Below are 487587 nucleotides of genomic sequence, written 5' to 3'. Positions count from 1 at the left end.
TCCAGAGGAGCTGGGATTACAGACGCCCGCCACCATGCCCGGCTAATTTTTTGTATTTTTAGTAGAGACAGGGTTTCACCATCTTGGCCAGGCTGGTCTTGAACTCCTGACCTCGTGATCCACCCGCCTCGGCCTCCCAAAGTGCTGGGATTACAGGCGTAAGCCACCGCACCTGGCAAAGTGGGCGTTTTTAAATGAAGCGGCATTCCTTTAGTTTGGAAAAATTGAGCTGAAGTTACAGTAACTCCTTGACTTGTTTTTGACGGTGGGCTTTGTAGGGATAGTTGGTGTCTGATCTCAACTGTGGAGAAACAGGAAGTTCGGGATTCATGCTAAACTCCCATTCCACAGGCGAGTTTCACAAAAGAAAAAGTGCTGTGTTGCATACAATTATTCACTCTGAGTCTACAACGTGGCAGAAATTATTCCTAAAGGTGACCGAAGAGAGCTATAGTTTATGGGGCCAGGAGCAGTGTGGGGAATTGCGAGGTAGAGACATAACAGCACTGCCATAAATCTCTTTCTTTCTTTCAAAAGAGCTCTAATTTTAGGCCCAACGACCAAAGACGGAGAGGCAGTCGCTTTGAGCTACTCCTGGCCATTTGTTGGGAAATCACCTAAATCCGCTCAGGTGTAGCCAGAAGTGGGGAAACAAGCTTCTCTTCGCCGGCCAAATTACGGCCTTTGTCGCTTTCGGCTCCCCATTGGCTGCAGCCGCTGTGGCCCCGCCTCCGTGCGTGCGTGCGGAGCTTTGTGATGCGGGACTTCGTGACGCACGCCCTGATGCCTCCGGGGCTATAAAAACGCTCGCAAGCATCAAACCTCAGGAGCCGCCGGCAAGGGGGCAACGAGGAAGCTCTTAAGAGCGCAGCCGGAAAGCAGGTGGGGAGACTCTGGAGAAAAGGCGCACCCTGCGGCCTCGGAGACAGTTATGCCTCAGGGAGTCTCTCGAAATGGGAGAGGTCGTCGGAGCCTCAGGTGTCGGGGAAGGCGGAGGGTCCCCAGAGTTGGGGGGGGGACCTGTGGGGCGGCCCCGGCCCACAACGGGGAGTGCGGCGACTAGACGGCCAGCTGCCGAATCTGGGGCCTCGGTGGGTCCGTCGCCCGCCTCTCCTGAACAAGTCCAGGCGAAGTGAGCACGCCCAGCCTCCTACATTTCACTCCCCTCTCCCAAACAGACCTAGCGCAAAACGAGCACTGACACAGCGGGGGCCACACACCGGAGGCTCTTCAGGGAGAGATGGGGGAGTGCGGTTACCTACGGCTCCGAAGTCCCTGCTGGCATCCTGAAAGGCATCGTGTTTCTTGATTAAGGCGTTACCCTTGTGGTAGTGGGCGCATGGACGTTTACAGTTGGGCGGGGCAGGGTTTAAATTCTGCCAGTGTTGGACCAGTATTGGTGATAGGAGGGATCTGGGGAGAATTATTAAGCTGTCGCTTTTAAATAACCCTAATAATGTTTGTGACTATTTTACCCGTTGACCTTCATCAGCTTGCTCAGGACAGTTCTTTGTGGGGAACTGAACTGTAGGACGTTTAGCGTCCCTGACCCCATACGTTCCCAAAGTCGGGGTGAGAACTAGTGGGACGGGGGATCATGGAGTGCATGGCCGCTGTCCCCACCTTTGGTAGCAGCAACTGCTAACTGCCTCTTGAAAGGTTGTTGGCGCCATCATGGTTTCTGGGAGCCCCCACCATTTTTTTTTTTTTTTTTTTGAGACGGAGTCTCGCTCTGTCGCCCAGGCTGGAGTGCAGTGGTGCGATCTCTGCTCACTGTCAGCTCCGCCTCCCGGGTTCCCGCCATTCTCCTGGCTCAGCCTCCCCAGTAGCTGGGACTACAGGCGCCCGCCACCACGCCCGGCTAATTTTTTGTATGTTTAGTAGAGACGGGGTTTCACGGTGTTAGCCAGGATGGTCTCGATCTCCTGACCTCGTGATCCGCCCGCCTCGGCCTCCCAAAGTGCCGGTATTACAGGCGTGAGCCACCGCGCCCAGCCTCTGGGAGCCACTTTCAAAACGGTCTATCTACTCACCTTGGGTACTTAAAATTAGACATACGATATGTATGAGTATGTATCAAATATATATATGTAACAAACAGTATATATGTATATGTCATTGCTGCCTATGCTCCTTAGCATTTAGCATATGGGACTGCCGAATCCCCACTTATTTTTTTTTTAAATTCTTTTTCTGTGAGTACATAGTAGGTGTATATATTTATGGGGTACATGAGATGTTTTGATTCAGACATACAATGTTAATCACATGGGGAATGGGGCATCTATCCCCTCAAACATTTATCCTTTGTATTACAGTCCAGTTACACTCTTTTCGTTATTTTAAAATGTACATTAACTTATTGACTATAGTCACCCTGTTGTGCTTTCAAGTAGTAGGTTTTATTCATTTTTTATACCCATTAACCAGCCCCACTTCTCCCCATTTTCCACCCAGGCCCCCATTACCCTTCCCAGCTTCTGGTAACCATCCTTCTTTATGTCCATGGATTCAATTGTTTCCATTTTTAGCTCCCACAAATAAGAGACCATGCAATGTTTTCCTTTCTGTGCCTCACTTATTTAACATAATAATCTCCAGTTCCATCCATTTTGTTGCAAATGACAGGATCTCATTCTTTTTTAATGGCTGAATAGTACTCCATTGTATCTGTGTACCACATTGTCTTTATTCATCTGTTGATAGACACTTAGGTTGCTTCCAAATCTTACCTATTGTCAACAGTGCTGCAACAAACATGGGAGTGCAGATCTCTCTTCTGTAGACTGATTTCCATTTGGGTATACACCCAGCAGTGGGATTGCTGGATCACTTCTGGTTTTTTAAAGATGGTTTAATTCAGTAAATCTGTTGAATGATGCTGTAAAAGGAAGTTTTCATTAAGGGATTCAATTATACTTAATTATATTCTGAAAGGATTTGCTTTGGCCAGTACAGATTCATTTTGTCCTGACCTTTGGGAAGATGAGATGTGCTTTTAAGTATTGAACATTTTGCTATGAGATATTAGTTACTTTATAATAGAAGCTGTGCCCTTCTATAATTAGACTATGCCACTTAACCCCATGAAACTCATTATTTATTGTAGGGATGTTGTTGAGGACATGGCTCATTATATCACACTATTTGCTTTATAAGGACTTGGGGGAGAAATTTCTCCTGGGTTTCAGTATCCGAAATAGCTGTGGTTCTCTCAAACAACTGATTTTTCACCTCAGGAAACCTGAATCACTTAACCACCTATCTCTTATTTTGTGATGGCTCCTTGGTAGCTCAGGGATCGATTTGATACCCATCTTTATCAAAGTGAAGGAGCTATGGCATGCATTGGAGTGCTAACTTTACCTGTAGCTTCACCCTGTTTTTCCTATCTTAGTTTTCCCCTCACCATTTTAGGGATTTTCTTATTTAATTTTGTTCTTTAGAAGCCTTAGATAATTTTTTAGGAGGAGTCAGAACACGTACACCCTGACATAGTTTTAGGTGGCAGCCTCTGCAACTCCGAGAATTACAGGTTGGTCTGTGCAATATCTCTGATACCACTTAAAAGCCAGAAAGACAGAACGGGAAACATAAGGGAAAATTTGGGAAGAGGGTAAGGGAGATATGAGAAAAGACAGGTACAAATGACGGTGGTATAACAATAGCACAAATAAATTATACCCACTCTGATTAATGTTAAAAACAAAGTTATTCCTACAGGTACGAAGCAGGCTGAAAAAACCCCCAAAATTTAAAGCTAAAAAATGCACACTTAAACATGAGCAACGGTCGGGCGTGGTGGCTCATGCCTGTAATCCCAACACTTTGGGAGGCTGTGGGTAGATCACAAGGTCAGGAGTTCAAGACCAGCCTGGCCAAGATGGTGAAACCCCATCTCTACTAAAAATACAAAAATTAGCCGGGTGTGGTGGCAGGTACCTGTAATCCCAGCTACTCCGGAGGCTGAGGCAGAGAATTGCTTGAACTCAAGAGACGGAGGTTGCTGTGAGCTGAGATCACACCACTGCACTCCAGCCTGGGTGACAGTGAGACTCTGTCTCAAAAAAGCAACGTGTGAGAATATATTTAGAAAAATAAGGAAAAACATTTTCTTACAGAAAAAAAAACTATCTTGTAACTGTTTGATGCATATGTATACAGAAAGGCCAGTGCCTGTGTGGTTTGGAAGGACTTGTTTAGAAACAGATACATGAAATGTTAACTGCACAAAATACTCACTGAATTTTACAGAGGCAGGTTCTGTTTTTTGTTCTTTGTTTTTAATGTCCTCAGGATCTTGGCAGGGCTTTTCCTATGGATTTCTATAATGGTACTAGATTGCTCATCTGCACATAGTAGGCTATTGTTAGTAGGGTTGTGTTATTTTTTAAACTACCATCAAGAATTAGCCCATTTTACTAAAATGAATACCTACATATTAGAACTAAAGCTGATAATTTTAATAGGAGATAGTTTATTATTGGAAACTATAGTTAACTCATAAGGACTATTTTAGTCACTTTGGGAGGCCCAGGCGGGCGGATCATGAGGTCAGGAGGTGGAGACCATCCTGGCTAACACGGTGAAACCCCGTCTCTACTAAAAAATACAAAAAATTAGCCAGGTGTGGTGGCGTGCTCCTGTAGTCCCAGCTACTCAAGAGGGTGAGGCTGGAGAATCACTTGAACCCGGGAGGCGGAGGTTGCAGTGAGCTGAGATCATGCCACCGCACCCCAGCCTGGGCGACAGTGTCTCAAAAAAAAAAAAAACTATTTTAGTAAAACATTATTTATAAGACTTTGTTTTTCTTCATTCTAGTTGAGTTACAGACATCCTGCCAAAATGATTTCTTCAAAGCCCAGACTTGTCGTACCCTATGGCCTCAAGACTCTGCTCGAGGGAATTAGTAGAGCTGTTCTCAAAACTAACCCATCAGACATCAACCAGTTTGCAGCAGCTTATTTTCAAGAACTTACTATGTACAGAGGTTTGTTATTCCTTTATATATTTGCTGCTTTGAAAAAGAAAACATTTTAAGTTGGGAATTTTATGTATCTGTGTTTGATTTCCTGTATTGATTCCTTCAGGGAATACTACTGTGGATATAAAAGATCTGGTTAAACAATTTCATCAGATTAAAGGTAAGTACCACAAGTAGTAATAGTTTTAATAATGATGTTTATTAATTATTGCATCATTACTAGCATATATTCAAACTTAAGAATGGTGCCCACAAATCATTTGATGTTTAATCACATTGGTCCTTTTTAAAAAAAATATATATATATATTTTTTTTTTCCAGAGACATGCTCTGTCACCCAGGCTGTAGTGCAGTGGCACCATCATAGCTCACTGCAGCCTGGGCTCAAGGGATCCTCCTGTCTTAGCCTCCCAAGTAGCTTGGACTGCAGTTGTGACTCATCATGTCCAACTAATTTTTTATAAATTTTTGATAGTGATGGGGTCTTGCCGTGTTGCCCAGGCTGGACTTGAACTCCTGGATGCAAGTGATCCTCCTGCCACAACCTTCTAAAGTTCTGGGATTACAGGCATGAGGAGAATTGGATTTCATAGTAATAAAGACTCAAATTATGAGATTAAATACTGGAATTTAATCCAGTTGGAAGGGTTTTTTTTTTTTTCCCTTTGCAATGGAGTCTCACTCTGTTGACCAGGCTGGAGTGCAGTGGCGCGATCTTGGCTCATTGCAACCTCTGCCTTCCAGGTTCAAGCGATTCTCCTGCCTCAGCCTCCCAAGTAGTTGGGACTCCAGGCACCCACCACCATGCCCGGCAAATTTTTGTATGTTTAGTAGAGATGGGGTTTCGCCATCTTGGCCAGGCGGGTCTCGAACTCCTGACCTCAGGTGATCTGCCCGCCTTGGCCTCCCAAAGTGCTGGGATTATAGGTATGAGCCACCATGCTTAGCCGCTGTGTATGGTTTTTAGTGAGTCTTGGTATTTTTGGATTATTCCAGTGAAAGTGATGATGAGCAAGGAATCAGGATGGGAAAAGGTGACATGGGCAGAGGGCTATAGCATATAACATCCAAACTGAGAATAAAATAAAAATTGGCAGCTAAGCCTTAGATGCTTCACAGGACTAAAAGGAAGGAGATCTGCCAGTCCTTGAGTGAGATAAACAGGTTACACTTCCCACAAAATGGAAACATTTTAAGCAATGAATGCAGTGATGTCAGAGACCAGCACCCAGAGGGCAGGGCGTGATGGCTCATGCCTGTAATTCCAGCCTTTTGGAGGCCGAGGCGGGAGGAGGATCACTTGAGCCCAGGAGTCCAAGACCAGCCTAGGCAAAATAGTGAGACCCCCATCTCTAAACAAACAAACAAAAGAAAACAAAAACACCCAGAGACCAGTTATGCCTCTACTAGGGGTAATGGAGAGCCAGCATAAAAGGACATGTGGATCAGAGACAGAGCTTACCCCAGCACTCAGGAGTTCAAGACCAGCCTAGGCAAAATAGTGAGACCCTGTCTCTAAACAAACAAACAAAAGAAAAGAAAACAAAAACACCCAGAGACCAGTTATGTCTCTACCAGAGGTCATGGAGAGCCAGCATAAAAGGACATGTGGATCAGAGACAGAGCTTACCCCAGACTCAGCTTACCCCTTTTTAGAAGGAGGAAAACCTTTAATAAAGGAGCATTAGCCCAAAAGGCTCACTAATTAACCAAAAGACTTTTTGAAGGGACAGATTTTAAAACTAAGATGAAATTCTGCTATTGGGAATTGAGCATTTTAATGCAAGATGAGATCAGTTAGAGAAAGTAATACTGTTCTGGCATATCTAAGTCACAGTGTGTAAATTTTGAGCCCTTTACAACAGCATGACATCCAAAGCTCTCTCTGATTGCAGTCTGTCCTACCTTTGCAATCATCTCATTTCATAGACCTCATGTGCCGTATATTTAAGACAATCTGTCATCTCCTGAAATGTGAAATTTCAAATCACTTGATTTGGGCTTATATTTCTTCTCCCTCCAGGAGTTCCTTTTACTCCTTTTTCTACCTTTCAAATCCTACATATCCTTGAAGTTCAATCCATAATTTAACAAATATTTAATTTCCTGACAATTTCCAGATGCTGTGCTAGGTGAAATTCAGCAGAGAGGGAGAGATTTTCATTTCAGCTATGACAAGAGAAGCCAGTACTGGACTTGTCCTCCTATCATAAACAGACATAAAAGCTGTATAAATTACATAAAATGAAGTCCAGTACCTAGATTCTTGGGAGAAAGGATTCCTAGAAATTCAGCCCATATTCACAGAGGCTTTCTTCCTGAGGACACTTTCAAATTCTTGTGCGGGGAAATACAGCCCAAGCAGTGAGTGAAATCTAGGGAGAGGTGACAGAGAAGCAGAATTTCAGTCTTTCAGTGTGGCTGGGATGTGAGTGACAGTACCAGAAAGGAGGCATTTTCAGAGAAGGACCTCCAAAAGTTTGCAAAAAAAAATTTCCCTTGGGTTTTTGTGCAGCTCCTAAGCTCCTCATGTATGGAGTAAGGCTTGAGGAGGCTTAGCAGAAAACAGCTATTGGGAGACTGAAAGCTAAGTCGAGAGATCAGAACCGTTTAGTGTTGGGAGAGGCTTTGCAGGTTGGGCCCAGCCAAAAATAAGATTTTTGCGAAACCCTGGCAATTTAGTTGAGACCTCAGAAAGGTCATACACTATGAATAAAGTGTACTTTAAAGTATACGTAGTGCACTATCATTCACTAGGAATAAAGGTCATACACTATGAATAAAGTGTACTTTATATGTAGTGCACTATCATTCACTAGGAATAAAGGTCATACACTATGAATAAAGTGTACTTTATACGTAGTGCACTATCATACACTAGGAATAAAGGTCATACACTATGAATGCGCTAGGAGTAAGAACAAAGCTGAAGTATGCCCACTTTTCCAGAATTTATAATCAAATCTCAAGAGGATCAGATTGATCTGCCATTAGAACAGAATCAGTACCATTTAGAAGAAAATAACAATCAGAGCCTCTACAATGTGTCATTTATAGTTTCCAGCATACAGTTAAAAACGACTAGACATTCAAAGAAGCAGGAAGAAGTGATTGATAAGGGCTAAAACATAACACACTCACTAGAAGCAGACCCAAAGAATATCCAGATACTGGAATTACTACATGAGGTGGATAGAAAATAACCATGATTGGTATTTTGAAAAGACGGAAAATAGATGAAAAGATGCAGAACTTCAACAGAATTAGAAACTACAAAATAAGAAACATTTATTCCATAACTGCAAACTATAAAATTATATGGTTTTATTAGAAGACAGAATTAGGAAACTAAAAAATGAGCCAACAGACAACAACCAAATCAAGGCAGATAACCACCAAATTAAGACAAAGAGAAAAATAGAAAAGAATGTAAGAAATGCATATGGACATTGTCAAAAGGTCTGTGTCCACCTGTAGTCTCAGCTACTCAGGAGGCTGAGGCACGAGAATTGCTTGAACCTGGGAGGCAGAGGTTTCAGTGACCCGGTGACCCAAGATTGCACCACTGCACTAAAGCCTGGGTGACAGAGCAAGACTCTGTCTTTAAAAAAAAAAAAAAAAAGTCTATGTCATTGCAGTAAATGGAAAAGTAGTAGTATTTGAAAGCGTAATGGCTGAGAATTTTCCCACTCTGAAAGACAATAGTTTACAGATTTAAGAAGTCTAATGAACCCATGGCAGGATAAATACAAAGAAAATGACACACAGGTATATTACAGCTAAACTGCTGAAAAAGACAAAATCTTAAGAGCAGGTGGAGGGGTAAAAGGGTACATTACTTTTCAGGGGAACAATAATAAGACGAATAGGTGATTTCTTAATAGAAACCATAGAAGCCAAAAGACAATGGAATGACATACAGTGACCTAGAATGCCAGCCTAGAATTGATATATACCTAGTGAATATATCCTTTAAAAAATGAATGCAAAATAAAGACATTCTCAGGCAGCAAAAACTGAGAAGAATGCATTGCCTGCTCTACAAGAAATGCTTTTAAAGAAGTTTATAAGCAGGGCTTGGTGGTTCATGTCTGCAATCCAAGCACTTTGGGAGGCTGAGGTAGGATCACTTGAGGCCAGGAGTTTGAGACCAGTCTCAGCAACATAGTGAGGCCTTGTCTCTGCAGAAAATTTTTTAAAAATTAGCTGGGCATGGTGGCACACACCTGTAGTCCTGGATATTCAGGGCTGAAGCTGTGATCACACCATTGCACTTCAGCCTAGATGGCAGTGCAAAACCATGTCTCAAAAAAAAAAAAAAAAAAAAAAAAGCCTATAAGCAAGCAAGGAACACAAGGGAACTTCCTAAATCTAGGAATGGATACACAAAAACTTACAGACAACCCAATTGACCCATTATACCCAATGGGGAATATTGAATGTCTTCCCCTCAAGACTGGGACCAGGACAAAGATCTCCAATATTACCATTTCTATTTAGCTTTGTACTGTAGGTTCTAATCAGTGCCATAAGGCAAACACATTTTTTTAAAAAAGGAAAGGCATATGAAGAAATAAAACTATTCAGTAAAACATGTGACATGACTATGATGTAGGAAACCAAAAATAATCCTCCTCTTTTTAATCAGCTTTATTCTACAGAGGAGAGGGTATATGGGACACAGCCCAGATGTTTATGGGCAGAAGGTTTAAAAAAGTACAGATACATTATCTAGTAGTGTACGTCTTAAGATAATGAATTCAACAAGTACCCAGAAAGAAAATGGGTATTATGGAAGTCATAGAATAAAAAACAGACAGGGTATCTAAAGAGCAGCATTTAATACAACCCCCCTCTAATTTATGCCTCGTATCAGTTAGGAAAGCTTTTGGTTGCAAGTAACAGCAAACCAATTAAGAGTGACTTTAAGAACAGATCTGAAAAGGTGTTCATTCTGCTCCTAATATACTTTAATAATAAGCATCACATATCTAGGCACTCTGCTGTGTCATTCTTAGAATGTTTTACATGTCCCCGCATGCTACTGCTCCAGGGGTTATGCCTGTGTTTACATCAGGAAGGAGGAGAAAGTGGTGGCACTACTGATAAAATTTATGTTAAGAGAGATCAGAATTGTCCCATGCATTGCAGGACACCTAGCATCCTTGATCCTGGCTCCTAAAATACTAATGCCTCCCAGACATTGAAATAAATACAAATGTCCCCTCTACATCTATAAATACTCTCAGTGGAAGGGGGATACTACTATCCCTTGAGAACCAGTGTGCCTGGGGCTGGGTACATTGCTGCCACTAATCTAGCTAAGATTCTCTTAGCAAAGAATAAGGGAGGGAATGTCTGCTATTCCACCCACCCTGCTTTAATTCTTTGCCCTTAAGTGAAGTTGGGAGAGATGAAGTTTGGTAAAAATGTGGGGAGGGGGGATGTGTTGGGAGTGATGGGGTGAGGGATACAGAAATAGACCCAGAAGAGAAGACGGAAGGATGAAGCCAAAGGGATGCCAAACTGCATTTGGTGTTGCTCCCTGTGGCCCAGCGAAGTTTGATGGCAGCGCTGGAGAACCAAGAGGAAAGTGAAGGCAAAGGGGCATGGCATGGGAGAGATTACCTAGGATAGGTTGAATGGCTCTTCTCCTTCAAACTGGCCATGCCATCTTTTGCTTTCCACCTCCTACAGTCCAAATTACTAGCCACTTTCACACCTGTTCCTTATTTCTAAAGGTTAACCCAAATTACCTAAAAGCCACTGGACCCCATACATATTTCAGTCACTGTACTGACTACATTGTCATATAATCAATCATCTGCTTATATCCTTAATCAGAGTGAGATCTTTAGGAAGTTTTATTCCTCTTTGATTCTTCAGTGTCTAACACATACTGGTGCAACTAATGATTGTTGAATGAAGAAAGAATGGAAGGAAGGGCGAGGAGGAAGAGGGGAGAAAAGAAACAAACCACCTACTTTATAGTCTCTGGTATTCTCATTCCAATCAGTTCAATACAGGCTAGTTGGAATCTTCTGTTTTAAATTCTTAAAAGACTATGTACCATACATATTCCTGACTTTAAGCACTCTCTTTGAGCGTCCCACCTCCAATTCTTATACAGCCTGTCGTATCTCTTGTTAGGCCCTGCTGCTTATACACTTCTGGTCTTTGATGCCTTTCAGATTTCCCATTTCATGCCAGAATATGTCCTTTTCCTTATGCTTCTTGGGCAGTTATGTACCCCAGTACCCTGAATCTCCGGATGAGTTGTGCCTATTTAAAAAAATACCATATGCTTGGAATTTATCTCTTTATCCTACTGATTTCATGGAAAATCAGGATTCTGCAATGAATTTTAAAGTTAGCCAATTTGAGTCATTTTTATTATACTTAAAAAGGAACTTTTTTACAAGAAGGAATGCCTTTAATTATGTTCCTAATTCTTAGTGTGTATGTGTAGTTTTGTCAGCTTAAGTAGAACCAGATCACCGAAGTCATAGTGGGTTAATCTTCATAAGGTTGATAAGATCAACCTTTAGCAAACCTAGTTTACAACTTGAAGAAATTCTGTCTTCTACAACCAACATAATCTCAAGGTTACAAGTCAGCAATTGTTATACGTATTTAAAGCTGACCTTAATACATTAGAGAAAAGCTCTTTACCCTTCTTAATAAACAGATAATGACATGAACTCAATATAGATTTATATGTGTATAGTAACTAGTATGTATATATTTGCCAACATTCTTTCATGTATTCCAGACAAAGCCAAATGGTTGATCTAGTGTTTGCATTTTTTTTTTTTTAAGACAGAGTCTAGCTTTGTTGCCCAAGCTGGAGTACGGTGGCATAATCTCAGCTCACTGCAACCTCTGCCTCCCGGGCTCAGGCTATTCTCCTGCCTCAGCTCCCTGAGTACCTGGGATTACAGGCACATGCCACTGTGTCTGGTTCATTTTTGTATTTTTAGTAGAGACAGAATTTCACTATGTTGACTGGGCTGGTCTCGAACTCCTGGCCTCAAGTGATCTACCTGCCTCAGCCTCCCAAAGTGCTGGAATTACAGGTGTGAGCCACTGCGCCTGACCTAGTGTTTGCATTTTCAAAAACACTATAAAAGTTTAAGGCATCTGGTCTCAATTTTTTTAATTATGAAAAAATCCGTAAGTATATAACACACACATATAAAGAAAAAACATCCTGCATTTTACCACCCAGTTTAGGAAATAGCCAATTTAATTTTAATCAAAGCTGAATCAAATCTCGAATTAGAGATTTGAGATTTATATAATGTTTAATTTGATATCACATATTCAAAACTTTTCTGTATCTCTTTTTAAATGGGTATTGATTCATTCCTTCCCCATTTATATGTGATTTAGAGTTTATTCGGTGCTTTCAGATGCATTATTTCACTTAATGTCCACAGAAACTCCATGAAGTCAGTTATAATCCCCATTTTGCAAGTGAGGAGGCCTGAAGCTTGGAACAGTTGACTTGGTCATGCAGCTATTAAATCTTAGAGCCAGGACTGGAATCTAGGTTTTCTCATTAATTTTTTTACTATGAGAAAGTTGCAGGGAAGAAAACAATATCCTACATTCCCTGGTAAATTGTTAAGGATTCATAATTACATAACGCTTTACCTTTCCAGAATGGTGGTTATAAGGGATGTTTTTGTTTAACAGGGGACTTCTAGAGACAAAAATATTGAGCTTTCTTAACATTTAAAACATTAAATCATTTTAATCTCCTAGACATAATTTCAGGTACCATGAGCCTGTGAGGGAGACACTTGTAATTAAAAGAGCAAGTGGTCCTTTGCAGAGTTGCCTAAATTATACCACAAGCAACCTGTCAGGTCAGTCTAGGGATTGCAGGAATCCAATCCCTAGATTGGCTGCGTTCTTGAAAACGCTCATGGTAAGTAAATCGGTGGTTGGAGAATTGAAGATCTTATGGGGGAAAATAGTTAGGGAGGCCTTGAATTGGTGTGGGTATGGGGAGGTCAATCTGGTTAGGAGTTGGACTTGGGTTTTGTTGTTGCTTTCATTACCTTCACTGTACTACAGACCTCAAATCCTTCTAGGAGAGGGCTACCAAGACCTTTTGCTGAGGGTGGGGCTGGGGTGCCAGAGGGTATTTCTCAGCATCTGTGCTTCCCCCTCAGCTTTCAGCCTTCTCTGCCAGCATGCCCCACAAAGGGCATCTCTCTCCAAACTCTTGCCCCCTCTCCTGGTGGCAGCCCGCTGTCTCTTGTTTCTCAGCCTCGGGCTGGTTAGCAGTGCAGGAGGTTCCCTGTTGTTCTGGGCCTGCCTTAGACCTAGGCTGGACCTGTGCACCTGGGCTTTGGACACGGGGCTTTCTTGGTGTTCCTGCCCTCTGTCACATGGTAGCCAAACTCTGCCTTCCATCTGTGGTCAGTCTTGGGCCAGTGTCTCCTGTCTCTGCTCTGATAATAGGAGAGCTCTGTCTGGCCTTCAGCCCTGCCTCCATCTTTCATGTGAGGCCCGTGGAAAAGTGTTTGCTAAGGAGTGTGAATTTCCTTGGGTCTGGAGTCCCAGGTAATTTCAGACTGACATGTAGTGCACCGTTGGCCTTTACCAGTACATTCAGATTATAGCTGGTACATTCTTACCAGCTGGTGTGATGGCAGCCTATTCTTTCTGGATCCTGCTACAGCTGAGACTGTTTCTTGTGTCCCTTTTCTCCTTGGAGGGGCTGGTTCCTCTTTTGAAATCAGGTTACTTGATTACCTTTTGACTTCAGCTCTCTGCTGGTCTCAAGAAAAGTTATGATTTTGTGGCCTATCTATCTGGCATTTTCCTGTTGTTATGGATGGAAACAATGTATTTTGTAGCTTTCTATATCCTAAACATAAGAGTAACTCTCCCAATGTCAGGCTTAAATAAGATTTTTTGGCTGGGCGTGGTGGCTCACGCCTGTAATCCCAGCACTTTGGGAGGCTGAGGTAGGTGGATCACAAGGTCAGGAGTTCGAGACTAGCTTGGCCAACATGGTGAAACCCCGCCTCTACTAAAAATACAAAAATTTAGCTGGGCATGGTGGCAGGCGCCTGTAGTCCCAGCTACTCAGGAGGCTGAGGCAGGAGGATCGTTTGAACCTGGGAGGCAGAGGTTGCAGTGAGCCGAGATGGCACCACTGCATTCTAGCCTGGGCAACAGAGCAAGACTCCATTTAAAAAAAAAAAAAAAAAGATTTTCCCCCTCCTCTGAACTCCAAGATCTTTATTAGTACCAGTTAGGTACTTGAACTTTTTAACCTATGTTTGTCTATCTTATTTCCCCTATTAAATGTAAGCTATATGAAGTCTCGTCTTAACAGTCTTTCTATCCTCAATAGTGCCTAGACCACTCATACATGTAGCATGTAGCACAAGCACTCAGTCAAACGTGTTGGTGGGTAAAAGGGCTTTCCTAAAAAGTGATGGGAAAGTCCTGAAGGAGGTGAATGGTTAGGAAAATGAGGTTATTGTTCTAAGCAGAGGGAGGTAACGATAGATGTGGCTTTCTCTCTTTTTGAATCTTTCTCTGCATGTGAGCATTTGGTATAATGTCCATGTCCAGTATTAGAAATCTTAATTGAATTGATAAAACATCAGCAGCCAATGTCAAAGGAGACACTGCAGGACACTGCTTTTTCAGAATGCAGCTGAACCTATTGAAAATATGTCTCCAAAGTTTTGACTTAAGCCAAATATATTCTTTTGAAGCAAATTCCGCTTTTCTTGTAAATTTCATTAGAGAAATGCTTCCCAAAGGAAAATTCTCAGCAAACAGATGTGAAAACTTTTGATGAGTTAACGACTAAGGTAGTTAGGTGTGTGGGTGATGCACATAAAATATTACAGCAGTTTTCCAGCTCTAGGATTTTGTATATGTCATCAGCTGTTGTGACCTTCCAACCCATGAGAATTTTCCTCATGCCTGAGGATTCACTTAAGTCTACACTTTGAAATCCAGAGATATCTTTCTTTTCCTCTTGGCTGGGTCAGTCTGACTGGCTGTATGATCACACATCACTAGCAGCTGCTAGCATTTTTAGGTCAGAATATGTGACTCTCCTAAAGTAAAAAAAAAAAAAAAAAAAATTCCTATAGTCCTCTAGCTTATCAGTTCATTAAGTTAAACTTTATATACCAACTTTCTTAAATGGAGGAATGCCTTTATTAATATGCAGCATCTATGTCATTACTAAGTTACTACACCAACAAAGATGAAATAATTTACTGCCCAAGTTGGTCTCCCTCCGACCCAACCTTTTCCCCCAGTTTTGTGTGGAAGTTTGATCAGGAGCTTTTTCCATGGAGGTTTTCAGCTTCCTTATTTCTAGGCACAAAGTTATGATCTTATCATCTTTCCCTTGATGCTGACCACCTTAGGATGATATCTGATTATTAGTCTTGCCACTGCGCTATTGAGAGTCACTTATTTCTAAGGAAATGAATTGAGGGTCTTGGAGTAGACAAGGACAGGAATGTTTTATTACCCACACTACAGATGTTGGAAAACAAAGCTGAAAACTCTTTTATATTTGTGTCTCTACTGACATCTGAATGCTCAACCCATTATTGCTTTTTTTTGGATGGGGGGGAGAGGTAAAGATGGGGTCTCACTGTTGTCCAGGCTGGTCTTGAACTCCTGGGCTCAAGCAATCCTCCCGCCTCAGCCTTCCAAAGTGCTGGGATTACAGGCATGAGCCACCACATCCCTATTATTGCCTTCTTTAAAAATATTTTTTTGGGGCATAGATGCTAATTAACCCATCTGGTTGTTGTGTTTTAGTAGAGAAATGGTCAGAAGGAACGACACCACAGAAGAAATTAGAATGTTTAAAAGAACCAGAAAAAACATCTGTAGAATCTAAAGTACCTACCCAGATGGAAAAATCTACAGACACAGACGAGGACAATGTAACCAGAACAGAATATAGTGACAAAACCACCCAGTTTCCATCAGTTTATGCTGAGCCAGGTGCTGAGCAAACTGAAGCAGTTGGTGATTCTTCTTCCAAACCAGCCACCCCTAAGGCTACTACCCCACCCTCATCACCACCTCCAACAGCTGTCTCACCAGAGTTTGCCTACGTCCCAGCTGACCCAGCTCAGCTTGCTGCTCAGATGTTAGGTAAAGTTTCATCTATTCATTCTGATCAATCTGATGTTTTAATGGTGGATGTGGCAACCAGTATGCCTGTTGTTATCGAGGAGGTGCCAAGCTCAGAGGCTGCTGAAGATGTCATGGTGGCTGCTCCTCTTGTGTGTTCTGGAAAGGTGCTAGAAGTGCAGGTTGTGAGCCAAACATCTGTCCATGTAGATTTGGGTTCTCAACCTAAAGAAAATGAGGCTGAACAATCAACGGCTTCCTCAGTCCCCTTGCAGGATGAACAAGAACCTCCTGCTTATGATCAAGCTCCTGAGGTCACTTTGCAGGCTGATATTGAGGTTATGTCAACTGTTCATATATCATCTGTCTATAACGATGTGCCTGTGATTGAAGGAGTTGTTTATATCGAGCAACTGCCAGAACAAATAGTTACCCCTTTTACTGATCAAGTTGCTTGTCTTAAAGAAAATGAGCAGTCACCACCAGTTAGTCCCAAATCTGTAGTAGAAAAGACCACCTCTGGCATATCTAAAAAATCTGTAGAGTCTGTAGAACTTGCACAGTTGGAGGAGAATGCAAAATATTCCTCAGTATATGTGGAGGCAGAAGCAGCAGCTCTGCTCTCTGACACATCTTTGAAAGGTCAGCCTGAGGCACCTGCACAACTCCTGGATGCAGAGGGCGCTGTCAAAATAGGCTCTGAAAAATCTCTGCACCTTGAAGTGGGGATCACTTCAATAGTCTCTGACAATACTGGGCAGGAGGAGTCTGGGGAAAACTCTGTACCCCAGGAGATGGAAGGCAAACCTGTGCTCTCTGGGGAAGCTGCAGAAGCAGTGCACTCAGGTACATCTGTAAAGTCATCTAGTGGCCCCTTCCCTCCTGCTCCAGAAGGCCTTACTGCACCAGAAATTGAACCAGAAGGGGAAGCAACAGCTGAATAAGGTTTGATGAAGCCAGGTAAGAAAATCAGGTATTTCCATTACAAATTGCGTTTCAGGTGACATCTGTATTTCAGGTTGCCATCTATGTAGGCTCCCTGCAGATTGGTCAGTCTTTATTTTCAATAGATTATTTTAAAATGCCAAAGCTATTTAAAGGCTTTGTTGTATTTGAGATTCTACTACTATGACAGGAGTGATTTTAAAGTGACGTCCCCAGAGCCTGGCCTCAGTTTGGTCATCCAGCACTTTTTGGACATATTATGTAGTCAGCAACAATATAGCCTGTTGTCAGGTACAAAATATATTCATGTGATCCGAATAGGTTGATTGCAAAACTGCAATTAGAGGGTGTTGGTTTGAAATTTTCCTCTTGTGAATCTAAAATTAAACTACAGCAATGCATTTACATAGGCTGTGGCATTTTAAAAAGTGAAAAAATGGTGGCGTGTTTGACTGCTTTCACACTGAGTCAGGAGAGCTCTGTAACCAGGTTTGGGGTGCTGGGCCATGTGTTTTGTTTTCTGCCTGGGAGCTTCCTGCAGCTGAAGAGCAGCTTCATAGCTAGATGGAGAGGGGAGAGGTCAGGGGAGCCGGGAGGTAACAGCGGCGGAAAGGACAGCCCGGCACTTGAACAGCAATAGATGCAGTTCACGTAATTGGCTTCCTTTGATCAGTTCCCTCTCCCTGGCAAGTGCCAAAATCAAGCTGCTTTCTTGGCTGTTGAACTGTCACCATGTTTTCCTGCGACACAGACGTGATGTGGCCTTCATCTCCATCTAATTATGGCATTTGGTCTGCTCACCCTCCTGCCTCATGGATAATTGCAGGGGCCCTTTTTAGGGACAGAAGGGACATGTATGAGCCAAGCCCCCATTCCTTTTGCAAAATCTCTCAACCCTGACTCTTAACCGAGCCAGAGTGATTCAAAAAGTGTTAGCAAAGCAGGTGTTTAGAAAAGATCACATTTTGTCTGGCAGTGTGACAGGGATTCTGCACAGCTGCAAAGGCAGAGGGCAGCACTGGGAGTGCAGCGTGTGGGACTGGCGCTATATTTGTGGCTTACGCAGCATGTCCAGACCAAGTCACTGTTTTCAAATGCTTAACTATTTCTAAAGGAAAACGGAGTTGTCCACAACACTAAGAGGATATTAACAAAAAAATGCAGACTATCAAACCCTCTCTTCCTGGGAGACAGTGAAGACCTGGCTTGGACATATTTTTCAACAAGCTGAAAAAAAAAAGATCACTTGAAAGTATCTGAAGCTATTGGGAAAATGGCCACTTAATCCTGTGCGTAGTGTTACGTTCTTTTCAGGGGAAGAAAAAGGCTGCACTGGGGATAGATGGCCCAGTGTTCAAAAGGTGAACTCGGCACATTTGGGCAAAGTGAAACTCGTCTAAGACAGTACTGTCTTCAAGAGGCGGGTCACACTTGCATTATAGGTGGCACTCCTAAACCTCTTTTTCTCAACCCAAAGAATCCCTGTGGGGCCAACCAGCCTTTTACTGCCACCTAGGACCTATGATTTCAAGTCTTGCCTAAAAGGGGTGCTCTCTGAGGTTCTGAATCCCAGATTATGTGACGTTTTATGTGTGGTAACAAATGAATGGGAGATAATGGTGCCTGTGAAGGGCCAGAGAGATTTGATTATGTGGTGAAAATGATACCTAGTGCTAACTTCTTTAGGAAATAAAACACTATGCAGATGCATTAACGCTTCCTTTAATGGCTTAACACACTCTTCAATTGACTTTTGGGTAAAGCAAAAGGTTGCGTTGACTGTCCAGTTTCCTCTGTAAGGATCCTACAGAAGCCACATCTAAAGTTGAAGTAGCTGGAAATAGCAACTTAGAGTAAGATTCTTCTTCAGCCACAACTGTAGTGTCCCTGCCACTTGTCATCACAACACTGTTCTCGTTTTTCAACTGTAGAGAATCTCTTTCACACTGTCAAACACAATTATGCAGCCCTCTCTATAGCATGCTCTATGGTGCATATCACTACAGCTGTGTTATATGTAAAAGAGACTTACAGAGACATTACTATGCATAATGCCTGATACAGAGACTAAAACTTTAATTCCTGCAAAATTTTTTTTTATAGCAATGGCAGCAAGTGAACGAGGACAGCCACCACCATATTCTAACATGTGGACCCTTTATTGTCTAACTGATAAGAATCAACAAGGTCACCCATCACCGCCACCTGCACCTGGGCCTTTCCCCCAAGCAACCCTCTATTTATCTAATCCTCAGGATCCACAGTTTCTGCAGCATCCACCAAAAGTCACTTTTCCAACTTATGTGATGGGCGACACCAAGAAGACCAGTGCCCCACCTTTTATCTTAGTAGGCTCAAATGTTCAGGAAGCACAGGGATGGAAACCTCTTCCTGGACATGCTGTCGTTTCACAGTCAGATGTCTTGAGATATGTTGCAATGCAAGTGCCCATTGCTGTTCCTGCAGATGAGAGATTCCAGAAACAGACCCTAAGTCCCCAGAATGCTAATCCTCCAAGTGGACAAGATGTCCCCAGGCCAAAAAGCCCTGTTTTCCTTTCTGTTGCTTTCCCAGTAGAAGATGTAGCTAAAAAAAGTTCAGGATCTGGTGACAAATGTGCTCCCTTTGGAAGTTACGGAATTGCTGGGGAGGTAACCGTGACTACTGCTCACAAGGTTCGCAAAGCAGAAACTGAAAACTGGTAGGTGCACTTTCCTGCCGTAACATTTAGGCCTTAACACGTGCGTTTTAAGCATTTTGATTTGCTGAGCTGGAGATTTAGATATTGAAAAATAATTTGAGATAATAAGTTGGGGTATACTCTAATTTCCTTGGGTTATTGTCTCCAGCTTCCTAACCACCAGTTACTAATAAATGCACAGCAGGTGCACTGCACCACAATGACTCACGCCAAGGATTTGATGCCCGATACATGAAACTAATGAACTCAGTCGCCTCTGAAATACCTAGTCCGTTGTCTACCACAGTGGTAGATGCGAAAAGGGGATGGATTTTTAAAACGGGACAATTTAGTTGGCATGTTTAGGGAGTAGGGAGGAGCTGGGAACAACTGAAGAGCAAGGTAAGAGAGAAAAGTCTTGATTATGTAACGGAGCACTTAATCCACGTGGTAAGAAGCAGTAGACGGACAGGTGAGAGGCAGAGTAAAGAGCTGAACAACAGCTGAGATTAACTGTGGATGAGACAGTTTGATCACTCACAAATCATTTTTAAATTTCTCATTCATACTTAATGCCAAGCCTTATGCTAGCCCTTCTCCCCTATGTGTGGACAGTAGAGTGAGCAAAACATGGGACGTACATCTTATGGGGGGAACAGACAAAAAAGTGTATTACAACCTGTATTATGGAGAAAACAAGGTACTGACACAGGCCTGCCTTTAATTGTCACTATTAGATAGGGTGTTCAGGCTCAGATGTAAACTGACACCTGAGCATGAGAAGGAGCCAGCTTTGCAGGGTGCACCCAGGCTGTGTCCTAGGGCAGAAAAGAACACGGGGGTTCCAGAGACAGCAAAGTAGGCCACCGTGAGACCGGCTGGGACGGAATGGGGAGATTGTATAAAATGAAAGATTTTGATGGAAAGTTCAATGGGAAGCCAGCACAAGTGTTTTAAGCAGAAGAATGATAGAATCAGATTCCTGTTTTTATTAGATCCTTCGGGCTGCTATGTGGAAAACAGATTAGCAGCAAGGGGGAGGTCAACAGAGGAAGTAGGGAGACTAGTTGAAAGTACAGAAGCGTTATGTACCAATTAGTTACTTCAAATAATTAGTGGGAATTTTAAGTTGAACATCTGAGAGATGGACAAAAGCTAGATTTAATTCATAAGCAGGCTCAAGGACCAGTTACTATATTTTAAGGAAAGACAAAATTATCTTAGGGCTAGGTGCACTTCTTCAAACTCTTTATGGACTTCTAGTGGAACTGCCAAAATGGCTGTTTCCAGCATGAAATTGCTGGGATATTTCAGTGCAAAAGCCCACAGGTAACTAGTTAAGCTTAGTAACAGAGCAGGAGGGTAGACATTGCATTTCTGATCTTCTGCTCATTTCACATGTTCAGTTTCATGTGTAACTTTAAACAATTCAATGTTTGCATTATTCCTAACAGATCCAGAAATGACGCTGTTTGGGTCAACATTTCAGGGAGGAGTCTGCCACCAGTGTAATGTATCAATAAACTTCATGCAAGCATACAATTTTGCATTGCTTATTTTTGTAATTTAGGAGGACTACAACCAACCAACCAAACACAAAAGGCCCATCTTTTCAGACTTATAAAGCAATAGCATTTTCCAACTCCTCTGTGTATGCTTTTAAACTATTCCCACTCTAACAGATCTAGTAACGAATTTTCTAACCAGGTAGTTCCACTTGATTCTGCATTTGAGATTCACACCAAATGAATACAGTAGCACCTCCCTATACTGTATCTATCCAGAGATGAACTGAATGCTAAATTCCTACTTACCACTATGCATGCCAGGCAACTGGTTATCTCCTTCGCCCTGGGAGCCATGGTACCACCAGGACTTCTTTGATAGGACACTTCTAACAATTGAGGATAGTATTAAGTGACAACATTAGTATATCTGAAATTTTAAAAGAAACCACACTTTTGGGGAACATTCTAAAGCCTTTATTTAGCATCAGGTAGATTATTTCATTATAACACTTGTTAACTTCAAGACAGCAATTAAAATCATGTACTGGCAGCTACCTAAGGCCCATGGGAGCAATATCTCAGTCTGGGGTTTGGGTGGATAAATACTATAAGATTTAAGATTAATGTGCCCCAATTAAAGGGGCAAAACTACTGTACAGTAGGTCTCCACACATATTTTAAGTACACAAGTACCTTGCAAACTTGAAATGCACAAGACCTCCTTTTATATAGTTTGATACTTACATGAGTGCAACTTAATTTCTCTAGCGGCATTTGCCACTGGAAGTGGCAGCATTTAACAAGGTTTGTCATTATGTAATGGTGATTAAAATCTATATTTCTAGGGCATTTTTGTGAATTGCTAGATTTTATACATATTTTCAATTCAAATGTAAACTTAAACATTTTAATGATACTGCAGAAAACTGTAAAAGTAAATTCAGAGCACTAAGTAAATTAAATACTTTTCCAGTTTAATTCTTTAGAATTTTCAAATCAGAAATATCTATTCTGAATATTCAGGCATTTTTTTCTTCTTGGAAGATGGAAGGGGTAAAATTGGGAGGATTAGTATGAATAAAAGCCATCTTATCAATGGAGTCTTTATAAAATGACATAACCTCTACATTTGAGCAATAAACATTGTATAGGACGAGAGTTCTAAATATGTCAAAGGTTACATCTAAAACATTCAAGCATGACAGCATAAAAATATTCAAAATAACTTGATTTGGGATTACTATATAGTTCCATAAAGCTAAAGTTACATTTAGGTATAAACCTTCAGTAAATATGGCAACAGCGACCATAAAAAGCATATTCCCCAGCAGTCTTCTCTTACCTCTATATAAAATAGTATTCCAAATAAGTACGTTTTATAGCAAAATTATGCATTTTTCCTAAGACTTTCATCACCAGTATCACCTTATACCCTGCTTTTGTTGGGGGTGAAATGCAATTATGAATGTTTTTTCTTTTTTTTTTTTTCTTTTTTTTAAAGATAAGTAGAAACCAAGAGAAAAAAATTTAAAAACATAGGTTTAAGACTTATTTGTAGATTAGCCAAACACCCTGACTTGTATGCATTTTAATAAATGTCAGGCAAATTGAAGTAATTTCTGTCCCAGTAGCTGCCAGAGTAAATCCAGTCCTGTGCTCCATTGTAGGGATTAGGACCTTGATGGAACCACCTGTTAAAAGAAAAAGGACAAGATTTACAGGGCAAACTGGAAAATCACAGGCTGTTTCTTCACTAGCTTGCAGTCTTTTTCTATTGCAGCAACTCATTCTGTGAGGGATTTCTAAAGAGATGCTCAAGTGATGCTGTTTTTCTGCTTAGGTAGGGAACAGGTCTGTGGAATAATATTCCAAAAGGGGTAATGATACCATGCAAAAGGAATATGCATTTCCCACCAGATCTAGCAAGCTACTTGACAGAAGCAGGGTCTTCTAATAGGTTGCTTCGAAACAATGTATTTGTCTAACAGGTTTACCCTCTAGCCTGGGTCTTATTTTCCACAGCAAGGCATTCTTTTAAGCAGTTAGGAATAAATTAGAATAAGAAAATTAACATTTACAGCATGCCCACAGCAGTATGTAAGGCACTCGGTTCAGTGTAAATGCCCTTCAAACTTTTTTTTTTTTTTTTCGGTTGAGACGGAGTTTTGCTTGTTACCCAGGCCGGAGTACAATGGTGCGATCTCAGCTCACCACAACCTCTGCCTCCCAAGTGAAAGCGATTCTCCTGCCTCAGCCTCCCAAGTAAGCTGGGATTACAGGCATGCACCACCACACCCAGCTAAATTTGTATTTTTAGTAGAGACAGGGTTTCTCCACGTTGGTCAGACTGGTCTCAAGCTCCTGACCTTGTGATCCGCCCGCCTTGGCCTCCCGAAGTGCTGGGATTACAGGTGTGAGCCACTGCGCCTGGCCCCAAACTCTTAAAGCTCTGTTTTACAGATGAGAAGCTGAATGTCTAGGCAGTTAAATAACTTGCCCAACCTCATAACTGATGGCAAATTTAGGTTTAATGTTGAAGACCATGATTTTTCTAATATACCATGCTATACATAATCCAAAAGACATGAAGAGACATTTCTGAAGACATACAGATAGCCAACAGGATATGAGAAAATGCTCCACATCACTAATTAGGAGGGAAACATGAATAAAACCCACAAGATTATTATCTTACACCAGTTCGGATGGCAATTATTAAAAAGAAAAAACAGGCTGGCGAGGATGCAGAAAAAAGCAAGCTCATACACTGGTAGTGAGAATATAAATTGGTAGAACCACCATGGAAAACAGTATGGAGATTTTTGTTGTTGTTGTTGTTTTTTTTTGAGACGGAGTCTTGCTCTGTTGCCCAGGCTGGAATGCAGTGGCGCGATCTCGGCTCACTGCAAACTCCGCCTCCTGGGTTCACGCCATTCTCCTGCCTCAGCCTCCTGAATAGCTGGGACTACAGGCACCCGCCACCATGCCCAGCTACTTTTTGTATTTTTTTAATAGAGACGGGGTTTCACCATGTTAGCCAGGATGGTCTCGATCTCCTGACCTCGTGATCTGCCCGCCTCGGCCTCCCAAAGTGCTGGGATTACAGGTGTGAGCACTGCACCCGGTCAGAGATTTCTTAAAAAAACTTAACACCATAGGATCCGGCACTCCCACTACTGGGTATCCAAAGGAAAGGAAGTCAATGTATCGAAGGGATACCTGCATCCCTATGTTTACGACAGCACGATTCACAATAACAAAGATATGGAATTAACCTGTGTCCATCAATGGATGAATGGATAAAAGTCAGTGGAAATAACTTTTTTTCAGGCCTGGGACAACTCAGCAGGGTTTGTGTTAGATAGACCCTTGCTCTGGGGCCAGTGTCTGGCATCCCTGCCTCATCCCACACAGCAGCCTGCCTGAGAGCTGAGCCACACCCCCTGACTCAGGCACGCACCTCGTCTTCCAGTCCTCTTCTGACTTGGACCTGTTTTTGCGGGCTGCTCTTTGTTTTTCCTCAAGTCGTTTTTTTTCTTCACTAGCTTGATCTAAAATAAGAACATCAATACAAAACCATTAACACTCTACATAGAGGATGCCAGGCACAGTATTAAGCACAAGAACTTCACAAAAGAACCATTTACACGTTCTCCCTTTTATTAGAACACAAATACCAGAGTCAAATATCAAGCAAAAATTGTAACAGATACCTGGGCTAGTAAGAGGCAGAGCTGGTACCACAGACGCAGCATCTCTGACAGCCTATGCTCTTAACAACCTTGCCAAGAACAACCTGCTTATTCTTAAGGCCAAAACAACTGTGTTAAAATTCTTCAATGAAAAATTGGGTGTAAAAACTAAATAAACGTGAAATTATTCTAAATTCTTAGTGAGACCTCACAGAGCTCCTTCAGATGCCATTCTTAAGGAATTTAAACAGTCTTCCAAAATACTGTCGCGGTGTCTCACTTTTTCTCCACTGTGGTACTATGACATGTTAGATGTGATGGCTGTATCATAAAAGGCCATGTGGTGATTCTATCATAAGAGGCTGCCTGGTGTGGGAAAGGATGTTTTGCAGCATTCCTGGCCTGCAGACGCCAGTAGTACCTCCTAAGAAGTGACAACCAAAGTCTTCAGACTTTGCTACATGTCTTCTTGAGGGGGAAAATGCCCCCCTTTTGAGAATCACTGGATTGGAAGAAATTTATAAGATAAAAATGGGCTGGATGCAGTGGCTCACGCCGGTAATCCCAGCACTTTGGGAGTCTGAGGCGGGCGGATCACCTGAGGTCAGGAGGTCTGAGACCAGCGTGGCCAACATGGTGAAACCCCATTTCTACTAAAAATACAAAAATTAGCCGGGTGTGGTGGTGCGTGCCTGTAATCCCAGTTACTCAGGAGGCTGAGGCACAAGAATAGATTGAACCCAGGAGGTGGAGGCTGCAGTGAGCTGAGATTGCGCCACTGCACTCCAGCCTGGGAGACAGAGCGAGACTCTGTATAAAAAAAGAAAAAAAAAATGTTGTAATTGATACCCCATTTACCCTGATGTGATTATTACATATTGTATGCCTGTATCAAAATATCACACATACTACCTAAGTATATACACCTACTTATACCAACACACAAAAACATTTAAGTTATAATTAACCAAGGGGAGGCCACACTCTCCTCTGAGGCTGACAAGGTGCTATGTAAATTCTGAAGCAGACAGTGACTTAATTAGTCAGAAAATGCCACTGGCCATCTCCAGTATATTAAATTCTCAGGGGAGTATTACCACAATAATAAGAGCTAATAAGGTCTGCCCAGATTTCCAAATTTAAAATAAAAGTTACTGAATTTAGGCCGGGCGCGGTGGCTCAAGCCTGTAATCCCAGCACTTTGGGAGGCCGAGACGGGCGGATCACGAGGTCAGGAGATCGAGACCATCCTGGCGAACACAGTGAAACCCCGTCTCTACTAAAAAAATACAAAAAACTAGCCGGGCGAGGTGGCAGGCGCCTGTAGTCCCAGCTACTTGGGAGGCTGAGGCAGGAGAATGGCATAAACCCGGGAGGCGGAGCTTGCAGTGAGCTGAGATCCAGCCACAGCACTCCAGCCTGGGCGACAGAGCGAGACTCCGTCTCAACAACAACAACAAAAAAGTTACTGAATTTAAATTGAATGTTAACTCAAACTTAATCTCTAAGAGAGACTAAAAGTGCTAGTACCCCAATGATGCTAACAATCACCAGGAATAAAACAAAGCATCATCCCCCGAGAAATGAGTCTTCACTGGCTAGTTACCTATCTCTCCATTTTCCATGGCTCTAATGTCAGGCCGTAACCTGCAGTCTGTCTTGGGGATCACACTCTCCATGTCTTTGTCTACTTCATTCAAAACCATTGCAAAACTAGTAAAATTATACATCTGAAAAGAAGCAAAAGGATGAAATTAACACATGCCAAGGCATAACGCAAAACGAAATGTCCTGAAAGTAGAAGAGGGTTGACTTGACAATGACCCCCTCCCTTTCGTGGTAACAATGGTCAGTCTTTCTCAGATCACACATATCTAAATGTTTTCACCCAAATCTGCACCATCTGTGGGTATCTGTCTCAAAAAAATCTCAAAGCAGGCTTTGCAGAATAAATATCCTCTATCATGATCAACTTTAAATAGAACTCTAAGCAAAAGCCAACATTCTTTTATCTTCATTAAAATCATTTCTTGCTGGGTCTGGAGGGCTGGTACTGACTAGGCTGCACCAGCTTATATTTAATCAGGGCAAGTTTCACCACTAAGTAGCTATTAAGCCCCAGTGAAGCCCTAACCCAATACATCCTCCCAGCCAGATGCCAGAGGGATGGACAGCATGATGCACTTACGATGCACTGAGCTCAGGCAAGAAGGGAGCACCCGGGACTCAGTGGGGGCTCGGGATGCCAACCTGCCTGTCTCCATGCTGCCTGGGCTGACCCTGCACGTGCCAGGAAAGAGCGCCACAGTGCTGAACACAGACAGCGAGGCCACAGCCAGCAAGCCCAGTCTCACCTGGGCAGAATTTGGAGGCCGTGGGGCTATTCGCCATAGAAGAACGCTCCCAGGGATAATGAATACACTTTCAGAATCCGGCATTGGCATTTCATCCGACTCCTCAGAGGTGCTCATCTAGAAAAACCAACCAATGAACAAAATTTCAGTAAAAAGTTTTAAGATACAGTCAAGCACCACATCATGATACTTCAGTCAACAACCAACTGTAAATATGATGGCAGTCCCCTAAGGTTATAGTGGAGCATGTACAGAAATCTGCTATATGGCATTTGATACTGGCATTGCAGATCAAGTAAGGGAAATGACTGATACTCAGTAACAGTGTTGGGACTTTTGGCTTTCCACATGAATAAAAGAGAGAAAAATACATACACGATCTAAGTTTGTGTAAGTACACTGGATGAGGTTCGCACAATGACGAAATCACCTAATGATTTCTTAGAACATATCCCTGTCCTTAGGAAAATATATACACACTTGCAAATTGTAAACCATTGTTTATTGCACACCACTAGAATGTAAACTCCATGAGGGCAGGGACACTGTGACTTTCTAATTCTTATATCCTTACTTTGAACAGTGTGGGAAGCCAATGGATACCTGCTGAATGCCCGAGTGGGTGCTAAGAGTCTCACAAGCTTTGTGTGTTGTGCCACTTAGTGTTACCCGCATTTAAGTCATTATCATCATCACTCTTTCCTATAGGGTTTTATGTTTTTAAGGCTGTTTCCTTTTTAAAGACAAAATAACTCATTTGAGTATTTATTTTTAATATTTTTGAGATAGGGTCTTGCTGTGTTGCCCACACTGAAGTACAGTGGTGCAATCACAGCTCACTGTAACCTAAAACTCCTGGGTCCAAGTGAGTTTCCTGCCTGTCTCCCAAGTAGCTGGGACTACAGGTATGTGCCACCACACCCAGCAAATATTTTAAAAATGTTTTTATAGAGATGGGGGGGTCTCATCATGCTGCCCAGGCTGGTCTTGAACTCCTGGCTTCAGGCAATCCTCCTGCCTCCCAAAGCATCATTTAAGTATCTACTAAGGAACTTCTGGAGGCTCAGCCACTGGGGTGTTAGAGAAGCACCGTCACTACCTGACTTTTGTGGAGCCCACACACTAGAAAGGAACAATCTGAGAACAAAAGGTTACACTCTTGGGGAAGTCAACTAAATGTATCAATGGCACAAGACCAGGAGGGATCCCGAATGCATCTGATGAAAAGAGAACTTTTCATTAGATGAAACACAGGGAGCCAGCGTTTCCTCGGGCTCCCCTGCCCGCGGCCGCAGCTATGCTACTGTTCTATGTATGTGGTCTTTATGCAACAACCCCTCGAGGAGAGGTCACGACCACTTTTTACACATATGGAATGAAGGCTTTGGAAGGGTAAGTCCTAGTCCCAGCATCACACAGTGAACAGATCTAGAACTCCTGCCTGAGACACATTCAGTGAATATACAGTTTACAAAATAGCACAGAGGTGACAATGCTAACGACACAAACTTCCCGCAGTGTCTGTGTTCAGGAACGAAATCCATGGTAGGCGGATGACAGGAACACAGGAGCGAGAGAGACCAGAAAAGCAGTGGATGTGCGAGAATACCTGCTCTCTCCAAGAGGAAAAAACACTTTCTCACAGACTGACCGGGAATTTAGGGAATATAAGGAATGTCCTCTGGAATTTCACCAACATTCTTGGCCATCCCCACTCTGAAGAGAGTTGGAAGGCAAGCGTGTTGTGGAGATCGCCTTTGTCAAGGAGCTGCAGCCAAGGAGTCCCAGAATCCCGGACATGCCCTTCTCAGCCCTGTCAGTTTCCTGCTGGCTGTGGAGCACAGTCGGTGCACAGTTCCCGTGGGCAGGAACACGGGACGCAAAGAGGGCAGCAGAACTGTGCACACACAGCTGACGGGAAACCAAGAAAGAAAGAAACAGCCCCGGCCACAGGAAAGCAGAATGCTCCGGCCATTTAATAAATCTCTTTTCACTTTGGGAGCAAGGCTAACTCTGTCTCAAAAGAAAGTCACTCATAAATACACCTTCTGCTTTTGAGGGATCTTAGGGCTTCCTGAACTTTCACATGCATAAGAAACGTTAAAGAGCCCCAGAGACTGGTCTTCAGTAGGTCTGAGGTGAAGCTGGGCCGCCTGCATTTCTAACGAGCTCACAGATGCCGCTCAAGATGCCAGTCTGAGGAAGTGCTTTTGGCAGAAATGACTTTATCCGTCTTTACTATGAGCAGATACTATTCTGAGCCCATTATGTTTGTTAACTCATTTAACAGGTAGGTGCTATTATGGCACCCGTGTTACAAATGAAGGCACTGAGGCAGAGAGATGAGAAATCTGGGCTTGCACTGCTCATCCGCGGTGGGGCTAAGATTCTAACCCAGAGTTTGCTCTTGGAACCATTATCTTGGTTACTGGAAAGGAATCCATCCTCAAACAAATATTTCCTGTCCAAAGAGGTACAGTCCTCGAGCAGTTATGCCTGGAGGGAAGGGGCAGGAGTTTGCCAACCACTGGAGCCTGCTTGGGACCACGCGACAGGAAGCCATGTGCCTCCCCTACTGGGATTTTACTGTCCCACAAAGAAAGGTTAGTAAGAAGAGGACAACAGTCCAGGGATAACTCCTTTCACTACGACAGTCTTAACTTCAGTAATTTCACGATAAGGAACAAGGCAACAAAACTGATAAGCATGAAAATGTCAGAATTTTGGAGGAAATTTTAAATCTTCAACAATTTCAACTTTCTATGCACATCAACAGGAGGAAAAGAAAATTTCTTTCATTAAGATGAACTCCAACATTCCAAAGCTATGTGAATTAAAGCAAAGTTCCGCATATAACTGCTCCACAGTTAAAAAACTGATACGTGTCCATATCCTATACAAGCCTATGCCGAGTACTTGTTAAAGCAAATGTCTGATCATTAAAAAGAGGAAAGCGATATGCATTAGCAACAAGGAAGAAGAAAGTCAAATTGTGACCCTAGAACAGGCCAACTCCAAAAGGATTAGGACACATTGAAGAATCCAGTTATCCTTTGATACCACCTGACAGGATGTTCACCTGTTTGCTGTTCTTCTTCTCTTCTGTATTTTTCTTATCATTTTTTTTGTAAGCATCAAACGTGGCAGGGTCAACACTGTATAAACATTCAGTCCACTTCCCATAGAGGGCACAGAGCTTCTTCTTGCTGGCAAGAAAAACTGATGTTTAGTTAACAAACCAGTGTTTGTTTTTTTTAAAGCTGACAGCACCTGGTATTCCCAGATGGTCTCCCATCCAAGTCCTAAACAAGCCTGACCCTGCTTAGCTTCCAAGAGCAGATGAGATCAGGCGTGTTCAGGGTGACATGGTCTTCGACTGTTTTGCTGCAACTGAATATTACTATAAAGGTGTGTACGAATCAGATTTTCTTTTGTGTGTGTGTGTGTGTGTGTGTGAGAGAGAGAGGGAGAGAGACAGAGGGTCTCACTCTGTCACTCAGGCTGGAGTACAGTGGTAGAATCATGGCTCACTGTAGCCTCAACCTCCTGGGCTCAAGGGTTCCTCCCACCTCAGCCTCCAGAGTAACTGGGTCCACAGGCATGCGCCACCACGCCTGCCTAATTAAAAAAATGTTTTTTGTAGAGACAGGGTCTCACTATGTTATCCAGGCTGGTCTCGAACTGGCTGAAGCAATCCTCCCCACTCAGCCTCCCAAAGTGCTGGGAATACAGGCATGAGCCACTGTGTGCAACCAAATCAGGTTCTTTAATGAAACACACTTCCTTGTAGACGAAAGATTTTTTTTTTTTTTTTTTTTGAGACGGAGTCTCGCTCTGTCACCCAGGCTGGAGTGCAGTGGCCGGATCTCTGCTCACTGCAAGCTCCGCCTCCCGGGTTCACGCCATTCTCCTACCTCAGCCTCCCAAGTAGCTGGGACTACAGGCGCCTGCCACCTCGCCCGGCTAGTTTTTTGTATTTTTTTAGTAGAGACGGGGTTTCACTGTGTTCGCCAGGATGGTCTCAATCTCCTGACCTCGTGATCCGCCCGTCTCGGCCTCCCAAAGTGCTGGGATTACAGGCTTGAGCCACCGCGCCCGGCGACGAAAGATTTTTCAACTTATTAGAATGCTTGTTTCCTAGGTTATGGCAATGTTTTTTGTTTTTTGTTTTTCAGACGGAGTCTTGCTGTCACCTGGGCTGGAGTGTGGTGGCACAATCTCGGCTCACCGCAACCTCCACCTCCCAGGTTCAAGCAATTCTTCTGCCTCAGCCTCCCAAGTAGCTGGGATTACAGGTGCCCACCACCATGCCCGGCTAATTTTTTTGTATTTTTAGTAGAGATGGGGTTTCACTATGTTGGCCAGGCTGGTCTTGAACCTGACCTCGTGATCTGCCCACCTCAGCCTCCCAAAGTGCTGGGATTACAGGCGTGAGCCAACGCGCTCGGCTGACAATGTATTTTAATACCGACATTTTATCTAGTGAACAAAATCTATACTATTCAACATTTACAATGGAAATTTTACCTTTTATCTTGAATGTAGCCTTCAACTTTGTGTAATTCCTTACCAAAAAGGCCACATGGCTTAAAATTCAACACACATTTGTCCCCAGTCCTATAAAGAAAATATTAAGTTCAGATGATCATTTATTACCAAAGCAGCAGTAGAGAAAAATAACTGTGATAATTTTTCTAGCAGCAGCTACTGTTTACGGATTTTCTCTGTGTGCCCGGCTCCACACTAAAGTGATCATGATCAATCCTCGATTGGTAATCTTCCCACCGTAAAGAAAAGGGACGTGAGGTGCAGAAAGAATACGTGACTTGCCTAAGGTCACAAAGTAGAATGGGAGCCCAGCTCTTTCTAGTAACTCCTACGCTTCGTCTCCCTGGCCCCCACTAGACAAAGGAAGCAAAACGAGCTGAGATTGGAATTAAGGTTCACAGAAGCCCGGAGAGCTGGGTTCACCCAGTCTTCCCTAATCAGAGACTTTAACGAACCCTCTTTATTAAATAAATGGGCTTCCAGTCATTCAAGAGTTATATTGCCTGATTTCTTTTCTTTTCTTTTTTTTTTTTATGAGATGGAGTCTTGCTCCGTCGCCCAGGCTAGAGTGCAGTGGCATGATCTTGGCTCACTGCAACCTCCACCTCCTGGGTTCAAGCAATTCTCCTGCCTCAGCCTCGCGAGTAGCTGGGATTACAGGTGCCCACTACTACACCCGGCTAATTTTTATATTTTTAGTAAAGACAGGGTTTCGCCATCTTGGCCAGGCTGGTCTCGAACTCCTGACCTCATGATCCACCTGCCTCGGCCTCCCTAAGTGTTAGGATTATAGGCGTGAGCCACCACGCCCAACCTATATTGCCTGATTCTTAAATTTTCATCAGCCTGTTCTAGAGCTTTTCTTTAAAGACAGACAAAACCAAGAAACCTGAAGTCCACTAAAACTGCTTGATGAAAACTGAAGGAATGAAGTACCCCAAGGTGCCTTACTTGTGGTTTATGATTTCCACATTGCCGTACTGTTCGATCCACAGTTTACCCACAATGATATTATGCACACAGCAGGTGGGATTTGTCCATGTATATGCCTCATTGTGTCTAAAAAACAAAACCAAACCCAGAAAAATAAGAGAGAGGTATCATTTTGTTTAAAAAGTACACTTGCTCCAAATGCCATTACTCAGAATAACAAACCAGGTTGCTTGAGGTAACTAAGTTCTAAGACTTTAAAAATTCTATTGATGTTAACTCACCATAAAATTGGGATCATTTGCCCATTCTTGTTTCTTGAAAGGAAGTAACAGCTTAAGAAAAAATTCTATACTTCCACCAAACTCCAAATAAACTAGGTACATAATCATTTCAAGCATTCAAAAGTGTCATGAAACATTAAAAAAAAGCTGAAGTAGAAACAGAAAATAAAGTCTATTTAGCGCTTTCTAGAGAAAGTACCCTCCAGCTCACCAAAGGAAAAAACTCATCTATGTGAATAAACTCCCGATATTTTATAATCCTATATACCCTGAGGAATATAAATCATTCTATCATAAAGATACACGCACGTGAATGTTCACTACAGCACTGTTCACAATAGCAAAGACATGGAATCAACCTAAATGCCCACCAGTGATAGACTGGATAAAGAAAATGTGGCACGCAGACACCATGGAATACTATGCAGCCATAAAAAAGAACAAGTTCATGTCTTTTCCGGGAATATGGAGGAGCTGGAGGCCATTATCCTTAGCAAACTAACACAGGAACAGAAAACCAAATACCACATGTTCTCATTTATAAGTGGGAGCTAAATGATGCGAACTCAAGGACACAAAGAAAGGATGAACAGACACAGGGGCCTACCTCAGGATGGAGGTTGGGAGGAGGGAGAGGATCAGAAAAAATAACTATTGGGTACTAGGCTTAGTACCTGGGTGATGAAATAATCTGTACAACAAACTCCTATGACAATAGTTTACCAACAGAACAAACCCACACATGTACCCCTAAACCTAAAAGTTAAAAAAAAAAAGTTTTATTATTATTACTTTTTATTTTTTGAGACAGAGTCTCGCTCTGTCACCCAGACTGGAGTACAGTGGTGTGATCTCGGCTCATTGCAACCTTCACCTCCTGGGTTCAAGCGATTCTCCTGCCTTAGCCTCCTAAGCAGCTGGGACTACAGGCGCCTGCCACTATGCCTGGCTAATTTTTGTACTTTTAGTAGAGACGGGGTTTCGCCATGTTGGCCAGGCTGGTCTTGAACTCCTGACCTCAGGTGATCCACCTGCCTCGGCCTCCCAAACTGCTGGGATTACAGGCATGAGCCACCGCTGCACCTTCATATATTCGTCCTTAGATATGTGTTTTTTAATTTACATAAGGTAAAGCTCATCAGGTCTATGCTTGTACAGATCTGTGTAACCACCACCAACACAATCAGAATCCTAAACAACTCCTCCACCCACAAACACTTCGCTCATGCTTCTCCTGGTAGTTAAACCTTTCTCTACTTCTAATCCCTGGATCTCCAACCCATTCCTTATCCCCAACAACTGATCTGTTCTCCATTGCAATAGTTTTTCCTTTTCCAGACATCATATAAATGTAGATTACCTTTTGAGATTAGCATCTTCAATTTGTATCATGCACCTGAAATTCATCTGTGTTGTTCTACGTATCAATCTTTGCGCTGAGTAGGATTCCGCTGTATGGATGTGCCACCCTTTGTGTGACCATTCTCCCACTGAAGGGCAGGTGGGCTGTTTTCAGTGTTTCGTGGTGATGAATAATGCTACTATAAACATTTGTATACAGCTTTTGGGAAGAAAGTGAGTTTCCATTTCTCTAAGGTAAATACCTAGGAGTGGTATTGCTGAGTCATGTGATAAATATAAGGTTAACTATATAAGAAACTGCCAAACCGTTCTCCAGGGTGGCTCGACCATTTTACATTCCAACACCAACAATACACAGGTTGAACATTCCAAATTCGATACTTGGAAATCTGAAATGCTCCAGAATCGGGAACTTTTTGAGCACTGACATGACACTCAAAGGAAATGCTCACTGGAGCATTTCAGATTTTGGAATTTTGGATTTGAGATGCTAAACCGGTAGGTATAATGCAAATATTCCAAAATCTGAAAATATTCAAAATCCAAAACACTTCCAGTATATTTTTATAAAGGGATAGTCAACCTGTATGAGATTTCTAGCTCTTCCACATCCTTGTCAGCACTTGGGATTGTCAATGTTTACAATTATTTTGGTTTTAGACATTGTAATAGGTATATGGCTATCTCATTGTGGTTTCAACTTCGTAGTTCTCTAATAACTGATGCTGTTGAACATCTTTTTACATTTATATTTATTTATTTTTTAGAGATGAGGTCTTATTCTACCATCTAGGGTGGAGTGCAGTGGTGGAACATAGCTCACTGCAGCCTCGAACTCCTTGGCTCAAGTGACCCTCCTGCCTTAGCTTAGCTATGACTACAGGCCTGTGTCCCCATGCCTGGCTAAATTTATTTTATTTTTTTAGAGATAGAGTTTCACTATGCTGCCTAGGCTGGTCTTGAACTCCTGGCCTCAAGCAATCCTCCTGCCTCAGCCTCCTAAGTAACTGGAATTATAGGTGTGAGCCACTGCAATCAGCTGACAGCATCTTTTCATGCACTTATTTGATACATATATATATATATATATATATATATATATATATATATGAAGTATCTATTCACATTTTTCCCCCCATTGGGCAAAATAAGTTTTTATTGTTCTTTTTTTTGTTGTTGTTCCAGAGACAGGGTCTCACTCTGTTGCCCAGGCTGGAGTACAGTGGCGTAATCATGGCTCACTGCAGCCTCGAACTCCTGGGCTTGAGAGATCCTCCCACCTGAGCCTCTCAAGTAACTGGGACAATAGGCTCATGTCACCAAACCTGGCTATTTTTAAAATGTTTTAGTAGAGGCCGGGCGCGGTGGCTCAAGCCTGTAATCCCAGCACTTTGGGAGGCCGAGACGGGCGGATCACGAGGTCAGGAGATCGAGACCATCCTGGCTAACACGGTGAAACCCCGTCTCTACTAAAAGATACAAAAAACTAGGTGGGCGTCTGTGGTCCCAGCTACTCGGGAGGCTGAGGCAGGAGAATGGCGGGAACCCGGGAGGCGGAGCTTGCAGTGAGCTGAGATCTGGCCACTGCACTCCAGCCTGGGCGACAGAGCGAGACTCCGTCTCAAAGAAAAAAAAAAAAAAAAAAAAGTTTTAGTAGAGACGAGGACTCACTATGTTGTCCAGGCTGGTCTCAAACTCCTGGGCTCAAGTGATCCTCCCACTTCAGCCTCCCAAAGTGCTGGGATTACAGGCATGAGTCACTGCGCCTGACCTTATCATTTCTTATTGTTGAGTTTTAAGAATTCTTTATATATTGCGGCTACAAGTCCTTTGTTGGCTATATGATTTGCAAGTAATTTTTACTATTCTATAGCTTATCTTTTCATTCTCTTAACAGTATCTTTCAATATAAGGTTTTTAATTTAATAAAATCAAATTTATCACTTTTTGTCTTTCATGGGTTGTAATTTTGGCATCATATCCATAAGAGTTCTTTGCATAATCCAAAGTTGTAAGATTTTCTCCTACATTTTCTTCCAAAACCCTTAGTTTTGCATTTTATTTTAGCCTATGATCTATTTTGAGCTGATTTTTGTAAAAGGTGTGAGGTCTAGTTTGTGGTTCATTTTTTAACATATAGATGTCCAACTGCCTCCATAGCACAGACAGTTGTCTGTGGAAAGGACTATTCTTCTTAGCAGTACTGCCTTTGCACCTTTGTCAAAAATCAACTGACCACATTTCTGCGGGTCAATTTCTGGATTCTCTTCCCTGTCGCATTAATCTATGCAGTCTCTACTTTGGCCACCACCACACTGTCTTGATTACAACAGCTTTAGAGTTAAGTCTTAAAATTGGGTAGTGGGAGTCCATCAATTCTGCTCTTCCTTTTCAAAAGTATTTTGGCTGTTCTCTGTCATTTGTCTTTCCATACAAACTTAGAATCAACTTCTCTGTATCTGTTAAAAATCATCTTGGGATTTTGATTTGGATTGTGTTCAGTGAGGGGTGAACCGACATCTTAACTATAATTGAGGCTTCCAAACATATCCAGACACAGTGTGTCTCTGCATTACTCAGATAATCCTTGATCACTTTCAACAGTATCTTGTAGTTTTCAACATACACATCCTGTACATATTTCAACATCTGCATTCTGCCATTGAGCCTATCCCAGTTATTATTACTATTCTATCACTATAGTTTTAGTACTAAAATTTCCAAAAATACTTTTTTTTTTTTTTTTTTTTTTTTTGCTAAAATGTCTTTTTACTCATTTGAGAGCGTCCACCTTTCTCTGGTGGAGCTACTTTACATCTCGGATACGAATGACAGTATCTGGGTCAACTTTGGACTGGAGTCTGTTGACTGCCTTTTCTATTTTAGTTTGTTGAGATTTTCCTGTTTTTTGCTATGCTGAATGATTTTGGATTGTATTCTGGACACCTAAATATTATAAGACTCTGTCCTCTTAACCTCTTCTGGAGAATACTGATAAAAATTTTGTTTTAGTAGGCAATTAACAGAGTTTCAGGTCAGAAGTCCTGACTCTCCTCCTGTGGGCTTTGATTCCAGTGTCAGTTTAATTTTCAAAGCCTCTGTAGTGCTGCTCAGATCTACCCCTCAATAGCCATCCAGGGACCTGGATCTCAGGCCACACAGTATTTCAGATCCTGAGGCCCTTGTGGAGCCTTCTGGGTCATTTCAGTGCATGCGTGTAGGGAGGAGCTGAGGAACTCATAACACAGCTTTAGGGGACCCCCTTTCTTGAGCTCCCTCCTCTTTGTGGTTTCCCTAACACTCTTAGACACCAGGGGGCGCTTTCTCTCCCCTCCGGCTGGCAAGCTGGGGTTTGAGCCTCTCTGCTCTGTCTTGTATCTCCCACAACTAGGTCTTCCTCTGGGGTAAAGGGGTAAAAGAAAAGAAAGAAAAACAAGTAATAGGGATTCTCTCACGCTCTTTGGACCCCAGGGGTTCCTTTACTCAGTCCCTCTGGCCAAAGAGAAGGACTCTGAGTTTGAGGTACGTGTGTGATTGCCACAGCCACCATCGCAGCAAGAGTGTAGCTACAGACCCTAGGGCTTGCTTTGGGACAAGGCTGTGAGACAAAATTGAAACAGGATTTCCCCTATTCTCTACTTCCTGCAAGGGTGTCTTTCTATGTCCTTTAATTAGAAAGAAAGAGTTACTCTTAGAACTTTTTCGGTCTGCCTCCAGTTCCCAGTTCTGCAATTTGCTGCTATGATTCTAAGCCAGAAATGGGAGAAATATATAAAACCAGTAAACTCACTGCCATACTGGTCTTCAGGTTTTGATCTCCCTCCCCGGTCTGCCTGCTACTATCTACTTTTCAGAGTCCTCAGGTTGTTGTTTTGTCTTCTGTCTGGGGTTTCTAGTTGTAATCAGTGTTAAAGAGATAGGGGATCGTATGCTTATTCTATCCTAACTGGAATTAATTGTGGATTTAAAGCTAATCTTGCAAAAGAAGAGCACTCCCAATTTATCTAACGCCTAACATGTGCCACACAATTGTCATTTCATTATTTCTCAAAGTGAATTCATTTTGAAAGATCTGTAAACAAAACATTGGCACAAGGATATAAAAAAGCATGTTTCATAAGAAATGTCATGAAGCAATTAACTCCATCCATCTTAAAATAGATCCAAACACCAGAGTCAAACATCAGGTTAAACTACTTACACATATCCAGATTAATTAGCAATGGCTACTGCCATGTTTCTCAAATTCTTTTACACAGAGGTAGACAGTTTGCATTATATGAAAGCTGTTTCTTTTTCTCCAGCTTTTGAACAATAAGGTCAGCTGAGTGTGCATGTCTACACTTACAGGTAGGTATACATGAAAAGAGTTTAATGGCTTGATTAGAACTCACTCAAGGAGCTCCAAGGTGATGGTTCCTTTGGGTTCTGCTTCTACACTCTTCCCCCAGAATTTCAGTTTGGGATAGATTGAGCCATGAAAGATGAAGTCATTGTTTAATCCTTCAGCATGAAATGCACTGATTGGTGGGTGATGGCTGACCTGTTCAGAGATGAGTCTAAATCCAAGGTCATCTCTTAAGATTAAAAAAAAAAAAAAAGCAACATTATAATTAACTCTATCATTAAACATGTACATAATTGCCCTTTCAAAGTAAACAATTCTTTTTTTGTTGCTGTTGAGACAGAATCTCGCTCTGTCGCTCAGGCTGGAGTGCAGTGGCATGATCTCGGCTCACTGCAACCCCTGCCTTCCGGGTTCAAGCAATTCTCCTGCCTCAGTCTCCTGAGTAACTGGGAATACAGGCACCACTACACCTGGCTAATTTTTGTATTTTTAGTAGAGATGGGGTTTCATCATGTTGGTCAGGCTGGTCTCGAACTCCTGACCTCGTGATCTGCCTGCCTCGGCCTCCCAAAGTGCTGGGATTACAGGCGTGAGCCACTATGCCCAACCAACAATTCTTTATTCTCCTTGCAATGAAACAACTTAATCTATGAGAAATTATACAAATGCAACCCACACCACCAAATCCAATGTTGTAACGCTAGCTACTTGAACAAACTAAAATAAAGAACACCCCGACGAATTTGAATGACTTTGTGTCCACTTTCAAACATCTAGGGAATAAATGAGATCAAAACTTGTGCAGAGAAGAGGAACACATAGAAAAACTAAAGCCAAATAAAGTCCCTTAATCATGTATAAACAACACACAGGCTAGCTCAAGCAAACAGAACTGCACTTACAGATGCAGTCATTGGCTTTATGCAAACAATAGATACTTATGCTAATATCTTTTATTTATATTTTTTAATAAAGAGATATTTTTATAAGAGGGCCTCACTGTTGCCCAGGCTGGAGTGCGGTGGCTAATAACAGGTGCAACCCCACCACTGACCAGCACGGGGGTTTTGAGCTGCTCCATTTCTGACCTCCCTCTCCTGGGAGGTCACCATATTCGTGCCAAACTTAGTATGGACACCTGACCAGCACAGAGCACTACAGCCCAGAGCTCCTGGGCTCAAGAGATCCTGCTGCCTCAGCCTCTCAAGTAGCTGGGACTATAGGCCTGTGTCCCCATACCCAGCTAATATATCTTAAATGATTATTTTTAAAAACTCGATCATGTCTTATGATCTACATAAGGAGAAAAGGAGGGTGATTAATCCCATGTGATCAGGAATACAAAAATCCTTGCAGTTATTTTTTTAATGGTAGCTTTTATGTATGTTTCAATATTTTTGACAGTCTCTAAAATAATAGCTATCCTAGAAACAGACATCAAAATTGTTAACTTGCTCCAGTCCTATGTAATTGTTATTGGTGATGACCAATACATATGTATTTCTCCTCTTCATCTGCAAGGCTACATAGAGCATGCAAGAGAAAAGCCTCACCGCACTAATTCATAAGTCTCTCCCAGCAGTGGGTTGAAAGGCTTTCCAGTCCGCTCCCACTGAGAAGCAACGGCAGATACAGCAAACGCAGCTACACACTGTGGGACAGAGCATGAGAACAAGTCAAAAACAGCCGAGCTTGCACCGCATTCTTTTAGGAACTGAAATTTTGCCGAAGACAGTAATTTACAGAATTATTTTGAGGAGTTTAATTACTTTGGAGTTTTAATATGGCTCTAGCAGTGGAACATGGAAACCTGGATATTCAGAATGAAAATAACTTTCAGTCACTTCCTGTAGTGACTGGTTATTCCCAACCATGGTTTTCATCACACTCTAACAGTGCTACAGATTATCTTAAGGACTTTCAAAAAACCCTCAAGTCCAAAGTTACTTTTAATTCATTTAAAAATTTTTAAAAGTATCACACTCCAGGATTGGGGAAAGAGATATAAAACTCCACAACTTAATTGGTGTTAAGTCCACTGAGGTTGGAAAATGCTGATTTATATAAATGCAAGGACAGAAAGAGTCAGTTTAGAATGCTATTGTTTTGCTGAAGGAGAACAATGTGTCCACTATACTCTGCCTCTAACTAGTCCACCCATGTACAACATATAAAATCTTCCATCTAAAAAATTAAAAAGTGCAATTCCTTCCTGTCTTTTAACATATAGCAATGTATATATATTTATATACCCAAGTAAGCACAAACATATTTTTCTACTTTATATGTGTGTGTGTGTGTTAACTTCTTCTTGGAAATACCCTGAGAAAGTCTGAAAGAAGAAAGGTTGAATTCTTCCCCTAACACAATGCTACTTTCTCAACTAAATATTTAGCAAAAGCCCCCTAATATCCAGGTTTGCTTACGGGCCACCTCCCGCTTCTCCTGTAATACTCATCGGTCTTTGCACGATGGTGTCGCCCTGACCAGAGGACACTCCAGACGTGCGGACTGAGCTTTGATAAAATTGCCCAACCTCACATGGAATTTAACACTAATTGTGTGAATGTGTGTGTGTGTGTGTGTTCGGGGTGGGTTGGTAACGAGGTCTCTCAGAGTTAGACCTTTTCCTCCCTTGGCTCCTACCTGCATCCTTTCCACAGGATCAGACAGTGAACTGGCCTTGTGGATGAGGTAAGTATGCTCCATGTATTCAGTTAGGCGCTGTAGGAAGCTCAGAGGCTCATTAAATATAACTGGCATCGTGATCTTGGATAGTTCCTATTGAACCAGAAAATTGAAAGTGTTACGTCCCATATACATAACAAACAAAACTATTGTTATCTTTACATAACATCCTCCTGGAAAGGACAGAACAGAAACTAGCAACTCGTGAAATTTCTTCAATATTGGTTCAATTTCACAAAATCTCCCCAGAGCACCTAATACCGTGGAGTGTATCCTTCTCGGTCTTGAAGGAGGAAATACAAAGACTGCCCAAACATTCTCCGTGGCTCCAGGGAGCTCACTATCTGCTGGGGAGCATGAGCGATGACTCTTAGTCTGTCTTGCATCAGAATTAGGAAATGGGAGACAATGGCAATGGAGACAAACAAAACTCTTCGTAGTGGTGGTAAAATAATTAACTGCAGGGCCATTAATTCCTGGAGATGGCTCCAATGCCCTGAGTTCCTTCATAAGCAAACCGTTGAAACCCCCTCCCTTGTCGACTTAAGCCTCACCAATCAGAACCGCCAAACTAACCTCTATCTAGGGATGTTACACTTTCACCAATATGAATATACTTTTTGGCTCCCTCAAAGAACACCTTCTAAAACTCCCCTTCCTGCCTTCTCAGTGGAGTGTGGAACAGCTTCAGGTCTGGGGCTGTTCAAGTCATGAATCACTGTCTGTTCAAATATATGTGTGAAAATTTCAATATGTTTACATTTATGTTGTAACAATGGGCTAAGGATTAACCACTCATACCATTTTTGTGAGTAATTTTCCAAAACAAATTTCACAGCTTTTGAAATGACAATGAAATGAAATGATGCAACCACACCGAGCTTATCTGAGCACACCAATCTAGTATAAATTATGGGCTAGGGTACTAGCAGGCTACGGCATATTTTACAGAATAGATTTTAAATTCTGTCTGCCAGAATGCTGCCATCACAATCAACTCTCAAAAATCATTTAACAATTAGGAATTTTCCGACCTCAACTGCAACAGTTCAATTCTGTTTACCATGTGCCACCAGCAAACAATATTCTGGTGAGGCCTTTACAAAATTCATTAAGTAACACACCTATCTTGGTATTTACTGGAATATTCTGACGATCTTCCCAAACTGCTATCAACCATTCCCTTGGGAATCAGGTCTTTCATGAGGGCTGCTGGCTGGTCGTGCGGGCGGGTGAACAGTGCTGAGGTGCAGTCAGGCTGAATGCCACCTGACTTACCTCTGACTTTTTCCCCTAAATATCCATGTTCCCACTGAGATTTTCAATTAAAAATAATGCAACCTTCACAGAACTGAAACTGGAGCGCATTCAAAGAAAATAAGCTCTATAGTCCCAGCTACTTGGGAGGCTGAGGCAGGAGAATGGCGTAAACCCGGGAGGTGGAGCTTGTAGTGAGCTGAGATCCGGCCACTGCACTCCAGCCTGGGCGGCAGAGCGAGACTCCGTCTCAAAAAAAAAAAAAAAAAAAAAAAGAAAAGAAAAAAAAAATGAAAATAAGCTCATTCATTATCATAAAATACTGCAGAAAACACACAGACATGTAACAGCTCAGCCTAAAATGGTAATTTTATTGCTGCATCACTGGGGAGATGAGGGAAAACAGGAATGTATATAGAGAAAGGAAGGCTCAACTACATATACTCTAAGAGCTCATTAAACCCAGAGATTCACTACTGGGGACAAGTAAAAAAAAAACTGGGACTGCCAAGGCTTGTCTTTATTGAAATGCCCCAGGCTCTCTTTCTTCTCTTTTTCTTTCTTTCTTTTTTCGTTTTTTGAGATGGAGTCTTACTCCGTCACCCAGGCTAGAGTGCAGTGGCACAATCTTGGCTCACCGTAACCTCTGCCTCCCAGGTTTACACAATTCTCCTGCCTCAGCCTCTGGAGTAGCTGGGATTACAGATGTGCACCACCAGATCCAGATAATTTTTGTACTTTTTTAGTAGAGACAGGGTTTCACCAGGTCAGGCTGGTCTCGAACTCCTGACCTCAAGGGATCCAATCCTCCCACTTCAACCTCCCAAAGGGCTGCAATTACAGGTGTGAGCCATAGCACCTGGCCTTCTATTTTTCAATAAAAACTATCATTATTGTTTTTTTCTATTAAAAAAACTAATTAGGAAATACATAACTATCTTAGTACAAAATATAATATTGAAATAAAAACACGAAAATGTCTCTTTACTTTCCTTTCCCACTCCTCTCCCCGGACACAAAACAACAGCAACACTTTGGGATACAGACCTATGTATTCACACACATATGCATACATACTCCTGATTTATATTCACACACAGAGAATTTCTTTTTTTTTTTTTTTTTTGGAGGCAGAGTTTTGCTCTTGTCGCCCAGGCTGGAGTGCAAAGGCACGATCTCGGCTCACTACAACCTCCACCTCCCAGGTTCAAACGATTGTCATGCCTCAGCCTCCCGAGCAGCTGGAACTACAGGCGTGCAGGACCATGCCTGGCTAATTTTTTTGTATTTTTAGTAAAGACGGAGTTTCACCATGTTGGCCAGGCTGGTCTCCAACTCCTGACCTCAGGTGATCACCCACCTCAGCCTCCCAAAGCGCTGGGATTACAGGCGTAAGCCACTGTGCCCAGCCAAAATTTGTTTGTTTTAATGCATGATGTCAGCTCTATGTATTGACTCATTACACTTTCACTGTGTTTTGGGGATCTTTTAGCGGGGTGTTATACACATGTAAGGTACATACATCGAGTCAAGTTCTTTCTAATCACAGGATAGTGTAATGCTAAGACCACCGAACCACATTGAGTTCCACTGCTGGGTTCACCATTTACTAGCCGTGTGGCTTTGACCAAGTTAAACCCTGTGCCGGTTTCCTCATCAATAAGTACTAAGCGCTAATATAATAGTATCTATCATAAAGCATAGTTCTGGGCACATTAATAATGCTAGATGTGTTTGTTAAATTTAAAACAACATCCATATATGGACACACTGTGAACTATTTAATCATATATCTTTAAGAATATAGGCAAATAGGGATTTTAAGTAGATTTCTCTAAAGTGGACTTTCTGGGTCAAAAGCATGCTCATTTTAATTTATTTTATTTATTTATTTATTTTTACAGACACTACCAAGCTGAATGCTTTCCAAAACAGCTTAACCAATTTATACTCCCACCAATGGTGCATGACAGTCAACATCTCTGATGCTAAAAGAGGTGTATTACTCCTACTTTGTTCCTTCTGGCATGTTTACGCTTTCATTAAACACATATTTAACTGAGCACCTACTATGTGCCAGGTACTGCAGCAAAAGCCTCATTACAACCACCACTTAACCTGGAATGCCCTGCTCTCTCTTCCCTTTATTCCTCTATGTCCTACCCAGATTTCAAGGCCCAGTTCAAGTCTTTCCTCCTCAAGTATTGTAGCACTCACTGATTTCCTCCTCCTTCCAATTGCTAGAGTACCAAAATGTACTGCTCACAACTGAGCATTTGATCAGAGATTAGATTCTATTACCTACTGTTATGGTATGGGTGATAACCAGCTTATCTTGCTACGTGTATAGTAATACAATTCCTTGGGAAAGGGACACTATCTTATACCCCATCTATGCCCCCCCATCACCTCACAGAGAGGGGAACACTGCAGGTGTGCCCCGCCCCCGATGCACCCTGCATTCTCACTGCCCCGTGAGCTTTCCCTTTTCAGGCATTTGTCACACACAGAACTTCCCGCCTCCTTCAATGGAGAGCTCTTTGAAGACAAAGGTCTTGCTTAATAATGCATGTGGTTAACACAGCTAAATGCTGAGTAAAAAAATTGGTAACGTTTGAAATATTATTCAGCGCTTAAAAGAAATGAGCTATCAAGTCATGGAAGGACATGGAGCAGACACAGATGCCTATTACTAAGGGAAAAAAAGCCAGTATGATTCCAATTGTATGACATTCTGGTTAAGACAAAACCATGGAGACAGTGAAAGGGTCAGTGGTTGCCCAGAGTAAGGGGGAGGGATGAACAGGCAGAGCAAAGGGGGTTTTTAAGGCAGTGAGAACACTCTGTATGGTGCTACAATGTTGGATACACGTCATTACATGAGCACGGACCACCAAGAGTGAGCCCTAGTATAAACTGCGAACCTGGGGTGATGAAGTATCGCAGGTTCACTGATTCTTTTTGTTGTTGTTGTTGAGACGGAGTCTCGCCCTGTCGCCCAGGCTGGAGTGTAATGGTGCATTGTCGGCTCACTGCAACCTTCACCTCCTGGGTTCAAGCAATTCTCCTGCCTCAGCCTCCCAAAGAGCTGGGACTACAGGCACGTGCCACCACGCCCAGCTAATTTTTTGTATCTTTAGTAGAGATGGGGTTTCACCATGTTGGCCAGGCTGGTCTCGAACTCCTGACCTTGTGATCTGCCCACCTCAGCCTCCCAAAAGTGCTGGGATTACAGGCATGAGCCACCGCACCTGGCCAGGTTCACCAGTTCTAACAAATGGGCCGCCCTGGTGAGGGATGCTGACTACGGGGAGGCTATGCACGTGTGGGACCGGGGAGTGTGTGGGAACTCTCCGCACCTTCCTCTTAATTTTGCTGTAAACTGAAAACTACTTTATAAAATAAAAGTCTTTTAAAAAATAAAATGAGGCCAAGCATGGTGGCTCACACATGCAGTCTCACCAGTTTGGGGACCAAGGCACAGGGATCACGAGCCCAGGAATTCGAGACCAGCCTGGGCAGCAAAGTGAGATCCCATCCCTACAAAAAAAATCAGAAAACTAGCCAAGCATGGGGGCGTACATCTGTAGTCCCAGCTACTCAGGAGGCCGAGGCAGAAGGCTTGCCTGAGCTCAGGAAGTCAAGGCTACAGTGAATCATGTTCGTGCTGCTGCATTCTAGGCTGGGTGACAGAGCAAGACCCTGTCTTAAAAAATAAAATGAAATTTTAAGAACGAATTTTGATGAATCATACTTTACGAAAGGTCAAATTATCTTTCTAGTTCTGCTACAGAAAATATCATAGTCGCAGTCACATGTGATAAAAGAGAATGTAAAGACAAAAAAGAGTAACAAAAAAAGTACAGAAGAATGCTAAGGCAATTAAAGAAGACTGTAATGATTTTGGATTTATATTGTTTGTGGTACTAGACACAAACAACATTACTGTGGTAATAGTGATATTTACACTTCAAAACTTGTGATTTTTCCTCATTCTAAATAAATATTCACCTTAAAATCTGAGAGAAAAAAAAACAGGTTATAAAGCAACATGTTCAAAAATATTCTAATCTCGTTAAATATGTTTTTATAGACATAGAAACAAACGCTAGAAGACAGTAACATCAAAAAGTTAACAGTGGGTATCTCTAGGAGTTGGGGGCATAGGGAATCCTAATAACCTTCCTTATGCTTTTCTGTATTTTCCAGATTTGAACATGCATTGCTCTTCTAATCAAGGGTAAAACGAGATGTTATTTTAAAACCTAACAATAGGCCAGGCGCGGTGGCTCAGGCCTGTAATCCCAGCACTTTGGGAAGACGAGGTAGGTAGATCATGAGGTCAGGAGTTCGAAGCAGCCTGGCCAACGTGGTGAAACCCCGTCTCTACTAAAAATACAAAAATTAGCTGGGCATGGTGGTGTGTGCCTGTAATCCCAGCTATGAGGGAGGCTGAGGCAGGAGGATTGCTTGAACCCGGGAGGCAGAGGTTGCAGTGAGCCGAGACTATGCCACTGCATTCCAGCCTGGGCAACAGAACAAGAATCCATCTCAAAAAACAAAACAAAACAAAGAAACAGAAACAAAAAACCAATTTCAGACAGGCAAAAGGAAAAGCCAGGGAAGCTAACAGCCTCATTCCGCAGCAGCTGGTCCACCTTATAATACACACACTTGCACTGATGCTAGTCATGAAATGGACAAGGAAAAATTGGTGTAGAAGTAATACAATGGAAACTTCAGATTAGTCCACTCCTAAGTTCCAGAGACAGGAAATTAAAAGAACAGGCTCCTACTTCTTGGGTAAGGCTGCTAAAGATAAACAAATAAATAAGAAAGGGCTCTGAACAGACAGTAGAATGGTGGTTACTGGGCGGGGGGAGGCGGAGTGGGGAAGTTGGTGTTTCGAGGGGACAGTTTCAGTTTTGCAAGCTGAAGAGAGTTCTGTGGACGGACGGTGGTGATGGTAGCACAGCAATGCGAGGGTACTGGTGCCACTGTACTATATACTTAAAAATGGTGAAGGTGGTGCCTTTTATGTATGTTTTGCCTTAATTATAAAACCAAGGGGAAAAAATGAGCTCTGAGATCAAACTTCCTGCATTCAAATCCTAGTTGTACTACCTACTACTTGCCTGGCAGCCTGCAAGTCCCTAACCTCTCCCCATAGTGGGGACAATTTCATTACATACCTCACCAGGCTTGTAAAGATGAGATGAATTCATTAATATAAAGCACTTAGAATAGTGCCAGGCATCTGTTAAGTGAGCAATAAATGCTAGCTATTATCACTGTTATTAATAATGCAGACAAGATCTCCAAGTCCTCCAAGGTTGCAGGAAAGCAGGTATGCCTCAATGGCTGGGATACTCTGCCCTGACCCAGGGGCAGCTGAGCTGCAGAGAAGCTACACAGACAGCAGCATGGCATAGGGACCTGAGCTTAACAGGTGAGGGAGTGAGGGACAGGGTGCTGCCCTTTCTGAAGCCTGGGCCAGGAGGGATCCAAACACCAGGATGGCAGGGGTTCACTGCAGTGGCAACCAGTGACAGCCAGTAGGTGACACAGACTATGCCATTCCTGGCTCAGCTCTCTTCCTGTTTTCTCCATTTCCCTTTATTGTACACAACAGCAGGGTGGGATTGATCATAAAGAAATTTTAAAAGTTTATTCGTTAAAGAAAGGAAGAGCTTTACCTGTAAGTCTGATTTTGAATTTGTTTTTCCTGAAAAACACTCTAAGGACTATCATACACTCATTGAGGAAGGAACAGACGGACCGGGGATGACATTTTAGTATTTATAAGACAGGAGTGCTTCCCTCAAAGGGATTTTGCTTTGTTTTCTCAGGAATACTGGCCTAGGGATGTAATCTTTCAACTCTAAAGCAATGCTGCGTGCACTGCCATCTCTCCACATCCAGCTCCACGGGAAAACACAGCACAGCAGGATGGGGCAGGCAGGTGTCCACGGCCACCGGCTGTTCAACACCAGTCACCTGGGCTTTCCAGGGGTTGGAAGCCAGTGACAAAGAGGGTGGTGTGAACTCTGGAGACCAAGGCACAAAGGATGTGGGTTTATCATCAATTCAACAAGTAGATTTATTTTTTAATCATTTGAAAAGCTGCTAAAATTCTAAAAGGCTCTTTTAATAAAATGTTGTAATCTATAATAATTTAAACAGCTTTCCATTTCTTTTAGTAACTCAGAATGAATGCACTCAAGAAAATGGAAAGCCACATGGCTGGGTCAAATAACAGAGAGGGAATGAGAGGCAGAACCCGGACTGCCATAAAAACAACCTGGACCTGGGAAGAGTGTAACATGCTATTTTAAAATACAGCAACTTACTTGCAATTGTATTGCCTCCGTCATCTGTAATTATTTTTAAATACTCTTACAATTATTTCAATTGCTAAAACCTACAGTTCCCTAGAAAGGCAGTGAAAAGCTCACTGACACCAACTATATTTTATTTCCTTCCCTCTGAGACCTCTTGAAAATTCACTGATACATCATTTTCACTTCCAATCCAACGAAGTGTGGTGTTGCATTCTCTAGATATTGTATACAACTAGTATGTCTGTATATTCCAATAATAAGAAAAACAATTCACATGATGAAGATCAAGCTTCAGGAAGAAACATTGCCTAGAAACTTCTATCATTGAGAGCTTCAGGCAGCTGGAAAAGTTAAACATTTATGCCAAGCAATTCCAGCTAAAGGCAAAGTTTAAATATCACCATGCAAATTAACAGCAACCAATGATGAAACTGCAGAAACTCCTAATTGCAGTTGCTCATGGGCTGACAAACTGAGAAGAAGGAGAGAAGGCTGCGTTTTCACTCGAGCACTAGAGAAACCTGAGAGCAAGGCCAAGTTTGAGATCAACTGAAATTGGAAATACCGTATAAATGTAAAGTCTACCACTGTAACAGGACCGAAGTGTAACTACTAAAGACTTGGGTTATAGAGAGAAAATTCCCCTCAGGTATTAGGCTAGGTGTGTCTGCTCTGTTGCCTAGACAGCAGCTTCTGGGCAGGGTGCTCCCCCGCGTGTATGACCCAAACCCTGGTGGGTCCCCAGAGCTCTCTCCGCTGACAGCCGGGGGCTGGAGGCAGTTGGCTGTCCCCTGGATAGAGCCGTGCCTCCTGCAGGATGGAGATGGCACTGGATGTTTCCTCTATGACACCTCTACCTCCCACAGCTACCGAGGACGAAAAAATTCATCGTGCTTACAGTTGAGAGCCTTGGAGGGCCAAATCTCTTTCTTTCCCCATCTCATGCTGCTCAGTTCCCTCCCCTCCACACGATGCCTAGCATCTCATCCATCAGTTTATCACTGCATGACGTTCTTGCCATCTGAATACCACTGATCACACGCAGAGGAGTTACTCTAAGGCATCCCGGGATAGCTGCCTGCGGCCACTCTGGATGGGCAGTTTGAAAAAAAGCCTGCCGCCCTCAGGCCTTCTGTCCTCAGTCCTCACAGGCCAGTCGGGGGGTACAACAGGGGCCAGAGTGAAAGACACACAGGCAGAAAGGAAGGCGCCACCGAGCGGGAAAAGGGGGTGTGCTCATCATGGGTGAACTGAACCACAGTGTGGGCACCTCAGTGCAACCAGTGGGAAAACAGGGAGGAGAAGATAAGAAAAGCTCTAAGGAAAATGCTAATGAGCATAATGATATTCCTTTCCTATTCTTCCTGCTTAGCAGCTGAACAGCTTCAGAGTTGGGAGGTGGCGTGAGCCCTCCTGCTAGGCGACCTCACTAAAGGCTGGACAACACCTAGACAGGTGTGTGGAGGGACGATGGAAGCACGGGCCGCAAGCTTGCACTGGATCACTCGGCATTCGTGGCTTTAAGGGAATCTACTTCCACATGCATTTTTTCCTAGAAACTGGCAAGTCTCAAAGGGCACCTGCACTGGAGGGTCTGTGCTGTTCCTCTTTGCTCATCTCCCCATTCACAGTCGCCCTCTGCCACTTAAAAAAAAAAAAACTTAATATCCTACCATCCTGAATCACAGCATAGTATTTATACCTGGAAATGAGAAAAGCTCCAGGGGACCAGACAGGGAATTACAAACAGTACTGTTATCAGCAAAGCCTCTTTTACTCAAGAACCATTAACTTACATTAGGGCTCCTTAACTGCCTGTTTCAGTTAAGGGAAAGACACGACACTAGAAATAGGGTCTTCAAGTCACTTCTCCCCAGGTTGAAACATTCTGATTTTAGACCACTGTAGAGTGTGTGGGTAGAGATACCAAATTTTGTTTAACTATCTTGCTGCTTCTATCTCCTGTCTCTCTAGCTGGTATTTATAACACACCAGATTTGGCAAAGTTCCAAATCTTATCTAGCTCCGCATCTATCTTAGAGTTGGAATGCAAGAATAACACTGTTGTCATGGCGGCATATATGGTATCACATGTTTATCTGAATCCAGAAATAACATCACATCCCTTCTGACAGTTACTCTGACCTGGTGATACGTCTGGGCGTGAGGTCTGGCCCCACGGCTGTGTGGCAGACATTCTGTACCGGAATGAATGAGCGAAATCTTCAGTCTGTGGGAAACACCTTAAGATTCATGGTGAGATAAAAGCATTTTATCAAAAACGTATTGGCAAAGGTTTACTTCAGTGAAAAATATTCCAATTTTCTCAACCCTTTCTCAGTACTGCAAGGCACAACTGAGTGATAAAAACAGTTCAATGAATTGAGATCGGAGAGCTTGGGAGAAGCTTGTCTGGTGTATTTCCCAGAGGCCAAGAAGCCAATGACTAATGAAAGGTAACAAAACCTTGTGCAAATTAGAGTTTTCCAAAGTTGTGTTTTTAGTAACACTGAAGGGAGTCCTAATTGAGTTGTTAGCTTATAAATCACACACAAAAAATTGTGTAATATAATCTGACTTTTGGCACATAGTTGAAAAGGGGGTCAAAGAACTGAATGACATTACTGGATATTTTTTTAAAAACCCAAAAAACTCCTGCTCCCATCTGTCTATTAATATGAGCAAAGCTCTCAGTCCTTGCATCTATTCAAAAACAAGAACATAATTGTTACTGAAAATCTTGTCTCATTCTAGCAGCAAGTGATATTCATCTCAGATATCTAAACCCAATTGAAAAAAATTCTTTTCACTCATAACATTTTACCGTTTGCTAATATTTTCATAAATTTTATAATGTTTACAATTGTAATCATTCAAATACTAACATTCATAACAATGCAAAGAAATCTTTAGTATTAAAGCCTTATAGAATATATAGCTTTTTAAATTTTAATTTGTATACATATTTCTGTAATAATGAAGTATGATAAAGTAACCAATAAAAGACCCTCACAGATTAAAAAAATTGAGTTAACTGGGTAAATGGAGGTACTAGAAGAGAGATGACAGCTGAAGGTATGCACATGGCTTCTGGAACTCAGTTTCACCCTCACAAAAAGGACACGAAATTAATTGAGTTATCCTATAGGAAGGATAAAATGGAAATACAAGTTCAAGGAGACATGGAAGTATAAGCTTTTCAATGACTAAAGAACAGCTTGCTCATGTATTTAACAGAATGACAGTGGCAATCAAAACTCGATGGTATATGGATTCCACTAGCTACCTTTAAAAGAATGATACAACACTTTCCTTTCACTTTCAATAGTCGGTATCCATGATATACCAGACCTTTGTCACCTTTTGCAATAATCCAGGACTATTCTATTACTACAAGACATTTGAACACACACAAGGTCAGTGTGTGCATGGCCTTGAGCTCGAGTACTTCCTCAAATTTTGTGCTGAGGTCCTGGGGCTGGCTGCCTAAGTCACTGAGCATGAACAGCCACGACCTAACCTCTGGCTGAGCCCTGCTGAGAAAGCTGCTGGAGCAAAGGGGTGGAGGGGAAGAGGAGGACAGAAACAGGGTACACACAGGACACGAGGCTTTGGAATTAAAGAGTCCTGTGACAAAGGGGCAACAAGCAGAAAGAAATAAGCAAAGGCTTCAAATGACTAAGCAGTGTCAGGATTAGTTCTCAGGAGCCAGAGATCTGTTTGTTTGGTAAAAGCTTCAACCACAAAGAGATTTAGGGTTGAATTCCAGTTATGTAAAGTATTCATTTCACATTGTATAATCCGACATTTTGATAACATAATCCTGCCCAAAACAGACTAGGAGAAGAAAAGAAGGATGTCATCAGTACTGGAAATCAAAGTGGCTACATGCTATTTGGAAAAAGGTAAAGTACAACGTGCAGGTGCGTGGGAGTGGAGGAGATGGGGCAGAGTAAGCCCGGCTGGGGATGGGGCTGCGGACACTGGGGGCCAAGATGACAAACGCCTGGAGAAGAAACTCTTTCTTTCCTTCCTAAGACAAAGTGAGACTTAGACCATATCTGGCAGATAAGCATATGTACTGTGAATTTAGAAAAGCCACATATTTTGAATAATAATAGCATTACATCATAAAATGATATCATCACAGCATACAAATCCGGGGCATTAATTGTTGTGGAGAAAGATGGGATGGGGACCCTAGATGAGCGTGGAATTGTGGGACTTTCACCCGCAGGATGCTCACACCCTGCACTCTGTCCTGGCACGCTCCTCACGACAACAGAGAGCAGGAAGAGCTACGGCTCAGTATCAAATTTCCTCTCCCACTCTTAAGACTTATTAACAAAATAAAAAGCTGGGTAAATGGAGGTAAGGGAAGAGAGATGATAGCTGAAGGTATGCACATGGCTTCTAGAACTGTTTCACCCTCACAAAAAGGACACGAAGTGAAGTATTTGGATTAATGTGACAGAATCAGAAACATGCAGGCCGGACACGGTGGCTCACACCTGGAATCCCAGCACTTTTGGAAGCCAGGGTGGGTGGATCAACTGAGGTCACGAGTTCAAGACCAGTCTGGCCAACATGGTGAAACCCCGTCTCCACTAAAAGTACAAAAAATTAGCCAGGCATGGTGGCGCGTACCTGTAGTCCCAGCTACTGGGGAGGCTGAGGCAGGAGAATCACTTGAACCCAGGAGGCAGAGGTTGCAGTAAGCTGAGATCACACCACTGCACCCCACCCTGGACCAGAGAGCGAGACTCTGTCTCCAAAAATAAAAAGAATCAGAAATATACAATAGGGGATTTTTAAAAATGCCTTCACTTTAAGTTAAGTGTATTAAGACCTATGGATACTACTATTCTCTAAGTTTGGACCTATTTTTCTTTTGGGAGATGGAAACAGGCAGATATTGGAGACTGTTGATATCAAAATTTACTTTAAAAATATGTTCCAGGGCAGGCGCAGTAGCTCACGCCCGTAATCCCAGCACTTTGGGAGGCTGAGGCGGGTGGATCACCTGACGTCAGGAGTTCAAGACCAGCCTGGCCAACATGGTGAAACCCTGTCGTGTCTCTATTAAAATTAGAAAAAGTAGCTGCTTGTGGTGGTGGATACCTATAATTCCAGCTACTCGGGAGGCTGAGGAAGGAGAATCACTTGAACTCGGGAGGCAGAGGCTGCAGTGAGCAGAGATTGCACCACTGCATTCCAGCCTGGGTGATGAAGTGAGACTCCAACTCAAAAAAAAAAAGAAAGCGGGGGAGTAATATTTGTATTTCTCTCTCAAGACTCTTCATTTTTCATCTTTACTGTCGCTTAGTGCTTATACCTTGATTGTGTCTGCTGCTGAGAGAGAAGACCCTATAGCGGACAGTGCTCAAAGAACAGTATTTCCAAAAGCTAGGTGATTTCCTTTCCAGCCACATTAATAAAAATGTTCTTCCAGAACATTCGTCTCCTACGAACCTCAGCAGAAAGAAGTTTCCAAAAACACAACTTCCCCTGAAGCTCTCTCTCTATGCCTTAAATCAATAAATTCTAGAGATATGATTCAGAACATTCTATGGAACCTTTCAACACAAACAGCTCTATGTTTATTTGTTGTATTTTATTTACGATTCAGCATAAGCATTTACTTGTACAAGAAGTTCTGTGCCTAAACATAAAAGTAAAACCATATTCTAGAGAAACAGAGTATCTGTCAGAGCATATCAGGTACAATCCAACATAACAGAGTGGGGATTAGATCCTACATTATCAGGCTCTGAAATTTAGATGAATTACTCTCCATGCAGGAGTCAAATATTTGTTTAAAATTAATGTTTATGAAATTTGTTCCTTGGAAATCACATTTAGGAAGTTTCAGATTTCATTATCCACTTAGAGAAGAGAGACATTGGAAAAATGCCAGAGTCCAGGCATGGTGGTTCAGGTCTGTAATCCCAACACTTTGGGAGGCTGAGGTGAGAGGACTGCTTGAGCCCAGGAGTTCCAGACCACCCTAGGAAACATAGCAAAACTCCCTCTCTACTAAAAATACAAAAAATTAGCTGGATGTGGCAGGATATGCCTGTGGTCCCAGCTACTCAGGAGGCTGAGGTGGGTGGATCAGTTGAGCCGGGGAGGTTGAGGCTGCAGTGAGCCATGATGGTATTACTTCACTCCAGTCTGGATAATATAATAAGTCCCTGTCTCAAAAAAAAATTTAAAAAAAAAGAAATGAAATGAAAAGAGAAAAAGAAAGAAAATGAAAAAGAAAAATGCCAAAGTGAGCACCTCTGCAGTGGACAGGATTTCAAGCCGCAGAATGAAGTGTGCACAAGGTGACTGTACTTCCCAGCACAGGGAAAGTTCTGGAGTGCTCCCAGGATACACATTCAATTGCAAAATGTTAAAAGGTAATGTCCAGGCAGATTCTTTTGTGCCACACGACTTACATGTTCGGAGGTCCAATATCACACTAGGAAGAGTTAAGAGAACTTTACCCTGAATCCTAGCCTGACTGACATCAGGGTGGCGGTGTTGACTACGAACTACAAAGGAATCCAAGGATTTCTATAAAAGGAAATGCTGCCATCTCCCTACCTCCCCCCAAATCACATCCACCTGCACAGATAACTAAGCAGAGACGTATTCCAAATACTTAATACACAACACTCACAAATTCCAAATACGAAAACTTGCTCTGTGCACAGAAGTGTAAGTGAAATCCTGTTCTCCACCGTGGAGTTGTCTGTTCTTTCTGAGAGTTTCTAGGTAAGTCTATGGGGCAATATAAATGTGCTGTGATGACAGAAACACGGCATTTTTTTTTTTTACATCAAAAACGCACATTAAAGCCATTAGAGCAGCTCAAATTCTCGTCAGAAAAAATTCACCTATGACTTTTCACAATTTATGATTCTCTTACGTTTCCATAAACATTGTCATGCACCACTTCAATGCAAACTTTCAGATTCCTTTCTAAAGAATATACGATTAAACATATCTGCTTAATATCATATGACAAAACCGTTAACTTACCATTCCAATACATTTTCTGAGGATGCTCCAGATGCTGAAGTCATTTCTGGAAAACATAGGAGAAGGCAAACTTGTTCTGAAAAAAGAAAAGAAAAACATAAAGTTCATTCTAATGCCATTGTCATTAGGAGGGAAAAACGACTGTCATTCACATGAGAGCTGCAGACACAGACACTTTAAAAATGTGTGTCATCACAGACAGGGTTAAACAGGGCTAATCTAGGGTGGCACCTGTTCACCACTACCTACTCTGGCCTCTGAAAGATTCTGCAGCAAATCAACTGGCCCTCTGTCTTCAGCATTGCTCTGATCTGAACTCAGTCCTCCCAGTCCTTGGGGTCCAGCTGTTTGGACCATCTCAGAGACCCACTATCCTTTCACGTTAATGCACATCTGACCCTGTTGTTGGATTCATGGCACACCTACCATGTTCTGATACTTAATACATTATCATTCTCTAGCTGCTAAATGAGGTAAACAAAATGCTATCACAAAGCTGAGATACAGGGTTTTAAGAAATGAAATGGAAAATAGAAAACTTTTATAAAAGCCAAGTATTTTTAAAAAGTAAAAGCCAAAGTATTTTTTAAAAAGTAAAAAGTATTTAGGCCCTGTAACATACATCAGTACTTCCCCAAGGAGACTAACACTGAACAAAATCTGATTTAGCAATTCTGGGTATACTGGAAAACAAATTAACCTCTACAGAAACAGCATCTTCAAAGCCTCTGTAGGTGTTTGAAAGTAGCCAAGGGATGACAGCTGCCTGGGGCTGAAAGTCTGTAGCTTGGATAAGCAGCATATCAGAGCGAGGCCTGGTGGGCAGGGAGTCAGTCCATTTCCACAGATCAGAATGGCAGCACCATCAGGAATGAGGGGTGTGCAAGAGGTGCCCAGGCCAGCTTTCCATAACACTGTTATGAAAGTTTTCCAGTTGCCGGCCAGGCGTGGTGGTTCACACCTGTAATCCCAGCACTTTGGGAGGCCAAGGTGGGCTGATCACTTGAGCTCAGGAGCTAAGACCAGTCTGGGCAACATGGTGAAACCCATCTCCACCAAAAATACAAAAATCAGCCGTGCGTGGTGGTGCACGCCTGTAATCCCAGCTACTCAAGAGGCTGAGGCAGGAGAATCGCTTGAACCTGGGAGGCGGAGGTTGCAGTGAGCCGAGATCGTGCCACTGCATTCCAGCCTGGGCGACAGAGCGAGATTCTGTCTCAAAAAATAAAAAATAATACAATAATAAAAAGTTTTCCAGTTGCCTTCTGAAATACATCCATATAGCTAAAATATTAAATATTTTTAAAATTAGCTTCTAAAGAACCTCTAAATTAAACTAATTAATTTAGATTATAGAAGTTAATATAATTTACATTTTTAAGTCAATAATCCATGGTGGAATTCTTCTAGTTTCTTTTTCTGTTTTAGGAACACGCACTGCTCATTTGGCAGATCTGCCATCTAACCAATCTGCTGGATAAGTGGCCACAGATGGTATTTAAATCACTTTCCCCACTATCCAAGACCATCAATCTCTGTGACATGAACAATGGATACCAGGAATAAGAATCCCTGCCATTATCTATCCTTTGCATGTATAATATAGTTTTAGAGATGTATATAAACTAAATTTTCCATCTATTTTTTTTTTTCTTCTTTTTTTTGAGATGGAGTTTCTCTCTTGTTGCTCAGGCTGGAGTACAGTGATGTGATCTCAGCTCACTGCAACCTCTGCCTCCCAGGTTCAAACGATTCTCCTGCCTCAGCCTCCTGAGTAGCTGGGACTGCAGGCGTGTGCCACCACACCTGGCTAATTTTTTGTATTTTTAGTAGAGATGGGGTTTCACCATGTTGGCCAGGTTGGTCTTGAACTCCTGACCTCAGGTGATCCACCCGCTTCAGCCACCCCAAGTGCTGGGATTATAGGCATGAGCTACCACGCCCAGCCAAATTTTCCTTCTAGTGTCTTGGAAAAATCAACCTAAAGTGTAGCACACCTAGAGAGTTATGAGCTTGAAAGCAGCTTGTGAAGAGGGAATGAGGGCTGTTATTCACCCCCGACAAACGCTGACATTAAATGTATAGATGTGTGCTACCATTCTAACTAAAGGCAAGAATAGCAGAAAGACAAGAACAACAAATATCTTGGAGGCAGAAGATGAGAGACATTCGAGCTTTGTAATTATTCTCGGTTTAGAAATTGTCAGAGGACTGCCAGCCAAGAGTCCCACCTGGGAATATCCTATACTCATTTTTATGCACAAAACTTTCTGTGATTTTATGAGAATGTAATCCTTACTCATTTATAAGGAGGTCGGATTATCTGCAACATTCATTACCTATTCTGAACATAACCAGAAAGCAGAGGGAAAGGGGTTTTGAGAAGTAAACAGCCGTCACAGCCCATGTTATTTTCTTCTGTAGGACATGCAGAGCCAAGCGCCTTGCCTCACTGAGACCACACTTTTGCAATAAACTGATGGGAAGCAGCAAGAGAAACACCCGCCCACGAGACACCTATGCAGCACACACGCCATGGCTTAGTAAATGACCTCTCAGTTGTTGACCACAGGCTAAGTCCACAGCATGACGGGGCTGCCAGGAAGACAGGTGCAATCTCAGACTGCCACAGTGGGGCAGTAGCCAGAGCATCCCCGAAGGCAATTTGAGCTGGGATTCAGGCTCACGTGTCACTGTTGTTTCTGTTTTGTTTTTGTTTTTGTTTTGAGACACAGTCATGCTCTGTTGCCCAGGCTGGAGTGCAGTGGTGTGATTTGGGCTCCCTGCAACCTCCACCTCCCGGGTTCAAGCAATTCTTCTGCCTCAGCCTCCCAAGTAGCTGGGACTACAGGCACCCGCCACCACGCCTGGCTAATTTTTGTATCTTTAGTAGAGATGGGGTTTCACCATGTTGGCCAGGCTGGTCTCAAACTCCTTACATATCCGGTGATCCACCCACCTCAGCCTCCCACAGTGCTGGTATTACAGGTGTGAGCCACCGCACCCAGCCCAGGTGCCACTTTTAAAAGAAACCGGGACACTTCCACGTGGGAGGACTGATCTGAGACGAGGCAAAGGTGTCTGGAAAACATCTCTTCAAGCAGTGCTGAGGGACGCGCGAAGCTACAGAAACAAAAGCTGGGGGTGTGGGGAACAGTGGGCGCGAGAGGGGTCTTGGAGTATTGGAGAGAGGGCCTGGGATGGCAGGAATAATGACATGCATGCCCCAGCTCCCCCAGCTGCTATGCACTTCAGCCTGCTTCATCTTGCTCCTCCAAAGCACTGACTGACGTGACATAAGGTACACTCTTGCTGATCTGTTGATGACCTCCTACCCCCGAACAGTATGTAGACTCCATGAGAACTCATGTTCTGTCTACTGCTGTAGCCCTGCTGCCTAGGACAATGGCTAGCACCAAGTGGGAGTTTAAGTATTTGTGGAAGAAGCTTTGGAATGTATACAACCTATTAGACATTATCTCTTTTGTAAAGAATTTGGTTTATTCTGTGCCACTCAAGAGAGAAGGACTGTTAATTACTGCAGGTGAATGCTTACATTAGGGTGGCTAATATAAAGACCTGCCTCACAATTAATTCTAAAAATAGGAGATGAGAGAGGCCTCATAAGGAAGGGTTTCAGACAGAGGCTGGAGGATTCCACCAGTCAGGGCACAGAAAGGCACCCCAGCTCGACCAAGGATGCTGCTAAACATCATGCCAGGAACAAGACAGGCTCCACAACAAAGAATTACCCAGCCACAACGTCAGCACCACCAGGGCCAAGATCTCCAGCCCGAGAAATACAATGAGAGCTTCGTGTATAATCTCAAATTCTGTAGTAGCTACATTTTAAAAAGTCAAAGCTAATTTTAGTAATTTATTTTATTTAACCCAGGATACCCAAAATATGAGCATTTCAACATATAATACATACCAAAAATGATATTTTATACTTTTTTCCATATTGTCTTTGAAATCCAGTGTGTATCCTACACTTTTAGAGCACATCTCAATTAAGCTACTAAACAGTTAACATGAAATCTAGTCTTAACAAAGTTGTTTTTAATGGAAGAACAGTTTCTGCTTCATTTTACAATTCAACTTATGTTAATTAAAATTAAGTAAAAAATCAGGTCGCGTGCCATGGCTCATGCCTGTAATCCCAGCACTTTGGGAGGCTGAGGCAGGTGGATCACAAGGTCTGGAGTTTGAGACCAGCCTGGCCAAGATGGGGAAACCCTGTCTCTAATAAAAAATATAAAAATTAGCCAGGTGCAGTGGCAGGTGCCTGTAATCCCAGCTACTCGGGAGGCTGAGGCAGGAGAATCACTTGAACCTGGGAAGCGGAGGTTGCAGTGAGCTGAGATTACGCCACTGCACTCCAGCCTGGGCGACAGAGCAAGACTCTGTCTCAAAAAAAAAGTAAAAAAATCAGTTTCTCAGTCATACTAGCCAGATTTCAAGGGCCCAAAAGCCACGTGTGGCTAGTGGCAACTGTACTGAACAGAATGGATCTCTGTGATTACTTCTGAAAACAAAATGGTTGTATTGTTTCAAGAATAGGGTGGGGAACAAAAATCTGCCCAATTTTACAAGTCTAAAGTCAAGAACAGACAAAAAACAGTCCACAGTCTAATCATCAAGAAAATGCTAAATCTTCTGCAGTGTTATTTGAAGAAGCAGAGGGAGTAGAGAAGTTTAAAAAAAAAAATTAGGTAGGAGCTTCAGTTAAAAAAAAAAAAATTGTGTTGCAAAGGATGTGTTTCCATATTTAAAACTTTCACTCCCTCTGCCAGGAAAAAAAGAAGAGAGAATTCCCAAATGATGTTGGATGGCAGTGTTACTCCAGGCAGAAATAAGAACAGATGAGAGCAGCGACCAGCATTTTCAGGCTGAAAGCACAGTTCAGTGATTCTCTCTCCGTGGAGTTTATCTGAGGGTCATTATCCAGCATTCTATGCTTCCTTTTTCTCTTCACGCAGAGAGAACACACCCTGTACCAGGGACTGGCAGTGATATGTCCTGGTTCTATTTTCAACCATACAGATGACATTACGACTATCTAGACAACAGCACAATAACTGGTTTTTCAAGGAAGAGTCTCACAGTGGTTTCATCTATGTGATGCAAACAGCTCCGCTTGCTGGCACATCATTATTTCCCTGCTACACAGCATTGTAGACAGACCCCAAAGAACCAAATTCATTTAAGAAGTGTTGACTAACAAATGCTGTGCTTGAATCCCCTTGTCCCGAAAAGTTGTGCAACGTCAGGAGATAACGATCTCCAAAATCTTTAAACGTTATTTGGATGGCAGAAATGACATGTTATTTGGGCCAGGTATGGTCGCTCATGCCTGTAATCCCAGCACTTTGGGAGGCTGAGGCAGACGGATCACTTGAGGTCAGTAGTTTGAGACCATCCTGGCCAACATGGCGAAACCCCGTCTCTACTAAAAATACAAAAATTAGCCAGGCATGGTGGCACATGCCTGTAATCCCAGCTACTTGGGAGGCTGAGGCAGGAGAATCACTTGAACCCAGGAGGCAGAGGTTGCAGTGAGCTGAGGCTGTGCTACTGCACTCCAACCTGGACAACAGAGCAAGACTACATTTAAAAAAAAAAAAAAAAAAGAACAAAGAAATTATATGTTATTTGGAAGCTGAGCCTCACAAATTTACCTAACTGCACAGATCTCCCTTATCTATCCGCTGGACACTGAGCCCACCTCCTGCCTCTGCTCCGTGGATTGCTAGGTTAAACACTCAACACTGTTTGCTCACAGAGGCCCTCTGAAAAGAAGAAAAAGATGATAACACAAAGGTAGGCAAAATTAAGCTTCACCTGGAATTGGCTGCCAGGTGTTTCACGCTTTGCAGGTTTGCCTCCTGATATTTCATGAGACACACATGAGCTCTTCTGGGTCTCGGGTATGTGCATGCATATTTTTACTGAGATATCCTTATACTTGGCAGGAGGTTGGGGAGGTGTCATCCCTTTCATGGAGGATATAAAAGAACCGTGGAATGGAAACCAGAGTTACAGCGCACACTCTTGCTACCACCCAGCTGTGTAACCTGGGGCAAATCTTGCAGGTCGAAGCTACACAGCTGTACAACTCACCTTCTTCTGGCAGCTAGATCTGCACTAAGAAAAATGCCTAGGACAATTAAAGCTTCTTGGAAATGAAGGTTCAACTTCTTACCTACACGCCAGTTTTAAAGAATTTTTTAAATTATTTGTTATTTTTATAAAGCACAAACATACTAAGATAAAAACACTCATTGTCAGTGGTGACATCATCTGTCCACTAAATTATCTTCTCACACGTAGGCGCTCTTTGTGTATTATAGACATTTCATTCACCACCTGCATTACAGATAACTTATCCCAAGTATAACACTGGCTGTGTGATTCTGTTTACGGTATGATTTGCTAAACCAAATCCACCTACCAGGGAAGGCTATATATGTTATTATCATAATCTACATGTGAAACATAAACGAACAGCTATCATTCAGTATTTTCCCAATGAACAAAACAATTCATTATTAACAAGTATTCCAGAAAAAAAGGTAAATTTCTTAATTCACAACGTTTGGTAATCTTGACCTTAAATTTTTAGGAATTCAAGTTCTATGTCAAAACCAAAACAACACATACAATTAAAACAATCTTCTCGGGCATATACCAAATGGTAGTAAATACAAGTAAATTAGAGAGGGATGGAGTATATGGTTATTTTTCAAATTGAAAAATAAGTACTTTTTTTGGAGACAGAGTTTCGCTCTTTTTGCCCAGGCTGGTGTGTAATGGTGCGATCTCAGCTCACTGCAACCTCCACCTCCCGGGTTCAAGCGATTCTCCTGCTTCAGTCATCTGAGTAACTGGAATTACAGGCATGCACCACCATGTCCGGCTAATTTTGTATTTTTAGTAGAGATGGGGTTTCCCCATGTTAGCCAGGCTGATCTCGAATTCCTGACCTCAGGTGATCCACCCTCCATGGCCTCCCAAAGTGCTGGGATTACAGGCGTGAGCCACTGTGCTTGGCCAAAATATATTATTACATAACAAAGAAAACGACCTACAGATAAAGGACAAGCTAGACCTCTTCTCCTGCACCCTCCAACACCAACAGTAATAGCACAAGTGCTCCTTTCCACACCCCCTCTTCATACAAACAAGGGTATACAGGTATGTGCATTTTTTAAATTGAAATATTACCCTAGGCCGGGCGTGGTGGCTCAAGCCTATAATCCCAGCACTTTGGGAGGCCGAGACGGGTGGATCACGAAGTCAGGAGATAGAGACCATCCTGGCTAACACGGTGAAACCCCGTCTCTACTAAAAAATACAAAAAACTAGCCGGGCGAGGTGGCGGGCGCCTGTAGTCCCAGCTACTTGGGAGGCTGAGGCAGGAGAATGGCGTGAACCCGGGAGGCGGAGCTTGCAGTGAGCAGAGATCCGGCCACTGCACTCCAGCCTGGGCGACAGAGCGAGACTCCATCTCAAAAAAAAAAAAAAAAGAAAAAAAGAAATATTACCCTATAGATCACATTGCTTTTTCATGAAATATCAAGGACACTCCCCTTCAAATCAACAGACACAGGTATATCTTTCTAATACCGTCAGGCACGTGTATATGTATGTGGTAGCATATAGCACACACGGATTTTTAATGTCGTCTTTCCCTGTTTGTTCTTTTTGCTTGCCCCCTCACTCCTCCATCTCCACCACCACTCTACCACCCTATAATCCACGTTAAGAAGCTGGCATCTATTTTTCTGTGCTTTTCCACAAGTTCCCAAAGGGCCACATGTAGAGCGTACATGTGTGCACACACAAAGGGGTATGCTGCCCTTAATATTCCAAATTAGGGTACTAATTATATACACTTCTTTATGGTCTGCTTTCCAATACTATGTGCAAATTTGTTGACGTCAAATGGTATACTAGTTATTTTAAGGAATGTATAATATGGCATAAGAATACTATGTATCAAAATACATTTTGTCATTCTCCATGAAAAGCATTTACCATTTCATTCTTTTGCTACAATAATGCAACAAAAATATTTCAATATATGATGCATTCTTATTTAAATCTGATGCCTTCATTTTAATGGGGCAGAGCACTGGGGTTAAAATTGCTGGGCCAAGGAGTATCTCTATTTCACACATCCATAGATGCGGCCAGACTGCTTTCGGAGAAGCTTTTAACAATTTCGTATCTCACCAGCAGTCTATGAGCACTCTCTTCTTCCCACCAGCAAGATTTGGTGTAAACAGGTGTTCTTGTCCTTTTAGGTTTTGGGTCTGATTGCAGTAGTGATGCTCCCTTGTTATTTTACTTTGCTTTTTCTCGACTATTAGTGGGTCAGAACATTTTTCATATGCTTAATGACCACCTGAATTCAAATATGGTCAACTGCCTATTTATATCATCTATACTGCTGGATTTTGTTGTTGTTATGAAATTTTTGTATGTGATAGCTATTAATCTTTTGTCACCTAGATTGCACATAGTACCATCTGCAGGTTAACAAAAAACTTTTACAAACAAGTATGTCTCTTTTTTAAAACATAGATTCTGTGTTTTCTATCTTGGTGAAGGCTTCTCCCACCCTAAAGCTGTTTCTTTTTTTTTTAACATGATGTTCCCATTCTCTAAATGATATGTATTTCTCTCTCTCTCAAGTCCATATCTCTACATAAAGATAGCTAGGTCTCTTTAAGGGGTGGGTCCTCGTTTGCTCACTTTGGGCCACTTGTGACTAAGATTCTCATGCCCTCTATGCCTTTCACAAACGGGGCCTGTGAAGTGGCCCTACTCCCTTTCTCCGAAGACAGAGGAGCTCTCTCTCCAACACTTCGCTTACTCGCAATTCCAGGAATCTTAATAGTTTATATTTTTATTTAGCTTCATTCCAGCTTCTATCTCTGTTCAAAAGACCCTTGATCATTGATTTGTATGTTTCAGGGAAGAAAGAAAAAGTTCAGGCGTTTTTTTAAAAGCAACACTTTCACAAACGCTGTGACATCAAAATATCCCCAGGCTAGCTTTAAAGAGTTCTACTAAGATGAAGTGGATGAATACTAATGGCTAGCATTTAGTGAGAGTTTGCTCCAGTTTAGACTGTGTTAATCACTTAATGTGCATCACCTCATTTAATCCTCAAAGTAATCTTATTAGGCACTCTTATTAAATAACCTGTCCATGGTCATACATTGAATTAGTAGAACTGGATTCTTTAACTCCACAGCTGTCGCTCCTGGCTTTCTCTGACTGCGTGAACTTGAACATGTAACTAACCTATTCCAAACCTCGGTTTTTCTTAGAAAATGACAATACTAGTGTTTCATATGGCCATGGTGGAGTTCCCATGAAACGATGCATTACAGAGAGTGTTTTTAAAACTTTTGGTCCCATTCATTCTGGTCTATAGACTCAATTTAATGGTAATATAACCAGCATTTTAAAAAATGAAATCAAATACATCTGGCAAGGGTAGGTACTGTTAATGAAAATTCTGTCCCAGCAATACACATACACCCCAGTGTGCATTATGTGGTCAAATATAATTTTATTTTAAATATGGAAATTGGTCAGTGATAGAAAACATTCAGCCCAGTGCCTGGTAGGTAGAAAACCTTCAACGTGAAGTAGAGATTGATATTATTAATTTTATTTATATTATTAATAATAATTATTATTAATAATAATTATAATAATTAATTATAATTAATGAAAACTGTTTCATCTTCCTGTCTGAGCTGTTAAAGATTTAAAACTACTATGACTTTTTGGATGAAAAATTTACTAATTACAGTTTCAAAAGATGATCTAAAAATGGTTATTAAACAATTTTCATAACTATATTAAGGTTTTCACAGAGAAACAGGAATGACACTGTTTCTACTGCCCTGGAGAAAAGCAGAAAATGAAATGGTTTTCACCACTTGTGCTTCCTTCCCCTAGGAAGCCTTTTTTGTTGTTGTTTTCAGACAGTCTCGACCTGTCACTCAGGCTGGAGTGTAGTGGTGTGATCTTGGCTCACTGCAACCTCCACCTCCAGGGTTCAAGTGATTCTCCTGCCTCAGCCTCCCGCGTAGCTGGCACTACAGGCATGCGCCACCGCACCCGGCTAATTTTTGTACTTTTAGTAGAGATGGGGTTTTACCATGTTGGTCAGGCTGGTCTCGAACTCCTGACCTCAGATGGTACTCGTGCCTCGGCCTCCCGAAGTGCTGGGATTACAGGTGTGAGCCACCGCACCCGGATGGAAGGCTTCATACCTGGATGGTAAATACCAGCCAATGGCTCTCACCTGGGACCAGATACAGGTATAAATGGAAGAGATTTTTCAAATTAATGAACTATCCCTTCCAAGAGCTTCTGGTTAGGAGGCTGCAGAATACTAAACAAAGAATCTTTAAGCAAAGACTGCGGTTAAGACATAATGAAGCAACTCGGGAGGGACTCTGACTTGGAAATGTCCCTTTCTTTTCTGCCATTTAATAATTCATTGATATTCTTTGTTTTAATGTCATATGACCAGAGTGAAAGTGCTGGGACAACTCTGTCCAATTAACATTTTTCATTTAATTGAAATGATGAAAGAACATACTAATAAATCCCAAACTTAATTTTACTGCACCTTAAACATTCCATTGACATGATTAGATGGTACTAAAACTCATTCCCATCCAGATCCGAGGGTACGTCCTCTCCTAACCCATCTTTGGGAGAAGACTTCAAGCATGCTCCTCCATTCAGGCTTCTCTTCTGCACCCAGCCTTGGGGAACGATCTCAAACTCACCCATGATGTCAGCAATGGGATTTTAAAAGCAACTCCAAGGTTCTAATTTAGGACAATGAAATTGGCTAGTTCCATGTTCAGCTTAAATTTCACAATTCTTTATTTTCCCTACCTTCATTCATTCCCTCTGCTGTTTCTTACATATCTACCACTCAGAGTGTAATCCTCCTCCCCTCCGAGACTCTGAGATTAGAGACTATGTCTTATTCTCCTCTGTGTCCTTCAGGGAACATAATATTTTGCATATGACAGGTGCTCAAAGTTTCAAAATAAATGATTTTACCTAATGTCTCAAGTTACGATGGAGGTGAAGAAAGAAAAACAGTGAAAAAATGATACGGATAAGTAAGCAATGAGGTATGAAGAACACAACAATCATTTTCTGTCTTGCTCTGTTGCCCAGGCTGGAGGCAGTGGTGTAATCTCAGCTCACTGCAACCTCCACTTTCCAGGTTCAAGCGATTCTCCTGCCTCAGCCTCCTGAGTAGCTGGGATTACAGGCGCCCACCATCATGCCTGGCTAATTTTTGTATTTTCAGTAGAGACGAGGTTTCGTCATGTTGGCCAGGCTGGTCTCGAACTCCTGACCTCAGGTGATCCGCCCGCCTTGGCCTCCCAAAGTGCTGGGATTACAGGCGTGAGCCACTATGCCCAGCCTCTTATGTCACTTAAGAGACTATTTGCAAAACTAACTTCTTTAACAAACATTTTCACTTGTGCTTAACAAATAAGTATTTGTTATTAAGTATTATGTAGGAATCACAATTTTAGGTAGCAGAATATTGATCTGGATATTTAGAAAAGTGAAAAACAACTTAATTCTTACCTCTGATTCAAGATTAAAGAATGATATAAAAATCTAAGAAAACTATTCCACAGAGAAACAGATTTCAACACATCTGTAACTACAACATTGACAGTCTGTATGTATACATGTATATTGTTGTATGTGTGTTTTGCACTTGTATGTATAACTATTTGCAGTTATTACTTATCACCTGTCTTCTCAACTATCAGACTTCTTATCCTTTCCTCCACATCCTTCCTTCTGTCACCCAGGCTGGAATGCAGTGGCACGATCTTGGCTCACTGTAACCTCTGCCTCCTGGGTTCAAGTGATTCTCGTGCCTCAGCCTCTGGAGTAGCTGGTACTACAAGCATGTGTCACAACACTGGCTACGTTTTGTATTTTTAGTAGAGACAAGGTTTTGCCATGTTACCCAGGCTGGTCTCAAACTCCTGGCCTCAAGAAATCCACTCGCCTCAGCCTTCCAAAGTGCTGGGATTACAGGCATGAACCACTGTGCCCTGCCTACAAGTCCCAATTTAAATCTAATTTAATGACACGGCTTGTATCTTTAATTTCTATTGCCCTGCTGAAGTTTACTGAACACTCAAAGCAAAATAGTCTTCCAAATTAGGAAGTCATTAGAGCTAAACTATAAAATAAATTTGAATTCACAAAAGTAATTAGATTTTAAAATTATGTTCGAGAGTAAATTACTGTAGTAATAAAAAGTCTTACTTCATTTTCACAAATGATGCATAATCTTGTTTGAAAAAAATCTTTACATGGTTCATCTGGGATAGAGCTCACAAGTCTATTCTTTAAACAATGGTTGAAAAACAAACGATGAGCAGAAAAGCCTAGCAATCTTACCACTGGATAAATATATTCTGACTTACAAGTCATTTGAAAAGTACCAAATTCCATTGTTAGAAATTTAATACTCATCTCTCCACCCCTTCTTTGTCCTGGTTGGGGCATAAGGAACCACACAGAATGCAACACATTCTCTCCATTTGAAAGGCTAAGAGTTTCCACACACACTGTTATTCACCTATCACCAATTTCTTGACAACATGCATAGTTGCTGCAGCAAATGTACTTACTTAAACTCTTATTACCATTAGATTCCAAGCCCTGTTGAACCTGCAGTGAATGGTATAGAACCTGTAATATAGGTACTTAGCACACATTGCTGAGATCAACTTTATGCCAGATGATTTTCTATTAATTAGGGATCTAGAACAAGTAAATTGTCCCATGCACATTTACAAAAAGAAACAATTATTCCATAGTATCAACAACAAAAAAGGCTATTGTTTACTCCGAGGAATTAAAATGTTGCATCACAAAATTTCTGATGTGCTCTAAATACCTTTCATTCTTCTGTCATTCTCTTCGAAAGACACTGACAAAGCTGACTTCAAGAACACACCATTGGTGATACCAAAGAGCACCAGGGCAGTGGCTAAAAGTTTGGGGTAGGCAACGATTACTGAGAGAGAACCCCCAGAGAGCACTAACATAATAGAAAAATTACAAAGTGGACTTCATTAAAATTAAACACTGTTCAAACAAAGAAGAAATTAAAGACTTCTGTTCGTGATTAAGGAAATGAAAGGGCAAGCTACCAACTAAGAGAAAATACCCATAACATGTGTACTTGATATAGGATTAGTATCCAGAATATATAAAGAATTACTACAAATCACTAATACAAAGACATACAAACAAATTTAAAATGGACAAAACTCCCAGACACGTCACGAAAACAATGGCTAAGAAAAACATGGACAAGCATTCAAAATCAGTAAGAAAATATAAATTAAAACCACAAGGCCGGGCGCAGTGGCTCAAGCCTGTAATCCCAGCACTTTGGGAGGCCGAGACGGGTGGATCACGAGGTCAGGAGATCGAGACCATCCTGGCTAACACGGTGAAACCCCGTCTCTACTAAAAAAATACAAAAAACTAGCCCGGCGAGGTGGCGGGCGCCTGTAGTCCCAGCTACTCGGGAGGATGAGGCAGGAGAATGGCGTAAACCCCGGAGGCGGAGCTTGCAGTGAGCTGAGATCCGGCCACTGCACTCCAGCCCGGGCGACACAGCGAGACTCCGTCTCAAAAAAAAAAAAAAAAAAAAAAAAAACCACACAACGAGACATCATGTCATACCTACAAAACACCAAATGTTGGTGAGGATGTGGAGCAACTAAAATTCTCACGCATTTCTGACTGCAGTGCAAAAGGGTACACATTCAGGAAACAGTACACTTACAAAGCTAAACACACATCTCCCCTATGACCCAAAAATTCTACTCCTACATAGTGAAGAGAATGAACACATGTCCGCAGAAAGTTATCTAGAAGAACATTTATAAAAGCTTTTTTGTTTATAACTCCAAACTGGAAAAAACCTAAATTCCATCAACAGGAGTATAGATAAGCTGAATTGTGGGATATTCAAACTAACATAGCATTCACTAATAAAAAGAAACAGGCAATGATATATACAATAGGAATGAAAGCCAAGACACGGTGTTGAGTGACTAAAGACACACTCAAGGAGTATGCGCTCTGTGATTCATTTCTAATGCAGTTCAAGATAAGACTAATCCATAGTGGCAGAAATCAGAGCAGTAGCTGTCTATGGAGAGCGGGGGATTAACTGAAAGGGAGTCAGAGAGAACTTCCTGGAGTGATGGAAATGTTCCATCTTGACTGGGATGTTAGTTACATGGGTCTGTGTACCTGACAAAACTCACCAAATTTATATGCAAGATCTGTTATTTTCACTATATAAAAATTATACTGCAACCATGAAACAAACAAAAAGAAACTATAATGTAATATAACCTGTTGGTTTAGATTAGCATTTCTCAAACTTTTGGTCTTAAGATCAATTAAACTCTTAAAAATTATTGAAGACCCTGGGACCAGGTGCGGTGGCTCAGACCTGTAATGCCAGCACTCAGTTCGAGACCAGCCTGGCCAACAACTAGAGATGGTGAAATCCCATCTCTACTGAAAATACAAAAATTAGCCGGGCGTGGTGGTGTGTGCCTGTAATCCCAACTACTTGGGAGGCTGAGGCAGGAGAATTACTTGAATATGGGAGGTGGAGGTTGCCAAAATCGTGAGCAGTGAGCCAAAATCGTGCCACTGCACTCCAGCCTGGGTGATGGAGTGAGACTCCATCTCAAAAACAAAACAAAACAAAACAAAAAACAAAAAAACCCTTATTGAAGACCCCAAAAGAGTTTTTCTTTCACTTTCATTTCTCTCTCCTTTTCTTTTTTTTTTTTTCTTGAGACAGGGTCTTACTTTGTCACCCAGGCTGGAATACAGTGGTATGATCACGACTCACTTGCAGCTTTGGCCTCCCAGGCTCAAGCAATCCTCCTGCTTCAGCCTCCCGAGTAGCTGGGACCACGGGCAAGTGCCACCATACTCAGCTACGTTTTCTTTCTTTTTTGGTAGCAATGGGGTCTCCCTATGTTACCCAGGAGAGTCTCAAATTCCTGGACTCAAGTGATCCTCCTACCTTGGCCTTTCAAAGTGCTGGGATTACAGGCATGAGCCACCGTATCTGGTATAGTTTTCTTTTAATGTGGATTTTATCTATTGTTATTTACCAAATTTTTTAAAAGCTGAAAATAATTTATTATTAATTCATTTAATAAAAGTAAAAGTGATATGTTAACCTAAATAACTGGTTTTTTTTTTTTTTTTGAGATGCAGTCTTGCTCTGTCTCCCAGGCTGGAGTGCAATGGCGTGATCTTGGCTCCCTGCAACCTCCACCTCCCAGGTTCAAGTGATTCTCCTGCCTCAGCCTCCTAAGTAGTTGGGATTACAGGCACTCGCCACCACACCCAGCTAATTTTTTGTATTTTTAGTAGAGACAGGGTTTCATCAGGTTGGCCATGCTGGTCTCAAACTCCTGACCTCAGGTAATCCGCCCGCCTCGGCCTCCCAAAGTGCTGGGATTATAGGCGTGAGCCACCGCACCCAGCCCTAAATAACATTTTAATAGAAAAAGACTGTATTTTCCAAAACAAAAATAACTTAGAAGAGTAGCACTGTTTTACATTATTGCAATCTTTTAAATGTCTGGATTAAGAAAGGATAACTGCATTTTCATAACTGTTTCTGCATTCAGTCTGCAATTTCTTATATCAAGTAGTCTAGAAACTTCATTATAAACATTTAAGTGAATGATAGGAAAAAGGCACATTTTTAGTAATATAATGAAAACTGCTATAACTTTGTTGTCCCCTGAAAGAGACTTGGGGACCCTCACTCCCCACCACAAGGGTCCAAAATCTTCACTTTCTAGAACCACTGGCAAAGACAGTCAGCAAAAGGGCTTTCCCTTTTCCCAGTACGGATTTAAGAAACTTTGGAACAAAGCAGTTAAAAAAAAAAAAAAAAAAAAATTCCAGCCGGGTGCAGTGTCTCATGCCTGTAATCCTAGCACTTCGAGAGGTTGAGGTAGGTAGATCACTTGAGGTTAGGAGTTCGAGACCAGCCTGGCCAACATGGTGAAACCTTGTCTCTACTAAAATACAAAAATTGGCTGGGTGTGGTGGCGTATGCTTATAATCCCAGCTACTCAGGAGATTGAGCCATTGCAGTTCAGCCTGGGCAACAGAGCGAAACTCCATCTCAGAAAAAAGAAAAAAAATCAATTCATTCTACAAATATTGACTACATTTCAACTACTATAAGGTTTTAAGGATATTAGGAAGCTGGATAAATAAAATATCGAGGAATGTTTATAGTTGAGATACTTCTGTTTCAAAATGTTATTTCATTTCTGGAATCTGCTTCAGAAACTTTTTTTTTTGAGACGTAGTCTTGCTCTGTCACCAGGCTGGACTGCAGTGGCGTGATCTCGGCTCACTGCAACCTCCACCTCCTGGATTCAAGTGATTCTCCCGCCTCAGCCTCCTGAGTAGCTGGGACTAAAGGCATGCACCACCACACCTGGCTAATTTTTTTTTTTTTAAAGCACGGATGGGGTTTCACCATGTTGGCCAGGATGGTCTCAATCTCCTGACCTCATGATCCACCCACCTCAGCCTCCCAAGGAGCTGGGATTACAGGCGTGAGCCACCATGACCGGCATTCAAAAACTTTAAAACTCTGGCACTTCTGCTAAGTGGGCTTAAAAATATTTGAAATAAATAAGATAGTTTGAAACAAATATGACCTTATTTTAATAAGATAGAATTCAAAAATTTCAACCAACACATTCATCTTTAGTAGTTCACCTGACTGCCTAAAAGTTCGATATGATTTTTCACATTCTCTTAACATTTAAATCTGAGAGCAAATACTGGGTTTTAGTCACACAACTCTCAGAATCTCACCCTAAGTTGATACAATTTGATTTTATCACAATGAAAATGATGCCCGCAAACAAGGGAGAAAATGTTTGCCCTCCAGAGGTGGTAAGATTTATTCCACAGTCTTAAAAATACTATTATTTCTCAGTTGTGTACTATTAATTAAAACTTTAGTTGTAGGCCGGGCGCGGTGGCTCACGCCTGTAATACCAGCACTTTGGGAGGCCAAGGCAGGCGGATCATGAGGTCAGGAGATTGAGACCATCCTGGCTAACACGGTGAAACGTCATCTCTACTAAAAATACAAAAAATTAGCCGGGCATGGTGGCGGGTGCCTGTAGTCCCAGCTACTCAGGACGTTGAGGCAGGAGAATGGCGTGAACCCGGGAGGCGGAGCTTGCAGTGAGCCGAGATCGCACCACTGCACTCCAGCCTAGGCGACAGAGCGAGACTCTGTCTCAAAAAAAAAACAAAAACAAAAAACTTTAGTTGTAATGTATATGAAGATTCAAGACCTTCAAAGTTATATTTGAAATACTTGGTAAGTTTAATATACATAAATCAATAGAAAGTATCTAAAATTTACCTATACAATTAAATTCCTGAAATTTGCCTATCCCCATTTCAACAGAAGCAGCACTGAGGCTGGTCTTAAAGAGGCCAATCACTTAAAACTCTTCCTGCACGACTGTTATTATAATGCACCCTGTACCTAGTTTCACGTTCGAATTCAGACAAATACAGCCATCACAAAGTTCTCTCTGCATATCTGGAATGCCATTCTGAAGCCTAGTATAAAGGAGCACCATATCTTACAGCTTAGTCAGAGATGAGGGTGACTCAACAGCTGGGTATTTAACCTGCTGTTAGACCTCTCCAACTAAAATTAGCCTAGCGTCTTAGAAGCAGGTCAGTACAAGTCTAAGACAAGAGCTCTAAGACTAGTCATATACCATTTTTAGTTACAAATCTTTAAAACAAATCCAATGACTTGGTTTCCTATTTTAAGTTTAATAATTTGATGTGGCCGGGCACAGTGGCTCACGCCTGTAATCCGAGCACTTTGGGAGGCCGAGGCAGGCGGATCACCTGAGCTCAGAAGTTGGAGACCAGCCTGGGCAACATAGTGAAATCCTGTCTCTACTAAAAATACAAAAAAATTAGCCGGGCGTGGTGGCGGGAGCCTGTAATCCCAGAAATCCCAGTTACTCAGAAGTGCAATGGCTTGAACCCAGGAGGCAGAGGTTGCAGTGAGCCAAGATTACACCACTGTACTCCAGGCTGGATGACAGAGTGGAACTGTCTCAAAATGATAATAATAATAATAATAAAATCTGACGTAATTATCTGATATTACTATTTAATTTTGCTAATATTTCCATAACTTAAGATTCTTTTTCATTTTTGATCTTTTAGATTACTTATCTATAGTCTATGATTGCCACTTAACAAATCTGGCTCTACACAATAAAAAGGTTAGGGTGCTCTTGTTTTACAAGAGGTTTTACTTGTTTTGACTTTAATAAGTTAAAATCATATGTACACAATTTTAAAGTGATTTTCACAATGGATTTCTAAAATTTAGAATTCGTTGTCAAGCTTCAAGAATGCAGTACATTTTCTGTTTCTCAGTTTATTACCATAACTGAATTAACAGGAATGCTTACAGAATCTTCACATTTGAAAGCAAAAAGGAACTGATGAAAAATTATCTCTGAACCAGGCTTCTAGTTGACTAAGATGATGTCATTTTAGGCAGCTGGATTGCCTTACTACAGGCCTGCTTCACAGTGTTCAGCACAGTCCTGAGGAAGGAAAGATGAAACAGAAAGGCCGACCTTAACCTAGGGACAAAGTCACTATTCTTTGCTCACCTTTATCTCTAAGAATAACTTAGATTTCATGCAACGAGTGCTGGAACAGATGGATGCGAAGTCATTGAAATTAAGTGAAAAGTGAGAGTAGATCATGGTCATTAGGACCTAAAGGAAATGGTCTGAACAACAGAGAGATTAATGCAATACATGGTGAATACTGCACACATCAGAGCTAACTACTGTCATTCCTAAAGGATTAACTAGGACTCCTGCAGTGTGGAGCTCTCTAAGGAGCAGAGAGGCTTCAAGGCGGTGAGCACACATCTTCTACTAACATCTCTCCACATTCCAAAAAGGGTCCAAAGCTGTCTTATTACTGGTAATTTTGTTGTTTGGGGAGGGGAAAGAAGCCCATCCTGACTGTAATAGAAACCTCCTGGGCTCTCTATTGAGAAAGGTTCTGTCTCAGAACTTGAACCCCTCCAGCTGGATTAGGAGGCTGGTGGTAGCAGTAGGCGGTTTGGTGAGACCTCGAGTTCTCTACTAGAATGTAGGTTTGAACTTTTGATAAAAATTGTTGATCTTTGAATGTAAGTCTGGAGCAAGGCTGTTTTTAATGGGCTGTATGTTATCTGGAACACTGCAGACAAGGATTTCTGATCACCGAAACAAGGGTTTGGGGAAAACGGTGCAAAAAATACTTCACAACAAGATAAGACAAAAAAGGAAGCAGAGATGGACTGAATAACAGAAATGTCCTTCTGCAAATATGACTGTGTTGCTTTTCATGGCTCTGAACTTTCCAGACTAACTTCCTTTCAAACCACACCTACTTTTTCAGAATAAATATAACAATTTGTTTGTGCTTTGCTTTAGCTATTTCCACAGCCTGATTTAACTTCGTTTGTAAATGATCTGAGATGCTTTTGATTGCTTACCATCAGAGGGATAGAATTTCTAGGAAGGGAGTTGAGTTTCTGGTTCCTTCCTGCTCTGTGATAATAACACATAATATCTCCAGGGTTCTCTGACATGTATGTTATTTTCCCATCTGTTTCCTTTTGGATTGCTCTAAGCATAGTAAACTACCTGTACTGCATAGGACTGCATTCTTCCCCTTTGCTAAAGCAGGTTTTTTTTCTGCTGAGAAAGATTACACTTTGTCCTAAAACATACAATCAGATCTGAAATTTACTACGGTAAAGTGGATAACTTATGCTAAACTTCAAATTCTGGCTGAACATTGTGCTGTACCAACATGATACAACAGCAGATTATAGCCCAGACAATGGGAACATACCCCATTTTATGCAATCAATGTGTTTTGAAGAGTTGTGTATAAACCAAATTTTTCTAAAGATTCTAAAGCACAAGGCAAACCAACCAACCAACCTTTAAAGGATCTATGTGGTTTTTAAAACAATCACTTCCTTAATTTATTTACCTTGCAATTTATTATTATTATATATGGTGTTTTCTGAAAGAGGAAAATTCCTCCTAAGCTACCAAGCAAAGCAAATAATACCAAAGAACTCTGTGTCCCCTGAGGCGATTTTCTCCTTTAGGCAAAATTTAGATTGGCACAGCTCCAAAGGAAAACAGATACTTCAGTGTATTTGTAGAGACCAAATCCCTTAAGTCACCAGAAGTCAAGACACCCAATCTATGATTTATTAGAAGATGTGGGCAGAATAAACAGGGTAAGGCAGACCATTAAAAGGCTATGTTACTGTGAAAGGTATTTCCTAGGCACTCAAAATCTTGTGTTCATGTGTGTTGGGAGTGGCAGGGTTGGGGGAAGAGGGTACATCCAAGGGAGTGGCAGGGTTGGGGAAAGAGGGTACATCTTTGGATAAACAGATCGAGATGTCAAGCAAGAATATACATTTTAATAAATATTTAACTGCCTCTTTCTGTTGACATTCTGAGGATTGTGTTTATAAAGTAAACTTGAAATAGAAATTGGATATTTACCTAAGATACTGAAAAAGTCTAGGGATCAAAAGGAGAAAATAATGAGATTTCTGAATGGTGAAAGCAGTATCAAGGGGCCCAGGAATAAATAACAGAGCTTACAGCCTCTCTTCACCTCTTGTTTACATTTGACAATGTAACTTTACAACCAGCTTTGTGGAGACCAGACACACCTGTGTCTTCTCAGTAAAATGAAAAACCCGCCGAGCGAGGTGGCTCACACCTGTAATCCCAGCACTTTGGGAGGCCAAGGCGGGCAGATTGCCTGAGCTCAGGAGTTCAAGACCAGCCTGGGCAACACAGTGAAACCCTGTCTCTACTAAAATACAAAAAAATTAGCCGGGTGTGGTGGTGTGTGCCTGTAGTCCCAGGCTGAGGCAGGAGAATTGCTTGAACCCAGGAGGCAGAGGTTACAGTGAGCCGAGATTACACCACTGCACTCCAGCCCTGGCGACAGAGCAAGACTGTGTCTCCAAAAAAAAAAAGAAAGAAAGAAAAACCATGTTCGTGGATTTTAAAAATATGGGCAATTTTTCTTATTTCACATTTACCAATAGAAAACAATGTTATTCTAAGATCAGTACTTTCATTTCAGCTACCTCTTTCTTCAATTCCAGTTTCAAGGGACAATATAAACTTCCAAAACTCAAAGGTCTTTTCATATAAATTAAAAAGAAGGACAAAAATCATTTTATTTACCCATTTTTGCTTAGGGTTCATTGGCTATTTTGTTTTTTAAAAAGGGGAGGAAAGGTTTCAGCTCTCTTCGAGCAATAAGACTACAAACAACGGTCAATACAGTAGCAATGAACATCCTTACCACTCAGATTGTTATTTCTAAATATTATTTCCCACTAAAATGAAATATGGCTCCTTAGAGAAACAGCTGACTCTATGTCTGGGGCAGGAAACAAACGATGTAAGCCTGAAACATTTTTTTCTTATCAGAAAGCAAGGCAGCTATCAAAGACAGTGAAGTTACTGCCTATAAAAATTACAACTAAAAAAAAAAAAAAATTACCAAAGAAACCAACAAAGGTCTTGTCAGATGGACACAGAAGCCAACCCAGAGGGGCTTACTCTGACCAAAGAGGGGGAAAGATACTGTAATAGATTTAAACAAATCCAATCCCTGGGCTCACATATCACCTTTGTAGGATGCTAGGGAACCAACATATAGATCATTTTGTAAGTAGGTACTAGGAAGTTCTTTATTTCTTGAGACGAGTTTTGCTCTTTTTGTTTTCTTTTTTGAGACAGAGTCTTGCTCTGTCGCTCAGGCTGGAGTGCAGTGGTGTGATCTCAGCTCACAGCAACCTCCACTTCCTGAGTTCAAGCAATTCTCCTGCCTCAGCCTAGTTGAGCATAGTTGAGATTACAGGCACCCACCACCACGCCCAGCTAATTTTTGCATTTTTAGTAGAGATGGAGTTTCACCATGTTGGCCAACTGATCTCAAACTCTTGGCTGGCCTCAAGTGATACACTTGCCTCTCCCTCCCAAAGTGCTGGGATTACAGGTGTGAGCCACTGTACCCCGTCAGAAGCTCTTCTTTATAGATTTTCAGCTAATAAATGTAGAAGGAATGACAGAATTGAAAGACTACTGTTTTGTAGCACCTAAAGAAATAAGGATGAAGACAATGATCAACAACTAAACCATTAGGTGAAAGATGGTCAGGCAACTTTATAATGGATGTGTCAGATTGTCAATGACTAAACCCAAGAATCAATCTCAACATCACAGAAAGAAGAGAATCAGTGAGCAGATGCTGTCTGACTGATGTCATAGGAAGTACCTGTGGTTTGTGTGCCTATGAATTTTGTGCTAAAAAACTGAAACATAAATCTGGCCACACTTCTGTAAATAACCATCAGTCCACAGGAAATTCAGGAGTAGAAGAACATGTGGAATGATACCCCAGGAATACAACCGGAAATATCCAGATGGTAGAATACTCTACATAACAAATGACCAGGTTCCTTGAAAAATAAATGGCAAGAAAAAAATGGGGGAGGGAAGAGGAAATCCAGAGTAAAATGACTTAAGAGACATATAAAACAAAGGCAGTATGTAGAACTTTGGGATCCAATTACTAAATACCATTTTGGATCCAATTACTAAATGACATTTACAAGACAATCGAGAAAATGTGAATACAAACTAAACACTTGATGATAATTAAGAAAGTATTAGTTATGCATAATAGTACTGTGGTTTAGAGGCAAAAAAGACTCCCACTGTTTTAGAGACACATACTGAGTTATTTAAAAGATGAAATGAGTGCTTGCTTTGGCAACACATATACTAAACACTGGAATGATACGAAGATTAGCATGGCCCTTGAACAAGGATAACATGCAAATTCATGAAGTGTCCCATATTTTTGTAGAAATCAGTTCAAGTAATCTGCGTACAATATGGTTTTTGTTTTGTTTTTTTGAGACGGAGTCTCGCTCTGTCACCCAGGCTAGAGTGCAGAGGGGTGCTTTCGGTTCACTGCAACCTCTGCCTCCTGGGTTCAAGAGATTCTCTTGCCTCAGCCTCCTAAGTAGCTGGGATTACAGGCATGCGCCACCACACCTGGCTAATTTTTGTATTTTTTGGTAGAGATGGGGGTTTCACTATGTTGGCCAGGCTGGTATCGAACTCCTGACCTCAGGTGATCCACCCACCTTGGTCTCCCAAAGTGCTGGGATTACAGGCGTGAGCCACGCCACCATGCCTGGCCCAACATAGTGACTATAGTTACTAACAATGTATTATATACTTGAAAATTACTAAAGAGAGTAGAGATTAAAGTGTTCTCACCATAAAAAATAAGCATGTGAGGTATGCATATATTAGCTCAATTCATTCATTATACAATGTGCAGTATACATATTTCAAAACACCATGTTGTACACTACAAATACGCAATTTGTTAGTTAAAAAGCTATGTTCTTAAAAAGAATAAAGATAAAATGGTATAGCTTGGATTTGCTTTAAAATTATAGGAGGCCGAGAACAGTGGCTCATGCCTGTAATCCCAGCAGTTTCGGAAGTCAAGGTGGGAGAATCTCTTGAGGCTGGGGGTTCAAGACCAGCCTGGGTAACATAGCAAGACCCCATCTCTGGAAAAAAAAAAATTTAATTAGCCAGGCATGCTAGTGACGCCTGAAGTCACAGCTACTCAAGAGGCTGAGGCGGGAGGATCACCTGAGACCCAAGGAGGCTGAGGCTGCAGTAAGCTATAATCACACCACTGTACTCCAGCCTGGGCAATGGGTTGAGACCCTGTCTCACAACAAATAAAAATAAACTGAAACATTGATATGGTGGTTTATAGATGAAACTAAGTTGGGCACATGGTAAATGTTGAGGCTGAATGATGGGAATCAAGGGTTCATTATATTATTCTACTTGTAGGCATGTTTGAAAATTTCCATAATAAAAAGTTTTAGAAATGGGATTTTTCACCTGAAAATATTTTTTATTTATCTTCATACATAAGTTTCTTAGCTCTTTGCTAGTTGGTTGATTTAAGCATAGCCTTACAGATTATGGCTGCCCTAGAAAACTGCTCTCATTCACCCACAATAGTCACTCATTGAGAGTAGATGAGAACAAGCGCTTGCAGTCTGCTGAAAATATGTCTCAGCATCATTTGCTTAGAAAATGCTAGAACTGGAAGCAACTTTGGGGTTTTCCAACTGAGTTTTAAAGAGTCTCAGCCCATCTCCAAAAGAGCAACTCATATCTGCTCTTTACACGAGGGCAGGACAAGGTGAATGTTCTGAGGAAAGATGCCTCACAGTTTCCCAGAGTAATTCCTGGCAATAAGCTGGCCACTCAACTTGGGTTTGTGAAGGTAATTCTCATGAATCTAGACTCACGCTGCCTTGTTTCTTCTTCCTAACATACTTGAAGTGACCCCATGGCCTAGCAGCTTGTTAGTCCTGGATGAGGTTTTCGAATTGGAGCCCTGTTTGCTGGATAACCACTCTAGTCTCCTCCTGCCAGGTTGGCACTCCCTCTCATTTGTTACGTCTCCAAAAGCACTTTTGTGGGAGAGATGGATGTCACATGTAATGAGAGTGGTCTGCTGGTTTTTAGTCCTCTGCTTCAGCTGCTGCCATTCAACTTGCCAATCTGTTCCAGGTGTCCAATCTCCACTAGCCTCTGATGACAGACACCTGCCAAGGCAGGACTGCCAACAGTCCGCCTACACCACAGCACAGTGGGGCCTTGGCTGACCTCCATGCCTTTTAGAGCACCAAGCATCCTCTTCCTTTACTATTCCTCTGCAAGCTTCTCATTGCCTGCTCCTTGGTCCCTAGTTCTCTTTTCTCTCTTGGGAGAGCTGAGATAGGCATGTGTCCAGCTTGTGAAAGAGGTGGGCCCCACAGCAGAGCTGCTTGTGCTTCTAGTGATGCTACTCATTCTTTTTATTGCAACCCTCTACTTTCCAGGACAAGTACTCCAGGCAGGAAGTGGGGAGATAAAAGGAAAGCACAGGCTCCCATTGTTCTGGGAACTACTGTTCCCTCCAGCCCCCAGCCCTCACCACAAATCTGGCTCATTCTGGACAGGGCTCTTGCTCTTTCTCTTACTGTTCCTGGGTTCTCTGAAAATCAAAGGTGTAGCTTAAGTGCTCCTGGTCACTACATGATGAGGAATTACCCCAAATATTTCCTGATAGACAAGGATGTTTTTCTACCCAGGGCACCAGAGGATCTCTGGGTGGGGTGACTTGTTACTAACTCTATTCCCCGATCTAATGAAGTCTGAGCCCAGATCATCTATCCCATATCTTTAGGAAGTGAGATTTTGTTTGGGTTTGGTTTTTTTTCAGACAGAGTCTCGCTTTGCCACCCAGGCTGACGTACAATGGCATGATCTTGGCTCACTGCAACCTCAGCCTCCTGAGCAGCTGGGACTACAGGCGTGTGCCACCACACTCAGCTAATTTTTGTATTTGTAGTAGAAATGGGGTTTCGCCACATTGGCCAGGCTAGTCTTGAACTCCTGGCCTCAAGTGATCCACCCACCTAGGCCTCTCAAAGTACTGGGATTACAGGCATGAGTCACCGTGCCTGCCCTAGGGAATGAGGTTTTAAAACCAAGGTGGTTTTATTCTAGTGATTAAATGTTTTCATGTTAAATTATTTTTATTTACCACTAACAATATTTTCTCAACATAATCTTACTTCCTGGAAGGTATTTTCTTAGCTTACATTTTTTCAGGCTCTTTGTTTACCTTCAATTCCTCACTGAATTCCTTGTGTAAATGATTTGTGTGCAGTGACAACTGTTATATTACACTCCCCTTCCCTGCAGCTAAGAACTAGAATCTAAAGCAATCAGAAGGGTGAATCAACTAAGCAATCACCTGGGGTCCTAATCTACCATCTCAACAAAATAAACCTCTCAGGTTCTTAGCCACATTTACTACAGAAGGCTTTATTCAAGCTAATCAAGTGCAAGTATAGAATCAGATGAAAAAAAGTCCCTATCATATTTCTGTTATAAAAAAATCCTTCCCTATCTTAAACTTGTAAAGGTATTTTACATTTTCTGCCAAAGTATTTAAGTTTTGAACTTCCACATTTAAGTGTTTGATTCATCTAGAATCTGTATTTACGTTTATGAAATAGAGATCCATTTTCTTTTTTTCTTCCATATGAAATGATTATCCAAGCACAATTTACCAAACCATCTATTCTTTCCGTCGCTCATCTGCTATGCTATAGCTCTATTACATATACCAGGACAATGAATTTTCCTTTTCAATAAGTTTTCTCTCTTTCAGAAAGTTTTGTTATTACATTCTTTTTTTTGCCCAAGACTTATTCCTAGGTATGTGACTTTTTTAAAGCTACCGTAAATATATTCTCCCTCTTTTAATTGTAGTTTCTGTCTGTTGATGGTCCACGGAAATGTAATTGGCTGATTTATATACAGCAGCCTAGCCAAACTTTCTTACTCTAATAACTTCTACAAGTTTTCTATGGAGACGATGTCATCTAAGTTTTATGTGTATGTGTCTGGGTGTGGCCTCCAAATACTACTGAATAAAAAAGATGAGCGCAGGCACCTTATTCCTGATAAGAACTGTTTTAATATGCTATTATCAAGTAGTTTAAGTTTTAACCAGATTAAGTTTTCTTCTATTTGTGATTTGCTAATGTATGTATCGATCATTTTGAATAACTGTTTAATTTTGTTGAAATGTTTAAAATCTATTAGGTTGACCATATGGTTTACTCCTTTAATCTATTCATGTTAATATAATGAATAATGTTTACAGAATCATAACATGGATCCAACATTTTCAGATTCTGACTAATTTGCTTTTTGTCATTATCATCTACACTGTATCTGGCGGCAAGGTTGAAGTAAATATCAGTATCTTTACCACATATAATAAGTTTGGTAATACTGCTAACAAGTGAGAAGCTTAGAGTTCAAGATAAACATAATAAATTAGGCCCAATTGCTGAGAATTGCTCCATGGAATGTGGCCAAGATGGCAATAGCTCTGTAAATATAAATCTGACTACAGTACGGTGTCGGCTAATTTTCCACAAAGCAACTAGATATTTTCTGGAAAAAAGTACCACAGAAATGAAGGTGGTGAGATTTTAACAGCTTCCACATTAAACTTCTGTTGCACAAATGGTTCTACAGCTAAAAAAGAAAATAATGGTTGAAAATGCTTGTTCTATTTTATAAGCAAAAGTTAAGCTGGGATTTAATACTTTCTATGTGAACTACAATTTATAATATGCTCTTTTCTCATTAAAAAAAAATTGTCTCTTTTTAAAAAATAGTTTACAATCCATATGTTTCCCATGTCTCCCTAAATTTATGTATTTCCCAGGGGGTACTACTGGTGGTATGGGGTGAGGGAGAAATGCAAGGTTTCTATGGGAAAGTTAAATAAATAGTAAGAAAATTACTTTTTTTAATAGTAAGGAAAATATAAATCTAAGACAAGGTCAAATACAATTTTCACATGAATTTTAAAGATAAAACACAAGATTTCAAATACATTTTTTGGTCACTTCAGGCTGATCCCCCAGGTCATGTAGCAACATATGCCTGTTTGTCTAAAACATAACCCAAACTACTATGAATACAAATTATTCTTGCTATCAATATAAAAACTGTCTATTATAATCACAGATTATTTATTATGCAATGTAGGGTATAGGCAAGAGGGATTTGATAGTACTGTATACTCTTGCTTCCTATTCTAAAATTAAACTTTTAAATTATCTGTAGCATATGCTCTATTTATTTGATTAGGGAAGAACTTTAAGAAAAAAGGTTTTAAAAATCTCCTATGAAAGCTACTTTTTAAAAACAGGAAATTATGTTTTCCCACATACTACACTGCTGACAATTTCCTAAGTTTTCCTCTTTCACTTTGAATAACTGAAGAACGTCATATTACATTTATAGGTTTAATAAGTTGCATCTTAGTTATCAGTTACACTTTTCTGGGTAGGTCACCTACTTGCATTTCTTTGTATTCTTCCTTAATGACCTGTCCTGATTGCATTTGTTTTTGAAAGTTAAATCTCATCTTAACTTTCACATTTGCACCATTCTGGTTTTGACTTTAGAACACGGAATATACGAATATGGTATAATATAATTCTGTCAAATGCAAAATAACTACTGTCATGATGATAGCACACATACAAAAGAATTACTGGGGCCTGACAAGCAATAAAGAAATCCCCTGTAGCTACAGCAGAGGACAGCATCTAAACACAATGCTTTTTCTGATATTAATAATACTGAATATCTGCATGCTTCTTTGAACTTCCCAAAGATTTCACCTGTGTTCTCACCAGACTGGCATGGTGTATGTGTTAAATAGTTAAAGACTGTCTTCTCTTTAGAGATTGGTAGGTCTGTCACGTTTACCGGTAAGTATTTCATGTCTTAAATAGAATTTTGAACTCCAAAGAAACTGATAGTAACTACAGAGGGAGTCAAGAAAGACACTCAGTGCTGGACACAGAATTTGCGATTATAAGCATGTTTAGAGGACAACCTCTAATCCAATGAAAGAAAACTGTGTTTTGATCTAGTTGGTTACCTAAAACTCACTGATCTTTGAAAAATGAATACAAACTGAGACATTTTGCTAACAAAGGGATAACATACACAAGCCAGTGAAGTGATACATGCGTTTTTCTCCTAGAACAATAGTCAAAACCAGTTGTGGCCAGAATCAAGGTACAGAATTGGAATCAGAGTTACACGACCTACAAATATTAAACAAAAAACTATTTTCCAGAAATTACCACTAATAACTCTTTACCCAAAAAGTAATTTTTACAATGATAACAGGCCTTCACTGATCATGTTATAAAATATTTTACTATATGAACACTAGCACACATATACACCGCTGTCTCTGTAAACGGGCTGAAATCAGAGAACTGTGGGTATCTATTACATCTCATTAATTTGGGACAATCTCTAGGACTAAGCCCTCAAGGGGATAAAAACATACTAATGTTATTAGACAGTATAAAACAGGTGTGTTCAGCAAGTCCTGGGTCTTAATAAATGTCTTTGTTTAAATTTAACTAAACTGCATCAATAGGCTGGCAATATCGCCATTCATTCTTAATAAAACCAACTGGAAGATCAAATGACCAGAAACTAAAATAGCAATGGAAGGCAGAGTCATAAAAGATGTATGATGAGAAAGGGCGCGTAGGATCAGTTTCAACAGGTAGTTCTGAATAACCTTTCTAAATCACCAACTCAAGGATTTATATGCCCCTCTAAGAACATGGTCGCTAAACCCAAGTTTTCTGCTCTGTTCCTACAATTGTAGATGATTCTCTTAAATGGATAGAGGAAAAAGTATGTAAGTTAAACGCTTTCTTTGAGGTGATATAGCAATATAAATCCCCTACGTGGGGATAAATGAAGACAGGGCATACATTTCTTTATGAGTCCAAATGTACTTTATCGTAAAAAGGCGGCAGTGACAACTGTCAGAGGCAATCCTACCTATGTTTCTTGATGCCATTGGAGAGAGCGTCTCCGCCACCACAGTCTTTTTCTTCGGACATTCTGTGTCTTCTACTGCCCAAATGCTCTCCTTCCTCTTCAAAGGAGTGTGCTGTCACTGCTTCCAGTCTACTCAGGGACCGTTCGGACTCAGAATCTGTGGCAGAGCAGGTTCATAGTTAATGAATTGAACTTGGGTGTGAGGCTTCCGTAACAATGGATCCCTCCCTTCATGCCTCAGGCTTTGAAACCTAAGCAGCCTACTTTGTCCCTCAACAATCCATCCGTTAACTACCTCCTCAGGGATTTCACAGAACCTCCACCCAATATAAGGCTGAAGTGGATTTATCAAACAGATGTACACTTATATAAGCTTACAAGTAAACAGATCTTACATAGTAAAAACATCTCCAAAGATTATCCAGTTCTTTATGAAATCATATTCAGTGGTTGCCCCCAAAATTTCCACCTCTTTCTTCCCTCACAAAGCATCTTAAGTATAACTTCCAAAAAATTTTTAATTTTTAAAACTCATGCATAATGAAAAAACTGTAGTAGCTAGTGTCCTTATGAGAAGTATAAATTATATCCAATACTGTAGACATAAAAGCAAAGTAATTTTAAAATACTTTAAAAAGGTCGGGTCAGTGGCTCACACCTGTAATCCCAGCACTATTGGGAGGCTGAGGTGGGAGGACTGATTGAGGACAGGAGTTCAAGACCAGCCTGGGCAAGATAGCAAGACCTCATCTCTACAAAAAGTTTAAAAACAAACAAACAAAATAACAGCCAGGTATGGTGGTGTGCACCTGTAGTCCCAGCTACTGGGGAGGCTGAGGCAGGAAGATCGCTTGAGGACAGGAGTTGAGACTGCAGTAACCTATGATCCCACCACTGCACTCCAGCCTGGGCAGAGTGAGACCCTGTCTCTATACAAAAATAAATAAAATACTTTTAAAAATACTTTTTCCAGGATGATAATATTTAAATTCTCAAGGACAAAGCCTGAAGCATCCCTATATTAATTGCCAGGCAGGCATTCTTAGGATGGAAAAGTCACATTTCCAGTTGGCTATATATTCAGAGTGGTGCCATCTGCCAGTTTGGGAAGAAGACAATGCATTTTTGTACATGACAGTAGAGTTTCCAGGCACCTTTACATTCTTCATCTCTTTTGAGCATCACAAGGATGCTTTAGTGGAGGTGAGGCGGGACAATGTGATTATTAACAAGTGTACTAACGGTCTCTCATGGCTTGTGAGTGGGCAAGACATGATTTGAACCCAGGTTTTCTGACTCCTTGTTTAATGTTTTATGTATTTTGGCTCAAAACAGCAGTCACTCTGTCTCCATTAAACTTTAAATGGTACCTGAGTTTTTTATTAAAATGGAAATTCACGATGACCTCCAACTTCCCATCTTAAGCAGAGGACAAGCCATTCCCTCATCCTCAGTTCTAGGAAAGGCTCTGATACACAGTCCAGCAAACTTCCTATTTCAACAAATTTATCAACAATCTGCTAAATCTGTATAACAGCTAAACTGGTCAGGAAATAAAAACGTTTTATTTTTTCCCCCCTTTGCTTTCTTTCCCCACTACTGCATTACATAATTCAGCAAAAATCACAGAACCGTACTGTTATCACATTATGCTGACTCCGGAGAACGACAGTTGGACCAGCCTAGGTGCAGGTTAGATCGTGCACCTTGAGCTCTCAACGCTGGACCCTATGAATGATCTAAGTTACTTGCAGAAAGGCTTTTAATGTTGGGAAAGTTTTGTTTTCTATAAATATAACTTTAGGCCAGGCGCGGTGGCTCAAGCCTGTAATCCCAGCACTTTGGGAGGCCGAGACGGGCGGATCACGAGGTCAGGAGATCGAGACCATCCTGGCTAACACGGTGAAACCCCGTCTCTACTAAAAAATACAAAAAACTAGCCAGGCGAAGTGGCGGGCGCCTGTAGTCCCAGCTACTTGGGAGGCTGAGGCAGGAGAATGGCGTGTACCCGGGAGGCGGAGCTTGCAGTGAGCTGAGATCCGGCCACTGCACTCCAGCCTGGGCGACAGAGCATGACTCCGTCTCAAAAAACAAAAAAAAATAAATTAATTAAAAAAATAATAATAAATATAACTTTAGTAAAATTTCTGAAAATATAGTTTTCTTCTGTCCTATACCTTATAACAAAGAAACAGATTTTTTTTTTTTTTTTTTTTTTTGAGATAGAGTCTCACTGTGTCACCCGGGCTGGAGTGCAGTGGTGCAATCTCAGCTCACTGCAACCTCTGCCTCCCAAGTTCAAGCAATTCTCCTGCCGCAACCTCCCGAGTAGCTGGGACTATAGGCGTGCACCACCATGCTCAGCTAATTTTTTGTATTTTTAGTAAAGATGGGGTTTCACCATGTTGGACAGGCTGGTCTCAAACTCCTAACCTCAGGTGATCTGCCCACCTCAGCCTCCCAAAATGCTGGGATTACAGGCATGAGCCACTGCGCCTGGCCAGAAATGGAATATTTTAATAATACATTTAAAGAGACATTTATTTTTCATTGTCAATTTTGGCAGAAGGAAACAAACTATCAATGGAAAAAAATTAAAGAACACCTAAATAGTCAACAAGAGGGGGACAGTTGCCTGTCAGATGAAATAAGTTAACATTATGTTTACATGAACAACTTAATGAAATAGAAGATTGTTTTTAACATACATAATGCTAAGACAAAAAAAACCAGGACAATGCTTTGCAACTCTAAAATACAAGCAAAGAAATAATTTCTCTGCATTGAAGAAAGGCCAGTCTGGTTCAGGTAAGCAGATGTCTGAAAAAATGGGAGCAATACAATGACAGAAGTTTGTTGAGGGCACGTGTGGAAAGAGATGGGTCAGTTTTCTGGAGTAGGCACAGGGCTGTCAGGAAAGGCTGCAAAGGAGAGATGGCACAATGGCAAATTTTGAAACAGTGGATTTGGTGCTCGGCAGAGGTGAGAGAGGTGCTCCAGGAGGCGGCGGAACAAGACCTACATCAGGGATGATAACGGCTGTCTTGGGTTGGTGGGGTGAGGGGTGAGTGCGGTTCCACTCCAACATTTTGAAGTTTGTTTCACTTGAGAAAAATAAAAAATGTAAAAAGTCAAAATAATTTCATCTGTACTGGTATTATTTAAGATGCCGTATTAGTTTATGATTTAGAAGTCATGAAAACAAAGCAACGAAGCAAAATACCTCAAAAGCATTTATGCACAGGATAGTGTGTTTGCAATTTAAGAGACATCAATCATAAGGCAGGGATGTGCCCACCTAAAAATAATTCTTTTAGCAAAAGCAGACACAAACATTAAACAAGAAACAGTAAGAGCTTCTATGAAGCAAAGACGGACTTCACAGAACAAGATTTCAACTCAGTGACTACACAGGCTTAAGATCTGCGACCCACAAACTCATCAGTCACACTGAGAACCTCTGCGTGGGACCAATGCCCTGACCCCTAGGGATGCTCCAACAGATGACAGTGCAGACCCCTGTCCTGTGATTAGCAGCCCCTCATTCACCCGTTCCGCACCCCCTCTTTGTCCTCACTCTTCTCCCTGTCTCCCTGTGCCTCCACCTCTTTCTTCCCCCTCCCCCACTCCCCTCCTTACTCCTCTATACCTTGCCCTCAAACCTCTTGCTATAATATAGTCAGGCTATCCCCACCCTTCCCCTGAAGGGTTCTGAGAAAGGTCACCAATTACTTCCACATTGCAAAGTCCAACGGTCATTTTTCAATTCTTATTGTGACTCATCTACCACATCTGATGCTGCTGAATTCATTCCTCCCTTCCTTGTATCGTGCAAGGCCTGTGAAGTGAAGGAAGCATAAGATCTGGTCCCTGCGCATGGCCCGGCAGCGGGGAACTGTTTCGTGAACAAACGAGTTCAGCAGATTTCTCTAGGAGTCTGAATGGGGGCCGTGGGCCACAAAGGAGGCATCAGTCAACTTAAAGAGTGGAGAATGTTGTATCAGGAAAGAACTGTGGCTGATGATTGTGCTGAGTTCGCTGACAAGGAGTAAGAGTGGGGATGAGGGCAGTTACATTACAGGAGCTGTCCCAAGCAATAAGAACACCATGGCCAACACAGCGAGGAATGCAGTGTGCAGTGAGATGGCAGTGGAAGGCACAGAATGGGCGGACATGAGACTGTGAGTCAGTCTTAAAGCTGACTATATAGGATAAAAATCCAATGCAGGCCAGACGTGGTGGCTCACACCTGTAATCCCAGCACTTGGGGAGGCTGAGGAGGTTGGATCACTTGAGGTCAGGAGTTCGAGACCAGACTGGCCAACAAGATGAAACCCCATGTTTACCAAAAATACAAAAATCAGCTGGGTATGGTGGCACTGACCTGCAATCCCAGATATTTGGGAGGCTGAGGCGGGAAGAATTGCTTGAACTCAGGAGGTGGAGGTTGCAGTGAGCTGAGATTGAACCACTGTACTCCAGCCTGGGTGAGACAGCGAGAATCTGTCTCCAAACAAAAAAAAAAAAAAAAAAAAAAGCAGGTAGTGGGAAGAAATATAACATGAAGCTAGGGATAAGGCAGTCTCCCAATACATGTCATGAGGTTCTGTATACTCACTAGAGAGAAACCATAAACTCTGAGCTTTCTTGTTTCAAAGGCAAAGAAGTAAACATCAATTACATGATTTACAGTGCCTGTGAAATAAAAACTAGTTGCTTAAAAGCCAAAGCTCAGTGATTTCTAGTGCAATGAATAGAGAAATGTGGAACGTCAATAGTGTGAAATAGTCTGGGCTTACTCTGTCAGTAACGGAGAACCATTCTTGAGAGCTTATACCTTCAAAGCCTTGGTCACACCAATCTATCGCTAGTACGGCATCGTTTCATGTGGAGACTCGCAGATCTACAGATATTTAAGTTTAAACATGTTTAGCCCAATACCAAAGAGGGCATAGCCACTGTGGAGGTTGCTGATGAAAGTCAAAGCCTATCCACAGAAGTTATTTTCAAGTCTCCCTGTAAAACAAATCAGTGCTACATCTCAGTACCTCTGAAGTGATAATTCAATCTTTTTTCTTTTTTTCTTTTGAGACGGAGTCTCGCTCTGTCGCCCAGGCTGGAGTGCAGTAGCACAATCTCAGCTCACTGCAAGCTCCGCCTCCCGGGTTCACGTCATTCTCCTGCCTCAGCCTCCCCAGTAGCTGGGACTACAGGCGCCCGCCACCTCGCCCAACTAGTTTTTTGTATTTTTTAGTAGAGACGGGGTTTCACCGTGTTAGCCAGGATGGTCTCGATCTTCTGACCTCGTGATCCACCCGTCTCGGCCTCCCAAAGTGCTAGAATTACAGGCTTGAGCCACCGCGCCCGGCCAATCTTTTTACTTTTTGCTTTTTTTTTTTTTGAGACGAAGCCTCGCTCTGTCGCCCAGGCTGGAGTGCAGTGGCACAATCTCAGCTCACTGCAACCTCTGCCTCCCCTACGCAAGCGATTCTCATGCCTCAGCCTCCCGTGTACCTGGGACTACAAGCACGTACCACCATGCCCAGCTAATTTTTGAACTTTTAGTAGTGATCGGTTTCACCATGTTGCCCAGGCTGGTCTTGAACTCCTGACCTCAGGTGATCTGCCCACCTTGGCCTCCCAAAGTGCTGGGATTACAGGCATGGACCACTATGCCCCACCGATAATTCAATCTTAAAATTCTGGGTTCTTCAATGTTCCCCCCACATATAAATATCGAAATGTTAGTAGGCAACATATTAATGCCTTAGTCGAAACATGAAGTAATGGGAAGAGGTGCATCCTGCCTCCCATGTGCTAGTTGCAGTGCTTTCTTGCAGGAGGGTGAGGCCACAACACTCGGGCTTTTAGGACAAAAAGGAGAGAGAGGAGGGAGGAACAGGGAGTTGGTAATTAATGGGGATGGAGTTTCAGTTTGGGATGACGAAAAAGTTCTGGAGAGAGATGGTGGTGGTGGTGGTTGCACAGGAAAGTAAAGGTACTTAATCTCACTGCATTGTACACTCAAAAACGGTCATGCTGGACAGTTTATGTTATGTATATCTTACCACAATAAAAACAACAACAAACAAACAAAACCCAGGCAAACATACAAAAAACCTGTCACTAAAAGTCAATGAGCTAGCTGTCATGTTGGATGCATGAACTATATTCTGGTCTGGTTAACTCTTACCTCACTTCCAGGAAAACTGGTCGATTTTTCTAGAGCCATATTTTTTAATGTAGCAGAAGGAAGGTATTTTTACAATATACATAGCTAGATTTCAGACAATGGCAGCCTGCCTTATTCTTTTGATTTTCCCCTTAACAAACATATACGTTTCTATAACAGGCAAAGCCACTCAAAAATTTTAGGATACTTCTGACCCCTGAAAAACAGCATAAAAGATTTATGAAATAGCCCTACATTATTTACTGAACTTTTGATGAGCACTTAGGAAAATCTGTGCAGCCCTGAGTAATGACGGGAAATGGAATACTTGATAAGCACTTATTTGTGGGTGTGTTTATTCTCATCTAGTTCCAAAAGGGTTCAGGTGACTCAGTTGATGATTATATTTTATAGGGAAACCATCAAGCCACGTGCAGTGGTGTGCACCTGTAGTCACAGCTGCTCAGCAGGCTGAGGTGGAGGATCATTTGAGCCCAGAAGTTTGAGACTGGGCAACAGAGCGAGACCCTGTCTCTTAAAAACGTTAAGAAGTGTCAGAATAACACTTTGAAAAACATATATTTTACAAGATAAATGCTCTAGTTTACAGAAGCATTGAAGGTGGACAGAATATTTACCTGATTAGTTCCTCAATTAAAACAGCAGTATTAATAGAATTAAAATTTAAAATCCCACAAAGTTTGCTTTAATGTGATAGCTCTACAATGGCCCAGATCTTTAAAGTTCTTTCTGTTTGTTTGTTTTGAAACAGAGTCTTGCTCTGTCGCCCAGTCTGGAGTGCAGTGGCGTGATCTCAGTTCACTGCAACCTCCGCCTCCTGGATTCAAGCAATTCTCCTGCCTCAGCCTCGCTAGTAGCTGGGATTACAGGCGCCCACCACCACGCCCAGCATTTTTGTATTTTAGTAGAGACGGGGTTTTCCCATGTTGGCCAGGCTGGTCTTGAACTATGGATCTCAAGTGATCCACCCACTTTGGCCTCTCAAAAGTGCTGGGATGACAGGTGTGAGCCACTGCACCTGCTCTCAGATCTTTAAAGTTCTGTCCATGTTAGAACTCAGAATTATTTTAAACACATTCAGATTGAACACAGTCTCCTTTCCCATCAAAATGGAATGGAAGCCAATGAACAGCTATCACTGGGTTAGGGTGACTTTAACTTTACTCTAGAATTAAGAAGATCCTGACCGCTATGCTCTTTTTTTTAAGTGAGTGAGAGAACTTTCCAAGATTTGATTTGTTAATTTTTCCTACTATTAAAAGGCTGAAAGAAGAGGCCATAAAGTTCACAATATAAACATGCCAACAATTCTTGTAAGTTATCCTGATAAGCACTTTCTTATCCTGACCTTTGGAAACCAGCCTGAGAACAAATAGTACACAAAGCAGCAAGATGGGGAAGAACTGTGGATAACGTCCAAGTCACCCTTCCTCCTGTTACTGAAGGCAACAGAAAACAGCCAGGAAACACACACATGCTTAATTTAATACCTTTATTGTTTAGTTTCCCATGTACCAGGCATGTTCTGAAAATGGCCAAAGCAACCCAAGGTACAGCTGAAAATATCAGTGCCAAAGTTTTATTTAGCCTTGAGGTACAACTGCATAAGCTCAGAAATAGCACAGTAAATATGAAGAACACAAAGAAAGTAAACACAACCTAACACATTTAAGGTGAATCATAAACCGAAAACCAGGCTGAGTCCAGAGGGGGCTGCCAAGAGACTGCTACAATAATTTACTAAGGAAGTGAGAAAAGCTTGAAACAGATTCTTGGCAGCAAGCAACAAGAGTCGGAGACGTTCTAGACAGATCCTCTCTGAATGATGTCCAAGGTCAAAATTAGCCAAATGGTAGGGTATTGCTTGTGACAGAGTTTCTTAAAAGTATCGGCTTGTCCCCAAGCAACTAAATCTACTACTGTTTTCTACAACCTGCAAAATCTGCACATGTAATTGAAGATGAGGAGTTACACAAACCATAGTGTGTGGGCTACTGGAAATCTTACATGGATCTATTTTGGGCTACCAAATCCAGAGCTTCCCAATTTGTCTTGTTTCTCAACACTATTTTTAGGAAGGTCACATTATGCATGAACTCTACAAAGAAAACAATTCTAGAACTAAAGGCCAGTTGCAGAACAATCCATAGTTAGAAAACAAAATATTTTCATGTGACTTCATTGTAATAAGTCAACATTTACTAAGTACCTACTACACATCAGGTAAAGTGCAAGTTGCAGAAGCAGTTTGGAAAGATGAATGAGATACGGCTGGTGCCCTCCAAGTGTTCAAGATTTAAAAGATGTACCCTTACGACCGCTGAGAAATGCTAAAACTGGTTGCAATTTCATGGTATAACTATCTATTGGTTTTGCCCATCTACACTATTGGATTTTATGCATTATTCATGCACATTTCAACCAAAATAGCATTAAGGGGAAGGCTTAGCAAGAAAGCCTTTCTGGAGCAACTGCTCTCAACATGTTTCTAAAAAGGAAAATGAACACACAGTAGGAAAAATAATGCGTTCTGAACTTACGGTATTCAAAGAGCCGGAATTTTCCGTGAAACTGCTCTCAGACTGGTATTAAAGAACCACCATCGTGAAATTAGTTCTTTAACAAGCAATAAGTGTTTAAAAAACAACTCCTTAGAAGATTATTAGAGATTCCTGAAATCGCGTACCTTTAGCTTTCTCTCCTTTAACTACTTTTCATCTGCCCCCTCCCTGGTAGCAAGTATCCTATCTCCAACTTGATTGTAAGCCCCTTGGGAACAAACATCATTTTCTAATATTAATACTGTTTCATCCCTCCTTCCTCCTTTGCTGCCCATCCCTACTTTCCCCTACAGAATCCAAAGTGGTGAATATAGATGCATAAAATCACCATGCATTCCTGATTATCTTAGGCTCATTATTGAATACCAATATATTTTTAGGGAAGACAGAAATATCAATGACATTTCTTCAACAACCTGCATTCGACAAACATTTAGAGAACTGATTCTGTGCTACGTACTTCAGGGATGTAAACAGATATGGTCCCTATTATCTCTCTCTCTCTCTCTCTCTTTCTGAGATAGAGTCTCTCTCTGTTGCTCAGGATGGAGTCCAATGGCATGATCTTGGCTCACTGCAACCTCTGCCTCCCAGGTTCAAGCTATTCTCCTGCCTCAGCCTCCCAGGTAGCTGGGATTACAAGCACATGCCACCATGCCTGTATAAAGTCTTTCATATTTTTAGTAGAAACAGGGTTTCACAATGTTGGCCAAGCTGGTCTCGAGCTCCTGACCTCAAGTGATCCACCCGCCTTGGCCTCCCAAAGTGCTGGAATTACAGGTATGAGCCTCTGCGGGGTCCTATTATCTTAGAGATAAAATGCAAGGAGGCTATAAAAGAAGCATAAACCGAAGGAAACACAAAGAATAAACTAATTCTGCCTGGAGGAGTCAGGAAAGGCTACCAGGAGAAGAGATATTTGAGAGCCTTGGTAGACAAAGTAGCATAAAGAAAAAGCAACACTGATAAGGTAGAAATATATACAGAAGAACCACTTTCTTCTTCTATAAAGTATTTCTATAACCTTATTTGCAGAATGGTTTATCCACAGTGGTTTCTCATGAAATCTTTTTGTTTCAATGCGCATGAATGTCTAGCCCCTTTCCCAGGAAGTGTTCCCTTACAGCTATATCCGAAATTTCTCTCGACATAACCACTTCATTCCTTAAACACGCCCACTCCCACACCCACACACAATGAGGACAAAATGTGATGCTTCATTAAATTTATCTCCTTTTAAATAAGTTTACACAACAGAATTTAATCACATTGTGGGAAAAAAAATTCTGTGTGCTTTTAGGGAGCTTTATGAAATGTTTCATCACTGAGCATACTGGAAAAATAATGTTCTCAAGCGATCCCAGGGGGGATCCCAGGGGGCTGGAAAAATTCTTATCCTACACTGCTGGCTCCGCATCAAGGCTTGCTTCACCCACCGTATGAGTAGATTTCCATTGATCTTGCTTATCTGAAAAAGCTTAAAGGGATATGAGAAAGGGAAACAGGAAACCACATGGACTTTAGATCTAATGAAGTTATCCCTTTATTTTAAAGTAACACGAGTTAACAACTTTTTAAAAGATTAAACATTTAGTGAAAATATTTTTTAAATCTTTTAAGAAAAGTAACTTGAAAAATCTTTTTTTTTCATACCTTCTCCATATCAGGATAGGCTTGATTTAATCTATTGTCACGATTTAGGGGTTAAAATTAAGCTTCAAATGAAGTGGAGGTTTGTATACTTTTCCTTGCTCTTATCTAACTGTGCATTCAACTGCCTGGCATCACTACTGCATCTGAGGCCTGGAGGAGGCACCGGTGCAGTAAGTGGAGGGAACAAGGGGACAAGATGAGTGTGAAGAGGCAGTAGGGTCTGAATCATGTCGAGAGCCTTGGAGGTCCGTGAAGGCATCTGAGTTGCATTTTCAGTGCAAGGAGAAACCGCTGAAGAATTCTAGGTGAAGGAATGCGATGATATGATTGGCAACAAAGGATCACTATGGATGGTGCGTACAGGATGAACTTCAGCAGGCCAAGGCTGGGAGCACCAAGATGAGTTAAGAGGCCAGACAAAAGGAGGTGCAGTGCGGGTGACGATAATGAGAGCTAACATCTGCCGGCCCCTTAGGGTGTCTGGCACTGTTTTAAGTACAGATATGCATTAGTTAATTCTTTGCAATGATCCTATGACCCATTTGCAGATGAAGAAATGAGACATAGGAAAGTGAAATAACTTTCCCAAGGGTAGGGGAATTGGTAGAGCTTCGACTGAGCAAGAGCCTTCAGCTTCAGTACCTATACTTTTAACCACTACCCTCCATTAGTAAAACATAGATGAATTCAAGATATGATTTGAAGGCAGAATGGCCAGGCCTTGATTCTATGTCTCACAGGAATGTCACAAATCACTCCTAGTTTCTGGCTTTAGGAGATGAAAGAGGTGCCATTTACAAAAATGAGGCCAACTCAAGGAGAAACAGGATCTGGGAGGAAGAGCAAGCATTTGTTTTTTTGTACATAAAGCTGACAGCTGAATACGTTAAGTCTCTAGCAAGAGATCAAGGTTGGAGATATGAATTTGGGGACTGCGGCAGTCAGGACAAGGGCTTCCCCAAGAAGTCCATGTTCTAATCTCTGGAACCTGTGAATATGTTACCTTTCATAATAAAAGGGACTCTGCAGATATGATTAAGTTACGTATACTGAGATGGGGAGATTATACTGGATCATCTGAGTAGGTCCAATGTAATGCCATGGGTCTTTAAAAAAGGGAAGGAGCAGGGCCAGAGTCACAGACAGTCAGAGAGAGACTGGAAGATACCCCACTGCCAGCTTTTCAGATGGAGGATGGGGCCTTGACCCAAGGAATGCAGGCAGGTCCCTAGAAGCTAGAAAAGGCAAGGAAACAGTCTCTCCTAGAGCCTTTAGAAGAAACACAGCCCTGCGGACACCTTGATGTTGGAACTTCTGACCTCCAAACTGGAACAGAATATATTTGCACTATCTACTAAGCCACTAAGTTTGTGGTGATCTATTGTAGTAGCAATAGCAGACTAATACAGGAATTTTAAGTTAGTATTTAAAGTTTACAATATTGAAAGTGTAGGTGAAGGAAGCAATAACTGAACAAAAGTCTCCTTGAGAAGTCACAAGGAGACGGGTATCAGAACAAATGAGGAAGAGATGGCCTTAATGAGGGGGAACCATTTGTTCTCTTGTAATAGAGTGAAGGAAGAAATGGGGATGGAGGCTGGTGTGTAGAGACTAGAGCGGGAAGATGAAGTCATTCCCACATGATGGCTTTGATGATTTCAATGAATTGAGTGGCTAGGTCAACAGCAAGTCAGCACTTGATAGGGCATCTGACTCTTCATTTTAATGCAGTTTCTACACTGTACCAAATTATTGCAAGATTTTTAGTAGGAAATAGTAGGAGTAGCCACAGAAGGGCTACTATTTTCATGAAAATGTAACAAAACTCAGGTGTGCTACTGAAGGCAAGGAGGAGAAAATGCTTGGCACCTGACCCTCGCTCCATTTCCTATGGCCATGGCAGGATGTGCGGCTGAGCCCAGGCACTCGGACTGAGCCTCAGGATCCTCCTCAACACAGCAATCCACAAAGCAGCAGATACTGCAAAACAATCCGAACTGGCACTTGAGATGAAATGTATTTGCCAATTCTGATCTAGGGACGATGGTTCTTTTTCTCTCTTCCTCCCAGAGAAGATGACTATTAAAATATTACTGAGAAACAGAAAGATAGTGGCTGCCAGACGTCTATCAAGAAGAGAAGGATTAAGGAAACTGTGGCATAATTATATCATGGACTTCTATGCAACCTTGAAAAAGAATGAGCTAGAGCTTATAACACTGACAGGAAAGATTTCTAAGACAAGTTGTCAGGAAAAAGCAAGTCCAGGGCAATTACACTGCTCCTTCCATTCATGACTTAAAAAAAAAAAAAAACTATATATACACAAACACATATATATGTGATGCTCCAAAAAGGTCTGTAGGAGAGTACATCCGGCTGTTAATCAGAACCTCTGAGGAAGAGGAGTGCACGATTAATTGGGATAAGGGGTGAAGAGAATTTCACTGGGTTCTCACATACTTCTATACTGAATTATTTAGAACAAACATGGGGTTCTTAAAAAAATTTTTTTAAAGGTTTTTTTGTTTGCTTGAGACAGGGTCTCATTCTGTGGCCCCCAGGCTGGAGTGCAATGGCACGATTACATCTCACTGCAACCTCTACTTCCTGGGCTTAAGCGATCCTCTCACCTCAGCCTACTGAGTAGCTGGGATTACAGGCGTGCACCACCACACACGGCTAATTTTTGTATTTTTAGTAGACAGGGTTTCACCATGTTGCCCAGGCTGGTCTCGAACTTCTGGGCTCAAGAGATCCTCCCACCTCGGCCTCCCAAAGTGCTAGGATTACAGGTGCTCAGCCACCACCCCTGGCCATAAAGTTTTATTTTTAAAAAAGAACATACAAGATGCGCAACTGAAGTATCTGAGGTCTTTTATATTCCAAGCTGTATGCATTTAAACCTAGAATCCCTCTTGCAATTTTCCTTTTTGGATGCTCTCCATAGAGGAAGCACCGCTGGACTGGCCTCAGGGTAGATGTGTAATAAATGTCAGCAGTCTTAAGTGTCACTCATTCTCCCTCCGACCTCCCTCAGACAGGCTAAAAATACTTCCCTTGCCTTGTCACTCATTCCATCGATCTCAAATCCTACCTTCTCTTCCCAACACGAGTCACTCTGTTCACAAATCCTGTATTTAATTGTATTTAATTGACAGCCCATCATCATTATAATCTTATTTGTCCAATTGTTCCCAAATCTAGCTATGAAAATTACTTCTTCCCTTTACTTCTAGCAAACCTCTATTAATGTTCCTATTTGTCTTAATCAATTAATCACTTCCCCGTCAATCTACATTCTACCAACATCATTTTCCATGTCCTGTATTATACCATTTTCTTTAACTTCCTTAACCTAATCTTCAGTCTTCATCTCTCCTCTCACCATGCTTCCTCTCTTTCATTTCCTATTATGAATTTGATCCTTCACTTCCAAAACACCAAGACTTCTTGTGTCTGTGATCAAGTGTTGTGAAACTCAGTAACTGTATATGCTCACCTATTATATATGCATTTCATTTTCTCCCATACAACAATTAATTTTTCTCAGTCCCACTGATCTCCAACCACCCTTTCCATGTTCCTTTCCCTTCTCCCACCCACACCTGCCTCAAAAAATTTGAAAGTAAATTCCAAAAAGGTCAAAACTACTTAGCAGTACCTCCTCTCATCCTCAAATCTCCACGTGCATTCCCCATTTTTTAGCACTGAGTACCACCAGGCACTGTTCTAACCACTATCTAAACAGAGAAACTCATTTAGTCATCACACACCTGCTGAAATGGACACGACAATTACCCCATTTTAAATATGCAGAAACTATGAACAGAGGGGTCATGGAACAAGCCCCAGGTCACACAGCTGGCTACTGACAGAAGCTCTGGAGTCCATGCTCCTTGCAGAAATGCTATGCCGCGCTTTAGCGTGTGTTTCTGAGGCAAAGTCAAACACCTCCTCTTCTCTGCTCCAGACACATGGTGGTCTCATCTCTACTGTGGCACTTAGCATACTGTGCTATCACCAAGCACTTGCGCTTGGTTACCTGTATTCTTTATATAAAGACCTCTTTGAAGACAGAAACTGTCTGTCTGTCTCTCCTTACAATATGTGCTAATGCCTGGTACTAGGAAATGGTCACCCAGTAAAGGACAAATCAAATGTGGGCAGTTTTAACAGCATTCTAACCCTAGCCTAGAATACATCTTCCGTACAGGCAGACTGTGATGAATTTCATTCCAAACTTTCAGACTCCAGCCTTAATAACACGACACACAAAAAATCTGAGGAGCTATATGGATACATAGCTATCTGTTTACTCCAGGAAACTCAAGGTGACATCTGCTCTAAGGTGGTGGACTCAAGGGGACATTGCTCATTTAGGTGGTGGACTCTTAAATCACCAACACTGAAGAGGGAAGGATCCCAGAGTTACCTGACAGCGCATCATAGAACTCGTCCTCGCTAAGGATGCTGGTAGGTGGAGAGCCTTTCACCAGAGACTGCTCTAATTCATGATGTTCAGTGGCCAGCGTCTCCAGCGCTTCTGACAAGATTTTGTTTTTTTCTTGCTCTTGTTCCAATTTAAAATTCTTCACCTAGGAGAAAACAGGTACATAAAAAAGACTTCAGAGTGACAGGAGACACAGACTTACTCAGAGGATGTGAAAATTAATTGCTTTTGATCCAGTTCAATTGCAACATCAGAAACGAAAACAGTCGTGTCGCATGCACACGGATGAATGAGCAAAATTATTAAACTAATTTTATTCTTCCCATGGGGCCTTTTCTCACAACAGCTTAGCTAATGAAAATAGATTAAGAACTAGCAAACAAATTCAGCTCAAATGATCAGGATCCTGGTATAAGAACATCAGTCAATTCAGAAATCATATAAATTTTTTTTAAACATAAAGAATCTCTCTCTCAACATTAAGTACTCAGTTAATAAAAACAGTTTCAGCAAGTCTTTGAACAAAAATTTTTAAAAATTCTAAATATTAAAAAGCAAACTACATCAAAGTATAAAATATAATCCCTCAGTTTACTCCCAAAATAGTTGGTAATAGTTGGTATATCAAATGAAGGAAAACAGGTTGTGTGGTAACGACTATAAACATTCTATTTTTCATTTTTCTCTTTTTCTTTTTTTTTTTTTTTTGAGACGAAGCCTCATTTTGTCACCTAAGCTGGAGTGCAGTGGTATGATCTCGACTCTGCAACCTCCGCCTCTTGGGTTCAAGCTATTCTCCTGCCTCTGCCTCCTGAGTAGCTGTGATTACAGGTGTGCACCACCACACCTGGCTAATTTTTGTATTTTTAGTAGAGACAGGGTTTCACCATGTTGACCAGGCCAGTCTTGAACTCACGACCTCAAGTGATCTGCCTGCCTCGGCCTCCCAAAGTGCTGGGATTACAGGCGTGAGCCACCATGGCTGGCCTATTTTTCATTTTCCAATTCCATATTTTGGTTTCAACTCCACATTTTACCTTTAACTTAGTATACTAAAAAAATCAAAAGATTATCAAAAAGGCAAAGCCTGGTTTGATTTTTTACCGTTTGAAGTTACAATCTATTCCTCCTATCTAATGCAAGAGCATCTGAACCTTTGTGGTTGACCAAAACCCTCTAGAATTCAAGTCACCTAATCCTTAAAATACAGTATGTACTGGATTTGATAGGGACAGTTTTGCCTATTTTCTTATCAGTAGTCTGGAAATCACTACTATTCCTTAATCTTGCTGAATTTCCAGAGCCAATGTGCACTATAGACAAACAGGAGGCAGAAAAGCAGGGATCCAGTGGTAGGTAGCAGCAGCGTCTTCTCAGAAGTCTTTTGTTCCTTAGTTTCCTGTCCTATAAAATAAGAGGTTTCTGCTATCACCTATTAATCTAATCAGAAGTCTTCAACTCAGTCATCTTCAAACTGCTTTTTTTCCTACTTAACAGCAGAACCTATTTCTCAACTGTAATCCCAGCATATAAAATAGATGTTTTTGAAAGCATTTGTGCACTGGGTGACATCGAATGGAGCAGAAGCCCAACTCCTTTGACTTTCCCCTCCCCTCCCAGCGGTCCCCTCCAGGGAACAAACGCAGGTGGTATCCCAACAGTTTGAAAAACACATGGTACTGGTACCAAAACAGATACATAGACCAATGGAACACAACAGAGGCCTCAGAAGTAACACCACACATCTACCACCATCTGATATTTGACAAACCTGACAAAAACAAGCAATGGGGAAAGGATTCCCTATTTAATAAATGGTGTTGGGACAACTGGTTAGCCATATGCAGAAAACTGAAACTGGACCCCTTCCTTACACTTTATACAAAAATTAACTCAAGATGGATTAAAGACTTAAACATAAGACCTAAAACCATAAAACTGTAGAAGAACACCTAGGCAACACCATTCGGGACACAGGCATGGGCAAAGACTTCATGATTAAAACACCAAAAGCAACGGCAACAAAAGTCAAAATTGACAAATGGGATCTAATTAAACTAAAGAGCTTCTGCACAGCAGAAGAAACTATCATCAGAGTGAACAGGCAACCTACAGAACAGGAGAAAATCTTTGCAATCTATCCATCTGACAAAGGGCTAATATCCAGAATCTACAAGGAACTTAAATTTACAAGAATAAAACAACTCCATCAAAAAGTGGGCAAAGGATATGAAGAGACACTTCTCAAAAGACGACATCTATGCGGCCAAAAACATGAAAAAAAGCTCATTATCACTGGTCGTTAGAGAAATGCAAATCAAAACCACAATGAGATACCATCTTACTCCAGTTAGAATGGCGATAATTAAAGAGTCAGAAAACAACAGATGCTGAAGAGGATGTGGAGAAATAGGAATGCTTTTCTCTGTTGGTGGGAGTGTAAATTAGTTCAACCATTGTGGAAGACAATGTGGTGATTCCTCAATGATCTAGAACCAGAAATACCATTTGACCCAGCAATCTCATGCTGACTATATACCCAAAGGAGTATAAATCATTCTCCTATAAAGACACATGCACACATATGTTTACCGCAGCAATATTCACAATAGCGAAGACTTGGAACCAACCCAAATGCCCACCAATAATAGACTGGATTAACAAAATGTGGCACATATACATCATGGAATACTATGCAGCCATAAAAAAGATTGAGTTCATATCCTTTGCAGGGACATGGATGAAGCTGGAAATTATCATTCTCAGCAAATTAACACAGGAACAGAAAACCAAACACTGCATGTTCTCACTCATAAGTGGGAGTTGAACAATGAGAACATACGGACGCAGAGAGGGGAATACCACACACTGGGGCCTGTTGAGGGGGTGGGGGGCTAGGGGAGGGAGAGCATTAGGAGAAATACCTAATGCAGATGACGGGTTGACGGGTGCAGGAAACCACCATGGCACGTGTGTACCTATGTAACAAACCTGCATGTTCTGCACATGTATCTCAGAACTTCAAGTATAATTTAAAAAAAGAAAAAAAGATTCAGTTAGGAAAAAAAGAAAAGAAAAGAAAAGAAAAGCACTGGATGGAGGGACATCCAAAACCTTCCCTAGGTCAAACTTTCCATCTTGAGGTTTTGGGAACTGTGGCCTCTCTCACAAATCCTGCATTACTCACACTTCGAAATTTAACCCTTTCACCTCTTGACAGTCCCTCTCCCATGCTCCTCCCCATGGCCCCCAAGGATGAAGGCTCTTCTCTGTTCTGGGACCCTGAGTTCCCGCCAGCTACACATCAGGTACAACACTCTAAGGTCCTAAAATACAGTTTTACTGAAATGTTAAGTTCATGGTGGAAACAGGGTTAAACCGAAGTTCCAGTCCTCGGGCACTTAAGTGTTTATCAATACGGCAGGCAGATTATTATTATTACAGCTGTGATAATGAAATAAAAATCGCAATAAATGGCAAGCAATCAAGATCAGAAGAGACATGAAAAACTGAAAAACAAATTACATATAACTACAATTTTTAGAAAATCTGAAAAATACTTGCAAATATTCCTATAATCTAAATTGTATCTCCAGAAGAGGAAATAAGCATACTAAGGCTACAGTCAACTCAAAAAAATAAAAATAAAAATAAAAAAGCTGTCCTACCTCCATCAGATGGGTTAAACAACTCATTTCTCTATTACATAAACAAGGACTACACGAGGCAAGCAGATCACTTGAAGTCAGGAGTTCGAGACCAGCCTGGCCAACACAGTGAAACCCTGTCTCTACTGAAAATACAAAATTAGCTGGGCACAATGGCAGGAGACTGTAATCTCAACTACAGAAGACTGGGGCAGAAGAATCGCTTGAACCTGGAGGTGGAGGTTGCAGTGAGCCGAGATCACACCATTGCACTCCAGCCTGAGCAACAGAGCAAGATTCCATCTCAAAAACATAAAAAATAAAAAATAAGGACTACAAAACTGAGCAATGTCCAAAATGATCCTTTCTTTGAAAAGATCTCTCAGCACTGTTATATTTGTAGATTCTAAAATCAACACTGCAAGAAAATCCAAATTCTTCACCCCTGCCTACCGCATCTTTCACCTTTTTAGCTTTTCCAATATCAAAATGTAAATGTGCTGTTGACACCATATCTTTAAATATAAGAATTAACTAAAGTATCCTATTTAACGAGTACATACATTTTAATATCTAAATTCATCCAGATTTCAGCAAGTAGCAAGATAAATGACAGAGGCCCATAAATATCCAGTCCCCTAAAAAAAAACTTATTCAAAATACAATCTATCCTTCACCCACCTAAAATAATCATCACTTTGCTGCTGCCACATTCACATCTGTTCTCACTTGTTCTTAAGAGAGAGTAAAAGGGGTTGCAAACAGGAGAGGAAGAGACTGGGGCTCTAACCACATTCTATTTCTTACTTTGTTTTCATCTTTCAATTGATCTGAGTGTACTTTTATTAGTTTCAAGCCTAACAGGATTTTCTGCACTGAAGATACCTTATTATAAAATAGCCACAAAATGGCAATTTCTCCCGTCATGTAAGTGATATAGATGAGAGAGTAACTACACATCACAGAAAATGCACTGGTAATGAGCTTTCTTGTTACTTTAGAGAAACATCTGAAGGCATGCTTAAGTGCCATTAGTACTTTTTGGTCAGAAGGATCACTGAAACGATGTAATTCCAGATCCTCTACAATCTCAACATTTCAGAACACCCAGGGGAAATCCTGCATTAAAAAAATTGGTGTAGAACTGCTAAGAAAGATATGCAAAGTGCAACTTCATAAAATATTCACCTTATTTTTGAACTGTTTCCAAATTCTTAGTTGCAAGCTTAGAAACTATGCTGTAACAGAAATAGTGCCTTTTGCGCAATCTCTTAATGTGTTTGTAATTCCAGGCACAATGCTTCACTTATATTACGTATCAATATGTGAATATTGATTACTAGATTTTTAAAATTCTCAAACTGTAATAATCATCCTAGTTATTACTAAAAGAATAAATAACCTCCTTCACAGAAACTAGTGGGTCACAACAGATGTGTTTATAATTATTAGATTATAATTGTATATGTGTTTATACATTAGAACTTTTCTAGAATAAGGCTGACATTTTACCTTTCAAATTTGCATATGGAATATACACCCTCAGTCCAATGACTTTCCCATGACAAAAATCAACATACATTCAAGTGAACAAAAATGCTTAAATTTTTATTAAGAAAAGCCTAAGGACTGAACCACCATATGCTTAACAGTAAACATACGCATTGATCTGTGTCTGTAGCCCCTTAAAGTACAAATGTAAGCTTTTCCAGTAATCTGTCTCCTCAAACCACTTCAATATGGCAGTCTCTCATTTCACTCCCTTTCAGGCCAGAAGGCAAAATCCATAGTGACTACTTCCAAAGCGAATGGGTGCCAGCAAGAGAATGCAGTTTTGAACACAGTCTTGTGCTAACCAGCTACGACACATTCATCTACACTCTCCTTCTAGAAAGTGCCCCGTTACTCACCTGTGTTTCACAGGGGTTACCTAAGGCACAGTAATTCAATCTGGCAAAGACACAGCACTAAGTGGGGAATACATGATTAGTATTCACAGAACACTGCACGTAATCAGCCAGTTATAAGATGGGTACAATTATGGCCTTGACAGCCAGTCTTTCAATCGGCCTCACTCTGGTCAGTTCAACAGGATGAGCTTTACTCTTTCCTCTTTGCTACTGCATGGATGGCTACAATTAACAAAATGTGTTAGTTTAAGACTGAAATATTAGATTTTTTTTTTTTTTCTGAGACAGGGTCTTGCTCTGTCAACCACGCTGGAGTGCAGGTATGCCATCATGGCTCACTGCAGCCTCAAGCAATCCTCTTGGCTCAAGTGATCCTCCTGCTTTGGCCTCCCGAGTAGCTAGAACTAAAGGCATGCACCACCATGCCTAGCTAATTTTTTTTTTCGGTAGAGATGGGTCTCCTTGTGTTGCACAGGCTAGACTCAAACTCCTAGCCTCAAGTGATCCTCCTGCCTCTGCCTCCCAAAGTGCTGAGACTATAGGTGTGGGCCATTGCACCTGGCTGATCCCTATTTCTGTGGCTAGAGGATCAACAATGTTCTCCCTTCAAAACTGTTTTCAAGGTATGTGCTTTTAGGTGACCCCCTGCTATTGACACACAGCTGATAAAAAGTATGGGTCTGATGATTCACAGCTAGTAAGAGCGCTTCTGCACACAAGTCTGACTATTATATTGTTTAGGTGGAGGAGGATGGAGCTCCCATGTGGATGCGAATGGTCAATAATTACTTCTAAAACCATGGCCAGGCTGAATCACTCTCTCACTCCAGGGTCCAGGGAAGTGAAGCTTTGACCTCCTGTCTCAGGCAGGATCAAGCATGGACATATATCTTCATGATGGTATAGTATACTCTTGCTTTGTTTCATAGATCTACAAAACTGTCTTTGCTCACATTAAATTTCAGGGTTTTCATTGACTCTCCAACGTCCTCCTTCCATCCCATCTCATCACTGCCTCTTCAAATGCAATTGATTTCCCCATGCTCCTGAAACCTTTTTCAGTCCTTCCTAGCACTAAACAATGACACTCATTTAAGAATAAAAATTCAGGGGCCAGGCACAGTGGCTCACGCCTGTAATCTCAGAACTTTGGGAGGCCGAGGCAGGTGGATCAACCGAGGTCAGGAGTTCAAGACCAGCCTGACCAACATGGCAAAACCCCGTCTCTACTAAAAATATACAAAAATTATCCAGGCGTAGTGGCAGGCGCCTGTAATCCCAGCTACTTGGGAGGCTGGGGCAGGAGAATTGCTTGAACCTGGGAGGCAGAGGTTGTGGTGAGCCAAGATCACGCCACTTTACTCCAGCCCAGGCGGCAAGAGTGAAACTCCATCCTGAAAAAAAAAAAAAAGAATAAATATTTAAGAATAAAGACTAAATTCAGAACTAAGAATAAAGCCACCTAAGGGACTAAGGCAGCTTGACATGGTGAGAGGAAACTGAGGTGAATAAGGGATGTGCACAGAGGGCTGCAAACCACAGCTGAAACTCTGGCTTTGACTCTGAGTGAAAAGGGAAGCCAGTGGAGGAAGGGCAGAAGTAACATTATTTAATTTACTTTTTAATATGATCCCCGTGGTTATAATGCTGAAAAGGGGATGGAGGAGACAAGAGTAGAATAAAAGAAGATCCCAGCTGGGCACAGTGGCTAATACTTGTAATCCCAACACTGTAGGAGGCAGAGGTGGGTGGACCACTGGAGGCCAGGAGTTCGAGACCAGCCTAACCAACATGGTTTCACCTCTACTAAATATACATCTCTACTAAAAATACAAAAATTAGCCAAGCATGGTGGTACATGCCTGCAATCCCAGCTAGTTGGGAGGCTGAGGCAGGAGAATCGCTTGAACCCGGGAGGCGGAGATTGCAGTGAGCCAAGATCGCACCACCGCACTCCTGGGTAACAGAGTGAGACTCTGAAAAACAAGATCCCTTCGGAGGTTACTTCAATAACTAGAATAAGAGATGGGTAAGAGATAGCAAGAGGAGTGATGAGAAGTCAGATTCTGGATATATTTTGAAGGCTCAAATGATTTGCTGACTGACTATGTGATATAAGAAAAAAGGGAAATCAAGGATGACACCATGTTTTGGCTTGGGCAACTACAAGGACTGTGTCTCAAAAAAAAAATAAAGTTTTTAAAATTAGATTTTAAAAATATAAATAAAATTAAAAGACTAGATAGCATCATTAAGGGAGAAAATGAGACAGAAATGTGAAGAAAGCCATGGACTGAATCCTAGTAGAAATGCTGAGAAAGAGTCAGCAAAGGAAACAAAAAAAAAGAGAGAGAGAGAGAGGTATACCAGTTGTGTGTGGTGTCCTGGAAGCCTCAAAGAGGTATTTCAAGGAGGAAAAAGTGATTAACTGTCAAACACTGATGAGAGATCAACTGCTTCGAGAACTAAGACAAGACCACTGTACTGGCGACGAGAAGGTCAACAGTGAACTTGACAATGGCAGTTTCAGTGAAGGGTTGCAAGGATGGTGGAGGCGATGTCCTGTGGGTCAAGTGAGACAAGATAGAGCAAGTACAGCCTATTCTTAAGAAGGTTTTTCTTAGACAAGAAGTGTTTGTTTATTTGTTTGAGACAGGATCTTACTCTGTCACCCAGGCTGGAATGTAGTAGTGTGATCTCAGCTCACTGCAACCTCTGCCTCCCAGGCTCAAGTGATCCTCCCACCTCAGCCTCCTGAGGAGCTGGGACTACAGGAGCACATCACCATGCCTGGCTAATTTTTTTTGTATTTTTTTTTAAATAGAGACAGAGTTTTGCCATGTTACCCAGGTTGGTCTTGAACTCCCAGACTCCAACAATCCACCTACTTTGCCCTCCCAAAGTGCTGGGATTACAGTCATGAGCCACACCACGCCCAGCCTACAAGAGGATGCTGGTTACAGAGGTTAAAAACTAAAAAAAGAATAAAATTTTTTTTTTTTTTTTTTTTTTGAGACAGAGTCTCGCTTAGTCGCCCAGGCTGGAGTGCAATGGCGCGATCTCGGCTCACTGCAAGCTCCGCCTCCCGGGTTCACGCCATTCTCCTGCCTCAGCCTCCCGAGTAGCTGGGACTACAGGCGCCCGCCACCTCGCCCGGCTAATTTTTTGCATTTTTAGTAGAGATGGGGTTTCACCGTGTTAGCCAGGATGGTCTCGATCTCCTGACCTCGTGATCCGCCCGCCTCGGCCTCCCAAAGTGCTGGGATTACAGGCGTGAGCCACCGCGCCCGGCCAAGAATAAAATTCTTTAACAAAAATAATTTTTGCTCAAAAAAGGAGGAGAAAGGTAGAGCAGTTGCTGAAAAGGGTTGTGGGGTCAATGAAGTTTTCATTATGGAAGACAACACAGACTGCTTTTACACGGATAGGAAAGGTTCAACTGAAATGGGATTATGCTTGCAGAAGTGAGAGGGGAGAATTGCTGGAATAATGTTCTTGACTTTATCAAAAAGGGAGAAGATCTAATCCACCAGTATACAGTTGGTCTCTGCTAAAGGCTCAGACAGTCCATCCATCTCCTTGCAGGAGAAATGCAGTGAGTATGTACACAGATTCAGACAGGTGGGTATGTGTAACCAAGTTTTCTTCTAATTGCTTCTGCTATCTCAGAGCATATAAGGAATACAGAGAATAAGAAACAGATGAAGATGTCCTCAACCTTACTGATTCCAACAGATGATAAAGTAAGAAGCCTCTAGTCTCTTGACTTTATATGAAAGTTCATCCTGAGATTAGAAATGAAATGAGTCTCAAGGCCCTACAAAGCCTCATGAATACTAACTTGATCAACCCATTTTCCCATTGGTTATAGTTGACTGTGACTGGCCTGTGGCACCACGAAAAATGCCCCTTTCTTACAGGCATTGCCATCTTCTTCAATCTGGTTCAAGCAAAGAAAAGGAAATCCCACTCAGAATGACCTCTGCCTATCTCTACACTCAAGCTCCTCCATGGGAAAGAAGATAAGAACTTACCTAGTTTTTGACGTACTGACCATGCTAAAAATAAAATGGCCTCAATGAAGCTTGTTCAGTATCACCTTCTGCTAACAATCTGTTAGGTCAATTACTTCCAAACTATATCTTCAGACATTTAAATCAGGGTAGAATTTGGAGATAACCCCAAATCGAGGACAGAGCCCCTAAATACTTGGGGTAACAGAAGAAAGATTTGGTAAATAAATGGGGCATTTTATAAGCAAGGTGATAATGATACTTGGAAGAATCAATATAAGCCCAGAATATTTGACACTTATTTTTCCAGAATGATTTAAAAATAACTTCTCATAAAATCAATGGAAGACAAGTACTGAACACAAACGACAATTTAACAAGTAAGTTTTAGTTTTTACGTGTCTTTTATAAAGCAGATAAGATGAACGCATCTTCTGAAACAAAAGCAGTGTTCACTCCCACAGTATGTACCAATAGTGGATTCAATACACATTTACTCCAATGGTTTGTTAATGGCTCTGGCATTTAAAATAATTTGATGCAAGTCTCACAACAGTTTGCTCTTCAACTGCAAAGCTGAACCACTTCTTGCTGGTTATAACTCTCACATAAGGAACTTCCACAAAAATTTAAAATTTCCATTACCATGTACAGTTTACAATCCAGAAGTAGCACTTATAGGATTATATTCCTAAAAGTACTATGCACGTCCATTTGTAATTTCCAAATTATTTCAGATTATGGTATAATGTATTTAAAAATTCGAAAGGGTTTTATGTATCATCATGTAAATTAAAGAACAATGTGGGCAGAGCAAGATGGCAGAATAGAAGATTACACCCTTTGTACCCCTCATAGGAACACCAAATTGTAACAAGTATCTGCACACAGAAAAGCACCATCACAATGACCAAAAATCAGGTGAGCAATCACAGTACCTGGTTTCATATCTCTGAAAAAGGTATTGAGGAAGGTCCAACAGACAGTACTGAATCACCAACACCAACCCTCCCCTATCCCCTGACAACAGCTGTACAGCATGGAGAGTTTCGGCACTTGCAGAGTACACCAACTGGGGGACATTACATTGAACTCATTGCTCCCCTGTCATACTGGAGAGCAAAGCCAGGCTGGGCTCAGCCAGCACCAGCACACACAGGAGCATTTGGACCAGCCCTAGCAGAGGATCACCCATCTTAGTGGTCAGAACTTGAGTTTGTTGGCAAGCTTCACCACCCACAGCCAAAGTGCTCTGGGGTCCTAGGTAAACCTGAAAGGCAGTCTAGGACACATGGACTGCAATTCCTAGGCAACTTCTAATGCTGGGCTGGGCTGACAGCCAGAGGACTAGGTGGCACCTGACCTAGGAAGTCACCGGCCGAGGTGGCTAAAGGAGTGATTGCACCATCCTTCCCCGAACCCCAGGCAGCACAGCAGGCAGCAATGAAAGTGTCTCTTTGCTTTTGCTTAAGGAGAGGAGGGCGAAGAGTAGAGAGGACTTTGTCATGCATCTAGGATGCCAGTTCAGCCAGCCATAGCAAGACAGGCCACTGGGCAGAATCAGGCAGGCCTTAGCTCTCAGACTATGTTTCTTTTTTTCTTCTTTTTTTTTTTTTTTTTGAGATGGAGTCTCACTCCGTCGCCCAGGCTGGAGTGCAGTGGTGTGATCTCGGCTCACTGCAACCTCTGCTTCCCAGGTTCGAGCAATTCTCGTGCCTTAGCCTCCCAAGTAGCTGGAATTACAGGTGCGCGCTACCACGCCCAGCTAGTTTTATAATTTTAGTAGACACAGGGTTTCGCCATGTTGGCCAGGCTGGTCTCGAACTCCTGACCTCAGGTGATCCACCCGCCTCAGCCTCCCAAAGTCCTGGGATTACAGGCGTGAGCCACTGCGCCCAGCCTCCAGACGACATTTCTAGACACATCCGGGGCCAGAAGGGAATCCACTGCCTAGAAGGAAAGGACCCAGTCCTGGCAGCATTTATCACCTGCTAACTGAAGAGCCTTTGGGCCCTGAATAACCAGCAGCGATACCAGGTACTACACTGAGGGCTTTGGGTGAGTCTGGAGACTTGCTGGCTTCAGGTGAGACCCCATATATCACCAGCTGTGGTGGCTATGGCCAAAGACTCCTTCTCTTTGAAAAAAGCAGAGGGAAAAGTAAAGGGACTTTGTCTTGCACCTTAGGTACCAGCTTGGCCACAGTGGGACAGAGCAACAAGCAGGCTCTCGGTGTCACAGAATCCAGGCCTAGGTTCATGGACAACATTTCTGGACCTGCCCTGGGCCAGAGGGGAGCCCAGTGCCCTGAAGGGTGAGTCCCAGGCCTGGTAGCATTCACCGCAAGCTGATGAAAGAGCCCGTGGGCTTTAAATGAACATCACAAGTGGCCTGGCAGAACTCCCCCATGGCCAGTGGCAGTGGTGCTCACAGGGAGAGGCTCCTCTGCCTGTGGAAAGGGGAGGGAAGAGCGGGAAGGACTTTATAATGGGGTTTGAGTGTCAGCTTAGCCACGGTAGAATAGGACATCAGGCAAATTTCTAAGGTTTTGGATTCCAATCCCTGGCTCCCAGAAAACATCTCTGACCTACTTGGGGCCTGGGGAAACTTGTCACCCTGAAAGGAAGAACAAAAGCTAGCTGGCTTTGCCACCTGGTGACTAGGTAGATCCCTGAGGTCTTGAGTGACCACAGGCGGTAGACAGCTAGTGGTTACAGTGGGCCTTAAGACCCACTGTGGTGCTGGCTTCAGGTCTAACCTGACACAGTCCTCGTGGTGGTGGCCACAGGGGTGTTCGCAACACTATACCCCCAGTTCCAGGTGGCTCAGCAAAGAGAGAGAGAGAGACTGCGGGCGGAGGATTACCCAGGTGCCGAGGCAAGAGACTGAAAGCACAAACTGTTTCAGTATAATAAAGAAAACAGTTAAAATAAAAATAGTCATAATACAAATTAGACATAGAGATGATCATGGACAATTATCAATTATTATAAACATTATTAATCATTAGCTTTTAATATTACTCTTCGTTGCATTACTAATACAACCTAGGAATAACTGTGGGGTATGGGGTCAGGTGCTGAAGGGACATTGTGAGAAGTGACCTAGAAGACAAGAGGTGAGCCATCTGTCACGCCCACATAAGGGCCGCTTGAGGGCTCCTTGGTCAAGCGGTAATGCCAGTGTCTGGGAAGGCACCCGTTACTTAGCAGACCGCAAAAGGGAGTCTCCTTTCCTTGGAGGAGTCAGGGAACATGCTGCTCCACCAGCTTCTTGCGGGAGGCTGCATATCATCCAGGCCTGCCCGCAGTCATCCGGAGGCCTAAACCCCTCCCTGTGGTGCTGTGCTTCAGTGGTCACACTCCTTGTCCACTTTCATGCTCCTCCCATACTCCTGGTTCCTCTTTAAAATTCGTAGTAGATAGCGGTAGAAGAAATAGTGAAAGTCTTAAAATCTTTGATCTTTCTTATAAGTGCAGAGAAGAAAACGCTGACGTATGCTGCCTTCTGTCTCTGCTTTGGCTACCTAAAAGGGAAGGGCCCACTATCCTGTAATCACGTGACTTGCTTCACCTTGTCAATCACTTAGAAGATTCACCCTCCTTACCCTGCCCCCTTGTCTTGTATGCAATAAATATCAGCGAGCCCAGCCGCTCAGGGCCACTACCAGTCTCTGTGTCTTGATGGTAGTGGTCCCCCCCGCCCAGCTGTTTTCTCTTTATCTCTTTGTCTTGTGTCTTTATTTATTACAAGCTCTCGTCTCCACACACCGGGAGAACACCCGTTAAGCCACATAGGGCTGGACCCTACAAGACTCTGTTTGGGAGAAAATAAGGAAAAAGAATAAGAGTGTCTGCCTGGTAACCCAGAGAATTCTTCCAGATCTTATCCAAGACCACCAAGGCAGTACCTCTACAAGTATGGAGAAACCACATCATTATTGGGCTTGGGGCCCAAGTCCCTTCGAATACCTGGAAAGCCTTCTCAAGAAGGACAGGAACAAACAAGCCCAGACTGTGAAAACTACAATAAATGCCTAACTCTTCAATGCCCAGACACTAAAGAACATCAGCAAGCATTAGGGTCATCCAGGAAAACATGACTTCACCAAATGAACTAAATACGGCAGCAGAGACACATCCTGGAGAAAGAGAGACATGTGACATTTCAGAGAGTGAATTCAAAATTGTCGTTTGGAGGATCAAAAAATTCAAAATAACACAGAGAAGGAATGCAGAAGTCTATCAGATAAATTTAACTAAGAGATTGAAATAATTAAAAAGAACCAAGCAGAAATTCTAGAGTTGAAAAATGCAACTCACATACTGAAAAATGCATCAGAGTCACTTAACAGCAGAATGGAACAAGTAGAAGAAAGAATTAGTGAGCCTGAAGACAGGCTACTTAAAAATATAGTCAGAGGAGACAAAAAAAATAAAAAATGATGAAGCATGCCTACAAGATCCAGAAAACAGTCTCAAAAGGGAAAATCTCAGTGTTACTGGCCCTAAAGAGGAGGTAGAGAAAGAGGTGAAGACAGTTTATGCAAATGGATAATATCAGAGAACCTCCCAAACCTTAAGAAAGAGATCAGCATTCAAGTACAAGAAGTTTGTAGGACACCAAGCAGATTTAACCCAAAGAAGACAACCTCATGGCATCTAAGAATCAAACTCCCAAAGGTCAAGGATAAAGAAAGAATCCCAAAAGCAGCAAGAGAAAAGAAACATTCAGTGGAGCTCCAATACGTCTGGCAGCAGGCTTTTCAGTGGAAATCTTACAGGCCAGGAGAGAGTGGTATGATATATTTAAAGTGCTGAAGGAAAAAACTCTTACCCTAGAATAGTATATTTTGCAAAAAATATCCTTCAAACATGAAGGAGAAATAAAGGCCTTCCCAGAAAAAAAAATACTGAGGGATTTCATCAAACACCAGACCTTTCCTACAAGAAATGCTGAGAGGAGGTCTTTAATCTGAAAAAGGACATTAACAAGCAATAAAAAGTCATCTAAAGGTATAAAACTTGCTGGTAATAGTAAGCACACAGAAAAACACGGAACATTATAACATTACAACTGTGGTGTGTAAACTACACCTAGCTAGAAAGGCTAAATGATGAACCAATCAAACACAGTAACAACAACTTTTCAAGACAGATAGTATAAGACATAAAAAAGAACAAAAAAAGGTAAAAAGCCGGGAGAATAAAGTTAAAGTGTAGAGTTTTTATTAGCTTTCTTTTTGCGTGTTTATGCAATTACTGTTAAGTTGTCATCAGTTTAAAACAATGGGTTATAAGACAGTATTTGCAAGCCTCACAGTAGCCTCAAATTGAAAAACATACAATACACAAAAAATAAAAAGCAAGAAATTAAATCATACCACCAGAGAAAAGCACCTTCACTGAAAGGAAGACAGGAAGGAAAGAAAGAAGAGAAGGCTGCAAAACAATTAGAAAACAAATAACAAAACGAGAGGAGTAAGTCCCTATTTATCAATAATAACATTGAATGTAAATGGACTAAACTCTCCAATGAAAAGACATTGAGGGGCTGAATGGATGAAAAAACAAGACCCCATAATCTGTTGCCTACAGGAAATGCATTTCACCTATAAAGATACACATAGACTGAAAACAAAGGAATATAAAAAGTTATTTCCATGTCAATGAAAAACCAAAAAAGAGCAGAAGTAGCTATATCAGACAAAACAGATTTCAAGACAAAAACTGTAAGAAGAGACAAAGAAGGTCATTATATAATGATAAAGAGGTAAATCCAGCAGCGGGATGTAATAACTACGTAACTGCCCAATGGGTTCACCTTGCCTGCTGCCTAGACAGAACCGATTATCGAAACAGGGGAACTGCAATGGAGAAAGAGTAATTCACGCTGTGTGGGAGACCAGAGTTTTATTATTACTCAAATCAGTCTCTCTAGCATTTGGGGATCAGAGATTTTAAGGATAATCTGGCTGGTATGGGGTTGGGAAGTGGGGAGTGCAGATTGGTCAGGTTGAAGATGGAATCATAGTGGGTCCAAGTGAGGTTTTCTTGCTGTCTTTTCCTGGGTGGGATGGCAGAACTGGTGGAGCCAGATGACTGGTCTCCTTGGTGTCAGCTGATCCATCCAGTGTAGGGTCTATAAAATATCTCAAGCACTGACCTTAGGTGTTACAATGCTGATGTTATCCCCAGGAGCAATTTGGGGAGGTTCAGACTCTTGAAGCCAGAGGCTGCATGACCTCTCAACTGTAATTTCTAATTTTGTAGCTAATTTGTTAGTCTCCTGAGGGCAGACTGGTCCCAAGGCAAAAAGGGGGTCTTTTCACGAGAGGGCTGTTATCAATTTTGTTTCAGAATCAAGCCATGAGCTGAATTCCTTCCCAAAGTCAGTCTGACCTATGCCCAGGAATGAACAAGCACAGCTTAAAGGTTAGAAGTAAGATGGAGTTGGTTAGGTTTGATTTCATTGTCATAATTTCCTCAGTTATAATTCTGCAAAGGCAGTTTCTATTATAAATATATATGCACCCAATGCTGGAGCACGAGATATGTAAAGCAAATATTATTAGAACTAAAGATAGAGATAGACCTCAATACAATAATTGCCGGAGGCCTCAACACCCCATTTTCAGCATTGGACAGATCCCCCAGACAGAAAATCAACAAAGAAACATCAGACTTCATCTGCACTATAGAACAAACAGACCTAATAGATATTTACCAAACATTTTATCCAATGGCTACAGAATACACATTCTTTTCCTCAGTACGTGTATCATTCTCAAAGACAGACCATATGTTAGGCCACAAAACAAGTCTTAGAGCATTCAAAAAAGGAGAATAACATCAAGTATCTTCTGTTCACAATGGAATAAAACTAGAAATCAATGACACGAGGAATTTTGGAAACTATACAAAGAAATGGAAATTAAACAATATGCTCCTGAATGACCAGTGGGTCAATGAGGAAATTAAGAAGGAAATTGAAAAATTTCTTGAAACAAATGATAAGAGAAACACAACACACCAAAACCTATAAGATACGGCAAAAGCAGTACTAAGAGAGAAATTTACAGCTCTAAGTGCCTACATCAAAAAAAAAAAAAAGGAAAACTTCAAACAAATAACCTAACAATTCATTTTAAAGAACTAGAAAAGCAAGAGCAAAACAAATCAGTTGAAGAAATAATAAATCAGTAGAATAAATCAACAGAAGAAAAGAGCAGAAATAAATGAAACTGAAGTGAGGAAAATACAAAAGATCAATGAAACAAAAAGATGGTTTTTTGAAAAGATAAACAAAATTGACAAACCTTTAGCCAGACTAACAAAGAAACAAAGGAAGAAAACCTAAATAAATAAAATCAGGGATGAAAAAGGAAACATTACAACGGATATCACAGAAATCCAAAGGATCATTAGTGGCTACTATGAGCAACTACATGCCAATAAATTGGAAAATCTAGAGGAAACGGATAAATTCTTAGACACATACAACCTATACAAAGATTGAACCATGAAGAAATTGAAAACCTGAATAGATCAATAACAAGTATTGAGATAGAAGCCATAACAAAAAGTTTCCCAGTAAAGAAAAGCCTGGGACCTGAAGGCTTCACTGCTGAATTCTACCAAACATTTAAAGGAGAACTAATATCAATCGTACTGAAACTATTCCACAAAATAGAGAAGGGAATACTTCCAAACTCATTGCATTACAGCCGTGAAAGGAAAACAAATCTTGGGGCCCCCAAATTACTAAGCTAAGGGGAAAAGTCAAGCTGGGAACTGCTTAGGGCCAGCTGCCTCCCACTCTATTCAAAGTGTCCCCTCTCCTCACTAAGATAAATGCATCACTGATTGTCTCCTTTGGAGAGGCTAATCGGAAACTCAAAAGAATGAAACTATTTGTTTCTTATCTACCTATGACCTGGAAGCCTCTTGCCTCCTTCCAGTCTTCCCACCTTTCCAGACCCAACCAATGTTCATCTTACATATGTTGATTGATGTCTCACGTCTCCCTAAAATCTATAAAACCAAACCGTGCTCTGACCACCCTCAGCCACACGTTGTCAGAACTTCCTGAGGCTGTGTCATGGGTGTGCATCCTCAACCTTGGCAAAATAAACTTTCTAAATTTTTTTTTTTTTTTTTGGAGTCTCACTCTGTCACCCAGACTGGAGTGCAGTGGTGCGCTCTCTGCTCACTGCAACCTCTGCCTCCCAAGTAGTTGGGAGTGATTCCCCAATTCCCCAAGCAGTTGGGTTCAAGTGATTCTCCTGCCTCAGCCTCCCAAGTAGTTGGGATTACAGGCATGAGCCACCACACCTGGCTGATTTTTGTATTTTTAGTAGAGACGGGGTTTCGCCATGTTGACCAGGATGGTCTCGAACTCCTGGCCTCAAGCGATCCGCCCGCCTCAGCCTCTCAAAGTGCTGAGATTACAGGCGTGAGCTATCATGCCTGGTAAAACTTTCTAAATTAACTGAGACCTGTCACAGATTTTTGAGTCCACATGTTGATACCAAAACCAAAGACACATCACAGGAAGAAAACTACAGGCCAATATTCATTCTCTGATGAATACTGATGCCTAAATCCTTGACAAAATACTAGCAAACTGAATTCAACAATATGTTAAAAAGATCATTCATCATAAACAAGTGGGATTTATCCCAGGGATGCAAGGATGGTGCAACATATGCAAATCAATCAATGTGATACATCATATCAACAGAACTGATGAAAAAAAAAATATGACTATTTTAACTGACGCTGAAAATGTATTTGATAAAATTCAACATCCCTTTATGACAAAGACCCTCAAATAACTGGGTATAGAAGGAACATTCTTCAACATAATAAAAGCCATGACAGACCCACAGCTAGTATCATACTAAATGAGGAAAAACTGAAAGACTTTCCTTTAAGATATGGAACACAACAAATGTTCACTTTCACCACTATTATACAACATAGGACTGTTAGTACTAGCTACAGCAGACAATAGAAAGAAATAAAGCGCATCCAAATTGGAAAGGAAGAAGTCAAATTATCCTTGTTTGCAGATGATATGAGCCTTTATTTAGAAAAACCTAGAAACTACACTAAAAAACTGTTACAGCTGATAAATTCAGTAAAGTTGCAGGATACAAGATCAACATACAAATATCAGTAGCATTTCTACATGCCAAAAATGAATATCTGAAAAAGAAACTTAAAAAGCAATCCCATTTACAATAGCCACACACAAAATTAAATACCTAGGAATTAAGTTAACCGAAGAAGTGAAGGATCTCCATGGTGAAAACTACAAAATGCAGATGAAAGAAACTGAAGAGGATGCCAAAAAAAAAAAAAAAAAAGAAAGACATTCCATGTTCATGGACTGGGAAAATGAATACTGTTAAAATGTCCATACTATTCAAAGCAATCTACAGATTCAATGCTATCCCTACCAAAATGCCAATGACATTCTTCACAGAAATAGAAGAAAACAATTCTAGAATTTACGTGGAACCACAGAAGACCCAAAACAGCCAAAAGTATCCCGAGCAAAAAGAACTGGAGGAATCATATTACCTGACTTCAAATTATAGTACAGAGAGTTACAGTAACCAAAACAGCATGCTACTGGCATAAAAACAGACACACAGACAAATGGAACACAATACAGAACCCAGGAACACATTCTCACACTCAACAGTGAACTAATTTTCAGCAAAGGTACCAAGAACATACATTGGAGAAAAGACAGTCTCTTCAATAAGTGGTACTGGAAAAACTGGATATTCATCTGCAAAAGAAAGAAAATAGACCCTTATCTCTTCCCATATACAAAAATCAAATCAAGATGGATTAAGGACTTAAATTTAAGACCTCAGACTATGAAACTACTACAAGGAAACACTGGAGAAACTCTCTAGGACATTGGTCTGGGCAAAGATTTCTTAGTAATACCCCACAAGCACAGACAACCAAAGAAAAAATGGACAAATGGAAACACATCAAGTTAAAAAGCTTCTGCACAGCAAAGGATACAATCCACAAAGTGAAGAGACAACCCACAAAATTATAAAAAACATTTGCAAACTACCCATCTGACAAGGGTGAACACCTAGAATATATAAGGAGCTCAAACAACTCTACAGGAAAAAAACCTAATAATGCTATTAAAACATGAGCCACAGATTTGAATAGATATTTCTCAAAAGAAGACATACAAATGGAAAACAGGCATATGAAAAGGCGCTCAACACCACCGATTAGAGAAATGCAAATCAAACTACGATGAGGTATCATCTCATCCCAGTTAAAACAGCTTATCTCTAAAAGACAGGCCATTACAAATGCTAGCAAGGATGTGGAGAAAGGGGACACTGTTGGTGAGAATGTAAATTAGTACAACCACTATGAAGAACAGTTTGGAGGTTTCTGAAAAAAACAAACATAAAGCTACCCCATACGACCCATCAATCCCACTGCTGGATATAGTCCCAAAAAAAAGGAAAAGCAGTATACAGAAGACATATCCGCACTCCCATGTTTGCTGTGGCACTGTTCACAGTAGCCAAGATTTGGAAGCAACCTACGTGTCCATCAACAGATGGATAAACAAAAGGTGGTACTTACACGCAATGGAGTACTATTCAGTCATAAAAAAAGAACAAGATCCTATCATTTGCAACAACATGGATGGAACTGGATGCTGTCTAATATTATGTTAAGTGAAATAAGCCAGGCACAGAAAGATGAACATTGCATGTTCTCACTTATTTGTGGGAATTACAAATCAAAACAATTGAATACATGGAGATAGAGAGGAGAAGGCTGGTTACCGGAGGTTGAGAAGGGTGGTGGGGCAGGGTGGGGGGAATGTGGAGATGGTTAATGGATACAAAAGAAAAAAAATAGAAAGAATGAATAATACCTGATATTTGATAGCACAACAGGGTGACTATAGTCAAAATAATTTAATTGAACACTTTACAACTGGATTGTTTGTAACACAAAGGATAAAAGCTTGAGGGAATGGCATCCCATTTTCCATGTGATTATTACACATTGTATGCCTACATCAAAATATCTCATGTATCCCTTATATACACCTGCTATGTCCTCACAAAAATTAAAAATTAAAAAAGAACAGAATGCTAAATTGCCTCATAGTGGTAGATATTAAATATAGTTCCAACATATTTTAATGTAATAAATCAGTGTAAGCTATATAAAAATAGTAAAATTCTAAATCCACCTACTTGCTAAAATTCTGTAATTTTTTAAAGCCTATTTTAAAAATTACATCTTTTTAACTCTGCATTAAATATTTGTGCACAACTGTATCCTAGTGCCTGGAATGGTGCCTGGAACGTGCTCTACTTTATCAGGATTTCCGAGAATGAACAAGGCCTGTGCCTTGTGACAGAGACTGCTAATTTCTCCCAATAGCTCTTTCTCCCCTTCGTCATTAGTTAAGAGTCCCAAGTTTTACCTTTTGCCCTCCAGCTAAAAGACCGTATTTCTCCATCTCTCTGTCAGCTATAGACATATGACTACTTTCTGGCCAAGAAGAATGGAAATACTGTGCACAGGACAGTAGATCTAATCAAAGGGAAGAGTATACCCCTTTTTCTGCGCCTTCCTCCTTCCTGCTGTCTAAAATTTGACAGTAGGAACAGCCCTTAACACCTGAAACTGCCATACAGGCCCAGACTGCCCGCCTCTCATTTTCTTTACAGTGAAAGAAATATAAATCTCTAATTTAGAATAATGTTATGGGGTTTGGGGTTTTTTGCTTGTTAGATGGTAATACACTGATACATGTAATGTTTTTATAAAGCACCACAGACTATTCTAATATGACTTTTGGATAAAAAGTAATTTAGAGAAATTTCAGTTTAGTTTAAAAAAAAAAAAAAAACCAAAAGCACAAACAACAAAAATTTAAAACTTTGATGCATAAAGGAACACTATCAACAAAGTAAAAAGACAACCTAAGAAATGGAAGGAAGTATTTGCAAATCCTATATCTAACAAGGGTCTAGTATCTAGAATATACACACAATTACGTAAAGAACTCTACGCTCGGCGATGAGATGACAAACAATCCAATTAAAAATGGGCAAAGAACTCAGACATTTCTCCAAAAAAGACAGCCAGTAGGCACGCGAAAAAATGAGTTCAACAGGTGAATGCAAATCATAATCACAATGAGATACCACTTCACACCTACTAGAATGGCTACAATTTTTAAAAAAGAAAATAAGTGTTCACAAGAATGTGGGGAAAGTAGAACTTTGCATATTGCTGATGGGAATGTAAAATGTCAGCCATTGTGGAAAATAGTATGGTGGTTCTTTAAAATGTTAAACATAGAACCACCATAGAACCCAGGAATCCTACTCTTAGGTATATACCCAAAAGAATTGAATACAAATGCTCAAATACTTGCAAAAACATTCACAGCATTACTATTTGCAACAGCCAAAAGGTAGAAACAGCCCAAATGCCCATAAATGGATGTACAGATACAACGTGATATATACATACCATACTTCTTAGCCATCAAAGGCAAAGTGCTTATACATGCTACAATGCGCATGAACCTCGAAAACATTAGGCTAAGGGAGAAAGCCAGACACAGAAGCTCACATATTGTATAATTCCATTTACATGAAAAGTTCAAAACGGGCAAATCCATAGAGAAGAAGCAGATTCATGGTTTTCAGGGACTGGGGATGGGGTACCAGACGGACAGGGAGTGTTTAATGGGTACAGGGTTCCTTCTGGAATGATGAAACTGTTTTGGAAGAAGACAGAGGTGACAAATGCACACTGTGAATGTATTAATGCCATTCACTGAATTGTATGCTCAAAAGAGCGAATTTTATGTGACTTCTATCTCATTTTTTCCCAAAGTTTAAAAGAACTCAAAAAAAAAAAAAAAAAGACAAATATGCATTTATCATATGACCTGGCCATTCCACTAGGTATTTACATAAGAAAAATAAAAGCTTAGGTCCACACACTTGTATATACAAATATTCATAGCTTTATTTGTAATACCCTCAAACTGGAAACAACCTAAATATCCATCAACACATGAATGGATAAACTGTGGTACAGCCACAAAATGGATTATTTAGCAATAAAAAGGAGTTAACTATTGATATTTTCAACAACATGGATGAACCTAAAAATAACTATGCTGAGTTAAAGAAGCCAAAGCCCACCCCCAAAAGTACATACAATATGATTCCATTACTACAAAATTTTAGAAAATTCCTGCCAATGTCTAGTGATAAAAAGCTGATCAATACTTGTTTGTGGACAGGGGTGGAAGAAAGAATAAGGGGTATTACAAAGAGGCAGTAGGAACTTTTGGGAGGAATAGAAGTATTCCTTATCTTGATTGTGGTGACAGCTTCTTTAGGGCAAGCACATGTCAAAACTCATTCAGTAACAGTTTAAATACATGGCGTTTATTGTACATCAATTATACCTCAATAAAGCTATAAAAAAATGATAGCATTTAGCAATAGGAAGGACATAGTAAAAGGACCAATCATATATTTGACAGTGGAAGTTAAAACAATAATACGTTTCATATGCAGCCTTAAAAACATTTTTGGGCTGGACACAACGGTTCACACCTGTGATCCCAGCACTCTGGGAGACTGAGACAGGCAGATTACTTGAGCCCAGGAGTTTGAGACCAGCCTGGGCAACCGGGCAAAACCCTGTCTCTACAAAAAATACAAAAATGAGCTGGGTATGGTGGTGCATGCCTGTGGTTCCAGCTATGAGGAAGGCTGAGTTAGGACAAACACCTGACCCAGGGAAGTTGAGGTTGCAGTGAGCTGAGATCTCTGCAGTGAGCCGAGATCATGCCACTGCACTCCAGCCTGAGCGACACAGCAAGACCTTGTCTCAAAAAATGTTAAAAAAAAAAAAAATTCAAAGAATAGGTGTTTTTCAAAGCAAAATATTCACTCTGATATTACTGAAAATGATGTAAGATATTAAATAGCAATGTGCATTGTATTTGTGTTTGCACACTCATATGAATAAGCTAAGACACACCAAAATCCTGCTGGTGGTTCCTGGGACCTGGTTTTCATATTCTTCTCTATAAGCTCTAAAATAGCTTTCTGTATACTCCTGTATATCTTCCATATATATCTCATAATTCTATAATTAGCAAAATAGTTTACAATATGCCTACTTAGGAACTGATAGTTGCATCATCAAATTTTGCATCGATTGGCAATGCATCAGATGTAAAACGATGTTTGCAAGGTCCTCTTAGACACTGCAGAACATATGACTTTCTCAGACGTCTGGTATGGGAGCCCAATCTGAGAATTTAAGCACACTCCTGTCTCGTCATGGTTGCAAAGCTTCAATCTAAAAATAGCTTACTCTTACATAATCACTCGCCACAGATTTGTATATTTTACATATCCTCAAAATAAAGAGGTTTTTTTTTTTTGTTTTTTTTGTTTTGTTTTGTTTTTTTTAGATACGCCACCAGAGGTAAATAATCATGTTTGAAAGCAGGGAAGTTTAATCATAATCTAAACAAATCTTGTTTTCAGAAGTTATTCAGGAGCTCTGCAATTGATAGTTTTGCTGATGAAAATAACCAGACACAGTTATATGTAACAGAAGTAACACCATAGCAATTAATTGTTTAAATAAACTTTATTTGATTTACATACAATACCTTTAAGTGTATGATTCAGTAAGCTTTTACAAATATATATGCCATGTAACTAGCACCACATCAAGATACAGGACATTTCCATTACCTCTCTCCCCCAAGTTCTCACGTGCCCCTTTCATGGTCACTCTCCCCCTTCTCTCCACCCCCTGCCCAGGCCACCACTGCTCTGACTTCAATAACCATGGTTTAGGTTTGTCTGTTTTTGAACTTCAGATAAATGGAATCATGTAGGATGTGTACTCTTTTGTATCTGGCTTTTTTTTATTAGTATAATGTTCTTCAGGTTCATCCATGTTGTTGCAACTATAAGCAGTTCTTTCGTTTTTACGAAGGACTATTCCACTGCACATTTATTTCATGATTTCCAGCTCCCCTTTTTACATGCCTTCAGCTCTGTCTCTGAAAATAGCTTCCTGTCTATGGTAAACATTGTTAAGCCCAGAAAGACAATCACTTTGCTTTTTTAGAATTTTGATATTTTATTCTGTTTTGACAAGAGTTTTCACGGTTCTCAAATTGAGGTAAAAAACTTAAATGTGCTGGAATGACAACTTAGGAGGTTATATGTCTATCTGAAGAAAACACTGCAAATATGTGAAAGCAGTGCTTCCCAAGGTTTGTCAGTGTGTATGTTTACTTTACACCAGGTGCTATGCTAACTATGTGGTGTACTAGTTCATATGATCCTCCCCACCCACAATCTTGTGAGGTTTGCCACTGAACAACACACTTAAAAACGGTTACGATGGTAAACCATATGTATATTTTACCAAAAACAGAAAAAAATTAAAACTTTTTCCTCCAAATATTGGACTAAAATATATAGTTAGGATGACTCATATTAACGCACCAGGAAAACCCCAAAACACTCCCATTGCAATATTTGCCATGTATTTTTACTTGGGTCCTTGACATTATCTATAACAAAGTCATTATCAAAATGTATCTATTCTTGACATAAAATAAAACCATAGCATAAGGTAAAAATATATTCCCAACATTTTTTTTGAAACGGAGTCACATTCTGTCGCCGAGGCTGGAGTGCAGTGGCGCGACCTCAGCTCACTGCAACCTCCGCCTCCTGGGTTCAAGTAATTCTCCTGCCTCAGCCTCCCAAGTAGCTGAGATTACAGGAGCGCATCACTGCACTCGGCTAATTTTTTTGTATTTTTAGTAGCAAAAAATTTCACCATGTTGGCCAGGCTGGTCTCGAACTCCTGACCTCAAGCTATCCACCCACCTCCGCTTCCCAAAGTGCTGGGATTACAGGCATGAGCCACCACGTCCGGCCTATTCCTAACATTTTAGCAACTATTTACTTAATACTACTTGCAGAAAAAAAAATCCCAAAATGTAATCAGCATATGTGAATGCACCCTGCGACACAACCATATTCAATTAATTCACAAGAGAATGTTGTAATCTAGTGATTGCCAAACTGTGAGACTACAAAAATACAATACAGTTCCCAATAGGGACTGACGCAGGACCTACCAGTGATGAAGGCTACATAGAAACTGTGGATGAACCACAAATCAGGCTTTGAATTCTCTTAAGGCCAAAACAGAAAGAGAAATACAATCAATTATGCCCTTTTAATTGTCCACCAGGAAAAAAAACCACCAACTGTTCCTTGGAGAAAACAAACTCCCTCTTTGCCCTTAGCTCTAATTTCTCATCCAGGATTACATAAAGAGTATTAGAGGGCAAAATAATCATGTCATTAAGGCTAATATTTTTTGAAATGCCCTTCAACAAAAATTGAGGAAAAATTCTAACTTATAATTCAGTGAGGGCCATTTTTCTGAAAAATCAAGAAAACATAGTCCAGGCTATAGCATTCTGACAGTCCAGTTTAACATTAAGATAAGGAATCTTAAGAAATACACTACTTCTATATTTTCCCAAAATGCGACTTCTACCAAGCAAAATCTTCACAAAAAGATGGACAGCAATTTCCTGTTGAGAACCTGGAACACAGGTATTCTGTGCAAAATCGGAAGACATTTCAATACTCTTGGCCATCTGCTTATCTTATTTCTAAATGTGGCATCCTTTGGTCAAATTGAGAAAGTAGCTTATATAGACGGCCACATCCGCTTGGGCTGTCTGAAGAATTTTCCCAGTTCTAGACGTGTATGATATAGTTGGGCTGTTCTTCGGCATTAAATTTGGAGGTAGAATCCTGGATTGAACTCTAAGTTTTGTCCGCTCCTAGCTACATAAGCTTGGGCAAGTAACTGACACTCTCCCCTCCTGGCCCTAGGCTCTGCTGTAAAATAAAGAGCAGATCCCTTTCAAACTGTTCTATGGAGGTGCTGCAGTGGATGAACAGGTGCTTTTACTTTCATTGGTCTTCTATAACTGGCACCCACATCTGCCTCCAGTGCCAATAAAACATTTGAAGACCACCAGACCAGATGTTCTACAATCCAAGACTGATTCTGTGACTTTCGGATTTTAAACAACTAATCCTTAACATTACTAATAAAAATAAATAAAATATTCAAAATTAAATAATTTCTAACACAAGTAAGAAATTTTGGCTGGGCACGGTGGTTCACACCTGTAATCCCAGCACTTTGGGAGGCCGAGGTGGATGGATCACCTGAGGTCCAGAGTTCGTCACCAGCCTGGCCAACATGGCGAAACCCCATCTCTACTAAAAATACAAAAACTAGCTGGGCATGGTGGTGCATGTCAGTAGTCTCAACTACTTGGGAGGCTGAGGCAGGAGAATCGCTTGAACCCAGGAGGCGGAGGTCTATGTGAGCCGAGATCATGTCACTGCACTCCAGCCTGGGTGACAGAGTGATACTCCATCTTAAAAAAAAAAAGAAAAGAAAGAAAGAAAGAAAAGAAAAAAAAAGAAAACAAAAAAGAAATTTTCTAACAATTATACTCACAAATCATTTCTAATCCAGCTGTTCAGAACCCATAAAAACAACAACAACAAAAATCCCCCACAGAAAATATTATTATAAGTGAGGGCTAATTTCTCAAGTAAACCCAAAAAAGTCCAGTGCCCTGAATGTAGCAAATAATTAAGCAAAAGAACAGGTGATGCCACCACAGCATAGCAGGTAGCATGTTGTCACTGGAGCATAGCGTCTCCCCTGCCACTGTGTGTAACAGCGTGTCCATGTCTGCAGCCTGGGCGGTTCCGAGCGCCCCTCTCCCAGGGCAAAGACATCCCTGCATCTCTCTGGACCACTGAGCACAACACTGCGCTTCTGGTTATTCCCATCACCACCGACTGCTTCCCATCGGGCTTTCTCTCATCCAACACACCATATCACAAACCAGTTTTGCTCCCTTTCTCTCCCTAACTTGTGCACAAGTTCCTTTTAAGATATTTTTGTCAGAATAAAACATGGAAACCGACGGGTTTCCCCTTATTGCATCTGAATGTCACAGCAACCTGTGATGTAGAAAGAAAGGGTCTGTGTTAACGACTCCGTGTTACACAAAAGAACGTGAGCCTTGGAGTAAGTTGCCCAGAGTCAAAGAGCAAGAAAAGGGTCCCTGTTAGTGAAACCTGTGCCTGGGGACCCTACATAATAGCAGGTTTGAGTTCTATCATTCATGCCTTCTTCCCTGGCTTTCCCCGCACTCTCCCTGGCTCTGTCTTCAGCTGGTCTGCGTAACGAAGAACACAGATCATGAGGTAAACAACGGTGAACCTTTGAGCATCTAAAGAAAACCAGACACAGGTTATCCTGGCTTGTTCCTCTTTGGTGTTGGGGCCAAGGTTCTGAGAAGAAGGAAAGGGGGAAATGAGTATGTTGAGCAGACAGTGGAAAAATCCTCAAAGTGTAGGACAGAGAAAACAAGGGAGAAAGGAAAAAGGTGGAAAAGGAAACAAGGGAAGGAGGGTCATTCTTCTACCACTCAAGAATAGAAAAGAAAGTATGAAGGAAAAAGAGGAAGAAGGTGAGCAGTAGGTGAGGAAAAGAAACAGAAATGCCAAGCAGTGGAAACAGGACGAGGTGGTTCACAGAAAAAACTTGGCAGCCGTCCAAACCTTCTGTACATTTTAGGTGTTTTACATGTTAGGGGTATACTACCTAGACTCCATTCAAAAGCGCTCGTCAGGCGGGAAAGATGGAGGCTACAAAAATACATTATTAGAGTCTAAAAAATAAACCAACGGCTAGAGCTAACAGTCATACATTCACAAAATTACAAAATACTAGAACTACAAAATATACAACTAGAAATCCAGAAAGGAAAAATTTTGAATTATCCACATTCAAAAGACAGAGGATAATAAATTGTTCTAAAGAAAAAAATAAAACTTAAACTGACACAGATAATTGTAAAATTTAATTATAAAAAAGATGCAAAAGATAAGAAACTGAAGACCATTCATTGAAAAGTAATCAAAAAAAGCTTTAATGCGACTTATAGGGAGGGACTGAGATTCATTTGAAAAGAAATTTCTTTGGTGATATCCAGGTCAGTATTAGAAAAAAGAAAATGGAAAAAGTTTAAGAAAGATATATATTACAGATCCAACCTAAGTTAAAAAAAATGAAATAAAATTATGAATATCTTTATAATACATTTCAAAATTTAAAAGAATTCCTAAAATATATAGCTTGTCAAAACTGACCCAAAAAGAAAAACTAAAATAATCCTAGAAACATTAAATATATGTAGTTAGTAGTTAAAAAAAAACTTTACAAAAAGATAAGGTGGTTTTATAAGAAATTTCTAAATCTTCAAGGAACAGATCATTTCAATTTTATACAAAACAGCAAAAGAAGGAATACTCCTAAACTCACTTTATGATGTCAGTATATATTAAACCCTGATGAGGACAGAACAAAAAAAGAAAATTACAGGTCAATCTCACTTATAAACAGACATACTAAAATAGATACTAAAATCCAAAGGAAACCAAATTGAGAAGAATGTTAAAGATATACATCATAACCAAATTAGGTTTATTCCAAGTATATAAGGATGGCTGGCTTGGCATTGGAAAAAGTCCAAATATATCATTTACCAGCTTAGCAAATTTAAAAAACCATACCACCCTTTTAATAGACACCAAAGAACATCTGATAAAACTCAACATCCTTTAATGATAAAAAAAAAATTTCAACAATATATGAAAGGAAACTCTTTAATTCTGGTAAATGGTATTTGTTAAATACCATTCTTAACAGTGAATCATTAGAAGTTAGAGGTATGCCTTTTTGGTTTTTTTTTAATCAAGGATGAACATGAATTCCTACCATCTCAGCTTCTATGCAACATTGCCCTGAAGGCCCTAGCCAATAAATTAAGAATTACGAAAAGAAATGAAAGGCATAAGAACTGAAAAAAAGGAATAAAATTACAATAATCCACAGATTATGAATGTCTACAAAGTCTATCTTCATCATTTGTTTCCTCACCTCCCTCACATTTACTCCTTTGCATGCTGCAATCTGGTTTCTTATGTCAAGCTTCCTTTGTTTTTTTGTTTATTTTTTATTTTTGAGACAGGGTCTCACTCCGTCACCCAGGTTGGAATGTAGTGGTGCAATCTCGGCTCACTGCAACCTCCCCTTCCCAGGTCCAAGTGATCTTCCTACCTCAGCCTCCCAAGTAGCCGGAACCACAGGTGCCCACCACCATACTCAGCTAATTTTTTATATTTTTTTGGGAGAGACGGGGTTTCGCTATGCTGCCGAGGCTGGTCTCAAATTCCTGGGCTCAGGGGATCCACCTGCTTCAGCCGCCCAAAGTGCTGGGATTACATGTGTGAGCCACCGCACCTGGCCCTATATGAAGCTTCTAAAACTTCTGTCATCAAAGATTTCAATGACCAGCCACCAAGGCACACATACACCTATATAACAAATCTGCATGTTCTGCACGTGTATCCCTTTTTTTTGGTCTTGGTTTTTTAAGAATAAAAAAAAAAAAAAAGATTTCAACGACCACCTGGCTACCAAATACAATGGACATACTTCATTTCTTACCTGTTCTCTGGGTGGCTTGCCTTCCTTGATCTCCCCTGTTCTAGAGTTCCTCCTGCCTCTCTGGCCACCTTTTCTCAGTCATCTCCACTGGCTCCCTTTCTTTCACTTGTCTTTTAAGTATCAGTATTCAATCTTTCTATTTCAAACTTGTTCAAGCGCCTTCTCCTAGGTGATATTATTCATTCCTTTGACCTCAATGACCATGTTTACTTAGGTGACTCCCAATGTTAATGATTCCCAAATTTTTATCAGACACCTAAGGACAACCTTACTTGAATATTAGCATGTCCAAAAGGCAACTCATCTTTCCACATTCCCTCAATTCCCTACCTTAATCACCTTCTATACAGTGTGACTTGTGCCATAAACCTGGGTGTCACTTAAAGTTCCACCTTCATTCCCCACATTCCCTGCAGTACCAGCTCCAACTCATGTTGTTTGTTTCTGAAGCATTTCTGCTCTGCATCCCCCTTTCCTTCTCCACAGTCACTAACTTGGTTCAGTCCCTGATTACCTCTCCTGAGTTCCTGCACCTGGTCGTCCTGTTTGCAGGCCTGTGTTCCTCTCTAATCCTTCTCATAAGGAGCAAATCTCATTAAATCTGATTAAAATCTTTCAGTGACTAACTGCCCAAGATAAGTTTCGAACTCTATAAGCATACGTTACAAAGTCCTTCAAAAGGACCCTGCTTCTATCTTTTAGACTGGACTTTATTCTTTCCCCTCATTCCAGTCTTAATGAAAGATTTGCTAAAATTTACCCTCTTCTATTGTTTCTGGGTATGTTGCACCTTCTGTAAGAATTTATTTCATCACCTGATGCCCGTATAAGTCAGATGACTAAACAGATTTTAGTCATCTAGTTTTATGAAGACAGACTGGTCTAGCAGTCTCTTATAAGGTAAACAATCTATAAATATTTATCAAATGACTCAATAAAAGGTCACAGAAAGTAACAGACATCAAATCCTCAATGGACCATTATAAAAACGTATAGGGGTTACACCCTTAAGACTCTGAAGTTAAAATGAAAGGAAAATTATGTCTGCCTATATAACTCATGCAAAATTCATCAGCGTACAAGCCAGGCACTGCATTCTATATTAGGAATATGGTATGGAATAAGACAAATACAGTCACATGCAGATTACAGTCTTGGTACCATTGTGAGATACAAAAACTTATCAGGCTAGATCCTGAGTCACATCAAGCATAATAAGCCTAACACACACACACACACACACACCCCATGCTAATTAAAACCTTATGCATTTTGTTCAGAAAGTCCCCAAAAGTTATCACAATGAAATCCAGCTTCAGTTTACATAAACTTCATTTTATTTATAACTTATGTCCTAGCTGCTTCCAAAATTAATTTACAGCTGTATCTCTGGACTATATATTAAAATAAACTGAAAATTTTAGGAATATATGTTGAATAATGTGGACTGAATAACAATTCTAAATTTCTATTTTTTAGAGGAATTAAAATATTTCTTATAATCCTCAGAAAGCTGATAAACAGTCATATATTTGAGTGCCAGAAGTAGTAAGTTTAGCCAACCTTTTTATAAAGAATGTAAATGATAAATGCCAAAAACTGTACATGGAGCTTAGATTATGATGTTGTATAAATATTTTCTCAGTTATGCACAATATTTAAACATGCTCATACTATTTATAAACTACCTTGAATATTAGTAAGACCTTTGCTTTAATATGGAACACCTAACCGGCTTTTTTACTTCCCCCGCATTATGCAGGGCTCACAACTGGGGGCAAAGAAATTGTATGAGTCACTTTCACTATCAATACAATCTCCTAAATTTAACCTTTAAAGCGTTTCTAAAGAGGGGAGACTAGAGTCCAGAAACTATATTCAGGCTGATCCAAGTTCCTTTAAAACCCCAGTCTGGCAAAAGTAGCCCTGGGACAGAGGCTGAAATAGCTCCCTGGTCTTATGTTCAGATTAAATATCCACTAAACAGAAATTGAGTTACCTTGCCAAAGACATCAGCTTAGGGGCTAAAAATCAAATTTGACTTGGAGGGGAGATTAACTTCGGTGTGTCCTCAAAATGGAAAGTTTACATTTAGACACCCCCCACCTCGCCCCGTATTCCAGCCTACACATTATTCCACCAACACACATTTCAAGCATTTTTCTCCCTCAAAAAAGATTTCTGCTAAGCAATGCCTTAATTCAGTCTTTGAACCTAATTAAAATTAAGAAACTTTTAATAGCCTTAATAACTCAGAAAAGCTGTACTAAGCTCTTCCCTGGCATCTTCCTCTCCTTACCCCCTCTCCAAACCCAGAAAAATCCAGCACAACAGAAAGCACAAAACAACTAGCCACATGCTCTGAATGCTAGGAAACGTGATTCCCCACTGGTTTAGGCTACAAAGAAAGCCGATGAGTAATCAAAAATCCTTCATCAAAACATTAAAGTTAAAAGCCACCTCCCCATTCCCCAACACAAATAGAATTTCCCTTTCTCTCCTTAATCCGCTCATGCACTTCTCGTATTCTTGGAATTTCAGCGGCCTCTGAGCAGCGGATGGTAAGTTCATCTCAATGTCAGCCCGAGCAGAGCCACGCGAAAAATCACTAACTTGGAAGGTTATTTAGGACAATAATGTCTTTCACTGTCTTACTCCTCCCACTCCAGCCCTTCTTGACCTAATACCGATATTCAGCTGAAAAACACATCAGTCCACGGGCTTTTTCCCCAGGGGCTCTTCCTGCAGGATCCCGCACTGGGAAGAATAGGGTCTCCCGGCTGGTGCGCCCCTCCCCACGCGCCCGCGGCTGCACCCCACTCTGCACACACACGTCCAACTATTCTTGGATCTACTCACATCCCTGGATCAAGTCTGGCCGCCCTCCCCGCTCCCTCCCCCGGCGTCCTCCGTGGCCCCAGGCTGCCCCGCAAAGCCACCGAGCTGCAAATACACCCACCTACCTGGGCCAGATCCGAGGACCCCGGCTGGCGCGCTCCACCCTGCGCTCCTCGCAAGCTCCAGCGTGAATGCGCCCGGCCTGCTCCTCCTCCTCCCCTCCAGTCGAGCCGAGCCGAGCCGATCCGGGAGGCGCGACCCAGGGCGGCCCGCAAGGTCTCCCTAAGTCACCTTCGCGCAGCCCGCCCCTGGCTCCGGCCGGGCAGCAGCGCCCGCCTTCCCCAGCGAGGTCGGGCAGAGGCGTTGCCCGCCAGCGGCACAGGACTCCCGCGCCGCGCCGCGCCCGCCCGGGCTGCGGAGGTCCGCGCTACCCCCCAGCCGCCACTGGCTCGGCCGCAGACCCGCCCTCCGAGGCTCGCAGGGAGTGCGCGGGCGGGTGGCGGCAAGGCCTGCGGCGGTCGGCTCTCTGCGCGCTGCGGCCGGGTCCGGGCCGCTCCTCCCCTTCCCCAGTGCGGCTGGCGGGCGGAGGCGCAGGTAGGGACCGCCGGGGAAGCCTGCACGGCCCTCCGAGGAGAGGTCGGGAACTGCTCCTTGGGCTCTGCGTGAGCGCCGCGCCGAGGCGCCTGCGAGGTCCTAGAGCGGCTGTGCGCTCGGCCCTCTCCTGGAGACACCGGCCCTGGCAACTTTTTTTTTCTTTTTCTTTTTCTTTTTTTTTTTTTTTGTTTGCCAGCCCGCCCCTCGGGAGACTCTGGAAAGCAAAGGAATCTTCTCTCCAGTCCTGCCTGTCACTTACTCAGGCTTATGCTGATGCGTTCACGTTTACGGTTCCAAAACCAAAGACTGAAAGGCAGTCTTCACATATTTATTGTTTATACCCTAGTTGGGACACTGAGCAACAAGGAAAACAACGGTATTAATCCTACTACCGTGAAATCTACTTAGGTAAAATTATTCCAGCCAGGCTTGAAGGGCAAAGGTTCAGAGGACAGGAAAACCCACCACCCAAATACCACACTTAAGTGGGATGTTCAGGTTAATGAAATTTATGGTTAACTGTAACACTCTGATGGAGGGAAAAAAACATTTTTGTTTCAACATGTTTCAAACCTTTCACCTTACTAAAGTATATAAATCTGTCCTCATACTTTAGTGAGTTCAGAGTAAAAATGAACAAAATTAAATATTTCTTGCACAAGATCCTAGGTACTTTAAGTCCCATTGTAATCGGTGGTAGCTGTAATTGCACTACAGACCTAGAATGTGTTAAAGACCATTCCAGGTCATGCTGGGAAAATTGGGAATGAATGTCAGTGAGGTTTCATGGCACCTTTGTTTTCATTTATTATTTATTTATTTATTTATTTTGGCGACAGAGTCTTGCTCTGTCGCCCAGGCTGGAGTGCAGTGGCACAATCTCAGCTCACTGCAACCTCCACCTCCTGGGTTCAAGTGATTCTCATGCCTCAGCTTCCTGAGTAGTTGAGATTACAGGCCCGCGCCACCACGCCCAGCTAACTTTTTGTATTTTTAGTAGAGACGGGGGGTTTGCTATGCTGGTCATGCTGGTCTCCAACTCCTGGCATCAAGTGATCCACCTGCCCCGGCCTCCCAAAGTGCTGGGATAACAGGTGTGAGCCACCACGCCCAGCCTCATGGCAGCTTTAAAAAGTCAGTTTATTTCTTTTTCTTTTCTCACTCGAAATAATAACAGTTACTGTATTTGGAAAAATCACATACGGAAAGAGGAGTTCCTGCTACAGAATCTCTCCCTACGCCCTGAAAATTAGAGAATAAACTCAGTTTATAAAAGTAGTGCTAGGTAGCAAAACAATGAACAACTAATTACCTTCTTGTTTTAAAAGGCAATCTGCATGGGCCCTAAATGTGTCAGGTACTGTACTGAAGCACCTCACATAAAATAACACATATATGCGCTCAATTTCAGATGTGGAAACAGAATTCCTAAACATATATTCATTTATTCAAGGTTGAGGTAGCAGAGTTTAGATCCAAATTGGTCTGATCCCAAAGCCTGAATCTTTTCCTTTGTACATTCGTTATTCATTCATTCGAATATTTATTCACCATCTACCACATGCCAAGTACCATGCTACAAAAATAACTAAGATACAGTTGCTTCCTTAGGGAGCTCCAGTTTGTGAATATATAATGATACAATGTGATAAATGCTATGACAGCCAGAAACTCATGGAGCAGCAGGGACACCTCACCTAGTTTTAAAGGGTGGAGCCTCAATGAGGAAATGGTTACAGTCATCCAACAGAGCAACCTTGAGAATTTATCTCACAGAACAGCAATGGGGAACAGTATGCTGGAGTCGGGGAAGGCTGAGCAAAGGGAGATAGGCAACCAAGACATAAAAAAATCACACTGGGCTGGGTGCAGTGGCTCACACCCATAATCCCAGCACATTGAGAGGCTGAGACAGGCAGATTGCTTGAGGTCAGGAGTTCTAGACCAGCCTGGCCAACATGGTGAAACCTTGTCTCTACTAAAATACAAAAATTAGCTGGGTGTGGTGGTGTGTGCCTGTAATCCCAGCTACTCGGGGGGCTGAGGCAGGAGAATTGCTGAAACCCAGGAGGCAGAGGTTGCAGTGAGCCAAGATTGTGCCACTGCACTCTAGCCTGGGCAACAGAGCAAGACTCCTTCTTAAAAAAAAAAAAAAAAATTGACAGGACTTGAATCAAGATAGGGAGGAAGGAGGAGGATGAACCGAAGCCATTTCCCATGATCCTGGCCTGAATTACTGAATGGGTGGTGCAAGTCTATGAGTTGAATGGATAACTCAGTTTAAGACACATTGGTTTTGAAATGCTTCTGATGTAAGCATATGTAAATGTTCAAAAGGCAGCTGGATATACTAGATCACAACTCAGGAGAAGTCTGAAATGGAGACATCTGAGTCCTCAGGAAATTCTAGTTAAAGGAGTGGGTGAGATCATCCAGGGAGAATGTGAAGAGTAAGAAGGTCACTCACAGAAACCTAGGGAATACTAACATTTAATACATAGGCAGATGAAAAATGCTTTGGAAGGTGACTGAGGCCAGGTGTGGTGGCTCATGCCTGTAATCATAGCACTTTGGGAGGCCAAGGCGGGTGTATCACTTCGGGTCAGGAGTTTGAGACCAGCGTGGTTAACATGGTGAAACCCCATCTCTACTAAAATACAAAAAATTAGCTGGGTGTGGTGGCATGCACCTGTAATCCCAGCTACTCAGGAGGCTGAGGCAGGAGAATCGCTTGAACCCGGGAGGCTGAAGTTGCAGTGAACCAAGATGGCACCACTGCACTCCAGCCTGGGCAACAGAGTAAGACTCCATCTCAAAAGACAAAAAAAAAGGGTGACTGAGAGGGAGCTGCTACTGAGGAAGGAGAAGCCAAAAGAGGTGGCACTGTGGAAGCCACAGCGGAATTCCAAAAAACAGGAAGTAGTCACATGCCAGGCCCTTCAGAGGACAAGCAAGACAATTTTTAAATATCCTCTGGTTTAACAGTAAGGAAATACTGGCAAGAACAGTTTCGGTGGACTTTCTGAAAATTAAGAAGTAGAAACAGAAAGTATCACATTTTCAAAATTGGAATTGGAAAAGGATGCAGGGAGATAGACAAAAGCTATAAATAAGGGGGTAGAGAATTCCAAAGAGAGGAGCTATTTTTTGAAGCAAGGTCCCCAGAGAAGCAGAATGTAAGGAGACAGATGCCTCCAGCAAAAGGCAAGAAGAAAGGATAAGAGCAGATGCAGATAAAAACCGGAGTGAAGGGTGGTAGGGAGTGGAGCCATATACAGTGACTTCCTCATGTTTAACAAAGGAATTCTGCTCAGAGTGGAAATAGATCTGAGAGGACTACAGAGACAGAGGGCCAGAGAGGGGTGCAGGCCCAAAAGAGCTGTTAAGAACATTAGGAAACAAAAGATATCAGGGTCACAAAATGACTACAGGACTGCCCGACAGCACAGGAAATGAAATGAATGGAAGAGATCATGACTTTGTAGAGCTGTAAGTCCATATGAACGCATGATTTCTCTTCAAAGATAGCAGTGTCCGGTCCAAAGAAGCAGTACAGAATTCCAACCCTTCAGACAGTTCCAATGTAGGGTCTGAATCTTTCCATTATACCACAAAATTAATCCCACTCTCTTTTTTTTTTCCTCTTGAGACGTAGTCTCGCTCTGTTGCCCAGGCTGGAGGGCAACGGTGCAATCTCGGCTCACTGCAATCTCTGCCTCCTGGGTTCAAGTGATTCTCCTGCCTCAGCCTCCCAAGTAGCTGGGATTACAAGGGGCCTGCCACCATGCCCGGCTAATTTTTTGCATTTTCAGTAGAGACAAGGTTTCACCATGTTGGTCAGATTGGTCTCGAACTCCTAACCTCGGGTGATCCACCTGCCTCAGCCTCCCAAAGTGCTGGGATTACAGGCATGAGCCACCGTGCCTGGCCGGCACCACTCTTATTCCAGGCATACAGTTGGGTCACAGCTCTTCAGCAGTCAGGAGATTTAACATGAAATATGTATAAAACACTTGATAAGTGAGCTTATACTAACTTTAAATGGGCAGTTCTTACCTTGGAAAAATTGGTATGACTAACATCAAGGAAGCTCGATAGTACACAAAATGAGGAGGGCATCCTCTGGCAAGGAAAACTACGAAACAAATATAATTCCAGAAACCAGTTTCTGGCATTTTGAATGGAACTCTCAGACCAGGCTAAGAAACACCCAGCACTCACATTCTGTTATACCGTTTCCAAGAAAACCACCCTAAAAACAGTATCTAGATTTTTCTTCAGTAGATCAACCACAAACTTTACAAAGTATTTTATATATTGCCATTTTCTCAACAGCATAAGCAGTTTTTTTGTTTGTTTTCTGTTTTGTTGAGACAGAGTTTCGCTCTTGTTGCCCAAGTTGGAGTGCAATGGCCCAATCTCGGCTCACTGCAACCTCCGCCTCCCGGGTTCAACAGATTCTCCTGCCTCAGCCTCCCGAGTAGCTGGGATTACAGGCGCATACCACCACACCCGGCTAATTTTTTGTATTTTTAGTAGAAACGGGGTTTCACCATGTTAGCCAGGCTGGTCTCGAACTCCTGACCTCAGGTGATCCACCCCCCCCTTCAGCCTCCCAAAGTGCTGGGATTACAGGCATCAGCCACTAGGCCGTAGCAGTTTTACTTACAAATAAAATCTTCCTACAATAATGCCTCATTTATTTACAGCTCCTATGAAAACCTCGATTATGTAGGTCATATCAGTACATCCTCAAATAAGCAAAAAAAAAAAACCCCACGTACCACAGAAATAGAAGGCACGAAGGCCTGCACACACTGAAACCCCCCAAGATTCTCATAGAGAGCCAGTTTACTCTGACTGGACATAATTTGATGGAGTTTGGTTATCTGATTTTCTTTTTAATAAATAGGAGATTAGAAAGAGTAAATCAGAAGGCATCAGTATTCCACTGCTAGAGGCAGGTACACAGTTAATTTGAAAAATCAAGAGAGGTAATTTTTAAAAACCTATAAAGAGCAAACAAGAGCTCAAAAAGCATTGGCAGGACCAGGCCATTTAGTAGAAAAACACAGACTCATATAAACATTATCCCCTGAGGGCATCTCTGTATTAAGGCACAGAGTAATTATTGACATACAAAAGGCCAATCTTGAGACACCGAGAAAATGTAAAATTATGGCCTGACAAGGGCTTGTAAAAAAAAGAAAAAATGAAAGAAACATAAAATTAAGTTGTAAAATTTTAGATTAAGAAGTAAATGTGGAACATTTAGAATAACAGCCATCAAAAAAGACTAGAATAAAAACAGCGTTGCTGCTGTGGGGGCTGGGGTCACTTACATCTACCGGATCCCTGTTTTGTGCCAGTCCCCACAGAGGTGTTTTACCAATATGATTGCATTTACTCTTCAAAACAATCCCTTTGGTTAGTCACCATCTTAAATAGGAGATTGTATTTTAAAACCGAGTCAAAGAGAGTCAATAGCAGAGCCAGGAATTAGAGCCAGGTCTGTAGGTCTTCAAAGCTTATGTCTGCTCTTTTAGCAAAATTTCCAGATAAGAGAAATGTAATTTATAATGCCAGATAAATAAGGTATTACAGCACATAATTACACCACTCTGACCTCGATTACGCTATTAAATTCCTATGTTGTAATCCTTATGCATTTGAAAGACTAACTTTAGAAATGCCACTTACCTTTCAAATATTTTGCAGTGCCTTCTCACTGTTTATCTTATTGTTGAGAAGGAAATCCATGGATTCTAAGTGTTTCATGGAGTTGACATTTCATATAATTACTCAGAAGATATCTTAAATATATTCCAAAAGTTTGAAACATTAAATGCTAGTTACTAAACAGAATACTGTGTTCCACGCACTATGCTAACATACTCTATATAGGTATCATTCATCTACATAGAGTTGATGCCCACACCCAACTCTGAGGTGTTTATTTTCATTTTACAGAAGCTTGTCCCACAGTTGGAGAAAAGTTAGAGAAAGACTGAGATTTAAGACGGGTCCATCAGACTTTCAGACCAGTGCTTCTAAAAGCTTGCTACATGGTTTCCCTTATTTAAAAGATGAACACAAGGTTCAGAGAAGTGAAGTAGCCGTGTCATTTAAATAACAAGGATGGAAACACAACAGGATCATTCCAATGATAGTGGTCAAACAAAAGTTCTTTAGACAATGCTACTTCCTCCCAAAACAAGGTAAATCCAATGTTACACACATAAAAGCTCCAAGGTACTATCAGAAAAGAGAGGCTACAAATGTTAATTAGTTAAGATCTTGAGATAACTGTTAACTTTTTATTCAGGGCTTACTTTGTGTCTGGTACTATGCTAAGTATTTTGCTTACATTATCTTATTTAATCCTCATGATAAATTTAAGAGGCTAAAAGAGGTCAGTTAGCCTAAACTTTAGGTTAACACTCTTGCACATCTAGATTTTTACAAAGAGAAAGAATTAGGCTATTTTTTAAGCAGATAGTTTAAAAAATAGAATAGGTTGATTGCTTCAGAAATTAAACATGCACCAACATAACATGTTACTTCCAGTCTAATGTTCAGCCTTAAAACCATACATCTCTAGAACAAAAAAGCTATCGATACATCCATTAGGTACCACATAAGAGACGTGAGTGAAATGCGGTTTTACAATGTACTAAATATGTCATGAATCCTATGATATCATATTTTTTTAATTTCAAAGATATTCTGAATGCAACCATCCTGGTCAGATTTATTTAGAACACTAAATCATCTGTTATTTAAATAAACTTGCACATGAAATTTGCAAACCACCAAAAATAGAAGTGCTGAGGAGGGATATTTTCAAACAGTATTAAAAAATCAACCATTTGAAATGTTTAATGAACAATTATGTTTTCCTGTGATAGTTAATATAATTCTATTAAAAGACTTTTGGTAAGTTTGTTTTAAATGATTATTATTTCCATATTTGTCTTATTTTCCAAATAAACTAATATGTGGAATTGGTGCTACATACAGCAAACACAGCATTTAAAAATTTGTATATGCTCGCCATGGTGGCTCATGCCTGTAATCCTAGCACTTTGAGAGGCCGAGTGGGCAAATGGCTTGCATCCAGCAGTTCAAGACCAACCTGGGCAACATAGAAAGGCCCATGTCTTTAAAAAAAAAAAAAAAAAAAAAAAAGCAAAAATTAGCTGGGCGTCATGGTGCAGGCCAGTAGTCCCAGCTACTTGTGAGGCTGAGGTGGGAGGATCACTTAAGCCCTGGAGGCAGAGGCTGCAGTGAGCCATGACTATGCCACTGCACTCCAGCCTGGGCAACCCAGTGAGACCCTGTGAAATTGTATATGAATTCATAAGGATCCCTTTCTAATCATGAGGAAATAAAATTTTAGATCTTTACTTATTAGAGGAAAATATATAAAAGCAATTTCATCTCTCTTTTTACTGAAACCTAATCTCTAACCAAAAGGTACAAGTAAACTAAAACAATAAGAAATTTCATATCTTAATCTAAAATACTGAAGATTAGACATATATATAAAAATTAACAAAATAGAAAAGAAAGCCTATTGACACTTGACTTACATTGAAATCATAAAAATGAGGGGAAAAACAGCAAAACAAGAAAAATCCTAATTCTGGCAACTAAAACACATCTTTGTAACTTTTCAATCCTTTGAAAAAGAATCACTAATAGCTCAGCATACAACATACCACTCTTACTCATATTTGGTTTTCTTTTTTTTTTTTTTTTTGAAACAGGGTCTCACTCTGTCACCCAGGCTGGAGTACAGTAGCGCGATCTCGGCTCACTGCAGCCTCCACCTCCCGGGTTCAAGCGATTCTCTGGCTAATTTTTTTTTTTTGAGACAGAGTCTACTCCATCACCCAGGCTGGAGTGCAGTGGTGCAATCTCAGCTTACTGCAACCTCCGCCTCCCAGGCTCAACTGATTCTCGTGCCTCAGCCTCCCAAGTAGCTGGATTACAGGTGTGCGCCACCATGCCTGGCTAATTTTTGTATTTTTAGTAGAGATGGGGTTTCATCATGTTGGCCAGACTGGTCTCGACTCCTGACCTCAAGTGATTGCTTGCCTCAGCCTCCCAAAGTGTTAAGATTACAGGCGTGAGCCACCGCACCTGGCCTAATTTTTGTATTTTTTGGTAGAGACGGGGTTTCATCATGTTGGACAGGCTGGTCTTGAACTCCTGACTTCAGGTGATCTGCCCACCTCAGCCTCCCAAAATGCTGGAATTACAGGCATGATCCACCATGCTCAGCCCTTACTCATACTTAGAAAAGCAAATGGCAAACTGTTGAAGGGTAAGAGAGTGAGGGGAAAGAACACAAAAAATACTTAATTCATTGAGCTTAGTTTACTTAGATAAGTATGATAGTACTCTATTTCCTAAATAAAAGTATTTTTTTAATGTAAAGACCTTCCGTTTCTAGAATATTTTCACATCTCTGTTATTGAAGTGTTACAACAATCCTGAGTTGATCAACTTTAAGTATACTTATTAAATATGGCTACATCAACAAATTCAAAAGATATGAACACAAGTTATTTCATCCTGCTTAATCAATAATAAATAAGTTCTAAATTTTGGTGACAAATGAAGCTTTCCTTTGTCAATACTAATATTTTCCCACCTTTGAACAATTTGAAAGCAATGACTTCATGGACAACCATGCATGCAACATCCAAACAATCATTTTATAAATTCAATTCTGAGCTACCTACCCTTTCTTGTTTAGTGAAGAGATTAAGGCAATCACTCAAAGCTGCACAAGTTTCTCTAGAAGCTTCTGAGACAACTTCAACTTTCTGAAGAAATGATGGAAACATTTCTATAAATAAAAGAATAAATACAGTGAGTGGGATTTTAAGGAATCTTAAGGTTAACTAAGAGCACAAAAATACTCTTATATCTATTAACCTCATCTTTCCATCTAGCTGTCTTAAGCAAAATATATATGTTTATTTTCTTTCTTTCTTTTTTTTTTCCTTGAGATGGAGTCAGCTCTGTTGCCCAGGCTGGAGTACAGTGGTACAATCTTGGCTCACTACAACCTCTGCCTCCTGGCTTCAAGCAATTCTTCTGCCTCAGCCTCCCGAGTAGTTGGGACTACAGGCGCATGCCACCACACCCAGCTAATTTTTGTATTTTTAGTAGAGACGGGGTTTCACCATATTGGCCAGGCTGACCTCGAACTCCTGACCTCGTGATCTGCCCACCTCAGTCTCCCCAAGTGCTGGGATTACAGGTGTGAGCCACTGCGCCCGACTTTTTTTTTTTTTTTTTTTTTTTTTTTTTTTTGAGGCAGAGTCTCACTCTGTGGTCCAGGCTGGAGTACAGTGGAGTAATCTCGGCTTATCGTAACTCCACCTCCTGGGTTCAACAGATTTTCTTGCCTCAGCCTTCAGAGTAGATGGGACTACAGGCACACGCTATCATGCCTGGCTAACTTTTTTTTTTGTATTTTCAGTAGAGATGGGGTTTCACAACATTGGCCAGGCTGGTCTCGAACTCCTGACCTCAGATGATCCTCCCACCTCGGCCTCCCAAAGTGCTGGGATTACAGGCGTGAGCCACTGAGCCGAGCCTCATGTATTTCTTGGGCATCATTATTAAGCACACACTTTATTTAGGGCACATAAATTGGTACAGAAAAAGAAAGAATGAAGCCTTATCCTAGAAAGGTCTGTACCCTAAAACAGGAGTCCCCAAACCCGGGCTGCAGACCAGTACTGGTCTGTGGTCCTGCTAGGAACCCGGCAACACAGCAAGAGGTGAGCGGAGGGTGAGTGAGCATCACCACCTGAGCTCTGCCTCGTGTCAGATCAGTGGCGGCATTAGATTCTCACCAGAGCACGAACCCTATTGTGAACTGTGTATATGAGGGATTTAGGTCGCGGGCTCCTTATGAGAATCTAATGCCTGATGATCTGAGGTAGAACAGTTTGAGCCCAAAACCATCTCCCCAGCCCCACTCCCACCCTTACCCCCGAGTCCATGGAAACACTGTATTCCACAAAACCAGTCCCTGGTGCCAAAAGAGTTGGGGAGCACTGCCCTACAAGAGGCACCAAGACAAAAAAAAAAGTTTATAGGAATTAAATAACAACGTAATGTTTAAGAAAAACAACTGACAAGAAGGACAGCACTCCTTATAAAACATTAAAATTTCCTTTGTAGATAAGTAATTTTATTCAAAAGCAAGTACTAAAAAGAAACAAAAATAATTCTGTAGTTATCATGGTGGTTAACATATCTGAAAACAGCATTAACTCTACTTCCTATTTGAATCACTGTTTGGCATAAGTAGGTCTTTTCACTCTCAAAAATGTGTTCCTATGAAGGTCCAGTACCATTGAGTATATGTTTAAGTTGGGAATAAAGAAATGGTAGTATCAGTATATGCCCTGGTCCTCTAAAGAAAACCTTAACCCATTTACTCATTAAAAATAAAAAACAAAAACAAAATATTGACAAGAGGAAGGTCCAAAGTGTATATATATCACTTAAAAACAAGTAAAGTATTATGTCCAGATTAATGCAAAATAAATGTACTTAGTTGAAATGGTTTCTGATATTTTGTTAATTATACATTAAGATACTTTAAATCTGTCCCTGCCGTCAGATAAAAATCTTAACATGTAAGAAGTCTTTTCATCAAAAAATAACTAAAAGGTGAGGACAGAACAAGATTTGTTAAAAGACACAAGATTACAGCTAGGGTGAGGCACGGTGGCTTATGTGTGTAACCCCAGCACTTTGAGAGGCCAAGGTAAAAGGATCACTTGAGGCCAGGATTTCAAGACTAGCCTGAGCAAAGAAGTAAGGCTTCATCTCTACAAAAAATTTAAAAATTAGCTGGGCATGGTAGTGTGCACCTATAGTCTCAGCTACTTGGGAGGCTGAGGCAGGAGAAGCACTTGAGCCCAGGAGTTCAAGTTTTCTATACTACTGTTCAAGACCAGTATGGCCAACATGGTGAAACCCCATCTCTACTAAAAATACAAAAATTAGCTGGGCATGGTGGTGGGCACCTGTAATCCCAGCCACTTGGGAGACTGAGGCAGGAGAATCGCTTCAACCCGGGAGGCGGAGGTTGCAGTGAGCAGAGATGGTGCCACTGCACTCCAGCCTGGGAGACAGAGTGAGACTCCGTCTCAAAAAATATATATATAATATTTATATACACACACACACACACACACACACGGATATGAAGGCCAAATGATATTTTACCACAGTTTACGTCTTACAAATACATCTTACAGAATAGTTTTCTCTTGTTAGCTTCTTTAATAAAGCCCAACTAATTGAAAACTACCATATTCTAAAACAAATTTGACTTTACAGACTTTATTTTCCATTTTGAACCTCTGATACACATTGTGAAGATTTATTCTCTACTTAGTTGCTAAATAGCAAAAGAGAGTACCATATGCTAGGTGCCATATGACTTAAATAGTGCCTGAACAGATGTCGCAACACGAACTGTGGACCAAGTACTGAGGAGATGTACCAGAAGAAACAGACACAGCCTATGCCTTCCATAAATTTTCTGGGTAATCTAGTAATTTTCCACTTTCAGGGCATAAATGACAGGAAAATAGAAGCATAACCATTCATAGATATAGTTCTTTTATTAAACACCATCATAAGCTTAATCATCCTGTTTTTGTCTGTTTTAGATAGTTCATAAACTTTAGATACTTGTTAACGTGAAGAAACATTAATTGTCCAAATACATGCTTAGGAATACTTACAAATGTTTGACAATACTGGTTCTGCAAGGTTTCAAAAAATATTCCAAATATATGTATGCGTACATATATATATATATAAAGAGGTTTTCATAAGAATCCACCATTAAGAGAGTGTCAAATTCTTTTGTCCAAAAGAGTTAAATGTTACCTCATTTCTCTGACAATCTAGTGTTAAAACAAGATTTTTGAAGTGAACTTCCACAGTGGAACAGTTTAAGAATTGCTGAACCTTGCCGTATGCCACACTGCAGTGCAGCACATCAGGGTCCATTCAACTCGCACTGGCACGCTTCTTATAGAATGATGTTTACATAAGGTTAATTTTAAAAAATTAAAATTGCTAAGCTTCTAGAAAAGTGACCAACTGGGAATCACTGCAAATATGTTTTAGCTGGTTAATATTTAGAGACTAAACTGTCATGAATAAATGCAAAAAGGCCAGTATGTTGCCTTATTTGGCCTGCTATAAGAATTTGATGCTGTTGATTTTCAGGAAAAATGTTATTTTTTGTACTAAAAATGTTTTTAAAGTCATGAAAGCTGTGAGAAGATCGTATTGGAAAAGCTTAACTTTAGAGACATAAAAAGCTCACAATCTGTCGTTTTTCATGATTACACTGAACAATTTTTAATTGGGTACATTTTTAAAACAGTGGGAAGACACTTGTTTCTTTATGTGAACAAATTAACCCCTTGTACAGACAACCTCCACTGTTATCCTAGTGTAAAAAAAAAGTCCACATTTCCTTAGCCTAACATTTAAGATGCTCAATAAACTAAATTTGTTTCATCCAGACTGTTCTCCTGGAAATGTTTGTTTACCTAAAAACAGTCTTCAAAATACTGTTGAATACTGGATGTTGAATGCTGACTACTGAAATCTTACTTGAACATTGGAAATAATTATCCATATTCAGAAGTTTCCCTACTTGACAAAAAAAAAAAAATTATTTTCTTTCAAGGCCTAGTTCAAATGCCGTTCTCCCCCAGGAAGCCTTCCTTAAATATCACTGCGGAGACTGGGTGCAGTGGCTCATGCCTGTAATGCCAACACTTTGAGAGGTCAAGGCAGGAGGATCACTTGAGCCCAGGAGTTCAAGGTTGCAATGAGCTATGACCACACCACTGCACTTCAGCCTGTGCGACAGAGCAAGACCCTGTCTCTAAAAACAACAACAAAATATCACCATGGGACATGACAGTAGCTGCTCCTGGACTCCAACAGCGGCCACACCCACTTGTCATAGGGGCATGAGGCATTGTACGTATGTTGTCTCTCTGCCACCCTCTATAAACTCTCAACCTCCTTATCTCCATCCAAACACCAAGCTTTGCCCAAATAAAACCTCTCAAATATTTATTAAATGAATAAGAAAACTAATAAAATATCTCATTCCACACGTTGCTACCATAATTCTTTTAATGTAAAATATAATCTGAATCCAAATAGCTTCAAGTTATTATATTTTACCTTAAAATAATTATGGTTCTTTAGTTTAAAAATGTGAAATGAAAACTTTTTCATTTATATTACTATGGGTTGGTTAATTAGGGCAGATTGAGAAATAAGTAATTTTTAACTACATTTTGTTTTTTACTTGTGGCACAAGAAAATATATTTTGCAGCCGGGCGCGGTGGCTCACGCCTGTAATCCCAGGACTTTGGGAGGCCGAGGTGGGCAGATCACGAGGTCAGGAGATACAGACCATCCTGGCTAACACGGTGAAACCTTGTCTGTACTAAAAATACAAAACAATTAGCCAAGCGTGGTGGTGGGCGCCTGTAGTCCCAGCTACTTGGGAGGCTGAGGCAGGAGAATGGCGTGAACCCAGAAGGCGGAGCTTGAAGTGAGCTGAGATAGCGCCACTGCACTCCAGCCTGGGTGACAGAGCGAGACTTTGTCTCAAAAAGAAAAAAAATATATATATATATACATATATATATATATTTGCCTGTTTTTTGAACATTTAACTGAAGTATTTCCATCATTTGGGACAAGTATTTAAAAGAAAAAAACTGGATGAAGTCATTTTATTTCCCCATCCTTGCCCTTCTGGTAATGGTGCTGCCTTGAATATGTATGTGGCTTTTTTAAATAATTAAACACAAAGAGGAGAGAGACTAAATAGTCCAAAAACTACAAAATCTAGTGACAAAGCTAAAGATCAGAGAAAATACAGAAAATAACAACAAAATGGGATGATTTCTCTTCTGTGGTGTAAAAAAATGCAATACATAATGACTTTATACATGAAAGACCTGATCTAACCCGAATGAGCAAAGTCCATTTTAAAATGGACTTTCAAGGCGGGGCAAGGTGGCTCACACCTGTAATCCTAGCACTTTGGGAGGCCAAGGTGTGCGGATCACCTGAGGTCAGGAATTCGAGACCAGCCTGGCTAACATAGTGAAACCTTGTGTCCACTACAAATACAAAAATTAGCCGGGCATTGTAGTGTGCGCCTGTACTCCCAGCTACCCAGGAGGCTGAGGCAGGAGAATCACTTGAACCCAGGAGGTAGAGGCTGCAGTGAGCCAAGGTCGCGCCACTGCACTCCAGCCTGGGTCACAGAGCAAGACTCCGTCTCAAAAAATACATAAAATGGACTTTCATATCAGATTGGAATTATATAAATGCTTCAATGAAAATCAGTACTCTTTTCAAAACAGGGAAACAATGTTTGCACATAAAAATCAACTAATCTTCTAAAAACTTCTACTCCATAAAACTATAACTTGAAAAATATCAAAAGAGGTCATGCTGAAAGACATAAAAATATAAATCTATTTTTTGTTGAAATTAAAATGACTACCTTGAATACAATCATCCACTGAAGAAGTACCTCTGATCATTTTGTCTATATATCTACATCTATATAATTTACATTCATTATACTGGAGGATATAAAATATATAGCTCAAAGTGCCATGTATTAAATGACTAATAAAAGAGATAATATCAGGGATGTTGTGAGACATAACTAGCAAATTGTGCATGCTTTTAAAAAACATTAAAATTTCAGAGGCCAGGCACGGTGGCTCATGTCTGTAATCCCAGCACTTTGGGAGGCCGAGGCGGGCGGATCACGAGGTCAGGAGTTCAAGATCATCCTGGCCAACATGGTGAAACCCTGTCTCTACTAAGAATACAAAAAAAAAAAAAAATAGCTGGGCATGGTGGCGCATGCCTGTAATCCAGCTACTCAGGAGACCGAGGCAGGGGAATTGCTTGAACCGGGACCCACAAGGCAGAGGTTGCAGTGGGCAGAGATCGCGCCACTGCACTCCAGCCTGGGATACAGAGTAAGACTCCGTCTCAAAAAAAAAAAAAAAAAAAAAAAAATTAAAATTTCAGAGAAGAGCATTGTTATTATGGACTAGAGTAATCTATAGTTGAATGAAAAGATGTTGCACTTGAGTTGGATCTTAAAGAACAAGGAACCTTTTTTTATTGCTAAATATAAACCCAATAAAACAAACACTTCTAACATAGAGTGCCAAAAATACTAGTCCTGAGGGAAGATAGTTTCAGAATTATGATCAGTGAGAACTCTAGTAAGGTGAGAAGTTTTCATCTGCCAGTTATGGAGTGGCAATCGCGTGGCAGGCACCAGCTAGGTGCTGAAGAAAAAGGGGTAAGTAGGACAGACAGTCTTTGTTTTTACAGAGCTTGCTGTCTAGCAAGGAAAATGGAAAATAAAACAATTCCTATTGAAAGAATAACACTGATCAAAGGGAGACTTCAGAAGAGTAAGAGGAGAGGGATATTTATTTGGAAAAAATAAAATAATTACATTTAAAAATTTAGAAAAGAGTACAAGTCACAAAGACCTAGAGTCAAACAAAACAGGAAAGAAGCCAGCAGAACTATAGAATGTGTTTTGCACTCTCCTGCAAATGAGAATGAAGTGAGGCAATGAGGAAGATTAATTTTAATCAAACCGAGTAAAATCTTCATCAGAGGGTATAATTGGATTTGCAATAGGGTTGAGCCACATATGATCTAGAAAGGGCCACCTGTGGCCAAGGTCAAGGGAGGAGTCTTGGGAAGGTCTGTGCCACAAAGAATAAGGCGCAGAACTGGATGACACATTAGAGTTAATCCACTCTGAGTGCTTGAGAGAGCTTCAGGGTATGATGCTTGCCTGTCTTCTAGACTTTGGCAGAAGTGGGCTGGGCATGGTGGCTCACGCCTGTCATCCCAGCACTTTGGGAGGCCAAAGCAGGCAGATCACCTGAGGTCAGGAGTTCCAGACCAACCTGGCCAACATGGCGAAACCCTGTCTCTACTAAAAACACAAAAATTAGCTGGATGAGGTGGTACTTGCCTGTAATCCCAGCTAGTCGGGAGGCTGAGGCAGGAGAATTGCTTGAACTGGGAGGCAGAGGTTGCAATGAGCCGAGATCATGCCACTGCACTCCAGCCCGGGCAACGCAGAGAGACTCTGTCTCAAAAATTAAAATAAAATAAAATAAAATAGACTTTGGCGGAAGTGAAAGTGAGCAATAAATCACTTAGTCTCATAGCCACACTGTCTCACCTATTGGACTCTTCAATCTTGCTGCCTGGAAGAAAGCTTGGACCAAAGACAGAAGCTCGCTCTCCAGTGCCCTGTAAAACACACCTGAATAGGGGCAACTGTTGTGGCCTGTACCTTTGCTTGCTCTTCCTGTCCCTTCTAACACCTAAGGAGGCTGGGCCTGCCCAGAGAGAGAAACGGAAACAGGAAGCATTACATTAAAGAGTGGCTAGTGCTATGGTAGAGAAAGTGCAAGGTGATCCGAAAACACGTAAGAACATTTAGCCTAGTCTTAGAGAAGTTAAGGAGAAGTTTCTGAAAACTACATGTAAAAGACTAGAAAAAGTGATTTCCTACCTTGGAAACAACATATGCTAAGACCCACAAGCATGAGAAAAGGTCACTGTTGCTGCACAGAGTGTAGAAGGAAGGAAGGAAGGAATAGCTAACAGAGGAAGCAGCTGAAGTGAGTAGACGCACAGGTCATAAAGTCAGTCAACTTAGAGTTTAGATTATACCCTAAGGCACTGAATGCTTCTGTTAAGGATGTGACAATTCCAATTTGTGTTTCAGAAGCATCTAACTACTCTGTGGAATATTCCATGGAGGTAAAAGAAGGAACATAAGAGTGGAGGCAGGACTGGGTGCCGTGGCTCACACCTGTAATCCCAGCACTTTCGGAGGCCAAGGCAGGCGGATCCTGAGGTCAGAAGTTCGAGACCAGCCTGGTCAACATGGTGAAACACTGTCTCTACTAAAAATACAAAAATTAGCTGGGCATGGTGGCATGTACCTATAATCCCAGCTTCTTGGGAGGTTGGGGCAGGAGAATCCCATGAACCCAGGAGGCAGAGGTTGCCGTGAGCTGAGATTGGCCGTTGCACTCCAGCCTGGGTGACAGAGCAAGACTCTGCCTCAAAAAAAAAAAAAAAAAAAAAAAAAAGAGTGGAGGCAGTGTGGTCAGCCAAGAAGTTGTGGTAATCAATGGGAAAGATGGCTATGGCCTATTTTAGCATAATGGTAGGGGGCCATAGGAAGAGAAACAAAGTAGAGTGATATGAAGAGGCAGGACTGACTATCTATAGCCTGAACACACCCAATTTCAGCTAATCTTGGAAGCTAAGCAGGGTCAAGCCTGGTTAGTACTTGAATGGGAGAACTAATCAACAAAATATATTTGGAGAAAGAGGAAGTACAATGACTCCAAAATTTGGTCTTGGGAAATTGAGTGAATTGATGATGTATTTTTGGTAATGAAGAACTGAAAGAACGAGGACAAGAAAAGAGAAGGAAAAAAACAACAGCAAAAAACGGAGATTTCTTTGTTGTGGAATGGAAACTCCTGCTCTACATCAATCCCACTCTACCCTTGAACTTCTGAATAGAAGACAATGAAGATTTAAACACCGCCTGAACTATAACAGCCAAGCTAATGTAATCGTCCTCAACAAATTCTACCTTACATTGTAGATCTGGTTATAAATCTGCAAATCTTCTCTTGTTCCTAGATCAAATGTTCAGGGGTCAACACTGAATTCTTGATATTCATTCTAGACTGTTTATTGTTTTTTCCTGTTTTTTTTCTTTTTCTTTTTTTTTTTTTTTTTGAGATGGAGTTTGGCTCTGTCACCCAGGCTGCAATGCAATGGCATGATCTTGGCTCACTGTAACACCCCTGCCTCCTGGGTTTAAGCGATTCTCCTGCCTCAGGATCGAGTAGCTGGGATTACAGGCACATGCCACAACATTCGGCTAATTTTTATATTTTTTAGTAGAGATGGGCTTTCGCCATGTTGGGCAGGCTGGTCTCGAACTCCTGACCGCAGGTGATCCGCCACCTCAGCCTCCCAAAAGTGCTGGGATTACAGGCATGAGCCACCATGCCAACCTGTTTATTGGTTAAGAACACACTCTGGAGCCAGGGTGCCCAGAGCCAAATGTTAACTCTGATTTTTACAAGCTCTGTGACCTTAAGTAAGTTATATAAGCTCCCTGTGCCTCAGTTAACTTATCTGTTAAATGGAAAGAATAGTTGTATATACTGCATAGGGCTGTTATTGGGCACAAATAAGTTAATACAGATGCTCCCCAACTTACAATATTGTTATATCCCAATAAATCCACCATAAACTGAAAATGTCACTTTCACGCTATTGTAAAGTTGAACTATTGTAAGTTAGGGACTGTCTACACGTCAACTACACAGGACGATGTACAAAAAAAGGATATATGTGTTTGCTTTATACTAGATAATATAAATTGTAGAGTATTGACATGTTTTATATTAGAAAGAGCATGGGACACTGGTGGTACCTGGCAGACTAGGCTGATGGGACCATCTCTTCAATCACAATCCATAAAAACACCGAATAAATCGGTAAAATAACATAGTGCAGAGTTTGAAAGAATAAAATCCCCAGATATGCTAGAAAGAAAGAAACAAACACAAGGCAAGGCTGATGCAACAGGCCTAACCAGTGATGCCTGGTAGTAAGGTCAAGCATAGAGGTGGGTGTCAGACAGAACATACACCCAGAGGATTAACAGATGAGCCCGGTCGAACACAGTGGCTCACGCCTGTTAATCCCAGCACTTTGGGAGGCCGAGGCAGATGGATTGCCTGAGCTTAGGAGTTCGAATCCAGCCTGGGTGACATGATAAAACCCCGTCTTTACTAAAAATACAAAAGTATTACCCAGGTGTGGTGGTGTGTGCTTGTAGTCCCAGCTACTTGGGAGGCTGAGACCGGGGAATCGCTTGAACCCGGGAGGTGGAGCTTGCAGGGAGCCGAGATCATGCCACTGCAGTCCAGCCTGGGCGACAGAGCGAGACTCTGTCTCCAAAAAACAAACAAACAAAAAACCACAACAACAACAACAAAAATAGATGAGGCTTTACAGCTACATGAATGGAAGGTATGTGGCTTTGGCCTCCCAAATCAAGTGGGTAAGGCCTGGTAAGGGGGCAGACCCCTAGTGACAGTGGGAGTAGAACACTGCCCTTGTGCTCAGGGATGCAGGGAAGAACACTTTCTTGCCTAAGCTCTGGGTGAGAAACCTGAGAAACTGAAGCCCTTAGCTTGTAGCATGCCTAGATATGAAATCCAAATTTAAAACTAGTAGCCCAGAAGCAGAGAAACCTTTACAGCCTCAACAGCAACACACACAAAACTACTCTATATGGAAACCTCCAAACCCAAGAAGCAGGAAAAACAAAAACAAAACAAAATCAAACAAACAAACCACAAGCTCCACTGAAGATGAGCTCTCCATAAAGCCCATCTTGTGATGACCCACTGTGATGGACATTCAGCAGAAGAAACAAAAGACTTAGCTGTGCAACAACTTCACGTATAAAAACGTTCTGAAAAAAAGGCTTTCAATTAATATGTCTGAAGTTATTAGAAATAAAATTAGAAATGCATGTAATGTAAAAGAACATGTCGCTATGGGGAAAAATAACAACTTTTTTAAACCACCGCCTAAAATTTCTAGAATTATAAAATACAGTCACTAAGATTAGAAAGTAGAAAGTCAAAAGATTAAACAGAAAAACGGACTAAATTGAGAAAGAAACTAAAGCTAGAAAATAGATCTGAGAAAAGTACTCAGAATGCAACAGAAAGAAATGGAATGAGAAATGAGGTAGGAGGATAGAACGAGAAGGCCCAACATATGTCTATTAAGAGTTCTGGCAGGAGAGAATATAAAGAATGATGAAGTAAAATTGGAAGACATAATAGCTAAAAACTTTTCTAACTTAAAGATAACAAATGAGTCCTTGAATTAAACAACAGAGTTTCAAGCAAGCTATAGAACAACAAAATCCAAAACCAGAGACAGAATAAAACTGCAGAATACCAAAAACAAAGTGAAAATCTTTGCAGTAACAAGAGGGGAGAGAAACAAAACAAAACAAAACAAAAAAACCCAGAGAGATTACTTGTAATCCCAGCACTGTGGGAGACTGAGGCGGATCATCTGAGGTCAGGAGTTCGAGACCAGCCTGGCCAACATGGTGAAACCCCGTCTCTACGTAAAAAGACCAAAAATTTAAAAATTAGCCGGGCGTAGTGGCGGGCGCACCTGTAATCCCAGCTACTCAGGAGGCTGAGGCAGGAGAATCACTTGGACCCAGGAGGCAGAGGTTGCAGTGAACCGAGATCGCGCCACTGCACTCCAGCCTGGGCAACAGCGAAACTCTGTCTCAAAAAGAAAAAAGAAAATATCAGAAGTCAGAAGAAGTTGCAATCGCATCTTCAAACTGCTAGTGGAAGATAACTATAACCCAGTGAGGGTGAAATAAAGATTTAGATAAGGTAGAAATTCTTCTACTCACAGACCCCCATTGAAAGAACTACTCAAAGATTTGCCTCAGGAAAAAAAAAAAAGGCAGAATTCGGGGGAGAGGAGTAGGATATAAAAATCAGTGGCATTAACTGTGGAATCCCTCTTGGCAAAAGAATGCAAAATATGCCACAGTTTTGATGGTTTGTTCCCTATTTCATGTCTCTGAAAGGTCTCTTTGACTTGTACAATCTTCAAATTTACTAACTTGACAGAAATTTATTATTTGTTTCTCCCTGAGTTTGAGAGATCTAAGGTATAAATGTAAGCTAGACAAGTAGGACATTCATTTCATTCACTCATTCATCACACAGAGAGAGAGAGAGAAAGAGAGACAGCCAGAGAGAGAGAGGAGAGAGAGACCCCCATCACATGCCAAGTTTTGTTGAGGTACCACAGATAATCAGCAAACAGGTAAAAATCCCTGCCCTAAAGTTTATATCCTGGTGGGAAAGGCAGGCAATCAACTACACACGCTCACAGGAAGTCTGATAAGTAACAAAGAGAAACTACGGCAAGGTAGAGGGGTAACAAGTGCTGAGGGGAGGTGAACTTCAGAGGATGAGGTATCAGCTCAGGGTCTCAGCAGGCAAGAGCTGGCCTGCTCAAAGGTAACTGAGGTCCAGGCACAGTGGCTCATGCTTGTAATCCTAGTACTTTGGAAGGCTGAAGCGGGTGGATCACTTGAGGTCAGGAGTTCGAGGCTAGCCTGCCCAACATGGTGAAACTCCATCTCTACTAAAAATATAAAAGTTAGCCGGGCATGGTGGCGGGCACCTGTGATCCCACCTACTCAGTAGGCTGAGGCAGGAGAATCGCTTGAATCTGGGGGGTGGAGATGGCAGTGAGCCGAGATTCACCACTGCCTTCAGCCTAGGCAACAGAGAGAGACACCTGTCTCAAAAAAAAACAAGAAGAAGAAGAAGAAGAAGAAAGAAAGAAAAAACGTTAACTGAGAAGAATTTGAAAAAGAGATTGCTCGCAAAGGTGAGGAGGGTTGAAGTAATAGAGACTGCCGTGCAGGACACAGTTAACACCCTGGCACAGGGGGAGAGGACGGTATTGCTAAGCCCAGCAAGAGCTACAGTCTAGAACAGGCAGGACAGTGGCCAGGTAGAGGAACCCGGCAGCACTGCGGAACCACAGTCCGGCTGGAGGGAATGAAGATAAAGCCCTGAAACGATCTGGACAGAGCCTCCAATTTGCTGAATCCAATCACAAGTCCGACGGCCAAGAAGCCCCAGGGCTGAGGCTGCAGTACACGAGCAGGACAGAGCGAACCAGGAGAAGCAAACCAGCGCAGGAGGCCAGGAAAAGTCTCCGTGTGCAGGCACCTTTTGAAGAAAGGACTAGGGAAGGAAGGAAGAGAGTGACTACGCCACTCAGGAGAAAAGCCTTCCAGAAGAGGGAGCGGCTCATGAAAAGCCCCAGGCAGGCATAGGGGCATAGGCCATTGAGAATGAACAGTGCTAAGTAATATAATATTCCAGCCTGCAACTAATAATCAAAATAACCTAACCACTGTCCTTCCCAAAGCTATCACTGCTGATAAAAATATATGTTGGTTCAACTGAAGTAAAGGGATGCCATAGGTACACTTGGACAGATACAGAATACTTATGGTCCATTTACTCTAATATTAACATTTCCTCACGTTCCCTGGAAATATAGAAACTGAATCTTGGAATCGACTAAAGGAAACTAACATGTCATTAAAATAGCTAATCATGGCCGGGCGTGGTGGCTCACGCCTGTAATCCCAGCTTTTTGGGAGGCCGAGGCCGGCAGATCATGAGGTCAGGAGATGGAGACCATGCTGGCTAACACAGTGAAACCCCGTCTCTACTAAAAATACTAAAAAAATTAGCCGGGTGTGGTGGCAGGTGCCTGTAGTCCCAGCTACTCGGGAGGCTGAGGCGAGAGAATGGCATGAACCCAGGAGGCGGGGCTTGCAGTGAGCGAGATCACACCACTGCACTCCAGCCTGGGAGGCAGAGCAAGACTCCATCTTGAAAAAAAAAAAAAAGTTAATCATAAACTCACAAATAACTACATCATTTATACTTTAGTGAAGTCATTTATATATGCATCATGGCTGAAATCTAAGCATCTGTTAAGAGTTTAAGAAAACATAATTTTTTAATTTACACAAGAATAGGCACCGTTTTCTCAATGCTTGCTTGATTTGTAGGCTTTTGTTTGTTTTTTTTTTGAGACACAGTCTCCCTCTGTCGCCCAGGCTGGAGTGCAGTGGCACTCAGGTCACTGCAATATCAGCCTTCTGGGTTCAAGCAATTCTCCTGCCTCAGCCTCTCGAGTAGATGGTTACAGGCATGTGCCACCATGCCCAGCTAATTTTTGTATCTTTAGTAGAAACAGGGTTTCACCATGTTGACCATGCTTGTCTTGAACTCCTGACCTCAGGTGATCCACCCACCTTGGCCTCCCAAAGTGCTAAGATTACAGGTGTGAGCCACTGTGCCTGGCCTTGTAGGCTATTTATAGTCAACTCCTGATAACTCATAATAGAGAATGAAGACATAAAAAGTTATTATTGAAAGGAAGATTAATAATCAGCTAGACAAGATCATATATACATTTGTAGAATCATAAAAGGCCAAGGCCTGAAAACAATCAACTTATTTATTTTAGGGATGAGGGCAGTGAAACTCGCAAGAGTTAAAAGTATTGTTCAAAGTAACAGTCAGTAAGTGGAAGAGTAAGGATTCAAGCCTAAGACATTCTGTGTGTGTGTGTGTGTGTGTGTGTGTGTGTGTGTGTGTGTGTGTGTGTGTGAGAGAGAGAGAGAGAGAGAGAGAGAGAGAGAGAGAGAGACAGAGTCTTGCTCTGTCACCCAGGCTAGGGTGCGCCGGCACAATCTCGGCTCACTGCCACCTCCGTCTCCTGGGTTCAAGCGATTCTCCTGCCTCAGCCTCCCAAGTAGCTGGGGTTACAAGCACATGCCACCACATGTGGCTAATTTTTATATTTTTAGTAGAGACAGGGTTTCACAATGTTGGCCAGGCTGGTCTTGAACTCCTGACCTCATGTGATCCACGTGCCTGGGCCTCACAAAGTGCTGGGATTACAGGCATGAGCCACCATGCCTGGCCTCAAGCTTTAGACATTCTGACTCCAAAACCCAAGTCTTCTGGGATTCATAAGCTGAATTCTCATTCTGTAGCCAAAATTAATTTACAGGCCAAAAACATTAACTTTAAATTTATTTTTTTAAAAAAGAATAAAAACATTAATCTCTAAAGCAGGCATCCTATGAGTAGAAACTTTAAAATGCCCTTTTAGAATTTCAAAATAGTTTTATCAAATATAACTCTGAATTCAAAACCAAAAACTATTTAAAAATGAAGTCAAACAAAACTACAACGGGTCAATACCTATGTGTTAAAGAGTGATTTTAGGGATAGTGCTTGTTTGTTTACCTTCAGCCACGTCACACTCCTTAATCATTTTGAGAAAGTTGGAAATTTCCCTATCTAGTCGCTGTTGGCATGACTGTGCTTTCTGCAAAAAAAGAAAAGACAAAATTAAAACAAACTAATAAAAGATTTTTACATTACTTATGCTTTTAATGTTTCTACCAAAACTTTCAGTACATAGATTGATACACCATAAAAGAGACATATGTCTTACAGAGAAAAAAAAGGTGAGAGAAAATTTCCTTGTAAACTGAATATAACATTTAGTTAATCAAGTATAAAGTAAAAATAAATATTTTTAAGTTTTAAATACATTCAACATCTGTTGTGTAGATACCATACAATTGCATCAGTTACTATTACTATCTCATTACGCCATGTATATCTGAGGAATTAAAATTCTCTGATTTATTAACACTTTTAATAGGCCTGATGAAATTCATCAAGAAGTTATAAAATGCATTTCTTAAAAATGTATTTTAAAAACTGTTTTGTTCAAAAAAACAAAAAATCCAGATGGTCCTAACATTTGGAAACCACAAACTGATTCTTGTTCAGCAATCTAAGTGCATACAGCCCCCACATCATCAAACCAAAAAGGACATTTTCTTAGTGTGTCAAAGCTTCTGAAAATAAGGTAAAGTCAATTATAGAAAGCATTCTTCCTTGTAATTTGAAAGTTCTACATTTTTAGATCCCTAAAGGCAAAAAAAAAAAAAAAACCATAAATACAGAATTTCATGATGAAAGTTGCATCCCATCTTAGTGCAGATTTAGAAATCCAAAATGAAAGATGAGTCAAATCCATGTATTATATTAAAAATGTCATTTTGAAGGTAGTTTTATATACCATTTCCCTTTAAAGAGGTGGGAAGAACAAGCAAGGAAATTATCATTGTAAATTTGCTTGGTTATCAAAATAGAAAATATTTATTCTGAGAATCTTGACCTTACAAACAGTAAAATCACATTCTTTTAGGTAGAGGTAGTATCTTTAGCCTTATGAAACTTCCCTACTTTACACTCCTAATCTCAGCTAACCCATCACAAAACATTTTGCACCCCCAAAATCAAAGTTACTATACATCAGTATGTCAGGGTGGCATAGGTAAATAGTAAATACTCTTTTCTCCTATTTCACCTTATAAATTTTTTAGTGCTTACAAAGCTCAACTCAACCACAGTAGAATTATTCATGTTATCACATTAGTGACAGGCAATGTTCTCTTCAAAATTTGCATTACTCTCCTTTGTTTTTAGGGCTCTAACAACACCTATGTATAATTCACTTGGTGGGGAGAGCGGGGAGAATACCTACACCTAAAACACCATATATGCCTGATAAGTTTTCCAGACACAGCCTGTGATTACAGGTTGAGGGGCAGGGAAAAAGTTTATCTAGAAGCACCGAAACACGCACTGCAACCAAATGCATCACTCATGATTTATTAATAGAAAATCATCATTCTTGCTCTATACATATTTAATAATATGCTTATGTGCAAGTCAATGATACTGTTTTATCCTCTCCTTTCTATGATGAAAGTAAGCTGGAGGCATAAAAGTAAGCAATGGCTTCAATTGCAGACTATGAATCTGTCCTGAAGTTATAATTAAAGGCAGGAAACACCTTCTGTAGCATCATCTTCAAATACATGAATCACATTTATCTTCCCTTGAATCATATTTTCATCTAACAGTTACTAAAAAATTTCCTTGATCGATGATTCACTTGTTTTAAAGGGTACATAACAGGTCAGCTGGAGAAGATTCAATCTACACATACTGTTTTAAGTTGGGTACAAACTATGTCTTTTGTTCTAAACAATTTAGTGCTTTTTAACTGATACTAAAAAGAACAGAGGTTATTAATATAATAAAACATAATATGGTCTCCCATTTGCTTAGTTGCTACTAGTTATATTTTGAAAAACTAAAAATCAATTTATGAAAGTTAATTCTTATTAATATTTTGCAGAGTCCAACATGGTTTCTCATTCTTGACTTCTATGCCATTGACATTATGTCAGGAACTGATATGATTTAGCTGTGTTTGCACCCAAATCTCACCTTGAATTGTAGCTCCAATAATCCCCACGTTTTGTGGGAGGAACCTGGTGAGAGGTAATTGAATCATAGGGGTGGGCTTTTCCTGTGCTGTTCTCATGATAGTGAATAAATCTCATAGGATCTGATGGTTTTATAAAGGGGAGTTCCCCTGTAAAAGCTCTCTTGCCTGCTGCCATGTAAGACATGCCTTTGCTCCCTCTTCGCCTTCCACCAAGATTGTGAGGTCTCTCCAGTCATGTGGAACTGTGAATCAATTAAACCTCTTTCCTTTATAAATTACCCAGTCTCAGGTATGTCTTTATTTGTAGCATGAGAACGAACTAATACAGGGACTCTTTTTAAGTTTTAATTTCTATTTATTTATTCTACATAAATGGAATCTCACTATGAGCGATGTTATAATACCTAAAGTTTAACAGTATTTTAACTTTGCCTAAGTTATATGGAGAAAGCACACAAGAACAAGGATTAAACCCATTGGTACAGGGGCCTAGGGGATCAGAAGTTACCCCAGGTGAGCACCTGTGCCACATTTACAACACAGGTCTCCTGCTGAGAAACCAAAATTTTAGCTGTTGGTTTTGTGAGTTAAGCTAATGTTAAATTACCTTATGATCCCTAACCTACAGGGCAGCTCGAAAATGCATATCAAGGGGATGAATAGCTAGAGAGGAATGCATAGGCTAGGAGAGAAGTAATTAATTCCAGGTTATTTGCTGCAGAAAATACACATTTGGTTAATTAAGCACAGAAGCAGATTGCCACCTACTCAGCAATTAAAACGAAGAAACTACTAATACACACAACATTACAGTGAAAAAAGACACCTAAGAGCACATACTGTATGATTCCATTTACACGAAATTCTAGAACAGGAAAACTGACCATGCTTGTAAGGCCATTGTCAATATATCAGTGTCATTAGGTCAGTGGTTGCCAGTGATGGAAGTGGAGGGTATTATCTGGGAAGAGCAGCAAGGGAACAACATTTTGACATAATGAAAATATTCTCTATCTTGATAGGAGTGGTGGTTACACAGACAATATACGTTTGTCAGAATACATCAAGTTGAAGACATAAAGTGAATTCCTTTTTTCTGCAAACATTATATTTCAGTAATAATTCAAACTTTAAAAATAATAGATTGTAGAACTCTAATCACTTTCTTCTTTGCAGAAAATGGCCACTATTACAAGTAGTGGTGTCCTAGCACTTATCTTTCAGTCTTGCTAACTCCAGCCAAATCCACTTCAAAGATAGCCTCATACTCTGGCCAGGTATGGTGGCTCACTCATGTAATCCCAGCACTTTGGGAGGCTGAGGCGAAAGAATCAGTTGAGCCCAGCATTTCGAGACCTCCCTTGCAACATAACGAGACCTAATCTCTATAAAGAAACAACAGCAACAAAAATTACCCAGGCTTGGTGGCACATGCCTATAGTCCCAGCTACTTACGATGCTGAGGCAGGAGGATCACTTGAGCCCAGGTGGTCAATTCTGCAGTGAGCTGTGATCACACCACTGCACTCCAGCCTGGATGACAAAGTGACACCCTGTCTCAAAAAGAAAAAAAAAAACAACCCATACTCTATCTTTCCTAAGTCAACCCAAAAGCACATTTATTCTTTCTGACATCTGGCGATTATTATGCCCCTGTTGTCTAACTTTCTTAGTGTTTCACTTTGCAATATGTATTTACGTAAAGTAAAAATAAAAAACAAAAAAATGAAAGGATATATAGAGAAAAGTAATTCCCCTTCACACACCTGACAATCTTATTTTGCACCTTTCTCAGCTGCAGCAACAAGTGCTAATTTCTCATCTTTCCTGAATGATCTAAATCGTCACAAATATATATGTGTACATCCCTGTTTTTTCTCCCAAGTAGTATCATATTTGATACATCATTTTATGCCTTGTCCTTTTCACTTAACTGTATATCTTAAATATATAAGTATATATACATCTGCCTCATTCTTGCATGGATGTACCAATCTTTATTAGCTCCACATTGATGTACATGCAACTTTCTGCACATTTATTTTAGTTGGGAATCAGTTATTCTTTTTTTGTTGTTGTTTTTGAGAGAGTCCGGCTCTATGGTCCTATCGCCCAGGCTGGAGTGCAGTGGTGCGATTTCAGCTCACCGCAACTCCGCCTCGCAGGTTCAAGCGAATTCTCGTGCCTCAGCTCCCTGAGTAGTTGGGATTACAGACGTGCACCACCATGCCTGGCTAATTTTTGTATTTTTAGATGCAGGGTTTCGCCATGTTGGCTAGGCTTGTCTTGAACTCCTGGCCTCATGTGATCTGCCCGCCTTGGGAATCATTTATTCTTAAATCAGAAAAGCCTTATATTATTTTCTCATTTGATTAAACTCGAGCATCATTTGCTTTTTTTTTTTTTTTTTTTTTTTGAGACAGGGTCTCACTCTGTCAACCAGGCTGGAGTGCAGTGGTGTGATCTTGGCTCACCGCAACCTCCACCTCCTGGGCTCAGGTGATCCTCCCACCTCAGCCTCCCAAGTAGCTGGGACTACAGGCATGGGCCACCATGTCCAGCTAATTTTTGTATTTTTAGTAGAGACGGGGTTTTGCCATGTTGCCCAGACTGGAGTGCAGTGGTGTGACCACAGCTTACTGCAGCCTCAGCCTCAAAATTAAAAAAAAAAAAAAAAATTTATTTTTAAGATGGGGATTTGCCATGTTGCCCAGGATAGTCTCGAATTCCTAGGCTCAAGCAATCCACCCACTTCAGCCTCCCAAAGTACTGGGATTACAGACGTGAGACACCATGCCTGGCCTGCTCATCACTTCTTGTAACACAGAAGCAGTTCAGATCCTACAGAATCAAGACATCTTCAACAAATAAAACCCCCACTTTGCTAGTACCACCCAGAGCATCTAAGAGCCTATCCCAGCGCTGTCCAGTAGAACTTTCTATGATGCTGGAAATATTCATTATCTTCGCTGTCCACTGTGGTAGCCACATGTGGCTACTGAGCACTTGAAATGTGGCTGATATGTAGCTAAATATAGTTAAAATGAATACGTGAATTTTTTTTTAGTCGTCTCCCTCTTTTGCCCAGACTGGAGTGCAGCGGCACAATCTCAGCTCACTGCAACCTGTGCGCCCCGCCCCACCGGGTTCAAGCGATTTTCTTGCCTCAGCCTCCTGAGTAGCTGGGAATACAGGCGCCCACCACCATGCCTGACTAATTTTTGTATTTTTAGTAGAGAGGGAGTTTCACCATGTTGGCCAGGCTGGTCTCAAACTCCTGACCTCAAGTGATCCACCCATCTCAGCCTCCCAAAGTGCTAGGATTACAGGCATGAGCCTCTGTGCCCAGCTGAATAACTGAATTTTTAAATTTTAATTAACTTAAATGTAAATAGCCACATGTGTAAATAGCCACAGGATATTTAATAGCTATCATATTGGACAGTGCAGTTCTATACCAATACTGTGCTTGACTAATTTCCAATTTTTATTTCTGAAATATTTTCAAGTTGCTATTACAGCAACAACCACGAGGTCAATAATTCTAGGATTTGTCTTATACAATCATATTGTATAAGACAATGTTCACTGAAAAATGTTTGTACTGAAAAACTGACTCACTCTTTCTTTCTAAGAGACAGGGACTCACTATATTGCCCAGGCTGAACTCAAACCTTTGGGCACAAGTGATCCTCCCACCTCAGCCTTTCGCTAATTTCTTATAGGTCTGTGTACTAAAATCAGTTTTGTTGTTAATTCAGATGATTTTAGAGTATATCAGTCCTGGAATTCCTAATTCCCCTTAGAATGTCCATAGGTACCAAGAATAGACCTTTCCATAAATTGGCCCCTGAATTTCACTGGAACTTAAGAACTCAAGAATGAAGGGCATCCTGGAGCCAGTCTACTAACAAGCTATAATTCAACACACTTCAAAGCTCATTTCAGATTCTACCTATTTTGAACCAGTCTCCAGATGTTAAGACAGAATCAAGATTCACAGAATTGGCCAGGCGTGGTGGCTCATGCCTGTAATCCGAGCACTTTGGGAGGCCGAAGCGGGAGGATCACTTGAGGTCAGGAGCTTGAGACCAGCCTGGCCTACATGGTGAAACCCCGTCTCTACTAAAATTACAAAAATTAGCTGGGTGTGGTGTTGTGGGCCTGTAATCCCAGATACTCGGGAGGCTGAGGCGAGAGGATCACTTGAACCCGCGAGGTAGAAGTTGCAGTGAGCCATGATCACACCACTGCACTTCAGCCTGTGCAACAGAGCAAGACTCTGTCTCAAAAAAAAAAAGAAAGAAAGAAAAGAAAAGAAAAGAAAAAAAAGATTTACAGAATTAGCATTCAAACTCTGTTGGAGAGGAGCATGCAAAAGCTAAACGTGCTTAATACTATAGTGCTCAAACTCTCATTGACTTTAGGTGCAATAAAACCTAAAAGGCAAAACCTTCATGGTTTTAAAGTTAACATGTGAACAAAACATTAAAATAAGGAATAAACTGACAGATATAGTCGAGGTTGATGACCTGAAAATTTGAAAATTATGCTAAAGAATAAATCTTTCTAATGGTATGTAAGTTAGTATGCCTTTATTTTACCTGTAACTTCCATTTAAAAACTTTTAAAATTATCATAATCCTAGGAAAGCTATTAGTATGCTTTGTAAATCCTTCTAGGTTTTATCATTTACCTCTTATTGAGGATAGGTAAATAGGGAAGGATTTCTTTTCAATTAGGGAATACCAACTGAAAGTTAAAATATTTAGCATCTTTTTTTTTTACTTCTTTAATGTAATTTTGGCCATATATGTTAAATCTTCCATATTTTCCCAGTTTTAATGTTATTTAAATGCTGTAGTAGATGTTACTTTTGCAAAGTCCACTGATCTGAAAATTTTGTTTATGGTTCTCGCATACACACTAGGCTTTAAACCAGAGGTAGTATGGTAAAAGAGTTGTCAGCAATTCCGGGGAATGTCTTCGACAAACATGGGAGAGTTCAAATTCTTTAATGTTCCGTCATAAATTAAGATTAGGGATTGAAAGAGTCAAAATACCTTTTATATTTAAATGTATAGGTCCCTAAGTTGATAAAACTCCTTAGGTATTAGGGAATTTAACTTCATTAAAAATGTTGAACTAGAAACATTCAAATCTTGCCACCAACTCATTTAATTTATAAAGACAAAAAAAATTAAATTTAGTAGGCAAATTCATACATCCTGACATAATTATTCAGACTGAAACTCATCATCAGTCCATAGTTCTAATTCTTCCAAACTCAATTCCCATTCTTTTAGATACAAGATGTAAATAAAAGGTACAGCCAGAAAATTGATGACCTCTCAAAACACCTATTTCATTTCAATTACCTATGCTGATAATCCTCTGGGGATAAGGCACTGGTGTCACTTCAGATGACTTCTCCATTCATTATTGATGCCTTACCTTATCTCTCAGCAACCAAGCTACAGATTACAAGTGGTTTTAAAGGAAACCTACCGACCAGGAAAGGTATCACTATGGTTGCATTATTTAAACTCTGAAATCTGCAGTGAAGTCATAAAGGGCAGCAAGTCAAGCTATGCATGCTCCCCGTCCTGGCAGCAATTTTCAAACAGAATGACAGTCTGTTAACAGCAATGTAAAAAGCTTCACCTAAAAAAGTACAGTGCCTTTAAGGCACATGTCCATCTCATCAGAGCATATCTACAAAGGCATTTGACAGTATTACCATGACAGACATAAACTACCAACACAACGTAAGTCAGCAAAGAACAATACTATTTCTATTGTTAGAAATCATAATTTCAAAACCTTACATCTTAAAAAAAAAAAAAGTTCTTAATAAAACTTGTATGACATAGATAGCTATAAAGGTCAGGTTACATTTTCCTATTTACCTCTAAGGATTTCTTCAAGTCTACGGCAGAAACCATATCTTCCTCCTCCTCATCAGTCAGCTGGTCCTGGGAACAGTAGTGAGTGCTGTAAGCAGAATGTTCTTCTATTGCTTCCAGCCAGTCCTGAAATCATGCAAGGATTTAAACGAGAGTGAAAAGCACTTTTATTCCAAAGAGATAATATTACAATGATATGATAAGCATAAAATCTACCTAGTGAAATAAATATTATGGCCTCAAAAAGGAAAGCGAAGCAACCAATAATGAAACAGCAATGTGGGTCTCTTGTTCATGATATGTCTGGATAAAAGCTTTTCCTAGTACTTTAAAAAAATCATCTATAAGTTTACATATTCATGAATGTTAATATTCAAACACATTACAGAAATTAAATAACGAGAGAAAACTTTGTCACTTAAAATTATAGGTTCTCGTGACTGGGCACTGTGGCTCACGCCTGTAATCCCAGCACTTTGGGAGGCCGAGGAGGACGGATCATGAGATCAGGAGATCGAGACTATCCTGGCTAACATGGTGAAACCCCGTCTCTACTAAAAATACAAAAAATTTGCCAGGGTGGTGGCGGGTGCCTGTAGTCCCAGCAACTGGGGAAGCTAAGGCAGGAGAATGGCATGAACCCAGGAGGCAGAGCTTGCAGTGAGCCGAGATTACGCCACTGCACTCCAGCCTGGGCGACAGAGTGAGACTCTGTCTCAAAAAAAAAAAAAATTATAGGTTCTCATTTTCAATATTAAGAACATGTAATTTTATAACTTAACAGAATAAGTCACTATATCATAATGGATCCAGATACACAATTTTACTAACTTACTATCAAATTAGAAGCACAAGAAACTAAGGTCATATTAAAACAGCTAGTACTTGCCCTGATGCTTTAACTTTTACTCTATTTTTAAAATAACAGTGATTTCACAAAAAAGAATGTTTGGCCTAAAAGTACCCTATCTTACTTTTTCCTCATTTTCTTACACTACACTCAGGGTCAAATCTTACCATTTTATGAAATGTTGGGAGAGTCATGAGTTAGACTGTTTAGAGTTCTTTGCAGGGCCAAAGTTTACCACTTTGGAAAATAGATTATTTAACCTCTTACATAGTTTACCAAAAAATCAAGATATGTCTATGAACAATGCTTTGATTTATTTTTTTAAATTTTTTTAAATTTTTTTATTTTTTATTATTATACTTTAAGTTCTAGGGTACAGGTGCACAAGGTGCAGGTTTGTTACATATGTATACATGTGCTATGTTGGTGTGCTGCACCCATTAACTCGTCATTTACATTAGGTATTTCTCCTAATGCTATCCCTCCCCCATACCCCCTCCCCACAATAGGCCCTGGTGTGTGATATTCCCCTTCCTGTGTCCAAGTGATCTCATTGTTCAATTCCCACCTATGAGTGAGAACATTACGGTGTTTGGTTTTCTGTTCTTGCGACAGTTTGCTGAGAAGGATGGTTTCCAGCTGCATCCATGTCCCTACAAAGGACATGAACTCATCCTTTTTTATGGCTGCATAGTATTCCATAGTGTGTATGTGCCACATTTTCTTAATCCAGCCTGTCACTGATGGACATTTGGGTTGATTCCAAGTCTTTGCTATTGTGAATAGTGCTGCAATAAACATATGTGTGCATGTGTCTTTAGAGCAGCATGGTTTATAATCCTCTGGGTATATACCCAGTAATGGGATGGCTGGGTCAAATGGTATTTCTAGTTCTAGATCCTTGAGGAATCACCACACTGTTTTCCACAATGGTTGAACTAGTTTACAGAACACTGCTTTGATTTAAAAGAATAAGAATAGGCCTGCCGCAGTGGATCACACCTGTAATCCCAGCACTTTGGGAGGGCAAGGTGGGCAGATAACGTTCGAGACCAGCCTGGCCAACATGGTGAAACCCCATCTCTACTAAAAATACAAAAGTTAGCCAGGCGTGGTGGTACATGCCTGTAATCCCAGCTACTCAGGAGGCTGAGGCAGGAGAATTGCTTGAACCAGAAAGGCAGGGGTTGCAGTGAGCCAGGATCACACCAGTGCACTCCAGCTTGGGTGACAGAGCAAGGGAGGCTCTATCTCAAAAAATAAATAAATAAATAAATGAAAAAGAAAAGGGCCGGGGGTGGTGGCTCATGCCTGTAATCCCAACACTTTGGGAGGCTGAAGTGGGCGGATCACAAGGTGAGGAGGTCAAGACCAGCCTGATGAACGTGGTGAAACCCCGTCTCTACTAAAAACACAAAAATTAGTGGGGTGTGGTGGCATGCACCTGTAATCCCAGCTACTCGGGAGGCTGAAGCGGGAGAATCGCTTGAACTGGGGAGGCAGAGGCTGCAGTGAGCCGAGATCCCACCACTGCACTCCAGCCTGGGTGACAGAGCAACTCTGTCTCAGAAAGAAAGAAAGAAAGAAAAGAAAGAAAAGAAAGAAAGAAAGAAAGAAGGAAAGAAGGAAAGAAGGAAAGAAGGAAAGAGAGAAAGAGAGAAAGAGAGAAAGAAAGAAAGAGAGAAAGAAAGAGAGAGAGAAAGAAAGAGAGAAAGAAAGAGAGAGAGAAAGAAAGAAAGAGAGAGAGAGAAAGAAAGAAAGAGAAAGAAAGAAAGAGAGAAAGAAAGAAAGAGAAAGAAAAAGAGAAAGAAAGAAAGAGAGAAAGAAAGAAAGAAAAGAAAGAAAAGAAAGAAAAGAAAGAAAGAAAGAAAGAAAGAAAGAAAGAAAGAAAGGGAGGGAGGGAGGGAGGGAGGAAGGGAGGAAGGGGAAAGAAAGAAAGAAAGAGAGAGAAAAGAATAGGGATACTCCATTAAGTGAGTGTACCATAAGTATTGGTCAAGTAAATCCCAATTTTCTAGCTTGCTGCTGTTGTTTAATTTATCGCATAGGAAGGCTGAGTCTGCACTGTAATGAGTATCAGAACACGTGATTTGTAGTCCAGGTTCTGTCACTCACAAGCTGCCTGGCCTTGGGAAATCACTTCAATCTTACAATCCTTAGTTTCCTCACCTATAAGTTAAGGCGTAGACCTGTCATTTACATTAAAAGGATGCCCCTTACATTCAGAGAATTAAAACTGAAAAAGAAATTACGAACAGAAAATATCTGCTGGTACATTTTGATGAATAACTAATTCACATACTAAATTTTAAAAGTTTCATTTAAAAAGTACAATCAGGGCCGGGCGCGGTGGCTCACGCCTGTAATCCCAGCACTTTGGGAGGCCAAGGTGGGCGGATCGCCTGAGCTCAGGAGTTTGAGACTACCCTGGGCAATGTGGTAAAATCCCGTCTCTGCTAAAATACAAAAAAAATTAGCCGGGTGTGTTGGCACGCGCCTGTAGTCCCAGCTACTCGGGAGGCTGAGGCATGAGAATCGCTTGAGCCTGGGAGGCAGGGGTTGCAGTGAGCTGAGATCGCACCACTGCACTCCAGCTTGGGCTACAGAGTGAGACTCTGTCTCAAAAAAACAAATAAATAAAAATTTTTTAAAAAATAAAAAGTACAATCAACAAGATTTTGGATGTTACCATTGAACCTATGTTATATTCTCCGTGTCTTTAAATGTTCTGTACGTTTAGGAAAGATACATGAATCCATAAGATTACCTCTCTTGACTGTTGAAGGCTATTCTTAGGAACCCGGAAGCCATGAATGGTGTCATCAAAGCATTTAATAAAGAAGAGGCAGCTATCGGTGGATTTTACCTTGGATATAAAGAAGTCAGTAAGACAACATTCATTCACATAAAAGAGGACCCTAAAATTATCTATACATAAAATTTAAAGTACTCACATGACTTAAGGATACCCAGTTGAACACTTAAATATTGATAGACAAAAATCAGAAAAAAATAGATTACAGTGGGAGTATCAAATGCACTGTAGTTTACCTATATCGGGTCTGGCTCTCAACTTCTTAGTTACTCAACATAAATACTCTGGTTCATCAGGTATGTCATTTTTATCCTTTCTTAAGTATAACTTAATATGCACTTGGGTTATAAAATCATTTAGCTACCACAGTTCCCATTTTTTATTACCTTTTTGTTTGAGCTGAATACAAAATAATCAGCAGTAGATAAGGTTGATAAAGGAGAAAAGGGAGAGAGTAAGAAGAATCAGAAATAATTATGGGTTTTAAAATAAAAGTTTGGCATGAAAAGGATTTTAAGTCATTTATGTCAGAGGTTGCAAAATGTTTTGTGAAAAATCAGACCTTGGTGATGACCTTGAGCAGTAGGATATAAATAACTCCCACAAGCTTAACATTCCAATAATGGAACACCAGACATAAATGCGTTAAGAACGGAAAAAGGTAGATTTCTTCAAGACCCTATCAGAGGCCCCCCACCTCTGTAGTTGGTGTAAAGGTGTAGCAACAACACCTTTATCATGTGGAAAACAACTCTAAAACCTGGATACAAAAGAAAAGGCAACCACATGGAGGAACCTGGACCTGAACAAAAGCTGACAGACTCTGACAGGGAGTCACGCTCTCTGGAGGAAAGGGGCCAAGGAGCTGTGGAAGTAAGTTCCCACGCCTCAGGTTTTGCACCTGGGACTAAGCACAGTCCACATGGTGACAGGACAACAGCAAGGGCACATGTGGAAACCCCTGTCTCTGGACATTAGTAAAGCAAACCTGGGAATCCATAAGCACTAAAGAGAACAGGGGAATCCCCCAAGGGAAAGAGACAGAGAGGGGGTCCCCAGATTCTGTCTACTACTCACATCTCTAACTCATGAGCCACACACACATAGAAGCAGCTCATATAAACACAACTTATCTGAACTGAGTCTGGAGCCACTGCCCAAGTCACACAGTTCATGATCCAAACCAAGCCAAGAACAGGACTTGCTACAACGGACAATACTTAACAGAGATAAACAACAGAATCCGAAATCTCCAGAACTCAACATTCATAATATTAAGAGTACCATCCAAAATGGTACTCTGACATTCAGGCTGGGTGTGGTGTCTCATGCCTATAATCCCAGCAATTTGCGAGGCCGAGGGAAGAGGATTGCTTGAGGTCAGGAGTTCGAGACCAGCCTAGCCAACATGGCAAAACCCCATCTCTACCAAAAAATACAAAAATTAGCCAGGTATGGTAGCGTTCACCTGTAATCCCAGCTACTCAGGAGGCTGAGGCAGAGAATCGCTTGAACCTGGGAGGTGGAGGTTGCAGTGAGCTGAGATTATGCCACTGCCCTCCAGCCTGGGTGAGAGAGTGAGACTCCATCTCAAAAAAACAAAAACAAGAACAAAACAAAACAAAACCCAGAATTATCTTACACGTGAAGAAGCATGAAAGTAGAAGACATTCACAAAAGAAAAATCCAATTAAAAGGCAAAAATTGCCAGAATGGGTAATAGAAACTAAAACATATGCTATCTCCAAAAGACAGAAAATAAATATAAAGATACATATAGGCTGAAAGTAAATTGATAGGAAAAAGACACCATGTGAACAGTAAACATAAGAAGGCCAAAGTAGTTACGTTCATATCGGACAAAATAAATTTTAAAACAAAATGTATTACAAGAGATAAAGAGGGCCACAAAACAATAAAAGGATCAATTAATCGAGAAGACAATAATCATAAGTATGTTATCAATAACAGAGAAGGAAATGCAACATTCCACAAGCATAGCTGGACACTTTCACATCCCTCTTTCAGCAATTGATACAATTACTAGTCAAAACCAAGACACAAAAGATCTGAATGCTATCAACCACCATGACTGAATTAATATTGATAGGACCCTACAATCAACAATAATAGCAAAATATACATTCTTTTCAAGTGCATGTACTAGGATATTTCATAATCAAATAAGTCTGGGTAAATCTGACAAATATTTTTGGACAATCCATCTCTCATTCCATTATACATGGAGATAAATAAAAGTTGACTATATTTTAAAATTTTGTTCAAAATGGAGATGCCACGACGTTACTTGTTCTCAAATAAAAATATATACAAGTGCTTTCTACAGCATTCCACGGAACGCCAAGATTTTATAATGCTGTATAAATGATTTTGGTCAATCACTTGAAGAACTGATTTCACAGAGGAGCAAATGATCCATGTTTCATCCTACCGTGCATACTGCTTGAGTCAGGTGTTTGCATCCCTGGCGGTAAATATTATGAACGGCATCGGGCCTTCAAAATAAAGATGAAATTATGAAGACAAAAGGAAAAGAGATAAGTGAAAAATATTCATATTTCAAAATTTATACAGTGAAATTTGTTAAGTGTAAAGATCATAATACTTACTGTTTCCTATACCACGAAAGGACTCCATGCTCTAACACTACCCAGAATAATCTCCAGCCAAAAAATCTTGAACTCTAAGGGAAAAATAACAAAGATTTCCCAAGCTGACACATCTAGATTCAAATAGTTGACTGATAAAAAGTAATTAAGTGATGATAGTCATATTTGAGTCTTTAGACAGTAGTACTGAACATTTAAAAAAAATGATCAAACATGAACTCAGGTACTAAGTGCAGTAATGAAAACATACCACCACAGGGTGACAGGAACAGCAGAAATGCCATACTGATAAGATCAATGATGATTACACTTTATGGTTCTGGCAAAACTGTTCAGGGATTATTTACAGAAAATATACCAGCTGTGGGCTTCAAAGACAATTTCCTCAAAGTCATGAATGAATGTCTAAAAAAGAAAATTATCCTAAATTTATCTTATATAAGCATACAGATACATAAATAGATAAAGGGATTGCGTGCAAATGCAAAAGAAATTATGTGCTCTTCCATGGTTAATTCTAGAAAACAGGATTCTCTAAAATGTAGCAAGTATTAGGACCAGAAGAATTGTATATATGTACCACGTGATAATTCAAATATCAATTTTCTTCTAAGTCTGCCATGGTTTGATGTTCATAACAAAAATAATACTGTAATTCTTTGATCTAGTAAGAAAAAAAAATGTATTTTCCCCCATTCCTTTTCATAAGAACTTAGTCACCTAAAAGTGACTCATCAAAACCAAAAAAACACCTAAAAGTGACCATCAACACACAGAAAAGTTTAACTACTACAACCAGTGGAAGCCTCTTGAAATCCAATAGTATAAAAGTGGTTTGCCAGGTGCGGTGGCTCACACCTGTAATCCCAGCACTTTGGGAGGCCGAGGTGGGTGGATCACGAGGTCAGGAGTTCAAGACCTGCCTGGCCAAGATGGTGAACGCTTGTCTCTACTAAAAATAAAAAAATTAGCCGGGCGTGGTAGTGGGCACCTATAATCCCAGCTACTTCGGAGGCTGAGGCAGGAGAACCACTTGAATCCAGGGAGCGGAGGTTGCAGTGAGTACACCACTGCACTCTAGCCTGGGCGACAGAGCAAGACTCTGTTTCAAAAATTAAAACTAAAAATAAAAAATAAGTGGTTTACATTATAGGATCCAAGAGCGATTAAATCACATATACTTCAGAAATGATTTTTAAAAAGTTTTAAACAGAAATACAGCACCTGAGAATTATTCTTTACAGTTATATAATTAAAAAACCACCCCAACCTACCTTCCAGAGAGGGCCCTCGTATCGTTTCAATGCTTTGTAGATGACCTGTCAAAAACATGTTTTCATGAAAAATACATCTACATATTTCACACATTCAAACTTTTTTTCTAAACATTATTAGATACATTTAATTCATTACTCTGTACCTTATTAACAAGAATGTGTTTCATTTCAGCACCCTGGGCAAGGTCAAGAGGTTTCTGATCTGTGTAAAATACAAAGAAAAAAGCCATCAACAGCTTAAATGTACTATAACCATCAATGCTGTAACTGCAGCATCTAATATTCCTTCATTTTCTATTGCCTATATCTTTTTCTTTTCCCCAAAAATTACCTACCAGAGAGAGGTTGCTGACCTCCCTTTTGGTCGCTATTAAGCCAGGAAATCAGATGAACTTCGCAACAAATTATCATGAACTCACAAATTTGTGGCTTAAACAATACACATTTATTATCTTACAGTTTCAGAGATCAGAAGTCTGAAATCCATTTCGCCGGGCAGAAATCAACACGTGGACAGAGCTGCATTCCTTCTGGAGGCTCCAAGGGAAACATTTCCCTGCCTTTTCCACTTCTATCGGCCAACTACATGACTTGACATGGGGTCTCTTCCAGCTCCAAAGCACATTACTCCAACCTCTGCTTCCAGCATTCTGTTCTCTCTCTATACATAGGCCTCCCTCCTGTCAGGAGACTTGTAATTACATAGGTCTACCTGGATAATTCAGGATTTCCCCTCATCTCAAGATACATAACTAATCACAAATTTGGGGTCCACTCTAGCCGACCCCAGCTACACTTCGGCCGCCATGCTGCATAACGGGTAGCAGAGATGGCTCACAAGCTGAAGGTGTGATGGTCCACAATTTAGGACAAAAGAAAAAGGTGACAATGGAGAATAAAGCCAGCAAGCTATCAATGTTAATTTTTCCAATCTTACACATGCACATTCCACGTTTTGCCAAATAACAACAAAAACGGAATTTGTCTTATCAAAGTTATTTATTGAATACTGAAGTGAGCAGGACATTAAATGAAGGACAAAAGGTAAAAAAAAAAAAAAAAAAAAAAAAGAAAGAAAAAGAAAAAAACCCACAAATAAATCAAACCATCTCCTAGCCTGAAATAGCTTATTATCAGAGAAACGAAAGCTACCTATGAAAATTAGAACAGTCCTTTCAAAACAACATATCAATGAGAACTCTGGAACTGTTTGTGCAGTAAGGTGATATATTCTATCAGATAACTTTTCAGGCCAGGCGCAGTGGCTCACACCTGTAATCCCAGCACTCTGAGAGTCTAAGGTGGAAGTATGGCTCGAGGCCAGAAGCTTAAGACCAGCCTGGGTAACATAGTGAGACCTTATCTCTACAAAAAAAGAAAAAAATTTAATTAGCCAGGCATGGTGGCATGTGCCTACAGTCCCAGCTACCACTGCACTCCAGACTGGGTGACAGAATGAGACTCTGTCTCTAAAAACAAAAAGGGGGGTGGGGGTGGTTTAAAATAATACTATTTTTATAAATATCAAACACCTGGTATGTGTTGGCAGTTTTTTTGTATGAATATCTTCTAATGAGGGTCTGTTATGTACCGATTACTATTTTAGGCACTGAGGATTCAGCAGTGAACATAAGAGAAAAAATACTGGGGGGATAGGAAAGCATAGAAGGCCAGGAAAGACAGATGATAAATTAATTTAAAAAGATATAGCAGACAATGAACCACGGTACGCCCAGACTTTTTAAATAAATGATTTGACAGAGTGACTGGGATACCACTTTAGACTGGAAAACGAGGGGTTGATCAGGGAAGGCCTCTTTGAGGAAGGGATGTCTATGTTGAAAAGAAGGATCCAGCCTTGTGAAAATACAGGGAAGGACATTCTACCAGAGGGAACGGCTGATGCAAAGGCTTTGAGGTAGGAACAATTCAGCAGGCAAGAGAAAGTCAAAGAGGCACACAGAAGCCACATCACACAAGGGGTTTGTAGGCCAGACTTTTGTAAGCCAGCATAAGGAGTTTGAGTTTTATTCTAAATAGGATGAAGAGCCACTGAAGGGTTTTAAGTAAGAGTAACATGATCTGACTCATGTTTAAAACTCTGTTAAAGTGTTAAAAAATTATAATATTGGCTGGGTGCAGTGGCTTATGCCTGTAATCTTAGCACTTTGGGAGGCCAAGGTGGGTGGATCACCTTAGGTCAGGAGCTCAAGACCAGCCTGGCCAACATGATGAAACCCCATCTCTACTAAAAATACAAAAATTAGCCGGGCGTGGTGGCAGGTGCCTGTAATCCCAGCTACTCTGGAGACTGAGGCAGGAGAATCACTTGAACCTGAGAGGCGGACTTGCAGTGAGCCAAGATCGTGCCATTGCACTCCAGCCTGGGGGACAAGAGTGAGACTTTGTCTCAAAAAAAAATAAAAATAAAAAAAAAATAATAATACTAAAAATAACTGGGAAAATATGAATTTTGGCTGTTTCATTATTTTGATAAATTACTAGAATATTATTAATAAGATGATGCTATTGTGCTGTTTTTTAATATCCCTATTGAGATAGAAATTAACATACCATACAATTTATTCCTTTAAACTGCACAAATTCAATGGTTTTTATAGGTGCACAGAGTTTTGCAACTATCACATGCTTGTGGTTTTTCTTAAAGGGTGCCCTTATTTTTTATTAATATACTGAACTACAGATGTTCCCCAACTTACAACAGTTTGACTTAATGGTTTTTCAACTATCACAGCTCACCACAGCCTCGACCTCTTGGGCTCAAGTGATCCTCTCACCTCAGCCTCCCTGGTAGCTGGAACTACAGGCACATGTCATCACACCTGGCTAATTTTTGTATTTTTTTGTAGGAATGGGGTTTCACCAGGTTGGTCTCAAATTCCTAGGCTCAAGCGATCCACCAGCCTCAGCCTCCCAGAGTGCTGGGATTACAGGTGGGAGTTACTGCACCTGGCCTTACATGTATTTTCAACTTACAATGGGTCTATGGGGACGTGGCCCCACAGTTAGTTGAGGAGCACTGGGTATGTACAAATAAAATGGCATGGCAGGCCTTCTCTTTCCAGTTCTTCCCAGAATTGGGAAAAGCTGGGTTGACAGGGTAAAAAAAAGAAAAACAAATACATTTTTAAAAAACAAAAAGAGATGGCATGATGTCTAGAATTGCTTCACAATAATTCAGGGAGTGGGAAGAGGTATGGAGTGGCCATTATTGCTAAGTTCTGGAGGAGGGTAATGGGTTCATCAATTAATTATGCTATTTGATTTCTTAAGCTTTGACAATTTCCATGTTTTTTTTTAAAAGGTCACTCTGGCTGCTGTGTGCAATATGGCTTGTAAACATGGGCAAAAGAAATGCAGAGAGGCTAATTACAAAGAGATGGCAATAGTGCGGGTAAAGGATACTGGTGGTTTGGATGAGAAGGTCAGTAGTAAAATGGAGATCATTTTAATATAGAGAGAAGTATGTGGCTTTTCTTTTTTTTTTTTTTTTTTTTTTTGGAGACGGAGTCTCACTCTGTCGCCCAGGCTGGAGTGAGTGGCACCATCTCGGCTCACTGCAAGCTGCGCCTCCCGGGTTCACGCCATTCTCCTGCCTCAGCTTCCCGAGTAGCTGGGACTACAGGCGCCCGTCACCGCGCCTGGCTATTTTTTTTTTTTTTTTTTTAGTAGAGACGGAGTTTCACTGTGTTAGCCAGGATGGTCTCCATCTCCTGACCTCGTGATTCACCCGCCTCGGCCTCCCAAAGTGCTGGAATTACAGGCGTGAGCCACCATGCCCGGCCTTGTATGTGGCTTTAAGATTTATTTTGGAGGAAGATTTATAGAGCTGCTGATGGGGAACCCAGGGCTGGTGATACATTACTTCTTCAGTGGGGAAAAAACTTTTTAAAACATTACCCAAAAAAATTAATACTCAGTTTAGTTTTTCTGCCTAGCACATGGGAAAATGTCTTACGAAGGACTGCCAATTCTGTGTTATTTTCATTATACGTACAGGGCACTTTGGAGAAATTATTTCTTTAGGCAGAGAGATAGACAACACTATGATTTCTTCCATAGAATTCTGCCCTAATACCAAAAATAAATTCTGAGCTCCTGCCAACTACATGAAATTCCAGGCTAGAGACCTCATTTCTGGATTTGATGCCTAAAATGCCTGGCACCCAGTAAGAATTCAATAAAATGCTTTTGAACGAAATGAAGTAGCCTCCTAGATGGAATCTAGATGGGTTCCATTACCAGTTAAAAAATACACTACCTCTCTTACCAACCACAACAAAATACAGTGAAAAACAGGAATGATGTAATATTTAAAAGTTTGCATGACAAAGATTTGTCCCTTAATGAGAAAACTCCATAAAGATGCCAATTCTCCTTAAATTAATTTACACAGGATGTAATTTCCATTAAATCCCAATGAAGAGCCTAAGAAAATTATTTTAAATGCCATCTGGGAGAATAAACAGATAAGGATGTCAAAGAAAATCCTTAAAAATGGTAAGGGGAAATCTCACACATTAAAACATTATAATCATTAAAAGTGCAATACTATCTAAAAAACTGTTTTTTTTTTTTAATGCACTACTGTCAAAAGAAGAGACAGATGAGTGAATGAAAAACAATAAAAAATACACAGAGGCCAGGCACCGTGGCTCATGCCTGTAATCTCAGCACTTTGGGAGGCTGAGGTAGGTAGATCGTTTGATGCCAGGAGTTCGAGACCTGCCTAGCAAACATAACGAAACCCCATTTCTACTAAAATTACAAAAATTAGCCAGGTGCGGTGGCGCATGCCTGTAGTCCCAGCTACTCAGGAGGCTGAGGTGGGAGCATTGCTTGAACCTCGGAGGCAGAGGTTGCAGTGAGCCAAGATCACCGACAGAGCAAGTCTGTCTATTTAAAAAAAAAAAAAAAAAGAGGCCGCGCGCAGTAGCTCATGCCTGTAATCCTAGCACTTTGGGAGGCCGAGGCGGGCGGATCACGAGGTCAAGAGATCGAGACACCATCCTGGCCAACATGGTGAAACCCCATCTCTACTAAAAATATAAAAATTAGCTGGGCGTGGTGGTGCGCACCTGTAATCCCAGCCATTCGGGAGGCTGAGGCAGGAGAATTGCTTGAAGCCAGGAGGTGGACGCTGCAGTGAGCCAAGATCACGCCATTGCACTCCAACCTGGGCAACAGAGCAAGACTCTGTCGCAAAAAAAAAAAAAAAAAAAAGAAAAGAAAGAAAGAAAAGGAATTCTTAGAATGTATGAGAAAGGCATGACAAAATAATGGAAAAGGAAAGATTACTTGATAAAGGGTATAAAGGTAAGGGATTGACAAGTTGAGACTCCCACATCCTAACACACACTCTCACATTCACTTTCCTGCTCAAAGCCCTCCAACCACACTCACACACCACCAAGCTCCTGCTCACAGCCAACCAGGCCCTGCAGGCCTGGGCCTCTGGCAGCTCTGATGCTATCCACTCTTCTCCAGCTCACCCTGCCCTGGGCACACTGGCAGCTTTCCTTTTCCTCAGTGTGCCACGTGTTCTTCTACTCCAGAGCTTTTACACTGGCTTTCTGTTTTCCTTGAATGCTCTTCTGCCAGAAATCCTCAGGGCTCACTCCTGCACTCAGCTCAGCTGTTTGCTCAAAGTTGCTTAGAGAGCGCTTCCTTTATATCCCTTCTAAGACACCCCCCACCCTACCATCACTCTCTAGCCCCTTCATCCTATTTTATTTTCCTGCACCTCACGGCCTGACAGCACATATGCATTTATTTGTTGTCTATCTCCTCCCACCAGAATACGAGCTCAGGAACATGGAGACTGTTGGGCTCTGTTCACTGTTGGGCCTCCAGCACCAAGGACGGTTCTTGGCACACAGTGGAGGCGCAGCATTGCTGAATGAATGAATGTGATTAAACTGGGAGGAAAGAGAACTAAACATTTACCAAATCTCTACCTAAGCTCAGAAGTCTTAGAAGAAATCAAAGAGATGGATTAACCAATTTGATTAAAAATTTTAAATATCCTTGCTTTTATTTTTTAATTTTATTTTTTTTTCAGAGATGGGTCTTACTGTGTTGCCCAGCCCACAAACTCCTGGGCTTAAGTAATCCTCCTGCCTTGGCCTCCCAAAGTGCTGGGATTACAGGCATGAGCCACCATAGCCAGCCCCTTGTTTTTTAAAAAAGAAAAGAAAAAAACAGACTAAGACATTTTCACTGTAAAAAAAAAAAAAAATACAGAATTGTTCTTATCACTAGACTTTTGAGTGAAAAAATTATGTTATATCCTCATGAAGTACTGGGGACAATGTGGAAAAGCTGTTGAAGCTTCATAAAAGGGGAACTTTAATAGGCCAACTCTATTTACAACCTGTCAATTAAAATGAAGAGACACTTTGTGAGGTGTTTGCTAGTCCTCATCCATTCACCACTCTCTGTCCCTATCCACATTCCCAGGAGGAGGCCCTGGCAGCCATCTCTGTACCACATGTCCTGCCCCTAAAGTCCCAAGTGGCCACACTAGGCACAGACGCCTGACACAAGCAGGTACTAACACATTATCTCCCACTGAAATGTAACACTGAGGTTGAGAGATTGTGATCTCCTAAGTGGAGTCACGGGGCAGCCATCTTCCATTATGTATACTGGAAAATAAAACAGCTGGTCTGCTAGAAGACATGGTCAGACCACACGGTGAGAGACAGACACACACAAGGCAGCCATCTTGGTTCCTAACAGATTTCTGGTTCCCAGTTCCATGCCATCTGATGCCTAATGCCATTTCCCGCTTTGGAATATCATGAAATGCCTGTGTATTCGTCTATGAGTAATATATAACTTTTATTTTGCTTATATTCTTAAGGTAGTATCTATTATTTAAAACTTTAAAAGAAATACGTTACTATGGAACATTAACAACTAAAACTAAAACTTTAACAACTAAAAACTAAATCTTTGGATATTTGGGTTAGAGGTGATTATATACTTTTCTACTGTTTTTGTTTTCCTCATTGCAACTATAACAAGCATTAGTTCTACAATTTTTAAAAAATGTTCTAAAATAGACCTGAAAATAGATTAGAAGGATGCCAAAGTAACTGTGACTATGCTTTGGTAATTTGTGCTTTTTTTTTTTTTTTTTCTATTTTTGAAGATTTCTATAATGCAAATGTTGCTCTTATGGTGTTTTTTTTTGTTTTGGAAACGGAGTCTTGCTCTGTCACCCACGCTGGAGTGCAGTGGCACAATCTTGGCTCACTTCAACCTCCACCTCCCAGGTTCAAGCAATTCTCCTGCCACAAACTCCTAAGTAACTAGGATTACAGGCGTGCTCCACCATGCCCGACTAATTTTGTATTTTTAGTAAAGACAAGGTTTTACCATGTTGGCCTCGAACTCCTGACCTCAAGTGATCTACCCCCTGCCATGGCCTGCCAAAGTGCTGGGATTACAGGAGTGAGCCACCGCACCCAGCCTTTGATTGATTGATTTTTTTATTTTTTTTTAAGAGGGAGTCTCACTCTGTCACTCAGACTGGAGTGCAGTGGCAAGATCTCGGCTTACTGCAACCTCCGTCTCCTGGGTTCAAGTGATTCTTCTGCCTCAGCCTCCCAAGTAGCTGGAAGTATAGTCACCTGCCACCACACCTGGCTAATTTTTATATTTTAGTAGAGACAGGGTTTCATCATGTTGGTCAGGCTGGTCTCGAACTCCTGACCTCAAATGATCTGCCCACCTCAGCCTCCCAAAGTACTGGGATTACAGGCTTCAGCTACTATGCCTGGCCTGATTTTTTAAAATTATTCTCTTTCAGAAGATGCCATTCTGACTTCTGTCAAAAAAAATTTAATAGCTTTAACAGGAATGTTCAACTTTGCTTACTAATATAAACTATAGAGTAAATATACCTTTGAATACCAATAGTAACTTTTCAATATTTACAAGGGAAGTTTTTTTCCATTTAGACTGGTATTTGTATGGAACTATATTAATTCTTATTTCATTTGGACTCTTCTGAATCTACATTTTTGAAGGAAAAATCATTATAAAATGCCACACAGAAAAACTGCTCAAGTCTTTGGCAAACTGGTAAAGACACTAGAAATCTAGAAACCGTGAGCCATGGCACCCAGCTCCTAGAAATGAAAACATTTTTTCAATCCTACTAGGACTTCAGGATCTGTATCAAGTAACTATTCCTTTATGAAACTATTTCTTTTTTTTGTTTTTGTTTTTTGAGACAGAGTCTCGCTCTGTTGCCAGGCTGGAATGCAATGGCGCGATCTCGCCTCACTGCAACCTCTGCCTCCTGGGTTCAAGCAATTCTCCTACCTCAGCCTCCCCAGTAGCTGGGACTACAGGCACGTGCCACCACGCCTGGCTAATTTTTGTATTTTTAGTAGAGACGGGGTTTCACCATGTTGACCAGGATAGTCTTGATCTCTTGACCTCGTGATCCACCAGCCTCGGCCTCCCAAAGTGCTGGGATTACAGACTTGAGCCACCGCATCCGACCTGTGAAACTATTTCTAATGACTCCAAACCTTCAACAAACATACAGCCCTTCCCAGGTGTTACGTGTTATGCATTACTCCAGGTGCTGGGTGAACCAGACAATGAAGTATGAGGCCTGCCCTTAGGAGTTCAGTGTCACGGGAGACAGCAACATAAGCCAACAAACACCATGGAGTGTGATTTAGGCTCTGATGGAGGTGAACACAGGGTCCTGTGGGACCCCTGACAAGGCCTAACCCAGGCTGGTAGCAAGCAGCAGGATGCATCCTAAAAAGTGATGTGAAAAGGCCCTGATGGCATGTTCCTCTTTTAAGTATCCAAGACACCTTTTACAGCTTCTTTTCTGGCTTCTGATTCTGTCTTTCAAATTGTCACACATGTACGGTCAATCCTCATTATTTATGTATTCCATATTTGCATACTTGCCTATTGCTAAAATTCACTTGTAACCCCAAGGTCAATATTCACCGTAGTTTCTCAGTCACTCACAAACATGCCCAGAGTGGTGAAAATGTGGGTTGCCCAGTGCTCATTTTCCCAGCTAAGGTAGAAGAAGGTGATGCCTGGCCTTCTTGTTTCATTCTAGAAGCTCTCCTACTATAAACAAATGTCCTCGTCATGGTCTATTTAGGGTCACACTTTCCACCCTTTGTGGTTTGTTGGTGACTTTGCTGTTTAAAATGGCCAGGCATGGTGCCAAGTAGCCAGGCACAGTAGCTCACACCTGTAATCCCAGCACTTTGGGAGGCTGAGGCAGGCAGATCATTTGAGGTCAGGAGTTGGAGACCAGCGTGGCCAACATGGTGAAACCCCATCTCTACTAAAAATACAAAAAAATCAGCCGGGTGTACTACAGGTACATACCTGTAGTCCCAGCTACTCGGGTGGCTGAGGCAGGAGAATCACTTGAACCCAGGAGGAGGAGGTTGCAGTGAGCTGAGATGGTGCCACTGCACTCCAGCCTGGGCGACAGAGAGAAACTCTGTCTCAAAAAAAAAAAAAAAAAAAGGCCCCAAGCATTGTGCTGAAGTGCAGTCTAATGTACCTCAGTGGAAAAGGCTGTGATGTGCCTTATGAGGAAAACTTTACTCAAATGTGAGCTATGATGCTGTTGGCTGTGAGTTCAATGTGAATGAGTCAACAATATGTATTAAATAGAAACAGCAAAAAAACAAAACAAACAAACAAAAAACATAAGGTTTCATAATGATCAATTCATGAAAATGTTGAGAACTGAGGCTTGCAGGAACCTAATCCTGTATTTTCCTCTAGGAACAATAGTTCGGTGTTCCCTAATTCAGTGCTGGTGGCAACTTTATAGAATACAGATACTGCAAATAACAAACCATACAGTTTAACAAAGGCCGGATACTGAAACAAAACAATTTTATATAGCATTGACTTCATTTTATAGTTTCAAAATGGCAAACAGTGGTTTTCACCAACATGCTTACCATTTTTGTTCTTCAGATTAGGGTCTGCTCCACTTCTTAGAAGCTTTAAGGCACATTGTTTATGGGCCCGGTAAGCTGCACAATGCAAGGGTGTATTTCCTAACTGATCCGAACAGTTAACATCAGGAGGATTGGGCCTGTTGAGCTAACAATTAAAAAAATGCAATGCAGAATTATATATCAAAGATAGACTTTCTCTCATAGTTCACAGGAAGGTGTAGCAGCAGAGCCTGAAGAATAGCCAAGCTCCTTGGCATCTAGGCTGTTAGTGGTTTCTTGCTCACTAAACCAGCCAACCCTGCCACTCCTATGCTTATTCTGAGATGCCCTGAGATAGCTCTCAGGTCTGTGTCCAGGTCTCACACCCCTCTGACAACAGACACTCTGCACTGTGCCAGCGCCATCTCGCACACCTCAGACACTAAGATTTCACAATGATTTACTTGCCCCTACCAGCCTTGCAATTCACACTTGTGACAGCAGAATCAGTCAGCCAGTCTTTCAGAGGAGTGAAAACCATAAATGTTAAATGTGTAAATGTCAAGGTTCTACTGAATTTGTTGTTCCCAACTTATTGCTTTAGAAGCTTCTTTATATAGCCTCCATTTCACAAAATTTAAAAACTGCTTTAGGCACTATACTTAGAAACCAAAGAGGCCTTTTCAAATGAGCTGAAATAACTTTAAAGCAAATGGCAGTGCTTCAGTCATGAATTCAGAACAAATTTAGAGTTTCATGTTTAATGAGACTGTGAAGGAATGGAAACTCAAAAGTAAGTCTTCTAAGGCAGGGGGGAACAGGCAAACGTTTCAGTCTAATGTGGTATAAGTATTCCAAAATATTGTCCCTTCTTTGCATAGTACCTTCCAGAAGTGTAGCATTCCTCCCAGAAACTACTGCTGATCAAAACTAGAAAGACTTTTCCTTTATAGGGTCCTATTTATTATGTTTCAATTGGCTTAATCACAAAATGTATATATTTTATATATACATATATAAGTTGTCCTTACGTTAACTATTTACCACGAAAAATCAGATTCTTATCCATCAGGTTTTCAGGGGGATTGGGATGGGTATAAATCAGAAATCTAGAAAAATATCACCATTTAAAATGTGTCCTGCTTCAATTATCACCATGCTGAGTGTTTTTAGATATTTAAGAACTTTGGTTCTATTATTATGATCTCTGGAGTTCTTGGTTCCACAATTCAACTAAATTATGTGCTTAACATTAAGTAAAAATTTTCCTGAAGTATAAAGAAAGACTGCTTTTTGTCTTTTGGGGTTTTTTTGTTTGTTTTACCAGAGCTGTGAGTTCTGTTGTTTTGCCTTCTCTTGCTGCTGCTAAAAGTAATTCTTCAAGCTTTCTTTGTTGAGTCCTTTCTACAGCTGCAAAAGAAAAGTACTTATTATCCACTGCTAGTCAGGATCAAATTACAAATTCATTATAAAGAATAAAGTGATCATGATGAGAAAAAACAAAATGTTTTGGATTGTGATTCAAATGCAGTTAAAATGTATTGTTATTACAAGTTGGATTACAGAGTTCTATTTATTTCAGGTTTGGATGAATTTGGGTTTTTAATTCAGAAGTCTTTACGTATTTTACTCACTAACAATCACCATCAAAACTACTTTTATGTACTGAAATACTATTACATATTTGCCTTGGAAAGGTAGATAAGTGGGGTTCATACCTTCCAGAACCTTAGAATGTGAAAAATAACAAGAAATAGCACTGATAGACGTACACATCATATAAATATATGCAGACATATCAATTTATTTATAAATTGCCACATAAAAATATAAAATTTATATATGTATATATATATATGTTGAGAAAGTCATCTGTCCATAACTTTACTTTAGCCAGGATGACCTGAAAAACCTTTTATAGTTCCTCCTTTGCAGCCTCTGCACAGGACACTGTAGATGTATATTTAGTGGGATCACCAAGCCTGTCACCTGTCACCCAGGCTGGAGTGCAGTGGCACAATCATAGCTCATTGCAGCTTCAAACTCCTGGGCTCACACGATTCTCCTGCCTCAGCCTCCCAAGTAGCTGGGACCACAGGTGTGCACCACCACACCTGGCGAATATTTTTATTTTTTGTAGAGACGGGGGTCTTACTATGTTGCCCAGACTGGTCTCAAACTCCTGGCCTCAAGCAATTTTCCTGCATCGACTTTTCAAAGCACTGAGATTATAGGCATGAGCCACCTTGCCTATTTTTATATCTTTAACAACTACTTTAGCACTTACTCCATGCCAAGGGCTATTCAAAGCTCCTTAAAAATACTAACTCATAAAATCCTCATTAACTACTCTGAGGTAGGTGTTCTTATTATATTGATTTTTACGGACAAAGGAACTGAGGCACCAAGAGGTTATGGAATTTAACCAAGGTTGTACAACCAGAAGTGGAGGAGCTGGGATTTGAACTCAAGCAGGCTAGTTCCAGAGTCTGTGCTCTTATCAACACACTTTCTCTGAAGTCATACTTACAGCACAAGAGCAACTGGTAATCTGACTTGTGTAAGAGTCTGGAATATGTAAGTAAGATCTAATTTCTGCTAGATCTGAATTCTATTTTGGTTTATAGAAAGGAAGTGCTTTCAGAGAAAGGCTTGGTGATCCCACTAAATATACGTCTACAATGTCCTGTGCAGAGGCTGCAAAGGAGGAACTATAAAAGGTTTTTCAGGTCATCCTGGCTAAAGTCAAGTCATGGATAGAGAAGCAGGTCGGGGAGCCAGGTGACTGGGGAAATAGATGAACATTTGTTAACAGTAATCACTGTGTGCTAAATGCTGTTTAAGAGTCTACACATACCATTGCATTTAAACTACAGGGAACACATATATTGAATCCAGGAATTGCTGAAACTAGTTTACCTTTGTCTTAAGAAATGACTAACATTGCTATATACCATCATCTTCTTTTCCCACATTTTTATTTCCACACCCAGACTCTACCTCAGAAGACAGCCAAGCCTCTCCGTAGACTGTCCATGGCTTCCGCTGGACCAAGCCTCTCCATAGACCATGCATGGCTTCTGCTGAGCCAAGCCTCTCTGTAGACTGTGCATGGCTTCTGCCGCTGGGATGCACTATCTTCGATCTTTCCTCCCACTGGTTCTATGGCTGCTGAACTGGGAACTCTTTGAGAACAGTGACATCTCCTATACCTCTCGTACATCCCTCTGCCACTGCATGTATCACTCTGACCTGTAATTTATCCCTCTGTAATCTTGAAGCCAGGTACTTGGTCTTTTTGTGTATAGTTTTGTTTTGTTTTTTTGTTTTTTGAGACGGAGTCTCACTCTTGCCCAGGCTGGAGTGCAGTGGTGTGATCTCGGCTCACTGCAAGCTCTGCCTTCCGGGTTCACACCATTCTCCTTCCTCAGCCTCCTGAGTAGCTGGGACTACAGGCACCCACCACCACACCCGGCTAATTTTTTTTTTTTTTGTATTTTTAGTAGAGAGGGGCTTTCACCATGTTAGCCAGGATGGTCTCGATCTCCTGACCTCGTGATCCACCTGCCTCGGCCTCCCAAAGTGCTGGGATTACAGGCATGAGCCACCGCACCGGGCCAGGTACTTGTTCTTATCTGTGTAACCAAAGCATTTATGACAGAGTCTGGCACAATGCATAGTTGGTCAATAAATATGTGTTGAATATTCAAATAATGCTTAATATTTGTCCCAGGTTTTAGGGAAGGAAAAGAAAAGATACCCTATTGTTTCTTTCTCGGTTGTCTAGGCTCATAAGTGAAGGAAAATGGCAGGAATTTGGAGTTGAAAATACTATATATGTTCTTAGATTATGTTCCTGTCCTGTATTCTTTCAGGACACTGAAACAAAACTACTGATTATATCAATGAAAAGCAAATATTCTAGTCTGGGTGGTCAGGCTTCTAGAATGCTCACAATGTTCTACTTGTAGATGTGGATGCTGTTTACAGAGATGTACTCCACAGAAACAGTTCTAAAGGAGCTATACATTCATGATGTGAACTTTTCTGCATATACTTTATATCTCAATATTCTTAAAGCAAATGCTACAGATCCAAAAAATATTTGTCCTATAAGATTTAAATTTAGTATCACTCTAAACTGTCTTTCTTTTCCATCAGAATCAAGTAAGTAAGGATCTTATAAGTCACAAAGTCTACCTCTGTCCTGACTGATGCTTACATACATGCAGAGAATAGGCTGAATAGTAGTACACTTGAAATGCGGGAGAGCCCCTGGAAAATATCTTTCATTCATGACAGCAAATCATTACTCTGCAACCACTAACCAATGATTAGGGCAAATATTATCAATGAATGCTAAAACCACTGAGTAGAAGTTTATTTGTAAATAGGGCATTTACATTGTCTCAATTTTTCTCCCTGTAGGTCATTTATTAATTACCAAGGGAAATTAATACAAAGGGAAATTAAATACAAAGGGAAAAGATGTCTTTACAGTGGACCACAAAGTGATCAGAGTTAACATCACTGATAATGAAACAAAGTGACATTATGTGCCTCCTAATGGGATGCACTGGCATGGGATATAAACTCACCTACATAATGTTTCTGACAGAAATACATATCCTGAATCTAATCACAAGAGAAAAACCAAAATCAAGGGCCAGTCTACAAATAATTCCACAACCTCTTTCCTCTTCAATAAGGTCAATATCGGCCAGGTGGCAAGGCTCACACCTGTTAACCCCAATACTCTAGGAGGTCAAATTAAGAGAATCACTTGAGGCCAGGAGCTCCAGACCAGCCTGGGCAATATATTGAGGCCTTGTCTCAAATAAAATAAAATAAAATAAATAAAATAAATACAATACAATACAATACAATACAATAAATAAAATAAATAAAATAAAATAAAAAATAAAATAAATAAAATACATTTAAAAAATAAATAAATAAATAAAATAAAATAAAATTTAAAAATAAAATAAAATAAAATTAAAATAATAAAATAAGCTAAACTAAACTAAAATAAAATAAATTAAACTAAACTAAACTAAAATAAAATAAGACAAGACAAGATAAAACATAAAATAAAATATAAAATATAAAATAAATAAAATGAAATAAAATAAAGTAAAAACATAACAAAACATAACATAAGCCAGGCATGGTGGTGCATGCCTATAGTCCTAACTAAATGGGAGGCTGAGGCAGGAGGATCACTTGAGCCCATGAATTCAAGGCTTCAGTGAGCTGTGATCACACCACTGCACTCCAGTCTGGGTGACAGAGTAAAACTCTGTCTCAAAAAAAAAAAAAAAGTCAGTATCAAGATAAGGGCTGAGGAGTTGTTTCAGATAAAAGGAGATGAAAGAGATGATGTCACAATTAAATGCAACGTGAGATTCTGGATTAGATCCTAGATTGGAGGGGAAAATGCTACAAAAGACATTATTTGGACAACAGGCTAAATCTGAATATAAAAATATATATTATACAATATTATGTTAATGTTAATTTTCCTGAAATTGAGCACTATATTGTGATTATGTAAGAAAATAATCCTTGTTCTTAGGAGATACTGAAGGCCGGGTGCAGTGGCTCATGCCTGTAATCCCAGCACTTTGGGAAGCCGAGACGGGAGGATCACGAGGTCAGGAGATCTTGAGCATCCTGGCTAACACAGTGAAACCCCATCTCTACTAAAAAAAAAAATACAAAAAAAATTAGCTGGGCCTGGTGGCAGGCGCCTGTAGTCCCGGCTACTTGGGAGACTGAAGCAGGAGAATGGTGTGAACCCAGGAGGTGGAGCTTGCAGTGAGCCAAGATTGCACCACTGCACTCCAGTCTGGGCGACAGAGTGAGACTCTGTTTCAAAAAAAAAAAAAAAGAGAGACACTGAAGTATTTAGGGGTGAAGTATCACTATGTTTGCAAGTTACTCTCAAATAGTTCAACAAAAAAATTAAAAGTAAATAAATAACAAAATATTTAACAGTCTAAACCAAATGTGGCAAAATGTTAATAATTGGTGAATTTGAGTGAAGGACATACAAATGTTTACTGTAGTATTCTTGAAACTTTCCCATAGGTTAGACATTTTTCTTTTTCTTTTCTTTTTTTTTGTTTTTTGAGACAGTCTCACTGTTGGCCAGGCTGGACCACAGTCGCGCGATCTTGGCTCACTGCAACCTCTGCCTCTCGGGTTCAAGCAATTCTCCTGCCTCAGCCTCCCGAGTAGCTGGGACTACAGGCGTGTGCCACCATGCCTGGCTAATTTTGTGTGTGTGTGTGTGTGTGTATTTTTAGTAGAGATGGGGTTTCACTGTGTTAGCCAGGATAGTCTCAATCTCCTGACCTTGTGATCTGCCCGCCTCAGCCTCCCAAAGTGCTGGGATTACAGGCGTGAGCCACCACGCCCGGCCGAAATTTTTCAAAATAAAAAGACAAGATGTAGAAGAAGGCGGCATTAGTAATAGTGCCTAACAAGTCTCTCCTTTGCTGAATACCTCCAATCATGTATCTTTCAAGGCAATCCAAGCCATTATTCCTATATGTTGGACCCAAAGATGAACTCCCTGCTACTCCATCAACTGGGCAATCAACCAGCCCTGGTTTGGCCACAAATAAGATCATCCCTTCTCCCAAGCAACAGCTCTCAGGTACTTGAGTATGATTTCATTGTGCCTGCCTATGTCTTTCTAGGGTAAAACATTTCCTGTCTCTCCATGCATTATCCTATGACATGGTTTCTTTTTTGTTTGTTTTTTTGAGACGGAGTCTCACTCTGTCACCCAGGCTGGACCACAATGGCACAATCTCAGCTCACTGCAACCTCCGCCTCCTGGGGTCAAGCAATTCTCCTGCCTCACCCTCCTGAGTAGCTGGGACTACAGGTGCCTGCCACTGCGCCCGGCTAATTTTTGTATTTTTAGTAGAGACAGGGTTTCACTGTCTTGGCCAGGGTGGTCTTGAATCGTGACCTCATGATCCACCCGCCTCAGCCTCCCAAAATGCTGGGATTACAGGCGTGAGCCACTGTGCCTGGCCCTCCCAGGTTGGAGTGCAGTGGCGCGATCAGCTCACTGCAACTTCTGCCTCCCAGGTTCAAGTGATTCTTCTGCCCCAGACTCCCAAGCCGCTGGGATTACAGGTGTCCACCACCATGCCCAGCTAATTTTTGTATTTTTATTAGAGATGGGACTTCACCATGTTGGGCAGGCTGGTCTCTAACTTCTGACCTCAAGTGATCTGCCAACCTCGGCCTCCCAAAGTGCTGGGATTACAGGCATGAGCCACAGCGCCCGGCCCCTATGACATGGTTTCTGATCTATTTATGGTCTTATGGTCTACTTATGGTGGGTTCCTCAAGGTACTTCCAGTAGTCTGCCAATGATCCATTTAACACTGTATCCACAAATGATATTATATGTGGGTAAGGTGCTCTCATTAGAGCAGAATCACTCAATTCAGTCTCTACTTCTATTTCCCAGGCTAAGACCACATCAGCTGACAAATCATATTACCTGTAAAGTCAGCTAAGCCCTTTTCCTTGTGCAGTTTGGTTTTGAAATGTCTTGGAGCATGTCTTTACAATTGCCCTTACTAAATGTCAACTTGTCAGACTAACCTAACATTCCAGTCTGTCAGGAAAACCTCAGTTCCGGGTTCTCTTCTTGTTATAATTAAAATAACAGGACATAATTAAAGACAGTACCTCATCTTCCCTATTTGGTCACAAATTATTAAAGGGCAGGAACCACAGCTAATATGTTCTACATGTTACTATATTCATATAACACAGTGTCTGATAGAATATGTTATGTGCTAATTTGCTTGTTCATTGATAAGGAGAGGATTCATTTTGAGTGCAGAAACAAGACATTGACCTTAAGAAGTCTGACAAATAGACTTTGTGTTGTTTTTTAAACTATAGAACAAGTGAGAAGATTTTAGCTTTGGGGTAATAAACAACAGGATCTTGGTTTTTACCTAAATAAAAATATTGAAAATTTAAATTAAGAAATCAACATCCTTTAAGCACAAAATTATATTGCCTTTCTCTGAATTCCAAAAGAAAGAAAGGGTACGTGTGAAATTGCAACTCTAATTCAGTATCTTTACTTATTAAGTAGAAAATTAAAGATCTTCTCTTCTCAATATTAGAAATACTACTAAAAAATAATTATAGGAAAGCCCTGGCCAGTCAAAGAAGGATCCTATTGTATGAGGGTGTCCAAATATAAGCATGGAAATGTTCTTGTTTTAAGCCGCTTTAGAGAAAGTCCTGAGTTATTGCAGACTCATGTTTTCTTAAATGCAAATTAGTCTTTGACATTTATAACAACGAAGCTCAACCATCAAGAAATTACTGCTGCCTGCTATACTGCAATGAAGTCCTCAAGAAGACTGAGAAGGCCAGGCACAGTGGCTCACACCTGTAATCCTAGTACTTTGGGAGGCTGAGATGGGAGGATCGCTCGAGACCAGGAGTTCAAGACCAGCGTGGGCAACATAGTGAGACTTCATTTCAATAAATAAATAAATAGCGAGCCAGGTACGATGACTCAGGCCTGTAATCCCAGCACTTTGGGAGGTCAAGGCGGGCAGATCACCTGAGGTCAGGAGTTCAAGACCAGCCTGACCAACATGGTAAAATCTTGTCTCTACTAAAAATACAAAAAATTAGCCGGACATGGTGGTGCGTGCCTGTAATCCCAGTTGCTTGGGAGGCTAAGGCAGGAGAATTGCTTGAACCCAAGAGGCGGAGGTTGCAGTGAGCCAAGATCACAGCACTGCACTCCAGCCTGGGCGAAAAGAAAACTGAGGCAGCCAGAGCTATCTTCCCAACATCAAGCGACTCCCAAAAGCAACACCTCTTACAGGTGCACACCACCGTAGCCACCTAATTTTTAATTTTTTTATTATTATTTTTTGTAGAGACAGGGGTTTCACTATGTTGCCCAGACTAGTCTCAAACTCCTAACCTCAAGTGATCCTCTTGCCTCAGCCTCCTAAAGTGCTAGGGTTACAGGCATGAGCCACCACACCCAGCCTGAAAAACAGATTTTTAAAACTTGCCATAATTTTGTACAAATTAAGAGTTTAAAAGCTTTAAGTGAAGAAACTATCATATAGGCAATTGTGTGTTTAATCAATGACTCCACGATGACATTATCATTAGAGCCATCAGCTGGTTATCCTCTGTTTTGTCCTCTTTCTCAGAAGCCATTTTTAGTCATAATCTGAACCTTGGTTATAATGAAAGTAAATGCTGTTATTGTTCACATCCATGATATTTACCTTCAAGCATGCTTCTGATCTCTTCAGCATGAGTAACTTCTTTTGCTGTCTGTCCACTCCCATTAACAACAGTAGTATCAGCATCGTATTCTAAGAGAAGCATTACCAACTCCTAAAAATCAGAGAATTGATTTTTAACTATTAAGCTAAGATTTTATTGCATTACCACCCTTTTCCAAATTTCTAACTACTACAGAGTCTCCACAATAGAAAAAAGTACCATGTGAGACTATATCATGTTATGTCTACAATAAGTGATTCAATTGTGATAATACCTGACAATTGCCTAAACAATTGCCAATCCACAACTGATACATAGCCAACTTCTATGATTGATTTTTTACGTAAACTATCTGGCTGTTCTGACAAAATAATTCATGTGGTCAAATTAAATGTGTTAGTAAACACAGCCACTATTTAAATTAGAGAAGGAAGTACATTCACTGAAGATCATTCCTCTAAGGCCTGTTGAGAAATATAATTTCTGCCCAAAAGACCAAGATTTTTTAAAATTAATCTTGATATTTAAACAAAATAAAGCATTATTTTCTAAAGTGATACACCATTATTGACTGATAGGATACACCATTATTGGAGGGATGGTTTACAATGAAGCATTATAATTAAGCATTAGATAAGCATGACAAAAAAAAAAAAGAAAAAAAAGAAAAAAAAATAGATAAGCATGATGATCTCCTGGAGTCAATATTCAACAACAGATAATACACTACATATTTTTATTTACTCTAAGTGGCTAGCTGGTCTTATAGAAATTTCAAACTAATTGATAATGTACATACATCCCGTATCAATGGGTCAGTTACACCACTTAACAAGACAGCAGAAATTGAGGAACAGAATTTCTGATATTGTGGACAGTATTAGAAATTTGATGTTTGATTATCTTAAGATACACAGCACCTAGGGAGGGGATGATGGCAATGCTTGCTCTTCAGTATTGCACCAAGGGAGGCTGAAAAACAGTGCTATTCTAACTTCTAGACTGACAGTGCCTGTAAAATATGAAGTGATATCCTGCGTCGCTACATGTTATGTTGTCCTAGGAATTTCATCCTTCCTTTGGGCCATAACATACATTTCCTACATTCTTTTAGAATGTTTTCATGGCAAAAAATGCTTAAATAAAATCTAAAAAACATAAACAGGCAAAAAATACATATACTTATTATTCTTATCATTTTATGACCACTATAAACATTTTGGTGTATTTCTTAATCAATTTCTCTATGCAAAATTTGAGTTTTTGTAACATAATTTTACTTATATGCCACAATTGTTTTATACCTACATTTCCCAGTACAGTACATGGTATTTACAAACACATTTTTCATATTTGAGTATTATTCTATAAAATGTACTATCACATTTTAAAAATAGAAAAATGGTTTTGTTAAATCTCCTAATATCTTAATAAAGTGAATTCTTATAAAATATCTTAACATTTTCTATCATCTTAAAGGTAACATTTTGGGATTCACATTTTCATGCTTTACCTAAATAGTTCATATTAATTAAAGAAAGTAGAGCAACCCACAGAATGAGAAAAAAATTTACAAATACAAGTCTCTTGACTTGTATCCAGAATATATAAAGAACAGTTACACCTCAACAATAAAAAGACAACCCAATTACAAATGGGCAAAGACAACAATGAACAATCCAAAAAGGGAAACTAAGAAAAACAATTCTATTTATAGTAGCATCAAGAATAATAAAATGCTTAGGAATAAACTTAACCATGAAGACAAAAGGCTTATACACAAGACTCAGCACAAAACACTGCTGAAAGAAATTTAAAATGACATAAATAAATGGGAAAACATCCTGTGATCATGGATGAAAAGACTTAATATTGTTAAGAGGAGAATAATACCCAAAGCTATCTACAGATTCAATGCAATCCCTATCAAATACTAACGACATTTTTACAGAGACAGAAAATCCCATCATAAAATTCATGTGGAATTTCAAAGGACCCCAAAAAGCCAAAATAATATTTAAAAGAAGAACAAAGTTAGAGATACATCTTGACTTCAAAACTAACTACAGAGCTACCATAATCCAAACAACATGGTACTAGCATAAAGACAGACACACAGACCAACAGAACAGAATAGAGAGCCCAGAAATAAACTCTCAGATATATGGTCAAATGATTTTTGACATAAGTGCCAAGACAGTTCAATGCAGAAAAGACAGTCTTGTTCAGAACATGGTACTGGGAAAACTGAATATCCACATGCAGGAGAATGAAGTTAAACACATACCTTATACCATATATAAAAACTAACTCGATATAGGTCAAATATGTCAAAACTAAAACTATTAAAATTATTAGAAGAAAAAATACCCAGAAAGCTTCATAAGACCTGATTTAGCAATGATTTCTTGGATACGACACCAAAAGCACAGGCAAAAAATGAAAAACCTCATCAAACTTTGAAACTTTGTACATCAAAGGGCCCTATCAAGAGAGAAAAAGGGAACCCAGAGAATAGGAAAAAATACTTGCGAATCATGTATCTGACAAGGGATTTATATACAGAATATGTAGAGAATGTCTAAAACTCAAAAACAAAACAAATAACCAGATTAAAAAATGGGCAAAGGACTTGAATAGACATTTCTCCAAAGAAGATGTACAAATGGCCAATAAGTCCACAAAGGTAATCCCAGCACTTTGGGAGGCCAAGGCAGACGGATCACTTGAGGCCAGGAGTTCGAGACCAGCCTGGCCAACATGGTGAAACGTGGTCTCTACCAAAAATACAGAAATTAGCCGGGCATGGTGGCATATGCTGGTAGTCCCAGCAGCTACTCAGGAGACTGAGGCACAAGAATCCCTTGAACCCAGGAGGCAGAGGTTGCAGTGAGCGGAGATTGTGCCACTGCACTCCAGCCTGGGCGACAGAGCAAGATTCTGTCTCAAAAAAAGATAAAATAAAATAAGCAGTCTAGGTTAAACACAATGGGTATGTTCTCCAGTGGAGATAGCAGAAAGGAGGATTTTCAATGAAAACTATTCAAAGACCAACTCAAATATTGTGTAGGGAGCAGATGCTGGAGGAAGATGAGGCCCATTTTAGGTGCATGAAGTTTCAGATGCCCGAGGGGCAGCTAGGGATGCCCAGCATGCAGCAGAGCAGAGGACCTGGATGCCTAGAGCAGAGCCTGAGGTCAAAGTGCCGACGTCCAGTGAACGCCGGGAGGAGAAAATAAAGCCATAGAGTAGATTGGTTTGTTGAGGGGGAAAGTTTCAAGAGAAGAGAGAATGTGGGGGATTTTTTGTCTTTTTGTTTTTGTTTTTGTTTTCTTGGGGAGAGACAGGGTCTAACTTTGTCACCCAGGCTAGAATACAGTGGCACAACCTCGGCTTGCGGCAGCCTTGACCTCCTGGGCTCAAGTGATCCTCCCACCTCAGCCTCCCGAGTAGCTGGGACTACAGGCGTGTGCCACCATGCCTGGTTAATTTTTGCATCTTTTTTGTAGAGACAGGGTTTTGCCATGTTGCCCAGGCTGGTCTCGAACCCCTGAGCTCAAGGGATCTGCCCACCTCGGCCTCCCAAAGTGCTGGGACTACAGGCATGAGCCACTACACCTAGCTGAGAAGAATGTTTAAAAAAAAAAAAAAAAAAAAAAATCGAAAGAACATCTATAATGAAAGGTAAGGGAAAAAAAAGGCAGGAATCATAAAAGCAGCCAGAGAAATAAACTGTAGCATGCCTCCTCCCAGAGAAGTAGTCAGCCTCGTTAAAGTGTAGCTATGGAAAAGCAAGAAAACAGAAACTCTTAAAGTTTGTAAACCACTGCCGACCTTTGGGAAAAAATTCAGTTAACTGGGAGAGCCAAGACTCAGACTAGAAAAGGTCAGATTAATTAGGTGTTAAGGAAGTTGAAAGACCAGGCACAGTGGCTCACGCCTGTAATCCCAGCACTTTGAGAGGCCGAGGTGGGCGAATCACTTGATATCAGGAGTTCAAGACCAGCCTGGCCAACATGGTGAAACCTCATCTTTATTAAAAATACAAAAATCAGCCGGGCGTAGTGGCGTGAACCTATAGTGCCAGCTATTTGGGAGACTGAGGTAGAAGAATTGCTTGAGCCCAGGAGGCGGAGGTTGCAAGGAGCTAAGATTGTCCCATTGCACTCCAGCCTGCGCAACAAAGCGAGACTCCATCTCAAAAAAAAAAGGAAATTGATAAAGGAGATGTAGATATATATATTTTTTAATGCAAGCATCCTCCTCAGAGAAGGCTTCCTCACTCACTGTCTAAAGTAGCATTATCCACTCCCAATCTCTCATCCCCTTACCTTACTAATTTTCATAGCACTTCTAAATGCCTGTATTGTTTGCTCCTCTTGGATGAAAAAAGGGATTTGGTCTCTTGTTCACTGCTACACTCCCTGCACCTAGAGCAATGCTATTTGTTTTTCAATACTTTTTCCTGAATAAAGATGTTTTACTGAAAATATTCCTGGCTAAGACAGCACTTCGGCCAATTTGACAACTAACTACTAAAAAGTCAGAGGAGTAAAGTACTCACTTTAAGCATGATACTTTTATTTTTTAATGGCTGCACAGAGTATGTTTGGACCAGCAGCGCCACAAGGGTGAGAGCAAAGAACAAAGTGAACACAGCCATGAATCACGCTCCCAAATCACCCCAGCTCCACTTTCCGCTCAGCAGTCGGTCGTTTCCTTATTGCGCCATTATATGGCTGTCACCATCACACAAGTCATCTCAGATGAAATACTTAGAGAAAAATCCTCATGCCCAGATTATTTTTTTAAAAAATAACAGCTTTATTGAGATGTAATTCACATACCATAAACTTCACCCTGCTAAAAGTACACAATTCTGTGGCTTTGAGTATATTCATAAAGTTGTACATCATCACTATCTAATTTCAGAACATTTCATCACTCCAGAAAGAAACCTCATATCTGTTAATAATCACTGACTATTTCCCCTCCTCGTAATCCCCTAGTAACCACTAATCTACTTTCAGTCTCTATGGATTTGCCTGCTCTGGACATTTCTATAAATAAATCAAACAATACGTGGCTTTTTGTGTCTGGCTTCTTTCAGTCAGCAAGTTCTCAAGGTTCTTTTATGTTTTGGCGTGTATCAGTACTTCATTCTCTTGATTTCTGAATACTCCATTGCATGAATATACCACATGTTTATTAATTAACTAATGAATATTTGAGTTATTTCTACTTTTTATTTATTTTTATTTATTTTCGGTAGAGACAGGGTTTCACATTGTTGCCCAAGCTGGAGTGCAGTGGCATAATCGTAGTCACTGCAGCCTCAAACTCCTGGCTCAAGAGATCTTCCAAGCTCAGCCTCCCAAAGTTCTGGGACTACGACAGGCCCATGCCACTGTGCCCAGCTATTTTTTTTTTTTTTTCATGTTTTGTAGAGACAGTGTCTTGCTATGTTTCCCAGGCTGATCTTGGACTCCTGGCCTCAAGCAATCTTCCCGCCTCGGCCTCCCAAAGTGTCGAGATTATAGGCATGAGCCACCAAACTCAGCCTCTCCTTTTTAACTGTTAGGAATTATGCTGCTATGAGCACTCCCGTATTGATTTTGAAAGATGATGTTTCTGTAAAATCATCTACCTTCAACAGAAATACCACATGAAAAGTTTTACTTCTTGTAAAGCAATTTCTTTTTTATTTATTTATTTTTTTTGAGACGGAGTCTCGCTCTGTCACCCAGGCTGGAGTGCTGTGGCGAGATCTTGGCTCACTGCAACCTCTGCCTCCCAGGTTCAAGCGATTCTCCTGCCTCAGCCTTCCACCTTCCAGGTAGCTGGGATTACAGGCACCCGCCACCGCACCCAGCTAATTTTTGTGTTTTTAGTAGAGATGGGGTTTCACCATGTTAGCCAGGCTGGTCTTGAACTCCTGACCTCAGGTGAGCCACCCGTCTTGGTCTCTCAAAGTGCTGGAATTACAGGCATAAGCCACGGCGCCCGGCCGTAAAGCAGTTTCTTAATGCAGGCTTCAGGTTTCAAGATTAGAAAGGAGAAATAATTTCTAAAAATCATGCTTATTGGGCCGAGTGCAGTGGCTTTCACCTGTAATCCCAGCACTTTGGAAGGCTGACGCAGGCAGATCATGAGGTCAGGAGTTCAAGACCAGTCTGGCCAACATAGCGAAACCCCGTCTCTACTAAAATTACAAAAATTAGCCGGGCATGGTAGTGCGTGTCTGTAATCCCAGCTACTTGGGAGGGTGAGGCAGGAGAATCACTTGAACCCAGGAGGTGGAGGTTGCAGTGAGCTGAGATCATGCCACTGCACTCCATCCTGGCCAACAGAGCGACACTCCATCAAAAAAAAAAAAAAAAAAAGAAAAAAAAGAATTATGCTTATTGAACTCCTGGAGACTATAAAGAAAGGTTCAAAAAAACTATTTAAATAATGAGTCATACAACTCATATTAATACAATGCCAAAGACATATCAGAACACCTTTTTGAGGTTTCATCATGTTGATATACTGTTATAGAGAGGGCAGGACAATGTGTTAAAACATTTAAAAACTCAGCTACCAAAAGATGGTTACCTGAAAGGGTAAGTTTTAATCCAGTGCCCATATGTGTGGAAATACAACTCCCTAGGCTTTGGCAAATAAAGAAAGTATCCCCTAAAACCCAAATTTCTGTTGAAAAACATCGACAATAAATATATATCCACTTAAAAGATAATATATTAGTTCTTTCCTGAGAAAAATCAAAGATATAATCAAGTTTAAGGCCAGATTAAAGACTTAAATAATTATTTCTAAGTAAATATAATAATACCCAATATTTAATTAACATTTACTTATATCAGACACTGTTCTAAAGTTTCACTTTTATTAAACTCGTTTTAATCTTCACAAAAATCATACAAGGTAGGTGTTGTTATTACACCTCTTTTTAAAGATATGGAACCTGAGGCACAGAGGTTAATATGCTTTATACAATACATAAAAACGCCTTCAGGCCAGGCACGATGGCTCACGCCTGTAATCCCAGCACTTTGGGAGGCTGAGGTAGGTGGATCACTTGAGGTCAGGAGTTCGAGATCTGCCTGGCCAACACGGTGAAACTCCATCTCTACTAAAAATATAAAAAGTTAGCTGGGCATGGTGACACACACCTGTAATCCCAGCTACTGGGGAGGTTGAGGCAGAAGAATCGTTTCAACCTGGGAGGCGGAGGTTGCAGTGAGCCAAGATCGCACCACAGCACTCCAGCCTGGGCGACAGACTGACACTCTGTCTCAAAAGAGAAAGAAATTAAAAAGCCTCCAAAAAGGTAAAAGAAACACCACAGTCTACTATATATATTGAAAAAAGTTCACCACACGATGAAGCCCAACAGTCAGTAAGTTTCACTCACCGTCAGGTGCGGTGGCTCACACCTATAATCCCAGCACTTGGGGAGATTGAGGTCTGGGATTGTGTGAGCCGAGGAGTTCGAGACCAACCTAGGCAACATGGCAAAACCCTCTCTCTACAACAAATTTAAAACTCAGCCAGGCATGATGGTGCATACTTGCAGTCCTGACTATTTGGGAGGCTGAGGTGGGAGGTTCACTTGAGCCCAGGAGGTCAAGGCTGCAGTTAGCTGTAATCACACTACTGCCATCCAGCCTGAGAGACAGAGTAAGATGCTGTCTCAAAGAAAAAAAAAGTCTTACTCATGCTCTCATAACTTCTATAGGCTTTGAAAAGTGTCAGTATTAAATATGAATCAATAGCAAATTACAACCTGAGATCTGACATATGACCAGCACAAAGGAGAAAGATCCAGACAGACCAGAAAATAAAAGTTTGAAAGACATGAAAATCTGGAAGAGAACCTTTAAAAGAACTATAATATCCTCAGAGAAATGAGATATTTCTTCATTAACCAAGATTGGATGCTATTAAAAAAGGAACATTCAGTCAAAAAGCTAATATTCTTAACCAGGAAAAATAACAGCAGAAATAAAATATGCAATAGAAAGACTAGAAGATAGACTTGAAGACATCTCCCTGGTTAGGTTTTGTTATACGGCACAGTCAACCTTAAGAAACAAATATTATCCCAGGTAGACACGACCTATTGAAGTGAGCCCTCAAAAGGGGCTAGCCCCTTCGTGGCAAAGAGATGAGAAGCATGAGGAAGTCCAGACACAGCTGTGTGGCCATGATTTGAGGGTGGCCTATAAGAGCTGACAGCGATCCCTTGCAAAAAAAAAAAAAAACAAAAAACAAACAGTGAACTCTGCCAACAACCTGCGTGTACTTGCAAAAAGCCCCCAACCACAGATGTGAACACAGTTCAGCTGACACCTTAATTTCAGTCTTCTCGGTCCCTGAGCAGAGAATCCAGCTAGGCTGTGTGCTTGGAATTCTGACCTTCAGAATCATGAAATTAAAAATGGGTGTTGATTTAAGCCTCTAAGTTTATGGCAATTTGTTATGCAGCAATGGAAACCTAATTCACAGGTTTAAAAGTCTAAAGGTAAACACAGTAAAATTCTAGGACACCAAGGGTGAAGGGAAGATCCCATCTGACCCCTAACGACATTTTTTAGCTTGGTATATGGCCACCAAGAATAAAGACTACATTTCCTTGCTACCCTTTAGCTAGTGTGGCCATGAATATTTCAGTCAATGGGATTAAGCAGAAGTCTCATATAACAGCCTCTGGGAATCTTCTAGAAGGGGCAGTTTGTATATAATCTTTGTCCCTTTTTTGCTCCCCCTAGCCTGCTTCCTGGGATTGGGATGCTCCCAATTGGGATGATATGGTCAAAGTCACACATTGTAGAACATTAAGACAGAAGAAATCTGAGTATTTGAGTATTTGCCACTTGCCTAAGACCACTTATCTAGACTTTTAGGTTACAGAGAAATAAACTAACTTTTTTGTAAGTCACTGTTGTATTAGGTTATCTGTCATTCTTTTTTGGGGGGCGGGGGTGGGTAGAGATGGAGTCTCACTATGTTGCCCAGGCTGGCCTCAAACTCCTGGCTTAAAGTGATCCTCCCTCCTCAGCCTCCCAAAGCACTGCTATTACAGGCATGAGCCACCGAGCCCAGCCTGTCATTCTAATTTTAATTTATATACTTCCAGTGATTAAAGAATAATCAGGTCACACACACAGGACCAGGAATCAGAATAGCCCTAGACTTCTCAACAACAACACTAAAAGCTAGAAAACGGTGACACAATACCTCCAAAATTCTGAGAGAAAGTGATATCCAGCCTAGAAATCTATACATAGCCAAACTATCACTCAAATACAGAGGTATTTCCAGACATATGAATTCTCAAAAAACTTATTTCCCATGCAACCTTTCTCAAGCAGTTCCTGAAGGCTGTGTTCCACTAAACGACAGACAAATCAAGATGGAGGAAGACACGGGACCCAGGAAACAGGAAATCCAACATCAGAAAGTGGTGAAGAGAATTCCCACAATGACGGAGACATAAGCTCCAGAATGACCACCATGTGTACAGCTCTGGAGGCCAACTAGTCCAGGTAGAGCAAGAAGACATAAAAAATGAGGCTGGGCACGGTGGCTCACGCTTATAATCCCAGCACTTTGGGAGGCGAAGGTGGGCAGATCACTTAAGATCAGGAGGTCGAGACCAGACTGGCCAACATGGCGAAACCCCGTCTCTACTGAAAAATGGAAAAATGAGCTGAGTGTAGTGACACACACCTATAATCCCAGCTACTCAGGAGGCTGAGGTAGGAGAATCCTTTGAACCTGGGAGGCGGAGGTTGCAGTGAGCTAAGATCACGCCACCGCACTCCAGCCTGGGCAAGAGAGAAGACTCTGTCTCAAGAAAAAGAAAAAAAAAAAAAAAAACACATAAAAAATCAGGAGACCTGCTCCCAGAAGTGGTAATTACATGACATACATGATCATAGTAAAAGACAATAAAAAGATTTCTGGAGCTCTTACAAAGACTTCAAAATTATGTGACGAGAAAAAGAACTAAACTAAGAAACCCCATGCAATTGTTTTTTTGTTGTTGTTTGTCTGTTTCTGTTTTTGTTTTTGAGATGGAGTTGTGCTCTTGTCGCCTAGGCTGGAGTGCAAGGGCGCGATCTCAGCTCACTGCAACCTCTGCCGCCTGGGCTCAAGCAATTCTCCTGCCCCAGCCTCCCGAGTAGCTGGGATCACAGGTGCATGCCACCACGCCCAGCTAATTTTTGCATTTTTAGTAGAGATGGGGTTTCACCATGTAGGCCAGGCTGGTCTGGAACTCCTGACCTCAGGTGATCGGCCCATCTCAGCCTCCCAAAGTGCTGGGATTATAGTCACGAGTCCCCGTGCCCAGCCTGCAATTGTTAACTCCAGAAAAAATAAGGAGTTATAACAAAACAAACAAACAAACATAGGATCTTAAGTGGCTCAAGCTAGCACAGTCAGAATAATATAAACTCAATTATTTAACCAAAATCTAGTAATAGGCTAAGAGAATGAAAAAGCTAAGTGAAGTGGCTTTGGCAAGAATTAAGAATGGGAGAAACAGGCCGGACACAGTGGCTCATGCCTGTAATCCCAGCACTTTGGGAGGCTCAGGCAGGGATCCCTTGGGCCCAGCAGTTCAAGACCAGCCTAGGCAACATGGCGAAACCTCATCTCTACAAAAAGTATATAAATTAGGCGGGCATGGTGGCATGAGCCTGTAGTCCCAGCTATGAGGCTAAGGTCAGAGGATTGCTTGAGCCTGGGAGGTCGAGGCTGCAGGGAGCCGTGATTGTGCCAATGCACTCCAGCCTGGGTGACAGAGTGAGACCGTGTTTCACAAACAAACAAACAAACAAACAAAAAGAATGGGAGAGACAAAGAGCAGAACAAAATGCTTATCTTCCAGAGATAAGCCAACAGAAAAATAAAATAACAATTAGTGGCATCAATATGTTACCTATAAACAGGAGGTTAAAAAAAAAAAACTCAAGTAAGAGCTAACACTATTAAAAGTAGGTGCTTCTGGAAGTGGTAAAGAACCACCTCAAGGACTCCTGCCCCTTAAGCAAGGACACAGGTCTAGGATGGAGGCTGGACCCAGACAACAGAGAACCCCCAGCCCACATCCTCTACTTCTACCCCAAGACTAGCAAGTACTGAGAACAGGTAACAGCAGTCTCTTAGTGGGCAGCAGCCAAAGCGTGGAGAGAACCCACTGAGGCACACAAGGCAGGCCTAAGGCTGAGGGTGAAGCAGAAACACGGGGGAACCACCTCCTAGTGAATCAGCCTGTGCCCTCTGCAGAGGCAATACCGAATTTGGAAACGGAAGGAAGGTGAAGCCTGAGGTGCACTGGAAGTAACCATAGCAACAACTAATCATAGCAACAGAGATAAAGGATGCCTTCAATGGGCTCATCAGTAGACATCAGAGCACCACTGAGGAACGTTCAGTAAAATTGAAGACAGGTCAGCAGAAATCAGCCAAACTCTAAGAGAAAAAGGAGAGAAAAAAGAAGAAACAGAAGTGAGCATCCATTAGCTGTATAATGACATCGGTGTAGTACGAGGCAGCAGTTTCTCAATCTAACAAAAAAAAAAAGAAAAGAAAAAAAGAAAAAGATGATGAAAGTAGTATCTGCTATCATTTGTCCATCTAACTTCGCCCTTCGGAATGCTGGGCTCTATTAACTGTTTCCTTAACTCTGCAGGTCAGCCCTCCTGCTGTTCCCCCTCTGAACCCGCCACTCATTACCGTAACTGTGCCCCCCCGCCCCCACCGGCTCCTGATGGTTAAGTGCTGCCTCTCCTGGCTTCTACTGCCTTGGGGTCCAGTCACTTTCCCCACACCACCCCTTGCTGTCAGTGAACTCAGGTCCACGGTGGCATTCTCACAGCAGCCCTAGACCATGGAGGGGAACTGCCAGGGAGCTTCTCCGTGAGGCTGGTGCCTTTCTCACCAGCAATTTCTTCTGCTTTGGTAAATGATGTGTGCTCTAGGCCCTTCCATGGAATTTAATCACCCGGAATGTTTTCTGGACTTCATACTATATCCAATCTAGCATGCCCACTTATTTAAAACCTGCCTTCCAGACTGGGCGCACTGGCTCATGCCTCTAACCCCAGCACTTTGGGAGGCCAAGGCAGGAGGATCACAAGGTCAGGAATTTGAGACCAGCCTGGCCAACATGGTGAAACCCCATGTCTACTAAAAATACAAAAAATAGCTGGGCGTGGTGGCAGCCACCTGTAATCCCAGCTACTTGGGAGGATGAGGCAGGAGATCATTTGAACCCAGGAGGCAGAGATTGCAGTGAGTTGACATCGCACCATTGCACTCCAGCCAGCGTGGGCAACAGGGCGAGACTCCATCTCCAAACAAAAAACAAAAACAACAACAACAAAAAAAACCTGTCTTCCATGGCACTTCTGGCCTCTTGACATCTCTTACTGGGGACAATTTCTTTTTCCCTGATGCTAGGACCCATCCCAGTACAACTCAATCTGTACCATCAAAAGATATCAATGGTGAAAGGTCAGAAGCAGAAGAGAGTCTCCCCATTAAAAGTCATGATACCAGCCGGGTGCAGTGGTGCACGCTTGTAATCCCAGCACTTTGGAAGGCCGAGGCAGGCGGATCACCTGAGGTCAGGAGTTCGAGACCAGCCTGGCCAACATGGTGAAACCCTGTCTCTACTACAAATACAAATATTAGCTAGGCATGGTGGCGTGAGCCTGTAATCCCAGCTACTCAGGGACTGAGGCAGAAGAATTGCTTGAACCCGGGACACAGAGGTTGCAGTGAGCTGAGATCACGCCACTGCATTCCAGCCTGAGCGACAGAGCTAGAATCTGTCTCAAAAAAAAAGAAAAAGAAAGAAAGAAAAGAAAAAGAAATATTAGCCAGGCGTGGTGGCACACACCTGTAATCCCAGCTACTTGGGAGGCTAAGCCAGGAGAATTGCTCAAAGCTGGGAGGCAGAGGTTGCAGTAAGCTGAGACAGTGTCACTGCACTCCAGTCTGGGTGACAGGGCAAGACTCCCTCTCAAAAGATGAAGGAGAAAAAAAGTTATGCCGCCTTGTCCAGTTTCTGGACCTGAGTCAACTTTGGACACAGAGCTATCAGTAAATAGGAGAGGCCAGATCCTCCAGGGAAAGACTGCAACACCAAAGCAAACATGCACTGTCATGAATTCCCCAGACCATTCCCAAAGAGACCAATGATCATTTACTCAAGAAACTGTGCAATGGGGAAAGGGGCGCACCAAGACATTTCACAAGCTGTTAGATCTAAGGTCCAAGTTGGCACTGACACCAAGAGATCCAAAGTGTCAGAGGCACCTGTGTTAGAAAGGGGGCGTGCGTGGGAGTGAGATGATAAATACTGCCCTGGTCGAGCTCTGGTTCGCGGTGCATGCGCTGGTTGGGTCCAGAAATACACCTAGTGGTCATTCTCCCAGTCCCTGAATATGAAATTGGAATAGACACACTTAGTTGTTGGCGCAACCCTCACATTGCCTCCTTGCTCTGTTGTATAGGAGCCAATGGAAGTGGCTACCCACCCCCAGCCACGGCCAAGACATATCAAAACCAATATCCCATATGGGAAGGATGGCAGAAATCCTTAAAAACCCAAGAGAACGCAGGGGCCATGGCCTCTATCATATTTCCATTTAATTCACTCATCTGTCCGCATAAAACCCAGATGGAACGTGGAGGATGACAGTGAACTTCCACAAACTCAATCAAATAGTGCCCCAATTATAGCCACTCTGCCACCTCAGGTGCATGGTTTGCAGCAACTGATAGGGCAAAAGTACCTTTTCTATCCCTATTAGGAAAAAACATCAAAGACAGTTTGGATTCACATGCACAACAGTATACATGTACAGCTTGCCTCAGGCCATCTGGGAATCCAGCAGCAAATCACACTGGTCCACTTACCAATAACATCAATCAAGAAAAATGATGAGACACAAGTCTCGAACATTTTAGATTTATTTGCCAAAGTTAAGGACACACGCCCAGGAGACAGGCAACTTTCTCTGAAGATGATTTTTGAGGGCTCCAAATTTAAAGGGGAAAGGGCAGGATATTGAGAAGTACACAATTTTCAGGTAAGGGGGCGGGTAGGAGAAAATAGTCATACCTTTGTCTGGCTCCGTGAATCTGCATTTTTTTACATAAGATGATATAAACAAATGGGGCAGAAGAAAAACGTAGGGAATCTGCATTCTGTGTAACACAGACAAAATGGGGTGGGGAACAATCAGATATGCATGTGTGTGTGGTGGGCCGGGATGACTGCACCTGTAAAGCTAAGCTACCAATTTGCACTGCTCACTAGGAATTTTCTTGTGAGCAAAATATGGGGGAGGCGTGTAGCTTTTCATCTTGTAGCCATCTAATTTAGGAACCACAAGAGGGAGGCAGGTTTGCATGACCCAGTTCCCAGCTTGATTTTCCCTTTGGCAAAATAAGTTTGGGGTCCCAAAATTTAATTTCCTTTCACAACATCATGCTAACAGAACCCAGAGAAGAGGCTTCTGCGAGGCTAGAATGTTCAAAGCCTTGGTGAGACATATCTGATCCAGAGGGTGGGAGGTAAAACTCAGGAGGAATTCAGGGACTTTTCCATGTCAGTAAATTTTTTTAAGTTCACTGGTCTGGGCAATGACAAGACACTTCCTCAGAAGTAAAGAATAAATTACTGCATCTTGCACTTCCCATAATAGAAGGGAGCACAGTGCTGGTTGGCTTCAACAGGTTTTGGGGCAGCTTATTCCGCACCTAAAGATAATGCTCTGATTCATATGCTAAGAGGCACCAAAGGCTGCCTGAACATTGGGGTCCTTGCGTCCAAGGACCAGCAGGCAAGAATAGTCACCATCTTAGCAGAAGTAATTGAACTTGATCAGCAGAAAAAAGTAGGGCTGTATGCAATGGGGATGCACGTGGAAGAACAGGTTTAGCACACAGATGAGAAACTTAGGTGTCTCCTGGTATTCTCTTGTCCAATTTTTACAGTAAATGGACAAGGGCAGCAACTCCAGCCTAAGAAGGGCATGGCATCCAGGGGCTCAGACCTCCAGGGACGAGGGTTTCCAGGGTAGCCTGTATCCATGACTTACTGTTCCAGGGCATCAAGACCTGGCCTCTCATCCCCAACAGGGACAACTTTGAAGCATCATCTTTTCTGCAAAGCCTCGCACACAGCAGGAAGGCTGAGGCATCGCTCGAGTCTGCAGCGCTACTTGTCCACTCCTTCCCCACACCCTTCCACAGTTGTGATGCCACAAGCACTCCATAAACCTGCTGCCCACTCATCTCCGTCTTGGCTTCCCTGAGAACCAATCTACAACAAATGACATGGATATTTCGAGACAGTCATTTTCCATCAAATGAAACAATACGTGTCAAGTTGTCTGGGCATCGCCTGACACACAGTAGGCCTTCAATACATAAACATGAGAAATGGTCTCCCAGGAAATCCTAAAGCCCAGGATTATACATATATTCTGTATGTTAGGTGAGAGAGAGAGAATTTCTGAGACACAGAACGTAGGAAGCAATTATTGTATTTGTTTATTTGCTATTTTAGAGACAGGGTCTTGCTCTGTCATCCAAGCTGGAGTGTGGTGGTGCCATCATAGCTCATTCACTGCAACCTCAAACTCCTGGGGCTCAAGCGATCCTCCTGCCTCAGCCACCAGAGTAGCTGGGACTACAAGCACATGTCATGTAACAGCTTTGAGTTTTTTAGAGATGGGGTCTTGTCTGGGCACAAGACAGTGCTGGCCTTGGCCTATAACCCCAGCACTTTGGAAGGCTGAGGCAGGTGGATCACTTGAGCCCAGGAGTTTCAGACCAGCCTGGGCAACATGGCGAAACCCTGTCCCTATAAAAAAATACAGAAAATTAGCTGGGTACAGTGGCACACGCCTGTAGTCCTAATTCCTGGGGAGGCTAAGGCGGGAGGATCGCTTGAGCTCTGGAGGTAGAGGTTGCAGTGAGCTGAGATTGCACCACTGTACTCCAGCCTGGGCGACAGAGCGAGCCCCTGTCTACAGAGAAAGAAACAGAGACAGAGAGAGAAAGAGAGAGATACGGTGTGTGTGTGGGGAGGGGGGCGGCTCTTGTTATGTTGCCCAGGTTGGCCTCTAATTCCTGACTGCAAGTGATCCTCCTGCCTTTGCCTCCTGAGTAGCTGGGATTGTAGGTGTGAGCCACTACACCTGGCTCTGGAAGCATGCATGTGTTTTACAAGCATTCTCAGCTGGGCATGATGGCTCATGCCTGTGATCCCAGAACTTTGGGAGGCTGGGGTAGGAAGATCGCTTAAGGTTCGAGACCAGCCTGGGCAACACAGTGAAACCCTGTATCTATAAAAGATTTTTAAAAATTAGCCAGGTACAGTGGTGCACGCCTGTAGTTCCAGGTGGAAGGATCTCTTGCATCCAGGCATTCCAGGCTGCAGTGAGCTATGCGGGCCCCACTGCACTCCAGCATGGGTGAAAGAGTGAGATCCTGTATCTAAATAAATAAAAAAAATTTGAAAAAAAGTATTCTCAATTCTGCTAAAAGGTCAGTACAATAATCCAAATATTCATTATACATACCATATTCCTATTTTAAATTGATTATAAAAGGCATAAAAACTTTACAATTCTAACTGCATCTGAAAGGTAAAGTAAGGAACAAATACTAAACAATATATTTTAAAATTATAGTATTCTGATTTTTACCAAAGAACACTAGGGGGCACTAATGTACCAAGAAAAGCCCAAAGGTCCCTCAAAATTGGGGGAACTGCATTTTGTTTTGTTTTGGTTTGGTTTGGTTTTTTGAGACAGAGTTTCACTCTCATCACCCAGGCTGGAGTGCAATGGCGCAATCTCAGCTCACTGCAACCTCTGCCTCCCAGGTTCAAGTGATTCTCTTGATTCAGCCTCCTGAAGTAGCTGTGATTACAGGTGCCCGTCACCAGGCCCAGTTAATTTTTTTGTATTTTTAGTAGAGACAGGGTTTCACCATGTTGGCCAAGCTGGTCTTGAAGTCCTGACCTCAGGTAATCCACCTGCCTCGGCCTCCCATAGTGCTGGGATTACAGGCATGAGCCACCGTGCCAGGCTGGGGAGCTGCATTTTTAAAATATTCCACAGGATAAGAGTTTAAACTACTTTATAATAAACCAAATCCCTTTTCAACTCAACATTCTACTTACTGAATCACAGGATCATAAGATATTTTAAAATTATCTTCATGGTAAATGATCACATAGAAATTAGATAAATTGATTCTTTTCATGAGAACAATTAGAAATTAAACTCTTTGCGTAATTCAATCATGCTTAGATAATGAGCACATACATTTTTTAATGTTTCCTACGTAACACAATCATGTAACTTCAGCTAAGTGTTATTTTCTTTTTTTTTTTTTTTTTTTTTATTTATTATTATTATACTTTAAGTTGTAGGGTACATGTGCATAACGTGCAGGTTTGTTACATATGTATACTTGTGCCATGTTGCTGTGCTGCACCCATCAACTCGTCATTTACATCAGGTATAACTCCCAATGCAATCCCTCCCCCCTCCCCCCTCCCCATGATAGGCCCCGGTGTGTGATGTTCCCCTTCCTGAGTCCGAGTGATCTCATTGTTCAGTTCCCACCTATGAGTGAGAACATGCGGTGTTTGGTTTTCTGTTCTTGTGATAGTTTGCTAAGAATGATGGATTCCAGCTGCATCCAAGTCCCTACAAAGGACTCAAACTCATCCTTTTTTATGGCTGCATAGTATTCCATGGTGTATATGTGCCACATTTTCTTAATCCAATCTGTCACTGATGGACATTTGGGTTGATTCCAAGTCTTTGCTATTGTGAATAGTGCTGCAATAAACATACGTGTGCATGTGTCTTTATAGCAGCATAATTTGTAATCCTTTGGGTATATACCCAGTAATGGGATGGCTGGGTCATATGGTACATCTAGTTCTAGATCCTTGAGGAATCGCCATACTGTTTTCCATAATGGTTGAACTAGTTTACAATCCCACCAACAGTGTAAAAGTGTTCCTATTTCTCCACATCCTCTCCAGCACCTGTTGTTTCCTGACTTTTTAATGATTGCCATTCTAACTGGTGTGAGATGGTATCTCATGGTGGTTTTGATTTGCATTTCTCTGATGGCCAGTGATGATGAGCATTTTTTTTCATGTGTCTGTTGGCTGTATGAATGTCTTCTTTTGAGAAATGTCTGTTCATGTCCTTTGCCCACTTTTTGATGGGGTTGTTTGTTTTTTTCTTGTAAATTTGTTTGAGTTCTTTGTAGGTTCTGGATATTAGCCCTTTGTCAGATGAGTAGATTGCAAAAATTTTCTCCCATTCTTTAGGTTGCCTGTTCACTCTGATGGTAGTGTCTTTTGCTGTGCAGAAGCTCTTTAGTTTAATGAGATCCCATTTGTCAATTTTGGCTTTTGCTGCTGTTGCTTTTGGTGTTTTAGACATGAAATCTTTGCCCATGCCTATGTCCTGAATGGTACTACCTAGGTTTTCCTCTAGGATTTTTATGGTATTAGGTCTAACATTTAAGTCTCTAATCCATCTTGAATTAATTTTCGTATAAGGAGTAAGGAAAGGATCCAGTTTCAGCTTTCTACTTATGGCTAGCCAATTTTCCCAGCACCATTTATTAAATAGGGAATCCTTTCCGCATTTCTTGTTTCTCTCAGGTTTGTCAAAGATCAAATGGCTGTAGATGTGTGGTATTATTTCTGAGGACTCTGTTCTGTTCCATTGGTCTATATCTCTGTTTTGGTACCAGTACCATGCTGTTTTGGTTACTGTAGCCTTGTAGTATAGTTTGAAGTCAGGTAGCGTGATGCCTCCAGCTTTGTTCTTTTGGCTTAGGATTGTCTTGGAGATGCGGGCTCTTTTTTGGTTCCATATGAACTTTAAAGCAGTTTTTTCCAATTCTGTGAAGAAACTCATTGGTAGCTTGATGGGGATGGCATTGAATCTATAAATTACCTTGGGCAGTATGGCCATTTTCACAATATTGATTCTTCCTATCCATGAGCATGGTATGTTCTTCCATTTGTTTGTGTCCTCTTTGATTTCACTGAGCAGTGGTTTGTAGTTCTCCTTGAAGAGGTCCTTTACATCCCTTGTCAGTTGGATTCCTAGGTATTTGATTCTCTTTGAAGCAATTGTGAATGGAAGTTCATTCCTGATTTGGCTCTCTGTTTGTCTGTTACTGGTGTATAAGAATGCTTGTGATTTTTGCACATTAATTTTGTATCCTGAGACTTTGCTGAAGTTGCTTATCAGCTTAAGGAGATTTTGGGCTGAGACAATGGGGTTTTCTAAATATACAATCATGTCATCTGCAAACAGGGACAATTTGACTTCTTCTTTTCCTAACTGAATACCCTTGATTTCTTTCTCTTGCCTGATTGCCCTAGCCAGAACTTCCAACACTATGTTGAATAGGAGTGGTGAGAGAGGGCATCCCTGTCTTGTGCCAGTTTTCAAAGGGAATTTTTCCAGTTTTTGCCCGTTCAGTATGATATTGGCTGTGGGTTTGTCATAAATAGCTCTTATTATTTTGAGGTACGTTCCATCAATACCGAATTTATTGAGCGTTTTTAGCATGAAGGGCTGTTGAATTTTGTCAAAAGCCTTTTCTGCATCAATTGAGATAATCATGTGGTTCTTGTCTTTGGTTCTGTTTATATGCTGGATTATGTTTATTGATTTGCGAATGTTGAACCAGCCTTGCATCCCAGGGATGAAGCCCACTTGATCATGGTGGATAAGCTTTATGATGTGTTGCTGAATCCGGTTTGCCAGTATTTTATTGAGGATTTTTGCATCGATGTTCATCAGGGATATTGGTCTAAAATTCTCTTTTTTTGTTGTGTCTCTGCCAGGCTTTGGTATCAGGATGATGTTGGCCTCATAAAATGAGTTAGGGAGGATTCCCTCTTTTTCTATTGATTGGAATAGTTTCAGAAGGAATGGTACCAACTCCTCTTTGTACCTCTGCTAGAATTCAGCTGTGAATCCATCTGGTCCTGGACTTTTTTTGGTTGGTAGGCTATTAATTGTTGCCTCAATTTCAGAGCCTGCTATTGGTCTATTCAGGGATTCAACTTCTTCCTGGTTTAGTCTTGGAAGAGTGTAAGTGTCCAGGAAATTATCCATTTCTTCTAGATTTTCCAGTTTATTTGCGTAGAGGTGTTTATAGTATTCTCTGATGGTAGTTTGTATTTCTGTGGGGTCGGTGGTGATATCCCCTTGATCATTTTTAATTGCGTCGATTTGATTCTTCTCTCTTTTCTTCTTTATTAGTCTGGCTAGTGGTCTGTCAATTTTGTTGATCTTTTCAAAAAACCAACTCCTGGATTCATTGATTTTTTGGAGGGTTTTTTGTGTTTCTATCTCCTTCAGTTCTGCTCTGATCTTAGTTATTTCTTGCCTTCTGCTAGCTTTCGAATGTGTTTGCTCTTGCTTCTCTAGTTCTTTTAATTGCGATGTTAGAGTGTCAATTTTACATCTTTCCTGCTTTCTCTTGTGGGCATTTAGTGCTATAAATTTCCCTCTACACACTGCTTTAAATGTGTCCCAGAGATTCTGGTATGTTGTATCTTTGTTCTCATTGGTTTCAAAGAACATCTTTATTTCTGCCTTCATTTCGTTATGTACCCAGTAGTCATTCAGGAGCAGGTTGTTCAGTTTCCATGTAGTTGAGCGGTTTTGATTGAGTTTCTTAGTCCTGAGTTCTAGTTTGATTGCACTGTGGTCTGAGAGACAGTTTGTTATAATTTCTGTTCTTGTACATTTGCTGAGGAGTGCTTTACTTCCAATTACGTGGTCAATTTTGGAGTAAGTACGATGTGGTGCTGAGAAGAATGTATATTCTGTTGATTTGGGGTGGAGAGTTCTATAGATGTCTATTAGGTCTGCTTGCTGCAGAGATGAGTTCAATTCCTGGATATCCTTGTTAACTTTCTGTCTCGTTGATCTGTCTAATGTTGACAGTGGAGTGTTGAAGTCTCCCATTATTATTGTATGGGAGTCTAAGTCTCTTTGTAAGTCTCTAAGGACTTGCTTTATGAATCTGGGTGCTCCTGTATTGGGTGCATATATATTTAGGATAGTTAGCTCTTCCTGTTGAATTGATCCCTTTACCATTATGTAATGGCCTTCTTTGTCTCTTTTGATCTTTGATGGTTTAAAGTCTGTTTTATCAGAGACTAGTATTGCAACCCCTGCTTTTTTTTGTTCTCCATTTGCTTGGTAAATCTTCCTCCATCCCTTTATTTTGAGCCTATGTATGTCTCTGCGTGTGAGATGGGTCTCCTGAATACAGCAGACTGATGGGTCTTGACTCTTTATCCAGTTTGCCAGTCTGTGTCTTTTAATTGGAGCATTTAGTCCATTTACATTTAAGGTTAATATTGTTATGTGTGAACTTGATCCTGCCGTTATGATATTAACTGGTTATTTTGCTCATTAGTTGATGCAGTTTCTTCCTAGCCTCAATGGTCTTTACATTTTGGCATGTTTTTGCAATGGCTGGTACCGGTTGTTCCTTTCCATGTTTAGTGCTTCCTTCAGGATCTCTTGTAAGGCAGGCCTAGTGGTGACAAAATCTCTAAGCATTTGCTTATCTGTAAAGGATTTTATTTCTCCTTCACTTATGAAACTTAGTTTGGCTGGATATGAAATTCTGGGTTTAAAATTCTTTTCTTTAAGAATGTTGAATATTGGCCCCCACTCTCTTCTGGCTTGTAGAGTTTCTGCTGAGAGATCTGCTGTTAGTCTGATGGGCTTCCCTTTGTGGGTAACCCGACCTTTCTCTCTGGCTGCCCTTAAGATTTTTTCCTTCATTTCAACTTTGGTGAATCTGGCAATTATGTGTCTTGGAGTTGCTCTTCTCGAGGAGTATCTTTGTGGCGTTCTCTGTATTTCCTGGATTTGAATGTTAGCCTGCCCTACTAGGTTGGGGAAGTTCTCCTGGATGATATCCTGAAGAGTGTTTTCCAACTTGGTTCCATTTTCCCCCTCACTTTCAGGCACCCCAATCAGACGTAGATTTGGTCTTTTTACATAATCCCATACTTCTTGCAGGCTTTGTTCATTTCTTTTTCTTCTTTTTTCTTTTGGTTTCTCTTCTCGCTTCATTTCATTCATTTGATCCTCAATCTCTGATACTCTTTCTTCCAGTTGATCGAGTCGGTTACTGAAGCTTGTGCATTTGTCACGTATTTCTCGTGTCATGGTTTTCATCTCTTTCATTTCGTTTAGGACCTTCTCTGCATTAATTACTCTAGCCATCAATTCTTCCACTTTTTTTTCAAGATTTTTAGTTTCTTTGCGCTGGGTACGTAACTCCTCCTTTAGCTCTGAGAAATTTGATGGACTGAAGCCTTCTTCTCTCATCTCGTCAAAGTCATTCTCCGTCCAGCTTTGATCCGTTGCTGGCGATGAGCTGCGCTCCTTTGCCGGGGGAGATGCGCTCTTATTTTTTGAATTTCCAGCTTTTCTGCCCTGCTTTTTCCCCATCTTTGTGGTTTTATCTGCCTCTGGTCTTTGATGATGGTGATGTACTGATGGGGTTTTGGTGTAGGTGTCCTTCCTGTTTGATAGTTTTCCTTCTAACAGTCAGGACCCTCAGCTGTAGGTCTGTTGGAGATTGCTTGAGGTCCACTCCAGACCCTGTTTGCCTGGGTATCAGCAGCAGAGGCTGCAGAAGATAGAATATTTCTGAACAGCGAGTGTACCTGTCTGATTCTTGCTTTGGAAGCTTCCTCTCAGGGGTGTACTCCTCCCTGTGAGGTGTGGGGTGTCAGACTGCCCCTAGTGGGGGATGTCTCCCAGTTAGGCTACTCAGGGGTCAGCGACCCGCTTGAGCAGGGAGTCTGTCCCTTCTCAGATCTCAACCTCCGTGTTGGGAGATCCACTGCTCTCTTCAAAGCTGTCAGACAGAGTCGTTTGCGTCTGTGCAGAGGTGTCTGTGTGTCTTAGTTTACTGTGCCCTGTCCCCAGAGGTGGAGTCTACAGAGACAGGCAGGTTTCCTTGAGCTGCTGTGAGCTCCACCCAGTTCGAGCTTCCCAGCAGCTTTGTTTACCTACTTAAGCCTCAGCAATGGCGGGCGCCCCTCCCCCAGCCTCGCTGCTGCCTTGCTGGTAGATCACAGACTGCTGCGCTAGCAACGAGGGAGGCTCCGTGGGTGTGGGACCCTCCCGGCCAGGTGTGGGATATGATCTCCTGGTGTGCCTGTTTCCTAAAGCGCAGTATTGGGGTGGGAGTTACCCGATTTTCCAGGTGTTGTGTGTCTCAGTTCCCCTGGCTAGGAAAAGGGACTCCCTTCCCCCTTGCGCTTCCCAGGTGAGGCAATGCCTCGCCCTGCTTCAGCTCTCGCTGGTCGGGCTGCAGCAGCTGACCAGCTCCGATCGTCCGGCACTCCCCAGTGAGATGAACCCAGTACCTCAGTTGAAAATGCAGAAATCACCGGTCTTCTGTGTCGCTGGCGCTGGGAGTTGGAGACTGGAGCTGCTCCTATTCGGCCATCTTGCTCCGCCCCGCTAAGTGTTATTTTCTAAGACAGCAGTTAAGAAAATACAACAGATCTTCAAACGACACCATTTCATTCAACATCGTTTCATTGCAATGTTCACAAGAAAAAAAATCGATTCTTGGAGAGGGCCACTCTCTGTGTCGAGTTCACGTGTTCTCCTCATGTCTGTGTGCGGGTATGTCAGGTACTGTTTTCCTCCCACATCCTGAAGTGTGCATATCAGGTGGATGAGCGTGTCTGAACTGTCCCAGTGTGAATGTGGGTGCGTATGTGAGTGGCCCTGTGACAAGATGCATTCTGTCCAGGCCTGGATCCCCCTGTGCTCCCTGAGCTACCAGGATAGGTTCCAGCCACCTTCGTACCTGAACTGAGATAAATGGGTAAATAATTATCTTACTTGTTTTTACCAATCTTTCTAAATGTATGAATAGCTCACATTTATTTCAATGTTTAATATTAGAAGTGTTTGCTCTTCATTTAGAAGTGTGGTAATTTTCTTTTCTTTTCTTTTTTGACACAGAGTCTCACTCAGCTGCCCAGGCTGGAGTGTGGTGGCATGATCTTGGCTCACTGCAGCCTCAACTTCCTGGGCTCAAGTGATCCTCCCATCTCAACCTCCCGAGTAGCTGGGACTATAGGTGCATGTCACCACATCTGGCTAATTTTTTTGTAGAGGTGAGGTCTCCCTATGTTGCCCAGGCTGGTTTTGAACTCCTGGGCTCAAGCAGTCCACCTGCCTTGGCACTCCAAAGTGCTGGGATTATGGGCATGTGCCACCATGCCTGGCAGTGATTTTTTTTTTTTTGTGACTAGAACTATGCTGTAGGAACTTAACTCTTGTTTATATGCATTGGCCTATGGTAAAGTTGGTTTCCTTATACATCATTTATCCAAGAGTTAGTTTCCAAAAATCTATCATTGACATTAAGTGAGGACTTACTGTATATATGCTGATGTGCATGTCAAACTAAGGCCCAGTTTAGCACGGTCTCATGTTCAAAGTTCAAGAAAATAGCAGAAATGGCCAAATATGTAAAGAGCTGAACACAGAAAAATGAACTTATCAATCTAGGTAATTACAGAGATGAGAGGTAAAATTTACCTTGTGCTCATGGAGGACACAAAAAACAAAACATGATAATTCCTTGCTAGCAAGATTAATGCCACTTAGTAGCAGAGTTAAGACACAGACAACAGGCTGGTGCAGCGCCTCCCTCCTGTAATCCCAGCACTTTGGGATTGATAGCACTTGAGGTCAGGAGTTCGAGACCAACCTGGCCAACACGGTGAAACCCTGTCTCTACTAAAATTACAAACTATGGTGGCATACGCCTATAATTCCAGCTACTCAGGAGGCTGAAGCAGGAGAATCACTTGAACCTGAGAGGCAGAGATTGCAGTGAACCAAGATCGTGCCAGTGCACTCCAGCCTGGGTAACAGTGGGAGACTCCATCTCAAAAAAAAAAAAAAAAAAAAAAAAAAGACGTAGACAAAAATAACACTAATACAAGGTAGAGGATGAATAAAAGTGCTGTACTGTGCCCAGGAAACCTGGAAGAGTAGAGTTTCCTTCTAGCTGCAAGATGTTAGGAAAGAATTTATGGATATTACATTTGAGCGGCACTTTGAATGGGTAGATCTGGGCTATGCAGAAATAGATGACAATAGAATTTTCTTAAGTATATAGAAAAGAATGAGCAATACAAGACTACAGAGGGAAACAACAAGTAGTTCACGTAGTCAGGCAAATCGAGCCATCTGCAGCTCATATTTGAAACCCCACAAAGTCAAGCATAGAAATTAACCACAACCTTTGTTTATTATAAAAGGTTCTTTTTTCTCAGCTTAAGACTCCATATCTGGTTCACAAATACCAACTAATGAACAAAAAGACCAGAGTGGTATAAAATGCACTAATTCAAATATGCTTAGCATACAGAATCGACTCATGGTAATGTATTAAACATTAGTTAAATTTAGTCATTAGAATAATGAAAAGTGTGAAACAATATAATAATAAACTTGTTCTTTAACTCGTGATAAATTCACATAAAGCTTCCAATCATGTGATTATGAAACCACCTTTAGGTATCATGTTGGACTATGGTCAACAACTAGAATATACAAGAAATATACCCTATGTCATAGTTAATTTTGCATATCATTTAAATAGTCAAAAAAACATTAATATGGGGTAAAGAAACTTTAAGCTATGAAAGGACAACAGAAGTGTTATACTGAAAAAATTAGCATAAAGCTGGACAAAATTGTCAAAACTAACCATTTCGTGGTGCTGGATATCCATTAAAGAAACAAACTGAGAGGCAGTTACTCCAGAGGAACGGCAGGAACTTGGAGGAAGAACACTGGGAGTCTTTAGCTTTCTAGTCACAGGCTGTTACTCCTTCCCACTTCCCCGAACAAGTCTGACCACGGCAGGCCTGGCAGTGAAACCCAGCAGTTTTGCTGCCAGAGGGAAATGACTTGATTTAAAACAAAAGGCAAAAACCCAGTAAAAGTAGCAAATACAGCAGAAAACAAATGAGAATACCTACATGCTTGCTAGCATGAGGCTGCTTTTTCTATTAGAGTGTATTAGCTTTCCACCACTGCTGTAACAAATGACCACAAACTTGGTGGCTTAAAACAACAGAAAGAAACGTGTTACCTCATAGTTCTGTATTTGAGAAGTCCAGAATGGGTCTCGTTGGGAAAAATCAAGGTGTTGTAAGGGCTCTAAGGGAGAATTCATTTCCTTGCTTTTCCAGTTGCTAGAGACTGTCCACATTCCTTGGCTCACAGCCCCCTTTCCTCCAGTTTCTAAGGCAGAAACACTGTATCTCTCTGACGATTCTCTCATAGTCACATTTCCCTCTTATTACACTTCTTTCTTTTTCTTTTCTTTTCTTTTTTTTTAATCTTGCTCTGTTGCCCAGGCTGGAATGTAATGGCGCCATCTTGGCTCACTGCAACCTCCACCTCCTGGGTTAAAGTGATTTCCTGCCTCAGCCTCTCGAGTAGCTGAGATTACAGGAGTACACCACCACACCCAGCTATTTCTTTTCTTTTCCCTTCCTTCCTTCCTTCCTTTCTCTCTTTCTTTCTTTCTTACAGGGTCTCCCTCTGTCACCCAGGCTAGAGTGAAGTGGTGAAATCATGACTCACTTCAGCCTCAACCTTCCAGTCTCAAGTGATTCTCCAACCTCAGCCTCCCGAGCAGTTGGGATGACAGATGCACACCACCACACCGGGCTTTTTTTTTTTCTTTTTCCTTTTTTCAGAGATGGGGCTCTCCCTATGTTGCCCAGGCTGGTCTCAAACTCCTGTGCTCAAGTGATCCTTCTATCTTGGCCTCCCAAACTGCTGAGATTACAGGCGTGAGTCACTATGTCCAGCCTCTCTTACACTTCCAAGGATACCTGTGATTACATTGGGCCCACCGAGATAATCCAAAATAATCTTCCTATTTTAAGGTTAGCTGATCAGCCATCTCAACTCCATCTGCAACTTTAACTTCCCCTTGCTGTGTAACCTAACATACTTACAAGTTTTGGGGATTAGGACGTGGATGTCTTTGGAGGGCCATGATTCTGCCTACCACACAGGCAAATGGCAAAATAGCCTAAAACTTAAGAAGACTACCCTGAAAACGAAAGAACTGGAGTAGGAGTAGGTAAGCCTCCCAGGTACCCCAGGCTGCTGGGAAACTCCACACATCTGCAGGAGAAAGGAGAGGGGGCCTTGCAAAAGTCAGAGCAGAGGAAGAAGTGAGAAATGCCTGGACTCTGAAAGCACTCTCCAGCCTACACACAGATCCAGGGCAGAGCGCAGAACCCTAAGGGGATTGAGGAATGGAGCCCACTGCTGCCCAAATACGGGCTCACCACTAGGCTACACAGATGCAGGCATGAATCCTAAAATACTATGCTGAAAGCCAGGCACAGTTGTGCATGCCTACAGTCCCAGCTACTCGAGAGGCTGAGGTAGGAAGATCACTAGAGCTCAGGAGTTCAAGTCCAGCCTAGGCAATATAGTGAGACTTGTCTCTAAAACAAACAAAATTTAAAATTTTTTTTTTTTTTAACTCAGCAGAGGTATTAGCTGGCCAGACTCACTCCACATTCCACAGATTAAAGCCAGGCTGGTGAATACACTTAACAAAAGGACTGCAAGACCTCTATGTTGAAAACTTCAGGCCACGCGTGGTGGCTCACGCCTGTAATCCCAACACTCAGAGGCCGAGGTGGGTGGCCCAGGAGTTCGAGACCAGCCTGGACAACACGGCAAAACCCCATCTCTACAGAAAATACAAAAATCAGCCGGGCATCGTGGTGTGGACCTGCAGCCCCAGCCACTCTGGAGGCTGATGTAGGAGGACAGCTGGAGCCTCGAGGCTGCGGAGAGCCGCGATTGCCTCACTACACTCTAGCCTGGGTGACAGAGTGAGATCCTGTCTCAAAAAAGAAGAAAAAGAAAAAAAGCTTCAAAACATTGCTGAGATAAACTAAAGAAGATCTAAATAAATGAAGAGGTTTCATATTCATGGATTAGAAGAATCCATATTAAGATGGCAAGCCTCCACAAATTAACCTATAGATTCAAGACAACACAATCTCCATACAAATTCCAATATATGTTTTTATAGAAGCTGACAAGATGATCCCAAAACTTACATGAAATGCAAAGGACTGAGAATACCCAAAATAACTTTTTAAAGATCATATTTAGAGAACTTACACTGTTTAATATCAAAACTTAGTTATTCACACCTGTAATCTCAGCACTTTGGGAGGCTGAGGTGGGCAGATCACTTGAGTCCAGGAGTTTGAGACCAGCCTGGGCAACATGGAGAAACCCTGTCTCTACTAAATATACAACAAATTAGCCAGGTATGGTGGCACACACCTGTAGTCCCAGCTTCTCAGGAGGCTGAGATGGAAGATCACCTGAGCCTGGGAGGCAGAGGCTGCAGTGAGCCGAGACTGTGCCACTGCCCTGCAGCCTGGGTCACAGAGCAAGACCCTGTCTCAAAAAAAAAAAAAAAAAGAAAAAAGAAAAAAAAACAGAAACATTTAAATTATGGTCAGTTGATTTCCAACAAAGGTATCAGGGCAATACAATGCAAAAAGATAGTCGTTTCAATAAAACTTGAACAGATAACAAAAGATGGCGTATCCATACAATGGACTATTCAGCCATAAAAAAGACCAAACTACTGATACATGCTACAGCATGGATGAACCGCAACAACATTATGCTAAATTAAAGAAGCCAGACACAAAAGTTTGTATGATACTATTTACAAGAAATGTTTAGGCTGAGTGCGGTGGCTCGCACTTATAATTCTAGCATTTTGGGAGGCTGAAGTGGGTGGAAATCATCTGAGGTCAGGAGTTCGAGACCAGCCTGGCCAACATGGTGAAACCCCATCTCTACTAAAAATGCAAAATTAGCTGGGCATGGTGGCAGAGGCCTGTAATCACAGCTACTTGGGAGGCTGAGGCAGGAGAATCGCTTGAACCCAGGAGGCGGCGGTGAACCAAGATCGCGCCATTGCACTCCAACCTGGGTGACAGAGCGAGACTCAGTCTCAAAAAAAAAAAAAAGTTTAGGAAAGGCAAATATCTAATATCTAGAGACAGGACACAAATCAGTGGTACCCTGGGGCATGGGAAAGGGGCAGGGGATGAATCTAAACAGGCATGAGGAAACTTCTGGGGTGACAAATGTTCTAAAACTGGATTTTGATGATGTCGCACAACTGTGTAAATGTATAAAAATCACTAAAATGCACACTTACAGTATGTGATCAAATCATGCTTTTCCTCTGCTCTCCTACCACAGCAAGCAACACTGAAGACTTCTGTGGTCAAATGTGGGTGGGGGCAGTTCTCCCCACCACCAAGCAAGCAATCAGTTCTGCAGCAAACACCAACTGTATGTCCTTTAATTCAATTCCAACACTATCTACCCAGAGATAGTATCAAGCCTACAGTTGAGGGCTTAGTCCCAGTACTTCTCCCCGCCCCTCAGACACAGCTGCAGGTCCAGACCTCCAGAACTTCTCATTGATGGGCTTTAGGTTAGGGTCCCCACGACTCCCTGTTTGAATTCCATTCATTTGCTAGAGCAGCCCACAGAACCCAGTAAAACACGTTTACCGGTTTATTATAAAGTACATTACAAAGGATACAGATGAAGAGATGCATAGGGCAAGGCATGGGGGAAGGGCACGGAGCACCCATGCCCTTGCTGGGGCGCGATCGTTCAAGAACCTCCACATGTTCAGCTACCCAGGAGCTCCCAGAACCCTGTCCTTTCAGGTTTTTATGGAGGTTCCATTAAATAAGTATGATTGATTAAACCACTGGCCAGTAGTGAGCAATTTCCCCTTCAGCCCCTCTACCCTCCCTGGAGGTTGCAAAGTTGGGTTGAAAATCCCAATCCCCTAGTCCTGCCTTGGTCTTTCTGGTGACCAGCCACTATCCTGAAGCCAGCTAGGGGTTGCCAGTCATCTTTTTGTATATCTTTAGTGTAAAAGGTCAAAGACCAAATATATATTTCACAATATCGCAGGTGAATTTTATGCAATGTAAGTTATACCTCAATTAAGCTATTTTTTTAAAAAAAGAATAATCAGGAGTTCCCCATTGCTGGAGTACACAAGCAGAAACAGAATGATCTCCTCACAGGGATGCTACAGAGTGGGGGTCTCCACGACCTTAGTACTTGACCTCACTGTCCGACTCAAAGATCTTGTGGCCTTTTGACCCAAAGTTCTGGTGTATACATTTGATTGTGCGGCTTTCTCCAGTTGCTGGTCAGATGGTTATAATAGAGAAAACAATGGTAACTACTCTTCCAAATACCTCACTTACAAACATTGAACATAGAATGATTTTCACCTTTCGTCCTGTAAAGGCAGCTCGATGAAGCGGCGTGTCTCCCATGTCATTCAACACATTCACTTCTGCACCAGCCTAGTAAACATGACCACTTTAAATATCAAGAAATATACAATGGTGAAAATCATTCCTTCAAAATACATTAAAGCCTTAAAAAATTAAAATTGTTAATACTGTTTAGGTGTCACTACTAACAATAAATTAAATTTATAGTAAAAATAAAAAGCCAGCATGGTGGTATGAGCCTATAGTCCCAGCTACTCGGGAGGCTGAGGCAGGAGAATCACCTGAACCCAGGAGTTCAAGGCAAGTCTGGCAATATAGCGAGACTCTATCTCATATATATGTATGTGTGTGTTTGTGTGTGTGTGTGTGTGTGTGTGTGTGTGTGTATAGTAGGTTTCCTGAAAGGTAAAAATCTACCTGATAGGTAGAAGAATAAAAAGTAAAAAGGTGCTTTTCATTAAAAATCTATACACCTTGGCCAGGCGCAGTGGCTCACACCTGTAATCCTAGCACGTGGAGGCTGAGGCGGGTGGATTGCTTGTGCTCAGGAGTCTGAGACCAGCCTGGGCAACATGGTAAAAGTCCATCTCTACAAAAAATACAAAAACATTAGCCAGGCATGAAGGTACGTGCCTATAGCTCCAGTACTTGAGGGACTGAGGCAGGAGGATCACTTGAACCCAGGTGGTCAAGGCTGCAGTGAGCCGAGATTACACCACTGCACTTGGCGTAATCTCAGCTCACTGCACTCCAGCCTAGGTGACAAAGTGAGACCTTGTCTCAATTAAAAAAAAAATCCTTCACTCTACTTTAGAAGCAGTCATACTGATAAAAGGAGAATGATCTCTGAATGAAATACCACATTTCCTCCATTATCACTTTAATAAGTTTTCAGGAAAAAAGATGCCATTATTTAAACGTACAGATGAATTGTAAGATGTAATCAATATGTGAGAAGTTATTCATCATAGAATTAAGAAATATGAACTCTCAATTCTCATTAAATGCAGTGCTAAGAGATCGTGACTTTTTTTCTGTTTTTTTAAATTTTTATTTGTGTATTGACATTATTTTTTAATTATTTAGGGTGTGCTTTGGTTATTTTTTCACCTGTCACACTCATAAAACTGAAAATAAAATCTTCATTAATATGCCCACTTCTATAATTTTTTTTTTTTTTTTTTTTGAGACGGAGTCTCGCTCTGTTGCCCAGGCTGAAGTGCAGTGGCCGGATCTCGGCTCACTGCAAGCTCTGCCTCCCGGGTTCACGCCATTCTCCTGCCTCAGCCTCCCGAGTAGCTGGGACTACAGGCACCCGCCACCTCGCCTGGCTAGTTTTTTGTATTTTTTAGTAGAGAGCCCACTTCTATAACTTTTAAAGGCTAGTAATATAAAAATCTAATGATTAAACATACAATTTTAATTAACCAGGCTAACTTAATTCATGTATTCAATAAAGAACACTTAAGTGTCTTGAATGATAAACTATTGCTTTAAATAAGTCACTGTGGCTCAGGCGGCTTTTCTAAGACTTTCATCTAAAAATTTACATAACAATAATATTTATTGTAGTCATTAAAAATTAGTCATAAATAGACCTTCAACAGATCCTGGACCACTTGTCTGTGTCCAAAATAGCATGCCAGATGTAGAGGTGTCCAGCCCAAGTTAGACTTACTTCTTCCTAAAAATGGAAAAATATAAGGTATTTTTAGATTATATTTAGGTAATTTTACAACAAAATTAACTTCTCCATAACAAGCGACCTCAATACTCTCCTTTGCAAAGCACTACTGATGAGTGAGAGGCAAGGTACGTGACCTTGTAAGAAGTGTAATGGGTGTAAAGGATGAGAACTCACAAGGCGCAGATCTGGTGTCACCTTCTGACTCAATGTCCTCACTTCTAAAGGGGTAGATGGAGACTGGACGGGGGTTACATTCGAGCTAGATGATCTCTAGCAGCTTCTTGACTCTAGGGCTCCGAGACTTTAATCATCTTGCCATCATCAGGTCAAGAGGGGTTTTCTTGACATTGTTCACAACAAGCAACTCTCTTTGAAAACCTGTATCAGGAGGGTGGATGGAGGGGATGAAGGCAGTGCACAGCAACTCTCTGTACACCTGTACCACAACAGGAGTCAGTAAAGAATATTTCCTGCAGCACCTGGGATATGGTTTGGATTTGTCCCCACCCAAATCTCATGTTGAATTGGAGCAGGGGCCTGGTGGAAGGTGACTGGATCATGGGGGCGGATCTCTCCCTTGCTATTCTGGTGACAGTGAGTTCTCATGAGATCTGAGGGTTTGCAAGTGTGTGGCACGTCCTCCTTCACTCTCTCTCCTGCTGTGCCGTGGTAAGCTGTACCTGCTTCCCCTTCACTTTCCGCCATGATTGTAAGTTTCCTGAGGCCTCCCAGTCAAGCTTCCTGGTAAGCCTGAGTAACTGTGAGTCAATTAAGTCTCTCTTCTTCATAAATTACCTGGTCTCAGGTAGTTCTTCATAATAGTGTGAAAGTGGGCTAATACAATCTGGAAAGCTATGAACTCTACAGATAGTGCTAGAAAGTAGATTCTTTGACTGCAGATAAAGTCTCAGTTAATGAGGATATTGGGTTGCCAAGGTGAAAGAGAGGATCAAAGTTAAAGGCAATTAAGTGTCAGATCCTAGCAGCAGAGCTGAGAAAAGGCATAAACAATTGAATGTTGCAAAAACTAAAACTAATTCAAGTTAGCAAAAAAACATACACAGGGCACTATTTAGAGCTGAGATAGCCCAAAACCTTCCCCAAATTCCCAATCAGACTGTAGCGAATACAGCCCTATTAAATCTGAAAATCACCTGCCGTGATGGGGCTGTTACAGCCCAAGAACATGTTATTCCAGGGGCCACTGCAGGGAAGGAGCGAAGGTTTCACAGTTACTGTGAGCTGCAGTACCTCACTTACATGACACACTACCCTCCGCTCCTGGATTCCAGGATCTGAACCCACAGAAACCTCAGCCACCAACCTCAGCACACCCACAACAGGCCTCTAACAACCCTCCAAGGGACTGCAGCTGCCAACAGTGTCCCTGGGATTGTTTGCCATTTACCCAAACTCCTACATCTGTTTCCTCTCAAGTGTGTGCTCTGTGGAACCCCTAATTACACAGTCAATAAATCCCAGAGCCTCAGTCTCTCACTGAACCTATCTTTTGCTTTCTGTTCTTAGTGAAACCTAGCTCATCTTGATAAGGAACCCCCACTTATTCCTCAGGTGGGGTCCCCTGTCCCCCCTGTACCTCACTGAACAGAAGTCGTGTGAACCTCCACATCAAAACTCCCACTACTGGCCGAGCATGGTGGCTCATGCCTATAATGCCAGCATTTTAGGCCAAGGAAGGCAGACTGCTGGAGCCCAGGAGTTCAAGACCAGACTGCACAACATAGAGAAACCCCATCTCTACAGAGAATAAAAAATTTGGCCAGGTATGGTGGTGCACACCTGCAGTCTCAGCTACTCCAGAGGCTAAGGTGGAGGATCACCAGAGCCCGAGAGGTCAAGGCTGCAATGATCCATGATTGTGCCACTGCACTCCAGCCTGGACAACAAAGCGAGACACTATCTCAAACAACAAAAAACCCACTACTGCTTTTGGTTGATGACTTCTCCATTCACATCACAGCTCCTCCTTTGAGGCTTCTGTCATTAAGTCAAAGCTCTTGGCCTTCTCTGCTGCCATCTGCCACCCTCCTAGTGGCCCAACCCTCACCAAGTAACTTCGGGCCCTATAGACTTTCAGTCTGCTGCAAATCCTGCCACCATCCTCAGGGCGTCAACTGCCTACTCAGCACCTTGGTCTCTCAGTTTCTCAGCTTCCCTCATTTCTCACAAACCATGCCTCTGCTTAAGGTCAGGGACCCACTGCCAGAGCCACAGCCTGGGTGCCATCAACACCCCTGGACTCAGAACACAGAAAGCCACTTTCCCAAGCACTCCCGACTTCGCAGCCTGTCCACACAGCCATCCCCCACACTTTCTTTTCAACTTACCCAGCTCCCAGCTCTAATCACTTTCTTTTTTCAAAAGAGGGTGTCCCTCTGTCACCCAGGCTATAGTGCAGCGGCACTATCACAGCTCACTGAAGCCTTAACCTCCTGGGCTCAAGCAACTCTCCCACCTCAGCCTCCCGAGTAGCTGGGACCACAGGCATGCACCACCACACCTGGCTAATATTTGGATTCTTTTGTAGGGATGGAATTTTGCCGTGTTGCCCAGGCTGGTCTCAAACTCCTGAGTTCAAGTGATCCTCTAACCTCAGCCTCCCACAGTGCTGGGATTACAGGGCTGAGCCACTGTGCCAGGCCTAATCACTTTCATGTATATGTAAATACCCTCCATCTTCACTTCCTTCAATACATTCAGTGTCTATTCTTTAATCCCTCACTTCAACATTTCTTTATCATATCCTGAAAATCCTGGCTTCACTATAATATCTGTCACAGCAGCCTAAAAAGCCTCCAAAGCCTGCTAAGTACACGAGCCCAGTTTCTCCATAATCACACCCAGGTGGCTAACCAACGGTGAGGAAAAACAACAGAGCCCTGTGGATTTACACACCATAAACTCAGGACCTCACGCTAGCTGAAGGCCCTTCTGTAAGGTCCTGTCCAAGCATCTCTCATATGTTCCAACAAAAAGTAATTCAGTCCTTCACTATTCTCCTCAAGCCTTTTACCCAGACAACTCTACCTTAGCAAATGATGTATTTCAGCTTCACAGAGAAAACAGAAGCTTTCATAGAATTCCCTGCGCTTCCAGCACCAAATCAACCACCCCGCCTGGATCTACAGGCACTCTGCTAAACTTTCCTCCCGAGGTCTAAGACTAACCGTTCTTCCCGGATCCTGGGGCCCACCCCTTCCTGTTTCTCAGGCCCTCCTTTTTCACCTGTCTTCAACCTCTCCCCCTTTAGCTGTCATGGGAAGGAGTGAATGCTCCGATCTTTCCCATTTAATGAGGAAACACAAATGAAACCCTCCCTACTCCATGCTCCCTGGCAGCTACTGCGCCCCTCACTCTCCCCATTCTCCTCTTCACTGGCTCTTTCTACCCGACAGTCCTTCCTGTCAGCCCCCACCCACTGCAGATGAAGCTCATCTCCCACCAGGTCATGAACACCGTCCTCAGTTTTTAACAAGAAATGGGTCCCGGGGGCAGGTTTCCGCCATCACTGCATCACTGGACAGCACGGCCACATTCTTCCCTGGCTGCCACAGCCCTGTACCCTGTGGGTCCTCTCATTTCTCTGGCACTACTTTTCCATATCCTTTGGAAAATTTATTTTCCCCGACTAGTCCATTACTGGTCACTTCAAAAGTGGTACTTCAGCTGGGCATGGTGGCTCACACCTGTAATCCCAGCATTTTGGGAGGCCAAGTCGGATAGATTGCTTGAGTTCAAGATGAGCCTGGGCAATGTAGTGAAACCCTATTTCTACAAAAAATACAAAAATCAGCCAGGCGTGGTGGCGCACACCTGTAATCCCAGCTACTCCAGAGGTTGAAGTGGGAAGATCACTTGAGCCTGGGAGTTCAAGGCTGTAGTAAACCATGATCATACCACTGCGCTCCAGCAGGGGAGACAGAGCAAGACCCTGTCGCAAAAAATAAAGAGAAAGAGAGAGAAAAAGATAAAAAGAAAAAAAGAGGTATTTCATGGCCCTCTCCCACTGCTTCCGTTGTTTCTGTGCTGTTGACTTCAAAATCCATATTTCCATCTCCAAAGTGTCCACTAGACATCTCCATTTGGCTGGGCAGGGTTCCTCAGGCCCACAAAGCACAAAGTTGAACTCACCTGTCGTCCTCCATACACATACTCACAGGAACCACCAGGCCCCTCCCACATGTGTGTTCACAATGGATGGCCCCTCATTCCCCTAACTTCTCACTCAACAGCAGCAGCACCTTCCTGCTTTCTCCTTTTCACCCCACACTCAATTAGCTTGACTGACTCCAACTCCTAAATATTCATTACATCTAGTTTTCTCCATTACCTCTGCTTCTGCCCCCAGCCAAACCACACTGTCTCCTCTCACTTCCTACGATAGCTTCTGAGCTGGTGTCTTCACATCTAGTATCTCCAAATAGGGCTGTGGATCAAGAAATGAAAATTTCCAAGATCCAGCCAGGCGCAGCAGCTCACACCTGTAATCCCAGCACCTTGGGAGGCCAAAGTGGGCAGATCACTTAAGGTCAGGAGTTGGAGACCAGCCTGGCCAACATGGTGAAACCCCATCTTTACTAAAAATACAAAAATTAGCCTGGTGTGGTTGTGGGCACCTGTAATCCCAGCTACTTGGGAGGCTGAGGCACAAGAATCGCTTGAACCCAACAGGTGAAGGTTGCAGTGAGCCAAGATTGCACCACTGCACTCCAACCTGGGCAACACAGCAAGACTATGTCTCAAAAAAAGAAAAAAATTTCCAAGATCCTACATTTCCTTTTAAAATACTTCATACAGGTTTTATACTCTTTCACAACTTATCGATATCTAAAAGGGTGTGTTCAATGAATAAGAAATGTCAAGTTTTGGAGTATTTTACAAAGAATAGTACACTATATAGAATATTAAAACACTAAAACACCAGCAGGTATTACTGGGGAATATTAAAAAAACTTCACATTTGGACCACCTAGTAAAGGACCACCTAGTAAAGTGACGGCAATACACAGAACTGTGTGTTGAGACTGCCAATATAAGTACTTAGTTTGCTTCCAAAATTTATTATTTCTTGGAACATCACTCATAGAATTTACAAAAAGTATATTATGTATATACATATTTATTTTATTTTATTTTTTGAGACAGATTCTCACTCTGTCGCCAGGCTATAGTGCAGTGGCACGATCTTGGCTCACTGCAAGCTCCGCCTCCCGGGTTCAAGCTATTCTCCTGTCTCAGCCTCCCAAGTAGCTGGGACTACAGGCGCCTGCCACCATGCCCAGCTAATTTTTGTATTTTTAGTAGAGATGGGGTTTCACCATGTTGGCCAGGATGGTCTCGATCTCCTAACCTCATGATCTGCCTACCTCAGCCTCCCAAAGTGCTGGGATTACAGGCATGAGCCACTGTGCTTGGACACATATACATATTAATATTTATTTTATTTGCAAGAATGACTCACACTATCATCAGACAGGACCAGGAACACATACTTGTAACACAACATCAGCTACAAGCAAAACTAATTCTATCCTCCTCTCCCAGACCCTAAAAAAGCTAACTTTCACTTTCCACTCACATCAGCCCTTCTTTCCCTCACTTTCAACTTGACATCAGTGGATTCCTTCCGAACAGTAACATCTCTATGTTGACTGTTAACCTTTAATTCTTGCAGGAGAATCACAGTAATTTATACCATTTTCCCAATTTGTCATGATTTGGAAAAACAAGAAAGAAAGGAAAGAAAACCAAGAAATGCCAGGAAGGAATCCCCCACATGGAAACACTATTCACGCCTGGTCTTGCCCACCCCTCCCCACTCCTTTGAGAACTGCACATCAACTGACTATGTCACCTTCTGCATCAACCCTTCAAACTACCCTTAAGATAAAGTCTGACTGACAGGTATAATGAGGTGAAAATTGAAAAAAAAATTAACATATTTCTCAGCTTTACATTTCCAAGTAGATGACTTTCTCCTAATTGGCCTGAGGCAACCATGGGTGGAGGTGGGAAAGGGAGACAGAAAAGGGTCACTGAGGATGATCAAATGTTTTGGCATTCAAAATAGAATCCTGAGGTAAAGATAAAGAGCCAGTCTTTGCTGAAGAATAGGGGCAAATTTTATATATTTTTTATTTTTTAAATATTTTTTTTCCTCAGATCATTCTCCATAACAAAGACATTTTAAAATTCCTTTTTCCAACTCAGTTTCTAGACAACCCAGATCCTCAGATCACAGTTTCTTCCCTATTGCAAAGATGCTATTTCTTCCCCACTGAGGGTGAGGTCATGAGGTTTGCTGTCCTGGTACAAGAGGAGGAAGTAGCAAAAAGAATAAAATATCCATCTGAAGCCAGCCCTTTCTGGGACTGAGGAACTGTGGAAGAAGAAAAGACAAAAGCTGAGACACGTGGCTCTGGATCTTACACTCAGAAAGTGGGATGCATTGGGGAGACACGGAGAACAGGCAAGCTGCTTCCGGGATGCAGGAAAAGACCCCTCTAGGTCGCCCATCTTAGCACTCCCCTGCCAGGTGCCGCATCAAAGTAGACTCAGTAAGGTGTCCTGAGGGAAGGCTACATTTTGGCTAACCAGAGCTATTCTAGTTTCCGCCATGGCATTGGCTCCCACATGCCACTCTCCCAAGAGGGGAACAGGAGTGTGTCTGCATTGAACCAGCAAGCCTAGGCCCGGTGCCAGATGAAGATGTGACAGAGGGTAACACGAGCCACATGAGAGTCTCCTGATACAGCCAAGGAGTCTTACTATAGCACACAACACACTGAGAGACCTGATTCTTTGACTTTTTACCTGAGTTTCACGTCAGGTTCCAATGCTTAAGGAGCACCAGGAAGACAAGGGTGGCTGAGGAACCAAAGCCGAGTCATAGATTTGAGGAAACCCTGCCCTCTCCACCGCACAAACACACAGCAAGGCTCGCCTCTACACTCGAACACCAAGTTAGAGGAAATACAGGGGAAGGGAGACCAAGACTTTATCAAAAGGGCTACTAAAAAAAGTATGGCTAGATGCAGTGGGTCACACCTGTAATCCCAACATTTTGAGAGGCCGAGATAGGAGGATCGCTTGAGACCAGGAGTTCAAGACCAGTCTGGGGAACACAGCAAGATTCCATCTCTACAAAAAATAAAAAAATTAGCCAGGCGTGGTGGCATGTGCTTGTAGTCCCAACTACTCTGGAGGCTGAGGTGGGACAAAAACTTGAGCCCAGAGGTCTGAGGCTGCCATGAGCTGTGAGCAAGCCCCTGCACTCCAGCCTGGGCAACAGAACAACTGTCTCAAACAAACAAACAAAAAAGACAGAAGTACCCAAAGACTAACATTTACTCCCCTGACACCTCCGAGAACATGAAGGGGTTTATTACAATACCAGAGCCATTTTAGAGAACACGTTTTATTTCTCTGCACATTTGATGCAAGATTGTGATGTACTGGCCCCTTTGCTACCCAAGGCACATTATGACTTGGCTGCTATGTTGTTTCTTCTTCCTTGAACCATTTTTGCTTCTCTATTGTCACCTGGTTAACTCCTACTCTTTCACATTTCACCTTAGAATGGTTTCCTCCAAGAAGCTAATCCTTCCAGTTCCAGTTCCACACCTCTCCCATGACACCTGCACCTCCACATCCTGGTGCATATTTTGTAATGCACACTAGTCTGATCTATTAATCTACTAGAGTAAGCTCAATGAGGGCAGGGATCCTATCTGCCTCTTCATCATTATCTCCAGGGCACACAGTAAACACTCAAACCTGTAGGTCAACTGCAATGTCTTCAAGAAGAAAAAAAATTATCATAGGATATATCCTGTGGGCTAGGGTCACCCTTGTGGCTTGTAATATTTGGGATCCATAACAATTTTAAGAATGGACCTCCCTTTCTCTGACTTAGAGGGGACTAGGAGAGACGTTTCCTCCAATCTGTAGGGTTCTTCCTAGCATGACAGAGATTAATTACACGATAGATCAGAAAGGTTAGCATTAAATAAACGCCAAGAGTAGTGCAGACTCATACGAGAAAGCTACAAAATCCATTCAAAGTTTACCTTTGCAATTAATGTCAGCAATCACTTCATTCCTCGCCATGGTCTCTAAGAGCTGTCGTACTTCTTTAGCATTGCCATTTCTGGCGTGATGGAGAAGCTGTTGCTCTGCTTCCGTGCTCATTTCTAGATTAAGAAAATAATAACATTGCTATTATCTGAGAACATAATGAGCTTTTAGATATTACCTGCTAATATAGAAAGGGGAAATAATCATCATTTTGCAGCTGATAAGACAGACACAAGAACTGAATAAATCCATTGCAGGGTGAGAACTTAAGCCTGAGACCCCTTGCCCTTCCTATTATTATTGAAGCAGCATACTAGAAACTTGGGCAAGTCTCTTAACTTCTTAAGGCCTTAGTTTCCTCATCTGCAAAATACAACCAACCTCATAAACTGTTCGTTATAAGATTATGTATGTGAAAGCATTCTGTCAAATACATAGTATTATGCAAATGGTTATTACATTAAAAATTAGACATAAAAGGAAAAAACAAAATTAGAGATAAAGTCAAAATATGACCATTCATATAGGAATAGTGTAAGACTAACATGTAAACTAACACATTCAAAACTGTGCAAAAAGTCATTCTGAATAGAAACTCATTACAGATAAACATCCTGAAGTAGCTATATGTAAACAAATAAATTGGCCGGGCGCAGTGGCTCAAGTCTGTAATCTCAGCACTTTGGGAGGCCGAGACAGGCGGATCACAAGGTCAGGAGATCGAGACCATCCTGGCTAACATGGTGAAACCATCTCTACTAAAAAATACAAAAGACTAGCTGGGTGAGCTGGCGGGCGCCTGTAGTCCCAGCTACTGGGGAGGCTGAGGCAGGAGAATGGCGTAAACCCGGGAGGCGGAGCTTGCAGTGAGCTGAGATCCGGCCACTCCACTCCAGTCTGGGCGACAGAGCGAGACTCCGTCTCAAAAAAAAAAAAAAAAAAAATTTTTTTTTCTATCGTATTTTCTTATCAAGCCCCAAACCAAATACAGAAAATTACAACCAAATTTCAAGCATTTATGTCAAAATGAGAAAATGTTACAAACAGCAATTCCCAGAAGTATGTCATTCTTACTAATAATCAAACAAATAGAAATCATTCAAACACAAGTGACAGTTTTCTTGCCCATCGAATTAGCAAAAATAAAAACAGACAAGAAACAATGCTGGCATGGATAGGAAACAGCACTCCTGTACAGTGCTAAAATGAATATAAATGCATACAACCTTTCATACATTACAGGCGGAGATCAGCAATTTGGCAATATCAAATAAACTTCAAAATTCATACATACCATTTACTTTGTCTGGGCAACTCTATATCTAGGAATCTATCCTGCAGAAACATTTACACAAGATTTTTTATTTAAATGTTTATTTTTCCCCTCATGTTTGCTGTCATCTTACACAAGATTATTTTGAAAGCATGTTCATAAAGATTATAGTTTTTGTAATAGTGGAAAAGTTAGAAACCACTCCTTGTCATCAACAGGGGACTGGTTAAATACACCTTCCAGTGAGATTAAAAGAGATGGGCTGTATAGGCTGGTGACTGGATGGGTTTTGAAGGCATGGTTTCAAAACAGAGCAGAGTAAACAGGTGGACCCCAGCCCTCAACCCCTAATCAGCATTTCTTATGCTGGCAAGCCAGGCTTTACCCTCTATGAGACTTAGCTAGTTCTATTTCCTAAAGTACAAGAGAGACATCAGGAGCTCCCAGCAAGTGGTCAAGCCAGGAAAACCTTACAGTGAAGTTAGCAGTCAACAGGCTCCACCCACTGTCTCAGTTTTCAACCAACTTTCTAGCTCCCCACTCTTAAACATGAAAGACAAAGACCAAAACCAAACAGGGAAGAAAAGCAACCTAGAGAAAACAAGGCAGCAAAGAAAAGGTTAAAAAATAATAACTAATATCCTTAGATAATAAATGATATTCTGTTCTATAACAAAAACAAGATGCTATCTAAAAAAAACAAAGCTTGAGAAAAAGAACTTTGGAAATAAAAACAGCAAAAATTTAAACTTCAATAAAAGAGTTAGAAAATAAGTTGAGACTATCTCCTAGAAAATAAAACCGTTAAGAAAATAGGAGATAAAAGATGAATGTTGGTTAGGCACAGTGGCTCATGCCTGTAATTCCAGCACTTTGGGAGGCCGAGGCAGGCAGACCATTTGAGCCCAGGGGTTCAAAACCAGCCTGGACAACATGGTGAAACTCCAACTCTACTAAAAACACAAAAATTAACTGAGTCTGGTGGTGCACATCTGTAACCCCAGTTACTCGGGAGGCTGAGGCTGCAGAATCACTTGAACTTGGGAGATGGAGGTTGCAGTAAGCTGAGATCATGCCACTGCACTCCAGCCTGGGTGATAGAGTGAAACTTGGTATCAAAAAAAAAGACTGTTAAGATAATTGGTCCAGGAGGTCGAACACTGAAACAGAAGTTCTATAAAAAGAAAACAGAGATAGAGAAAATAAAGAATTTCTTTGGCAGGCCAAGGCAGTAGGATCACTTGAGGCAGGAGTTTAAGACCAGCCTAATATGGTGAAACCTCATCTCTACTAAAAATAGAAAAATAAATTTAGCCAGGTGTGGTAGGGGAGGCCGGCCTGTAGTCCCAGCTACATCAGGAGGCTGAGGCAGGAGAATCGCTTGAACCCGGGAGGCAGAGGTTGCAGTGAGCTGAGATCATGCCACCGCACTCCAGCCTGGGCAACACAGCAAGACTCCGTCTCAAAAAAAAAAAAAAGAATTTAAGGAAGTCTTACAGCACTGAAAGGCCTAATGAGAGCCCGACAATTCTGGAAAATTTCTGATCTGCAGACAAAAGAGAACCTATGAAAGCACATCATCATGAAATTTTAGAACTTTGGTAACAAAAGATATCAGGTAATAAACAAAAGAGCAGGAATCAGAATGATTTTGACTTCTCTATCACAACATAGGCATCCAAAAGACAATAAAGCAATGCCCAAAAGTTCTAGAGGAAAATTATTTCCAACCCCCAATTCTATAATTAGCCAATCAAAAGTAGGAGTACAATAAGGACATTTTTAAATATACCAGTATATCAATTTATTTCCCATGCACCACTTCTCAGGAAGCCACTAGGGGTGTAGCCCACCAAAATTAAAAAACCAAGGAAGAGGAAGACATTAGCAAAGACATTAGAAACAGAAAATTAGCAAAGGAATCCCCAGAGTGAGGGGAAACCCCGGATATTTAGTTGTGGGCCTGGCCTAGCTCTTATCCATACTTGGTTTATCTGGCCCCTACGCTAAGGATGTTCTGCTGCCTGTTCAGCTGAGGGTCCTAATTCCACCCCCTCAGGAGTGTTCTCCTTCCACCCACACCTGAGAAATACCTGTGGGCTCAGAGGCAGAAAGTGAAGAGCCTAATCCCCCAACAAATTCCTGCCATCCAGGAGCCCACATCTGGTCCCTACTATAGCCCTACTAAGCCATCAGCCTGGCTAAGGCCTATTTCCAGTGCTCGCACAAGGCCTCGCTCAGTGGCTTCCCTTTGAAAGAGCTCTTATAGGCCGGGTGCGGTGGCTCGCACCTGTAATCCTAACACTTTGGGAGGCCAAGGCGGGTCGATCACCTGAGGTCAGGAGTTTGAGACCAGTCTGACCAACATGGTGAAACCCCGTGTCTACTAAATGCAAAAAAATTAGCCAGGCATGGTGGCACATTCCTGTAATCCCAGCTACTTGGGAGGCTGAGGCAGGAGAATCACTTGAACCCAGGTGGCGGAGGTTGCAGTGAGCTGAGATTATGCCACTTCATTTCAACCTGGGCAAAAAGAGCAAAATTCCATCTCAAAAGAAAAAAGAAAAAAAAGAAAAAGCTCTTATAAACTCTGCAGGAAGCCAAACCCAGGATCAGGCTGTTTAAAGAAAAACTTATTCAGTGATACTCGTTAAAGCATGATAGAAAGACTTATTCAGGACCTCTGTGGCAGTTACAAGGACCACCACAAGACGGTCTTGCAGTGGGGAAGACAGCTCAAGCTCAACCCTGAATACAGCAAGGACAAGTGGGATTATGGCCAAGGAGCAGGGTCAGGGTCAGTGGGTGGAAAAGTACTCAGAGGAAACATCAGGGGCAGAGGGGATTCTGGCTAAACCAAACTAACAGGGTTGCCGCTGAAGACAAGCCAGGGTGGTCAGATACCACCCGGGGGATGGTGGAGGATGAGGAACCTGAGCAGATATCAAGGATGGAGGGTTCTTCCTAAAACCGGATTTTACAAGGAAGTGCACAGATGGACCCAGCAGAAGGTTCAGAAGTCTGATAAAGTTCGGCCAAGTAAAGAATCTCTGTCATGACTCAGAATCTTATTTTCAGAGTAAATTTCTGGGGGGACTTCATCTAACAGTGATTGTAATGCCCTTTCTTCAGTGTGCTAATCAGCTTTTATATTAATCCCCTCTGCATTCATTCACCTGTTAAAATATCTAATATTTTAAAAATGTTAGCAATACTTATATTCACTGTAGCATTATTTATAAAGAAAAAAAATCAGGACCAGGCACAGGTGCTCACTCTTGTAATCCCAGCACTTTGGGAGGCTGAGGAGGGCAGATCACTTGAGGTCAGGAGTTCGAGACCAGCCTGGCCGATGCGGCAAAAAAACTCCGTCTCTACTAAAAATACAAAACTTAGGCAGGCGTGGTGGTGGGCGCCTGTAAAACCATCTACTCAGGAGGCTGAGGCAGGAGAATCGCTTGAACCCGGGAGGCAGAGGTTGCAGTGAGCAGAGATCACACCACTGCACTCCAGACTGGGCAACAGAGGGAGACTCCATCTCAAAAAAAGAAAGAAAGAAAGAACAAAAAATTAAAGATCCATCAATAAAGGTTCATTCACCTAATACTATGAAACCATTAAAAATATTACAGAAGACCCAGCCTGGCAACACGGTGAGACCCTATGTCTATAAAAATACAAAAAATCAGCTAAGCATGAGGCCGGGCATGGTGGCTCACGCCTGTAATCCCGGCACTTTGGGAGGTCCAGGCAGGTGGATCACGAGGTCAGGAGTTCAAGACCATTCTGGCTAACATGGTGAAACCCCGTCTCTACTGAAAAAAAAAAAAATTTAGCCAGGCGTAGTGGCGGGCGCCTGTAGTCCCAGCTACTTAGGAGGCTGAGGCAGGAGAATGGCGTGTGAACCCAGGAGGCAGAGCTTGCAGTGAGCTGAGATCGTGCCACTGCTCTCTAGCCTGGGCAATAGAGCGAGACTCCGTCTCAAAAAAAAAAAAAAATTAGCTGGGCATGGTGGCGTGAGCCTGTAGTCCCAGCCACTGGGGAGGCTGAGGTAGGAGGATCACTTAAGCCCAAGAGGTCAAGGCTGCAGTGAGCCAAGATCGTGCCACTGCACTCCAGGCTGTGTAACAGAGACCCTGTCTCAGAAAAAAAAATTTTTTTTTGATAAAAATATATTATAGAAGAAGCTGGGGGCAATGGCTCAGCACTTTGGGAGGCCATGGTGGGTGGACCTCGAGTCCAGGAGATAAAGACCAGCCTGGGCAACATGGTAAAACCCCATCTTTACAAAAATACAAAAATTAAGCCAGGCATGGTGGTGTGCGCCTGCAGTCTCCGCTACCTGAGAGGCTGAGGTGGGAGGATCAGGAAGTTGAGGCTGCAGTGAGCTGAGATCACGCCACTGCACTTTAGCCTGGATGAGAGTGATACCCTGTTTCAAAAAAAAAAAAAAGTAAATCAAAGAAAAAGAAAAAAAGTTTAAATAATTTATAAAACCATGAAATTGCAATATATTGTTAGGACAGATGGTACCTATATAGATTAAGCTCTCTCTATGTTTGCTATATACTGGCAGAGAAACAGAGGGAAAAGATACCAGGATGTCAACAGTGGTTACTCCTTGTGGTGAAATTATGAATGGTTTTAAATATCTTCTTTGGTTAGTTGTATTTTCCAAATTTCCTACAATATAAAGTCATTTTATAACTGGAAAATGTAAGTTATTAAAGATAAAAACCAAAAAAGCTTCATGTCTAATTAACAAGGCATTTATCACAGAGGATTTTTTTAATATATTTTCAATCATGTACATTAAACAAGGAGTGATGGTCTAGACTTGCTGGCATATTACACAAAAAGGTTTAATATTCTTTTCATGCCTTTAAAGTATGAATCAAAAAATGTTTGAAGTATCTTCAAAACATACAAGAAGTTTTTTGTAACATTTTCCTTAGGTTCTTACTATATTGGGCTTACAGAAAAAAAAGATTTAAAAATTCTCAAAGCTCTGTACAATAAAAATGAAAAGGATAAAAATAAATCTATTGGGCCAGGCGCCTTGGCTCATGCCTGTAATCCCAGCCCTTTGGGAGGCTGACGCAGGCAGATCACGAGGTCAAGAGGTCAAGACGATCCTGGCCAACATGGTGAAACTCCGTCTCTACTGAAAATACAAAAATTAGCTGGGCATGGTGACCCCCGCCGTAGTCCCAGCTACTCGGGAGGCTGAGGCAAGAGAATTGTTTGAACCCTGGAGGCGGAGGCTGCAGTGAGCCGAGATCACACCACTGCACTCCAGCCTGGTGACAGAGCAAGACTCCGTCTCAAAAAATGAATAAATAAATCTATTATCTACTTAAACAGTCCACTATAATATATAAACCACTGTAGTTACTCATAAATGCTGGGATTGAAACTAAAATTGATTCAACAAACGTTTCTTGAGTATCTACTGATGATAGGGGCTGTTATAGGCACTGGGGTACCATGATGGATAATATGGTCCCTGCCCTCCAGAACAGGGCAAACATGCAAACAACAATCACAGCCTGTGTCAAGTACAGCAATGTACACGGAACAGTGGCCACAGAGGACAAGGGGAGTGGTTAGCTATCTGCCAACATTAGTGATTAGATACAGAGAAAGTAAAATGTAAACTGGTACTTGAATAAGAAGTTCACCAAGATCACAGGGGTGAGCAAAGTTCCTTGGACACTAGATACATAACAGGGAGATTAACCAAGATATGGGATAGAAAATAAACAACGTGAGTGAAGATGTGACTCTATTTGGTTGTGGTGAGTTTGAGATTCCTGTGGGAAACAGAGATGAAGATGTTCAATAAGAAACTAGCAGGCTGGGCACGGTATCTCACGTCTGTAATCCCAGCACTTTGGGAGGCCAAGGTGGGCAGAGCAGTTGAGGTCAGGAGTTGGAGGCCAGCCTGGCCAACATGGTGAAACCCCATCTCCACTAAAAATACAAAAATTAGCCAGGGGTGGTGGCACATGCCTGTAGTCCTAGCTACTTGGGAGGCTGAGGCACAAGAATCATTTGAACCTGGGAGGTGGAGGTTGCAGTGAGCTGACATTGTGCCACTGCACTCCAGCCTAGGTGGCAGAGTGAGACCCTGTCTCAGAAAAAAACAAACCAATAAACAAACAAACAAAAGGGCCCGGCGTGGTGACGCACGCCTGTAATCCCAGCACTTTGGGAGGCCGAGATGGGCGGATCACCTGAGGTCAGTTGTTCCAGACCAGCCTGGCCAACATGATGAAATCCTGTCTCTACTAAAAATACACAAAATTAGCTGGGCGTGGTGGTGGGCGCCTGTAGTCCCCGCTACTCCGAAGGCTGAGGCCGGAGAATGGCGTGAACCCGGGAGGCGGAGCTTGCAGTGAGCCAAGAATGTGCCATTGCACCATTGCACCCCAGCCTATGCGACAAGAGTGAAACTTTGTCTAGGAAAAAAAAGAAGGAAGGAAGAAAAGGAAGGAAGGAAGGAAGGAAGAAAGAGAAGGTAGCTAATTAATAACAGTTTAAGTACATGAAAGCAGTTATAGGGTAGAATTTTTTTGTTGTTGTTGTTGAGACAGAGTCTCGCTCTGTCGCCCAGGCTGGAGTGCAGTGGTGCAATCTCAGCTCACTGCAAGCTCCGCCTCCAGGGTTCACGCCATTCTCCTGCCTCAGCCTCCAGAGTAGCTGGGACTACAGGTACCCGCCACCAGGCCCAGCTAATTTTTTTTGTATTTTTAGTAAAGATGGGGTTTTACTGTGTTAGCCAGAATGGTCTTGATCTCCTGACCTCATGATCCGCCCGCCTCGGCCTCCCAAAGTGCTGGGATTACAGGTGTGAGCCAACCGCACCTGGCCTGTAGGTTAGAATTTAAATAGCACCTGTAGTACCAGCCAATCATGGTGAGGATGGTTAAGGGGCAGGGAGCCGGGGGAGAGCTCCTATCTGATGACTGCCAATTTCCAGAATAAGAAAAGGGACAGATTTGTGGGTACCTGAGGAGAAGAGAGGACTCTTCCTATAAGACAGGATGGTAGGAGAGGAAAAAAATGGGTCATGGGGCCAATACAGTCATACAGATTGTTTTATTATTTTTAAGAAAGAGAAAGGAACAGAGCCAGTTAAATTTCACCAAGAAAAGGAAAAATCAACAACTCATGTTGCCCTTGTGCCTGAAGCCCACAGGTATCAGTTTCAAGACAGGCATTTGACTAAAACATATTCTTAAAGCAATCTGGACGTTCTCTCACGTCCAAAGCAATTGATACTACATATTCAAAGCAATTTGACACTGCATGTTCAAAGCAACTGACATTACGTGTATCAAAACTAGTCTAGCTGTGCAGCCCAACCACACTCTAAAGATTTTCTGACTATGAAACTTCAGACTTAACCAAATAAGCAATACTTAGAGGATAAATTCCAAAATGCTAACAGGCATGTTCACTGCTTTTCCCTTATAATCTTTTATAATTTTAGAAAGGAATGGCAGGGGTGGGGAAGAGACTGGCACCTTCTCTTACCACCTCTTGGAAATGAGTGTGGTCATTTCTTCGGCTGTCCCTAGACTGTAAACTCGATTAGAACAAGTGCCTCATGTCTGTTCTGTTCCCCTATTATATCCCTAGCAAGGTGCCTAAAACATGGCTGGCAACCAAATATTAATTAACCAGATGGATGGATGAGGACTTAGTCCTTTGAAAACAAAGCAATCAGGTCTCCCTATAGGAAGGTCTACAGGCAATGCCTTACAAAAGGTAGTGACATAAAATTAACAGTTTTTTTTTTCTAATAAACCACGGGAAATACATTTTTAAAAATATACACTGCCAGGCACAGTGGCTCACGCCTGTCTGTAATCCCAGCACTTTGGGAAGCCGAGGCAGGCAGATCACCTGAGGTCAGGAGTTCAAGACTAGCTTGGACAACATGGCGAAACCCCGTCTCTACTAAAAGTACAAAAATTAGCCAGGCGTGGTGACAGGCACCTGTAATCCCAGCTACTCAGGAGGCTGAGGCAGGAGAATCACTTGAACCTAGGAGGTGGAGGTTGCAGTGAGCCAAGATCACGCCACTGCACTCCAGTCTGGGCGACAAGAGTGAGAATCTGTTTCAAAAAAAAAAAAAAAATTATATCAAAAAAGAGAGAAATTGTTTAAAACACACCCCCCCCAAGTATTTAGGTTGATAACTACTTTCTTAATTTTATGCATTTTTAATTTGTAAACTATTTCTATTAGTTTCTGACTAAAAGTTACCTTTAGAAGAAAATTCAAAATTGATTTTTTAAAGAATCATCCAAATTCATATGTTGAACAGATTTTTTAAAAACATTCTTCCAAATCATGAGAGCTTATTCCAGAAAAGCACTTTGCCTCTGATATTTAAGCCAGAAGAAGATAAGCATTCCCAAATGCAGCTGGTCACAATGGATTGCAGCCATTTCTATCAGTGAACATGGTATTTTTCAAGACCACTTTTTAGCTCCTCTTCTCACATTCACGCAATTCCCAGCTCTGTTTTTAGATTAATGAGATTTTTCATGGCCGTAAGAATGTTTTCCAGGAAATAATTAGATGGAAAACATTTTGAGCTTCAAAAACCAAGAGACAAGAGACCATTTTTGCCTTACGTTTTCTCTCCTCCAAGGTCCACTAGGGAAAGCTAGACTTCTAATTTTTAAATTCTTTTGAGGACAGTAAATTTATATTTTGTTGCTTTATAAATATCGTAAAATTACTTAAACTGGTGACCATACTTGATAGTCTATGCCACTAAATCCCCACTTAATACAGTAGATAAATTCCATGGCCCCAACAGTTCTGAGATATTGACAAAGATTTTAAAACTTACAGCTCAAAGGGCGATGACTTGTTAAATTTGGTTGGAGTCTATTATTTTATCATTTGAACAGCTTGCTACTTTTCTTTACAATTCCAGCTTAATATCTACAGAATCAGCCAGGTGCAGTGGCTCACACCTATAATCCCAGCATTCTGGGAGGCCAGGGAGAGCAGATCACTTGAGGCCAGGAGTTCGAGACCACCCTGGCCAACATGGTGAAACCCCATCTTTACTAAAAAATACAAAACTTGGCTGGGTGTGGTGGTGCACGCCTGTTATCCCAGCTACTGGGGAGGCTGAGGTATAAGAATCACGTGAACCCAGGAGGCAGAGGATGCAGTGACCCAAGATCACACTACTGCAGTCCAGTCTGGGTGACAGAGTGAGACTCTGTCTCAAACAACAACAACAACAGAACCAAGACAGAAAATTCCTGGAGAAATCAAAGATAATAAAATTCAACAATAAGAGCTAATTCACCTGGGTGCGAGAAACTGAAAATATTTAATAAAGTGCCCTTTTTCAGGAATAGAGTTCTTAAAGGTATTAGAAAAGTTAAAACCCCAGACATCCAGGCTCAATTCACCTACTCATACATATAAAAACATGCAATTGTAAATCTTAAAACATCAGAGAAGTATGGGGATGCCTCAAAAAATTAAACACAGAATTACCTATGATCCAGCAATTCTACTTCTGGGTATATACCCAAAAGAACTAAAAGCAAGGAATCAAACAGATATTTGTATTCCCATGTTCACAGCAGAAGTAACCTAAATGTCCACTGACAGATAAATGGAAAAACAAAATGTGACATACACAAGGTAATATAATTTAGCCTCTAAAAGGATGGGCGTGGTGGCTCATGCCTGTAATCCCAAGACTTTGTGAGGCCAAGGCAGGTGATCACTTGAGGTCAGGAGTTCGAGACCAGCCTGGCCAACAGACCAGGGAAACCCCATCTCTACTAAAAATACAAAAATTAGCTGGGCACGGTGGCACATGCCTGTAATCCCAGCTACTGGGGAGGCTGAAGCAGGAGAATCACTTCAACCTGAGGTTGCAGTGAGCCAAGATTGCGCTACTGTACTTCAGCCTGGGCAATAGAGTGCGACTCCGTCTCAAAACAAAAAAGCCATTGAATAAAAAAAATTCAGACCCTGAATATTGTGTTTCTCATTTCCCATGCTCTTGCTCTCCAAATTTCAGCAGATTCAGGTAACTTTTTGGCCAGGTGCAGAGGCTCACCGCTGTAAGCCCAGCACTTTGGGAAGTTGAGGCGGGCGGATCACCTAAGGTCAGGAGTTCGAGACCAGCCTGGTCAACATGGTGAAACCCCGTCTCTACTAAAAACACAAAAATTAGCCTAGTGTGGCAGTGTATGCCTGTAGTCCCAGCTACTGGGGAGGCTAAAGCCCAAGAATGGCTTCAGCCCGGGAAGCAGGGGTTGCAGTGAGCTGAGACCGTGCCACTGCACTCCAGCCTGGGAGACAAAGCAACACTTTGTCTCGATCAGTCAATCAGTCAATCAATGGAAGGAAATTCTGACACATGCTAGAACATGGACGAACCTGGAATACGTCATGCTAAGTGAAATAAACCCCTCACAAAAGGACCAATATTGTATGATTCCACTTAGATGAGACAGCTAAAATAGTCAAAGTCATACAGACAAAACATAGAATGGTGGTTGCCAGTGGCTGGAGAAGGGAGGAAGAAATAGGGGTATTGTTTAATGGGAACAGAGTTTCAGTTTAGGATGCAGGAAAAGGTTCTGGGGATGGACAGTGGTGATAGCTGTACTACAATGTGAATGTACACAATGCCACTGAGTAATACACAACAATGGGTAAAACAGGCCAGGTGTGATGGCTCATGCCTGTAATCCCACTGCTTTGGGAGGCTGAGGCAAGAGGATAGCCTAAGGCCAGGAGTTTAAGACTAGTCTGGGCAACACAGCAAGACCCCAGTCTCTACAAAAAAAAAAATAATAATAATTACCAAGTGTCATGGTGCGCACCTATAGATCCAGCTACTTGGGAGGCTGAAGCAGGAAGACTACTTGAGCCCAGGAGTTCAAGGCTGCAGTGAGCTATGACCATGCCACTGCACTCCAGCTCTGGGCAGCAGAATGAAACTCTTTTTAAAAACAAACAAACAACAACAAAAAAAAAAACCTAAAAGGGCAAATTTGATGTTACGTACATTTTACCACACACAAAAAAAATCAGGAAGCATCTAAAATATGACTTGCACAATTGCCAAATGGCATTTGTACTTTTCTTTTTTTTTTTTTTTTTTGAGACAGGGTCTGTCACCAAGGCTGGAGTACAGTGGCACAATCTCAGCTCACTGCAACCTCCTGGGCTCAAGTGATCCTCCCACCTCAGCCTCCCAAGTAACTGGGACTACAGGCACATGCCACCATGCCCAGCTAATTTTCATATTTTTTGTAGAGTTAGGGTTTCGTTGTGTTGCTGAGGCTGGTCTCAAACTCCTGGGTTCAAGTGATCTCTCCACCTCAGCCTCCCAAAGTGCTGAGATTACAGGCATTAGCCACTGCATCCAGCCAGTATTTGTACTCTTTTTATTTTTTGAGATGGAGTTTCGCTCTTGTTCTCCAGGCTGGAGTGCAATGGCACCATCTCGGTTCACCACAACCTACACCTCCCGGGTTCAAGTATTTCTCCTGCCTCAGCCTCCTGAGTAGCTGGGATTACAGACATGTGCCACCACGCCCGGCTATTTCATATTTTTAGTAGAGATGGAGTTTCTCCATGTTGGTTAGGCTGGTCTCAAACTCCTGACTTCAGGTGATCCGCCCACCTCGGCCTCCCACAGTGCTGAGATTACAGCATGAACCACCGCACCCGGCCCTATAATCTTAATAAAGACAAATGGAGACTATTCAAAAATTATTAAAAATATATGTTGTGATTAGTTTTTAAATTCTCAGATACTAATTTTATGATTGCTGTTACATTAATATTTAAAATACATTGTGTGCTAGAAATTTGAATGAGAAAAATTAAATATCTATGAACAAAAACATCCTATAAACTAAATCTTAAAAACATAAAAACCAGTACTGTGCTTCGCCTTACACTCCAAAGTAGTCAGCTGCCTTTTTTTGAAATAGGGTCTCAGTCAGTTGCCCAGGATGGAGTGCAGTGGCACGATCATGCTTCACTGCAGCCTCAAACTCCTGGACTCAAGCAATCCTCCCACCTTGGCCTCCTGAGTAGCTGGGACCACAGGTGCATGCCACCATACCCGGCTAATTTTTGTATCTTTCATAGAGGTGAGGTCTGGCAATGTTGCCCAGACTGGTCTCGCACTCCTGGCCTCAAGGAATTATCCTGTCTTGCCTTCCAATGTGCTGGAATTACAGGCATAAGCCACCTCGCCCAGCCTGTAGTTAGCTGCTTAATGGTGTGCTTTCTCCTGACACTACATTCTTTTAATACCAGCAAGGTATTAAAGATTAAAGTAACTACATAAAACATGGCAATGGCAAAAAAAAAAAAAAATACATATTTGCTCTAACTATGATTAGTTGCTAGTAATCAGTAATTTCTCTGATGCACTCATATGCCTACATGTATGTATATGTGTACACATTATGCACACATGTGCAGATACACATATTATGCATACAGAAAACTGACATTTGTGATAACATAAATGCATTTTTTGCTTGTTTTAGAAACTGAACATTGGTAGACAAATTCATACTTAATCTAACACTCTGATCCCAGAGCTGAAGCAACTGAAAAGCCCCAAGGTGAAGTTACTTGCCAAGTGTTAACAGTAGAGTCACAGCCAGAATGTAGAAGGGGTGAAATAATGCTACGTATTTTATAAAATTCAATTCAGCTGCAAAACTTAAATTGATTCTCATTAGTGCGCCTGTGTAAGCACCGAGGAAGGTGAATCTGAATTATGGCTTGAGTGCCTCATTTTAAAAAGCTTTATTCATTAACTGAGAATACCTAAAACATGGCAATTTAAGGAAAACAGGAGCAAATTATAAAGCCTATTTTGGGAAGCACTAACCTGTATTGTTTTAAGTTAGAAGACAAAATTTTTATCACTTAATTTTTAATTCAGTGAAACTTTTTCTCTAACTTCCTCAGTAAGTTTTTGTGCCCTAATAAAAAGCATTCATCTTCCGGAGAAGAAATGATGGAGAATTGGCCAGAATTGTAATGTGTCATCTTACGGTTTGTAAAGCACTGAAATCATAAAATGTTTATGCCAAATTATTATTTACTTTATATTTGATAAATTTACATTACCTTCTTTTATTCATATCCATTCCATACCCACACTGACTTGGATGCCATGCAGACATAATAAAAAACCAACCCTATCACTGGGTATTTATTTTATCCATATTCGGTTGGAAATTTTAATGTTTGTTAAAATTAGTAAAAATTAAATAAGCTTCATAGCTTTGCTCAATGAAGTTGTTTAAAATAACTTTAGGTGCTATAATTTTAGCTGCTTTAACAATTAAGCACTAACCCCTAGATGCACCCCTGATTTCAATTTCAACTTGACAGATTCTGAAAACTATTAACTACTGTTTCAAAACAGGGCAGGTATGAAGAGCAGAGAAGCCTACAAATTTGACAAATCAAGTTTAGTAACAAAAATCCTAGCAAGGAGGCTGATTGTTACCTTTTAATGATAAAATTCCCTAAATTTTAGAAAAATGCATTAAAATTTTCCCATTTCAATTATTTCACATTTGAAAATTAACTTTCAAACTCGATTAAACTCATGTATGATAATACTGACCATTTATGCATCATAGAAATACCTCTTTAAAGAAAAACTTTAAACACAAAGTAAAAACATGTGGTTACTTTCCATTGTCACATGATAGGAAAATATACAGTTAAAGACTGCTTTCACTATACAGTAATTTCCTCCTTGCAGGCTGATAAATAAAAATAAAGTGAGTGACCTAGTTTATCTTCCTAGTAATAGCATTAAAACTATTTCTTATACTAGCCCACCTCAAACAGCCCCCTTAATATTGACAGTACCGACACAGCATTAGTGGCAGAGTCCAGGTGAGGAAAAACATTTCTAGAGACCAAGAACATCACATAAGATACTTATATGACACCACAATCATAAATATATATATACTATACAGAGTACACAACAGTGTCTTTTCTTAAACTTCATGAATTGTTAGCGTAAGCTGGTGACTGCAGTGCTAAAACCTGTCCTCTTTCTACGAAATTCAGAGAACTTGCTAGGTCTTCAAAAAAGTTCTGATTGCCAAAGTTCAGACTCAGCTTGGACGAACTGACAAGCTTCTGAAGGATATCATATTCTCTCTTCTCCACTAAGTTATTCGTTTGGCCGATTTCTGCTTTCTGCCTACTACTTTTCTCAATGAATACATATAATGTATAAAAGCTCAGCTTCCAGTACTGTCAAGAGGTAAGAAACTGACACAGTTAACAACTTAAAAATATTATGATCAGATATACAGATGTATCTCTAAGTAAAATAAAGCCACAAGGAGAAAATTTGTAATGTATTAATATTTAACAGGCATTGCGCCATGTTATTACTCAAAAAGACTGGCTATATTCTTCAACCTAATTGTTGTCGGTTCTAAAACAGTATCATTTCCCCTTGTTTTGAGGAAATGATGGGGATAATTTTTCTTTTTTTTCTTTTTTGAGAAGGAGTTTCGCTCTTGTCACCCAGGCTAGAGTGCAACGGTGCAATCTCCACTCACTGCAACCTCTGCCTCCTGACTTCAAGCGATTCTCCAGCCTCAGCCTCCCGAGTGGCTGGGATTACAGGCGCCCACCACAATGCCCGGCTAATTTTTGTATTTTTAGTAGAGACAGGGTTACACCATTTTGGCTAGGCTGCTCTCGAACTCCTGACCTCAGGTGATCTGCCCGCCTCGGCCTCCCAAAGTGCTGGGATTACAGGCATGAGCCACCGCGCCTGGCCAGGAATACTTTTATAGAAATAATACCTGTGGTTCACGCCTGTAATCCCAGCACTTTGGGAGGCCGAGGCGGGCGGATCATAAGGTTAGGAGTTCGAGACCAGCCTGACCAACATGGTAAAACCTCACCTTTACTAAAAATACAAAAAATTAGCAGGGCGTGGTGGCATGTGCCTGTAATCCCAGCTACTTGGGAGGCTGAAGCAGGAGAATCGCTTCAACCCGGGAGGCAGAGGTTGCAGTGAGCCGAGATCGTACCATTGCACTCCAGCCTGGGCAACAGAGCCAGACTCTGTCTCAATTTAACAACAACAACAACAACAAAAACAGAGAAATCCTACCTGCCTGCTCTGAATCACTAGTCGGCTAGAATAATACGTGCAAAAATGAGCAGCCTCCAGAGAGAAGAATTAGCCACCCACCATAAATTTCTGATTCACAATGAGATATTTAGCAAGTGTCATTTTGATAAACAACCTTCACAAAATACTACACTGAGATAACAAATGTTTCAGATTAATCTACTCAATCTTTGGCAGTTAAGTCCTATTTTGACTATCTGTTGCTCAACACTAGAGAAGAGTTACACTTCCTGGGAGAAATAAAAAAGACAATAGTTAAATTTTCAGAAAGGATTGTTACTGACAGTTTTCTCCTCTTTTCCCCCAATAAACTGTAGACAAAGCCCACTTAGTGGTTTAGAATTAGGGAATTAAAAGGCGGATTTTGTTACTATGCTGTAATGAAGAATCTTCACAATTCCAGCTTGAGGGGGGTAGGGGGGTGGCTCAGAATTTACACCCATCACACTGCCGCAAAAAAATTCATTGTACCGGGGTTAGACTGCGAATACTGCTCCCCTCAGAACGAATCCGCAAATTATTTCCCAAATGCTGAGTACAGAGGTGAGGAGGTTCCAAACTCCAAATCCAGAATGCACCTACTACAGGGCAAAGACTGAAGTTTTCAGGGAAAACACACCACCGATTTTAAAGCTGATTTAATTATATTAACTATTCAGACACCTAATAGCCACATTTGCAACATTCAAGCAATCTTATTTAAGCTAACAATATCACACTGCCCACAGTTCATTTCACAATACCGTCTGCCTAAAAACGACAACTTGAACTGAAAACTACTACTAAATCAGGATAACCCTTTTCAGTGCCTCCTGCTAATCATTAGGGCAGCGGGATAAGTGAATTGTTCAAGTCTATTGTGCAGCTGCGCTCTCATTCAGTTTCGGAATCTCCCTTGGATATTCGTTCCTGCTTGTAGAACCGACCACGCGGTACATTGGGAAACAGTCACATGAACAATGCGTGACTTCCATTGTGCATCAATCCTCCTCTTGTTAGGAGGAAATTAAAAAGTCACGATGGACACACGAAAGTATCGAGAAGGCACGCAGCTGAAGATATGGTGGGGGATGCATGCGGCACCAGCATGGTCGTGGCACCCGAGTGGAAGTGCAACAAATGCCAACATCTTGTTACTTTTAACGCCTAACTTCCTGCAGCGCTGGAGCAGCCAGCGGCCGCCGGGAAGACGAGCTCGGCTGCAGCCCTGCGTCGCCGCGCCACGACCAGACCATTCTCTGAGACGCCCGGGACTGGAGCGCCCACCCCCAACCAGGCGCGGACAGATCTCCCGAGGGCAGCCCGGCGCAGCCCGGCGGGAACCCATCAGCGCGGGAACCAGCCTCGAACTCCAGGCGGGGACAGCCGCGAGAAACTGACCTACGCGGTCACCCGGGCTCCTAGAGCAACCGAGGCGGGGGCCACGACCGCAGGCTTCCCGTCTGCCCGCCCCACGTCGAGAAAGTGGTCGTCACCGACTCTCGCTGGCACTCCCCGAGGACGCTGGAGCCCGCGTAACGACTGTCTTCGGGGCCCGGGGCCGGGACCAGGGCGGAGCGCGAGGTGGCGCCGCCCCTCCCTGCAGCCCGCCCCTGGAATGCGCACCCTCCTGGCGAGCTGGCATCCCGCCCGACCTGTGACCGCAGCGGGGACACGCCCATTTCCCGCCCACTCCCCGCCCCTGCCTGGCCTGCCCACGCCCCCGGCCTGCTCCTGTCCCGCCTGGGCCGCCGGCGCTGGTTCCAGGTTTTGCCAACTACTAGCGAGGCGCAAGGCCTTCGCGCTCCTCCCACCACACCCCGAGGGAAGAAGCGGCAGGCCCTACCCCGAGACTACAAGGGACCGCCGTGTGAGCCAGTGGAAGACCCCCGTCCCCAGGCAAAATATAAGTCCTGGGTTAATACTCTGGAAGTTTGTCATTAAGCAATATATCACCCAGCTGCGCAGATTTTTTTCCTTTTTGCTTTGGCTGCAACTCGACCCGTGGGAACTTAATTGGCAATATAAATTAGACAATTTACAAAAAACACCTCCTTTTACTTTCACATGTGAAAGGAAGCCCTTAAAATGCCATACAGGTGTAACCATTATAGAATAGATATGTGTGAGACAAGGATTTACAAAATTTCCTCACCTGCTCCCCTCCAGATTCCATGCACAAGGTGTCTAGTTAGAGGAGTTAGCAAATAGTCTATAACGTGAAGGTTCAAACTCTAGCATAATTCCACCGTTTTTGTTTTTTTCTTTTTTTGAGGCAGGGTCTCACTCTGTCTTCCAAGCTGGAGTGTAGTGGCGCGATCTCGGCTCACTGCAGCATCGTCTTCTGGGTTCAAGCGATCCTCTGGCCTCAACTGGACTACAGGCGCGCCCTGCTGCGCCTGGACAATTTTTGTATTTTTAGTAGAGACAGGCTATCCCTGTGTTGCCCAGGCTGGTCTCCAACTCCTGGGCTCAGGCGGTCCTCCTTGCCTCGACCTTCCAAAGTGTTGGGATTACAGGCGTGAGCCACCCCTGCAGGCCACAGCTCTGCTTTTTAAAAACATTTCTGCATAAAAAGACAGGAAATTACGAGCATCCGAAAACTGATTTCTGCTTTCCTGAATTTTCCAAATGTATTTAATGAACATGTTCTTTTGCAATGAAAAAGTAACAAATAGGTATCGTTTTTTAAAGGACTGCAGTTTTTCCATCAAGTCTAGAATCATGTATTGAGAACCTATCATAGGCCCGTTTGTCATTGTGATACCTGTGAAACAGCATACAGTAGATCTTTTGAAATGATGTTTTTGGATACCACAAGCAATGCTGCTGGTGTATCTCAGACTGGCATCATCTTTTATTAACAAAGCAGGCACTTTACTGGCACAATACTTCAACTGCAAAATGTGTGGTACTAAAGCAGTCATATTTGTCTGGAAAAGAAGAAACCTCAGGGTTTATTATCTAAGGATATTGAGCCATCTTTTTTTTTTTTTTTTTTTTTGACACAGAGTTTTGCTTTTGTGCAGTGGTGCAATCTTGGCTCACTGCAACCTCTGCCTCCCAGGTTCAAGGGATTCTCCTACCTCAGCCTCTTAAGTAGCTGGGACTACAGGCGCACGCCACCATGCCCAGCTAACTTTTGTATTTTTAGTAGAGATAGGGTTTCACTCTGTTTGTCAGTCTGGTCTCAAACTCCTGACCTCAGGTGATCCACCCGCTTCAGCCTCCCAAGGTGCCGGGATTACAGGTGTGAGCCACCACACCCGGCCTTGAACCATCTTCATAGCAAAAATAAAGCTACCAAAATAATGACAATAATAATTGGCTACTGAAATAATTTTCCATGATTCCATGAAAGTCTTCATTCTCTCTGTGATGATTTAATTACCTAAATTCACAAATTGCACTTTGCAACTCCCTTCTACAGTTTGTAAATGAAAAACAGATTGCAGTCAATAGGAGGATGAAGTATTAATCACTACAGTTATCAATAAGAGAAGTTCCAATCTTGATAGCATTACTATTTGTACTGTATTTTTAAAGGACTTTATTTGGTATTTCCATAAAATATGCAGAAAAGATATCTCATTGGCATTTATATTACTGACTGCTAGTACAGGTAAAATCACCATGATGTCATAACAGAATTCATTATTCTAGAACACTGTGTCTAATGGAACTTTCTGCGATGATAGGAATGTTCTATAATTCTACCTTGTCCAGTACAGTAGCCACTAGCCACATGTGACTGTTGAGCACTTGAAATGTGGCCAGTGTGACTGAAGGTTTCAAGTTGTATTTAATTTAAATAGCCACATGTGGATAGCAGTTACCATATTGGGCAGTGCAGTTCTAGAATAACAAAACTATCACCAGATTGTCCCCATCATGTCATACTCTATTTTAAGAAACATTTGGCAGAAATAGAACCTCTGGAACTAGTTAATAAATATTTTCCTTCGTATTCCTTTCTGAGCTTTAGGTGGATAGATATTTTAACTTTGCAGATGCCGCATATTAAAGTAACTATTAATATGATCCTTACATATATAAGTAGGAATTGCAATGGAAACTCTGACTGGTTGCGAAACGGGTTTGGGAGTAGCGAACCCTTGGCCCTGTCATTCTCGGGCCTGCCTGACCCACACTGAAAGTGAACAGGTTAACTTTAGACCAGGATGGGCTTCATCAGAATTGCTCATTGCCTAGTTCAGACTGGCTTCACCTTGGACCCTTTTGTTTCAGGAAACTTAGAAGCCCAAATCTTTCCCTCCCCATATTCCAATGACCTCCTTCAGAATGTGATCCTCTTTAGATTGTAGTACCTAATGTCTGTGCCCTTGCAGTTTTGTCTTCAGCCTGAGACATCCCAGAATGCACTTAGTGCATTGCATGTTTTAAAAACACTCCCCTGGTGCCAAGGTAACTTTGAAGTGCTGCAGGAACACGCTAAAGGCTTAAGTCTCATTAAAAGGAGGATTTTATGGACTGAGACTTTGGGGAGGGCTTTGGGTAATTACTGCCTGGAATACTGAAAAGTAGGTCATATGTCATCAGGCAAATGCGGATAAACTGTTGAGTTGAGGGAAATGAATCATTCCCTTATACCTAGAAATGAAAGACATTGTAGTTACTATTAACTCCAGACCATCAAAGCTATGAGGTCATTGGGAGTTTTTCTCTCTTAAAAGTGGTCTAAATTTGTTATTTGTCATTTGTGCCATTACACTCAGTTTATTTAATAACAAAAATGAATTGGTATATATTCAGATATTAAATTCTTTTTATTTAGACTTACTTTTGTACCCATCTCTCTTTTCCTGCAGATAAGACACACAGGTGTCTAAGCAACTGCCTTCCAACAGTGATTGATTTTGCTGGTTCCCCACACAAAAAGTTTGGAAGAGACCCTTATGTCTTCTGTAGAGTTTCTTGGTTGTAAGCAGCAAGCACTCATGCTGGCTAACTTAAGCAAATAAAGAATATATCACACAGACATCAAAGAAACAGCTGGAAATCTGGCTTGGCAAAGGCCGGATTAGGGCACTCCCTGGGGATGTGGGTAGTAGGAACCAGTCTATAGTTTTTCCTCAGTGCCAACACTGGGAAAGAATATGTTCCAATTATTTTCATTTTCCTATCCTTTTGTCTTTCTTCAGAAGAAGCAAAGTTGAGAGATAGTCTTTCATAGCTTTTCCCATAAGGTATGTGCTCCTTGGGCAACATTTTCAACTCAACCTTTAGCCCTTAGCTTGCGTTTTCTCTTTGATTTTTCTTTTGAGACAGGGGTCTTGCTCTGTCACCCAGGCTGGAGTACAGTGGCATGATCATGGCTTACTGCAGCCTCAACCTCCCAGGCTCAAGCTATTCTCCCACCTCAGCCTCCCAATTAGTTGGGACTACTGGTGCAAGCCACCATGCCCAGCTAAGTTTTGTTTATTTTTTATAGAGACAGGGTCACACTATGTTGCCCAGGGTGGTCTCAAACTCTGGTTTGAGCAATCTGCCCACCTTGGCCTCCCAAAGTGCTGGGATTGTGGGCATGAACCACCTCACCTGGCCTATCTTTCTTTATTCATCATGAATATACCCTGCTTAGCCTGGTCAACATGGAGAAACCCCGTCTCTACAAAACAAAAATTAGCCAGGCATGGTGGCATGACCTGTAGTCCCAGCTACTCAGGAGGCTGAGGTGGGAGGATCACTTGAACCTGGTAGGTGGAGGCTGCAGTGAACTGAGATCACATCACTGCACTCCAGCCTGGGAGACAGAGAGAGACCCTGCCTCAAAAAAAAAAAAAAAAAATCCAAATATATCCCGCTTTTCTATCCATAATTGTCTGCTCAAGCAGTGTGCCTGACAGTCATATGACCCCTTCTAGGAAGCCTTGGAAAGTCTGCCCTGCCTATTGCCCCTTTTTGAGGACTTCATTATGCAGCCTACAATTCTTGCGCAGCTGAGGGAGCAAGAGCAGGGCCTCCTAAATGGCACCTTTCTATTAGGCTTACCAAGGGCCTGGTAAACGTGCTCTGCCCAACAGGAAATCTCTATACTGAGTAGCAGTGAACCATCTAGATTTCTCTCTTGGGTAGGTTTAACCGTGACACATGCAAAGGACAGTCCTTAGTCAAGGTAGATGCAGAAAGGCTCACAGAGGGAAGTGACAGCAGAGAGAAAGCAGAATCCATGGGACAGCCTGAAGGAGAATAGAGAAAAGATGACCAGGAGCCGCAGAAGCAACAGCAGAGAGAGAATGATTGAGACCCCAGAATGTGGAAACACTAGGGTAGGGAGCAAAGGATGGCGCCCCCTGCTGAGAGGTCCAGAATGGCTGGCTGCAGTTACATCTTCAATAATCTTCTGCAGCAGCGCGAGGTCTCTGCTTTTATGTCTTTGTATTGTTGCAGTAAATTCTTACTCTTTATCTGATGTAACCTGAGTGTTTTTCTATTCCTTGAGCCCAGAAAAAGCCTAATACACCATTACAATCCCCTTTCCTGTTCTCATCTCTCCCATTTTAATCTGTAACCAATAACCTTGTGGATACCTCCTTTCTTTTCAATAGCCATCTCTTCAGGGTCTCATGCTGTTCTTTGCTCTTCTGACTCTTCTAAAATGCATCTCTTTTCCAGATCCCTACTAACCACCGCTATCTATATCTCAGTCACCTGTCAGCACCTGCTACAGGTCAAAGGCCCCATTCTCAATGAGTTACAGTAGAAGGCGATTTTACTTCATTCACTGAAGTTACAAAGATCAAGGGTAGGAACCTCATAGGCCGGCAGTCTCTGGGCCTAAATTGGAAGTATGAACCAAATCACTGACTCCTGGGTGTTAGATTTGTTAGAGTCGTCAGAAATCATCTAGTTTAATCTGAAGCCTAAAGCCAGACTGTCCTCAACCACATTAGGAAGAGGTTGCCCGCCCCCCACCCCACCCATCTGTGGCTGGGAACTTTCCAGACTGGCAGGTCACTACTTCACACTGCAGCCCAACCACTTTTTTTTCCAACATTAAGAATGTGGGGCCAGGCATGGTGGCTCATGCCTATAATTCCAGCACTTTGTGAGGTCCAGGCGGGCAGACCGTTTGAGCCCAGGAGTTCAAGACAAGCCTGGGCAACATGACAAAACCTTGTCTCTACAAAAAATACCAGGAAAATAAAAAAAAAAAAATCTGTGTGTGGCGGCACACAAATGTAGTCTGAACAACTCATGAGGCTGAGACTGGAGGATCGCTGGAGCCCAGAAGGTCGAGGCTGCAGTGAGCCATGATCGTGCCACTGCACTCCAGTCACAGAGTTAGAGGCAGTCTCAAAAAAACAAAAAGGTTTGAAGATGATGGTCATGAGTAGCCTTGTTATTTCTTTTCCATGTTTCAACCCATCTTCATGCTCCAACTGGTCATGGTAGTCTAACACAGTTAGACTAACACAGAATTAAACATACCACAACTGTTTCTATGAAGCCAAAGAGGGTAGGGAAGTCTTCTCTTAGTAAGTCCTATGATAATATCAACTTTTCTAAACTTATGGCCTTTTTTCCATACATATTGTGTCTGACCTCTCCACTGCTCTCTGGTGGTAGCTAATTTTTCTCACTTAATAGAGACCTGGGAGAAGGAGGTGGTGGAGTTAGACTGGAGAAAGAAAGCAGGGAGTGCAGCAAAGAAGTTATACATTTATATACAAATTCCTGGCCTCATGAAGTTTATAAGCTAATTTGGTAGGCAAAGTATACAATTAAAACTCATAAAAAATTAAGCCATAACAGCCAAAAATGGTAAGTAAAATAAATTCTAAAGGATTTAGGAGGACTAGAATAGAGAAGACATTTAGAAGTAGTGGTATTGGGGGGGCACACCCATGATGGCTGAATAGGAACAGCTCCAGCCTCCAGCTCCCAGCATGAGCCACACAGAAGATGGGTGATTTCTGCATTTTCAACTGAGGTACCGGGTTCACCTCACTGGGGCATGTTGGACAGTTGGTGCTGGTCCACAGGTGCAGCCCGACCAGTGAGAAGTGAAGCAGAGCAAGGCATCGCCTCACCTGGGAAGTGCAATGGGGAAGGGAATTCCTTTTCCTAGCCAAAGGAAATTGAGACACACACACCTGGAAAATCGGGTAACTCCCACCGTAATACTGCGCTTTTACCAAGAGTCTTAGCAAACGGCACACCAGGGGATTATATCCCACACCTGGCCTGGAGGGTCTGACACCCACAGAGCCTCCCTCATTGCTAGCACAGCAGTCTGAGATCTAACTGCAAGGTGGCAGCGAGGCTTGGGGGGGGGAGCACCTGCTATTGCTGAGGCTTAAGTAGGTAAGCAAAGCCGCTGGGAAGCTCGAATTGGGTGTAGCCCACCACAGCTCAAGGAGGCTTGTCTGCCTCTGTAGACTACTCCTCTGGGGACAGGGCACAGCTAAACAAAAAACAGCAGAAACCTCGGCAGAGGTAAATGTCCCTGTCTGACAGCTTTGAAGAGAGCAGTGGATCTCCCAGCATGGAGGTTGAGATCTGAGAACGGACAGACTGCCTGTCAAGTGGGTCCCTGACCCCTGAGAAGCCTAACTGGGAGACATCCACTAGGTGTAGACCGACACCTCACACCTCACACGGCTGGGTACATCCCTGAGACAAAGCTTCCAGAGTGAGAATCAGACAGCAACAATTGCTGTTCAGCAATATTCTATCTTCTGCAGCCTCCATGGCTGATACCCAGGCAAACAGGGTCTGGAGTGGACCTCAAGCAAACTCCAACAGACCTGCAGCTGAGGGTCCTGATTGTTAGAAGGAAAACTAACAAACAGAAAGGACACCCACACCAAAACCCCATCAGTACGTCACCATCGTCAAAGACCAAAGGCAGATAAAACCACAAAGATGGGGATAAAGCAGTACAGAAAACCTGGAAATTCAAAAAATCAGAGCATGACTCCCCCTGCAAAGGAACGCAGTTCATCACCAGCAACGGAACAAAAGCTGGATGGAGAATGACTTTGACGAGTTGAGAGAAGAAGGCTTCAGTTGATCAAACTTCTCAGATCTAAAGGAGCAACTATGTAACCAGCGCAAAGAAACTAAAAAACCTTGAAAAAAGATTTGACAAATGACTAACTAGAATAACCAATGTAGAGAAGTCCTTAAAAGAATTGATAGAGATGAAAACCGTAACACGAGAACTACGTGACAAATGCACAAGCTTCAGTAACTGACTCATTCAACTGGAAGAAACAGTATCAGCGATTGAAGATCAAATGAATGAAATGAAGTGAGAAGAGAAGTGTAGAGAAAAAAAGAATAAAAAGAAATGAACAAAGCCTCCAAGAAATATGGGATTTTGTGAAAAGACCAAATCTACATCTGATTGTTGTGCCTGAAAGTGACGGGGAAACTGGAACCAAGCTGGAAAACACTCTGCAGGATATCATGCAGGAGAACTTCCGCAACCTAGTAAGGTAGGCCAACATTCATATTCAGGAAATACAGAGAACACCACAAAGATACTCCTCAAGAAGAGCAACTCCAAGACACATAATTGTCAGATTCACCAAAGTTGAAATGAAGGAAAAAATGTTAAGGGCAGCCAGAGAGAAAGATCGGGTCACCCACAAAGGGAAGCCCATCAGACTAACAGCAGATCTCTTGGCAGAAACTCTACAAGCCAGAAGAGAGTTGGGGCCAATATTTGACATTCTTAAAGAAAGGAATTTTCAACCCAGAATTTCATATCCAGACAAACTAAGTTTCATAAGTGAAGGAGAAATAAAATCCTTTACAGACAAGCAAATGCTTAGAGATTTTATCACCACCAGGCCTGCCCTACAAGAGATCCTGAAGGAAGCACTAAACATGGAAAGGAACAACCGGTACCAGCCGTTGCAAAAACATGTCAAAATGTAAAATCCATCGATGCTAGGAAGAAAGTGCATCAACTAACAAGCAAAATAACCAGCTAATATCATAATGACAGGATCAAATTCACACATAACAATATTAACCTTAAATGTAAATGGACTAAATGGTCCAATTAAGACACAGACTGTCAAATTGGATAAAGAGTCAAGACCCATCAGTTTGCTGTATTCAGGAGACCCATCTCACATGCAGAGACACACATAGGCTCAAAATAAAGGGATGGAGGAAGATCTACCAAGCAAATGGAAAACAACAACAACAAAAAAGCAGGGGTTGCAAACCTAGTCTCTGATAAAACAGACTTTAAACCATCAAAGATCAAAACAGACAAAGAAGGCCATTACATAATGGTAAAGGGATCAATTCAACAAGAAGAGCTAACTATCCTAAATATATGTGCACTCAATACAGGAGCACCCAGATTCATAAAGCATGTCCTTAGAGACTTACAAAGAGACTTAGACTCCCATACAATAATAATGGGAGACTTTAACACCCCACTGTCAACATTAGACAGATCAACAAGACAGAAAGTCAACAAGGATATCCAGGAATTGAACTCAACTTTGCACCAAGTGGACCTAATAGACATCTACAGAACTCTCCACCCCAAAGCAGCAGAATATACATTCTTCTCAGCAACACATCACACTTATTCCAAAATTGACCACATAGTTGGAAGTAAAGCACTCCTTAGCAAATGTAAAAGAACAGAAATTAAAACAAACTGTCTCTCAGACCACAGTGCAATCAAACTAGAATTAGGACTAAGAAACTCAATCAAAACCGCTCAACTACATGGAAACTGAACAATCTGCTCCTGAATGACTACTGGGTACATAATGAAATGAAGGCAGAAATAAAGATGTTCTTTGAAATCCATGAGAACAAAGATACAACATACCAGAATCTCTGGGACACATTTAAAGCAGTGTGTAGAGGGAAATTTATAGCATTAAATGCCCTCAACAGAAAGCAGGAAAGATCTAAAATTGACACCCTAATATCACAATTAAAAGAACTAGAGAAGCAAGAGCAAACACAATTAAAAGCTAGCAGAAGGCAAGAAATAACTAAGATCAGAGAAGAACTGAAGGATATAGAGACACAAAAACCCCTCCAAAAAATCAATGAATCCAGGAGTTGGTTTTTTGAAAAGATCAACAAAATTGATAGACTGCTAGCAAGACTAATAAAGAAGAAAAGAGAGAAGAATCAAATAGATACAATAAAAAATGATAAAGGGGATATCACCACCGACCCCACAGAAATACAAACTACCATCAGAGAATACTATAAACACCTCTATGCAAATAAACTAGAAACCCTAGAAGAAATGGATAATTTCCTGGACACTTACACTCTCCCAAGACTAAACCAGGAAGAAGCTGAATCCCTGAATAGACCAATAGCAGGCTCTGAAATTGAGGCAATAATTAATAGCCTACCAACCAAAAAAAGTCCAGGACCAGATGGATTCACAGCCGAATCCTACCAGAGGTACAAAGAGGAGCTGGTACCATTCCTTCTGAAACTGTTCCAATCAATAGAAAAAGAGGCAATTCTCCCTAACTCATTTTACGAGGCCAACATCATCCTGATACCAAAGCCTGGCAGAGATGCAACAAAAAAAAGAGAAATTTAGACCAATATCCCTGATGAACATTGATGCAAAAATCCTCAGTAAAATACTGGCAAACCAAATCCAGCAGCACATCAAAAAGTTTATCCACCATGATCAAGTGGGCTTCATCCCTGGGATGCAAGGTTGGTTTAACACACATAAATCAATAAACATAACCCAGCATATAAACAGAACCAAAGAGAAAAACCACATGATTATCTCAATAGATGCAGAAAAGGCCTTTGACAAAATTCAACAGCCCTTCATGCTAAAAACTCTCAATAAATTCGGTACTGACGGAACATATCTCAAAATAATAAGTTATTTATGACAAACCCACAGCCAATATCATACTGAATGGGCAAAAACTGGAAGCATTCCCTTTGAAAACTGGCACAAGACAGGGATGCCATCTCTCACCACTCCTATTCAACATAGTGTTGGAAGTTCTGGCCAGGGCAATCAGGCAAGAGAAAGAAATAAACGGTATTCGGTTAGGAAAAGAGAAGTCAAATTGTCCCTGTTTGCAGATGACATGATTGTATATTTAGAAAACCCCATTGTCTCAGCCCCAAATCTCCTTAAGCTGATAAGCAACTTCAGCAAAGTCTCAGGATACAAAATCAATGTGCAAAAATCACAAGCATTCTTATACACCAATAACAGACAGAGAGCCAAATCATGAATGAACTCCCATTCACAATAGCTTCAAAGAGAATAAAATACCTAGGAATCCAACTTATAAGGGATGTAAAGGACCTCTTCAAGGAGAACTACAAACCACTGCTAGGTGAAATAAAAGAGGAAGAGGACACAAACAAATGGAAGAACATACCATGCTCATGGATAGGAAGAATAATTATTGTGAAAATGGCCATATTGTTCAAGGTAATTTACAGATTCAATGCCATCCCCATTAAGCTACCAATGACTTTCTTCACAGAATTGGAAAAAAACTGCTTTAAAGTTCATATGGAACCAAAAAAGACCCCACATGGCCAAGACAATCCTAAGCCAAAAGAACAAAGCTAGAGGCATCACGCTACCTGACTTCAAACTACACTACAAGGCTACAGTAACCAAAACAGCATGGTACTGGTACCAAAACAGAGATACAGACCAATGGAACAGAACGGAGCCCTCAGAAATGATACCACACATCTACAGCCATCTGATCTTTGACAAACCTGACAAAAACAAGAAATGGGGAAAGGATTCCCTATATAATAAATGGTGCTGGGAAAATTGGCTAGCCATAAGTAGAAAGCTGAAACTGGATCCTTTCCTTACTCCTTATACGAAAATTAACTCAAGATGGATTAGGGACTTAAATGTTAGACCTAAAACCATAAAAACCCTAGAAGAAAACCTAGGTAATACCATTCGGACATAGGCATGGGCAAGGACTTCATGTCTGAAACATCAAAAGCAATGGTAACAAAAGCCAAAATTGACAAATAGGATCTAATTAAACTAAAAAGCTTCTGCACAGCAAAAGAAACTACCATCAGAGTGAACAGGCAACCTACAGAATGGGAGAAAATTTTTGCAATCTTCTCATCTGACAAAGGGCTAATATCCAGAACCTACAAAGAACTCAATCAAATTTACAAGAAAAAACAAACCACCCCATCAAAAAGTGGGCAAAGTATATGAACAGACACTTCTCAAAAGAAGACATTCATACAGCCAACAGACACATGAAAAAATGCTCATCATCACTTGCCATCAGAGAAATGCAAATCAAAACCACAATGAGATACCATCTCACAACAGTTAGAATGGCAATTATTAAAAAATCAGGAAACAACAGGTGCTAGAGAGGATGTGGAGAAATAGGAACACTGTTACACTGTTGGTAGGACTGTAAACTAGTTCAACCATTGTGGAAAACAGTGTGGTGATTCCTCAAGGATCTAGAACGAGAAATACCATTTGACCCCGCCATCCCATTACTGGGTATATACCCAAAGGATTATAAGTCATGCTGCTCTAAAGACACATGCACACATATGATTACTGCAGCACTATTCACAGTAGCAAAGACTTGGAATCAACCCAAATGTCCACAGTAACAGACTGGATTAAGAAAATGTGGCACATATACACCATGGAATACTATGCAGTCATAAAAAAGGATGAGTCTGTGTCCTTTGTAGGGACATGGATGCAGCTGGAAACCATCATTCTCAGCAAACTATCACAAGAACTGAAAACCAAATACCGCATGTTCTCACTCATAGGTGGAAATTGAACAATGAGATCACTTGGACACAGGAAGGGGAACATCACACACCGGGTCCTATTGTGGGGAGGGGGTGGGGGGAGGGATAGCATTAGGAGATATACCTAATGTAAATGACGAGTTAATCGGTGCAGCACACCAACATGGCACATGTATACATATGTAACAAACCTGCACATTGTGCACATGTACCCTAGAACTTAAAGTATTAAAAAAAAAAAAAAAAGAAGTCGTGGTATTTACACTTAGCCTTGGCTTTGTATAGGAAACACCAGGAAATGGGAAACGAGTACCCTTAACATAGTACATTATACTTTAAGCAAGAGCTCAGGGCTGTTTTAGAAACAGATTTTTGAATCATCCACAAATATCCATGATGTTGTATAGCATTACCATCGGAAAGAAGATTGGGATAATGACACATAAAGACTTAACAGACAGCCTGGGCAACATGGAGAAACGCCATGTAAGTGGGAGGATCACCTGAGCCTGAGGAGAACAAGGTTGTAGTGAGCTGTGATTGCGCCACTGCACTCCAGCCTGAGAGGCAGAGTGAGCCCTCATCTTAAAAAAAAAAAAAAAAAAAAAAAAAAAAAAGACTTACCAGAACAGATAATTTGTTATTAATCATTGATTAGTTCATTTATTCATAAGTCAGTAAATATATACATATTAACTTAGTAAATGAGATGATTTTGTGAGTGGATATATATGCCAGACACTGTTTTAGGCTTGGTGAGAGATAAAAGATAAATCCAATAACAGTCCTTCTCTTCAAGGACTTAATCTAGTAACACAGATGAGATGAAATAAGACTTGTAAATCAGCAGGTATATGAATAAATTTTAAAAAATAATAACCATGAGAAAAGTACAGATAAAGGAGAAATAAGAGGAAGAAAATTTTTTGGCTTTGTTTTGTTTTCAGTAGGGGATGAACAGTGAGTGCTTTACAGAAAAGGTGGGTTTTAAAGTTGCAATGGTTTGAATGTGTCCCCTAAAAGTTCATGTATTTAAAACCTAATTTCCACTGTAACAGTATTAAGAGGTGGGACCTTTAAGAGGTGATTAGGTCATGATAGCTCCACCCTCATGAATTGATTATTGCTGTATTTGGGAAGTGAGTTAGTTATCATGGGAGTGGGTTCCTGATAAAAGGATCAAGTTCAGCCTCCAATCCTCCTCTATCTCATGCTTGCACCTCCTCTCCATGTGGTACCCTTCCACCATTGGATGACCCAGCCCTAACCAGATGCAATGCTATGCTCTTGGACTTCTCAGCCTCCAGAACTGAGAGGCAAATACATTTCTATTCTATATGTTACCCAGTTTGTGATATTCTGTGATAGAAGCAGAGAACAGACTAAGACAAAAGTTAAATGCTTAAGATGGATAGGATTTCAACATATGGAAATGATTAGAGAACATGTTATGCAAATGAAATAGTATGAGCAAAACTGACCAAGATAGAGAAGCGTGGACACAAAAGGTAGAGGAGGACCTTGCACATGATAGACCACACAGAAAATGCATGAAACAAAACACTGGCTGGATTCTCAGGAAGGCCCAACAATCTTCTATCCTTTATCCTTCCCTAGTCAGTCCCAAGACAAAGCTAGAGGGACAGGTAGTTGAAGGAGCCTTTGCAATACCCAAGAGTGGATGACAGGTGGGTAGTTCAGATGTAAATTCTGGACTACATATATAAATTTGTGATCATCTGCGTGGAGGTGACATGGCTTCATTTCATATCATGCAGGAGATGGTTTAGGGAGAAAGAGGAATCAAGTCAGAAGAAAAGGAGTTAAAGCTGTGCTTTATTTCCTGCCCTTCAGATAACTTTCTTCACTCTCATTAAATCCCTTTCCCATAGTTCCCTTCCACAGTCTCAATAGGTGACTTGTGACTTCACCTCCTACTTTACCAAGAAAACAAAAGCCATTAGATGAAGGCCTTCCAAACTTACCACCAAACCAACAAACCTTCCAGCACCTATATAATTTCTTCCTTTCCTTTTTCTGTTAAAATGAAAGAGGGATCCTTCCTAAGATTGGAGCTTCCACAGATGTTCATATAATTCCTCCCTTTACCTCTCCAGCAACCTCACTCCATCAACTCGCTCTCTCCTAGATCTTCAAGTGCTCTCAAAATGTACCTGCTACATGAATGTTCTCTAGTGTCTACCATCTTTAAAAACTCTCCTGCCAGATGGTACCCTTTTTTTCATTCCTCCTTCAGAGTTAACTACTTGAAAGAGTGGTCTACACTGGCTCTCTCTATTTCCTCTCCACTCTAACTTCTTGCCCCACAACTCCATTGAAACTGTCCTTGCTGCCAGACACAGTGGCTCATTCCTGTAATCCCAATAATTTGGGAGGCCAAGGCAGGAGGATCACTTGAGCCCAGGGAGTTCAAGACCAGCCTGGGCAACACAGTAAGAGCTCATCTCTACAAAAAAATAAACAAAAATTAGCCGAGCGTGGTAGCACACACCTGTAATCCCAGCTATCCAGAAAGTTGAGATGGGAGGATCATTTTAGCCCAGGTGGTGCAGTGAGCCATGATCATGCTACTGCATTCCAGCTTGGGTGACATCACTCCCTCCTTCTGAGATGCTCTTCTGTTAGTTTTCCTGAGCTCCTAGTTCTTGGCTTTATCTCTTAATTGTTGAACATTCTGCCTGAAACTCTACTTCCCCTTGCACTTTTCTTAGGAGAGCACGTATACTCCCATGGCTACAATAACTTTCTATACACTCCTGTCTCCCAAGTCTCTAACTGGGGTCCCAGTGTCACTCCCAAGCCTCTGACTCGCACATCAATTAATGAATCTCAACCAAAAGCTCAATTTCTCTTCTTCCCCCCAACCTCTTGTTTCCTTTTTATATTCTTTTTCTTGGAGGTAAGCACTCTCTTTCTCTATCCTCCCCATCCTGGCTTTCTCCCTGCCCCGACAACCCCAATCTATTCTTTACTTTGTAGTCAGAGGATATTTCCAAAATTTAAATCTGATCTATTAATTCCCTTGCTGAAAATTCAACTCAGTTTTTTTTTTTTTTTTTTTTTTTGGTAGAGACAGTATCTTGCTATGTCTCCCAGGGTGGAGTGCAGTGGCTATTCACACATGCGATCATGGTGCGCACTACAGCCTCTAACTCCTTGGCTCAGGGGATCCTCCAGTCTTAGTCTCCTAGTAGCTGGGACCACAGGAGCACCACCAGTCCACTCCCAGCTTCAGCTCTACATCTTTTGGGACATAGTCTAAACCCCTTAGCATCATAAAGCCATGCGTATGTCCAGACTCACCTCTCATCACTATCACCATGGTATTTCATGCTGCGGCAATTATGAACAACTTTCAGTTCCCAGTGTTGACGTGGTCTCTGATGCTTAGAGCCTTCGTCCATGTTGTTCTTTGGTGCTTTGAATGCTCCCCCAGTTTCTTCGTCTTCCTGATATTTATGCTTCATGCAGTCTGAGCTTAAAAATCACTTCTCACCGGGTGCGGTGGCTCACGCCTGTAATCCCAGGACTTTGGGAGGCCGAGGCAGGCGGATCACGAGCTCAGGAGTTCGAGACCAGCCTGGCCAATATGATGAAACCCCGTCTCTACTAAAATACAAAAATTAGCTGGGCATGGTGATGCATGCCTGTAATCCCAGCTACTGGGGAGGCTGAGGCAGGAGAATGGCTTGAAAGCAGGAGGCAGAGGTTGCAGTGAGCCGATTGTGCCACTGCACTCCAGCCTGGGTGCCAGAGCAAGACTCCATCTCAAAAAAAAAAAAAAAAAAAAAATCACTTCTCTCCAAAGGCCTTCCTGACTCCATATGGCTGGGTTAGGGGCCCTTCCTACATGCTGTCCTATTACTTTGTACTTACTCCTATGATCATCACACAGTCTGCAAATGACTCTTGATTTAGCTGTCTTTCATCTTTAATCTAGAAGTAGATTGACCTTTTAGCAGGAATGCCTTGCTTACCAGTTTATTCCCTTTATCTAACATAGTGCATGGCACATATTCAGAAATCAAGAAATCATCGTTAAATGAATGAAATGAACTGGGGCTTTATGTCTAAGATGTTTTATAAGAAGGCAGTATAGGGAAATGGAATGTACACAAAATTTAGAATCAGAAAGTTGGATAAAATCCCAGTTCTCTGTCTCTTAACTATCTATAAGACCACAATGTATTTACCTTCTCTGGATGGAGGGCCACAAGGTGCTAGGCACTGTACTGCAAGCTGGGGATAAAAGGATGAAGACTTAGTAACTGGCATTAAGGAAGCTGAGTTTAAAAAGATGTATATAGAAATAGGTGAGACGTGGGAGGAGAGAACATCCCACATACAGGGAGTGACATGCAAGAAGGACTGTAGTAGGCAAGCAATAATGTGCCTCATTATCAGGAGTGTAGTTCAGTGAGGTTAGAACCTAAGGTGCTAGAGACAGCTGGGGTGAAAAGATGAGACTGGAGAGAGAAGCAGGAGCCATATCTCAAAGGACCCTATACTGTGTTATAAAGTTTGAGATTCATTCTCAGGGCTGTGGAGTTAAAAGCCCAAAGAGTTTCAAGCAGGAGAGTCACAGTACTGGATTTCCATCATAGGGATAAAGCTTGTGGCGATGTGGAGAATGGGTTCAAAGATGGTAATGTTGGAAGCAAGAATACCAGCAAGGAGGCTGTTGCAGGGGGCTCCGTCAATAGATAACAGCGGCTTGAACTTTTGTGGGAACTATGGGGATGGTGCAAAGTATCAGTAGACAGATTCAGGGGATACTTAGGTGATGGGACAGAAGGAACTTGGTGATGGTTGCATGAGAGGGATGAGGGACAAGGAAGATAAAGGATGGCTGTCATGTGTCTGGTCCATGCAACTGGCAAGTAGAGGAGCCATTTCCTGAGGTTGGGAATGCAGATGAAGAGGCTTTTGAACAGTGGATGCTTTAACGAGAGAGCTCTGTTAGCTGAAGGCAGGATGGGTGGAAGGGAAAAGTCTGGAGTCAGGACAAGGAGCTAAGAGGTCCCTGCAGTAGTATGGGGTGAGGTGATACGGCCTGAACTAAGGTGAGCAGCTGGAATAGAAAGAAGGGAAGGGTCTTAGAAATTAAAATAAAATCCTGAGCCCTCTTAGTGACTGAATGAACTCCCTCTTGGCCAAGGGGACTCTAGAAAAAAAACTGAAAAACTGAATTCCTGGCCACGATGGGAAGGGAGGTCAGACATGCCTCATTATACCACATGCCTTTTGGAGGTTAGGTGCAATGACCAGCATTAATGTTAAAATAGAGAGAATAAGACTGACAAGGTCAGGCACAGTGGCTCCCACCTATAATCTCAGCACTTTAGGAGGCTGAGGCAGGCAGATCCCTTGAGCCCAGGAGATTGAGACCAGCCTGGGCAACACAGTGAGACCTTGACTCTAAAACAAATTTAAAAATTAGCCTGGTGTGGCAGTGTGTGCCTGTAGTCCCAGCTACTTGGGGGTGCTGAGGTGGGAGAATTGATTGAGCCCTGGAAATCGAGGCCTCAGTGAGCTATGATTCCCACCACTGCACTCCAGCCCAGGTGACAGAGTGAGATCCTGTCTCTAAGAAATAAAAAATAAAAAGAAGAAGAAGTAGAGGAAGGTTGTGTGGCATTTTTCTAAGGAAAGTTCAGCAAGGTATGGAGCCCAAGCACCCCATCAGAGGAATCCTGTCTCCCAAAAGTAGGCCTACTGAGTAACTGTGCCATACTCTTGCCTGAGAGCTGCCCACGAAAAACGTGGTTTCAGTGCAAGCGTAGCAATAGATCTCTGAGCCCAGTAGCTGGAGCCCTCAGTCAATTACTCTTCCCGCTAAGATTGAAGAGGTGCTTTTTCTCGGTCATCACACAAGAGTCTCAAAATTTAATGTGCATACAGATCACCTGGGAATCTCATTAAAATGCAGATTCAGTAGGTCTGAAGTGGGGCCTAAGTTTCTGTATTTCTAACAAGCCCTCGGATAACATGCTGTTGGTCCACAGACCTCACTTTAAGTAGCAAGGGCCTAGAGAATACTTGAAAGCATCTTATTCAGGCTATCTAAATGGGTTATGGAGAACTCTTTGCAGGTTTAATGCCTCACCCCTGATGTGCCAGGCAATTCTGTGGAAAACAGATATACACAATTCTAGGTTAGATTTTTGCCATTCAAATAACTCATTCCTCCTTGTGTAAAATCACAGCTGTCAAGCCCTTCTTGTCATACTACTTGTACAATCCCTTTATGATTATCTCTGTATCACCTGCATATGTGCATTCGTTTTTGGTGCCAAGAGAGGGCTTTGACCCTCTATGATGTCAATCATCTCCTTTTCCCCCTCCAATTATTTGGCATGGACAGTATGTTTCTTAATTTTAAGCAAAACGTTTCAAGCCCCTCCTATCAATATTGGCCTCCAAAATCCACCCTACATAGAAAGTTTGGTGCAGCCAGTTATCATAAATTTATCTTCTAGGTGTGAGTTCTCAGGGATTTGGGGATGTGCATCTCCTCCTGATTGCCTGAAGATTTGTGCAGTTATCATCCTGACCCCTTTGCATATCTTGGCTCAATTCCCTATATTGTGTCTACTGCATAAAACAGCAGTTTCATACTTTCCAGAAGCCATGGATTTCTTTCTTCAAAGAATGCTTAAGTAGATTAAGCTGTTATGGCTGAAACAACAAGAGATGAAATTAGAGATGACCAGGAACATATCTTGTGAGTTAAGGCGTTTAAGTGTTATCACGAAAGCAAGGGGGAGCAACTAAAGGATTTCAAGGGAGGAGACATTATCAGACTTACACAGTTTGATTACTTTGGCAGAGGCGAGAGAGGAGGATAACTTGAAGAAGGTCCAGATGAATCAGTAAGATTAGGAAGGAGCATATGAGGAATACAAGGGATATCAAGAAATCAGAGTCATCAGAACTTGCTGCCTGGGTATGGAGGTAAGGAATGAAGAGTATAGTATTGAAAATTGAAAATGTCTTCCAATTTTCATCTTGGACAATTATGGATGCAAGGGTCCAAGGTTTGCCAATTATTGAACTGAGGAATATAGAAAAAGGAATAAGTTTAGGAAAAAGTGATTGAGTTCAGTTGTGAACATACTGAGTTTAAGGGAGACAGCCAGTAACCATTTGAGTAAATGGATGTGTACATCATTGGAATCTGTCTTAGAGACCCCGTCTTGGATCCAGGACTGTGTTTTTATTTGCAGAGTATTCTCAGTCTCTGCTTAGGAAACTGCTCAAGGTTTACACCAAGTAGTCTTTTGCAACTGAATTGTCTATACCATCTTGCATTTTTCCAGCACATTCTTCAAAATGTAGGTTGACTACTACACTTGTTACTTTAAATTACTTCTTCTCTTTTCAAAGGGCTCCTTGCATGTCCAAGTTTGGGGCCTTATTCAGGGTTCTCTGTATTGGCTACATGCTAATGCTGGCCACAGAAATGGGGAGGGTTTTTTCTGTTCCCTTTGGCAGAAAGAGCCATTTCCATTTAGAATTTGAGCTCAAAAGAAGACTTAAAAGGTTGTAGCTTTGAGGAAATAGGAATTAATAATAGAAAATCATGGGTGTAATCTGTAGAAGATGGTCTGGGTTGCTACGATATGTGGTTAGAATAGAGGTACTATGTGTAACTAATTGAATATATTGTGCTTTGTTTAGAAGGTTAAGTTTTAACGTGGCGTTTTTCAAACTTGGGTTTTAAAGTTTTAGTGGGGCTGCGGGGAGGGAGGGAGTACCGCTAAGTACTTGGGACTTCAGTCCTATTTCCACTTCAGCCAGAACAATCAGTCTTATTTTCATTTCAGCCAGAACAAATTTGTTTTACATAAACTTTCATTGAAGAAAAGGTTCCACGGCCTTTTAAAAAGTGTGAAAACCACTATGTTTGCATAAGCTGTAAGAAATATGAAAAAGTCAGTGAAGAAAGAGTTCAGGGATGGGTGTGGTGGCTCACACCTGTAAACTTAGTGCTTTGGGAGATTGAGGAGGGCGGATCATTTGAGGCTAGGCATTTGGGACCAGTCTGAGCAACAGTGAGACCCCCAACTCTACAAAATATAAAAATAAATAGCTGGGTATGGTGGCACATGCCTATAGTCTTAGCTACTAGGGGAACTGAGGCAGGAAGATTGCTTGAGCCCAGGAGGTTACAGTGACTTATGCTGATGGACCAAATATATGACAGTGGTCTCATAACACCACTTGCATGTCCAATACCGTATTTGTAATACGGTATTTGTACCACCATACCTTACGGCATTTGTACTACCATATTTGTACTGTACCTTTTCTTTGTTTAGATACATAAATACCATGTGTTACAACTGCCTATTCGGTACAGTAACATGCTGTACAGATTTGTAGCTTAGGAGCAACAGGTGATACATAGCCCAGATAAGTAGCAGGCTACACCATCCAAGTCTGTGTAAGTATATTATTCTATGAAGTTCACACTATCACGACGAAACCGCCTAAGGGTAAATTTCTCAGCACTTATCCAATCTTTAAGAGATTCATTACTGTACTTCTGGTTCAGGTTTACTTTTGTTCCCTTCACATCTTAGCCCCTTAAAGGCAATGTATGACATATGATTTTGCATCTCCCATGTTTAGCACAGTAAGAGCCTAATAAATGTCTGTGGAATTAATAAATCCACAAGGCTTATACTCATTGTAAGTGGAATTCTCTACAGGTGTTGAACTCCTAACTCTGAGAAGAGTTTTATTTTTCTGTACAATGATTTATCTTAAGAGAACAGTTTTAAAGGGGGCCAGAAAAATACCCATGATTAAGGAAGAAAGATGTAGTATTTTGAGTTTTTGTGTATTATGTGTGAAGAAAAGTGAAGCAAGCAAGGATGCCTTGCAATCAAGAGAATGACTGCCCGATTGAGGTGTCTTGAATAAGGTGGTTGATATAATTCATAACCAAAGTATTAGAATGTCATGGAACGTGTGTTATCGGCGAGGAAGTAATGGCAAACTGATTCATTTTTTGGGAAAATGAATCAATGCTCTAGTTGACTGGCATAACTACTATCTCGCACAAAAGTTGCCCCCACAATATTCAAGGAGACTAAAGAAAACGATCGCAATACAACAGTGAATGGGAGAATAAGGTTTCTCCTCACGCTTTCAAAATTACTGCCAGCCTTCTCTGTTCTCCAGTTTTGGTGAATCACACCTAACTTTGCCAAAATCCGACAAAACTTGAAACATGTTAAAAACAAACACACAAAACCTTTGCCTGGGAACGTAAAGACGAGTCTGGGGCTGTGGACTGAGGTTTGAGTCCCTTCCCGGGACGCGGCGGTAAATGACTCCCCAAAGTCTCCTGGGCGTTCCGATGGCGCCAAGGCCGCAATGGGCAAGCGAAAGCCCCCCGCCCCGGCACATTCCCAGGAGACAGAGCCAAGAAAGCCTCCCGCAGCAACTCCGGAGGGCTGGCTTTCCCTGTGTCTTTGCCCTACGGGAGAGTGGAAAGGCGGGAGCGAGGCCCCAACGGAGAACCCCACAACAAACCCGGGAGCCCGGAGCCCCTTGCATCGTTCGGCCCGCAACCCGGAAGCAGATGCCGGCTGCGCGGCGTGGCAGGGTTGCGGTTCCGGGTCCGGCCGCGCCGCAGCCAGCTCTCGGCTCGCAGCCGCAGCGCCCCGCCCCCGCGCTCCGGACCTGGCAGGCGGCGGCTGCAGGGCCGGTCCCTGGGCCACATGGCTGAGGGGGACGCAGGGAGCGACCAGAGGCAGGTGAGGCCCCGGCGGGGTGCTGACTCTCCAGGCTCGGCTCGGGCTCGCCTCGCCACCCCAGTCCTCCTCAGCCGAGGGGCACTCCGCCCGGGGCAGCTCCGGGTTCCGCCAGCACCGGCCACGCCATTTGCTCCACCGCGTTCCATTTTTCCGGCGCTTCCCCTCGGCGAGCGCTCTTAGGCCGGCAGCTCCTCGGCGGTCACGGGCTGGGCCTGTCTCGGACGGTGTCCTCGTCAACCATTAACACGCGACTAAGCAGCTCTGGGCCGAAGGCAAAAACCAGGGTTTCGCTCCCCACCCTGTCGCCGCCGGGTCATCTTGGACAAATCACTTAAGAATTCGGGTTTCCCCCTTTGCAAAATGGGCGTTAGCCCAGACCCTGCACGTCCCCGAGAGCCCACCGAATCTCACTCCTTCTGGTCCTTGGCATCGAGCTTTCCCTGTGCCTTGTTCACGTGGGCGATCATATGTCTTTTCTTACAGGGCTGTGAGTACAAAATGAAATGCTGCGAAGTCGAATGGATGCTTTGCTTCCCATCTTTTCCCTTTAGGTCCTCCAGTTATTTTTCTGTTTTAACCCCAAGCCCAAAGAATAATTTATGAAATGTTTTAAGGGTTTGATTACCACCCACCCACCCATCCAGTCCTTGTGTATCCCCTCCACGCCACACAAAATTTCATTCGAAAGAACCAGTGAGACACCCAGGAGGAGTACACAGATAATGTGGGGCAGAGCTATTGGAGGTAGGAGTCGGGTGGAGATTACCTGTTAAAAAAGAGAAGGTGGAACAGAGAAGATAGGTTTATCTTTTCATGTGTGAATGGTCATTACAAAGTATGGGAGTGCATATATATTACATTTTGGCTCAGTAGTGGCCAAAAGCACAGTAACGCAGTAGCAAGCCTGGCTCCAGTCATTGGAGTAGCGCCTAGCAACCACCCAGAGAGTAGAACACGGTGACCTGCTCTTAAGAAACATTTGCCCTGGTAAGGCTCATCTAGGAATCTTTTATCTATGCTGGTAATGTTGAATGCGAATACCTTATAAAGTAGTAAGAATAGGATTTTAAGATATGTACATTTGTTGACTTTTTAAAACATCAATTTCTTTCAGAATGAGGAAATTGAAGCAATGGCAGCCATTTATGGCGAGGAATGGTGTGTCATTGACGACTGTGCCAAAATATTTTGTATTAGAATTAGCGACGATATAGATGACCCCAAATGGACGCTTTGCTTGCAGGTACTTTTTCCCCCTTCCCTGCAGCCATCTTTCAGTTACAATATTAACTATATGGTTGACTTCTGTATTCTAGTGATTATTTGTGTTGTTTTCTAAATTGTTGTTGGCTTTTGTCAATGGTGAAACACGTGGGCAGTTACATCTCAGATCACTTTCAAATCATACATTGATTGATGGTTTCAATCTTTCTAATCCAGTGCTTTTAATCATTTAGAAGTGTTAATGTACCCTTGAGAGACTGTAGTTTTTCTTCCCTTCATTATTCTCTTCATCTAACAGGAAAGGGTCCAAACCTGGAAAGATGCCTAACATTTAAAAGGAAGGAGAGGTTAATAATGTAGATGACTGGTAGAGGAGACACTCATTTCTTTATTAATTGAGAATCAATGATCAATTATCAGTTGTAATTAGGATAAAATAAATGAAAAGGTCAGCTATGGCTTTTCTTAGTGCTTAATCTTTGATGACTGCTTGTATGTACTTTCAGCATAAAGGAGGCAAAACAGTTTTTGCCAGTGTTTGTTTTTATAATACTGATTTGAAAAGAAGTATGTGTATGGTTCTTTATTGTATGTTAGCTGTTTCATATAGTTAATAGTGTTTCCTAGGATTTTTGTAGTATTTCTTTTGAAATACTGAAAAGTGCCCAGAAAATATTATAATGCCACTCCATCCACTTGGGGTCAGGGTATAATGTCCATATTTCAGTTTTCGTTTTCCTTTCACCTCTATCCTCCTTGCCCTTTTTGTCCGGTTGCTAGCTTTGTAAATATGGTTACTTTTGAACCTTGATGAAGTGTAAACAGATGTTTTTGAACCTGCATTGTAGGTGATGCTGCCAAATGAATACCCAGGTACAGCTCCACCTATCTACCAGTTGAAGTAAGCTGTATTTCTACATTTATATTGCTATAAAAAGATTATATTTTGAAAGATGTTTATACTGTACTTTGCATTTACGGGAAATATCTTTCTTATTAAAATGTATATAGAAATTAAAAATACCTTTTGAGTTTGGTATAGAGCATTTAAATAAAAATTAAATTCTATAAAACAGTGGAATATGCCACTTTGTATGAAAGAGAATCACAAGGTTCGTAGAGGTGAAGTAGCTGCAGAATTGTCTTTAGAGATGAGGAAGGAAACCTTCCTCTTGAGCCTAGTAATCTAGAAACCTTGGCCGTTAGAGTTTCTCCAAACCTAGTTCTCCTGACCTAACCACAGTTCCTTGATGTACATGTAAGACTGCGTGCCTTCCAGGAGTTACTTATGATGCTTCTGGTGTTTCTACCTGCCCCTTTCCCCATTGATGTTGATGAACCATCTTCTTAGAAGCCCAAGCTTAATCTTTTATGAGTCATGACCTGTTGATGCAAGTGATATTTCATCTACCTTGGCCCCGTCACCCAGTAATATGTATAAACCCTTGGGAACAGAATTGCATAAACTCAATTACTAGGCTGGTCTGATTGTAGACCAGTAATTGATTTATAACCAGTAATTGATCACAACTGGTTAGATTACTTTGTTTCTTCACTCCCACTGCTTCACTTAATTAGCCTTAAAAAAAAAAAAAAACTCAATTACTAGAATTTTTACCTATTAGTTTTTTTGTGCACATATTTTAAAACCATAGCATTAATGCTTACTGTTAATAATGGTTCTGTAAATTTTTATTTTTATTTATTGCAAATGATAGATATAGAATGCTTGTAAACATAAATATCCTTTTCAGAAATTTTTTTTTTTTTTTTTTTATGAGATGGAGTCCTGCTCTGTCTGTCTCCCAGGCTGGAGTGCGGAGGCGTGCTTGGCTCATGCAAGCTCCACCTCCCGGGTTCATGCCATTCTCCTGCCTCAGCCTCCTGAGTAGCTGGGACTAGAGGTGCCCACTACTGTGCCTAGCTAATTTTTGTATTTTTGGTAGAGACGGAGTTTCGCCATGTTAGCCAGGATGGTCTTGATCTCCTGACCTCGTGATCCGCCTGCCTTGGCCTCCCAAAGTGGTGGGATTATAAGCATGAGCCACCGCGCCTGGCCAATTTTTAAACCATTAAAACAGAGTAATTTTGGTGTGGGTTTTGTCATGGTTTCTTGGGAAGGCTGAATGAATTAATGCTAATTAAAGCATTTTGTGACTATATAGATTTATACAAATATAAGACCGTTTTATGAAAATAATTTTTTAAAGCCCTGTTTGTGATGTAATCAGTAATTTGAGATATAAACATAATTCTTGAATAATCTTCTTAATTGTTTTATTTAATCTTAGTGCTCCTTGGCTTAAAGGGCAAGAACGCGCGGATTTATCAAATAGCCTCGAGGAAATATATATGTAAGTGACAGGTAATTTTAAAAAAATAATTCTGTTAGTGATTGTATTGTGGGCTTTTGTTGAACCTGTGAACCCTTTGTTAGAACCTTTCTAAACTTTTTAAAGCTACTTCTGCTTTAACAAAAAGAATTCACTTGAAGAGACCTTGAAAGGTTAGTTATATAATTTTATATATACATTTGATAGCTTCTACTTAGATACAAAAATACAGCAACATTTAGAGCTAATAACTATAAAAAACACTTAGCCAAGCTGGGTACGATGGCATAGGCTTGTAATCCCAGCTATTCAGGAGGTTGAGATGGGAGGATTGCTTGAACCCAGGAGTTCAAGACTAGCCTGGGCAATACAGTGAGACCCCCATCTCAAGCTCAATAAATTAAAAAAAATTATTTGCTAAAAGGATCTTAATTAAAAAAAACACTTAGCCAACTGTGAAAGTAAATTCAGAGATACTGCTCTTGATTTGGTATTTTCATAGGCTATGTAGAATGAAATTGATAACAGAATCCTAAGTGTAATTATGTATTAAATGTCTATGTACCTTGAGTGGTAATTTCCCTTGTATTAGGCCATAAGACTCAGAATCTCTTGATGGGCTATATTTTTCGTTCATTCCTTCATTCAATAAATATTACATGGCAGGCACTGTACTAGATCCTGGTTGCAGGTATGGCTAGCATGAACAGAAGTGCCCTTTATCATGGCAGTTAGAATTTCTGGTGGGGGAGAGGTATTACTTATAACATTGTAAAAATGAATATAACAATAGCTGTGGTAAGTTCTATGAAAGGAAGATATGCCAGACTAATTGAATTTGAAACAAGACCTGACATAGTCTAGGAGGTGAGGGATGGCTTGTTTGACTTAAAAGCAGAGTTAATTAGGGAACGATAATTCCAGTGAGAGGCCACAGCACAAGGCTTGGTGTCAGGGAGCTTGGCACGTTGTAGGAAACAGTGATGGTGATATGCAGTGGTAAGAGACAGGATGAGATGGAGGGAATATGGTAGGAAAAGGACCTGGAGAGGTAGACAAGACAGGTCCTCCAGAGTTTTGTAGGTTATGTTAAAGATTCTGTCTTTATACTAAGAATAGTTGGAAGTAGAGAAGGGTTTTAGGTAGTAGGGTGCCGTGATAAGATTTTCTCTGTTTTTTTGAGACAGGTTCTTGCTCTCTTGCCCAGGCTGGAGTGCAGTGGCACAATAGTGACTCACTGCAGTCTTGACCTCCGAGGTTCAAGCGATTTCTCCCACCTCAGCCTCCCGAGTAGCTGGGGCTATAGATACATGCCACCATGCCCAGCTAATTTTATTTTTTTTAATTAAATAATTAAAAAAAATTTTTTTTGAGATGGAGTCTTGCTCTGTCGCCCAGGCTGGAGTGCAGTGGTGTGATCTCTGCTCACTGCAACCTCTGCCTCTCGGGTTCAAGCAATTCTTCAGCCTCAGCCTCCCGAGTAACTGGGACTATAGGCGCCTGCCATCACGCACAGCCAATGTTTGTATTTTTAGTAGAGGCAGGGTTTCACCATGTTGGCCAGGCTGGTCTCGAACTCCTGACCTCAAATGATCCACCCACCTTGGCCTCCCAAAGTGCTAGGATTACAGGCACGAGTCACCATGCTCTGCCTTCAGCTAATTTTTTTAAAAATTATTTTTTTGTAGAGATGGAGCCTTGGTTTGTTGTCCAGGTGGTCTCAAACTCCTGGCCTCAAGCAGTTCTGCCTTGGCCTCCCAAGGTGCAGAGACACAGGTTTAAGCCACTGTGTCTGGCCATGATAATATTTTCATTTAAAAAAGAGCATTCTAGGGCCAGTGTGATGGCTCACACCTGTAAACCCAGCACTTTGAGTGGCTGAGGCAGGTGGATCATGAGGACCGCGGTTCAAGACCAGCCTGACCAACACGGTGAAACCCCGTCTCTACTAAAAATACAAACACATTAGTTGGGCATGGTGGCGGGCGCCTGTAATCCCAGCTACTTGGGAGGCTGAGGCAGGAGAATCGCTTGAAACTGGAAGGCGGAGGTTGCAGTGAGCCGAGGTTGCGCCACTGCACTCTAGCCTAGGCAACGAGAGCAAAAACTCTGTCTCAAAAATAAATAAATAAATAAATAAATAAATAAATAAGATCATTCTATTTCTGTTTGAAGTAGTGTTTGGAAGGTAGCAAGAGTAGATGTGGGACATCAGTTAGGGGGCTAATGCAGTTGTCTAGAGAAGATATAACTATGATTTAGATTAATTTTAATGAAATAATTTAGTAAAATAAATAATGTTCTGGAATATCAGTTTTACTGTAATCCAGGATCTAGTAAGGATTGTATTATATGTTCTAGGTGGCCACTCCATTTGGTACAGTGACAGTCCCTCTTTGTGTCCCTGGGATCCAGGCCAGGTTTCTTTTCCTTCCAAAATATTTAATTAGAAAATGGTAAGTTGTTGTGGAATCCATTCTACTTATTCCTGCCTAGAGCAAGTATGGTCTTTCTTGGGTCCCCATTTAGTGATTCCATCATGCTTGGCGGAAGTATAAGTATTTCCTTAATTAAATGTTTTCTGAGATCTCTCCCTAACATTATTGGCCACTCCAACTTCTGTGCCCCCAACAAACTTCTTTCTATAATCCTCTCTTATTTGCCAATTTATCTGCCCACTACCCCCAGCCCCCGAATATAATAAGATCAGTATACTGCGGATTTGTTCACCATTAACACCAGAATTGTTCATGTAGTGGCCATTTTTCAGCTCTTACCTAACTTTTGGTGATATTGACCACTTCCTCCTTGTAAATCTTTCCACATTTAACTTCCATCATGTTAATCACATTCATCAGTTAGCGTTTTTTCTTACCCGGGTACAATGTCATACACTCAGAAGTGGCTCTTCACCTGCCTATCCCCTATCCCAAACATCCTCCTTTTACTAAAAGATACCTTCCCACAGGACACAACTTTCCTTTTCTCTTTAACTAGTTCACTTGAGCTATTTGAGACTTAGGAAGTGTCAGAAATTATAGTTTGTTCTAATGGTGGGATATGGTGTCTTGTTTATTAAATGTGCTCGAATAACCTTGGTCCAGTGATTATTATTTTCACACATGTAGTCTAAATAGAAATACACATCTTACTTGTAAAACTTTTTTTTTTTTTTTTAAATAGGGCCTCACTGTATTGCCCAAGCTAGCCTTGAACTCCTGGGCTCAAGCCTCAAGTGATCCTCCTGCTTCAGCCTCCCAAGTAGCTGGGACTACAGGCACATACCATCACACCTGGATTTATTTTTAAAACTTTTATGTGACAACTTTTTTTTTTTTTTTTTCTGAGACTGAGTCTTGCTCTATTGCCCAGGCTGGAGTGCAGTGGCGCGATTTCAGCTTACTGCAACCTCTGCCTCCCAGGTTCAAGCAATTTTCATGCCTCAGCCTCCTGAGTAGCTGAGATTACAGGTGAGCGCCTGTACACCTGGCTAATTTTTGTATTTTTAATAGAGATGGGGTTTCAGCATTTTGTCCAGGCTGGTTTTGAACTTCTGACCTCAAGTGATCCACCTGCCTCGGCCTCCCAAAGTGCTGGGATTACAGGCATGAGCCACTGCGCCTGGCCTTTGTGACAACTTTTAATCATATTTTCCATATAATTCCAGCAGAGGGCAGCAAGGGAAAAATACAGGTTTTTAGAAATTAAACATGAGCCAAGTGTGGTAGCTTTTGTTTGTAATCCCAGCATTTTCGGAAGCCAATGTGGGAGGATTGCTTGAAGCTAGAAGTTTGAGGCCAGCCTGGGCAGCATTGTGAGACCTTCCGCATCTCTATAGAAATTTAAAAAATAAAAATTAACTGGATATGATGGGGCGTGCCTGTAATCCCAGCTACTTGGAAGGCTGAGGTAGAAGGATCACTGGAGTCCAGGAGGTCGAAGTGAAGTCACTGCACTCCAGTCTGGATGATAGAGTGAGACACTGTCTCAAAAATAAATAAATAAAAAGTAAGTCTGTGAAGAAGAGACTCTTTAGAAGAGCAGTCAGTAACTCAGGAGGGATATAGTGGAGGCCTTTATTAAGGCAACAAGAATACGAATGGAGAAGAAGGTCAGTTAAAGAAATACTTAAAAATATATTGGCCAGGCGCAGTGGCTCATGCCTGTAATCCCAGCACTTTGGGAGCCTGAGGCAGGCAAATCACCTGAGGTCAGGGGTTTGAGAGAGACCAGCCTGACCAACATGGAGAAACCCCATCTCTACTAAAAATGCAAAATTATCCAGACGTGGTGGCGCATGCCTATAATCCCAGCTACTTGGGAGGCTGAGGCAGGAGAATCACCTGAACCCAGGAGGCAGAGGTTGCAGTGAGCTGAGATCGCGCCATTGCACTGCAACCTGGGCAACAAGAGCAAAACTCCGTCTCAAAAAAAATATATATATATATATAAGCTAGGATTTGGTGATTGATTAGATGTAGGTTAGTTTGGTTATTGTACCTACTTTTTTTTTTTCCTGAGATGGGGTCTCTCTCTGTTGCCTAGGCTGGAGTGCAGTGGCATGATCGTAGTTCACTGCAACCTTGACCTCCTGGGCCCAAGTGTTCCTCCTGCCTTAGCCTCCCGAGTGTCTGGGTTTATAGGTGTGCCACCACTGGCTAATTTTTTTTTTTTTTTTTTGTAAAGAAAGGGTCTCGCTACCTTGCCCAGACTTATCTGAAATTCCTGGCCTCGTGTGATCTATCTGCCTCTGCATGTCAAAATGTTGAAATTACAGGCATGAGCTATTGTGCCCAGCCCTTAATTTTTATTTAAATATTTTGCATATGAATATTTTGAATAAATGAAAATATTTTGATAAAACAAAAAGTAAATACATTTAAAATACTTAGAATATGATACTATTTAAGATAAAATGAAAAGGATTACAAGTTTTTTATAGTATTTGATTTTGTGAATTTCTATTATAGCAATATTTAATTTAGAATCCAAGAAGATAATTTTTGAAATTTTCTACATCTCTTCACCTTTTGATGCATCATGGAATCTTAGGTTTTAATGTTGGTGAGTGAGGCTTCTTGAATCAAAAATTACATTGGATAAAGTTAAACAGACAAGGAAGACTGTATTCAAGGCCCCTGCAATAAGGGAAAGAGGCCAGAACCAAGTGTAAACTCAACTCCTCTGAAACAAAAGGCAGATGGGTTTTTAAGGGCCAGGATGAGCTAGTGCAAAAGTACTGAAAGATATTATGTGGGACCATTAATCGGGTGTGTTGGGCATATTAAGTCATTGTTGAGTCTGCAAATATTTCTCTTTGTAAGTAGGCCATGTGCGTTTACTAATACGTACCCATTGAAGTTAGCCTCCTGTACTTCCACAGAGACTGGAAGATAAGGGCAATGTCTTCTTTGATGATGTGTTTCAAAGGGATGGTTCCCAGGTCCTTGAGAAAGACATTTCCTGGGTTGTAAAACCAATTAAAGTTTTCTGTAAAACGATTTACATATATCTCAAAGAGACAGAGAAGGAATTTACAGTGACAAGTTCTGTAAAGAAAATGCTCTAAGAAAAGGCAGGTAAGGTCCTAGAGTCAGGAATGGGCCCATATAAAGTTTAGTCTAGCTGAGGTTAAGGCTGTTTCAGTCAGACTTTTGGAGTCAGTTTTTAAAATAGTGGCATCTCTTTGTGTCTGTTTTCTCATCTGTAGAAAGGGGATCATATTGTCAGCATTAAACTAGCAGCTATCTTTTTTTTATTCTTTAAATTTTTTTTTTTTTAGTTTTTTGAGTCTTGCTGTGTTGCCCAGGCTGGAGTGCAGTGTCACAATCATAGCTCACTTCAGCCTCCAAGCTTCCGGGTTCAAGTGATCCTTCCACCTCAGCCTCCTAAGTAGCTGGGATTACGGGCACCCATCACTGTGCCTGGCTAAGTTTTTGAATTTCTTGCAGAAACGGAGCCTCGCTTTGTTGCCCAGGCTGGTCTCAAACTCTTGGTTTTAAGCTATCTTCCTACAGTGCTAAGAGTATAGGTGTGAGCAACCACATCTGGCTGGTTTTTTTTTGTTTGTTTTCTGTTTTTTGTTTTTTTTTGTTTGTTTGTTTTTGAGAAGGAGTCTTTTTCTGTTGCCCAGGCTGGAGTGCAGTGGCACGATCTCCACTCACTGCAACCTCCACCTCCCAGGCTCAAGCAATCCTCCCACCTCAGCTTCCTGAGTAGCTGGGATTACAGGCACCACCACATCTGGCTAATTTTTGTATTTTTTTTGTAGAGAAGGGATTTTGCCATGTTGCCCAGGCTGGTCTCGAACTCCTGAGCTTAGGTGATCTGCCCACCCTGGCCCCCCCAGAGTGCTTTGATTACACTACACCCGGCCCTGGACTGTTCTTATTTTAAAAAGCATCTCTTCCAGCTTATAATATTGAAAATTAGGTGACGGAAACTCAGATCAAATGATTAGTTTAACTTTACACAGCTTAGTGCATTTTAGTGAATAGCTTTACTGTTATATCAACCAATACAAGTATTTAGTTTTAGTACTAGGAATTGTAGTGATGTGGGGTGTGATGGGGAGGATTTGAGGGTACAGAATTATTTGAAAACGTTGTTTTTTTCTGTCTGCTTGTTTTGAAAGTTTCGGTGGGTGCTGATGAATAGTAATAAAGAGAGATAATGGTTTCAAGGGAAACTGTTAGAGGAAAGAGGTGAAGTGTTGCTGTATAGTAGTGTGGTGATATCTTTAAACACATACCATACTTATCTACAGTTAGTGTCTTTCTCTAAAGAGCAGACGCTTGGGCCTTTATTTTATTGCTGTTGCCATCATTTAACATAACTATGGACATGACTTCAAAACCCGTGACACATTCTTTTTCTCAGTGATCCTTTGAGATGGATTTCGTTACCCGGGACAACCAAATATCATTTGGAACCAAAATTTATCAATTTAGGCAATAGAATATTTATTTAGGCAATAGAATATTAGGCAATAGAATGTTTTGTCAGAAACAAGATATGAATATAAAATTGTTGAATTGTCTTTTAGATCTTGTAAATTGACTCCCTGAAGGAGTTCCCCATATGCTTTGCATTCTTTGTTGTTGAGATAAGTATACTAAATGATAAGGGTACCAAATAAGTGGTTTGAAATTCTTTAAAAAGTTTTAAAAAATCAAGCAATGATCATACTGAAAGATTGTATCCACTTACAGAAACTAAGTCACATTTATATTTCTCTAATCCATCTAGTTTGGAAATGTTTATTCCCCTCTTTAGTTACCACTCTTCTGCTTATTTTAAAGTTAGCCATGTTAATTTTGGAGTCGACTGGAATTTTTAAGGTTGCTATAACCTGTATTAAATACTCAGACACAAATGTTGATAAACCCCAGGTTTTTATAAATTATTTTAAAAAAGAAATGGTTAGATTGTTTATAATGTCTTTGATTGTAAATGTCAATATCTTCTTGAATTTGAGAAGATGATTTTTGAAATAACAAATTTTGTTTTCCCTGAATTTTGTTTAGACAGAATATCGGTGAAAGTATTCTTTACCTGTGGGTGGAGAAAATAAGAGATGTTCTAATACAAAAATCTCAGATGACAGAACCAGGTAGGATTGAAAAATACTATCAATAGTCTTTTAACTTATAATTACATTTTTATGTAGATACTCTAATTGAAATTTAATATGAAAATCTGTATTCTGGTTTAAGGTTTGTATATTATAAAATCCAAGTTTCTCTGAAAAGTTTCATTACTTATGTAATTATAGTTATTTCTTTCTATAAGGTTTAGCGTCTTTGATTTCATATTATAGTATTCCTCCTTATCTGAGATTTCACTTTCCATGATTTCAGTTACCTGTGGTCAACTGTTGTCTGAAAATATTAAATGGAAGTTTCCAGAAATAATTCATAAGTTTTAAATTGTGTGCCATTCTGAAAATATTATGAAATCTTGGGCTGTGCCATTCTATCACTTCATCTCATCACATAGGCATTTATAATTTTACATCATCACAAGAAGGGTAAGTGCAGTGCAATATATATATATACACACACACATATATATATATATGGTTTTTTTTTTTTTGAGACAGAGTCTTGCTCTGTTGCCCAGGCTGGAGTGCAGTGGCGTGATCTCGGCTCACTGCAACCTCCGCCTCCCGGGTTCACATCATTCTCCTGCCTCAGCCTCCGCAGTAGCTGGGACTACAGGTGCCTGCCACCACGCCCGGCTAATTTTTTTTTGTATTTTTAGTAGAGATGGGATTTCACCATGTTAGGCAGGATGGTCTCGATCTCCTGACCTCATGATCTGCCTGCCTCAGCCTTCCAAAGGGCTGAGATTACAGGCATCAGCCACTGCGCCTGGCCTCAAAGTATGTTGTTATAATTGGCCTATTTTGGTTTTAATTATTGTTGTTCATCTCTTACTGTGACTAATTTATAAAATAAACTTTATCATAGATATGTATATATAGGAAAAAACAGCATATATAGGACTCAGTACTGTCTGTGCTTCGAGGCATCCACTGCAGGGTCTTAGAACATATCCCTTGCAGATAAAGAAGACTCCTGTATACTTTTATAGAAGTAGAATTTTATGGTGAAAGAACTTGGATCGAAAATTTCTGTTTTCTTTGACTATAGTTAAGGTAATGTGAACTTTGTAACTTTCCTCATGAATTATTAGACTACATAAATGAGATATTTCTTTCTTTCTTTCTTTCTTTTGAGACAGAGTCTCAGTTCATCACCCAGGCTGGAGTGCAGTGGTACGATCTCGGCTCACTGCAACCTGTGCCTCCCAGGTTCAAGCAATTCTCCTCCCTCAGCCTCCCAAGTAGCTGGGATTACAGGTGTATAACAACACGCCTGGCTAATTTTTGTCTTTTTAGGAGAGACAGGGTTTCACCATGTTGGCCAGGCTGGTCTTGAACTCCTGACCTCAAATGATCCACCTGCCTTGGCTTCCCAAAGTGCTGGGATTACAGGCATGAGCCGCTGTATCCAGCTGAGATATTAATTTCAAATGAGTCTAGTGTTTATAGAAAAAGAATTTTGGGAAGCACAGTGACCAATATTAGGATATAGAAATTAACTTTGCAGTTGAATTTTTTATTGAGATATAATTTATATGTCGTAATTACCCTTTTAAAGTGTACAGTTCAGTGGTTTTTAGTATTCCCATTGTTAGGCAGCCATTACTACTAATTTTAAAACATCTGAACATTTATATTTTGCTCTATTATTAATCTTCTATTGAATCATTTAAGTAGATGAACAACATGGAGGTTTTCAGTGTTTCCTCTTACTTCACTTGCTAGTCTTTGTTTCACTTACCACAAAGGCCTTTGAGAGGGTGAAATAACTCTATTTAACATGTTATTTCCAAATAGGATGTTCTTGTTACACTGCTAGAATTGTTTTTAATATGAGAAAAAGAGGGATTACAAAAGAACTTGGGCCTGTAATCCCAGCACTTTGGGAGGTCGAGGTGGGAGGATTGCTTGAGCCTGAAAGATCAAGGCTGCAGTGAGCTATGATCATGCCACTGCACTCCAGCCTGGGTGCAGGGTGAGATCCTGTCTCCAAAAAAAGAAGAAGAAAAGAAAAGAAAAACAGAACCTGGTAGTTTACTTACTAATTTTTTAGAAAGCTATTTACGGGAAACTATTTAGGACTCCTTTGGCAAAGTCAGTGTAAAGTTGATAGCAGTATATCTTTTTTTAGAGCCCTTTTACCATTTTTCTATGAGTGCAAGTATTTTTACTGCTTCTATTAAAATCAGAGAGATAAGGATAGACACTCGGTTCTCTATGGTATGATTATGACACGTTGCATGCCTGTATCAAAATATCTCATGTGTTCCATAAATATATACACCTGTTAAGTATCCACAAACATTAAAAAAAAGAGATAAATGACATGAAGATATTGTCTGTATAACAATCTTTCTCCAAGTATTTTCTTCAACTTTTTATGATCCATGTTCTGATTTTGTAGCATTTCAGGGCATCTATGAGAAAAGTATTCTCAGAATTCCAAAAACAAGTTATTTGTCAATCTGCCTTTCTAGAGATGGATTACAGAAATGGAATGTATTATAGTAAAAAATTAGGACTCTGAAAACTTTTGTATCACTTAACTCTTAGGAAATTTTAATAATTGATCTTAAAAATGACATTTTTTTCTGGGTACAGTGGCTCATGTCTGTAATCCTACCACTTTGGGAGGCTGAGGCAGGCAGATTACTTGAGGTCAGGAGTTTGAGACCAATCTGGCCAACATGGTAAAACCCCATCTCTACTAAAAATATAGAAACTAGCTGGGCTTGGTGACAGGTGCCTGTAATCCCAGCTACTCGGGAGACTGAGGCAGGAGAATTGCTTGAACCTGGGAGGTGGAGGTTACAGTGAGCTGAGATGGCCCCACTGTACTCCAGCCTGGGTGACAGAGTGTGACTCAGTCTCCAAAAAAAAAAAATAAAATAAATTAAAAAAATAAAATAAAATAATATTTTTCCTTACCTGTATCCATAATATAGTTTAACCACTCCTTAACTTTTGGAGTTACTGATTTGTGTTGTATAATTCATGATTTTGAATTTTTAGAAATTTTTTTGTTTGGATTATTTTCTTTAAAATTGTTTTTGTAGACTTCGTAATAAAGTGGAAGGCTTAACAATTCTGAAGAACTAAGAAGAAAAAGAGCTAGTGATCAGAATAGCTCATGGGAAGTCTCTTCTGCTAGTCATTTACTTGTTAAGTGATTCATTCTGGTTTCACTGTTAATCTTCAGTGCAGGTTTATTCGTTATCATTTATATATTGTTTCAGCATAGAAATTCTGATTTTGAACTGATTATACACAGCTGTTTACAATTTCTAAAACTTTTGAACTAATTTTAAACTTACAGAAAAGTTACAAAAATGGTGTGAAGGGCTCTTTTATATCCTTTACCCTGATTTCCTGTTAACATCCTATGTAACCATCATACAGTTATCAAGAGCAGAAAACTGACACTGGTGTGGTATTATTAACTAAACTAAGGAGCTTATTCAGATTTTACAAACTTACCAATATCCTTTCTGCTGTTGTAGGATCTTGTCTAGGATTCTACATTGTATTCCATTGTTGTGTCTCTTTACTCTCCTTTAGTCTGTAAACAGTTACTCAGTGTTTCCTTGACTTTTATAACCTTGACACTTAACGAAGACTACTGGTAGTTTTTTTGTAGAATGCCCCTGAATTTGGGTTTGTCCAGTGTTTTCTCACGCTTGGAGTGAGATTAGCCATTTTTGGCAAGAATACTAAAAAAATGCTGTTGCGTCTTTCATAGTGCAACGTATCAAGGAATTTATATCATATGCTTTTTTTTTTATTTTTTGAAACAATTTCGCTCTGTCACCCAGGCTGGAGTGCAGTGGCACAGTCTTGGCTCACTGCAGCCTCTGCCACCTGGGTTTAAGTGATTCTCCTGCCTCAGCCTCCCGAGGAACTGGGATCACATGCGCCTGTCACCATGCCTGGCTAATTTTTTGTGTGTTTTTAGTAGAGATGGAGTTCCACCATGTTGGCCAGGCTGATCTTGAACTCCTGACCTCAAGTGATCCGCCCGCCTCGGCCTCCCAAAGTGCTGAGATTATAGGCGTGAGCCACCATGCCTGGCCTATATGCCTTATTTTTAATTTTAATTTTAATTTTTGAGACTGAATATTGCTCTGTCACCCAGGCTGGAGTGTGGTGGCATGAACACATGGCTCACTGTAGCCTCCACCTCCCAGGCTCAAGCTATCCTCCCAGGCTTGGAGGATATAGCTGGGATATAGGGTGTAGCTCCAGCATAGGAAGACCCTGTCTCTACAAAGAATTTAAAAAGAGCTGGGAGTACAAAAAATTTTAAAAGTAGCAGGGAGTGGTGGTGTACTCCCAGCTACTTTTAAAATTTTTTGTACAGACGAGGTTGCCTAGGCTGGTCTCAAACTCCTGTGCTCAAGTGATGCTCCCGCCTCAATCTCCCAAAGTGCTGGGATTACAGGTGTGAGCCACTGTGTGTGCTGTATCATAGGCCTTATTATTGGTGATATTTACCTTGATATCTCAGTTAAGGTGGTGTTTGCCAGATGTCTCCACTGTAAATCCTGTAGTCAGGGTTCTCCAGAGAAACAGAACCAATAGAATGTATGCGTGTATATATATGTGTGTATGTACACACACACACACACACACACACACACACACAGAAATATATTTTAAGAAATTGGCTTATACAGTTGTGGAAGGTGGAAAGTCCAAAATTTGCAGGATAGGCCGGCAGGCTGGGGATCCAGGGAAGAGTGAATGTTATGGTTTGAAAACAAAGATGGTCTGCTGGAAAAATTTTCTCTTCTCGGGAAAGAGGAAAAATTTCCTCTTCCTGGGTAGAAAAATTTCTACCAAGAAAAGACCTCTGGGGAGGTCAGTCTTTTCATGTTAAGGCCGTCAGCTGATTGGATGAGGCCCATATGGAAGAAAGTCTGCTTTACTCAAAGTAACTGAGTTAATTATTAATCTCATCCAAAAAATACCTTCAGAGAAAAATCTAGAATAGTGTTTAACCAAATATATGGGTACTGAGGCTGGGCACAGTGGCTTGCACCTGTAATCCCAGCACTTTAGGAGGCCAAGGTGGGTGGATCACTTAAGGTCAGGAATTCAGGACCAGCGTGGCCAAACATAGTGAAACCCCATCTCTACTAAAAATACAAAAATTAGCCGGGCATGGTGGTGTGTGCCTGTAATTGTGGCTACTTGGGAGGTTGAGGCAGGAGAATCACTTGAACCCGGGGAGGTGGAGGTTGCAGTGAGCTGAGATGGCACCACCATACTCCAGCCTGGGTGACAGAATGAGACTGTGTCAAACAAAAGTAAACAAATATATGGGTACTGTGGCCTAGCCAAGTTGATATGTAAGATTAACCACTGCGGTTACTATCTTTCTCTTTGTAGCTTGAGGGAGATACTTTGAAGCTATGCTAATATCCTGTTTCTCCTTAAACTTTCAGCCACTAATTTTAGCATCTATCCATGGAACTTGTCAACAGTATTTATTACTGTGGTGTTTGCCTGATGATGATTTTCTATTTTCTTCATTTCTTCTTCATTTAGTAATTGGAATTCTATTATGAGGAAGGGATGTCTGTCCTCCCCATTTATGTATTTATTTGTTTATCTGTTTATTATTTATATCAGTATAGACTCATGTATATTATTTCAGTCCATGGGTTAAAATGCCATAAGATCATTTTTTTTTGTTGTTGTTGCTCAAATTGTTCTAGCTTTGACCTTTAAGGGCCCCTTCAGGTTAGCTCCTGTGTTCTTTTTATAAGCCCCATCTCCTTTTGAGCATTTCCCAGTTTGTGGATCCACACAACATTCCAGGTTCATCTTATAATTTCCTTGCTCCAACTCAGGAATCAACCAGTTCTCCTATGGGCTGAGTGCTGGTTCCTACCATTGAAGAATGGTGTTTAGAACCCAAGACCTGGGCACGGCACGTTGGCTCACGCCTGTAATCCCAGCTCTTTGGGAGGCCGAGGCAGGTGGATCATGAGGTCAGGAGATCGAGGCTAACACGGTGAAACCCCATCTCTACTAAAAATACAAAAAATTAGCTGGGCGTGGTGGTGGGCACCTGTAGTTCCAGCTACTCGGAAGACTGAGGCAGGAGAATGGCATGAACCCGGGAGGCGGAGCTTGCAGTGAGCTGAGATCACCCCACTGTACTCTAGCCTGGGCGACAGAGCGAGACTCCATCTCAAAAAAAAAAAAAACAAAACAAAAACCCAAGACCCAGTAATTTTTTTAAAACAGCATCGTTTCTTATCTGCATCGTAGAGTAATTGTGTCTCATATTCACATAGGCCCAGATGTAAAGAAGAAAACTGAAGAAGAAGATGTTGAATGTGAAGATGATCTCATTTTAGCATGTCAGCCAGAAAGTTCGGTTAAAGCACTGGATTTTGATATCAGTGAAACTCGGACAGGTATAATGTTACTTACTGATTTCTTTTGTGGAGAGTGGGTTGGTAGTATTATGTATTGTTCTTTGAGGTGATAGATAAATTTACTAATTTTCTCAAATTTTAGGAAGAAGTTACTAATTTGCAGATAAGATTAATTTTTTTCCTGCCTGTTGGCAATTTTGGTGTTTGCCAAGTCTTACCAGAATGGTAAGAAATAAATGGAAATTTACTCTTTTCCCCCTGCTTTCTAGAGTTTTGATTTACTGATCGAAGAAATTGAAACTAAGTAAAGCTATTAATGTTTTTGTTCACATCATGTTTTTATATTTCTGTATTAAAATCCTTAGCTGTTTCCTGATGTCTCAGGATTAAATTTTAGTCTCTGCTCACAGGTACAAATATATTAACTGAAAGTGCAGCCCCTGAAATTAAAGCTGGTAAAATGCCTTTAAGAGTTTTTTTTTTTTGTGAGAGACGAGGTCTCGCTGTGTTGCCCAAGTTGTCCTTGAACTCCTGGGCTCCAGTGATCCTTTCACCTCAGCCTCCAAGTAGCTGAGACTCTAAGAATGCACCATTGTGCCTAGCTTGAGTTCAGTTTTTTTTTTTTTCTTTGAGATAGAGTCTTGCTCTGTCGCCCAAGCTGGAGTGCAGTGGCACGATCTCAGCTCACTGCAGCCTTGCCTTCCAGGTTCAAGTGATTCTCCTGCCTCAACCTCCTAAGTAGTTGGGATTACTGGCATATGCCACCATGCCTGGCTAATTTTTGTATTTTTAGTAGAGATTGGGTTTCACCGTGTTGGCCAGGCTGGTCTAGAACTCCTGACCTCAAATGACCTGCCCACCTCATGCTCCCAAAGTGCTGGGATTATAGGCGTGAGCCACCACGCCTGGCCTTGGTTTCGTTTAAACAAATTTGTTTCATAATCGAGTAGTAGTCAACATAAAAATAAGTTGCTGTGATACTGTGTTTCATTTTACTATTTTACAATTTTGAATGTTATGGTTAGTTTCCCTAAGCCTCTTAGGAAAACATAAGAGACCAGGGGAATATTCATTCTGTTTGAAGGTGAGGGGTTTCCTATGTCATTACACGTAGCTTTTAAAAGGTGTTCTGAGTTTTAGGGCTTTTGAATGGTGTCCAGGACTAGTAGAAAGGAACAAAGAGGAAATGAAAGAGTGGGGAGCATTCAGGGCTCTCATTTATGCTTCAACCTAAGTAGCTCCCATTTTAATCATTTATTTCTGTGTGGATTTGACATGATCTCTTTTGAAAACAGGATCTACCGTGAAAAGAAAAAGGTTAAAAATCATACTCATAAATAAATACTATCAATTGGTCAGTAGTTCATATTGACCCTAATACTGTATTTGACTTATTACTATGGTAGTACAGTGGTAAAAATCAATGCAGGAAAAGGACAGTGTCAGAGGGAAGGTGTAAAACATCTTACATAAACCTACTTTCTTGTCTTGAATAACTTTTCATCCTAAGTGAGGCAGGTAGTAGTAGCCAGGATGATTAAGTCTCTCAACAGAATTGAGGGTTAATTTTTTTTTGGAGACTGAGTCCTTCTCTGCTGCCCAGGCTGGAGTGTAGTGGCACGAACTTGGCTCACTGCAACCTCTGCCTCCCAGGTTCAAGCAATTTTCCTGCCTCAGCCTCCCGAGTAACTGGGATTACAGGCTCATGTCACCCCGGCTAATTTTTATATTTTAGTAGAGACAGGAGTTTCACCATGTTGGCCAGGCTGGTCTCGAACTCCTGAACTCAGATGATCCACCCCTCGGCCTCCCAAAGTGTTGGGATTACAGGCGTGAGCCACCACGCCCAGCCATGATTCTTAAACTTGTTAAGAGGTGTGATAACTGGAAATCATGATACTCTTTATGGAATTGACCAATTAGATGTATTATTGATGTATTTAATTCCATCATATGAAGTATAAACAGTTATATTAGCAGAAGGCATTATATTATAGCTACACAATATAAAGAATATAAATTCATATTTTCCCGATTCAGAGGTCTAACTACAGTGAAACTGATAAATAAGTTTTATATTAGCAGCTATAAATCTTTGTTTTCAGGACCCCTTTCCACTCTTAAAAATTATGTATTATATTAGATATTGTGCCAACTTATACTACTGACTGCAGTAGTACAGGATTTTAGTCCTAACCCACTGCTTTCCCTGGGTAACCTTGGCAGGTGGAAATCATTTATAAATCAAATATTTTAATCTTATGTACAATATACTTAGAAACTTTTTACTTAAAATTATAATTTACATTTAATGTTGGTAGATAATGATTAATAGTTATTTTAGTTGATTTGCCATGTAATTTACATTTCTTTCCCAGCTCCCTCCACCCCCATTTCATTTTTTTCAGTATTTGAATGTAAGGCTTTTTAAAAAATAAAGTTTCTTCTACATTTCTAGAAGTAGAAGTAGAAGAATTGCCTCCGATTGATCATGGCATTCCTATTACAGACCGAAGAAGTACTTTTCAGGCACACTTGGCTCCAGTAGTTTGTCCCAAACAGGTAACGTTCCTTTGTCTAGCTCATTTTGATAACTTCCTAAAGTATCAGGTAAATGATTTTGCAATAATGCCCTTATTTTCACTTTTATGTTTTATTTTCATATAAGATAAAAATTATTTGTTCATTTTTCTACTCCCAAATTACTGTGAATCACGGAAGGTTTGTTTTGTTTCTGTTTGTCTCTGCTTTCTTTCTTTTTTTTTTGAGATGGTATCTCTCCTTGTTGCCCAGGCTGGTCTCAATCTGGACTCAGTCAGCCCTCCTGCCTCAGCCTCCCAATCTAAAGTATTGGGATCACAGGCATAAGCCACCTAGCCAGGCCTGTCACTGCTTTCAAAATTGTATCTAAACTCTGATTAGGGTTAACCCTCTAATGAATCTTTAAATAAGAAACACTCATTGTGTTATAGAAAATTGTGATGCTTAATATCTTGTCGAAAAGAATTATTTGTCCTGTCGAATGGGAGTTCTGTGAAACTAAGTCCATTCCCGGGGACAGTGGATAGACTGGCTAAACCCAGTCCTCCCTACCTGACTTACTTTCCTTTGTGCTTCTTGATCTTAAGTGACCTTATTTCCACCCACGGATATAAATGGGAGCAGTTTCAGCCATAAACTATTCCTAGGTCTTTGTCTTTCTTATTCTCCTTTCAGCAGAATCCTTTTCTTCTTCCTTGCTTCTATAATGTACCTCAGCTTACCTTATTGATGTACGAGACAATTTCAATACTACCTGTAAAGTTACATTTTTTAAAAAGTCTCATTTACCGCGAGTTTTAGGCATGAGTCTCTTCCTTTGGTCTTTGCAGCTACTCTACTCTTGAAGCTCTTTAAAGCCCTGGCCTTCAGGGATATAGCTCTTCGTACCAGGCTCTTTCACTCTCTGAAAGAGGAAGTTCTTTTCTGCATTGACCTGTGGTCAAGATCGTAACTTTTGGTGCGGACTTCTGGTCTTTTCTCTCAGGAATCCTATTTTGTCCCTGGCCCTTGGTCAAATCTTCTTCCCAGGGTCCTCCTGAGACATTCTAATTCTGAATTTGTTCATTCTGGATCCTCTTTCTGTTTCTGATCATAGTCACTTAGATTTACAGCATTATAATTTGTGAGAGCTGAAACCAATTTTAGAGGTCATTGTCTGTTTTATTGATCAGAATTTGAGAACCTGAAAGATTATAAAATGATAAACAGAAGATTGCACAATTTGTGATCCAAATTGGTGTCCCCAACTCTACCTTAGTCTTCCCTGCCACCAGTGTTTCTTTCATACTTCTTGACGTTACAACATTCCTGAAAAATCTGACCATGTATCACTGTTCTTTCTCTTATCCACGTTTGCACATGTAATGTGTGCTGATTTCCAGTGTCTACAAGGGAACATCTAAACTTATTACACAGATCCTTTGTAATATGGCCCTAGCTTATCATTCATGACTCATCTTCTGTCATCTCATTCATTCTCTAAGTTAAGCTGTGTAAAGCTTCCTGAACTTTTCTCTTTTTTGTTCCTGCTAGGGTTGCCAGATAAAATACAGAATACCTAGTTAAATTTGAATTTCAGGTAAACATTATTGCATGGGACGTACTTATAGTAAAAAAATTACTTGTCGTTTATCTAAAATTCAGATTTAACTGGATGTCCTGTATTTTTAGTTGCTAAATTTGGTCACCCAGTCCCTGTATTTGCATATAACCCTGTTCTCTGCGTGGAATGTCTTCTTCCTTTCCCATCTTTCCTTCTGATACAGAAGAACTGCCACTTGTAAGACCTGGCTCATGTGACCTCCTCTATGAACCTTACTTGACTCCCAGAGAAAGCTGTGGTTTTATAACATTTGGAACATACCATTATTGTACACCTGCTACATTGGATGTATACATTTGGTAGATTTCAGAGCTAGTTTTTAGAAGTTTTACATAATACATTTAAAATTCCCTACATGGGGAACAAATTATCCCTTTGACATAGTAGTACCGAAATGTTTGTTGATAATTAGTGCTCAAAAATACCAGGTCTGTCATTTTTATATCAATTATGAGTACCAGTTTCTGCCCCTAAAATGAGAAGGAAACTTTGGAAATGACTTTTTCAGAGTATAGTAGACTCTTTGAGTGGCTTTTTAAATACAGCATACTTTAAGGTATTTTTCTAGCATTTATTTACAGAGCAAATATGAAAAGCATACTTATTTATGTTATTGCTGTTTTTAAGGTGAAAATGGTTCTTTCCAAATTGTATGAGAATAAGAAAATAGCTAGTGCCACCCACAACATCTATGCCTACAGGTGAGTAATCATCACAAGTTTTAGTATATGCAATTTGTAAAAAATAGAGGGAAATGATGCATGATTTTAGAAAATAATAACTATTATGTATTTTTTCCATCATAATAGTAATAGACATGTAGAATACTTGGAAACTGCAGAAAAGAAAAGAACCGAAGGGAAAAATCTGGCATTTTCTGCCATCAAATGTAACTGACAATATTTTGGTTTTTGTTTTGTTTTTTCTATGCAAAGTTTATTTTTTCCCAATGCTTTACCCTTGTATCCTGTTTTTTTCTTAATTAAACAGAAGCACTTTTTCGTGTTGTTATAACTGCTTGATAAATACTGTTTAGTGGCTGTTTAATATTTGAGGTGCCATACTACAGTTTATTTAACCATTCATTTCCTTTTAGTTTTTCATATTTTTCACGATTATAAAGAGTGGTCCAGGGAACATCTCTGTATACTTTTTAGGTTATTTTCTCAGGATAGGTTCTGGTTGCTTGAGATTCTTTTTTGAAATGAAATGGGAATATAATAAAAGGAAGAAAGAAATCTTAGAAGTAGAATTTTCAAAAAGTGTGAGCAATTTTGAAACTCTTAATATATAGCCAAATTTCTTGCAAAGGTTTCGTTGTGTTTTGGTTTGGTTTTTGAGATAGGGTCTCCCTCTGCAGCACAGGCTGGAGCACAGAGGTGCGATCTTGGCTCAAGCAATCCTCCCACCTCAGCCTCCAAAGTTAGCTGGGACTATAGGCGCGAGCCACCATGCCCGGCATAATTTTTATATTTTTTGTAGAGACAGAGTTCCGCCATGTTGCCCAGGCTGGCCTCAAACTCCTGAATTCAAGTGTTCTGCCCACCTCGGCCTCCCAAAGTGTTAGGATTTACAGGTGTGAGCCCAAAGGTTTTTAAAACCAATTTATGCTCCCATAAGCAGTGAAGTAAGAGTATTTCTTTTACGACATGAGTTTCGGCTTTGAGAATTCAGGTTTTTATATGCATCTTTGCTGACTTGTAAGTGAAGAGATGAAGGGCATTTGAAAAATTTGTAAGACTTTAAAAGAACATAGTTTAGGCCTAAAATAAATCAGGACATAGGGACTTGGTATAAATTTAAAATGTGATTGAGACTATTTGTAGAATCTAGGCTATCTGAAATTGAAACTCAAAAACTCATCATTTTGAGTAGGTGAGTTCTTAATATTACTAATTTCACATCTCTTTAAGTGCCAAAACTTACTTACAAACAATTATTTGTTATGTAATTCCCCTCTTAATAGAGTATCACTGGACAGAATTTTAATGTTTTCTTAATCAGTTATGACCTTCAATAGGAAAATGAGGAATTAGACTACTCTCAGTCATTAGAATGGGCTGTAAAAATTGTAATATTCATTTATTCTACATGTTTTTTGAGTGCCCACTCTGTGCCAAAACTTTATGTAAATTAACTCTGATGAGTTAGCAATTCTACCACTGTAGAAAGGTTAGCTTTTCAAGATCTCATAGTTAAGTGATAAAGCTAAATTTGATAATCCAATTTCATTTGGTTTCTTTATTTGACTCCTCCATGGCTGTGGCTACAGCTTCAACAATCTTGTATCTAAGCTATGTGAAAAAAGAAAAAAGGCACTCATAGTATTTTAACTTTAATGTTCATAGTAGGTGGTCAGTAAATATTGAGTCATCGGATGGATGGAGGGAAAGAAGGATGAGTGAATGAATGAATGTGATGGCTGTAAGGTAACATAATTGACTTAGGTGTGTAGATGGGCTTTTATAGCTTTTAGTATTTACATTAAAAGTTTATAGCTTTTTATGGCCAGAGCTGGGAAGATGTCTTTACAACATTTGCCCAGTTCCACATGATACCATTGTAGGGCCCTAAGAAATCCACCAGATGGCATGCTGTAACTGACACTATTTTTTTTTTTTTTTTTTTTTTAAATCTCTGGCACTTATTTGCCAAGCTTATTTTACTGTATTGTAGGCCTACATTATTATTTCAAATATAACTTTCTAGATAGTTTAAATGGATAAAAATACCATGATTTGTCTCTAATATTAGTAACCATCCAGAGGAAAATTTAAATCTTTGCATTCTTAGAAGAAAATAGAGAAATACTTGATGGCTGCAGTAAGATGAGAGGAAAGTATAAAATATTACCTTATGTTGGTTTTGTTGCCTTCATCTTTTTTTATATGCTTTTTGTTTCACTACATCTTAAGGCTCTTTGAAGAAAGATGCATGCCACTTACGTCTTTTATAATATGTCATAGTACCTGTTGCTTCTATACAGTATATTCTCAATAAATGTTTTTCAATGATTGCTCTCGGTAGCTTCAAGGTTAAATGAAGTAAGGGGAATGTCACATGTATAAATTCACATAATAGCAACATTTCTGATATAAAGGAGATGCCTTTGATTCCTGGCTTTCCCAAGTATATAAAAAGGCAAACATACTGGATAGTAAGCCATCAGTGAAAATATATCTAATATAATACATATTTCAAGAAGGATTTAAAAAAATGAATATGCCAATTTTGGAAGTAATCAACATGATCACAAATATTGAGGAATAACTTTTATGATAATATTTTAGGTTCAAAGTGTAATGCTGTTACGTGTATTTGCAGAATATACTGTGAGGATAAACAGACCTTCTTACAGGACTGTGAGGATGACGGGGAAACAGCGGCTGGTGGGCGTCTTCTTCATCTCATGGAGGTAGGTGTAAGTTAAACTGTCAGTCCTGTTCTGTACAAGCCATAAAATTTCTCAATGAAACAGAGCTCCATGTAGTAATAGCTAAGTCCGTTGAACTATGTAATATAAGATATATTTGATTTAATTAGTAGTTGATGTTAAAATATTGATCGAATGAAAATTTTAACCAGTGGATGTGGGACAGAAAGCAAATAATTAATAAGAAGTGCTATGCTTTCAAGACATAGACAATAGAAGATTGTCTTCAACTTTGGGAAAACTCTTTGTTTTTTTGACAATTTCCTTCTCTTTATTTTTTCTATTCTTTCTTTATGGAACTCCTGTTAGTTGGATATTGGAACCTCTGGATAGATCAAGAATTTTTTTTTTTTTAATTAAGTTGTCCATCTCATTGTCTTTATATTCTGAGACATTTTCTTGACTGTTGTCCAAAATTTCTGTTGAATTAAAAATTTTTTTTAGCAACCATATATTTAATTTTTAAGAGTTCTTTCTTGCTTTTTGTTTTTCCTTTTTAAGAATATCCTGTTCTGTTTTATGGCTCCAATATCTTCTAAAATTTCTCCTATTATATTAATTAGAGTTTCTTTTTTAAGATGTTCTCACTCCTAAAAAAATTTTTCCTGGTCCATTTTAGTTTGTTTATCTTGTCCTTTCTCTTTCATGCTGCTGGATTTTCTTCATCTGTCTGGTGATCATTTATTGTTTATTAATTTTAAGATTGGATTGTTTTTTTCCTAAGGTAGTTACTTGGTTTTTTCTGCTCTTGTATGTGAAGGTTTATTTTCTAACAAGGCCTTTCCCTTGAATAGGAACTGTGTTTGTGAGGCAGGCCTGTAAATTGGCCGGCTTCACATTAAGGGCAGCATTTGACAGATGTCAAACTGATGAAGACAGCCAGGCATGGTGGCTTACGCCTGTAATCCTAGCACTTTGGGAAGCCGAGGCGGGGAGATCACTTGAGCCCAGGAGTTCGAAACCAGCCTGGGCAACATGGTGAAACCCTGTCTCTACCAAAAAAACACAAAAATTAGCCGGCATGGTGGTGCATGCACCTGTAGGTCCCAGCTACTTGGGAGGCTGAGGTGGGAGGATCACTTGAGCCCAGGAGGCAGAGATTGCAGTGAGCCAAGATTGCCCCACTGCACTCTAGCCTGGTGACAGAGTGAAACTGATCTAGATCTCAATGATGAAAACCTTACTAGTAGCACCAGGGATTGATGCCTCGTGCAGCCCCTGTAGCTTTGTTCAGAAGCAGGGTGTTTGTTGTTGTTGTTATTTGGCCTAGTGGTAAAATGCTGCCTAAATTTAGCTGTTCTGGTTGAAGTCACCAGGAACTAGAATCATACCTGCATGGTCTCCCCTTCACTCTGTCCAGTTGCCCCAAATTTGGGAATTTGAGGACGTTTGTGAAACACACAAGTGGTGGTTTTCCAGATTCCCTTCTGTTCTTTCATTTCACTGCCTGAATTGTTAGTAATCTCACTCAGTGCCTACTTATCTGACTCTACCATTAAAGTCACTGGGAAATTTTATGTGCAATTTTATATATGGGTTATTTCTTTCTCCTTTTTAAAAACTCATATTTGTACATGTCTCTCTGTGTATCTAATTATGCTTCCAAAAAATAACAGATTTTGAATGTGAAGAATGTCATGGTGGTAGTATCACGCTGGTATGGAGGGATTCTGCTAGGACCAGATCGCTTTAAACATATCAACAACTGTGCCAGAAACATACTAGTGGAAAAGAACTACACAAATTCACCTGTAAGTGGCTCCTCATACTATATCTAGATAATTTCTTATCACTGCCTGGGAATTTTTTAAAAAGACAGAAAAGAGTGAATCAGAATGTGGGTGGTGAATTGATAAAACCTTTGGACTAAGAACTTGGAGACCTAGACTCTAAACAGTGTGTCTGGCCAGTCATGTGACTTTGGACAGATCACTTCATCCCTTCGCACCTTGATTTCATAGGTTCATAAAATTTTATAATTAGAAAAACCTTTTAAGACCAACTAGGTTCCACCCCTAAAATTGAGCCCCAGAGTGGTTGTAGCTGATATCATATCAGACTAGATGTTCTTTAAACATCTATAAAATTCTGAAATTCTCCTTTAGTGTAAAACATCTCCCCCTCCACCGGCATACCTTTAGATGCTTTCTTCCTTTTTCCTTTTTTTTTTTTTTTTTTTGGAGATGGAGTCTCACTGTGTCGCCCAGGCTGGAGTATAGTGGCATGATCTCGGCTCACTGCAAGCTCCGCCTCCTGGGTTGACGCCATTCTCCTGCCTCAGCCTCCCGAGTAGCTGGGACTACAGGCTCCCGCCACCACGCCTGGCTAATTTTTTTGTGTTTGCAGTAGAGATGGAGTTTCACCATGTTAGCCAGGATGGTCTCGATCTCCTGACCTCGTGATCCTCCCATCTCAGCCTTCCAAAGTGCTGGGATTACAGGCATGAGCCACCGTGCCTGACCCTCTTCCTTTATACTTTGAGTTTATTTTGTTTCATATTTTAGGTATGTTCATATCTGCCTTATTTAAATTTTACTGCCTTGCTTGGGAAAGTGGGACAATAGATGAAATAATATTGAAATTATTCAAACATAAATCTACTAGATAAATAAGGTTCCCCTGATTATTCTTGATTGTTTAAAATTAGCCTATAAGTGAAAGTACCCTGTAAAACACAGAAATGACACATATGAAAGTGATTATACCCTCACTATAACATATATATACACATACATATATGTATGAATATATGTAGAATATATATGTATAAATATTTTCTAAGTGATTAGATTTAAGTTTTAGTCTTTATGTAAATGGAGAGATGCTGCACTGATTTGTGTCTTTTTCAGGAGGAGTCATCTAAGTCTTTGGGAAAGAACAAAAAAGTAAGAAAAGACAAGAAGAAGAATGAACATTAATACCTGAAACTATAGGAAAGGTTAATTTGCCTATAATTATATATACATTCCATAGTCATCAAGGAGTATATTGTGCAGAGAGGGTATCCTTGACTGCTCAAGTCAGCCAATTCAGCATGGATACCAACATTAGCTTTTCTTCTTTGGTTATATCGTCTGCCAAAAATAGAGAACTTATGATCTATTCATGTGTGTTCCTTATTTGGGAGAACTAATTTGAACTTAATCACCACTTCATCTAATTTTAGGAAGGTAACAGTTGCCCAGGGCAGTACCTGAATTAACTGTCCATTTCAGTGCATGTCAAGTGCCTTTGTTAGGTGGAGAAGAAGTGTCTCTAGAGGAATATAAATACCTGATTTCTTGTCATCGAGATTCTTGTACTGTTAAATGAATATTGCCTTTTACTGCTCTTTATGGCGTACTGGAATAGGAGCTCATTTATGATTGATCTTGGAGAGTTTCTTCTTGTGATTTTAGTTCATAAGTATGTCACCTTTCATTTTATAGTGTTCATCATTGAGTAATGGATTAAGTGAAAATCCAGGAGTATCCATCTGCAGTTATGTGCTGAGGTGATAATTCATCCAACATATTTGTTAGCATAAATATTATGCCTCAGTTTCTGTTGCAAATTGGTGATTGTGAAATTTCAGAAAGTGATTTTCTAGTCTCTGCTTTTTTTGTTTAATTCTTGTAATATAAGCAATAAATATGGAGTGTCAGTAGTCTCCTTCCACTCCAGAGATGTGTTGGTGTAACATTCTCTTTTCTTATAACAACCTGGAAGTACCTTTCTTGTGATCTTCACCGAGGAATTAGAATTATGGTAGAAGCTAGGCTGTGGTGAATGGGACGTTTGTAGAGTGGGATAGAGGGGGCAGAATGACCCTGGTGTAGGGCGGAGTGTGTTGTGTAGTTACATCAGTTTGATGCATGCTTCCCATCTGCACTCCAGACAGCTTTCTCAGTTCCAAGATTTTGCAGAGAGAAGGAGCAAACCTTTTCATTGGAAAAACAGAAACAACCCTCCCACCCATTTTTTTCCCTCTATTCATCAAACCTTTATGTTTCTTTCATCTTCCAGTTACCTCTAGGCATTTAGACAATGAGATATGACAATAAGTGATTAACTGCTCGCTTTCAGATGGAATGGCAAACAGTTGTTAAAAGTTATTAACTGATCACAGATTTGCCTGGACTTCCCTTCCCAGGGAGGGAACAGAAGTTAGGAGGCAACTTTGGGATGGTGCTAGAGCATGGAAAGCACAGAGAATTGGACAAACAGGTCTTTTTCTCTTTTCTCTGATGTTTTACCTTTAAAAGATTCAACATCCTTACTGTTGGTATTTTTAGTAAGGTTATAGTAAATAACTTTACACCAGGATGGATTCTGAAATATAAATTCTAAATTATATTTGTTGTAACTATATTTTATGTTGTATGTTATCAAGAGTCATCAGAGAATGACCTTTTTGTGTTTGGAACACTTAAACCTCAGGTTCCATGAAAAGTATGTTTTGTGTTTTAACTGTTAAAATACTTTAAAAAGTTAATTGTTTTACGTAATTAAAGAAGTTAAAAACTATTAACATTAAATAATTTCACAATTTCAACATGTCAGACCTATGAAGGGAGATAGAAAACAATGAGAAAGTTATTTTTGCTCCTTTATACAGAATTGTTAACTATATTTTACTAACTAAAAAACTCTAGTATTCTTTACCTAAAGTCAATTGACTGGTAAGAGGGAGAGATGCAAAATTCTCCAGTTCTGAACTCAGAGCTATTTCACACTCTACTCTTAATGGAAACTTGAACTAATGATAGATAGTATTTTTTTTCCTCTATTTAAAATTTTTGTCTTGATTAGGAGATTTTTCAGTTCTTCGTATAATAATTTTCTACAGTCAGATCTATGCTATGGCATATTTTGCTTTATTTAAAATTTTTTTTTTTTAGAGATGAGATCTTGCTCTGTCTAGATCTGAGGCTGGAGTGCAGTGGCATGATCATGGCTCACTGCAGCCTTGACCTTCCAGCCTTTCAAGTAGCTGGGATTACAGGCATGTGCTACCACACCTGGCTAATTTTAAAAATTTTTTGTAAAGATAGGGTCTTACTATGTTGCCCAGGCTGTCTTGAACTCCTGGCCTCAAGTGATCTTCCTGCCAAGGTTTTGGAATTATAGGTGTGAGCCACCATGCCTGGCCTGCTTTGACATATTTTATAGTGTATTAATTACAAATAGTCTGCGTATGCCAGAATATAAAAGCAAGTATTAACTACTTTTTAGATGGGAATTGCGGAAGCTGCATCAAAAGTATGCTTTGAGGTATATATGATGAAACAGAGCCTTTCTGAAGAGAATTATATCAAACTAATTACAACCAAGAAATAATAGCATGAAGCATATACTGTTTGGAGGACAGGAACATTTTTTGGGAAAATTACATAATCACCTCTGATTCCACTATCCAGAGATAGGCGTTATTATTAATATTTGATATGTACATCCTTACATTATTTTTTTCTTATGCATGATTTTATATGGCTATTTTTCTTTCTATAAAAATGGTATTAAACTGTATATACTGTTTTGTAGCCTACATATTTCATATAGAAGTATATTGTTAACATTTTCCATGTCAATAAATATTCTTCTATGGCTTACATTTCTTATGGCTGCATTGTATTCTGTCTTCTCAGTATTTCCTATTATACTAACTAGTCCTCCACTTATTTCCAATTTTTACGTTTTCTTTAACTTTTCACTGCTATAAACAACTGAAAACCTACATCATTTGCAGATTTTTGTATATATATTTTATTATTTCTTTAGGAAAAGCTCCTAGATATGGAATTTCTTGGTCAAGGTTTGTACATTTTAATAGCTTTTGATTATTTGAGTCAGATTTTCCTCCAGGAAAGTGTTATCAGTGATTGCTCCATTAATACTGTGTTGGAATATACTTAATACTAGCCAAAGATGGGAAAAAATAGACAGTTTGCTTGATAACTCCCAAGATCCTTTCTAAAAAAATAACCTTTTTGGCCAGGCAGTGTCTCACGCCTGTAATCCCAGCACTTTGGGTGGCTGAGGCAGGCTGATCACTTGAGGTCAGGAGGTCGAGACAAGCCTGACCAACACGGTCAAACCTGTCTCTACTAAAAATACAAAAAAAATTAGCTGGATGTGGTGTTGGGCACCTGTAATCCCAGTTACTCCAGGGGGGCTAAGGCAGGAGAATCACTTGAACCCGGGAGGCGGAGGTTGCAGTGAGCCAAGATCATGCCATTTCCAGCCTGGCAACAAGAGCGAAACTCCATCTCAAAAATAAAATAAAATAAAATAAAATAAAATAAAATAAAATAACCTTTTGCCTTGAAATAATTGTAGCCTCACAAGAAGTTATAAAAATAGTAGGTCCTGTGTACCCATCACTGAGCCTCCCCTAACAGTAACATAACTATAGTAAAATTTCAAAACCAGGAAATATAGTTTGATTACAATTCCTTTGTCAGATAAATGATTTCCAAATATTTTCTCCCAGTCTGTGGCTTGTCTTTTCATTCTCTTAGTGTATTTTGCAGAGTAAAGTTGTTGATTTTGATGTGATCTAATTATCTTTTTTTTCCTCTTTTTTGGATCTTTCTTTTTGATCCAATGTCTAAGGACTTTTCCTAACCTTAGATCTAGATTTTCTTCTGTTTTTAAAGTTATATCATTTTATGTTTTTCATTTAGATCTATTTTCCATTTTAGTTTTTACATAAGGTGTGAGATTAAAGTCCAAGTTTTTTTGTTTTGTTTTGTTTTTTGCTTATGGATGTCCAGTTATGGAAGTGACTAGTTTTTTTAAATTGAACTTTTTTTTTGAGACAGGGTCTTGCTCTGTTGCCCAGGCTAGAATGCGGTGGCCTGATCATGGCCCACTGCAGCCTTGACGTCCCTTGCTGAAGTGATCCACCTCAACATCCCGAGTAACTGGGACTACAGGTGCACGCTACCACACCAGGTGAATTTTTCTATGTTTTGTAGAGATGGGGTTTCACTGTGTTGCCCAGGCTGGTCTCTTATCTCCTGAGCTCAAGTAATTTGCCTCTCTTGGCCTTCCAAAGTGCTGGGATTACAGGCGTGAGCCACCATGCCTGGCCAGATTGAATTTTTTACTGATAAATATTCACAAACTAAACACGACTACATAGTCAGCACGTAGATTGACAAAGGACAACACCAACACCTCACAATCCCCTTGTGTCTCTACTGGTCATTATCTGCTCTCCTCCCTGCCAAGTAACCACTTCCCTAATTTCTGATACCAGAGATGAGTTTGGTCTGTTTTGCCCGTTAAGTAAGTGGAATTATATAGTACCCTTGTTTTGACTCCTTTTCTAACATTTTGTTTGTGAAACTCATCTGGGTGGATGTGTGTAGCAAAAGTTCTTTCATTCGTTTTTTGTTTTTTTAAGAGTTGGAGAGTCACTCTGTCACCCACGCTGGAGTGCAGTGGCACGATCATAGTTTACTTTAGCCCCAATCCTTCTTACTTTAGCCCCAATCATCAGGCAATCCTTCTGCCTCAGGCTGCCAGAGCACTGGGATTACAAGTGTGACACCAGCCTGTGCCTGGCCTAATTCTTTCATTCTTATCACTGCATGGTATTCCATCAAATGAATGTGACAATTTATTTACCAATTCTATTTATGGATATTTGGGTTTCCAGTTTGAAGCTATTACAATTAGTGCTGCTATCAACATTTCTGTACATGGCTGTTGGTGAACATATGTACACATTTCTATAGGGTTTATACCCAGGAATGAATTTGCTGGGCATTAGGATATGTGTATGTGGAGCTTTGGTATATTCTGCCCAGGTGTGTGCTGGGCTAGGTGCTGATTTGTAATGTTTGACAAGTTTCCATGTGTAAATACCCCCATTCTCTCCAGTTTCAAGCTGCCAAAGTGAATTCAGTTGGCTTACAAAATAGCTAAAAATTTAACAGTTGCTTCTGTGAGCTAGTACAAGCCGGCTCCAGGACATCCCTCATTCTGCCAAGCAGTTTTCCAAAATCATTATACCAGTTTACACGTCTGCCAGTAAATGAATGAGAGTTCTAGTTGCCACACATGTACATTTGGCATTACCATTTTCATTTTCGTCATGCTGTGTAGTGTGTAATGGCATCACTTTGTGGTTTTAATTTGTATTTCCCTGATGACTAATAAAATTGAATATATTTGGTTACATTTTGTACCTGAAGTGACTGAGTAATCTGAAACTAACATTTTTTTCTCCCAGCAATAGAAAGATGAGTGTTTGTTACCAAGTTTGGTTCAAATACAGACAGAGAAGATTACAGTTTTGCATGTCTTAGGACCTAGTCTGTAAATTTCAACACCTTATCACCATCCCACTGGTGTACTTGTCTGTGGATTTATCAGGGAACTTCAGCTTTCTTTTTGCCCTTAATTTCCTTTTTTTTTTTGAGATGGAGTCTGTCTCTCTGTTGCCCAGGCTGGAGTGCAGTAGCACAATTTCGGTTCACTGCAACCTCTGCCTCCCAGGTTCAAGCAATTCTTGAGTAGCTGGGACTACAGGTGCCTGCCACCATACCCAGCTAATTTTTGTGTTTTTAGTAGAGATGGGGTTTCATCTTGTTGGGCTGGTCTCGAACTCTTGACCTCAGGTGATCTACCCACCTTGGCCTCCCAAAGTGCTGGGATTACAGGCGTGAGCCACCGTGCCCAGCCTGCCCTTAATTTTCTAATTTGTAAAAATGTGGGTTATAATTCCTCCCTGTCTAGGTTAGTTATGGGGATTAAGTATATGACGTGGTGCTTAGTATATGATAAGGATTTGATAAAGTCATACCTTGTATTTGAGATAAACTATTTCTGAGGATTTTAACAGTACCTAGAATTCTTTTTTAAGATGGGGTCTCACCCTGTCGCCCAGGCTGGAGTGCAGTGGCACCATCTTGGCTCACTGTAGCCTCTGCCTACTGGATTCAAAAATTCTCCCACCTCAACCTCCCAAGTAGCTGGGATTACAGTGGCATGCCACCATGCCCGGCTAATTTTTGCATTTTTAGTAGAGACGGGGATTCATCATGCTGGCCAGGCTGGTCTCAAACTCCTGACCTCAGGTGATCTACCCTCCTCGGCCTCCCAAAGTGCTGGGATTACAGGCATGAGCCATCATGCCCAGCCAGTACCTAGAATTCTAAGTTGACATTGGGGTTACCAAGTTCATAGCCTCCTGTAGGAAGACAATATAGTATAATAGTTAAGAGCCAGGTCTCTGAAATCTGACTTGGGTTTGAATCCTGTGTCTGCTTTTTACTAGCCTTGCAAGCTTGGGCAAGTTATCTCTCTTCTGTACCAAGTTGTGCAGAGCTTATGAAGAATTAGGTGGCTGTCATTGATGACCCTTGTTTGCAAATGTCATCTTTGCATTTGTCTTTCCTATTGTCCTGCTAGGCAGACAGCAGGACAGAACAAATCATCCCATAGGACTGGGAAGTTATTGAGGATGTAAGACTTAGCACGCATATCTAAGTAGGCCATGGGTTGGTACTGAGAGACTACTTAGGGAGAAACAAGACGGAACTCTGGATGTAGTCAAGAAGCATAAACCAGGGATTGACAAATGTTTTCTGTAAACATCCAGATATAAATATTTTTGGCTTTGTGAGCTGTATGGTTTGTCACAGCTACTCAATTTCTTTTTATTTTTTTGAGACAGTCTCACTCTGTTACCCAGGCTGGAGTGCAGTGGCACAATGTGTGCTCACTGCGACCTCACAGAAGAGTGACACAATCAGATTTGTATTTTAGAAAGTTACCTCTGGCTGCTAGGTAGAGAATGGATTGAAAAGTAACAAAAGTGGATAAGAGGCTATTGCAGAAATACAGCAATTCCACTCTTCATTATATAGTCAAGAGAATTGAAAGCATGTCCACATAAAAACTTGTATGTGAATGTTATAGCAACATTAGCCTAGTTTAGACTAGGATAATGGCAATGGAGTTGAAAATATGTTGATAGATTTAAAAAATGTTTAGGAGGCAAAATTAGAATCTGGCAATAGATGGGATAACAGGGTGAGCCATTGGTATAGATCTATGTGGTAATAACTCGTTTATAAATACATCTGTCAAACTTTCTTGCTTTAATTTATGGGGGTTTCTTGGTGCTCCTATTTCATAGCCAACAAACTCATGAAAAGTTATTTATTAGGGAAATCCAAATCAAAACCATGGTGAGATACCACTTCACACCCACTAGCATGGGTATTATAATCATAACAACAAACAAAATAACCAATGTTAGCAGGGATGTGAAGAAATTGGAACCCTTGTAACACTGCCTTTTATGTGAGAATAAAACAGTGCAGCTGCTTCAGAAAACAGTTTGGCATTCCTCAAAAAGTTAAACATACAATTGCCATTTGACCCAGCAATTCCACTTTTCAGCATATAGTTAAGAAAACATGACCACATAAAAACTTATACATGAATATACTAAAAACTGCTGAATTGTACACTTGAGTGAATTTCATTGTATTTGAATTATATGTGAAAAGTTAAAACTCAAAGATATATTTGATTGTCACCATCTTGGGCAATGGTTTTATAAAACATAGATGTGAAACGTCTTGTGTCATATGTTCCAAAATAATTTGCAGCATGCATCCCATAAAATACCTTTTTAATTAAATTATAAATCAGTCCCCAAAACATATTGAAAAACATACTGAAATTATATATCTGATATTTGAAACATGAATTTCTGAGAAGTTGCCTTGTTGAAATCATCTAAAACAGCTTATATAAGCGTTTAGTTTTACAATTTCACATGTAAGAGAAAAAAATGATTAAATTCACATTCCAATGAAGAATTTATTTTTAAAAATCATGTTGGGAAGTTACTCGTTTTATTTCAATATTTTGAAAACAAGAGACAAGTACATGCATTTATAGTTGCATATGTTACTAGGGGGCTACTGTTTGTATTTTTTTTGTAGAGACGGGGTTTTGCTATGTTGCCCAGGTTGGTCTTGGACTCCTGGCTCAAGCTATCCACATACCTCTGCCTCCCCAAAGTGCCGGGAACTACAGGTATGAGCCACAACTGCTGGTCATTATAGGTTTTAACAATTTTTTCAAAATCCTTATGGACATCCTGTTTTATATATATAAATGCAGTATACACATGAATATATGTACATATATACATGTACTGCATTTATACAGCTGGAAGGCTTATGTACAGTATAGTACTTGCAGTTTTTAAAAATGTGTGTTTTAAGGGCTGGGCACAGTGGCTCACACCTGTAATCCCAGCACTTTGGGAGGCTGAGGTGGGCGGATCACTTGAGGTCAGGAGTTTAAGACCAGCCTGGCCAACATGGTGAAACCCATCTCTACTAAAAATACAAAAAAATTAGCCAGGTGAGGGGGCAGGCACCCGTAATCCCACCTACTTGGGAGACTGAGGTGGGAGAATCCCTTGAACCCGGGAGGTGGAGGTTGCAGTGGGCCCAGATTGCTCCACTGCACTCCAGTCTGGGCAACAGAGTAAGATTCTGTCTCAAAAAAAAAACCAATCAAACAAACCAAAACGTAATAGGGAGGTTAAGGCAGGCAGATCACTTGAGCCCAGGAGTTTGAGACCAGCCTGGCCAACATGGCGAAATCCTGTCTCTACTAAGAAAGTACAAAAATTAGCTGGGCGTGGTGATGCATGCCTGTAATCCCAGCTACTTGGGAGGCTGAGGCATGAGAATTTCTTGAAACCCAGAGGTGGAGGTTGCAGTGAGCCAAGATCACACCACTGAATTCCAGCCTGGTGACAGAGCAAGACTCTGTCTCAAAAAAAATTATGTTATAAAATACACACATATATAGACAGCCATGACTTAAAATTGGGTTTTTACAATTTTTTCTGATAGCGGGAAAATTATTTCTAATCTTTCTAAGGAAACCTGAATGAGGGGAACTCATTTGCCGCTCTCCTCAACCGTCACTCTTCTTTGCCTCACTCATTAATAATTTACTAACAAGAGGCACTAGGATTTTTTTTTTTAACCTTCTTCCACAATTACAAAGTTTTTTTCAAAAATAGCCAGTGTTTATGCTTAGTCAACTTACTTTTTTTTTTGAGACAGAGCCTTGCTCTCTCGCCCAGGCTGGAGTGCAATGGCGCAGTCTCAGTCCACTGCAACCTCTGCCTCCTGGGTTCAAGCAATTCTCCTGCCTCAGCCTCCCAAGTAACTGGGACTACAGGCGCCCGCCACCACACCCAGCTAATTTTTCTATTTTTACAAAATTACGATGTTGGCCAGGCTGGTCTGGAACTCCTGACTTTGTGATTCACCTGCCTCGGCCTCCCAAAGTGCTGGGATGACAGGCGTGAGCCACCATGCTGGGCCTGGTCAACTTTCAAGGTTGCTTTTGCTGTTACAAAAGCAGCACAGCAGTTGTTTTATGTAATTTTATAATTTCAGCATCTAAATCCAGAGGCTCTAGAGAGCATTTGCTGTGAAGAGGGAAGGAAAGAAAGGCTGATAAATACATTGCTGACTTTGTCTGTAGTGTCAGATAAGGTGCAAAAGTAAACATGATGACTGCAACCATTGTGGATAAGATTATGAAGGGGTACTGAGTGACTCAGCCCAGAAAGTGATCAGGGATTGGTTCTCTGTACTGTGTGTGGTAATCACTACTTTTTGTCATTTCATGTGGGAAAAGAAAGCAACCAGAGAGCCATGGGGATCTTGCCTTGTGGCCTTAGGTTATGGGGAATTTTCTTGATGGAAGTTGGCTGCCAGGTAGATAGCATTCAGGAAAAAGAATAATGAGGAATCATTTTGGGTCAGATTTCATTATCTCATACTTTGTGTGAAAATAGAACTGGTGTAGCTGCAGAGTATTCTAGATCTCTGTTTGAATTTACTGACCTGTATTGAATCTTATGGCTAAGTGTCAAATCTTTTTCTATTTTTCTAACTTGTGTGGCAGCGCCCCCCACCACCTTCCTTCTCTGTCACACCTAATGTTTCTAACTATTATTTTAAAATACTTATGGTATTATTATTATTATTATTATTATTATTTGAGAGAGTAGGTCTCTCTCTATTGCCTAGTCTGGAGTTCAGTGAGTAATCTTCCTACCTCAGCCTCCTGAGTAGCTGGGACCACAGGTATGCACTACCATTAGCCTGGCTAATTTTTAAAATTTTTGTAGAGATGGGGGTCTCCTTTTGTTTCCCAGGCTGGTCTTGAACTCCTGGGCTCAAGCAGTCCTCTCGACTCAGACTCCCAAAGTACTGGGATTATAGGCATGAGTCATCATGCTTGGCCCTCAAATTCTGTAAATAAAAGTAAATACATATAATGAAACCCCATCAACTGTCTATTATCAGTAATCTTCTTAGGGGAGTTCATCATACGACATAATCATGGACTTTAATGTTCAAAAAGTCATGATTAAGCCCTTTTAATCAAGACTATTAAAGAGAGGCTGATACGGTTTGGCTGTGTCCCCACCCAAATCTCATCTTGAATTCCCATGTGTTGTGGGAGGAACATGGTAGGAGTAATCCAATCATGGAGAGAAGTCTTTCCTGTGCTGTTCTCATGATGTGAATAAGTCTAATGAGATCTGATGATCTCATGACATCTGCTTTAAAAAGATGAGCTCCTCTGCACAAGCTCTCTCTCTCTTTGCCTCCTGCCATCCATGTAAGACATGACTTGCTCCTCCTTACCTTCCACCATCATTCTGAAGCTTCCCCAGCCATGTGGAACTGTAAGTCCAGTTAAATCTTTCTTTAGTAAATTGCCCAGTCTCGGGTATGTCTTTATTAGCAATGTGAAAATGGACTAATACAGTAAATTGGTACCAGTAGAGTGGGGCATTGCTGAAAAGATAACTGAAAATGTGGAAGCGACTTTGGAACTGGGTAACAGTCAGAGGTTGGAACACTTCGGAAGGCTCAGAAGAAGACAGAAAAATGTGGGAAAATTTGGAACTCCCTAGAGACTTACTAAATGGTGTTGGCCATTAGATTAGCACCAGCATTAAAGTTAGGAAATTTGTCTCAGTCAAAGGCTGCTTTACCAGCAGAGGGGTCTGAAGAACCGAGGCCTGACCTCCAGTATCCTCTTCTTGTAAGGGCCACACATATGTATGTCCTCTGTTGGTCCGGGAACCACTGACATGTGCGTGAAACACCCTGAATCCAGGGAGCATAAAATGGAGCCTCCCTTGGGGTTTCTTATACCTTGCTGGTCACATAGGCATATTCTTCCTATGTCATCAGCCCTAATGACAGAGCCTCTTGGGGCTCATGAAGACCAGGTGCAAATCATCAGTCTCACTGGTACCAGTCAGCAATGCTAAAAGCTAGAACAAACTGGCCCGAAATTCCTCAGACCCATGTTACAAACCAATGTTATTAATCGGTACATTTCATGTCTTGGCCAGGGGTCAGTGTCTGCAGGTACTTTAGCAAAACAACTCAGCCTTCTGGAATGAGCCTTTGCAACATGTTTCACTGCCGCCACCATCAATCTTCAAGGCCTTTTTAAGACGAAGTGACAAGTCTTGGATTGAGAGCAATTACTTGCATTACAGCATCACATAATCACATGGACAATCAAATGCACCTAATTCCAAACATCTATGATACCTAGTAAAGATCTGGTATGGATTTAGACAACTGAACAGTTCAATAAATTACTAGCACAAAATGGAACAAACTTGCTCATATTTTGGACTAACTTTATAATTCTTTTGCCTCTCTGATTTGTAGCTGTCTGTTCTCTCAGGTATGCGTCTATGAGTGATTGAGAGTCCTAAAAATAATTCATCAAGTCTAAATCTTCTTCAGGCCAATTTTATTCCATAGCGATAGTGTTGTGAGGGGGTTTTAATTCAATCTCACAATACATTTGATCAACCACCTCAGTATTATTGTAAGTTTTATTAGCCTCTACAATATTAAATTTACCTGTGATTTCTATATTGTAGTACTCTAATACATGGCATAATATAAATCAGACATAATGATGTATTATTTTGTCTCTCCCAACAAATCTGCCTTTTCTCATGGGAGTGGAGCTTAGAGGCCATGTCTCTGTTGTTTTAGGATTCCAAACCTCTTATAAATTCCATTTCTCTGGCCATATGGTTTGGTGGATAGCGTTTTCCCAGGAGGAGACATGTCCCCAACAGGGCCTATTTATTCCCTATTGGAAGTCGTCTAGTCCTATTTAAAATGCGTCCAGTACCCACAAGTTACACTATCACTTGCGGCACTAAAGTTGTTAAGGAGCACCTCAGTATGTTGTATTCTCCAATTACCAATGTCTTAGACTGGGAAACACATCAGCCTCCTCTAAGTGTGTATCCTGTGCTTCTGCTGTGAGAATCCCAGGCCTCCGGGTCTGGGATAGCTCAGACTCCATTTGAATGCAGATACCTTGTAACCCAGCTGTGTGACATGCAAGCCCATTCCTATCACTTGGTCTGGGCATACGGTCTTACTGTGCACTCTAATGCAAGACCCATTCCATCAGCATTGTGTCATTTCAGTTGCCATCCTTGTCTTTCCTCCTGGAGGAGGATGTCTTGCAGTTTCTCTGTTTATACAAGAAGTCTTTTTTCTCTTCAAAATATCTTTCCTCATTGAAAGGGAATTCCTCTTCATGAATTCCTCTCAGCCTAGCTCTGAATTCTCAGAAGTCTCCCTTATATTAAGCAGGTCAGTGCAGTTTGATCCACCAGACCCACTGTTGATGTTGAGTACCAACTTCTTTCTTATAATTAGGAAATAAACTTGGATCCTACAATGTTGGCTCCCTCAAACTAAAGCCATATGAGTGGTACTCACTGCTAAATGGATGTTTTGTTTTTGAGAGGGAGTCTCACTCTGCCACCCAGGCTAGAGTGCAGTGGCATGATCTTGGCTCACTGAAACCTCCACCTCCCGGGTTCAAGTGATTCTCATGCCTCAGCCACATGAGTAGTTGAGATTACAGGCATGTGTCACCAAGCCTGGCTAATTTTTGTATTTTCAGTAGAGATTGGCTTTCACTATGTTGGCCAGGCTGGCCTCGAACCCCAGACCTCAAGTGATCCACCCGACTCAGCCTCCCAAAGTGCTGGGATTACAGGCGTGAGTCACCGTGCCCGGCCTCTAAATGGACTTTGATTTGGCTATACCATAATGCTTCCCATACCCGTCCACATAGAATTCCTGACTTTTCATTCTCAGTACTTGAGCCTGCAAATTAGATTGAATTATTTTCCTTTCTCAGCGATCCAAGTATCTCAATTGTTCCTCCATCTCTTTATGGCTTTCCACCCCCAATAACAGGAACAAGAGCTATTTTTGTACATAATGTTTTGACAGATGGGACATGCTGAAGATGAACGTCTTCCATCATATCCCAGTACCTTCTTTAAACTTTCTCAATCAATGGTTGCACAATGTTCATTTAGACTAGTGGTAATCGGTGTTTTCCAGATTCAACTGGATGCATATTCCATAGTTTGCTTCCCAATTCAGGTTTTCGACCATAGCTCTATCCTGTGAAATGGAAACGAAAGGACATAGCCATATTTGTATTGTTCCAGATAGTTATAGTCAGAGCTGCTATCTGCTCATCCATTTTGCGGACGAAGACCACTCTCAGAAGTGTGTGTTACATTCATTGAGTTGGCTACTGTACTGCTTACTCTTGATTCTTCAGAAAGAGGTTTTGGAAAACTGAATACTGCAAGGGGCACTGGGTGGAAGTTAAAAGAGAATATTATTCTTTTGCTCTGAGAGTCTCTCAAGGCACCAAAATTATATTAGATTTTCCCTTTTGTAATATCCACTTATTAACTACCCTCCCCTCAGCAACAGTTTCACCTTTCTTCCTTGTATCATTAATTTAAATCCAAACCTTTCCCCCTAAAGCAGGTCCCACTTGTTGTCACTGGACTAGCCCATATTTTTGGTAGCAAAATGAGATATTCCAGGGTTTCCTTTTGGGGTCATTCCCAAGAGTAGGGGATCACACTGGATACATACGAAGAAAGGGTACTGTCCTTCCACGAAGCAACAAAACATTTGCATAGTCAGCCCCACCCTGGCAAAGTGCAGGGAACAGATAATCCATGCCATCAACCTCTTTGGAATTTTTGCATTTAGGTTCAAATTTATATATATATATACACACATATATATACACACATACACACACACACATATATATATATGACCTTGTTTTGGAATATTATACGATTTGGGGATTCTTTTTTTTTTTTTTTTTTTTTTTTTTTGAAATGGAGTCTCGCTATGTCACCCAGGCTGGAGTGCAGTAGTGCAATCTCAACTCACTGCAACTTCCGCCTCCCGGGTTCAAGCGGTTCTCCTGCCTCAGCCTCCCAAGTAGCTGGGATTACAGGTGCATGCCACCATGCCTGGCTAATTTTGTATTTTTAGTAGAGATGGAGTTTCACCATGTTAGCCAGGATGGTCTCAATCTCCTGACCTCGTGATCTGCCTGCCTTGGCCTCACAACGTGCTGGGATTACAGGCGTGAGCCACCATGCCTGATGTGGATTTTGGGATTCTTAATGGTAGCCCTGGTTGCAAGGACTACCAGATCCATTGTTGAAAAGGAAAATAGAGGTGAAGTAGGGAAGATCATATGCAAATACTTGTTTCATTCTTTATCTCTTTCTCCCTAATTCTACCAACAGTTATAATTATTTACCTAATGGAACTTCACCTTTAGTTCCCCTCACCTTCAGTTGCAAAACACAAAGCTGCAGGCTTATAGACTAGCCATTTGATTCTTTGTTATGCCCACCTTCTTAAACAGGTATTTTAGTTATCCATTTCAATGTCCTATTAACCCATGACTTTGAAAGTGATAAATACAAGTCCATTGAATACAATGTTATTTTGCATGTCATTGCCTATGTGAGCAGTGAACTGAGTGCCATCAGTTCACTTTACTAAGATCTAACTAATCTTCAGTTTAGATCAGTTAAAAAGGTAGAAATTGGCTGGGCATTGTGGCTCACACCTGTAATCCCAGCACAACACTTTGAGAGGCTGAGGCAGGCAGATCAATTGAGGCCAGGAGTTTGAGACCAGCCTGGCCAACACGGTGAAACCCTGTCTCTACCAAAAAAATACAAAAATTATCCGGGCGTGGTGACACACACCAGTAATCCCAGCTACTCAGGAGGCTGAGGCAGGAGAATCGCTTGAACCCGGGAGGTGGAGGTTGCAGTGGGCTGAGATTGTGCCACTGCACCCCAGTCTGGGTGACAGAATGAGCCTGTGTCTCAAAAAAGAAAAAAAAAAGAAGTTTTCCAAAATTCTGTTTCTCTCATGTCTGAGGTAGGGGAATGGGAGGGGTTGGGAGAATCTCAGTTTGCCCCTTGCTTCCTCAGAGTCTTTCTCCTGTGGGAAACTGCATCTTTCTGGCAGTGAATTTTAAACGGAAAAAGATGTAGGTTCTGAACTCAGGTATTTGCCTTTTAAAAAAATCTGGTTCTGGTCTTGCTTTTGAAGTGGATATCTAATGAATACATATTAGTTGGAATTTATCCAGTAAAGGAGCTTCTGGCTCAGGTTATGATTGGCGCATGAGAAAGAATAGTTTTTTTTTTCCCCCAGTGAAATTATTAAGAAAGGGAAAATGTAATTAATATGGTTTGGCTATGTCCCCACCCAAATCTCATCTTGAATTGTAATCCTCATGTGTCGAGGGAGGGAAGTAATTGGATTATGGGGGCAGCTCCCCCATACCCATACTGTGTGCTCACATGCTCTCTCTTGTCTGCTGCCGTGTAAGACATGCCTGCTTCCCCTTCCACCATGAATGTAGTTTCCTGAGGCCTCCCTGCCATGCGAAACTGGGGGTCAATTAAACCTCTTTTCTTTATAAATTATCCAGTCTTGGATATGTCTTTATAGCAGTATAAAGACAGACTAATACAACAATTAATTACTTTTTATCTTCATTTTAATCAATTTACAAGCAAATGGCATTAATAAATTATAATAGAGCAGAATGTGAAGATTTTTAAATAATTTAATCAATTGTGGATCATGTAGAATGAATATACATGAAGAAATATTTTATATAATTTTTGAATGTACAATTACATTTATAAAATAAAAGTGTGCAAGATTAACTTATGTTTTTAAATGTCCAGATAATGCTTACCCATGAGGGTAAGTAATTGGAAAGGGGTATGGGTGGTAGTTACATGGTTATGCTCAACTTGTAAACATTAATCAATTATCAATTTATGATTTATGCACATACTTAAACAAAAAAGAAACAAAACAAAATGAAACAAAGTGCATTCTCTGCCCTGTAGCAACTTAGGTTCTATTAGGAGGGCCAGCAAGAAAATCTCCATTTCTGTTACTCTTCCTTCCTTTTCATAGAGTCATTTTTGCATTTGGCATCATTTTCCTTCTGCTTGAAGAACTTCCTTTAACATTTCTTGTAGAGCAAGTTTGCTGATGGTGAATTATTTCGGCTCTCATATATCTAAAAACCCTTTATTTTGTCTTTGTTTTTGAAACTTTTTTTTCTTTTTTGCTAAATATTGAATTCTAGGTTGAGTTTTTTTTTCTTTCAACACTAGAGAGATATTGCAGCCACTGTTTTTCTGCTTCTGTTGCTTCTGATGAGAAACATGCTGACACCCATACCTTTCTTATTTTATGTTATGTGTCCTCCCTCAACCCCTGCTGTTCTTAAACTTTTCTTTTTCACACTGGTTTTGATCAATTTTATTTGATATGCCTTCTGTAGTTTTCTTTCTGTTTCTTGTGTTTGGGATTCATTGAGCTTCTTGGTTTATAGTTCTCATCTCATTTTGAAAGGTTTTAACCACTGATGCTTCAAATTTTTTTCTGTCGTTTCCTTTCTCCTTTCCTTCTGGGACTCCTATTAGACATACATTAGGTCACTTAAGTTGTCTTCTAGCTTAGTGATACACTGTTAATTTTTAAAAAATCTCTTTTATCTCTGTGTTTCATTGTAGATGGATTATATCATTACATGTTTAAGTTCGCTAATCTTATCTTCTGCAATCTCTGCCATGAATCCTTTCCAATGTATGTTTAGTCCAGACATTCTAGTTTTTATTTCTAGATGTTTGATTTAAAAATCTTCTATATCTTTACATATCTTTTTGAAAACATGGAATACAGCTATATTCCATTTTCCTTTTTCCATATTCCATCTGACCATTTTAATGTTCTTGTCTGTTAATTCTAATATCTGTGTCATTTCTGAGTTGACTTCAATTGATTGATGTTTTTCCCCTTATTATGGATCACATTTTCCTTCTTCTTGGCATGTCAGATAATTTTTAATTGGATTTAAGACATTGTAAGTTTTACATTGTTGGGTACTGGATATTTTTATGTCATATAAATATTCTTGAGCTGTGTTCAGGGTTGCAAATAAGCTACTTGGAAATAGTTTCAAACTTTCAGGTTTTGCTTTTCAGATTTGCTAGGAAGAACCCAAGAAATATTTAGTGTAGGGCTAATTATTCCTAACTGCTGAGGCAAGACCCTTCTGAGTCTACTACCCAACGTCCCATGAATTAGGAACTTTTTCCATTTGGCTAATAAGAGCAGGCACTATAACCAGTCCTCTGTGAGCATTGGGTACTATTGCCTGTAATATTTTCGAGTGGTTCTTTTTCTTGCCTAAAAGCGGTTCCTCCACATTGTGCTAATCAGCACTCTGGTGAATACTTGAAGGGGGTCCTCTGCAGATCTCTGGAGTTCTGCTCAGTGCGGCTTTGCAGTTCAGACCCTCTCTGGTACTCCTGTACTCTCAGCTCCATTTCCTCATTCCAGGGAGTCTCCTGGGCTCTGCCTGGATTTCCCCTCTGCTCATGCCCTGGGAACTCTCAAGGCAGTAAGCTGGGGCAACTGCAGGCCTCATGCCTTCCCTCAGGGATCACTGTCCTTCCTTGTTAATGACAAGTGCCTTGAAAACCATCGTCTAATTTTTTGGCTGTTTCAGATGGGACCATGAAATTCAGCCCCAATTACTCCATCATGGCCAGATGAGAATATTTAACTGAATCTACATGAGTTTTAAAAATGGCTGGGTGTGGTGGCTCATGCCTATAATCCCAGCACTTTGGGAGGCCGAGGTGGGTGGATCACTTTAGGTCATGGGTTCAAGACCAGCCTGGTCAACATGGTGAAACCCCGTCTCTACAAGAAATATAAAAATTAGCTGGGCATGGTGATGAGTGCCTGTAATCCCAGCTACTTGGGAGGCTGAGGCAGGAGAATTGCCTGAACCTGGGAGACGGAGGTTGCAATGAGCCGAGATCACACCAGTGGCCTCCAGCCTGGACAACAGAGCAAGACTCTATCTCCAAACAACAACAACAACGACAAAAATGAACCTTGTGTGGGCCCAATTTATTACCTATATTATGATTACATTTTATAGATTATATAATTTTATTCTAATAATGGGAGATGGATGAATCACAGTAAAATGTTTAAGGTAAAACATTTCACTGTTTTTTGGAAATAGTTTTTCTGTGTTAGTTAAAGGGAAACTGTTACCACAAGCTTACTTTATCAAGAATCAGGAAGTTCTATGAGATCAGTATTAGATTAAAACTGTCGTTTTGAGTAGAAGACTACATATTTTAGGTATCCGGTTAGAAAACATACTTGTCAGAATTGTCTGGCTGGATTAATTTGCTAATTTGACCTTCTTCATCATTTGATGTGATGCCAGATACTAACAGCACAATTAACTTATCACTAAGCACTCGTATTACTTTAGCGTTTTTTATGTCCTTACTAGCTTTTGCCATAATGCTAGGAAATGCTGTGGTCATTTTAGCTTTTGTAGTGGACAAAAACCTTAGACATCGAAGTAGTTATTTTTTTCTTAACTTGGCCATCTCTGACTTCTTTGTGGGTAAGTTATATGTCTTTATTTAAGATAATCTTTTCTGATTTTAATTTATCTCTAAAACCTTAAAATAAACTTTTGTTATTTCAGGGGACTGTATATGGTGGGGGAAAAATAAACCCAAAAAGTTTAAGTATTAAAGTTTGGAAGGGGGCTATATGGCACTGTAAGGGAATGTTATACATATGTAAATCCATGTGGCAGGGGAATTTTCAGCTGAAAACAGTGTATTTTCTTTTTATAGAATAAAGATAAGTCCAGAACAGCTCCAAAATTTTAATGTAAGAGTTACTTGTTTCTGGTGCTATTTTCCTCGTATGTTTAGACTTATAAGTATTCCTCTTCAAGTAAATATGGTTTTCTCGGTATCACAATGTTGGAGTAATAAGAAATTATGTATATGCTAGTAACCAGTACAATCAGAAAATAGCATTTCAGATTGAATAATATGTTTAATAGTATTAATTTAATGATGTGGCATAGAATTTTGTAAAATATACCCAACCGTAAAGTACTTTGCATATAATATGATATCACAGCATTATATCATCGTTAAGAGACCATAGAAATCAAACCAACTTTCTTTGAAAACATGCACTTTATAATTTTTCACTGCCTGATGATTATTATTTTTAAACAATGCTTATCATGATAAGTAGATGTACAGAAATGTCAGCTGATGATATTGTTTTATAAGAGTTTCTAGTATAATTTAATCTGGCATATTCAGATTATTTTTGTTTATAACTGCATAAAGCTTACATTTAGTTAAAATGAAATAAACACATAAAATACTTAGTTCATTCCCTGGAATACAGTGGTCACTCAAGAAATGTTAGTTCCTTTTTTTTATTTTAATTTTTCTGCAGCTATGGGTCAACGCCGACCTAGGTCACAAATGTTAGTATAGTATCTAGCCTGTATAATACTGCTAGGCATGCAAGCACTATTAGGTAATCAAGGGATCTATAGAAGATTAGGTTAGTCTCTTCCAGTAAGGTTTTGATGAGAAGAGTGGACAAGAGACGTTCAGAAATGACTATAGCAGTATAGAGTAACCCGAGACCCCACCAAGACCTAACAAGCGCTATGGTCACTTGGAGGAGGCATAAAGCACGTTTAGTTAGCGAATAAAGGCATTTAACATGAACTTTGAAGGATGGATAGAATTTCCGTAGTCAGAGATAGGGCGAAGGATTCTTTGCTCCAAGAATGAGCAAAGGCATGCTGGTAGAAAATCATTGCGCTTATCTTCCTAAGGGTGAGCTTCGAGCTGGCTGGTGTGCAGATGGGTGCAGGGGAGCCGTAGAGATGAAGCTGAAATCTATAAGTGAGGGCCTTTAAATACCAGCGTGAGTGTGGAGTGGAGTTTATTTGGCAGGCCTTGTGGAGATTTAAGGATTTTAAAACAGGTGAGTGGTTGAACAGATCAAAGCTTTACTTTAGAGGCATTGGAAGAGCCATAGGAAGTGGGGAAACTCGGCCGGGCGCGGTGGCTCAAGCCTGTAATCCCAGCACTTTGGGAGGCCGAGGTGGGCGGATCACGAGGTCAGGAGATCGAGACCATCCTGGCTAACACGGTGAAACCCCGTCTCTACTAAAAATACAAAAAACTAGCCGGGTGCGGTGACGGGCGCCTGTGGTCCCAGCTACTCGGGAGGCTGAGGCAGGAGAATGGCGTGAACCCGGGAGGCGGAGCTTGCAGTGAGCTGAGATCGGCCACTGCACTCCAGCCTGGGCGACAGAGCGAGACTCCGTCTCAAAAAAAAAAAAAAAAAAAAAAAAAAGTTAAAAGTTAAAGGAAGTGGGGAAACTGGAGTGTGGGGTGGCATGGTTTCAGAGACCATCCTGCAACAATCTAGGCAGAAATCATGTAGTTAGGACCCGAGCTAGGATGGCTGGGGACAGCAGGCAGAGCGGCTAAGGCGGGGTGGGAGCAGGGGAGGGAGGCATCGGACAGGAAAAGAGAAAGAGAAAGCTGAGTTAGAGATGGGGTTTCTGAGACTAAGAACAGTATGGAGCTCTTCAATGACACAGGAAGTATGTGGGCAGGGCGGCTCTGGTTCTGATGTTGCATTGAAAGTTCTGGAGAAAAATTCTAGTTTGGGAGATTGATTTAGGAGTCATGGCATAGAAATGACAGATAAAGGCAGCTAACCCATAAAGAAGTATTGAAAAAATGCACTATCTCCCCATTTGTTTCCTCAATTCTGTCCCTTCAGGTAACCAACATTTGCTGCTTGATGTAGATCCTTCCACATCATTCTCTGTGCTCCCATAAACATGTACAAATATACGAGTTTATTTATGTGAACATAGAGAAGATTCCACTGTAAATACATGTATCCTTCACTTCTTCCTTCTTCACAGGATCCTGTGACTTTTAGGTGACAGTCAGCACTTAAAATAGATGAAGTGTTTTTACTAACCCAAAGGGAGTGAGGTCCCGACTGCCCCAGTTTTAGGGTGGGACGGATGAGACAGCTGAGAGAGCCTGGGGCCTGAAGCTTTTGAATAAAGATGGTTCTAGGTAAAAATGTCTCCACGTCTGGCCCAAGGCCGGCCTCATGGCAGTCCCACCCTCAAGGGCTTGAGCTCGTCTTTGGAAAATAGCTCTGCAGATGTAGTTATTCAGCAGTCCTGGTGATCTCCTCCATCAGCAGGTGGGTGAAGAAATAATTCTGATCATTTCTTTTGCTCCTGATTAAAGGAGTTGGGTGCAGGTCAGAGTCTCCATTCATCTGCCTGCCGGCCTCATCCCTCACATCTCCCCTGCCCCCTGCCAGCTTCATGCAGAGTTCTGCATATTTAACGCAGGGCTCACCAAGACACAGCCCCGGGAGCATTTTGTAATAGGATTCAAGTTTGCTGCCAATGCTGTTCTTTCTCCTTTGCCATGCTGGGAAGAAAACCTTTTGTCTCTGAGCCGGGAAGAAGGCGTGGAGGCGGTGAGCGTGCAGGGCAGAACGCATGAGAGATTTTCTGCAGCTGTAAGCCATTGATTCTTAACATTTGGGGTCATGAGATCCAGAGCTCCAGAGCCGTGTGACAATGGCAGGGCAGATTAGACCCTCACATGTGCTTGGAACTGTGGTTTTGCTGGCTGAATGCCCTCTTCCCCCAGGTTTCAGAATTGGCCCTCTGCGTATAATCTAAATTTGTGGCACCTGAGTTGCTAGCGTCTCAGGCTGAATTTACTGTTGTAAGCAAAGATTTACTGAGGAAAAATTCTAGTACTAGCTATACCGGATGTTATATAAATATACATCATCTGTACACTAGTCTGGGAAACACATACTATCTATATCTACATCAATATCTATAAAAGTGTTGCCATGTGACCAGTCTTTCCATTTATGGGTACTTTCTTCTCATCCCCATGTTGTGCTGGCATTTGTGGCCTGCATGACCATGTGTCAGACGGCTGGACAGGATCTTCAGCAGATAAGCGTGGTTGCTGCTATCAGAGCCTGAACCAAGTGTTCAGGATGGCAAAGTTTATCTTGATACCTGTATGCCCGAGTTCAGGACTCTTTCCTGGCCTTCTGTATTCATCTGCTCAGGCTGCTGTAACAAAATACCCTAGACTGGGTGGCTTAAACAACTGACATTTATTTTCTCATCCTTCTGGAGCCGGGGACATTCCAGATCAAGATTCTGGCCAATTTTGGTTTCTGATGAGGGCTCTCTTTCTGGCTTGGAGACGGCTGCCATCTACCTGCATCCTCACGAGGCCTTTCTCTGAGTGTGCACAGAGAGAGAGAGTGAACTCTCTGTTGTCTCTTCTTATAAGGACACTATTGGATCAGGGCCCCACTCTTATGAACTCTTTTACCCTTAATTTTGTCCTTAAAGGTCTTAGTTCCAAATAAAGCCACATTGGGGGTTAGGGCTCCAACATGTGAGTTTGGGGAGGGCACATACACATTCAGGCGGCCATAACACCCTCTGTGCACTCACCATCATCCACACATTCCTCTGGTGTCCCAAAGGATTTACTTGGGGATTTTAGCTCCTCCCATCTTTTGATTGCCTTTTCTCATGGAAGATGTAGCTTCTTAGCTGGTTTAGAAAGAAGGGATGATGTCAAATGGGTGGCAATTTTAAAGCAAACTGGGCTTCTTCATCCTCATCTATTGGTTCATCCAACAATTATTTCTTTTGAAGCAGGCACTTTCGAGGTGCTGGGGATAAAGCAGTAAAAATACAGGTGAAAATCCCTGCCCTCATGATGATTCTATTTCTAATGGATGCAGGGGCATGGAGACAGACAATAAACAAGAAAAATAACTGAGTCAAATTATATAGTATTTTAGAGGCTGATAATTGCTACTGGAAAAAAAAAAAAAACGCAGAGAGGAGGGAAAGGGAGTGTGCTGGGAGTGGGGCTGCAATTTTAAACCCTGGAGCTAGAATTTACTTAGAAAGACACATTTGAAGGCTGGGCGCAGTGGCTCACACCTGTAATCCCAGCACTTTGGGAGGCTGAGGCGGGCAGATCAGTTGAGGACAGGAGTTCGAGACCAGCCTGGTCAATATGGTGAAACTCCATCTCTACTAAAAACACAAAAATTAGCCGGGTATGGTGGCACATGCCTGTAATCCCAGTTACTCAGGAGGCTGAGGCAGGAGAATCACTTGAACCCAGGAGGTGGAGGTTACAGTGAGTCGAGATCATGCTATTGCACTCTGGCTTTGATAACAAAGCCAGACTGTGTCAACAAACAAACAAAACAAAAAAGAAAGACATTTGAGCAAACAGAAGGCGCCCTTGGGGAAAAGCATTTCACACCAAGGAACAGCAGGTGCGCAGGATCTGAGGCAGAAGGGTGGGTGGTGCACTGGAGGCCAGAGGGGCTGGGGTGGAGTGACTGAGGGGTGAGAACTAGGAGTGGGACTGGGAGGTGGGGCATATATTTGTTTTCTTTTACTTTTGTCTTAATCTTTTCAAGAAACTGGCTCTTGTTTACTTATCAGCTCCATTTCACCCAAAAACACAATTCCCGAATCGAAGGTGTAGAGACGGCCGGGCGCGGTGGCTCAAGCCTGTAATCCCAGCACTTTGGGAGGCCGAGGCGGGCGGATCACAAGGTCAGGAGATCGAGACCACAGTTAAACCCCGTCTCTACTAAAAATACAAAAAAAAAATTAGCCGGGCGCGGTGGCGGGCGCCTGTAGTCCCAGCTACTCAGGAGGCTGAGGCAGGAGAATGGCGGGAACCCGGGAGGCGGAGCTTGCAGTGAGCCGAGATCGCGCCACTGCACTCCAGCCTGGGCAACAGCGTGAGACTCCGTCTCAAAAAAAAAAAAAAAAAAAAAAAAAAAGAAGGTGTAGAGACACTTCGGAGTACGTATATGAGAGAAATAGTTCAGATTCAGTTTCTTTGCATCTCGTTCAGAATGAGCCACAGACATCTCTTCTGTTGCTCAACAAGACAGAGGAACTGAGCATGACACAAGTACGGAAGCGTTACCTAGAATGCCGGGTGACAGCACAGCGGGGGTTACGAAAACCAAATATCCTGGAGCCTGTCTTCAGCTAACCACTGTTTCCAGCAGCTCCTAGGCTTTCGAACACACTCTTCCTCTTTTGTGTAAATGAGAAAGTGTGTGACAAAGAGTATTTACCTCCCACCCCCTGCCCTGAACTCTTAGTCAGTGGTGACTAGAATGCGTTACTAGTATCTTTCTTCTTTCTCGTTCTGTGGAAGAAATGAGTTCCAGTGTTGAAAATACTCATGTTGGGAACATTGGAAGCCACAACCGTGGGCTGAAATATAATAAATGTCTCTGTTTGGGGGATACTTTGATTTACCTCAAGTGGACCTGGTGACCTACATTATTTTATTTATTTATTTATTTTGAGGCAGGGTCTCACTCTGTCACCCAGACTGGAGTGCAGTGGTATGATCATGGCTCACTCCAGCCTTGACCTCCCTGGCTCAAGTGATCCTCCTGCCTCAACCTCCTGGTTAGCTGGAACTACAGGCATGTGCCACCATGTCCAGCTAATTTTTTTTGTTGTTGTTTTGTTTTTTTTTTGTAGAAATAGAATTTTGCCATGTTGCCCAGGCTGGTCTCCAACTCCTGGGCTCAAGTGATCTACCTGCCTCAGCCTTCCAAGGTGCTGGGATTATAGGCATGAGCCACCACTCTCAGCCAGTGACCTATTTTATACCATAGACATACACACACATACCCTGGAGATGAAAGACACCCTAAGGAAGTTTGCTTATCTTTAAAAATATAATTGAAACATGAAACAAACAGGTTATTTGAACCACATATAAGAACTGACCACGCAACTCTTCATCTCTACGGTGTCTTGTCTTTCATTTTTGTATGTAACCTAGGGACAGAATACTAGGGTTTAGCACTACCTTCCACTGGTTCTGAAACCATGCCGTTATAGCCTCATGTCGTCTTGTTTTTGGAGAATGCAGGCTTTCCTTCTTCCTTCCCTTGTCCTTTATCTTTACTATTCTTAATAATAGACTAATTTAGTTCTCATAAAAAAATGGGAATTCCTGGAAGTATCTGATACATTTGAAGTGACTCAACAAAGTAAGATTTCATCTGAGCTTCCACTTAATAGATCATATTCTTAGCAACTAATCACACTTGTCTGAAATGCGAATGCAATTAAAAACCCCTAAAAGCTAAAGGAAAGGGAACCTCATTTCGTCACTTTTCAGTTAAGCAGTTTCTGTGCTGGGCTGAATCACTGTGATAGAGCTTATCTATTTGTTCACACAGCGAAGAGTTGTAGGTAAAGTCAGAGGTTCTGATATCACAATCCCTGGTTTCACATGCAATCTTCTCCACTTGCTAGTTGAGTGGACCTTGGTCTAATTTTCTCTTTTCTGAGCTTCAGGTTCTTTAACGTTAACTCAGCATGGTCCCTTCCTCACAAACTTTCTATGAAGATGAAATGAGGTAACATTTGCAATGCACACAGCACAGGGTCTACCACATGGTAATTGTGTAAAACATATTAGCTGTTATTAATTTAAGTGAAATGTACAAGTCATTGGCCAACTCTAGAGGTTGCAGGAAATATGAACATTGATTTGTGATACGGCCCTCATCCTCAGGAGAGACAGACAAAAAAGATGACTATGATATAAAAGTAGAATGTGGTTAATGCATGAGAGAGGGAAAGATGAGCAAAGAACCAGGAAAGTGCAGAGGACAGAGGGGTCACTTCTACTGAGGAAGCTCCAAGAAAGAGGACATGGAGGAGGTCACTTTTTGGCCTCAGTGAAAAATAAGAAGGAAGTGAATTGACTTTTTACTTATTTTTTATTTTTATTTTTTTGAGACAGAGTCTTGCTCTGTCACCCAGGATGGAGTGCAGTGGCACAATCTCAGTTGACTGCAACCTCCACCTCCCGGGTTCAAGTGATTCTACTGCCTCAGCCTCCAGAATGGCTGGGATTACAGGCGTGTGCCACCACGCCCAGCTAATTTTTGTATTTTCAGTAGAGATGAGATTTCACCATGTTGGGCAGGCTGGTCTTGAACTCCTGACCTCAGGTGATCCACCCACCTCAGCCTCCCAAAGGGCTGGGACTACAGGTGTGGGCCACCATGCCTGGCTTGAATTGACTTTTTAGTAGAAGACAGGTGGACATTTTAGGAAGAAAGAATGATGTTGGCAGAGAAAAAAGAGATGTGAAAATGTGCCATATGTTTGGGAGAAGGGTGGTCCATCCTGTTTGGGTTAAAGCATGAAAAAAGTAAAGATGATTTGTGCTGCCTATGGCTAGAAATACAAGACCTGTACTTAATTTGGAAAGTGGAAAGGAGTCATTGAAAGTACAGTCACCCCTTGGTGTCTGTGGGGGTTTGTTCCAGGACTCCCCTTAGATAGCAGAATCCAAGAAAGCTGAAGTCCCTGATATAAAATGCTGTAGTATTTCCATATAACATATGCACATCCCCCCATATGCTTTATTATTTATTATTATTTTTAATAATAGAGATGGGGTTTCACCATGTTGCCCAGGCCAGTTTCGAACTCCCGCCCTCAAGTGATCTGCCCACCTTGGTCTCTCAAAGTGCTGGGATTACAGGCATGAGCTACCCCTCCCGGCCCTTCCCGTATACTTTAAATCATCAGTAGATTATGTATAATACCAAAGACAATGTGAATGCTATGTAAATAGTTGTTATACCGTATTGTTTAGAGAATAATGACCAGAAGTCATTACTATTAGTCAAAGTCTATATGTGTCCGGTACAGACGCACTTTTTTTCCTAATATTTTCTGTCCATGGTTGGTTGAATCCACAGAAGTAGAATTCACGGATAAGGAGGGCCCGCTGTGCAACGTTCATGACCCCTCTTATAAAAATGGCATTTAAGGAGTGTGTAGAAAATCAGTCCTGAGCTGCTTGATGAAGTACCATGAATTTTTAAATTATAGCCAAAGCATTTGTAGTGAATTCAGATATGTCCTGGTGTTGTGTAGCCATTAAAACATGCCCATTTGTGTTCATTGATGTGTGCTATTTTTTTACACTTATGTTTTCCTTGTGCAGGTGTGATCTCCATTCCTCTGTACATCCCTCACATGCTGTTCGAATGGGATTTTGGAAAGGAAATCTGTGTATTTTGGCTCACTACTGACTATCTTTTATGTACAGCATCTGTATACAACATTGTCCTCATCAGCTATGATCGATACCTGTCAGTCTCAAACGCTGTAAGTCAAAACATTAATTTATCCCCCTTGGAAGATTGTGTGAATGTACATATGGGTCCCCAGGCAAAAATTCTTTTAAGCCTAATTTTTAATTGAATCGACAGGCCTTAGAGGAGCCCTATCCTTTAGTTGTCTGGCATAGAGTTCTTGCTGGTTGTTAGTTGTGTGATTTGGATAATTCACTCACCTATGTGCCACTAAAATGGGAAGGAATCAAAGAAAACCCAAGGCAAGTTGTCTCCACTGGTATATTGAGTCCATAGTAGACTGGATAGACATGACATTCATGACAGGTTTATGGGTTCTACTCCACAGACATATTGAGACCTGAATCTATTCCTTGGAATAGAACTTGGAGGGCAGTAGAAAGAATGCCATACTTTGAAATGTGATGAGAAAATCAATTCTGAACGGCCAAAGGAAAAGACAGTATATAGGGAAGCTACGGTTTACACAGTGGGACCAGCCAGAAAGATCAAGTTCTCGTGCCATTTTAGAACCTGTGCCAAGAAAGCTGGAACTTACTCAAGATTTGGAATAGCCTCATCTGCGAGTTAGTGGAAATTCTTAAGTCATACTAAATTTCTCAGCAATGGATCAAAAGACAAAATAAGGTTGAAGTAAGGATAAGAGGGCCACAGAAATATGGGGCAGTGATCTGAAACCTTTGAGGCCTAGATGGGAAACTTCCTTCACTCCCATCTCAGGGACCCAGCTCTTTGGGGGACTGCTGTGTGACAGGCATTTTGCTAAGTCCTGGGATACAGAAGTGAATATGCAGAGTTTCTATTTTATTTTTCTTTCCAACTTTTGTTTTGGCTTCAGGGGGTACGTGTGCAGGTTTGTTATGTGAGTATGAGTAAGCCGAGTGTCACGGGGGTGTTGGTGTAGAGATTTTTTTGTCACCAGGGTAATGAGCGTAGTATCTGATCGGTAGTTTTTTGATCCTCTCCCTCCTCCCACCCACCACCCTCAGGTAGGCCCTGGTATCTGTTGTTTCTTTTTTTATGTGAGTCTCTATTTTTGATGAGCATAGTCATCTACGTGGAGGCAGATCCAGGAACAAGTCGGTTCAGTACAATGGACTAAGTGCTGTCCTGGGGTGTTGAGAGGACAGTGACAGCTCTAGCTTGGGACGATTGTGCAGCTGGAGGTTGACAGGATTGGAAGGTGTATTAGATCAGGCAAAGATAAACTGCTGTGACAAAGAGTCTCCAAAATGTGGAGGCTTAAGCAAGATAAAAGTTTATTTTCCTCTCACATAACAGTCCATGAAAGAGTGGATTCTCTGCTCCAGGAACTCACCCAGGAATGCTGCTGGCAGGTGGCTCTGTACCCTTTAGGGCAGGGACTGGCAAACCTTCGTGATCAAGAGCCAGACAGCAAATAATTTTGGCTTTGTAGAACCTACTGTTTCTGTTGCAACTGCTCAAATATACCATTGTAGCCCCCAAACAGCCATAGATGATATATAAAAAAATGTACTTGGCTTTGTTCCAATAAAACTTTATTTGCCCAAACAGGTGGTGGGCCACATTTCTTTCTTTCTTTCTTTTTTTTTTTTTTTTTTGAGACAGGGTCTCGCTGTGCCACCCAGGCTGGAGTGCAATGGCATGATCTTGTCTCACTGCACTGCAACATCTGCCTCCCAGGTTCAAGTGATCCTCCTGCCTCAGCCTCCTGAGTAGCTGGGATTATAGGCATGCAACACCATGCCTGGCTAATTTTTGTGTTTTTAGTAGAGATGGGGTTTCACCGTGTTGGCCAGGCTGATTTTGTGCTCCTGATCTCAGGTGATCCACTCGCCTCTGCCTCCCAAAGTGCTGGGATTACAGGCATGAGCCACTGTGCCTAGCCCATATTTGTTTCATGGACAGTAGTTTTCTGGCCTCTGCTGTAGGCCATTCTCCTCCTCTGCATGGTCAAAGTCAGGTTGTTGTGATATTAGGTTCTGGACAGGAAGGAGAAAGGGAAGAAGTCCAGAGCAAGGGATTTTCTTATTTTTTTTTAACCAAGTAGTGCAGAGTCACACAGTCTTTTCCACTTACATTTTATTGGTGAAACTTAGTCACATGGTCCCATCTCACCACAAAGGAAGCTGGGAAACTCTAGTTGAGCCACCACATAGGAAGGAGGGGAGAATGGATGTGGGAGGACAGCCAGCTATGTCTCCCCCTTAGCATCACATACTTCATTGGCAGCAGGGTCCACCGCAGTTTGTATTGTATGTGGAGAGTGCAGATCAGCTTGGATAAACAATTCAAATGCCTATAGTCTCATATTTTTCAATCTGCTGGCCTTGACCCATTATTGATTTATGAAATCAATTTAGTGGGTTGTGACCTTTTTTTTTCAATGAAAAAAATATGGAATGAAACAGAATAGAACAGCTGGGCATGATGACTCACTTCTGTAATCCCAGCACTTTGGGAGGCCAAGGTAAGTGAATCTCTTGAGGTCAGGAGTTCGAGACCAGCCTGGCCAATATGGTGAAACCCCGCTTTCACGCATGTCCTTGTGAGGAGACCACCAAAAAGCTTTGTGTGAGCAATAAAGCTTTTTAATCACCTGGGTGCAGGCGGGTTAAGTCCGAAAAGAGAGTCAGGGAAGGAAGATAGGTGTGGTGCCGTTTTATAGGATTTGGGTAGGTAGTGGAAAATTACAGTCAAAGGGGGTTGTTCTCTGGCTGGCAGGGATGGGGGTCACAAGGTGCTCAGTGGGGGAGCTTTTGAACCAGGATGAGCCAGGAGAAGGAATTTCACAAGGTAATACCATCAGTTAAGGCAGGAACAGGTCATTTTCACTTCTTTTGTGATTCTTATGTTACTTCAGGCCATCTGGATGAATACATACAGGCTTGGGCTCAGAGGCCTGACACCCACCTCTACTAAAAATACAAAAAAATTAGCCAGGTGTGGTGGCGCTTGCCTGTAATCCCAGCTACTTGGGAGGCTGAGGAAGGAGAATTGCTTGAACTTGGGAGGAGGAGGTTGCAGTGAGCTGAGATTGTGCCATTGCACTCCAGCCTGGGTGTCGCAGCAAGACTCCATCTCAAAAAAAAAAAAAGGAATAGAACAAAATAAAAAATTAGAAAACATCAGAGTATCTTGTACATAATAAAAGTAAATACTGTTTTGTGAATACTTTTGTCTGTGTGCTTGGTTATGATATACAATATTATTTTACTTTAGATCACAGTCAAGTATTTGAAAAATAATGCTCTAATTCAGAATCTTTTCCATTTATACTTTCAAATTTTCCTTTCTTTCTGGGTTAACATTTCTTTTTAATCTCCTCTGGGTGTTCCTAGGGCTTCCTTCTCTGGCTGTCCCAGCTTTTGAATTTACTCTCAGGTTTGTGGGCAGAAAAGGGACATTTTACCCAGTTGGGAAAAGTGTTTAGAGGTTACAGACAGATGAGGGATGATGCCCAGAGGGAATGTAGACTTTCTTTTTGTTTTTTGTTTTTATTTTTACTTTTTTATTTCTTTGAGACAGAGTCTGGCTCTGTCGCCCAGGCTGGAGTGCAGTGGCACGATCTCGGCTCAGTGCAAACTCTGCCTCCCGGGTTCAAGCCATTCTTGGACCTCAGCCTTCTGGGTAGCTGGGATTACAGGCGCACGCCACCGCGCTTGGCTAATTTTTGTATTTTTAGTAGAGATCTGGTTTTGCCATGTTGGCCAGGGTGATTTCGAACTCCTGACCTCAAGTGATCCGCCCCCGTCTGCCTCTCAAAGTTCTAAGATTACAGACATGAGTCACCATGCCTGGCCTGTTTTTTGTTTTTAAATCCTAGTCTTGCCTCCAGTAATCCCCCTGGCAATTCAGGCTGTAAACTTGGTGAGGGATATGTTGGCTAGATCCTGGGTCCCCAGTGCACAGCACAGAGTAGAATACATAGGTTTCCACAAGTGAATGTATGGATGCTGGCAGGGGTGCTCAGGTAGACCTTGTACCTCTGTTGGCGAATAGTTCAAATGCAGCCATGTGAAAACAGAAGGAAGCCTTCAAAGACCACTGGGATCCCATAGAAGCAGCAGTGGGGAAGCTGAACTCTTACTGTAGCTGAAAGCACAGGAGACAGTGTGATAGGGGAAAGGGATGGGTGGCCTGAGGAATGGAAATCTGACAATAATTTGGAAAAGAAAAGCCCAGTGCGGGTGGAGCACATGATTACAGTTCTCAGAGAGGTTTTCCGGAGGAGCAGATTCCGTGTGGCTGAAGTCAGAGTTGGGTGGGGAAGGACAGCAGGGCTTCATGGTAGCTGGAGGGAATGGGAATTAAAATGTACAAAAATGGTTTGGTGCAGTCGCTCACGCCTGTAATCCCAGGGCTTTGGAAGGCTGAGGCTGGCAGATCACTTGAGGTCAGGAGTTCAAGACCAGCCTGGCCAACATGGCAAAACAAAGTCTCTACTAAAAATACAAAAATTAGCCTGGCATGGTGGCGGGCGCCTGTAATCCCAGCTACTCAGGAGGCTGAGGCAGGAGAATCATTTGAACCCAGGAGGCGGAGGCTGCAGTGAGCCAAGGTTGCACCACTGTATTCCAGTCTGGGCAACAGAGTGAGACTCTGTCTCGGGGAAAAAAAAAAAAAAAAGTATACAGAATTAAGATAGTAAAAGAAGGGTATTTCTTTACCTGCAAATGAAGAAAGAAACTTGACAGTAAAATCAAGACCACAGGAAATCTCATTGCTGGGAGACTCACTGGGGCACTGTGTTTGTTTGCTAGGGCTACCATAACAGGACCACAGACTGGGTTGCTGAAAACAACAGGAATTTATTGTGTCACGGTTCTGGAGACTAGACATTTGAAATCAAGGTGCCGACAGGGCCGTCCTTTCTCGGAACGCTCCAGGACGTCTTGCTCTGCGCCTGTCTTTTAGCTTCTGGTGTTGCCAGCAACCCCTGGCATTCCTTGGCTTGTAGATGCGTCCCTCCAGTCTTTACCTCTGTTGTAACATGGTGTTGTCTCCCTGGGTCTGTGTCTGTGTCTTTGTTTTCTTATGAGGACATATCGGATAGGGTGACCCCTAATTCAGTATAACCTCATCTTAACTGGATTACATCTGCAAACACCGTATTTCCAAATACGGTCACGTTCACAGGTACTGAGGGGTTTAGGACTTCACCATACCTTTTTGCGGGACATAATGTAACCCACAACAGGTGCTTAGAATGGTCCTGAAATCCATCTCATTACTAACACTAACAAGTTCTAGTAGGCCGCTTGGCCTCGCCAAAAAAACCTGATTGACAGAAGGTGTGGATATTTTATACAGGCGGGAAAAAAGTAGGGTAAGAGACAGTGTCCTGAATAATGGGCATATTCTGTAGTGGGCAAGCGCTAGGCCACTGCGGGATTTCAGGGACACCACTCCAGCAGCCTGGGTCCGGATTCAAGCAATGCTTGAACTGTCTATCTTTCAAAAATGCTCCCCGGAGATGTGGAGATCAGCATCCTCTTCACAGCTCCTTGGTTGTCCATTATCTCAATTGACCTTATGCGTAATGGAAGAGAGATCTCTTTCCAACATATTGTGTTATATCATTACCAAGGCTGAGCAGAGCAATTAAACACTAAATGCAGCTTTAGGACCATCTGGGTATTGTTACCATCTTCATAATCATTAGATTTAGTGCAAGAGATGTATTAATTAGTGGCACAGGAAGCAGAAGGCAAAAAAAAAAAAAAAAAAGTTCATTGCATATGAGAGCTTGTGGCCAGCACCATATGCATTTTAGCTTAGCCTCAGAAATACCAGCAATTTGAGAGAAAACAACAAAAACAACAACACAACAAATCCACCTCCCTACAGTAAACAAAAAACAAAACAAAAAAAACTTAGTGTTTTCATTTTTAAATTATTAACTAGCTTTTTTTTTTTTTTTTTTTTTACCTCCAGCCAATAGAGGTCTTCTCAGCATATACGATCCATTAAGGAAAGAGTGCTGGGCAATGCTGCACCCCTTTAAAACCTAAGAAACCACTGTAGAACGAGACTTAAAATTTTCAGAAAAAATATGACACAAGAGGTAGAAAAAGGAAGCATGTTCCAATTTCATGGATCCATTTTTTTTTGCCTGTGAGTGAGGAAATCAGAGAAACATGGAACATGAGAGCTGAAAGGAACCTTGAAACCTTACTGATTTTTTTTTTTTTTTTTTTTTTTTTTGAGACAGAGTCTCGCTCTGTCACGAGACTGGAGTGCAGTGCCTCCATCTCAGCTCACTGCAACTTCTGCCTCCCTGGTTCAAGCTATTCTTGTGCCTCAGCCTCCTGAGAGCTGGGACTACAGGTGCAAGCCACCATGCCTGGCTAATTTTTGTATTTTTAGTGGAGACGGGGTTTCACCATGTTGGCCAGGATGGTCTCGATCTCCTGACCTCGTGATCCGCCCAAAGTGCTGGGATTATAGGCGTGAGCCACTGCACCGGGTTGAAACCGTACTGATTTAAATGAGGTTCAGAGAGGTTGTCTGTTCCAGGTCGTCTTAAAGAGTTCCTTATCCCTCATATAGAGTGATTGATCTTAGGGGTCTTTAGATTGAGAAGACATTATTAAAGATTTCAGGATTGACATAAGGATTGCAGGTCCTGTGGTAGGAGGGCAGTCCTCACTCATAGAATCTCATTTTCCTTTATAGAAGCCTGTCCTTGTGACCAAGGGGAGTTAGAATATTCTTCATCCTTAAAAAAGATGGTGGCACTAGTCACAGTTGTGTCTCTCAAAGTGACTGGTCATCACAGCCTTGACATTGTATTTGTCAGGCGGAAATGCTTGCACAAAGAAGTGACGCGCGTGGGCTAGGTGGGCTCAAGTTTATAATTACAAAACTTCGAGAGGTTAAGACAGGAGGATCACTTGAATCTAGGAGTTCGAGACCAGCATGGACAACATAGTGAGGCATTATCTCTACAAATAACACAAAAATTTAATTGGGTGTGGTGGTGTACATCTGTGGTCCTAGCCACTTGGGAGGCTGAAGCAGGAGGATCACTTGAGCCTAGGCAGTCAAGGCTGCAGTGAGCTGTGATTGTGCCACTGCACTGCAGCCTGGGCAACAGAACGAGACCCTGTCACAAACAAACAAACGAACACCAAGAAGTGACTTGGTAGTGCTTAATAGCAATGCAGTATTTATCTGCAGCAGGTTTAAAATTCTTTTTTGGGCTGGGTGCGGTAGCTCAAACCTGTAATCCCAGCACTTTGGGAGGCTGAGGTGGGCAGATCAGTGGAGGTCAGGAGTTTGAGACCAGCCTGGTCAACATGGTGAAACCCTATCTCTACTAAAAATATAAAAATTAGCTGGGTGTGCTAGTAGGCACCTGTAACCCCAGCTATTCAAGGGGCTGAGGCAGGAGAATTGCTTGAACTTGGGAAGTGGTGGTTGCAGTGAGCCGAGATCGCGCCATTGCACTCCTGCCTGGGCGACAAGAATGAGACTCTGTCTCAAAAAAATAAAATAAACTAAAAACTAAAAAAAAAAAATCTTTGTGTCTGTGCTTAATCTTCTCGGTAGTGATGAGAGTCCTTTCTCTTTCTGATTCTACCTTGAAGTCTCAGCAAAAACCACAGAGTAGATTCTTTCTATGTATTGGAATCAGATAAGGCAAGGGCTTTCAAACTTTTTTGACTGTGACTACAGTGAGAAATGCATTTGGTGCTGTGACTCAGAGGAACTGCATTTCTCTTGAAATATATGTATCTCTATTCCCAAAGACATATTGCTTTATTTGATGAAACATCATTAAAGAACACCTACCCTCACTATATGTGATGCATTCTGATATCAACTATTCTATTTCATTAAAAAGATCTGGTCATGCTCAGCCTGCAGATTGAGCAATACTGTGGTAAGGTGCACCCAACTTCAGTTGTTTGACATTCAGATTAGTGTCAATTAGGAAAACCTGCTTTCTTATTTTACACATTGGCTTTGACATTTGCTATAGCATCAGGGATTTAACCTTGAAGGTTACAGTCTAGTCTTCTCCCCTTGAAACCCATTAAGAAAGTCTGCATCTTGGCCCAGGCTCCTCTGAAGTCAAACCCTCTGTCCTGGTCCACATCATGATACCCAGGTTAGTTAAAGTTTCCATCCTTTGCACATCCCTGAAATTTCTAAGGACTTATCAGATACTTTATGCATCCCATATACATTCATTATATTGAAAATAATTTGTTTGGTCTCTTCTAGGTGTCTTATAGAACTCAACATACTGGGATCTTGAAGATTGTCACTCTGATGGTGGCCGTTTGGGTGCTGGCCTTCTTAGTGAATGGGCCAATGATTCTAGTTTCAGAGACTTGGAAGGATGAAGGTAGTGAATGTGAACCTGGATTTTTTTCGGAATGGTACATCCTTGCCATCACATCATTCTTGGAGTTCCTGATCCCAGTCATCTTAGTTGCTTATTTCAACATGAATATTTATTGGAGCCTGTGGAAGCGTGATCATCTCAGTAGGTGCCAAAGCCATCCTGGACCGACTGCTGTCTCTTCCAACATCTGTGGACAGTCATTCAGATGTGGACTCTCTTCAAGGGGATCTCTTTCTGCATCGACAGAAATGCCTGTGTCCCTTCATTCAGAGAGACAGAGGAGAAAGAGCAGTCTCATGTATTCCTTAAGAACCAAGATGAATAGCAATAGAATTGCTTCCAAAATGGGTTCCTTCTCCCAATCAGATTCTGTAGGTCTTCACCAAAGGGAGCATGCTGAACTGCTTAGAGCCAGGAGATTAGCCAAGTCACTGGCCATTCTCTTAGGAGTCTTTGCTGTTTGCTGGGCTCCGTATTCTCTGTTCACAATTGTTCTTTCATTTTACTCCTCAGAGACAGGTTCTAAATCCGTTTGGTACAGAATTGCATTTTGGCTTCAGTGGTTCAATTCCTTTGTCAATCCTCTTTTGTATCCATTGTGTCACAAGCGCTTTCAAAAGGCTTTCTTGAAAATATTTTGTATAAAAAAGCAACCTCTACCATCACCACACAGTCGGTCAGTATCTTCTTAAAGACAATTTTCTCACTTCTGTAAATTTTAGTCTCAATCTCACCTAAATGGATTAGGTCTGCCCTTTATCTTGCCCTTTTCATTCTACCAACAGATCTGCACTTTGAAGTCAATGGAAAATTACTCCAGTGAATAATAGCAGTATAATTATGACTTGATAATATTTTTGTAAACTTGTAGTCATAATAGTACTATATTCTTCTTAGTCTTCACCTCTTCCTTGTCTTTTAGATCTTTATATCATGCTGATTACAAAAATCCAGTTTTGTTTTCTATGTTCCTTGTATAATACAATCTCAAGTGAATTTCTCTTTTTTATTTTATAGTAACAGAAACTTATCCAGTTTGAAAATCATTCCCTAAAGCATTGCAATAGGAAAAAGAACCTCCTGGCTGGTACTGCCCAACTCTGTTCTGATCAGTGGGTGGGTGAGGTAGGGTTTGAGTTGGCAAGAGCAGGGAATGGGGATGTGCCCAGGTGAGCTCCTGTGTGTGTCCAGATTTTATATTCCTAATCCCAATAAGGAAGAAAGCGTAGTGTGGGAGAGGAAAGAGTTGATGATGGCAGCTCTCAAAGGTCCTCAGTGAAGTTATTTTGGAGGCCCTGGTGGTCACAGGATCAGAAGGCAAGGGATAGGCAATTGTCACCAATGGCTGAAAGTATGGCTTGTCCCATTTCTTCCTGTTCTCTTCTTCCAGCTTCCACATCAGCTTCCTTTTGTGAGAAAATATGGAAGAGGAAGGCTAAGAGATGCTGAAGGGACTATATGATTTAACTAGATAGACCTCGTGTACAGTCACTGAACTAGTAGATGTCAATAATTATTATTTTTTAAAAATTTTATTTGTTGACTGGTCATGGTGGCTCATGCCTATAATCCCAGCACTTTGGGAGGCCAAGACAGGTGGATCATGAGGTCAGGAGATCTAGACCATCCTGGCCAACATAGTGAAACACCATCTCTACTAAACTACAAAAAATTGGGTGGGTGTGGTGCTGCATGCCTGTAGTCCCAGCTACTCGGGAGGCTGAGGCAGGGGAATCGCTGAATCTGGGAGGCAGAGGTTGCCAGCCTGGCGACAGAGCAAGACTTTGTCTAAAAAAAAACAAAACAAAACTATTTGTTTAAAACAGCATACAGCATCTTGCTTTGTCTCCCAGGCTGGAGTGTAGCAATGCAATCATAGCTCACTGTGGCCTTGAACTTCTCGGCTCAAGCAATCCTCCTGCCTCGGCCTCCCAAGTATGTAGGACTACAGGTACTCGCCACCACACCTCGATAATTAAAAAATTATTTTTGTAGAGATGAAGTCTCACTGTGTTGCCCAGGTTGGATGTCAATAATTATTAAAACAAATTTTTTTAAAAGTTTTTTTGAGACAGACTCTTGCTCTGTCACCCAGGCTGGAGTGCAGTAGCGTGATCAGGGGTCACTGCAATCTCTGCCTCCCAGGTTCAAGCAATTCTTGTGCCTAAGCCACCTGAGTAGCTGGGATTACAGGTGCATGCCACCATGCCTGGCTAATTTTGGTATTTTTAGTAGAGATGAGGTTTTGCCATGTTGGCCAAGCTGGAATTTTTTTTTTATTTTGATAAGACAGGGTCTTGCCATGTTGGTCAGCCTGGTCTCAAACTCCTGGGCTGAAACAACCCTCCCGCCTTGGCCTCCCAAAGTGCCTGGATTATGGGCACAAGCCACCACAATAATTATTGCCTGGATGTCAATTATTATTTTAAACTGTTGTTGTTTTTATTTAATGTTTTTAATGCATGTGCCCAATATTTTACATTGCACTGCTCAGAGATATTCCTTTATTATGTAGTTAGTATAGATTATACTTTACAGATGATTCACATTTTATTAGTTTGGTGATGTTTTGTCCTTTTTAAAAATTTTCTTTTGAGATGGGGTCTTGCTCTATTGCCCATGCAGGAGTGCAGTGGCATGCTCTCAGCTCACTGCAGACTTGACTGCCTGGGCTCCAGCAATCTTCCTACTTCAGCCTCTGGAGTAGCTAGGACCATAGGCACTTGCCACCACACCCCACTAAAAAGATTTTAAATTGTTCTCTTTCTTGTAATGTTCTCTGCCTGTCTTTGTCACAAAATTTCATTTTTCTCATAGTTAATTTCATCTCTCCAATAAGATTTTAATGGTTTTTCTTTTATAACTTTGCAGTTCTTACACCGTTTAGTCATTTTCATGTTTCTTAGAAACTTTAAACCTTTGATTAACTTCAAACATTAAAATACAAAAGTCTTTTAAGTACATGAGTGCTTAGAAATGTACATAATGTTTATATACCCTTATGCCTTATTAAAGTTCAATATGAGAAATATGTGTTTAACGTTCAATAATAATTTGAAAAATTTGAGAAGTAAACTCTCATAAATGCACACATTTTTATAAACTTGCTACTTGTGTGCTGTTGATTTTAACATTTATATAAATTACTAGTTGTGGATTTCAAGTGATCACTGGGGGCTTGAACGTTCATGGAATGGAGTGGTCCTATGAAAACGTTTCCCAGTTGAACCTCAGGGGGGTGCATGCCCAACAATTCACATGTATTTTCTAAAGTATTTATAAAATAGAATATATATTGTATTTCATTCCATCTAAGATGCTGTCAAGATAAGACATATTGTTATTTTATTTACCATATTAGTCTATTTTCACACTGCTGATAAAGGCATACTCAAGACTGGGAAGAAAAAGAGGTTTAATGGACTTACAGCTCCACATGGCTGGGGAGGCCTCACAATCATGGTGGAAGGCAAGGAGGAGCAGGTCACTTCTTACATGGATGGCGGCAGGCAAGGAGAGAGAGCTTGTGCAGGGAAACTCCCATTTTTAAAACCATCAGATCTTGTGAGACTGTTTCACTATCACCAGAACAGCACAGAAAAGACCCACTGCCATAATCCAATCACCTCCCATCTGGTTCCTCCCACAACACATGGGAATTATGGGAGTTACAATTCAAGATGAGATTTGGGTGGGGACACAGCCAAACCATATCATTTACCATTATGAAAGAGAAAATGCTGCAAATTGTCTGATATAATACTTTTAAAAAATCACATTGACAGTAAGCTTCATTCTGATTTTAGAGTTGAAATGTGGACAATCTGCATCTTAGAAGTGATGAAGTATGATGTGTGTGTGATAAGTGAACTGAATGTGGCTAATCCTCTATGAAACAAGAGTTTGAAAAATAAATCCTATGATGGTACATGCATATATTCATTAAACAAGTGTTTATTGAAGGTCTATCATGTATTGGCTATTTATTGTAAAGATGCCTGTGAACCATGCTGATAGGGTTTAGATTCTCCAGGAACAGGAATTTTTCTTTGGGGTTCTCTTAGTACACCACCAGGCACTCCATAGATGCTCAGTAGATGCTTACTGAAAAGGCATACATGAGGCATTTTCATTCAAACAGAAGGTGAATCCTAGCTTTAGAATTCAAGTATTTAAAATTTGCACTAGAGGAACTTTAGAATATTTTTTCCATTATAATAAAAGTAATGTGTACTTATTGTAAGAAGAAAAGACAATACTGAAACAATTCCCATACACAGAGAATAGCCATAATTATTAGTTTGGTGAATGTATTAGTCTGTTCTAGCATTGCTATAAAGAACTACCTGAGACTGGGTAATTTATAAAGAAAAGAGGTTTAATTGACTCATAGGTTCGCAGGCTGTACAGGAAGCATGTCTGGGAGGCCTCAGGAAGCTTATAATCATGGCAGAAGGTGGAGAGGAAGCAGGCATGTCTTACATGGCTAGAGCAGGAGGAAGAGAGAGAAGGGGGAGGTGACACATTTTTAAACAACCAGGTTTGTTGAGAACTCACTATCATGAGACCAGCAAGGGGGAATCTGCCCCCATCATCCAATCACCACCAGGCCTCTCCTCCAACATGGGGGATTAAAATTTGACGTGAGATTTGGACGGGGACACAAATCCAAACCATATCAGTGTGGATGTTTCTAAAGAAAAAAAAAAGGTAATCTCGTTTTTTGAAAATATATATTTGCATATGTAAATTTCTTAAGATATCTTCAGGTAAATGCTTTCATAAAATGAAGCCTTCTGTTCTAGAATGAGTAATTACTGCTCTCTCCCCCAAACATGGCTGGCTTTTAAAATCTGATTTTTAAACACTTATTTGCTCATCTTAAATCCAGATCCAAATCCACTGGCATAATTGGCAGAACATTCCTAAGAATATTGGCTCCTAAGTATTGGCTTCAGTTGGTGTGTATAGAAATGGACTCCTGAAGAGTGAAGAAGGGCTTTGGGATATAAATGCTGATTAGGAAAGACACTGTAGGTCAAGCGTTTTGTTTTGTTTTGTTTTGTTTTTTGTTTTTTAGATGGAGTCTTGCTTGTCTCTCAGGCTGGAGTGCAATGGTGTGATCTTGGCTCACTGCAACCTCTGCCTCCCGGGTTCAAGCAATTCTCCTGCCTCAGCCTCCCGAGTAGCTGGGCTTACAGGTGCCCACCACCACGCCCAGCTACATTTTGTATTTTTGGTAGAGACGGGGTTTCGCCATGTTGGTCAGGCTGGTCTTGAACTCCTGACCTCAGGGGATCTTCCAGCCTCAGCCTCCCAAAGTGCTGGGATTACAGGCATGTGCCACTGCGCCTGGTTGGCCAAGTGTTTTTATGAATCATGAAGATTTCGACACAAGTAGCTGAAGTATCCTAATAGCGATTTTTTCTTTTTTTGAGATGGAGTCTCACTCTGTTGCCTAGGTTGGAGTGCAGTGGTGCAATCTAGTCTTACTGCAGCCTCTGCCTCCTGGGTTCAAGTGATTCTCTTGCCTCAGTCTCCTGAGTAGCTGGGTAGCTGAGATTATAGGTGCCTGCCAACACGCCCCAGCTAATTTTTGTATTTTAGTAGAGACAGGGCTTCACCATGTTGGCCAGGCTGGTCTTGAACTCCTGACCTCAGGTGATTTGCCCACCTCAGCCTCCCAAAGTGCTGGGATTATGAGCATGAACCACCACATCCGGCCCTAACTGGGATTTTACAGAACAATTTCTGTGGCTTTTTGGTAACAATTTTCCTGTAGTAAAGATCTTGGTATTTGAAGAAACCGTTTTTCACATTATGAGTTCAGAAAAAGAAATTCTAGCATACAAAGTACATTTTTATTCTAATAACTGCTATCAGTCAAAGTTGAACGAAGAAAAGAGAAACATGTTAATTATTTCAAGCAGAAGAAATTTAATGCAGAGAATTGGTTAACCCAGAGATTAATACTTTGAGAAAACAGATAACATCTTTAGGCATTGAGAGAATATAAGGGGAGAAGTGATGTTATCAAAACCTAGGATCTTGGAGAAGTATCGGGAGGACTGACGCTTGGATTTCTGATTGATTTGTGATGCTTTGTAGTTAGGGCTTGGGCATCCCAAAGGGTGGGGCCAGCTGGTGCTCAGATTGCCACATGGGGTTGAGGGGACAGCCGTGACAGCTGCTGCTGGTCGCTCGGATGGGGTGCATTGAAGTAGGAGGCTTGCTGTGCACTGCTGCTGGAGGGATGCCAACTCACACTAGAAGCGCTAAGTGAGTTTCTTCTTAGGATCTCCCATCTTCCTATTTCTTGCCAGTGTTTTCCATTGGTGGAAGCTAACTGAGAGCCAGCTGACGAGAGAGTCTGAGAAATAGGTGTGACTCCTAGCTCCAGCCTTATGGTGTGGTGTCTAAAAAAGCGGGCTTGAAGTTTGTAGGCAACAGAGAAATCACTGGCAAACGCATCGTGTGTTTAAGCATAATAAAGTAGAACTTTGGCCTTTAGGGATTTCACACCTACAGTTTCAACTGTACCATCAGCAGCCCACCACTCCGTAACATATTGTAATCTGTAGTTTTCTTTTTCTTTTCTTTTCTTTTTGTTTGAGACAGAGTTTCACTCTTTCACCCAGGCTGGAGTGCAGTGGCACAATCTCAGCTCACTGCAGCCTTTGCCTCTTGGGTTCAAACCATTCTCCTGCCTCACCCTCCCAAGTAGCAGGGACTCCAGGCGTGTGCCACCATGCCCAGGTAATTTTTGTATTTTTAGTAGAGATGGGTTTCCCCATGTTGGCCAGTCTGGTCTTGAACTTCTGGCCTCAAACGATCCACCCGCCTCTGCCTCCCAAAGTGCTGGGATTACTGGTGTGAGCCACCGCCCCGGGTTAGTAATTTGTTTTTTTTTTTTTTTTTTTTTTGAGACGGAGTCTCGCTCTGTCGCCCAGGCTGGAGTGCAGTGGCCGGATCTCCGCTCACTGCAAGCTCCGCCTCCCGGGTTTACGCCATTCTCCCGCCTCAGCCAATTTGTATTTTTCTTAAGGCACTAATTCAAATCACGTTCCATTAGGTGGATATGCTGAGTGACGTGGCTGCTAAACCCAGCACCCTTGTTCCAGTGAAGTTTTCTCTGCTCTTGTTAGCAATGCTTATGAAGTGTCTAACATTTTTGTGTGTTGGTGATGGAGGTGAGGGAGGAATGAGGAACTCCGAGAAGGTGTGGAGCAGTGGCTCAGCTCTAAAATCGGTGAGTTCACTCTACATTTCATAACAGAGCTTCCAAGAGAGTGGTTCATGGATGCGTCTGGTCAATATGATGAACTGAATTTGTTGTCATGAATTATAAATTAGAAAATTTCTCCCTAAAATTGGGATTTTAACTTTTTTTTTTTTTTGCCTGAAAAAATTGAAAGATTCAGTAATATTGGGCCCACATTCCCTCAAGAAAACAATTTGCTGAATCTGGTAGTGGACAGAGACACCTGTCAGCCCCCAGGGTTCCACTTTCCCTCATTTAGGCCTTTTAATCTACCTGTCTCTTCCCTTTTGATATCTAGATTGCAACCCCTACTCTACAAGTAAAAAGAAAGTGATTCATGACATTATTTTAGTGAGTACCCTGGAAAGTACAAACATTGCCTTTTCTGTTGGAAATTTTATGTTCTCAGGGGTCCATCCGTTAGGATTCCCTTGGATACAAATGATAGAAACACAATTTGAACCACCTGGGCAAAAGTGAGCTAATTGGCTTTTACAACCAAAGTACCTAAAGACAGTGGTGGGAGTTGACCCCAGGGATGGCCAAAGCCAGAGACTCCAACAACTTCATTTTCTCAGACTGGCTTCTGCACAGGGCTGGAACGATGGATGCCTGTGTTTCTCTTCAGTGGATAGAAAAAGGATCTCTCCTAGTAACATTGAGAAAAAAAAAAATGCTGGAAAAAATCAATCGAATGCCCAGCTGGTGTCTTGTGCATGTCTCTGAACCAGTCTCTAGAGGGGAGGGTGGACGCCAGGACTGCCCACCTGTGTCAGTTCCTCTTCCTGGCAGGGAAGTAGGATCTACTCTTTTCAAACCAGGTGAGCAGAAGAGGGAGGAACAATTTCCTCAAATGAAGGCGTATTCGGTTACCAGAAGAAGGTAGACAGTCTGGGCAATATAGCAGAACCCCATCTCTACAAACAAATTAGCTGGGCATGGTGGTGTGTGCCTGTGATCCCAGCTACTTGGGAGGTTGAGATGAGAGGATTGCTTGAGTCTGGGAGGTCTTAGGCTGCAGTGAGTCATGATTGCAGCACTGCGCTCCAGCCTGGGTGACAGAGCGAGAAAGAAAAAACAAAAAAGGAGGCAGAGATAATAAATGTCTACTCTCAGGGGTATTCAAAAATTGGAGCTGTCATGATCTGATTGTCTTCCTCGTACATTGTGCAGACCTTCCACTATGGCCACAGCCTTTGCACTATGACTGTATTCCCACCTTTTGCACTCTGACTTCGTAGCTCCTTCCATCAAGAGTGACTTGCTTTGGCCAGCAGACTGCTGTCAACAGGCAGTGAAAGTGACATCTTGCCAGTTCCAAGCCTAGCCTCAAGAAGCCTGTGCCCATCTGTTCTATCTCTTGGCAGTTTTCCCAGCTTCCAGGTGAACATGCCCCAGGCTAGACTCCTGGAGGATGAGAGACCACGTGGAGGAGAATCAAGGTGTTTCAGCTGAGGCCATGTTAGACCAGCCAGCCTCACTCAAGCTAACTCAGCAGCTTATTGAAGATGCGTGGGCAATCCCAGGCAAAATGAGGCCAGCTGAAGGAAGCCTAGCATGGCCTAGACAAGAAGAACCACCCAGTTGACCCAGAGACTCCTGAGCAATGATAAGACTACATTCTGGGAGTGTTTGCTATTCAGCAATAGCTAACTGACATGTCAAGCACTTACCCTGCTGTGTATTAAACAGCCTCTAAAAGTTGAATAGAAAAGAGAAGCAGATATTTACATTGCTTATTCTTCTGTGTGTTCAGACAGAAGCTACTGAGCATTATCATGCAAGAGAACAGACTTTTTTTTAAGGTCATGGCTACTTCTCGATAGGAACATATTCATTGAGAAATGATTTAGTGGTAAAGATAAGTGATTCTGAAATATCATAAACTACACAACATAACAATGGTAGGATACAGGTACCCAAGAGAGTAAAATTGTACCATGAGAATGAAAGAGGAAGGGCATCGCAGGGAAAAACAAGCTGTTCTTAGCTATGAGCATCTTTCCCTGAATTACCTCATTCAGTCTCTTCAAGTTTCCACCTTAAGTCATATACTGCAATACGAAGGGCTATGCACTTTGTATTAAATAGCGCCTTTTAAAAAATGCATTTCTCCTTGCTTATGCTCATAGACATTTCTTCACATGTTTCTACTTCTGCGAGGGAATAAAAGATGAGAGAGGACCTTAAAGAGAACCAGCCCATTTGGTTAAAGATTAGTAGCTCTGTGAAAGGATTAGTAGAAGGAGTCGACTTTATCTTTCACTTCAAATTTCCAAACCGCCTGTTCTCTGCTGTCTTAGTAAAGGTCACAGTTGATCATAAAAGAAAACAACCTGCAAAAAAGTTTAGGGTAATTGTGAACATTTTTCTGATATTCATCCTTACCGAAAATTTCCAATAGGCAAGATAAAGATGTAAAAAAAAAAAGATCTGCTTTTTCCTCCATAGGAAGACACTTATCAGTTTCTTCTTAGATAAGTGGAAACAAATGTTTTTAAAATTATTACTCTGTCTTTCCTGTTTTCTTGCCTCCAGTGTAGGCCATCTGGGTCATGGCCCAGTTAGGTGGGTGGTTGCATGTTCTATGTTTCCTGGCCTCTCATTTCTGGAATCAAGTTGGTGTGAGTACAATTCTTTTTTTTTTGTTGTTTTTTTGTTTTTTTCCATCTAGCATCACATGGATGATCTGAAGTTCTGAAGGTCATATTCTTCTAGTCCATTCTCGAGACTGAGGAAAATCCCTGCTGCTTTGAGACAATAGCCCCTAGTCAGGTTCATAGCATGGAGCGGGTACTGGGGGATGGGGTAGGCAGAGCCCTTGCCTTAAAGGAGTTAGAGATTGCCTGGCACGGAGTCAACAGGAACGTGAGCATGAATGTGCGCCACAGTGAAGTGACATAGCTTGATTAATTGTTGCTTTTATAGTACTATTTGTAGGGATGCAAGAGAGAGTAATGCCCCTACAGCTGCCCCACGGCAGAGCAGCCCTGCTTGGCCCTTTGTCTTTTCAGACAACCCAGTCCTTCCATAGCAAGGCCGTTTAGCTGATGTCTTGGACATTGTATAGAGAAGGCCAAACAGGATTTGCATGGATAATGGTAATGCAGAAATTTAGGTACGGTACTTACTTCACCAGCACGGGATGAATGGCCTCATTCCTTAGAAATAAATGGATGAAGAGAGCAGTTGACTTGCCTGGGGCGGCACAATCAGCGGGTGCTGAAGCCAGAACTTGAATTCAGGGATCTGCAACTTGAGTCCAGGTGCTGAAGCTTCGTCCCACACTGTCCCTCGACTCTCAGGAGGCTCTGTTCACACCATGCTCACATGGGGAAGTTAATAAGACAGAGCTTGTAGAAAGAGGTGACTGGTAAGTGGACCAAACAAAAAAGCGAATCAAATCCAATCAAAACAAAACAAATTGCCTGGGTGCGGTGGCTCACGCCTGTAATCCCAGCACTTTGGGAGGCCAAGGTGGGCGGATCACTTGAGGTCACAAGTTGGAGACCAGCCTGGGCAACATGGTGAACAAAAATTAGCCGTGCGTGGTAGTGAGCACCTGTAGTCCCAGCTACTCAGGAGGCTGAAGTGGGAGGATCATTTGAGCCCAGGAGGTCGAGGCTGCAGTGAACCGAGATCGCTCCACTGCACTTCAGCCTGGACCACAGAGAGAGATGCTGTCTCAAAAAAGAAAAAAACAACAAACAACAAACAAACAAACACACAAACCCCAAACAAAACAAAACCAAAAAGCAAATCTAAATCAACAAAACCCCTAAGAGTTTTTCCCCCATCCACGTCAGCAGTCTCTGTGTGGTCCACCAGATGGCAGTAGCTCCACATAGTTTTTCTCTGTTCTCGTTCTGTCCTGCAGCCACTGAGTACACGGGAAGGGTTGTTTTGTGTTACAGTGTAAGGCAATCTGATCACAGTTCCCCCTCACTTCTCCATATTTTGTATTAACTTAAACTCAGAAAATCAGTTAAGGCTACATAAACGCTCTAAAAAATGATAAAACAATGACTTCTCCTTCTCCCTTGCTAGAAGGTAAGGCTGTCCCAGGTGCTCACATGAGGGCATATGTGTGCACACACACACTCTGCTACATCCGCCCCCACACCTGCCCTCTCCGTGCGTGACACACTTCTGCTCGTCCACACAGGCCCACACCAACCCACACATATCCACCCCCAGTATCCACTCCACACACCACACAACCCACCCCATCCACCTCCCATCCACATTACACACACACACACACACCTTGCTACCCCGTGACATTACAAACCACAATCACTTCTTCAAGAAGCCCTTACAATCCCCTGAGACTATAAGGTAAGTAGAGAAGTTTTTCTGTACCTATGTCATTAGTGTCATTCCTGAAGCTTTCCTAACAATATTAAAAGCTACTGACTTTTTTCTTCTTCTTTTTTTTTTTTGATGAAGTCTTGCTCTGTCACCTAGGCTAGAGTGCAGTGGCATGATCTCGGCTCATTGCAACCTCCGCCTCCCAGGTTCAAGCGATTCTCCTGCCTCAACCTCCCGAGTAGGTGGGATTACAGCCCACCGCTGCACCCAGCTAATTTTTTGTATTTTTAGTAGAGACAGGGTTTCACCATACTGGCCAGGCTGGTCTCGAACTCCTGACCTCAGGCGATCCACCCCACCTTGGCCTCCCAAAGTGCTGGGATTACAGGCATGAGCCACTGTGCCCCACCTAAAAGCTTTTGGCTTTTTAAAAATAGCCACACTCCAGGACCTCCAAAACCTTAAAAAAATCTTCCCCAAAATCCACTGAAAAAGAGTACTTATCTTACCCATTCACAAACCTATGTCCACTTTCCTAAACAATTCTTCTGTTGGCATTTCTTTTATATCTACTCTTACAACTCCAGTTCCCACTGAGCTCTCAAAGTAGCTATCTATTTCTTAGTAAAAACCACATGTCAAAGTACCCAATAAATTCAAGATCTCGAACTTCAAGTATCTTCCTAGAAGCAGAATTTTCAACTTCCAGTCTTTTCTTCCTTCATGGAAGCACCATCTACTGGCTGTAGCTGGTATTGCAGCTCAGTTCTAGTTAATGCCCAACCCCCGAAGAAGCAACAGAGCTTCTTTTATAATTATATGATCAGGGTATAAAGAGTGATACTATTTTTATTACAAAAATAGGTTCTAATTTCATATTACATCATGTTCCATGAATCTAATTACACGTTTTATTTATTTGTTTAGAGATAGAGCCTCGCTCTGTCGCCCAGGCTGGAGTGCAGTGGCACAATCTTGGCTCATTGCAACCTCCACCCCTTGTGCTCAAGTGATTCTCCTATCTCAGCCTCCCGAGTAACTGAAGCTACAGGCATGTACCACCATGCCGGACCAATTGTGTGTGTGTGTGTGTGTGTGTGTGTGTTCGTAGAGACGGGGCTTCACCATATTGCCCAATCTGGTCTCCAACTCCTGAGCCCAAGTGATCCACTCACCTTGACCTCCCAAAGTGTTGGGATTACAGGCATGAGCCACTGCACCCAGCCTCTAATTACACATTTTAAGTCATTGTATTTAGCCATGGAGCGGCTTCCTTCCTGGTCACCGAGGCAGCACGTGCATGTTGGGGTGACGTTTATTGTTTCTGTAAGTTGTACCAAAACATCTACTTAACCTTTTACATTTGTGCCATTCCTTCACATAAAGACATATGGTACCCCCTCCCTATCAAATATTTATCTTACCCCACATATTTTATATTATTTAAATTGGGGCATCTCTTACACCCAAATTTTTGCTTTTATGAAACTCTGTCTTTGATAATATAATAGATGCTAATGGGGGAAATAATGTACATTTTGGTGAAAATTGTTCTAAGGTCAAATTTTCAGGATTGATCTATTTCATAATGTAGGCATTGTTTATAAGTCACAAAATAAGCCTATTTCTCTTTTTTTAGACAGAGTCTCTCTCTGTCACCCAGGCTGGAGTGTAGTGGTTCGACCTTGGCTTACTGCACCCTCCACCTCCCAGGTTCAAGCGATTCTCCTGCCTCAGCCTCCCGAGTAGCTGGGATTACAGGCACGTGTCTCCATGCCCAGCTAATTTTTGTATTTTTAGTAAAGACTGGGTTTTGCCATGTTGGCCAGGCTGGTCTCCAATTCCTGACCTCAGGTGATCCACCCACGTGATCCTCCCACCATGGCTGGGATTACAGGCATGAATCACTGTGCCTGACTTGGCTTTTTAGGTTTGTTAAAAATTGCGACTGATCAGGGACAGTCCCAGATAGTGTTAATCCCGTGAATACCTTCATTCCATCTCTATCAATATCTGTTTCTTATATTAAAATCTTATGAGATTTTGTTCTGTAACCTGGGAAAGAGAAATAAATTTATTTTGGAGAAGAAAATCTGGGAGGAAAAGTGGGGAAAAAAGAGTTGGGAAGAAAGAGGAAGAAAAAGCAAGCAGTGTTTAATATAATGATCACCCTGGCTTATATTTGAACTCCCCTGGAGAGAGGAATGATGACTCGAAGTTATGGAATTATTTTACAAATGCACACGTTGATAAAACCTTTCAAAAGACACTTTGTGATTCTCTTGGCATAACAGAGCTGCCTTAGTGACCAGATGTCACAAAGTGATACAGAGCCAGAGAAAGTCATTTTCATCCATGATGCAAGGAATGCAGCATTTTGACAACCCAGTTGGAAAGTGGAGCTCCCATGGAAGAAACGTGTCTTCTGGAGGCTGTGTAACCACTGCATTCTCCAGATGGGCACTGGCAGTGCCGGGGCTTCCCACCCAGAAGGTCCATGTGGTGGACAAGGACAAGCGACACCCAGAGCCACGACTTGAAAGAGGGAGGCTGCTTCAGGCTGACTTCCCTCGACAGACTGGTTTATGGACACGTGCAAGGACCTCTCTTTGGGAACCGTCCGAAATGACAGGAGAGATACAAGAAGGTCAATGTCTGAAAATCCGACAAAATAGGCTTAATCCATCGTGATTTTGTTTGTTTTTAAAAAATAAATCTCTATCTATATGTGTATATATACATATTTTAAATACATATATATTTAAATTTTGTATTTAAATATATATATCTGTATTTAAATACATATATATGCATTTTATATATACATATATGTATTTAAATACATATTAGATACATATATGTATTTTAAATACCTCGTTAGGTATTTAAAGTACGTACAAGTATAAAATAAATATAGGTATTTGAAATATATATAAAAGTATAAAAAACATATATGTATCTTAAATACCTAATGAGGTCTGGGATAGTTGGGCAATGTCTACTAGCTTAACTAACAGCGTCAGTGATAACCCTTGTTATCCATGGTAAGAAGCGAGTGGGTATAACACGGATAATTAGTACGTCCAGAGGAAATGGAGAGGGCATAGAACCCACTCGAGCTTCTATATTCCAATTACTTCCGGGATTGCGTGGATAAATAACATGGCTGTAAACAGGGGAGAGGGGCTGAGAATATTTTAAAACCCATGTTTGGAGCTGACTGATTGGTTCTAGAAGTTACTAGGGCATTGATCAGGGTTAGTGGGGCGCTTGGCTGATTGCTTTTGCAAAGCACACGTTAGTTTTCACACTCGCATGTGAAACGTCTAAAGCCATATCAGAATTGAGACAGGAAATGAAAGGTGATAAAACCACAGCCCCCCACTCCAGCTCCGCTCTGCACAGCTGCTCTGCTTCTTCACACAGGCCGACTTCAATGGAAGCTCGATGCGTGCAGAACTGCCCAGGGACCTGGCCTCTTCACCTCTCATCACATTTTGAGGTGGGCAACACCAGCTTTTGAATCAGGAAGCAATTTGAAAATCAGTCATGTTTGGATCCCTCAGGCCTGGTTTCATCTGATTAATAAGCTCTGCTTTCAAAGCTCCCCCTGGACAGTCTCCCTCCCCAAACCCACTCTCTAAGTGTCTGCAAGCCGACTCCGCGGCTCCCTTTTGAGCAGGTCCGGCAGTAGGAATCGGGCAGCCTTACCCAGAAGGACTAGCCCAGCATCGGCTGACCTTGCCAGGAGGAATTTCTTTCTCCAGCTTGAATTTCCTTCCTGCCTACCTTAGGCCTTTACTGCTGGCCACGCTCCCCTTTGACCACCCAGAATAAATCTCCCCTGCATCCCTGACAGCTGCCGATTTGGCTTCTTTCTTATTTTTTTTTTTTTAATTGAAAGTAAACCTTCAAAGTGGCCCAGCCACCTGAGAAGCTGGGCTGAGCGTGGCAGCTGGGCAGTGAACCTGAAACAGCGGCGCGGCGTTTCACCAGGTCCCCTCCCGCTCAGGGCAGAAATCATGGGGCTTTGTGGGCTGCCTGGGCCGCTTAGCTTTCAATTTAGCTTTTGCATTAGAAAAAGGGAATATGGACATGGGTCAAATGATTGTGGAGTGATTTTGAAAGTAGCTATGTAACAGGCGAGAGACGGGGGCAGGGGGAGGTTTGATTTGCAGGCAGAATGCAAGTTTATTTATAAGAGAAATCTAGGGGTGTCTTTGTGCTTTCCTGTTAGACTATTGGAAGCACTTTGAAGAAGGAAATAAATTTTAAAAAGCATATTCAAATTTAACAATCAGTCTTTAACACCGGTAAGCGACAATGTACAGGATGGCACAGAGAGGATCAAGATTGCTAGAGTTTTCTTTTAGGGTCTTCTCCTTAGTTACCTTGTCATTTTAAGCTGGTCACTTCAACTCTCTATATCTTCCCCCAACACATTTGATTTTTGTTTTGGAAAGTTTTAAATATTCAGAAAAGTTGAAAAAATAATATAACAACTTCATATCCACCACCTAGTTTCAACAATGGTTAACATTTTTTTTTCCATATTTGCTTTGTTTTTATCTCTATGTGTACACACACACACACACACACACACACACACACACACACACATTTGCTCAAACATTAGAAAGTTACAGGCAGCACGATAGTGTACCCCTAATTAAATACCCCAGCATGCATTTCCTAATGCGAACATTCTCCTTAATAACCCCAACACAATGATCACACCTAAGATAATGAAAAAGAATTCCCTAATAGCATCTGATATCCAGGCCATATTAAAACCTCTCCAAGTGATTCAAAACTGTCTTTGGTAAGTATTTTTTGTTTTGAACAAGGAGCCAATTAAGTTTCACCCATTACATTTGGTTGTTGTCTTTTTAATCTCTTGCTCTCTGATCTTTCATTGAGGTGGAACCTACATACAAAGGTATAACCTCAAATCTGTACCTTGATGAATTTTTACATACTTATGTAAAAATTGTGACCCCTATATGACCACCAACCAGGTTGATATGTGGAATATTTTCATTGCCCCAGAAGGTTGCCCCAAGCTGTTTCTCTTGGGGCAACCTCTGAATGCCACTGAATTGTACCCTTTAAAATGACTAAGATGGTAAATTTTGGTGTGCATATTTTGCCACAGTCAATATGACCTCTTCCCCATCTCCTAGAAGAGGCAAGGATATGAAACAACTGAACCTCCCAGATCCTTTGGCTGAAAGTGCAAATTGGTTGAACCACTTAGGAAAATTGTTGACAGTATTTAAAATCCTTCAACAGATACTAATTCTATGAACCAGTAATTCCTCTCCTCAGTCTACACCGCAGAGTTGCACATGCCATCAAAGACCCTTGCAAGAATGCTTACAACAGCTTTATTCACAATGTCCCCAAGCTGGAAAAGTCACAGATATCCATCAACAATAAAATAGATAACTGAATTGTGGCATATGTATATACAAAGGAATGCTACACAGTAACAGAAGGAAAGAGATATTGCATCTTGCAATAACATAGATGAATCTCAGACATGTTGAGTGAAAGAAGCTTGAAACAAGAGCACAGACTGTATGAATCCTTGTAGGTGAAGGCCAAAAAGAGGCATAAACTATCATCAACTGTGACTGAAGTCTTTAGACTCCTTTAATTAATAATCACCATGTTTTTTTCCCCCCATGATATTTTCTCTTTGGAGAAAGTAGATGAGTTGTTTTGTAGAATATGCCACATTCTGGATTTGCCTGATTATTTTCTCATTGAACTTGACCCTTCACAACTGGGGACCCATGAGAGGATTGAGGGGTATTGTCCTAAGGCACTCATTTTAGGTCGTGAAGTAACTTCTATCCCATGCAACTAGAATGGTACTAGTTATGTTCCATTCTTAGGAGAACTGACAATCATCACTCAACTCACTTTCTGTGGATCCATAGTTCAGCTGAGGAACTAGTTGAGAAAGGCTTACTGAAAGATATTAAGGCTCAATTAGAGTCAAGTCATTTTGGGCAAGATTATTTTACAGTCGGTACCATTTACTTCCTACTGTATCATGCCGGGAGGCATTTAACATCAGGTTGTTAGACCATTAGTGATGTGGTTGTGGAGTTTGATCGTTTGGTTAAGGTGGTGACCACCTCAACCACTTCACTGTAAAGAATGTTCTCCGTGGTCTCCATGGTTTAACAACCTTATTTGTCAACATGCAGCACTCATAGGTCAGTATCTCCTTTTTGATGGAATGGTTTATTCCCAGCAAATTTAACTGCAAGGTAAAATTCTTCAAAGAAAATTGTTATTTCATCTACAAGAGCTTCACTCTAAAGTAGGAATTTCATACCATAAAAACACAACCGTAATAACACATTTATAATCTTTAAGGTTTTTAGGTAACATCAAATGAATTCACTTCTTACTTGAGATAATCTGATAAATGACATTTATGACATTAAAACTGCTTAGATTTAGTGATTTTGCATTTATATACATTTAGTGTGATAAATATTATGATAAAAATAGTGTTTAAATCATTGGCAGAAACTAAATTAAAGATTTCATGTATATACGTAGATCTTGGAGCTGGAAGAGATGTATTTCAAAGCATTCTGTAGTAGAAAAAATAACTCAACTCACTCTTGTACTTTAAATTAAAGGAGGGAAAGTGGTTTAAGCGTGATTATCAGCAGATTTCATGGGAAGAAAATCATGTAAAGTGACTTAGATGGGTTTTAGTGCATAATAATCACACCAATCCAGAAATTTCATGGAGAAAACCAAGGATCACATCTCTGAGTAATCATAGCCAACCTATTCCAAGTCTTGACATGCTTGAGGCAGATTAAAGATGGACACAGATTGGTTGACAGTCTTTCTTTCCAGAGATTGGGTCCATGTCTCCTTTCCTGGGAGACTGTAGGCCCTGTAAATGCTTTGACTGAGAGCATACAGTACAGGCGAAGATGTGCGCATTCCTGCACCCAAGTCGTTAAAGACTGGGAGCTACCTCTTCCTATCTTTTGAAACACCCACTTCTGGAACCTAGCCATTGTGCTGTAGAAAGTCCCAGCAGCCCTGGGGAGGGGTCCATGTGGAGAAGAACTCAGACCCCTAACTCACATCCCTGACTGAGATCCCAGCTGATAGCTGGCACCAACTTGCCAGCCATGTGAGGGAACCATTCTTGGAAGTGGATCCTCTAGTCGTCGTTGGGCCACCTCAAATGATGCTTTGTGGAGCAGAGGTGGCCATCTCTGCCAAGCCCTGAACATAATTGCAGATCGTGGAGTAAAATAAATAAGTGTTCTTTTTCTTTCTTTTCTTTTTCTTTTTCTTTTTTTTTGAGACTGGGTCTCGTTCTGTTGTCCAGGCTGGAGTGAAGTGGCACGATCTCAGTTCACTGCAACTCTGCTTTCGAGGCTCAAGCGATTTTTGTAGCTTAGCCTCCCAGGTAGCTGGAATTACAAGCATGCACCACCATGGCTGGCTAATTTTTGTCTTTTTAGTAGAGATGGGGTCTCACCATATTGGCAAGGCTGGCCTTGAACTCCTGATCTAAAGTGATCTGCCCACCTTGGCCTCCCAAAGTGCTGGGATTACAGGTGGGAGCCACCACGCCTGGCCAAAATGAGTATTATATCTTTACTACCTAAGTAATTTCTTAGGTAGTAAAGATAATGCAACAATCCTTATCTGTTATATGGTGATAAACCTACTTATCTTGTATACACAGAGAGGGTAAAATACAATAGCATATATAAAAGTGGTTTTCAAACTATAAAGCAATTCTATGCCAATGTAAGGTGTAAGTCTCTGCAAAAATCAATAGAATAGAAGGATTCTGTAAATATTACTGATCTGAAATTGGCATATTGCTCTAATTTCCGTGGAGCCCACCTCCTGAAGTTGGAAACAGTACCAGTCCCTTTTTTTTTCCTGTGATAAAATATGCATCACAAAATTTACCATCTTAGTCATTTTAAATGGTACAATTCAGTGGCACTCAGTCCATTCACACTTCTGTGCAACCATCACCACCATCTACCTCCAGCCATCCAGTTCCTTTTCATAACAGGAAATACATCTTCGTAACAAGTATGATTTTCCATTCTAAACTGGAAGTGAAGCTAAATCATCTCAGCATCGTGCATGAGAATGATAATTTAAAGAATGAGACCATGTACGCTAAAGACAGGTTTTCTGAGAGACTCTAAGGAACGGCAGCCCACTATCTGCAATCAAGTCTGGGAACGCTCTTCTTCTCAGAGCTGGTCCCGGACCCTGAGAGCTTCAATTACTCATGTCAGCATGGGGATGGGGGAATATTTAGAGAGAAATGAGCTCTTATTAAAAAGGGCCAAGAGAGCAAGTTTTCAAAGCTAGAACACTCCAGCAAAACCATTTCATATATAAGCAGGCCCTCTGGAGTTAGCACACATATCTGCACCTGGACCCCACCTGGACATAATTAGTTTCCCTGAGCTCAGAGCAGAGCAAACACTAAAGAAAATGATGTCAAAAAATGGAGCAATCTGTCATGATCTGTGCTGCACAATTAAAGCAGTGTGCGTTCTGTAAGAATGATGTAACACAGATGACACAGCATTCGGATAGTCAGAACTGGAAAGCCATCTGGTTATGTTCTGCTTTTTAGCGATGATGTCTGTTTCTTGAATTGTGCTGTATGCCTTGGGATGGGTATCACAGAAAGAAAAGATGAAATGCTCTTGGTTGATCTGTAGGAAGATCTTTTATCTACTTGAAAATGAACACATTCTATGGTCAAATCTTTTAAAGTCCCAAAAAGCAGAATCCTCAGTGTGTAAGAATCAAAATGTAAAGCAGCCAAGGACTGAATAGACCCGCAAGTCACAGCTGCACGGTGGTTAGTGTGCCATGAAACAAATGGGAAATGTATTCTGCAGATAAATGTAAGCCATTTCTCTCGCTCTCCTCCTGGGCCCTAAATCCCCGGGCTAGCACCCCATCTCCTCTGCGGTGTGTTCATCTTATCAGACTCTACACCGTCGTCCTCCTGCTACGAGCACACAGATTGAAACTAGGTCAGTGTTCTCCTCACTAGATGATTTTAATATTAAGTCAGTGCTTATTGACCCACAATGGAGTGCCTAGAAATTCTAGTTTCTTGGGGTCACATAGCAATCACTAGAAATAATTTATGAACGAATCCAGAAAGATAGGTTCATGAGGCTGGGTGTGGTGGCTCACGTCTGTATTCTCAGCACTTTGAGAGGCTGAGGCAGGTGGATCACCTGACGTTGGGAGTTCAAGACCAGCCTGGCCAACATGGTGAAACCCTGTCTCTACTAAAAATATGCAAATTAGCCAGGTGTGGTGATGGGCGCCTGTAATTCCACCTACCTAGGAGGCTGAGGGAGGAGAATCACTTGAACATGGGAAGTGGAGGTTGCAGTGAGCTAAGATAGTGCCAGTGCACTCCAGCCTGGGCGACAAAGTGAGACTCAACCTCAAATAAACAAAACAAAACAAAAAAAGGAAAGATAGGTTCGCAGTCAAGGTAAAGGTAAACTGATTATTAAAGTTCACTAAGGTGAGGCAGAGGGATTGGGGTGTGTGAGGCTGAGCTGCATTCATTGCGAAGCTCTCCTTCCCTTCCAGGGAGGGTACCTCACGCCCACCTCCACCACAGCACTGTTAACTGCCTGCCCCTGGGGACTGCCTTCCTGAGGGCTCAGGTTCCGTTTCCGGGAGCATTGAATGGAACTGTTACTTCCCAGCCTCCAGCTAAGTGCTTGCACAGTCCTTATTCACAACTGTTGGGGAGAACTTGAGCTCCAGTTCAGAGATAACGGGATAGGTCAAAGAGAGAACATAACGTTGATACCAGGCCAAATGATGGGACAGGACTTCAGGTGCTGGGACTTCCTGAGGGTGCTCTCCCTGGGAATCCCCCGGGAGTGAGGACACCCAGAGAAGGACGGGAAGGAGCTGAGCGAGTGAGGTCTCAGGTGGAGTCTACCTTGGCCGGCTGAGGGTGGAGGGCTGCGGAGAGGGTCTCTGGAACCCAAATCGGACTAAAGAGTTGTGCAACTTGGGCAAAGGAGTCAGGCTTTTGTACCCCAGAATTAGCCATTATCAAAAGGGGATGGGGCACTCCCGGGGTTCATGTCACCTCCCAGGCTCATAGGTCAAGAAGCTGTGAGTTAGCAAAGATCGCAGGTGAGGGCCCTTACCAAAGGGCTCTGGGTGGGGCACCCAGCGAGTCCACCAAGGCCTTGCTGCCAAGGAGTGGGGACACCTGATGTGAGCCCAGATGTACTGACGTCACTATGCCCTCCCTGATCCTCCGTCCTCCCTAAGTCTCATTGTCCTGCTATCTTCACCAATCCTGCCTCTCCCAGCCCATGTCCCAGTAACTAACCCATCAATCCATGTTTGCTCAACAACTTAGAGGGGAGACAAATAAATCTGTGCTAAATAAAGGGGCACATTTTGTGGGAATTTAGGAGAAAGAGAAATTACTTCTAACTAGAAATCGGGGGTGTGTGACACAGAAACCAGGGATGGCCTCACAAAAGAGTTGCTTTTGAAAGTTGAGCAGGTGAGGAACGGGCAAAAGAGAATGTCAGGCTGGGAAAAGGCACATGGGCAGGAGAGACGGTGGCATATTTGGGAAACGATGAATAAACCTCGAGGCTTAGTTTCGGATATTTGGTAGCACCCCCTGGGAGATGGGCCTGCAGACATTGCCTGGGTCAGATCATGGAAACTTGCAACGTATTAAGGGATTAAAAGGTCATTCTTCTTCTTTTTTTTTTTTTTGAAACAGAGTCTCACTCTGTCCCCCAGGCTGGAATGCAGTGGTACCATCTCAACTCACTGCAAGTTCCACCTCTTGGGATTCAAACAATTCTCCTGCCTCAACCGTCTGAGCAGCTGGGATTACAGGCGCCTGCCACCGTGCTCGGCTAACTTTTGTATTTTTGGTGGACATGGGGTTTCACCATGTTGGCCAGGCTGGTCTTGAACTCCTGACCTCAGGTAATCTGCCTGCCTCGGCCTCCCAAAGTGCTGGGATTACAGGTGTGAGCCACCGCACCTGGCCTAAAAGGTCATTCTTTTAAAAAATACACTTTTATTCTTAAGCTTTTCTGTATTTTCAAATTCTCTGCAAATTGAAAAAAAGAGAAATGTACATTTACGTCATAATTGGGTGAAGGTAGATGGTTGACTCTCATAGGTGTTGGTTCAGAACAGTTAAGAAGGCTCCTTCTGTACCGGAAGTGAGGCTCAAGCAGGAGTTTATTCTGAGTCAGTGGAAATCATGCAGACCTTCCAGAAGGGAATGATGTAATTGGAAAGCATTTTTAGATATTGTGTGGCAGTCGTTTGAAGAAAGAACTGGAGAGATGGGGGATGGACACCTGGGAGTACATTTTTTCAAGCAAGACATCACAGAGGGTGAGGCCCAGTGACAGAGATGACAGATATTCAAAGATGGAGTAAAAGAGGTTTAGTGATGGGATATAAGCAATGAAACAGGAAGAATCGAATTTGGGTCTGACATTTCCTGGATGCAAGATCAGGAGGATGTTGGCACCATGGCTTAGTGGGGAAACTAGGACCAATTCTGGAGGTATATTAGCATGATGAGTTTGGTTTTAGATGGGTTGCGTATGACATAGGGCTAGCAATTCAAAGTGAAGATATCTAAAGAAAGATGGAAGTGACTCAGCTCTGAAGTTCTGAACATGATCAGCCGTAAGTGCGGCATGAGGAAGACCTAGGAACAGAGGAACAGACAGATTGACTGTGGAGAAGACACAGAGCCAAGCAGGATGTGGCCTGCAGCCCAAACCCTGTGGAATCCCTACATTCAAGGACCAGGTTGAAGAGAAGCCATTGACAGGAACGGAGATGAAGTAGTATTCTAGAAGTCAAGTGAGGAGGAGGATTGAGGAAGAGGTTGGTTAAAATTCCGTAAGTGAAGTATGGAGTGTGACTAGCATTGCCAGGCAAATTATAGAAAGCCCAGTTCAATTTAAATTTCAGATAAACAATGGAATTTTTTTTTAGTGTAAGTGGCATGCAATATTTGGGACATACTTATGCTGAGGATACCCTAATATTGCATGGGACATACTTATGAATAAAATATTGACAAACACAATAAAATAATGAATAAAAATTGTTTATCTTAAAGTCAAATTTAACTGGGCATCCTGCATTTTTGTTTGTTGAATCTGACAATCCTAACTATGACTTGAATTGAAGGATGTCTTTAGTGAACTCGGTAGAGTGTTCCAATGAGCTCGGTTCACCTAACCCCCTTTGTACTTATGAACAAGATGACAGGAGCCTTACAACAGGGGCCTGACTTATCACTAGTCAACTCCAGGTGCTGTTGCCAGTATGCCTGTCTACATTTCTTTCTCTATTTTGCTGCATCTTTACCCCAATGCCATCATAGCCATTCTGAGTTCATGGCTTCATTGGTCTTCCTTCTTGGTTTCTAGACCCCATTCAGCCCTGCACAGTCCTCTTTTGCTCCATGTTCCCTGTTCCAGGGGGGTTGCCCAGTGGAAACACCAGACTGCAAAGCTTTAAGAAGTCTGTATGAGATGAGCAACTGGAAAAGGTTCTTTGTGAAGAATTTGTGTGGTGAAGAGCTGGAATAGCGGCTTGAGGGACAGAAGCCAGTTGAGAAAACTCAGGATGTTTGTGGCTTTGGAGGGAAGAGATAAGGGAGAAAGGATGACGAAACTAGTGCGGGCCTAGCACCTGAGAAGGGTGGAGGCAATGAGGAGAAAGGAGTTTTGAAGGAGAGGGGGTACCTCCTCCAGATAGCAGGAGAGGAGGCAGGGAGAGAAGAAAGATAAAGACACATTTTGATGGGGAAGAGAGGGGTTTTTTTTTTTTTTTTGAGACAGAGTCTTGCTCTGTCACCCACGCTGGAGTGCAGTGACTTGATCTTGGCTTACTGCAACCTCTGCCTCCCGGGTTCAAGCAATTCTCCTGCCTCAGCCTCCTGAGCAGCTGGGATTATAGGTGTGCAGCACCACTCCCAGGTAATTTTGTATTTTTAGTAGAGGCAGGGTTTTACCATGTTGGCCTGTCTGGTCTTGAACTCCTGATCCCAAGAGATCCGCCCTCCTCGGCCTCTCAAAGTGCTGGGATTACAGGCATGAGCCACTGTGCTTGACCAGGAAGAGAAAGATTTGAGGAGCCCATGTGAATTGCTTTTCTCAGTGATGGGGAAATCAACATTATTGACTCTGATATTGGGTTGGTGTGGGGTTGGGAGTTTGAAAAGGTGCACATATTTTGATTCTTCCTAGCCCCATTTCAGAGCTAGTGCTTAAGAATCCGCTCTGGTATTCATCTTCAACTTTGGGAAACTTCCTTATACATATAAAATACATTAACTGTAAGGTACTCATACTTTATTGCCACCTGTGGGTGACTCCCCAGTGCACTTGATGTTGTCCCTTAACAGGAACCAATGAGCATACTTGCAAGTGGGAAGGATCTGTTTGACCTTAGGGTCCCCAGTGCCCTCTGAACATTTCAGGGCATAATATGAGACCACTGAAAAATGTCCGTTATTAAAGTGGACCTAGATTAAGTTCCTTGAAATGTGGTGATGTCAATTTATTTTCAAATCCAAAATGGGGCCGGGCACAGTGGTTCACGCCCGTAATCCCAGAACTTTGGGAGGCCGAAGTCGGATTCTCTGAGGTCAGGGGTTCGAGACCGGCCTGGCCAATATGGTAAAACCCCGTGTCTACAAAAAAATACAAAAGTTAGCTGGGCGAAGTGGCTCATGTCTGAAGTCCCAGCTACTCAGGGGGCTGAGGTGGGAGGATCACTTGAGCCGAAGGGCAGAGGTTGCAGTGACACCAACATCGTGCCAGTGCACTCCAGCCTTTTCTTTTCTTTTTTTTTTAAAGGTTAAAATATAAGATTTCATGTTATATATATTTTACTACAATTTTTAAAAATACTGTAATAAACCAAACCCATTGAATCATACACTTTAAATGGGGGAATTGCATGGTTTGTGAATTATATCTCAATAAAGTTGCTTATACCTTCGGGACACTTTTCCTTAACTCTGTATTCAGGCCATAGGGCACCACGAAAAACCAGTTGAACTGGAAACATAATCAAGTGTGAATTATTGGGGGGAGGGAGATAAATACAGCTGAAGAGATTCAGACAATTAACTCAGAACCTCAACATGCTTAAGGGGCTGAAGGCCATGAGCTATGGCAGAGGGAGACTGCACAGTTCAGAATTGCATGAGCCCAGGAGCTGCGCACAGGGTTACTATACTGGAAGGCTGTTTATGCTAGCCTAAAGCTCTTCAGAGACAAGTCACCATGTGTAACAAATGAAATAGGCTTTGATTTGAGGCTACGGATGGCCACATTTTGGGTATCACCCTGACCTTTCGCTGGCCTGGAAAACAGCAATGTGAATCTGAGTTGAATCAGATGGGCCATTCCATCCTGCTTCTCTGAGTGAGGGTGCGTTTGGAATGGTGGGTGATTGATTTTTTTTGAAATGTGCATTTGGAGTTCCAGGAGTGGTCATCCAGAGGGCCCACAGTGTCACTGGAGAAGACAAAACCATTCATCCATTCAGCAGCCGCACAAAGCAGCCTACACCAAGAAAACAACAATACATCCCCCAAACAGATCCAACAGCTGCTCATCAATCTGGTGCAAGCTGCAGGTTGCCTGACTAAATTACTGTCGAATAGGCAGACGAGCACAATTTGTCAGTCAGCATTGAGTTTAAATGAGCAGAGATGCACATAAAGCCAGCAATGCAATTGTAATTAAGAATTATAGGCATCAAGTTTCAATGAGTGCTTTCTTAAGGTAGCAATGACCCAGCTCTAAGGAGCATATGGGAAATCCAGAGCAGAATTGATCTCAGGGAATGGTCTACCCTCTACAATTGAAACAATTCTTCATGTATGAAAGCGATGTGTAAATGATGGAGAATCTATGAGAGCTCAGGCTCTAGTTTTCCTATTTACTTTAAAAAAACGTATGCAGCCGAGCATGGTAGTCCACACCTGCAATCCCAGCACTTTGGGAGGCCGAGGCAGGCAGCCCACTTGAGGTTAGGAGTTCGAGACCAGCCTGGCCAATATAGGAAAACCCTGTCTCTACTAAAAATACAAAAATTAGCTGGGCGTGGTGGTGCGTGCCTGTAGTCCCAGCTACTTGGGAGGCTAAGGTGGGAGGATCACTTCAACCCAGGAGGTGGAGGCTGCAGTGAGCCGAGATTGCACCACTGCACTCCAGCCTGGGCAACAGAGTGAGACTCTGTCTCAAAAAAAATTATATCAGACATATTAAAGAGTGAATAATAATAACAATAATAATAATAAAGTGAAGTGATACTTCTGAACACACCACCTAGATTAAGAAAAAGAACATTTTTTTTTTTTTTTTGAGACGGAGTCTCGCTCTGTTGCCCCGGCTGGAGTACAGTGGTGCAATCTTGGCTCACTGCAAGCTCCGCCTCCCAAATTCACGCCATTCTCCTGCCTCAGCCTCCCGAGTAGCTGGGACTACAGGCGCCCACCACCATGCCAGGCTAACTTTTTGTTGTTGTTGGTTTTTTTTTTGGTAGAGACCAGGTTTCACCGTGTTAGCCAGGACGGTCTTGATCTCCTGACCTCGTGATCTGCCCACCTCGGCCCCCAAAGGACTGGGATTACAGGTGTGAGCCACTGCGTCCAACCATGTTGATTTGTTTTAATGGTGGTTGCAATACCTGTGAGAAGTGACATCCACCTGGATGCTGACTCGAATGGAATTTCGTAACTGTTGGGTACTGACCATGAGTTGGTGTGGGGGCATACAAGGTTGAACAAGACATAGGCTTGCCTCGTAGTGTCTGCAGCCTGGAAGGGGGAAGAAACTGATAACACAAAAAGTTCCACGTCTCATGAATTCGTGGGAAGAGGAGAGGTGTCACAAGACAGGTATGCAGTGCTGCAGAGGTTTGGAGAGGTTGGATCAGGTTGGGGTGTGGAGGGTGGGGAGGGAAGGAGTTCAGAGAACCTTTCCTGAAGAAGATAGTGTCTGAGCTGCCATTAAAGGTGAGCAGAAGCTGCATAAGCTGAGAGAGGGTGGGAAACAGGGCATTTCCAGTGGAGGGGCTTAGTGCAAGCAAAGACAACAAACCCTCAGGCCTGTAAAAGAAACAATAAATTAATTTGTCTAGAGTGTGAGAGCAGTGGAATATGAGATTCAACGACTGTCCTAGCTCTTTTTGAAAATTTTGCTTTCAGCATAGTTACTTAATAGCTGCAATCTAGAAACAACCCAAATATTCATTAACAGAAGACAGGATAAACAAATTGTGGCATATCCAGACAATAGAATGCTACTGAACAATTAAAAAAATTATAGACACAACATCAACAAACCTAAAAATAAGTATGTGTCATGAATGAAACCAGAAAAAAGAATAAATACTTCATGATTTCATTTATAAGAAAATTCTAGATAAGGCACAAACTAAGCTACAGTTAATCAGTAGTTTCCAGGGGAGTCGTTATCAGTAGTGCAGAGAGAAGAGGATTATAAGAGACGAGGTAATGTGTTGGGTGATGGATATGTTCGTTATCACAGCTATAGAGATGGTTTGAAATATATGTACATGAAAAACATATCAAACTGTATATTTGCAACATGAGTTTTATTGCATGTCAATTATACCGCAATAAAGAGTTTATAAAAGGGTTCTACGTAAAAATACATATCCACTTCTTTTAGAAAACCAGAAGTTTTGGCAACCGTATGTTTATTCTGCCATCTCTGGCCGGATTCCTTGGGAGGGGTTAACCTTTTGCAGTGGTGGCAAAAGTCAGCAGGCAATGAAGTCTATTTCCATCTGAGTCACCAGAAAGAATGGCTAGGTCATAAGCCACATTGCTGGACTCTATCTACGTCCCTGTAATCTCCACTCTTTCACCTGTGCAGCAATGGTTTAGAGGTGAACAGACCATAAAGACTATAGAAATCCAATAATCGTTAATGCATTTGCTCTGTCAGTGATATGTGCTATAGGAGAGAGAGATTTGGAAGTTATAATTTGTATACCCTGATTCCACACAGCCTTAGTCTCTGAAAATGTGTGAATGCATATTTGGAAGGGACACATTCTCCCAGTTTACTGCAATATCCTCACTCCCTATTAATTACACCCAGTGATTAGGCCCACAATGCCTTTTAAACTTTCCCAGCAAGCCTTGTACAACAATCCAAATCAGGCTTCTCATTGTGAATTGCTTGGTGCTGGAAGAAGCCAGAGCTGACCAGTTAGCCTTTTCCAACCTTGCTGCATGGAAATGGCATCTGTCGAGTGTGAACTCTGTGGCTCTTCAACAAGATGACCCTACCCTTGTTTTTCCAGAAAGGTCTCTCTCCACTGTGCCCCTTCTGGGGCTGATGAAGGTTTGCACTGAAATTAAAGCTTCTCCCTCACGGGCCACACATGTGCAGTTTCTGTGTAGGGTGTGTTCCACAGTGCTCAGCTGGCTGTAGCATGTCTTTTGGGACCCAGCCACCCACATCACAATGGAGGGCCTTCTGAGTGGAAGCACCGGCCTTGGGAGACCTGACTTGCTTAAAAGGTACCTCCTCATCCTCTACTCCATGCCCACACTCCTCTGCAAGTAGTTTTCACTAGTCCTTGGATGTTGGTGACATTAGGTGTCTCCAGTCTCCGGAAAACCGAACTGCAACAGAGGAACTGGAGTTAGAGATGTTTCAGGTTATGTGTACCTCGCATAACACATTAAATGCAGGCCAGCTGTTGAAGAGCAATGCCCAGATGGGGTCATGCCTCTACCTTCAGGCACCCAGGACTCCTGGACCCGCTCCACTTGGGCAACTCCGTGGGATCTGAAAGATGCAATTCTTGGGGGAAAGACAGTGCTGGAGAATGGCCAACCTCCACCCAGGGCAACCCTGTGAGGCCACAATTACAAAGTTCTCATGCATCACATGGCAGTACAGGAGTGTCTAAGGCTCATCAAGGAGTCTCCACTCCTCCTCCTCCTCCTTCACCCCCACAATCTGTTCTCCACTCTGAATTCTGGGAGATTCTGTTATGTTAATATGAGTCCAATCACTTCCCTCATCTTTGGATTTGGGGCTTCCCAAATCCAAAGTCCCACAACTCAGAATAGAGACCCAAATGCTTGCCCTGCAGTTCTGGGCCCGAGTCCTGCCCCACTACTGGATAATTTACAAAGGAAAGCGGTTTAATTGACTCACAGTTCAGCATGGCTGGGGAGGCCTCAGAAAACTTACAATCATGGCAGAAGGGGAAGCAAGCATGTCCTTCTTCACATGGTGGCAGCAAGGAGAAGTGCAGGGCAAAAGGGGGAAAAGCACCTTATAAAACTGTCAGATCTCGCGAGAACTAACTATAACGAGAACAGGATGGGGGAAACCACCCCCATGATGCAATGATCTCCACCTGGTCCCACTGATGACATGTGGGGATTATGGAAACTACAATTCAAGATGAGAGTTGGGTGAGGATGCAGCCAAGCCATATCACTCTCCCTTGTATAGGGGTGGGGAGATCATGTGGCTGGGGTTCTGGACGGATGTGGGTCTGGGGCACAATCCACTCACTTGTGAGTCCATCTGCAACGCCACTGGTTGGACTCTATGAAATGAGTGGGACCCAGAGGTGAAAACAGGGCGGATCCCTCGGGCTCATTCCACTGACTACTCCCACCCTTCCTGGGCAAGTGACCTCCACTGCGTGTTGTTCCCTGAGCCTCTGTCGTCCCTATGTAAAATGAGCAAAAAGATTAGAGATCCTGTTTCTGGATACTGTGGAAACAGAGGATGGGTGCAGAGGCCCTGGAGGGCATGGGCCTGGCTGGGATCATGGCTCCTACTAAGGCGCAGAGGGGATCCTGTTCTCTTCCTGATTCTACTGAGCTCATTTTATGTATTTATGCATTTATTTTTATTTTTTGAGACAGGGTCTCATCCAGGCTCCAGTGCAGTGGCATGATCGTGGCTCACCGCAGCCTTGACCTCCCAGACTCAAGCTACTCTCCTCTCCTGCCTCAGCCTCCCAAGTAGCTGGGACAAAAGGTATGCATCACATCTGGCAAAATTTTAATTTTTTGTAGAGATGGCCGGGGGGCAGTCTCAGTTGTTCCCTCATCTCTACAAAAAATAAAAAAATTAGCCACGTGTAGTCTCAGCCTGTGTTGCTCAGGCTGGTCTTGAACTCCTGAGCTCAGAGCTCAAACAATCCTCCCAACTCAGCCTCCCAAAGTGCTGGGATAACAGGCATGAGCCACCGGGCCTGGCCTTGAGCTCACTTCTTTTAAGATTCCCAGTTCACTGGAAAACGTTCCATCCACAAAGGGCTAACTTTCCTTATTACCTAAAGACTCAGGTCGAACACACCCAGACTCAATCTCATGTAGGAGGGTGTGAGAGGGAAAATAGTTGGTTTTGGCCATTCACTATCCATTCTGTCTTCCTAACAGTACCCCACATTTATTTGGGCAAATACCTCTTCACCAACATGAGCCTATGCAATATACTAAGGGGTTGGTTCCAGTTGTTAGCTTCTAGTCATAGTTGATTGGCTCATTAAAGGCAAGTTATCTGGTTAGGCCCCATGAGAGCAAGACCCAGGGCTTTGGAGACTGTTAAGGAAGCTAAACAATTTTCCCCAGCTGGTTATAAAGCTGAGGGAAGGTAAAGGCTAGAGCTACTGCAGCCACCTTGTGATCATGGGAAGACCCTGGCTCAGAATGAAGTCAACACATTGAGGCGGGGGTCAAAATTCAAAGTATTTAATAAGGATATGCCACAGGCACTAATCAGTCAGGATGTACACAAGCTAGTATACTGTCCTGGGACTCTGTCTGTAGGAACTCATAGCTTTTGAAAAAAAAAATTTTTTTGTGATATATTATCTCAAATAAAAATACTATCATGTAATGATATACCTATCAGTTTTATCTTTATATAACCTTGCCATATTGCTCCTAAAATATTCACAATAATTGCTTAGTATTATCTAAAACCAAGATTATCTCCAGTTTTCCCCATTTGTTTCGAAAAATTTTAAAAAATAGTTTGTTTGCTTGAATCAATATTTAAACAAAGTTATGGTATTTTATTGCTAATAAAAAGGACTCCTTATTCTGGAAACTGCTAGAAACAACAGTTTCTAACATGCATGAAGTTATGGGTTCAAATCTTTGCTCCTCCATTAGCTGTGATCTCAGACAATCCACTTAACCTTTTAACTTGCCTCAGTAATACCTAACAGTAATACCTGTTGGGAAGATTTTGTGAAATGGTGTATTCATAGACCAAAATCATCAGCCTGTGTGAGTAAATAAGGTTACTTTGTATGATGGTTAATTTTTGTGTAAACTTGGCTGGGCCATGGGATGCCTAGATATTTGGACAGACACTATTCTGTGTGTCTTTTTTTTTGGCAGAGTCTCACTGTGTTGTCCAGGTTGGAGTGCAGTGGTGTGATCTCAGCTCACTGCAACCTCTGCCTCCCAGGTTCAAGCGATTCTCATGCCTCAGCCTCCCAAGTAGCTGGGATTACAGGTGTGCACCATCACACCCAGCTAATTTTTGTATTTTTGGTAGAGACAGGGTTTCACCATGTTGGCCAGGCTGGTCTCAAACTCCCAACCTTATGTGATCTGCCCACCTTAGCCTCCCAAAATGCTAGGATTACAGGCACAAGCCACCACACCCAGCCCTGGTTTTTTTTTTTTTTTTTTTTTTTTGAGATGGAGTCTTGCTCTGTCTCCTAGGCTGGAGTGCAGTGGCGCTATCTTGACTCACTGCAACCTCTGCCTCCCAGGTTCAAGTGATTCTTCTACCTCAGCCTCCCAAGTAGCTGGGGTTACAGGTGTGCGCCACTATGCCCAGGTGATTTTTGTATTTTTAGTAGAGATGGGGTTTTACCATGTTGGCCAGGATGGTCTCAAACTCCTGACCTCAGGTGATCTACCTGCCTCAGCCTCCCAAAGTGCTGGGATTACAGGGGTGAGCCACCGCGCCTGGCCTGGGTACATGTGTAAGGGTGTTTTGGATGAGATTGACATTTAAGTCAGTAGACTGAGTAAAGCAGTTTATCCTTCCTGATGTGGGTGGGCCTCATCCAATCAGCCAAAGGCCTGAATAGACCAAAAAAGTTGATCCTTTCCCAAGAAAGAGAGGACTCAACCCACCTGATGGCCTTTGAACTGGAAATCAGCTTTTTCCTGCCTTAAGACATGAACTGAAACACTGACTCTTCCTAGGTCTTAAGTGCACCAGCCTTTGGACTAGAACTACACCATTGGCTCTCCTGGGTCTTCAACTTGCCTACTCACCCTGATGATCATGGGACCTGCTAGCACCCACAGTTGGGTGAGTCAGTCAATTCCTTGTGATAAATCTCTTTATTGGAGATATATATATGTATGTATATTTGGTTAGGTTTCTCTGGAGAACCCCTCAAACTTTGTAAGAAATGCCCGCATTTCTTTGGCCAGTTGTCCCCATCTGTCTAATTCTAGGACATCAGCCCTCCACCCTTTCCTTAGTCTTCCACCATTATTTCTGAGCTTCCTAAGGGAGTTTCTCACACATGTGCTCGTGAAGTCTTCTCTAAGCCCTCCACTCGTTGCTGTCTGCTTTCTGGCAAATTAAGACCTGACTGCAGGTGTTCCTGCTCTATTCCTGCTACCCAGAAGTCACAAAATCCCAATGTTCTTGAAGACTTGTTTACATCTTGTATCTCACAAAGTCCCTCAAGAAAATAGCACCTTTCATTTCTGCCTACAGCGTTGGGCTTGAACCTAGTCTTATAGGCTAGGCTCAATGCTGAGCCTCTATGGCCATGTTCATTTTGCATCCTCTCCATCTCTGCTTTGCTGAAGGTTCCATTCCTCCAGACAAAAAGATCATTGGGGCTGCTTGGTGGTCTGCCAGACCCTTAATTCCCATTTCAGCTCAATTGTGACCCTGACTCAAATCCCTTACATAGTTGGAGCTCAATGTATATATTAGTTCTCTTTTTCTTAGGTTTAGAAGTGAGGTGAATAGAAGAGGCAGTATCAAGACAAGAATATAGTCATTCTTGCTCCTCTTAGGAGTATGTTCAAGAACTAGATCTGGTTACACCGCCCAAGGAATATTTTATTTTCTGAATGTTCTGAGCATATTTTTGGATAGAATCCTCTAACTCTATGAATGTAATGTAACTGTTTTATGCCATTGTATTTTCTTTTTTTTTTTTTTCTTTCTTTTTTTTTTTTTTTGAGACGGATTCTCGCTCTGCAGCCCAGGCTGGAGTGCAGTGGCCGGATCTCAGCTCACTGCAAGCTCCGCCTCCCGGGTTCACGCCATTCTCCGGCCTCAGCCTCCCGAGTAGCTGGGATTACAGGCGCCCGCCACCTCGCCCGGCTAGTTTTTTGTATTTCTTAGTAGAGATGGGGTTTCACCGTGTTATCCAGGATGGTCTCGATCTCCTGACCTCGTGATCCACCCGTCTCGGCCTCCCAAAGTGCTGGGATTACAGGCTTGAGCCACCGCGCCCGGCCGCCATTGTATTTTCAAAGTGAATAGTTAGTGATATTTAAAATATAAATGAAGGCTTGACCATATGAAACTGTTTTTATAGGTAAAAAGTGGTCAAATCTTGTCAATCTCATGTGGCTCAATCTAACACAGAATCATTTGTAAGTGGGCCATTTAATTCTGTCATTTCTATGAAGAAAATGAACAGGGTGGATTGAAAGCCAAATTTGTATCTAGATGCTAATTTAGGCCCTTGAGTCTTCCCTTCCCCTACTCCATAGCTCCCCCAATTTCCCGTTTTCCTCGTGCCATAATGCTGCTTTCTGAAAACCATACACAGTCATCTAATCTAAGCTCGCTCTAGCCACAGGGGTCTGAGTTCTCACAACCCACTTTACCTCTTCTTAATAGCTCAACCTTGGTCTTGGGAGGATAGCAATCTGATTAGCTCTCCTGGCTTTCTTGCACTGAGGATGTGAATGGCTGATAGCTTTGTTTAACGTTTAGTGGTATTATTAGTGCTATTCACAAATAATTGGCTTCTCCTCTTCTCCTGGACATATGGTTGGCCATTTCCCCATTCTTTTTATTTTTTTGCTTTCCTTTTGAAGCTAGATGTAGTCATGTGCGTTGCTTTAGTCAATGAAATGTGAATGGAAATGATGCATGCCACTCCTGGGGGGAAGTTTTAAGTGTGCGATTTGTGATACTTCCTTTCACCAATAGGGGTGGTTGTGAAAGTGCATGCCAAGATGATGCCTGTGTGGGCCTGGATTACTGAGTGACTAATCCGAGCAGAATCCCATGCCAACTCATCACTCCTGTCTCAGCCAATGAGGCTCAATAGATGGGAGGGGATAGTCTAATCCATACAGGCATTCAGAAACCCAAGATCCTTCTACTGAGTGATTTCCTTAGGGCAGAGTTTGGGAAACTACAGCTCATGGTCCAAATCCAGCTTGTTTTATTGGAACACAGCCACACTCATTCATTTACATATTACCAATGGCTGCTTTCCTGCTCCAGCAGCACAGTTGAGCAGTCATGGTGGAGATGGTATAGCTCCCAAAGCCTAAAATATTTACTATCCAGCCCTTTATAGGAAACGTTTGCTGGATTTTGCCCAGGACCTTGGAGTTTCCCCCTGGGTACTCTGAATCCAGCTGGCAAGTGAAGGAAGAGAGAGAGAACAAGGAGGATTGCATGAAAGGTTTTGGAGCCCAGTCCTGAAAGTAGCACTTGACAAAGACACTCTCCTTTGACCCAAACTTGAGTCAGTCTCCTCTGAGTCCTCTACCCAACTAGGCCTAACCTTGGGCTTCCCTCTCTGTCCTTGTGGGATCTAGTTTAAACAATAATCCTGCCAAGTCAGCTTAACAAAAGTCCCCCACCCTTGGTATCTGACCACCCTCAATATCTTATCATCCTGGCCTGCCTTCAACAAGAATTCTGTTGAGTTGCTCTAACAAGAATTTTCCTTACCTCTGATGTCATCTCTTAGTAACTTTGTATCCTACTGGCTCCCATCCTGCTCCTTGGCTGTAAATTCCCACTTGCCCGTCCTGTATTCAGAGTGGAGCCCAATCTCTCTCTCCCACTGCAATAGTCCCTATACCTGTCTCGATGGTTCCTACCTTGAATAGAGTCTGCCTTGCCATTTGAGCAAGTATCATGATTAATTTTTTTCTTTAATAAGTATATCACTTTTATCCACGTTCCAGTGGCCAGAACTCAGTCACCAGTCACATGTCATCACAAGGGAGGCTGAGATATATAGTCTAGTTGTGTATCTAGGAGGAAAAGGCAGAAGGTTTGGCGAACAATCCCTGCCACATCTGCCTACATGTGTGCTTCAGCTGCAGTGTATCTTCGTCAGCCCTGGTTGGGGCAATAACTGTTGACAATTAGGAGCATTTCCTCTGCTGTCCCTCTAAGCCCCCTTGCTCTGATCATCTGTGGTTCTAAAAATGCTCTGCTCACACAGTGATTATCCACACACATCAGTCTGCAGGGAGTAGTAGTGTTGGGTAGGGTCTAGCTGAACCATAGACTTCATTCTGTCTGGGGCATGCACCATTATTAGAGCAAGTTCTGCATCAGAGTGCAAGAAATTCTGACCTGGAACTGGCAATGTTTTGATCTCATACTCAGAATGCAGAACATAATGGTATCAATCTCTGAAAATCAAATGAAATCTTGTGGGAGTAGGATAGGCCCAATGAATAAAATTATATAAAACAATTTCATACTTGACATTTACTGAGAGAGGCTTAACTTTTCCTACATATTTTAGTCTGTTCAGCTGGTATTATTTATTCATATCTCTTTCCCCATTTGGTTCACAATTTATCTTTTGGGAGCCCAGAATTAAACTGTAAAAATGTATATGTGCTAGACACTGTTTTATGTTCCATCAATGGAGAAGTCATCAAAATCTCTAACAGAATAAGATTCAACCTATTATAGAGGTGATTTAGCTGAAATAAAATGTAATGCTTAACTCGGAGAAGCTGGAAAAAAATGAGATTTAGGAATATGGAATTGAATAATCAGTTGGTGAAATGACAGTGGTTTCTGTCAGTCTCCCAATTGAGAGAATATTAGGACATCAAGGTTATGAATGACCAGACCCAAATGAGGATACACGATGGCTCAGCAGGACAAGACTGGCTTCTGATTCCAACGACAACAGATTGTTCCCTAACACCCACAGAATTAAAGAAAGAAATCCATTGTCCTGTGTCAATTCCTTTGGTTGCATGATCATATGTTATGGTGTGGAAAGAATTCATGTACACCAAATTAAAAAAACAAAAACAAACCTTAAAGAACATTGCAGTTTTCTGATAAAGACCACTGTGACTAAACATTTACTCACATATTTCATAAGATACAGGGAAGTTCATGCACAAATACATGGATGAGAATCCTATGAGAGACACTGTTTGGGGAGGGAAGTTTAAAAAGGAAAGTCCATAGAGTGAATGGGAAAAGCTAAGGTGAGAGTATTAGGTTCCTAGTGCTGCTGTAACAAAGTAACACAAATGGAGTGGCTTAAAACTATGGAAGTTTATTATGTTGCAGTTCCAGAGGATAGAGGCCTGAAATGATGATGTCAGCAGGGCTGTGTTCTCTCTACATGATCTAGGGGAGGAGACCATAGGTGGTTGCTGGCAATCCTTGGCATTTTTTGCTTGCAGACACGTCACTCCAATCTCTGCCTCAGTTGTCACGTGTGTGTGTGTGTGTGTGTGTGTGTGTGCGCACATATATCTATTCTCTTCTTAGAAGGACCGTGGTCATCTTGGATTAGGGTCCACTGAAATCCAGTATGATTACACCCACAAAAACTCTATTTCCACACTGGGTCACATTCACAGGTACTGGGGGTTAGGGACTCAACATATCTTTTTGGAGGACACAGTTCAACCTGCAACAGTCAGTCTCTGAAGTCTTCTATGATGGTATCCTGAGGTTGGCAGAACAGTCCATAGGGAGGGAGGGGCTGCCCAGCACCACTATACAACATGCAAAACAAGGTCAAAGATGGATCTTCAGTAGAAATGATAATGGCAATAACAACGAACTTATCAAATACTTAGGATGTGCCGGTTTTTCTAAGAACTTTGCAAGTGTTATCTTACTTAATTCTCGGGCTGATGCTATGATGTAGGTACTTTAGCCCCATCTTACAGATAAGGAAGTTGAGGTGATGCAGGATTTTTCTCGGCTCCTTCACGGGACTCACGGCAGAAGCGCCCCCTCTACTTGGCCCCTCGGCGCTCAACCCTTTGTGGGAGGGAGCATGTGAACAAGCGATGCAGGATCCAGCCAGCCACCCCAGGGGCCAACACAGGAACGAGCTCCATGCGGCCCGCAGCCAGACCAGGAATGTCGCCTGGAGGGCAATGCGGCAGCACCCAGGTGAGGGTGACTGCTACCCCAAAGCCCCACAGGGGGTGCTACAGTGCTCCTTTAGTTCTGCTGTCCATGGACAGTGGTTGGTTAGCAGCTCGGTTGGCCCCTTGCCTCGTCATGTAGGGTGGCTGCCTTCCCCTCTCCCCTACTCCACCGCAAGCCCAAAGCTGTGACAGCTTTTCTGATTACCTGCACTGGGTGGGTCTCGAGCTCTTGTCCAGTGTCCATGAAGAATGGGATCACACGGAGGGTTGAAGGGTGGTAACAGTGGAGAATTTTATTGAGTGATGAAAATGGTTCTCAGTGGAGAGGGGAGCTGGAGAGTGAACAGAAAGGACAGGTAATTTTCCCCAAAGTCAGGTCGTCTGGCACCAATCTTGAGAACTTTTTTCATCTTATAAAACTGAAACTTTGTATCCACTTATCAACTTCCCATTCTCCCTTCCCCCCAAACCCTAGCAATCCCATTTTACTTTCTGTTTCTATGAATTTGCCTAGTCTAGGTACCTCATGTAAGTGAAATCATACAGCATGTCTTTTTGTTACTGGATTATTTCTTTCAGCATAATGTCCTCTAGGTTCATCTATATTGTTGCAAATGGCAGGATTTTCTTCCTTCTTCTTTTTTTTCTTTTGGAGTTCAGTGGCACCATCTCGGCTCACTGCAACCTCCGCCTCCCGGATTCAAGCGATTCTCCTGCCTCAGCCTCCTGAGGAGCTGGGACTACAGGTGCCTGCCACTACGCCTGGCTAATTTTTTGAATTTTTAGTAGAGACAGGGTTTCACCCTGTTAGCCAGGATGGTCTCGATTGGTTGACCTTGTGATCCGTCCACCTCTTCCTTCTTTTTTCAGAGGCTGAGTAATATTTCATTGTATGTATACAACATGCTTTGTTTATCCATTCATCCTTCTATGGACACTTGTGTCTATGTTCATCTTTTGGTGGTGTGAATAGTCCTTTCATGACCACGAGTGTGCAAACATGTCTTTGAGATCCTGCTTTCAATTCTTCTGGAGAACGCATCGCAGAATTTTGTGCTGCCTAAGAAACAGAGTTCAAAGCATTTTTCTGCTCTGTGCCACCCGGCTACCAGGCTGTCTTTAGCGTTTTCCTTCCCTGGCACAGACGAGTAGGATATGCATGAGTGTCCCTAATGTAGGTTTCATTTCTTCTGGTTGTTTGGTTGATGTCAGGGCTTCATGAGGATGTGAACCATTGATAAAAAAGTTTTAGCTCTGTCTCTCCCAGACAAGTTGGCATTTAAAGACTGATTAGTTGTGCACCCAACAGGAATGGGGGGAAAAGCCTGATAAGTGGGTGGGAACATAGGTATCCTCCTCACTGCTTTTCTACCGTGTAGTGGAGAGCCTGCCATTGCTGCAGTGTTGAGGAGTGTCACAGTCCTGCCTGGCATTGAGTAATAAGTGGCCGGGCAAGAGCCCCAGCAGCTGAGTAAAACTGGTGCCCCTATGATGAGTTGGGATACAAGTAAAGAATGTATGGAAGGATTTCCATCACCTTCGCACCAGAAACCAACCCCCCCCACCCAGAAGCATCTTCGAATGAGCAAAACAATCTCATATCCTAGGTGGGTTCCAGTCACCCAGTCATTCTGGTGACAGTGTGATCTGTTCTGTTGCTGGTGGCTCCACAGCTCTGGAATGTGTGGGGATGGGCTGCTGCTGTTCCATGCTGCCATTGCCACCAGGACCCAACATCTCTTCCTGAAGTCCATGATGCAGGATTTTCACTCCACCACTTGTGAACAGCCCACACCCAGTGCCCTCCCGCGCCCACCGTCTTAGTTCCTCCTCCAGGGCAGTGCACTTCTGCTGCCACAGTACCTCCTGCCGGGGAGAATTACAAACTTCTCCAAGAGGCTTCTATTCTTTCTCCACCTTCTTTAAGGGAAGGGGTAAGGGGTGAGCACTTTAGTGGTTAAGGCCCTAAATTATCAGTTGTTTCTCAAAATATTCCTTAATTGAGAAGAAGGAAGAGAGCCTCAAGTTGAAAGTGTATTTCCATTGGAAAGGTTTTAATTTTCATCTCTCCTGAGGTGTCTGGGAAGCAAGGAGGACCAAAGTTTTCCATGCAGAAGCCAAGGACAAGGATCTAGCTTTTTGCTTTACTGTGTGTGTGTGCGCGCGCATACGGGGCTGGGAAGAGGGAGGGAACATTCAGTCAATCTCATCTGTCTTTGATGTCATATGACCCACTGGCCCCCTCCACCCCCCCCGGTTTGTTTTTCTTTACTCTTTTAATTTTGACTTGCAGAAGTCAAAATTAAGTAGTAGAAGTAGAAGAAATTCCTATGCACTTTTAAATGTAGATTTATCAATTATCTGCATTTTTTCCTATTTGCTTTATATCGTTCCTCTTCTCTCTTTCACTCTCCGTATGAAAATGAAATTTCTAAACTATTGAGAGTAAGTTAGAGACACCATGTCCCTTTACCCCAGAACACTTGAGATGGACATTGGCTTACTTAGGAACAAAACAATGATCAAAGTGAGGAAATTGAACATTGATACGATGTTATTGTCTAATCCACTATTGGTATTCAAGTTTCATCCGTTGTTCCGGTCAGTAAGGTATCTCAAAATTCTAGCTATTTTTTTCTTGGTCTAAGATCTAATGCAGCATCACATGAAAATTCTAGCTATTTTTTTCTTGGTCTAAGATCTAATGCAGCATCACATGTTGCATATAATTGTTGTGTGTCTTAGGTTGCCTTTAATCAGGAAAAAGTCCCTATCCTTTCTTTGTCTTCCTTTGCCTTGATATTTTTTGAAGGTGACAGGCAAGTTAGTTCGTAGAATGTTCTTCAGTATGGTTTTGTCTGATTATATCCACGTTATGCATTTTTGGCAGAAGTACCAGATAAGTAATATGCTTTTCTACGCATCATATCAGGCTGTCTCATTTCAAATAATGAGCCCGATAATTTGGTAGATGATGTCTCATTAGTAGTGATGACTTTGATAACTTGGGTAAGGTTTTCCCACTCTAAATCTATGTTTTTTCCCCTTTATATATATTATAAATTGTTAGTTTTCTTTATAGAGTTGGGGTCTTGCTTGCTTTCTTGCCCAGGCTAGACTGCAGTGGCCTGATTATAACTCACTGCAGCCTTGAACTTCTGAACTCAAATGATCCTCAAACCTCAGCCTTCCAAGTAGCTGGAATGACAGGTGTGAGTCACAGCACCCGACTCTTCCCTTTATAATTAATTAGACATTTGTGGTAGATATTTTGAGACCTTATACATGTGCTATTTTTCTTTAAACTATGACCACTATTTTTTGCATCATTGATGCTTTTATAACTCCATCATTCCTTCTGTATTTATTAGTTGGCCTTCTACTATTTAAAAGAAGAGCCTTTTCTCTCTCATCAGTATGACATTTTTAGAGTTTAATCTTATTTAAAGGGTTTTCATCCATTATTATCATTATTGATTTTGATGCTCAAATTGTCCCAGATTTGGCCAGGGCGAGTCCCTTCGAGTTGGTCTCTGTGTTCTTTTGACACGTCCTCATCATTGACCACCTCCTTACTTTCTGGCACAAGAAAATATTCCAGGCACATCTTTTACTTTCTCTGCCTGAGTCCCGGTATCAGATTTTCTTCGAGGAGCCCTCGTTCCTTTTAGTGGAGAATGCTGTTCAGAATCAAGATCTGGGCTCCAATCTTGTGTTTGAGTTTAGCCATGAAATCAATCTATTTCTGGTCAACGTGAATGTTTGAATTCTTTCTCTTCTTAAAGGAGTCCAACTATGGTCCTGGCCTTTCAGGAGTTATACATAAATCTTCTGGAGGCCTGTTGGTCATGGGGTTTCTCTGACCTTCTGCTGCCCCCAATTCATTCCCTCTTCTCTAGGAAAGACAGCCATCCCGGGGCATCAGCACAAAGTCTATAAAGTCCCCAAGGCTTCCCGCTGGTGTGGGCTTCAAAGGCTGCAGGATATCCCAGTGGCAGAGTAAAGGAAGAATTAATGCAAACAAAACCTCAAGCCATATGATAGAATCTCAAACTGTTGGGCAAAAATGGACTCATAGAAGCTGCTAGAGAGGGTGTTATTAGGATAGTTTCTCTCCCTGTTTTGAAGTCACAGTCTTGAATTGAAAAGCACACTCTATTGTGCAAAATACCTAATATTTCTTAAGGATTGACTAGGTCCCAGACTGTGAGCTATGCACGTGACACAAAGGATCTCATTTAATCCATGTAGTGACATTCCACGGGGGATCTCCTGTATCCCCAGGGAGGCCCAGAGAAATGAAGTCGAAAATGATGGAATTGGGATATGTATCCCAGTAGACTGACTCCTGAAACTGTTATACTGCTGGACTCACAGTCCCATGCAGAGGGCATGATGAGGAAAAGGTGGGCACCAATCTTTCCAGCACTGAGAGGGAGATGAAATGAAATCACTTCTGGTAGGATCCTATTAGAAGACAGAAAACCATTGTGTGTGAAATGTATGATGAAGCCCTAGAAAGATGTTTCTCTGAGTCAGTCATTAGTAAATAAGGGATCCAGGGTTTGTGAGCAAGAGCGTCCAGATTTTAATTGTTATTAACCATTTTTGATGCTATAGTAAAAATATATCCCCATCTTGGGAAAACTGAAAACTATGAGGAAGTACAGAGGAAAAGAGATGTTCTGTAATTCCACTGCACTGAGATAATTATTAATACTTTAACTTGCTTCCTATGTGTTTTTTGCATAGTTGAGATCATAGCATATAAAATTATCTGTGTTGATTTTTTTCACTAAATTTTATCACATAACCACATCCCCAGGTTGTTGAAAGCTCTTCATAAACATCATTTTAATAGCTGCATAATATTTCATTTCATGCATGTAATGTTATTTCTTTATTCCTTTAATATTGGGTATTTATGTTGTTGCCACTTCCTCATTATTAAAACAAAAGAAAAACAACTAAAAACCATTGTGGTGGATATGTATGTACTTTCTGTATTTTGGTTTATTTTCTTAAAATTGAGTCTTAGAAACAATCTCCCTGCATTGAAGTATAGATATTCTATTTTTGTTATTTAAAAATAATTTAGTAATTTGAATAATTCTAATTACTATATTTTTATGGGAAAAGTTTTAAATGTTTAGTGAAAAAGGCTTAAAGCAATGCATTATTTACATATGGATAAGAAGACATGGCAGGATCCCCAGAGCTTTTCCTGGGGTGTTTGGGGGAGAGCTATGTAAAGATAGTCCACATAAACCCCACTAAAAAACTGCTCCTAAATATTTCCAAACAGGAACCCAAAATAGATGAACAGTCTCCAACTCATCTTTAGAGTAGTGGGACTGCTTCTTCGGATCAGATCAGTGGTGTTCATAGACATTGCTTCTATCTGAGTGGAATAGTACTGTTCAATATCTCTCGGGATGCGGATGTCGGTCATTCTTGACAAAGTTAATGGCCGCACCCTTCCAGCCATATCGACCTGATCTCCCAATTCTGTGCGAGTACAATTCTGTTTTTGGGCAGGTCATAGTTAATGATGAGAGACACCTGAGGGACATCTGACCTCCCGGCCCAGACATCTGTAGAAATGAGCCCTGTGCTGGCGCTGGATGGGAACTCCTTCATGACAGACTGTGGCCCTTTCTGAGGTGTGTCTCTGTGCATCGAGGACATGGTGAGAGCGACGTCTTTCATTTTCTCCACCAGTCAGTCAGTTTTCCTTTTGGTATTACAGAAGATGACCACCTGAATGACAGTTAGCATTTTGTAGAGATCACACAGGATGTTGAGTTTCCACTCTTCTCTTTCCACTACCACGAAAAGCTGTTTGATGCCTTCCAGAGTCAATCCACCAAGATGCGGACTGGGTCCAGCATGTACTTGCTGGTCATCTCTAGGATTTCACGAGGCAGTGTGGCACTGATGAGAACTACTTGTGTGGCTGGAGGCAAGTACCTGAACATGTCATAAATCTGATCTTTGAAACTTAAGTTTACTTGTTTATTATAAAGGATATTGCAAAGGATACAGATGAAGAGATACGTAGGGCAAGGTAGTGGGGAAGGTGCTGGGAGCTTCCAAGCCCTTCTGACTGGGCCACTCTCCAGGAACCTCCATGTGTTAAGCTCTCAGGAAGCTCCCTAATTATTTTCAATAAGTAATACAAACATGTATAAAACACAAATTCAAAAGATACATAAGGTTATACAGTGAAACCAAGCCTTCCCACTCTACCTTCCAGCCACCAAGAGTCCAGCTTCAGTTTCTTGCTTTTCCTTTCAGAGAAATCCTTTGCATTACAAGCACACGTATCTGGCAGATCATTCTGTGTCACAACATAAAGACATGCTTTATTATTTATAATTTTTATGTCACCCCGGCTGGATGGAGTGCAGTAACTATTCAAAGGCATGATCATAGTACACTACAGCCCCCAACTCCTGGGTGCAAGTGATGCTTCTGACTCAGCCTCCTGAGTAGCTGGGACTAGCATTTTTCTTTTTAATGGCTGTGTACTGTTTGAATGTACATCTCCTATGGATGGACACTTAGTTCTTCCTAATTTTTTCCTGCAATAAACAATGCTGTACTCAGTCATGCTATGTGAATCTTACTTCCACAGGATAAGATCTTAGGAGTGGAATTGATGAGTTAAAAGATACAAACATCTAACATTTTGATATATATTACAAAATTTATCCCCATAGAGATTATATCAGTTTATATTTCTATCAGTGATATGAGAAGAGAGAGCCTGTTTTTTCATATTCCCATCTACAAAGTATATTATCAAATGTATTGAAGTTTGCCAGTTTAGAAGGCTAAAGTGTTATTTCATTATAATTTTAATCACTGTTATTTTGAGTGAAGCTGAGCATTTTTTTGGAAGTCACTAATTATTTCCTTTCCTGAGCAGACTGTGTTCTTTTGCATTGTTTATTTTTTTCCTTATTAATTTGTAGGACATTCTTTACATAGTGAAGAAATTTTAGCTCTTTGGTTGTGATATCATCTGCAAGTGTGTGTTTTTGGCCTAGATTATCTTTTCAATTGTTTATGTTATTTGTTTGTTGATTTGTATGTTTTTGCCATTCAGAAATATTTTATATGTATAGTTCCATCTTTCACAATTTCTATTTTCAGGGTTCTGAGTTTTGTCACATACACAGAACGTCTTTTCTCACTTGGAGGGTTTAAATATATTTTTCTACTTTCCTTTGGTATTTTTATGGGTTTATATTTTACACTTAGATTTTTGCTCAATCTAAAATTTGTTTTTGTGTAAAGCGTGAGATAGGGATACAACTGAATATTTTTTTCACATAGCTAACCTGTATTATTTATTGTGTAAACTACCTTTCGCCTGTTATTTTGAAATGCCAACATTAACACATATTAAATTAGGCCTGGTGGCTTGCGCCTGTAATCCCAGCACTTTGGGAGGCTGAGGCAGGCAGATCACTTGAGGTCAGGAGTTTGAGACCAGCCTGGTCAACATGGTGAAACTCCGTCTCTACTAAAAATACAAAAATTAGCCAGGTGTGGTGGCACATGTCTGTAATTGCAGCTACTTGAGAGGCTGAGGCACAAAAATTGCTTGAACCTGGGAGGCAGAGGTTACAGTGAGCTGAGACTGTGCCACTGCACCCTAGCCTAGGTGACAGAGTGAAACTCCATCTTAAAAAACAAAACAAACAAACAAAAAACCCATATATTAAATTTATATTGTGTATTTGGGTCTATTTCTCAATTTTTCTGTTTTGTTCTATTGGTATTTTTTTTATGAATGGTGGTGTACTTTAAAATTATTCTAGCTTTATAACAGATGTCAATACCCAGCATTGCTCTTTTTCATTATTACTCTTTTTCTTGCTTTTATTTTCAGATAAATTCTTTACATTTTCCTGAACAGTCTTGACCACTTTTTTTTCCCCCCATAGGAACATTAGAATGGCTTTGCCTGTGTTTTTTTCTTAATTATATGTGATTTCACTAGAGTTTTTTTTTTTTTTTTTTTTTTTTTTTTTGAGACAGTCTCATCTGTCACCCAGGCTGGAGTGCAGTGGTGCCATCTCGGCTCATTGCAACCTCCACCTCCCAGGTTCAAGCAATTCTCCTGCCTCAGCCTCCCAAGGAGCAGAGATTACGGGTGCCCACCACCATGCCTGGCTAATTTTTTTGGTATTTTTAGTAGAGATGGGGTTTCACTATATTGGCCAGGCTGGTTTCGAACTCCTGACTTCAAGTGATTCGCCTGCCTCAGCCTCACAGAATGCTGGGATTACAGGTGTGAGCCACCATGCTGGGCTCACTAGAGTTGTATTAAATTCTCTGATTAATTTGGGGAGAGATGACATCTTTATAATTTGATTTTCCTTGTTTCAGAGAATGGTTGTCTTTCCATTTATTTACTTACTATTTGCCCCTTAGTAGCATTTAAAAATTTACTTCATGTGGATTTTTCATACTTCTGGCTAAGTTCATTCCTAGATATATTATCCCCCTCAGCTTTTTTTTTTTTTTTTTGCTATTTCAAATCAAGTCTTTTTCTTCCATTTTACAATACAACCGGTAGTTGCCTGAACAGTAAATATGTGGTGGCTATTAATTTTATGTAACAATTTTGTTTCTGATCACACTTATGCTCGTTCTTAGTTTCAGCAATAGCTTTGCATTATTAAAACAGTTGACTTGGATTTTCTTGAGAGAGTATTACATTATTTTAAATGATGCTAATTTTACCTCTTTTCTTTCTCTCTCTCTCTTTTTTTTTTTTTTTTTTTTTTGAGATAGGGTCTCATTGCGTCACCCAGGCTGGAGTGCAGTGGCATGATCTCTGCTCACTGCAGCCTCTGCCTCCCAGGCTCAAGTGTTCCTCCCACCTCAGCCTCTTGAGTAGCTGGAACTACAGGGGTGCACCATCTTGCCTGGCTAATTTTTTCGTAGTTTTTATAGAGACGGGGTTTTGCCATGTTGCCCATGGTGGTCTCCAGCTCCTGAGCTCAAGTGATCTGCCCAACTTAGCCTCCCAAAGTGCTGGGATTACACGTGTGAGCCACCGTGCCCAGCCTCTTTTCTTTTTTTTATGCCTCATTTCTTTTTCTTGTTTTGTTATATTGGCTGATATCCCCATTATAATGTTATATAGTAGTTGATAAAGTGGGCATCTTTGTTTTGTTTCTCATCTTTTGAGAATATGTATAGTTTTTTCTCAGTAAGCATGATGGGAGATTGAGACAGATGTATTTTATCATGCTAAGGAAGTTTACTCATCTTTTCCTATTTTGTTAAGATAAAAAAATTAAAAGTAGATATTGAAATTTTCAAAAGCCTTTTTTTTTTTTTTTTTTTTTTGAGATGGAGTCTCACTCTGTTGCCCAGGCTGCAGTATAGTGGTGTGATCTCAGCTCACTGCAACCTCTGCCTCCTGGGTTCAAGCGATTCTCCTGCCTCAACTACCTGAGTAGCTGGGATTACAGGCACCCACCACCATGTCCAACTAATCTTTTGTATTTTTAGTAGAGATGGGGTTTCACCATGTTGGCCAGGCTTGTCTTGAACTCCTGATCTTGTGATCCTCCTACCTCAGCCTCCCAAAGTGCTGTGATTACAGGAGTGAGCCACCGCACCCAGCCTGAAATGCCTTTACAACATTTATGGAGACAATTGTATGGATTTTTGCTCTTGATCCATTAATATCAATGGGTTTCTTAGTATGTTTTGAATAATCCCAATTGTATGGATATTTCAAAGACTCTAATCCTTATTGTGACTGCCTCGTAGTATAGATTGTACGTGTTTGCTACCCCATCATAGTTGTATCAGAACACCTAGCAAATGTAGCATGGGGATGGTAATCAGTGGTCTTCTGCAGTAAAAAGTTATTATTGAAGAGATGAAGAAGATAAAAAATTAAAAAACCAGAAAGGGCTGAGAGGTGGGCAGATCTTCAATCTTAGTCCATTTCTGTGGGAAAACCATCTGTGTAAAAGCACCTTGCATCTTTGCATGATTCAGTTATAGCAACAGGAAAGTACAAAACCCACCCACGTGGAACCACTGTGCCTTCTAGCTTATGAAACACTCTTTCTGGGTACCTATGGGAAGAATCAGGTATGTTATTCAGGAAGGCTGAGAAGCAAAATTCAACTAACATGGACACAAAAGGAAATGAATTGGCTCATATAACTTGGAAATCTAAGAGGGTGGATCTGACTTTGGGTAGAGCTGCATCTATGAGTTCAAACACTATTATCAAGATTGTTCTTTGTTTTTTGGCTGTTGGCTACCTTTGTTAACTTCATGCTTAGAAAGTCATTCTTCACATCCCAACAAAATGGCCATCAGCAGTGCCAGACTTATGCTTACCTCATTCTTCATTCTTCTTGAACTAAGAAGAGACCTTATATCTTTTCCCTCCTACTATCAAAATATTTTTTTTCTCGTTTGAGTCAGAGTAGAGCCAGACTGGTCTCGAACTCCTAAGCTCAAGCAACCCGCCCACCTCGGCCTCTCAAAGTGCTGGGATTACAGGCGTGAGCCACTGCACCTGGCCTAAAATAATTCCTAAAAAAAAAAACAAACTATGGCTCTGCTATGCCACAGGTCCACCTGCTTTTTAATTGCTTTGCTCAGGAAATGGAGACATCCTGATTTTGACTTTTCTGCCTGGGTCATGTGTTTGCCTCTGCAGTGAGAAAGCAAAGTAGACAACAAGCAGTGGATGAGGTGATAGAACCAGGAAATTCAAGGAGCTTCCTGGCATTAGATCACATCTTCACCATGGATCTTGATAGAAATAAATATTTCCTCTACAAGTTATGCAAAGAGACACCATGATACTTTTTTTTTTTTTTTGAGACAGAGTCTCACTCTGCACCCAGGCTAGAGTGCAGTGGTGAGATCTCAGCTCACTGCAACCTTCACCTCCTGGGTTCAAGCGATTCTCCTGCCTCAGCCTCCTGAGTAACTGGGATTACAGGCACGCCCCAACATGCCTGGCTAATTTTTGTATTTTTAGTAGGGACCAGGTTTGGCCATGTTGGCCAGATTGGTCTCGAATTCCTGACCTCAAGTGATCGGCCCGCCTTGGCCTCCCAAAGTGTTGAAATTACAGATGTGAGCCACCGCACCCAGCCAACACTATGATACTTTGAATTTAGCTGAACAGGCTCAAAAATTTAGATATTCTTATCGTTTCTCAGCCAAATCATGGGAGGCGAGCATACTGCCTATAGACTCTATTGAATATTATTTGAAAGCCCATTAAATTAAATACACAAACCCTTGGCAACATGGGATTGCCATGAATTTGACTTTTATCTCTAATGTGTCAGGAAATAGTTGATGATGTTTCCTCAAAAATGACAAAGAAAATAAATTGAAATTAATTCTTTTTAGTTGATTAACTTCATGGCAATATGCATATACTTCAGAGGTTCAGGATTTAGGGAAAATAAGCATCCAGTGAAGAAAAATTGAATAGAAAGACTTGGAAGAGGAGAACTCACAAATACAAGTGAGAGATGTTTTGACAGTAATGGGATATCAAGAGCTGAATTGGCCCTGAAATTGTGTTCATTAAGTGTTGTGTGTTTCTTTGAGGTTTATTAAGACCCTGGAGAGGAAACAAACACATTTCAACACAGAGAAATAAAAATGCTCATTTAGGACTATAACATGTCTCCCTTGAGTTTTTTTAAATGTTATTTTTGACACACTTTTTTGGCATTTTGACACGCCGTTGTTACAGATCCAGTCACAGCACAGTACTTCCATTAGACAAAAACAACAGCATTTTTATTTCTCTAAGAGAAAAAAAGTTTGAAGTGAGATTTGAACTGGCTTTCAAGAACTCTTCAGTGCAGCGAAAGAGTTGAGAAGATAAGACTGAGATGACATTTGTGTGAAGAAAGGCGGGTAGGCCCCTAGCTCCTTCTCTAGGAACCCAGTCACTGTCAGCTGAGTTACTGTGCGGGACAAAATCCCAATAGCAGCACAGCCTTGACCTTGTCCTCAGGTGCTTTGGAAAGAAAACCTCACACAGGTACTGTGCATATGTCGGAAGATGGAGGGAATTTGGCTTTTTGCCAGGCAAGTACTTTGAGTGTAGCATCTCAGGATTGTTGTCTGGGCAACTGTAATCCAAAGTCTCTGATAAGAGCCCCTGTAGTCCCAGCTACTCAGGAGGCTGAGGCAGGAGGATCGATTGAGCCCAGGAGGTTGAGGCTGCCGTGAACTGTGATCATGACACTACACTCCAGCCTGGGTGACAGAACAAAACCCTGCCAAAAACAACCAACCAAACCAAACAAACAAACATCCCTGATAAGACCTAGGTCAGATTTTGAGGAAATTTGGAAAGCAGAGAAGCCATTTCTTCAGTGTTTCAGGGATATCCAATCTCTGAAATCAACTCTCACACTGCTCCTTAATTTCTTCTCTTCTTTTCCTTCTCCTTTCCCTTAATTTCTGCTCACCTGTAGGTGAAATAGAGTATGAGACACTGAAAGTGACTAAGAGATCCACAATACATGTCAGTCCTGGTGAGGAATCCCTGAGGCCCTTGAGCCCACTTCTACCTCTCACAGTTATACCTGGAAAATGTCTCTGACTTTCATGAGCCTCCATTTCCCAATTTATAAAACGGGGATAAAGATATCTACCTGGTGGGGTTATTGTGAGGTTTTTTGCACCTGAAACAATGTTTAGAATGAAGTAGTTGTTCAGTTGATGTTAGTTTCTCCTTTCTTTTTCCTTTACTTAGGAGACATGAGACAGAAGTATATGAAAAAGTAATTAGCCTTCATAGAATATTTGCATATACAACAATTTTTGATCTAGACCCTGTTTACCAAGGCAAACTGTGGCTTTGGAAGGTAAATGAATGATTTTCTACAGTGACACATACTCCAGTCTACTCATTAGTAGCAGAGCAAGCAATCCTTTAGAAATATATGTAAGCAGGCTGGGCATGGTGGCTCACGCCTGTTAACCCAGCGCTTTGGGAGGCCAAGGTGGGTGGATCACTTGAGGCCAGAAGTTGGAGACCAGCCAGTCAACATGGTGAAACCCTGTCTCTACTAAAAAAAAAAAAAAAAAAAGAAAAAAAAGAAAAAAAAAATTAGCTAGGTGTGGTGGCAGGTACCTGTAATCCCAGCTACTTGGGAGGCTGAGCAGGAGAATCTCTTGAACCCGGGAGGTGGAGGTTGCAGTGAGTCAAGATTGTGCCATTGCACTGCAGCCTGGGTGACAAGAGTGAAACTCCATCTCAAAAAAAAAAAAAAAAAAAAAGAAAGAAAAAAGAAAAAGAAGAAATGTATGTGTGCTGGCTAAAGAAAAAAAAATACATGTAAAAATAAATAGATAGGATTAAATAAACAAGAATGGACTAGTATAGCAAGCTCCTGCAGTCAGATGATCTGGGCTCAAATCCTGGCGTGGCTTCACACTCTTGGGTGAGCTGTTTAACCTTCTGAGCCTCATTCTTCTCATCTGTCAATGGGGATGACCATGGGGGCTGATAAGAGGAGGAATAACTGGAGCAATGACTATAAGCCAAGTAGACAGGGCCTGGCACATGGCATGGACACTTAGTGTTAGCCATTACTAACAATACAGAATGCAATTATCAGTCAAGTTGGCTGTTTCATGTTTGTAAGGGAACAAGGATAAGGCAAAAGATCCTAACACAATTCAGGGTATTTTTCCACGTAAGTCCTGACTGTTCCACAAGGTGTTAGGGCATTTTGGAGTTTGCCATTCGAAAGGGATTTAACCAATGGCTGACATCCCTGCTTGCTCCCCGCACCTCATCGCCACACTGTAGATCAGTGCCAGCTCTGTGCATGAAGCATTACTCATACTGTCTCTTTACACAGCAGTTAACCTTACTTGTCACTGCTTCCAGTGGGAGATCAAGAGCATTGAAATTACGGAGGTGGCACCATAAATCATGGTCACTTCTTGACATGGCCAGACAAAGCAGCTGGAAGGAGCCTTGCTGCAATGTCAGCTCAATGTTGAAATGTAAAGTTTTAACATATTAATTTTCTCTCTCTTTTTTATTGTCATCCTGTTTTTTCCTTGCACCCTCATGACTCAAAGGAGAGCACGGGAGATTGAACTAGCAGCTTGGTGGGTTAATCACCATGCATGGTTTTTCTTTCTTTTTTTTCCCCCCTCCAAAGGGGAACATGGTGATTTAAGAATGAAATAATTGAGCAAATCTAACTTGATGTAGTGAAAGAGCTGTTTTCACTTGTGAAACGTCAAGTTTCAGCATCTCATATTTTAAACACAAAAGCTCTTAGAATGTAAGTTCCGTGAAGGATGTATCCAAGGTCTTGCGCCCTGCCTAGGACATGCAGGCACTTATCAGATATTTGTGAAATTCATGGATGACTGCTCTGGCTTTCCGTCTCTCTCATTGCTTTAGTTTCTCCTATTCTTTTACCAAGACTACCTCACCTGACCCCTCAAGTGCCCCCCAGGTATCAATGGTATCAATTAGGGAAACACCTCTGGGAGAGTTGTTAATATGGTTTGGCTCTGTGTCCCCACCCAAATCTCATCTTGAATCATAATACCCACGAGTCAAAGTAGGGACCTGTAATCACTACATGTCTAGGGAGGCAGGTAATTGGATCATGGCATCGGTTTCCCCTATGCTGTTCTCATAGTAGTGAGTGAGTTCTCAAGAGATCCGATGGTTTTATAAGTGTTTAGAAGTTCATCCTTTGCACTTCTCTCTCCTACTGCCTTGTGAAGAACGTGACTGATTCCCCTTCTGCCATGATTGTTAAGTTTCCTGAGGCTTCCCCAGTCATGCAAAACTGTAAGTCAATTAAACCTCTTTCCTTCATAAGCTACCCAGTCTCAGGAAAGTTCTTTATAGCAGGGCGAAAATGGACTAATGTAGTTGACTTTCTGGATTCAGTTCTTTTCCTACCCTACTTGGCTGCCACGACCTAGGACTTTGACTATAAACTTGTTCTTTCTGAGGGCTTAGGATTCTGAACTGTCTCTATTTAGTAGCCTGTTTTCTTGTTTCCTCATGTTAGGCAATTGGATTTTATGAAAGCTATGCATCTCTTCCCAGATTAATTCACATACAAATGAGGCACATGTAGTTTGGTCCATGATTTTTTTTGACCTTTTGGGGACACATTCATGAATCTAAGTCAAAGACCATGCCTTTTGTAATTGCCTGTTTAATTATCCGTAGCTGCCACCAAGCTCTTCTCTCCTTGAGGGCGGGGAATAGGTTTTCCTCAACTTCTATTCATTTCTCAACCCACTACAATTAGGCTTTCATCTCAAAACTACTCTTCAGAAGTGGGTAGAAGTGCTCTCCAGGCTGCCAACTGCCCGAGCCATCCCCGATTCCTATCGTTGGTCATTATTGCTCACTCTTGTCTTCTCTCCTTTTCTTGGCTCTCACGACACCATTCTGCCCTTGTTCTGCTAGCTCTTGTATGCTTCCTTCTACCTTTCTTCCCCGGTTTCTCTTTGTCTTCTCTACGCCTGAATGCTCATCTTCCTAAGGGCTCTATTCGCACTCCCCCTTTCCTCACATTCTACATCCCCTTTCTGAGGAAGCGCATCTCAGTTCTTGGTTTCCATCACTATGTGTCCACTGCCAATACCCAGGGCATGTCCCAGCCCAGACCTCACTCCTGAATACCCCCTCATCTCCCTCTACATTCACGTGTGGGATGGCTCCCCTGGCTTGTGTTTGGGACCTTATGCCCAACATGTCCATTGGGAGAGAGCACATGTTCTTCACTCCTGATATTTTCTTCCACAGGGAGTCATGTGCATTAGTAAAACACTTTCATCCTCTTTGTACTCCTTCTCCACTTTGGAGAGGAGAAAACTCCCTGATTGGTGAGCTGCTCTTGGAGAACATGTTGTCTTGGTTCCTCTTGGCCTTCAGGAGGCTTAGTGGGAAAGTCCTTGCACCTACCATGGGAGGTAAAGGGCACCCATGGTGGGGAGGACCAGCAGCAGTCTAATTCGGGATTCAGCCTGCGTGAATCCACTGGCCTACAGGTATACACTGTGTTCTATAATATCAACCTTACTTTAAATAATGGGGATGTTTTAATTTCCTATTTGCTTTACTGTTTTATTTCTTTAGTGGTTCAGAAGTCAGGGCTTAGAAAAAGCACATTACTTGGCTGGGTATGGGGTAGGAGAAGGGGTGGAGAGGACTTTCAAGTGCTCATATTACCCTAAACTGAACTAATTATGTTCTCATGCTTTTTCTCTGGAATCTGCCTCTCTTCTGGTTTCTCTTATTTTTCTCAATACCAGACCTCTTTTTTCTTCCAGTGATATTTCTAGAACTTAGCTACCTGCCAGAACATTTTTCTGAAAATGGCCTTAATTCGTGTTAATGGAAAAACAGGGAGATTTCACTCCCCATTCTGTCTCAGGAATACAAAGGGACACACAGATTCTGTTTAATGCTTATGAAGGGAAGAAAAGAAAGACTTCTTGGTCATGGCTGTCACCTGGAATTAACTGAGCCAAATTTCTCTAGCTACGATGAAACAGTCCAAAAGAGGTAGAAAATAGAGATCCTGCTCTCATGAAGTTTAGCATTTAAGGAGGAGGATTGTGTCAACAAGAGATACCTGAGATCACAAATAATGCTAAAATACCGAGATACACAGGAGAGCTATGATAACTATTTCAAATTCAATGAGAGGCCGGGCTTGCTGACTCACATCTGTAATCCCAGCACTTTGGGAGGCTGAGGCAGGCAGATCACCTGAGCTCAGAAGTTTGAGGCCATCCTGGCCAACATGATGAAACCCCATCTCTGCTAAAAATATAAAAATTAGCCCAGCATGGTGGCAGGTCCCTATAATCCTGGCTACTTGGGAGGTTGAGGCAGGAGAATCACTTGAACCCAGGAGACGGAGGTTGCAGTGAGCCGAGATTGCACCACTGCACTCCAGCCTGGGGGACAGAGTGAGACTCCATCTCAAAAAAAAAAAAAAAAAAAAAAAAGAGTGCTGAAGTGATTGGATGGGGTTGGCTCCTAGCACGTAGAACTACTGTTATTATCATTTATGGAGAAGATGCGTGTATTGTTGGAATAGGTCAAGAGACCTGACTCACTTTTGCCTTTTACATCCAGATAAATTGTTTTGTACTCTAAGACCTCTTAATTTAAACTCTGTCCTGCTTCTGTGCAGTTTGAGATGCCGTGGTTGGCTTATTGTATAAATATGGGCTTGGTTTCTATTCTGTTTTATTCTTTCCTAAACTTTATATACATCCTGACATAATTCTTGCAGGTGTAAATTCAGCCTGTAAGCAACAAGAAATATCACATTCTATGTTTTCTTTAAACTAATGTAAATCTGTTGCAGAGCCCCTATCCACAGGGCTGTCTAGAAATTCAATGTTGGTCATTGCTGAGGCTCCCTGTGGAATTCTACCCCTGAATGGTGCAAAGGATTTGGGCATTAGAGGCTGAGCATCAGGGATGACCATCTGGTCATCGACCACCAGCCTGTTCCTGTGACCATATAAATTTTTAGTGTCCCCGCCTTCAGATTGGGAGGCTCTGCTACTTGTGTGCCATGTCTTTGGGCCCAGGAATCCCGAAGGAGGCTGAGGCATCATTGTACTTAGGTCTGTCCTCTCTAGGTGTCTCCCAGAGCAACACCTTCAAGGTCTTATGACCTCCCTAGGCACTCCCTGAAATGGGTGTAGATACGAGCTTCCCACAGGACTTACATGCCTCTCTCTTCATTTCCCAAAATATGTTTCTCTGTGTTATGGGCTGAACTTTGGGGTCCTCCAAATTCATATGTTGAAGTACTACAGCACCTTAGAATGTGACTGTTTTTGCAGATAGGGCCTTTAAAGAGGTAATTACGTAAACATGAGGTCATCCATGTGGGCCGTAATCCAGTAAGCTCGGGGTGTTTGTAAGAAGGGGAGATTAGAACACAGGGAGAGACACCAGGCAATGCAGCCCAGGGAGATGAGCATGGAACACGCAGCAAGAGTGCGGCCACCTGGCAAGCCAAGGAGACAGCCTTCAGAAGAAACCAACCCTGCCGACACCTTGACCTCAGACTTCCAGCTTCTAAAACTGTGAGAAAATAAATCCACGTTGTTTAAGCCGCCCAGTCTGTGGCACTTAGTTATAGCAGTCTTAGAAAATTGATATATTCTGTATCTTAAAAAAAAAACCCAACAACTCAGGTTTTTACAAAAAAGTAGCTTTAAGTAGCTTATATTTTCTCAAATTTCTGTGGCAAGAACAGTAAGAACCTTGCTATGTGGAGGGGGATGGTGCAGTGGAGGAGGAGAAGACTATTCCTTGAGAACCCAGGCAAATTGGTGTCTCAGTAAATTGTCCTTCCATAGACTGGTTTCTGTTTGTCCACTGTTCCTGCCTGGTTTTCTTCTTGTGACAGAACAGATCTCCTTGCCTTATCGACCTACCTACATACTTATCTACCTCCACCCCATCCTCTTGAAGCACCTATTTGCCTGGTGCAAAATTCCAGATATGTAACTCTCCTTTAACTGATTCATATTGACAGGATTGGAAGATTTGAGGTCAATGACACACTAGAGCCAAAAAGGACTTCTGACCACACTTGTGTCCCAGGAGGTGAGGGGGGTTTTAAAAGACTTGTCCTGAACATGACTAGTCAAAGATTGTTTCGTAGAAACATCCTCAATATTTATTGAGGCTCTGGCCGATCTGTGAACCAAGTGAGCCAACTGATTGTTGAGCCCAGTTTCCACATTCATATTAAAAGTCAATTGGAAAAGACAGGATTTCCGAGCAGTTTATAACCTGCTTTATTTCCCTTCCTTTCTACCACCCCGTGATTTTGGTAACTTTATTACTCTGATTGGAAAAAATTGTTGTCTAATGATATTAAAATGTGCAGCTACTGATAAACTGTGACCAGTTCTTGGCTTTTTGCAAGAGCTGGGAATATTAGATGTCATTAAATATTTTATCTGCCTTCCTTCATGCTTTGACTTTAATGCTGTGTTCAAAGATCATTACTCAGTAATGCTGGCAAGGCTCCCCTCCTTTGAAGACATTCTTTATAAGAGCATGTAATATTCATTATTACTCTGAGTTGCCTGCTTTTTTCCATATGTCCCCTCCCCTCAAAAAAAGGTTTCACTGAGGGTGAATTATTCTAGGTAGGACTTAAGTACTATAGGAAGCTAAGAGCAAAACAATCTAGACTTTGCACATTGGCAGGGTGTATTTTAGAGCAAAACGTGTTTTTAGGGCACTGCAGGTCCTCATGTGAAGGCTTCTTCAGTCTCGGGGCTGATGCTCCAAGGTTATACACAACTTTCAAAGAATGGGTTTTTAGGGTGGCTAGACCTTTATCTATATGATGGGAGAGTTAGCAAGCATGCTACAGAAAGGGGACCAAAAAGCGTATAATAAAACCATAAGACACAAGGCGTAAGAAGGAGAAACGTTTGCAGCTCTATGAGTCACTGGATAGTGTCTCCAATTTTTCCTCCCTAGTGATTATTTTTAACAATGAAAACCATCCATGTCTTACTTGGGAGGGCTTAGGCGTTCCCTTGGTAAAGGTTAGGAAGATGAACAAAATGAATTCAGATGCTGTTGAGGTCCTTCCTTAGGAGGCACCACCAGAGAGATGACTCTCAGGTCTTGACATCCAACCAGGCTGCTCTTCAACAGTTTGCTTTCAGTCTCACAACGATGGTCTTTCTGTCGTCTCTTTGGCCATTAGGCAGCTTAAAGGAACACTCCAGGATCACTTCTTGTACCTGGATGGGGCCCCATGCTATGACTGTCTGCATTCTGATCTTACCTCTGGTTTTTACTAACTTTCTATTCTCATTTGCCTTTGCCCTGATTCCTTCAACTACTTTATTCTTTTGTGATGTATATACTTTTGTAAGTTGCCTGAAATCCTATGTGGATTGAAGTGAGGGTAAATATAGACAAAGGAGGAAAATGAATTATGGAGTTTCCCTTGCACCTGACAGTTCTGTGTAATAGGATATTGGGAGTTTAGGTACGATGAGGGATGTCTGTTTCCGAAGTATTTTGTGTTTTGTTCTTATAGGGACTTGTAGGTATTTTTGGACCTTAAAATTGGAACACATATTCTGAGATAGGGTCGTCTACCACAATAGCAACAAGATAGAATATTTGGAACAGGTCTGCTAAATAGAGGATGAATGGCCATATTATGAATAGATTAAATATTACATAAAGAGCAAAGGAGAATTCAGGGAAGTAAGAGAAACAATATACATATCTACAACTAAAAAGGGTTGAAATTTTATTTTACAAGCTACAGATAAAGTAATTCTAAAATTCATAACACTAAATTGCTACCCATATATTTTTTTAACCAAGGCTGAAACATGTCTTTTGGATTGGAGGAAGTTATTTATTTAAAAAAAAAAATCAGGCCGGGCACGGTGGCTCAAGCCTGTAATCCCAGCACTTTGGGAGGCCGAGATGGGCGGATCACGAGGTCAGGAGATCGAGACCATCCTGGCTGACACGGTGAAACCCCGTCTCTACTAAAAAATACAAAAAACTTAGCCGGGTGAGGTGGCGAGCGCCTGTAGTCCCAGCTCCTCGGGAGGCTGAGGTAGGAGAATGGCGTGAACCCGAGAGGCGGAGCTTGCAGTGAGCTGAGATCCGGCCACTGCACTCCAGCCTGGGAGACAGAGCAAGACTCCGTCTCAAAAAAAAAAAAAAAAAAAAAAAAAAAAAAAAAAAAAAAAATCATAATTTGTCCGGGTGAGGTGGCTCATGCCTGTTATCCCAGCACTTTGGGAGGCTGAAGCAGGTGGATCACCTGAGGTCAGGAGTTTGAGACCAGCCTGGTCAACATGACAAAACCCAGTCTCTACTAAGAGTACAAAAATTAGCTGGGTGTGGTGGTACGTGGCTGTAGTCCCAGCTGCTTGGGAGGTTGAGGTAAGAGAATTAATTGAACCTGGGAGGCAGAGGTTGCAGTGAGCCAAGATGATACCACTGCACTCCAGTCTAGGAGACAGAGTGAGTCTCCATCTCAAAACAAACAAACAAAAAAACAAAACAAAAAAGCCCAAAACAATAATAATTTACTATTTTTCCATGCCAATCGATAGTACATTTTGAGATGTATTATATATCTATTCCTCAAACCATCGGGTCTGAAATCTGAAATTCTTAAGATCATGGCTATTCTCTGTTCAAGAACAAATTGAGGCAGGATAAATCCAACAACCCTGGATGTGATCAGTTGGATTTGACTCATGCCAAGACAGAGAGGCTGGTTTTGGCTTGCTGTTGGTGACTGGGCATTTCAGCTCTAATTTTGATTTTCATGAAGCACAGGTTATATTTCTCTTGGTTTTGTTTTTTGACACAGATTAGAGGCAAAGGAATGCTTTTTACCACCTTCCCATGCACACAGGAGACAGTGTAGTTCGATCTGCATTCCAGTGCACTGTCTCAGCCTTCTCCTGAGGGTTCTGGAGTTAATGAACTAAGTCAAAATCTCTGAGCAAAATGATTTATGTCTCTGGGGATAGAGGATGCCATGTGGGATCTGCCCAGATAGCAAACAATGATCATGTGTCCCAACAGCAGAAGGGTTTGCTCAGGCTCTGAGAGAGAGCAGGTTTTGTGAAAACCTTAATGCTGAAATGTAAAAGGCTTTGCGTGCACTCTGTAGAAATGTAGCTCTCCATCCTAAGTAACATTTTAGGCAGCATATTGGCAATACAAAACATTTGAATAAAATCACTGATGGTATTAGTCACCATCCACCCCTTTCCCTGAGTCTTTAGGGATGTGCGTGCATGAAGTGCAAGCTAAAATAACCTTAATCTAATCACCTCTGGAGATTGAGAGGCGTGTGCTCATATAAATGTCAAGTTGGGACATAATTTAGCTGATCTCTGGGGTTTATCGCTATTGCCAGACTTCCTCTTTATTTGATCTGGTGAAGCAAATTAAATGTGTCTCTTTAGTTCTAAACCAGGTAAGGAAAGGAGACGAGAATTTGTGAGTTTCTTATTTGGATACAATAATCATGCAGCCAGTCCTGATTTATGGAGGCAGCAAGGTCCACTGTGTGTGCAGGAGCAGCAGAAAGGAACCAAGGGCCAATTATCTTGGCCTACCTGTTATCTACTAGTTGGAGGTTGTCTCCTTGACAACACTAGTAGATGTACTAAAGGCTGTGGGGCAGAGGTTAATTGCAAAACAAAAATAAAGCTGTACTTAAATATTAGAGGAGAAAATTCTCTTTGTGTACACCTGGCTCTGGTCATTATTCTCAGCCCTGTGAGAGCCAGACCTCCAGGTAGTGCATTTGAGATGCGTAGATAAGGAGAGCTCATCCAGAGACACCCTGACCTCCAGTAAAGACAATGGCTCTTTGCCACAGTTGAGGAATATCGGGGCTCGATCTTGATGGAATATGTAGGGCATTGTTTTCAGCTGGCGTGATTTTGCTCCCAGAGGACATTTGGCAATGTCTGCAGATATTTTTGGTTGTCACATTGGGGGGATGGTATCTAGTGAGTAGAGACCAGGGATGATGCTAAAAACCCTGCAACGCACAGGACAATTGCGCCACAACAAAGATTTACTTAGCCTAATAGATCAATAGTGCAAAGGCTGAGAAACTTAGGTCTGGTGGAACATTTATATATATTTAAACATATAGCATTTACTAAACTAAATGGATAAAAAAGAGATCTGTCTCATTTTTCTAAACAAATGCAAGTCATATGATAACTGGGTTATTAACATTCTAGATGCACCACAGGGACAAATTTTCAGCTGTGCAGTCTTTTCACTAGATCACTAAACAGCAAAGCAAAAATGTTATCTTAAAACTGCAGAACATACACATCCTTCTAATGGCATGAAAGAAATTAAAAAAAGCATACAGAGGTCCTTTTCCCAATATGAAATAGACATATCCAAAATTTCAATTTGCAGCACTCTTAATCCTATGCCCCCGAGACTACATTTTAGGTATAGTTACAAATATCTGTTCCAATCATGCCAATATTCATAAGAACATATTTCAACTTCATCTATATGTAGACCCAGAAGGGAACATTTTTAGTGTGATGCGATACTGCATAAAGCAGTTGATGCCTTGGAGGTGGATCACTCCATAAAATAGTGCTGTAAATATTTTATTCAGCACACCAAGTTTCAGTTGACAGGTCCCTACACTCCTTTGCCTCTGCTGAGGCACACACATTTCTTCTCCAGCCCCTGCCGCTGTGGCAACTACTTGCTGCATAAACAATCTCTATGTAGCATGGCAAAGACTTAAAATAACACCAACGCCTTCTAGTCATACTTATAGAGAAATGAGTCCCCTTCATATGTAATCAACTTGTATAACTGACTTCCAGAATAGAATAGCTGTTTTGTTTTTCATTTATTTTGATCCTGCATTTTGGTTTCAAGAAGAGTTATTTCTATTTAGCAATGACTGCTCTGTGGTATAAACTAGATATGAATGTCTGTGACTGTTCACTTTATTCTTTGATCAGTGTTGATACTTTTTAGCTATTTATTTTTTGATCCTAGCACTTGCTAGCTTAGTTTAGTTTTAAAGGCTAAGCTGGTGTGAAGTCAGCCTGGAAATCTCTGGGATGACCAGTGTTGCTTGGCATCTCACGTGGAGAGCAGCTTAACTGCATTTGCCTTTATCCTCGTGATGTGCAACAGAGCTCCCATTCCCATGAGACCTGGGGCCAATTAAGCAACTCAAACAGGGAGGCACCACAGCATAGTGATTAGATGTACTGCTTTTAGAATTGTGACTCCAACACATGGCTAATTGTGTGGATATTGAGAAAGTTACTTAGTCTATCTGAGCCTGAGTCTCTTCATAATAGAATGAGAGATCATAATACTGCATGGGTGGTCATGGGGATTAGTAAGGGCTCCATAAATGGTAGCTTTGAGATAATGAGAGATGCTATGATGTCATTCATTGGGGACCTCTCTTCTCTCACCTTCCAAGAGAGCTGGGTTCCAAGTCTTTCATAGCCTGGTCATCCCTTCCCTATATCCATTGAAGAAGTGGTCAACGTAGTCTTGGTCCACTAATCTATGTGATCTGCAAATTCTTGTGGCTGCTTTTTGCAAGAAAGCAGAAATCCCAGGCCCTTCCTGCTACCAAAGTGCTGGTGTTTCTTCATACCTCAGTTACCCCAAGACCTGAATACTCTCTTGGTGAGCTTAAATCATCACTTTCTTCTGCCAGCCTTTTGGGTTGCAAGGTTTCACCTCTGCTTACTCTGCTCACACCAGGGCCGTCCCAGGGCCTGGCCATCTTTCTCATCATGGTCACGTGGTAGGCCTTGTTTCTGGCATTATCAAGAATCTGGTGACCTTGAAAGATCTGCCGGACACCAGATTCTCCCTTGCATTTCACTCTGCACTTCGAAGGCCAGTTCTCTCTCCAATCCTTCATTCTTTTGTGGGTAAATGGTGTGGGTTGGCCCATGTTTGGATGCGATTGATAATTGGAAGCAGCTTCTCTTGTTTTCCCTTCTTTTTTCTTTTTAGAGACAGGGTTTCAGTCAAGCGATCCTCCCGCCTCAGCCTCCCAAGTAGCTGGCATGTGCTGCTGTGTGTACACAGGTGTGTGTGATGCAGGTGTGTGCCACTGTGTCTGGCTAATTTTAAAAAAATTTTTATAGTGACAGGGTCTCACTATGTTGCCCAGGCTGGTCTTGAACTCCTGGGCTCAACTCCTGGGTTCTTCTGCCTTGGTCTCACAAAGCTCTGAGATTACAAGCATGAGCCATGGTGCCCAGCAAAGAAAGCTGCTCCTCTAGTAGGAAGTTTTGGCTACCATATTACCAGTGCTGTTCTGTTAGGTCTCAGGCTCTTTCTCCTTGGTGATTGGAAAGATAGTGTGTGTCCTGTTTCCTTCATAACAAGAAGACATATCCCTGTGACATTTGACAGAAGTTTATCAGATTATGAGTTTTTTGGATAGGAACAATGTTTTCTTCATTGTTTTATACTCACAGCCAATCACATAGAAGGTGTTAAATAGATGTTTGCTAAATGAATGATGATATCTGGGAAATGTAGGTGAATGAGTCCCTTATCTTATTTTTTACTTGTTTGGGATGCTGGGTGTTCTTTGGTGGAGGTGTGGGGTAGATAGGTTGCATGAGGGAATGGCAGGAGAGAAGTATATTGTGGCCAGAGCACTATGGCCTGTGCCATATATGGCAAATAGAATCTATATGACATATAAGGCAAGTGGAATCTATGTGACAATGAGAAACCAATGCAGAGGTTTTAGCTGCAAAAAGATATCGTGTGTCTAATTATTCTAAAAGTTGTCTTGAAATCCTCAAAAAAAAAACCTCAGAGAAAATTCATTTTAGTGGACTTGCATCCAAATCAGTTATATTCTGGATAGTGCATTTTATGTGTCATATAAGGAATGAAATGGAATCAAATAACAGGGTGTGGCTGGCATCTATAACTAAGCATGCAGATGGCCCCTTTCTTTTGTCTCAGATTATACATTTCTCTTTTCTCTGATACTTGGGCTTTTGGACCTTGAAAGGAATTACTTGTGAGAACCGAGGACTCACTTGGTTCAAGGATGCTGAGCTTGGGAAGTTGTGGGGATTATGTAACATATCAGAGGGCAAATGACACTTTGCTAATAGGAGAACCCATAGGGCAGGAAGATTGTATTGTACTCCTAATCAATCATTTCAGCAATTCTTGACTCTTACAAATCTTTATTCTAATCTAGACTGCAGCCCATCTGCACTGAAGATGCAGTAAAACCATTAAATAAATTCACATTCATACTCTTTCATTTATTATTGGCTGTAACATTGACATTATCATATTTCATGTAGGGAGAAAAGTATAATAATTGTACTAACTATTTATATACATGTGCTCTTTCAAGAATTAACAATTTTCTGGTAATGGCCAAGAATTATCTTCTTAATACAAATGTATTTCTGTTGTTATAAGACTTTCTGCTCTTTCATATTAATTATAGCTTAAAGAAGAAATTGACTTGGATTTCTCTGTGTTTTTGTGTAATTGGAATTCAGACATATTGCTTTGGCCAAGAATATAGTGTTTTATTGCGTTTTTTTGCAAGGTTATAGGACGATGAATTGGAAATGATCATTTTGTCCATTTTTTACAGGTTATATAAAAATGTCATTTGATGTGGTTTAAAGAGTCTTTTAACCTTTTTTCCCCAAGGTGGATCTCGAGGACAGTGGTGTAAGATTATTTAGACAATACCTTTAAATATTTTGCTTTGTTTGCTAGCACTGTATCAATATAATCAACATATTTAGTAGCAAGAGCCTGTAAACAATAAATACATATTTCTAGGTAACTGACCCCCAAAATGATATTAAAGAAAATATTTATATCGAATACTATTTTTCTTTAATGTCATTTTAGGGGTCAGTTATGAATATTCTATTTAAAATGAGATAAATGATCTAAGTTACAGCTTATGCAAAACCACCTAGGGCATTGGGCAAAAGGCCGTTTAGATCAGCCTCTGATAATTCTGGCTGTCAAACTATGAGCTTAGGGACTGTGGCTTGTCACAAGCTCCTGTTCCATTCTCCCAGGCCACTGCTTAGTGGGTCAGCTACAAACACCACAAACTCAGTTGGCAAATTATGTAACTCAACATGTAGATTTTCAGTGTACAAACTACACAGAGATGGGATTTATACCAATTTAGCTCCTAACACTGCTTAACCCACACAATTACCTTGTGCTGTTCCAGCCTACTTTATTCTGAGACATTTAGATCATTCAGAGACTTTCTCCTACTTGCTGGTCTCCAGATGTGACCTCAAGGTGCCACCTCCAGATCCAAACTAGGCTGGACAGACGCACCAAATCCTTAACTGGCAGATCCTTTGGGGGTATAATGCCTAGGAAATCCTCAATGCATGCATTCATTCATTCATTGAAAGAGTCAAAAATATCCGAGCCCTTGCTATGTGCTGACATTGTGCTAAGTGCCAGGGAAAAAAAAGCAAATAAGCCCAGGGCCTTACCCTAATACAGTTCTCTGTCTGAGCGCCTTCATCTGGGCTCATTCTTTCAGCTTTCTGTTCTTTGTTCCTGGTTTGACTATGGAACACCGTCTCTCTCATTTTCCTCCTGTACACATTTATGGCCATCCTCACACACTGTGCTTCCCGTGGCAACTCATTGCTGACTCCAATTTGGCAGGTAGTTTATTACCTGCTCCATTTTATAGATGAGGCAGTAGAGAGCTCTTTTTTCTACGCTTGAGCGAAGCCTGTCTGCAGACATGAATGCTACAAGCTGAAAGGCAGAGGCCAGTGTTATCTGCATTTGAAGACACAACATTTAGGCTTTTCTTGATGTTCAGAGGAGCCCAAAACTGAGTTGTTCAAAAAATAATTCTTCTGGTATAATTATTTCTAGGTTGGGGAAAAAAAAATCACAAACCTCATCCAGGTGTAACTTAATTGACCACTGGATGTCACCATTACTCCATATAAATACTGTGGACGGCTGCTGGGCGCTAGGATTTAGGAGCATTTGAAGGTCTGTCTGTGCATTTTTAGCACTCTTGCTTTGTCCAATTTGCATTATAGTCACCCCAGAGCTTCTGCGAAACAAGACGGGATTATAAATAAGCAACTCAACAAAGAAATCAAATTCATCTTACCAAGGAGTAACCATGGTTAATGATCTGATTTAGGTGACAAAGGGATGCTTGGGCACTTGCAAATCATCCTCAGCAAACCTGAGTGAAAGCCATCATTTTTCCCTTTGTCTGGAAGTCTAGATTGCCAAGAGTCTGTGTCGCACAAAGATTCAGCACGGCACTCATGGAACTGAAGAGTCACATTTTAGAGGTCACCTCTTCCAACATTCTGCCCAATGCAGGAAGCTCCTTAATCCCCTGTCCCCATAGGACCCAGATGAATGGTTGCCTGCTTCTAAGTATCCCTGGAGACCAAGCTCACAGATGCACCACGCAGCACGTTCTGCCTCAGGAGTGCTGGGATAGAACTGGAAGGGATAGGGACGTCTTTCTTCAACTCACACGTTTGCTTTTCCTTCATGGCTGCTGTGTGATGTTATATACTCATTAGTAGAGGATGTTGTGGGAGTTCAGAGGAAGGGGCTTGGCCCAGCCCAGAGGGCGTGAGAAGGAGCAACTCTGGAAGGTTCAATTCCTAGAGCAGCCTAAATGGGGCCTCTGGGGAGGCCCTGGGCCTTTTGGCCTCCCCGAGATTATATAACGGAATGGTTGCTTACTCTGGCTGGATACGGACCCTGTCCTCTTCATGTAGATGCTGCTGGTAAGTAAGCATCGAAGGAGCTCATGGAATTCAGCAGCGGTGACATTTAATTAATATGGTTCTCTCCCCCAGGGCTGTGGAGAAGGTGGAAATCTCATAATCGAATCTTGGTTTTGTACTGGAGTCTGGTCTGTAACTATAGGACCACTGCTACAGAAAGATGGCATTTAAAAAAAAAATTTTTTTTTTTTTCGATGGAGTATCCCCTCTGTTGTCCAGGCTGAACTGCAGTGGCGTGATCTCGGCTCACTGCAACCTTTGCCTCCTGGGTTCAAGTGATTTTTCCGCCTCAGCCTGCAGAGTATCTGGGACTACAGGCGCTTGCCACCGCACCGGCTAATTTTTGTATTTTTAGTAGAGATGGGGCTTTACCATGCTGGCCAGACTGGTCTTGAACTGCTGACCTCAGGTGATCTGTCCACCTCGGCCTCCCAAAGTGCTGGGACTATAGATGTGAGCCACGGCGCCCTGTCGAAAGATGGCACTTTAAAGCCAGAGGAAAGCATGACCTGTTTAGCTGTCACGCCCACTTCGATTCTTTTAGACTGGGGCGGGAATACGTCTCCTTCTCTGCTCATTCCCTCACTTGGAAACCCAAGCAAGAGAGCTCAGAGCCCCATCTGGAGTCAGGGAAGATGGAAGAGGTGAAGGACTCCCTGCATTTTTATAAGGCCCCAAGGCCCTTGGAGACAAGATGCTTTTTATCCATTACTAACGGGCACTTGGCTTTTTCTTTGGCTCATTTCTGGTTCAGAATTTTAGTGAAATGACGAAGATCAGATGTCAGCTCTGGAATCCAACAGATGTAGACTTAACTCTTGGCTGGGCCTCCTTCTAGCTGTGTGACTCCAGGCAAATCACTTAGCTTCCTTAAACTTCAGTTTTTCCTTTTGCAGAACGAAGACAATGCTGATCATAGTATCAACCCTGAGGGACCGTGCTGAGGATTGAATGAGAATACATTCAGGCCACGGAGCACAGTGTGTATATATTACACACACTCCAGAAAGGCTCGCCGCTATTATGGAGTTGGATACATTGACTCAAGAAAGGGCAGAAGGAACTTGATATTGTGACTGTACATTTCAGACAGGCCCCAAAGAGCAAATAATCAGATCACAGCATTCACTCCCAGAATAAGCATATTCAAAAACCCTTTCTTTGTCAAGCACGATACTTGGAGGGAGACCCGTTCTGTTTCAGAAAGCTGACAGTTAAGTGGCCGAGATACACCAATAGACAACCCTAATAGATGTGGTGGAAGCAACAGCAGAAATACGGCCACAGGTGTCACATTACCAGGCAGAGCTACTCAAATTTCTATGGATGCAAATGTAGTGTAAAGACACATCTAATTAATTTTTTAAAAGTTGCTGGATTCTTTTGTTGCAAAACTGGGGAATTTGGACTATGATATAGTGGTGGTTGCATAAATATGGCGTCATATGCAGTTTCTTGAGCCATTGCAAAATGTGCAGCTATTATGTAACAACACCCCTGAAAGGTGCTTTGAACAAATGTAACTTTCATGTTCCTTCACCGTATAAATGTCTATGTTCAGAGCAATACAATGAAGATTGCCAGAAAGACAATTGCCCCAAGCACATTCATATTTCCAGCTGACTATACCTTTTCCATCTGAATGTACTTCCTGTTGTTCTTGTAAGGCTTTTATATAAATTGCTTCAACGTTTAAACCAGTTTAAACTTTATATGAGTGTATACTATGTAGATTAAAACAATAGGCAGAATCAAGTTTCTTTTACTCAACTAATTATTGTAGTGGTGCTATTTAGATTGCATACTGCCAACATTGTCCCTCAGGATAAATCTTCCTTGACAAATGTTGGATGTTGAGCTATCATATTTATCTACCCCATCTAAAATGATAATTGCAGCCAAGACTTCAGAATTTATTTACTAGCAGCATATTTTTACAACTATTCATTTAACCAGCATTATTGGTACCTACAGTGTACAAGCTTATCTGACATGAACTCACAAATGGAATCCCTCTTTTCACTTAGCAAAGGTTAGCATCATATTGTTTCAGCCAACCTGTTTGCTTACCGCAATGTAGAATACCATCTGCACAGAGACAAAGGCCTTCAGTGCGGGTTCCTTAGACAGTTGCAGAAACATGTCAGTTTTACAACAAAAAGCCATTGAAATGATCCATGCTCTAATGATACGCACCAGAAGGATCCCATCAAAAAAATGATAATGAGAAAAAGATTTTGAGCTCCCAACAAGTATACAGTGAAGAGGGAATACTTGCCTGCTGGGTACAGTCCACAGGACTTGTTGAGGAGGATGGATTTTATTTTGTGAAAGGCCCTTTTATGGGCATGGAGACATGTCTGATACACAAAGCTGAATGGAGGTGAAGTGGCTAAAGAGGGAGCTGAATCATTTCTCTGTATGACAAAGAGATTAAGAAAGGTGGGGTTTCCAAAATCGATCTGGGATGGAGGAAGCATAAGGGGGACAATCGGGATCGGGGAGAGAGGAGAGAAAACGAGGAGATACAGGAGAGGTTTATAACACCGTGTCTTGAGGGGACAAGGGAAATTCCCAGTGGGGGCAGGTCAAAGACTTATGAGAATAAGGAAGTCTACAGGTGTAAAGACCCCTTCCTTCAGCTCTCCACATGAATACCAGTGCCTTATATATATAGGTGGAGTTTTGAAGAAATGAAGGTACAGTGTCCCCACCACAAGAGTATTATAATACAAGCAGGGTGGCCTAAGCAAGACCTGGGGAGAACCATGAGCTGTTCTCCATCAGGAGAAGCTCTTGCTGACCGATATACAGAAAACCCTCCTTGCCCCAGGTTTATCAATTTCACTCAACACTTGAGGTCAGCTTTGTACCTCCTCAATCCATAAAATGTAGGTTTGAATCACCTTAACCTAGAGGTTAAGGGAAAGATGAACTCACCCAGCTGATATTTGGAGGACGCAAAAAATGACAAAGATACTTGTATTAGAAAAGGTTCTCCAGAGAAATAGAACTCAATAGGATGTGTGTGTGTGTGTGTGTGTGTGTGTGTGTGTGTGTGTGTGTATTTGTATTATATTGGGTTCTACTTCTCTATGATATATATGTGTGTGTGTGTATATATATATAGAGAGAATATATATATAGCCTATATATGTATTTTGATATATAATTATATATAGATATATATTATATATCCTATATGTGTGTATGTATATATGTATATCCATCCTGTGTGTGTATATTTGTGTGTATATATACACATATATAATATATATATAAAGAAATTTACTTTAAGGAATTGGGTTATTTGGTTATGAAGGTTGAAGAGACCCAAGATTTACAATCAGCAAGCTGGAGACCCAGGAGAACTGATGGTGTCAGTTTCAGAGGCCCAGTCTGAAGCCAGGAGCAGACCAATGTCTCAGCCCAAAGACAGTCAGGCAGAGACAGTGAATTCTCTTACTCCACCTTTTTGTTCTATTCAGGCCTCAGTGGATTGAATGAGGCCCACTATATTGGAGAGCGCCATCTGCTTTGCTTGGCCAACTGATTCAAATGTCAATCTCATCCAGAGACACCACCACAGACATGCCCAGAATAATGTTTGACCAAATGACTGGGCACCCCATGGCCCCATTACTGTACCCCTCCATGGTAGCTTGCCTATTTAGACGCAGAGTGAGTTATAGCCAACACTTACTACAATAGCATAGAGAAATCACATGTTGGTGCAGAAATTGACCAATAAAACACTTCTGCTTACTGAATATCAATGCCTGTGGCTTTACTTCTATGGAAGCTCGGCAAAATGAAAGTCATTAAGTAAAAATTCATAAAATGGGAGAGAATTACTTTTATGTGCAATTATCTATTGTAAAATATTTCTTCAAAATTTTCTTTATTATGAATTTTATACAATCATAACGTAAAAATATTTAAATAACTACAAGATATTTTATTTTTTATTTTTATTTTTTTTGAGACAGAGTCTTGCTCTGTTACGGAGGCTGCAATGCGGTGGTGTGCTCTCAGCTGACTGCAACCTCTGCCTCCTGGGTTCAAGTGAGTCTCATAGTAGCTGGAATTACAGGTGTGTGCAACCACACTTGGCTAATTATTTTAGTAGAGATGGGGTTTTGCCATGCTGGCCAGGCTGGTCTCGAACTTCTGGACTCAAGTGATCTGCCCGCCTCAGCCTCCCAAAGTGTTGGGATTACAGGTATAAACCACCACTCCCAACTAAGTAATTACACAATGTTTAAAAAAAGTTTCGTTAAATTCTCATCTATAAAGTATCTCATTGAGAGATATATTTATGTCAAGGTTAAAGGTGTGAAATGAAGCAAGGCATTATTACTTAAACAAACAAACAAACAAACAAACAAACACAACCCAAAGCACCTGACCTGATATTCTACAAGTATTAGCTAAGACCCCACACTGGGAATTTCAAGATTCATTTTTGAATGAATAGAGAATTTAAAATAGAAGAAAGATCACCTTAATAGTGTTTATAATATCTAATAAGCAAGTTGTTTGTTTGTTTGTTTTGAGACACAGTCTTGCCCTGTCACCCAGGCTGGAGTGCAATGGTGTGATCTCAGCTCAGTGCAACCTCTGTCTTCCAGGGTCAAGTGATTCTCATGCCTTGGCCTCCTGAGTAGCTGGGACTACAGGCGCACACCACGATGCCTGGCTAATTTTTATATTGTTAGGGGAGATGGGGTTTTGCCATGTTGGCCAGGCTGGTCTCAAACTCCTGACCTCAAGTGATCTGCCCGCCTGTTAAAATGAATGTCACAATAGTTATTTTTGGGCATTACAGGCATGAGGCACTGCACCCAGAACCCAATAAGCAACTTGTTTAGGTTCTTCTGTTTCATATGAAAGAAGGTGCACATGATAAAGAGTTCTGGAAAAAAAAAAAAAGCTAAAATGTTTGAGTAATGTACTTGAAGAAGTAATATGTCTACATTTGCTAAGATTTGGATGCTTGTCCCCTCCAAACCTCTTGTTAAAATCTGATCACCAATATGGCAATATTGGGAGGTGTTTGGTTCATGAGGCAGAGCCCTTACGAGTGGATTAATGCCTTCCCTTGAGGGTTCTTGCTCTATGAGCTCTGGGAGAGCTGGTTGTTAAAAAGAGCCCAGCACCTCCACCCAGCACCTCCACCCAGCACCTCCACCCGGCGTTTTTCTCTCTTGCCATGTGATCTCTTGGCACATACCTGCTCCCCATCTGTTTCCCACCATGAGCTGAAGCAGCCTGAGGCCCTCACCAGATGCAGTTGCCTAATCTTGAACTTTCCAGCCTGCAGAATTGTGAGCCATATAAATCTCTTTATAAACGACCCAGTTTCAAGTATTCTGTTATAGCAACTCGAAACGGACTAAGACAACACAACTATTGTTATTTTGTAAGAAGGGAAATGTTTTTTAGTTGGACTTATAACACGTAGACACATATACACTTGCACCTTGAAAGATCTGGGATGGCTACTTTTCAAAAGCACATATTCTTATTTTCCTCTCACCTGTGATGACAAATAGAAGGCAAGTGTTCTCTTCTGGAGACAGGTGGCCTGTGTAGTTCACTCTGGTGGACAGTGAGTGGTGGACCAGGGGGCCGATTCATAAGGTTATTGCCCAATGTTTTCCCTTTGAGGGTTACAACTATCTAATCAACTTGTAAAGGCCCTAAAACTTCTGAAGAAGGTGTTTTGGACTCACTCTCTTTTGGGAAAGAAGTGGCAGAGGAAAATAATGAGAGAGTTTGAGAAGTTACACAAGGGCAGAGTAGGCGGAATTTTTGCTCAGTTGTTTCTGGTTTCTTTTTTTCTTCTTCAAAAAAATTCCTGTTAAAATGAATGTCACAATAGTTATTTTTGTATTCTGCTTAAACATTATTTTATTCTGTATTCACGTTTAATGCAGAGAAGCATTTCAGCAGATCCTGAAAATCTCTTTAAAACTTGACTTCCATTGTTTGAATAACAGCTTGAGAATGCAGACACACCAGTAATTTGGACATAATCCTGTGTATTTGTCAAAATGTTCTTTTAAAAAATTATACACATAAACAGAACGTTCTAAGTAGAACTGTCACGTTAACAACATTTTCCATGACTCTTGTCAATTTACTATACTAAATGTTTTCTGATACATTATTTACTGTGGTAAGTTTGGATGTATGGCGTTTGTCCCTCTAGATACCTCCTAAAGCAGGTAGAGAACAAGTTCATGAAAGAGGAATCATCATGGTCATTACCAAATACAATTGTTTATGCATAAGATGTAAAGCATGAGATATAAATCAGATACATATCTATTTATCAGATGTGTAAATCTTTATACTTATATATAACATGTATGATCACCTATATAAATATCACATAATATGTATAATATATACATGATTAATATGCATGAATGATATATAACGAATATGCATGACCAATATGCATATTATATGTACATAAATCTGAGAACATCCAATAAGATATGTGTATGTATGCACACATGCACACACACATGGACTGACATCTCCTTTGGAAACGGATAGGGGATCCATTATTTATCCTGTGACCTGATGTAAGGAAAATTGACCCCAAGTAAAATCCTGAGTGGTAGAGTGTGGTTCTGCCCCTCCTCCTCTCCCATTTCTGAATCCTTTGCCCCATTTCTGTGCTCCAGATGCACCAGGTGCTCAGGTCTTCCAGGCCATTGCTATTCAGAAAAGGAAGGATCTAATGTGGGCAAATTTTAACTTCATGTACCCAAACTGCAACATACATGGAAGAGACCAGAGTGGCTTTGTATGCCACTTCTAGGCCTGGCCTTTACTCCACCTCCAGATCCCCATTCTCCTTCTGCTGGGTCACTGCCTAAGAGTGGGGTGCCCTTGGTAGTGTTAAAGCTGGCAAAGTTATAGATGGGAAAGAGCCGGGGTTTCTGAATTGCCACTTAGAGGAGAGCCACCAGCTGAGCAGAAGCATTCATTTTGGACTTTACATGAGTGAGAAGTGTACATTTGAGCCATCCTATTTGAGCCACTGTACAATTTGGGTGGGTTTCTCACAGCAACTGAAGTTACCCTAAGTGGTATACGGTTCATAGCTTTCCTTAGATAACCAAAAAAGTTCATAACTATAGCAGGTTAGGAAACCTGGAATCATATTCTAGGAGCACAGACACCATCAAATGTTATTGCTGGAAACATTCTTGAGATTTTTTGGCTACACTTCATGGCATGCCGGTTTTGATGGGCGAGGGGATGAGGGTGCAGTAGGAAGTGGAGGAGGGACGTGTGTGGTGGGTGATATGGCAGAGTCCACTCTAGGAGATCCTTCCAGCCCGCTCTCACCTAAAGCCCTGATCCTGATGAAGGCACTTGAATCTGGCCCGAGCACCTCATATTGTATTGGAGCACAGGGTGGTGATGGGTTTTCTTCCTGGGTCTCAGGCAATTGGCATCCCTGATGCATTAATTCAAGCTGTAGTGCTAGTGACTTATATGTCATTCCTTCTGGAAGAGTTTTTGTTTTAAAGGAGACCTGAAGAAAAGGAAATTTCTTAACTCAAAATTCTGTTTTAAGCAGTATGTCTTTTCTGTGGTGGTGTTTCATGCGTTTTGGAACCCGGATGCAGAAGGGTTTTAAAGAGATTTTGGGAAGGCTGGGTGCAGTGACTCTCACCGGTAATTCCCAGAATTTTGGGAGGCCAAGGTGGGCAGACTGCTTCTTGAGCCCATTCAAGACCAGCCTGGGGAACATGACAAAACTGTGACTCTACAAAAAATGCCCAAACTAGCTGGGTGTGGTGGCACATGCCTGTAGTTCCAGCAACTTGGAAGGCTGAGGTGGGAGGATCACTTGAGCCTGGAAGGTTGAGGCTGCAGTGAGCTGTAATTTTGCCACTGCACTCCAGCCTAGGCGACTGAGCAAGATTCTGTCTCAAACAACAACAAGAAAACAAAGCAAATAATAATAATAAAAAAGAAGCAAGAAAGAGAGAGATTTCAGAGAAACTCCCTGTAATCACAATATTAGCTAGCTGCCTATTCTACCTTTGTGTAAAGCCATTCATGAAAATGAAAATTCACATAGCGGAGAAGAAGTGAATACTCCATGTATCTCTATGCAAATAGAGATGGTCTGATATATTGGGGCTATTGTATTGGAACAACAGGGCCAAATAGCTTTGAGACTAAGATAAGAGAATTGTAAATATGCCCAACCAGGCTTTGAGGGGCCCTCACTAGAGGATCAGATTATTTTTCACCAGCTAAGAATAAAGTGATCTTGGCTATAATATTTTTAGGCCAAAATGTTAATTAGCCATACAATTAGTTCACATTTTCTTTGGAGGATTTAATAACCAGTTGTGCAACTGAATCTCCAGAAAATTGCATTGCAGAATGTTTTCATATTCTGCTATAAATTAAACAGTACAGAGGGGCACCTTTATTTTCTTTCATTTCCTTCTTAAACACAGACATTGGTAGACGTTAGGATTTATGTGACTTATTACCTCATTTCCTGCCTAGTCCTTTCCTGCCAGTTTCCTCGTTCAGTTTTCATAACCTTTTTTTGATGCCTGGGAGCCACTGGATATGTTCAGGCTGCTTTTACCTCCAGATTTGAGACGGTACCTAGAGTACAATTGTTTCAGGTGTTGCTCTGATTAACACCTTCCTCGCAGGGCATTTAATCCCGAAAAAGCTGTGGCAATTTGGAAGATCAGGGTCTTGATGTTAACTAGCCGTAGGAGAGACAGAAACGATGTTCCCAGGCAGCATTATCTCTAGAAGGTACCAAAGCCGCAAGAAATAAACATGTAAATTCAATCATAGAGGTTCAATGAGTTAATGAAGGGTTAAATGGGCAAAGATTTAAACAGAGGGTGTTGTCTCAGAAAAGAGCAGCACCATTTTTCAGGTTGGTAATTGAGGAGTTAAGCTTTTAGGAGCTCAAAGAACAACAGTTAAAAACACTGAGAGCCCCACCGGCAGTTCCGACCTTTATCTCCAGGGTCCAACTCCAGACAAGGGTCTTAATTAGCTGCAGAAAAATCTAGAGCTTTGGCAACAAACCAGCAGACATTAAAAAAACAAAACAACCAGTAAATAAAAGATCCGTTTTTTTTTTGGTCATGAAACTTAAATAGGAGCAACATTTATGTAACCTTTTGGTGTTCCTGTTTCCCAGTTTCTCAGTTGTTTTTCTTTTCACATTTCCATTTCACCTAATTTCTTTGCTTACATTTTCCCCCAAACTGAGTTTTTTTGATCTCCCTATACCATGTTACATCTCAATTTTTTCCCCATGACCTTCATCTTACTCTCTTTTGTTTTACTTATGTATTTACATCCCTCAGATCCTTTAGATGCATTTTGGGGCATTTTCTATATATTATTTATAAAATGAACACAGGCCTATTCTATAAACAATTTCAAACAATGCAAAATGGATAATGTTATAAGGGGCCTCTCCTGCATCTAGATTTTGTCTATGCATTTTACATACATCTACGTGTTTGTGAATCTAATAATATATATACACACTTAAAATTTTTTATACAAAGTCTTTTAACCTCTCTTTCGTATTTTCCTTCTTGTTGACTCTGTCTGCTGCATTCTTGGTAATGTATTCATCTTGCTTTTCGAATTTCCATATTTTCTCTTCAGCCGTTTTTAAGCTGCACTTTTACCTATCGATTTTTTTTTTTCAATTCCAATTCTACCTTTTGGAAACTCTACCTAGATCTTATAGAAATCTTTTGGTAATCTTTGATAATATCTTAATCATTGTAATTTTGAAAACATTAACAATGTTCTTTAAACACATACAACACCTTTAATTTCTAGTCACCATCTTACTATTCCAATATCTGCAGGTTCGTGGGCCTGATTCTATGGCTGCTATTTCTGCTATCTCTCACGGGTGGTAGCTTGTTTTCTTGTGTGTCTAGTGATTATGAACTCATGTTCCTTGCAATTTTATTTGTTCTTTGAAGTCTAAACTGTGTTTTTCCAGAGTTGATTTGTGAGTTCACCAACCAAGATTCTTCGAAGTAAATTTGTAGCTAGATTTTTTTGGGTCCCAGCAGTAATGAATTGCAGCTCCAAATATGCATGAAAATGAGCTTATGGTTAGAAATTATTGGGGTGAGAATTTTCTTTTTCATGCTCTAACCAGACACAAGGCTGAGATATGGAAGTGTTCCCACCAGCCCCCTCTCAGAAACCTTTTTAAAAAATATACCCATCGTGACCAACATAGTGAAACCCCGTCTCTACTAAAAATACAAAAACTAGCCAGGTGTGGTGGTGGGCGCCTGTAATCCCAGCTACTCAGGAGGCTGAGGCAGGAGAATTGCTTGAACCTGGGAGGTGAAGGTTGCAGTGAGCTGAGATCGTGCCATTGCACTCCAGCCTGGGCAACAAGAGTGAAACTCATTCTCAAAACCGCCCCCCAAACCCCCCAAAAAGCAAACAAACAAAAAAGCCCCCCAAAACACACCCATCAAGGGTACCACTTTTTCAGTCCTGACTTTATGATATGACCTCTGTCTTGTCGGACCCCAGGTATTATTTCCTTTCTCACCACCTGTGAGTGGATAACCTCCCCAAGATTTAAATATCTGGGAACTGACATGTACCAACGAGGCAAACAGTGGTCTCAAGTTTGGTTATCTCTTTGGATTTGGGATTTCCCATCATATATGGCTTTAAGAATTTCCCCTTCTTTCTCACCAGCTTAGCCGTGCATTCAAAAGATGCTTTTTTACATTTTTACAGCAAAATGGAAAATGTTGTGCACCAAATGACACCAGCAGCAGAATGAAAGACAATTCTTGGAATGGGAGAAAATATATAAATTATATATCTGAAAAGTGATTAATATTCAGAATATATAAAGAATTCCTAGAATTCAAGAACAACAAAACCCCAATATCACTCAAAAATGGACAAAGGACTTGAATATTTTTCCAAAGAAGATATATAAATGGCCAATAAGCATATGAAAAGATACCCAACATCAATAATCATTAGGAAATGCAAATCAAAACCATTGTGAGATACCACTTCATACCCATTAGGATGGCCAATAAAAAACCCCAATAAATCACAAGTGTTGGTGAGGGTATGGAGAAATCCGAAACCAGTGTTGGCTAGAATGTAAAATGATGCCGCTGCTATGGGAAATCTAATGGTGGTTTCTCAAAAAACAAAAAATTATCATATGATCCAGCAATTCTACTTCGGGTTATATAACCAAAATAACTGAAAGCAAGGTCTCCAGCAGCTCTTGGTACGCCCATGTTCATAGCAGCATTGTTCACAACAGCCAAAATGTGGAAGTAACCCAGGTGTCCATCAACAGATGAATGGATAAATAAAATGAGGTCTACATTTACATAGTGAAACATTATTCGGCTTTGAGAAAGCAGAAAATTCTGTTGTATGCTACATCATGGATGAACCTTGAAAACACTATGCTAAGTGACATAAACCAGTCACAAAAGGACAAATATGATTAGATTCCACACATGTGAGGTACCTAGAGTAATCAAATTCATAGAGATGGAAAGTAAAGCGGTGGCTGCCAGGGAAAGAGGAGGTAGGATATTGGGAGTTATTTGACGCACACAGAGTTTCAATCTTGGATGATGAAAAAAGTTCTGGAGATAGATGGTGGCGATGGTTGCACAACAATGTAAATGTACTTAATGTCACTGAACAGTACATGAAAAAATAGTTAAAACGGTGAATTTTATTTTACATGTATAAAAGAAAATCAGTGTTTGTTTGTTTGTTTGTTTGAGTCTTGCTCTGTCACCCAGGCTGGAGAGCAGTGGTACAATCTTGGCTCACTACAATCTCTGCCTCCCGGGTTCTAAGCGACTCTCGTCCCTCAGCCTCCCGAGTAGCTGAGACTACAGGTGTAATACCACCATGCCCAACTAACTTTTGTATTCTTTGGTGGAGATGGGGTTTCACTATGTTGGTCAGGGTGGTCTCAAACTCCTTGCCTCAAGTGATCCACCTGCCTTGGCCTTTCAAAGTGCTGGGATTACAGGGATGAGCCATCATGCCTGGCCTCACTTTTCAGTGTTCTGTTCTGAGACATCTAGGAGTCCACAATGCTGGGATTAGAAATCCTCCTGGGACTCATTTTTCGTTCACATCATGATGTCTACTGGGCAGTGAACTTTAGCTACATATGAATACCCAGCCAGATTCCAAGATTGTGGAAACCAAGATGACAGCCTAGGAATTCAATGTCCTGCATCACTGAACAGCCCGCGTTGTTCCTTTTCTTCAGTGACTATCCTAAATTATTTATTTATTTTACATCTCATTATTTATAGGTTCCATTATGATCTTTGATAGTAGCAACAATCCAATTCTTCTTTGACGAATAGATACACATTTCATGTCAGAAGAGCATGGATAAACTTGTCAGAATAATTTGACTTGAAATCTTACCACCGTGTGTATGTGTGTATGTGTGTGTATGTGTATGTGTGTGTATATGTGTGTGTTTATGTATGTGTGTGTGTTGGTGTGTGTGTATGTGTGTATGTGCCTGGGTGTGTGTGTGTATGTGTGTGTGCACGTGTGTGTATGTTTAATGTGTGTGTATGTACGTGTGTGTATGTGTGTGTATGGGGTGTGTGGGGGTGTGTGTGGCGGTGTGGGTGTGGGTGTGTGTGTGGGTGTGTGTGTGTGGGTGTATGTGGGTATGTGTGTCTGTGTATGTGTGTGTATGTTTGGGGGTGTGTGTGTGTATGTGTGTGTGGGTGTGTGTGTATATATGTGTGTGTGGGTGTGTGGGTGTGTGTGTATGTGTGTGGGTGTGTGTGTCTGTGTATGTGTGTGTATGTTGGGGCGTGTGTGTGTATGGGTGCGTGCTTTATTCGTTCATTCAGTCATTGGTTTGTTCCACAAATATTTACTGTTATGTATTACACACTGTCTAGACACTGGGGACACAGAGGTGAATAAGACAAATTTTCTGCCCAAATTCTAATGGGGGAAGATATACCTACATCAGCAAATAAATAAACAAGGTAGTATCAGGTAATAAGTCTGCAAAGAATACAAAACAGGATAATGAGAGTGTGACGTGAGGAGGTGCTGTGTTGGCTAGGAGGTGCTCGGGAGAGGAGTCCCTGGGGATGATATTGAAACAGGAGCGTTCCCTGATCCCCCTCGCAGGACATAGGACAGTGGTGTGGCTCGCCTATTTGACTGCTGCTGCTCAAAACCCCCTAGAGGAGTGCGCAGACGGACAGGTGAAAGAGCTCAAGTGGGCGTGTGTTACAGTGTGACCTTTTAGCTTTGCTGTTCGCGGATCTCTTGAGGGTTAACCAGCTTAATGGACCCTGTGCCTTTCTGCAAGGGTAGAGGGCCAGTGTGACAGCTTCCTGTATCCCGAGCTCTTGTCCAGCATCCTGGAAAAATCGGGTCACACACGAACTTGAAGGATGAATGCAGGAGTTTTATTGAGTGGTGTGGGTGGTTCTCATCAGGATGGCTAGGGACCAGAAGTTGGGAATGGAGTGGGAAGATAATATTCCCCTGGTGCCTGGCCATCCAGCTGCCAAACTCCTCTCCAACTGCCCCCAGCCAAATTCCCCTGGGTGTTCAGACGTTCCTCCTCCTCTCTCTTTCTCTGCCATATCGCTCTGCCGTCCGTCTGCTTGTCTCCTCATCTCCTTGCCTGCTGGTCTGCTTTGGAGCCTGGGGTTCAGGCTTTATATGGGCATAGGATAGGGGGCACGGAGGGCCAAAAGGCAACTTTTTGGGAGTGAACACAGGAATACCTGTTCTCATTTAGGGTAGTGGGTATCCAGGCCTGCGGTTGGGGCCTTTGCCTGGGAACGACCCTCTTCTACCCAGTATTTCCCTGTCTCCTGGCTGTATCAATATTTAGGTTGAGAGCTGACACTGATGACAAGGAAACTGAAAATATCTGGGGAAAGAGCTTTTCACAAAGGGGGAATATCAAGGGCCCTGAATCTACCTGAGTTAGAATGAATTATCTAAATCCTATCGGAGATAACAAAAATCCAAGCAGGTAGGGACTAGATTGGTGAATATTACCCTTACTGTATGTGACTTCTTAAAAAATGTATTTCTGAAACGTAAACAGCCAGGCATTCATTTAAATCAGTAGCAACTACCTTTCAACACTGAAATTAGGCAGCGTCTCTGCCCCTCCCACTCCCGACCATTTCAGCAATGGGAGAATATTGTTTTCACTACCTGCTCTATTGTGCATATATTTAATAGGTAAACTATGAGGGTGATAACAGTTTTGCTTAGGACTTCCTAGTAACGACTAAGAAAAACAACAGCATAGCTTTGTGTATGGATGATACAGCATTATAGCCTCTTTGCATAATTCAGGCTTTTTGAATTGTTGATGGGCTTGAACGTCCCAGTTTGGGTACAGCAATCAAATTTTCCATTTAATTGCAAAGTGTCACCTCTTTGTATGCTTTATAGACAAAAGTCACAGGTATAATGGTACAGATAGCATATAGAAGTGTCAATCAACTTGCCAGTTCAGCTTTTCTTTCATTGGGGAACAATAGCAAACCTCAAATATGCTTGCAGTTTGGATTTCTGATTTATACACCACCCGATAGTACACCATTTAATCTGTTCACCTGTGGTTGCTTTGTTCTGAATTTCATGGCTCTGTTGTTTTACACCCTCTCTTGCATACATTTTCAGAGAGAGGCTGAGGATTGCAAACCGTTGGTTTTGGGGAAGTTGGAATGCTGCCACTGTCTGAATTGCCTGAATAAAGAAAAGTAGGTCCTGTAATTATTTTATTTTCTCCCCAGCATGTGATTTGTGATTGATGACACATGCATAGGGGGCTTTTGCCATTAGGCTGGCTGATCCCTCTACTATGACATTAATGTCACTGTCACTGTGCTCGAAGCTATAGTTAGGGCAACTCTGGCATGGGGAAAGGAGCATGGACTTTTTAATGTGTTTGAAATAGCTACATGCTGACAGATATCCCCACGTGCTTGCTGATGTCATGACTGGGGCTCCTAGAAAGCCCGGGAAATGAAAAGAAAGAAGAAAATGTTAGTTGAGGCTCCAGAAGGAGAAATGATAGAGGCATACAATAGAACATTTTGCAAAAAAGAAAATCCACGAATCTCTACAAATTTCCTTCAGGTCTAACTCCTGCCCCTCCCACCCTGCCCACCCCATACAGAAGCATCCAAGACACAAACTATTTAAATCTGAAGAAATTCAGTATTAAGAGAGCTATCCTTCCATGGTGCTCATTTGAAAAGCACAACAAACATACATACAGAAAACCCAAAGTAAATTAAGGTGGTCTTTTCCTTTCTTTTCATTAAAAAACGCATATCGCAGTGTTTACTTGGTAGACCAATTATTTTAAAAACTGGGTTTCAAGGAAAAAGTCACTTTCTGGCAGAGGCCATACATGACAAGTTCCGTTCCACAGTGGATTAAAATGGTTGCGAGGAGATGCTAACATAACTTCAACTACGGCAGTGTGAACACACCACTGTAATAATTCATTTAGAATGATGACACCTGAGACCTAATTTAAAAGTCCTAGATGAATACCAGTCTCACATTCAACCCTGAGGGCTGCCGCAAACATACGTAAGAAAGTCTAAGAACCATAGTGAGTCTAATTGAATTGGACTTAAACGGACCATTGAGATGGCCTCACTGAGCTCAGGGGAATTCACATTGTCTATACTGTATCAGAATCACAGCTTGAACTGAATAACTGGTTACATTCAATCATGTTACTGTAACTCATGCTTGAGGTAAAGGGGAAACCTTTTGCTATCAGCCAGGCTGGATGGAAAACAATTTCAAATCACTTTAAACCCAGTTGGCAACTACTTTGCCAATTATGGAATCCAGTGGGAAAGGTGTGTTCGAGGGCTCAGGACTAAATGATTTATGTCAGGCATCTGGGCCTCCCGAGGAATGCGGGAGAGTGTGCGGAGGAGGGGCGTGTGGCTAATTATTTCTCCTAAGAATACTTTAGTGAGGTAATTTGTGCCCACAGATGAGCCACACTGCAGGCTGGATAAAAGGCAAGGTAAGCACAGACATTCCTAAGATCCCATTTAGAGATGGATAAAGAGGGAGCCTAAAGATTCAAATACACTTTCTCATCTCTTCGCTCTGAAACATTTGGAGATAAAAAATAGAAAGAGCAAACTTAGTTCTCGGCTCTAACAGGCAAGTTGTGATCAAAGTCTGTAATTTGTACTGCAGGTATTGCATTGGCTGCTTTCAAACGCAGACTTACTGGCACAGGTGACATGCTATAATGCATCAGATGGATGAGCGTGAATCTGGGGTCCTTTATAATGACCCTGAGAAATGCCTTTTTTTGCTCCTAATTTATTTTAGATGACTGTGGCTGCAGAGATAAGAATTTCTATCCTACTCAATGCCTTCTAAAGAAGGATGTCACCATTCTCTGGGATTCATGTATGAAGGTCTCCAGCTGAGAGATGATCCTGAAAGTTATCCCAAGAGTAATGAGTTCTCCTATCCCAACTCAAACAAATAAAAAGGATCATAGAATTCCACTATAGAAACTTACAGTAGAGGCGGATAGGTTTCTTGAGTAGTCTTTTCAGATCCTTTCATCATTGAACACATTTTAAAGGTATTTTGAGTAATCTGGAGGAGATTATGAGTGCTGTAATGATATTAAATCCAGCACTGGGGGGTCTATTTGAAACCTCACGCGAGTGTGTCTGTACAAGGCTGGCACTCCTGCTTTCTCGTCTTTCCTCTCTTCCAGCAGCTGCCTGCCATCATTACAGCTAATAGAGTGGGTTAAACTTTTGGGCTAGCTAGCGGCTCTGAGTATCTCTCTAATGGTTTCCATTGTGTGCATCCCTGGAAAACACTTCTGACCAATGAACCCCTAACTGCAAATGACACAGGCAAGCTTCATTGAAAATGACACCACTGGAGGGAACCTTGCACTCATTTGGGATGTTTCCTCACTGGGGAAAGAAGGCCATTTCAGTAGTCACACCAAAGGGATGTTGTCATGTGGCATTTACTTTTCTAAGGCACAGAACAAAGCAGTGGGGGAAGTTTGTGCTCCTACATGCTAACTATATGTTTAGCTGTGTGATGCCAAAATGAAAAGCCCTGCATGTCCAGAGGGGAGAGCGAAATTGCAGTCTTCCCAGTTCATCCTCATACAGGGTGGGGAATGTGGACATCAGACAATCTAAACTAAATCAGGATCCGTGTCTGGAATCAGTCTTGTTTAAATGCACAGCTTGTGACAAATGGGAGTCAAGTGCCACCAGAACGGGAGTGTGGCGTGGGAGGGTCTGAGATTGGTCATTGAGAGTGCTGCATTCGAATTCTTGGTTGCAACCAAATATGTTGCTTTGGATGAGTTTCTTCACTTTCTGAGTTTCTTTCAGTTTCCTCTGTAACATGAGGCAGGTAGAGCAGATGGTTTAATCCAATCCAACAATTGTTCATTGAGTGGTCGGTTTGTGTCAAGATTTGCCCTAGGCAATGGGGAGAGACTATGGGAATGAAACATGTACCGCCAGCATCCTTTTGGATTTTAAAGTTTAACAAGTAAGACTGACATTAAAAGACGATTTTAAGATGACGCATTTTAGCAAGTGGGAAGCCTACATGCTATGGAAGGAAGTGAGAAAGTATGAGCAGTCAGGGACGGCTTCTTGAGGAAAGTTGTTCAGGTGGAGCCTGAAGGATAAGGAGGTTTGGGTTGAGCATGAAGGCTGAGGAGGAGCCAGCCAGAAAAAGATGGGAGTGTGATGAGGTAGAGGCGCATTTCAGATGAACTAAGCATTTGTGAAGGCTCGGCACAAGAAAAAGGTCGGGACTGGATTTCAGAACATAAAAGAAAGAGTGAAAATGTGGGTCAGGATGAGGGTTGCACACAATGTAGTAAGCATGCATTTTGTCCTTGCACTGAGGGCAGTGGAAACCACTGAAACAAATTCCACGGCAGAGTGGGGGTGAGGAGGCAGATATCTGAAGTTCCCTCCAGACCCAGCATTCTGGGGCTTTCCACATGGTTGTTTTGACCTCTCTAGGACCCACTAGAGGGATTTAACACTCAGGTACAATCCAGAGAAGAGGACACAAGGCAGTGACCTCAGAAACTCACCTCCAGTCTACAGCTGGTTGAAGCCTGGCGTATAAAGGTGGATTTGCCCATGCAGGTTGGATCTGGTGCCTTTGACCTCAGCCTCAAGAGATGAAGTCAGTCTTGCCCAGACTCTGGGTCATGCTCTTTAGTTCTCTGTTAGACTCACCAGGGGCTTGTCAAAGAAATGAGAGGCTATGTTACATTCCCAAGTCTCCTTGCCAAGGGAGAAAATGGGAAATGGAGCTCCTCAGAACTTTGGCCTCTTCTTGATCACCTCTCTTACGGCAAGACTTTCTTTCATTTCTTTTTTTTTGTTTTGTTTTTTCTTTTTGAGACGGAGTCTCTCTCTGTCTCCCAGGCTGGAGTGCAGTGGCACGATCTCAGCTCACTGCAACCTCCGCCTCCCGGGTTCAAGCAATTCTCCTGCCTCAGCCTCCCAAGTAGCTGGGATTACAGGTGCCTGCCACCATGCCCAGCTAATGTTTTTGTAGTTTTAGTAGACATGGGGTTTCACCATGTTGGCCAGGCTGGTTTCAAACTCCTGACCTCAAGTGATCCGCCCACCTCTGCCTCCCAAAGTGCTGGGATTACAGGCGTAAGCCACCGTGCCTCTGCCAAGACTTTCTTTTTTTAAGATATATTTTTATTTCAATAGTTTTTGGGGTATAAGTGTTTTTTGGCTACATGGATGAATTGTAAAGTGGTGAAATCTGAGATTTTAGTGTACCCATCACCTGAGTAGTGTGCATTGTACCCAATGTGTGGTTTTTTAAATCCCTCACCCTAACCCCACCGTCCCCCTTCTGAGTCTCCATAGTCCATTATACCAGTCTATATGCCTTTGTGTACCCATAGCTTAGCTCCCACTTATAAGTTAGAACCCGTGGTATGTGGGTTTTCATTCCTGAGTTACTTCACTTAGAATAATGACCTCTAGTTCTATGCAAGTTGCTGCAAAAGACATTATTTCGTTCTTTTTTTTTTATGGCTGAGTAGTATTCCATGGTGTATGTCTACCACATTTTCTTTAGCCACTCATTGGTTGATGGGTGCTTAGGTTGGTCCCTTATCTTTGCAATTGTGAATTGTAGGGCAAGACTTTCTGAGACTTCCCATTGCTGTTACTCTGTCTATCCCTGGGGGTGCAAAGGTATTTGGCAGCGACTAGAACTCATTCACAGGGAGTCCTCATAGCACCTAACATTAGGTGACACTTAATAGTGATGATAATCACTTACGGAATCCACTAAGTAAAGACGTTTTGAATCCCTTCTCCCATTCAAAAATCTTGACAACCCTGTGAGGCAGATATGCTCAGCTTACTGATGAGGACGAGGGCTTGGCAAAGTAGGTATGCTGTTCATATCATATGGCTAGTAAGTGGAAGAGTCAATATCGTACACTCCTGGATTCAGAACTTTAAATAACCCCATGGTACCTTCTAGGGAAGCTTCTGCTGTGTGTTTGGGGGGTTTGGTGAGAGAAAGGTGAATTTTAATCTCCCGACATGCTCACTCCTTCTTCCGGCTTTGTGGGGGATGTAAGTGAATAACCCCAGTGCTGTGGTGCACTCGTTAATCTTGTAGCGAGACAGGTGGAATGTAGGTCTGCAGGTGGCCTTAGTATGGCGGGGATAACTATGTGCATTCACCGGTCCCTACACAGGTCATACCTACCAGCTTGCGTTTGCTTCTGACATGTCTGGGCCGTGTGAATTGTCCTCTACTCCTCTGGAGAGATGGGCCCTGTGGCTGCTTTGGGAATCGTCCTTGCTTTTGGGAAGAACATCAGTTGTGTGTTCATTTAGATACGACAGTCCTCGTATTTGGAATCTATGCATTTTTTGTTCCTTGGTCTCCGAAGTTAATAGCAGAGGTGGTGATAACAAAACCCAGACTGTTTTGACAAAACAAAACTGTTTTAACAAAAACCCTACTGTGTAGGAAGGAAGGTCACAGGGAAGAATAGCTTTAGCAAGAGTCAGACAAAGGTTCTGTTTTCCAGTTTTTGTGTGTATTCTCCTTTGGAAGGTACAGGCCCTGCTGAAGGGTTCTAGAAATAAAACAAAAATGGAGGGAAAACTTCTCAATATTCCCTGTTTCACAAAGAATTGTTGTTGCCATTTTCCTTTCAAGCAAATATACAAAAGTGAGTTGAAAGGAAATATCATCCAGAGTGTTAAAGCTTCTTTCAAGTTTTCAGTTCTGTGTGGGTTTTGTGCTAATGTTTTTCTGATAGAACAGAGCTCAAGAATGAAATATAGAAGAGGAGTTGTCCATTCAGACACAAAGTGATCAATTCTTGTGACATAGTAAGAGATTTAGATTTTTTAAAATCTGTCCAACAGGCTGGATGTGGTGGCTCCTGCCTGTAATCCCAGCACTTTGGAAGGTTGAGGTGGTGGATCACCTGAGGTCAGGAGTTCAAGACCAGCCTGGCCAACATGGTGAAACCCTATTTCTACTAAAAATACAAAAATTAGCCAAGTCTGGTGGCACATGTCTGTAGTCCCAGCTACTCGGGAGGTTGAGGGAGGAGAATTGCTTGAACCCGGGAGGTGGAGGTTGCAGTGAGCTGTGATCGTGCCATTGCATTCCAGTCTGGACAACAAGAGCAAAAGTCTCTCTCAAAAAAAAAAAAAAAATTCTGTCTAACTAAGATTAAATGTTTAATATTTTGGTGGAATTAGTAGGATAGCCATTTTTAGTGATAAATTATTTTAAAACTAGAAAAATTAATTTAGAAAAAAAAAAGACATCCAGAGAATAATCAAGAGTTCAAGCAGCAATTTTGTGATAGGCCAATGTTGGATCAACAGTCAAATCTGATAGTGCGTTCCCCCGAATGTTTTAACCAGAATGACATTACTTGGAGGAATTAGTATTTTGAGTTATGTAAAAGAAAGCCCTGCCTATTTTCAGCTATGATAAGAGGCTCAGTTCTGTAAAACCGGAGAAGCATGGGACATGTTTCTGCTTTGGATTGTACATGTAATTATTTTTTTTGGATTAATGAATGGGACTGCCTCTATTCGTAGTGAGAAAATGCCAATTTCAGAGATATTCAAAGGCTGCCAGTTTCTCTCACAGAAGTTTGCCACAGGGATTCTCTTGTTTAGGAATATATATATATTCCTTTCTGAGATGTCCATTTGCTTTTACTAACAAAGATTAAATGCTTAATCTTTAATGTTTAATATATATATGGACTTTTGTTTAGGTATATATGGCATATATATATTTCTGTTTAAAGTTTGCTGAGAGATTAATTTGCCATTCTAATTCACTATTCCTTAGTAAAAATTGATTAGTCAGATAATTTGAATGGCACATTATAAAGCAGAGAGAGGGGACTTGAGGGAGTGGGACAGTGAGTTTGGGTGGGGGAAGATGGAAGAGAAGATGCCTGGGACAGAGCTTCCCTCCTTCCCTCCGTCCCCGCTCCTCACTCCTTTCTTCCTCTCTGTCTCCTTCCTCTCCAGTCATGCATTCATCCGGTATTTATGAAATAAGTACCAGATACGATATTGGGCACTGAGAATACAAGGATAACTGAATGAAAGTCTGGGCCCTCCATGCAGCTGCAGCCAGCCACTGTAGACGAGGAGAGAGAAAGACCATGTCACCAGCTGAGTGCTATGGCGGCCAGCAGAATCGGCCACCTCGCCTGGACTTCCTGGGAGAGAGCTGCCTGTTCACATCATGAAGGTCAAATGCAAAGAGCCTGGCGTGCTTGGGGCCGTCTCCTGGGAATGGCAGCCCAATAAGTGGGGTGAGTAGCGGAAGGAACTCCAAGGTTACGTGTGCCCCCACTCAAAAATGCCTACTGGCCTGGAAACAGGCCACCCTACAAGTGTCGGGCGTGATTCTGCCTCTCCCCAGCCATGTGGCCTCAAGCACATCTCATTACCTCTTGGGCCTCATTGCGCCCATCTGTGCCTTGCAGGCCTTGGCTCAGACGCCCTGTCCTGGCATTTTCCATTTCTGCCTCAACACTGTAGAGTGGACGCAGTGGAGTGAGCGCGTCTCCACACTCACGCTGCCTCAGAATCTAGTGTTATGATAACGTTTCTGGGAGGAGTTTGAAAATCTTGCTTGTTGAAACCCAGTTTCATAATTTCCTTGCTTCACTTTGCAAAGAGCCAGGGCATTTTATTTGCTACCCACTGCTTAATCGTGATAACTCACAGCACAGTTAAGGTCTTATTGAGGAAGAAAAGGCTTTGATCTCCTTTAACAACTCTTGGAAATCCCTCTAAGTGCCTCTGCTAATTTTTACCTCTTTTAATAGTGTTGGTATGTTCAGTCACCCCTGTCCCACCCACTTACACACCCTGCCTAGGGTTCCCCAGGCACAGATATTCACTGACTTAACTGTCTTAGAAGCTATTGTTAAAATAATGTCTGTGATATCGATAGTGGTGGGTGTCCGAGTGCAGCTCATAGTGAAGGAACAGTGCTGGGAGCCCATGACTCAGGCCCTCATTCCGGGCCTGGAGCTTCCTTCCCCACCCTCTGCAGTGGAACAGTAGAGTGAGAAGCCAGGCCTGTTTCTTGGCCTAAGGGTATCAGTGAGATGACCCGGCTGGGGGCTGGGATGGGGAAGAGGAGTCATGCCTCACGTACTCTTGTGCTTCTTTCAGGAGTACAAGAGAGACTTTCCCTCTTGATCTCAAGCCAGAGGAGATCCTTGTTAGGCCACAGCATGGCCTCTGTTCTTGTGTACAGCCTAACTCTGGGTCTGCTTTACACAGTGTCCTTTTTCTGTCTCCCAAGGAGTGAGATTCTGCCAGACTGAGGTGTTTTAAAATACAGTGCCTTAGGCCACGCATGGTGGCTCATGCCTGCAAACCTAGCAGTTTTGGAGGCCACGTCGGGAGGATCATACGAAGCCAGGGGTTCAAGACCAGTGTGTACAATATAATGGGACCCCGTTTCTATAAAAAGAAGAAAAAAAAAAAATTAGCCAGGTGTGGTGGTGTGTGCCTGTAGTCCCAGCTACGTGGGAAGTTGAGTGAGGAGCATTGCTTGGGCCTGGGAGTTTGAGGTTACAGTGAGCCATGATCATGCCGCCACACTCCAGCCTGGGTGACAGAGCAAGATCCTATGTCTAAATATATACATATTTACTCCCAGTTCCTAAGAAGAGGGAGCACGCCATGCTGGTGGGAAGTGGGGTCACAGCAGAGCACATGGGGAAGGACCAGGGGGGTCAGGAGGCAGATGGAGAGTGAGGAGCTATTCACAGAGCCCTTTACTGTGATTTCTGTGGAAGGAATGGGCAAGAGAGGATAAGCAGGTTTTGGATAATTGTAGGCTAGCTTGAAGAATTTCAGTGGGCTCTGGGACATAGGGGCTGTCCGTAGTTCCCTAGCTGTCTGGTACCTGGCTGTGGGGTGATTAAGGCAGGGGGTACTGGCACAGAGTGTGAGAGCCGGTAGAGGAGGTGATGGGGCTTTAGCTCCGGATTGGTTGGTTTACATTTGAAAAGCTGCTCTCCAGAAGGTTGTTTACTCTCTCTAGGAACTGGCTAATCCTGGGAGGGGCAGTTTCTCCAAAGTCAGCAAGACCCCAGAGGTGAAAGCATCCGAATACAGAAAAGATATGGTTGATACATGGGGACATTTTCACCTAAGACCAGGTCAGCGTCCTCGAGGCCACCTATCTTCCCTTTCTTTCTTTCTTTCCTTTTTTTTTTTTTTTTTTTTTTTGAGACAGAGTCTCTCTCTGTCGCCCAGACTAGAGTGCAATGGCATGATCTCGGCTCACTGCAACCTCTGCCTCCAGGTTTCAAGCGATTCTCCTGCCTCAGCTTCCCAAGTAGCTAGGATTACAGGCATGCACCACCGTGCTTGGCTAATTTTGTATTTTTAGTAGAGATGGGGTTTTGCCATGTTGGCCAGGCTGGTCTCAAACTCCTGACCTCAGATGATCCACCTGCCTTGGCCTCCCAAAGTGCTGGGATTACAGGCGTGAGTCACCGCACCCAGCAGTATCTTCCCCTTCCTTCCCCCTCCATGCACAATCCATCATCAGAGAGCATTGACCCTACTTCAAATACACATACTAAATCTGTCCCCTTCCCTCCAGTTCCCCTGCTCCCACCTGGTCCAAGTCACTAGCGTCTCTCATCTGGGATACAGCAATGCCTCCCAGCTGGTCTCTCTACTGCTACTCTCAGCCTTTCTTGTCAACCTTTACTCAGCAGCCTGAGGGATTTGATAAATCAGATCTTACCACTCTGTACACCACCTTGCTTAAAAGCATCCAGTGACTTACCACTGCATTTAGAATGGACAAACAGGCTCGGCTTGCTTTGCCCCCTGCCTCCTGCCTCTTCTGACCCCCCGGTGCTCCATAGCCTGCAGCCCATCAGGCACCCCCACCTTCTCTTCTTGCCCCCATGGCTGGATCCTCATGCGTCAGGTCTCAGCCTAAATGGCCATCCTCATATAGACCAATCACTTCATCTAAATGCTATCGAAACACCCCTTCCAACATTTTTCAGTCCCCTGTTCATCACTAATTGTTATAATTAATTGACTGGTTTTGTCCCTGTTTACTGTCTGCATAGTTTAAGTGACCAGTATAGGGGTTAAAAGCATAGTTCCAGGGTCAGACTGTCATGACTGAAGTCTGACTGTATTATTTATTAACTCTGTGACTTTGGGTAGCTACGTATCCTCCTTGAATCTCAGTGTTTCCATCAGTAAAATGGGCTCAATAAGAGTACCCCTACCATAGGACTGCTGTGAGAATAACATGAGATAATCCATGTAAAGTGCATAACACATGATGTGTTACAAAAATGAGCTGTTATCATCATTGAGATGCAACCTCCATGAAGAAAGAGAATGTTTTGTCTTGTTCACTGTTGCCTCCCCAACCCTTCACACTGCCTGGCACATGGAGGTACCTAATAAATACGTGTTGAATGAAAGAGTGGCCCTCGGCTGGGTGTGGTGGCTCACGCCTGTAATCCCAGCACTTTGGGAGGCCAAGGCAGGTGGATCATGAGATCAGGAGATTGAGACCACCCTGGCTAATATGGTGAAACCATATCTCTACTAAAAATACAAAAATTAGCTGGGCGTGGTGGTGGATGCCTGTAGTCCCAGCTGCTTGGGAGGCTGAGGCAGGAGAATGGTGTGAATCTGGGAGGCGGTGCTTGCAGTAAGGCAAGACCGTGCCACTGTACTCCAGCCTGGGCGACAGAGCGAGACTCCGTCTCAAAAACAAAAACAAAAAAAACAAAAAAAACCAAAAAAAAAAGCAGCAAAAAAGAAAGAGTGGCCCTCTTTGGCAGTGTCTGGCTCAAGTACAATACTGCTGCATTATCCCAGTGGGAAAAACTTTCCGTTGGAGTGAGAGAGCCCAGAAAGGGCCGTATCATCAGCAGGCATGTAGAGGTTGCATTTCCTGTCCTGGACAAGCCCCCATTCCAGCACGTGGGAGGCTTGACCTCCAATTTTTGATCTGCCCCTGTGCATCTGTGTTCCCGTAGAAGGTCACCTGACACCTTTTCTGGGTGGCAGCTTTCAGAGGAGCAAAGGAGGAACTGGAGCAGTTAACCTCTAAGAAACCTTCCAGCATGACATATCTTTTTCCCTTTTTTTGGGAAAAGAGTTTGAGATATAGTTCACATACTATAACATTCACCCATTTAAAGTGTACAGTTCACTGTTTTTACCATATTCACAGTGTGTGTAACTAGCAGCATAATGTTAGAATATTTTCAACACCCCAAAAAGAAATCTCGTACTCATTAGCAGTGACACCCCATTCCCTCCCCACAATATCCTTTCTCCAGCCCCAGGCAACCATGAATCTACCTCTTGTCTCTATTGGTCTGCCTATGTGAGACATTTTATAGAAATGGGGTCATACTATATGTGGACTTTTGTGACTGGCTTCTTTTATTTAGCGTAATGTGTTCAGGATTCAACCATGTTATAGCATGTATCAGTAATTTATTCCTTTTCATATATCAGTAATTCATTCATTTTTATTGTGGAGTGATACTCTATTGTATTGTACAATAATTTATCCACCTATCTACCAGTTGATGGGTATTTGGGTTGTTTTCTCATATAGGTCATTATCAATAATGTTGCTAGGAACATAATTCATGGGTAAGTTTTTTTTTTTTTTTTTTTTTTTGAGACGGAGTCTCACTCTGTCCCCCTTGCTGGAGTGCAGTGGCTGGATCTCAGCTCACTGCAAGCTCCGCCTCCTGGGTTCAGGCCATTCTCCTGCCTCAGCCTCCAGAGTAGCCGGGACTACAGGCGCCCGCCACCCCGCCCGGCTAGTTTTTTTGTATTTTTTAGTAGAGACGGGGTTTCACTGTGTTAGCCAGGATGGTCTCAATCTCCTGACCTCGTGATCCACCCGTCTCGGCCTCCCAAAGTGCTGGGATTACAGGCTTGAGCCACCGCGCCCGGCCATGGGTAAGTTTTTGTGTGGATGTGTATTTCCATTTCTCTTGGAGATGAACCTAAGGATGGAATTGTTACATCCTATTGTAACTCTAAGCTCAACGTTCTGAGAAACTGCCAAGCTGTTTTCGACGTGGTAGCACTGTTTTACATTCTCACCAGCAATTTATGAGGGTTTCAATTTCTCTACATCCTCACTGTTATGGTTTGAATATTTGTGTTTCCTCCAAAATTCATGTCGAAACTTAATTCCCAATGCAACAATATTAGAAGGTGGGGACCTCTGAAGGTGATGAGGTCATGGGGGCTCCACCCTCATAAATTGGATTAGTGCCTTATAAAAAAGGCGTTCACCCCTTTTGCCCTTCTGCTTTTGGCCATGCTGTGGGGAGAAGCTGCACTGATGGCTCTCACCGGGCACCGAATCTAGTGGTGTCTTGATCTTGGACTCCAGAACTGTGAGAAATAAATTTCTGTTCTTTGCATATTATACTTAGTCTTGGATATTTTATTATAGCAGCATAAATGGAGTAAGACACTCACCAACATTTCTTACTGTCTTTTTAATCATAGTGAGTGAGTGTGAAGTTGTGCCTTGCATTGTGGTTTTGATTTGCCTTTCTCTGATGGCTAATGATGTTGAGAATCTTTCTGTATGCTTATTGGTCAGTTGTTTAACTTCTTTGGAGAAATGTCTATTTAAAATTTTTTGCCCATCATTTTAATTGGGTAATTTATCTTATTGGGTTGTAAGAATTATTTGTATATTCTGGATATATGTCCCTTGCCATATATATATTATAATCTGCAAAATTTTTCTCCCATTCTGTGGGTTGCCTTTTTACTTTTGATGGTATTATTTGAAACACACATATTTTAATTTTGATAAAGTCTGACTTACCTGTTTTTTCTTTTATTGCTTTTGCTATAAAATGTTTTCAAAGATCTCAGCATTTTAGTTTGTGTTAGAAAAAAATGAATACGTGTGCAAAATAAAAGAAATAACAAATAATAGAACAGGAAGAAAACAGCCTCCTTTGGCTGGGCACAGTGGCTCATACCTGTAATCCCAGCGTTTTGGGAGGCCAAGGCAAGCAGATCACTTGAGGTCAGGAGTTTGAGACCAGCTTGGCGAACATGGTGAAACCTCGTCTCTTCCAAAAATACAAAAATTAGCCAGGCATGGTGGCAGGTGCCTGTAATCTTAGCTACTTGGGAGGCTGAGGGAGGAGAATTGCGTGAACCCAGGAGGGGCACATTGCAGTGAACTGAGATGGTGCCACTGCACTCCAGCCTGGGCCACAGAACAAGACTCCTTCTCAAAAAATAATAAAAATAAAAGGGGGCCTCTTTCCAACCCCTGACCTCTAGTCCCTCAGTCTTCTCCCAACACACATTCCTATCTAATTCTTAAACACACACGTGCGCACACACAGATAGAAGCATCATAGGTATATGGTTGAAACTGTTCTTTCTCTTGTTTTTTATTGACATAACAATGTATCTTTGAGGTATTTAGCTCTAATTCATACATTAACACTTACTGTTCTAGAAAATGGTGGTATTGTGTTCAGTTGGATGTGGGTACCAATGTTGATTTAACCACTCCATGATGATGGACATTTTGGTTGTTTTATCTTTTGCTACTGATAATAATGCTGTGCTGAATAGACTTTTAGATTAGTTTTCACACTAATGTACCGAGAGTGTCTCAGGGTGAATTTCTATAGCTGAATTTGTGGCGTCAAGGAGAGAGAGTACCCATTTAGACTCTACATGCATCAATAGTTTATTATTGAATTTTTGATCTTTGCTAGGATGAAAGGTTAAAAACGTGTATTTTATTATAGTTTTATTTATTTACTTTATTATGAGTTCAGTATCTTTCCATATTTCTTCTGTGAATGTTCTTTGCATATTCTTCCCCCTTTCTCTTTTTCTATAGAATTTTTGCTTTTCTTATTAATTTGTTCATTGTATATGAAGATTATATATTAAAGACATTAGAGATTAGTCCATCTTGCAACTATTTTTTCATTTTCTTTTTAATAACCATGTTAATTATACATGTGCACAGGATTTTTTTTTTCTCTGCTAAATTTTGTTTTTTATGTAATCAAATTTTCATTTTTTTCTTTAATGAGCCTAGACTTCGCATCTTAGTTAGAAAAGCCTACCTACTCTAAGTTGCTACAAAAGTCCACATGATTTTCTAGTATTCTTTATTATAATTTAATTTTAGACATCAACACTTCTCACATCTCTGGGATATGCTTTACACATATACTGAGGCACTCCATTCCACAATCCACTCCATAACAAATAGTTATTGCAATGAGATGTTCCATATTATTTAAAGAAATACTCTTACTATACCTTATATTTTCTTATCCATTTTGGTCCTTTTCTGAATACTCTCTTTTGTTACATTGCCCTTTCTGTCACTCCTTAGAGAAAGCAGCAAGCTATCTTAATCATTATAGCTTTATAATAGATTTTAATCTCTGACGCAGCCAGTTTCCTCAATTATTCTTCTTTTTTAGAATTGTCATGATCATTCTTACAGGGTTATTTATCTACCTAAGAGCAAAATTTGTATATGTTGCAAATTTTAAATTACCTTTATGTGTATATATATTTTGTTCCAATTAGAAATAGATTTTTTTCTCATATTTTATTTGTTAATTGACTGAAGCTAATGATTTATGTATATTAATTTTGTTATGTGAATTTACTTTTAAAATGATTTCTAATCTAATCTTTTTAAATTTCTTCTTTGGATATTCTAGTCAGTCATATAATCTACCAGTAATGGTTACTTGCTTCTTCTTTATCAACTGTTTATATATGTAAGTTCTTACCCCTATCTGATTGTTTCGGCTAATGTCGAGAGCAATATTAATTAATAGTAGTTATAGGCCAGGTGCAGTGGCTCACATCTGTAATCCCAGGACTTTGGGAGACTGAGCTGGGAGAGCTTTAGGTCAGGAGATCCAGACCAGCCTGGGCAATATGGTGACACTGTCTCTACAAAAAAAGAAAGAAAGAAAGAAAATTAGCTGGGCATGGTGGCACCTGCCTGTGGTCTCAGCTACTTGGGAGGCTGAGGCAGGAGGATCACTGGAGCCCAGAAGTTCAAAGTTTCAGTGAGCCACTGCAATCTGGCCTGGTCAACGGAGTGAGATACTATCTCTAAAAAAATAGTAGTAATAATTTTCATTTGCTCCTCCTTTACAAGGATTGTCTTTTGTTTTTCCCTACTATGTGTGATATTGCTTTCTGGCTCAAGATAAAACTATTATCTATTATACTAGACTACATTATGCTATACTGGGCTGTCCCTGACATTTATGGGAGCTGGGGCAGGAGTCCAAATGGAGGCCAGCAAAAGAAATTTGTAAATATTTTAAAGTTGTTAAGCAAGCTAAAACGGTTAAGTGACAACTGTTTATCATGAGAAATATTCTTCATCAAGCTCTGAAGCCCAGATTCAAGTGTAGATGTCCGCACTTTTTAGGTCCTGTGCTGGAATGTAGCAGTGTGAAGAATTCAGGGCATTTTAGCCTGCTTTCTTTCTCATATCATGCCTAGCTCTGACCCAAATTCAGGGGCCTAATGCTCAGCTCATGTGCTAGGATTGCACAGCCAAACTTCTAAGCTGTATTTTCACCCACTTGTAAACAGTCGCTCTTTGGTCATTGCCAGCACCTGGGGTGTGCACATTTTGGGAGTGTATTGTCTTCTCACTGGAATATGAACCCAGGGAAGAGAATGTGCTGCCTCAGAATTTGGCTTTAGAGACACTTGTTCAGGGAATTCTGTCATCCTGGGTAACCTGAGGGTGGTCCAGCAGTGGGGGTAGGCTCTAAAGCATGGGGCTCAGAGCCCAGGATATGAACACACAGCTGATATTAATCACTTTAAGGAAGTGATCTAATCGTCCTATTCTTATTAGGAGATTTCACCAGTAATGGTTGCTGAATGTTTTCAAATGGGTCCTCAAATTGATATGATTATATACTTTTTTCTTTTGTTCCATTAAAATGATTTATTATATTAATAGATTTCTTAACATTGAACCATCCTTGCATTACTGGCATAAATCTCATTTGGCTATTTAGGCTTTGTAAAGCCATGTTTCAAAGGAATTTAATTGAAATATAACAAAGCTACCTCAAAATATAAAACAACAAATGTATAACATACTAGAGAAGGTTATTTCAGTCAATTAAGAAGAAATATGCCATGGAGAATCTTGTTATATTTGCAATGAGAGAGGCAGCAAACATTAGGAGATGAAGCCATTACAGGTTTTCATCTCTTGCTTACAAGGGCTCTGGGAACAAGCACCTCCTCCTTGTAAAAAGCCACTTGTAAAAATTAAGTAATTACTTTTAGATGAATGGGATATATATTACTTGCTAATGAAACATCTACTTGGTCACAGTTATGTTTTGAACAAGAAAACAAACTGGCTCCAATCTTACCCTATATTATATTCTCAGTTTAACTAGGAACCCACAAAAATTCTAAAAGTCAATTCTGGCCTATTAACTTGTGACTTGCCATAGAGTCTTGGTAGCTCCATTTATTGTACAAGAAAAATATAATCAGCCTTAAATCAGTGTAAAAGTTTAATCACCACTTCATTTAACCTTTTCATTTACAAGGTTGTTGCTGTTCTTGTCTTCAGTGATGTTCCAAACCATTAATTTATTCAACATCTTCTTATCTGTGTTTCCTCTATTGTTTTGGGAAGAATTAGGTTTCTGACGACGATGAGAAATTAGGATGAAGCTGTTTGCTGATTTGCCTGGGAACACACTGTGTGGCATTTAGCTGATACCTAATAAATACTCATTGAAGAGAAACATTTAAAAAATATTTTTTCCCATAAATATTTACTACATTTTTCCTACTTTAAACACAATGCCCCATAGCAAATGAAAATGCTGTAAACTTTATCTTTCTCAAGATAATTAAAGAAGGGATTGCCTCTCCCCTGGAGTGAGGAGAGGGTGTAAGCATGATTTTCTGGTGCCTGGTTCAGAATTACCTGGGTAACTTTAAACACTTGGATTCCTAAGCCACACCCTAAGTGTACGACTGCATAAGATCTCTAGGGCTGGGACAGGGGACAACTGTATTTTAGAGAGTTTCCTCAAGTAAGTCTTTCTGCGCATCCAAGTTTTTGGCTGGGGCAGGGGGGTCCCAGATTTAACCTTCAGGCTTAGGGGTACATACCAGTTACAAACTGGCTGTGGCAGCTCCATGGCTCTAGAAGAAAACACCAACCTAGCTTTCCAGCACTTCTTTTGTCTGTTTTCTTTAAGCAGTGAGACACTGGTGAAGGAAACACAAAATCTTATATAGATAGTAATGAACTTCCTTCTATTTTATAATGAATAATCATGACATAGTAGACAGATAAATTGTTTACAATCAGTAGTTGTGTCATAGTGTCTAGCTGAGTATAGGTTCTGCAGGTGATAGCTGAACAGGATCTGGCTCTTTGCCTAAATTCATCCTCACTCCTATGTTAACATAGTAAACACACAGGGAAGGTCAGGTTTACACCAGGAAGATCTCAATATAATTTGATCACCTTGAGCCAATGCTGGCCCCAAACCTAATCAGTACTATTACCAAATAACCTCAACTAAATCGTTTACCCAAACAAAAGTATAGGCGATAGAAATTTTACCCTGGCGCCATAAACACAATACCATAAGGGAAAGATGAAAGAAGGCCAACCAAGCACAAAACAGCAAGGACACACCCCTATACCTTCTGCATAATGAATTAACTAGAGACAACTTCGCAAAGAGAACTGGAGCCAAATTCCCCGAAACCAGATGAGCTACCCAAAAACAGCTAAAAGAGCACACCCATCTATGTAGCAAAATAGTGGGAAGATTAATGGGTAGAGGTGACAAGCCTACTGAGCCTGGTGATAGCTGGTTATCCAAGATAGAATCTTAGTTCAACCTTAAGTTTACCTACAGAATCACCTAATCCCGTTGTAAACCTAATTGTTAGTCTAAAGAGGGACAGCTCTTTAAACACTAGGAAAAAACCTTGTGTAGAGAGTAAAAAATCCAATCTCCATAGTTGGCCCAAAAGCAGCCATCAATTAAGAAAGCATTCAAGCTCAACATCAAACACCTAAAAAATCCCAAACATTCTACTGAACTCCTCATATCACATTGGATTAATCTATTATTTTATAGAAGCAATAATGCTAGTATAAGTAATATGAACAGCTTTCTCCACTGCATTAGCCTACATCAGACTGAAAAACTTCACCGATACGTAACAGTCTAATATTAACAAACACAAACAAAACCAATGTTACCCATACTGTTAACCCAACACAGGCATGCTTCTAAGGAAAGGTTAAAAAAAGTAAAAGGAACTCAACAAACTTAACCCCGCCTGTTTACCAAAAACATCACCACTAGCATTACCAGTATTAGAGGCACCGCCTGCCCATTGACACGTGTTTAACGACCGCGGTACCCTGACTGTGCAAAGGTAGCATAATCACTTGTTCCTTAAATAGGGACTTGCATGAATGGCATCATGAGGGTTCAACTGTCTCTTACTTTTAACCAGTGAAATTGACCTGCCCGTGAAGAGGCGGACATAAAATAATAAGACGAGAAGACCCTATGGAGCTTTAATTTACTAATGCAATCAAAACCATACAAATCTGCAGATTTTAAATTACTGCACCTGCATTAGAAATTTTGGTTGTGGTGACCTCGGAGTATAACTCAACCTCCGAACAACCTATGCTAAGGCTACACCAGCCAAGCGAATCAGTATGAACAATTGACCCAATAACTTGACCAACAGAACAAGTTATCCTAGGGATAACAGCGCAATCCTATTCTAGCGTCCATATCAACAATAGGGTTTACGACCTCGATGTTGGATCAGGACATCCTGATGGTGTAGCAGCTATCAAGGGTTCGTTTGTTCAACGATTAAAGTCCTACGTGATTTGAGTTCAGACCGGTGCAATCCAGGTTGGTTTCTATCTATTCTATATTTCTCCCTGTACAAAAGGATAAGAGAAATAAGGCCCACTTCATAAAGTGCCCTCTTTCCATAGATGATCTAATCTCAATCTAATAGAATATTATGCACCCCACCCAAGAGCAGGGTTTGTTAAGATGGCAGAGCCCAGTAATTGCATAAAACTTAAAACTTTACAATCAGAGGTTCAACTCCTCTTCTTAACACCATGTCTGTAACAAACCTTCTATTCCTTATTACACCTGTACTAGCCGCCATAGAATTCCTCACACTTATTGAATGAAAAATGCTAGGCTACATACAACTATGTAAAGGACCTAACATTGTGTAGGTACCTATGGATTACTGCAACCCTTCGCTGACGCAATAAAACTCTTCATTAAAGAACCCTTAAAACCCTCAACATCTACTATTATTCTCTACATCACTGCCCCAACCTTAGCCTTTTCCATTACCCTTCTCCTATGAACCCCCTTTCCTATACCTAATCCCCTAACCAACTTCAACCTGGGGCTTTTATTCATTCTAGCTACATCTAGCTTAGCTGTCTACTCCATTCTATGATCAGAATGAGCATCAAACTCAAACTACGCACTAATCGGCACACTACGAGCCATCACCCAAACAATCTCATATGAAGTTACCCTTGCTATTATTCTACTATCAGTCCTACTAATAAGCGGCTCATTTAATCTACACATACTTACCACAACACAAGAACACCTCTGACTTCTCCTACCATCATGGCCCTTAGCCATAATATGATTTATCTCCACATTAGCAGAAACTAACCGAGACCCCTTTGATCTAACAGAGGGTGCCAGGGAAGGTCAGGTACTGTTTGTTCCCTGGCAGCAACATTCTACTGCCATCCTACTTTTCATGCTTGGAGGTGAGTTTATATGTATCGAGGTTGTTGGATTTCTAGGAAAGAATGAATCTGAAGCCATGTGTAATTTATAAATACTAGAATATTAAAAGATCATTCTAAGATGGTAAAAGGTTTAAATACTGTAACATGTAGACATAATTGAGTAATGAAAATTTTCAAAGTACTTGCTTCATTCTACATGCAGAATCATCATTTCATCCTAGAATGAGAGAAATACTGCATTTGTAGTTCTCAGTTGTAACAGCTGAGCTGTTGCTTATGTTTATTTTCCTTTTTTTTTTTTTTTTTTTTTTTGAGACGGAGTCTCGCTCTGTGGCCCAGGCTGGAGTGCAGTGGCCGGATCTCAGCTCACTGCAAGCTCCGCCTCCCGGGTTCACACCATTCTCCTGCCTCAGCCTCCCGAGTAGCTGGGACTACAGGCGCCCGCCACCTCGCCCGGCTAGTTTTTTTGTATTTTTTAGTAGAGACGGGGTTTCACCGTGCTAGCCAGGATGGTCTCGATCTCCTGACCTCGTGATCCGCCCGTCTCGGCCTCCCAAAGTGCTGGGATTACAGGCTTGAGCCACCGCGCCCGGCCGCTTATGTTTATTTTCTATTGGGATGATGTTTAAAAGGCAAACAGAGGAGCTTGCTTTAATTGTTACAGTAAATTTATCTTTACTATCAATTGGAAAAATAATTTACTCTAAATGATATGATTTCTTAACATTTGTTATTGGAAGGAAGAAATAAACAGGAAGTAAATGAAATTAGGCTGTGGAGACAAGTAGGTTTCTGTACAGAGATGATGCTATTTTTGTAAATAACTTTTCTTTTTTTTGAAAAAATTAATACATATTACTGAAGAATTTTTGGAAAATATAGAAAAATATAGAAACATACAAAGCACAAAATGAAAATTGTTCTATTTCAGTTGTGTAACATACTAACTTGTTTTCAAGGGAAAGAAGAAAGTGGGAAAAAGATAATTTGCATTTTTAGGGTACCTGCTGGGCATTGTGTTATTCAGATTTATATACGTCATCTCATTTAATTCACCCAACAACCTTATGTGATGGGAATTATCATCTCCATTTTCTAGACTATGAAATTTGAAGCTCTGAGACATGAATTAACTTGCTTGGGTTGAACCAGCTACTCACTGCAGAGCTGGTTTGTCTATCTTTAATGTCTGTGTTCTTTTTGCTAATCAGAGTGATTTGTTTTCAAGTCTATTCTGCTTAGCTTTGGCACTAAAATAGATTTTCTTTTTCGTACATATGAAAGTAGTTACTCAAAAATTGCACTTTGGTGTGTTAACTCTGATGGGTGAGTATGGTCTGAACAGGAGAATCCAGGATTTTTCACTGACAGTGACTTGAAAGATACTTCGAGGTAGGACTCCTTAGTGGGAAGAGAAAGGCTTGCACCAACCACTTTCTAAGGAAAAGGATGTAGAGTTATCTGACTTGACTCTGTTCTGTGCAGAACAGAATCAGTGCAGAGGTCAAATGCAGAGTTAGAGATAGAGGCAAAACTTGCCATTGTGTATGTGTGTTTTAGAAATAATTCCAGATGGGAAGCTAAAATGCTAAATATCATTTTCTGAAAATTAGTTTAAAAACTCATTTTCTTCTGTTCCCAAGTTGGTCCCAGGCAAAACTGCAGTTTTACATTTCCAGAGACATGCTGAAGTTAGGAGCAAGGCCATGTGGTGTGGTGGGGGTGGGAAGGGGTAGGTTAGGGTAGCAGACGGGTTCCTGGCACAGGTGTTTCCAATCTGTATGCTCTCATGCACATCGCCTGTGGGAGAGGAGCTATGCAGGAAAGTCCAACATGAGAATGCACAAAAGAATTGCCTGGCTTGGCCAATAAGACAACATTGCCTCTTACTCGGCTCTTGAATGCCTTGCCTCTTTCTCCTTGGTTTGCAGAGGAAGGCCGGGTCAGGGCAGGATGAATAGCTGAGGGGCCAGACTGTCTTGTGCAACTACTGCCTCCTAAAATGGTGCCCACTGGCTGTGAAGCCCCATCAACCTTGAATGTTTGGTGGGAGGTGATGGTGAGAGATGTCTGCCTCCCTGCCAATGCCAGGATCCTTCTTGTAGATGGAGATGAAGCTGGGGTACCCCTGGAAGTCCTTGGCCTCTTTCCTGGAGCTTCTATCCTCAAGCTTTTTTTTAACCATAGTTTTATTTGATTATTTTTCTGATAATTACAATAACAATAATAAATGTAAATGAGGCAGTTTTTTTTCACTGGTCATGAGTGTGGACTCTGCAGCCAGATTATCTGGGTTTGAATCCTAACCTTGTGATTTACTAGTCATGTGGCCTGGAGGAAGTTACATAAAGTCTCTGGGCCTCAGTTTTTCCATCTGTAACATTGGGTCAATCATTATACCTACCTCCTTGCATTATTGTGAGGAGAATAAGTCTATGTTTTTAAAGTATTTAGAACAATTCCTGGCATGTACTAAATAATTAGAAGTGTTTACTAAACAAATAAATAAATATAAAATTCAAATCCTCTTAACACAAATTATTGACTGTAAGCTGGTATTGATTTCTTACTATGTGTTATATGTGTATATCCGTTTATACTTAACTTTTTATCTCTTGATCAAGTTAGTGCAATTTAATTACTTTAATATATAAATGTGACTAAAAGTTTTGCAAAACCACTGGACTAGGTGCTTTCTAAAAATATATTTCAGGTCAATAATTTGATCATTCTCTGAATGTAGTAAAATTCCTTGGGATCCATTTTTTGTGTGTGTGTGTGTGGTTTTAAGGAGTGGAGAGTTTAATAGGCAAGAAGGAAGAAGACAGAAGGAAGAGGCTCCCCCATACAGAGACAGAGGGAGGGGGCTGCAAAGCTGAAAGAGGAGGTCCTCTGATGGGATCTTTTAAAAATAGATCAGAGGCATTCTGTTTATAAATCTTACTCATGACTGTGAAGCAGGCTGTTTTCCTTGTCCACTGTTTTTCTCTCTCCCTCTGACTGATAGAATGCAGCTAGCATTTCCGTATGAAAATGCCGTATAAACTTTGTCGGTGAATTCATGAATGCCTAAAAGATTTTACATTCCAAAAGAGGAGGAACAAACTCTATCACTATATTACGTGGTAGAGAGTGACAAACCAGCCTGGCCAACTGGTGAAACCCCTTCTCTACTAAAGAAAAATACAAAAACAGTTAGCCAGGCATGGTGGCACATGCCTGTAATCCCAGCTACTTGGGAGGCAGAGACAGGAGAAACGCTTGAACCCAGGAGACAGAGGCTGTACTGGGCCGAGATTACGCCACTGCACCCCAGCCTGGGTGACAGAGTGAGACTCCGTCTCTAAAAATAAAGAAAAAAAAAGAAAAGAAAAGAAAAAGGAAAATGAAAAGAGAGTGACAAGGACTGCAGAGACACCAGTGAAAGACTGTAGTATTTGAAAAGAGAGAGAAATTATTTCCAAACGAAGAGCTTCATTGAAAGGTGGTATTTAAGGTAGGGCTTTAATGGAGAATTTATCTATGTTGACGTGGCAGGAAGGAACATGGGGAGATCAACTCTGGACTCACCGAGTTGGAGATGCCTGTAGGACATTCAAGTGGAGGGGACATGAGGGGCCTGAGAGAAGTCAGGGCAGGCATAAGCTGTTGGCATCACCTGCCTAGACGTAGCAGGTGAGGCATGAGAGTGGAGGAGAATAGATAGGAGGCTGTTTAAGGCTTCTCTCCAGCTTGTAGTATTCTTCCCTCCCTTCTTCTCCATCTCCATCCTGGCATCCATCTTCTCTCACTATTCTCAGATTCTTTCAGTGCAGATGGCATAGATTTCTTAACTCATTTTCATGAAGGTGTCAATGATGCAATGCTTTATCTTTGCATGTTGAAAAAGAATGCTAGCAGAGGGCAGTGCTTAACTCAAAGTTTAGCAAACACAACTTAATGCTAGAATTTTAGACCATGTAGTATTTTGTTCAGGGAGGAGGTTTGGGGTACAGGGTGGAGTACATGCCTTCCTGTTGTAGTTCAGAATACACCTAGTAAAGAGCCAATACTGTCGTCCCTCGGTGTCCTTGGGATTGGTTCCAGGAAGCTTGAAGATAGATGCCAGAATTCATGGATGCTCAAGCCCCAATATAAAATGGTGTCATATTTGCGTATCACCTACATACATCCTCCCATATACTTTAAGTCATCTTTAGATTACTTATAATACCTAATACAACATAAACGCTATGTAAATCGTTGTTACACTGTATTGTTAGGGGAATAATGACAAGAAAAAAACCGTACATGTCCAGACAGCGGCAACCATCCATTTTGTTTTGAATATTTTCCATCCACGGTTGGTTGAGTCCATGGATGCACACTGTATCTGTGGAGGCCGGCGGTATCTTGTTTCTGTGAATGATGTGCTGGTTGGGAATGTTAATTCCATCCACAGTAGAGAAGACAAAATTCCCCTCTGTCTTGCTATCTGGCTTCCACCCAGAAGCCCTTTTCTGCTGTCTTGAGTCACCTTTCCCCCACTGTGAAGCTCCACGGCCAGGTCTTTCTGAAAACTGTAGCTACACAGCGCTGCCCTGCTTTCCGAGTCTAACAGGAAAAATCCGCTGATGAACATGCCTACAGAAGTAGAATTCGGGACCCCAAATCACAAAGGCCCCCCATTTTGCTTTTCTCCCTTTTCCCACGCTGCTTCTGCTTCTCTTTTTAAATTTACTTTTTTAAAAAAATAACTTTTTATTTTTTGACTGAGTCTCTGTTGCCCAGGCTCGAGTGCAGTGGCACGATATCAGCTCACTGCAGCCTCTGCTTCCCAGGTTCAAGCGAGTCTCCTGCCTCAGCCTCCTGAGTAGCTGGTATAATTTTTGTAGTTTTAGTAGAGATGATGTTTCACCATGTTTACCAGGCTTGTCTCAAACTCCCGACCTCAAGTGATCTGCCCACCTTGGCTTCCCAAAGTGCTGGGATTGCAGGTGTGAGCCACAGCACCTGGCCAACTTTTCAATTTTTAGTTTTTATGGATACATAATAGATGTATATATTTATGGGGTATATGGGATATTTTGACACAAGCATACAATGTATAATAATCACATCAGAGTAAATGGAGTATCTATCACCTCAAATATTTATTATTTGTGTTACAAACAATCTAATTATACTCTTTTAGTTACTTTTAAATATACAATTAAATTATTTTTGACTATAGTCACCCTGTTATGCTATCAAATACTAGATCTTATTCATTCCTTCTAACTATTTTTTTGTACCCATTAACTATTCTGCCCCACTGCCCCACTACCCTTCCCAGCCTCTGGGAAACATCCTTCTACTCTGCATGAATTCAGCTGTTTTAATTTTACCTCCCACAAATAATTGAGAACATGTGAAGTCTGTCTTTCTGTGCCGGGCTTATTTCACTTAATATAATGAGCCCCAGTTCCATCCAAGTTGTTGCCTTTCTCTTCCTTTTTCTCTGGCGTTTACTTCCTCGTTCCCTCTTTATCTGTGACTATAGCATACAAAGAACTGATGGATATTTAAGACACGATTTCTGCTTAAGGAGTTTATGATGTATCAGATATGGTGGCCATTAATGTTTTACCAAAGAGGTCTGGTTCTTTCCTTTTCTATATAATGATATTATCATTTAGTAACCAGGTTGTCCTCATTTCACTATTGAGGAAATAATGTTCAGAACACATAAGTAGCTTGTCTACTGTCACACTGCTCGGGTTCATCTGATGCTACAATCTGCTCTTTCTACTGCGCCATACTGTGTTTAGAGCGGATGGGTGTGTCGACAGGTCAGGTTTCGGGGAAGGGCATTCCAGGTTAAGAGGTAGGACAGGAAAATACCAGATATGTTTTCGAATCTGTTAGACAGTTCAACTCATCAAATAGCAGAAAAGGCTGTGTGCCAGGAGGCAGCAGGAGGAGAGGCTGAGGTGTAGCCAGCCTCAAATGCCAGGATGAGGAATTTGGAATTGCTTCCATTTCTACCGACATGTTTTCACAAATAGGTCATATCACGTTCCCATTTGTATTTTTGACATTCTGAAGAATTTTTCCTCTCTGTTAAAGATGAGCGAGATAAAAATGGTCTAAAGTGGCAGAGTGAGGGGTTTAGGTGAGACGGTCACTCACCTGCTAAGGACTATGCATGATTCTAGGTGCTGGAGCCACCACATTAGACAACACAACACCTGTCCTCTTAGAGTCAGGATTCCAGAGACACCAGGAAAATGGTAATTAATCCGTGCAATAGTTCATGGGAGAGAATTCCGCATGCCCCTCTCTGGAGGACAGACGCTCATATATCTTGAGGAGTTTAATCATGAGGTTGTCTTACTGTAGAAAATAGAGAAGGAGATGGGATTGAGAAGGCAATTTTTATAAGTGGAAGGTTGGAAGAAAAGGCTTTACAATTCCAGGAATGTAATGAATTCATATTCTATTGTCATTAAGGAGGGAGACTAAACCGGCGGGGGATTTTTTTTTTTTTTTTTTAAAGCTTCTTCGAGAAGAAACAGCATGGAATAACTGAAAATCATGCAATTAGATGAAGCAGGAGTTTTGGCATCTTGCTTGAAGCCTGCTGAGCTGGAAGGCCTGTGACTGAAGGTCAAGGAGAGTGTGCAAGCAGATATGGATTAATAAACACACTGGAGTGTCTTACTGAGATAGTAATATTTGGATTATAAAACACTTTTAAAAACTATTTGAGCCCATGATTAATTGGGGCTCACAAATTTCAAGCAGTGAAATGTGTTTTACTGCAAGTGCTATTAAGAACTCCTATCAGCTATCCGATTCCTTGATTTCCCTAGTGAATTTTATAATCTAAATTAAACAGAGAATGGTATAAATTTTCCCTTTTTTTGGGTAGCTGATTAAAACCAATATCATCCCAATTTACTGTTACATAGTAGTTGTATCTGACTCTATGGAACAATTTATTATGTATCGGATTACTTCCAATATTTTTATGAATTGATCATAAGCCAATTTGAAAACTTACTGTTCTAAAATAAGTTCGGTAATAACAGAATATACTGCCTGAAAGAATTATTAATAAAATAAATCAGGATGCATAGAAATTGGCATCTCTCCCTGTATAAATTATATTGTCATGAGACTGTGAATCATTTCTTATCACATATTTCTAACTCCACGTTCTGTGGTAGTGGTTTCATCACCAATTCACAAGTATGCGAGAATAAGGGAAACTATTTTCTCAACAGATTTTTTTCTTAAACCATTTTCAAAAAAACACAGAACAGAAACAAGAGAACGAAGAGATTCATATTTTATACAATTGTAGAACTCCCCCAAAATGCTACTCTAGTTGGATGACAATAGCTTTAGTTTCTGATTAAGCATATATGCTATTTCAGGTGTAATAGAAGTTTGTGAATGGAGATTTTCTCAGGTTTTTCAAAAGAAAAATGCTTGCACACAAATAGCACAGGCAACTCATCATGCAAGACTTGAGATGGAGAAAAAAATGACCAAGAATATTTTCATTCCCTATAAGCACAGCTGTCTAGTCGCATTACAGAACAGACACTGAATGGAGGAGGGAAAACCAAAGAGTGCTTTGGGATGTTCATGCCATCACAATCCTGGGAATAAAGTGAAACTTTCTCAGGAGAAGCAGGGCTGTTTGTTCTGACCTCCTCTCCTCCCTTTTGCAGGCACTGCTGGGTTTTCTCAACAGGGCTGGGAAATGTGCTTTCCTTGGGGTGCAGGAGAGCGTGACATCTACTTCTCCTACATCTCCCCGGAATTTTCTGAAGGTCCAGGGAAGAATTTTTATTCTATATGTGAGTCAGTTGGATTAACTTTATGGAGTGTCTCTGACAAACCACAGATCAGTGGGAGAGGTGATGGGTTTGGCGGGGATGTGATGTGGAATTCTCCCTCTGTCCCTTAGTCTCACCCTCCAGAAAGTCCAGGATCCTTGTTCTGTTGCTGGTAACTGGGAAAGGGCTGCTGCTTCCCATCTCCCACCCGCTGTGTAAATATACAACGGAACAATGGACTGTCCTGACCTTCACTGTGCTTTACTGGTTCTAGTCAGTTTCTTCCTGGGAGTCGGGTTGTAACCCTGAAGACCACATGGCGCTTGAGCAGTCCAGATGCTGTTGCTTGACAGTGATCTGTACGGATGGCAGCTGTCCCTCCCCGCTAGTTCTTGAAGGTTTCTCCTTTTCAAGCATGATCCTTGTGTTGTGTGACAGTTACCGCCTCTCTCTGCACATCTATCTCCCTCACCTTCTTGTGATGTCCATACATTGCTGTGTTTACTTGATCAAGGGATCTGAATTCATGATGGTGACTGGCATCAGGCAGTACATCTAAATAATGCAATGTTACCCAGCACTGGAAGGAGGCTGGGGTCAGCCAGAAGAATACTGAAAACAGGAATAAGCTTAGGAGGCCAAGGAATGTGTTCCTAGGTGGGCAGGAGGACACGAAGTTCCTGATAATGGCGTGGAAACCAGGAACCTGCCTTTAAGAGGATAGGAAGTCTATTGGGTTTGGAAGGCTGGCCAAGGATGAGCAATCTCTACCCAGAACACATAAAGATAGTACACAGTTGGACACAGGTCAACAGAGGGCTTTGATGTTTAGAGAACAGATGTTTAAAAGAGTCATGCAAGGAATGTTCACAGAAGAAAGCAGGTATTGTTATGCAAGCTGAGGGAGTAGAACATTTGGGTAAGGCAGAGGACTGGAAGTGGGTTTTCTGTGGTGTGGAAATAACTTCTTTGTACCCACATATGAGCCCCAAAATAATAAGAGATCCCGCCTTCAAAAAACTGACTTCTTACTCATCTTTCATATTACAGGGTGCTCTTTTGATTACTTTTTAAAATTCAATTTTTTCTAAGAAAGTATTATTTAGATAACACATAGCCTTAAGATGAGTAAAATGTGTAAAACTCTTAATAGAATTTTACATGCTTGCAGATATTATTTAATGGAATTTTATGTACATACATAATTTATTGTATATTTACTTATATGATTTAATATATAATATATAATTTTATATATGAATAAAATTTAACATATATTGATTTAACATAATTTAGTGATCATTCTTAGAAGTATTCATTTATTTTAAAATAAGTATCAGCCCATCTATGTACCAGACACTGTTCTAAGAAGGACATAGAATTATAACAAAGGAGACAAGATTTCTGTCCCTGCAGGGAAGACAAGGTCTCTGAAGATGAGCTCTGTGGAGAAAAATAAAGCAGGTAAAGGGAGTAGTTTTAGATACAAGCTTTGGATGATGTTGTAAAAGTCTTTAAAAGACCACTTTAAAAGCCATGCAGTCAAAGGTTATGTTGTGGAGTTCACAAATATACACCCACAATATGAATGAGACATTATACCAAATGTTATACCTATTTTTATATCAAGGGACACTTGTGACTTATATTAACATTTCCTAAGATCACATGAAATATGGACTAAAAAATGCTCAGCCAGGTTAGATGATTCAGGAGCGTGTTCTCATGGTGAGAACATCAACATATAAGATATACGTAAAGAGCTCAGAATTGTTTGATGGTACGTGAATGGAAATGAGTCATGTTCCCACCGGTGTATTTTATATATTGTGATCTTCAAGTTTTCCTGTGAACATAAATTAATAAATTAAACATTGATATAGAAGTGTACATTTTCTATATCAATTACATCCCTAAAATTTTGTACATTGAAGTTGGTCCCAAACCTTTTCTTTTGGATCTTTTCACTGGGAAACCAGGCAGTCACCTTACTTCGGGGATTGTTTTATATTTGGACATGGTAAATAGCCTGGCCTGTGGCTGGGTGGTGGATGTCAAGTGTGCCTCTCAAACCTGCTGCACAGAATTTAGCAAGAAGCAGGTGCTTGAGAGCTGTTTGTTGAATGCTGGTTGAAACTTCTGTCCCTGAGAACAGATTCCTAAGGCTGAGTTGCGCATTACATCATCTGCTAGTAGACATTGATATGGTTTGGATCTGTGTCCCTGCGTAAATCTGATGATCAATTGTAATCCTCATTGTTGGAGGTGGGGCCTGGTGGGAGGTGATTGGATCATGAGAGTGGTCTGGTGGGAGGTGATTGGGTCGTGGGGTTGTTTTCTCATGGTTTAACCTCATACCCCTTGGTGCTGTCATCATGATAGTGAGTGAGTGAATTCTCCTCAGATCTGGTTGTTCAAAAGTGTGTAGCACTCCCTTCTCTTGGTCTTGCTTCTACTATGCCCACGTGAGGTGTGTGCTATCATGATTGTAAGTTTCCTGAGACCTCCCCAGAAGCAGAAGCTGCTATGCCTCTTGTACAGCCTGGAGAACTGTGAGTCAATTAAACCTCTGTTCTTTATAAATTACCCAGTGTCATGTATTTCTTTATAGCAATGTGAAAACAGACTCACACAAACACCTATGCTGGTTTCTGAGCAGTCAAACTGCAAGCCTGAGGAGTGGACAGAACATTCTCTGCTTTGTGTGGATTTGAACATGTGAAGCAGAGAGTAGAACTATATCACCTAAAGGAAGCCTTTGGCCTACTGCTCAAGCTGGGTTGATGATGTAAATGAGACTCGAGTCTTTATATACTTTACCTCCAGATAATACTCTCCTATAGGCAGGGCGTGTGTCACCCAAAATTAGGGTGGAGAGGCCCTGCAATGTGATTGAGGGATGTCAAAATGCCTTTCAGACTTCATATATCTTCCTAGCCAGCTAGCCAAAGTGCCAATGATTTCCACCAATAGGTGTCTTAGAGCAAAGTTGGGGCCCAGCCCTCTCCTGTCCTTCATGCTTTGAACTCCATTGTGGCAAAGCTCTTATTAAAAAGGCAGACATGATGGTCAAAGGGGAGGCACATGAACCCAGTAACACTTAGATGTTAGTTATTTTACCAGGTTAGCTGATGGTAACCTAGGCAAGGCCTACTGCAATGGGGCAATGAGTGAATTAAATTTGAGTGGACCCAAATGGGGCCATTTCTAGAGAGCTCTAGGAAGCTAAGGGCAGATGGAGGACCCCAGAACATTTGGAGGAAGCAGTGGGAGGCAGAATTTTAAGATGACTTCCAAGGACTTTCGTATGCGTCATCTCATCCTGATGAGTGTGAGTGGAACCTGTGAATGAGATGAGATTCATTCCTGTCTATGTTCCGTTGTATGGTAGAAGGAAGGTTGCAAATGTAATGAAGCTTCTGAATCAGTTGACCTTAAGAGGGAGATTATCAAGGTGGGCTTGACCTAATCACATGAGCCCTTTACAACTGGGTCTAGAGGTCAGAGATGAGGGAGGCTGGAGATTCAGAGCATGAGCAGATCCTGCGTGCCATAGCTGGCTTGATAGGTGGAAGGGGCCCCAGGGGAAGGGGTATGGATGGACATTAAAGAGATGAGGGCTGACACTCTGTTGATAGTCAGCAAGGAAACGGAGACCTCAGTCCTTCAATTACAAGAAACTGAATTCTGCCAACAATGGGAAAGAGTTTGAATGTAGATTTTCCCCCAGAGCTTCCAGCCAAGGACTTAGCCAGCAGGACACCTTGATTGCAGACTTGTGAGACTTTGAGCTGAGAACCTAGTGGGCTCAGGGTCTCACAAGGCTGCAATCAAGGTGTCCTTCTGGCTAGGTCCTTGACTGACGTCTGACCCATGAAACTTTGGGTCAATAAATGGGTGTTGCATGTGAGGAGTCGGGGAGTGCATCAGGAAGAATAGCTCATGGATGCTGGCTTAAAACTTGGGTGCCAGGATGATCTGTGCAGTAAACCACCATGGCACATGTTTACCTATGTAACAAATCTGCACATCTTGCACATATACCCCTGAACTTGAAATAAAAGTTGAAGAAGAAAGAAAAATAAATAAATAAATGGGTTTTGTTTCAAGCCACTAAATGTGTGGTCATTTTTTATGCAGCAATAGAAAATGAATACATTCTGTGAATGTCACAGTTTTTCTGGATGTGTGTATTGCTGTTGAATTACTTTCCTCCTTATGAGACTGGTTGGTGGATGGGTAACTTTTAGAGAAGCTCCTTATATGTTATGGCTGGGGAACCTGAGAGCTGTGGGGTGCCCTTTCCCCTTTCACCTTTCTTCACAATAGCTGTATACCAGCTATAATGTTGTAAAATAGGCGTGAGGTTTTTTTTTCCCCATTTGGTTTTGCATGCTGTAGGGATTCCAGCACTCCTGCTTCTTATAGCAAGACCAAATATAGACAAAAAATAGCATGTTTTGAAGCACCTCATACTGCTCTTTCATCAATGTCTTGCCCTGTTTGCAGAGATCACACTCTTCCTCATTCCAGCTCTCTTGCCCTGGGTTTGGATCTGGGGCTTTCCATTCTCACCCTGAGAAAGCACCCCACAATAAAGATGACATCACCACTGTGTCAGAGCACGGCCCCTTCCCACACAAGTGTGAGCTGTGGTTTCTCTCCCATTATGGCCCCCATGTGACTCCTGCATGTTCCCGGGCCAGTCTTTCCCCTGGGGGACTTGCACCAGACAGTCTCTTGAACCTGCACATTCCCCAACAGCCGTAGTAGAGTGGCAGTGGTCCGATAGTCTTTCCAGGCATGAGTGAGTGGGAGACACTCGTGGGCCTGGCAGCACATTTGTTATCAAATCAATGCAGGCTCAGGTTGGGGGCACAGAGGTTAGGTGACCACCCAAGGTGGTCCTAGGGACTCAGCCCCTGAGTTCTATGGAAGCCCTGTTGGACATTCAATCCATGTTAATTGATGATAGTGACAGATCCGGATTTAACTCCCCCAAAATGTGGATCCCAGTGTGGGTGAAACACAAAAACCATGTATTGAGATTTATGCTCAAGTGATTCAATCAATGAGGCCATTGAGGTCACTCAAAAATGGAGTTTTAGAAATCAGTTGATTCAAGGGCTGCTTTGGATCACGGCTCAGTCTTAGGCTCTCTCAGCCATATCTTCCTCTTTGAGGAGAGAAATGAGAATGAGCCTGATTATCTGTTCCACTGTGTTGTTGAGCACTGTGATGGTTAATATTGAGTGTCAACTTGATTGGATTGAAGGATGCAAAGTATTGATACTGGGTGTGTCTGTAAGCATGTTGCCAAAGAAAATTAACATTTGAGTCAGTGAGCTGGGAAAGGCAGAATCACCCTTAGTCTGGGTGGGCAGCATCTAATCAGCTGCCAGCATGGCTGGAATATAAAGCAGGCAGAAAGCGCGAAAAGACTAGACTGGCCTAGCCTCCCAGCCTGCATCTTTCTCCTGTGCTGGATGTTTCCTGCCCTCGAACATCGGACTTCAAGTTCTTCGGTTTTGAGACTTGGACTGGTTCTCCTTGCTCCTCAGCTTGCAGACGGCCTACTGTGGGACCTTATGATCATGTGAGTTAATACTTAGTACACCTCCCGCCTTTATATATCTATCTATCCTATTAGTTCTGTCCCTTTAGAGAACCATGACTAATAAAAGCACCATTGTCCACAACTCAGGAAGCTGATTCTTTTCTGAGGCTCTCATTCTAGGCCATTGTCCTCTGTGTGATGGTTTTGTCATTATATATATAAGCACACATGTGTGCACGCGACACACACACACACACATAGATTACACCGACTGGGAGTAATGACATCCATAAACTGTCCACTTTATTTTGTAGTTAAACCTACATCATACAGTACAAGCAATAATGAAAAGGACACACGATTTACTCAGGCAGGGAGGAGGCATCTTTGTTTTTGCTTGTGTGTCTGCAGGTTGGTCTACTGAGGTTGTGCTCTGTTGGTGGTTCCACTTCCACGGCCAAGCTGAGCTTGGCTCTTGGCTGCAAGTTGGGCTGTGGTTTGCTTTGCGCCATGAATCTTCATTCTGGGGCCCTGGCAGAAGAGGCAGCAGTGATCTCAGGGCAATGCCAGAGAGGCAAGAGCACACGTGGAGCCATGCTGCTTCTAAGGCCAGGCTTGGAACTGGTGCTGTTATGTCCGCCTACATTTCATTAGATAAAGCGAGTTAGGGGCCTGCACTCCACGTGGAGGTGTGGGAAAGTATAATTCCACCTTGGAAGAGGAAGGCAGGGAGTAAATATTCTTGATCCTTAACCTACTTTACCTCAGGGGGTCAGCTGAATGTATGTGTATATAATATATTCTGTCTTTTTAAACACAGTGGCACCCACCTGCGTGGTGAGATCTCTGAAGTGCTGAAGGACTTCAATGCTTGGACACTTAACATATATGGACCATGTTCAACTGTTTTAGCACAAGAGCTTTCCCTGTATTTATTTTTTCTGGTCTTTCTTCTGGCCTCTCCACATTAATTCAGGTCACTTGCTGTTAAAAACCGAGACAAGATAGTGTTTCAAAGAAAAATGTTCTGTATGAAATATTTAAACCTGGTTAAGACTACCAGCAAGATGGAGTTGAATGTTTTATGTGATAACTGGTGCTCAAATCTTGGTTCCCTTCGGGGAGGAGGGGAGGAGCAGGGGCGGTCAACTCAGGCCCGGTGCTTATGATTCAGTTGCCCAGAGGAATTTTCCACCCAAAGTCAAACACCCACGCTGAGATGTTGGGTTCTCTTGGTTTATTCAACAAGAAGAATGGAAGTTAGAGTTTCTAGTACCTATCACTCTGAAAAAAGAATCAAGAGAAGAGGGGTGCAGGCAGGGATGTGTTACTGTTTTTTAAGGATCTTCCCTGTACTAGAGACTGTGGCTGCTCTTTTATATGTGAGGGTAACTACGGCTTAGATAAGTAACTTATCTAAGTTCTCATGGCTAGAGAGAAGTGAGCTAGGCAGGATTCAGCTTCCAAAAGCCTATCCTTTTGGCACGACACTGTATTTGGATGGAATGGCATTTCTTTCCATACCTCAGTGATGGGAAGCTCATTTCTTATAGGGCAGGTTACAGAGGGAGAGCTCAAGATTGTAGCAGTGACCTAATACTGACCTTTGGGCTCTTTACAACTTCTACTGGTACTGAACAGCAATCTCTTGTCTCTGGCAGTTCTTTAAACTTTCCTCCTTAGTCTTCTCCAGGTGAGTTCCTTCAGTTCCTTTTCACATGACACAGTGTTCAGTTTTAATCACCCTTGGTTATCCTTTTTCAGATGAACTCTAGCTTCTCGTAAGTGACAAGGAATGAAAGAAAAAGCCAGAAGAATTCTCAAAAAGACAGGCAAGCCCACCTGCTTTATCTTGGTGCGACAAGGGCAGGTGATTTTCTGGTTTGGGTTCTGGCCTGGAAGTATAGGCAGCCCCTTGTCCATTACACTGCATGGACATTCACCCTTGGGCAGAGGCTGTGTTGTGTCCACGGGGTATTGGGCTCCAGCCCTGGTTTGGATGTGCAATAGGGTTGAAACCATAGAGTTGGCTATCGCCTGCTTCTCTAAGGTTATTTATTAGCCAGATATTTATTACATCACTTAAAGAAGAGACACAGGAAGGGGAGGATAAACTGAGAGAGGACCCAAAGTGCTCAAGTTCCCCATGTCTCATTCCCTCCCTCTCTGATGGTAGATGACAGGAGATCATCACCAATTTGCCCTTGAGCAGTCCAAGGTTATAGAATAAGCTGTCTGCACTACTAAAGAATCATGATGTGGATTAAATAAACAGATGTGGATAGCTGTGGATTTATGAATACATCTTGATAGGTATGGATTTATGAATAAATATGAAGAATATGAAACACAAAGATAATTGAAAAGAAGATAAATTGTGTGCTTCAAAGAAATGCACCAAGGAAATGGACTTGAACACACAGAAATCTCTGTGGCTTGATTCTCAGTATAAAGCAACTCATATCTTGTCTGGGGAAGAACTTTTCCCATTCTCTTGGTGTCTTAACCAAAGCCACATCTTTCCTTGGTGCTTTGTGGAGCAGATCTACTTATGCAAGTAACTGCTTTGAGTGCAGACCTCTCCGTATTTACTACCATGTCCAGGCTGGAAGAAGAAGTTGAGTTTTAGAACTCAACTGGCACTGTCACTACCTGAAAAGGGGATTTTGGCAAAGCCCCATGTTATAGATTAAATTGTGTACCACCCAACTTCAATTGTCCTTATCCCCAGTACCTCAGAATGTGACCGTTTGGAGACAGGTTCTTCATAGAGGTGTGAAGTTAAAATGAGGCCATTAGACTGGACCTTAATCCAATATGACTGGTGTCCCCATAAGAAGAGGGAATTTGGCCACAGACACACGTAGAAGGACAATGATGCGAAGAGACACAGTGGCTGCTTTCAGAGGGCCCAGGGCTCCCTTTGGCCAGACATCCCTGTGAAATAATGCAGGTTTGGGGGTATCCACTGGTGGGGAGGGAGAACGAAATAAATGCAAATTCCTACCAAGAAGATACCTTTCCTCCCCATTGGAGAGGATGGCCAATGACAAGCCAAGGAGCGAGACCTGGAACAGATTCTGTCTTCACTGCCCTCAGAAGAAACCAATCCTTCTTGACACGTTGATTTCAAACTTCTAGCTTCCAGACCCGGGAGATAATACATTCCTTTTGTTTAAGCCACCCAGTTGATGGTGTTCCATTAGCCCTAGCAAACAAATACCCCCCATTCAGAAAGACATATTGTATGCCAGATAAGAGGGGGAAGAGGAAGAAAGGGAGAAAGGAATGAGTTGGGGAGAGCTTGATGGTCTCAAGGTATGTGTGGGTAGTGGCCAAGTTTGGGAGCGGAGGAGGGATCATTGTTGGCAGGTCCCGCATGAGGTCACTGCAGTGAGTGTTTATTGCAAATAAATTTAACAATCAATTATCAGCCCAAACTTAAAAATAATTCTACAATTGAGGTCATTTTCATTCTTAAAAAAAAAATTTAGTGGGAATGTTGCAGTCCACAAAGCATGGGTATGCCAATAGGGAAGAAAGGTATCTTCTTGGTAGGAATTTGCATTTTTTGCGTCCTCCCTCCCCACCAGCGGATACCCCCAACCCTGCATTCTTTCACAGGGATGTCTGGCTGAAGGGAGCCCTGGGCCCTCTGAAAGCAGCCACTGTGAATTCCTTTAGCTAGGGATTTGATCGGGCTGTTTTCGTTCTGCTTTCTATTAACATGAACTGCCAGTGTGTGTTATGTCCAGACAACCACCTTGTGGAAACCCAGAGAAAGCTGCAAAATAGAAACGAGGTAATCTCCTTGAAGTGGCTTGTCAGGGCCTTCTCAGGTCAGCGGGGAGGAGCCGAGCGCCACAGCGTCCTTGAGATCTGAGTGGGGTTGCGAGAGTGCCCGGTGCCTGCCTCCTCACACCCTTGGAAATCACAAAGAGCCTTTATGTCCACTGCAGCCTGTGAATCGGCTTTCATCATTGGCACCAAAGACCCGCCACTCTCGGGTAACAAAGGACACGAAGATCAATCCCGAGGGAGAAGACTCCAGTTCCAGAATGTCCCTTTGTCCAGAAACAGCTGTGTGGAATTCACGACTATCCAAGGATGGAAAGATCACAGGATCTCTTTCTTTCATTGTCTACTTGTTCGTCTGGGCGCCACACTGTGCTTCTACCATCTACGGAGCTGCCCACCACCGTGAAGGCATGAGGCCTTAGGTTAAAGATTTATTCTTTTCTGCAGAGGCTCAAGGCGGCTGTTAACTCTCTCCTTGCCTTTCTTTCATTAAAAAAATTTATATTCATATCATTTGGAAATCTATAGACATAAGAGTATATAAATCACATATGGACAATTTGAAGAGCAATAAAGCAACTGACACCTGTGTACCTGTCTTTAACTTTAAGAAACAAATTCTTCTTCTTTCAGGGGCATTGTAGTAATACCAGTGGAACCTTGTTTCTCTTTGGGATACTATCTTTTGACATGGCTGTGCTATCCTGTCAGGCTAGGAGGCTCAGAGGGTATAAGAATAATTAACTTGAGTGTTGGCCTCTGTCCTCCTACTGATGTACCAAATATTAGCAAACAAAGGAATAGCACTGCAGCAAATCACTTTGCTTGTGAATGTAGCTCAATTAGAAAAAACCTGCTTCAAAGTTTGTAGACAGTAACCACGTAGATAAACCTCTATCCATCCATCTACTCATCAATTCATCTGTCTGTCCATCTACCCAATATTTGATTCATTTGCAACCCATTATTCCTCAATCAAATATTTACTGTGTGCCTACTGTGTACTAAACACTCAACAGACCCAAAAGGAGTGGGAAGAGAATGGAGATGAGGGTCAGGAGCAGAGCTGTCTTCTAGCCTGTTTTCCTTCTCCCAATTCAAGCATCCTTGACCCTTTCCTTAGTGATGTGGGAAATAAAATGATGCCTTTGTCCCAGGTGTCAATATTACAAGGACATTCGACGACTTCTTGGCTCTAACCAATTAGGGACAGTTTGCCTTCTAGATTCTCAGCTCTTCAACTTTCCCCTCAACCCTACTCTCAATCTAGTATAAGCTGAAAAGGACCATAGAACCTTAACCCACCTTGTGCCAGGATGTACTCTGGTGTTCTCTGGGGGTGACATGAATGCCATAGTTGAGAAGGAGCCCCACTTTCAGCTGGGCCTCGTTGGGAAATTGTATAAATGAGTGTCGATCTACAGAGTGACAGCTCTGGGAAATGAGACATTCAGCAGATCTTCTGCCACTGTGGAACTTCGGGGTGGGAGCAGGTACATCTCATGGGACAAGGAGAGTGGATTGGGTATGATAAACTCAGGTTTCCTTAATTTACTTGTTCTTCTCCAGGAAAAAAGGATGGGATCACATGTATTGATATATGTGTTATGTGCCTGGCACTGAGCTAGGTTTGATAGAATTTTGTCTTCACAAAACCCTCCTAAGGAGATGTTCTTATCCCCATTTTATGGAGGAAGAAACTGAGGCTTTGAGAGAGTAAGTGACTTGCCCAAGACTTCACAGTCCAGAAGAAATGAGGCTGATAGTTGAAGATGTCCTTTGTTTACAACACTGTTCAACCTCTTCTGTTCAACATGAGTCAACCGCTAAAGGGCCAACAGCACTGCACTAAAATGTGCTGCAAGTCATGCCAGTCAACACAACCCACGCCTGCTGCAGAGGCACCTGCTGCCCCCGGTACCTGAAACTCTCTACTGCTCTGGGAGGGAACAGGGCTGATTCAGGACACAATGGCAAATGGATCATTTTTCATTTTCTTATAGGCCCAGTTACTGACCTCCTCTTCCTTTTCAATATTTCCACCTCTTTGGGGTATCCAATGCCCCTAGCATAGAGAAGCAGCCTGACACAATAGGGTGTCTGGGTTTGGGATGGAACCGCGGCTCTGCAACCAACTGGGAGACCTCAGGTAAGCTTCAGTTGCCTCATCTGTAAAAACGGCAGCAATGGGGTCTATGTCGCACTGGTAATCTAGCCATAGAAACTGGCAGACACAGCAGAAACTCATCAAATGGGACTCACTTTTTCTTAGCTTGATCTGCCTACAGCATTGCTTCATGACCTTGACCTCTCGTCCTGTGTTCACAGTTGTATCCAGGGCTTGTTTATCACACCTCTCCCCAAATCTTGATTAGTTTTCCTAAGGCATTTGTGACAATTAAAAGTGGAATGGGGCCGGGGGCAGTGGCTCAACCTGTAATCCCAGCACTTTGGGAGGCCGAGGCAGGCGGATCGCTTGAGGTCAGAAGTTTGAGACCAGCCTGGCCAACACAGTGAAACCCCATCTCTACTAAAAATACAAACATTAACTGGGTGTGGTGGTGTGCACAGGTAGTGCCACCTACTTGGGAGGCTGAGGCAAGAGAATCACTTGAACTTGGGAAGTGGAGGTTGCAGTGAGCTGAGTTCACGCCATTGCACTCCAGCCTTGGCAACAGAGTGAGATTCCAAAAAAAAAAAAAAAAAAAAGGAATAGGTAGCTCTTTCTGGACATATCTTTGTATCTTTGCATTTGTTTTTCTAGAAATAGCAACTTAGCTCAAAGAATGAATCTCTGCTGGTGATATTTAAAGCAAAATGATGGTCCACTGTAGAAGATATTTCTGAGCAAATATTTACTAATTCCTAAAATCTTGATGACGAACTCCTTGATGCTCTTCAACATAATCCATTCTGTCTTCTGTAGCTCGCTCTACATGTGATAATGTTGGTGAAAGTTGGAGAAACACATTACCAAACGTATTACCATTTTAAACGTAGAACTCATTTAGTCTCTTATCTCTCTCCCTGATTATATTGTTTGTATCTGTCATTGTATTACCAGGAATCCTTAGACCTAAGCCTCACTAGTACAATTAAAACCATCAAACTGGGGAATTAAACCATCAAACATGACATTTCACCAAGAAATACTTAACAGTTGTACTTAATCAGTACTTAACAGTTGCTGATATCTTGTAGCTAACTGTTCACCTCACCTCCACCCGCATGATTATTATGACCAAATTGCAGTGCATGACCAAATTAGTGATTACTGTGTTTGGGCAAATATGACACATCTCATTTAATGTTTATCTTAGCGTGAGACCAACCAACCTCTAAACACACAGAATCTAGATCAATTTCTTTTAAATGAGCACATAGTAATTTTTGTCTAATCAGTCTGGAAGAAATATAAATGTCTGCAATTGCTTTGGAAATTAACCCCACACATGTGGACATGTGCATGGCCACACACATACATACACACCAAGCACCATCAAAGGTTACAACCTCTGAATTTTCATGATAATCTTAAAATTGGCTAGGACTTCAGCAATTATTTAATCTGAAGAGTGAAGAAAAGGAGGTTTGGGGAGGGAAAGGAAAGCCTGAGTTTGCCCCGCTAGTTAGTGACACTCTTTGTCTAGTTTTTCCCCGTGTCCAGTGACACATATGTTCTTCCTCCTTTCCCCTCTTCCCTTAAGTTCGATGAACTTTTCTAGACATTTTCTACAAACTACACAACTGGCTCCCCCACTTTCTTTAGGTCTCTGCTCTCCCTTTGCCCCCAACATAAAGTGGCGTCCTAACCCTCAGGACTCCCTAGTCTCCAAGCACTTATTCCCAGCTTCCAGCTTCAGGGTTTACTACCTGACAGCTCCAACTAGAATGTAAGCTGCATGAGAGAAAGGACTTTGTTTTGTTCACTGAAAAGTCTACGCTGCTGACAACCATGCAGGGGCACAATAGGTGCTCAGTAAATATCTGTTGAATGAATAGATGGGCATCAACTAGTGAGAGGCAGAGACTGCAGAAACGAAGGTGAGCAAAAGGCCTCTGCCCTCATGGAGCATTTAGCCTAGTGAAGGAGTCTTGCATTGGCAATCACGTGGGTGTGATACATTCTATGAGAAGAATTACAAGAGGTCATAGAAGTGCACAACAAAGGGTTTTGACTTGGTCTTGGGGTGCTTAGGATGATAGTGGGAAAAGCCCATGCATACACTGTGTTTGTGTCATGATTACTGAGTCAGACTTATAGAACACATTCATCCCTAGTATATTCGAATGATGTTTTGTCAAATACAAGTTGATTAGGTTGCTGTGTGACTACCTTAGTCTCCAAATAGGCTGTGTTTGGGGATTTAAGAGCTTAGTGGTGATGAGATGATCCTTTAGATAAGATTGTGTAGAGATACATATTCTAAGCATGGAATCCACCCTTGATCCACTGGATATTTTTTGAATGAATTTATTCCAATGGGAAGGTGGCACTCAATTTTTCGGTATCTCCCTGGGGAAATTCATTTGGGAGAGAAGACTACTAAATGAAGTTAGACTACTAAATGAGTTTTGTCTACCAAGGGTCTACCAGAGAGACCACATGATGTCGCTGTTGCTTAAATATATACGAAAACTCTTTTGTGAGGATTAGTTTATAAAGGAAGTTTCAGAAAGACGGAAAACTGCTGTTCCAATAGGAGAAACATTTTTATACACATAAAAGGCATTTTTAAACAAACAAAAAAACAGCTGACTTATATCCCAAAGCCTCCTTTTACATTTTTATTTATTATTATTTTTCCTTTACTCAGCAATATCAAAACTGTCTTGGTCTTACCTGACAATTTCTTCTGAAGAATTTAGAGTGCCATTATGTCTAAATATCTTATATATTTAAAACTTGAGGAATTTTAAAATATAAATGTTTCATTGAAACATTGTAAAATTCAGAAGAACAAAAATGACATGTGTTGTGAACAGAGGATTAGAATTACTTCACTTTCTGCACCTGAGACCCTCTCAAAAAATGATCACCTAGAAACATAGATTACATCCACCTACATTCCTCAAATCAACATGATTTACTTAATATCAGTCTATTGTCCACTTTTAAAAACTTTTTCTCTCCTTTTTCTTTTCTTTCTCTCTTACTTCCTTTTTACTTCTCAGAGAAATTTTTGTTTCTTTTATCATTTCATGGATTCATTTTGTGATTTTTAGTTCATTCATTTCTCATTTACTGTGTACCTGTTGTGTGTAAGATCATGTTCTAGGTATTGTAAAAGACAGAAAGTAGGTGAACATATCATTTCCATATATAAGACTCTTACAGTTACAAGATTGAAAACAAATTCACAAAAATAACAGAATGAATCTTCATTCCATGTCAGACCCTCTATCAAGTTTTTAACATGTTATCTCACTTAAATCTCATGATATCTCTTGTTAACTGCATTTTACAGGTGGGAAGACTGAGATTTAGGAAGGATCAATAATTTGTCTAAGGTTAAAGAGCTTGTGTATGCGGGGGCTGAGAATCGAATCTCAGTACATTTGGCCACAGAGCTTGTGATACGCTTTTTTAGACTTGAAGTAATATCAGGCAAAATAAGGCAAGTGTTAAAAATAGAGGTTCAAAGTGCAATGGGAATTCATCTCTGGGGAGATTTTATTGAGGAAGTGGCATTTGAGATTGGCTTTCAAGGATGAATAGTATTTCCCCTGGTAGAGATGAGAAGGGACTCTCTACCAAACAAAGGTTTAGTTCTGGCTCATGGTATATTTACAAGCTAAACCGACAAGGGTCTTGGTTTTCACACATTGACTTAGGGACCCAAGCTGAAGGGCTACTATCTTATAGTTGCACACTCTGGAACATAAGCAGAAGAGAAAATAATGCGTGAAAGTTGTATTGCCTTTGCCTGAAATTGACTCATGTCACTCTGCTCACATTTCACTGGCTAAAACTAGTCATATGGTCCTGGTTAACTGCAACAGGGCTGGGAAAGGTAGGGAACAGATGGAATATTAATGAACATGCTGTCTCTTCCCTATTATTGTCCTGCCTCCCTGGAAATATGGAAAATATGCATTATTATCCAGATTTAATCAGTAGGTAGACTTGGGTGCAGAAAGATTGAGTGACTCACTCAGGATCACGTGGTCACCCTGGTCATAGTAACCAAGAGCAGGTAGCATAGGCAGATACTGACATGGCATTATTCCAGGAGCCTCTCTATCCTCCACCGCCATGTCTTATTTCCTCCAACGATTGGTTGGAAAAGATGGAATTCCTACAATTTGAAATGATTTTCTTTGGCTTAAGCCCTCAGTACTTTACAGCTCAAAACAGCCTTTAGAGAAATGCCATATTGAGCCTGACCCATTGAAGCCCCTTTTGGAATGACAGCATGTGCGTGGTGTTTTCTAGCACAAATAAATAAATAAAATAAGCAAGCAAATAAAATTAAAAAATGACGGTCATTCTCACTTTAAGCCTGGTGTTTGCCAACCTCTTCCAGTGGAAGATCAACTTACAGGAGGGCATATTTCTCTCATCCACTGTCTATACTCCTGTGACTAGCTTATCAGCAGCACCTGGAAGACCATCTAAAGAATGAGATCTTTGTTGTCTGTGGTGAAAGGAGAATTTGCCTGTTGCAAGTGACGTACCATACAACTCTCTTCCAAACAGCAAGGTGCTTACCCATGTGAAAAAAAAAAAAAAAAGAAGAAGAAAGGAACAACCAGATTTGGTTACTGTCGGAGCCACATGGTTCAGAGATATCCTTGTTAATGACAGCTGCACAGCTGGATAATTAATCAAAGTATGAAGAGAATGTAACACAGCCTAATGCCCACAGCTCCATCCAGTCTCCGCGGCATCAGGCCATCATCTGTTTATTCTCCTTTGGAACGGCTTGAGAGTGTTCAATTATTCAGTAGCTCCCCTCCTTGCTGTGGTGGGATATATGGTTTTTAATTGGCACCAGGGCCTTTCTGCTCCTATGAACTTTGCTAGTCACTTGTGTGATTCCAGTCCCTGGAAGCGTGAATGTTTATGTTTATCTAGAGCTGGACTCAAACAATGCACCTTGAAGTACTGACCAGCTTTTAAAAAGCAGTTCTGCCAAGTGATTGGTGGCAAAATCATGACAAAATCTGCATTTCAATTTTGTCCTTTTTCTTCCTACCCATGTTGTACTTGCCATAGAGCATTGGATAAAAAGTCTATCTGTAGCATGAACTTTCTCTGCCATTATAGTTAATTTTGTAAATGTTATCTTTTCCTTAGGAGAGATTTGGGGTTTTAATATTAGGCTGGCGCATAAATATTTGCCCATTATAGTGTGTTTCTTTGAACTGCTTTCTGGAATAGCAATTTAATATTTCTAATATATAAATACAATGTTTTTTCAAACTTGAGAGAGATTATTATAATTGTACAGAGACATTTATTAAGACATAGATTACCACCTATTTTAGGGCCTTTGAACATAAAGTTACAATGAAATCTTATTAAGTAGGTGCTTCTACTGTTTTTATCTCTAAATATTTGCCCTCTGTAGTGGAATTTTTCTCCTTGAGACGCAAATTTTTCCAACCTTCTGTGTTAATTAACTCAGAATGTTCTTTCCCCGGCTCGGTCCCTGCATGGCTCTGCTAGTCAAGATTCCTAACACTTGCCTGCCAACACTTAGTGTTGCTTCACTGCCTGATCATTTCGAGAGTAATAACTTATCACAAGTCCAACTCCTCAGTCGGTTTTCCAAGCCCTGTTTAATCTGACCTTCGCAAAGGACCCTGCCTTTTATCTTGCCACCTCCCTACAGACACCTTTTCAGTTGATCTCCTTCTAGGTGCTTTGTAATCAAAGTGAGGTTTTCAGACAGCAGCATCAGTCCTACCCAGGGGCTTACTAACATGCAGAAACTCAGGAGTCATCCAGCTGTGGGCGGAAGGAGAAGCTGCGTTTCCCAGGTCATTCCTGCACACATCAGTTTGAGAAGCCCTGCCCAAGACATAGAAGCTGCAATCTTGCTTCTGTGTCTTTGCTTATACTGTTCAATGCTGTCTCTTCTTCCATGCACTTCGGTAAATTTTTTTTTTTTTTTTTGAGATGGAGTCTCACTTTATCACCCATGCTGGAGTGCAGTGGCGTGATCTCAGCTCACTGAACCTCTGCCTCCCAGGTTCAAGCGATTCTCCTGCCTCACCCTCCCGAGTAGCTGGGATTACAGGAACCCACCACCACACCTGGCTAATTTTTGTATTTTCAGTAGAGACAGGGTTTCACCATGTTGGCCAGGATGGGCTCAAACTCCTGACCTCAAGTGATCTGCCTGGCTTGGCCTCCCACGGTGCTGGGATTACAGGTGTGAGCCACTGCGCCCAGCCCACTTACATAAATTTCATTCATCTTTTTGGGGCCAGCCAGTCGCACTCTCATTTTCTTCCTTAAACTTTGTTATGATACATTTTAAATTGAGTCTTGATTGGGAGTTAGTTTTTAAAGACAGGTCATTAGACAAAAAATTACAGAGTCAAAAGTATCCTTGCTTGGAGATTAAAGTTGCCTGTGAAATATAGCACAGATGAATTAGTGTATCTCATGCTGCCTGTCGGTAAGTTCATCCGTGGTCAAATTTTTCTCCCCTGTGAGAACCTTTTGCCATTTCTTTGGTTGAATACCAGATTCGCTGAATGGCTTGTGTTTAGGTACTATATGATCTAGAGAAGTATGTCTCCCCCACTTCCAAGTTGATATAGCTGAATTTTTGTTAATTTACAGAAGAAGTAACTCCCCTGAAATCAGGCCTGATGTGTTCCCACTTGGGTTTGTTTGTTTGTTTGTTTGTTTGAGATGGAGTTTCGCTCTTGTTACCCAGGCTGGAGTGCAATGGTGCAATCTTGGCTCACTGCAACCTCTGCCTCCCAGGTTCAAGCAATTCTCCTGCCTCAGCCTCCCAAGTAGCTGGGATTACAGGTATGCACCACCATGCCTGACTAATTTTGTATTTTTAGTAGAGATGGGGTTTCTCCATATTGGTCAGGCTAGTCTTGAACTCCTGACCTCAGGTGATCCACCCACCTGGGCCTCCCAGAGTGCTGGGATTACAGGTGTGAGCCACCACGCACAGCCTCCCACTTGTGTTTCTATTGCCATGTCGAGTTGGATCTGGTCAGAGCAAATGAATTATTGGGACTATTTCAAAAATATGTTTTGGATTTTTTGAATTAATTATGAATCATTCCCTTTTCATTAAAGGAAGAATCCCAGACATTTAATGCATTGTTTTAAAGTAGAAAAAAAAGAAAAGCATTTTCTAACTCCCCACAGTCTTAATTAGAATGGCAAAGAACAGGGAAACAAAACAAGAAGAATGAGAATGAAAAGGAGGAGAAGAGGAAGGAAGAGAAAGAACCTCCACACAAAGTTTAAATAGTAGAAAGATACATTTTAAGTAGGTTAATGTTGCCTGTTATGGACCGAATTGTGTCCCTCAATTCATATGATGAAGCCCTAACCCCCAAAGTGATTTCACCTGGAGATAGGGCCTTTAAGGAGGTAATTATGTTAAATCAGGTTATAAAGGTGGGGCCCTAATCCGATAGGACTGGTGTCCTGATAGAGGAAGAGGAAGAAACCATGGAGCTCTCCCTGTCTTTTTCCTCTGTACAAGTGCACAGAGGACAAGACCATGTGAATACACAGTAAGAAGGCAGCTATCTGCAAGGAAGAGAGGCTGCACCAGAAACCAACCTTGCTGGCACCTTGATCTTGGACTTGTAGCCTCCAGAATGTCAAAAAATAAATGTTTGAGCTTCCTAGTCTATGGTTTTTGTCATGGCAGCCTAAGATGACTAATATATTGCCTATTCATATATTATATATATCCTATCCTAAGGACAGGATAGATTGATGTTTTAGTCTGAGGTCTCATTATTTTGGCTGTCATAAAGCTAGAACTAAAGTAATATGATTCCTCGTGCAGCTGTTGGTCAGTCCATCTCAGCAATTGCTTCCTACTTGATGACGTTTGTGAGATGAACAGAGTAAAATTGTTTATGCTTATAACTAGATTCTAACCAAAAGCTGTAGCCTCCAAATATTTCCCAATGCATCTAGGATTTTCAAATGGATTACCTAACTTGTGAAAAAAGGTGAGACTGAAATTGAAGTTAGTTTGCTATGGTAATGTCACTGCAGAAATCTGGTGGGAATTTAAAATAGTGGTAGTGTTACTTCTTTAGCTAATAAAACATTCTTCCAGTAGATCAAAGCAATAAAGGTGGGAATGTCTTTTTCTCTAATATAGGCTTCTCAATGAGGTGTTAAGTGCAAAGCTTACATTCTCTCTTTTTCCTTTAATGGAGAAAAAAAGATGGTAGGGGGTGGAATTCAGAGTGCTAAAATTGAGGCATGAGAGAAGTGAAAGATGTAGATATTACGGTGCTTCTTCTCTAATGAGGAATCACACCCAACATTCAGGATTCATGAAGAGAACTAGTTGAGGAACTTGACATGAGTTTATGTTTGGTGCGTGTGCCTCTTAATGCTTTGTATTTCATCATATTCTGTATCGAGTATCCATAATATTCTGCATCCAATATCCATGGCTCTCAAATGGCTTGACAAATATTTCATTAATGTTATTTTATGGTAGGATTGGGATGCTCTGGGGGTACATAGAACTGGGGGTCTAGAATTTGGTCTCTCTAAATTATGTTTTTTTCTTCCTTGGTTTGCAGTGTGTTTACGTAGACATATTGCTGGGGAAAATCACTTAAAGCATGTAAATACATTTGTTAAGTATAACATTTCACTACCCCTAGCTTCTTCCTTGGAAATTTTAAGACTCCAGCATTTATTGTTTCAATGGCATGAGTCTTACTGGGGTCACATGACCAAGTGGAAGGAGCTTTGTGAAAGTCACGGAGTTTGGGTTTCAATTCCATTTCCACTTCTAATCTTATGTGTCACCTTGGCTGAGCCATGGTGCCCAGATGAGTGGTCAGACATTATTTTGGATATTTGCGTGAGGCTGTTTTGAGATGAGATTAACATTTAGATTGGTAGACTTTGAGTAAAGAAGCCTGCCCTTCCTGATGGGGTTGACCTCATGCTATGAGTTGAAGGCTTGAATAGAACAGAAGACTGACCCTCCTCCCAGTAAGAAGGAATTCTGTCAGCAGACAGCGTTTGGGCTAGAGCTATAGCACTGGCTCTTTTCTGGGTCTTCAGCCTGATGTTCTTCGAACTTGAACTACAGCATCGACTCTTCCCTGGGTCTCCAGCCTGCCAGCCCACCCTGAAGATTTCGGACTTGCCAGCCTTCAAAATCACACGAGCCAATTCCTTAAAATGAATCTCTTTATATGTAAATATATAGAGAGAGGTGTGTGTGTGTATACACGCACATTGTCTTGGTGCTGCTTCTCTGCAGAACCTGACTCTATGGAATCCTGGCTCTGGCCCTTCTCCTCTCTGAGGCCCACGTTTGCAATCTGTAAAGGGAGGAAGTAGAACTGCATTGCTTCTAAGGCCCCTTAGAAATTAAAAATTGCAGGATGCAAACACCTGCTAGTTTTGACATGTACGATATTTACAAAGAGTAATGAAAGCAAATTCCAGAGAAGTACTAGATAAAAATGTGGAAACACTTCCTCATTCCCTGACTTTTGCTTAACATTTAGAACAGTTTGGTCAGTCTCTGCTATGGTAAAATACACATGTCTCGGCATTGTCCCCAAACACAAAATGTGGCTGGGTTCTGCTGCCAAGTCTGTCCTTCCCTGTCACAGTCCTGTCCTCCTTCTCAAATACCACCACCCTGCCGGCATCATCATCCCTGTTATGGGCACCGGCATCTTTCAGGTGAGGCTTGGACCTCCCAATTCCTGGGCCAGGCACCAAGACAAGTGGAAAGTCAGCTGACTCAGACCCCAGCTGGCATCCAGAGATGAGCAGCTGGGCACCAGCTATGCCATAACTACTGCTGTTTGCCTAGGGTGTGATAATTTCTTTGACTCTTAATCATTCTTCCTGACATCAAAACTAACACAGATGAGTGCACATTAGCACTAAAAAGAAAATAAAAGTCACCTATTATAGTACCTACAGATAATTACTATTCACATTTTATTGCATCATATTCCTTTTGAATCCAGGTAATAATACAATTTAGTCTTCCTTGTCCTCCCTCTTGAGGGTCATCTTATGCTAATGTACTTTGAGGAAGGAAGGTTTCTTCATTTCTAGTCCAGTTAGGGTCACCAAGTATAAGTGTGCAAGTTGTGCACTGCACAATATGGAAGGCAATTCTTGCTTTCACTGTTGAGCCGTGAGGTCTGTAGTGACTCTGCCACAAGCTTTTACGTTCAGTGGATTTCCCTGAGGGCTTGCAGTTAATGGAGGGGGCCTTAGATAATAGCCCTGCCCAGAACAGAGAACAAGTTACAATGGAAGATTAGACATGCCTGATCTTAAGTATTCCTGGGCCACCTTGAACAAGGGAATATTCACAGGCTGCTTCTTCCTTTGGCCTAAAGTTCTCATCACATTCCTGAAACTTGCTCCTATCCACGAATCACTCCTCCTCAGCCAGAACTGTCAAATCTCTCCTGGGGAGGAAGTACTAAAATCCTGGTTACTTTGTTGTATGGAATATTTAAATTATTCTCTTAATCCTATCTTTTCAGACCATGTGCAGGGTGCCTTTCTTTCCATATCCAAAGGAAGTCTCAGAAACATGTTATCTTAAAAGATCAGTTATATCCCTAGGAAGACTCCCTACCCACTGACAGATGTGTAGATGGATGCTTAAATGAAGAGATGGTGATGCTCTTCATTTTCTTTGTCGGTTTTTGTGTTTCTCTGGTGTTTGCATTTTCACTGATGGCAGAAAGATAACAAACTTGGCCTGAAACACTGTTTGGGACCTATGTTATGCCAAGTGTCAGGTTCCAGCCCAAGCTGAGGACCAAGGAGAGTGGATGGACGAATGGCAGGTAGCTGGAAAAAACCTCGAGGAATTGTAGTTTCCACATGGCTTTTATTATCTCTTTGGGTGCGAGCAAGCCTGGGCATGAGTAGTGGGCACAAACAAGCCATGGGTGCAAGTCTAGGCGTGAGCTGTATGTACAGCATCAGCAAGGTAATTATATCTTTTACAGACAATAGTGGCTTCAAGCCAAGCACAAGCTTATGTGGGTGATCACCTAATGAGCTTCATGTGGCATGCTTACATAACGTGCAGAGTTGTGTGCCTGCACTCCAAACCTGCTGAGTCAAGCTGTGCTGAAAGGCCACCTCTGCCTATTCCTGATTACAGAGCAGGAATATGTACCTTACAGGGTACGTAAATATTGAGGTTTAAAGTTCTTACCGCAACTTTCTCCGTTCTTAAAGATCTGCCCCTCTTCTTCTCCACAATATGACATCTAAATCTTCCTAGCAATTGGGGAAGATCCACGGACTCTGTTCAAAGATGCTTGTTGTCTTTCCTGGCTTGCTGCTGGGGTTAGCTCTGGGGTCCAAGCTGATATCACGCAGGGCTACTTCTCTGGGCTTGATTGGGGGTCCATCTCCTGTGTCAAGGGGTCCATCTTCTGCAGGCTCTGCCCCACAACAGATCCTCTGAGTCCTGGCTATGGGTTGCCCAGCAGCTGGCCTGGGTTTCCCACTCCTCAGCCTCTACTCTGAGGAGACCTTTCAGCCACCATCTGCCTCCTCTGCTAGAAGCACGCAGGAACAGCTGGAACATTCCTTCCACGTCAGCCTGAAGCCAGAACAACCCAAGGTCCTGTCTTCTGCTCTCACTCTGTATGTCACACTGCTATTTCAGCACTGCTGGCACTCCCTGGGTGGGCGCCAGGGAGACTAGGGCTGCCAGAGTTACCAAAACAAACACAGGATTCCCAGTTAAATTAGAATTTCAGAGAAATGATAAATACAATTTTAGTATTATTTAGTACATAATATTTGGGATATACTTACACTAAAAAAGTATTTGTAGTTTATCCGAAAATAAAAATTAACTATGAATCCTGCATTTTATCTGACAACCCTACATGGCACACGGGCACAACATCTCTTTATTTTATTTTATTTTTTTGCTTTCCCTCCTCATTACCTTTGGATGGAATGAGGGTCTGCAGTAGCCTTACAATCTGATGAGTCCCTGTGGATTTTATCCCCCAGTTTGAGATATTGCATTTTAAAGATAAGCTTATTTATAAATTAGGATTATATTAGGAATAGAGGTTTTTTATCTACTTCTTTCTCCTTTATCATAGTCATTTTTTTCAAGAACATAATTTTTAATGGCTAATGGACACATATGGCTTGATTTTGACTGGATTTCTGATATATTGAGTTAGAAATATTTCTTGACTAGCTCCTAAGTGCCAAAGTATTGTTTTTTTCTTGTCTTTTTTTTTTTTTCTCTTTTGAGACAGAGTCTCCTTCTCTCACCCAGCCTGGAGTGCAGCGGTGTAATCATGGCTCACTGCAGTTTTGATTTCCCAGGCTCAAGAGATCCTCCTGCCTCAGCCTCCCAAGCAGCTGGGACTACGGGCACATGCTACCATGTCCAGCTAATTTTTAAAAAAATGTCTTTTATAGAGATAGGGCCTCACTATTTTGACCAGGCTGGGTTTAAACTCCTTGGCCTCAAGCAATCCTCCTAGCTTGGCCTCTCAAAGTGTTGGGATTATAGGTGTGAGCCACCATGTCCAGGCAAAGTATTGTATTGGTGCTGGGGATATAGTGGTGAACAAGTCAGAAATGTGTCTACTTTCATAAATTTACATGCCAGTCAGGAAGACATATACTAGACATACTAAGTTTTAAGTGTTCTCACCACAAAAATGTATGTAAGTAATACATATGTGAATTCACTTGATTTAGTCATTCCATAATGTATACATATATCAAAGCATCATATTGTACACCATAAATATAAACAATTTTTTGTCAGTTAATAAGACAAAGTAGACATACTAAGTCAATAAAATTAATTCAACTCATGATGCCTGCTATGGGGATCATGAAAAAGTGAGTGACTGTATGGGGTGGAATGATCCTGACTGGGCCAATAAGAATCCTTTCCTGGGCTAAGAAAAAGACCCTGGCCATCTCTTTGACAGCAGTGGTTGTAAGATGTAAAATTTAAGACCTGACAGTGACCGTGTCCACTGCTACATGAAGACGCCAGTGGTGAGGGAGAGAGAGTTATCATGCAGGTAGAAGTGGTAACGAGAGACAAGGAGCCTTGGAGGCATTCGAGTCCTTGGGTTCAGATGCTCATGATTTCTACCTTCATCCTTGCCTTTCCGGTTTGTTTGTTTGGCCCTTCCTGGAATCCTATGAGCCAATAAATTATATTTTTGCTTTAAGCTAGTATGGTTTGAGTTCTATCAAGAGCAGCCTAGAGTTCTAATACTAAAAGGGAGCTCACTAGAGATAATAATTTACAACAGATAGCCACACACAAGCCCACCGTTGGGTCCTCTGCTACAAGGGTCTTCAACCCCTGAGCTGCGGACGACATCAGTCTGCAGCCTGTTAAGAACCAGGTGGCACAGCAGGAGGTGAGCAGCAGGTGAGTGAGCGTGACTGCCTGAGCTCCGCCTCCTGTCAGATCAGTGGCCGCATTAGATTCTCATAGGAGCACAAACCCTGTTGTGAGCTGCACATGCAAGGGACTAGGTTGTGTGCTCCTTATGAGAATCTAAAGCTTGACGATCTGGGTAGAACAGTTTCATCCTGAAACCACACCCCATCCCATCCATGGAAAAATTGTCTTCCACGAAACTGGTGTCAAAAAGGTAAGGGATCACTGTTTTACTAGATCAGCTCTCTGCCTATCTCCTACTTGGCTAAAGACAGCTTATCTTCATCTCCCTGAATGTTTCTCCCTCTCTGCACATCATTCTCAATCCAAAGGGATTCCCAGATTCAGAGAAATGAGTGATTCCTTCCCTTCCGTATAAGGTTTACCTCTCTGGTTTCTCTATATTTTGGGCCTCAGACTGACCTCTTCCTAAAGTGCTTGCCCCCATGGATGTTCATTCTATTTAGAGAGGGTCACATGCCCAACCACAAGGATATCCTCTGGTCCCATGGCATTAACAGAACAAGTGCACAACAATCTGACATCAGTTTCCCCAAAGTTGGATTATTCAGTGCAAAATGATGCCATATGGGAGACATTCATGTCAAGCCAACCCAAGCTCAATATCATTTCAGTTTTCTCCTCCTCATAAGTTAAAAAACCATGGTGTGCACAGCAATTTGAGCATGGGAGAGAGGGACAGTTGCATTTGGAGGCACAGTTTTCCCATAGAAACATCCTTCCAAATGATGTTTACGACCTCAGGCTGGACACAGAAGCCTGTATGGCTACGAACACAGCTGCGTAGTGCTAATTGCTCCAAGCTCACAAAGCTTCTGAACACCATCGAGCTCCTCCGAAGCCTGAGCCCATTGAGCTTTGAACCTGAGTCCAGAACCCCAAACTGAAGTCATTGAGCTTTTGTGAATCCTGAGTCCTAGAGCCTTTCTGAGCACCAGGGTTTTTCTCAGTTCTGAATACACCTGAGACTGGTGGTAGGGGGTGGAAGGATCCATTATAAGCCCCAACGACTGGGCTCTGCAGTCCTGGGTGGATTCTTTTCTTCCTGTTCTTCCATCTCCTAGGAGTTGAATCCATTGTTCCTCCACCAGTAGGCTGAGAACCACTCCAGTTTCTGAGGTATTCCCAACGAAGACGATACACAGGGCAATAACCATTGCCACCTAACTATCTCTACTCTTGTCCAGTAGGGTTTGAATGAAGGTCGCCTTCCTGGTACCTGGTAGCTCAGACAGAACTACTGGGTCCCTTGTGTAAATTACTGCCAGCTTCTCCTTCGCTGTTACTCCTGCTGCAATCCAACAACATGATCAAGTCAAGAAAAAGGGTTTATGTTGACCCTGAGAATTTGGAAAGCTGATGACTGCACTTCATGGAGTCTGCTATTGTTTACGCGAGTGGTTTTTGATTTGGTGGGAAGACAGAAAGAGATCAAGCCCATATCTGAAGTTAATGCAGTGTGAAAAGGAGGGACATGGGCAGCAGATACAGATGATGTGTTGATCCATAACCTGAAAAGAAATGGAAGGAAATTCAGTTTATCATATATGGAATCAATGTATTATTGGGATTTCCATACTTCTTAAGATCTAGATGCTCTGGCCTCAACTTCCATTTCATACTTATAAAAAGTCTGATGTCTGCCCAAGATTCCTGTGGCTTCCTAATCACCTTTGTCTTCAAGCTCCTACTGCACAAGTCTCTTTGCTGCCAACTAGACACAGGATTTGGGCTTTAGCAGCAAACCTGGGACACCCAGTTGCACTAATCTCTGCTTCCCACCCCAGCCCTAGGCCTCAGCTTCTGTCCAGTGTCCCATCCTGTGTGTCCTAGGATTTAGGTCTTATCCTGGACATCTTCCCCTTGACACAGACCTTCATTCTCTATCTAAGCCTGTCCTGGTTTCCTCTTTGAGCTTGGCCCGTGTACTTTGTAATTGCTGACTGAGAATCTGTGGAATACAGAGAACGTGCCACGAAGAATAGCATTAGCTTTCCAAATTCCCAGGCTCAGCATAAACCATCTTTCTTGACATATTCATGTTGTTGGATCAATTTTTAAAAAAACAGTTAAAGAATCAAAAAGATTTAAAACAAATAGTAAATCCACATGCTTTTGACATAGGGCTAAGACCTCTTCTTCATGGTTTTGCTCTTTGGAGTTCTTCACAGTTTTCTACGAATAAATCACACCTGTGATGCAGTGTGTGTCCATTCCAGCTATTTCGGCCTTTTTCTTTTTCTTTCTTTCTTTTGTTTCTTTTTTTGTTAGTGGGAAGATAATTTAAGACTTTCAAAGAAGTTTGGGTTCAGAATGTTTTTGATTTTTATTTTTTTTCCATCTTTTACAAGCATCTTTCGTTATGCTTATTTGACACCAAGTTTTTGGTTATTTGTATTAACGAGTCTTTCCATAGAGTTCAACTTAGTCTTTACAGAAACACCAGTGCTACTATTTTCCCACTTATAAGTCACGTGGCATACATGTACATGATATAAATAGGTTTAGGGAAAAATACACTCACTCTTGCTATGTGTTTAGCTACTACAGTGTAGCCTCATGGCCTTTGGGCTTCAGTACGCCACGGGCATTGTATAGAATGCTTTATAGAGAACAGTCAGCCAGGAGGGGGATGGTTTAAAGAGTTTTGGCTAGGTCTAACCCTAGCCTGGGTTTCCCATTGCTGTGTTGCTCTCCTGATTTCCAGACGTCTGATGTCAATAACCCTGGAGGTCCCTCCATCTGATTTCCTCCCTTCTTGACTTCTGCTGAATGGCATCCACAGGCCTGGCCATTTCCCAGCCTTCCCTTCTCCATTTCCAGCTTCCCCCTCTCTGGGGGCTGCTGCTAACCTCAAGGCAGAGCCCTCTCTCTCTGGGCTGAGTGCCTGCAGGGCCAGCTGTAGGAGGGTCCTGGTTAGGGGGTGCTACCCTCTTTCTCTTCATTGCAGTCTGCTATGGCTTACACGAGTTGTTTCTGATTTGGTGGGAGGACAGAAAGAAGCAGAGTAAATATGTGAATTGAAAACAGTGTGAAAGGAAGGGATATGGGCAGCAGATACAGGTGATGCATTGATCCATAACCTGCACTAATCAGTGAAAGCAGAAGCCTGGAGACAAAGGAGGTTAAGAACCCACAGGAATCCTGAGTAGACTTTGGACTTTTTACAAGTGTGAAATGGGAGTGAGGCCATGGCATCTAGATCTTAAGAAGTATGGAAATCCTAATGTCTTGATTACATATATGATAAACTGAATCGCTTTTCAAAACATACTCTTTTTCCTGGTGTTATCACTTTAACTCAGGCCTAGAGACTTTAATCAGAAAATAATGTGAATTATGTTCTATCTCCTCATTTACCCTAAATTGTTATATCTTTTCTTCCCGGTTAACTAAGAATAACAACCCATCCAGAATTAAACCGCAATCAGTGACAAAGCAGTTAGAATCAAATTGTGTTAATGGGTTTCTTTTTCTTTATTAGTTCTTTAGCTTCCACGAAACTGCCCCCATAAGAAAAGCATTCATGTTTGAAGAAGGAACATGAAGTAGGCATGCCTGCGGTTTGTGACCAGCCTGGGCTCGTGTCTTTGGAAGTGCTCCACAGTCCTGGCTTGAAGAGGGGGCTTCCTGACTTGCCTCTGCCAGATGGCCCAGCTCCCCTAACCTGATTGGATGGGGGGTAGATCCCTGACTCACGCTGAGCCAGTCAGATTCTTTTTCTCAAAATACTGAACTGTGAAACTCAAAAGCCTGTCAGTAGTGATGATCCCTAGAATGAAAGGTCTTGGAAGTCCAGGGACCTGGATAGCCATGATTCTTCCCTCATGAGAACAAGAGAGATTACCGGCCTAGAGAGAAAGACAATCATGAAGACAGGCAGTAGAGATCAAGGACTAGCACTAGCGATAAAGCAGAGGAGAATCTGTATGGCAGAGAGTGGAGCAGTGTGGAATTTTACAGAAAAAATATTTTCTTGTCAAAATGAGGGAGGCAATAAAACAAGAGTCAACTAGGTGAGCAATTAGGGTACAAATTAAAAATGTGTCCTTAGGAGGCAAGCATGTGGATAAGGGCAGCATTATTATAAAATATTTAACTATGTAAGGTAAAAATGTCATCTGATTATTTTTGAAATTGGATATCACATTAAAAAAATAACAAAATAGACTTTAAACAAAGCCTTGCATGCAAACTATAGAGTCACTAAGTGAATTCTAGAAAGGAGTATCTAGCACAGAGACCCTCCAGTGCTGCAGAGACCAGGTCTCACTCATGCCCATGACCTGTGGTTAAACTCCTTAGCATGGCTTCATGAGCTCCACCACTTGGACCAAACCTTCCCTTCCAGCCTCAGTACCTACTCTCCCGTTCTGGGCACTATATACTCAGCTCATCCTGGCATACTTGCCATTTTTTTTTTTCTTTTAAAAAACAGAGTCTTACTCTGTTGCTCAGGTTGGAGTGCAGTGGCACAGTCATAGCTCACTGCATCCTTGAACTCCTGGTCTTAAGAGATTCTCCCACCTCAGTCAAACAATGAGAATACACGGACACAAGGAGGGAAACATCACACACCAGGCCTGTCATGGGGGTGGGGGTAAGGGAAGGGAGAGCATTAGGACAAATATCTAATGCATGTGGGGCTTTAAATCTAGATGAAGGGTTGATAGGTAGAGCAAATCACCATGGCACATGTATACCTACCTAACAAACCTGCACATTCTGCACATGTATCCTGAAACTTAAAGCCAAAAAAAAAAAAAAAAAAGAGAGATTCTCCTACTTGGCCTCCTGACTAGCTGGGACTACAGGTACACACAACCATGCTTGGCTACTTTTTAAAATTTTTTGTAGAGAAGGGGTTTCACTGTGTTGTCCAGGCTGGTCTTGAACTCCTGGGCTCAGGTGATCCTCCCATCTCAACCTCCCAAAGTGTTGGGAGCTACCAGGCCCAGTCATTGCCATTTCTTGAATATGCCACATGCATTTTGTCCTAGAAGATGGTCTTGACATAGATGAAGTTCAAGGCTGTAGTTAAGTGGTAATAGAAAAATACATTCTGAATTGGCCTGAGCCAAAGGCTAATGGCTGGCTTCTAGGGTGGGCTCAATTGGGAGACAGAAGTGATTAACTGAACAAGGAGATCCAAGTCTCAAGAATGACACCAGGCTAAAAGCACAAGTGTGCCCCATCGAACCTTAAGGTACTTTACTTTACATAACAGCACATACATTCCTTTGCTTCATTTTTCTGTGTATAATCTGCATAATACTTGGTGATATGTTTTTAAAAATACAAAAGAATAGTTAATTTCTGGCTGTTGGCTTAACGTTTGCTCTGAGCCAAGACTGGAATATCTATGGTTCTCCTGTCTGTTAGTTGTCCTGGGTCATTTTTGTCACTGTCTGATCATTTCCACCAGCTTGGCCTTCGCTTCTACCTAGGATGCTGGTGTTAATTACCTTTTCCCCACATCTGTTTACTCACTCTGAGTTCCTAGATGGTTCTAAATAGCTTCTCTTTCAAAGAGCTCCTCCCACACCTGACCTGCTGTGAGATGGAGATGGACAAGCTGGGCAGCTCTCTCTCCTTTTATTCGAGAAGGTCTCAACAGCCATTTAAAAGGGAAGCTGCATATCCAATTTCTAATGTGCTCCATAAGAGGTATCTTCTCTGGGTGATTGTAACAACCTGAGTTCTCAGCCTTTCAACAAATCAAATGAGAATCTTAAACAGATCTCCCTGCAATGAGGATTAATGAGCACTGCTTCCCATTTCTAAGTAACCAGTTATTTGTCAAACACTAACATTTGTAATATTTTGTCCAATTAAAGGAATTTTGTTCCAGAAACATTTTAAAAATCTACAGATTGTAACACTGAGATTGATTTGAAAATGAACACATATTTTCAAAGCAAGAAGAGGCTAAAAGAAAATGATTTACCCTAGAATCCATTGAATCCACAGTGAATCATGTAGTACCTTGTGTCAATTGTCCCATTGTTTTTCCTTTGTTTGTTTGTTCAGTACCTACCAAGTGTCTTCTGGGCATTAGGGATTCCTTTTGAAACTACTGGTGGTAAAAATAATAATAGCAATATAAAAAGGTAATATTTGTTGGGTTCTTATTATGTGCTAGGCACTGGACTAATCATTTTAGATGCATGATAGCAATTTATCCTCACAACTGTTTATTAGAGATGAGAAAGCCCATTACCTGCACACAACTTATGTAATGTGATTCAAGGTCACACAGTTAGGACATGGAGGAGCTGGTGTATGACTCCAGAACTCTTACATTCCGCCAGTGTACACACATGGATAGGAACAACTCACTGCCTGAAACAGGCCCAAAACCTTTCAACACTGAGCCTGGCCCACCTAGCTGGGTCTCGGCCACAGCCTCAGCAGCATGTCACTTCCTCCAGCACCTGTGAAGTACTTAGGGAAGGGTGTATCTGCAGAACAAAACTCTCCTGCTTGTTCTGAGTTAGAGAGGTCATTAAACTCTGGGTCCTAACCCTGATGATGTAGTTAAAAATATATGTCGATGTCTTAGCCAATTTGGATAGCTATTCCAGAATCCCACAGGCATGGTGGCTTACAAGCAACATAAAAGTATTTCTCACAGTTCTGGAGGCTGGGAAGTCCAAGATCAAGGCACCAACAGACTTGGTGTATAGGGATGTTTCCTGGCTCATATATGGCTCATGCCTCATCGTGTCTTCATTTGGTGGCAGGGTGAGGGAGCTCTTTGGGGTCTCTTTTGTAAGGGCCCTAATCCCATGCATAAGGGTTCCACCCTCATGACCTAATCATTTCCCAAAGGCCTCACCTCCAAATACTGTCATCTTGGGAATTAAGGTTCAACATATGAATTTGATGGGGGGAGAAGGCACAAATATTCAGTCTCTTGTAGTTGAATTAACTGAAAAGTAGCGTGACTTTATCCTTGTAAAAATTTCCAGATGAATTTTATTTTATTTTATTTTATTGAGTCAGAGTCTTGCTCTGTGGCCCAGGCTGGAGTGCAGTGGCACAATATCGACTCATTGCAACCTCCGCCTCCCAGGTTCAAGTGATTCCTCTGCTTCAGCCTCCTGAGTAGCTGGGATTACAGGTATCTGCCACCATGCCTAGCTAATTTTTGTATTTTTAGTAGAGACAGGGTTTTGCCATTTTGGCCAGGCTGGTCTTAAACTCCTCAAGTGAACCTCAAGTGATCTGCCTGCCTCGGCCTCAAAAAGTGCTGGGATTACAGGCATGAGCCATCACACTCAGCCAAATTTCATTTATTTTCTAAGCCACCTCCCCTTATTCTTATCCTGTGAAATAATACCAGCTCTTATATACTTAGCATCTGAAGACAGAGACTACTAATACCCTTAAAAAGCAGAGGGCTGCTAGCCATGGAGATCATTTTTTGTTTCTATTAAAATTCTCACTTTACTCAGTTCATTGAATTTGGAGACAAAGATGAAGTCAACCTATCAAGGTGATGGGTTGTCAAAAAATACTGAAACCATTGACTGATTTTCCATATATTGAGCCAGATTTAGACATTCTTGTGTCTCCTCCTCGAAGTTAATAAGGCATTTCCACCTATTCATTTCTTCCTTAAAAATCTTTCATACTTAGAAAAAAGTTAACGAGTCATGAGCAGAGTGCCCATCCCCAAAGAGTGCTTGGGGACTATGCCTTGATAGAGAACGTGCATTGACTTGGCGAGGGAGATACTTTGAGAGGACTGAATCTATTTCCAGTAAATCATGTATGACATACCAGGTGACAGTTTGAGGACCATATTAATTTATTTAGAAAAGCAAAGCAAAGTCTGGATCTAAATTTGGAAATGAAACAATTAAACATATAGGATCATAAGGAAAAATTTTGATGAATTATCCAAAGAAAACTGTAAAGGGTGATGGGGAGGTTTCCTCAACTTTCTGTGCCTGGGATTGTTTAAGGGAGCTCACTTTTCTCATACAAAGACTCTCACTGTTGCAGGAACATTACTGCAGTCTTAGGCATCACATCTTTGTTCAGGTCAGAAGGAAGGGCTCCAGTGATGCCTATCTCTTTATTAGGAGAGCAAAATCCACATTGCCTTCCACTTATGTCTTACTGACCAGAAATCCTATGTCCGCCTGAGCTCCAAGAAAAGCTTGGAAATGAGTGTGTAGCTTTTCAGTCACTCTAATGGAGGTAGGAAGGGAGAGGGGGGTTGGGAATGGAGTTTTTGTATGCCATGAAGAGTGCCTGCCACATTTTCCTCCTTCATTCTCTATGCCTAGTCATGCTAAGCTCAGTGCCCAGCACAAGTCTCACCTCCTCCAGGAAGCCAAGCTCTACTTTTGCTGTAGCCTAATGAGCTTTCTTCAAACCTTGAACTCAGCTCTTGTTTTCCTGTGTCTAGGTCTTCTCTCCTCAACCAACAGAAATATCCTGAAAGCAGAATCTGCTTATAAGTCTTTGCATATCTCGCAGTGTTCACTACGAAGCTTTGCATATAGTATTAACAGATACTCAGCAAAAATTGTATTAGAATGATAGAAGTTGTCTTTTCTCACTGTGAAATACTAAGCAAAATTTCATAAGCATGAAAAATATAAAACAATTCCCCATCAAACCCTAACCCATCCTCTAAAACCCACCTGAAATACCACTTAGTCCATTAAGCCATCCTTAATCCCCCTTGCCAGTCCTGAATTGTCTCCCTTTGACTTTTTATGCTATGTAAACAAAAGATGGTCTAATGCTCTACTTATTTCCATTCCCTTCTTAAAGAATTTATTCTAGAGTGGGCAGTCATATGTAACTTTGCCTCCTTGACCCCTGCTGAGTTGATTACAATGGACATTGGACCCATATTAGGGCCAATCATATCCTTTTTCCTGGGATATGTAATTGAAAACAGAGACTGGGTCATTAAGATGGTGCTGGGTTACTGGTACTAATAAGACCATGTAGAGTTGCATTTGGTGTGGGTGCCATGACAGCTCATACTTCTCACAAATATTGATTGAGGGAAGGCCTAATAAGTGCCCATTATTGTATGGGGCAATAGGGGAAAAATCAGCTCAAACACCTGCCCTCATGGATCCTCTATTCTAGTTGCAGGGCTTCATTTTAGCTATATTCAGGCAGAATTACAGAAGAGCAGAAACTAGGAAGCTAAGAGCAAGACAATCTGCAGCAAAGAGAATTGAGTGGTTGACAAGAGAGTCTGCAGCCTCTGAAAGACAGACTTGGAGAGTTGGAGATTTGAGCTCATATAGTTCCCATGGGGCCTAACTATGCTTCTACCTCTATTGCCATTGTTGCTGCTATTACTGGCTAACATCTAGTAAGTACTCACTATGTTCTGAGCACTAGATAAATTTATTGATGTACATCTAATAGTTTCAATACCCTTATGATCCAGACATTTATATTATTTCCATTTTATAAGCGAAGGCTCTGAGATGTTAGGTGAGTTACTTGAGAATACCAGCCAGTAAATGATATAACAGGAACTTGAGTTACAGGCCATACTGTTTGCAAATTGGTCTCATCTTGTTACTCTGTATTCCTAAAATATCCTGGTAATAAACTAGCTTTACTGTGTGTCTGCTCCTTCCAATCAACAGGTAACTTAGATAGCTTGCTATGTTTAGCTTAGACTGAAGGCAGGTAGATAGAGTAGTTCTCCAGTTTTCTATCGTTCTACAAAAAGAATTGTAGCAAAACTAAGCCCCATTTTGAAAATGTTCAAAGTTAGACATTTGTATCAGTGTTTTGGTTTGAGTATTCATTTCTTGAGTTGTATGACTAAAATTAGTGGTTTCCCTCTTTGTGGGCACCTGAGCCCTGGCCAGAGGGGTTGCGTTGGGAGGGGGCTGGCAAGAGAGTTTAGACAAAGAGGGTGTAAATACATAGGCATGTCAAGAATTGTCTGTAAACCGAGTAAATAATATATCCTGCACACATGTGAACCATGTGTTCTAAACAGAGAAGTAGTTAATATCTATAAAACAAGGATTCCTGTACAATAATTACTGAACCCATACTAGCTTTTTGTCAGATATTTTCTATATCAACAGACACTATATATGAGGGATATATGAGTCTGTCCTTTTTCTAAAATTAAGAGTAAATCCTCATAATTAGAAGTTGAGAATCACTGCAGTAATTTATATTAAAAGGTATTAAACCTTTATAATGGGGAAGGCAGATATGCTGCTGTCATTCACTAATCCCATCCGAATAGCAGGCAGCTCTCACTGATAAGGACACTCTTTCTGACAGGTTCCAATACAACTTCACACTCTCATTACAATGCTCAAGCAGCCACCACCAATCGATAAGAATTAGCCTGTGAGATGCTGCCTTTCCTGTTTAGAAAATGAAGAACTCATGTTCAATGACCATTCCATGATTTTTCCTAGAGTCCAGATAGAGCATTGAGAATCAACCAGTTAGTTTTACCAGACGCGTCTTGCTTATTTGGCTTTGTGTGAGTGTTCTTGAGTCACCGAGTCTGGTGCCTTACTCATTTCAGTTTGTCAAATGGATAAAACAAAACTTACCTCTGTATATGGTATTAATAAACGAGCATTGTGGAGCTTCTGTAGAGAGCAGTAGTTGTGGAGTAAATGTTATGGCATAATTGAAATTATGTCCTTTAACTCCCTAAGCAACAGAACTCTCTCCCCACCTGCTTAAAAGTTGGAGTTATTATTCACATCCTATTTAAAAATAGCACAGAATCTGCAGCATGATGGGCATGGAAGTTGTCTGGAGCTTTAATCACTAATGACCTCATCTTCAAATGGTCAGTGATAATAAACAAGAAGGAGGGATTTCCAAGGGAGCAGAGCATTAATAAGGTAAGATTTTAAAATTAATTTTTCAAGTTAATTAAAATGTCCAAAAGCACAATAAAACTACAGAAAATCTGGCAAGGGAATGGCAGCAGGACTGATTAATGCAAGTCAACTGTCTTCTGAGGGTAGTAGTAATAATGATGAGATTATGGATATGGAAGAACCTGCTAAAAAGAAATGTGATGCATGTGGAATACAAACTGCATCCCAGTTACTATTTTATGGTGCACAATGGATCTTATTAAGGAGGAATAGCGGCAAGAATTACCACTGAATTGCTCAATAAAAGTATTGTGTAATTAACAGTGTTGGAGCAGCAGCTGGAGTGATGCCTCCCATTGACGTTCCATATTCTCCATTTATTTTCAGTTTGCTAAGGGGGTGTAGGTTCTAACTAAGACTGTTTGTTTATTTCATCACGAAACAGTAAACATTTGTCAAGCAGGGCACTAAGCTAAGAGATATGAGGCTGTGAGGATGAGTAAGGCACTGCTTTGGCCCTCAGGGGGCTTATGTTCAAATAGGGGAGATGAGATAGGAATGTAATTAACTCTAATACAAGGCAGATTGTGTTGAAACCTTCCATAGAGGTCAAAAGAGAGAGAAATTACTTTTAACAAAAGAGATTTAGCAGAAGCGCCTGGGAATCTACGGCATTTGAGAAGGGCTCTATCTTTGATGTTGGCAAGATTTTTGACAGGTCGAGATCATAATAATTCTCGACTTGTGAGTTCTCAAATTTTCGAAAAAGCCATATGGTATACAAATAATGTCATCAAGCCAAATAGGAAACAATAGAAATATATTTGTGGTGAAGAGTGTAGTCAAAGGGGAGATACGTCTTTCAATAATATGTTGAGAGAACTATGTTGGCGCATGGAATGGTAACATTTAATACCATGCAAATATATCTTGGGCAAAGGGGGCTTTGGACATTTTGGAATCAAGCAATTATGGTTGCGCCAGACATGCTTGGCCTTACCCTTGCTTTAGGTAGCTACTCTGGCTGCATAGTGGACTTGGGGGACAAGAACCAGGTCATAAAAACCATTTTGGGATGCTGCAGCAATAGAACATGATGGAAATGATGGGAGCCTAAATTTACAAGGTGTGCTCTGTGGAAACAGAAAGGAGAAAACACTTGTCAGTAACATTGTGGATACAGAACTACCAAAACTTGAACAAAGAAGAGGGAGAGGTCAAAGATGACCACCAGCTTTTGAGTTTGGGCGACCAGGAGGATGGCCAGGTGAATGCCAACAATCTGGTGGATGAAAGGGCTTTGGACTAATAATGAAGAGGTGTTGGTACAATAAAGATTGATGCACCAGGACAGATACTTCTCCTGCTTGATCCACCTGAGGTCAGCCTCCATCTTTTTCAGTATGAAGCTGAACTCGAGCTAATGCTTCTTAGATTCTATGATGATATTGAGTTTAGGCGCCATCAGAATGTGCTTGTGAGATGCTGGCATGGAAAGAAATGTTCTTCGGACATAGTCAGAGGATTATTTAAACATCATCCACTTGAGCACTGATGTATTTCAGGGTCACTTAGAATGACAGCTGAGCTTTTCAGTCTCCAAAGTAGAGACAGAGTTGCTGTGAAGCTCAGTTCTGAGGTCCTGGAAGGAGTCTGCACCCCAGATCATGGGATACAACTGACTTTTAGTTTGGTTTTTTGACTTTTCACTTGGTTTTTATAAGGTTATCTTTAGCCCTCCTTTTGATTTTCTTTTAGCTCCAAAGAATTCATTCCAGACTTCCTTTCTCATTGGGTTTCTATTATTTCTGGCTATATTTTCTTCACCCAGCCGCCTTTGTTTCTGGCATTGGCACTGATGAGCACAGAAGGTGTTGAAGCATAGAAGCCAGCTGACCCAGAGTATAATGAAGCACTAAGATGGAGAGGAAGAAGTGCCAAGAAATTCAAGCTGGGGTAGATTATAGTCTAAAGGCTCATTCCATACCAGGCTCATAAATCTAGTTCATTTTCAACTCCCTTGTTTCCTTAGTCCCTTGTAACAATTTACCAGTAAGACATAAAGTTTCTAGCTTTGTTACTTCTCAGATCCATCTCTGCCTCTCTAGCTCCAAGGTCACAGTCGTAGTTTTGCTGTCAGCCTTCTTTCATGAGGACTAGTCTAATCTCCTCCCTGGTGCTCTGAACTCTAGCTGGTCCTCTTCCATCTTTTCTGTGCACTGCAGTGCACAGTATCTTCATTTTCAGGATTCTCCAAAGCCTCTATGGCTCTCCGTTGTTCCTGAAATCAGATTTAAAACCCTGATCCTGGACGTTCAGCCTCTCCCTTGGTCATGGCCCTCCTCAGGCATCCTTGCCAGCTGCCGCCGCCCACTTGTGTTTTGCTCCTGTTGGTAACACATCCTTGCCGTACGCCATACACCATTTATGGCTGCCACCTCTGAAAAGCTGTCGGCACCACGGCTTCCTAAAGTGCCATTTTTCTCTGATTCTCCCACATCTGTCTCAGATTTCTTTTAGAAGTCTTTCTTGTTAGGATCAGGTAAGCTACTTCTTGGCATGAGTGGGTGTGTCTCTGTCACCTTAAATGCAGGTGGGCGGAATGCAGGTTACCAAACCCTTTCTTTTTTTAGCAGGCTGTGACGCCAATCTTATCCTTTCTGGTAAGTTTGCCTGCTGGTAACTTTTCCTTTCTGCATTGAGCATCGTCTTATTAGCTCTACTCTTCAGTTGTCTGAAAAAATTACTGCACTCTTAAGTCTTCTGCTGAATATAGACTGTAGAAATATGGCTTACAGAAGATCACCGTACTTTCCAAAGATTAAAATAAATGGGTTCTAGTTGCACATAAGTATGCGAAATCCTGGATTAAGCAGAGCTAAACAGATTTCTTTCTGGAGAACTACTTAGAGATTTTGATGATGTACCTTTTAGATCTCCAAGAAGGGGTGTTTCATGATGCATCAAAATTAGGGGTAACTCTCCTCTCTGGGGCAGGCTTCCCTTTGATTTCTTTTTTCTTATTGCAATGAAATGTAAATTTCAAGACATCCAGAGATAGAAACGAACTGAAAGAGACTGAATTTTTGTTTCCAACATGATGCAGCGTTGAATACCACCAGGGTATTATTGCCTCTGGCTGAAGGTGAATAAAGCCTTTGGCTCTCAGAAGTGTTCGGGGCCCAGAACTGGCACAGTTCACTGTCTTTAGGGAACGATGACAGAGAGGTGCCTTCTGCCTGCAGCCACGTCCCTGCCAGCACAAAAGGGCAATCGTTCTAAAAAGGGAAACGTGGTCTCAGTGCTTCTCACTGCTTTCCTTAGGAAAGAAATTGCAGACCACAAGGGTGACAGCAAAACTCAACATTCTTACCTCATTTAGGACTCTTAGGAGTAGGTAGGTCCCCTCTCCCTTTATTCTTAAGGCATTCAAAAGAAAACAACTTTTAAACGTCTCACGGGGAAACACACACTTTTCATGCTTTGCTTCTTTGTTGCTGATGCATAAGCTCTGCTCTGGTTAGTCCATGCTGGCTATGTCCCAGCTCCTGCGCGTCCCACGCCCACGTCTTCCTCCCAGCTCGGTCCCCAGGAGGCTCGCTGCTGTAGAGGGTGCCACGTGCACGGTGCACCCTTCTCTTCCATGCCCACCTCCCTCCCTCTTTGATCCTGCTTTGGAGCCCGGTCCTGCTCCGACGCCCCCTCCCATGGGCAGCCCCTCCCCGTGGCTCCAGACCTTAGTGGCCTGTAGCGGGCAGGGGGAGGGGGAAGCTCTCTCCTCCCCCTGCCCTTGACCTTGGGTGGCCAAGGCTTCCCAAGACTGCTAATTTCCAGGTGCCTCAACCTCTCCTTGGGCGTTCCCTTCACTCCGCCCACAGCTCTGCAAATAATCCCGTCAGTGGCTAAAGCCTCTGGAACCTTCCGAGTTGGGTCCTCTTTCTTGCTGGACCCTGACTGAGACAGTATATTTTCAGAAAATGTACACAGGTCCCTCACATGAAAACACTGGAGCGCGGTCACAGTGTGTCATTGCCACCTCCTACCCCGAAAGACAGGGTGCGGCAGCTGGGCCGCAGCTGGGGAGTCTCCCTTGGGATCAGAGCAGGGGTCCCAGCAGGCTGTTTGCCCAGCCTCATGTGGCCAAGAAGCCCTTTGTGGTGGAGGCACCTCAGGGCATTAGTATTCCAAAGGACCCATTTCGAAAAGCCCTAGAGGACAGTATAGCTCAGGAGGGATGGAGCACATTCAGTGGTTTGCTGATAGCAGGTATTTAGGAGGCTGATCTGGGCCATGCTGGAACCACCTGGGCTGGCAGATGGCTGCAGTACATTTTAGAGAAGTCCCTAAGTGTGCCTCAGTACACACCGCTCTTCACCTCTGTTCTCTTCAACAATGTGTAGGCAAATCTTGGCTTGATTTGGCCGGGTGGAGGGCCGGATGCTATTGTAGCTTTTGAAATATATCCCAGGGGAGTTTTTCCTATGCCAGGAACTCTGACCCGTTGCTTTCTGATATTCGCAGGGAATGGCACTGTCCACTCAGAAGTGAGGGGACATCATTGTCCCCTCTGATCACAGGAGGATGAGTCTCAGAGGAAGGCATATAAATGCCTGAAGTCTCTTTCTTGAAATAGCAAGCTTACAGTAATTTTGGTGTTAGTGTGGTAGGCATGCTGGGATGAGAAATGACTTGGCAAAAAAGGGTTGAACATCACTGAATTTGTTTGTCCTTTAGAAACAGAAAAGATAGGAGCACACTTTACTCTTTCAGTAACCCTGTGGGCAGAGTGTAATGGTCAGAGGCCGAGTGGCCTCTTCAAGATGTCCGGGATGCAAGTCCCTGTCTGTATCGTGGATCAGTAGCAGCGCTGGGTGAATACAGTGTCATGGAGCCCTGGGAACGCAGCCGGAGCCCTCATACCTTGTAGCCAGCTGTCTCTCTCCCTGCTTTCTGTAGAGCTGGCTACCTTGTAACCCCATGAGGCCCCCCTCCTGTTACTCACTGTCCACTCAGACTCTGCTCTCAGATCACCTCCCGAACTGGTCACCACCAGCTGGTGCTTAATTGCCTCCCTGGCTTTTGCTTGGTCTTCAGTCACTCCTGGCACTTACATCAATTTGTTCTCTTCTCCAGAGGCACAGAGTGGAGGAACTTGCTTTGTCTTTTTTTCTCTGCAAATAGAGGACCCCTCGTTGGGCAAGGATGAATGGGTTACTCAGAGTTGAATTGTAACG

At 41.6% G+C, this 487587-nt stretch overlaps 4 protein-coding genes, 1 long non-coding RNA gene, 2 other non-coding genes and 2 pseudogenes across 24 annotated transcripts; 7 read left to right on the top strand and 2 right to left on the bottom strand.

Moving 5' to 3' along the window:
• The first annotated feature begins 825 nt into the window (after positions 1 to 825).
• CABYR (calcium binding tyrosine phosphorylation regulated) lies at positions 826 to 21285 on the top strand. 8 transcript variants are annotated; one of them, XM_015121702.2, is made up of 6 exons: positions 826 to 882; positions 4822 to 4990; positions 5091 to 5144; positions 15801 to 16142; positions 19644 to 19767; positions 21201 to 21285. In XM_015121702.2, coding segments are annotated over exons 2-6 (666 nt in total). In that variant the 5' UTR covers positions 826 to 882; positions 4822 to 4845; the 3' UTR covers positions 21202 to 21285. The 8 variants fall into 8 exon arrangements, with proteins under 8 accessions (XP_014977188.1, XP_014977185.1, XP_014977180.3 ...); XM_015121699.3 differs by having other exon boundaries at positions 19170 to 19767; XM_015121694.3 differs by having other exon boundaries at positions 15801 to 17081; positions 19170 to 19767.
• On the bottom strand, positions 2384 to 21702 carry LOC144336425 (uncharacterized). The gene is made up of 4 exons (XR_013408223.1): positions 21561 to 21702; positions 19404 to 19526; positions 16089 to 16346; positions 2384 to 2881 (listed from the first exon to the last, which is right to left on the bottom strand). It is a non-coding gene; the product is annotated as an uncharacterized LOC144336425 (long non-coding RNA).
• A 3-nt stretch (positions 21703 to 21705) lies between these two features.
• Positions 21706 to 251625, bottom strand: OSBPL1A (oxysterol binding protein like 1A). 9 transcript variants are annotated; one of them, XM_028837998.2, is made up of 28 exons: positions 251477 to 251625; positions 233609 to 233731; positions 225430 to 225515; positions 223826 to 223900; positions 193338 to 193449; positions 185357 to 185442; positions 184054 to 184198; positions 174205 to 174263; positions 174059 to 174103; positions 172785 to 172858; positions 172607 to 172670; positions 170107 to 170205; positions 166493 to 166615; positions 158516 to 158597; positions 143173 to 143279; positions 100698 to 100860; positions 85856 to 86012; positions 56088 to 56163; positions 41419 to 41553; positions 40326 to 40423; positions 38819 to 39001; positions 32800 to 32907; positions 31828 to 31917; positions 30380 to 30506; positions 27301 to 27417; positions 26553 to 26676; positions 24715 to 24805; positions 21706 to 22945 (listed from the first exon to the last, which is right to left on the bottom strand). In XM_028837998.2, exons 2-28 carry the CDS (start codon positions 233727 to 233729, stop codon positions 22843 to 22845), a joined length of 2850 nt encoding a protein of 949 aa, XP_028693831.2. In that variant the 5' UTR covers positions 233730 to 233731; positions 251477 to 251625; the 3' UTR covers positions 21706 to 22842. The 9 variants fall into 9 exon arrangements, with proteins under 9 accessions (XP_028693831.2, XP_028693833.2, XP_028693832.2 ...); XM_028838000.2 differs by lacking the exon at positions 38819 to 39001; XM_028837999.2 differs by lacking the exon at positions 223826 to 223900.
• On the top strand, positions 79118 to 79222 carry LOC114673950 (U6 spliceosomal RNA). Its single transcript, XR_003724788.1, has one exon. It is a non-coding gene; the product is annotated as a U6 spliceosomal RNA (small nuclear RNA).
• MIR320C (microRNA mir-320c) lies at positions 177095 to 177203 on the top strand. Its single transcript, NR_128291.1, has one exon. It is a non-coding gene; the product is annotated as a microRNA mir-320c (primary transcript).
• Positions 251171 to 251634, top strand: LOC144336424 (uncharacterized; annotated as a pseudogene). The gene has a single exon (XR_013408222.1). The product of XR_013408222.1 is annotated as an uncharacterized LOC144336424 (transcript).
• Positions 251635 to 273494: 21860 nt separating this feature from the next.
• Positions 273495 to 304355, top strand: IMPACT (impact RWD domain protein). Of its 2 annotated transcripts, none has more exon segments than NM_001266051.1 (11): positions 273495 to 273636; positions 274751 to 274879; positions 275709 to 275761; positions 277152 to 277214; positions 284720 to 284805; positions 291102 to 291224; positions 293644 to 293747; positions 295957 to 296030; positions 298654 to 298744; positions 300379 to 300513; positions 301612 to 303066. In NM_001266051.1, coding segments are annotated over 11 exon segments (963 nt in total). In that variant the 5' UTR covers positions 273495 to 273600; the 3' UTR covers positions 301681 to 303066.
• A 15991-nt stretch (positions 304356 to 320346) lies between these two features.
• On the top strand, positions 320347 to 340734 carry HRH4 (histamine receptor H4). Its single transcript, XM_001096657.5, has 3 exons — positions 320347 to 320680; positions 329217 to 329380; positions 337582 to 340734. Exons 1-3 carry the CDS (start codon positions 320488 to 320490, stop codon positions 338395 to 338397), a joined length of 1173 nt encoding a protein of 390 aa, XP_001096657.2. The 5' UTR covers positions 320347 to 320487; the 3' UTR covers positions 338398 to 340734.
• LOC100499560 (MTRNR2L pseudogene) lies at positions 436419 to 437960 on the top strand (annotated as a pseudogene).

This window comes from Macaca mulatta, chromosome 18, assembly GCF_049350105.2.
Source record: "Macaca mulatta isolate MMU2019108-1 chromosome 18, T2T-MMU8v2.0, whole genome shotgun sequence".
Taxonomy (NCBI): Eukaryota; Metazoa; Chordata; class Mammalia; order Primates; family Cercopithecidae; genus Macaca; species Macaca mulatta.
The sequence above is the reverse complement of the archived record's forward strand: the minus strand, read 5'-3'. Positions and strand labels throughout refer to the sequence as shown.

Excerpts from the sequence above, each read along its gene's own strand:
- HRH4 (XM_001096657.5), top strand. The coding sequence starts at position 320,488 with ATGCCAGATACTAACAGCACAATTAACTTATCACTAAGCACTCGTATT. Across the intron at positions 320,681-329,216 it reads CATCTCTGACTTCTTTGTGG|GTGTGATCTCCATTCCTCTG; the intron begins GTAAGTTATATG and ends TTCCTTGTGCAG. Across the intron at positions 329,381-337,581 it reads ACCTGTCAGTCTCAAACGCT|GTGTCTTATAGAACTCAACA; the intron begins GTAAGTCAAAAC and ends GGTCTCTTCTAG.
- OSBPL1A (XM_028837998.2), bottom strand. The coding sequence starts at position 233,729 with ATGAGCACGGAAGCAGAGCAACAGCTTCTCCATCACGCCAGAAATGGC. Across the intron at positions 174,264-184,053 it reads TAATCTGAAGAACAAAAATG|ATCAGAAACCTCTTGACCTT; the intron begins GTAAGCATGTTG and ends TATTTTACACAG. Across the intron at positions 41,554-56,087 it reads TCAGAAAATGTATTGGAATG|GAACTATCCAAGATCACGAT; the intron begins GTAAGTTAACGG and ends CTGGTTCAATAG.
- IMPACT (XM_077974652.1), top strand. The coding sequence starts at position 274,769 with ATGGCAGCCATTTATGGCGAGGAATGGTGTGTCATTGACGACTGTGCC. Across the intron at positions 277,215-284,719 it reads AGCCTCGAGGAAATATATAT|ACAGAATATCGGTGAAAGTA; the intron begins GTAAGTGACAGG and ends AATTTTGTTTAG. Across the intron at positions 284,806-291,101 it reads ATCTCAGATGACAGAACCAG|GCCCAGATGTAAAGAAGAAA; the intron begins GTAGGATTGAAA and ends ATATTCACATAG.
- CABYR (XM_015121694.3), top strand. The coding sequence starts at position 4,846 with ATGATTTCTTCAAAGCCCAGACTTGTCGTACCCTATGGCCTCAAGACT. Across the intron at positions 4,991-5,090 it reads AGAACTTACTATGTACAGAG|GGAATACTACTGTGGATATA; the intron begins GTTTGTTATTCC and ends TGATTCCTTCAG. Across the intron at positions 5,145-15,800 it reads ACAATTTCATCAGATTAAAG|TAGAGAAATGGTCAGAAGGA; the intron begins GTAAGTACCACA and ends GTTGTGTTTTAG.